We start from the raw sequence: 492,337 nt of genomic DNA, 5'->3' as shown, positions 1-492,337 counted from the left end.
AGCTGTTTTTTTTTGGCTATATAGCAGATGAACCTTTCAAAGCCAGTTTTTGATAAACCGTCTGTTTCTGCCTAACAATCCTAAACTCTGATGTTTGCACGGATGAAGCTGTGTTTCAAATCTGTTGTGGGATCAGTGAGAATATAATGGATCTGAGCTGAGAGTCAGAACTGCCGTGATGAAAAATAATTGTGTTGAGAGGTAAAATAGGGAGGCAATGAAACACTGCGGCTGTGGGACGCCAAACCCTCTGGAGAGACGGAAAAGACGGAGTGGAAAGAGAATGAGACGTGACTGGAGGAGTGGGGGAACATTAACTCGTACTGTACACCAACCCTGTCTCCATCAAAATTATATTCCCATACAACTAAACTGCATTCTCTATTATGTTTTGTGGGAAACATTTTTTCTCCTGGTTTAGAGTCAAAGTTTTTCAACACGTGGTTAATGTTTTAAATTGAAGCTAAACAAAACAAAAATGCAATAAAAACTGCTTGGTTATGTTTAGTACAAACAACATGGTTTGGCTTAAAACAAGTATGTTTGTTATTGGGCTGCACATTTAAACAACATTTTTTATCAAAATCACAATATGGCCTACTGCAATTTTCAAATCGCAAGAAGTGCAATATTTGTTAAGGTAAAATGTGTGTCAAAATACCATTTTAAGTTAAATACTGTGGTGCTGCAGACATGTCCTGGTCTACACATCATATTCTACAGACTCAAGACAAACATCTTTGTTTGGTACAGATCCTCACACCATAATCATTTTAATAAGAAAATGAGAATAATGATGTAAAAATTATCATTCTCTCTAATATCACAAATCATATCACAATTGCAGTATCAGTCAAAATAATAGCAGTTAGATATTGTTTCAAAATCGTTAAGCCCTAGTTTGTTACGTAACTTAACTTACAGACGTAAATTAAATACGTCAAGGTTGACTTTAGGTTTCATAAGGGATACAAACAGCAGTCTCCTGGGTGGAAGTCCTGTGTTTGTTTGACCCATTCATCCACCCCGATCTCCTCCCTACTTGGACTTCCGCGAACGATAAGCCCAGGCCACACTGCCTGCATGAGCAGCACGTGTGCGTCACGGAACCTCTTGCTTTTAGTTTTAGTTTAGTTAGAGCAGCCACACAGGCCGCGTGAGCAGCACGGCTCAGCTGCGTCTCTTCAAGATTCGAGGTCTCGCTCATTTTTTCCAACGATGCGGTTCACAGCAAAAAGGGAAAGACAGTCAAAATTATCTTTTGACCGCATATTGACATCATACCAGCAACATTACTACAGCGTCAAAGTCTTTATCTGTAGGATATGTCACAGACATTAAAAAAAAGTTACCATTTATTTTTAACTTAACACTTCCTGTTTCTGTTTCAAAATAAAATCCATCTAGCGTTTTTCTGTGGACAGAATCCCTTCATTTGTTAACACAAGGCTTTTATTCTGAAATATTTGCAAGACAGTGTTGTAGAAAATGCAGTGACTTGCACGGCTTCAAAAATTAATAGAGTACCGACCTTAAATTGTGGGTAATTATTATTTACAAATGAGCACACACTTCTTAACCTTTTTCTGTCTAAAATAAATATAAATTAAAATTATAATGAATTGAAATGGCCATTATAAAAGGCAAACTATGTAGAAAGAAAGGGCTGGTAGCAGCAGCAACGCTGGTGGTGTGGACGCCATGCACACGCGTGAGAGACGCAGCAGTTTAGCGAGGCTGCCGTCACACGCTGCTGACGTTAGAAACGTATTTGTGATGCATCAAAGACAAACCTAATCAGGGAGAGAATATGTTTGAAACATAATTGACAATGCAGTTTCACTGTATGGAAACGTATTTTCTAGGAGACCAGGCTACTGACTATCTGAAGGGGAGCCCTTATATTGTTCTATCACTTGAAAATAAGACGATATTTTAGTGAAAGATTAGAGTCATTTGACTGTAAACTGAGTATCAGTGGACCATCCAGATAAAGATATACATTTGCACACATTGAAAAACTCACATAATTTATTTATTTATTTACTGTTATATTTTGTTGTTGTTGCAGTAGACTGTGTGGGGTTAACGTTTTGGTGGCTGCGTCATGCCAACAGTTTCTGCAGCTTCGGGCAGCATGAGACTGTTTCCTGATCAAAGCTGCTCCACAGTGATCACACTGGAAACAGTCCCATTGCCAGTCTCCCATGAACCACACCAGCCTGCAGGGGACAATAATCACACTCATGTGTAAATATTTGAACAAATCAATGAAGAAACTGGCGAAAAAAGGATGAAACCTAAAGCATTTGTATAATCTATCAATGGGACCCCCATCAGAGGGATTGTTTTTTGTACCTTACTACATTGTGCAGCCTGGTGTGTTCGTCATTATTTCAAAATGCAACAAAAAAATGCCAGCTTTGTTTTTAAGACAGCGTGGTAATCCAATTTAAATAAAGCACGCTTGGATGGACAGGAAACAATTAGAAGATTAAAGTTTAAATTTAAGTTTAAAGCTTGTAAATGTATAACAGATTACAAAAAAGACAATGTAAGCACTAACAAAGAAGAAGTGCAACGCTCCCACCCACACGCTAGGACACAGCTCAGTGCTGTAAACTAAAGCAGATCTTTGTCTCCGTGCTGTACTGTAAATGCTGCCAGCTCTAATCAGCTCCACCGTGCATCCTGCAGATTGGCCCCGCTTAGTCCTGGATGGTACTGTAGCTGTGCCAGCTTTGAACCATGACGTTTCATGTCTTTCCCATGCTTCTCAACTTCTTGGCCCTCAGCAGAACCCTTTTTTCTAAACTGTATGTGATCCGAGACACCTTTCACCTCTTTACTCTCTGGTATTAGGTCACCGCCCCTCCAAAAGGAAAACTCCTCCAGCCAGCTGACTTTTATCACACACATTTATACATCCTCAACAAACTCCGGCTTCACACACGACCCTCACGATAACCCTTTCAAAACGCATTAATTCTCTTTTCTTTATCGCCTTCTCCTGCTCTCTCTTAACAAAGAGAGAAAGTTCCACTGGAGAAATAAAACAAAGGTTGTAAACCTGCTGAACTTATGTTGAGCAAGTGCTCCTCACTGGGACTATACGAAGGTACATGGAGGCAAAAGTGCAGAGCCATGGACACACTCTGTGCACTCACACTTTAAAAGAGGCAAAATTTAATTAGAGGAATACTTCATTTGGCTACTAAACTGTCATAATCTGTAATTTTTCTGTTAATTATGAGGGTTTAAAGTCATTATTTTACAGTGTCAAAATGAAATCTGTATAACAAGACTACGGCAACGTATTAGGGCTTTTGTAGGTTTTTAAAAAACAAACTACAGGGATATATGTTTGTGAAGGTTCTCAGTCATCCAGGTCATGGTATCCGAGTTAAGGTTAAATCAGCAGCAATTTGACTTGGTTTAGGTTCTTGAAGACGTTTCACTTCTCATCCAAGAAGCTTCTTCAGCTGTCCTGGCATCCCAACCATTCACACTTGACCTCACTGGACAGTCATTCACACCTGGCATCAACTGACTCCAATGACCCATAACTACAGTCGTCACACCTAGGAGCACCATTGTATTGATTGGTTTCTATTATCCTGCTAACGACCCCACAGAGGTTAAATTCCTGGCTTCCCTTACCATTCAGCCAGAACTGAAGAAGCTTCTTGGATGAGAAGTGAAACGTCTTCAAGAACCTAAACCAAGTCCAGTTGCTGCTGATTTAACCCTTATTCGGATACGGGGATATAATACATACAGTAAACGGGATATTCTCCTGCAAAAAAGCAAAACAATTTTGAGATTAAAGTCGTAAATTTCCAAGAAAAAAACTTGGAAATTCTCTGAGATTAAAGTGGCAAATTACGAGAAAAATCTCACAAATTTGCGAGCTTATAAAGTTTCTCTTGTAGACTTTCAACTTTATAATCTTGCAAATTTGTGCATTTTTTTTCTTGTAAATTTGCCACTTTAATCTCAGAGAATATACAATTTATTTTCTCGGAAATTAAGAGTTTTTTTTCTGAATATTACCCACCTCCCCTGGCTCCGTAATTATTATTTTCTCATCTAAAATTGGCTCCAATACGCCGTCAAACAAGACAAGTCGAGCCCCCTGTCCACACAATGTCAACACTCATGGTCCATTATTTCAAAGCTACATTTCAGTCTACCATTTGACATGTTTTTTGACACAATCAACAACCAAATGACCTACTATAGATATCACATTGACAGCAAGACAAACTTTCTCATGAAATAATTTGGCCGTTTGAGCCGACTTCCTAAAAACTACGACGACAATAATCCGTCACCTCAGGCTCAATTAAACAGTCGGATCCCCGTCAGTCTGCTGCTGTGGGAAAAGGGATGTGAGGCAGCGATCCATGGTGGGTGTATAACTGTGTGTGTGTGTGTGTGTGTGTGTGTGTGTGTGTGTGTGTGTGCGTGCGTGCATTAGAGACAGACAGAGTTGTGACTAAAGTGGGTGACAAACACTCATTTTCCGCCCTGATAGCCAGAGCAGTGGGAACTTCCTGTGGGCAGCTCACTCACAGAGCGGCTGAAGCTCAGAGCCGACCGTCACACAAGGGCACGAACCAGCAGAGTAACAACACACAGCAACGACTCTGCATTAACACTTGACTCATAAAGGCTTTCTAGATAAGACATATCAACATGAAAGATTCATCTTCTGATGCACTGACCACTACAAACGTTTTCAGGGAATTTCAATTGCCCATTATATTTCAGCTTCAAATAGCCCAGTTTCAGGGCAAGCTGCTAATATGTGTTTCATAGAACAGATACGCTTCCATTATATTAAATGTATCACCACAGTTAGGGGGGCCAGAGGAGGTCCAGGCTTAATATTATGGATAGTCTCACAGATTTCTTTTACGTTTTAAGTCTAATTTTGTCATGTTTAGTGAAGTGTAATTTGCATACAGCTGTTTAAATCACATAAATATCCAGCTGTATATGTGTTTTGAACTTATTAAAAGGTACAGTGTGAAGGTTTTGGCGGCATCTAGCGGTTTGGTTGCAGATTGCAACCAACTGAGTACCCCTCCGGTCACTCCTCCATTTCCGGTAATGTGAGCCGCCGAGTGCAAAACCGTGGTAACAGTGTTCACCTCGCTCAGAGGCCATCCTTACCATAATAACACTACTTTAGGAGCAACGGAGGTCATACGTTGGCTGGCGGTACCACAGTTTTGTACTCTGCGGCAAGTACAAGTATCTTGATGACATCAGCTGGAAGGAACGCCAGGCTGAGGCACACGAAAAAATGAACTCTCCTGACATTATTACCAGTGGGCAACCTCCGGGACTGAAAAGTGAAGACAATGTGGATTTACATTCTTCCTAATGGCCAGAACCAGACTGGCCATTAGACTGGCCATTTTTAAGCAAACCAGACTAATCTGGTTGCAAAAAAAGACAAGATGGCGACGGCCAAATTGTCGAACCCGAGGCTTCAAAACTGTAGTCCACAAACAAATGACTACGTCCACTTCTTATATACAGTCTATGGCTATTATGTATGAAACTGTCAATCAGATTTATTTACCTATCCGTTCCGGATCAGTCTGGCCCACTTTAACCCCAAAAAGCAGAGCTGTAGACTTTTGCTTCAAAGTTTTGACCTGATAAAAGTTTGGAACTGTAAAAACAAATATGTAAAAAATGTGTTAGACGTCTGCATTGAAAGGTCTCGGTTATGTTAAAGGGGAATTCCGCCGATTTTACACATCAGGATCAGTTTGCTCGTCATACTCTACTCCGCCTCTGGAAACGGTTGCGTAACGTTTTCTGAGGCTCAGGAGGGAGCGAACATCTGGAGTGATGTCATCAGGGTTATCTGGACTCTCTGGCTGCGTTACATCTAACTGGGGGCTCGAAAAGACATTTACCAGGCAGGGAGGGCCTGGGAAGTGTATTTTTTCAAGCTTGACCCTCGGCACTGATCTTCTGTGCGCACAAATCCCTTCTCCAGTTTATCTCGAATTACTTTATAAACGTCACTATTTTTGTGGACTTTATTTAGCATATTCTTTATGTTCTCTTCGGCCCAGATGTTAACAAACATCAGTCAGTCCTCTTCCACTCATGTTAACCTGTCGTTTACCTGCGTCCATCTCAACAAATGTCCGCGCAGGCAGCCTGCATTTTGGTTCACTTGGAAACGGTCCGAGACGACCTCTCGGGAGCTTGTTTTGGTCCGCACCAGAGTACGATTACTGCGTTTACAACCGCCCAAAAGAACTTCACCAGAGTTCGATTAAAACGGACCAAGTGTTGGCTTGTGAAAGCGCCCTTAGACTTGCCCCCAAAAGAAATAAAAGCAGAGCAACAAGAGTGTCGAAAAGGTCTCTTACTGAGAAATGACACAGTTAACCAGATCCTCCTGAGACTCAGAAAGAAAGAAAGAAAGAAGGTTAAAGGGGCCAAAGTTACCAAATCATGTGTAATTCCCAGAGCACTTAACGGTCTGGATTGCTGTGGACGGTGTTTTGTAAGCTTGACTGGAGTGAGAGACTGTGAGAGCGCATGGTGCCATTGCGTGATGAGCTGTCGGGTTGGTGGGTGGTGGGTGGTGATGCCATTCTGGGTGTAGACGGGCGGGTTGAGAAAGGAGAGTAATCGGACCCTCCTGCGTCAAACTGGGATCAGTGTGTCTAAAGGACTAAAAATAAATTCAATAAAAAAACTGGCTCTGATTTGATCTATTCTGTGAAATGAGCTGCGGCACCACGCACGCACGCACGCACACGCACACGCACACGCACACGCACTTGTAAAGCCATAATCTTAACTGTTCCAGCTCCACGGGGGTGAATCAACGTCAACTGGTGACGATGACCAGCTTCCACGTCGTCCCATGTAAGGACTCTCTACTGGCTTCCTGATATTCCCCGTTGTCTATCACGGAGTCGACTTTCCAGCTCCGTGTTTAGGTGACATCACACAGTTACACACATCCATCATGTTGTTGTTGTGAATCCATAGAAACAATGTAGGAACACAGTAAGGTATGGAGAAGCTCTCCTGGATGACAGCAGACTTCACATGAACTGACTTGTGTTAACTCAAAAAGACAGTCAATAGAAATGAAGAAGCATTCATTCAATACACAAGTCCGATTAAAACTGTGCCTGAAAACAAAACAAAAAAAAAGAAAGCTATTATTATTATAGCTATTATATTCTATAGCTAGCTATTATATATTTCACTCAGCTTTCCACATCTGGTTGCACTGAAAGTGCAGTTCAGATCCACATCAAAGAGTTCACACACCTGTATCAGGTTGTTAAACAAAACAGTTCACACTGGAAGAAGTTGAACTACAGCAAAGCGACCCATTATAGGGAGAAATCTAGTTTAATTAACTAAAGCTACTTTAGAAAAAGTAGTTCAGACTACTTTGTAAAAAATGATCAAATTGACAATGTACATGTGATACAAAATTATAACAAAATATAATACAAAAAACTCGTCTTTGCAGTAGAGAGAGTGTTTATTCATGATGACGCTGTCGCTGTGAGCGCTGAGCAATACCCCCCCCTTTTGCACATGCAGGCACTACACAAAGGTGAAAGGTCAAGAGTGTGGTGGTGGTGGCTGGCTGACGAATGCAATGAAATAAAATGGGGACAGTGCTGGTGAAAGGGGGTTCAATGACCGTAGAGAAGCATTGGTAAAATAAAAATTCAAAAATCCTTTCCTTTTATGGCCCAAAAGTGTTTGTAGCTTCAACACACAAAAAAAAATAGAAAAAAAATAATCTAACTACTTGAATCACTATGCAAATATGAATGCAGTTGAACTACCAGCAAGCTACTGTAGCAAAATGTAGTTAAACTACTACAGTAGTGTTTAACTACACTATCTGTTTATACCATGTTTATTTTATAGCTTATTTTGTAAATTGTACATTTTTTATTCTTATTTTATTCTAACGTTTATCTATTCTTTGTTATTATACTGTTTGCCTCGCACCAATAAGCCAAAGAAAATTCCTCGTGTATACCCCTTACACCTGGCAATAAACACCTTTCTGATTCTGATTCTGATTCTGATTCTGTAGTTTACTACTCCCCAACACTACACGTGTTAACTAGTGAGCTTTAGAGGTGCTGGTGAGTGGATTACAGCGTGGACACACATCCGACGTCAGGGCTAGCTAGCTGTTGAACAGTGAGAGAGCTGCGGAGTATGTGAGAGGGAAGTGGAAACTCACATCTCATGTTGTGATAGTTTCTCTACTGCCTTTGAGAGAGAGAGAGAGCACATTTTTCCGTTAATCACATTTGACCGTCCGGTTAAGCACCCAGCCGCGCTCCACAGGCGCATCAGCTGTTCGGCCCGACGCCTTTTGCCAAGGGGCGTTTTTGAAGTGGCTGCGCCTGTAGCAACGCATCTGTCTGATCAGGGCCTTACATAGAAAATTGTTGTTTGCTGCTATATTAATGCTCTGGATAGAGAACCTTTAAGATGTCTTTTGATGGATTGATTAATTTCTCATCCTTGAATTGGTTAAAGAACGTTGTTAGTTTTCTCTAACTAAGTAAAGTGACAAATTTAACCCCACACATTTAGGCCTCTTTTGTAACATTTCTGATCTTTGCTGTGTGTATGTTATTTCTTTCACTCATTATTTATTGAGCAATAGTCTTCTCATCTCGCCAGGCCTGCTGCTGAATCACCAGTTGATCCTCTGGTCCCTGATTCTCCCCTCCTCCTCCTCCTCCTCCTCCATCTCTCTCAGGGGAACTCAGAGTCGTATATATTATACCTGCATCTATATCACAGCGTTGGGAGCCATGTTCCCTTTCAAAAACACTCAGACGCTCTTCTGTCAGACTGAACTCTGGCTCTGGACTCTGGACCGCTGGGACCAAAGTCTGTATTTCTGTGTGTGTGTGTGTGTGTGTGTGTGTGTGTGTGTGTGTGTGTGTGTGTGCATTCATTGTTATTTAGGCCAAAGTTTGCCACGTTCTTTCCATCAGCTAAGGTGCACATCCACACATGCAAACATAAAGTAAGAGAAATATGTGTTGGAGGGGGGACGAGTTTGGAGAGGCTTACTGGGACATGGTAAGTTCATCATTTGTGTTATTAAAAGCGACAGTGCGTGTGTGTTTCTTGATATAAAGTGCTCTCTTACTACACTCACACATTTTCAAACCAGTCCAAAAATGGGAAATGTTTTTTTGTTTTTTGTTATGGAGAGAGTTGCAGGTATTTTCCACTCCAGCTCCAGACAGATCCAGCTCCGTCTCTCTTGGATGTCATGATAAAAGCCCTCTGACCCAGTTAGAAATAACCGCTAGTCTCCGTGTCACTGCAGTCCCTGACTCCGTGCCTACTATCCTGCAGTATGTACACTCTAGCTGCACATTCTTCAGATGCCCGTAATTACTCTGGCAGCCATCGCTGTCTTGCTCAATCTAAAAGCAACGTGGTCGAGGTATTGAATTAGCAGTTTCGTAATCAAACCACCGACTCCTCTCGATGAGAAGACCACCTGCTGCTGGTTAAACTCGGCTGGTCTATTTCTTGCCAAACAGGACCATAACACACTTTATTATTTTATTATATCATTACCACCATTGGAGGAGCTCATGTTTGGCTCAATCACAGTTTGGAACATGTTGAGGAAGCATAAGAATCTGAAAATTACTGCTATTTTGCTTATAATAACGGAACTTGAACAGATGTGATTTACAAGCTGGTGTCACTTGTACCCTGGCACAACACTCACCCCATATTGCCTATAACATGCTCTCATCCCAACTCGTCACATACACTTGTCAGACCCTCTGCGTCACTTTTCGGCCACAGTAAACTCATGCTAAATGTTGTGAATTAAACAAAAACACTTGCTTAGGTTTAGGCAACAAAATCACTATAGTTAGGTTTAGGAAAAAACAACATGGTTGGGCTTAAAATGACTACGTTTGTACAGTGAAAATGAAACTGAACGTTGTGAACACGGGACACGAATGAACAGCTTATTGTAAAGTGAAAGTGAAACTTCACGGTCTCCTGGATGAAAGCCTTGTGTTGTTGGACTCATCCACTTCCCCTCCCGCCCGACCAGTGTCTCTTTCTCTCAGCACTTTCTCTGAGCGTTAACTGTTACCGCGGATGGTTTAACATTGTAGTTAATGGAACAATCACTGTGCGCCAAAGGGTGCCTTGTGAGGCGGTATTGAACACCGTGACAAAGTGTCAGTATTTGACGCCGTGGGAATGAGAACAGGCTGGTATGTTAAAAAGAATAGTTAAGTTTTGCCGGGACTTATATGACAAGATTGATACCTCTATATCTGTCTGTTTCATTAAAAAAATTATATATAAATTGTTCATTAGTGACCTTTAGAGGTGCTGGTAGGTGGATTTATTTTAAACCGTTGCACAGAACTAGGCTAGATGTTAGCTGTATTGTTGCCTACAGACATGAGAGTGGTGGTCTTCTCATTTATCTCTCGGCAAGAAAGTTAATGAGCTTTATTTTTCCCCCCAAAATGTCAAACTATTGCTGTAAGATTTCGTCTTTCCATAAAGACAACAATGTTCCTGGAGGCCAATAGTGTCGCACTGCAGAGATCCAGGCTTGGGCACCTCCATCGCCAGGACCCACGGTGGAAAATCACGTGTCATCGCGCTTCCTTATCAATAAATAACGTTTACATGCCAATTATATTGTGCAGTGTATTGTTTTATTGCACTTATCATTAATAAATAAAGTAGCCTACTGAGCGTATATTTAATATATTGTAGCACGTCCATGCCACACAACCTCCACCCCCAATAACACCAAGGTAAACAATACCACCTTAATATTTCAATATAACTGTAACTAAACTTAGGTAACGTAACGTTAAGCAGCAAATAACTTGTAGGCTACTAACCTTATGAGTTTACTAACATAAGCTAGCTATGATAATGTTGTTAGCAAACAAACGTTTATGAAAAAATGAAAAAAAAATGAAAAAACCTCAATGTAATCATCGTTAACGTTAGTTTGCTAACAACATGGGCATAGCTAGCCAACATAAGCTAATATTAGCAAACTCATAAAGGTTAGTATAAGTTATTTGCTGCTTAACATTGCGTTACAGTTATAACTAAATACTAGGTTTGTATTTTATGCCTTGGTGTTATTGGTTGATGATGATTATCGTATCCTGATGATCGTCTCCGGCGTACACAACTTCAGACGCCACTTCCTTCTCCAAGCTCGGGACCAGAAAGGGTCCGACGGAGTTGGTGGGCCTGAGCCTGGAGCTCTGCAGCTAGACCCATTTCTCTAAAGGAGTTGTGTTACTTATGACTGACCAATACTCTCACGATATGGTTGCTTCACTGAGTTGGCCAAGACTTTTGTTTTGTCTTTTTTCCCCACAATGCCCACTTGTTACAAAATTCACAAGAAAACAAAAACCCCTGCTCTGTTATTTCCCAACGCGTCTCTGTGGAGTTAAAATCACATCCAACACGAAATATTTGCCTCGTAGCAGGTTAAAACTGAGGTTATTTTCCCACACGGTCTGAGGATTAAATGAATTCATGGAATCCTCTGTTATTTTCACCAAAATTCTTCCCCTCAATCCCTCTCCTGTTCTCCGAGTTGGAAGCGAACGGTGTTTGGATGTAGTGTCAGTGCAAGCAGAGTAAACAACACTGCTGGCTCGGATTTACAATTTCTGGATGTCTGAGGTTCTGAGCCAGGGCCATCCTCTGACCAAAATATACTGGAGCTGTGTTAATTTGCCAAATTCATTGGCTTAATGAATACTCCACATAGCAACCTTAATTAGCCAAATGTGACTGGATCTAAAAGTGACACACTAAAGCCCCATTTGTTTGAGACTAGTATTACAGAGGACCTTGTGATTTAGAAATTACATTATAATATTCACAAAGACCTCTTGCTCCGGTGCCAATAAGAATGAGTCTCCATGCTGTGTAGTGAGATGAGCCTCCTGAACTTGCACTCAAAATGCTGTTAAAACCTTCATTTATTATTGCCATAGTTCTCGACTGGGAAAGAGGCAGAAAAAAAGGTACAGAGAAAACAAAAATACGACCCCAAATCACAGAGATGCTGATTTGCACAGGACTAATATTATCACATGACCTCTGTGTTTGGCCAAATATAATAGGTCATTTGCGGTCGAATTATGACAAATTACGGACATTACATAGTCTGTATATAAAGATGGACGACATGACAGCTCCCCAAAAGTGAAGCCAAAACATCTGGATCGCCCCCTGGTGGCTGGCTGCAGTATAGGTCATAAATCCCGCCTCCTCCATGTTAGTGGATGGGACATGGATCAAACTAAAAAGTCAAAGTATAAGTCAATAGATTTTTCCCAAATAATGGTTTCTGGGATTTTAGGTAGTTCTTATCAAGCTGATGTTTGTTCCAGTGTTATTTTTTCTGATAAGTTTGGTTTTAAGTAGTTGTTTGATGCCATAAAAAGGGGGTGCTAACGTAGCAGCTAGGTGGCTCACACTAGCAAGCTGCGGCCGTGCTCGGCTCATGATTGGCTCGAGCGGGACCTCGATGCCGCGGCTCCAGCCCCCCGATCACTACTGTGCAGACTCTGGCTCCAAATGATGTCAAAATCTCAAGATGGCAGCTCTTCTATTCGGGTTATTTTGGCTTCACTTTTGTACTGTGAGAAGAAGTGGAGATGCGTCGTCCATCTATATATACAGTCTGTTATGTTACAGAGATGGTAATTCACACAGGATTAAAATCTGAGAAGACCTCCACATTTATTACAAATCACTAGAGGTCCCCAGGTAATACTAGTCCTGTGCAAATTATGGACGACGGAACCTGCCAAAATAAAAAATAAAAATAATAAATGACTCGATAAATAAATAAATATGCCATTAAAAGTAGCAAAAATATTATTAAAAATAAACAGTCATTAATTAATTGATATATATTTTTAAAATTTGTTTCTTTATTCATTTACCTTTGTATTAATTCACTTACTTGTTTACTCTTCTGTTTATTTATTTATGTATCTATTAATTTTGTATTCTATTTATTTATTATAATATCTTATTTATTATTTTATATTTTATTATATTTATTTTTAATTTATCAATTAATTGTTACATACTGTTAATATTTTTGATACTTTCAATGGCATATTCATCTATTTATTCATTCATTTATTTTGTATTTTGGCAGGTTCCGTCCTCCATAGCAAATAGATCTTTACACACATGAACGAAATAACTTGGCATCCCAAAAGATGAATACCTATCCGGTCATCCACGAGTCATTCCAAACAATTTAGACAAGAATACCAGCTCTGTTTTGAAAATAATGTCCAGCGTTGGAGAGGCGAGAGCGGTGCAAAACCATAACTCATGACCACCCCGGTCACAGAGCCACAGAGGAGCACTTATATATCTCTGCTTAGACATACCTTAGGAAATGTGATTTAGAGTTATTAGTTAATGCGTATCATGGGACGCTCCAAAATGTGCTATGAGTGTGCTGCGAGGTGACTCAAGCGTGGTTATAAGTAGAGAAATCACATGAATAACGGTGTTAGGGGAAGTCCAGCTCGTATCTTTTTCTATTCCCCTCCCTCCTTTTTTCCTTTCAGCATCCACAGCTCAGAGTTACAGCCCGGCAAAATATTTTTAAAGGAGTCAGATGGAAGTTTTCATGCACTAAGCAGTCTGCTGTGTGTATATATTGCATGTGTGTTACACTACAGCTCCCACCTGTGAGCCAAGGAACACTTTGTTGTCTAAGTTACTGTAATGTGCAGGAGTGCATAGGGGTGAAGTCATTACAGGCGGCTGGTGGTCATTGTGTGAAGTCAGGCCTTGAGAGGAAATATCACCACCTCGCTCTCTCTGTCATCCATTACAACCTTTGAAGAAATGCCTGTGCGAGCCCCGCGGAGGAAAGTCTCACATCTTTATGACCTCCGAAGATTACAGTCGGAGCTTTGGTTGGTCAGCTGTGTGTGTGTGTGTGTGTGTGTGTGTGTGTGAGGGAGAGAGAACGAATCGGAGGATAAACACAGGAGGGGAGATAAAGCTTCAGGGTGTAAAGGAAATCACTCACTCAGCAGTCCTCCAAACTTCAATCCCACACTCTCATCCTGACCCTCCTTTATGAGTGATGTCCAGGAAGGAGCGTTACACCAACGTCCACTTGTTATTCTGTATATATTAAACACACATTGACACACTGAGGCAGAGGTTCCCAGGTCTGGCTTAATGGGAAAGATAACAATCATCAGATCCAGAGTGAGAAAACAGACGGCGAAGAGTTGCATAATGGCACTCAATAACCCGACAACTGAAATGGATCAGGATCAGGACTCGTAAAAACAGGTATGATGTGGCACTTGAGAAATATTTCCCCTCTCCTCTCTTCTCTTCGTTCTCCTCAAAAAGCTCCTGTTTGTATCAGAGAGTGATGACTTCATTCCCCACCGCACCACCACAACAATCCACACATTATTGAGCCATTAGCCACTGACCTCTGGCTTTATGGGGCAGCCTGGAGCTCTGATAGGTCTTAGAGGATGAGAGTGGACAGACAGCACAGTGGGAGCTTTGTGAGATGAAACAAAGAGTCCAATTAAAAATCTGCCGTCCTTCCCTAAGTGGCTCTGGTAATGTGCCAAATCAGTGCCGTCCCGCTCTAAAGAGACAGCCCAGCCTGCTTCACTCTCCTAGATATTTATTTAAGAGTTTAGATGCTGAGCTGCCAGATTTGTTTGGTGTCTATAACAGACATGATTCTTCTTTTTGTCTTCTTGCCAACTATGAAAATTAGTCTTTTAATTTGCCAGTTTAGACGTGTTGACAGAAAACAAAATGTGTGTGTGCTTCTACATAACTCTAATTAAATCTTTAGTAATCGTTGATGGAGTACTCTCCTTGTCAGTCACTTCAGGCTGTTCTCATACGCTGTTCATTACTATACATATGAAAGTAATGCACTGTAGTTTGTATATATCCCATGAAAAATCAATGCGTATTGACATTGCCTTCCATTTACCTCGGATATCGGAAATCAGAGCTGGGAATGACGTCCCACCCGAGTTGATCACATTCCAGTACAACAACAAGTCGGAAAACTTCATGGGCTTTGCTCCAGCCAGGTTAGCCATTGTTAGCTATTGTCAGCAATACCAGTTGATAAATGTATTCTGCATACAAACACCGTAGCAACATGTCCATAGATAGAAGTACTGTCTGTACGAGTGATTTAATGAGACACAAATAAGACATAAGTGCTATAAACAGTACACTGCTAGAGCTTTTTTTACTGTTGATGCGCGGAGCAGCCAGGGGTTGGTGAGGTTAGTCTGACTTTCCGAGTCGGAAATCCAACTTCACTCCTGTTGAAAATTGGGAAACCAGGAACTCAGAAATTCTGACTTCCCAGTTCAAATGGAGCGCAGCATTAATCCACGTAATCCTGAACCAGGAAGTTTAAAGAGCGACAAACTCCGCCCACCAGGGAGACCGCTGTTCGTGTCACGTGTAAAAGCAGAAGTAGTCAACGTTGACTTATTTGTCATTTAACTTCTGTACTTAAGTAACGCTACTTCCCAAGTTATTTTAACCCAAGCCACGATCGTTTCCTAAACCTAACCAAGTTGATTCATGTGAAGACGGAATTTTATTTTGAAAACACTGTATGCATGTAACAAGCAGAAATTGACACGTGTTGCTGGACATTTGTAGGAGAACACACGAAAAATGAGGAATAACTTTTTGTAAGATCTCATACAAACCGTTGTATGAGGATATGTTGGTCACTTAGACTTATTTTAGCTGATTTCAGCCCTCGAGGGAAATAAACCGAACTGCCATTTCTTTGAAGATTGAAGAATGTGTCTAGTGGTGAAAGTTTTGAGCCCTCTGCTTGTTGATATGTGCTTTGTTTTGAGTCTGGCAGGACTACAAACTTCACCTCCTGAGGGTCTCTGACGGCTGAAAGGGCGTTCAGCTCAGAGGTGAAAGGTGATGAGGTCACAACCTGCAGCTATGGGAACCATTGCCATGGGAACCGCAGGAGCCCTGCAGACTTCCTGTTTGATTCTGTAAAGACAAGACGGACTAAGATTTTCTTATTTTCTATTTTGAACTTGCCTCCTGACAGAAGTTGGAACAATCAGCTTGATGCTTGGGTCTGCACCATGTTGTTGACATTTAGGACATGTGTGCATCAGCTCCTCTGTGGACCTGTAGCAACGTTTATGTGCATCTTCGGAGAACCACAATTCGAGCATAAAGCTGCACGAGGGCCCAAAGCAATGAGTCAAACATGGATCCACTGTGGCACGAAAAGGAGCTCAACCTTCATCCATCACTGTCACAGACGCCCATTTCTTACAATAAATCCATAAATCGCCTGCAAGTTTTAGCTATAAATGAGTTCTGTGGTTTTCCACAGACCAAGACCTTCAGCGTATTGTCTGTGGGGATTTGGGTAAAAGTGATTTTATGCCAAATAGAGGCTCATGAAGTGGCGCTCTGCTGCAGCTCTGTGTTTCTGCAGGACTCGCAGCTCTCGCTCCGATACTTGAGAAGCAGATTGAGAGTGAAGTTTTCCAGAACTGATGGGACACTCCGCTGCATTCCTGGCGCTACTTATTTTGACTAAAATCGTCCAAAGCTAAACTTTTTTTCGTCTTGGAAACATTGTGTGTGTTCACTAGTTTGTGTATGCGTGCGGTACGCCTCTGTCATCACGTCGGGGAGAGTTGAACGCTTCTCTCCTGCTTTGTCAGCGTTTACTCCCACTGGAGGGAATACAAGTGGAAAACTGTCAAGGTGCTGATTCAGAATAGTTCATGCTGATCGGCAGAGTCATGATTTCTCACTCTTTACTACGATGTTTCACATTATAATCTCACAGGATTGGAGGGTAGTCACAGGACAGTTAATAGAATTACACATTTGGTTTGAATTAGTCAGGATTAGTGGTTGGATGTGCTAAATACCCACAGCGCTAAACGCATTAACATAACCAGCTCTTGTTAAAATAAACTGCACGTATACAACGCTGCAAAAACTTACACTGAAGAGCTGATTTAGCTGCAGCTTTGAGTAACGCAGACGAAGAGCAGAACCCCTACAGTCATCCCATACTAACTGAACATACAGTAAGCAAGCATTTGAGTCCCCCTGCTTTGATTTGGTTCATATATTCTGTGTTTTTGTGTTGGGAAATTGAGGGGAATATTTGTTTTTATAGCGTGAGTCACTGGGGAAAAAAAAAAGCAAAACCAAACACAAAAAAACCTCAGCGAGGAAGTCTTCGGACGCAAATGAGACATTCCAGCGTAGGTTGTTTAATTGCACGCTCTCGTTTCGCTGCACTGCTGTTGCCAGATGTGCTGAGATGTTTGGCAACGACGATGATGGATTTCCCTGAGCGACGGCTGCTGTTGCTGCTCCACGACGATATGTTTAGAAAGCAGAGTCATTGTGAAACTGGGAAAAATTCTGAACATAGTGTTGTCACTAAAGTCACAAAAACACACAGAGACAAATCAAACTAAAGTGCCGGTCTGATCATAACATTTCTGCTCTCTCTTGTTGGCGCTTTAACCTCACAGCAAAACATCTTAATTGGCCAAGGATGTGTGCACAAACAAGGACGTTTTGCTCTCAATATACTTCCGCAGAAATAGACATAACAGCTCAGAACAAGGACAATAAAGCTGGACAATAAGGTAAAGAATAGACACGACTATTTTGTACACAAGAATGCACAAAAATAGCTGTAGCCTAGATATATATATAAATATATATAAAAAGGTCCTGGTTTGAACTCCATGAGGGCTGAATGGGGCCTCACCCAACATGAACCTCTCTAGTTTCAGTACGATCGGTCACAGATTCCAGAGGAACAGAACAGAAATGATCTCTAAACAGCTGAACTATGTTTCAGATGTGCCTGTATATTGTTCCTATTTGTCAAACGTTTATTACTTTTGGCATTTCATTTCAAGCCGCAGATTATTTATTGGAGACATATAATGAAAAACTCACTTTTTTACTGCTTGTTCTCATACATTTGGGTATCTGGAGTTCCTACCAACCCACGAACTGTGAAATAAGACAACCCAGTCAGTTTTTTGTGGGCTGTCTGGATCAGAAAACATGTGATTCAACCACATTCAGATGTGTCTCCTCTTCTTATGTCACATGCAGGCTCATTAGAATATACCGCCCTCAGCTTGAGAACTACCTTTGCAAAGGTGAACCAAGAGCCAATCAGAGCAGACTGGGCTTTTTCAGGAGGGGTCTTAATCCTTTATAAACGGACCTCCCGTGGTCGGAGATCGTTGTTTGCATGATCCTGTTTAAATCAATCTAAAATAATAACCATAATAGCTAAAGCATTCGTTCTTTTTGCAGTGGAAAGCTAAGGCTTCTGTCTCCCGCGTCATCACGTTGGATGCTCATGATGACATCATTAAGTTACAATACGTGCTGAACAAATCTACCAAGACTACTACTAAAACTATAAAAATGCCTTTGCACTCTATCTGCTCATAAAAAACTGAGAAATATGCATAGTTCAAAGTGTTAAGAAATATTTTGTTTCTACATTTAGAAATCTTTTGGATCAATATGTTTTGTGTGTTTATTTAGTACCATTTTATGAAAAAACATGTCCGATATTTATGACATTTTTAATACGGCTGTCAATCATTATGGTTTATTGATTTATATAACCTTTTAGCTTAGGTTGTACAGAATTTAAGATATGAAGAATTTCAAGATACTCCAAGAAATGACGTCACAATAAGCAAAAATACCAATGTAGGCATTTGGCGGCATTTCTATTGCAGAGTTCGTAGCCTTAAAGAGACAGAGGGTGAAAACAGGTATATTCAGACAGACAGGATGAGAAAAAAAATTTGTTTTTTGAACATTAAAGAATGTAAACATGTTCTAGTAGAAACCCAAAGTATGAACCTGGAAATGAGCATGATATGTCTCCTTTAAATATCCAAAGCTCTCATCTCTAAACTGCGTCACAAGCTCAGCATCACACAGAAGCAGCCATGCCGGATGCATTGATGTTAACGCGACATGAGTGGCGTCAACAGTAATTATTCCAAAACAATGTAAAGAACTTATTGATGCCCCGTACGGAGACTAATGGACTGAATTAGTGTTTAAAGGCCCACTATGTATTCATGAGGTTTCAATGAGGATGCAAAGCAAACTGCTTCCTGCACTCATTCAGCCAGACAACGCTCACTCAGCCGGCGTTCTACTTGTGATACTTCCTGCGCTCATTGACAGGTGCACATACACACACATGCTTGACCAATACAGCGAGCTCAGCTGTTGCAGACAGGCCTAAAGCAGCGGCATGCCAGTCAACACAGTCTGCAGGCGAGCAGATCCAGGAAGGCATTCTAGTCCTCCGAGTCACTCTTGGATCGCTCTCTTCTTGGGGGGGGGGGTTTCCGCAGCTCAGCCACCAACTAAACCCCGTTCTGACCCGTGTGGAAGCGGGTCATCAATAATCACAAATCCCCCGTCACTGAGGTGGATCTAGAGTACATGCATGCGTAATGAAGAGCGTCAGACACACCCTTTTCCCTCATCTTTTCCCTCCGTGTAATGACTGTAATGGCAACAATGTGTGGCTGAACGAGAGGAGGGGCGCTGAACTCGGGTCAAACCCAGAGGAGCACAACTCTTCAGTGAGTCACCCCGTGAAAAAAGAAAAAGAAATCAGCCCATGACTGTTTTTCATTGACGCATTATTAAAGTATCTTTGCTCCACACGCCTCAAACGTATCAGCAGATAAGGGGCTGGTATTCAGTTTTAAAACTCGGTGTGATATTGTATCCAGGTGGATTGATTCTGACAGCAGAGACAGTGCAGATCCAGGATAGCCTGGTCAACGCGCGCCAGGCATGCACACCTTCTCCTCTTACAGCCGGGCTCCGGTTCAACCACGCAGGCGATGCTTTGATCCTGGAGCCGCTCCCTATAAATGATAGTGACAACGACTCAGCGCCAAATCCAGCCAGCCCGCGGCATTGGCTGGTACAAGTGGCAACTACAGTGTGGTGTCGCTACGCACCTGTCTCTCTGCTCATTGACTCAAAGAGGGTGATGCCTGCTGCAGCGTAGTCGCCAGCTGAAGGGCCAAACTTGGTCGGGTCTATATTTAAAAGGAGGGAGAGACGGAGGATACGCAGAGGAAAACTGAGAGGTTTGGATTTATAGATTCAGACGAACAGTATGCAGGACGGCAGACATATTGGTGTCTTCTCCTTCTATGTCCATATCTGTGTTCATGCAGGTACCTACAGTATATGTTTGGTGCTGGGAGGCCATATGTATGAAATGAAGATATTGTGATGCATATTTTGATTTTGAGGAACATTCACACTAAATTCATTGGGTAAAGTTAACCCAATATTCAAATATACTCGATGTATAGACCCTTTTACAGGCGACGTCATCATCATGTCACAATGTTAGCTGGAGGCAAAACAAAGGAAAAACTGGAGGCTAACACAAATCACCTCAAAGCAGTGGGCTGAAGTTACACATCCAAATTGTCATCTTGCTGTGTTGTTGCGTGGCCAGAATCGATATATCACATACATTTGAGATGACAAACTGTGATTCGATGCTCTAGAGACTTACAATATCGGCAAAGCGTTTCAGAGATGGAGAGAAAACGTTGCTAATAGATTAGCTTAGCGGTGAGCTCAATGCTCACACAGAACTTAGACTAAACTAGTAGAGAGATGGAGAGAACATGTGCAACATGTTCTCTCCATCTGTAACGCTTTGCCGATATTGTAAGACTCTCTTTCAGTCCATCTTAACACTGACACTCGCGGTCTTGGAGAGTGAGTGACTGTACATATAGAAAAACAAGCCAACAAAACTTGCTGGCCAGCGTTAGCGAACATGTTCAGAGAATTATTCTGCCTACACCGACACTCCGCCAACAGAAATACACCATCATGTTTACTAACAGAAAAGAGGTCTATTGTGGCTAGTTCTACGTGAGATGTAGTAAATGATTATATCGCGAACATTGAGTACAAATTGTCATGTCATTTTCTGGAGGGAAGCAGGCAACAGGGAAAGAGCGAAGGACTGAAGCACCAAAGCGAGTTTATACGTAACAAGATCAGAAACGATGGTGGTTCGAAAAAAGACTGCTGTGTATATGCTCGGCATTATGGTAAGAGTGTGTAAGAACTGACTTCAAAACCACCTCTGAGAGTCACTCAGACAGTATCAGGACATCCTGATGTGGAATTCAAAAATGAAAGCCCTTTAAAATGTCGTATAAGCTACGAGCAGTGTTTCCTCTAACTTCAGATTAGTTTACTAGAATGATCACGCTAGTGTGATCACACACATCAAACAGTTACTATTTTAGATATATATATCATATATTGCGGTATAGCCTAAAAACATCAAGATATTATTTCTTAGCCATATCACCCAGCCCTTGATGAAACCATATGACCCCTAAACTGGGTCCATTTTTAGTCCACTCATTTTTAGTGTGTGATGTATGTAGAGCAAATGTCAGAGATAAACACATTCATTCTGCAGCACCCACAGATCCCCTGTGATTGGCCTGGACACCCTGAAGGCTTGTTATCCATTTCTTTCTGGTAAATGGGAAGAGATACAGTAAACTGATCCAAGGTCTGTGTTAGAGCAACATTCATCCTCAGCAGCGAGCCAGATTACAGTAAATGGCTCACTTCTCTCCTTGAGCTAGTTGTATTTTGGCAGCGAGGAGCTCTTATAAAACAGCATTTTTCCCACTTAAGCACATTTACAAGCGCAGTGCCATGTGAAAAGTACAAATACAAGCACCATATGTGAACGAATCACAAAGTTTTACCACAAAAACATGAAAAGGTGAGAAGTCCATGACCCAGTTTTCCACTATCAGGAGGGGGGGAGGACAGAGAAGCCAAAGCTCTGAGCCAAGTGAAAGTCATGCCTGAATTCCTCCGGCGTGAAGCGGTCCAAGTCTGAATCCAGCACGTGGATCGATTTCAGCTCAGGCATCAACACATGTCATCATGTCTGCCATCGGAATCGAGCCCATCCGTTCGCCATCCATTTTAAACATGCATTTATCGTGGCCGGGGTCACCAGTCGAGCTGGAGCCAATCCCAGCATGCATTAGTGACAGGCTGAGTACATCCAGTCTATCAGAGGAAGAACACAGACAGACACAGTAAGATCTCCTCCTACACGCAAGTTTAGTGAACCGGAGACTCTAAAATTTCAAGTAGGTGTGAAAGTGAGTGTGAATCAAGACCCCCAGAGTCAGGATGCACCGGTTGCAAAATTCTGGGCCGTTCCCGAAATAACAATTTAGCCAACAGCCGATACCGATGTTTGTGTTTATTTTGTTTTTGCTGTTTTTGTGCCAGGGACACAAAGACCTCTTCATTATAAGAAAAAATAACTGAACTGTCATAAAATCATTCAGCATTTCATCTGAATGACGTCTCTGAATGAACACAAATTCAATCATACAAATTTATGAAACAACCTTTAATATAACCTTTCACATAAAAATATTCTTTTCTTTTTTAAATAACTGCTTCAAAAGCCTTTCAGCTGCTTTACAACAGCAGTGTTTCTCACACACAGACTTTACTCGCTCTGCTTGCTCTTACTTATTTTCTCATGGATTAACGGTTGACCAAGTATATTTGGCGAACCATTTTAGCATTTTTCATTTTCATTTTTTTAATCGTCCGAGAGAATGGCGCCTTTCGCGATCGGTTAACGAGTGGACTAGTAGCGGCAGAACACCGCCGGGGAGCAGATGGAGAGCTCCGCTCTGCTGGTGCAGCCTCGGGCCTCGCTGCCTCGCTGCCTCTGTTGGACAGACCAACGGCGGAGCTCTGGGACTACGATGCGGTGACCCTAATGTGCTGCTGCACTCTGCTCAACGGGGACTGGATCCCGGTATGGGCGACAGACTGCTGCACGGGCTGCACAGCATGGAGGATGATCCCGCTGTGATGTACAGGGTGCTGCGTCAGCCCTCATTGGACTGCAATGTATGCTTTTAATAAATCTTGTGAGCCGTAGTTTTACTGCTTAGTTTGTGGTTGAACATAACGTTCTTGTCGCTGATCTTTCTCAGAGACAGTGTAATACTCCCACATGGGCAACTTTTTCTTTCGCTTTTATTTGTAAACCAACCACACGTGCGCACGGCGCCGCCATCAGAGTCAGCCATCAGCTTCTCCTCTGAGTCAGCAGCTGGTTACTGTTGTCAAGACCGGCCACAAACACAACATTTAGCCGGCGCAAAATTGATGTATCACAACAGAAAAGCATCGGCCACTGCCATCGGCTAATGTCATCATCTGATACCGATGTTCGGCCGATAAATTGGTTGATCTCTACCCCAAAGGTTAAATCTGAAAGGTTAAACCAGGGTTGCTTTTCTGAGAACTTTATACCGTGATCTGCAAGTTTGTCAGCGATGCGGCCTTGGTGAGGGAGCGACTGTGATTCCAGTAAGTGTGTTGAAACCACCTGCTGCTGCCAGATAGTCTCCCTCCAGAGACAGCTGTGTGAATGTGCGCGCACGTATTTGACCTTATTCATTCATGTTTGCGTGTGCACTTGCGTGTGTCTTTATGTCCGTGTGTCAGAGCATCCAGCTCACGCATTCCTCTCCGATAGAGTCAGTGCTCAGGAGGAGACCCGGCTGCCTGGACTACTGAGAGTGTCAGGACGGTGAGGGAAACAAGAGAGGAAAAAGAAAGTGAGCGAGGCTGGCGCAGAGGAGCACTTGGTATTACGCCACACACACAAAGTGATGCACCCCTGCAAAACCTCTGCTGGATCCTGAAGGCAATTTCCTCCTGTGGGTCAGCCAGGAATCACTTTATAACTCAGGGACAGCAGTTGATTGCCTATGACACATGTACAGGTGTACCTCCCCCCACCGAGGACCCCCTGTCCTGAGCCCTGAGGACGTCTCTTGGCAGCTTCTTTCTGATCCCGGTTCTCCAACCAGCGTTGGTCTTCCTCTCGTCCAGGAAGCCTCTGCCTGGGAGGCCTGATTTCACCGGGGCTCAGGGTTGGATAAAGGAGCTGGATCTCTGCTATTGCTCCACACGCGTCGTTCGTAATGAAAGATTCAGCTTGTTTTGCAATATTTTGTACGTCAAAGTCACCGTTCATTGTTTTTATTATTTTCAGCTGACCTAGAAAAATGACATCCATCCTGAGGAAAGCCCAGCTGGTTTAATCCAATCAGCGCTGCAGTGGAAAGTAAACCCAGACTAATACTGAACATACTGATATTGGCAAAAGAAAAACAAAAACATGATGATGATTTATTAGCCAAAAAAAAAGACACTACAGCAACACTAACAACAAATATTACAGTAAACTTCACTGGAAATTAAATCAGTATCAATAACAACGATAACTTTGTGACTGTGATGAGCACCTGGAAACCCTGAAGATTATTTAGTTATCCATTTCTTTCTGGGAAATAGAAAGAGAAACAGTAAACTATCTCTTTCTTCAATGACTCTTTAGCTGCTACAGAGGCAGCCAACTAGAATTTCCCCTCCAAGCCGAAGGCCTTCCAGCTGCCAGCCGGCTGCCAGCCAGTTCCCAACCAAATTCCAGCAACCCAAACTAAAAAAATCAAAGTACACATCAAATACATTTTTTCCAAAGACGGTTTCTATCATTCTTCATCATGGGGGACTTTTATTGTGAAGAATATAGGAAATGAAATGTGTTTATCCCCAGTTTTACAGCCGCTCCTTTGACCTCCTGTTGACCTTTATAATGGAGACAAACTTGACAAACCGAGTCAAGCCAAGCCAGCATGTGTATGGAAAAGGGGCTTCTGTCTGCTGTTTGGTGCTGGACAGGTAGCGTACAGTGGGTTTATCAGAACTTTGTCAATGAAAACAGCTGCCTGCTCAAAAGTAAGCTATGAGAGTGAACTATATCACCTAGAATGGCACTCGGAGAGCGCAGATCTCTGCCAAGGTGCGTGACTTTAAAAACAGATCACAGCTCACAGCTGGCGGTACCGTGAGGTGGTCGGCTTATTATTAACACAGTGTGTTTCCGTGTAACGTATCGGCGGATGCCTCTCTCATTCAGTAGCCTTGTTATGTCTGTATAACGTTACACTACGTTGTCTGTCATCCCGTCATCTATCGCTTTTTTCTTTCTCACCGCGGACGGACAGCAGCTCCCGCTGCACCTCGATGTCTCGCCACACATCCACACAGGTATCTCTCTGCTCTCAGAAGGAGGAAGAGGCGGTGTCACGCGTCATCAGTTACACTGTGCATGTGTTACACCCTGTGATCTTAATGTTCGGGCTGATTGGAATCCGTAAAAATAATCCTGAATCTGGATCATGATCCGGATCGCCACCAAAATCTAATGGATTGTTCATTGTGCCACACCCCACCCCTCCAAAAAATGTCATTCAAATCCACCGCAAACTTTTGTAGTAATCCTGCTAACAGACAGACAAACAAACCAACGCCGGTGAAAACATTACCTCAAGGCCTAGGGGAACCGCAGACTAATCATTGTTAATATAAAAATATTGATTATAGCTGCTTTAAATTAGACGGCCTTTAATGACTATTCAATTATTTACTCATACTTTTAAAGTCCATAAGTAATAACATAAAATATCAATACACTGGCTGACGTAGAAGCAGTTGTGCTCTAATGGAGAGTTTCTGATCCTGGTCTCTCAGTCTGAGTGTTCTCTCAGCTGTTCAGAGCAGCAGCATTAGCATAATGTTGGACGCTTTCAGCTTAACTGAAAAGTCAACAGTGATTTTTCAACATAAAGTGAACTTGTGAACTCTTGTCATCTTAAGTTTGTTCCAGGAGATTTCCCCTCCCTCTCCACTCATCCAGCCTCCCTCTCTGGCTTCCTACCTAGCGGTTGACTCTCTCCAACATCAAACCCAACAGTCAAACCGCAGCACAGCAACCAATCCTCGTCCCAGGAGGGTTGGTGTTTGATCTCCACGTTGTCGCGGCTCACAGGGGAAACACATGCAGACAGAACCCAGAACTGGATTCCGCTTTGTGTTTTTACAACCCAGTGAGAGACGTGATTCTTACAACATCAGTCTGCAATAAAGTATACGAGTATTTCACTTTATGTATAACATCGAAATGGATTCCAGGAAGGTTAAAACATGTCACATCAGAGCTACGTAACTGCATGTAGCGCCGCTACGTCATGTTATATTACAACACGTGTTCAGACCTACCGCTTCTATCTTCTTTTTACGCTTTTCATCGATTAAATAGAGGCTGTAAATCAGCGGATAATTGGCACACGTTGATTTTTTACCCCTATGCAGGAACCATACGACCTTTGACCGCAAACCAGAGCTGACTGGAGGAAGATGAATGGCGTCAAATGATATATTCTGAATACTTTAAGTGCAGCTTAATGGCCCTGGGTTGAGGTTCCTGTGCTGTACATTACATCACCTAATTAATGCGGGCTAAACTATGCTGCGTGTTCGCAAATGTGACAGCTTGACGACTGTTTTCATGTGCGTGAGCCAAGCGGCGCTGGGTGTGTCGGGTGGAAGGGCTCCAGCTGAGTCCACGTTTCCCCCTCAACTTATACGGAGTCATGAAACCTGCAACGGTGCTAATGTTGTTATTCGGATGGGGAGAGCTGCTCAAGTGTTTAGTTTCATTTGAAAATGAAATAAAAAAGAGTATCCTAACCCAATAAAGAGCGGGACAGTCATATAGGGGGGATTTTCACTTCGGGCGCCGCAAAAATGTTTTATGGAGCTCATCTTAAACATCCAGTTAGATTCAAAACAACTTCCCTTTGGATGGAAAACAGACTTGTTGGAGGTGGATTACCTACAGTACTACCCCCTTCTCCCCAATATCCCTTTACCCCCTAAAACTCCTCCATGTCTTTGACTTCTATTTTCCCCCTCTGTGCACCCCAACGTTCTGTAAAGATTGCCACCACATGTTTGAGAGAGGGATCCTACAACATGTCTGGCTGCGGGGCCTCTGGCTGATATGCATGCTGGGCCTCTCTGTGCTCGGTAACCTTGCTCGGTACTTTACCTTTACATCAACATGGCACCGGGCCCACATCGCCCGGGGATCTCTGCTTTCTGTCTCTACACCTCATCCATCCAACCCCCCCACCCACACTCCACCCCCCGTCAGCCCAGCGCTGATCCAAGTCTTCCCCTCGCTATACATTTTCACCTGAACCCTCCTCCGTCCCCCCCACGCTGTTCACCCCCTGAACAATAGAAAAACTCCAACCTGATTCCAACTGTTTCTCATTTTCTAGTGTCGACCTTTCATCAAGTTAACTGTACGTGCTCGTTTGCTGACAGTAAAAGGAGAGAAAACAATCCTGTGACAGGCTACAGTTACAGTAAATACATTTGTTCCAGCTATAGCAGTGACAGGAGACAAGGTCGTGTTCAGGGACAGACCTACTGGTGGAAGAGGAGGGGAACTTTGTATGTGGGTTCTCTTTCCAGTCACTGAATAATAGCATCAGTAATATTGTTTAAAAACACAGTATAGGAAGTGCTAAAAGTATGCCTACTGAAGTAGTTTTGTTGCCTAAAATTAAAGTAGTTTTGCTGCATTTTTTGTTTTGTTTTGTTTTGTTTTAATTCAAAACGTTAGCCATGTATTTAAAACTGCGAACGCAATCTGGGAAAAAATGTTTCCCTCGAAACGTAATTGAGAATGCAGTTTGGTTGTATGGGAACTAGGGCTGTCAATCAATTAAAATATTTAATCACGATTAATCATGATTGTCCATAGTTAATCGGGATTAATCACATTAATCACACATTTTTATCTGCTCAAAATGTACCTTAAAGTGAGATTCGTCAAGTATTTAATACTATAAAATATACTAAATATTGTCCAGAAACCCTCACAGGTACTGCATTTAGCATAAAATATAAAATATGCTCAAATCATAACATGGCAAACTGCAGCCCAACAGGCAACAACAGCTGTCAGTGTGTCAGTGTGCCAATGAATACTATCAAGAGGACCATGTCCTAAGTTGCTCCTGCAGTTTCTGCTTGTAGCAAAACATCTCTGATTTTTATTTCACCTTAACACATTATTATCTCGTTAACTTTGACAGCCCTAATGGGAACGCAATTTTGTAGGAGACGAGGTTGTTTTTTTTAAAATGTTCTTTATAGCATAATCTAAAAAAAAAAACTAAATGAAATTACAAAATTGAAAATGACACTTTTACATGATCAGGTCTGGGCAAAAACATGATCATTAGCTTTTATATTGTGTTTCTGTGTAAAAGACATTTTACTTTATTGTCTTTGGTTCAGGAACGATACACAGTACTGTGGTTTGCAGCATGATTTGTTTTTCTTTGCAACATTTTCATGTTGTGTTGTGTGTAATGTAATCCAATGTGGGATGCAAAAAATCATAATTTGAGAGCATGCATTGTGAAAAAGATTTTAAAAAACAAATATCAGATATACAGGAGGTATATTTCATGGGAAAGATAATGTATATTGAACCATCCAGGAGGCCTCTATCCCCCTCCAGCCCCCCCACCTCGTAAACCCCTGCAGAGAGACAGACTTCACCGCAGCAGATCTGACCAGCAAATAAAGCACAAACATCATTTGTTCTTTTTATTCCAGCAGCTCCTCCTGATGTGATCGACTCCCTTAAACAACAGCAGACTGACGGAGTCGTGTGATTGATAAACGGTGAGCTGTGAACCACCAGGATGAGTCAAACATAAATGTGAGAGTGTTGTGCTGCTCGCTACTTAATGCATCTTTTGGCGAGAACGTGTTTCTATAAATGTATTTGTACTCTTTCCAACTGTGTGCATGTGTGTGTTTTGTTTCAGTTCCTGGTTTGAATTAAAGACTTCCCGACACAATTGAAACAATATATATAGCTCCCAGCCAGAAGTGTGTAACTCTGCTCTTGATTCGAACAACACACTGACCCACGTGCACGCGGCCACGCTACATTGGTTTTATATTTTACAGCTGATTGCAGTTACCTCTCGTTAGTGCAACCAAAAAGAACAAAGACAGAAAACCCAACTAGAGCACCTCATTTACCAACACATTCAACATGTTGCCTCTCTAATGGAGTCCACTTTCCTGCTTCAAACTCCACGGTACTCGCCAAATAGATAAAGTTGTGAAATTGAAAGTCATTTGCACAAAGTGGTTCAGTCCCAATCCAATAACGCTTGTCCTTCTTTGAGATCACTGGCACATTACGTAAGTGGAGACTGTGGTAATGATGTTTCCACATTAAACAGCAACCTGGCGGTGGATACTGGGAGGTAACAACTAACCAGACGGAGAGATAAAGGAGAATTTACAGTAGTAATGCAGAAAAGGCCCCAAAGCTCATTTCCAGATGATGTGGAAGTGATGAAAGGGAAGTGTTTTTGGCTTTTGCACTGCAAGAGAAAGCAGCTAATATGGACGGACAATGGTCCGCAGCGTAAAGGCCAGGTAAAAACATTAGTCTAATACTTTGGTTTATGACAAAATACCTGCAAACATAATGACAGTCCCATCAGCCATACTTCCCAACCCTCCCAATATTTCCGGGTGTCTCCCGTTTTCCTCCCGGGGTCACAATTCTCCCGTATTTATCCTGATTTATGACACATTTTCCTTTTTGTTATCTGTTTTCTGGCACTGTACAGCATGTCAAAAAGGTCCTGACACACCAAGCCGACGGTCGGCCGTCGGTCAGCCTAGTTTTTCCGGTGTCCCGCAACGTCGCCTCTAGTCTGCCTGTGGTGGAATTTTTTCGGCCGATTCATCGTGTTGAATTGGCGGCGGAGCTCGTCGGTGAGAGAAATCTCTCTGATTGGCTGTTCAGCGTTAACGGACGTGAGGAAAGCAAGCCAACGAGTAAAGTCAAGAGGACATACACAGAAGGCTCTTCTCATTTTTCATCTTCATGTCATCTGATCATTCCAATACACGGTTCATTCACAGCGACATGAATGATGAATACAGACTACCGCGACCTGCTGGTGTGGAGAGTTATTTCCTCTCACGCAGGCGCAGAACGTACGTGGTAGTCGGCTGTCGGTTGTAGTCTTTGCGGTGTGTTTGAGTGCAACTTTTTGGCCAAGACAAAGGTGATGTAAGGCGAGGCAACAGTCGGCTTTCGTCGCAACTAGTTCTTTGATGTCGGGTTGGTGTGTCTGGACCTTAAGGGAAAGAAATACTCAAACACATTTCAGACGTCCTGGAAAGAAGAATTCCTGTTTCTTATGGACAGTTTTAAAGGAAAGGGGCATGCATTTCGTCAAATCTGCCGCGTCAGTGTTGTTAATATTTTGTTATTTTCATTCTTTAAAAGTCCCCAGAATGCAGAAATGTCTCTGAAACTCAATTTTTTCCCAGAGCAGGACCCCCAGACCTCCCACTTTGGTTTCAAAATCCTCATGATTTGAGGTCTCAAGGTTGGCAAGTATGCCATCAGCCTCAGCTGTATTTACTGTAACAAAATGGGCAACACTTTACAATACAGACAAAAAATGTGAGTAGTTACTACGGAATGAGGAGTGAGGAACGACGATGAATGAATGGTTAATGAGTAGTTCCTGAACGAGTCTAGTTCAATGACTGTACAGTAGATAATGGTGAGTTACTAGAGAACAGACTGGGAGATGGTTATTAGGTAATGAACGGCAACATCAGCCAGCAAGCTACAGCAGGAGAACCAACACACAACTACACTGTGGTGTTCTGTTGAAGTTATTCCTACAGGATAAATATAGAGACGGGGCAGAAGTACATCACGTTATACATCACTGTTTTATCTGTAAAGGCTTCAGCATATTTTCATGGTTGTGTCATACAGAAAAATGCTTTCTTGTACTACTGACTCACTGTATCGTAGTTTTAGCATTCCCAGCTGTTGGCACAATTTTACTTTTTAATCACCAGAGGACACTAAGGCTGCATTTTCAAATGATGTTCACTTCTCTCATAGAGGCTATGGCTTTTTTACAATATAAAAGTGACATATGCTCATTTTCAGGTTCATACTCGTATTTTGTGTTTCTACTAGAACATGTTTAAATGCTTTAATATTCAAAAAACACTTTATTTTTCTCATAATGTCTGTCTGAATATACCTGTATTCACCCTCTGTCTGAAACGCTCCGTTTTAGTGCCTGTCTCTTTAAACGCCCAGATACACCAACCCGACATCAAAGAACTAGCGGCGATGAAGGCACCTTACGACAATGAGGACATTTTCCCAGTAGTTCCTGAACAAGTCTGATTCAATGACTGTGTGTCTGGCCTCTCCGGTCCAGCATTCACTGCGGGGCCGTAGGTTTCCACCCTGTGCTGCTACGCAGCACACACCGGCTGTGAACGTTTCGTCCTCCGCACGCCGATGGCCTCATTAACGTTATGGTTCCCTTCATGGTCAGTTTGTAGTGTCTGTCGTCCGACTATCTGTCGGTAACACGGCGCTGATACGCCAAAATGAACTGCGACAAGCCTACCGTTGAGTCGCCTCACATCGCCTTTGTCTTTGCCAAAAAGTTGCACTCGAACACACCGCAAAGACTACAGCCAACGTATTCATCATTCAAAAAGGGAAACCGGAAGACCGAGGACGGCGGATATACTGACGACACCAAAACTGTCCGACGGCCAACCGCTAGCTTGCTGTGTCAGGACCTTAAAACCCCCTCCTGTAAAAGCCCAGTCTGCTCTGATTGGCTTGCAAGAAAAATATGGCGCACCTTTGTAAGGTAGTTCTCAAGCTGTGTGCGATATATTCTAATGAGTCTGCATGTGACATAGGAACAGGAGCCAAATCTGAATGGCTTCATGTATCACACGTTTTCTGATCTAGACAGTCCACAAAAAACTGACTGTGGGTTGGTAGCCACTCCTGATACCCAGATGGATGAGCACGAGCACTGAAGGAGTGAGTTTTTCATGATATGTCCTCTTTAAGTTATTGCTCTATATATAAGATCCAATAAAACGGGTGAGCAACAGATAACCTACAGAAGCATACTGGGAAGTTAGTTCTGTGTATTATCTGTGGTGACAGAGTCCATGGCCATAAAAGAGAAATATGAAGTGTGCTCTCTCCCTTCGGACTTCTCCAGGAGCACTCTTTCAGGAGGTCCAGGTTGACGAATCAAATTCCCCGTACAGATTTACAGGGCGCGCTGCTGTGAGGAAAAGTATGCAGAATTCTTGTGCGCGATACATTCATCACAAGATGAGCGTGTAATCCGTGCCTGCTGGGAAAGTAATCTCTCCAAGCTGTTCTGTGGGATGAGGAGGTCCCTCTGGACGGAGACATGTCATGCAGCGTATCTGCTGCCATTTTGTCAAACTGCACGTCGTTAGCAGCTACGCTTCGCATCATTAACTTTAATCAACCACTCGCACACTTCGCTTCGCTTACACGCCGTCGCTTCAAACCCGTCCTTTAGTGCTCTCCACTATCATGTCTTGGTGCTCACCACAACGTGACCCCCCCTCCCCCCACCCGTAACCCTGAGACGGGTGGTTATGACGGGCAGCCGTCATCACCTCTTGTTTATTCAATCTCAGAAGCCCACTCGTCTCTCCCAGGACTCGATCTTTGACTCCTTTATGGAGGTCTGCTCTTCTAGGAAAGCCCCTCTGGACCCGGCAAAGAGACACCACAAAAACAGAAAGCAGGACGCGCAGATAACCAACACACACATGGGTTGAAGCATGCCAGTCCTCCCAGAGGATTCAGGATGTTTTGGCTGAACAAACACAACCTTGTTTATGCTGTGAGGTGGCGGTCAGCAGTTTAGAGATTCAAAGAATTTTTTTTTTTTGCTGCAAAAATGATTTAGGAAGACAACATGAGTGCGAAACCACAGAAATCCCTCCAAGGTGAATCTTTTTTTTCCTTTACTTGAACTGTCCTTGTTGTCCACATCACCCATGTGCAGTTTTGCGCAACTTGGAGACCACGAGATGAAGACGGATATGGCCATATCAGGTGCTCTCCAAATGCTCTCTGCTCTCTGGTGCAGAAATATTACCCAAACACTCAAGGAGCCTCCGGCCTCCCAGATCCAGAACACGGCGAGGACAGAAAACAACACAGAGAAGAGAACGATCTGGGACATCTGCAGAGGACATGCCGCAGAAAATAACAAACAAATGAGAGAGGAGTGATGCAAGTGTTTTGTGGTCGCGAAAAGAATGCTGCAGAACAATAGCCAAGACAAGAACATTATGCACTTCCGTAGTAAACACGCCCACTCGCAGACATTTGCATGAATATTGTATATACACGCTGATATCAAGCAGCAGTAAATCAGCTGGATGACTGTTTGAATAGTCTGAGTCACTGTGGTCGGAGCCAGAGGGACACTGTGGTGGTTTATCCTCAGTACGGTCCTGATAGTAAACATGTGGACGAGCCACACTCCCACGCAGTGATCACCCACCTCCGTGTCCTCCGTCGGGACACTGAACATTTCAACTGCACGTCTCTGAGCCTCGGAGTGATTTTCTTACCTTAAACCTCCATGTCTCTGGGACACACACGTCACACCACAGTGTATATTGGATTAAGTGCAGCGAGAGATACGACAGGTGACCACGGTGTGACCCGGTACGCCTCCTCCTCCCTCCTGGAGGCCCTCAGACAAAAATCATACAGCTCCTCTCCTCCTGTCTGTCTTTCCGTCTGAGAGAAATGGAGACTGTTTGGTCTCAGGCCATGAACACACCTGTCTCAGGGGTGATTCATTTCATTTTGCACTATTTTGCACCTGCAAAATATTTCTTTCCACGTTCACTTCTAGTGTCATGAAGGCTGGATTTATCAAACTTCTAGGAATTGCACGTAGGAGTAAAAAGGTTCCCCACTGAAAGGTAAGTATGAGCCACTTAAGACGCCAATATACTTCTTCAGAACTTCTTGTCGGATGGTATGAACTAGCGGTAGACGAATAATCGGTTTGGCGGATTAATCGTTGCCGGAACTGGTTACTGATGATGGTCGATGGCTGCACAGCCGCCACCAGTAATGAAGGGACGTACATCACTGTTTTGCATGAAGGCTCCGTACACAAAGTCAAGGCAGAGGGGGAGAAAAAAATTCTCTTGCCCATTGCAAATAAATAGAAAATCTTCCAATGATGTAATCAACTAAATCCCACTTCAGGATGTTCTCTTACGAATTATTAAATTCGGAGTGATAAAAAACGGATTTATTAAAAACGGCGTAAGCAAGAGTAGCCGACTAGGCTGCTGCAGATGTAAAGAAGATGTCGGCCGATTAATCGGCTATTGGATTTTTTCTGCTCTAAACTATTGTTATTATAATCAGCCTTTGAAAATCCACTATCGGTCCTCCAGGTTTCCCCTCAACTCGTGTCTCGTTTTCTCATTGGCTGTAGCTCCCCGACAGGTCCAGATATTAAGCCTGATAGATGTCTGGAATGCGTCTGTGATGCATCGACGAGACTCTCGGCTTGCGTCTTGAACAGTTCACACATATCGCTCGAGCGCAGAGCCAACGCTGATTCGCCTCTGATCCGGGGCTTTTTGTCGTGGAGCCCCAAAAACTGTCGGCGAGTTGTGTAGTGTGAACTAGGTTTAAGCTGTGTTAGAACTTTTTCATTCTTCACACATAAGAACAACCGACTACAACGCTATGAATGTCTTGTAGGACAGACTTTATGAAAGTGTGTGCTGTTGTTCCCATATTGAAACGATATTGTGCCCCCCCCCCTCCCTCACTATGACGGGCAGCCTTCAAATGTGGCCGTTTTGATCAGCTATAAACACTTTTTTATTTTCGAAAACAACAACTATGTTTTCTAGTTTTACCCAGCCAGCTTGTAAGTGATCACATGTATTTTCTGAGCAGAAATAACCAATCAGACACAAGGATTTACTCCACATCTGTCTCATTCTCTGACAAAATCCTCATATCTATACATTATTCAACAAAGGCCTGTATGGTTTATAGTTTTCTGTATAATTTAAGCATCTCCAGTAGCAGGTAACACAAAATAAATAGTTTAAGTATCATAAATTAACCTAAATAAAGACAAAAAGAAACAGGAACATGGTGGAAAGTCTGCTGCTGGTAGAGGAGGAACACCAAAGAAAGTGGAATCTAGTATGACATCGACAACTACAGACAAAAAGATGCATGTAAGTAGACAAAATCAAGAAAAAGTCTTGTTTTTTGCATGGCTGAGAGTGCAAATAAGAGGTGTTATATCTAGGAAAGGCGTTAGCCAACAGCTTACAAAAAAGACCCTGACAGGCAGTATTTTTTTAGTACTTGATATTATTATTTTTTATCTTTCACTTATGTTCACGTATCACTGCTGGCAGTTTGATAAATACGAGCCCTGTTTGATACGCCAACCCGGAGTACAGGATGTAAATCCACACACACTCATGTACACACACATGCGGTAAGTCAAAGAGCTGAATCCCAGACAACGAGATGATTTATGTGGCGGCGGTGGACGTACCAAAACCACACACATCAACTCACAAAACGCTTCCACAGGAAAAAACCGAAGGAGACATGAGACGGATGCTGTCGGCCATCGAGGAAGAGGGAAGAGGAAGAGGATGTTGCCAGCGATCCCCGCCGGACACCTGGCACGGCCATCAAACCTCCTCGCCGTGCCAGGAACCCTGTGATAGCCTTTATTGGTCATCTCATCGCCATGTCCCCCTTCACTATAAATAACCCGCTCTATGAGTCTATTGTTCCTGGAAGGACCTTCCCATGCCCCCCCACCCACATCCACCGACATGAAGGGAAGACCACACTTTCACCCCATTGACTGGTCGTGTGTTTGTGTACTGGGGCGACGGCGTGTCTGCGCTGCAGGTGGGAGCCTGGAAGGAGAGGAGCTTCAGGACGGTACTGTGAGACGGGACAGGGATGGGGACTTCCCCAAAGTAAATTTTTACTTATATACAACCTATAAAAATAGTTTTATTTATTAGTGGTTATCAAATAACCAAAAATTAAGTTAATTGAAGCAAAACTAGCAGCCACTTGCAAATTTTACCAGCATTTGGCTGGTGGCTTGTGCTATTTTCAACCATGACTGTAACCCAACTACGGAATACACGTCACAAACGTCAACAAAAAACATGTGACAATTGTCACATGACAAACATCACTAACACCGGTCAACAACACAGGTCTCAAACACAGGTCTCCTGATTAAACATCCGCTGTTCGTTGGCCCCATCCATCTCCACCTCCCCTCTTTTTTAGTTGCTAGATTTACCAGCCCAACATAGCATTTGTTTTGCCCAGAGGCCTGTACTACAAAGCGAGTTCAACATACCCAGGGTATCTTCTCGTTATCTGGCTTCACTAACCCTAACAAACGAGATCACGCTAAGCGGTCCTACGACGCTGGTTATCCACTCGGTAAATCAACCCAGGGTTTCTCTTATGAGCGCGTTCACATGAACGGGGCGGTGTCTGCAGTTTATGACCAATCACAGACATGGACATGTCTACAGACAAACAGACAGAGCGGCACATTTTACAAAGGAAAAGTAAATTATATTAGACACATACGAAGAAGTTAAACACTTAATCCAGAGTAAAAGTAACACAGTTGAAGCTGCCAAATGCAGGAAGAACAGCTGGTAAAAGGAAAAACTCCGGATGTGTGAATGCGTAAATTAAAAGACTTATTAATTTAACGGAACACTCAAAAGTCAGATATAGTCGTTTAGATATAAATAGCTTTACGACATGTAATGGATGAATGAATTACACTTATCAAACATTATCAAAGTTGCAGCGTGTGTGACGATTTAAACCTTCTTTCAGCTGCGTCCCCGTCTAATAAATATAAAAACATAATTCAAAGTGGTAAACACCCACAGAATAAATCCAGCTGTCCTTTCTGCATCTGTCAGTTTAAACTGTGTTGTCTTTAGCTGGATTATGACTTAAACTTCTTTGCATTTGTGTAATATTTCCGTACGATCCGCGCACTGAGCTTTGATTGGTCAGTAGGCGATGCTTTCATACGAGTTGATCTCTTATCTGGAACATAACCTGCTCGGGAGCAGGTTAGCCGTTCAGCACAAGTTACCATGGTGATCCACCCCGGTAAGAAGTGATCCACCTTCGTAGGACAGAAAACCCATTGTTAACCCTGAAGTTACCTCGATAACCGCAAATCCTGCTTTGTAGTCCAGACCTCTGGTCAAGCCTTATTGTTGATCCCTGTCAGACAGTCTGCTCGACAGGATGCTTCCAGACGGGGTCAGGTGGATGATGTTACAGTGAGCTGATAGCTGTCATAACGTCGCCCTGTTACCGGAACCTCTTCAGCATTTTACAACATACATCTCCTTCTAACTCCATCTCTCTCTTTACGATTGCCAAATGTATACAGTATACAAGTGCTGAGTCTGCAGACTTTGTTTTCCCATTAGTCTTAATGGCAGGTCTGAAAAAAACGTCCTTTGTTCAAGGGTCCTTAGAAAGAGTCCACCGGAACATCGTAATGGCTGCATGCTATTGAACATCGAGTTTCCCCTTGTACTAATTAACTTCCTTTATCCATACTGTGCCAGTGCTTGTTGCTTGATGTAATTATAATGAAATCCACTAGATGGGGTGTTGGTCTTTGGTGCACTGTGCCCAAATAAATCTACCATATCATCCTGGCTCAATTTCAAATATAAAACAACAGGATAATAATGAATAATAGTGATAACAAGTCTCTTTCTAATTCTCCCAAAGCAGACTCTGACAATATCTGAGTGTTTTAAAGAGCATTTTACCCGAAGCTGGAAGTGCTTTGTGGTGGATCTGACAACATTATGAGGAATCTAAATTACTGCCACATTCATTATAATTCTCCAAACCCACCCACTCCTCCTCCTCCTCCTCTACTCCGTCTCTGTGTGAAGTTCAGAGAACTGTGATTGAACTCTGCCTCGTAAGCCAGCTCTGGTTTGTTCTGATCCGCTGGTGTTGTTGTTGTTTGTATGTGGATGGAGCCCCCCGGTCCAACCAGAGTCAGAGGGTCTTTAGAGGTTCTTAAACACTCTTAAGAGCTCCAGTCTGTCTCCTCTTGACTCCTCACGGTATGCGGATGGAGGCCTGTCTTCGGGCTGCGGCGTTTGTGGGAACCAGAGTCCTGCCAACAACTATACGACGTTCCTGTCAAAGAACGCAGCATGTTTGTGTTCATATAATCTCAGCATGTGTGTGTGATCGCATGTCTGATGTGTGTGCATGTATATGTGAGTCACAGCGGGCTTGCATGTAGATTGTGCGTCTTCGTGTGATACAGAGCTTATGGCTCTGTGTGTGTATTGTGTTTATAGCCTGCGGTTCCCCTTGTCTCTATCAATCAGAGGGTTTTATACCGAAGGTCTTGGAGACTATTAGCTACCGCAATCAAACCGAGGATCCTAACTCATCTCTTACACGTTGCTTTGTGATGACTTTAATCTGGCATCCATCCCTCAGAAACCCACCCACCTCCTCCTCTCCGTGCTTCTGGGGCCGCAATTCAGGGACCGTAAAACATGGTGTACCCGAAATCTCTGATGATGTCATGAGAACAGTGACATCAAATGAGGGAAAGTGTCAAAAGTGTTTCTCACCACTTTGAAATACTACAAGAAAGCTCTGCTGCTTGAACTTGAATTAACTACTTGGGGTAAACAGCAACAGGCTGTAAACACACTCATTAGCAAACAGTTGCTTATTTACACATCCGGCCGATACAGAGCAACATTAGCATTCATTCTGAGTCGTGTTTCTCGCTATCTGATGAATGCAAATCCAATATTCACTCTGCTTTTAGCTCTGCTCTGATTTCCACCACTCCTTCCCCAGTGAGAGTGAATCAAAACACTAAAGTTGCGAGCCATAAAAACCAAAACAACAAGTTTAAAGATGCTAAAAATCTCCATAGAGCTGAGGGGTGATAATTCTCTGAATTTGTCACTACGAGTGACACCTTTCAAATACAAGTACTGATCCATAGTTAAAATAAAAATATCAATAATAGCAGCTTTAAAGGAATACTTCACCCACTAAATGACTATTAGTAAATCAATTACTCGCCGTGTGTTACCTTGAATTCTTGAAGAAAACTTTTTCTCTCATGCCTCCACAGTAAACGAAGAATCAAAAAACAGAGAAAAGTCTTGATGAATTGAAGTAAATGGAGGCCGCGTTTAACAATAGTAAAACTCAAACTCAACAAACTCTCACACAACTTGTACAGTATGATCATAAGACTGTATATAAGAAGTGGACGTAGTCACCGTGACGTCACCCAATGGTTTGCGGACTGCTGTTTCAAAGCCTCGAGTTCATCATTTTGGTCATCCCCATCTTAGTTTTTTGCAACCAGAAGTGACACGAGAGGGAGGAGCTAAGTACAACCGAACACTAAAGGACATTTTTAGGCGACCAAAATGTTATAATTAACTTTGATGAACTGAAAACACACTGTGAAAGGGTTAAAGTTGTAAGGCGAAAACACGGACAACTCCCAGACCGGACAATGCCGTGGTAGCGACCTGTCAATCACAAGGTATCCCCGCCCTAAAGCATCCCCTGCTTTATGGTCTATTTGACTCTAAATGGGACCATAATTTACTAAATGAACATCATGCTGTATTGAAGAAGACTTGAAACTAGCGATTGAGACCATAAACTCATGTTTACAATGTTTACTGAGGTAATAAATCAAGTGAGAAGTAGGCTAATTTTCTCATAGACTTCTATACAATCAGACTTCTTTTAGCAACCAGAGGAGTCGCCCCCTGCTGGCTGTTAGAGAGAATGCAAGTTTAAAGCACTTCAGCATTGGCTTCACTTTTCAGACCCGGAGGTTTCCCACTGGATTTGCTCTGGAGTGATAGAACATACCTATTAATGTGTGCTTGTGAAATCAGCTGATCAAAGTCAAAGATGGAGTAATTATGTGAGTGTTTAACAGCCTATTATTAATACTCCTGCATGTCATATTTCAGAGTGAAGGGGAAGCATGACGTTGTACAGCGTGTCAGATTGTGTATTATGAAATATGCTGTATGGGTGTGAAGTGGCAAAATAAAGAAAATTTTGTACTTAGTCATAAACATGTCTGGAAGAGTCACTCCAAAAGTACAGTGACTTTTACTGATCAGTGAGTCAGTGGTGGATTCATATCCTGTCTGATGCCAGTTCATCAATGAATGGTGTCTGAGGGAGCACACCCATAGGAATATCAGGAATACAACCATATTTAACTAATAACCATATTCCATGTTCTCTGATAGATAAATAAAACACATGTGCGTCTCATTTCCCAGAACACAGGAAACAGGAAGTTCGAGACAGGAAGATAGCGCGATGACCTTAATTCCGCTTCAAGTCCCCGATCCAAAAGCTAAAAGTGTTTAAATGTTGTGAGCGGATCCAAAAATAACGTGTGTTTCTCATTTTCTTTTCATATTTGTACCTCAAGGAAAAAACAAATACCATAACCTAAAATCAAATCTAGGGCTGAGGGGGAACAAAAACTCATCTGTTCCACGTTTAATCCAGTTGTTCCATAATGTCTTTTACCAGGATTTTAAATTTGACTAGGTAAACAGGAAACGTGTATCCCACGCCCTCAGGAAGAGATTATCACTCGTTTTGTGCAATTCATTATTCCACCCACACACACACCCATGATGCTTTCCACCATAACGCTGGCGCTCTACCCGCCACTGGACTGTAGGAACATGTAAATGAAACACTTATAATCCGCTTGAATCCCACTCGTTTTCTCATTTAGCTAAATTGAAATCCTCTCCTCTCCTCTCCTCTCCTCTCCACCATTCCTGCCATCAACCATGAAAGAAATAACCACTGTTGCTGCTTTGTATATCTTGTGGAAGTCCCAGATATGTCAGAAAACCAAACGGCATCATGTTTGGGTTCATAACATCACCCGGCGGCGAGCTGTATTCTCATACAGTGCCTTTGCACTGACTCTATCTAGCAAGCCATATGTCGCTACTGCGGTATGAACCCAAAATAAACAGATTGTGCTGTGATTTAATTACAATAAACAGATCAAAATTATGCCGAAATAACAACATAATGATGCCGATTTGTAAAAAGTATGAATTCAGGCCATGTCAGGTCTGTCCACAAGACGACAAGCAAACAATTTTTAAAATGCTTGTTTTCTGAATGGAGTTTGGATCAATCAGTGGCAGGCTATGCAGCTGCTCCATCAACACTCAACATAGAGTCATCTAGGCATAAATACGGCAACGAGGTTGTTGTTTCTACCACAAACAGTCTGTGGTTTATACACATACATTTATACACAGTCAGTGTCTATTCACCTCTTTTCATTGACTTTGTATGTAATCGCGCCGCACGAAAAGTTTGCTTCGCTCTTTGTGCAAACACACCATGAGGGTGACCAGACGTCCTGAAAATCCTGTCCTGTTTGCCCCCAAAATTAGACTAAAGCTGAGTTTTGATTAGTTATAGCATAATAACACTGAAAGTGAAACATGATTTTGGTGTGCGGGCACTGCTCTGTCCGTAGCCTACATGAATTATGGCTGTTGTAGTTTTATTTAGCCGTGTACAGTAGTGCTGCGAATTGACAAACTCTCCTCTCCTCTCCTCTCCTCTCCTCTCCCACTATATTGCCAGTTCCTTCCACTCTTCTATTATTGTTCACCCGGTGTAAAATGAACACTCCCAAAACAGGTTTGAAGTTTTGTTAGTTCATGGGCGTCACCACACCCCACGTCTCTCTCTGTCTCCCTGCCTTCCTGTGGAAATGGGATCATTTAGTACGAGGCGAGATAAGCTGAGTGGACGGGCTGAGTGACGGCGTTTTGTTTAAGGTCTGACGCACTCACTGAGAGGGAGGGGTCACAGGTCAGACTGAGTTATTCTTCTCATTTATCCTCCCGTCTGTCCGTGTTGTCTTTCTCTCTCGCTCCTGCTCAGATAACGTCTACCTACAATATATCTCTAATGAAATTTCTTACTGATTGCAGCCCAGCGGATAGGCCGCACTCTCACCATCACTCCCACTCCCACTGATGCCCTTTTGACCTCTACCACAGCGCCCGTCTTTACCTGCCCTCTTCACTCTCTGAACTCATCTCTTCCTCCTCCATATCCTCTCTCCATCACTCATCTCACCTCCCCTCTCTACATCATCGCTATTATTTCCAGGAAGTTCATATGAAATACCAGAAGTGATTTTCCTCCTCTGATGGAAGATTAATTTCATCATAAATAATAATAAAGTGAAGTGGAATTTTCAATCTCGCTCAGCGGTGTTGGGCGTGAAACAGGAGGAGGGAGATGAACTTTAACATTTTGCACACTGAACCTTCGCCAGCTAATTAAAAAAGATAACAAGGGAGGGTGCTGACAACATAATCAGATTTCATAGATTCATGAGATCTTGAGAGGTTGATGGCCTCACACCAGAATGAGTATTCCAGCCTTTTATTGTGAGCTGACAGGGCATCTATTATCAATGATGTTCCACTCTTGTGCACCAGGACCATAAAGGAATAGTTGAACACTTTTGGAAATACATTTATATGCTTTCTTGCAAAGACAAAGAGCGCTTTCACAAGCCAACATTTAGTCTGTTTCAATCCCTCCGGTGCAGTTAGTTTGGGCAGTTGTGAGCGCAGTAATTGTGCTCTGGTGCGGACCAAAACAACCGATCTGAGACCGCTTGCGAGAGGTGTTCTTGGACCGTTTCCAAGTGAACTCTAGTGCTTGTTCGATTTCAGTGAGAACATAATCCGACCCAATTGCAGGAAGTGAACCATAACTCAGGCTGTCTGTGCAGACATTTGTTGAGATGGACATAAGTAAACATGCTTGACATCTGGGCAAGAACATAGCAGAACATACAGAACAAGATAAATAAAGTCCACAAAAATAGTGACGTTTATAAAGTCTTTTGAGATAAACTGGAGAAGGGATTCGTGTGCACAGTAGATCAGTGCCAAGTCAAAGTGAAAAAACTTTGACGGCAATAGTCTGCGATTCCCTGCATAGAAGTGGCAGCTCTCAAGACGAAAAAGATAAATTCGTACACGGTCCTCAGCAATTTTACATTTTTTATTTGGTCCACTTAAATTTGTGCACTGTGAAACCGAACCAGACTAAATAGAAAACAAACCAATTTCTCTCTAATTCGGACTAGCCAAACGGACTATGGCTTGTGAAGGCGCCCTAAGACAAGAAGATTGATACCACTCTCGTGTCTGTACGGCAATGAGGCTACCGTCAGCAGCCGGTTAGCTTAGCTTAGTGCATAGAGTGAAAACAGAGAGAAACAGCTGGCCTGGCTCTGTACGGCGGTGACAAAATTCACCTACCAACACCTATTAATACATTATATATCTTTAGTTTATAAATAAAATGACCAGCGTTACCAACTTGCCGACTTTGTCGCTACATTTGGTGACTTTTCACACCCTCTTAGCGACTTTATTAAAAAAAAAGCGACAAGTGAAAAATGTAGTGATTTATCCACATCATGGAAAAAGCAAGAAATATATTATATTGTAATTTATGCCCATGCATGCTGCTCAGAGTAATCACAGTCCACGGCTCATCTGCCAACAGTAAGGCTAAGCTTTATGCAAATTATGCTTGATGAGGTCACCAATACGCAAATGAGTGTATGGCATCGTCTGGCAACTTTTAGGGAGTTCTGGAGCCTGTAAGAGCTACTTTCATTAGAAAAGAGTTGGCAACACTGAAAATGACACATTGGAAATGTGTTTATTCGATAATTATTCCTGGAGTTTGATGAGAATATGGATACCACTGTCATGTCTGTACGGTTAATATTAAACTACCACTAGTTAGCTTAGCACAAAGACTGCAAACAGAGGGAAACCGCTGTCATGGCTCTGTCCAAAGGTCACAAAGTCTGCTAACCAGCAACTTTAAAACATTATCTATATTTTTTTATCTACTCTGTACAAATCCCTTTAGACAGAGTGAGTCTAGTTGTTTCCCATGTTTCCAGTCTCGAACTCAAGCTAAACATATTCACCCAAAATGTCAGACTATTCATTTAATTAGGATTAAACCTGAGGAAACCTCACCGCGCACTTCAATCAGCCGTGTAATGTGAGTGTGTCCCTGCTTACGTATGTGTGTGACGTTTCAGCTTGTTTATGTATCAGTGACCTCGTTGGCGAGAGGACACGTCCAGTTACCAGCCCTCATTTCCCCAAAGTGGTGGTGGGCCTATGGGGAACTCTGCCAAATAAAATATACACACAGAGAGCTTACAAGGATACAAGCAGCACACACACACACACACACAGTTGTGTTACCCATACAGCTCTAAATATGGGCTCCGGATGGGCACACACACACACACACACACACACACACTAGTACACACTTTACATGCAAACAGACTTTGATGGATCATATCACCTGTTTGTCAGTGAGCGTGTGTCAGGTTTGAGTCTGATTTGTGGGTCTTTTGGTTGAGTTATGTGTTCCTGTGCACAGCATGCCAGCCTCATTCTTTCTCCAGCGCTGATGCCCACTCGTCTGTATCAAATCACTCTCTCCTTCCTCCTCGTCTTTGCTTCCCTCCTCCCCATCTCTTTATTCACACAGGAATGTGTGATATGTGGATCAGCAGACATATTCCCGCTGAGCTCCACAGAGAAGACCGGACGAGGGAGAGGTGGTGAAAAACAACCCCGCTGCCACCATCCTTAATCACCACTCTCTCTCTCTCTCTCTCTCTGCGATCATCTAACATACTTTTATGGTCTTTCACCTGCATGCCAGCAAAGTGTCATGCACGTCTGGCAGGGAACGTGAAACAGGATCACTGATCACGTTGGTACTCAGAGTAGGGCTGCACGTTTAAGGCCAAAATGATAATCACGATTATTTAAAAAAAAATCAAAATCAACAGAGCACTGCTTTCACATCCATGTTGTGCTACATTCCTGCTAATGTACGAATCTTTGCATCAAAATTGAGGTTTCTTCTTCACCTGAATTCTGTGCATTTTCCTTTTGCACATAAAATATACAGTATATTACTCTTCTACTCTGGACTGTAGCCGCAACATTCAGGAACGTTTTTCACAGGCTGACGTTGTAGGATGCACGTGCAGCGGCGTGACAGCTCCCCAAAAGTGAAGCCAAAACCTCACGATCGCCCGCCTGGTGGCTGGCTGTTATTTAAGGATGCACTTGATTTGATGTGCAGCAGAGTTTTCTATGAGTGGAGCACCCAATTTAAACGTCAATACCGTAGTCGTTCATGTTCATTTAATGGTGGGAAGCCATTAAGCCACCCACGCACCCCTCGAAATCACCTACGATCACTGTGCTCTAAGTTAAAATTATTTAAACTTTGACCTCAGTTGCGGCTGATCTTTCAAAGCACAACCAATGAGATAACAGATGCAGCTGTTGTTATTGTCTAGAAACAGTGAATGGCGTTCCTTGCACTCTTTTGGGGAGATATTTTACCTTCTGCCTCTGCAAGTCTCTGTGCCCTAACAAGGGCTGTCAAAGTCGACAACATAATAATTCATTTTAACACCACTAATTTCTTTAACGCATTAACACAATCAATCTTTCGGAGGTTGTAGCGGGCTCAGTTTTAAATAAATTAAATACTTGACAAATCTCCCTGTAAGGTACATTTTGAACAGATAAAAAGAATGTGTGATTAATTTGTGATTAATCATAATTAAATATTTTAATTGATTGACAGCCCTAGTCCTAACTCGTGGTGAGTGAAGAGTAAATGTCTTATCATATGAAGGCAGCTTTAATATTTGATTATTGTGCAGCCTTAACTCACAGAATGTTTTTTACCATGACCCTCCAGAGGCCACGTTACCCTCAGGGAATGTGTTCTCCTGCACGTATTTCCCCTAAAATCTATTTAAAATTGGGAAATGATGTGTTTGTGATTTGTAGGAAGATAACCAAAGACAGGGATTGAGGAAAAGAGGGATTTAGAGGGAGATAGGGAGGAGGAGGAGCGTGTGAGTATTACATAAAGGTTTGTCGTTTGGGTTACTGATGGCAAGAACACAACAGAGTTGTTGAAGCTCTAACGCATGGACTGAAGGCAGGAGGAGAGCGCCACTGTGCAGCGAGACTTACCGTGTAGGCCTTGCAGTCCCAGACTGAGAGAGAAACAGTAAAGGAGGGATGATGGAAGAAGAAAGAGAAATAACTGCAGAGGTTGGCAGCGGCGCAGATGAAGAAGCGAGAGGTGCAAACAAGCAGTAAATGAGACGAAGACCTGCGGAGCGGAGCGTGCAGCTCAGCAGCTCAGCATGTGTTTTTGATAATTCATCACTCACCTCTAAAACACACCTCACATATTTTACCCGTACATGGACAGAGTGAGACGGTTTGTGATATGTTGGTTTGTGCACATGAAGTCCCAGCAGGAGTTACAGAGCGGTTTTACATTTTAGAGGTACAGTCTCTACTTCCTTTTTTATTTTGTTTTACTTTAGGCCCTTCCAAAAACACGCAAAACGACTATAGAGCTGCAACGAGAAGTCACAATTCTCTGATTTCAGCTTCTTAAATGTGAATATTTTCTGGTTTCTTTACTCCTTTATGACAGTAAACTGAATATCTTTTGAGTTGTGGACAAAACAAGACATTTGAGGATGTAATCTTGGACCTTTGGAAACACTGATCGACATTTTTCACCATTTTCTGACATTTTATAGACCAAACAACTAACCGATTAATCGAGAAAATACTCTACAGATTAATTGACAATGAAAATAATCATTAGTTGCAGCCCTAGTGGACTACAATGCATTAATCACATGTATATTCATTTCCACAACCAATTCTGGAGAGGCTCCTCTAAATGTACACAAAATACTAATGTAATCTCTTAAACTGTGACCTTTGACCCTAATGAGGTGAAAGGTCACACAGATAAAGGCGTAAACGGAAAGCAGGGTAACTTTGTGGAACGAATGGCCGAGCAAACTAAACAAGCCTCGACCGCAACTCATCCTCTTATCTCCGAAACTCTCCATTATCTCCGACCACAAACCACAGAAATGATTCAGACGTGATAACTCATGCACATGAATCACGGCTCTGAGGTTTTCTCTTATAAACTGATAAGCATTTAAATAAACCAAACTCAAGAGAGCGTGGCTTTAGGGCGTTTCACCATCTCCATGAAAACCAAGCCAACCACAACACCGAGGCACGGTCAACAGGACACCACAGATAATGGCTGAAATGGGCCCAACGCACACTAAGAAATGTTGGAGAAACTGTGGAGCACTAATAGGAAATCATCTCCACATATTCTGGTCATGCTCTGAACTAAGACCGTTCTGGGACGAGGTACATCGAGCTCTTAGAGAGGTATTCAACACTAAGACCCACAGAGCGCCTTATTAGGGCTAAAACCTGACGGCAGAGAGGGAAGAGCTGCAAAGTATTTATTGCAGATCTCACTAACCGCAGCATGAAGCATGAAGTGTGTTACTACTGGTTGGTTGTTGGTTAAAGTCTGAGCCACCCTCGTACAACTTGTGGACCCAAAGAATCTGAGATATCTATGAGATGGAGCAGATAACCGACTCTGCAAGGTTACAAAAGAAGAGATTAGGTAAGAGATGGAGTCCTATGATAATAAGATTATTAATGCAGTTATTTACCTCTACTCACTTAGGGCTGACCGATGCACTGATAACTATCCAGACGGGCTTGTAAATATAGTGATAACCCCAACGTACCTATCCCTCCAACCCCTAGAAGATGGCCTTTTTACTTATTTCACCCGTCAGCAGCTACTATCCCAACATTTCTTAATATTCTTATGTGCAATACAGATTAAACTGTACAATAAATTGCACAACAATTCAACTGTGCAAAACTCGGTCTTTAATATTGCATTTATAATGTACATTTCTCATTTCTTATCATCTATTTATATTTCTCTACATATATTGCGTTATATATTGTAGCATTATGTACATATGTACTTCATTTTACATTTCTTATATTTCTTTATGCTTTATATAAGAGCAGGGATCAATAAAGTATTTCTGATTCGGATTCTGAAGATAGATAGATATTTGGTATAGTTAGTGATATAGTAGTAGATCGTTATAGTTTTTTATTTAAAATGATCTTTTTTACCACAACTTATTTTTCTATTTAATTTATTATCTATTCATGTTTCACTTATTCTTATGTTATTCTTTAATTATGCAAAACTGTATTGAATGAATATGATTTCACTGAGAATAAAAATAAAGTAAAAAAGTAATAAATAAATAAATAAATAAGAGCGAGAGAGACACATCCAAAACGTTAGCCATAATCAGACTCTCCTGACTCCAGAAAATGTAGGAAACATGCAGGTGAAAGATGGAGCTTAAACCGATTTAGCAGATGGCATCAACAGTCTGGTTTTTAAAAGTGTAACCATGAAGCGGACAGCGTTTGCTGTAGTCTTAGACATCTTGGATGACTGCAGCGCTCCTTGGTATTATAGCAGTTTAGTATGAATGATTCCACAGAGCCTTCCTGGTAGTGTGATACTGTTCACTAATGACGAGGTCAGGAATGAGGCAGCGCTCTTACACCACAACACTGTAGACTTTAAATACACAGGAGGTTTATTGGATGTAGTGTTACAGCAGCTACGGACCTCTGAGTTTGTTCTGCTTCTGCATTTATGAAAGATCTGGTTCAGGGGACGATCATATGAAGAGTTATATCTGTACTATTATGCAGTGGTGGAAGAAGTACTTAGATCCTTTACTAAAGAAGTATTTCACCGCTGGAACGATGGTCTTTTCATAAAAATAGAAGTAGAAAGGCACAAATATGTTTGAAATTGGTGCTACATGACCAGAGAAAACAGAGAAAAAGAGCTGCGGTATTCCCTTTCATTCAAAAGGTTGAAAACCTACAACACCCAGAATGCACTGGGCTCGTTGTAGCCACTGAGTAGTAAATCTATTTTAAGTAATACTACAATTAAAAAATACCCCATTACAATTTAAAGTTCTGCATTCAAAATCCAGTGATAGACGTAAGTAAGTACTAGAAACTAAGTACATTTATTCAAGTACTGTACTTAAGTACAATTTTGAGGTACTTGTATTTTACTTGAGTATTTTCATTTTCTGCTATTTTTATATTTCTGCTGAATGAGCCACTCTGCATAATGAGTTATTTTTGATACTTTAAATATAATTTGATGCTAATACTTTTATACTTTTACTTAAGCACATGCACATTTGAATGCACAGTTGTTACTTGTAACAGAGTATTTCTACACTGTGGTGCTGCTACTTCTACTTAAGTAAAAGGTATGAGTACTTCTTCCATAACTGTCAAAATCCTACATAAACTAGAGAAGTATTCACAGCAAAATGTAAGAAGAGAAAGCACTCATCATGCAGAGCTTTCATAGCGTGATATATATTATAGGAGTATTATCTAAGTGGAGCTGATTGTGATCGAAGTCTTTGGGTGGTAAAGAAAAAAAAATATTATGATGATGATGTTATAAGATAGAACTATTAAATTCAATTAAATACACATTTAGGCTACAAAATAAAATGCATCAACATGTCAACGTACACACACATCACACCACAGAGTCTTTATGTCCAAATCATCTACTTTTCTATAGACCACACTGCAGCCTGTTCATACAGCTGATTATCAATCCTATACAACAGCCTTCCTTAGTGTAACCTTACTAGAATTAACCAGAAAAGAGGACAAAACTCAGACAATTAAACAAAAATGACCAACAATAATATACTCCGGTAGTATAAAGTAGCATAGAATTTAAATAGTCAAGTACATTACAAGTACCTAAAAACTAGGGGTGTAAGAAAATATAGAAATGGCAATATTAGGTTTTGTGATAATGTATCAATTCTCAAAAACACTATTGATTTTTAATTAAAAGTTTACATGCAAAGATTAACTCAGTTAATACTTTATCTCATTTGCAAAGATACGAGCCCTCTCAAAGTAGTGCTATGATGTTGGATGTTACAGGGACTGCGATACATGCAAATGCAGATCCCTCTGTTCTGATTGCATAAAAAAGTAAACTTTTTTTTCTCAGATTTTATGCATATGGTGGCGGTGTTTTCTTTGTACTATGACATGTGGTGGCAGTTTCTGTTAAAACAAGACACAAACCAACGTAACAACTTGTCTTTCAGTGAATTTAATAAAAAGGCATACATTAATAACTAAAACATCTGCAGATGGACTCACGAGCACAGCCACCTGTTGTGGACTGTGGCAAGTGAGCCCCGAATACAAAGAGTAGTCAGTATTTATACATTTAAAGCATAACACGAAGATAAGTGCAAAGAAGAAAAGAAGAGAAGGATAGAAAGTGTATCAATGCGTCAGCACACAGCAGACAACAGAGCATCACAAGACATAACAAGTATTTCAGCAATCTGTTGTTTGCAGTTACAGAGAACTAAAAGGTCAGGTCACTGTCCTATGGTGACGAAGTTGAACATGTGAGGCCCTGAGATTGTCTAAAGGTACACTGTTAAACTGCAGATATGAAAATTGCCATTACAGACAATTTTCCTAAAATTAGATCTGAAAAAAAAAAAAAAAAAAAAATCGCAAAATAATGCCTTGCTTAAAGTATCACAATATATCGCGATATATTGAATTGTAACTCCTGTATCATGATACTTATCGTATCGCCCGATTCTTGCCAATAAACAGCCCTACTAAAAACTGCACTTGAGAATAGTACTTGAGTAAATGTACTTAGTTACTTTCCACCACTGCTATTGCGTCTCCTCCTGGTTTGAGGACCGCAGGACGCTGATGTGTGAATTTTCAGCCCACTGAGAGGTTTGCTTTCATTTAAATTACAGGTTTCTGTTATGTGAACAAATACACAACGTCAATGACATTCCAGAGTGAGTGTGTTTGTGGGAGACAGAGAGAGAGTGATTTGTTGATACAGTGTCGTTTTTACAGAAAAAAAAAACCCCATCATGCAACTGGAATTCTGCTCTTACAAAATAAATCCCCCGTCTGCTGCTCTCCTCCTCCTATCTGCTGAATTTCTCTCAAAGCGATGATGAACTTTTCTTGCGCACTAAAAGGGGGGCCACATATGTCAACATGATGATGTTTCCGGGAAAGTGAACGCTGTGAGTTTGAATGACCTTCGTCAGACTGGAACATTCTCAGCCATGACAGTAACTTAAACTGAAACTAACCTTGTGTGTGGATTCATGCTTTTGTTCAGACTTGTGCAGTCATAACCTTCGCTGACGCTCTTCCAGAAAACTGCACAAAACATGGCAACTCTCCTGAGTTTACTGGCCTTCGCTTTAGCTCCCAAATGTGATCCTCATGTTCACAAGATGACTGCAGTTCATTCCAGGGTATTCTGCTCGTCATTCGAATGCACTCGCGTTGGCCTGTCCTTTTCATTATATTGTTGTGTTCTGGACAAATCTAGAGTGGCTTTAAGGTAATTGGGAATCGCTGACATCTGTATGACTGTGCGTATGTTGGACGGCGACCAGAAACCCTTCTCTGCCTCCTACCCCCCCCGAACCCATCTTCTCTTCATCATTAACAACAGCAGACACTTCTCCGAAACTGGAGAGCCACATTTTCTCCCTTTCCCATCTCATCTATTCTCCCTCTGCATCCCTTTAACTATGTGAGAGGGCGCCGGAGTTAAGCGTCAGTGTTGGGAAAGCATGTTTGTGTCATCTCTAATTTAACACCGAGCGAGCGTAGTGCTCTCAAAAAGGGGGAGAGTGTGTGAAGATTACAGCGAGAACTTCACGTAATGCAAAAAGACAGTACAGCTAAGTGAAGCCAGAGAAACATAACGAACATTGTTTTCCCAGGCTCCGAGTCCTAGAACAAATAACGTTCTGGTCTCTATCATACACACAGACACACTGTACTCTGCATACACAGAAACATGCACAGACTGATAGTGCAAGTTAAATAAATGTGTTTAACGCTGAAATATCAATTATGTTCTGCAGAGAGTCTGAGTGCAAATGCCTCCTTTTATGGAGCAGCTTTGGGGTGGGGAACTCATGGGGTCTGGATTCAGGGACTAGTTTTATGATTTGGTGTCCTGCTGAGTGAAAGATAAGAAACGCTTGTCTGTGTGTGTTTTTTCTTGGGTGTTACATATCAACAGGACTAATTACACATACGAGGCTGCATTTGGAAACTTACAATCCCAGCGAAAGCAGACTTACACAACAACAGGCTCACACACACAGTTGAGAGGAATGTGCACTGACAGCCCCTCCTATTATAATAAGGCCATAAACAGAAGGATTACCAGACCCAATTAAGACTAAACCTCAGTCTCTGTCCGCACATTCCCCAGCTGCTCTGCGGCTAACCGCGATTCAGACAGGAAACACTTTAGTGTACGGACGCTTTACAGCCGAGTGGTTTCATGTGTCAGTCATTGATGAAGAGTTCATTACAAAACACTATCTGCTGGGTGGAAAACAATGTTCATCACGCCATAGAAATATACGAGATCAAGCTGGTCTGTCAGGCTGAGGTTTAATTATCAATTATTTATAAATCATTTTTTTTATAGAGAGCACCACAGCGAGTACAACAATAAACATGAACTAAGTAGCCGCTTCTTATAGAATCAACAGTAGAATAAAACCGAAGCAGACAACACAGAGATGTATAAACAATATAAACTCTGCAGCCACAAACACGTTACAGCAAAAAGAAAGCTTGCGATTTTTAGGTATTGCGATTCGATATTGCTATTTATTGTGACTTTTGTTAACTTTTTTAACACTAGACCATGGTGAAAAGTTTAATCATTACACTTCTAGGAACTTTTACTTTGGAAAATATCTAAATTAATACAGTAAAAATGTTTGATATTCAGCATGTATGTAGTCAGAGATGTCCTGAAGTCAAATTTATCAGTCATTGTTAGGAATCATTTATCAAATTTTTTTCCAGCAACCCAAAAATCAAAGAATAAAGACATTTCTCTCACAAATTAGTGGTATTTTCTTTTTAATTTATAAGGGACATGTAATGTTTTATACTTCTGGTGAACATAATCCAATCAATCTTATTTCCATAGATGTATTTTGTATATACAGTTACCTTTGTTAACACCTTATTTTGAAAACCAGACGTAGTCACATGTGTCTACTTCCTCTAACTTCTCCAAGGTGGTCTCTAGCTCTCCCGTCAGCTCCGTTCTCTTTATCCATCCATGGTCAGCTCCATCGGGGCTGTTTGAATGCATTTAACATAAATGTCAGTATATGGGTGCTCTACAGTCGTAGTGTCAGCCCATTTGACCACAGAGATGAGAGGGACGGCCGGCTCAACCGCCACGTTACTGCGATACGATAACGTTTCCTGTCCATGACAGAGTTAGCATGCAGCTTTAGCCGTGATGTCTAGCTCTGCTTTTCCCGCAATGTGTGAAACCCAAAGTGTTTCCATCCTTTACTGGATGTGTAGTGCTTACCACGCTGGATTTAAAATGTGACGGTGCAAGTTTTTTACATTTTTGAGATGTATGCCTTTGAGTGTTTGTAGTTCTTAACAGAAAGCGTGGCCTGGTGACTGAATCGCTTGGTTGTTTTATGTCAGGCTGTGTTCTCCGATGGGACACAATAAAGTAACCGTGAACCTTAAAAGCTTACAGATTTCCGTATTTGGAAAAAGAATAAAAACTTCTCTTGAACAACACATGTGGCCAGCAGCTTCCTTAATCCATTAATTAATTAGAAACTACGTGGGCATGTGAGTCTTTGAAATGTTCAGTCTAAGCAAACAGCAAGTAACAACGATAAAAAAACAACCTTACATACAGTACATTTTGTACACAGACAGATTTATACATGACCATTTTAAGCATTAACATAAGCTCAGTGGAACCGTCTGGAGAGGCGTTTCGCTCAGACAATCTGTTGCTATCTTGTTTTATAGCAGCTGTAACAAAAAGGCAGCGACACTGAGATGAATATAAATCACTCTGAGCCATGAGAGGCTCCCTGCAGATCACATTCATATTTCACACCCACAGTCATGCTGTGTATAAATGGAGCTTCTGTGGATGTTAAATATAAAGAAATTCAAACACGCTCTCTCCTGGGAACTTGGCCTACATTCTACCTGAGTCTCAGTGGTACGTTTCTTCTGCTCCTCTGTCTCTCTCTCGCTTTAGGTAACAGACGTGGAGCTGCACGGTGTGTTTGTGTGTGTGAATGAAGGATTGTGGGTTTGTGACCACAGCTGCTGCCAGCAGGCAGAGAAACAGGACGTTACCCAGCTGGACCTGAGCCCTAACCTGGACACACACTCTGAACCTTTCCCCTGTCAGCGTCAGCATAAACCCTGGGACCCCTGCAACTGGATACATGTCCCCACCCCCCCGTGTACACATCCATGACTTCAGGCTCCACATCCGTTTATCCACCATTAAGCACATTTTAATTTACTCACATTTTTTGTCCAAGCAGAAGAGCCTCCAAAGCAGCAATGTAAATCTAAACTAAAGTTTAGACTGGTTGAAAAGTGGATTGTAATGGTGGCCCTACTGCGTATGAAGTAATTGGAAAGACATCAGTTTACGTTAAGAGAAACAAATTTGCTCCCCGATGTACAAACTGAGGTGAGGAATGGTCAGCGTGAGTTAGAAAAGTTTCCACTTGAGAAAACAAATCTGTGCTCATCCCAAAGCCGTACGAGACAAGAGACATGGAGCAAGAGAAGAGAGGTTTGGATGTAAACATTTGTAAACTGGAGTACGTTTTAACAGCAGTCAGAGGCTGAACTGTCACACAAACCATCCCAGCAGTAATATCCTACATCAGGGGTGCACACACTTTTTCAGCATGCGAGCTACTTATAAAATGACCAAGTCAAAATGATCTACCTACTATAAAAATGCAAAACATATATTTATTTATAAATATATTGAGTATTCTTTATATGTACAATATATGTTGGTGTACCTTGCATAACTGCATGAACCCATATTGTACAATATAACTCTGTACATTCTTTGTCATTACCTTACTCTGATGACTTGCACTGAATGGAATCAGCCAGGGATGCATAGTCCGGACAGTAGCTGCTGATAGCCAGCCTCAAGCACACTTCCAAATGATCATCAGTCAAGGTGGAATGGTATTTGGACTTAATAATCTTCATGTGGGAAAAGGCTGACTCGCATAAATAAGTGGAGCCGAATAATGCAGTCAAGGAGGTAGCACATTTCCTCATGTTGAGGTACTTTTCCTCTGTGAGTAAGTTCCAGAACTGTCCATGAGCCCTGGACTTAAGTTGAATGTCAGCTTGTAGTGTCAAAATCTCATCCTCCACTCCAGATGAGTTCAGGTGAAACAGTGTTGCAATTTGTTGGCTGACGTCTATTTAAAAAAAAAAAAATAGTTTTTTTTTTTTAATGCCATGCGATCTACCCACACTACCTTTGCGATCGACCGGTAGATCGCGATCGACGTATTGGGCACCCCTGTCCTACATGATATTACTGCTTGGGTGTCAGTAGTAGTATCCTTCATATTTGTGAATTTGGGTATATTTTATTAACATCAAAATAAAAGGTTATTGTACCGGCGGTCCCAGAGGACCTCTGTGCCGCCAACACCGCCGCCTTTGCCAGGCAACAGCGGCGTACAGAGCTTCAGAGAGTGGGGGATGAGAGCAAGCGAGCAAGTGGGCGGGCGAGTGTCTGATAGTCTGTAGATATGTAAGCTATAAATAAGATATATTTGATTAAAATACAGTTGTACCGACAGAATACAGTAGAGCACAGAGGCTGTTTCCATGCCGCGAAGCAGACAAGTGCTCACGTCTGCCTACGCAGAGACCCGCGGATCGTCAGTTGAGTAGGCGGTCCTTAATGTGGCCCAGACCACCTCTGAATGTGGTCTGAAAGATCTGATCTCAATGCGTCTTCAATGCATCGTGTGTTGCAGCGTGTTCACACCTGTACTTAGAGCTGTCCACTTGTGATCGGATCACCCAGGAAGCATGTTAATACCAGGTCTGAACAGCGACTAAAGTCAGGATATCTCGGCCTCTGCTGCCTCTCTCTCTTGTTAGTACCCATTTCTATGGAAGTGCAATTTAGCTGGAATACCTCACCAAGTTCTCACAGTGAATCTAAAACAATCTGTTGAGAAAGCTGGTACCAATACTGAAATTATTACCTCTCTGACGAAATGGCATTCTTTGGTAAATCCCACATTTAAAGCTGTAATCTGTTCCATTCTTGTTTTTGATGTTTCATTTGGTGACATTGCTTTGGTGTGTTTGGTGCTGACCTTCCCCAGAGTTAACCCCATTCTCAAATACCAAAACACAGAACAACATCTGTTCATCCGTGTGTCCTGAGGACACAAACACAAAGAGATGCACAGAAACCGACAGACAGACATCAGATAATAGACAGAGCCCAGAGAGGAGGAGAAGCTGGGTCACAGCAGGAAGCCCAGACAGACAGATCAGCCCCGGCAGATAGTAGGATGCCCTCTCTGTGTCCTCCTCAGCAGCAGCAGCCATAAACAACCTTTTACCTTTCATCCTCCAGTGCTCCGTGCTACCTGTTAACCTCTGACCTCTAACACATGATCTCCTGCATCCTGACCTCTGACCTTTCACCTCTGGAGGTCATGGTCAGTGTCCTGCTGTTTATCATCACCCAGTATCTTCACTCTATTCCTCTAACTGTCCTCCATGCTCAGCTGGGATACCTATAAGAGGTTGTTTATGAGTTATATGAGTTACTAGTCCCTCTTCCTGCTAAACCAAATCCGTCATTCAGGTTTGCCTGGAAATGAGCAACACAAAGAAAGTTGTGAGAGGGGGGCTGGGGGATTGTCGTTGATGCGGCGCTTACGTCTGTAATCTCAGCTGGAGATTGAAACCAGATGTTGAAATGACGAGAAGTGGGAGGCAGGAGGAAGAGGAGTTGAAGGTAGATGAAGGGGAGAAAGGGAACAACAATGTGTAACCCCCGAGTGCTCTGCTTTAAGTCTTCTCTCCCCGAGGAGGAGAGGGGGAGATTGAGGGAGAGAGATCTGCCACACCTCGTCAATCTGCACTTTTTCCTGCTTTAATAACTTTGAAGCTCCACAACATGACATTTTAGATCCTTTGAAGATGTGATGCCACACCTCCCAGAAGTTTACCTCGTTTTCATCCTCAATATTTTCATTCCTTCGTTTCCTTTACACCAGTGATTCTCAAAGTGAGGTCCAGGGAAACCCAGGGGGTCCGTGGCACTCCGTCAGGAGGTCTGTGAAATAATTTGCTGTAAATTATAAAATTGTGCTTTATCATTAAAAACTAAATATCTGCAGATGGTAGGGGTGTCAGAAAATATCGAAAATATCGCAATATATTTTGTGATACTGTATCGATTCTCAAAAACACTATTGATTTTTATTTAATAGTTTATATGCAAAGATTAACTCAAATTATTAACTCCATAATTTATAATTTACATACTTTTATTTAATTTGCAAAGAGATACGCCCTCTCAGTGTATGGTTCCTCTCAGTAGAGTAGAGCTATGATGCTGGACTTTACAGGGACTGTGATAAATGCAAATGCAGATCCCACCACTGTCCTGAGTGCCTAAAAAGAAAACTTTTTTTAATCAGATTTTATGGATATGGCCGTGTGTTTTTTATAATATGACAGTTTTCCTAAAACTAGATTAAAAAAATCGCAATATATCACCTTACTCACAGTATTGCAATATATCACAACATATTGAATCGTAACCTCTGTACTGTATCATGATACGTATCGTATCGCCAGATCCTTGCCAATACACAGCCCTACCAGATGGGCACCAGTTGCGCCAATAAAACAAGCATATTGTGTCCATTACTACCACCCACGTTAGCTCTGGGTCAAGTAGAAACTCTGATATCATTGTGACACATCACGTCAATCTGTCATGAATCAGTCACCTCACTCAGGGTGCAACAAACCGTTCCTGCTGCTGCTTAGCTTAGCTTATTAGCCAGCGAGCTAGCTGGCGAGCGTGAAGAGATATTTGAGTCAGTCCACATCATCAAGTGACGCTAAACCCAAACTATCTAAACTGGGAAAATATATAAGTTATATCAAGCAACAGCGACGGGTGACCAAAATGCGTCATGTGTCTTCAGGTGCCGGCGAACGGAGCCATGAAGCCGGTTGAGCTGAAGCGTCATCTGATTACAAAGCACCTGGAATATCAGAGCAAAACAAAGTGGTGTTAACATGATTTAAATTGAAATGTGTCTCTGTTCATCAAACAGGTCTGAAGTATTTAGGTTGAAAAGTTTTAGAATACAAACAGCTCCATGGCATCTAAGAGTAAAAACGGTAGAAAGCTTAATCTGTGTTATAATTAAGAGAGGTTCCTTGGAAAATGTTCTCCTCTTTAAGGGTTCCCTGGGGACAAAAAGGTTTGAGAACCCTTCTTTACACCATCTCTTATTTCCTTTTTTGCTTCTGCTTCCCTTCCGAGTCCTGCATCACTCCTTTACACAAGACAGCAGCCTTGAAGTCCACCGATATCCATTCAAGTGTTCATCCTGTAACTCCGTCTGACAGAGGAAACATACCGCAGATGTGACGGCTGGTTCGTCCACAGAGGAATGCCTTCACCTTGCTTACTTTTCCATGGAACAAAACAATTGATGAGTGGATCCTCCAGGGAGGACAAAATGCAAGGTGAGGCATTGTAAGTAAGTTGTCAGGGAAATGTTTTGGCTCTTCCAGTGAAAGAGACTGTCTTCCCATCATGCTCCTTAAACTGTTTTAAATGTCCACATGTGAAAACTTCCCAAATAAGATCACAGGAAAAAGGTTCATCCTCTCATAATTAAAAACAGGACACACACCTTCAGACACGTTTCTCAATAGTGAGAAAACAAAAAAGCTCAGTGAGCCCAATAAAAAACATGACTGCTTGGTGATGATAAAAACATGAGTGATTGTATTACGGTCCAGATTGAACAAAAATTGGTGTGTTTATCATGTTAGCATCAATAAATTAGGACTTTATCAATGAAGACATTTTGACATGTTACAGACCTTTAGTCGGACACCCTGTTTAGTGTTTCTATTTATTCCTGTCGCTAGTTTTGAAAGAGTTGCAACAGAAGAAGAATGGATGATTCGTGAAATTGAAATGAGGAGTTATTTATAGGATACCTCCTCATGCCACATCAAAAACCTAAATAAGAGGCAGCTGGCTGGAGACAGATCACCTGGAAGTTTCCTACTTGCTGTTGGCTATGTTGTTGTTTTTTACGATTCAAATATGTATTCAAATTTAGAATATTCACTGACAGCCCTGTCATGACTTACTGGGACAGAACCATTGTTAATGTTATTAGTAACACTTTTTATGAGGAAGAAAAACTGATTGTTTTTTTGTGCATGTAAATGTAGTTAATGTTTGATGGTACAAAACACAAACATGACGTGTTGTTTCAGGTACCGCTGAGACACATCCAACGCTGCACTGCGGTTCATAATACTCACAGACAGGATTGTACAACTCAGGAAAAATATCACGGAGGCAGTCACTTTATGAATGTGTGCTGTGTGCTTGCATGCATTTAATTGTGCCGATGCAGCTCCCTGTCAGATGACAAAATGCTACCGAGCAAATGGGGAGCAGCTGTGCAGGCAGGTGGCAGTGAGCTCACTGAGGGTGGGCAGGTATGGCATGACTAGTTATGAATATAACGCAATACACAGAGAGAGAGAGAGAGAGAGATGGAGAGATGCTATTGTTCCAGCACAAAGAACAAAGCAATTAGCAACATCCTGTTTGTGACTGAAAGAAAACGGCTGGTTTTAGTTTGGAAAAACCACTTGAACTAAATCTGGTCTCTTTTGTTTAAAGCAGGGGTCTCAAACTCGCGGCCCGCGGGCCAATTGCGGCCCGCAAGACGATATTTTGTGGCCCCCACCTTGATATGAAAGTTTAATGTTAGTGCGGCCCGCAAATTTTTTTTTTTTTTATAAAGTTTTTTATAAAGTTTTTTTTGGGGGCATTTTTTCATTTTTATTGACAGGACAGTGGATAGAGTCTTGGAAAGGGGGGAGAGAGAGAGTGGATGCGGAAAGGGCCACAGGCCGGATTCCAACCCGGGCCGCCGCGGTCAGGACCAAGTCTTGTTACATGGGCGCCCGCTCTACCAACTGAGCTAACCAGGCGCCCTCGGCCCGCGAGTTTTATGTGAATGGCAGTTTGCCGTTGAAGGTCCCTTTGTTGCGCGAGCCCGAGCTGAACGAACCTACCAATCACAGCGGGGTATATGGCTCCCGGGGGCGGGCAATCGGCCGGGCTTGATGCAAGCAGAGAAACATTTCACAACAACTGTGGCGGCGCCCGTGTAACATCGCATAAGCTTGATTAAAGCTTGATTTATACTTCTGCGTGTAATCGACGCCGTAGCCTGACGTGCACCTCTCCAGAAATGTAACTACACGTCCCGGCGACGCAGACCGCAACAGCTGTGATTGGTCCAGTCTCTCAGCGATGCTGAGCGGCCAGGACCAAGTTCTACTTCTCTCTGCCTCCATCTTTTCAATGTTTGTTCACACAAATCCACTCAGATATATTTTCTCTTTTCGGCGTTGCAGTAATATCAGTAAAAGTTCTGTGGTTCAACAGTTATTAGCTCCAACTCCCTCAGTTTCTGTTTGTAGTACAAGAAGAAGAAGGAAACTCATAGAGACGCCGCCGCCAACTAGCGGTTTGGTGGTGTAATTGCAGAGCAACACAAACACAGCAGGCACAACTTTATTGCGGAGTGACACCAAGTGGAATGAATATATATCTTGTCACACAGCCCCAATCATGTCTTTTTCAAAGCCTGCAGTGAAGAGAAAGGTTGGTGACGAGCACAGACAATTTCAGGAAAAGTGGGAGACGCAATAGAGGCCATGTTCAGAAGAACCGTTCATGTTCTTCAATGTTCCATTAATGTTCAGGACAGTTCATGTTCAGAAGAACCCATTCAAGTTAAAGAACTGTTAATAATGACGTTTGAGAAGATTGTTTTTTTTTTTAACAAAGCTTTTTTTGTGGAATACCTGATGCGGCCCAGCCTCACCCAGACTCTGCCTCCAGCGGCCCCCAGGTAAATTGAGTTTGAGACCACTGGTTTAAAGTAATGTGAAGCGAATGATGTTGTAAAAATACATATTGCATCTTAAAAATTAATTAGTTGAACACAGCAGAGGACACAGCAAGTATTAGGAGAGCATGCCTCCGTTAACATAACTGTTTTCCCAAAGCGTCAGCGTGTCGGCGGTTATGCTGCCAGAGCAGCAGACTTTCTTTCTCATTTAGGAATGAGGCTCTTCAACTTGTGAGGGCAATAAAGACATCATTGACATTGTCTCTCAGAGAGGCCATAAAGCATCCATTGACAGTTATTGTTCCCTCTCAAAGCAGACATTATCTTGTTGCTCTCCAGGCTGCAGAACCCCAACAGACAAGCATCTGGATGCAGATGGTTTACAGAGCTGCAGAGCCGCACCTCAGCGTTTATAAAGCTGCATGTGCTCAGTGAGTCTTCTGTATGGGGGGTGGATGTGTAGTGAAAGTGGTCTCTGTCTTTTCTCTTAATGTTTGACTCACTTCCTTTCACTGCGTGCAGCATCTGCACCCATCAGGGGGGGAATGAAAGTGTCCAGTGAGGAGTCACATTTGTGGTGGGATTCAATTCCTGTAACTCAAGTGTGTGAGTTGTGGTCAGATAGTTTTATCAATGAGTCATATACTGGAGAAACACACACACACACACACATGTACACAATAAGAGTGTGTGAGAGTGTGGGAATGGGCTTCTTGGGAGCATCAACCCGCAGAACATGGCGTTAACTGTGAGCCAAGCAGAGACAAGCGTGAAATCTACCATGAAGGCCTTAGCTCAGTCCTGTTGGTCACCCCGACCCCCCCGTCTGTAGCGCTCATCTGCTTCTGTTTGTCATCCCTCACTCTCAAGCTTTGTTTATAGTCGTGTGAGGCACCGTGGCGGCGGGCCTCTACAGATGGCGCGCAGGCTACGAGCGCGCACAAAGGCGTTTATGCTCAGTGTGTCGTTTGTTGATGTATTCTCCGAAACGCCAGAGGGCATGCAAACAAATGATTATGAACAAATACCAGAGCTGGAAAGAGCACTGGAATATTGTACTTAAGTAAAAGTTCTTGTGTAAAAACATACTTAAGTAAAAGTAAGTCAGTTAAAGGTACCATGTGTAACTTTCATCCTTGTTATTAATCACATCGGTGGCCGTTGCCGCGCGCGATCATCCTGGACATCGACCAAAACAGTGACGTGACATTACATAACAATCATACATCACCGTTACTATCTGTAATGTCCAATCTCCATGATGCCAAATAGCTCGCCATTTGCAAATTACTTCATCAGCTAATGTTACGAAGCAAAACCGTCCCGAGTCCTTGACATAGAAATCAGTCCACAGGCTGTTAAAAGCATCCGAGAAAGTCGGGGAAGATCTCAGTTTTTAAGTTACATTACAATCTGTTCACACATTGGCAATACAAAGCAAATAATGCATGTAAATTGTTGCATATAGTACCTTTAAAATGCACTCTTGGAGGAGGGGTGGGGGGCACTCTGCAGTCTGTGCATTCAACTATCAACAACTATTATATCAATTACATCAATAAACTGCCTTCATAAATACGATTCACACTGGGACCATTTCCATTATTGTTATCTGCACTGTGCATGTTGTGCTACTTATTGTATTTACTGTGACTTACTGCATGTTGTGCTATTTATTGAATATATTGTGTTTTGACCAACCTGTGAAGCCGAAGGCAAAGTTCCACATTTGTGTACAATAAAGATTATTGTTAAAACGAACTATAAGCCCAGACCTGTTAACCAGTGGCATGGTGAAATCTTTAAAGTTTTGCCAAATGAGCGCTTGAGCTCAATCTTGAAGGGGAATGAGAGGGTTTTCGATGAGTTGTGGGCACCTTTTCTAAACCACTGGACTGGCGCCCTTCCAGTGCCCCCATGAATGTCTAACGTTCTTCTCTGGGCATTTTACTGCCATGCCTTAGCTGTGTATTCCCTGATCTGTATAATATATCCAAGCCCTGAGACTCCTGCATAACGTCTTCATGTGTATAGATCTACATACCATGCTGTTTGGTATGTTTTGTTTGTTTGTTCAAGAGTTTTATTTGCCATTGTCACCTGTAAGTACATTGGAATTCTGAGCAGTTTACACCGAGTCAGCTTTAAGAAAAGAAAAAAGGTAGAAAAGGCACTACAAGGTCATTACAGTACAAAATAAGTAGCACATTCAACTCAACACAATAAATAAATAAATTATTAAAATATAAAACGCCCTCAGTGTAGTCAATAAATAAACTAAACTACCCTCTGCATAGGAACGATACCCCCAGAATACAAATATACAGTATATATGCTCCATGACTATGTTAAAAGAACTTGCAACTCTCATAAAAATATTTAAAAAAAGAAATAATTAATATATTTCTGACAATACACAGTGGAAGGCAGCATATTGCACAGCATTACAGTCCATTCAGTTGTTTTTCCAACACTTGGAGTTTGCGACCTACTCCTGTCTGTCCTTGCTGTCACGTGATTTCTGTTTTTGTGTTGCATTTTGATTTTGAAAATTCAATAAAATATTTTGGGAAAAAAAACAAAAAACAAATAAAAAATGAGCTATGGACTCACACTACATAATGGAATCAACAGTAAAATAACACACCCAGAAGCAGACAACATCAGCTATATAAACAATATACTGTAAACTCCACAGCCTCCTCCAGACACGATCACACATATTACAGCAGAGGAGAGACTGAACAGTTGTTATCATATTTTTATGGGTTTTTGGGTCTCATCTGGAGAGTTCCTGTGTTGTTGTACTCATATAGATATAAAACTGTTTTATATATATATGTATATATGTATACATATATACATATATATATATATATGTATATATATATATATACATATATATATATATATAACTGTTTTATATATATATATATATGTATATATATATACATATATATATATATGTATATAACCATATACATATGGTTGTACTCACCTGTCTGAATGGCATCCTGAGAGTCTTCTATAATCTGCTCCACTCACCTGACTGAAGGTAGAAGTTCCTCAGTGGAGGCTGAAGCCACCTGGAGCATGTTAGCATGTTAGCATGCTGACACACCTGCAGCTTCTTCTCTGCTGCAGCTGCTGATTGATGGTCGCGTCTAAAAGGGAACCCGCAAATTGCGAAATCTAATCTGAGCTCTGCAAAAACGCCTAATCTTGACAATCTCGCGAGAGTTCCCCCAGTTTGCTGCTTCCCTTCTAGACCCAATATCTGAACACCAGCCTGATCTATCTCCTTTCTTCTCTTCCTGTCTCACACAGTTCATCAGGACTTTGACAGTTTTTAAAAGTAAAATTATTAATTTTATTAACACTAAATGCACAAATACACACAAATCTATCTATCTTTCCATCAATTTCAATTCAAACGGGCTTTATTAACATGGGAAACATATAGACATACGTTTACATTGCCAAAGTAAGTAGGAAATAAAAACATCTACTAGAAAACAGAAATGTGTGAAGAGCTGCAACATTATAATATAATATATAAATAAAAATAAGTAAAGTTTAACTTAAAAATACAAATGGAGCAATTGTGATTTTGCTCTTAAAAAATATATATAAATATACAGTATGCACAGATAAGTAAAGTTGACTTAAGATAAAAAATAGAAACATGTAGACATTGCAGTTAAAAAAACATAAATACAAAGAGGTGGGAACTGTGTAAACACTGAATTTTTTTTATATATATTTAGAGGTATGTGTTCTGTATATACTGTATGTGCAGTTAGATACAGATCAGTACAGTGCAAATGGAAATATATGTATCTATCTATCTATCTATCTACTTATCTGTCAGTTGTGACAAATCCCAGTGTCACTGACGCCTCGTAGACCCCCACAGACTTGCGGGAATGGGTCAGAATTACTCAATCTGACAGCTAACACAACCCTGAAGTGTGTGTGTGTGTGTGTGTGTGTGCATGCACATAAAAAATACTTCATGTCAGAGACATTAGGAGCTCCTTGGAGATCAATTAAACTGAGTTTGAATCACATGTGTGGGGAGATTCATCACAAAAATATTTCACTATTCTCCAGAGAGATTTGAGGATGAGTGTTTAGTTAGGCCAGAATGCACAAACACACACATATATGCATATATACATAAAGTTGGAGTAGGTTTTAGCGGCTGATGGATGGCCTTTAGGAGTTTTTCTTACATACTAAATCACATCTCCTAACTTGTTTCAACCTCATGAAACTGTACAGAAAGTTCCACTCTCCTTCTCCGTCCCCCACAGAGAATGACAAAACTGATACCAGAACTGAATCATGCGCTTCGCAATCTATAATTCCTGCTTTTTACTGTATCACGGTCAAATTACAGCTTTCAAGCTGAATATTCCAGTAAATTCCTCAGAGCGAACATCACATCTTTACGAGTATACGACGGACGGGCCAATCGTCTGCAGCAGGTAGCCTATTCAACTGGTTGTCAAGCGAGGCAGAGGCACGGTCCCTGCAGTGCTGAGCTCACAGTTGGCTCCCTGCAGGATGACACAACAGATACACTCTCATGGATGTCCATTAAATCAGGCAGCAGAGCTAAACTCTGATATTAATAACAATCACCCAGTGGCCGGTTCTGCTCTGCTGGAGCTGCTGGAGACTTTGTTTGTGTGTGTGTGTGCATGTGGGAGCAACATGTGTTTGTAGGTTTGTAGCGTGAGCAGGTGATCCACGGGGGGTTTAAGCAACTTTGGCTGCGTGACAGAATTCCCTTTGGAAACCTTGATGAGAAAACGAGGAAGAGGGGACAGAGATGCTTGCCTAACTCCGTTTTGTACATCTTAAGGATCACAGAGGCCCGTGTGTCGCAGTGGTCTAACCCCATTTCCTCCTCTCCTGTCACTGCTCTGCCTTCATCCTCTCCGTCCCCTTTCTTCTCCGTCTCTCATCTGCACTAAAGGAACAAGACACCGGGAGAAATCTTCACTCTGCATTCGCTTAACCTGCCTGAACGCATCAGTGGAGATGAAAAGGTCAAGATGTCAGCAGGTTTTTTTTTTTTCCTCCTTGATGTTTCTGTATTAACCATGATGTTTGGTGCAGTGATCACTGTGTCAGTGCAAAAAAAACTGGGAATAAAACTTGTTTTGCAGCTGTAAAAGTCGTGTCTCGTAAAAAGTTCAGAGCAACCAAATCCCTGCGCTCCTTTTCCTGACCTGTCCACTCCTCCATATGGGCCATGAGGGGGGCTGATGGGAAGAGAAGGGAGGAAGGGGGGGTATCTTTTCCATGCAGGGAGTCACAGAAGGAGGTGAAACGTAATGCAGGTTTTATGTAAATTAAAAAGAAGAGCACCTGAACAGAGTAGATGCATGAGACTGGTATTGATCTTCTCATTAGACACTCAGTAAGAAAGCAAATCATTTCTCCCAAGATGTCGAACTATTGCTTTTAATTTCTTTACTCTGTATCCTATGAGACCCGTACCTCTCTTTCACTCTCCGGCTAAGTGAAACTTTTAGTAAACTCACTCTCCAACCCAACAATCACACAGGTATGCAAACTCTAAACAAAGTATAGTTTAATATCTGCTTAAACTATATGTGCGTTTTCTTCCTAAGGTTAGAGAAGAGGTTGTAGAAATGGAAAAAAGGTTGTATTGTTTAATTCAACACTAAACACTATGAGGCTTTCCCTTACAAAAAAAGACGTTTGTTCAAGTGTGCTGTTAGTATACTTCTTTTAAAATAAGAAAGTATGCTTTCAGTTTACTTTTTATGTACTCATCAGAGATATACTTAACAAAATTATACTTACTTGGCTTATACCGACAAGTATACAGAGAAGTCTAAGTGTACTTGGCAAGTATACAGAAGAGTCCAAGTATACTTGGCTTATACCAAAAAGATATACAAGAAAAGCATATTTGGTTAAATACTATAAGTTAACTTAAAGAAAACTTACAAGTATACTTGCAGTAAAAACTATTAAACTAGTAGTTTACTGAGGGTATACTTTAAAGTGTACTTTCATAAACTAAAAAGTGGGTTACAAGTATAAAACTAACACTATAAGTTCACTTGTAGTATAGTTCATATTATAGTTGCAGTACAAAATGCAACTTGGATGTAAACAAGTTCTGTACTCAAAGATTACATTTAAAGTTTACTTAAAAGTATAAACTAAAAAGTGGGCAAATTTAGACCCTAGAAGTATTGAAATAGTACACTTAAAAGTATACTACTAGTACATTGATATTAGTATACCTATTACATAAAGTATACTTGGGAATATACTTGAACTATACATAAGTTTATTTAGTAAAATAAACTTGAATTTTTCTTCTTTTTTTGTACGGGTTTGTAGAAAAGTGTGAATGTGAGAGAAACAGAGAGCGAGAGAGAGAGAAAGAGAGTAGGTGGACACATTTATGTGAAGATGACATAATCACCTGTCTCCCCCACGTGCAGCCAACATCTGTGAAATTTATTAACTTTCTATCCTCTCTGCTCTCTTTTTCCATCCAGCTCACCACCCATGCACAGACACTATGTCACACAGCAGCAGGGACATGTGTGAAGAGGGCAATTAGTGTTTTATATTAGTGGCACTCAAGAGAAAAGTCAGGGGGTCATACAGGGGGATACATCCTCTGGGAACCATGAATATCTCTACAAAGTTCTGGGCCAATTCAGTAGATTTTGAGATGTTTTACTGGATAAGTGAATACTTTGACCTGTTGGTGGATCACCAAAGTCAGTCGGACTCATCCTTTATGGACAATGATTGTCGGTAGAAATGACGGCGATTGAACTGAGCCCAAGGGTGCTTATTGGCATGGGAAACAAGTTTGTATTACTAAGCAACTGTCTTCTCTCTAGGTTCACGGTGGAGAGGAGGTCGTGTTGCTCGGGCTCTATCTATTCAGCGTGGAGAGGGAGTCGTGTTGCAAAGGCTCTATCTGGTTTGTGTGGAGAGGAGGTCGTGTTGCTCTGGCTCTACCGGTTTGGCGTCTCCCTGTTAAAAGGGTGTCGTATCCTGTACAGATTGTAAAGCCCCCCGAGCTAAATTTGTGATTTGTGATTTTGGGCTTTCCAAATAAAATTGACTTGACTTCCGATTAGTGAATTAGTCCGATTAGTGGACGACCTGCTCTACCTCTGAGCCACAGCCGCCCATGGCGATCCATCCACTAGTTGTTGAGATCATTTCAATCAGACATCCACAGAGCCACGGCTGAAAACCTGTCAAACACTTCTTATTTCTCGTTGCAGTTACTATTATTACACCTATCGTTTGTTCCACACAGAAATATGAAACCCTTCAAATCGGAACACAAGAATTAGGTTAATCCAGTCAAATCCTGTCTGTCACAATTATCACGAGATTGATGTGTAACTCCTTTTTTTTTACACTCACTGGATTTGGATTTCATTCATATCAAATATCTCTCGAGCCGAGACACAAAGACGCAGTGTTCTCCTGCCGGATCATCATCATAAAAACATGACATTAATCCTAAATATTAATCCTCCTGCTGCAGCTACACATGTGCCTATTGACTGATAGGGACACCCCACCGTGTCCTTATTTTAGTCACCGATACGCTTTTATTAATACAGTAGATTGACCGAAAAACTGGGTTAATACATAACAAAATCAGTCTTTTCGTTTATTTAAAAGCTGCTCTGTTTTTGTGTCTGTTTCTGTTGAGTTAAGTCCTTCTGTGAAGATGTTGCTGTTCTTTATCGCTCATTTCATCCATCTATCTCCATGTTTCACTCATTTTTTCTGTCTGGAAAACATTTCAATCAGCATTTAGAATGTGGGGCACTAAAATCTCTTTTGCTTTCTTTCTTGCGCACTAGTTTTCTTTTGTGTCCTGAGGGCGGGTCATATTATGTCTACCACCTCATGTCCGCTAAAACCCCCCAAAACAGACACTGACATACTATAAACAGTTAACTGCTGTGAAGGAAGCCCTGCCCAGACTCTCCTCTGACTCTCTTCTGGTTCTCTCCATGCTTTCCCCCCCCCCCCCCCCGGGCCCAGCTGCCTCTCTCTACTCTCTGGACGGCGCTGCAGAGAAAAGACCTCTCAGAGCTCCAGGCCTCCAGACGGCTCTCCTGGAGGTGCCACCCTCACCACAACCCAGCTCCATCTCTCTCACACTAACACTCACTTGAAAACCTCCAAGCCAAACCAGAGCCACCTACAGTAGCGCTCTTGTTACGCCGTGATGCTTTTTATATCACGAGTGTGCCAGTGGACCGTTTCACTCGGGGCTACAACCACGACATGGCAAGAAGAGACGCCTGTTAGTCAGACATTCACTGATTCTCTACTGCGTCGAGTTAAATATAAACGAAAAATCCCACTGCTGCATTCTTGCTTGTGACATACCTTCTGCGGACCTATTCGTCCTTGCTCAGTCATTCGGTGCATGGCATGTGGACACATATGTTATCAATCTGCCGGGCTTCTTCTTTCAGAGAGGAAAGGTTTCACAGCAATTATACTGGAATCTCTAACAAAGTCCAGTTGAGCAGAACGGGGTTAACTCTCCGCTGACACGTACCAGCTGTCAAACGACACAAAAATGTACTTTAATTAGCTTGCATGTTCTGATATTTGCACAATTCTTGGTGCGTGGTGAGAACTGGATGCAAACTGAGGGAGAATTGTCTTGTTTTTAACATGACCATCATGCATTTTTTAGTTTATCCAAAGGGGGATTTGAAAGACTTTTATAGGACTACGGGTGGAGGAATTTCTCAGCCCACAGAGGAGGACGTAATCCGTCCAACTTGTGTTAAAATGTCAACATCCCCAACATAAGAACGAGCTTTTGATTCTTTTTAAGTTTGGTCACTAAGATGAAGAAAACATCAGCTTCATGTAGAGCAGTAAATGAGGGTAAACAGGCCGAGTGGATGTACAGTGCAGTATGTGCAGCACACTGCAGAGAGGTGCGGTACTATGTAATGCCTTGGCCTCGCTGTGGCGGCCCCGTGCCAGCTCTGCTCTGCTCCGCTGCTGCCAAACAAGACCACAACATGGGCCTCTCTCTCTCTCTCCCTCTCTCTGCCTCAGCAGCAGTCCCTCCACTATTACAGCCACGCATGGCTGACCCCAGGCCTGCCAGCTGTTCACACAGGCACCGTAAATCTCAGTGTGGCGCTCAGACCAGCTGGACTGTCACCGTCAATAAAAGACTGCACTTTACAGGACACTGAGGGGGAAACATGCATGCCACTATAATGATAGCATCAGTCAAATGATTGACCCAACTAATTGCTTTTTGAGCTCATTGAGCTCACACAGCAAGTACCAGTCGTTCACGTCACACTTGCATGAAAACTACTAAAAAAAGACACCAGTTCCTCGTTACAGATGTGCTTAGAATTGTAGATTTGTAAGTATATAAAATACAGATTGTTATGTGGACATGCAGTTCAAATGGTGATTGCAGTGTGGCTTTTGGGATTTTGACGGGAAGGCGATTAACACTTGAGATGACAGAAAGTGTCATTCAGGCTTTCCTCTCTCTGGTTGAAACACGCTGCGGTGGAGAAAATGACACTCAAGATCACAAACCACACATACGATGACGCCAGCTCCTCCAGTCTGGTGTCTGCCAGGGTGTGAAATCACACACACTTTCTGAGCCTAATTATGTGTCGTATAGGCGTGTGCATATTTCATGTGGTAAAAGGTGCTAAAAGGCCACGGAGAGGCCACTGCAAAAAGTGTTTCTCCTGCAACTTCTATATCGTTGTTGTTCGTCATTCGGCTGCTCCCGTTAGGGGAGTTCGTAACCTAGAGATCTCCCTGCGTTGCCCAACGACTGCAGTTAAAATAGAGATCTAAGGCAAGGCACGGGCCATGCGCATGTAACTCAAAGTCCTCCTTGGCCATAAGCATACGTGACCAAAAAAGGGAGGGGACTGTATGTCACGAACGTTAGGATCAGGGTTAGGGAATAGGGCAGGGCATGCAAACATTAGGGTTAGGGTACAGTCAGGATCAGGAAACAAAAAGTGAATAGTTAGGATCAGGGTAAGGGGACAGGACTGGGTATAAAAGCCGCAAACATTAGGGTTAGGGGGTTCAAAATGTCGAAAGTTAGGTGTATGAAATAAAAAATAGGATCAGGGGAAGAGAACAGGGCTGGGCATGAAAAAAAACACACAAACTGAGGGTCAGGGGCCAAGAAAGTCCACATTTTTGGTTTAGAAAAATAAATAACAAGGTCAGGGGACCAGAACAGGGCTGGGCATAAACATCAGAAACCCGTACATTGATTTGGCATACGTTTTACGCCTGTGGGATGAAACCAAAGAACCTGGGGGAAACCCACACGAACACGGGGAGAACAAGCAAACTCCACACAGAAAGGCTCTGCCTCGACCGGGGATCAAACCCGGGACCTTCTTGCTGTGAGGCGAAAGCACTCCGTAGCTTCAATATTAATTGGCACTATTAAACTTAAAGGTGCTAAATTCAAAATTCAGAGCATATCTATTGCCTCCACACGGCTCTCAACATGGTGACGGCTGAGCCAGCGGTAACAGAGCTGAGGGAGAACGCTCTGAAGAAGGCTGTGAGCCAATTAAACAGGTGAAATGCTCGTATTTTGTCCTCGATTTTGAAATCTTCGGTTCCGTCGGTTGCCATCGGTTCCTGCAGTACAATCTTAATTAAGAAAAAAGACAGAAATATTATCAGCAAAATGTACTTATTATGCATAATCATATGCATATAAAGTGCTGAAGTAAAGTAAATAAATGTACTTACATTCCACCACCAGTTTGTATATCTTCTTGTGTTTATGGAGGAAGTAAAAGGATCATTTCCAGGAGCAAACATTTAACAAACAAAAATCCATCAAGCCATAAAAAACTACCATCTTCAGAACTTGTAGTCAAAGTGTCGGATCAACAGTGAAGACAAACCAAAGTTGTGTTCATAATGAGCTTTTTATTTAAAAGCACATGTATTAGAGCTAAGTACATTTAGCAGAAAAAACAGCATTGCAACTATGTCTTTGTACAAAAAAAAACGAGACAATACAAAAATACTAATATTGAATTTTAATACAATTGTGGGTGTATTTTTTTTTGAATGCATATTACAAACGTAACTATTACAATCTACAATAGTTATTCTAGATACAAAAATCTGTCAATCGATGCTTTTTAAGCAGCATTTTGTAAAGAACACAGGTCTGTAATCATAGTGGATATATCTAAAACATGTTAAGAAACAATATCTTACAGAGTTACCTTTAGTGATCTATACATTATTTATATATTTATAAAAAAAAGAGAGAGAAGAGAGAGTGAAAACGGCTTTGTGAAATGATAGGACGGACTATACGATGAGAAAGATGTGCAACATGGCGGAGTGTGTTTTGTTGGAGGAGGAAGATCTGAGTCGGCTGTAAATAAAAAGGGATTCTGTGTCTGTACAACTGTTAGTGATTATACAGGACAGGCTATAAAACACACACGGTTAAAGAGAATAAAAATATTAGATCCACAGTTTTTATAACGTCCACCTGCTCTCTGACACACACACACACACACACACACACACATACACACACACACACACACACACACACACACACACACACACACTTGGCACAGCTGACCGTGTCTCATTTGACACACACTTAGTTTATCAAGAGGGGGTTTCTTCTCACAGCGCTCACACATATGTACACACACATTCACACACACAGACACATACAAGATGTACATGTACAAGACACACACATACACACTGAGAGACAAACATCCATTGCCAATGAGTGATTGGGTGGGTGAGAGCCCCTCCCTGCCAGCGGAAAGAGCCCAAATCATCCCAGAAATAATGTGCCAGCTTAGCTGTAACTCATCACCCTCTTTCCACGGTGACAGCCCGCACCCCTTCACTCTGTCCACCCGTCCACTTCCTGTTTAGGAAGACAAACAGATGGGCCCCAACACCAGGGAAGCGGCATGGCACAGCCACGCCACTCTTAGGTGCTGGGAGGCGCTCCTTCCACAGAAAATATCAACCCCCCACCCCTTTTTACTACATCTAACCCTCAAGAAATGCAACATCCCGGGTTTGGGCCGCTCTGAGAGTCCACTGCAAAAAAAGCTTGACGTGCTGACGTGGAGACAGACGTATGTGAGGTTGGAGGGCTTCACTTCCTGCTGCTAAAGACACTGATGTCTTGCTCTCAAACCTGTTTTTATGCTTGCTGCATCCGCGAGTGTCCGCACGGCAAAAGTGACGTCACACCATCAGATACGGCCCTTAGTGGAGGGCAGGTTTTCGCCTGTCCATGCATAACCGGAATTTTTTTCAAACCACACGGACGCGGATGGGTGTAGAAAATGGAGAACTTTTAGGAGTAAGGAGAAAACCTGCACGGAGTATAAAAGATCCAAACATTTCCTCGTAACGATTCCACGTTAAAGCTTTGTTTACACTCGTGCGAGACACCGTGGTGCCGGAGTCCGTAGATGGCGCACTCGCTACGAGCATGCACAGAGGCGTTTACGCTCAACGCGTTGTTCGTTGCAAGTGGTACCGGAAAGCAGGCTGCCTGGAAACAGTAGTAAACATCGACATACCGCCAAACATTGCATTTGTGTACTGTAACTATTACGGTCGTTTACCTCCAAGTCTAAATTACTTTCCGTCTCTCGGTGCTTCCCATCAGGTCACCACTCTTTCCATGAGACCTTTTTTTATTTGAGCTTTTACAAAATAATCTCTCGCAAAAAGACTCTTCACATTCGCCTATTTCTTTCCAAGAACTCAATGTCATGTGACTGTCGCTGTGGTCTCTCAATGAACAGTTGTAGAGATGTCTGTACAGGTGAACCTGCTCGGCCAGTCGTCCCTCGAAAGGCGTCCATGCAGCGCGCGCAGTCTGTGCGTAGTTACAAGAATCTTGCATAGCTTTTGCACACCACACGAAAGCCGCGATGACGTAATTTTTCTGGTGTGCTCACCTCGCGCCATTTTCACTACGGCGACTATGAACCAGGCTTAACGTGCAATCGGAAAGTATAACCGAGGCTTTACAGCAGCCCACTGGTACAGAGGGTTGTTGTTATGGAAGCCGTGCTACGCTAACGTTACCCTGCCTGACCACACCAGGCTCGGTCGGCTTCTCGGAGTCCATACTCTGTCTCTCGGGTGTCAGCGTCATCAAGTTTTCTCTCAGTCAGACGTCTCAGGCAGCAAGTGGTGATAATGGACAATGAACTTAAAAACAGTGCTATAAGTTATATTTTTTCTATACTGTTAATATTTCTATGCTGCTAGGTATTGCAGTAATATCCTTCCCATAGCTAAGGAAGTAGTTGTCCTACGGCGTTCCAAGGCCACAGAGAGTTCAGAGAGGAAGCATCAACTGGAGATCCCTCTCTCCCTCGGCACCGGGGGTTTGTCTTTTTTTTTCTTCATTCGTTTTTCTTCACAAGTGTTTTTTTCCCTCAGCTCCGTCTGTCGAGTCAATTTCTTAATTCATTTTGTCTTCCAATTCTGTTTGTGCTCAAAACGATGGGCTCAAATGTAGATTAGTAGTTAACATAATAATAGTAAATAAGTCTGGATAGTGAGAGTGGACTCTGCCGTGCAAACCTCAAATCTGACACCCTAGTCCACAGAGCGCCTCGCTGGGGCGCTGCAATAAAGAAAAAGGGAGGAGGAGGAGGAGGAGGGTGCCATTTGAGACGCAGCCACAGTCTCTCGTCGCTACATTCTACTGTCCGATGGGAGGTGAGCAGCGCTGCGATTGGCTCCTCGGTCGCAGGAAGAAGCGGCGGCGGCCTCTCTCACACCATGTTGTGGTGGTTGTTCCTCTCGATGATGTCGGACGACGGGAGCAGCTCCTTCTTGATGGGGGAGGGCGGGGGCGTGGCCGGCTTCACCCGGGGCTTGAACAGGTCCGACACGTAGAACACCTGGTGGACACACAGGAGAGGGACAGCGAGGTGAGGAGACGGGAGGAGGACAGCGAACAGAGAAGACATGAAGAAAAAAGAGAAGGACGAAATGTTTCCTGTATAAATAAAGATGTGGTTTGAAATGGTAAACACTTCCTGTCTCCAAAGTGGGCAAAGTCATGGAGTGTTCGCCTCTCCTCCCCAGCCCCCCCACCTTGTTTGGAAGTGTTGTGAACGTCATGTGGATGGATGAAAGCTGATTGGATTATGTATTTATATTTTCTTTTGCAGCCATATTTAGCATTACCAACATTAGTTAACCAGGGCGTTCACCAACGTTAGTTGCCAGATCTTGCGGAACCTTGATGGAACTGTAACTTCAGTGTCCGTCACGTGATATCACTGGTCCCAAAAAGACTTTTCCCCATAGACTTACATTGGGAAAGAGACGTCTGTAACTCAGCGGATACTTTTTTGTAGTTCAGTTTTAATGCAAATGAACCACGTTGGAGGACACCCGAAGTTATCTTTGTAATTTGCATACAGCACACGTTAAACTAATCTCAGTTGATTTGCCTTCAACTCCCAATGCAAAGTTACCAAACACCCACCATATGTCTCTTCTTAGCTAAAAGGCTGGGCTCAAAACTGTTCCTGCAATAGCAGCAGTCACACTTCTTTCACAAGAAAAAAACTCATGTAATTGCGCAAGAGAAAATTCTGATAAATTTAATAGCAGGAGTGAACTAGCTGAAAATAAAACCCGGCAGGTCTGAACAGGGCTAATGTGAATACGGACACCCACGTGGAGCCGTGAGCTGGCGAGATGCTGCATGACTCCATGATGCCATGACGAGAAACTCCCCATCACCTCCCTCCGCCACCCTCTGTGCAATCCCAAACTTCCCAAACACTGAGTAATCTGGCAGGAGGAAGTGATCTTAGTATAACTCACACTAAACTTGCAATCACATAATGAACCCGAGCTAATCTTCTATTAAACGATGCCAGGGGTGAATTCCTCCCTTTTTTATCTTTACATCAGCTCTGAGGTCAGCTGATGTTGGCTAACGAAGGATGTGAGAAAAAAAAATCTCTTCCTGATGACATCATATGTCAAACAGGAAAATGGGCCGGGGCGGACAGGAAGTAGTGGGACCATGGAAACTACTGTCCACTCTACGAGTGCATTAGCGTTTCCACTTACAAGGGTCTGGGGTCAGTCATGAGCAACACACACATACACACACACAAATACACACATTAATTGGCAGGCGCAACAGATTTTCCTTCCTCGCTGCCAGTCAAGGGGCGAGCAGAGGGCTTGTGCCAGCTGGGCGAGGGGTGGGGAGGGGGGGAGCTGCCATTCAACACTTAGAAAGAGAGCCTACTGTGCAGCAGCTCCTCGGGGAAAACAATGTGGATAACTCTCATGGGAGAAAATACACAGTGCTCTCATACGGGGAAAAACATATAGCGGTCATGGTCGACATATAGACGGTGATCTATTTATATAACAAAGACGGTCTCACTCTGAGCTCAACACAAAGACATTCTCTTCACTTACAGCTCGACATTTACTGACCATTAAGTGACCTTCACTGGTGACTTTTGACTCATGGATGACATCATATATAGATACCTCCACAGCTGCTTTTTAAAAGGGGCTCTTTGTGCGTAGTTTGTGTGCATCATTATCTTATATATGATATAATTAGGGGAGTGCGGAGGGATATGACGGGATGAGTCATATCTCTGAGAATCACCCGAGGCATCATGGGAAACATTCAAGGCTCGTTTCCCATCAGGGTGCTAAGCGTCCAATCCCAGCAGGCCTCGTCGCCGCGTCACCCGACCTCCAACCTATCGCCCCTGAACCTGCCATGGTGGAAGGCTTATCACGACCTCACCACTTCCTGTGCGTGATACACGCACGCACACACACACACACACACACACACACACACACACACACACACACACACACACACACACACACACACACACACACACATAAAGCCTCCAGGTCCTTTGTGTTGAGAGATGCAGACTCAGCGTGTGCCTCTAATTGTGCGTCCTTAGCGTCTTTATGTGTCAGGCATGACATTTTAATAGTAGTTGAGTCACACAGGAAGTGAGGGCACCAATGTGCAGGAACTGTGAATGTCTAAAGAAAACCCACAACATTACTCACTAGACCCCCTCTGAATGTCACAGGGTAAAACGGTGCATTTGTTTGCACGCATATGAAACCAGATATGACTATATCTGCATTCTAATCACACGAACATCGACAAATTCCCACCAATGTAGGTCAGAGGATGTAACTCCGAATATATCGACACGCTTCAGAGAAAATATCACATGCACATGCGTGTTACTATATATGGTGACGGAGTATTAGGGCCACTCTAGTTTTGAAAAATAAAAAAATACAGACCTGGGGGAGGGGGGTAATATTCCAAGATTAAAATGGTAAATTTACGAGAAAAACCTTCAAAGTTCTCTGAGATCAAAGTGGTAAATTTATGAGAAAAAAACACAAATTTACGAGAAAAAAACTTTAATATTCTCTGATATTATAAAGTCACAAATTTACGAAATTAAAAAAAATCAGAAATGTAGTTTTTTTCCCATAAATTCGTGAGTTGCCGCATAAATTTACCACTTTATAATCTCATAAATCCAGGAAATTCTGAGTTTCTTCTTGGAATATTAACCCCCTCCTCCGGCTCTGTATTATTATTTGATTTACCTACAATGGCCCCTAATACAACGCTGTAATATATTGTATGTGCATGAGTTTGAAAAAATAACTTTGTAAGGGTTAACTGGTGGAGTGGTACATACAGAATTAAAAACTTGACTTGTGTGTGTGGAGTGATGAAAGATGAATTCCTGCTTCTACACAAGCTCACTGACCCCAAAGACTCTGCTTCAATATCTGAGACCCTGAACATGAGCAGAATGTCCTTGTGTGTTTTGAATCAGAGTGATAGCATCCTCCTGCCCTCTCCTCCTTTAATGTCCGACCCAGCTCCTCTCCACTGTGACAATGAACCTCAAAAAGTGCTGCCCCAGCTTTCTCTCTCACAGCTGCTTCCTGCTGCATTCGCTCCTCTTGACCTTTACTACCACACAAGTTTAAAAGTAGGTCACTGTGTCTGATAGGACGTGCCAGGTAGGACAGACGGACCACTTCCTGTTGTGGTTCTCTGATTCTCTGGATCACGGCCCTGCAGACACGGTCGGTCTGGAGGGTTTGACTCTTCTTGTAAAAAACTTCATGTATCCGATTCAGACACCATCCGTCATCACATGTGAGGACAGACAAAGGGGTTGAAAGCAGCAGTTAACTTAAAACAAAGCTGCAGACTCACTACATCTGAATGTGTTCATTCTTCAGGTTTCTATTGTTCATGTACTGGCACTCGGTGGGATTAAAGGGTTAACTGTAGCCTCGGGAAACCTGGAATGGCTGCGACAATAAAGTCATGGAACAACACAATCCTCTACGGACTATTACTAAAATATATCTGGAAAGGAAGACACTTTTTCACAAGGCCGTATAACTCATCATGTCATATTCAGAACAATTGCTCACAATCACACACTCGGGACTGACGTGCAAATCCACTAATTCACCCAATGTGTCCTTTTGTTCTTCATATCTGACTTTTGTATCAAGACAAGTGCACTGTGGGTGTTGGAGACTGCTTTCTCCATGCATGTGCACAAGCTAAGGATGGAGTCATGGACCACATTACTCAGACTGCCATGGGGCTCTTAAATACCAACTGTTTCTGCTTCATGAAAACATCACAACCAATAACAAAGCTGCTACAACCAACGGGATACCGACTGAAACCTCAAAACCTTTGTCATGTTGTTACACTAGCCGTGTTTCCATTCAACTATCAAGCGAATTTTAAGCAAACTTTTGAGACGTTGCAAAAAAGAAATGCAAATTAGGCATGTTTTCATCAACTGGTTTGGAGCGAATAAACTAGGCTGTTTGGTCAGAAGTTGGCGCTACAGGCGACGCAGTACGCATGGCTGCAAACCGCCGGTAAACAGAGTAGAAGAAGAAGAGGTTGCGAACTGGAAACAAAACAAGTCTTCTTCAGGAATTTGTTTCAATTGGACATGTTTTAATTGTTCTTTCACGTCAACTAGTATTGGCCATGTTTCATGTTGTCTGGAGACGAAGACAATATAAGTATATATCCGGGAAGATGCCAACAGCGGAAACAGCTGATCAGTCATGTGAGTTAAACGTTCACTACTTCAGAATTTATTCAGCAAAGGTGTTTCCATATCCCATTTAGCGCATAAACTCTTTTTTACGACAAACGCAAAAAACACCTCAAGTAGGCGTAGAAACTTTTTTTGTGCAATTGACGACGTTTTATCAAATTTATCTGTTTCCATACAGCGGCTTTTTGTAATTGTTTTCAATGAGAGTGAAGCGTTTTGCTCGCTGCTTTTACGTTGCTGAGCGCCTCGTGTTTTTACAGGAGCGCCCTGAACGCCTCGAAAAAATTCAACTCGTCCGACATCATTGCTGTTTTCTATCATTGTGGTGACTTTCGCTGGATACCTGGAGCTTTATGACTTTACCAACCGTAGTTACCGTGATCTGAACAGAAAACAGCAGCAGGCAAACCAGTGCGATACTTGAGATTTCGGGGAAGTTGTTTTCATTCATTTAAACTGTACTATTAAATATTAGATAGCACGTTGATTTATTCATGAAATAAAAGCTGGTTGAATAATAACAGAAGTCTTCATCCTGTAGTGTTTTAAACCACTAGCTACATGTATATCAGAGAGAGAAGAAGAGGAAGCAGAACCATGACGAAGGAGGTTGGAGTTACCACGGTGATTCCTCCTGATGATTCAACTTTATCTGAAACGGCGAGTGTGACGCAGTGCGTGATGTGTTGGTTGCCTTGCAACAATTAAAAAACAAGGCAAAAGTGAGCATGGCTCACACACACGTCCGGTCACTGCTTCCCCCTACTAAAGTAGGGCCAAAGGTTGTGCTCTTTTGGAACTAAAGGAATTAGTCTATTGAGCACAATCTAGCTTTTCATTAGCTCACCTTCCTCAGGATCATACCAAATCTGAAGTTCCTAAGTTAAATAGTTTCCAAGTTCTGCTTCGGAAACGAAAGTGTGACTTGCGAACGGACGGAAGGACGGACATGTGAAGCGCTATATACCTCCGACTACGTTGTCACGGGGGTATAAAAAGACGCAGCATACTGCAAAAAACGCTCTGTCTGATCAGGGCCTTCAGGGCGGCGAAACATATTCGCTATGACAATATTTAAGTGTGAACTCCTGCTTTCATTCGTACATTTCAAACTTTACATTCTAGAAGAATAACGACTGCACACGTGTCAACTTCAGATCTGACTATGTTCACACTTTGGTTTAGTGCTTTCTGCTGGCTCTTCTGAGGCCCACTGGCTCTTCATCCGTCCTCTATCCTTCCTCCACTCGTCTCCTGTCAGGTCCTTTCTGCTCCGCTGCTCATTGAGAGGCTGAAACAGCCGAGCTAAAGTACTCACAGATGTGTGTTTCTATTAAGACCGGGCAAATCAGAACGGGCGTCAAGGACTGTAAAACTAACCGCCATGATTGGCAGGGGCTTGAAAATGAGCGCGCGTGTACATATATATATGTGTGGTGTGTATGCGTGATGTGAACAGTGTGTCTCTCTGAGTGTAGTTGGATTAAACCCACGCTCCTCTCGAGCCAAGACGTAGACAAGGCTCCTCTCTCCTGTCACTTCCCTCCCTTCGCTCCTCCTGCCAGATCTGCCCGTTCAGAGGACCAGCTCGAACGCCGAGCACATTTCTGAAAACATTTTTTTTCTCTCCTTGTCAAAGCTGATGTCGTCTCCTGAACTTCGCCCAGCTGGAGGAGCGTTACAGTCCATTGTTACCCGCTGATTTCTGCTCATGGCTCATTTTGGAGCCCACAATAATCCTGGCATTCATTCACCCTGGTGTGTATGTGTGTGTGTGTGTGTGTTGCGCGTGCATGTGCATTTTTAGCTGTGCCAAGGTCTGCCGAGGCGCCACTACTGAGGTCTTGCTAAATTTTATGAATCTAATCCTTTCCACGTTCGTGATTTGGATCGTGTAGAAAGGTAACGCTTGTGTGTGTGTGTGTGTGTGTGTGTGTGTGTGTGTGTGTGTGTGTGTGTGTGTGTGTGTGTGTGTTTCCACACGTTTCCCAGAGGCAGCAGAGTTTAGCGGCGGCCTGCTGTGCTGATAGAACCAGAGCCGCCAAATAAAAAACCCAAAATAATTAACAGCCTCATTCCTGTTTCAAAGCTAATCCCCTCCCTCTCTCTCTCCCTCTCCCTCTCCCTCTCCCTCTCTCTCTCCCTCCCTCTCTCCCTCTCTTTGCACTCCATCTATTTTCCTCTTGACCCGAATTCAATTTTCCTTGGCTCCATCTAGCTTAGTGTAATGATGAGGGTTACGAAAGTCATCTGGCAACTGCTGCTACGAAATGTCACAGAAGTAGTGAAGAAGGTTGTAGAGTATGGATTTTATAGACACACACACTCCTGAACTAAGGCCTGACTCCATGCAATGTGTTCTTCATTAAAGGGAATCGGATTCTCCTCACTCCGCTGCCTGCTCCATTTCTCTTCTTCACAAAAACCAGAGAGGAGTGAAAAGAAGGAGCTATGTGGAGGCAAACTTTATTTGAGGGTTGGCCCCAATCAATTATAGAAAGTATTAAGTTGCAAAAACATTTATATGTATTAGGGCTGTCAATCGATTAAAATATTTAATCATTTAAGCATTTTTATCTGTTCAAAATGTACCTTAAAGGGAGATTTGTCAAGTATTTAATACTCTTATCAACATGGGAGTGGGCAAATATGCTGCTTTATGCAAACGTATGTTTATATTTATTATTTGAAATCAATTAACAACACAAAACATTGAGAGATATTGTCCAGAAACCCTCACAAGTACTGCATTTAGCATAAAGAAATATGCTCAAATCATAACATGGCAAACTGCAGCCCAACAGACAACAACAGCTGTCAGTGTGTCAGTGTGCTGACTTGACTATGACTTGCCCCAAACTGCATGTGATTATCATAAAGTGGGCATGTCTGTAAAGGGGAGACTCGCGTGTACCCATAGAACCCATTTTCAGTCACATGTCAAGGTCAGAGGTCAAGGGACCCCTTTGAAAACAAGTTTTCTTCGCCAAAATGTAGAGTAAGTTTGGAGCGTTATTTAACATCCTTGGTGACAAGCTAGTATAACATGGTTGGTACCAATGGATTCATTAGGTTTTTCTAGTTTTATATGATGTAAGTATCCTCACTCACAGCTTTAAAACTGAGCCTGCTACAACTTCTGAAATATCGATTGCCGTTAAAACGAATTTGCGTTATTATCGCGTTAACCTTGACAGCCCTACTATATCTGCATTCATGCTTTATCACTCATATCATACTTTCGTACAGTTTGCACGTGTAATTGATGTGTTTTGTGTGCACTCACTATGCAGTAGGCCACCAGGGCTCCCTGCACAAAGCCTGCCAGGACGTCGGTCGGGTGGTGCTTGTGGTCAGAGACGCGTGATAGGCCGGTGTAAAAGGCCATCATCAGCAGGGTGAACTGGAGCAGCGGGCGGAGGAGGCGAGCGCCGCGCCACGAAAACCTGGACTGGAGATAGAACTGGGGAGAGGAGAGGAGAAAGGAGAGAGGATGTTATTCATTTACTTCATGCAACAGAATAATATTTGCAAAACAAAGAATTTTCTGAGAGTGTTTAAGATGTAAAACTCACTGAACCCTCACACACACACACACACACTGGGCTGTACACCTGCAGCTTGTGTGTGTGTTGGTGTGTGTATTATTACTGTCTGAGAGGTCTAGACTGAATCAAAGTGGGCAGGCCGGCCAGACCCACAAGGAAACACATGATCTCTTCCACAACACTCGGCTGGCGGAGACCCGGACATGACTGATTCATGGTTCAACATCCCAGCTGTAAAAACAGCTCGACCACAGAGAGCCACTGGAATACACACACACATATATACACACACCCTACCATGAACGTTTCAGCACTTTGTTGGGATGAACTCTCTACCCTCTATTAGAGTAAATAGAAGACAAAGCGGATGCACCCCCCCTCCGCTCCAGGAACATCTCCTGGGTCATGATAAAGACGGAGAAGAGCCAAAACAGGAAGTCCAAGGCCACTTTCAGTCGTACAAGTGCAAATACACGCACGGCCCCCGCTCTCTTTTTTATCCAGCGTCCCTCAGACATCCTGTGTTTCTGCACCACTCATACCCTCAACTTCCTGTCTCTCACACCCAGAGACAGAGGAGCCTGGGAGGGCCCGCCTCAGCCAAGGTCTACCCAGCAGCCCACACCTCCAGACGGGTGTCTTATAATCAAGCTAGGCTAACAATACCTACAGACAGCAGCCGCAGCGCATACTCCTGTAGGTGTGGACTGTAGGCAAAGCTCCCTCGCACTTCCTCTATCATTGTTCTCCTCCTCGCGGAAGCAGAGGAAGCGATCCCTCCCATCCCTTCCAGTCTCTCCTCCCTGGCAGGGATGTTTAGACGTCAGGCTTCCTCTAGCAGCTGTTCTCAGGTAGCGGTAAGAGGACTAGTTAAGTACTGATAAGTACTTTTAGTTGGACGTCTTGCAGCCATGAACGCAACATCCATAAATAAAACCCTTCACATCCCAACATCCTAAAGCTCTTAATTTTACAGCAAGGTTTGATGGAGAGTGGAGGAGAAAGGGTGAGAACTTATCCAAAAGACAGAGTCACAGTGACCTGCCGAACGCGGCCCCTATCTGACTGGAGGACGGTAAGAAAACCCAAATAAACCCGTCTAACCCTGATTCAGCAGAAGCATGAAAAACATTCAGTCATTCAGACGGTTAAAGGGACAGTTTGGGTGTTTTTGAAGTACGGTTGTATGAGGTACTTATCTATAGTCAGTGTATTATTTACAGTAGATGACGGTCGGCGTGTCTCCAGTTTGGAGAAACTGACAGGAGTACCAGTACGGGAGCAAAGCAATACAGTGTTGTGGACGGGGGCAGCAGTAAAACGTATTTTAGACACTTACAAAATTCGATATCCATTTAAGTGTACGCTATATTTAGAATATTTCCATCGCTTTATCCCGCTGTCAGACGGCCCTTTCCTTCTCCTTTCTGACGAGGAACTGGACTGAAAGTGAAACTTATCTATGCTCTCTCCAAAGCCAGCAGGCTCAGATGACAAAAACAGTGTAGATACGTTTCACTTTGAGTTCAGTTCGCCGTCGGAAAATATTTTAAGTACTATTATTAAGTACTCCGCCATCTAAGTAAGGGATAATGTACAGCGAGATAGTCATTATTTTTGAAAGAATCCCCGACAGGGTGATGCTGCCCCCCGACGCGGAGATGAAGGGGTTTCTTTCACAACAATGGCCCGCTAGCTGTACATTATCCTGCTTATTACACGGCTACTTACTGAAGAAATCAATATTTGACACTAAATTGGTCCGCCAGAGTCCAACATCAGAGCTGCGCCCATAGCAACGGTTTGTTATACATAGCAACGGTCTGTTATACATAGCAACAGTCTGTTATACATAGCAACGGTCTGTTATAGAGAAATTACAGACGCAGAACGCCGTGATTGACCAATCAGAATCAAGTATTCAACACAGCCGTGTAATAAGTTACTATATGCAATGTTAACCTGACTATAAGGATGTATATATACTGTACACGTAGCAGCAGCAGCATCATGCAGAAACCCACATCAGGTCAGTTTTTAGAAGGGCTTGAAGGGAAAATAGCATTTTGACGCTAAAACATACTTCGACCAAAATGGGAATGTTTCGATTTGAATACATATAACCTACACATATAAATAATAATAATAATGGACCCACTCTTTAAAATAGGTATTCTTGTGTTTCTCATGTGTCCACAAGAGCAGATGTAACTAACGTAACTCTAAAGTCAAATCAAATAAACATGAGGACGGATAATGACTGACAGTTTAATTGTTAGCTGAGGATACAGGACATCGGCAATAAGGCCTCCAGATAATCAATATTTCCATTAGGAATTAGTGATCCTCTCATCTAGGTCTCGTCAAGAAAACAAACAAGTGCATTCCCCAAAATGTCAAATGATTCCTTTAAATGACAAATCAGTGTTATTGATTCATTTTCTGTCCATCAGATGAAAGAATGATCAATGAATCGACCTCTACTAGATCGACAAATATGGATCCTCTGTTTCTCGGGTTCTTACCCTCAACCTCGGCCCTTATTTGATTGTTTCTCTCCCTCGTTACTCATCAGGGTGAGAAAGTGTCGTTCCCACAGTGTGGCTGTCACCTCTCTCTCTCTCCTTCCGACAACCCCCCAGTCTTCTGCCAATTGTCACACTTTGATTTTGAAGCACTTCATTTCCTGCCGAGCGCGTCTGCGTCTGTGACTGATGTGGTTTTGAGCTGAGATGGCACACGGATAACTGGCCCGGACGGCACGGCGCGCTGTACAGCTTCAATAACTGCCGCAGACGGCACGGGACGCTGTACAGCTTTGCTGCAGCCACAGAGAACAAGCGTGTGTGTGCATTGATGCGTCCTACTGAGCTATCTGTTGTTTTGTCTCATACGATCCAGCAGCAAAGAGCTGGTGTTGTGTCTGTGGGTGATTTGTGATAGCAAGCTGCTGGTTAAATCAAAACCAATATGTTTGTTTGCGATACAAGTGGTCGTGACCACAGCTATGCTTTTGTCTCGCAGCGTGGTGTGAACCAGAGGCGAGGATGGGAAGGGGGGGCAGGAGGGGATGGCGTGTAAAACGAGGCCTCGCTCTCGTTCTCTCTCACTTTGTTGTTTTCTTTTATTGAACGCAGAGTCACAGCAAGAAAGACGGAGAGGAGAAGATCTCTCTGGAATGAGCCGGATTCCTCCAGAAACCACCAGACTTTGTGTCGCTCTCGTCTCCATCTGTCATGGGAATCTGCTGGGACTCCGTCTGTTGTTGTGTTTTATTGTTGTTTTCCTTCAGATCTAACTATTTGAGGACGGCGAGGGTCGGAAAGGCAAATGCCTGTGTCTATTTATGTCTGAGTTGGATTCATAGAGGAGATGTTTTGAGATTGTAGACGGTCTTTAAAGGGATAGTTTGGGTGTTTTGAAGTGGGATTGTATGAGCTACTTATCCATAGTCATTGAATAAGGAATACACTTGTTTGCTTTGTTGAGAAGACTTAGATTAGAGGATCACTCCCACTCTACCTTTAAATTCCTATTAAAAATATTGATTATCTGGAGGCCTTATTGTCTATATATCCTGTATCCTCAGCTAACAATAAACTGTCAGTCATTATCCATCCAGAAGCTGTTATATCTATGCTCTCTTCAAAGCAACCAGACTCCATTCATAAAAGCAATTTTACCTCACAGAACACAGACTATTACATTACATACAACCCTTTCGGTTATTTCCAAACTTAGCACAGCTAACATTGACTCAGCTATTGCTGGCTTTCACATTATTTATAACCTTAATGATTAGCTTACTGTGGTAACCTACGTCACGGCTTCTTGCTAACAGCTGAGTGGGCGTCTCAATTTGAAAAGAACGCACAGGCAGTCGACCTTTAAAGAGAGCAGGATGTTCTGTGACTGTAAAACGTGATGTCACATGACTGCTTTTCAGCTGGCAAAAACAAAGAATGCCACAGATTTCTTTTTTTCCACGAGGAAAGCCTCCACCGTGGGCTTTGTTTCAGGCTGGTTTACGATTCCAAAACATCAACTACAAACTGCACAAACTCTCCTCCTCCTCGCTCTCTCTCTCTCCCCGTTCCACTGCTGCTACCACCAGCCTCCTCTGGCTGTGGTCCGCAGCTCGCCGCAGCTGGAAACACTGGTCTCTGACTAGTGTGTCACTCTGTGGTCTGGATGTCCGTTCCCTCTCTGCTTTTTATTCATCTCTCTCTTCCTCGGTCTGACCAGAGAGCAGCTGTAGGTTCACCCAGAGGCTGGGAAATACCCACAGCAGGCTCTCACTGTATGACAATACACCAAAACACACCAGAACTTCAACCGTGAGAACCGAGACCACCTCGTAACCAGCCAAGACCCAAAACCATGACTCTCCTATCTCCCCTCTCTCTGCAGAGGAAGGAGGAGACGATAGGGAAGTTCTGAGCTGGCAATTGTCTGTGTGTGTAATTAGACTGTTTGAAATGCCTCCAGGGTGCTAACGCCCCACCCGACACCCACAACAGGTGGAGGGAGAGGGAGGCATCGAGGGAAACGGGAGAGGACAGGAAGTGCACACACAGCTGCTGCTCTGAAGAAAACAGGTGGAGTGCATCTATCCATCTCTCGGAGGAGTAAAACTCTTCATAAAGTCAGCGAGGAGACAGAAGAGGTGGAAGAACAATGTCGTTCCTTCAGGCGGTAAATCCCCTAAATCACAGCCCTGCCTTTTTTCCACGCCTCCCTCTACAATCTGTAAATCATTGTTTCCGTGGCTCGAGGCGTGTGTGTGCATGCATGAATGTGAGTGTGAGAATTTAATAGTTACTTACAGCCAGGTAGAGCATGGTAAACATTGAAAAAGAGGCATGTCCTGAGAAGAAGGATTTCCTATGGAGAGAAAGATGATCTCAGTCAGTTTTTCAATATAAGGAGTATTTTTTAATACAGCATACAGGTACATCACTAAATTCTTTAATGCTCATGTTTTAAAGCTAGAGTGAAGATACTGGTGTCATATGAAACTACAGAACCTAAGGAATCCATTGGTATCAACCATGTTATTATAGCTTGTTGGGAAGGAGGTTAAATCATGCTCCAAACTAAATTTTGGCGAGGAAAAAGGGTCCCTTGACTTCTGACCTCAAGATATGTGAATGAAAATGGGTTCTATGGGTACCCACGAGTCTCCCCTTTACATACATGCCCACTTTATGATAATAAGTAGTAAATATATACATACATTTGCATAAAGCAGCATATTTGCCCCATCCCATGTTGATAAGAGTATTAAATACTAATCTCGCTTTAAGGTACATTTTGAACAGATAAACAATGTGTGATTAATTTGAGATTAATCACGATTAAATATTTTAATCGGACAGCCCTATAATGTATGTATGTATGTATTGGTGTTGACACAGACCTGGCCTCCTGTACGTCGCTCTCGTCGCCAGTGCAGGTGTAGTTTGTGATGTATCCCAGCTTGCAGTCGATGGTGGAGAAGTCGGGTTTACACACGTCTAAGAAGTGGGGCCTCATGCGGCCCACCGACACCTTGGCGATGTCTGTGAACGACTGGCTGACGGCACATCCAAAGAGAAACACGCCCATCTGCAACATCACACACATTCAGGATTAGACGTAATACCAATATTAGTTAAGCCCCGTTTCCCTGACTTCCGTTCAAACACTGCACACATGCAGTTTACTATGATAACGGTGGCAGATTTACCACTCATAATTCTTAGTAACTTCTGAAACAATGGGTCCTCGTTTATAGACAGTGGTAAACAGAAGTAGGCTTCTCATTTCTTGCCTATGACCATCAATTTTGTGGCTGAGGTGACAGCTGTTGCTAACAGATATTACCAGCTGTAACCGGCTAAAGTTAGCTGCACAAATTGGTTGGAAACTCCGGCTGATTTTCCAATGTTTCCAGCTGACTCATGTTAACCCTGAATACCCTGTAATACGCCCGTCCAATAGTTTCATTTGACCCAAATGAAATGATTGGAAAGGCTACCTGCCTGTCTGTCTACCTGCAATATGTATGTGCAATAATCTGAACACGTATGCAAGCACACTGACCTGCTTGTAGAGGGCTGCGACGTAGGGATTCCCCACGAAAGACTTGGTTCCCTCATGTAGTTGGTGAATCCTGAAGCATTCTCCAATCACAATCTAAAAGAAAGGATTTTATTTAGATAAACATTCAGCACTGAGCGAAAATATAAGACAATTCTAGCTATGTGATGCTGCTTCATCCTACAGTCTTATATAGGTTTAAATGTCAATAACCATGCAGTAAAAAATGATAAAGTTTGAGTGTGTATCATGCAGGAAATCTAATTTAAGACTGAAGTCACAGATTGAGTAGAGAGGATGTGGAAAGGACAGACAGGAGAATGAGATTGACACAAAGACAGACAATGAGCATGGCCTGCCTTTCCCTCAGGCAGTTGTGATGTGATTATTAATGAGTGGTGATGCTCTGCTCAATGATATGATGGGGCCTTTTCATGTGGGATATGAAGGATAATGAGACAGTGAAGGGGAAAGGAAAACATGAAATGATCCAGACTGGGTCAGTCAGACTGACCTGACTTTGATATAAGGAGGGTTTCTACAGGCCAGCGGTCTGTTTTAAGGCTTAAGTCGACCCCTGAATGCTGCGGTATTCCAGCCAGAAGGTTTTAAGTAGCGTTGGGGGCCCATGGAAAGACCTGGTCTATACCGAGGGGACTCACACCGAGCCAACCCTGGAGGCACGGAGATGTCAATCATACATCTGCACCACCTGGGGCATCTGACTGACGGACCGGCTGCTCTCCACCCGCTAACCACATCTCCCTTTCCTTCCTCTTTCCACACAAGGCTTCACTCTTCGGCCTGCCTTCTTCTCACCCAATCTCTCAGGGAAAATATTTACCTGCCCCATCTCTGAGCCAGCAGACGCGCACGGTACCGTGAATGCAAATTAAATGTGTGCAGGCAGCTCAGAGCTTCCCCGACTAGTTAATACGGATACATGTTTGTGTATTTACACGTATTGTTTGTGTATTGTTGGGCCTGATAAAACACACCTATCCTGCCTGTTGGGTGGTCAGCTGGCAGGCTCACAGCCAGAAGAAACAAACACGGCGGTGTATTAGTGTGTGTGCTATTGTCAATGAATTGTTTTGATCAGAGCTTAAGATTAGAACCACAGGAGGCTGATACAGGACGGAGGAGTTTATTTGGGTTGTCAGCATTTGCATTCAAACCTCTCCTCCCCTTCTCTATCTCCCTGTCTTGGTTTATTGCGGAGTGTCTGGTTGTCTGAGTGCAGACTGAGTGCAGAAGCACTCAGCCTCCTTCACAACAAGTTAGTATGACATGGCTGGTACCAACGGATTGCTTAAGTTTTATAGTTTCATATGATGCCAGTATCTTTACATGTTAATATCGTGCTAACTTTGACAGCCCTAGTTTATGTGGATTGAATGCTTATTGAACTCCATCTCTCTATCGCCAACTCTGTTTCTCACAGTAGAAACGTGGCCTGTCATGTCAGACACAGATACGTCTGACCAGCGGGACTGCTGGGATTTCCCTCACAGCGAATATAAACAAGAGGCCCGACTGCTACCAGAGCATGTATATATGTGTGTGTGTGCGTATAGGTGCATGAGTGTGTGTGTGCCTTAAAGTAACGCTGTCGGCATGGCAGTAGACGACGCCACTAATGAAACACAGCTGCGCCGAGACACGCCAGCTTTGCCCACACGTGAACATGTGAGGGAACTAACTAGCAACAGTCTCCTGGTTCCAATAAGCAGAAGAGCTGAGCTGGTACAGCGTGTGTGTGTGTGTGTGTGCGTTTGCCCACCAAGCTGATGGCGAGCGGCGTCTCAGTCTGGGAACTTATGAGGGGGCTGTGCCACATAGAGAGTCTGGGGGCTGTAAAGCTCATCTAGCCCGACCACGTGGCGCTAATTGACATCCTCATACCGCACCACTCATTCTAGCATGTTTCCACTAACCCTGACACCCCCCCACACTCTAATCTGCTGGCACTACACTGGAGCATTCCCGCTCTGCAGCAGGAGTCATGGGAATGAGGACTTCTAGCGAGACACTGCGGGCAAGGGAGAGAGCACTGACACATTGACAGGAAGTAATGCACAGGGCAGTAAAGGGCACGGAGTCAGGGTGCAGGGATACGAGTGGGAGGGAGGAGAATGGACCAGGAACTTGTAAAATCTCTTTGGCATGCATGTGTCACAAATGTCGCTTGAGGGGTGGGGGGGGGGGGGGGGGGGGGCCTCTCGCCAACACTGAGTCGCTTAGGGCCGTAATAAAAACACAAAGTGACTCGGATGACTCAAAGTTGATACGGAAGAATGACGAAGAAAACATTACAGAATGAAAGGGTAGGACATGTAGAGCACATTTATAGCAAAAGACTGGAGTGTTTTAGAAAACGCTGCATGATAAAGAAATCACTCAAACTTTCTGATTAAGGGGCTATGTTAATGACTAAAAAAAGAAGACTTTAAATTGGAGTATAAAAGCAGTAAACAAAGGGAGGTGTGAAGGTCGACTTACAGAGAAGATGGCAATAAGAATGCCGACACCACAAAGCACGGCATCGCTAATGGTGTCTCCCTCTTTTCGGGGGTAGCGGATGGACTCGTCCGAACAGTAAAACCCGCGCTGGTACGGCTTTATGGTGCTAGTCTCAATGATCAGGAAAGGCAGGCTAGCTACAAAAGACACAAGGAAAGAGAGAGAGAGAGAAAGAGAGAAAGACAGGAAGAGGGAGAGGAGAAAGAAAAGCACCAGGTCAGTGACACAGACATAAACGGGAGAGAACACAAGGAGCACGCCGGCCCCGGGGGATCATGGGATATGGCAGAAGTGGGTGAGGCTTGAAGGTGTCATGTATGGTCAGCTTAGAGCGAAGGAGTGATGGATCTCCAAAATCAGATGCAACTGACACTATGAATCACAATCTATGACTTAAGAGTATGGAGTCAAAAGAGTGCATTAAAAAAATAAATAATTTCACATTTATTTGTTTATTTATTTCTGTTTATATTTATTTATATATTTTTAAAATATATATATTTATTTATTACATTCAAATTCCTCTATTTTTCTGTATATTTTTATGAATTTATCTATCTTTATGTAATATAATTTACTTATATTTAACCCTTTAGTTTTCCTAATTCTTTTCCCTATTGCTTTTGCTATTGCAAGCTGTCAATCAGATGGTTTTGGGCGGGCCTTCCTGCCCAGGCTGAGTAGTCAATTCCTGCACACATACACTTTATTTCAAATAAAATGCAGAGTAATATATTATATATATAGAGTAATTTATATGCAAAAATAAATAAATAAATATAAAAATATATATATATAAATATACACACACAGGAATAAATGTAAAAATAAATGTGAAATAAATGAAAATGCTTATAATTATTCTTTTATATTTTATTATTTGTCTCCCCCCCATTTTTTCTTTTCTAGTTGATACCATTTTATTCTAATATTTTCTTTAATTTTATAATTATCTTTTTCTGTCTGTGTTACAGAGTTTAGTGCTTGTTTTATTTTATTTTATTTTTTTAAATATATTTCAATTTTTTTTATATTCTATTTTTCTCTATAGTATGTAAAGCGCTTTTGAGAGCTTTGAAAAGCACTAATGATGTCTTATTTATATTTCCACATTTATTTTCTTATTGTTTTACAGATTCATTATTTTTTATGGCCCTCTTATGACCACAGTGTATCAACCTTTCTGAACTTCATGTTGTCACTCCTTCACAGCCGCCATCATGAACCATCAGCCGTCCCGGTTTCTGCCTTCAGAGTCCCCCGAGACCGAGTGCTCATTGTGGGGGGGGGACTTACGGACACCGCGGGCAGTGTCAGCCCAACAGAAGTGAGCACTGAGGAGGGGACGGTGCTCCTCTTGTAGGGGTATATCAGGCTGGAGTCACTGCAGTAGAGACCCCGCTGGTATGGACGAACAGAGGTACGGTGCAGAACCAGGCTGGGCAGCATAGCTACACGCACACACACACACACACATGAATGGATGTATGAACACACGCACACTCGCATACATAAAGCTGACTCACACACACACCTAATACAAGGAATCATAGGGCATCATACAGCTGATTGCACTTACCTGTAAGCTGAGGAAAAAATATCACATTAAAATACACTTTAACAGGTGTGTGTGTGTGTGTGTGTGTGTGTGTGTGTGTGTGTGTGTGTGTGTGTGTGTGTGTGTTCTAACATTAATCAGGACGTTTACTCAGTAAACCTCCTCCTGCTGCTGCTGTTGACAGTGTGACATCAGACTATAGAGACTTAGCATTAGGAGAACCCCCCCACCTCCTGACAGAGCAAACACACTCTGACATTCAGGGCTAGAGGTCCATTATTGGAGACAAAAGACACCCACCATCACGGTTACTATGTCAATACATAGTGAGATCTTTAGTGTTATGGACTGCAGGGGAAGAGAGTGCCATTCCAGGTAGACTGTTGTTGAAATGTCTATTTCTGAGAGAAACCATCTGTATGAAGCCACCGCCAGCTACCAGTTATCTTAGCTTATCATAGAGAGAGAAACAGCGAGCCTGGTGACAAAATCCAGGTTTTGTATGAATAAAACAAATGGAGATATAACATAATAATTACTGACCTTTTGAGGTGTTTGAAGATAAAATAAGATATAACTTTATTAATCCCAAAGGAAACTCTTGTGCCAGAGATTGCTAAAAAATGACAACAACAAATGATCGTTAGTTGCAAACCTACATATTTATTTATTATTATTTTCTTTATTTCTAATTGTATTGTTATTCATATATTTTTTAAACTATTCATATTTTTAATTAATTCTTATTATTTACCTCTACATGCCAAGATGAGTATATTTTGTATAATGAAAAAAGATTAAAAAATAATAAAATAAAAAGAAGTCTAAAAAAATTACAGAAGAATACATAAAAAATAGTAAAAAATCAGTCTTATGCTAAGCTAAGCTAACTGGCTGCTGGCAGTAGCCAAATATATTCGCCGTACAAATATGAGTGGAATCAATCTTCTCATCTATCTCTCGGCTTGAAAGCAAATAACCGTATTTCCCAAAATGTCGATCTATTGCTTGGATAATAGCTTACATGAGGATCTGGATGAGCTTCGTTCAACAACAAATGGACAGAGCAGAGCTCGACAGAGTTCAATGCACTCATGCACAGCCACATTTCCTTCTGATGAAGGGAAAATAAATACATATCTCCAAATCACAGTACTACAAATACAGGCGTGCAAAGTCTGGCTGGGACTTTCCTTTTGGGGATTTTAAAATGTGTGAATACCAAGAAAAACAGAACTAAGCCCACCCAACTCTGGAACATTTCTCGCATGAGAGCATGTTTGGCGTGCGTGGACGTACGACTGTAGTAGTGGCTCATAAATAGAGGGAGCTCAAGACACGACGGCGTCCTGAAGACCCACACACAGACCCACCAACGTATACATTCACCATCCGACTGCACAGAAACTACTCCCACATGTGGTTCGTGTGGTCGGCTCACATCACAAAGAATTTTTTGACATTTGGGTCAGAAATGTTCTGGTGAATGTTCCTGATGCGGCTGAGAACCGCGGCCGTCGTCTCACCAGAGATGGGAGATGGAGATCGTGTTACTGGTCTGCCCTGAAAAACCCAGCCGTCACCAGTAACCGTTGGCATGAAGACCTCAAAACACACTTTCTTATGCATTCTTGTGGACGCGCTCTCGCACAGGCTCCTTAACGTCCACACTGGGACATCTGCTCCCACTTGAAAGAAGAAAGTGTTGTCTCAGGTGTCAAAGAGTCCGTGTCCACACTAATACGGTATTTTATCCTTCTGTTTGCATTAATGCGTGTGGTGGTGGTGGTGCTGGTGGTTTTAGACCACCAGAGGAAATTAGCATTTTGAAAGCTGTCTCCAAAAAATGAAGCTTTTTAAAAAAGTTTTGAGGTCAAGAATGAACTTTAAAACTCAACTTTCATGGACGAGGAGTCTTTAAACTAAAGTCTACATTTCCATGACAACTAACCCTACATGTCCACCAGATCCGGCGAGGACACTAGGGGACATTTTTCTATTGAAGCAGACTGTCTCTCTCTCTCTCTCTCTCTCTCTCACACTGCAGTGGTTGGCAGAGGGCAGCAGATGGGATGGTCATTGAGGCTGACACCTGCACAAACAGGGTTCAGCCAGATCCAGCTCCATCTCCAGGGCTGGACCGGCTGCCGGTGGGCCCACACAGGGCCGGGCCATGCTCAGAACCACACGGCCTACAACAGGCAGGGTTAGCTGTGGGTGAGCCTGTTCACACAGGGGGCAATATCCGTCTCTGTTTCTGTCTTTTAGTTTAACGCCCCTGTGAACTTGGGTACTGTTTACACCTTAAACACAGAGAGAACCCTCCATGAAGTCCATGGACAAAATGAGTTGTGTTGGGTCAACACTCAGCTGAGGAAAACAACTTTTCCTGAAATCGGATCACGGCAATCTCTGCTCTGCCTTTCCATTTTCTCCTCCTTCTCCGACCCTCCACTCTGGCCTACTTGTGGAGGGGGGGGGGGATTCACATGCTAATGAGGAGAAGTGAAAGGAGGTCACGGGCTTAACAGACATGGGAAACACACACACACGCACACTGGTGCTTAGAAGGCTAAACCGATCGGAGGACACCACCATGGGAAACTCAGGAGCCGAAGACAGAGAGGGCAAAGTGAGAGCGAGCGATCGAGCACTTCAACACTATCTATTGAGTATTCATGAAAGCCCTCTGTCTACAGCCTTGAGATGCCCCCCCTCCCGGTATGTGGGCATACCACAGTCAGTCCATGAACCCCTCAGCAATAGCTAAACTCACTCCAGCCCGTCTGAGCGGCGTGAAGAAATATATGACCTCCTTAATGGCGACGGGATAAAGAGTGGGTGACCTTCACAGGGCCGCTGACCCAGAGAGAGAGGAGGGGGAGTGTCAGAGGAGGGGGGAGATAAAAACAGAGAGCGGAGAGAAAGAAAGAGGTGGGCTGGGCTGTTGGCTAAGGCATGTGGTGCGTCAGTGAATTAAAAAACTATTTTACAACCTCTGTCACGATGAGGTCAGGAACATTCAGTGATGCCTGAGATACTCAAACCCTCACTGACGAAGAGGAAGCACCTGATGCACTGTCTGTCTGCAAACTAGTTCACTTCTACTACCACACAGAGGAAACTAAATGCACAATTCTAAATTGTAAATTCTAAAACACTCTCTACCTGATCCGTACATCCAGTACTGGCATTTGCAACTCTTAACGATGATTAAGATGAAAAAAAAAAGCTTTCTTAGCTCCTGAAAAAACAATCACTGTGTCTGAAATCTGAAATCAATGATGGAAGTAGCTAACAAGTGAGCCATCTCTCTTCTTTGTCATCTCTGTTAAAAGGCCCAGACACACCAAGCCGACATCAAAGAACTAGCGGTGACGAAGGCTGACTGTTGAGTTGCCTCACGTCGCCTTTGTCTTGGCCAAAAAGTTGCACTCGAACACACCGCAAAGACTACAGCCGACGGCCAACGACCACGTACGTTCTGCGCTTGCGTGAGAGGATATAACTCTCCACACCAGCAGGCGACGGTAGTCTGTATTTGTCATTCAAAAAGGGAAACCGGAAGACTGCGGATATACTGTACAAGCTGTTCAACATGCTGAATCGGCAAAAAAAGCTCCAACACGGGCAGATTAGAGTCAACAGTGTAGGACACACCGAAAAAACTAGGCCGACAGACGCTCACCGACAACCCCAAGCTGTTTGACGGCCGACCGTCGGCTTGGTGTGTCAGGACCAAGCCGACGATCAGGCAAGTGCTAGCGGAGAGTGTAACTTTAGCCAGAGCTAGCAAAATGTCAGCAATTCGAGGAAAACCTCACCAGTAAAATGGCGACATGTTTTTTACGCACTGGTATCGGATCGGTACTCTGTATCGGACCAAGTTCAGGTAAAGGAATCGTATCGGGAAGGGAAAAAACGGTATCAGAACATCTCTAGTTTTCGCCTTCCCGGAGAAGTTGTGTGTTCTGAGCTTTTAGAGCCAATGAGCCTTATGAGCTATCAGCCACTGAGCTGATTTTAAACAGGCGTCTGAGAATAAATGAAGCCTAAAAAACCCTCAATGGAGAGGTGGAGAAAGAGAAAAAATATGAAGAATGCAGCAGGAGAAAAAACACACATCCTAAGTGGGTGGCTTGGCGAGTTTGGGGAACAGTTCTATTTGTCTTATCAGATCCTGTCATGCATCTCTCTCCTTCAGTCTAGGAGGAGAACCGCTGCAGACCACTAAACACTATGTACTACGTACCACGGGTCAGAGAGAGAGAGAGAGAGAGAGAGAGTGTGTGTGAAGGAAAAGAGAGAGAGAGAGAGAGGTATTTCTTTGGTTGCTGCAGAGGTCATGGCGGGGCTTTCTGTCTGTGTGTTGTACTTATTTTCCATCCGTAAATCCTCTCACATGTTCACGCTACACTGCATGCCAGAAATCATGGCACAAAAGTATGTCTGTGTGTGTTTGTATACAGTTTGTGTTTGTAAATTTAACTTTATATTGACACAAATTTGTTTCAACCACACTGATTTCTTTAATGCAAGAATGCAACTTGGGATTTTTAGGTTGTATTGGGCTCAGTTTTAAAGCTAGAGTGAAGATACTGGTATCATATGAAACTAGAAAACCTGAGGAATGCAAAGGAGGCTAAATAACGCTCCAAACTTGTGCTAAATTTTGGCGAGGAAAAACTGGCATGGCCATTTTCAAAGGGGTCCGTTGACCTCTGACTTCAAGATGTGTGAATGTAAACGGGTTCTATGGGTACCCACGAGTCTCCCTTTTACAGACATGCCCACTTTATGATAATCACATGCAGTTTATGGGCAAGTCATAGTCAAGTCAGCACACTGACACACTGACAGCTGTTGTTGCCTGTTGGGCTGCAGTTTGCCATGTTATGATTTGAGCATATTTTATGCTAAATGCAGTACCTGTGAGGGTTTCTGGACAATATCTGTCATTGTTTTGTGTTATTAATTGATTTCCAATAATAAATATATACATACATTTGCATAAAGCAGCATATTTGTCCACTCCCATGTTGATAAGAGCACTAAATACTTGACAAATCTCCCTTTAAGGTACATTTTGTGATCGCGATTAAATATTTTAATCGATTGACAACCCTAGTGTTTATATTATAGGTTTTGTGTTTGTAAGTTTAACTTTAAATATGTAGCTGTGTGCATGTGAGTGTGTTGCTGGCATGTTTTTGTTTGTGAGAGAGAGATTATCCAGCCGGAGCTCGTTTGATTGGCTTTGGAGTTAAATTTGGTGTAGCGAGTTAGCTCTTAGATTAGCAGCACTAACACGACTAAGTCTAATTTTCCGGAGACATAAAGGAAAGAAATGTCTTTCATCAGCTCACTACATAGCTAGAACTCGTTAGGGTTTGTATTTTTCAACAGAGCTCATTAATATCAAGTCCAAAGTTCCTCTGTCCTGCAGTATCAGTGATCTATTATTCTCTCTCATCTTAAGACCGACTGTTCTTTGCCAGAACAGGACATAATAGCTATTCTTAAGGCAGCTAACGCTCTGCGTCACTCAAAAGGTTAATTCCCCCCCGTGACACGGCACTAACACCTGCGAGAGACTATAGCGGCGAGCTTCCCGTTCTCCCACGACTCCCTCCACCTCTCCGGGTCTCTATTGACATTTTAATGGGCTTTCACGGCTCTCAGCAGCAGAATCAGAACGATATCGTGATTATGGAGAGCGAGCTGAGTGTCAGCAGGCGGAGTGAGAGGTGAATGGGAGGCGGAGCGGGGCAGAGGAAGAGGTATTGTGGTCTGCTCTAATGGAGGATTTCCTCCTCCTGTCTCTCAAGAAACGCCATGTGACCCGTCCTGAGGAGGAATTCAGAGGAAGGTTAGAGGGCGGAGGCTGAGGGGGGGGACTGAACTCCATAGATCGACTAGTCAATCAATCACACTTTGTCTTCTCTTCTTCTATGGTTTTTCCTCACTGCTCTGCAACAATTCAGATATCTGTTAGGGGGTTAGTTCATCTCGAGGAATTTCTCGCCACAAACCATGAAACAACCTGATCTGTGTTGTTATGACAGAGAAACCTGACTACTGTAACAGATCCATTACCATCACTTGTCTCTTTTTGACGTCGATCCAAGTCTCTGGAGGAAACGTTTGACATCTTTCTATCAGCTAAAGCTCCACGTCCACACACACCCTGCAACATAACCTGTCGCTACAGGACACACTTAAGTGGCCTACATCGCTAAACACATGTATGGATATTATTATGTTGTGGTTATTTGATATGTGTGTGAATCTCTGTGTGTGTAGAGAGAGAGACAGAGAGAGAGAGAGTCTTTGTTCAGCATTAGCGGAGCCCTCTAGTCCATTAATTTGGATTAATGCCTTCTTCCAGCAACAAGTCACAGTGTAATCGCAGTGTGTGTGTGAAAGAGAGAAAGATTAGCATTGTGTGTGTGAACAGTGAGAGTGTGTGTGCTGTTTGAGTGGATCTGATAAGAACAAGGGATCAGTGCCAGGTCCACTTGTCGCTGGATATTGTTTTGCTACAACGAGGGTAAGCGGAGAGCTATCATGGAAGTTATCGTCATCATGGAAGATTTTATTGTGACCGTTTTATCTCATACATACGGTATATGTTAATAAAACAACATATTGAGAGAGGGCACACACACACTCATTGACATTCAGCTCAAACACTACTGTGACCTCTGGGGTTTTAAATACGGCCTGCCAGGCGGATGCCTTGGATGTTCTGAAATCTGTCACACATCCCAACTCTACACGGTGCTGTGAACCCACACAGTCCTCTTCATCTGGAGGTCACTGAAGCCACGAGTATGTGTGGCCTTCCAGACATTTGGGACCAGAGTTCAGAGGTTAGCTGAGGTTCATGACAGGCCCTGGAAGTAGCTACAGGGCCAAGGGGTCAAAGGTGAGGGATGTGAAACGGATTATATACTGTAGCGTACAGGAGGAGCACATGCCACTGTAACAGTGCCCGTTAAATCTGTGACGAGCGTGTGCCTGTGTGTGGCTGCTATGTGGGTGTTAAAGTGGATTACGGTGTGGTTCCACTGGCAACTCAAGCAAAGCCTTTTTTCTCAAACATTTCTAAGTTGTCGACCACAAAAGGGCTTTAAAAATGCTCTCGCAATCCAAATAAACAAACTGGGCTCCATAAAAACCACCCAGACTGTAGCCCTGCGCCTAATCACTGTTTAGGAACAATATACATGCACACATGTGTACACTGATACAGATGTTTGGCTCTACATATCAGCTTTTTGTTTCCACAAGCTGCTGATGTGTCGCACACATGTACAAAACTCACACAAACACACAAACACACACACACAGAGGAGTGGCTGAGGTCAGCAGAGTGGCGTGCAGAGTGAATCCCTGTCCCCTTTTTTTTGTGTGGATGCTGCAGCGACCGGGGGGCCGCTGGCTCAAGCATGTGCTTACTCAGAGAGATTTTATTCACAGGAATAAATGCCCCCTTTTTTTTTTACACACAGGCATCTGTTGGGACACTCTCTGGGGGACCTTTCAGCAGCAGGCACCTGCGAGGGCAGCCTCTGAATGTTGCTGTTGGCTCGTAGTGCACATTTGAAGAGGTTCAACACTGTTTTGAGGGAACTCTGGTCCACATTAGGGCTGCAGAATTAATCGAATATCAATCACAATTTTGGCTTCCCACAATTAAATGAACATGATCGACTGCGATATTGACATTTAAGTTGCGTTAATGTTGCAGCATATCGAATCAAAATAGTTTATCTTGCTTTTATTGTTGCTAATTTTGCTCTTGAGGCGCATCAGATTGAAGCATTTCACTTTTAAATGTAGCTAATAAAGGGGTACGATGAATATTCCTGTTTTTTTTTCATATTGCAATATATATATATGTAGCAGAAAGAAATATTGCAATGTCAGTTTTTTCCAACATCTGCAGCCCTAATTTGTAAAAACAGCACTCGCCGCTCTGTTTATTTTAATGTGAAAGTGCAATAAATATATGTTGTCGCTAAAATCAATGAATAATCCTGATATCAATATTGATCAAAGTAATTCTGATAAGCGTTTTGGCCATAATCGTGCAGCTCTGGTCCACATTAGCGAGTAGAGGACATTTATAATGTGCTTTTACAAAGATCAGTTACATCTCATCAAGACATTCCTGATGCTCGGCCGCACTGCCAGTAGAAAGACGAAGTCGAGGAACGCACAGCTGCTCCAGTGAGGGGAAACTTGAGCAGCGCCCAGGGGCCAGATCAGGCTATATGGCTGGCTGGATGGCTGGATGGCTGGATGGCTGGATGGCTGGATGGCTGGATGGCTGGATGGCTGGATGGGCGGTTCTCTGTTGTTGCCATAATGGCATTATTACCCCGGGGACAAAAGCCTGGCTGAGGAAGAAGAGAGGGCTGTGCAGTCTTTGAAACCTGACGCCTGCTCTCTGGATAACACTCCCCTAAACTTCATTCCCTCCTTTTCCTGCACTCCTTCCACTCACCCTGCCCACCTCTGCACCAGAGCTGCTAAGAATCCGCTTCTTATAAGCCACTTTGGGCTTGTTTTTCCTGAAAAGTCGCATGCAAATATTGGTAGTATCGGGTTGGGTTCCGGTCTCTCTCCTCTATACCAGTCTAGTTTGTCCTGTTGCAGTCGCTCACCGGCACCGCCGCCACCCAGAGTGTTGTTGTTGTTGTTGTTGTTGTTGTTATTATGAGACAAATCTCTGTGTCGTTGATGGAGTTTAGCTAACAATGCCAGGTACTAAGTGGGCGAAATATGACAAAAAGTGCAACAAAGACTGGGAAAAGGAGGGCAGACTTAAAGGATTCGCCTTCAAGTGGGGGACGATTCGAAGGCAATTTGATGTTTTTGTGGTCACAATCAATGTTCAACTTATTTAAGTTTAGTTAACAAGAAAAATGTAAAGTTACAAGCTAAAATGGATGCAAAATGTAATGCAATGCATGCAATTCAAAATATATTCATACATATATATCAAGTGGCCTCCTCTCTTTCCCTTTCTCTCATATTGTGGTAGGTTAGGTTGCTTGTTTTGGGCTGTTTTTGGGGGGAGAGTTGCTTCTTTTGAGCTTGTTTCTATGGACCTGGTGGCTTGTTTCTCTGTTGAGATCTGGCAACACTGCTGTCTGGATAACGCTGCCCTAAACTTCACTCCCTCCTTTTCTTGCACTCCTTCCCCTCACACATCATGGGGCCGCGTTTATCTGAAGACAATGGGTGTTAAATTGGAGCGACAGTGTGAATGTTCTGCATGATGTGTAGTATTGCATGCTTCTTCTCTGTATGTAAACAGGACAGGGCTCAGTGGCTGCAGCACAGATAAGGCCCGCGCCAATAAAGATGCCGAGCTGATTACTGCTCAGCGCTGCCCACGGCGGAGCAGATATCCCACAATAATCCACTCAACTATCCTCCTAGAAACAGCACCAGACATAAACCACTGACAGATAATGAAGCGTGTTGCCAGATCTCGCTGAGAAACAAGCAACCAGGTCCATAGAAACAAGCCCAAAAAGAAGCAACTCTCAATATGAGAGAGAGGCGGCTACTTGATCACTTCATATATATATATATGTATGAATTTACTTTGTATTGCATGCATTTCATTGCATTTTTGCATCACTTTTTAGCTTGTAACTTTACATTTTTCTTGTTAACAAAACTTGAAGAATTTGAACATTTAATTAAATTTTTTGTATTTCACCAGAACAGCATGATGTGCTCGTATATCACAAAAACAACAAAGTGCCTTTGAATCGTCCCCCACTTGAGGGAGAATCCAATCTGTAAGTCCAGTTTGTGTTGTACTTTTTGCCAGATTTCGCCCACAAGCATTATAAGCTAAACTCCTTCAACCCCGTGAAGATTTGGCGGCGGTGCCGGTGAGCAACTTTTCAGAAAAACAAGCCCAAAGTCGCTTATAATAAACAGACTTGGCAACTCCAGCCTTGAGTGCCCAGTGAGGAGGAGGAGGAAGAGGAGGATGGTCTCTCACTCTCTCATCTCTACCTCATTCACTTCTTCCCTCCCTCCGTTTCATCCTCCTTCTGCCTGCCACCGGCGGCCTATTGGTCCTCGTTAACGGGACAAAGAGCGCCGAGATGCATCAAAAGGGTCATTGTTCTCAGTGTAACAGTGAAATCTCCCTGACCTCCCAACCCCCCCCCATCCTATCTCTGGATGCGCACAGCATGTGCACACACACAAATACAGAGGACTGTAGTGGGCAATGTAGTAAGAGAAAGTGACAGACAGAGGGGCCAGTGTAACAGCAGGGAGGAGGCCCAGGAGAGGACAGTGTGGTGGAACAGAGACGTGTAATGAGGCCTGTTGGCGATGATGAAGCACAAGCTGCCTCCGCTCTCATTTACATTAAACGCTGGGAGCAGCAGTGTTGTTTTTTAAGCTGCTGATCTCGTGTTAAAAAGTAGAACTAGAGCTGCAAAGATTCAACTAATCGATTAGTTGATCAACAGAAAACAATCGCCAACTATTTTGATAATCGATTAAAAGTTAAAGAAATTTTTCACGCAAAAATGGCAGAAAATGCTGTTTTCAGCCACTCAAATATGGAGATTTCTTGCTTTTCTCTGTTTTATATATAGAGCTGCAACGATTAATCGATTAGTTGTCGACTATTAAATTAAGCGCCAACTATTTTGATAATTGATTTATCAGTTTGAGTAATTTTTTTAAGAGAAAAAAAGTAACAATTCTCTGATTCCAGCTTCTTAAATGAGAATATCTTCCTGGTTTCTTTAAATTCCTAATATTTAGAGTGTAAAATGTTGATTATTGTGTATGTATGACACATTTCAGGATTAATTGTTTAAAAAAACTTTGTTTTTATGCTGCTGTATCCTGCCCTGTCAAGCTTTCATAAATGAAAGTGAAATCCGCTCTTCTCACGATTTATAAATATAAGGCCTATTGTGATTTGGGTCGGGATGGTTTGTCATTTTCAAAAAATGAATCTCCAGAAATAACGTTTGGGAAACGCTGATGTAGTGAGTCCTAAGAAAGACAACTGTGTGAGAAACCCTCAGCGTTAGTTGGGTGTAATGAATGAATGAGCCTTTTGCCCACACATGAAGTTCCACAAAATATGCATTTACAACACCCACTGAAAACTCAAACACAAGCTTAAACACATGCTTAAATGACTGCTAGCAAAAGTTCATGTTAGGTTCCAGCCCAGTGATCCTGCTTTATCTAAACAAGCAGTTGGAGGGTGTTTATCTCAGAGGGCTATAATCAGAGATGAGAGAGTAGAGAGAGAGACAGGAGGACGAGAGGCTTTACTACACTATTGTTGTCAAAGTGTAAACTACAAGCTGTTGTTCATCTATTGTCAAAGTCTTTTATTGTGCAATTTAATTGTTTGCTCGGATGGAGAGACGAGTTAGAAGAGGATGAATGTGTCTGGTTTGTACACCAGCAGCATAAAGAGACAAATCAGTCAACCTGCTGCCTCGGGCCGGCCCACGGGAACCACATGGGACACAAACACACACAAGTACACATCGAGCCACAGATGCCTCACACATGCTACCCACACACACATCACACACACTCCTTCACCCTCCAGGCTGTAGTGGAGTCCATCTAATGACAGCTCTGGGCGCTCCCTCTGCCTCATAAACCCCACAGGACACACACACACACACACACACACACACATACACATACACACTTCTAATCGCAGCCCTGCGCTGACACAAACCCACCAGCAGAAACATGTCACAGTGACGGTCTGGAAGTGTTACACACTCTCTCACGAGTCTGGCCGCAATACCGCCGCTACCGAAACACACACAGAAATACACATTGCATGCATTCTTCAAGGACTAGCAGCCCCGAGGCCGCGGCTGTTGTCATGAACATCAGCTGATCTTTATCTTATTACATCATCCAGTGACGGTCTGCAGCCAGAGGACCCTCCTCACCTTCTTAAGGGCCCTAACCTCGCCTTGTCCTGCAGCCATAACACACCAGGCCACCCCCTAGTACAGCCACAGATAACACACAGGCATACATACAGTGATGTAATCACACTGTAAATACCATGATACCATGATATCGACTATCAGAACTGAATGTGATGTTGAATATTTCCTCTGTGCGTGTCCATTGAATGTCTGCATCGGCTGTGTGTGAGTGCAGTAAATGTCAAACAGAGAGCACTGCAGGCACTGGTTCTGTACTGCCTGACCTTTGACCTAAACAGAAGAATAGACTGACAGGGAGCATCAACAGTGGGACACATAGAGAACATGCAACAACTCCAAAACATCTAACTATAAAGCAAGGACTCTCTGTCTGTATGTGTGTGTGTCCTTCACATATCTCGAGAACCGTCCATCCGATCTACTTCACACTTGGCGGGTGTATTGCTGGGGATCCAAAGACGTGCATTGTCAAATTTGGTGCAATTTTAGGGACGCCCTGGTAGATCTGGCGCTCCATGTACCAAGCCTTAGTCCTTACGGCAGCGGCCCAGGTTCAAATCCGACCCGCGGCCCTTTGCTTCATGTCATTCCCTCCCTCTCACCCTTTCACGACAATCACTATCACTATCAAATGAAAGGCAAAACAAATCTTTAATTTGGTGCAATTCGGACACGCGACACATCGATATCGTTTTGTGCAGCAGCGGGGGCGGGGCTTCAGGGCTCTACGGACTGAGTCAAGTGTCTCGTCCACAGCGGGCAGAGCGCTGCTCATTGACTGCAGTTCACTTTTGCTGCTGGATGTTGGATATACTAACAAACTCTTCTTCACTTCCCTGGAGTCATCGAGCGATGAGCGGTTCTCAAGAACGCTGCAAGCAGCAATGACGGGAGCCAAGTAACCGGCGGGCGGGTACTGCACTGGTCTCTTCAAAAGATACATGTGGTCCTTCTGGGAGCTTGTGATGAACAACTTCATGGCTACTAGTAGAAATCTGTTTTGTTTACTGTTACGCCGAATTCACACCAGGCAGCGGCGAAGTGCGACTCGCTGCAATAATTACATATTTCTGGGGTCGGGTGGCGTGTTCATGTGTTTTAGGCGGGAAGAAATTCTCTGTAACATATGTCAACATGTCACAAGAGTCCCAGGATCGGTTTTCTCTGGCCGCTAAAAGTTCTCCCAACTTTAAGTTTGGCCGCACTTCGTTGCAGAATCAGACAGCTCGTTGAGGTCGGAAGCAGCCGCCGCAGCTTTTCATAGACATTGCATGGCAGCTCGCCACAGTCTGCACTTCGCTGCTTCTCTGGTGTGAATTCGGCGTTACAACACCCACATTAGTGATGCTTGGCACGGCAGACTTCATGGAGAAATTACTATATTGGCATGTTTTTCCCCCCACTTAATTCCACCTCTCCTTCTCTCTTTGGGCATCTATATCTAACCACGTAGTTCAGTCACGTCCTGACCCTGAACACAGATTCTCACGCAGAACTCCTGAGAATATTTGCCCTCAGATTAAGGTCAGCAGTTTTGGATTGGAGCCTGTGTTTGTGTGTGTGAGGGCCTCCCAACTTGCTGTTTGATTACAGTTTTCTACTAAACACTTGGCCAGTTAGTTTGTTGTTGTCAGGCACATAAGTTAAGCATACACTAAACATCTTATTGTGTTCAAGGATTTGGCTCCCAAAGCTCTTCCAATGCCGTTTATCTCCATTAGTGCAAAGCCAGTTAAGAAGACAAGCTCAAGTGGAGAGGGAGCATAGAGGGAAGGAAGGGGGGAGAGGATGGAAATGGGCTCCGAGGTAAAAAAAAAAAAAAAAAAAAGGACAGGATTTGATTTCACGACCACACCTACCTCCGACCGACACTACCTTTCCGTTTCCCACCCTTTCCTGAGCACCACTCTGCACACACACACACAGCGTGCCCCCTGGTTCACTCGCTCCCAGTACTGCACCAGATGTCACATCAAGAGTCTTTTTGGCCGAGGCACCGGCAGCCAGATGAAGAATTTGAGAAATTCTGGAAAAATATTTGTAGAGCGGCTCAGGACTGAAGTGGGCTGAGGCCTGGAGAGGTAGAGGTTAAACCTCTCCGGCTTTAATGAGGGGCCGTGTGACTGACTGCTGTAACGCTAGAGCAGCTAATAGGAGAGGCAGCAGTTGGGTCGGAGCCATATAGGGTTAATGCTCCCAGGCCGGTTATGAAGCTGATTTCCCGGGGCCAAAAGGTTACGCTGCTCCTCCACGCTGCTAATAACAATTTGTTGCTTGTGGTAAAATCACGTCACCAAACACCTGACTGTATAAACGCAGATCAGGGCGGATAACAAGAAATCTGAGAAGCAATCATGAGGCTAATATATATATGAGTGGTCACTATAGCAACACCCAGACAGACCTTTTAAAAGCAACCGGTTAGCTGCTATTCTTCAATTAAAGTCTACTAATTCTGCAGGGAGGAAGAAATCAAGCTGCACAAATAACCGGGGACTTTTATTGTGAAGGATATAGGAAAAGAAATGTGTTTATCCAGCGTTTTACAGCATTTGACCACTAGTCACAGCCGTGGTTACGCACACATTAAAGCAGGTAGCCCCGTTATAACGGAGATGTAAATCCATGCCATGCTGGGCTGATGTGAGTCAAACAAAGCCAGGAAAAAAATGTAACGACAAGTCAATGGAGCCAGTCCTGGACAATCCATGTTTATATTATCCTGCAGCTCAACCGCAGACAGACACTAATGTATGCACCCGAGCAAACACACAATGTATAATCTCCTTTTGCATTGTGTAAAACTTAATCTGGGTTTAGGTGAGGCCACTTTCAGAGCTTTCCTCACGGCTCAAGTGGGAGTCTCTTCACACAAGTGTTTTCACAATAAACATCCACTTTCCAACTGGATGACAGAAGGCAACAAGAGAAGAATGAAATCCAGTCTGCGGTGGAGTTTGTGTTATTTATAGTGAGTGTATGCCGTTTGTGCGCTCCTAAATCAACTCTGCTGCTCAGTAGGAATAGTGGAATAGGACCAGGTGTACCACTTTATGAGGGACTGCACAGCATTTTTATCCCTTGTCCCACATATTGATCGGATCTAGTTTTCAAAAGTCAAACCACTGCAGGACAGACGGTTCTCTAAAAACTGGCTTTGATCCAGAGGCTGTGAAGAAAGCAGGGAAGGCTGTCATGACGTGGGTCAAGTGCAGGTTAACCTGTCTTTACTACGCTACTGCCAACAGGGGAGAAGTCACAAGTTATGCAGATTTAGGCAGAATATGATGGAAACTTCCACAAAGAAAAGGAAATGCAGCTACAACAAAGACTGTTAAACTAATTATAAGTATTTATAAGCCGGTAGAAGGTGATTTTCAAAGAGTTCAGATTGACATTATATCAAAATTGAAGACTACTTCTCAGCATTAGTAACATGTCCCACATTGTCCCACATTTGGGCAGCAGATGATTCTTGAGGCTCAGCTGTAACTCTGATCTCAGCAGGTGAGAGAGGGTGTGTGTACGTTTTTCATGATTAGCAGAAGCAACATAAGGAGGGACCCCCTTTTTTTTTTTTTAGTTTGCACACATGTGTGTGTGATTACAGACGGCCTCAGATGTCCTTTATGCAGACAGAATCATTAGCGGTGCCTGAGGGGCAGATTGACAACCTGTAGGAAGGTGTCACTGCACCGAGCGCCAGCTGGCAGACAGGCAACTGATTAAAAGGCAACGAGATATTTATGCATTAACTAGCTGTTTAGTAAAGTGAAGCTGTGTGTTGGCATGAATCTGGCGATACGATACGTAGCATAATACAGGGGTAACGGTTCAATGTATTTATTCAAATCTAATTTTAGGAAAACTGTCACAATATAAAGACACACCACCATATGTATAAAATCTGAATAAAAAAAAGTCACTATGTGAAATGGCTACTACGGGGACTAACATCATTACACATGAATACAATTGGACTGCATGCAAAAACCTGCATGTTTTTTGCCCCAAGGCTGCATGTGATTATCATAAAGTGGGCATGTCTGTAAAGGGGAGACTCGTGGGTACCCATAGAACCCATTTTCATTCACATATCTTGAGGTCAGAGGTCAAGGGACCCCTTTGAAAATGGCCATGCCAGTTTTTCCTCGCCAAAATCTAGCGTAACTTTGTAGCGTTACTTAACGTTCTTATGATGCCAGTCCCTTCACTATACCTTTAAAACTGAGCCCGCTACAACCTTCGAAAGACAGAATAGCGTCTGGGTCCGCCGGTGGATCGATACAGTATCGCAAGACATGATATCACCGATACTCGTGAGTATCTTCCACCCCTACTGTTTTAGTGTACACAGCTCTTTTCTGATGCGCTCACAGAGAGCATTCTTCTGAGCCCTCCACACACCCACATTCCTCGCTCCTCATTCAGGACCCCCTGATAATAACCCCCCTTTCTTTCTCCGGGTCTTTCTTTTAACCCCCCCTCCTCCTCCTCCTCCACCAGCACCACCACCACCACCACCAAACCTCTAAAGTGGGCCAACCAATCCCCACTGAGCAGCCAGATTGCGTTTAGCATGACAAAGGAGAATCTGTGTGACCATTTGTGTGTTAACATGCATTGTGTAGCTTTTTTACCAGTGAAGGAAGTCGGTTTATGCAGGAAATTCACTCCACATGCGCTCAAAGCTACTTTTATATGGGTGCAGAGAGATGAAACAGCGTATCTCTGTCTTGAGGTTTCTTTAATAAGCAAAACCCACAGTGGAAAACTTTGCGTCTGTCACACAATGTGGAGTTAATCTGCACCGTTTGTAACATCCTGGGTGATAAAACCCTGCTCCTGTGTGGCGATGGTGCATATTTTTTTTTTACTACTCTTCTGTCAGTTTCTCCATATAAAAAGCTGTCAGTGTGTCTCCCCCCCACCTGCTCCTCTAATGCCCGGTCAGCCACGCGTCCCACCTCTCCATCTCCCAGTATTAGATTGGAGAGGCATTCCCCTGCTACAACACATGCTTAAGCAATTATTCCACGCAGTCCCCTGGACGGAGAGGGGCTGCATGGAGAGCCAGAGAGAGAAGGAGAGAAAGTAATTTGAAGTGATCAGGGGCAGCTGGCCAGGGATTTGCAGGGTTTCTGGGAGAGAATGTGTAGAAGTTACTCCCATAATCCTTTTTCTAAAAGAGAGAAAGGGGAGACGGAGGGATTGAAAACAAAGAGAAGAGAAAGGGGGGCCGCTGGAGCTCAAAAAGGACCCGGCTACAGTTGACAAAAACACAAACCAGCTATCAATGCAACACTGGATCTGGACGCCCGCGGAATAACAAGTCAGGACTTCACAAACAAGTTGCCTGTTGGTGACACTTTCATCACGCAGCTATGGATCAATACCGTAATTACACTTCGATTTGTTCCATGTCTACAGCTCTAGCTGGAGTGGCACCTCTGGAGGTTTTAGGGTCAGATGAGGAAGGTTATGGGGTCACAGGATGGGGTGTCATAGGCTATTTAAAAGGGCAGGTTACAACACTTCAAAACATGCATGCCCTCCAGACATCAACTGATAGAGGTCCCAGTGATGCTCTGTGGACTTTAAAATGTTCAATATGTCACTCAATCAGCAGAAAGTCAAAGTTTCTCTCATGAAACACATGTCATATGAACTGAACAAACAATAAATATGTGCAATATTAATACACTGAATGTGAATACCTCTATCTGTGCAATATATCCTTGATGCAATGTACACCTCAAGTGCAACTTTGTTGACATTTTATTTATTACATGTACACTACCTATTTTACAAGTGCAATTACCTCTGTTTACATTATTTTTACATTTTATACTTCTAGTGTAACACTTCTGTTTATATGTATTTATTACATCTACTTTATCTCTTTTATTTGCTTTATAACTGTGTGTGTGTTTTACCTGTTATATGTTTTATCTGCCTCGTTTAGTCTCGTCAAGTATTTGTTTTAAAGCACTGACCAGAAGTGGCAACTGTGAATCTCGTTGTATTTAATACAATGACAATAAAGCTTTCTATTCTATATCTGGGTTGTTTCATTGTCAGACTGTTCTACTATAAATTGTGTATTTTTTTTAACAAAGTGAAAGTCTGAAATGTGTGGTGTTTGTTGGTGTTTTGTGCCAGCATGGGGTGGTGTGTTGGAGCCGGATGATAAGGGGATGTTGCAGATTAAGTTGTCTTGTGTTGACAGATAACAGGCAATACTTTTAAATCGATAAGGCTTTAACTGCCAGCCATTAGAAAGCAAGGGTTGTGCTTAATATATTTATTGTTTCTACTGTTTTTCTGTGTGTGGATCCAGAGTTTAAAGTAAAAAAGTAGAAAATGCACATTAACACATCATGCGTAAACTTCATCATAAACTCACCAAGTAGAAGACAGAAGATGTCGAGCGCTATGAGCAGCTTCTTCTTACTGTTGTCAACACCATTGTTGTTGTTTAACGTCGAGGTTCCTCCGTTCCTTGTCTCTTGAGCCATTGCTTTCTCATACATGTACTTTTGCATTTGAGAAAGTCCCAGTTTCGGCTCCAAATCCCGCAGCAGCACGCGGTAGGAAAGTCTGTCAGAGTCCCTTCAGAGAAATGTCAACTGGGAACTTAAACTTCCAGACTCGGAGGTCTCGTAAGGTTGCAGATCTGCTGATGTAAAAAAGAAAAGCTGAAAGAGAAGTTTGTTGCGCTCCGGCTGAATGGAAAGCTCCAGTTTCTATCTCTCCTGCTTCAAAGTGAGACTATCTGTGCGCATCGCCAGCCTCTCTTGTTATATCAATCCTCCTTCTTCTCCTCCTCCTCCCCCCTGCTCTCTTCAAGTTCCCCCAGCAGCTTCAAGGCTCAGCCCTCTTCCCTCTCTCTGCTAGCGGCGGCTAATCACCTCCATCCCTGCATGGAAAACTTTCTCAGCCTGCAGCCCACCGACCGGGAGGAGGCGCAGAGCAGCGCCGGAGGACGCAGCGCCTCCAGTGGCCACACGAGGAACCACAGGCGCACTGGAGAGATGGTGGTTAGAGGAGATGGGAATAATCCTCCTTAGAGTAATGAAGCAAACATTTCTTAATTTACAATAAATGTAACATGTTTCTTCAGTCCATGTTTAAAGATTTATGTTGAAATATCAGAATCCGGTTGAGTAGGTATTCACATAGCATAAACTAAACATAGTAAGAGAATTTAAAAATAAAATTAAAGGCAAGTATTGCAAAATAAAGTTAGACTTGATGAAAAATACAATAAAATATGACAAAAACTATAAATGAGGAAAATATGCTACAATAATATGATGAAAAAAACTACTATTGCACATTAAAGAATATTACAAGTAAATAAATGTTTAATTCTTCATTACATCCTGAACAACATGTTGATATTATTTGTGTGTTTTGTGAATACTACAGCGAAACTCTCTATATATTCTGCCAGTGCCCATACAAATAGTATGTAGAAGTTGTCTGCATCTAAGTTTCCTAAAAAAATACATTGCTACAAACCATTGTAAAGGAGCACAACACAACATGAAATGGGATATATTTCAGTTTCTAAATGTATGTGCTATAAATTATTTGAATTACTGAAGGGATCAATTCTTCTGTATAATCAATTATATTTTGTCTTTTTTTATTTTATTTTATTTGTATTTTTTTCTCTTTCTGTGAGGTTATACTTTCATGGCATCATATTATCTTGTTTGGTATGTGCATTATTTTGCCAGTATTACTTAAAAAAAACAAAAATAAAAAAATATGTAGAAGTTTATGATTCATCATTTTTCTTTTCATTATTATTTTTTCTGGGGAAATGTGTAACGGGGATGTAGAGAAACTTGTTCATATACTTAATCTAGATTTTGTATTTAAAAAAATACAGAGTTATCAATGAAAAATGTAATTTGATTGCTCTGATCAGTGAAGCCAAAGACACTATCTGAGAAAACATGTATTTAAAGGCCCAGGACTCAATGCTTCTTAATCTTTTCTAACTTTGATAAGACACTGATGCACCAGCCACCAGCTCTACAAATGCTTTTTAATTTCAAAGAGGGTTCAAGTCTTTTATACTCAAATCAGGAGCTGAAACAGTTCCATGAGTCATTACTGGATATTGATAAATTAAACTGACACTGCCATCTAGTGGTTAAATAAGAACAACTCTTTTCAATATTTGCAACTCATCTATCCATGAATCTCACTTTTGCTGTTCCAGAAAGTTAATGGAAGATCATCAAAATGTTGATGCATTAAAATAAAGTAATTTAAAAACATCTGGGACTTATAGCGGTAGATAGGGGCCAACACAATAAGATAGGCTATGGCACTATGTATGATATGACCTCAGCAAGGACATAAACATTATAGGATGCACCTATCTGTGAGAATAACAATGAAGCTCTGACTGAGCTGACAGAACAACTTGATAAAGATATAAAGGACACGTGACACTGAAGGCCCTATGATATGGACTATGGATGCACAACCAAAACAAACAAACACAACAGAAACTCAATCATGCATTGATCTTCCGTTTACATTTCAGTCCACATTTTACAAATGGTGGCGCTGTCTTTCACAACAGGCTCATGATATATAGCAGAGCCAGTGGTGGAAGAAGTATTCAGATATTTTACTAAAGTAAAAGTAGCAATACTACAATGTAAAAATACTCGGTAACAAGTAAAGGTCCTGCATTCAAGAGTTTAGGCCTACTTAAGTAAAAGTACAGAAGTATTAGGATCAAAATATACTTAAAGTATGAAAAATAAAAGTGCACATTTTGCAGAATGGCCAATTTCAGAATAAAATAAATATATAATGAATATAATTAGTGATGCATTAATGAATAAGCATCACTAATGTTGCAGCTGGTAAAGTGGAGCTCATTGTAACTACTTTATATACTGCTGGGTAGCTTAACCTATAATAATATATCACATTTAAACATACACATACGCAAGCACTTACACATGCACACATACATACACACACAAACACACACACACACATACATGTACGCATAATTACATTAAAGGCTTCAAATAAGCCCAGTGTGTTTTCTGCTTCTTCATGCACTGTATATTATGTTATTTATTTATTTATGTACATATATACACACACACACATATATATATATATATATATATATATATATATATATATATATACATACACGACGATAATAATTTGTACTTAATTTATATTATACATACATAAACACACATATATATATATATATATATATATAGTATATATATATATATATATATATACATATACATATATGTATATGTATATATATATATATATACACATATGTATACATATACATATATATATATACATACATACATACATACATGACCATCATTTTTATTTTATTTATTTATTTATTTATATATATACATATATACATGACCACAATATTTTTTATTTATTTTATTATTATTTGTATTTATTTATTTGTGGGTGAATCAGACCTGTAGTAGTAGGTATAGGGTAGGTAATTGACTGGGGTGCAAAACTCGACATAACACCGGGTCGGTGGGAGACGCACACTGTTTCAAGGCATTATGGTAGAGGTCGTTAGGCACTTGTAGGGATACTCACGGTTATACCACACCGGCTGCTTTACGCCAGATAACATACAGTACATATTACACAGTATTACATAATAATATTCACCATAAACCTGACATTTAACGGGTCTAGTAGTCGTCGGTGCTTCTTCTCTCCTACTAGCTGTGACGTGCCCCGCCCCTCCGTTAGCTCCGTATGCAGCCAGCGACACACCGCACCGCCACCGAGCCTCTTACAGCCGTCGGTAACCGTCGGTAACGGAGAAGATGGCAGAGCGGCAACAACAGAAACACGAAGGCAGGGTAAAGATCGGCCATTACATCCTCGGAGACACGCTCGGAGTGGGAACATTCGGCAAAGTGAAGAGTTAAGTCACTGCTTTTATGTCATACTTCCATTAACGGTGTAACGTTTGTTTCAGTTGGAGTAATATATGAAGTATGTTTGAACTTAACGGCTGTCAGTTGAGCCGTTAGCGTAGCGGGGCAGTTTAACGTCTGCGACACGAGCGATTTCAAACGTAACTGCGCTCCGAGAATCCGACATCTCTAAAGTCATATTCTTCCACCGTATAGCTTCTGTTATCAGCTATAGCAGGTGATATTACCCGGAAGACAACATCTATACTGATATGCACCGGCATACTCGCGTTATTATCATATATAACGTTAAATAATGAGGAGTTTATGTTGTCTTTGCCTCGTCTTAGCGGTAATAAAGGACGTCAGTGGAGTAGTGATGGGAATTCCGGCTCGTTTTAGTGAGCCGGTTCATTTGGCTCAGCTCACCAAGAAGAGCCGGCTCTTTTGGCTCCCAAACGGCTCCTCGTTTTTACCACTTCTGCCTTTTATAATTCAGCCGAATTTAACGCTGTTTTGACCTATGATTAGTATGTGTGCACATATATCACTTAAAGGGACTGTTTCTAAGAATCAGAAATGCTTGTGGCCGTTAAGTCAACGAAAGTCAGCGTCGGGCTCGCGCTTGTGCTCGTTCTACATAGACATGAACGAGCATCGCTCAAAACAGTGAGGCGACACACGTCAGCTAAAACCACAATATCACTCTATATTTCACCTGCTTGGCAGTAATGTTAGCTGACCAGACGAAGGTCTCTCCATGAATCAATGCTGATCCTAGTGTTGGCTTTTCCTGCTTCAGCCGGAAGAGAAACGTCATCGTGTCCGACTGCGCCCGCAGGGAGACACCGGCACCCGGTCGGAGACGATAACGTTTCTCGCTGCGGAGCCCCGTCACTTCACAGGACACGGGAAACCTCTGTTGGTCTGGAGGAGCTGCAGCATTTAATTCTGCACAAACGTCCACTGTACATTCACTAGATATTCTCAGAGCTAAACTAACTCTCCTGCAGTGTGCAGTGAGCGCGCGTTCACGTGTAGAGGTGGAGCGAGAATGTGCGCGGTGTGGAAGTGAAGGCAAGCAGGCAGAGGAGACGAGACTCTGGCCACACGCGAGCGAGCCGGTAGATTTATACTTGTAAAAAGTTACAAACAGTCCTTTTAAAAGAGCCGGCTCTTTGAACCGGCTCGTTCGTGACGACACATCACTACTGTGAAGCCCACCGTGTTATTTTAACTGATAAATGTGTAAGAATGGTGTAAGGTAGTCCGATATTGCCAGCCAGTGTTAGCTTGTAAAGTGCCTAAGTGTGGGAAACCTTAAAGTTTTCCTGTAGAGGCTTATCACAGGGTATTATATCAGTTTTCTTAGCTAGTTTTCGGACACTGTGTGACCTTGTGAGCTTTAACTCCCCTCAGACAGCCTGTTTGTTGTGTGCGCAGTTTGAGGGATGTGTTAGCTCCTCTAATCACCATGGCGACACGTTTAAACGACCGGAAGTTCTGTATGAGGAGAAATATTATTATTATTATTTCAATATTATATTTATTGTTTTTTTTTGTTCATTTTGAAACAACAGAACAAACATTCACAAAGGTCCCCAATAATAACAACATTCTCGGTACAAAGAAACTTAACAAACCTAATATTAATATAAAATAAGCCAGTATAGATACAGGAAAAACATAAAACAAAATAAAAATAAAAAAAACAATAAAATAAAATCTCTCTCTCTCTCTATATATATATATATATATATATATATATATATATATATAATTCACATTGTATAAAGGGGACATATCATGCTCATCATCAGGTTCATGTTTGTATTTTGGGTTTCTACTAGAACATGTTTTACATGCTTCAATGTTCAAACAACACATTATTTTCCTCATACTGTATATATATATATATATATATATATACCTGTATTCAATTCAATTCAATTTGCTTTATTGGCATGACTGTCAGGTGAACAATATTGCTAAAGCGTCAATTCAATAATAAATAAAATTTTTAAAAAAGAACAAAATAAAAACAAAAACATATATATAGATATATACAATTCATTAAGCAAATTACAATATATAGATATTTAAAAAGAACATGCATGTAAATGGAAGAAAACAATAAAGAAGTAATTAATGTTTGTTGTGTCAATAAAACAAACAAACAAATAAAAAACAATTAATAACAATGTATTGCAATATCAAAGGATAAATGTAAAAAACAAACAAACAAACAAAAACCATGAAGTAGAGGAGTAAATAAAAGGCAGAGTGTGAGTTACATCTATTATGTGTTGTTGTTGTTGTTGTGGTTGTCTCTTAGGCTGTGACATTCACTGACATATCCGGCAGCTTCTGCGATGACACTATTTTCTCCAAGTAGATGTTGTATTTTATTTTGGTCAGAGAGGGAATCAAAATCTTGAAGTTTACATTTAACTTTTTGTGAATCATTTTTTCCTAATATCTTCATATGTGCTACATTGTAGCAGGAAATGTTGCTCTGTCTCCACCTGTCCCTCTAACAGAAACGCTCCGTTTAGTGCATTTCAACGGAAAAGCAACGGAATTGCGTTGCTAGGAAACAGCTTTGGTCCATGTTTACTTCCTGTCAGCTGATGTCATTCACATACACTGCAACCAGGAAATAAACTAGGACACGTTTAGAATGTTTACATTTAAAACTGTGAAATTATCTAAATATTGTAGATTTGTGACATCACAAATGTACAGAAATCTGAACGGCTTGTTTCAAACGCACAGTTTCTAAATAGGGGTTGTGTGTATTTATCTCTGGATTGAGCGTTTTGATACTTTCACAGTATTTATATATCACTTAAACCTGCTTTATAATATAACAGACATGAAAATCTCACTTTTTACAATATGGGACCTTTAATATGAATAAATTGAATCACATTTTGCTAATGATAATGCTTTTACTAATGAGAATAGGGTAATCCCTATGTGGGTGTTAGAGCAGTTAATCCACTCTTTTATTAATGCTTCATAACTGATGTTAGTAGTTAAGCTGTTACTAGCAGCAGGTGTTGGCAGCTACAACAACAACACCCTCAACAAAGACATGGTCAGCTGATAAGGGCAGCAGTAGGGCAAGTGCTAAAAATAATGCATCATAATAATAATAATTTACTACTATGTTGAAGCCTGCAGTGCAACAGATCTTTATTTAACCCTCATCCTGCCAACAATCTACTTTTTGTCATATGTCACAGGTGTTTTATTCTTATCATTCCAATTTTTCATGACTTTGTCAATAGCGATGCGCCGATCCGACTCCTGATACTGAGTACCGATTCAATACCAGTGTTTTATGTGTAAGGCAACATCAGACTTGACTTAAACATTGTTTTCCTAACTTTGTAAAACAAAATGTAAGAAATAAATGCATATATCTTGCACCAGCAACTTGGTAAAAAATCCTTAAATATTAACAGGAATTACAATTCAAGTGCAAACTTTTTTATGCTGCAACAAATTGGTCAAAACTGGACTTCAAATTCCAGTATATAATGTATATAAATATAGAATTTAATTGAATAGATCGGCCCCATGGTCGTTGATATCCGATCCAGCTATTTGAGTCAGCATCGGCCTGATATTTGATCCGGTATTGTCAATCAATTTCTTCCTAATGACTCCATATCACTGTTTTCTGTTTTAATTAGTGCTTTTTAAAAAATACCAATGAGTCAAAAGCACCCAATTGCAGCCTATGCAGTTAAGATAGATAAAATAGAATAGATAGATACAATATTTGCCATGGGTCCCATGTTCAGGTCTTAACTCTACCCTCATCCTGTTTACAGTATATCTTAAATAATAATCCAAACTTTAAAAATAACAATTTCATTTAGTTTTGTTCACAGAAGTGAATGAATTGCTGAGATATAGGCCAACTGTATATTTAAAAAAAAAAAAAAAATTGTCTTACATCCCTTTAAATCAAGAAGACCTCGCGACCCTCAGTGAAGCTTTGGCGACCCGGGCCGGGAACCAGTGAACCTCCACAATAAACAAGCAATTCAAAACAGTAACAAGAGTCATAAAAAAACATCAGTTAATAATAAAGCTTTCCATTGAAAAAGGTGCTGAAACCAGTTCTGCCAACATTAGTGCGTACATGAGGGATATCTAAGGTTAAGTAGTTACTGGATTTAAATGAGAGAGGAGATGTGAGGTAGTTTGGAGTCTGAGCAGTAGGTGCTATTTCCTCTTGACTGTAATAATCCCAAAAAAACCATAACCCATTAGTGCCTCTCTCTCTGCCGCATCCATATATCTTGTGTCTTCTGTATGAGCCTCTATGTGGTTTCACCATCTGCATGCTGTATCTGCTTCACATCTGTATTCTTTTGTTTTTCAGTTGGCGAGCATCAGTTGACGGGTCATAAAGTGGCAGTAAAGATCCTAAACAGACAGCGGATCCGCAGCCTCGATGTCGTCGGGAAGATCAAACGAGAGATCCAGAACCTCAAACTGTTCAGACATCCGCACATCATCAAGCTGTAAGTGTGAGAAAGACGACGCGTGATCCGTCTATCAGCGCTGACACAGAGAGATAACGGAGTGGCTGTTGTGATGTGGGCCTTTCGCTACATGTATCTTGTGTTGCGTGTTCCTGTTTGTTTACTTCAGCTGTGCTATACTGAGCATGCCCACAGGGTAGGACACACGATGCACACACACACTTCTGGTTAGTTCACATCTCCTGTAAAGATGATAGAAGTTGCTGTAATTCCTGCATGACTAAATCCTCATCCAGGTGTCTCGGCTCCTCTTGTGACCTTGTGTTCCTTCTGTGTCCCCGGCCTCTTTCTCCTTGTCAGTCCATGTCTCTCTCTCAACAATCTCTGTGTTATTTTTAGGTTAGGGTTAGTCCACTGTCGCACTGTAAGCTGTGGCAGATATGTGAGCGCTGTGCACAACACTCTGTCGCAAACATACACAGTCAGTTTTAGGCACATACACAGTCTGCTTGCATGGACACTGGACTGAGCAAAGCAGACTCTGTGTGATATATCAGCCCTGTTTGTAAAACCAGCATGAAATGAATTAGAATAAATGTCTTAACATTTCCCTCCAGTGCTCTCACTGTTTACGTTTCATAGAATATCTATGTGTGTGTGTGTGTGTGTGTGTGTGTGTGTGTGTGTGTGTGTGTGTGTAACACAGAAAAAGAAAGAAACCATGATTTGCTTTGTGTTTATTTCTCCCTCGGTGCCGGCCGGGTTGTTGTGCTACACCCGGCCGGCTCGACGGGGATGAAGTAGATTGTGATGAAGTACTGAATCTCACAAGAGCAACCATTCATGAGATTGGGCCTGCATTTTAATAAAGCTGACCTTTATGAAAATAATGCCTACACTCAGCAGCCATACATCACAGCTTAGCCTCACCTCTCTGTATTTTGTTTATGTCTATTTATTCTGTGCATGTTCTGAAGTAAATACATTTGGTTCAGAGACGAGATAAAAGCCTGTTGGTATGTTTGTAGTTATATTAGAATGAAGGGACAGGATGCAAAAGAGGTGTTGATTACTGTTTAGTTTGTTCATGTCAATACAAACATGTGTTTGTGTTTTAGGTACCAGGTGATAAGTACACCCACAGATTTCTTCATGGTCATGGAGTACGTGTCTGGAGGGGAGCTGTTTGACTACATCTGCAAACATGGACGGGTAAGACATTTCAGAGTGCATTCGCTAGTTTTAGTTTTGTTTTTCAGAAAGGTTTAGTTTTTATGTATTTGGTTTTACAGTTGTTTTAGTTTGTTTATGTTGGGGCCATTTATGCTCATTTTTAGTGTTGTTTTTTTAAACCAGGCAACATTGTTTCAGTTTAGTTTTTCTTAAAGGATTTCATTTTTATTTAGTTTCGATTTACTAACAATATTTTTCACTGCTTATTTTTGTTTTCGTTTACGATAATAACCAAGTAATACTCTGTTGGTGTTTCCCTGGTGGTCATAAATTTAAATATGTTTTATGTTACTTTAAAAATACTTTTATTGAGGATAAGTTGTAAGAGCACATTTGTTTAAGAAATTTATGAATTTATTCATAATTATTAGGGACATCAAAATACTGTCTTTATACGCATTATTTAAAAAGCAGTTATCCCCATCGCTTACATATATTTTGCCCCAAAATATTTACTTTTTCCTCAACTTTTCTGCAACACAGGGTTGCACAATGAAATACAGTTGTAGTCCAATTATGCTACACAAGAAAAACATGACAAAACAAAACAAAAACAGTAGTGCATTCCTGTAGCGCATTTCTGAATTTGCATCAGGAGGAATATAAACAGCAGCAATACAAACACTGTTGAATTCTCTGGTTAGAATTAAAAGGTGGTAAATGTGAGATTGGGATTTCTATTGCCCCTGCAAGGCTCTCATCATGGCAACCACTGAGCCGGCAGCTCACAGCTAACAGCGCTAACAGTGAAAACAACGGCAACAGTGCTGACAGAGCTAACAGTGTTAACCTGGGGGGTACCGGAGAGTGGGTGCTACACTTCCACAACGGCAGTGTAGAGCGGCGGCCGTGAGCTAGTCAGTGGGGCACACTCACATACACGAACATGCATTAAAAGGCACACACGGCCGGCCCGGCGATGTAAACAAAGCACGTAGAAGCTCTTATTACAACACACACAGAGGGAGAGAGACCTAAAAGACGTAAGACGAAATGACTGCTTTAACTACTGTTGTAAACTTCCAAGTGATATGATTTATAGTTTATGAGACATAAAAATGTGTTTGACAACAGCGTTCCCACACACCATCACTGCTCCCCCTTTCTGTCACACGTTCACATGATTTTTTAGTTTTAAACTTTGAGTGATGGTATTCCACACAAACACGTTCAAGACAGATACTGGCGGCTACGCTTCTGGGGACTCCTTATTTTCAGTAGAATAATCCTACTTGAACTTTACCCGAGTCATAGTAACCTCATGACCAACCCTGAACATAATCCACTAAACAAGACACCACATTATCCGCCGCTGTTTCCACACAATCAGAGAAACACTCAGTACAGCAACCACAGTCTAATCACGTCCATTCATATTGTGTCTTTCAGGTGGAGGACAAAGAAGCTCGCCGTCTTTTCCAGCAGATTATCTCAGCTGTGGACTACTGCCACCGGCACATGGTGGTCCACCGAGACCTCAAACCAGAGAACGTCCTGCTGGATTTCAACAAGAACGCCAAGATAGCCGACTTCGGTAGGAACCCCCAGAGAACAGACTTACAGTTAGAGGGAGAGACAGAAGGGTTGGTTCGGCAGAGGGGAATTTAAGAAGAGAGAAAGACAAACAGAATGTGTTCATAGGGGGAAATAAGAAAAGGCCGAGTTTGTGGCAGAGAGAGGCAGGTGAACATTTGTTGCAGAGTTATAAGACAAAGTGTAATTATACACTTAATGATACACTTGTAGAAAAAGTGTGAAATCGCCCTCATGCACCTGTTAACCTCATTATTAAATGAAAATTAATTTCTCACTGAGCACAGTTTCTTATCGGTCGTGGCACAATCGTTTCTAGCTGATTGGCTAAGAGACTGTGTCTGATGCAATACGACCATGAAAGAGGGAAATATTTTCACAAACACACGAAGGCCCTTGTGCACAGCGGGGTGCGCGGGGTGGAGAGAGGTCCCCTAGCAACGGCCAGGTCTCATATCATGTCTGGCAGGAAGCCTTGAGGCCCAGTGTCATCTGATAGGGAAGGAATCGTTGGGGGGTGTACAGCAGGAGAAGTGTTTTGGCTGAGAGCAGCAGACACTGCAGTGAGCAGGGAGAGGGAGCGTTAAAGGAACAGGGATGAGAGATAAAAGGGAAGGTCAGCGCATCACGGAACGTCTGGTGTTTAGCGTTTGGCCGAGGACCCGGCAGACAGAGAGAGGCTCATCCAATTAGATGAGCTTTGTGTCTAGAGCTTAGAGCCTCGGCGGGTAAAGAAGGATAAACAAATCAGCGGTGTCCACGGTGTATAACTCTCACCCGCACATGTTCAGTTTAACCAAAGGATCAATAGCAATAATAAGACAATAGAGGTCTGTGTTACGGTCGGAGTAAAGACCGAAGGGTGTTAATGTGTCTGGTGTTTGGCCAACAGGTCTGTCAAACATGATGTCAGATGGGGAGTTCCTACGGACGAGCTGTGGCTCACCCAACTATGCAGCTCCAGAGGTCATCTCCGGAAGGTGTGTATGTGTGTGATCACATCTATCATCAAGGCTGCAATGATAATCCCAATTATTTATGTCTAGAGGACAACTATTTAGGGTGCTAAATGCCAAATTGGGAGCATTTCGATTGCCTCCACATGGCTCTCAATATGGCGACGGCTGAGCTGGCAGCTCACAGCAAACGGTGCTTACAGTGCTAACAGTGAAAAACAAAGGAAACAGTGCTGACAGACAGTGTTATCCCCGGAGGAAACCGGCGATTGGGTGCTATGCTTCCTTGAAGGCGCCGTCTGTCGGAACGGCGTTATCAGCTGTAACCGCCGTATGAGAGCAGTGCAGAGCAGTGCAGAACATTGCAGAGCAGCGGTCATGAGCGAGCCAGTGAGGCACGCTCACATGCACGAACATGCACTAAAAGAACACATGTGGCCGGCCCAGCGATGTCAACACAGCACGGAGAAGGTCTGATTACAAAACACACAGAGGGAGAGCGACTGTAATGTTAAAATTGTGTTTTTATATATTTTCAAGTTGGAGGTTCTTTAGTTGCTGCTATTTCCTGTGCTTTTCGATCATTCTACCGACAATAGACTTATAACGATCAGGTTATTTTCACCCACAATCCTCTGCGCAGCGGAAGATACGTCTCATCGACTGAGCCGTCGCGAGAGCACAGACAGATGACAGCCTGATGACAGTTTATTGACAGAAGCCGCATTGACAAATGACAGATGAGAGATGACGGATATATGAGCAAGAGGGTCAAAGTTCAAGTCGCAATGTTTTGATGAAGTAGTATGTCCCAACTGTATGCATACTGCATGCAACAGTACGTACTTTGTAAGGACAGCTGCAGTATGTACTACAAGTAAAAAGAAAAAGTATGCGATTTGGAACGCAGTATGATGACCAGCTTGCTGTCTTCTTCTTCACTGCCTTTGAGGGTGCATTGCTGCCTTTCGTGGCGCATTACCGCTACCTGTCGATCAGTAGAAAACTGTGCAACCATTGGAAGGAATGCACGTTACGTCACCCACACACGCGCATTTGTGTCCTCATAAAAGCCATAAATAAAACTCAAACTAAATTTGTCTTTATATATAATACTACAAGAGTGACACATTGAGTATGGATCTTTTTGTTTGTTACGTGTCACATCATCTTGTCATCGCTCCGTCAGGCTCTATGCAGGCCCAGAGGTGGACATCTGGAGCTGTGGGGTGATCCTGTACGCCCTGCTGTGCGGCACGCTGCCCTTTGACGACGAGCACGTCCCCACACTGTTTAAGAAGATCAGAGGAGGCGTCTTCTACATCCCCGAGTATCTGAATCGCTCCGTGGCCTCGCTGCTCATGTTCATGCTGCAGGTGGACCCTCTGAAGAGAGCCACCATCAAAGACATCAGGTGCTCACCCCAACAGAGGCCTCCTTTGTCTTCTGCTGATTTTAAATTCTTCTTTTTCCTGTTGATTTTTGCCATGGTCGCTCATTCCAAATCATTGTGTTGCACTGGCTTCAGTAGTGTGTCTCCTTTTGTCTTATTGCTGGCTCTGTAACTTTAAAAGGTCCTCCCATCTGAAGTGTCATTAATACAAACAGCCGTCGACTTCATGCAGGTTTAAATGTCACCTACTGTGACATTTTGAGATTAATCCCCAAGCTAAATCACCATTAGGTCTGGATTTATAGTTAAGAGGGATTATAACTTGGATTATTGTCTCCTCTGTCAGGGAAGACGAGTGGTTTAAACAGGACCTGCCAGGCTACCTGTTCCCTGAGGACCCCTCGTACGATGCTTCGGTCCTGGACGAGGAGGCCGTCAGGGAAGTGTGTGAGAAGTTTGAATGCACCGAGTCCGAGTTTGTGTCCAGCCTTTACAGCGGGGATCCACAGGTACACAGTAGTGTTCATTCTGTCAGCTATTGTTTAAATTTAGTCTTAGTCCTGTGTCAAATGTCATTGTTAGTTTTTATCATACTTAGTGAACCTCATCCTGTTTTTTTTAGTCAAGTTTTAGTTGACTAAATGTCGAGGCATTTTAGTCTCATTTTAGTCAAAGCAAACCGTTACTATTTTAGTATAGTTTTAGTCAATGAAATGTGTTTTAGTCAAGCAGAGCTGGATTAAATGGATAGATTACACCCGGCAGACTTTATTTTTTGAGACCCCGTACATACACATTTTGATATTTGGTAAACAAACAAAATGACTTTTAACTGCCACTTTATTATCAGTAGCGGTGCCAGAGTGGTTGGGGGAGCTCCGGAGGGCTGGATTGTTTAAAGCAGGTGCTTATGATGAATTTTCACACAACAAACAGTAACAAATTCTACTACTACTGAAAATGAGATTCAGAACGAGGGCAATTTACTACGACCCTGCACAGGACCAACAGAACTCAGTGCCACAAACACACCAGAACAAATCAGCGACTTGTTGTCCAGTAGAGCAGCTTACATTCACCAAAAACAGCCTCCTCACCACACTCGTCGATGTCTCCCCAACAACCAGAATGCACAGCTCATTCACAAAACGAGGTGCACCTGCGTTCTAGGCTAAAACTGATCTCATTCATGAAATCACAGTCTCCGCCCATCAAGCCATAAACAACCAGCAGAACCAACTGCACTACACAAATCTAAATCGGGTCAAACGAGTTTAGCCGAGCCCCCGTTTCTTGGCTCGAGTGGCCACAACAAAAAAAGGAATCAAACTCACCAGATGTCGGGTTGGGAAAAAGATAATCCGGCCTTGTTTTGGTTGGTTTGCTGCTCCGTCTTTATGGTCCTCAGTGCACACTGGTCTCCCTGCTGTCTTCGGTCTGTCGAGGTACCTCCAGAAAAAGGAGCTAAATGTGGTTATTTTCCTCAGAAGGCTGGCAGAAGGCCTTCCTCCAGAACAAAATCAAAACTCCCTCCTAAAACAATTCTCTTCCCCTTGTTCCCTGGGCCACGCCCCCTCACACCTGTGAGGAACAGAACACCTGACGAGTGTTGACTCAGGTTAAAGCAGGGGTGACAGGGACACAGTGTACCACAGGTTTAACCTTTAACCTTGGCTCTTTACCATTAAACCCTCTATTGTATTGTTAATGCACATATATGCTTCCCCTCACATTTGTGGCGGTGTCACGGACTAACAATAGAGTTCCAATAACCTGAATGTCGGCCCTCCGTATTCCCTGTCCATCCAGGATCATCTGGCAGTAGCCTATCACCTTATAATAGATAACCGGCGCATCATGACTCAGGCCAGCGAGTTCTACTTGGCCTCCAGTCCTCCCCAGGGCTCCTTCATAGAAGAGGGCATGCCGCTGCCCCCCGGGGTCAAACCCCACCCAGAGAGGATGCCTCCGCTGCTGGCCGACAGCCCCAAGTCCCGCTGTCCTCTGGACGCCCTCAACACCACCCGGCCCAAACCCCTGGCGGTGAAGAAGGCCAAGTGGCACCTCGGGATCAGGAGTCAGAGCCGACCCTATGACATTATGGCTGAAGTGTACAGGGCCATGAGACAGCTGAGCTTTGACTGGAAGGTAACAGGACACATGTCTTACGCATACAGTACATACAGTAGGTCTACATGCGAACTAGAATGTTATCTTGTGTGGTAGGTGGTGAACCCGTACCACCTGCGAGTGCGGAGGAAGAACCCAGTGACGGGGAACTTGGTGAAAATGAGCCTGCAGCTGTACCAGGTGGACAACAGATCTTACCTCCTCGACTTCAAGAGCATCGATGGTTAGTGACACACAAACAACTGTTCTAATTTCTAATGATACATACACACATGCAAAACTAATTTATATCATACAACATATGGCATATGGCTCTTCCTTAGTTTAGGTGCAATTCAATTTGTCTGGCCCAATTTCGTGGCTCTAAAATCAGGTGGCAGAGTGCACTTTTGGTGCTTGTTTTAGCATTCACCCTGCTTATTTTAGAAATGCCGGCCCAAAAAGAAGTGACATTAAGTCCTTTCCGTGCGTGCCTTTTAGTGCATGTGAGTGCATGCATAATGGCCGCCGCTCTGCACTTCTGTCATACGGTGGTTACAGCTGATAACGCCGTCCAGACCGACGGCATCGTCGCAGGGGAAGCGTAGCACCCACCCTCCGGTTCCCCCTCAAGTCAACACTGTTAGCTCTGTCAGCACTGTTGCTCAGTCGTCGCCATATTGAGAGCTCTTGTGGAGGCAATCATAGATTTGCTCTGAATTTGGAATTTAGCTCCTTTAAATAAAACACATAATTCAGATTTATTCTGTGATAGAATTTAAGAATAACTTTACAAAACACATTAAGGTCATGAACGCTGACCCTACTGTCTTCTGTTCCTGTGAACCCCCAGATGACATCATCGAGGCGGCGGGCATTAAATCGGGTTCGTCCACTCCTCAGAGGTCGGGCTCCACTGCTGGTCTCCACAGACCCAGACTGAGCATCGACTCTGCGAGCCTGGCGGTGGATATGCCCCAGCTCAGCTCCTCTCTCCCGGGGTCCCTGTCCGGTAGCGCCCCTCTACTCACCCCCCGTCAGGGATCTCACACCATGGACTTCTTTGAGATGTGCGCCAGTCTGATCACCTCACTGGCTCGCTGAGACCTGACGACTCCTCGCCTCGCTGTAACCTGGATGTCAGCGGGGGGTTTTAAAGCCAGATCCAGGATGTTCAGAGTGACTTCCTCTCTCTGTCTCCTCTCCATCTCTGAAAGCAAACCCTGTCACCTCAGATTAAAGGAGACGCAGAGAGGAATCCTTTTTCAGAAATCAGCTTCTTCTTTTCTTATTTTGACACAGTCCTTGGGTCAGAGTTTTTGGAGTTTAAACATCAGGCCACAGCTCATGAAAACTGATCCTGGGACTGGAATCTGTGAACCAGCGGAGCGAGGTGAGAGGCAATATGTCGGCAAAGGTCAAGTTCACCATCACTCCTCCCACAAATACCCTCAATCTATTATCAACTGCTGAAATGTCGTCACCCACTGTAACACTTAATGGCGGGAAATCCTGCTGAGTTTGCCCCAGACATTGATCGGAGGTCAGTTTTGCTTCTTGTCTTATATTTTTTCACGAAGGCACTGGTTGTTAAACTTGACATTAAATCTGTGTTCTGCGGGAACGTCGACACATATAGAATTTTATTTCAGGTTTTATATTCTATGGTTTGTAAAGAAACTAAAGCTTTTGTTTATATTATATTTATATTACAATCATATTATTACGTAGCTGAAAGGTTGACTACCAAATAACAGACTTTATACGCCATAAAGAAGATGATTATTATTTAGATATCAGATCCATATTTATTTTTGAGAGATTGTTTTTTAGGCACTGTAGTTATATTATTTGTGCACTGCATTGAGTTTTAAATAGATGGTAGAAGATTAATGAACCTAGAGAGGCAGCAGGATAGTATAATACTCTGCATGGTACCAACTGTGTCCTGCTTTTAGCACAGATACACACCATCTCACACCAGTTTTCACAACCCCCAGATTATCTGACTTTCACTGCGTATTTCAAAGATACTGTTCACGCAAACCGTACACATCTCTGCTGTTTCTTTCCCCACACAACCAACATTTTATACATTCAATAACTGCCATAAATATGCCAAACAGTTTCCTCTACACTTCAGTTTAGTCCTTAACAAACGACAAGTTGAGCAACTGCTAATATGCTGCTCACTCATGCATGCACAGAATGTAATTTAAAAAAGGAAGTCTGTCACATACGCAGAAAGCTGAAAGAGACAGAAGCCATGTGCTGCTCGTAATGGAGACTGTAGGATTTTTTTAGGGCTACAGTTAATAACATTATTCTTTTTTATTATTTTCGCCTCAAGCCTTTTAAAATGAGAAAAAAAAGTGGATCAGAAATTAGAGCCTAATGTGAGGTCTTGAGTTTGGTTTTCTCTGAGCAAATGTTAATATTCACTTGATAAATTACTCGGTCAATTTTCAAAATTGCTACTAATCGTATTAGCAGTAACTTAATTATCCCTGTGTGTGTGAAAGATAATGAGGTGATGATGATAATCGATAAAAGAGGAAGATGACCTGAAATCCCTGTGAGATGGTGTGTGTCTGCTGCAGGACGGTACGAACCACAGGAACCTTTCTCCAGTTGCCTTAAAGAATGCAACACAGCAATTCTGTGCATACGTTTATGGGGAGTGTGTGCGCATGAGCCGGTGTGTGTGTGTGTGTGTGTGTGTGGTGGGGATCAGATGGCTGGAGGTTGGGTGGTGGTTTCTTACTGACTTTGTTAGGAGGATGTTTGCGATGTAGTTCTTCTGTTAGCCGTTGTTTGTTCAGTCTGCACTGTAAAACTCAGATTTGCTATTTCACCACACAATCTTTCCTGTTTGTTTCTGGTCCGATGTTTTAAATGAACGCCACGCTGTTATTACTTTTATAAATGTTCTTCTGCGTTGTCCTGTCAGATCGCAACATAGCCTGGTTGTGTATCGGTGTTTTTTCTAAACCTTTTCTGACTGAATGTAAAGTGGAAGCTGGTGCTGCTGCTCAGATGAATCCTCCTGTCTGTCTTTCTCTGGGTTTGTTCTCTCGGTTTTAAAGCAGCGTCGTTGTTTTGATGGAGAGAACTGGACTGTTGCCTTTCTGCTGTTCTCAGTAAAACAGGTTGAAGGGCTCGTACGTACTTTAGACTGGTGTCACGAATAGAGAACCTCAAAATGGCCAGTATTTAACATATTCAGTATTCTCATTATTATCATCTCCGCCAGGCGCAAAGCCTCGGACATACTTTATGGATCCATGGGCAGCTGTGGACTTGTACTGGACGTGCATGTGGTTCCATTCATACTACAATTGAGGGTCCGCGTTCATCTGGCGGTCCACGCATGCGCATGTCCCGATCCACACTCCATTCTAGTTGGTAGCGATAATGCACCATAACATGGTTTGCCAGGACAATTGAGTGAGATTCTTTGTTTGGGAGAGGAGAGGGAGAGGGAGACACACCTGGCGGCGATCTGCACTGCACTTTTCTAGATATTATATTTTATTCATCATTAACTTCACAGGCTTGGGGCAAGTGATTGGCAGAAAGGTGAGGAGGCGGGGATTTGTGATAAAACTGTCATGAAGTGTGACTTTTTATTTTATGAGTTAATATAAGAGTAATGGAATAACATTTCAGAATAGTGGGGAGAATTTGGCCATGTTGGAGGTTCACACACATCGGTCTAAACTACGACTGTTCAACCAGTTTTAGTGATGTTACACGAGTATTTTGTTGGACCTACAATAAGTTGATGTATACGGAGGTTCTAGTTTGTTACTCTACAGTATGTTAACGTCCGCATCGAGTTTGAAAGGGAGTTTTTGCCTTATGAGAGCATTGTGAAGGCTCTTGGTTGAAACAGTGAAAGCCACATTTCTTTGCTAAAACCCTTTATTATAACGTGTGTTCTGTTTCTATGTCCTGTGTAGTGTTGCCTTTCCTCCCGTCTATGACGTCACACACACACACCACTGACTGCACTCTGATGTCAGGGAGAAACTGACCTCCCTGCTGTAACACACATGCCACTGCACACACAGTCAGTCAAACCTCTATATCACACTCTGTCGCTGTGTCTTCAATGACCTGTCCTCCATATAGTGAGCTACGTTGGTCACATCAGGATGGCCCGTTATGCATCCAGTCCTGATTCTGCTGCTCCTGACAACATACTGATCAATGAAGTGCACTATCTCGGAGAGGTCATGGGTCGTATTTAAAAACTGCTGATGTAACCAGTATTTACTGTCAGATGTAGTACTGTACCATTACAACTGTATGCAACTACCAGTGGCATGTTAGTAAACTCTAATCTGTGTTCAGAGCTGGGAAACACATGCCAGAGGGCCTGATCAAATACAGACTTTAACGTGTTGTACCAAAGTGAGTATTTCAACAACAGCAACGCTGTGCTCTCTGTTTATCTGTGGTGGGGTTCTTATGATTAGTGTAACCTTAAATACCCCAGTGTATGTGTCCTATGTGTGTGTATGTGTATGGAAATAGGAGTAGAATGGACATTGAACTGTTTTCCGTGGTCATTTGTGTACAAAAGAAAATGTTGTTCTGGTGATAACGGTGAAGAGAGCGACTCCGGAGGCGGATGGCTGGCTAGTTAGCTAGGTAGCTTGTCCTTCTCCGATTGGGAGCGATTGGGAGTGAGGCGGAGCGACCTTTGGACCCGGCGCTGCTGCCGCTGCTGGCCATCAGCACTCTTCAGCTCATTTTCTTCTGTAACCAGTGTAGCATTACAGCATGGCGGCATTAGCTAGCTGGCTAACTAGCCAGCTGTCCGCTAGTTAGCTACTGGTTACAGAAAATGAGCCGCACAAAGTTATCCGTCATCTGGCGATAGCAACGTCCTACGCTGTGTGTAGTCACAAGTGTGCGGATGAAGCAACGACGCTGAATCCACACCACGCAGCGGTGAAGTGCGGCTCGCCGCAATAATTACATTTTTGTGCGACTGGTGGGTGTGTTCATGTGTTTCAGGCGGGAAGAAAGTCTTTGTAACATAGGTCAACATAGCGAAGCCAAATTCACACCAGAGCAGCGGTGAAGTGCAGCCTGCGGCGAGCTGCCATGCCAAATCTATATCTGCCAAATTAAAAGTTAAGAATACCCGCAGCCAATCAGTAAACAGATCCCGTCTGAAACACATGAACACGCCTCCTGGCCCCAGAAAAAGATGTAATGATTGCGGCGAGCCGCACTTTGCCGCTGGCCGGTGTGAATTTGGCGTTACTCGTTTCCTCTGGCTCTCTGTGCTTCGTAACATTACTACTCCACTGCTCGTTTTAGTCGTTACTGCAAAACTTCACCTCAGTGAGCCCGTGATCTGCCGTAAGTCGGTTTAGTTTATACGAAAGTTAGCCCGCTTCAGTGGTCGCAATGGTTATGCAAAACATAAAAATGTCCGCCGCTCTGACCATCCTTCTACATTGATTTGAATGGGAATGTCTGTTCTACTCCTATTCTATTTCTATGTGTCTGTGTGTGTGTGTGTGTGCACACTGGTTATTGTGAGAGTGTGTGTGTAAGAGTGTGTCTTTCCTTGTGTCTGTCTGATTGGGGTTTGGGTTTCTCTTGTTATGCACTGCATGATATTGCCGTTATGATTTGCACTTTAATGAGTATTTATTGAAAAACAATAAACAGACATATAAAAGGAAAATGTTTTTGTCTTAAAGGCTTTGTCACACACACACACACCCCATCACAGAGGATTAGTTTTGTGTTTTTTTCCCAAGACAAATATCCACCCTCAGACAATATTTTACATGAAAATGCCCTCCGGTGATCATCACACTACTTCCTCTTCCTGTAACACTTTTTATTCATCAGCTTGAGGGAAAGTCGTAGAAGAAGAGGCGGCACATTAAAGTGACACCTGCCAGACATAAAAAGTAAAGAAAGAAAATAAAATGTAATTTGTATATTTTAGATTATGCTCCATGTTGTTTATTGGTATGCATCCATCCATCCATCTGCAACCGCTTATCCCGTTAGGGGTCGCGGGGGGGCTGGAGCCGATCCCAGCCGACATTGGGCGAAGGCAGGGTACACCCTGGACAGGTCGCCAGTCCATCGCAGGGCTGACACATAGAGACAGACAACCATTCACGCTCACATTCACACCTACGGGCAATTTAGAGTCCACAATTAACCTAACCTGCATGTCTTTGAACTGTGGGAGGAAACCGGAGTACCCGGAGAAAACCCACGCTAACACGGGGAGAACATGCAAACTCCACACAGAAGGGTCCCAAGCCGGTATGCAATTAAAGATAATTATTTTACCTAATATGTTAAAAGATCAGCATTTAAATATGACGTGAGTAAGCAGTTCCATAATCTATAATGATCTTTCACAAAATAATGAGGGTAAATAAAGGTAGAAAAAGATACTCGTGTACAAAAAATAATAATAATACAAACATTTGGAAAAAAACTGACTAAATGTTGAAGGTGGTCTTGAAAACAATGTTAATCAGAGTCTTATAAATACGACGGCGTATTAGGGGCATTGTAGGTTAAAAATAATAATTACAGAGCCGGAGAGGGGGGTGATATTCAGTCGAAAATATGCAAGAAAAAAAACTTGGATATTCTCTCAGATTAAAGTGGCAAATTTACAAGAAAACACTCCCAAATTTGCGAGATTATAAAGTCATAAATTTACAAGAGAATCTTGCAAATTTGTGAGTTTTTTTCTCGTAAATTTGCCTCTTTAATCTCAGAGAATATCCAAGTTTTTTTCTTGTAAATTTTCGACTTTAATCTCGAAAATATTATCCCCTTCTCCGGCTCCTTAATTATTTGTATTATTTGTTTTATACCTACAATGTCCCTAATACGCTGTTGTATATAGATGTGCATACAGTATAAAATTAATTAAAATAGATTACATCACTTGTGGAGTAAAGCTCGCCACACAAAGGTTTTTTTAATTATTGTGGATGACCAAACCTAAAAATCTATTAAAGGACCTGTGTGTAGGATTTAGAGGAATCTGTTAGCAGAAATGGAATATAATATTCATTAGGTGTTTAATCACCTGAAACTAAGAATCGTGTTTTTGTTCGCTTAGAATGAGCCCTTCATATCTACATATGCGGCTCCTCTTCATGGAGTCCTCCGTGTTTCTACAGTAGCTCAGAGAGGACAAACCAAACACTGGCTTGAGAGAGCTTTTCATGTTTTTACATTAGACTGTATATAAGAAGTGGACGTAGTCACCGCGACGTCACCCATTTGTTTGTGGACTACGGTTTTGAAGCCTTGAGTTCTGCATTTTGGTCGTCGCCATATTGTTTTTTCTGCAAACAGAAGTGACGAAACAGGGACAACGCCGTGATAGCGACCTGTCAATCACAAGGTAGCCACGCCCTAATGCATAGGGTTGCTGCTTTATTGTCTAATTGACTCTAATGGGCCTTTCACGTAGAACACGGTGGGTTCACAGTGCGCTGTGCCAAAAGTTCAACCAGTTTGAACATTTGACACAGCGCACTGCAAGCTGTGAGCTCCGCTGCGCTCGTGCTTTGCTCCATCGTTGCACCGTTCAGGCCATTGGAAATAATGGGTTTCAGAGCACAGTGGTGCCGTTGCCGCGTTCTGTGTGAAAGGCACATACAGTAAACGGGACCATAATTTACTAAATGAACATCATGCTGTATTGAAGAAGACTTGAAACTAGCGATTGAGACCATAAACTCATGTTTACAATGTTTACTGAGGTAATAAATCAAGTGAGAAGTAGGCTCATTTTCTCATAGACTTCTATACAACCAGACTTCTTTTTGCAACCAGAGGAGTCGCCCCCTGCTGGCTGTTAGAAAGAATGCAAGTTTAAGGCAATTCAGCATTGGCTTCACTTTTCAGGTTGCCCCTTAGTGTTTACATTAGCTGAGGTAGTAGAACCGTAGTTTCTCTGACACGTTTAGAAAGGGAGGGATGAGCGAAGGGGAATTCAGTTGGTTGCAATCTACAACGTCACCACTAGATGTCACTAAATCCTACAAACTGGTCCTTAAAGTCTTTGTTCATTTAAAAGTTTATCAGCTATATTACTATTCACTCCTTGGATACCAACACTGTAAACTGGTAACAAGTGTACCCTTGAAACCTTTGTGGATTAGTGGTTGATCCTGAGGAACAACCTGATAGAATAAAGACTATTGATTACTGGATGTAAATGATTAGTAAACTGTTTTTCACTGCTTGTGTCTGATGTGTATTTCCTCAGGATGGTGCCTCAACCTGAACAATAACCTGGTCCGATGAAAAATCTACATTTCCCATTGTCCTCCCCTTATTTCCACCACTGTAAATAGATGAAGTGTGTAATTCTGCCCTTCAATAGCCTCCAGGGTGAGTGTGTCTGCAACACCTTGTAGGTCCTTTCCTGGGATCAGCAGTTCATCTCGGTCCAAAGTTCAAAGTCACTCGGAGCCACCAGGCAAACTGTCCCTTTCTGGTTTCAAACCGAGCGCTTCAGTAAAAAAACGCACAAAAGTAGCTGAGATGATGCATCGCTCGTCGACAAAAAAATCCCTTATCTCGTCCTCTTCATCATCATCATCATCATACTGATCCACGAATGCAGTCACCAGGTAAATAAGGTCATAGTGAAGAAGACGAAGTTGCTGTCACAGTAGTAGGTGACGGACACGGGTCACAGTGTGAAGAATAGAAACACAGATAAATCCTGTTTCCTCCGCCTGGCTGCTTTATGTCCTGCTGTTACAAACAGAAAAAAAATCATCATATCAGGATGTGTAACTGAAAATAAAAAACAAAAATGAAAATAAGCAGTGAAAAATATTGTTAGTAAACTGAAACTAAATAAAAAGGGTTACCTTTAAGAACAATTCAAACTAAACTGAGACTGGCTAAAAAAAAAAAAAAAAAAAATTCAAATGAAGGTAAATTAATTTCAGTTTCAGTTTTTTAGCTATGATACTGAAAAAAATCTCTCGTGACATTGAACCACAGAAATTTAACAGACTTGACATTCCAGTAGATGACGCTATGCCGCAGTTGCTTCATATCGGACACTGAAGTAGCGCACTCTGAAAACTAGCTAACACTAAACTAAAATGAAAATTCAAAACTATTCTAACTGTGGTGCAGAGTCGTCCTTACCTTGTTTTAATTACTCCACATTCAAGCATACAGGTCAGGAGGAGGTAAAATGAGCATATCAGTTGGATCCAAATCCGCCTCCTGTGTTACACTAGCTTCAGGCCTGCAGAAAAAAACAAAACATTTTGTTTGAGAATAACTCCAAACCTTCCTCCTACCACCTCCCAGTATGTAGGTGCTGCCATGTTGGTTACTCTGTGCCAGCAGAGACAAAAGAGGGTGACCTCCTTCTGTCCCTGAATATGACACTATTTATAAACGTGAAAAGCACATTACATGGAAATCAACTCATTCTCCTACCAGGTCACACAGCCAACCTAACTTCCTGGTAGACGTAAAACACTCTCTGTTTTCATGCTCAGCAGCCCATTCCAGGATAAAACACGGAAACTTGTCTGTCTACAGGTTGCACAACATGCTCTGCATTTTCCTTTGTCTGTGTGTGTGTGTGTGTGTGTGTGTGTGTGTGTGTGTGTTTGTTATAACTTTACTCACAAGGGAGCTGCTTCCTCCTCCACAAGCACAGGACCTGACACGTGAACAGAGGATTTTAGTATTAAGTTTCAAATATCAAGTTATCGAAAATATCAAATGTCAAATATTAAGAATTCACAAAAGACTTCAGAAAATTAAATGATGGTGTTGCACACCATTATATTAGACATATGTTGTGTATTTCCATAGAAGATTTTTATATAGTTTTTCTATATTTTAGGAGCAGGCATCACTTACTTGTCTCAGATTCAGGTTCAGAGCTGCTGTAAAAAAGAAGGAAAAGCAACAATTAAAACCCCATTTGAGTGTGTGTGTGTGTGTGTGTGTGTGTGTGAGTGTGTGTACAGCAGGTGCACAGGTGTGTGCATGCGGCCTACCTGGCAGCTGGCTCCACACGTTGTGGTGAATGGAAAAATGTGGCCAACTTCTGAAGTGCTTCATGTCTTGCTCTGATAAAAAGACAAATACACATGTAGAGTACTGTATATCCACACTAAAAACGTTTTAACGGCACTAATTTCTTTAATGCATTAACGCAACTTGAAATAACGCTCCAAACTAACGCTAAATTTTGGCGAGGAAAAACTGGCATGACCATTTCTAAAGAGGTACTTTGACCTCTGACCTCCAGATATGTGAATGAAAATGGGTTCTATGAGTCTCCCCTTTACAGACATGCCCACTTTATGATAATCACATGCAGTTTAGGGCAAGTCATAGTCAAGTCAGCACCCTGACACACTGACAGCTGTTGTTGCCTGCTGGGCTGCAGTTTGACATGTTATGATTTGAGCATATTTGTTATGCTAAATGCAGTACCTGTGAGGGTTTCTGGACAATATCTGTCATTGTTTTGTGTTGTTAATTGATTTCCAATAATAAATATATACATACATTTGCATAAAGCAGCATATTTGTCCACTCCCATGCTGATAAGAGGATTAAATACTTGACAAATCTCCCTTTAAGGTACATTTTGAACAGATAAAAAATGTGTGATTAATTTGCGATTAATCACAATTAAATATTTCAATCGATTGACAACCCTAATATACATACATATATATATATATATATATATATATATATGTGTGAGTGTGTGAGTGTGTGTGTGCGTGTGTGCGTGTGTGTGTGTGTGTGTATGTGTGTGTATTTGTAAGAGAGAAACCGGTGAACTCACTCGACATGGGAGCCGCCATCTGAGTTGATGTCACTTCGACTGTGCTGGTGGTTTATGCTAATGTCTTTATTTCCTAGGAAAACAAATAAACAAGGCAGATCCATTTAATTCAACTTTCATACAACAAAAACACACACCTACTGCATTAATTAGACTATAATCACACAGGTATTGTTACCGGAGTAACCAAACCTTGGACTCCATTATGCTCTCTTAATAGTTAACATCTTCCTGTTAACAGAAACAACCTGCTCATCTAGTGAGTCAGTATTTAAAGTATGCAACAGGGCTGAGAGGTCTGCTGGTCTTTAAATGATGTTTACTGGAACTGGAAAGTCTCATGATATCAGGAGCTTTGAACATGATTGCGATGCCACTGGAAAAAAAATCATCCAGTTTGCCAGTTAGGGGTGTTCAAAGTTTAATCTGTTTCTTTTGTAGCCGTATTATCAGTTAGCAGTTCCTGTCTGTAATGTACTCATGGAAGCACAGACAGCTGTCAGTGGATCACTCTGACACTGAAGAGAACGTAAAAACGTGATGATTCTCAGGTAAGATCTGGGTTTATACGGAGCGTCTTTTGTCTACGGTTTTCAAGCAGATATATGGATGTTTATTTGGGCATTTTCGGATGTTTATAATGGACAGCGGAGAGCAAGTCACACTGAATCTGGGTTTAAAAAGAACATCATTTCCTCCATGAGCTGCGTGTCACAAGTCGCTGCTCCAACTGCTGACGGTGTTGATAGACGGGGTCAAATCAGCCGTAAAAACAACTAACTTCCTGTTTTCTTTAGAATGCCGGCATGTACCTGTTCCTTTCACCTTCCCACCTCATTCCTCTCCCTCGCTGAAAACCCCTGAGTTAGTCCTGCGGGAGAGCGAGCTCAGAGGAAAAGCTCAGTCCGATACTTCTGTGCTTTTACAGAAAACAACGTGTGAAACATTTATCCTAAAATAATGTTTATTCTTTATCCCTTTAAAAACATTATGTAGCCTGGCGCATCATTTTTCCTGTTCTGACCTTCACATAGAAGATTTGGTGTTAATAATAATCCCAATGTGTTGTTATTAAAGCATAAATGTGTCACTGAAAATGCTATTGACTCACAGGCCCAGAACCATAGATGGTGAAACATTTATACTGTCTATGAATATGAGCCTTTAAAGCTGCAGTCAGTAACTTTGAGCAAATATGATAAAAAGTTTTTTTTTTTAAAAACTGTCACCATATCCTGACAGTAGTGCACGAGACAGATAATCTGCATTTGCAAGATTTCACCGTGCCCGAAGAAAAACAACCAATCAGAGCCGAGCAGTCTCTACAGCAGCGGCCAATCACTGCTCGCAAACTCTCATACTCCGATGAAACTGTGAAACGAGGCAGCGCTGATCAAATATGAATCAATATTCTGTTACAGAAACATTATATACTGTATATCTGTCTATTAATATCTATTATAGAAACATCTTGTAGTGTACTATTTGGTTGTAAAATGAGAACGTTTGTGACCCGGCAGCCATGTTGAGATCAGTTGAGGAAATACCAAGCACAGCAAACTTTCTCATTTTACAGCTAAGAGACCATCTGAAGATAAACGCTGGTAAACAACCATCAACTTATCTGACATATAGAATCAAGATGTTTATACAGTAGTAACGCTTCTCTGTTGTATCTGCACACCTCCATCAAGATAACACACAGAGGAGATACAACAGGACAAATACAACACATGTGTCACACTGACTATGTTTGCATTGCACACGAATATTCCACTATTATTGCGAATATGACAATAATCAGAATTTGATACGGGTCATGTAAACAGCATATTCTGAATTAGGGCCTTATTCTGAATGGAGAATTGTCCGATTAAGACAAGTGTGATATGCTGATATTATTCAAGTCGTAACTGAATAATAGTTGCCTGTAAACTTGCCCGTTTACGTCCAGCTCTGTGCGTCGTACACAAATCAAACTAGCCGACAGTTTGCAGAGATGCATGCCCAAAAGAAAAGCCCACATTTCCGGTCGGAAGGAGAAACACACCTACTTTTAAATATCATGAAAAGACTTTGATATCAACAGGTTTTTGGATATGTGCAAATATCGCAACGCTGACCTTTTCAAGACGGTGGTTGAATGAATGAAAGAGGGAGGCTGTTTTCGCACGGTCGAACAAGTCTGCCACCGGTAACATTAAAGGGGACCTTTTATGCATTTGTGCTTTCCCCCCCTCCTTTAGTGTGTTATATAGTTTTTCATGCATGTAAAAGGTCTGCAAAGTTGAAAAGCCCAAGTCCAGGCCAAAGGGAAGAAACACTGCTCCTGAACTGCCTGAAACGCCTCGCCGCTTGAATTCCTGCCTCTTATTCCGTAACGTGGTGATGTTACCAAGTAACAAATTTGCATAATACCTGCCTCGCGGCGCGTTTGGCACGCCCTCAAACAAAGCTAGTGAGAGCGGAGCTGAAACGGAGTCCGAAGAGTTTGGTTCGGTTGACCAATCAGAGCAGAGAGGGCTTTTCAGGAGGGGGCGGAGCATCAGCTCAATCAGAGTGTTTCACACAGAGGGTGAAAAGAGGTGCTGCAGCACAACCGGTACGAGAAAAGTAAAGCGTTTTTTTAACATTAAAACATGCAAACACCTAAGTATGCTCCTAAAAATAAGCATAATAGGTCTTCTTTAATCGGAGTATACACGTGGAACATTCATTTTCATTAGCCATGTAAACAGCTTAGTAGGAATATTGTCTTTTTCAGAATAAGGGCAAAAGCTGAAGTATTTTGTGCATGTCAATGCAGTCCCTGTGTGGTGTATAACTTAGTGTCACAAGCAGTCACACTCTGTTTAATATTTGCTTTTTCTCACCTAATTGTTAAGCATTAACAGACTATCAGTAGAATTTGCTGAAGAAAGTGTGTTTTGGAGTTTCTTACCCATGTCTGGCATTGAGAACGCCCTGCTGTGGTTGCTGCAGAGGAGAAGACGTTGACAAGCATCAGAGATCACTGTCGATGCTACAGATAGGTCTCTATCTTGATATAAATGAACATTTGAGCCGCGTAGATTCAGGCTAACGTGGAACTTACATTGGAGGCAGAGTGAGGGAGTAGTCTACGGTGTCGGGGGGAGGAGAGAACGGTTCCTCATCGTCAGCGGTCCACTCCTCGCTGTCATCTGTGACTGAAACATGGCAACATTAAACCGATGCAGGACAAGTTCAACATACGCTGTTATCATGAAGAAGAACAGGAAGATACTTACAACTTTCTCCTTGGTTCGGATAGTGGTTTGAGGGCCTGAGGAAAAAGAGATGAAAACAGCTCTAAATCATCCTGAATAATGAGCGAGGATGGTTTGTCATCATCTGTGCATGCATACCCGCCGTCCGTGTGGGTGTCCTCCTCCGGAACATTGGTTTTGCTGATCTGGCGAGTGATGCCGGCCTGCTTTCCCAGCTTCAGCATCTCCTCGATGTCCAGCTTCACGTGATCCACTGCGATGTACCCATCTGGAAAAAAGGATCCACGATCAACGACTACATCAAGTTACTTTTCCCAATAAGTTTTCTTTGCAAACATTTCTCTGACCAGTGTGGCTCAGAGTTTACAGTTGACTGTGTATAAGGGAGGTGCAACAACTAATACATCTCTTTCTTCATGCCTTCATCCTTTTGCCCAACTCACAGTTGTTGTTGCTGCTGTCCCTGGCCAGCCACTTCCCTTTGGGACAGTTGGTTGTTCGGATGATGCTGACGATGTCGCCGCTGGTGACGGGCAGGTCGTTCTTGCGTCCCTTGGTCGTCACGGTTACTTGTGCCTGGTACATGGCGTCCTCCTGACCTGTGACCTAACAAACAGAGTGGCAGGTTAACAACCACACATTCACATATGCACAAAGATAGCGCTCACTTAGTATAGACTACTTGAATATGACATAAAGCTTTTACCAGACCTTTTTTAGGGCAAATGTTTTGACATGTCAAAGCAGGAAAAGCTAAGGTGTAATTAATAACGCTAACGATGGCTACTTTCCACTCAGGGGGAGGAGGAGCTGTCTCATTGGAAGAGCTCACTGGGACCCTTAAAGGGACAGTGTGCAGGATTTAGATTGCAACCAACTGAGTACCTCTTCGCTCACTCCTCCCTTTCCAAGACTGCGGTAACGTGAGCCGCCGAGTGCAAAACCATGGTAATGCCGTTCGCCTCACTCAGAGGCCATCCTTACCATGATAACACTACTCTAGGAGCAACAGCTGGTGGTACCACAGTTTTTCACTCTGCGGCTCACGTTACCGTAGTTTCATAAATGTGTCGGAGAACTACGGTGGCCTTGAAGATAGATATGAAGGACTCATTCTAAGGTAACGAAAACACAATGATTCTAAGCGTAGGAGCGATTAATTTTCTTTTCTTTTGTTTATGAATTAGGTAACAGTGTGGGCACCCATGGTTATATAGGTAGATAGGCAGGTAGGAGCAGCATGCACCTGGGTGGGCTTATGTTTTTTTCACCAGAACCAGAGAGGCAGCGACATCCATGTTTTCTTTGTGCTTCGTTTGCTTGTTTGCTTTTGGTTAAATAAATCATCAGGAACATTTTGCATGGACAATGGACTCTTTTACCTGCGTAAACCACATACCCATGCTTTGATTCAAGTTTGATTTAGATTTTTCCGATGAATGAGCCACTACACTTTTTATACAGTAATGGAAACACAGTTATGAATATTATATCCCATTTCTGCTAATAGATCCCCCGAAATGTTACACACTGGCCCTTTAATGGAAGTGAGCCATCGTGTGCTTTCACAATATACTGATAGTGTTTAAACCTGTAATAATTGCTTTTTTTGTTGAATATTTGCTCTCATTTTGGTCTCCACCAACTCCTGAGGGAAATATCTGTCTCTTTAGCTGCTAAATGCTCCACTATGTTCACCAGCTAGTCGCCAACGTGTCTGTCTGTAGTTTGGTGCTGGATAGGTAGTGTACATGGGCTTGTTTTGCTGAAAACAGCTGCATGCTGCGGCCAAAAACAACTCTGAGAGTGAACCAGGACCTTAAAGTTGCAGTTAAAGTTAAAGCTGCAAGAATGAGTTGGATGATCATTGTTTCTGGTTTCACGTTTTTGAACATAAGCAGCAGTGGATCCTGGAGAACGTTGTGTTCTTTAGTGTTAATATGGTGATAGTATATCACAGAAGAGTCTGTCAGAAAAACATTGACACCGTGTTAACACAGATTCCTCTTGAGGCTGCACACGTTGCTCAGCTCAGCTCTTCCAGCGGGAGGAATGAATCCCGACAGGTTTGTATGCCAAGGCATATACACCACCCTACCCCCCCGCCGCTCGCTCGCTCACCTTCCGTCAAAATAACACCAACTCACTTTGAATTTCTTCTTCATCTCATTCTCCCTCTTCTCCCTCTCTTTCTGCTCTTTCTTCTCCCTCTCTTGTCTCTCCTTCAACTCCTTCTTCTCCTTCTCTAGACGCTGCTTCTCTCTCTTCTTCAGCTCTTTCTCATCCGGCCCTTCTGCGGCGGCTTTCTTGTCGATCCTGCGGAGGAGAGGATGAGATGAGATGAGGGATACATATCGTGGTGTTTTGAAAAGGGACTCCTCGCTGCATGTTTAAACGGCAGAGGAGATTACGAGGGGAAACAAAGGCAGAGCAAACTCTCTCATCGCCGACGGCGTCCGGGGGATAACCCAGATGAAAAGAAAACTGGGTCAGAAAAATAATAAAGACTTACCTGCCGAACCTGCCCGTCTTGACTTTCTCTTCATTCTGTAAACAACCGACACAGAGATAAGGCTTGATTCACTTTACTCTAAATCAGTAGAATCTATGAAGGAAACACATGAGGAAAAATAATTTTTTAATTTGATAAGTGACTCACAGTGACTTCCGGTTGTGCCTCAGCAGCGTATGGATCTGTAATAAACACAGTTATGTAAAAGAGATGCAAAACACAACAGATGTTCACAACATGTGGAAACTTGTCAGATTTATTACAATCCTCAAGAATCACACTAGAAAACAGTGTTTATTTATGGCGGTTGGTATTGTGGTGTAGAGTATTAATGCAAAATATGAATCAGCTAATACATTATGATATATTATAGGTTAAAGGTACTATGTGTAACAATTTACATGTATTAATTGCTTTGTATTGCCAATGTGTGAACAGATTGTAAAGTTACTTAAAAACTGAGATCTTCCCCAACTTTCTCGGTTGCTTTTAACAGCCTGTGGACTGATTTCTATGTGAAGCTATTTGGTGTCATGGAGATTGTACATTACAGATAGTAACGGTGATATGTGATCGTAATGTAATGGCACGTCATTATTTTGGCTGAGGATGAACGCATGCGCCTACGGAGTACGAGCACGTACACAAGCAACAGGATGCTGACTGCAGTTCACTTAACGGCCACCGATGTCGTTAATAAGGATTTTGACAGTGATATGACTGATGTGATTATATGTGGTGTTCAGGAAGTCTAATGTGTTAACTTACTCTTTGGTGGTCCTTTGCGTTTCTTGCCAACGTCAGTCTTTCCTTTCTTTTTGCCTGCCGACGCGCCGACATCCTCGTAGAGGTTATCTGTGCTCTCGTAGTCACCGTTGGCGACATCAGCTTGGAGCCTGGGTGAGGTCGAGGGGATGAATCAAAACCTCAAGATCTCCTCAAGAGAAGAACGAGTATTTGGAAGCAGAGCGAGAGAGCAGGGTTTATCTTACCGTGGCAGCTGTGGAGATCCCTCAGAGACCGGTAGGGAGGTCTCTGGTAGTAGATTATGTTGGTACTGAGCCCCAAACACTGGTTCTGCGTGGACCTCCGCTCCTGGAGGAGTCATCCCGTTACCGAAAAACTCTGGCAGGTTCTGTCCGTATGGAGAATCTGGACCTTCGTAGTCCCCATTCCCCCAGTCTGACACCTGCAGCCCTGGAGAATCAACATCTGTGACCACATCGTCAAACTCTGGGACATCAGTCTCTGTGAATCCAGGAGTAGAAGGGATCTCTGTAGATGAGAGAATATGAAAACAGAATTAGGAGGGCTGTTTGAGTTTGGTTCACAAAGTGTAACAATGGTGAGCCCCACCGTTATCTTCCACAGGAGTCAGAGGGATGAATCCAGTCAGGTTGACGGAGCGAGGCCTTTCTGGTTTCACTGGAGGAAGACCCAGAGACGGAGGGACTGGGAGGGCCTTCTTGGGTGGAACAGGTGGAAGCACCAATCGCTCAGGGATAGCGTCGGTGATACCGTCCAACACTGGAGAGACTTGTCCTGCAAACAAGTAAATCATGTTAATGCATGAGGTTATCATGACTGGAAACTTAATGAACATTTTAGCAGCAACATTTGCATTTGAACACAATGCAGTAAAAACAGTTGTGCTGAAACACCTGAAGCAAGTTTCCAAACACACAGAGAGAGAGAGAGAGACAGAGAGAGAGAGAGAGAGTGAGAGAGTGAGAGAAGGCGAGAGCGAGCTGAGTGGAAGAATTTGATTTGTGAGGAGGCCAAACCAGTCAAACACTCAGGAGGTTGTTGTTATGTAACTCTGCAGAGCAAAGCAGAGATAATGCAATTACAAGTGAAAAACCGCAACAGCTTAATGAAGAAGCGTACAGCAGACCTCACTTAAAAACATTGTATTAGTTAGTTCGCTTTTAAAGACACTTCTTTTAATTTTAATTTAGTATTTGTGAAGCACTATAATTAAATTCACTACGAGGAACTTTCATTTGGTTTTGGCGGTCCCTGTGGTCGTGTTCCCATGAGCACCAGAGTCCCTTTAGAAAACCTCTCATTTTACTAAAAGGGCATTCCCAGGGTGTCAAACACAGACGCTTTTCACTGTTCGTGTCCTGCGCGTTACCTTTCACTTTCATGTTACAATCAGCTGTTCGTTCGTGTCCCGTGTTCACAACGTCAAGTCACATTTTCACCGTATAAACGTAGTCGTTTTATGCCCAACCATGTTTTTTTCTTCCTAAACCTAACTAAGTGGTTTTGTTGCCTAATCCTAAGCAAGTGTTTGTTTAATTCACAACATTAAGCATGCGTTTACTGCAACTGAAAAGTGACGCAGAGGGGTCTGACAAAGCGCCAGTGTGTGACGAGTTGGGATGAGAACGTGTTGAACTCCGACTGCAGGTCGAAGGTGGCAGTGAAAGGTTCCTCATAGCAACTTTAAATTACACTTTTCTTCCTTACAATGCAAAATATATCTGTTCCAACTTGTATTCAGACTGAAACTCCTTAAAATGTTGTCACTTTATATTGCACAATATCTTTCTTTTTTTTTGCATTTGAATCATTGCATTTTATTGTTTCCTTGAGAAGAATTACTCCAACAACCTAAACCATAACAGATAAAGTAGGCTAATATGTGCATATAATAACAGATATTAACTGTAAATTAAAAAACTAAATATTCAAAAACAAGGGAGGAGAAAAAATTATAATAATAATTTAAGAAAAAATAAATAATAATATATATATATATATAATACATTAAAAATTAAAACATAAATAAAATAAACAATAAAGAATTAAAATAATAGGGCAATAATCTGGACTCTTAAATAATCACCTTGAATTGTCTATATGCTTTTCCACTGAGAGTAAATATGCGAGTGTATTACTTCCCTGTGATAAGTGACAACAGACTTAATGAAAAGGCAAACAGCACGAGTTTGTTTCAAAATGATACGTGTGTGAACGCCGACATGCACAATTAATAAGCTGTGTGTAAACGAAGCCGCTGTCAACACACCGTCACTTTAACAGACATTAAAGTGTTTGTCAGTGCAGCTCTATGTCATAATGATGGACTGCGCTGCTGTCGCTGCTCCTCCTCTCTATCATAGCTGACATACCTGAGCAGCTCTGCCCTGCCTGCTGCTCGCTTGTTTCTGGCACAACGGAGGAATGTCGGGGCTGTTCTCGTTGTGTGAGTGTCTTTAAAGCTGCTTCTCCAAAACCAACACCTGTGCTGTGGTATAAACCACACTATACACACACTAGACTATCTGTGTAGCTGAAACCCTTCTACTACTAGCTGCACAGTACGTACCGGATGTCCTGATGATGTGTGCTTGATGTTCAGGTCAACAGTAACAGAAAAGTCCGCAAGAAAACAAGAAGCAAAGACGAGAAGAACTCTACAGTCATGAGTCCAGACTTACTGTGGTCAAGGCCGTTAACTGGTTTTGGTGGGTTCCCCTGGTAATCAATGGGTGGGAAATCCAGATTTGAGCCGGTGGGACTCGGGGGAAGATCTTCCGAAGGTGTGGTCATGGAGAGGGGTCTGGGGCTTGTCGGATTGCTGAAACCAGAGGATATAAGATCATCACTTAAACTTTAACAATGCTGGTAAAGAACTGTGTTTCTGTAATGATGAAAGTTGTTTACCTGTTCTTCCTGCGTGCCTTCGCCAGAGCATCGAAGATCCTCTGGTCACACTTTTTCGCCGGGCTCATGTCCGCCGCTCTGGAGAGGGCCGAGAGGGCCGAGATCGAGCGCTCGGCTTTGGGGGACGGTGGACCGGATGCGGGGTCTGTTGCTGGTGGAGTAGGAGGCGTCTCCACCTCAGCCTCTATGGCAACCGGAGCTACGACCTCAGGAGGTGATGGAGGCGATGGAGGTGATGGAGGTGATGGAGGCGATAGAGCGAGAGCGGAGACCACCAACGTAGGAGGACGACGAGAGATGGCACGACTGGGTGGAGGGGTCGGGGCGGCACTGGGTGGACCTTGAATGGAATCATCTGGGCTGGCGGGCCTGGAAACGTGCAGAGCGGGAGTTTCTATCTCAGGTGTAGTTTCGCTCTCCGGGGTTGTCACTGTAGGAGTTGGGATGTCGGGAATGAAGGCGGGAGGTGGTGCGAAGTTGGGAGAGGCAGGGATAGTGGAGGGGGAGGGGATTTCCACTTGAGCAGCACTTGAGTCAGCTATGATGGTGGGAATGTTTGGTAGAAGCGCCTTTGGTGCGGCGAATTGGGGCGCTGGTGGCACGTCACCAAACTCAGACGGTGCTGGGATGACTGGAGCTGGGATAAGTGAAGCTGGGATAAGTGGAGCTGGGATAACTGGAGCTGGGATAACTGGAGTTGGTATAAGTGGAGCTAGTCCAGGGACGTCTACGCTGGGGGTGTCCAGGATGGCATCTGCTGGGACTTCTGCTGAAAATGTTTTAGATGTCCTCCTGAAACCCAGGAAGCCCTTCTTCTTTGGTGCGATGACTTTAGGTGGAGCTGGGGCTGCCACAAGCTCTGCAGTTCTCTCCTTCGGTGCCAGGAGAAGCAGCGGGAGCAGCGGGAGCTTCTTCTTCGGCTTCTGATCCTCCGAATCGTCCCCTTTTGTTGTCTTGTCTTTAGTTTTTTTCAGCTTTACTTCACTCTTATCTTTCCCCTTGGTGTTCACCTGGATGAGAGGCATTTTGATCTCCTTCTTCCCTTCCTTGAAGATCACTCTGGGGGCGCCCGCCGTCCTCCCCTCCACGCTGTGGTTGATGGAGGTGAGCAGGGAGGGGCGTGCTCCTGCAGGGAGGTAGGCAGCGGAGCTCGTGGGAAGAGGGACCAGCTTGGGTTTGTCTGGGACAGCAGGTTTGATGGTTGGAGGTTTGGGCTGCTTCAGGAGGTTTTCATCCAGCTGGAACTTGGCTCTCAGGGCCTTGAAGTCCCACGCGTCCTCCTGGTGAAAGCACAATGCAACAGGCTGAGGTACAAATACAGAAATAAAACCCACACCTGATGTCTGAGATCACAAAAACATGTGTCACTTGGCATAAAAGGTGGTGATAGCGATATGAAGAATGTAAGTTTTACAGCACAATGCTGGTTTTGTTTATAACCATTTGCATATCTATCAGTCTCTCTGGGAGGAACCTGATCTGGAGTGATCCGCCTAAACCAGGAGGGTTTCAACGCATAATAAATGTAGTTGCAGGACAATTAGTCTAATCACAGCTTACTAAACATTCAGCTGATGTCATTATTACAGGAAGCAGACTGTTAACACAATATAAAACATCACAAGAAGTGTGGATAGTTTGGTTATGATGTCATAAATCATGGTTGAACTTTGCGGAAGGATTAGAGGAGATTATAAGACAAACATACCTGATCCATTGTGTTTAAATATCCACCAAAACGACAAAAATCCTTCTAAGTAAAGTCAGTTAACTCCAGAGAGTCTCTTCATCAGCTTCTCATCATGTGTCCGATGGAAATAGAAACCAGAAAGTAAAACTTTGATCGACACAGTGCGTGTTTCTCCTCCGAGCTGATCGAGACCAGTGTGTGTCCCATGCGCACAGGTGGTTCCAGTGGAGGAATGAGGTTCAGTAGGAAAACTCAGGCTCCTCTTTAAAAACAGTCCATCCAGTTAAACGGGTCTGAGCATTTAACTCAGCTCAACATCCCTCGCAGGAATGCTGCCCGGCTGGCACCCAGGTGAGTCAGTCTCACTGAAACCTGAGTTGTTTTTCATGAAACTCTTCAATTTACACTCTGACTTTGTTTCAAATCATGCATCTTTAAAATCAAATCAGTGTGTGTTAGTAGTTGTGATAATAACATGTAGGTAATTAACATATAATTAGATGCTGGTGTGTGTTGTCTGAGTGTTGGAGGTAAACATGGAGGAAAAGGAAACCAAAAAGAGGTCGGTCAACATTCCAGGTTGGTCACACAAAAGTATTTCAGCAGGCATTTGTAATATGACATAAAACAGTTACAGGCACACAGTCCAGTTTTAAAGGACATTACAGAAAGGTGTGTCACAGAGTTTAGACCTCATATACAGAAACAGTTGCTCCTCATTGTACATGACTTACAGGCCTCTGTTCACCTGATTATTAAAGTGTCAGTAGGCAGTATATATTTTTGGCATCATTGGGCAAAAATTCCATAATAACCTTTCAGCATATTGTAATTCAAGTGTTCTGAGAAAATGCTTTAGAAAATCTAGCCCATGACGGCAAACTTTGACCAATCACAGGTCAGTTCATTGAGAGAGCATTCCTGTTGGCTGTGCTCCGGTCATGTGACTGAAACCTGGCGTTCCCTCAAGAGATTTCTACAATGGCGGCAGCGTCACAAACTTTCTCATTTTACAGCTAAACAGTGCACTACAAGATGATTCTGAGAACATTTGAGGCGAGAAATGGGCATTAACGTAACAGAATATTGATTCATATTTGATCAGCGCTGCCTAGTTTGACCGTTTGGTCGGAGTTCGTGAGTGATTGACAGCCGGCTCTCATAGACGGCAGATGGACAGCAGACCTCAGATCAGCTCTTACTGCTTGTTTTCCTCCGGTCTGTGAAATCTTGCAGATGCCGTTAGGAGCACCGGAGGACACCAGAGGCACATGATTTTTTTCAGGTTACCTGTTTCATTAACTACTGTCACGATATGGCGACCGTTTAAAAAAGATAATCATAACCATATTTGCTCCAATCTCGCTTACTTCAGCTTTAAGAGCATAAACCCACTGGTCTGATCTGTCTAGGGACACACTGGTAGACTAACAACCAGTTATGAGATGAAACTCGTAGAGCTTTGATTCTCTGCCCCAACCCATTGTGCCCAACCCGACCCTCTGGCATGAATAGCCCTTTTCCACAGCCCGTTTTGACTCGTCATAGTGGGAAAAGCACAGGAGTGACTAATAACACTAATGATGGCTCTGCTCTATTCAGCCCAAACACCGGGCAGCTGGGGTTGGGCCAGATCAACACACTTTTCACTCACCGTTGGTTGTATCCAGTCATGCACATTGTTCCTATTTTATCTGCTAAAGCTCTGAGACATCAATCTGAAATTTCTGGCACAACCACAATACAACGTGGGGGTGAAGTGAATTTCATTTGTGGCACTTACTGTATTGAAATAAAAAAGAATATAGTAAAAAACCTCCAACTTGTCTTTCCAGAAATAGTGTGGCGGTTATCCTGGACAATAAACAGATGAAATAGTCCCAAAGAAAACTGCTGACGGTGAGGTTTGTGGATTATCTGGTAACTGGAACAGTGTTTTTGGAAAGACACAGATCGCTGTCAAATGTAGTGAGCGGCAAGAACACAATTCCATTCAGCTACACAATAAATGGGTGGTAATAGCTCAAAACCTCGTCTCATAGAACTGGAACTGCACGGCCAGACAGATTTTAAGGGGTACTCAGGGGACATGTCCCCCTCAAAATTTATAACACATGCATTTGTCCCCCCAATAAAAACATGAAAGTAGCAGAGGACTTTTATTTCGCTCAGTCTGGTCTCACCAAATGGCGTTTGAATGACATGGCAGTTTGTAAGTCATTTAATGTGCAATAACAACGCCGTTCTTGCTTTCGGTGTCAATTCATGCCACGTAGTCTGTACTGACTGTAATGTAAATGCATCCACGAGAATATGCTACGTTCAGAGCTAGGACAAACAGGACTTTCAACCAGGAGACCGGTTTTATTACGTTATTTTGAAGTTACGTTAGTGACGTGTTTTCCATACTTATGTTAGGTTGTTTACGTTCTTATTTTAAGCCCAACCATGATGTTTTTAAACCTAACTAAATGGTTTTATTGCCTACACATAACCACAACCATTTCACTGTAACACCATGATACGTGAATAGCCGTTTCACAACGTTAACTCTGTGGTGTTAAATGACACACGAAAAGCTTGAAATGCGTTTTCATGACACGCAGAGTATCTTTAAAATGTTGTGGTAATTATCCAGGTCGTGTCAAGAAGGTAACCCGCAAATTCTCGTGAAAAAGACCCACTGCCCGGTGACCTATCCTTACCATAACCACACAAGGTCAATGCCTAACCTTAACCATCTCATGAGAGTTTCACAATTTGTATGTTACCTACTAGACAACCATTTATACGCCTTCTCATGAGATCAGATTGAACTGCTAGAACACGACCCATAGATGCAACTCCGGTAAAAGTAGGTGGTGTTGGCAGTATGCAACCTCAAAAGCAACGGTCACAATCTTCTAAAAGAAACGGTAAGAAGATGAAGCAACTACGCACGGTTGAAGCAGGAGGACATGTCCACCACAAATTGATGCAGAAAAGCCACAAATTGGTGCAGAAACATCCACCGAAATGAAGCGTTTGATGGTAAAAATTCATTGTGGGTGAAATTTTGGTGAACTGACCCTTTAATAATCTGTAGGTCTAGTTTCTCCTGTATAATATGGAATCAACAAAGTGTGTTAAAGTTGCTCTAGTGTTTTCCACAGGGAGGAGGGGAGAAGCAAAGTAAGAGGAGGAAGGCTGGAGTCTGTGTTTTGTAGTCTAATAAAGCTGATGACAGTTTGCATTAGAGGCTGCCAGTGTAGCAGAATGTGACAGGCCATTAAAGCCATGTTAAATTACAGCAGAAATACTGTGGCGCTTGCTTTACACTAACTAAAGACTCACTGGGGGTCACCCCTGCCCGGCACACACCATTAGCCTCACACTCTCTCTCTCACACACACACACACACACACACACACATATATATTACAGCCAAGACATCAGTCATTTGGGATGTGTTTATTTGTAACAGTAATACATGGTGGAATACGTAAATCAAGAAGAGAACCAAAAAATCATCTAAAAACCCACTGTAGAATGTCATATTCATAAAGATAAAAATAATGTGTCAATTTACATTAAGAAACTGTTAGCTGAGGTAAAGTTAAAATAGGTCTAGAAATGTTATGTACTCAAACAGCGACGTTTTTCCCTTTTTATTCAACTTCTTTGCTCGTCTTCTAGTTGTCAAATTTTTAAGTTAATCAACATCATAGTCCAAAAAAGAGTTCTCCTGTGACATGGGGACTCTGGCCATAAAATAGGGAGTCATTGGCATCACAGTTGATGTAGTTTGTAGCAGAGGACGCTGCGGTCCACACACACACGGGACGCTCGGACAGCAGCGGTTTGGCACCTGACCGACAGACAGACAGATGGACGGAGCATCACTGGATCTTATTCTGGGGGAATAGAGAGCTGCAGGAATGAGTCCTAACACCCGGAAACCAGTTAGCATGTTAGCACTTCTGGTTCCCTCGTCTCAAAGTCAAAGGGTTTTTAGTTAGATGCCTGAAATAAGGTCTGTGATTTAGACAAGCTGAAGAGATTTTAACGTTTTTTTCTACGACATAAAATACATCAGTAAATACAGTCGAAAACGCTCATAGTGATCACGGTTACAGTGATCAACCGCTTATATGGATCAAAAATCTTGGGACAGAATCATTCCTATACAAACACTGTTTAAATAATTCACTTATAGTGATCAAGTAGTCCGCCTACAGTGTTCATTTGGGTCTTTTCATACATGACAACATACGGAAAAACATTTTAAAACTACGTTAGAATAACATTAATCGAATCTTTGTTTTGTCTTTTACTTTACTCCCTTGGTACTTTGCCTTGCGGACCGGATACGTGAGGCTGATGCTGCGTGCGCATTGATATCATGACGGGAAAAAGAAAGTCATTTTCTCTGAATAAAAAATTAATGCGCACGGGGAAAGCACCCTCGTCAAGTGGATTGATAATGCCCGGTCACGTAACGCCCCCAAAGGGAAACTTTGCCGATCCTCAACCGGCTCTGCGGCACACATCCAGACCGGAGTCCGTCTCCCTCCGTGCCTAACGAGTGAGAGAATGAGAAACCCTGGCAAAGGGGCGCCATCCATCTGCACGCTCGCGCTGCAGAGCCCGCCACAAACGGCGAGGCCTTACCCTCAGTGACGGAAAAGGCAGAAGAATTGGCAGCGAGCCAGTAAATAGCGAAGCGGTCCGTTTCATTATTTCAATGTAATAAATATACAAATGTCAATTAGATGGTAATCTGCATTAGAAATGATGCACAACAACAACAATTCTGTTATAACAATCATCCACTTATAGTGATAGATTTGACCCAGACAGACGTGATCACTGTAAGCGGTTTCCACTGTACCCCTCTTGTGAATTTTGAAGCTTTTATATGTCTTACAAAAGGCGGAGACTACTAAACTTCATCACGCCGAACATTAGCTTACTGGTGGTGACATGAGGTCATGTGACCGCGGTGTAGTGATGTGTTGTTCATTTGTGAAGAATATCTCACGGAACAAAACGTGTAAGTATCATAAAAGTTTGTTTGCCACAGAGTTTATTTTCTGCAATAATCCAAAAACCCAATCGGCTTTTTGTGGAGGGAACCGGTGCGATGCTAACTTCTGGGTTGACTTAGAGAAACGCGTCATCCCTGCAGCAGTCTATGGGATGGAGGAGAGGAGTAAGACTGTAGGATTGTGGTACAGAAACACGGGGCTGCGGTAACATAATCTGTTTGGGACATAATAACATCAGGTGATGGGACTTGAAACGACTGATAGAGAGGCCCGCCCCTTCCTGTGGACCACCATGGGACCTTATTTCGTAAAAAATATGAACGGTAGTCAACAGAGAGAGAGTTTGAATTGATTCATGAATCACTCATATGATGTTTGTCAATTTAAAACATGATTCTGCAAGTCAAGAAAGTCTCAGTTTGTTGTAAAACTGTTGAAGTATCAGAGTGTGAAAATACGTAATTAGCCGACGACACACCCTTCTCTCTCTCTGTAGCTACGATGCCTGTGTGTTTCCTACTGGGATGAACAACAACAGCAACAGGTCTTAATCGTTCTTTCTCTTCCCAGCTGATAAAAAGACCAGGAGTCGCTGAATAAAACACATCAGGTAAGATAACGATTCATTTGTGCGTGATCATAGCTAAGTTAGCTCGCTAGCTAGCTAATGTTGGTGACGTATATTGTGTGAGACGAGAGATGTAGTTCACTGAGCGCTTTCACACAAAACTAAATGATTCTACGATAAACTGAGACTTTCTTGACTTTGCAAAATTCTCTTTTAAATTGACAAACATCATCTGTGTGATGAATGGCTTAATTCAAACAGAACCAAAAAAATATTTGTCTCTCATCGTTAAGAACCATACATGTATTTTCCAAAATAAGGTCCCATGCGGTCCACCGGAAGGGGCGGGACTTCGCCTCTCTATAATGTGATGTGGTGGTGGGACTTGAAAAGACTAATAGATATGCAGCTGGAACCAGGATTAGTAAGTGCGGTTAAGACAACATCCATGCACAAGATCAAAACAACATCAGAGAGGGAACAAAACTAAACAGGAAAAAAGAAAACATATGTTGGTATTGCTTGGGTTAACGTCAAAGAGTTTGCATAACTGAAGCCTTCCTATTTTATGGCGCAGAAGTCCGGTGGACAAAAAATGTTATCCTTATTTACAAAATGAGTTTGGCAAACCAACGATCAGATGCCTTAAAGCCATGTTGACTCTATATAACTCCTATAGAGCTGACCCCAGCGGCTTGATTGACTTATAAAATAAAAATTCAATTTTTCAATTTCTTCTTTTTTTTTTTTTTTTTTTTTTTAATCGGTATTGTACAAAAGCTATAGAGAATGAAGAGTTCGATCACAGAATCACTTCCCTCTCAGGGTCCATTCCTCAGTGTGTCCGGTCCTCTGGCCTCTAGAGTCTGTCTGCGAGGAGAGACGTTTGGCAAATTACTGTGTGTGTGTGTGTGTGTGTGTTAGAGAGGGTGAGAGATGACTGTGTGTGTGTGTGTGTATGTAAGCTGTGTGTATTTGGTGTGTGAGTAGCTCCCAGAGAGTCTGTTTCTGCATAGTGATCCAGCAGACACTCACAAGAATGGGGGTAAGACCACGCCCGAAACCAACCGACCAATCAGAAGCAGTGATCCCAGTGACGGGCCATCCCTGATAGGCTCGTTAAGAGTCCAGCTCCTCCTGTGGGATCTCCTCGCTACACATTCTGTCCGCTAAAAACCAAAGATGGTCACTCTATGAGCGTGTGTGTGTGTTTGTGTGTGTGTGTGTGTGTGTGTGTGTCGGGAGACAGGGAGGCACTGCTTGATTCAGTCCCAGCTCAGTCTCTGGCCAGACACAGGAGGAGAGAGGAGGAGGAGGAAGGAGGGAGGGGAGAAGAGAGAGGAGGCAGAGGAGGAGCAGGTTAAGGCTGGGTGTGAGTCGCCACAGGGAGGAAGAGGAGAAGACAGCGCAGTGGAGGGAGAGCTGGATCCGTCTCAGTGATTGATATCCCTCCTGCCTGGAGTGAATGACCGAGAGGGCTCTCTGCTCTCAGGAGGAGGAGGAGGAGCGTGGAGGCTCCTCCTGGGAGGTTGTTAGCCAGAGGAGGAAGAGGAGGAGGAGGAGGAGGAGAAGAAGGGCTTGGCCAGGCAGGGAGATGTGCCAAACACAAACACACACACACACACACACACACACACACACACACACGGTGAGGATTCTCCTCTGGTTCTCTCAGTGCTGGTCAGGTCCGTCTTCCTGTGTGTCTCTTTATTTCTTCCCTTTGTTGATCCGGGCGTAGAGCGGGTCCTTCCCCTTCTGTGCATGAGACAGAAACAAAGCAGCACGTTCAAACACTTGTTTTCTCTATTATCAGAAGCACAACCAGGTTTATTACGCCAAGTACAGTATATACATACATGGAATTTGACTCCGGTTTTTATGCAGCTCTCTCAATGTACTTATACAGAATAGAAATAACATAATACAATAATAAAAATAAAAATAAAAATAAAATGTCTATATTCAAGTCACGTGTTCCAGAAGTAGTAAACAATACAAATAGTGCAAAGAAATAAATAATGGATGGATATACATGGACGGGATGATTATGTACAGTATGTACATGTGGAGATGACTATATACTGTATGTACACTGAGTAGGATTTATATCTACAGTGACAGGTATGTACATATTACCTTATGTACATAAAGTGAGATGATATGTACATATTACATAAAAAATGTGCATTAAATACTGTAAGAATTATAATTTATAACGGCAGCAGCAGATATTTGGTGTAACAGGGTTACTGACAGTAAATGACTGATTAAGCGTTCGTCAGAGTGACGGCCTGAAACTGTTCTTGTGTCTGGTTGTTTTGGCGTTCAGTGCTCTGTAGCAACCCTCAGAGGGGAGAAGCTGGAACCGGTTGTGTCCAGAGTGTGAGGGGACTGCAGCGATGCATTCTGACTTTGGACGTGTATAAGTCCTGGATGGAGGGCCGGCTGGCACCAGTGAGTTTCTCTACAGTCTGTTCTTGTCCTGTTTGATGGCTGATCCACACCACACAGTGCTGGACGTGCAGAGAACAGACTGGATTATTGCAGTGTAGAGCTGGATCAGCAGCTCTTGAGGCAGTACATCCTCCGCTGGGTCTTTTTCCTAACGGTGTCTATGTTGGAAGTCCACTTCAGGTCCTGGGAGATGCTGGATGCCAGAAACTTAAAGGCTTCCACAAGGCTTATGAAAAACCTGGTTGGATTTGTAATAATTGGCTTCATGTGAATGTTACATAACTAAAAGGGAGGACCCGAGTTTCTGATTCTGATTCATTCTCTCACCCAACTGAACTGCAAGTATCACCTACAAGCCCTGACAAGTACCAGATCTGCAGGTTTGTTAGTTCCCTGACTGTGCCTAACATGACCACCAGGTGGTAGTAGCACACTGCTTTAGAGGAGCCGTCCAATCAGGTCTCAGCTCCATTCAGAGCTCTCACTGAACAATTCACCCCTCACTCTGAAACCTTTCCATGTGTGTGTGAGTTATTGTTTCTGAGTGTGTCATTGTGCGCTGCACATGCATATTCTCTCCCACTCCAGACTCCCTCCAGGACCAGTATGAATCAGAGGTATAAACTAGCGCCTTGAAAGACCAGTTATGAGTCATCATGTCTGTATTTCTCCCCGACTGAGCCGGAAGACAACGGCGGATGATGGAACACCCCTGCAGTCGGAGCGCCAAGCCTGCTGCAGTCACTCACAATGGGCCCGTTATTATCGTACACATAATTACAGCCAGCCACTCAATCTGCCATGCAGACAACTTGATTGGAGACTACTGGGCTGGCCTATTATATTGTGGGAGACTTCTCTCACTCTGTGCACAGAGTTTGGGGGTCTACCAGTAGCTGACACACGAGGATAATACGGTACCTAACGTTCAGAGAATCAGATGAAAACTGAGGATGTGAGCCGACTGGAGTGACAGAAAGTTCTGCTGATGTGTGAAGGTGCGACATCCTCTGAAGGCTGAAAATGAATGATATGTTGCAGTTTTGGGATCCTTATCAGATAAAACAGTTTCTGCTGCCCCTCAGTTCAATTATACGAGATGAAGTGAAATTTTGAGACATCTATGTGAGAACTTGAGAGTAAAAACCTAATGATTATCCTGAGTTGTATGACTCCATGTACTTAAAGTTCCTACAAGGAACTTTTAACTGGATATGAAACAGTCTTAATTTAATACTGGTACCGTCAGAATTCATTTTTCAACCCTATTTTCCCCATGTTTTTGTGTCTAAGCGACTAATGGGGACAACAATTTTTTTAATTTGTCCAGTATTGAGGGAGAACGCTGTGACCGGCAGCCACTAAAATGAGCTGCGAGGGCAAGTGAGCAGCATCAATGTAACATTACGTTCACTAAAAGTGCTTGTTCTTTGCCGCTGACAGGCTCAAATTGTTATTATAAGTGTCTGATAACATTATGGAAAGGACCCTACAGAGAAATAAAACCTTTTTCTTACCTTTACCTTGAGTTCTGTTCAAGGAGAAGTCTCGCTGTGAAATCGGAATATCCGTATACTCGATATAATATATATAATATTCAGCCATGACATTGAATATCTTTTAGATCACACAAAGCTACACTTCCTGTACTCCAACACAACGAACACTCGCCTTGACACCATGGATGTATTGCAGTATTCCACCGTTGTCTTCCGGCAACACGTCACCTCGCCAGAGTTCAGAACGAGACTTTTACTTGGGCGAGACTCTTTCTATAATGTTGTCAGATACTTATAATAACAGAGCCGGTCATGACAAAAACATGCACTTTTAATGACGATGCCAGCTTGCTCCAATAGGATTACATTACAGCCCGTAAGCAGCTCCCGTCTATAACGTTCTCCTTCAATACTGGACCAATTTAAGCATTTTCTGTCCCTATTAGTCAGTTAGACACAAAAACATGGAAAATAGGGTTGAAAAATAACCAAAGTTAGCCTTTAAAGTTGATGTTAATAATGTCTGTAATTGTCCATTGGTGAATTCTGTGTTAAAATAAAGCAAGATTTAATTCATGTTGTATCTGAATACAGCTCTCGCATGGGACAAAGTGGCATTTGGGAGAAAAGAAAGACTGCTTCAGGCTCAAAATCCCACCAAAACCCGACCTGTTGCATAATCTGCGTCGGCTTTCACCTGAAGAGAACAGTGGGGTTAAAGTTGGGAGGAATGCTTTAGCCGAGGCTCCGGTTCTCTGGGATACAGAGCTGTAACTGTGGGGCCAGACAGTCAGCAGAAAGTAGCTGCCAGCAGCCCTGAGAGAGGTGACAAAGAGGCTGAGACAAGCAGTGACAGCGAGCACACACTGCTCAGCCCCTGCACCACAGCCACAGCCCGCCACTGTCATCCTGCATCATCTAACCAGCGCTGCCAAGCGGCGCCGCTTCAGCTCCATAAACCCCGGGCCGAGAGAGGGGGGGAAGGGTGGTGGAGGAGGTATGAGCGATGTGCTGGCATAGCACCGGCCTGAAGGCCAAAATATCTGGCCTGGCTGGTACACGTGTGGACATTTATGTGTGTGTGTGTGTGTGTGTGTTTGTGTGTGTGTGTGTGTGTGTGTGTGTGTGTGTGTGTGTGTGTGTGTGTGAGCGGCGGTAGGCCCTGGGCAGGGGGAGCGATGTGAGATTGCTCAGTGAACCGTGGAAGCAGGCCATTTCACGGCTGAGACTCGGGAGCGTTCGCTGGACATGATGAGATCACCCCAGAAGAAAAAAAAACAAAAAAAAAAAACACTTACACTCCCACTAGCCTGAACACATGTCTGTCTGAGCCACACCGTGGGAGGGGGAGGACAAGACAGGCGGTCAGGGCCGGCAGCAAACACACTCACACACGTATTTTTGGCTCCAATATGAGCACAGGTGGTGACAGTATCGATCACAGGTGTGCTCGTCTGGGGAATAACTGGGCCTTTTGCACAGGTGTGTGTGTGTGTGTGTGTTTGGGGAGTTGTCTAAAGTCGGTGTGATTGAGCAAGTAAACACCATATGGGAGCAGCGTCATTGGACCAGGACCAAAGCAGTCCACCTACTACAGAGGAAAAACTCGGTGCTTCTGGCCATAACAGCCAGTCTGCAGCCAAACTCACCACTCAGTCCTCCACAATCCGTCCTCCCACTTAAGGCCCACATCCACCTGCTGCCCTGCAGCTTTCAGACCGGCTGAATGTGTGAGGACGGTGGCCAACGGGGGGGGCTCAGCCTCCCCTCCTCCGCTCCTTGAGTGGGGAAGGACTAGAAGGCTTTCTTGGGTTTTAATTAATGCCAATTATGCCGGAGCAGTCATTAATCTTGGCACCCCAGTATTAGCCGATGAAAACAAAACCATTACAGTTTTCCCAGTGTGAGTGCCAGCAGCTGTCATTAAGGAGCCACACATAGGAGTGACGAGGACACCGGGGGCGGGGGGGAGGCAGGGATCAAAATGTCTCTCTTCTTTGGTGTGTGTCCCTCTGTCTCCTTGAGAACTGCACATTGACATGTCTCTGAAAGACATGTCCAGCCTATGCAACACTGTTTATTTCGGCAGCTATTCTAGATGTAGTTTTAGTCTTAAGATGAAAATGATCATTAGTTTTAGTCACATTTAAGTCATTTTTATCCTTCATAGTTTGTGCAATTTTAGTCGCCGAAAAGTCATTACATTTTAGTCAAAATGTTTTCTCTCTTTTTTTATCAGCTATTTTTTTTAAATTTAGTCTTATGTTGTACATAGCGAGTTCATGTATCTCGGGGTCTTGTTTACGAGTGAAGTTAAAATGGAGCGGGAGATGGACGGGCAGTTCGGTGCAGCGTCAGCAGTTATGCGGGCAACGTTGTGGAGAAGAGGGAGCTGAGCCGAAAGGCAAAGCTCTCGATTTACCGGTCCATCTATGTTCCAACCCTCACCTATGGTCATGAGCTTTGGGTAGTGACCGTAAGAATGAGATTGCGGATACAAGCGGCCGAAATGAGCTTCCTTCGTAGGGTGGCTGGGCTTTTAGATACGGAGGGAGCTCGGAGTAGAGCCGCTGCTCTACCTGTCTCCTGGACGCCTCCCTTTAGAAATTTTCCAGGCACGTCCAACTGGTAAGAGGCCCTGGGGTTATATTATATATTATATATCTGGTCTGGCCTGGGAACGCCTCGGGGTCCCCCAGGAAGAGCTGGAAAATGTTGCTGAGGAAAAGGGACGTCTGGAATTCCCTGCGAAGCCTGCTGCCCCCACAACCCCACATAAGCGGAATCAAATGGATAAATGGATGGATGGATTATGCTGTACTTTGTAAGTGTACTATTATGTACATCTGTACTTATACTTGCTATTTTGAGTGCATAAGTGCGTTCACACTGAGAAGTACCGCAAACTTTATGCATTATAGTAGCACGATTGTCAGGACTGAGGAAGAGGAAGGACAGATGCACTGAGCGCTGCCGCGGTCTGTGTGTTTGAGACAAGAGAAGTTAAGAGAAGGTGGAAGGTGACGAAAATAAATAGAGATTTTTAGTTTTTATATTTTAAACTACATTTTAGTCTTGTATTTTTCCGTAGGCAATATTGCGTGTTTCATATCAGTTAGTGTTTAATGACTGTGGTGCCGTCTCGTCATGGTCTCGTGTTAGTCATGGAAAAAAAGGTCGTTGACCAACATATTCCATCATAGTTTTTCTTAACTGCTATGCAAGTTAAGAAAAATTTCCTGTTGGACAAAGTGTGCAAAAAAGTGTGAAAACACACACATCATCAGTTCCCTGAGTTCTGACGGCAGCTGCTTGTCTTTCTCAGATAATAAGAGTTACATTACATCATGTAACATACATAATGCATAAAAACGACAGCACACATCATTTTTATATTAAGCTAAACATCCAAGATCAGCATATTGCACACAGCATTGGCAAATCCCAGACGACGTCCTGCTCACTGAAGTGCACACTTTCTGATTGGCTGTCACACACTGTTGCCTTTCCGAGTGGGACGTGTGCTATTTAGGGAACCGGGCGTGATTTACAGCGGGGACACGTCACACAGACGGGACACAATGAGGGCACGGAGCACGATGGCCGAAATGATCATGCGTGATGATGAACTCGTCACATTATTGTTTCAAAAAGTCACACATGTGATGCCACAACGTAATATATAGATACTTACAGAACTCCAGGTGAGGCTACAACAAAAATAACCAAAACATAATGAAACGCAAGCAACATACTCACACATGCACAATCACACACATGACAAACCTCTCAAACACATGCCTTGCCTTCCTTTGAGCATGCGTGACAGCAGGTGAAGGAGAAATGAGGAAAAAACTGAAAATGAGATCAAAGACGCAACCGAAGGAGGAAAATATGAAGAAAAGATGCAGCACACAGGAGGCCTTTCCCATTTCTGAGTATGTACCTCCTTGACTCCTCTCCTTGACTCCTCTCCTCGCGTCTTAGTCCCTCCCACGGGAGATGTGAGCGGAGGAGGCGAGGAAGACGTGTGACGTCAATTAAAAATGGCGTGCGTAGGGCCGACCTGAATGCTTCGAAGCTTTGACCGTTGCCATGGTAATCGACCTCCAAATCCCCATTCAAATGCTTTGTTTTTTAATTTTAATTTTATTTTTTCATATACAAGTATGTAGTAATAACAATGTTTAAGTCCCAAAATAGCCCATGAAATAAGGAATAATCCCACAACATTATTAATTATTATTAGTTATTACAGGGCTGTGTTGAATACTGGATTCTGATTGGTTAATCACGGGGCTCTGCGGTCTGTAATTTCTCTATAACAGACCGTTGCTATGTATAGCAGACCGTTGCTATGTATAGCAGACCGTTGCTACGGGCGTAGCACTGATGTAGGGCTCTGGCGGACCGTTTTTGTGTCAAAATATTGATTTCTTCAGTAAGTAGCTGTGTAATAAGCGGGATAATGTACAGCTGGCGGGCCATTGTTGTGAAAGAGACCAGCATCGCCCTGTCGGGGATTCTTTCACAACAATGACCGGCTCGCTGTACATTATCCCTTACTTATTCTCAGACGGATATCGCTGTTTGTTGAGTCCTGCCGTGGTTTGAGATTATTCCAGCTGTCAGTCGCGCCTCTTATACACCGCGGGTGCGGAAAACACTTCCACAAAGGATACACCGGTGTATCCTCGCCTATAGCTCCTCGGGCAAGCCTCCTTGATCCTCGCTCTTCGAGATGCATTGATGCATGATTTCTGAGGATCGAGGAGCGAGGAGACGAGGAAGCACAAAATCGGGAAATGAGAAGCCGCTAGAGAGAGATGAGCCTGATTAATGTGAGTGGGAGGTGCAACAGTCAACCAGAAGAACAGATGAAAGCAGGGAGGTGAAGGAGGAGGAGGAGTTAAGGGGCAGAAGGAGAAGTATAGATACCTACCCTGCCCTGCTGCTATCTAGCTCCCAGCCTCTGGACTGGCCTGGTCTGGGCTGGGCTCTGCTGTCTCACTGGGGCAGGGCGACCCAGAACCACACGCCTAAAGATGGGGAAGAAAAGGGAGGAAGGAGAAGAAGAAGAAGTGTGGGAAGAAAAGTTGATGGAGGAGTAGAAGAGAAGGAAAGTAGACAGAGAAGAGTATAAAATCTGAAAGAAGGATTGCAGGATCGGTACAAGAGTAGACGTAAACAGGAAGCAAAAAGAGAAAAGGCGTCAGTACTCTAAAGGAGGACACTTGGAGAGAGATCCCACAGCCCACACAGTCTCACATCACATTTGCAAATGCACACTCATTCACAGTTCCTCCATTATGAAAGCCTTCGTTCTATTGATCCGCTGCTTTTCCCACCAAAAAAACAGAGAGTGGGAGGCTGTTTTTCTGCCTTTCGCTCCATCTTTCCTGTCGCTCTTTGTAACCTTTTCGCAGCACTGGCTCACTCAGCGCCGCCACCGATGCACACTTCTCTGGTTTGTGTAAAGCTTCTGTGTGTTATTCAGGCCTGGTGACATTTTACCCAAGTGTGAAAGTTTGTTTTTTTCCAATTGGAGGCATAAAACTAATGTTTCACGCCTGGAGAGTGAAGAGCAAAAGAGAAGAAAGAAACACAAAGAGAGAGAGAGTGAGAGAGTGAGAGAGAAAGAAAAACGGCAGAGAAAAGTCTTGTTTCTTGGAAGGTCACTCATTCTACGAGGACTTTGGTCAAAGGCAAAGGGAGCTTCTCTGCCCTCTTTAGAAATCTCTTTATCTCCTCATCTTTCCTTAATTTCTCTCAGATGGAGGCGCTGCTGGTAGAATAAATATTAATTGCCCCCTGGAAGAAGAATCGTGGCATTATTCCTCCTCTATCTCACCAGAGATGAGTCTGTCCATATAGAAGTAGTGATGTATGGACGCTACCTGGCTGGTATTAATAACAGCTTAATGATGTCTCTGACAATTCCACCAGCTAATTTAACGCTGTGTTGACCATGCACACGCACACTGAACCACATACTTATACAGGAACGCTCATGCTCACACTCACACTCACACACACACTAAGGGACACAACAGCATCGGCCCCCTAATCAGCCAGAGTGATTACCTGGCCCGCCAACACCGCTACAAAGGCTATTTATCAGCAGATCTCAACACGCTGCGCCGGTTATAGCAGCATAAGGAGTGAGTTATTAAAGGCACACGCACACTTATTCTACCGTCCTCACACATACACACACACACACACACACTTACAGCATCTTCCTCTCCACTGCGACTAGGGCTGCCCTCTGCTTCCCCGAACGAGTCGTCTGTGGGGGGGTCTGTGGCGTCGGTGGGGGGGTCACTGACATGGGAGGCTGAGGACTTGGAAGGGGAGCTCTGCCTGGGAGCCGGGGTGGGCGCTGCAGGGGGGGACAAGCTGGGTCAGACGCAGCTACAGACTTCCGCTTCGTCCACACTGGAAAAGTCAGGAGCCCGTGGAGGCTGCGTTGCGTGGCGGATGTGTTGCGTGGCTGCTGTGTTGCGTGGCTGCTGCGTTGCGGCTGCGTTGTGTTGCATGGCGGCTGCGTGGCGGCCGATTGACGCGTCGGGTGTTCACACCAGCTGCGTTTCTGCTGCGTTTCTATTGCTGCAGCTGTCAGCCCTTTCTTTCTACATAGATTTTGCCTTTCATAATGGCCATTTCATTTCATTATAAATATAATTTATATTTATTTTAGACAGAGAAAGGTCAAGAAACGTGTTGTAATTTGTAAATAATAGTAATAATCCACAATTAAAACCCCGTACTATATTCATTCATGGAGCTCTTCAAGTCACTGCATGTTCTACAACACTATCCGGCACATATTTCAGAATAAAAGCCTTGTGTTTACAAATGAAGGAATTCTGTCCACAAAAAAACTAAACGCTTGAGGGCTTTTATTTTGAAATGAAAGCAGGAAGTGTTGATTTTTCATCTCCGTAACATTTTTTACAGATAGAGACATCGAAACTGTGGTAATGTTGCTGATATGATGTCAATATACAGTCAATAGATCACCTTCACTGTCTGTTGCTGCTGTGAACCACGCGGCTCGCGTCAAAATTAGGCGAGACCTCAAATCTCTAGAAGAGACGCAGCTGACAATTGGGCAGTGTGGCTGCTCGAGCCTGTTAACACAAACGCCGAAATAAAAAACAACAGGTCACGCAGCCGCCACGCGCTCCTGAAGTTCCCAGTGTGGACGAGGCTTTAGAGTACAGACAGACGTGAATAGATGGAGGTCTTACGTGAGTTGGTGGATGGTGTCGTGGAGGTGACCGGTGTCAGGTTCATCTGAGAAATGTCAAAGTCATCACAGTCGTCCGTGTCCTGGGCCGTGCCCACACGGCTGAAGTAAGAGCTGAATGCCTCTGAGGTTCCTGCTAAGCCGGGCTGTTCGCCCTTCTTCGCCGGCATGGCCGGAGGCTTCGCCAGCTGGAAATCCTGAAGGAAGAGGAAGGCCAATATTAAAAGTGGGCAGTGACTTTAAAGGGGACACATCATGTTCATTTTCAGGTTCATACTTGTATTTTGAGTTTCTACTAGAACATGTTTACATGCTTTAAAGGGACAGTGTGTAAGATTTGGTGACATCTAAAGGTGTGGTTGCAGATTGCAACCAACTGAGTACCCCTCCGCTCACTACTTCCTTTCCAAGATTTTTGTAATTGTGGATTGTGGTTTCTAATCTAACAACTAAAAAAAATTAAACCCAGTTTTTTCCGTAGCTCATGATGGATGTAACTGAGGAGTGAGCCATCACGCTTCCTTCTCATCTCTGTTGAGAGTTGCATATGCACCGTACCATGAAAATGGTGACAGGTAAAGACAAAGTTTATGAGCTCCACGCAAGCAAGCGTTTCAGTTATCCTGGAAACAGGAGTTTAGTCGACTATCTAATAAAGTCATGTAATGCCCCAAAAAACGACAGAAAAACAATGACAAGTTGAACACGGTTCCTGGTTTCTCTGTTGATTTTTGCAATTTTGCTGCCAACTTTTTTCTTCATTTGCATCATGACCACAGTTTCTAAAAAAGACAAGTTCTCAGTAGATATCATAATTCTGGTCTCATCAGACTTCTCCTCACCGTGAACATCTCCTTGCCCATCTTCCTCCTCTCCCCGTGCTGCGGACTCGACGACGCAGAAGGGGAGGGAGCCGAGGCGCCGGCTCCAGCACACGAATGGCTCTCGCCGGCTGGAGTCACGGTCGTGACGGGGGTGAGAGTCTGGAACATGGCGGCGGGCAGAGTGCCCGGGGCGGGGAGGTAGGCTGTGGGGGGGAAGGCTCCGGCTGCCATGGCTGCCCACTGCTGCTGGGTGGCGGGGAAGATGTTGGCCTGGCCCCAGATGAGAGGCTGGCCGCCCGGCAGTACCTGGGCCACCGCGCCGAGAGGAGACTGGACCCCGAAGGCCAGCGGTGTCTGGGCGGCAAACGCCTGCTGGGACCAGTGGCCGGGGGGGACCGCTCCCATCGTCACATAACCTGGTGACAAGAGAGGGAACAGTTTGAGGTTAACAAACATACACAGAAAATATTTGTAAAATCTTAATGATGAGGTAAAAAAGAAGACAGAGAAGGAAGTGATTCAAATACATCAGACCGGCACATACGGGTATATCTTTCCCTTTTGGGGGTTAGAAAACTGAAGATCTCATAGACGTCAATGCAATTTGATTTATGTTTGGATTGTGATTTTAACAAGTTGGTATGCATTCATCTTTTGTTATACAAACGTTTGCTTTACACACACGTCTAATAATCATTTTGCGACCTTCGCCTGACCCTGAGCATTGGAGATACCGACGACAGTCTGATGCTGCTATAACGTTAATGTATGACTGTATTACTCCAGCTAACGTTAACCAGCATCATTTAGCCATTTAGCACACTGACAGTGAATGTTCACGTATCATATATGCCTCAGATTTCAGTGTGAAAGCCTCGGTTAACCTGCTACACAACAGCTTTTCAGCATTTTCTTTCCTGTGACGGCGAGCCTCGACGATGACGCCACGCTGGTCTAAGTCAAGTAGAAGTTTGGAGACATGTTTCAACTTCTTCTCTTTATTCTGTTACCGTCTCTGAGGGACACGGGATTGTTTTCCCCCAGAAGGGGGCGTGGTCACGCGACCCTAGTATGGATGATGTATTGCCGGTCTGCTGCATACCCACAGTGCAATGCTCACCACTGCTTTTCTTCTACACACACAAAAACACACACACTGATGATAATAACCCATGCATCACCAGAGAGCGCTGCCCTACTTCTGCCTGCAGCTAATGTGGTGTCTCTTGATGGTCATGGTGGACTATCATAATTACCTCCAGAATGAGGGAGAGTCATTATGAAAAGGAAGAGCCCGACGCTCGCTCATTAAAATCACTCAAACTCATCAGTAGAAGCTCATTCTATTACACACTTAGCTAGCCTCCTGTTTCTGGTCTCCAGTCGGTACCTACAGCAGAGAAAGTTGACATTTGACCTCGGCCGTCCTGCTACACTGACACATGAACAGAGAGAGAGGAGACGAACGGAGGTGAGGAGAGTGAGGAGAACCGGTATATACACCGACGTCTGCTTCACCGTGCATACCAAGGAGTCTTCACTGCAATCATCTCAGCATGTTTTATTACTTCCCTCCACAGTTGCCTCAGCCACAGGTAAATCAGCAGCATCTGAGGCAGCAAGCTAATGATGCATTTCATATTCAACACACAACCAACACCACCGTTTCTCCTCTTTCCCCACCCCTCATCTACATTTCAATTCTATTCCGTCCCCCTCTATTTATTTCAACCTCCCCCTTCCTTCTCTTCTCTTCTCCCTTTGCCCTCTACCTCCAACTCTCCGGCTCCCCTTCATCTCCTCTCCCTCCCGCTGCGTTTGTTTCCCCTCCGCTTGTAGCGGTGGTGTATTTAAGCAGAACAAGGTCCTACCTGAGGGCACAGACGCAGGATTGAAGGAAGCAAACAGTTCCGTGGGAGGCTGCAGGCCCAGCGAGGGGTCGAGGGTGTTTGCTGGAGAGGCGGGGGTCTGTGCAGGGCGTGATTGCAGATCGGATTGAGCAAAAACATCATAAATACAGAAAGGATTTTATAAGATGTAATTCACACTGTGCATGTAGGACAGCTACTCACCGATGGAGAGGTGATGTCAGGAGGTGTGGACATGTCTCCAAAGATCTCTAACTGGTTGATATTCTGAGAATAAGAGAAACTAACAGTCAGGTACAATAAAAACACTCTTCTACTATATATATACAGTATATGCAACGTATTCTCATACAACGGTTCGTATGATATGAGAAAAGTTATTCCCTCTTTTTTTGTGCATTTTCCTACGAATGACACGTCACGCAGGTGTCATTTTTACGCTTAGTACATGTGTACAGTCTTTTCAAAGTAAGCTTCCGACTTTACAGGAAACAACTTCGTTAGGTTTAGGCAACAAAGCTACTTAGTTACTATAGCGTTAGGAAAAGGTTGTAATTTGAGTTAATATAAATCCATAAGTGGCGTAACTTAAGTACGGAAGTTACGCGATAGAAAAACGATCAACGTGGTTAGGTTTAGGCAACAAAACTTCTTAGGTTCAGTTTGAAATAACACTGGAAGTGGCGTAACTTAAGTACAGAAATTACATGACAAAAACGACCTAGTTAGGATCAGGGAAAGATCTTAGTTTGGGTTAATATAACTCCGGAAGTGGCGTAACTTATGCATGAAAGTTACTTGACAAAACTACTTAGTTAGGTTTAGAAAAAGATCAACTTGGTTAGGTTTAGGCAGCAAAACTACTTAGTTAGGTTTAAGTCAAAATAACAATGGAAGTGGCGTAACTTAAGTGCAGAAGTGACGTCATAGAAAATACTTGGTTAGGTTAAGGAAAAGATCGCGGTTTGGGTTAAAATAACTCCGGAAGTGGCGTAACTTAAGTACGGAAGTTATGTGACAAAAACTACTTAGTTAGGTTTAGGAAAAGACCAACTTGGTTAGGTTTAGGCAGCAAAACTACTTAGTTAGGTTTAGGTTAAAATAACAATGGAAGTGGCATTACTTAAGTACGGAAGTTACGTGACAAAAGCTACTTAGTTAGGTTTAGGAAAAGATCGACTTAGTTAGGTTTAGGCAATAAAACGTCCTCCCTACGTGGCATTTGTCGCTCTTTATACTTCCTGGTTCACGATTATGTGGATTACATACAAATTGATTTTGTGGCGTATACACGAATTACAGTGCATTACTTTTCGTAGCTATAGCTACAAACAGTGTATGAGAACAGCCTGCTATATTATCTGGGTCAGTTTGCATTCCAGTGCAACATGCAGCACACAATGCATGCAGCACGACACTAGATTGGTATGTTGGTATGTTGGTACCTACCTGAGCACTGTGGCAGCAACACAGAAGAGGTAACAGAGGGGTGAGGAGAGATGGGATAATGAGATGAAATGATTGATTATGATGACATACCTACCAAGAGTTATCACAATCTTCCAAGGGGGAAAAAAAACACAGTCTTTATCATGTGCTCCACATAAAGATCCTTTCCATCAGCTGGTCTAAAAGCAGACTACCACGCCCCCCCCTACATCATTACAGTGTCTTCTTCTGGTCATTATTGTAGAGGATGTGTGGTGTGCCTCAGAGGGAATAGCTATCAAAGACAGCAGCCTTTCTATTTGATCTGAATTTGTTCCTTTCACAGTCTCCCAATGATCCTACTCTTTAGTATCTACCCCCTTTTTTTTTGCACATTAATAATATCTTTAGGCCGGTGGCAAGTGAAGGAAACTATTTTTAGCCGTAAAGGAATTTAAGCCTTGAATACATGGTCAGAGATTTGCATAAATCATGGATGCGTATAATTTCTTTTGAGATAATGAATGTTCTTAGAATATCTTCCCTCTCGTTCTCTCTCGTAGGTCACAAAGTTCTTTTTTACATCTATCAGAAAATGGATCTGTGAGCGTGGCGCTTTACAGTCATGGGTCTGCATGGGTATGTTTTTACAAAGAGAGGGGGCTGTAATATGTACTATTGTTGCCGCAGATAAAGATCGACTCAACACGACGATATCAGAGATATGCAAAATGGACTGATAACAGGATGTCCATGGGATTACATTCACAAAACACATTTTAACAAACTCTCTCAAATCTCTTTAACATAAAATACGATAAACTCCTATAGTTGTTACTGAATGTTGTGCCACTGTGAGTCAATACCACAGAGCCTTTGCTAATGTTCCATCGGCACGGGAGAAATGCCACTGGAGAGAGAGTTCAACAGAACAGGAAGTTGGACGTTTATAGACTTTCTGTCCACTTTTAGTTAAAGTCACTGGACTCAATATTCAGTACGTGTGCGGCGGTGGGGTCAGGTTGCTGTGATTATCAGAGTGTTATGAATGCTTTATTAATGTACTGCGAGCAGCTTGAACAGTCGAGATGACCGCCGCTGTCTGCTCACCCCGCCGACCCCCACCGGTTCCCTGACAGACACTCTGACCTTTACGTCCACTCCGCCCTGAAAGGACCTCCGCTCGGAGCTACTGGAGTGTTTTTCTCTCTCGACTATACCGCTCAGACCTCCCTCTTTCACACACGTACACATGCAGATGTGAACGGACAGGTTGACCCGTACATAAGGTACTTTACTCTACTCTCTGCCTCCACCTGGTTACTATGCAACAGCAAGGTTGTTCATGTTTTATTCATACATGACAGGGGTCAAGTGTCGGGGTGACTAACGGCTAGAGAGGGACAAAAGAGGGTACAGACGAGGACAGGAGACAGGAAATCATCTGAGGATATGCCTTTACCTTTAGGACAGTTTGTTGCTCAGAAATACTGAAAACCCTCCGAGCTTCTGTCTCATCTAGAGTCAATTTCTGGTTTTGCCGGTCCGGTTCAGTAGGCGAGCTTTCATCGGTTTGATTTTACGCAAACTGGCTGAACCAGCATTTGTGTTTAAAAGTAGCAGACATCAGCAACATGTGCCGATGGCATTACGGCACTAAATCAAACTTGTATTGCATTAGTGATAAGCAATATGACGTGATTAACATAATATTATGTTTGTTTATAAACGGACTAACGGAGCCGGTAGTGTCTGTGAGGCCGTGAGCTGAGGCTCCCATTTCAGTAGAGGTGGGAGGGAGGAAGAGGCGCATGCAGGCGCGTACCACGGCGTTACTACATACTGTTGTAGTGTACTAAATGGCATATTAGTATGGGATTTCGGACGCAACCATTATGTTCCTCTCGACACCTAGTGGTATAATTCTGTAAACTGGTCCGGTCTGGTGTTTGGCTTAAAATCAAACCGGTTTCAGATTTTTTTACAGCGGCCCTTCCCTAGTCTGAACCACAACAACATGAGCGCTGTGTGTACGTATAGCGCCTTACCTGAGTCACCACATCCAGGTCTAAGTCTATCAGATCTGCCACTGCCGGCTGCTGCGGTTGTTGTTCTTGTTGGAGGGGCTGATCATGAGAATGATGATGTTGTTGATGATGTTGTTGATGATGATGATGATGGTGGTGGGGAGAGTTTTGATGTCCATTCTGCAATCACAACCCCAGTGTTAGATGGCAGGTGGGATGAAAATGCACTCACACTTATTAGTTGTGTTTCATACACTCAGAGAGGTTTGGGACAGAGAGGATCGAGGTGAAATGAGGGGAATAAGATGGTCTGCAGGTGTTACAGTCACAAATCACACACACCACACATTCAGGCACAGAGCAAGGTTCTTCTTGCCAGACTCAGAGCCCAAGTGAAGATTTGAAAAGGTTTAAAGCTCATCCCTACCTTTAGTCTATACTACAGCACTGAGCTGGGGTTTAAACCCCCCTTTGTGTTTCTGTAAAGCCTGCTCCCCTGTGTCAGGAACCACAGTGTGAGACAGATAGATAGACAGGCACAGTAAGGAAGCTGGATTAACTAACATGCTGTATGTGAGAGGGAGTATATGTTACATTATAGCAAACAGGAAGAGCTTCCTTCCTGCTGGCTTGCTCTAGCTGGCTCTCCATCAAAGTGAATTACAATCTAAAAATTACAGAAGAAATCCAGCGTTATATTATCCGTTCATAATCTGCAACAAATCCCATGAAATGAAAGCCAAAAGTTAATTCATCCTACTGTGCCATCATGCTTCTAAACTATGCTAAAAACACATATAAGAGCCATACTGGTGTACTTGTGCATGTATTTTGCAGCCGCCACTGAATAATCTGACTGTACAAACAACGTCCAATATGTTTTTTTTCAGCAGAATGATGATGCCAGACCTTTCGCCAGCACTGGCACTGACACATAATGTGCAGATTGGTCTGGCAAAGCGAGAGTACAATATTGCTGAGTGTATTCTTTTCTTTGGATGAAAGCATGAAGTATGGGCGTCATTAGCTGATGCTGAAGAACAAGAACAGCTTGCCCCAATACTAATCAGCTCTGGAAATATTGTCCATTTTTTCAACGGGGTTGTTTTTCTTTCTGAAACCTCGAACTCATAATGGCTCATTTAAATCCAACTGATGAAATGTAACTGATCTTTTTGGGACATTAAAATGTACCTGACTATCTACTCGATGAAAGCTTCAGTCTGCTGCCCACTTTCTTCTATCCCTCTCCGTCCATCTCTCTCTCTTTCTCTCTCTTGCCCTGCCAATTATCCTTCTGTGCCCATTATACACTCTCGCCATCTCTTTGCCCAGCCCTTTATCTTTATCAGTGCAGCCGCCACCTATCAATTAGCCATCTCCAGGGAAACAGTAATTACCTGTGCACATGTGTTCTGCATACAATTATCGCAGCCCCTTTAATTAACGCCACCTTGCTGATCCCCTACCGGCTGACTGATCACACTGGCACACGGTCGAAAGCGCTGCTGAACTCGATTGTCACATGCAAACACACACAGACACACACCGACTCACAACTCTGAACAAAACACAACCAGGCTATGGACATTTTGCTCTTCCTTTAAGTCATTTTCTCGGTCACTCTTTCCCACACGGACACTAAAACCCACAGCCACACACATGCACACTGAGGCCCTGATCAGACAGAGTGCGTTATAGTAATTGTTTTCAACGAGAGTGAAGCGTTTTGCGTGCTGGTTTTGTGTTGCTGAGCGGCTCACATTTTTTCCGCTCTTTGCTCCTTGCGTTTTCACAGCTCATTGGAAAAAAATGAAACTTCTTCTTATTTAGTGTTTATTGGCAGTTGGCAACCCAGCTTAGAGGTGCATTACTGCCACCGAGTGGACTGGAGTTCCTACACTCTCATTCTTGGGATCTCTCATAATCTTTTAAAAGTTTAAAAATAGGCGATAGACTCCTTTCCCATTGCAAGAATACCATGCCACTGCACTGGCCATTCTGTTGTTTTTCCCTGGTGTGTCACATTCACCCGAAACAGGGTTAGTAAACAGTAAAACATGTAACAAGGTTACTCATTCAGTCTCCAGTTCAAACACTCAAACCAGAGGTGGTGATTGTTGGAACAGTGGAAAGACTAACTAAGACAGTTTCTCTCCCTTTAAGTCATTTTCTCGGTCACTATTTCACACACGGACGCGAGAACCTACAGCTACACACGTGCACACTTAAGTCCTGGTCACACAGAGCACGTTTTAGCAGGCGGAGCTGTTTTTGTGTAATTGCTTTCAATGAGAGCAAAGTGTTTTACGCGCTGCTTTTGCATTGCTGAAGCCCTAACGTTTTTCTGCTCTATGCGCCTCGCGTTTTTGCAGGACTGTCCTGAAAACCCCAAGCTGAAAAAAATTCAACTTGGAGCGGAAAAGCGCCCCACGTCATTAGCTTTTTTTTCCTCATTTTTGGTGACTTTTGCTGGATATCCGGAGCTAAATGACTTTACTAAACGTAGTTACCATGATCTGAACAGAAAACTGCAGTAGGCAAATTAGTGCGGTACTTGAGATTTTGGGTAATTTGTTTTCCTATAAGTTAGCGCGCATTTCACGGTTTGTGTTACGCTAAGGTTAGCACTCATTCAGTGGTTGCCTAGCAACAACAACAACAAAAAATAAAAAAGACGCAGCAAACTTCAAAAAATACTCTGTCTGATCGGGCAACAGAAAGGCAGTGTGCGGTGCGCCTCACGTTTTCCACCTGCACAATGCGGTCCGTCTGGTCAGGGCCTAATTTAATGCAACCTTTATCTAAACGAGGAAACTAGGCCAATTAAGACACACATTTTAATTTGCAGTAATGCCCCTCTTATATGGGTCATATATGATGATATATCATATCATGTATCATACTAATCCAATGTTTGGACAGAGTTGATGTGTTGAGGTAATATGTTGACCTCTTCATGTGGACTCTGAGGGCTTCTGTTGATTCAACACACTCTACGGGGTCAAAGGGTCAGTAGACTGAAATGGCCTTATGTGTGTGTCTGTCTCTGTTTTATTGATTTAGTAAACAACAGAAGCGATTGCTTTAGACAGGAGGTCGCATTTCTGCCTGTGCTATCATTCCATCCCAGGCGTAGTGTGTGCAATGATCTCATCTAACACTACCGTCCACTGTTAATCCTTCTCCTGAGAAAACAATGAACCTCTCCTGCCAATGAAACACACAGTAAATCCACCTTAAAGAACATCGGTCAGATAAACGCTGCTGCCTCTGGTCCCTCCCCGACTCAGTAAGGTTACAACAGGAACTGCTGCTGCGTTCACGCCATGTTGGCTGAACAGCAAGAATAAGAAAACATCCAGCTGATAAGAGTTAACGCATTATTTAAAGATCGTTATCACCAGCGTATTATTTATAAACTCATAAGCTCTCAAATTTAGAGATTTGGTGGACTTTAAAACGGCACAATTTATGTAGAAAGTAAAAAATAAGATGCTAACAGACTGTATCCAGAAGTTGTTATAAATTAATGAGCCCAAAATGAGAACTAAAAAACAAAGATAGAACAAATGCAAAACAAAGAGTTAATTTAGATTTCTAAAAAATATTTTAAAATAAGATGATTAATAAATATAAAACTGAGGTATAAACACTAGTGTGTCATCTTTATTTGGGACTGTTTGAGTGTATACATTAGACACACATTTGTGTGTATACATTTAATAATAATTATTAAATAATTAAAGTAAAAGCCTACACCTTTTCAGTCAGGATAAACTTGCTTTAGTTTAGACATGCAACAATTAATTAATTAATTGATTAGTCGTCAACTATTAAATTGATTGACAACTATTTTGATAATTGATTAATTGTTTTTTAAGGGAAAAAAGTCTAAATTCTCTTAATGCAGCTCGTTAAACGTGACTATTTTCTGGTTTCTTTACTCCTCTATGACAGTAAACTGAATATCTTTGAGTTGTGGACAAAACAAGACATTTGAGGACGTCATCTTGGGGTTTGGGAAACACTGATCGACATTTTTCACCATTTTCTGACATTTTATAGATCAAACAACGAATCGTTTAATTTATTATTTAATTAAAATAATAATATAAAATAATTTGTCACTACAGTATTTCAAATGTAATGACATGTATTATGTTTATTTTCATAGGTGTATTTGATTATAAGTTGAAAATGACAAATAAACAAAAAAAAATAAAAAAATAAAAATGCAAGCCCTGAAGTCACTCCATATAAACACTAATGCTGCCTAAATGTGTTAAGAAGTTAAACTATAACATAAACTAACTCATCATTTGCAGCAATTTCAACATCAGTTTTTTGACACTTCTGTAGTTCTTTCCACTAAACGTGAGATATCGTAGCAATCAGAAATGTCTCCTTGAGGCTGCTCATATAATAAAAATATGATGTGAATTTTGACTTCTGATGGAAAAGACCTGCTGTGACATCACTGCAACATGCAACCCCCAGAGAGAGCAGCACAGCAGCAGTTTGTCTGCCCTCTGTGAGTCTGGATATTTATCTTAAAACCAACATAAATCATATTCAAATTAACAATACGAGCCGTCAACCACAAAATACATTCTTAAATGTCTATGATCCGTTTATATCGTCTATGATCCAGGGCTGTATTTTACTCCCTGTGACTGACTGGGAAGCTTGAATTCGCTTTATTTAAACCAGAATGGACGACTAGTCCAATTGGTTGCACGACAAGAGAGAAATATTGGATGTGCTCACGTTCAGACACCTGCCAACACAAAGGCAATCCAAATAGCAGCATGTGTTGTGGGCTGGGTGAGGAGAGAACAGAAATACCATGGTGCCTGTAAGCTTCTTACCAAAGCTGGGGATAATGCGCAGCCAGGAAACAGCGAGACTGATTCCAAGTCTACCAAAAATTCATAGAGTGGGATTGTGACTGCCAGTAGCGACGTGTCGACTCGTGGAGGAGTCCAGTTTTAGCAGTTTAAGGATAAAAAAATAAAACACTGCAGGGGGAATACATATGGAGCTGGTGGGCTCTGAGGGAATACTGATCTACAGACCAGCAACATGGGATGAAGTGTTCACATACAAATGCACATATACAACCTCACATCCACACACACAGCCTGGTTATCGGGAGTGTGAAGATTTTAGCGGATTAAATCAGGCAACAATATAACCAGCATCTTTATAGGCAGATAAAAAGAGCAGCTGAGTTATAGTGCAGCAGCCTGACAGTGGTCAAGGTCATCTTTCATGAGAACCACTGGCAGTGTGAGGCAATAACGGGGAGCTTACAGAAATAACACACAGCAATATACATTTACACTCTTACTCATATGCATGAACATCCTGGTATATAGATTCAGAATATATGAGGCCATGCACATTTAAAGTCAGACACATAATTTATATCCATTAAAGGAAAGATGACAGTGACAGAACGTGTTGTTCAGCGCAATCTGGGATAAGGTCATGCAGGTTTGCAGCTGGATTCACCGCTGGCAAACCACAGCCAGGCATGCTTCATCAAGCACATTCACACACGGTATCCCAGTTAACCATTAAAGGGATAGTTCGGGTGTTTTGAAGTGGGGTTGTGTGCGGTACTTATCCATAGTCAGTAGATGGCGGTCGGCACGCCCCCAGTTTTGGAGAAACAGACAGGAGTAGCAGCACAGGAGCAAAGTAATGTACTGCTGTGGACGGGGGCAGCAGCAAAACGGATTTAAGACACCTACAAAAATCAATATCAGTTTAAGTGTACACTTTATTTAGAATATTTTCACCGCTTTTTGCTTCCCGTGAGACAGCTATATAGTCTGCGTTTCTGATGGGGAACTGAAGCTGTTGCTCTCTTCAAAGCCACCAGACTCCATTGAAAAAAACAGTAATTTTACCTCACAGAACACAGGAGTTGCTGGTTTACCGCTGCCTCAATCGGTTAGTTTGTTTGTGTTATTGTGTGACTTTGGTGATTTAAAGGGTTAGTTCAGAATCACCAAGGTCACACAATAATACAAACAAACTTACCGATCGAGGCAGCGGTAAACCAGCAACTACTGTGTTCTGTGAGGTAAAATTACTGTTTTTTTCCAATGGAGTCTGGTGGGTTTGAAGAGAGCATAGATAATGGCTTCAGTTTCCCGTCGGAAAGGGCTGTCTGACAGCGAGGTAAAGCGGTGAAAATATTTAAAATATGGCATAAACTTAAACCGATATTGATTTTTTTAGGTGTCAAAATCCGTGTTGCTGCTGTCTCCGTCCACAACAGTACATTACTTTGCTCCCGTGCTGGTACTCCTGTCTGTTTCTCCAAACTGGGGGCGTGCCGACCGCCATCTACTGTAGGTAATACACTGACTATGAATAAGCACCTCATACAACCCCACTTCAAAACACCCAAACTATCCCTTTAAAGAGCAGGCACCACAGAGCACAAGGAGAAAGGGCACCAGCCACCACAGCTACAGCACAAGCAGAGGAGTAGCACAGCAACACTGCACAAGAGCACTGGGTCCCAGCAAACCTCTCAGGGAAACATTAAGTACACAGAGAGATGTTAACAGGAAGTAGAATCATCACTGCACAATTAGAGCTTCACGAGGCTCGGGCACCGGAGGGAAAGGCTTTACGCTGGAGCAGCTGAGAGGTTTGTCTGAGAGGGGGAGGCAGGCTGAGGCGGGTGGTGGGACAAACACACGGTCACTCACTGGGTGTCGCTTTGGGACGTCATAGACTCCTTCCTTCTGCTGACTGGTGGGAACCTACACAACCAGCCAATAGAGTCAGAGAACAAGCCAGGAGAGCCTCTTACCTCTGGTTTAACTAAACAGTAGCTGTGTTTCCATTCAATTGCAAAGCGAATTTTAAGCCAACTTTTGAACTGTCGCAAAAAAAGAAAGAAAAAGGTTTCCATCAACTGGTTTGGCGGTATTATTGCTAATTGCAAATTTGTTTTAACGCCACAAACTTCTTTAACGCAACTTAAGATTTAGTCCGGCCACTATTCAAACTTTCGGAGGTTGTAGCGGGGATCAGTTTTATAGCTAGAGAGAATAAACATCATCATATGAAAGTAGAAAACCTGAGGAATCCAGCGAGGAAAAACTGGCATGGTCATTTTCAAAGGGGTCCCTTGATCTCTGACCTCCAGATGTGTGAATGTAAATGGGTTCTATGGGTACCCACGAGTCTCCCCTTTACAGACATGCCCACTTTATGATAATCACATGCAGTTTGGGGCAAGTCATAGTCAAGTCAGCACACTGACACACTGACAGCTGTTGTTGCCTGTTGGGCTGCAGTTTGCCATGTTATGATTTGAGCATATTGTTTTATGCTAAATGCAGTACCTGTGAGGGTTTCTGGACAATATTTGTCATTGTTTTGTGTTGTTAATTGATTTCCAATAATAAATATAAACATACATTTGCATAAAGCAGCATATTTGTCCACCCCCACGTTGATAAGAGTATTACATATTTGACAAATCTCCCTTTAAGGTACATTTTGAACAGATAGAAAATGTGCGATTAATTTGCGATAATCACAATTAACTATGGACAATAATGCGATATTAAATAATAAAAAAAAAAGAAAATAAATTGACATCCCTAATGAATAAATATCTGAGAAGACGCTGACAGCAGAAACAACTGATCAGTTATGTGAGTTAAATGTTCGCTACGTCACAATTTAATCTAGCGTTTAGCGCATCGACTCTTTTTCGATAAACGTAAAAATCACTTTAAGTGAGCATAAAAGCTTTTTTTTTTTGCAATTGAGGACGTTTTATTGAATATTGTCGTTTCCATACAGCTCTTCTAATATATAGCGATACTTCAAAAATGTGCATAAAAATACGTGAATGGAAACATGGCTATTGAAACTTGACACAGTTACAGCACTGCGACACACTGAGTGCCAAGACAAAACCCTGAAACCTGGCCCCTCAGGAGTCAAATCAATCACTGGTAGAGAGTGTGTGTGTGTGTGTGTGTGTGTGTGTGTGTGTGTGTGTGTGTGTATAATCAGAATTAAAATCTGTGGAGTGAGAACTCATCTACGAGGCTAATCAGTCGACTATCGGCCTGCGGTGATGCTCTCTCTCTCTCCCTCTCTCTTCCTAATAAAGAATGGATAAGGCTGCTTATCACACTCACAGACATGTAATAACTCAGATTGTCACACATGGAGACATGTAATATCTTCATGTCACACAGGCTGATAGATTTGACAGTGTGTGCGCCATGAGGAGACACAATGAGCACTGATATGTATGAATCCTGGGATTCCTACGGAGCTTTTGTTTCTCCTTCAGTGACACAAAACAAAGTTTTATTCTTCCCTAGTTGGATGTGCCCTAATCAGTAAATGAAAAATAGCGCTGATGAAGGATGTGGATATCTATCTAGCGCAGCCTGTCTCATTCTTTCTCCTCCTCTGGATGCCTTGTTACTTCTTTCACATGTTTATTTCCAGAAGCTGTCATCTTTATTCATACATTAGTTCCTCTGTGGCTGGAGGCTGGCTGAGGCTCACGTTTCTTACGCCTGATGTTGTTTCGTGTGTGTATGTGTGTGTGTGTGTGTGTGTGTGTGTGTGTGTGTGTGTGTGTGTGTGTTTGTGCGCGCGCCGTCTATTTTCAATCCATTTTATTTAAAGATCAAACGAGAGGCTGGTGATTAATCTTTCTTTCCCCCGCTTTCTTTCATCTCCTCGGGAAAAAAAGAGGGAGGGGAGGAGAGAAAAGGAGGAGGGGTCCGCCTTCACTTCCACACGGGCCAGGAATAACCTCCACATCCCCTCCATGCACACCTTACCCTCCCCCTCTCCATCCCTCCGAGGTCTACCCACGCCTCTGAGGAGTGCACCCAAAGAAAGGCTCGTCTCCCTGAGGTAGCTAGCTCTAGCTGTCGGGGGCCCTCTGGAGAGGGTTGTCTGGATGTTCGGCTCTGATTCTTACTCTCTTTGATTTCCTGTATGTTCATTTTTATGTGTGAAATGTCTGGTACCTATTGGCAAGCAAATGGAAGATTAAATCGCTTTTATTTAAACTAGGGCTGTCAAAGTTAACACGATAATTACGCAAATTAGTTTTAACACCACTAATTTCTTTAACACATTAACGCAACTTATGTTTTTTGAGGTTGTAGCGGGCTCGGCTTTGAATCTAGAGCAAAGATACTGGTGTCATATGAAGTTAGAAAACCTAAGGAATCCATTGGTACCAACCATGTCATACTAGCTTGTCTCGAAGGAGGTTAAATAACGCTCCAAACTCCAAACTCAGCAAGGTCATTTGTCATTTTTAAAAGGGGTCCCTTGACCTCTGACCTCCAGATATGTGAATGTAAATGGGTTCTATGGGTACCCACGAGTCTCCCCTTTACAGACATGCCCACTTTATGATAATCACATGCAGTTTGGGGGAAGTTATAGTCAAGTCAGCACACTGACACACTGACAGCTGTTGTTGCCTGTTGGGCTGCAGTTTGCCATGTTATGATTTGAGCATATTTTGTATGCTAAATACAGTAACTGTGAGGGTTTCTGGACAATATTTGTCATTGTTTTGTGTTGTGTTGATTTCCAATAGTACATATATTTGCATAAAGCAGCATGTTTGCCCACTTCCATGTTGATAAGAGTATTAAATACTTGACAAATCTCCCTTTAAGGTACATTTTGAACAGATAAAAAGTGTGCGATGAACTATTTTAATCGATTGACAGCCCTAATTTAAACACTTTCAAGAGCTGTTCTTAGCTTAACCACAGCGGACTACAAGAACATAACTGAGACACAAGCAGCAGACAAGACGAGCTTGTGAGTACCTGATAAATGCTCTCTTCTGATTGGTCACGGATGGGCTCGTGTCCCGCCTCAAACACAATGTACTACAACGTCAGCAGCGGAGGGAGGGAGGAGAAGAGAGAAAACAAGAAGCAGGAGAGAAAGTGGAAGATAAAGAAAATTGAGAGAAGAGTGGTGAAACTGCAGAGGTGATTAGTCAAACAGCATTGTCATTCAAAAAAAAGCAGTTGAAGAATAGATCCGGAGGAGAATTTAAGGAGCAAAGTTTACCGAAGCAGCTGAGAAAAGACATCTTTTCAGCTAATCATGCACCCCGACTGGCAGACATGCACACAAGACCCACGGTCGCACATATTTGAGAGTCTCCTCCTGTTGTTGACCCTCCAAACTGTAACACACACTGTAACCACAGTCTCCCCACAGTGCCCACAGAGAGAGAGGAGCAAGCTGACCAGAATGCAGCAGGTGACAGCAGCGATGTGATTGGTCAGGAAGTTACCTGGTAGACCGGGTCCTCCAGATCCTCCTCCAGTATTGTCTGCAGATGAGCGGCGGCCGGGAAAAAGAGGGAGAAATCACACGGGGAGAAAAGAGGAGCAGAGGGGGGAGAAGACAGAGGAGAGGGGAGAGGCGGAGAGTTAAGCCGGTGGAGTAGAAAGAGTAGGCGGAAAAGCACAGCAAGACATGGCAGCTTCCCAGCATTCAGATAATCATTTGGCAATCATCAGAGAGAGGCAGAGAGACAGAGAGATAAAGAGAAATTAAACAGGAGATGCAGAGAAGACAGAACAGAGGAAGGTGAAATAAGCACAATGGGCAGATGGTGCGACTGATGAAACCTGAAAGTGGGCGCTCCGCATGTCATTCGCTGGCTTTCATTTTTGTTCAAGTCTTACTTGACTTGTCTGTCAAGAGTCTCTCAGATGAAGCTCATCATGGCAGATGATTAAGGTGAGGTTAGCTAGAATTACCGCCTCGCTGTTGTGTGCCTCCGCCAACAGGTCAAGTTGCAGTTTACATCCAAGTCTGTCCAAAATGTCATCGCTTCATTAGATATGTGTGTGAAATTGTCTTTATTAGCATATTAATTCTAGAGTGGACGTCTGTGCCAAAATAGAATAAATTCACTCAAGGTGTTCCTGAGATATCGCCTGCACGAGAATGGTATGGATGGATGGATGGATGGATGGACAACCCGAAGACATAATGCCTCCGGCCACGGCTGTCACCGGCGTGGAGGCATAAAAAAGGAGAAAAACAGAGCATGCAGGGCTGCACGATATATCATTTCAGCATCGACATTGTGATGTGTGTATGGGCCACAGTCACATTGTAGGACGTGTGATCGCAACTTAACTCAAACACGTCATGCTATAACTTTTTTGCTGCTTGACACAACATCCGGTGTTTCCCATTAATTACCATAGACTATATCTAAAGATGGACGACATGACAGCTCCTCAAATGTGAAGCCAAAACATCTGGATCGCCCCCTGGTGGCTGGTTGAAGTATAGGTCATAAAGCCCGCCTCCTCCATGTTAGTGGATGGGACATGGGCCAAACTAAAAAGTCAAAGTCACGTCAAATACATTTTTTCCAAAGTTGGTTTCTGTCATTTTAAGCAGTTCTTATCACGCTGATGTTTGTTCAAGTGCTTATTTTTCTGATAAGTTTGGTTTTAATTAGTTATTTGATGCTATAAAAAGGGGGCGAGATGTCATGATTGGCAGCTGTGAGTCTCTCTAGCTGACGAGCTGCTCGCAATTGGTCCAAGCAGGTAACCTCGATGACGCAGCTCCACTGCCCGATCAGACGGCAGCTCCCGTATACGGGATATTTTGGCTTCATTTCTGTACAGCGGGAGGAAGTGGAGACGCGTTGTCCATCTTTATATACAGCCTATGTTAATTACAGTCTTGGCAGGCCCTCCCCAGTTGCATAATGACACTTTGCAATCTGCCCCGGGGGATTCAACTCGGCGGGTTAGAGACGGCCGCTCGGTGTGGGCGGCTATAGTAGGTTGGCTAGAAAAGGCCTGGGGTGCTGTAAAGCTCACAGCTCCGACCGTGAGCTTTACAGGCCCCCTCGCCTGGACCTCGCTGCTTCCCGGGGCCGTGGACTTAATGCTCGCTGCGCCCTCTTACCCTGCAGGGAGGGACGGGGCCCCCGGCACGACTGTCAACCGGGGCGGACTGTCCTCAGTGCGAAGGATCTGTGGCAATGTCGGGAAGAACTCACCCAACACTGCTCTCAAAGTGCACCAGATGGATGCATTTCACTTTAACATGTAGCCTACAAAATTTAAAGTGAATATTGCATATGCGGTGTCAGTTTTTTTTCTAATAGGGTGCAGCCTTAAGAGCTGCTATAACAGAGAGCTGGTGAGTGTACCTGGTAGACCGCCTGCTCACACTGCTTGTCTTTCTGGGCCTTCTTCTCCATCTCCTCTCTCTGCTTTATCTCATAGATGAGCTGGAACAAGTCCCGCAGGTCCAGGATCACCGGCTCAGCCTGGGAAAGATAAGGACACATTATACACCCGCAGACACACACAGCATTGATCGGAGCTCATGAATTACAGCCATGCCTGCCCGCTTATTCTAGTTATGTGGCCATTAATGTTGGCTGAACCTGCGCTACCTCATGACAGGAGATTAAGGCCATGGTCAGACCAACATTAGCATTGTAACAAAAACATTATCTGCTCATTCATTCTCATTTCAGTGAGAGACCACTGCAGCAGCGACGCAGAGGGCTGCAGCAAAAAAAAGTTTAGCCTGGTTCAACCGCTGCGTTGGTTTATCAAATGCAAGCGCACTTGGTATATTTCTGGTCAGTAACTTTGTAATGTGAATGGCCTATATCTACTGAGACTAAGACCACGGACAACTTGTTGTTGCTATGATCTTTTCTCAGAATTGTAAAATGCTGCTGTGCAGTGTTTCAGGCTGTGTCTGAAATCATTCACTACTCCCTACTCACTATCCAGGGAGTTCTATATGGAGGACTATATAGTGAGCTCATCTGCAAAATGAAACAACACTTTTGGACACTACTCGGGTCATTTTCTCTGCGCCGTTAATTCCGTCATTACAACGTGCCAGATCAACATCAGCTGGCAGACCATCCATGATGAATACCCACATGTATTTTTGTGTTAAATATATATTGTAAGCTATTTTGTTATGTTGCCTCTTAGCAAAATGCTCTAAGTTCCCTCTGGTAAGCAGTGATGCAGCGTATATATGTCTAGGGATTTTATTGTGAAAGGTAAAAACGGAAGGAGTAAAGCGGTGATGCGCTGCCGTCTGTCGTTGTGGCAGTTGTAGCGTATTTTCCTCCATCACGCTGCTCTCTCTCCTCTCATCCATCTGCAATTTTTCCTTCAGCGCAACGCATGATGGTATAGTTATATGTATATTATAGTAGTAGTCATATAGTTATAGTAGATGGTAGTGCCTGTTTAGTGACCATTGTTGTCCACTATTATTCACAATGCATTGTGAGATACTTTGAGTCCACTATATACTGTAGGGTTTAAAAATTCTCACTATACATTCAGATAGCACTGCAAAATGGTGTCACAGCCTTAGTGTCTGATCAGCTTCAAGCCCTCAGGAAGAGCGCTGGTCGTTGATGCCAATTTACATAGTGGCCAAGCGGCGGTACTACAACTTCCGTGTCCGTCACGTGATGCCATTGGGCCCAAAAATACTTTTTCCCATAGGCTTAGATTGGGAAAGAGACGTCTGTAACTCAGCGGATTATTTTTTTGTGGTAAATAAACCTCTCAGTATGAACACTAATAGTCCTTATTTAAATCATTAGGTACTAAAAGTTTTAAAACGCACTAAAAGCTGAATCCAGAGTTATTTCCCTTCCTCCGTTCATGTGAATGAGACCCAAACCGACGCTGGCCAAGCCGTGACGACAGCGTGACGACAGCGTGACGACAGCGTGACGACAGCGTGACGACAGTGTGTAGACAGCGTGACGACAGCGTGACGACAGCGTGACGTGACGACAGCGTGACGTGACGACAGCGTGACGTGACGACAGCGTGACGACTGTGACGCCGTGACCGAGCAGACACTACTGCGTCTGCTCTATGGGCCCAATGGATGCGGAAGATCGCCGGAAGATCTTCAGGGTACTTTTCAAATTGGAAGTCGAGCCATTTTGGCTTCATGTGCCACTGAGCAACTTTCATAGGAATGAACGGGAGCCTCCAACGCCGTATCCAGTTCTCTTCATGATTAGCCTTCAATCTACTCAAACTACGACTCACACTAAACTTCCTGCATCATATTTCATCTCCCCACCTGCAACGTGCCCCGACAGAAAAGACCATTACTTTTTTTCTAATTTAGGGCTCAGGCAGGATGAGTCATAGTAGATAGATACCTAATTGGGTTTCTGACAGCTGATTATGGATGATTCCATTAGGCCACCAGCCGAAAACAAAATGGCAGCGAACTGAATTGGACAATTTTGCCAGTTCTGCAATTAGTTTGTCTAAAAATCTTTCATTAAAGGTAACGACGTCTTTGGGACTGATTGTTTTCTGTCCCCCTGTGATTACTTAAACACTGACAAATTATTGCAAGCACTGAAAGTGACTAAACTCAGAAAGACTTTGAATTTCTTAACAAATGGTTCTGCCTGTGATTCCTTCTCCGAGACAGCGACGAGAGCAGACACCAGCCTCTTGTCTTACCTTGTTCCACCTTTCTTGTCAGAGGAGCAAAAGTACAGATGAATAAACGAGTTAGATGACTCACAACTTATAACTCCCGTCACAGCAAAGAGTCTAATATGATTCAGACCGAATCAATTATTGACTGAGGGCTATGCGGAGTGCACACAGAGTTAACCGACCGGAGGCTGCCTCGGATAAAACAGTTCTATTTTAGTGTTGTCTTTCTGCGAGATGTTGGGAGCTCGTGACAGACACACTGGGGTAAACGGTGGCTCCTGCTGAGGCAACACTGAAACATATTGTCACTCTGTCACATTCAGATCCTCTCTACTATTTGACGATACATGCTCTAATCTCCATCTTTTCTTGCCATCTGCCATCGCTCCTTCTCTATCAAAACGTCGAGGTATAAGAGAAGACACAGAGAGCCGAGATGAGCAGTGAATGTTGGAATCGTAAATGCAGAAAGCTTGGAGGAGGATGATCCAGGAGGAGGAGGAGTGGTCATAATGAACCATAGAGATGAGATAACCTCAGTTCAGACATCTTGAATCAGATGATTCATAGCCGACGGCAACAGTGACGAGTGAGTCCAACAAAAAGTAGTAATGAAGACTTTTACTGCAGATTCACTGTTCTATTAAAGTCTGCACTGATCAGGAGTTTTGGTTGAAATCACCCAGAAATATTAATTCAACTGATCAACCATCTAGTCTCCAGGATATCCTGCCACTGAATTTATTAAGAATTTATTTCTTGGTATAATTAATTTCCCTCCATCTGCCTCATCTAAATCAAATTCAGTTAGCCATTTCCAACATTTCCTAAAACAACCTGCAGAGAATGTGCCTGAATATACAGCTTGAGAAAGTATATGCGATTAGAGCTGACTATTTTGATAATCGATAACTTGGTTTTAGTAATTTTTTAAGAAAAAAAAAAGTCAATATTCTCTGATTCCAGCTTCTTAAATGTGAATGTTTTCTGGTTTCTTTACTCCTCTATGACGGTAAACTGAATATCTTTTGAGTTTTGGACAAAACAAGACATTTGAGGACGTCATCTTGGGCTTTTGGAAACAGACATTTTATAAACCAAACTACTAATCGATTAATCGAGAAAATATTCAACAGATTATTCAACAATAAAAATGATCGTAATAGTTGCAGCCCTGTATGCAGCTTTGCTGCGTTGAAACGCCCAATTAGCTTCCACTTCTTATCAATATAAGTTCTTTGGTACCGATCGGGCAAGTGCTAGCGTAGAGTGTAACGTTAGCCAAAGCTAGCATAGTCAGTAATTTAAAAAATAATAATGGTAATATTTTACTCTGGAAAATCCTACCAGTAAAATGGTGACGTGATTTTAACACATTGGTATCGGATCGGTACATGGTAGACTAGTATCCATCCATCCATCCATCTGCAACCGCTTATCCCGTTAGGGGTCGCGGGGGGGCTGGAGCCGATCCCAGCCGACATTGGGCGAAGGCAGGGTACACCCTGGACAGGTCGCCAGTCCATCGCAGGGCTGACACATAGAGACAGACAACCATTCACGCTCACATTCACACCTACGGGCAATTTAGAGTCCACAATTAACCTAACCTGCATGTCTTTGGACTGTGGGAGGAAACCGGAGTACCCGGAGAAAACCCACGCTAACACGGGGAGAACATGCAAACTCCACACAGAAGGGTCCCAAGCCGGATTCGAACCTGCAACCCTCTAGCTGTGAGGCGCCAGTGCTAACCACTGCACCACCGTGCATGTGTATGCACTCCAGAATCGATTTATTTATCTGTAATTGTTGAATCCTGGTGCCAAATGGTGAATTCAGACTCTGGGCTCAGACACATTTGATTGACATCACTGACATTTTGGATGGTTCCACAAATGTTTTGCCACTAAACTAAGCTGGAAAGACTGCACCGAAAACTGTACTGAGAGTAAGTGAGTAAATAGAAAAGATTCCAGAGATGTAATCTCCAGTTGTATTCATAGGAATAAACTGTGTACCCAGAAGTGTTAGCAGAGTGAACACTCTGTCCAGACAAATCCAGACTCACCAGTGACGGCTCAACCACTACATTATTTTTCATTTGCGGTTGCTGTTATGATTCACTCATGGTGGAAACTTTGTTGTAAATTTTTCAAAGAGATCAAAATAAAAGATTTAATAACTGCAGATGTAATAACTTCTTTTAAAAAAGCCAGTGAAAATTTCTAGACCGACACTAAGTAGTCTTTAAACTCTCTGTAGCCTTCCTACAAATTGGATATAAGGTTGATTTCGTAACAAATACATCTATTCATATTAATACTGTAACATTTCTAAAAAGTTATAACAAAGACTGTGATGAACTAAGAGACGGAAGCCTCTCGAACACAATTAGTGAGCTTCCATCTCCACTAAAACTCGCTAAATAAAACACGTCCTTCTTGTGCCGAGACTCCGAGTTGAGTGGTAAGCCAATTACTTTTGAATGTACTCCTAAATTGGCCTTTTTCGGAGCAACCTTAAATCCTCAGTCTTCATGACGGCAGAGACGCTTTGTTAATTCACATCAAAGTGGTTACTTTCCAATTACAGCCTCGGCCTCCTCCATAAGCTGTGAGCCTCATTGTCTGCTCCGCCACCACCAGCGGTCTGAGTGACGGCGGGTTTGAATCCGGAAAATGCGAGTAAAATACAATCGTGACCTTTCCGCGGGCGCACGTCAGGTAAATGACAGCTTAAGGTGACTGATGAGAGCTTAGCCTCGTGCTACGCTGTTAGCATTTCTTTAGCGACATTTTTTTGGAGTGTGGTTGGTGTGAATGTTGAGTCCAGCCTGGTGTGTGTGTGTGTGTGTGTGTATATGTCTAAGTCAGAGAGCCACGGTTCACGGCCCTGGGAGGATGGATATGCTATTAAAGCTGGTGACACACACTCAAACCCTCATCGACTCACTATGGGAAATCAATACGGCTACAGAGCGAGCCAGCTGGATCCAGACTGAACAAGCCAGGCACGGAGACACAACAACAGCAACAACAATAATAATAACAGGTCCAAGAGGGGTACTCGATATCATATAGAGGATGCTGCTGCAGGCCTGAATCAGTCCACACACACACACACACACACACACACACACACACACACACACACACACACACACACACACAACCACACACACACACACACACACACACACACACACACCGTAGAGCTCTATAGTACACACAGTTGCCGACACACAGACACTCACCGACTGCGCGGTCTTGATCGCCACAAAGCGGTGGTTCCCTTCCTTCCCGCAGACGTAGCCAAAGGCTCGGTGGTCCGTGATGTCCTTGGCGATGTAGGAGATCTCGTGGACCGCATGGTGGTGTTGGAGGACCTGAAGGAAGGGCATGACACAGGATGGTTAATAAAGACACAGTCTAGACATTCTTTTAATAGGACCAGACAATTTTGATACAGCACTTCATCAGTTTATTGGCCCACTCCAATCCAATATCAGTCCTTAAGCTAAGAATCTTGGTGTCAATATGACTTTTGACCATCAGATGCATCTTGTCCTCCAGGGATCTTGAACTATTAATTCACACTTTCATATTCTCCCATCTAGACTGTTGTAATTCCCTCTACACCTGCCTCAGTCAATCTGCTTTAAATCGCCTTCAGGTGGTTCAAAATGCAGCAGCCAGGTTATTAACCAGAACTAGCCGTCGGTCTCACATCACCCCTGTTCTGGCATCCCTCCATTGGCTCCCTGTAAAATTCAGAATCAACTTTAAGATCTTGCCAATTACATTTAAGGCCATGACCTCGCCCCCAGTTACATTGCTGATCTGAACATTTACACTTTGTTTGAAGTATGTATGTTTTGGCGTGAAAATGCCATTTTCCTAAGCCCTTCTAAAAAAAGTTTTCCCACATGACCTGATGTAGGTTTCTGCATAATGACGCTGCTACATGTACAGTATATATACATCCTTATAGTCACAGGAGTACCTGCTCGGAAGCTCAGCAATGTGCTGCTGTGGAGGTAACGTAAGTTTGGATCCGACAGTCACACAATAACATAAAAAACGAACCGATCAAGGCAGCGGTAGACCGGCAACTCCTGTGTTCTGACAGGTAAAATTAATGTTCTTTTCCAATAGAGTCTGGTGGCTTTGAAGAGAGCAGAGATAACGGCTTCAGTTCCCCGTCAGAAAGGGCTGTCAAGAGAATATTCTACATTTTATTTAGGAGGCTAAAATAAGTTTTCTGCTGCTCCACGACGGGGAACTGAAGCTGTTACATCGCTCTCTTCAAAGCCACCAGACTCCATTGACAAAAGCTGTCATTTTACCTCGCAGAACACAGGAGCATACATGAAACTCCACTTCAAAGAACGGAGATGCAAACGCCCTTTAATGAAAACTTTAGTTGCAAACTAAATTAAGTTTCAGGTGTACAATAACTATCAGAAAGTTAGGGACGTGAACACACTCGTTCAAACACAAAGAGACAAAATGCAGCTGAAGAATTCACCTGTCCACTTTTCCAACAAAAAAAAACCCTGTGGGGAGCAGAAAAAGAGCAACCCCCCACCCCTCAAGTGAACACACAGAAACAAACCCTCTCACACGGAGACCTTGTATCCAACATTAAACTGTTCCCAGCTCCCCTGCCCTCTCTAGTTTAGCCTGGGTGGGGAGAGAGCCAAGCTGGCATTGCCCGTGGCAGATGGCACTGTTTTTCCTGAGGACAGAGGGGGGATCAGTGACAATCACAGCTCGGCAAGCTGTCGACTTGATCACTTCATCTGTGCCCTCACTCACTCACTCACACAACACACAACACACACAACCTAATATGCAATAGCCCTCTGTTAAGTCACACTAAATGTCTGCTTTGTTGTTATTGTCTGCGCCAGCTGCATGCTGGGAGCAGAGACACACAGTCAACATAATGACCCAGTAGCCCTTGAGTGCATGCTAGGGGTTGCAGCTCAATACATCAGAGGCTAAACACACACATCTGCTCTGTTTGAAGCCATTCCAGACCTAAGACATGGCAGAGTAGAGTGACACCAATTTAACACGGGGGCACTGACACACACAACACACACACACACACACACACACACACACACACACACACACACACACACACACACACACACACACACACACACACACACACACACACACACACAGGGAGCCCCAGTAGAAATAGATAATCATTGTATGAGTCATGTCTTCTAAATTTAATAATTAGAGTAATGATTATTATTATCACCTCTGATTGACCTGAAAATGACAGCTAAGGCGGTGCATGTGCACGCACAAACACACCCACACCCACACACACACCCTACACACACACACACACACAGCTCATTTGCAGAGGTTATTGAATTATCTCTGGGTGGGTGGTGAGGTGACAAAGGGGGACTCTGATTCAAAGAGAGCAGAGAATGAGACGGCTGCATAAATTCAATTCCTCTACTCCTTCTTGGTAGCGAGCACATCTTAGAGAGTAAAAAACAATTTACATACACTTACAGTCAGTACCTAGTTTGGCAGGTGCGGCCTATAGTAGACAATGTTTTGATATACAGATTTAACAAAGTGGTGAAAATGTTCCACAGGGATCTTGGTAGACTGGTACCTTGAGGTGATGCACCTGCTCTTTCATGCTGTGTAGAGGAGTTGTGGTGGTGCTACTGGCTGTTTAGTGCACTATTATGAATGACTACCGGTGTGTCGTGAACACGTTCTCACTACCATCTCATCAAATACCGGCATTTGGTCAGTGCCCCTCGGCATCGGAGACCGACGCACAGGGTACCCCTTCAGCGTTACTTTTGGACGGACCAGGGACGGCGTCAAAGGGTTCAGAAGCAAAGAGACAAAACTGTGTTTTTGAAAACAGCCGCTGCCGCCATATCGGACTGAAAACGCTTATTATATTTATAATATCTTATTGTTCAACATTTCGGTAGAATATGGCAATAGAGTAGAAATAATTTAGTTTTACTTTTGTAGGGCACTTTTTAAGCGGACGTTTAACTGGCGTCCGGTAGTCGCTTTCAGTCCAAAATGGCGGAAGCGTAGCTTTGCTGCTGGGCGCTGATGTTTGACTTTCACTTCTTGGCAATATACGTTCTTTGACGGCGTGTCAATAAATGCTTGTCACATGCATAGTGTCCTTTCAAAATGAACTTCCGTTTTACAGGAAGTTCATTTTGAAAGGTTTAGGCAAGACAAACACTTGGTTAGGGTTAGGAAACGGAGATAGTTGACGTTAACTTCACTGACTAGTGACTCACGAGACTGACGATGCTAACGACTCACGGGGCTAACGATACCATCCAATCATGTGACTAACAACTGACGTGACTAAACAAGTCAACGTTACTTTTAGTTTCACACGGGACACGAACACCGGTCTCCTGGTTGAACGTCTTGTGATTGTTTGACTCATCCACCACCCCTTCAGCCCGCCCTGAACGGACTCTCACGTTATTAATACTACGTCACTTGCTCCGACCGTTGAACAACACCGCGGGTGTTACTGTTGCTAAAGGGTGCCTCCGTACGTCGGTTTCTGATGCCGAGGGGCGCTGACCAAACGGCGGTATTTGACAAGTTGGGAGTGAGAACGGGTTGGTGTCGTACGTTGATCGGTGGCAGTCTATGAATGTACTGTAGGTACCGTGTCTGTGTGCATGTGGACTGTCTGACAGTCTGTGTATTTACTGTATGTATGCACTTATTTTATATTTATTAACAGCAGATACTGTATGTGTCAAAGACTAATTTTCTTTGGGACAATAAAGTCTATCTTCTCTCATCTTGTTTACGCCAGTAGTTTACCCTGGCCTCTACTCTCTAATCTATTTCATTGTTATGATTGAAAAAGCATCACTAGTGCCAAAATTGAAATTAGAGTGAAGATTTCTCTGAAAAACGATTTTCGGTGTACTCTAAAGGATATCCCTGTGGCATTAATGAATGTGAAATTGACTTTCATATCCTAATTGGCAGGCAATATACTACTTAATAATAAGAATGCCAACTGGGCTTTTGCCTTTGTACATAAAGCAAATTAAACTGTACAATCAATTTGATGGAATGACAAAATATTAGCAATCTTGGACGTCCATCAGCACTCAAGCAACACTCCTGTCCAGTTTGGTGATGAGTAGAATAACCTTGTTCTTCTTAATTAATTAACTTTTGCTGTGGTTTCCACTTGATACTGTAAACACCAGCTGTGCACACAGAGTTGTTATTGGCACAACAAATGTCATTTTCCTCCTTAGATCTCTTATCCATCAGACATCCAACATTGTGACTCACTCACTGCTGTTTCTGTTGCAAAAACAATCTAAATGTTTTTGTTGTATCAGCCTCGGTAAAGTTTGGACAGAACAGTGAGATTAAATCCCAGGAGGGTGGAGCCGACGTGTCTGGCAGCGCCGACTATCAGATGCCGCTCAAAGTTGCTTAAACAGATGTATTCTCTGGGGGAGGCGGATTGTTTGCAAAAACAGGTGGGTGTATCAAAAAAAGTCGATACTGACTTGTGTACTCTCTCTTCTTTTCTCTCCAGCACTGTTGATATGCACTATTAGTCTCTCTCTCTTTCACACACACACACACACACACACACACACACTCACACACACACACACACACACACACACACACACACACACACACACACACACACACACACACACACACACACACACACACACACACACACAGTGTCCGTGTCAGTGTCTCTGAGGGCCTTTAGGCAGCATGCCCTTCAGCGGTAGCTGGCCACTGAACCAAGATATTCCCTGTTACGCTGGGAGGGAGGGAGGAGGAGGAGAAGCAGCAGGACACTGTCTCTCTCTCTCCTCCCTCTCATCACATCTCCTTCCCGGAGGGGAGAGCATCATAAGAGAGCCGGCAGAGGCTGTCCAGCCTCCAGCCAGGACACGACCGAGATTAGCAGTTAGCTTTGAGGTTTTATTAGTTCCTTCCAAGCGGTGGCACTGCTGCAGTCGCTGACACAAATATACAAGCACATAAGCTGGACTCTACCTATAAATAATGTTTTATAATCAACAGTTTGACATTGAGTTGGCTGAGAAAGTGACTAAAAGAGTGAAGAGAAAAAAGTTCCACACTCCAACAAACCCCTTTTCCGGCTTCCTCGTCTTCTTCTCTGCTTCCTTGAGAACTTGCTCTCTCCCCAAGTCTATTAAATGATGGCTGGGACCCCCGCTGTTGTCTGGCATAAACAGCGGTACCAGCACCTGAGGTCCCCAGGGACCTCCGCGCCGCCGGTGCCGGCACCGCTGCTTTTGTCACAATAATACAATAACCTTTTATTTTGATGTTAATACAATGTACCAGAATTAACGAATATGTAGGATATTACTACTGGCATTCATGTAATATTACGTCACAACGGCTGCTGTATTAGCCGTGTGTTTACTAATAATATTAATAGTAATAAAATGGACTCATATAGCGCCTACGTGTTCATTTGCATATGGGGCGGGGAAGTGAGATCGGATCACAAGTCGCCACTAAAGACGCATGTGGAGACGCATTTTAATGCCAGGTATGAACAGACGTACTCAAAGCTGTCCACTTGTAATCCGATCACTGAGGACGCATGTTAATACCAGGAGTGAACAGGGCCATAGTTTCAGGTGATTATACACAAAAGAAAACATACTTATTAATGTTATATTCCATTTAGGCTAATAGATCCCCTGAAAGGCTACACACTGTTCCTTTAAGCCTCCTTGTCTCACCCCGAGTCTCCCTACCTGGGTTCCTCGCCATGACACGTCTACACTTCTTTCACTCCTCTGCCCTCTCCTAATGAATACTGTAAAGTGGGATGATCTTTATTAATCAACATTAACTTACAATATATCTGATAGGACCCAAAGTGAATGCACCGTCCTCTGTCTTGTTTGCCTCCTCGCTGCAGCTGCATCTCTGTCTAGCCTCCGTATGAATACTTTGCTCCGGGATCTTTTCTACAAAGCTTTCCTTCATGAGTACTTCTTTACATAGAACTGGACTAATTTCTGGTTTCATCCTCTGAGGGTGCAGCAGGCCAGCGAGCTCAGCCCTTCACTCTTGTGAGTTCTTGACCTGACGTGGTGCAGCGGTCCTGACGAGACTGACAAAAAGGGTTGAAGAGGGTAGTGTCTCTATGTGTGTGTGTGTGTTGAGAGAGAGAGAGAGTGAGAGAGAGACATGCCGGTCTGCCCTCTGCTAGATTAATGTCTCCCCTCTTCTTCTCCTCCATCTCAAGCACCACCTCCCTCCATCCTGCACGACCTTCCCTCCTCCCAGAGAGAGGCCATCCATCCATTCCTTCACCCATACATCCATCCGCCCATCTGGCTGACTGATGCACAGGAGGGGAACGAGACTGTCAAGATCTCTGAACCTCAGCAGAGTCCTTCTCTCTCCCTCTCCCCCCCACCTCTCTCTCCTTCCCTAGCCATTAGAAGTGGTTGAAGGACTGATAGTAAGGACAGCATATCTCTATAGTTAATATTAATGTGCGGAGACAGAGGACAAAGTCTCCCTGTAGAGAGCTTTCCTTTGACATATGTTCACTGATTCTCAACCTATCCCTCTAACTCTGCTTCAGTCTGTCTCTGCCCCTCCCCATCCTCCCTCTATCTGTCTTTTTCACATCCTCGTTTCCTTCTCTTTCTCGCCCCTTTTTCTTGTTTCTTCTCTTCACTACACCGTCTCCCCTTTGACTCTCTATCTATCTCTGCTTCTAGCCCCTCTCAATCTTTCAGCGTGGAGGGTTTGAAGCATCAGGAGGGGAAATGAGACGAAGAGAAATGAGGGCTATAAAAGAAGAGGGATTGGACTGGTGAGGGATGAGTTTGGCTGCATGCAATATGGCTGCCATGTGGGAGGCCACTGGTTACTGTGTCCTACCTGTCTAATACCCTGCACTTTTGAATTACTGCTGGGTACACACTTACACACACACACACACACACACACACACGCGCGCGTTGTAAGTGACATCCAGCTCCTGTCGAGGTGTAAATCTCAGATACTAAAGTCAGGTGTGGAGCAGCAAGCATCATAATGTGTCTAAACCAGACTACATTCACAATCAGATCCAGTGACAGCCAGGCAGAGCAGAGTCCAACAGACAGCAAATTCACACCAAGCATAATTATATTTTTCTGAGGCCGGGAGGTGTATTCATGTGTTTCAGGTGGGAAGAAATTCTTTGTAGCATATGTCAGCATGTCACAGGATCTGTTTACTGATTGGCTGCAGGTATTCTCTGGCTGCACTTCGCCGCTTAAAGTTAAACTTTCCCCAACTTTCAGTTTGGCCACACTTCGCCACAGAACGGCCACAGCTCGCTGAGTTCGGAGCGGCCGCCGCAGCTTTCCATAGACATTGCATGGCAGCTCACCGCAGGCCGCACTTTGCGGCTGCTCTGGTGTGAATTCGGCGTCACACTGCGTATTTACAATGTACACAAGAGCAGTTAGTGCTGTGTTATGTTTTGTCATAATTAGAGCTGTCCTCGACCAAAAAGAAATCACTCAACACTACGATTTTGACGACTAATCGATTAGTTGATTTAATCGACAGATCTGTAAAAATTAGTTTCTTTACAAAGAATCACACAGAAGCAACACTTTAAATCTGGTGTTTACCAGAGATGTGCTCATAAGTTTCTTAGAAATAAGTCATTCAGCATGAATAAAACATAAAAAATGACTAATCGACTAAAGAAATCTTAGTCGACTGAGACCAAAACGACTGACTAGTCGACTAATCGACTACGAAGGGGCAGCCCTAATTATAATGTAGATTTGTATTGATTTTATCCATTGCATTTGAAATTGTACAACACAGTGTCTTTTATATTCTCAGAGATAACAAAAACATTTTATAATAATAAATAACTAAAATAAAAAAAACACTATCTATGCTTAATAACCTTGCATAGCCCATGACTGTCACCTCACCTTTTTACCTAAATCCCCAATTCCTGCCTCTGTATCCCTTTACCACCCACCCAAACCTACCACCACATCCTCCATCCTCATGCTGTATTATGTTTTAAAAATAAGGCTGTTTCATCCAGCTGCCAAAACAAAAAAATCGAACATGCGCAGATGATCTGAGTGAGCAAACTGAGCCAAGAGAAGAGTCTCTGATTTAATGCTCATTGTATCCATTATTAACCCAAATGACACTGGCGAAATGGCCCTTTCAGTGAGGCTGTCCTCCAACCACAGCGCTAAGTATCCTGGGAAATGTGTGCGTTATACTTCTTGCTCAAGGATACTGTGACAGGTATGGCCAGTTGGGGAATCGAACCTGGACAATACCTGTCAAGAGGATCCTTGAGAAAGAAATCACGACGCTCTATTGGCCACTTTCCCCTTGAGCTGAATGCACACTCGCTCTGCAACAACTGGATTCACAGTTTATCTGTCCACAGAGTGTCCTCTATCTACGACCGGTCCTACTGCCGTAAATCTCTGAGTAGTCAATACGTCTCTACATCAGTGAAACCAAGCAGAACTATGGGGCTTTTTTTAGGTGTATTTAGGTCATTTAGGTGATTTAACGGACAGTAAGGAAAAGATGTATAGTAAACTGATTGACAGAAGGAATAAAAGGTGTAGGAATGATATCAGTCGGCCTGCATAGATCCAGTCGGTCAACCAGAAAAGCAACCATGTAAGATGGAAAATGTATAATCCTGGAGTGTAATCTAGAACCCGTGTTGTCGCTGTTTTCAGAGAGGCAGACAATGGGGTAGCCATGTTCTCTCATCTACGGAGGCCTTGTTCTCAGGGTTTCAATTAGGGTCTCCTGATTTCCCCGGGGGGCCCCTCCCTCTCATGGAGATGCCTCATTAACAGAGGAAACACACACACACACACACACACACACACACACACACACACACACACACACACACACACACACACACACACACACACACACACACACACACACACACACACACACACACACACACGCACACACGCTGCATGCAGGCACAAACACACACATGCTTCTGAGCTTACCCCTGACTTCTCATCAAAGATCTTGATCCCCCCGAAGGAGACGGTCAGAAACACCTTCTGTTTGTGATCTCCTTTAGACCGCGCTCCTGCAGCTATACCCTGAAGAGAGGAAGACACACAGACACACAACCAGGTTAGAAGCAGGAGAGAAACGTGAGTTTGTGTCATGAGAATATAAGTCTATAAAGAGCATCAGTTTGGGCCCCTTCTCTCTCATAAAGACCGTTTTCTTGTAAGTTTCTTTCTCTAGTCAATAACTGTGAGTTAACAGAGGAGGTGAGATCATTTTCCCGTGAACAGTAGCCTCGGTAGTCCATCTACTGTACATCTTTTGAGGCATGCTTGTGATTCATACCTTTTACAAATATTAAAAGATATTTAAAGGGATAGTTCGGACGTGTTGTGGGGTTGTACGAGGTACTTTTCCATAGTCAGTAGATGGCAGTCGGCACGCCCCCAGTTTAAAGAAACAGACAGGAGTACCAGCACGGAAGCAACGCAATGTACTGCTGTGGACGGGGGCAGCAGCAAAACAGATTTTAGACACCTAAAAAAATCAGTTTAAGTGTACGCCATGTCTAGAATATTTTCACTGCTTTACCTTGCTGTCAGACAGCCCTTTCTGACGGGGAACTGAAGCCGTTATCTGTGCTCTCTTCAAAGCCACCAGACTCCTTTGACAAAAACAGTCATTTTACCTCGCAGAACACGGGAGTTGCTGGTTTTACGCTGCCTCGACTAGTTTCTTAGTTTGTGCTATTGTGTGACTTTGGTGTTTTAAAGGGTTGGTTCGGATTCTGAAGGAAATAATAGCTTCAGTTCCCCGTCAGAAAGGGCTGTCTAACGGCATGGTAAAGCGGTAAATTATTCCAAATATAGCGTACACTTAAACTGATATTGATTTAGGTGTCTAAAATCCGTCCACAGCAGTACATTGCTTTGGTCCCATGCTGGTACTCCTGTCTGTTTCTCCAAACTGGGGTCGTGCCGACCGTCATCTCCTGTAGGTAACACACTGACTATGGAGAAGTACCTCATACAACCCCACTTCAAAACTATCCCTTCAAGGTGGAAAAACAAATATCCACCAAATATCGCATGTCCATTATCAAGCTACGTTTGCTCTGTTCAGTCGAACACAAAACCTTAATGTCCTATCTTAGGCTGGTGAAAGGCATTGTAGGACATGAAGGAAATCAATAACGACTGAAAAAACAGACAAGGCAGGCACAGCAAAAAGTTACAATATAACTGAATTATTATAACTCTATAAGTGTATGTGAAACTCCCCTTCACTGTACGTTCACAACAACTCTATTTGCAAAGGTGAGTCACAAGAGGAGAAGAAAAGAGAGGAGATCAGAGCATTGAGAGAGTCGGGCGAGGAGAGGGAGGAGCGCTATGAAAGAAGAGGTGGGGAGATCAGAGAAAAAGAGTTGATGGATTTCCTGTCTGAATAAATGAGGAGGAGGGAAGCTGTTTGATCAATGAGCTGTCTATCCTCTCCTCACCCTTCTACGCCCCGGCTGGATAGTTTTCACTACACATAAACAGAACGTAAAGGTAATTTTCTCAATTCAAATATCTCCTTCAGTGTGTGGATCCCACGTGTTAAAGGACAATTGATAATGAATAAGGCGCTCGACATTCTCACTGTTATATTTCAGCATGCGTTTGTGGAAAAAATAATCAAAATCTTGTTTGACTGGGGGCCTTTCTCAAACCCTACACCCTCTCCCGACAACACAGTCTCACGGCAGTTTGTGAAATAGCCACGAAATTTAATCTATTTGATTCGTGTACATAGACACGACTCCTCCTTTTTTTCGTGATGCTCAGCTTTCAACAATACGTGACGCACGTGTCAATTTCCGCTCCAGTCTTTTCAAAATAAAACTACTTAGTTAGGCTTAGGAAAAGATCGACTTGGTTAGGCTTAGGCAACAAAACTACTTAGTTAGGCTTAGGAAAAGATCGCGGTTTGGGTTTAAATAACTCTGGAAGTATCGTACCTTAAGTACAGAAGTTACGTGGCAAATAAATCAACTCTGACTTGCGGTTTCACACGGGACACAAACACCAGTCTCCTGGGTGAAAGTCCTGTGTTTTTTGACCCACCCATCCACCCCGAACTCTTCCCTACTTGCCGCTCTTTATACTTCCCAGTTCGTGGATTATTACGTGGATAATTACGAGGATTACATATGAAGTGATTTAGTGCCGACCATCGCGAAAAAAAAGGGAAATTCATGTCTATGTACACGAATCAATACATTCAATTTCGTGACTATCTCACAAACTGCTGTGCAACTGGGCTGCTCCCTGCTTACTTCCACTCCGTTTGTGCGTCTGCGTGGAGGGTCCGCCATATTACAGTAAGTGCCATCTCAAACCAATGGGCGTGATGTTTTGTGTTCGTCATGAAACATGCTCCGTACAAATGTATTTTCCGTGCAACTAGCCGTACAAACGTAAACTGCTCAAACTGAATCGATATTTAACAACTTCAGGTTGCATTGCATTAAGGGTAAAATCTCTAACCCTTGTCTAGTCTAGAAAACGGTAGACGTGTTCATTTGATTGTAAAGTGTTTTATATTTACAAGAAGTGTTGCAAAAACGAGAACATGTTTACAAAAAAGAGAAGAAATGCCACCCCAGAAGCATGGGAGTAAGATTTATCTTTTTATTTTTTGTTTCTCTTTATATTGCATATTCTTTTTATGTTTTATTTTTTTCTCATTTTTTGGACTAAATTTACTTTGTTTTTATCCTTTTTCAAATCAGTAGGCAATGAAGGAAAAGAAAAGTGATAATACTGATAATAATCATGATCTTAGTCAACAAAATTACTTAAAAAAAGACAAAAAAAGCAGGGGTGAATAATGTATTTATCATACCCTCCACCTTAAAGAAGGTGCTTCATTGAGCTGTGAGTGGGACTGGGGAGGGTCCGCTTAGAGAAAGACCCTGTTTCTAGCGTAACAGGAGAAATGTGTTCTCCATTTGCAGGCGACAGTAAAATATTTCACTGAATCAGCTCGTTCGTTGGGACTTTAGTTATAAATGAATGAATAGATGGCTTATTTCTCCTCATCTGTATCCCCTCTGGTCTCTCTCTCTCTCACCTATCATCTAAATGGTTCCCCTCCTATATGCCTTCTCTCCTCTGCTAACTGCCCCATCTGTCTACCTCTCCCTCTAATTGTTCCTGTCCTTGCAAATGAGACATTCACCCCGATCCCCTTCTCATCCATATGGCTAACCTCCTCACTTCCTCCCGCTCTGATCACCGCTGTGCACATAAATTATGACATCCTCATTTTTGTCCTCATCTTCACAGGCGCAGTTATGCTGTGATGAACGAAACATGCATATTTAAAAGTAGAATTTTAGAATATGCATGAAGTTGAAGAAGTATTCATGGACTGACAACATTGTTTGGCCATCCACCTTCTTCTGTAGAAATGATGATGGGCGTGACTTCCGGTGAGGTAGTGGAAGTAGCAGTAAGCTAGTTAGTCCCATAGGCCATAGTGGCTAACCGCAAACGGCTCTTCTTTTGAAAATTGGCCTTCAATTTAGCAAATACTGCTTTCTTTTTTTTAACAGATATTTAACTAACATTAAATCTGCACTTTCTCTCATGTCCTTGTGGAGCTCTGGTACTTGTTGCGTTGTTCGCCGCTGTATTAACAACCAGATGAAGCTAAATTTGTGGCTTCAACAACAGCATGTTGAACATGCACCCAAAACAAAAAGGGATTGTTCTCGTGACCGACGGTAGAGTCTCCATCGCCGACCTACAGACGAGGAATCCAGAAGAACGTGGCGGAGAAACTTAAACGTGAAGAGACCACCCAAAACCCTTTAACGTTATGTGTGCTCATTTCATTTAGTCGACAAAAAGCCAACGGAGGAAAACCCGTATCCTATTTTGTGGTTGGGGTATAAAGACCCCCGGAGAAGAGACGTCGAGATGATTTCATGTGTAGTGAGGACACAGCAGTGTAGCGTTGGTTTAATGACAGCCAGTTACTTTTACTATTTTCTGTACAGTTTAAAATGTAAGGCAGTTTATGGCACAGAGTGCAGGGCAGCATTAGACTACAAATAGTTTAAGTACAGTTATTTGTGTGTAGAAAGAAACAAAACCATGTTATGCTTCCACATGTTTTACTAGATTTTTTAATACAATCGCTATAGGAGAGACGATTAGCGTACTCTTACAATAGAAAACGCCGGTTCCGGTTCAGTAACACGACACGCTGGAAGTTGCGCCCATAATTCACACAAGGCATCATGGGGGCTGGGAAATAAGGTGGATTAATCTTCAGTGGTTTTAGGAGGTAATCATGTTGTCATTTCTAAGATGCATGTTAGTAACAAATTTAAGCAGTAAATTAAAAGAGCAAGTCTTAATTTAAGACGCATCAACAGAGAGGAAAAGAGAAGAAAAGAGAGAGACTGTCTTACCTTGAGCTTCATCATCGAGTCCTGGCAGAGTTTGTCTCCACGGGCGGCAGTGACCTCGTCCAGGCCGATGAGCTTGGCCTTGTAGCGGACGCCATCGCCCTTAAAACGCCTGATGAGAGCCGCCTCGCTGCGATCCTGCCCTGCAGAAACACACACACACACACACACTCACTCTGCAGTCCACAGTACATCTTCCAGTCAAGGACCTCCATCTACCTGAGACCAGTGCTATTACCTCGGGATCATCAATCACACTGACTCCAACAGTAATCTTACAGGAAAACAACCGTAGTACATGTCAAAGGTACAGATGCTACAACATCTTATGTTCCTAAGTCAGATGGGAGGTATGTGGTATCATATGAATGGCGCCGGTCAATACACTCGTGAGACATGAATCGATGAAAATTCGGCGGGATTAGAGTTAAAACTCTCCTCTCCGGTTATTCCTCCTGCAAAATAATGGTGTGACATTTTGCTCTTATCTCCCGCGGTCCTCCCTCTCTCCTCACCCTCTATTGTGTGCGAGATTGTCGGCATTGTGCGCATGTATTAGCGAGTGTCGCGACGGCGTTGACCTTGCTCTTGTCCAGGAAGTCCATATGTTATCTCCTTTAGTGACTACAACGCTCCTCTTCACACACAATGCAGAGCAGACAGAGAGACGCTCATGAGGCTAAACTCAATTTATGTCGTGCTTTCTCTTCATCTTTCTCTCATTCTCTATTTCTGACCTGCAGTGCGCAAATATTTCATCATCAAATATCGTATAGAGGAAACACTCAGTGTGTGTCTCTGCGTTGTGTTTCTGAGTGTGTATAATGTGAATGAAAGACTGCAAGAGCGATAGCGAGAGGGAGAGGCATAATGATAATGCAGCATATTCAGATAATATATTGAGGCATTAGTTCTGTACTCTATAACAGCGTGACTCTTGGAAGGTCATAGTCGGAGTGATGGAGAGGTCCCACTCCTCCTCTCTTCGTTCTTTCACACTCCCTTCATTCACACACAGAGTCCCTACAGCATTGCAGTATAGTAAGAATGAGTCCTTTGACCACAGGAGAGAGCATCATGGCTCTACTGAACCACCTTTGTCCATCACAAATCTCCCTCCTCTCTCGGCTTTGTCTGCTGCTGGCCCGCACATGAACACACAGAAACATTCTCATATTTAAATGCTTCATTAGCATCATCTGAATTATATTTACGCTGGATTCTAGAGGTTGGATGATGTTTAAGGATATTTAAAGTTACTACAAAGAATCTTTAACTGGTTATGAAACAGTCCAAATGTAATACTGATGCCTCTGTATGACCTACATAAGCAGTGCCTGAATTGGACCAAAAAATGTGCCAGCAGTTCAATGACATGATCATTGCACGCGTCTTGGATATCTTTATACAGTATTTATATGCATATCTTGGTAATATATCTCACTTCAAATGTATTTTTGTATGAATTTCATTACATTTCCACAGATTGTACATAAATGCAGCCTGCTTGGTTAATAAAAACGTTTTATTTAGCTATTTATACAGATCAAATTGTACGCAAAAATGTTCACGCCTTCAGTGCTTTGTAAAAAAAGACAATCTCCTTTGAAGGAGATACAACCAGTAGTGCAGTAGTCAGGTTAACTGTGCCCATGGTGCCAAGTGTCACAGCAGTTGGCAGCTGACGGGGAGGCTCGGTGTTGGTTGGTGCCGCACGCAACTAGCAGCCTCTAGTAGTCATTTGCACTGCAGCTAGCTACTAACGGCGCAGTTACAGCAGCAGCAACATTCAGAAATCTCATTTTAATCTATGAAGCTGTTTGCACCGGCTCCGTGGAGGCTAAGGTCTCAGCTGAGTCTCACGGGCGTAACCGCGACCTGAAGCGTTTATTTCCTATGCTTAGCGCTTAACGTTGCATACTGTGGTGGTACACAATAAGAAATAAGGGTACTCATGTGGGCAAAAATCTGAAGTGCTCACCGGTGAGTACCAGCCCATTTCAGGCACTAGATATAAGCAAACGAGAGCGGGAACAGCAGCAACCAGCCCACCGCTCCAGCAGGAGGTGGAGAGCTCCAAACCCAGCAGCAGCGGCTCCTCCTCCGGCCAGGAGCAGAGCTTCACCTCGCTGGGAGCCAACACCAACACCACGCTGCTGGAGGTCCAGGCCGTATTGTTGGGACCACTCGAGGGGAAAGGAGGCACGGGAGAACCAGAACCAGGACAGAGCGGGGCAGGCTGTCAGACCCTGCTGCAGTAAAATGAGAGGTTTTCTAAAGGGACTCTGGTGCTCTCAAACACAACCACTTTTCTCCACAGAGACCGCCAAAACCAACATAAAATGAAAGCTTCTCGTCGTAGCTGTAAGGCTACAAAAGGCCTCATTATCAGAGAGATAACAGGACCCTCTTGCGTTAATAGCCCTGATCTGTGAAAGCCTGATATAGCAAGTTCTGAAAGTCCAAGGCTGCTGGAGATCATGTTTATGAACATGCATTTGTCTGAAGATCCTTGTCCCTTGTGAAGGAAAAATGGGCACACTAGAGAAAAACACTTCACTCTGTTCTCCATTGATTTAAAAGAATAACACCTACACACACAGACACACACATAAATATGAGCTCATTCCTCTGAATCATTGAGCAGACACACACACTCAGTCACAGTCCTACTTAGAGTAAATCATGACAGTCTGCCTCAGCGTCTTCAGAGACAAAAGAGCTGAGGAACATCTGTCCTTATTTTGGAGAGAACAGCTCTCTCTATTGTGTGTCATGTCTCAGTTGGGCTGAGATGAGAGTAAGTGATTAAACCACCGGAGGATTGTCTTTCTGTTCAACGCAGAAGGCATTTAAATATTGCCTTCATTAAACTTGAAACAGTCCCGTGAAATGTGCATATAGGCAAAAACAAGCCCGCTCAGCAGCTCTGATGACCTCGCCATCTCTGTCCCCGGTGTAAAACATGCCACTACTGCTCATAGTGTACTCAGTATATCTCCTTCACATCCAAACATGAGCTGCCTGTCAGGAAAAACAACAGCTTTAAATCTCTTTGTGAGCGCTTGTGAAAACAAACCAAGAAAATTTTAATTTAATATTCTAGAAGAAGTCACATTTTTGTTTCGCCACCAACACGTTTTAAAAGGTGCCCGGCGGAGTTTTCTTGTAAACAAACATTCAGTTTTACTCGCATAAACGCACTGAGTCAGTGCATTTTATCCTCATAAAACATTTGCAAAGTTATTAATATTTTAAATCGTGCATTGTTTACATTTACGTTGACTTACAGTCCTCTTCCACATTGCCTTTGTTAGTTTTAGCATCCTTGTGCAAGTGGCACAACACAATCAAAACAAGGACTCTCATAAAGACATGGCTCCAGAGTGCTGCTAGTGGTCAACAACTCCACAGGGTACCTTTAATGTTGGGATGCAGCCAAAATAAATCTTTCTTGTTGATGGAACCTGATCAGAATCTCCATGTGGGGGTCATAGTCCAATCTGACTGGTCAAGTCTTGCTTGTTTCGTTTGTTTTTGTTTTGATCCATATCCTCATTTGCGACATTGGCTTCCATTTTTCAACAACAGACAAAAGAGCTGAAACCCCCAATTAAACAATTTATCTTCTTGACTTGGCATTAGAATTTATTTGCCCACGAGGGGACAGCGTTGTTTATTGTGTGTAGGAGGTGCGGCGCTGTCCAGAGTACTGAAACGACACGTCACGGTTTCTCACGGTCATCCCGTGAGACGCGCGTCTGACGGAGACCCCCCCATGTTTTTTTACAAGTCTATTTAATCTGCATAGACGGCTGTTTAAATCTCACAAATATCCTGCTGTGTGTGTGTTTTGAACTTATTAACCGTATCTTCATTTATTGATCGACGGCTCCCAGTCTGTCTGCGAGCTCGCCCGTTGCACTCGCTACGATCAGAGGGGGAATACAATCGATTGATCAATACATAGGCCTACAAACACTGCTGATTTCTTCCCATGGAACCGTCTATTTTGGTTCAGTATATATCTGCCGTCAGTCAGCCTGGTGAAGGCAGGTTAGCGAGCTGCTGCTGACAGACGGGCAAAGACGTTTACGGCAGGTGGAGGCTCACGTCTCGCTTCCAGTGGTGATTCACAGTTAGCCTGCTTGCTTTTCGTGGTTGTAAATACAACTTTCGGCCCTACTCCCCCCTCATTATAGCAAATCACAGACAGAAGGGAAACGACAGAGTGAAGGGACCGTCAACGAGAGAAAGAGAGAGAGAGAGAGAGAGAGAGAGAGAGATGCAAGCCGCAAACAGCTGATTCTACGTGCCTACCCTTGCTGATTTGACAGAATCATTCATAAATTAAAAAAGTATTCAATGTCTGATAGTGCTACATTCTTATGAGTGCTCTGATTAATAAATGTATTCTTTGATTTTGAAACAGTAGCCTTATGTTGTTGTCGTTTTTTAGCCTTTCTCATGCTATCGCCTAGAAGCTGCTACGATGGTGCCACAAATTGTGATAGTGCATTGTAGTCTACATGGTGATTTATTCAGGCACACTGAGGAGATTGATTGAAATCACATGAGTTCATTTTCAAATAGCCCGAATGGAATGATCCTTTGTTTCATGAACACATTTTCCTGCTTAGGCTGTGAGACTGGCGGTCGGATTAGGCTCTTTAGATCGAATCGTCGACTATTCAAGGTCACCATGTTTGAATTTTTTTTAGATTAGATACTTTTTATCATACAAATGGACAAGCTCTAGCTAGTTAATTATAAAACCAAGAAACCTGATTAAAGTTTGAGGGGATGTTTCCCCTCTTATAGTAAATCATTTCATCAGAGTTTGTATGCACTCATCTGAGGATCCATTCCTTCATTGCTCACATAGTCTGGGCTGAGCTGGACTTCATCTGTGAGTGTGTATGTATGTTAAATAACACTGAATGTGTCCAGCTGCTTTAGTCTCAGTGGAACAGCGGTTTTCATTTGAGTTTGACATTTAAGACCTGCTCCCTCCATCTGCATCCATCACCATTACCGCTGCGACACTTAGCACACCGAGGGAGAGAAACACACAGAGAAGTCGAGAAAGGCCAAGAGGGGAAGAAAAGAGAGAGAAGGGTAGACGAAGTCCGGGGTTACTGCTCCTGCTGAGTGCTTTATATTATCACCTTTAGGGAGCATGTTCCATGAAAGGCCTCCCTGTGAGGGTGTGTGCATGTGTGTGTATGTGTCTCAGCATCCGGTCCGCGGTAAATAAATGTCTGTTATTGCTGTGACCCCGCTGAGCTTCAAACACGACTAATGAAAGAATCTCCTGGTGCACCAGTCATGGATGCTCCACAGGTGAACACACACACACACTAGTGTTGCACGGTGTACCAATACTAGAAAGGTATCACAATACCCTGCCCAGTTGCACAGCCCCGCTCTGAGTGTCTCTATCAGCAGAACCCTGTTAAAAAAACAAGGAAACCAACAGAGCTGCTCTAATTACCGATCAAATGTACCGATAACATTAGATTCACCATCTTTTCTGCATCTGTCCGAGCATCTCCTGTAATTCGGCAAACAAATAATCCACCAAAGACTATGTATTAAATTGTTATTTTACCGTGTGTCTCTGTAACGTGAAATAGAAAGAAAGGAAAAGCAGTACGGCGAGACCGACTCTCTTCACACCTCTTCGACACAACAAAGCTCTTTCTACAGTTACTGTGGTGTCTTTCTGATTTTAGCAGCTTTTCTATCATCAACTTCTCACAGAACTTCATCTGAATTTATTATGGTTTGGTGGGTGGCTTAACTCTTACTGATGTGCCAGCAGGGGTGCTGTTTTACAAAATAAAAACAAGCCTTACTAAACGCTGTTTAATAAGTGATATCTGGTTGCAAATATTAAGTTTACCATCAAAGAAATCACAAAAACTCAAGTATAGTTTATTTTTTATTGCAATATTAATACATTTTAATTTTTCTGTCATCTATTATTCTGTTACTTTTCCTGATGTTTTAGTTTTTTGCCGTGGTATCGTTTCAGTATCGGTATCAAGATATTTAAGCAGGGTATCATGTCAATGTCATAATTTTGGTATCATGACAACATTAACACACACACACACACACACACACTTTTACACTCATTCACAAATACAAACTTCTACTCACATCTGCACAACCCGACATGTAAGACCACACCACACACACCTACAGCGCCACACCACGTCTAGAATTCAGCCTTCTGGGCTACAGTAAAGCTGTTAATACCTTACAGTGTATATATATGTGTGTGTGTGTGTGTGTGTTTGTGTGTGTGAGTGCTTGCTATGCAGGGCTGGTTTGACTGTCTATCTGAAGCAACAAGCAGATAGGGAGGGACGGACATAAAGCGCAGTGCTGAGGATGGAAAGGAGGAACAGAACGTGATGGATGGATGAATGAGCGAAGCCTCCATTGGATAAATGTCACTCAGGATTAGAGCGTTATGACAGGCAGAACCCCCCCCGACTCTCTCCTCTCTCTCTCACACACACACACACAGACTTCCACAGGTGATAGATGGCAGGTGACTGCTGGTACAGTGCGTCTAGCCCTTCAGGGAAGCGTCTAGCCCTTCAGGGAAGCCCCTAGCGTCGCCCCTGGCAACTGTAACCATCTGCCTCCAGTGTGCCCCTCCATCACTCTCTCCTAACTAGTTCCCCTCTTACCCTCCTCTCCTTCACCGAAGCCCTGACCCCTCTTTGTCTCTGCATCACTCTTCCCCTTTGGCCAGGTTACATTTACATTACATATTCAAATCTTTTTCTCCTGCAAAGTTCACCAGACACTGCACTGAAAATATCCATTTGTTACACATATGTTTGTAGTATTGTCCATCATTTCTATTAGTTATGATAACATTGCCAACAAAGTCCTTTCTGAGATATGGGAAACCAACATTGCTACAATGAGAGGTTGTAACCAAGCCAACAGTTTAGCCAGATTATCGAAACCACTTTATTTGCAGGTAAAATCTAGTGGTCTGAGAAGTGAAGCCAACGCTGAAGTACCTTAAACCTGCATTCTTTCTAACAGCCAGCAGGGGGCGACTCCTCTGGTTGCAAAAAGAAGTCTGATTGTATAGAAGTCTATGAGAAAATTAGTCTACTTCTCTCTTGATTTATTACCTCAGTAAACATTGTAAACATGAGTTTATGGTCTCAATCGCTAGTTTCAAGTCTTCTTCTATACAGCATGATGTTCATTTAGTAAATTATGGTCCCATTTAGAGTCAAATAGACCATAAAGCAGGGGATGCTTTAGGGCGGGGCTACCTTGTGATTGACAGGTCACTACCACGACATCGCTCCGACGCCATTTATTAGCATTCGGTTGTACTAAAAGGAGTCGGCTGTTCATTTTCTTTTACAAACAAGACTGTTTTTCACTAGCCAAAATTAGCATCCCAATAAATATCCCAGTTAACGTGAATTACGGATGCATCTTGCCAACCGAGCTAGCTATCCAGCACTAGAGGGCCTCGCTCTTCCCCAGCTCCAACCTGACGTACAAATATAGTCACTTCTGTTTCCAAAAAACAGCCAAAATTCCCAACTCAAAGCTTCAAAACAGTCGTCCACAAACCAATGGTTGACGTCACGGTGACTACGTCCACTTCTTTTACAGTATGCAGTCTGTGGGTAAAACCTGAATTACTGGTAATAATTCCTCATTGCACAGGAAACGTGTTGCATGCACAACTACTGTTAGTACAGTAGCTTCAGTGTTAAACCAGGAAGTTGCCCTTTTCACACTGAAGTGTCAACCAGGGTTGAACCAGCGTTGATTGTGTGTCTGAAAGGGTGACATGTGTTGTCCGTCTCAGCTTTGTGAACCAGGTCGAGAGGTGGGTCGGACCAGGGTCGATTTCAATGTGAACGGCACGCACCAAGGTCGCTAACAACCGGGGCGGGACAAATCTATTTGCTTGCAAATGGGGACGCACAGTCGGGACGCAACTGTCACAGGTCGCCGTAGCTCAAACAAACAGGGCAACAGCAGCATGAATGTTTTCAGATACATTGGAGGTGTGTAGTAGTGCACTGTATGTGAACATAACAAGGCTGCTGAATGAGAGAGGCATCTGCCATAACTTTACACAGAAACAGAAACATACCATGTAAGCCAGCCACCTCATGGTACAGCCAGCTGGGAGTGCATCTGTTTTTAAAGCATGTTGGCACATTTTATATTCGTACCTCTTCTTTTTTTTTTTACTTTTAAATTACCAAATAAACGTACAAATCTGTCACCTGTTCCATCTGTTATAAAGTAACAAACCCAGTCCCACTTCATATAGAAATGTTTTTACATTATCAAGCAATTAGCAAACTTCATAAAATATAAACTCATTTTATTACATTTGGACGAGCTCTTACATTATCCAACAGTTGCTACATGCCCAGCTGAACAACTTTAGTAGGTCTACTATATGAAGCAAATCTTTGCTGGGATGGTAGAATGAGTGATATATATCTCTCTATATATGTCTTCATAAGTTTCTGTAATCCTTTTGTAAATGTAGCCTATATTATCATATTAGATAGCACAAAGTAGTTTAATAGGCTATATGATAAATATACTGAGAGATAGACAGAGGAAAAAAGGTCCATGTAGGCCTGTCCCATTTTTTGGGCTTCAAAGCTTCGGTGAGAAATATCTGAAGGTATTCGAAACTTCGTGGCGCATCGCAGCAGGCTGACATGTTCTTCTGTCCGTCTGTCTCCATTTCCCCCGTTTCAGTGAATAATGAATAATGTTGTGGGATTATTCCTCATGTCACGGGCTATTTTGGGATTTATACATTATTATTACATACTTACATTAAAAGAAAAACAAAACGAAGCATTCGAATACTGATTTGGAGGTCGATTACCATGGCAACGGTCAAAGCTTCAAAGCATTTGGGTCAGCCCTAGGTTCATGAGTGTTAATTGGTTAGAGTAGATATTGTAAATCTGTGTGTTGTCTGTATGGCTAGTCCTTAGTCCGACCCTGGTCATTGGTGTGAAAGAGGTATGGTTGACTGCTCTTGATCCATGTTGCCGCATTCCCAGATCTCAGCAAGTAAACTGTCATCATTACTGACAGAAATGATGTCCAAAACTGTGAAAATAAGGCGCAAGTTGTATTAAACTGGAATGTCCCTTTAATCTAATCACAATCACTCTTGTGGAAATCGACAGTCACTTTCTCTGATTTATTCCGAATCCACCAGAAGAGCTGATTTGTTGCTCCAGTATCTCATTTGCTTGTTTGATCGACGACCTATTCACTCACAGTTCCAGTAGATCAGATTAGACTTGTCCTGCTTTTACACTGATGTTAATGTGTCCAAACATGCTTCACATGACCTGCAGAGGTATTCAGGGTGATCTGCATCGTGCAGTTTTTCTGTATTTAAAAGCATGCTGATCATCCAGGCTGAAGACTGAAGTCAAGTGCAAAAAGCTTTAAGTGTAAGGCCAATAAGGCATAACAATGTAGTCCATTAAATTCATTAGACGATATAGCCGTTAGTTTGAGGCCACTGGGTAAGAATGAGCAAGAGATGTAGCAGCTACTCGTTGGCGTCTTCCTGTTCCTCATTTCAGTCCAACATCAGATATCAGTGATGTTAGAGGCACAAAAGCTGATGCCGCTGCTTATTTCCAGCAGGTCTGTATTGTTCGCAGCGCCGGCGTAAAGTGAGTAGCTTGTTTCACTGTGCTTCAGATGAAGAAGCACCCAGAGGCTCTTAACTACAGCTGGGATGGTTCCCAACAAACACTCAACAGCACATGAGGGAACCCGGCAGTTACTCTCCAATTAATCCTGCTTCTAAACCCCTGCCGCCGAATGTGTGTGTGTGTGGTTTTGTTTTTTATGCTTTCTTTACCTATCAGAGACTTGTTCAGATGAAGCACTCACTCTCTCACAGACTCTTCTAAACCCACAAACAGCATGTGCCAAGAAAACAACAAGTTTCCCCGTCTGCTCGCGCTTAATTCTGGCCGATTGATTTGGCGCACAAGAGCTCACACTTGACTGAGTACGTACGCATATGTGCGTGTCACAAAAACATAGCCGCGGCTGCTGAAGCGAAACAACGGGTGTAAAATGAGATTATAAAGTGCTGTTAGAATAAATCAGAATAAATGAGTGCTGTGCGTTTGCCGGGGTCTTATTTGCAACACGACTGCTGTTGTGTTTAAATGAAGAGGCTTCTTCTGAGCTCAAGTAGTTCATCATGAAATGAGGACTGAAGAGCTATAGTGGTGTTTTTTTCCTAACGTTCCTTTTCTCTCCATCTCTACTTCTTTCCCACTTCTCCCCAGCTCCATCTCCCCACCGGCCACCCGCTGCTCTGACCTGGATGACAGCGGCACAGCCAGAGACCTGAGCTGTCTGTGTGCATGCATGTGTGTCCTGAGGCATCCAGAACCATCCTCACCGGCAGAAAAACATTAGCGCTGAAAAATACGTCAGGGACAGACGCAACACACTGCCCATTATCGTCCCGTTACACACACACACGGAAACACCCACACCCTCCGTCAAGGTCACTTTGGAAAAGCAGACAGAGAAAACTTTTGACTTGATGGGAGTTGGGGAAGAGACACACCTCTCTACCCCAAGAGACTTATTTCAACAACTTATTTTTATAGCATTTGACAGCACAGGCACTTTTTATGCAGGGCTCAACAATAACGTTTGGCCCGGGGCAAGTAAAATGCCCACTAAAAAGCTCACTTGCGCGATCGGGCATGTGGTAAAAAAGAATTAAACACAATTTTTTCCGGAGCTGATGATGGAAGTAGCTAAAGAGTGATCCAGCTCGCTTCCTTCTCATCTCTCAGCACAGTATAGATCGGGCCCTCGCGAGAAAATGGCGCCGGTTTATGAGCTAAAACGCAAGCGATCATTTCCTCTATCCTGGACACAGGAGTTTAGTTGGGTGGCGTTACAGGATGTGGGCAAAACTCCAGATTAATTTACTTAAATAAAGATTAAACATGACAATTAACTTCTGTATTTGCTGTTATTTGATCACCGCTAATAACGGGCAAGTGAAAAAAACATCTACGTTGAATCCTGGTACGTAGTTTAAAGGACTCTAAGTAGGAAGTAAAGTCTTTTAGGTCAATATGATAAATTGCAAACAGTAGCTTGTGAGGCTCGCAAAAGGTTCAAAGAATATGGACATAAATTTGATAACTAGGTCTGTCAAACAATTTTATTTTATTAGGATTTTAGTTATAAGAGCAAATATAATTTTGACAACCTCAGAGCAGTCAAATGCTGCCACACCCCGTGTGGTCTTTGGCGCCGCCCTAAGGGTTGGGAACCACTGCCTTAAAGGTATCGAGTACCGATACCCAGCCCACAGTGTGGCGCAGTGCTATGCAGATAAATGGAATTTATGAAATGTTGGTTAACTAAAATGATTGGCCTGTTACCCTTTCATAAAGCTTAAAAATATTGATATGTTACTTTTTCAACTACTGTATATCTGCAGCTCTACCACACACTAGATGTTGCTGTATTGATCTGTAAAAGAGCCGTTGTCTTAGATATGAGCCATGGGCCTGGACGAGTACTGCGCTTGTTATTTTTCTCTGCGTTGATCTTTATATCTAACCACAAACCCACAAAACTATCGTGGCAAGAGTTTATTCCATCGCTCACTTACTGAAGTAGAATTTTAGTAAATGCTTGAAGCTTTTAATGCAGCACAAAAGAGGCAAAACTCTCTGCTCTGAGCCTGTAGACTTCAGCATGGTTGCATTCTCTGTGGCAAATTGTTATATAAAAGCGCTTATGTCCTGGGTTTTGTTTATTATTTTCCACCATAACAAGATGTACTGTGTACGGGAAAAAAGCACTCAGTTGATGTTGACCACCGCCGTCCGTCGCATCATGCTTTCACCTGAGGAAATTGATTTCATACAACAGAACACAGCATGTTCTTCAGAGGAATAAGGTGATTTAATCATCTTTCATTTCATCTCATCCTTTTTTCTATGTTCTCTCCTTTATTAAGAAGCCAACAATAGCTCTGCTAGCATGAGGCCATTCTCAACCCTGTGAACTCCCTCATCCTCTCTCTCTCTCTCTCTCTCTCTCTCTCTCTCTCTCTCTCTCCTCTCTCTCTCTCTCTCTCTCTCTCTCTCTCTCTCTCTCTCTCTCTCTCTCTCTCTCTCTCTCTCTCTCTCTCTCTCTCTCTCTCTCTCTCTCTCTCTCTCTCTCTCTCTCTCTCTCTCTCTCTCTCTCTCTCTCTCTCTCTCTCTCTCTCTCTCTCTCTCTCTCTCTCTCTCTCTCTCTCTCTCTCTCTCCTCCACTCAGCATCTCAGCATCCCTCTGTCTATGCAGGACTCTTGGGGCTAAAGCTCCTTTCTCGCCCTGGCTTTAATTACAAGGTAATTGGTCTCACTAACGAAAGGGAAACATGGCCTGCGAGTGTGCATGTGGCTGTGTCTATCGTGCATATGTGTGTGTGTGTGTGTGTGTGTGAGTGTGTGTTTTGTTTGTGGGTGCAGCTGTGTGTGTTCTGGGCTCTGACAGGGTATCAGAGAGTGGGCTGTGTAAACAAGCCGCTAGCATCCTGTCATGCAACGCTGAAGCAGTTTCCCCCCGTGGACTGCACTGTCGGTCGCCCCTGAGCCGCCACTCACACACACACACACACACACACACACACACACACACACACACACACGTGCACACACACACACACGCACTAGCTCAATTCCACCTAGGCATAAATGTTCATATAGTGCTGCAAAAGAAGAACAAGTAGTTCGCTGAGCTCTGCCTTGTGAGCTTCCACAAAATACTTCCTAGTAAAAAAAAAGCACCTCACACTGTGTCCTTGTCGTTCTTCTGTTAGTCCCTCACCTGAGTACACACACACACACACACGCAAACGCACACACACTATTTAGTCTGTTCAAACACTAAAAGACACATCTGACTGAAAAGTGTCAAAACTATTTGTTTCCTAAATCCCAGTCTGTGTGAACAGGAGGTGTGCTGGTGCATGTGTTTATGTACATACAGTATGTGTGTGCATGTGTGACTGTCAAACACTAGAGGACCTTCTCTCAAAGCATTAGGAAACACAGGTAACTCCTCAAAACGCAGCAGTCGTCCTTTCATGCCGAGGCGAGCGAGCCAGAACAAAGCCGGCTCTCATGTCTGTCATCTCTGCCAAAATACGGAACCACTTGAAGTTGTTGTCCTTCCCCTCTCTGTCTCTCTATCTGTCTCTCTGTCTCTCCCTGTGTCTCATCTTGCGTAATGAAGCCCTTCCCCTCGTTCACTCAGCCGGGGTCCTGGACGAGAGGGACGGAGCAAAGCAGGACCGAGGAACATCACAGAGCATGAAAAGGAAAAAGGAGGCTCCGCCATCTGCCAGAGTGTTTCTCTCCGTCTCTCTAACTCTCTCTCATCTCCTCACTGTGTACGTATACTATCATCATCATCATCAACAGCATGCAGATCGGCTTTGTGCATCTGTAAATTACATCCTGTAGTCTCTTTTGAGAAAAGAATCAGTACAAAGAAAGGAGGAAATTTGTATCTAATACATTTTTTTGCTTTTTTATTAGCTAGAGTGGAGACAGGTAGAGACTACAGGGAGAGAGTTAGGGATATCAGACAGAGTGATTCTGCTGCATGATTCGGATGTTTGAGTCGGATGTAATGAATGAATGAAAAGGAAACACGCAGGAGGAGGAAGAGGAGAATGAAAACGGAGGATCTGCCGAGTGTTTGACGGTTATTTATTTCTGCTTTAGAATGTAACCGTCAGGAAACAATCAGCAAATAAAGTTTTACTTCAGTACCAGATTACTTCCTTGTACACAAGTTGCCGTGAAGTCTGTGTTTGACCAATCAGTGACAGACGCAGTCCCTAAGGTTTTCTAACTTTTTTTTACACCTTGAACTATCGTTCAGGAAACAGATTTAGTTTTGTTGCATGAACGCGCTAAAAGAGCGTGTTCCTTGAACATGTACATTTTTGGTGAATGGTGAACTGAACGTATCCGTTTGCATCTAATGAACATCAGCGTCTTTAACTCTAGCATGACCACTGTCTATTACCTTAACAACACATGTTTTGCTATAACTCACAGAAGTGATGTGTGCTCGATAAGCTCTGTACAGACCGCTCTGTTAGCGTGTTGTTAGAAAACTGAAATAGAAAACAGCAGCCTGTCAACATCTAACAAACGAGAAACGTCCTTTCAAAGCGCAGTCCTTCAACCGGCGCAGCGGGGTGAGAGTATCGGCCTCTATTACTGCCTGCGTGTGACATTGGGACGTTTTTCCTTTAGTGCAAATTATGAGCAGCGAGCAAACTGTTGCTATGGAGACTGTAGTTAGTGATGCGGCGGGCAAAGCCACACCAACTAGTGTGCAGGAGAGGACTAAGCTGAATATACTGAGAGGATCACAGAGTACACAGGCTACCACACACACACACACACACACACACACACACACACACACACACACACACACACACACACACACACACAGTCCAGGACTCTGGAAAGCAAATAAAAGGCTTTCACTGATATATATTTTTCTCTCTGAGTCAGGCGTTTTGAATGCTTATTTGACGTGGTCACATTTGAAAGCTTGGTTGAAGCTTTTTTAACTCAGGAATAGGGGGCAGGAGAGTGTGTCATTTGAGCCGCTGCACAGAAAGAAGCTGAGAGGGATGAGATGCCTGCCTGGGAAAAGCATTGATCACATCTCACCACCCGTACCTTCCCTCCTAACTTATTATAGTGCTGGAAAAAGTGGATGGATAAATAGATGGGTACGATGAGAGCAGAGACACAGAGCAGGATAGATGGATTACCACTTTTCCAGAAATAAACTGATGGGAGAGAAGGGCAGCATGTAGCGGGAGAGGACAGAGTGGAGGCAGTTATCGCTAAATATAGTTGTAGTGATGGAAAAGCCACGTTTGGAAAGCGTGTGCCACTATCTGCTGGTGAGTGTCGTCTACAGGTGTCACGATTTTGATTCTAAATCGATTGAAATTAGCTTTTGATTTTGACCATCGAAATCAAAAACAGGATAAGCGATTATTTTTACTCTCTTCGCCTCCGCCTACTTGCGTGCGTCCAAAGAACAAAAAACACTTCAAAGACGACACAGCATATTACCGGTATGGTACGTGTCCACAGGGGCGTTTTTTATCGCAAGGGATCGCCTCGCTTCCCAGCTTCGGATGCTTGATGGGCTAACACTAGACACAAGGCACCTGATTGGATGAACGCTTTCCATCGTGGGTTGCTGCTCCCAGCTTTCAAACCGGAATCAACGTGGTGGCTCGTTTTGGAAACTTTCTTCTCTTATATCACGAAAATAGTTCACGAAATGTGTTTCTGAAAACATTTGATGTGAAAAATAAGCCATGCAGTTGCTGTATCTTTCTTTATTTTGGATCGACAACGTTAAACTTAAAAAAAAATCAGAGAGTGGCCAACGTGACACCCCGTATTTCGAATCACGCCGCCGCACAACCGGAATGCATTGCACGGCTGCTTACATAGACAATGTATGGAAAGCATGTAAAGGACGGATGCTGTGGACACGTACCATCAGTCTGCAGCTCAGAGACGACACAGCGTATCTTACCGGTAGCCTGCAGCAGAAGATTTAGAGACGGCAGCAACCAAAGAAAACAGCGCTCAGCGAACTGTTTGGCGATTTCTAGGGATGCACCGTTACCGATACCGGATCGGATATCGGGCTGTTACCGACTCAAATAGCTGGATTGGGTATCGGTGACAATGAAGCCGATCTATTCAATTCAGTTCTATGTTTATAAACAACATTCATTCTATACAGGAATTTTAATTCCTGTTTAAGTTTTGACCAATTTGTTGCTGCATTAAAAAGGTTTACACTTGAATTGTAATTCCTGTTAATTTTGAAGACCAAGTTGCCGGTGCACAATTTATTATTTTGATAATAAATAACAGTTCAGTACATTTATAGCTATGGATGTATTTGCTACATTTTGCTTTACAAAGTGAAAAAAGCAAAGATAGCATGATCCCAGTCACTGTGAGGCATACGGCTAGTTAATGAAACACTGGTATCGGATCGGAACTCGGTATCAGCCGATACCCAACGCCCAGGTATCGCTATCGAGACTGAAAAAGTCGCATCGGTGCATCCATAGCGATTTCAGCTGCGGTCGCGCTATCTCCAAATCGATTGTGTGTCTACATCGCATTTGAATTTGACCATATTGCCTAAGTGTGGTACATTCCAAAAAAAATTATCTCTTTTTAAAGAAGAACTTGAAAGTGTAAATGACAGTTGTCAGGGCATAAAACCAATGATATATAGATCTTTATGAATCAAAACTCCGTAGTCTAAAAATGGATGTTTAAATCGAAAATTCAAATCAAATCGTGACACCCCTTTCTTAGTGTCGTCATTGTCTTCTATCCCCTCCTATCCACCATTGGCCTCCACAACAGCAGATTCAATTCAATCTCTGTCTGATTGGAGGGAACAGATCTGATTACCTCTCATAGAAGGCACACAACCACAAACACATGCACCACACACACACTCAAAATACCGTTGTTTGTGCTCTAAGATTCCCCGGGGAAAGATATCAGAGTAAATGGCTTCGGTGATTGAGCCAGATAGACTGGATGTGTGCATAATATCCACACCAAGAAGATAATGTGTTTGCTAATCGCACACCAGAGACGAGCAAACACACACACACACACACACACACACAAAGGCTAACAGCTGCACAGCTATAACCCTTAACCACTCTTTTCATGCCGCTGGCTGCCAGCTACACTGTAGAAACACACTCCCACACATCCTCAGCCAAAACCCCATTGTGGCAGAGTCGTGATTCCTCAGAGTTGTGATGACAGTTGACTGCGTGTGTTGACAGCAGAGGAAGTTATTATAACTAGTAATCATATTCAGTGTCACATCATGAGAGACAGACACCCATCAGCGAATGTTTTATTTGAACATTTAATGATGTTATGAATACGATACTGCAAATAGAAAAGAAAAAAAACGTCTTTGTCTGTTGGCCAGAGTGAGCGAGAAATCCCCAAATATACAAACACGTAAGTTTTTAGGAATGTATGTCATCCAAAGAATCAAAATGATTGTTTGTTACCTGCCAAAGTGGCTGCTTGTGTCGACCAGATCATCAATCAGAGTCACAATTTACCAATAATTGGGGCAAGTCAGTCTCTAAACGCTTCACTCAACTAGAGACTGAAGACAATCTCCCTGGTATCGTTGCTAAAATTAGGTGGAAACGATCCAGTAAATGGCTCCAGAGTGTGTATCACGGTCGCCCGTTTAATCCTCCAAAATCTCCCGCTCCCTCCCAGCTCTCTGCCCCGGAGCCACATCCTAGATGACGTCAACCAATAACAGTGCGTTATCCCCATATAGCACCCCCCGTAAGTCCCCATCATAGACTGTATATAAAGATGGACGACATGACAGCTCCCCAAAAGTGAAGCCAAAACATCTGGATCGCCCCCTGGTGGCTGGCTGCAGTATAAGTCATAAAGCCCACCCCCTCCATGTTAACGGATGGGACAAACTAAAAAGCCAAAGTGCACGTAAAATCATTTTTTCCCAAAGATGGTTTCTGTCATTTCTTATCTTAGTTCTTATCACACTGATGTTTTTTCAAGTGTTAATTTTACTGATAAGTTTGGTTTTAATTAGTTATTTGATGCGATAAAGAGGGGGTGAGACGTCATGATGGACAGCTGCTCTGAGTGAAGTAGTCGCAGCAGGAGGCTCGGGAATTGTACGAGAGAAGAGATGTAACTTTAACTTTCCATAACCGTCACGAGTCTGTGTAATAGAACATGTGTCAGTTTGATAATGAATGTAGTCAAACAGATACCGTGGTGCTAGAGTAGCAGCTAGGTGGCTAAGTCCTGCTAATAAGCTGCAGCCGTGCTCGGCTTGTCATTGGCCTGGGCGGGTGTGTGGGCGATACCGCGGCTCCAGCCCACCGGTCACTACTCCACAGACTCTACAGTGGGAGGAAGTAGAGACGTGATGTCCATCTATATATACAGTCTGTGGTCCCCATGCATGTAGATATACAGTCAGATTGGCCTGTCCTAATCCAGGACATGTAGGTTTGTTAGGAGGCGTACTCGCCGCCGTTCTAGCAACAACTTTGCATTTAGAAATCCCCAGATGATCGGTAGGCGAAGAATTATGATTGTCTGGTATCACGAGACTAACATTTGGTGAGCCTGAAATATTAATTTACAACCCTGATAATGTCCAAACATATGGTAACAACAACAACACAGGCCCAATGCCAGCTTCACAGCGATATGCCAAAATCAGTATATAGTGGGATTTCACTGTTATTTTATTTTTCTATGACAGAAAAACTAAACTGTCTGCAGTAATTATTCACAACTTAGAATCTATGTTGTACAACTGAACTAAATTAGAGTACTGTAGAATCAAACTCCACTATCTCTCAGCCAGCGTGTTAACAGACCAACACTTTTGACTAGCAATCCTCTGGAGGAGGGTGAAGCAACAGCAGAGCATACGTTCATTAAGCATGCTGTAACATCTGTAATTATATTAATGACAAAAATAAATGCAGTGTTGTTGAAATCCTACGTCGTGATGTCGGAACGATTAGCTTTGCACGGTGAAAGTGAGAAACAGGATTCAAAGGTTCCCCAGAGTAAGGCGTCCACGGTTCATCCTACTTCATTAGCGAGGTGGGCGCTGAGATGTAGAAGTTTTTTTTAAGTGGAGACAAAACTGTCTGCTGCTGTTGGGCTCAAATGTCAAATTGGCTCGCTGTTCTAATTTGACATGCACATAAAAGTGTTTGCACTGGCAGACTGTCAACTCTATGTTTTATTGATCATGAAGAATATCAAAATGTGTTTCCTTTTAAAAAAATAGCGGTTATACTAATTAAGCATCCACTCTAGGCATCTTACTGGAGTCGTATCCTTTTGCATAAAGGCTGCAAAAGACAGACGGGGACACAAACTGCACCGCAAAACGTTCCCAATCTGAGGATCAGTGATCGATTAACAAGTCAGGAAAGAAGAACAAACATCCACTCAGTATCCACTTTATCAGGCACTCCCGTACACCTAATCCTCGGGTAAAAAAACGCCTACAAAATGAATCAGGACCTCAACAATAAAGCTATATATGGATATATATGGTCTCTTTTGAAAGGTAAGAAGCTGAGGAATATGAGTACATTGGAAGTAAACTAAACTATATTACCATGGAGATTTTACAATGGAGAAACAATAAAAAAAAAAATAAGATTTTTATCCTCTCCCTAGTATCAAATCTTAACTTCAAAGACAATATCACCAGTAGTTTAGTACAACGCCACCGTTAACTATGACCTTGGCAATAAACATATAATTGAATTTACACATTTCTGTTTCTATGTAAGTACTGGTACATTCTTCTCATTGAGTAGGTAGCTGTATAGCAGCTGAAAGGGCTTTTGAAGCAGTCATTTATTTATTTATTTTTAAAAGAATCCCTTTCATGTGAAAGAAGGTTATATTAACGGCTGTTTCATAAATTTATGTGATGGAATTTGTGCACATTCAAAGACGTCATTCAGATGAAATCCTGAATGACTTTAAAACGGTTCAGTTTATTTATGATTGTTTTGACTGGCACAAAAGGAGGAATAAATAACATCAAAAACACTAAATTACATTTATTTTTTCTGCGATTTCTTTGGTTAAATACTGGAGAGTTTGACGACTTCAGTTCTCTACAAACTGTTTAAAGGAAACCACTCTTTGGTTGACCTGCTCAGAATTCAAAGATATATTATGCAACCTGTGGTGAACAGACATGAGAAGGCATTGCATTGCTATGGAGGATCACAAGCCTATAAGCAAAGAACTTATATTGATAAGAAGTGAAAGCCAATTGTTCGTTCCATCGCAACGTCAGCACCAAGCAGCAGAGCTACGCTTCCGACATTTTGGACTGAAAGCGACTACCGGATTGAATTAAAATGATTTATATTCTATTGCCATATTTAATGTCTCTACTGAACAACATTATCATAAACATGCATATTATTATAACCATTTACTTACTTATTTATTAAACCTTGGATGTCCAATAGACCACAGACTATGGATGTATAAGAGGTTGTGTGCTGTGCTTTAGCCTACAACTACTTTAAATTCGCTATGCTTAAATGCGCTACTAGCTACTGGCCGATAGCCAGTTGTGTGGGAACAGAGACATTAATGCATCCACCACGGTACAGGCTTACAGGGTGTATTAGAAGATAATATAAGATAATAAAAGTGATGAATTACAGCCAATATATCCATTATTACAGACACATACAGCTAGCAGGAAGCTGGCAGAACCGGAGATGTCATACGAGCGTGCTGGATTCTGCTATTAGTGAACCTTTTACAACTTCTAGGACATAATGATTTAAATGAGGGCTATCTGAGTGTTCATACTGGGAAGCTGATTTACCTCAAAACAAAATTATCGTCTGAATTACAAACGTTTCTTTATACGTCCATGGCCATGGACTCATTGGCGTTTTCAGTCCAAAAGCAGCTGTTGTCAAAAAAACACTGGTGTTTCGTCTCTTTGCTTCTATACTCTTTGCTATAAGGTTGGAAACCAGTGGTGTAAATCACCAGCTACATTAATATTGAAACCGATATGATTTGCAGGTACACAAGCAGAAGAAGCAGGGGAGGAAGGACGCGTAGGTGGAGAGAGGAAATTAGAGAGGGATAAAGAAGTGGACGGATGTAATCTTTCTGGATTTATTGAGGATTAATAAAGACTATGATACTTCAAGAGTGGTGCCTAACCAGTAAGACTAATTCACTGTCAGAGGAAGCAGAAAGCTGCAGTTATTCGCCTCAGGTCATGTAAATGCTAAGGGTCAAAGGTTATCTCTATCTTGTCATGTTAATTCAATAAAAACCTTCTGGTAGAGAGAAAAAGTGCTCTTAGAGGAATGACCCCTGAGCTCACCGATGAAACATAATTGTGTGTACAAAAAACACACACACACACACGTGCACGGATACACACTGACGCATAGAGCCGTGTGTGATTAATGTGTGACACGAAGCAGTCCCATCGTCTTTTTCATTACATTCTTCACCACAGAAGTGTGAAACAAAGGCCTGAGATTAAACAGCTCTCCTTCACATTGACTCATTAGTCTCTCTCTCTTTGTGATCACTCTCTCCTCCGTGTCTCACTCATTCAGGGCAAGGTCATTTAGGAGTCACAGCGGTGGGCGGAGGAGGGAGAGGAAGGATATTAGAAGTGTAAAAGACTATCCTGCAGGGATGATTCCTCACAACAGAGGAGCTGCCATTTACACCCCTAATGATGATCAGCTACTCAGCGGATCTATTTTCATTCAAATCCAGCGACTCCAAAGAGACGGGAACTACTGTAGGGGCCGTGCAGAAACAGAAACGTGTGCGTGTACTGTATGAACGTACGCGGGGGGTTCGGGTTCGTACACATGAAGCACAATAACAGGAACATTATCAAGGTTTCCTGTTCCCAGTGCACGCTTGTTGCTTGTGTGTGGTATATGATTGCATTTGACTTTCATCACCCTGCTGTGTGTGTGTGTGTGTGTGTGTGTATCTGTGTCTATTGGGAAGAATGACCCAGATCAGAACAAAGATGAGTACACTGTGTGAGCCCAGCTCGACGACTCTGCAGTAAATTCGACATCCCAATATTTTAAAATAGAGATGCAGAATGAAACCCACTAACATCTGGCTTTTGTCTTCAGTGGGAAAGGTTACAATCAGCATTCATCCCCGGGACAAAAGACTCTGCAGTAGTCACAGGTATCAATCGGCTCCAGCTCTGATCGACAGAGATGGAAACATGACACCCAGGTGGACTGGGGGTGTAACGGTATGTGTGTTTGCATTGAACTGTTCGGTACAGGACGTGACATCATTTCGTTTTGTCTTGTGACCCAAACAGCTGGTTATGTTTATTACTCGCACACGCAGAACAGAAATTCTGAAGCACGAGTTTCACCTGGAAAGTTTTGTCAGCGCACCAGCTGTTGTCAGCTGTAGCATGCTAGTTGGGTTAGCCCGGTTATTCAAGCTCAATGGACAACGATTTGTGTCAAACTGTATGACGACACTGTTAAACTGAAGTCTGGTATATCTGTGGATACACTTCAAACATTTAATTTATGACAGCAGTACCCCAATGTGTCATTTAAAGGAGCATAACAGACGGGACGGCGTTCAGGCAGCCTCCCACTGCAGATTCACACCGTGCCAAAGTAACTAATGCTATAGTGTTTATCACTGTGTATGGGAATATGCGTATACCGAACCGTGAATATTGTGTATCGTTATACCCCGATGGGTGGTTCACCCCTTTTCCGGTGCGATGCTATGTGACACACGTTGAAGTGAATATATAACACATAAAATCAACAGGGATTTGAACCATTATTATAATTTATTAACGTACAAAACATACAATTAATATGATCCCCTGGGAGCCACCAGACTCCAGTCAGACAACGGTCATTTTACCTCGCTGATCGTCGAAACACTCTTCATTCGACAGAAACAAAAGAAAACTGATCAAAACCGTCTTTGTTAGTCTTTCCACTGTTCCACCAATCACCGACTCTGGTTTGGTCAAAATAAACCCTTAATTCACTGAGTTAGATGTGAATAAAAACAGATGTTATATATGCTTTTCAAAGTCACCGGACTCCATTGACAGAAACATTCATTTTACATTGCTGATCATTGTAAAACATACTTGATTCAAACTTGACAGAAACAAAATAAAACTGATCAAAACCATCTTTGTTAGTCTTTCCACTGTTCCACCAATCACCAACTCTTGTTAGGTCTAAATAAACCCTTAATTCACCCAGTTAGATGTGAAAAGAAACAGGGTTTATATATGCTCTCCTTAAAGCCACCAGACTCCATTGATAGAAAGAGTCATTTTGCCTCTCTGGTCAAGTGTGTAAAACACACTTCATTCAAACTCGACAGAAACGAAATAAAACTCATCAAAACCATCTATGTTCATCTTTTCTCTGTTCCAACAATCACCAACTCTGGTTTGGTCAATATAAATCCTTAATTAACTGAGTTAGATGTGAATAGAAACAGCCGTTATATGCTCTCCTTTAAAGCCACCAGACTCCAGTCAGACAGAAGTCATTTGACCTCGCTGATCATCAAAACACACTTCATTCAAACTCAACAGAAACAAAATATAACTCATCAAAACCACTACTTTCCACTGTTCCAACAATCACCAACTCTGGTTTGAGAGTGTGAAAGAGAGACTAAATAAGTAACAGATGTAAAAAAAAAAGAAGTAACCACCGAATCATTTTCACTCTACTAACCTGTTTTGCAGCATGTTTGTGACGCACAGAAACAAACAGAAAGGCATACTTGGGAAAGGAGTCCATCGCCTATTTTTAGCAGGCTTTCCCGTGTTTAAAAAACCTGAATATACAAACAAATTTTTGTGAAAAAAGGGTATGAGACACATGAGTGTGTGTGTGTGTGTGTGTGTGTGAGACAGATAGAGGGAGACGGAGACGGGAAGGAGGAGAAGCTAAAAACCCTCAAGTCTAAATGCTGAAGGCAAACCATTCATCTTTCCTCTCATATGCTCTTCTGGGCTTCAATCCCAGTCCTAGTGAGTGTGTGTGTGTGTGTGTGTGTGTGTGTGTGTGTGTGTGTGTGTGTGTGTGTGTGTGTGTGTGTGTGTGTGTGCGCGTGTGTGTGTGTGTGTGTGTGTGTGTGTCTGCATCATCTCCCCACATATGGAGAGCAGTCTGAATGATGAACATGATCTCCATTGCAGCAGAACAATACTGTTTCTAAATAGGACATGAGAGGCATTCAGCCTTCCCTCACACTCTGTGTATGGGGGGAACCGACGCTTGTTTGCAGGGGCTGAGGCGCGCCGTGTGCAATGAGGCATCTGCTGCAGGTGATAGCGAGTGTGTGTGTGTGTGTGTGTGTGTGTGTGTGTGTGTGTGTGTGTGTTTCCGTGCGGTTGCGTGCATCCATTAAGTGTCGTTCCCGACGGTGTCCGGAGTTTTTGCTACATCAATCAGATGCTTATTCAGAGAATGCCGGGCGTCGCTCTTCGCAGTCGGGCAGGTGGCAGCGAGCAGCTGGGTGATGGCTGCCAGCCCGGCCCCTGGCATCACCTCTGCTCTGAGACCACCCAGGCCTGCTCTCATACACCTGCTAGCTACCTGCCTCTGGAGCTTTTCACACCTGGATCTGTTTGCTTCTCACCAACCGCAACATCCCCGCACCTGTTTGGTAAGCAACCTATTGTACCGTAATACCCCCGCACCTGTTAATTAGCTATGAACAACAGCCGCCCTGCATTCTGCTGTCGATCCCAAATCCATCATTATAAAGAGAAAAAAGTAGCTGACAAAGATGTGCATGTGTATACCAGTGTTAGGGGTGGGGGGGAAATCGACACAGCATAGTATCCCGATATAGTACGTGGTGTCAAGTATCGATATATTACTATGTACACTATTAACCTCTTAACAAACCGACGCTATTCTGTCTTTCCGAGGTTGTAGCGGGCTCAGTCTTAAAGCTCGAGTGAAGATACTGGTATCATATGAAACTAAAAACCCTAAGGAATTGAATGGTACCAACCATGTCAAACTAGCCTGTCAGGAAGGAGCCTAAATAACGCTACAAAATTTAACTCCAAAAAAACTGGCATAGACATTTTCAAAGGGGTCCATTGACCTCTGACCTCAAGATATGTGAATGAAAACTCTGAGATGAACAGAGTGAAAACTAGATCTTATTAGATAAACAGTTGTTGACAGACTGCACAATTTGTAGTTCAAAAAAAGGTAATAAATCGCAATATATCTAATTGCAATACTCAGCAGATCGCAATAAGATCGTATCGTGACTCAAGTATCGTGATAATATCGTATATTGGGGCCTCTGGTGATTCCCACCCCGAACCAGCGTGTCTGACATATTAACATACTTAACAAAAGTAAGTAAAGAAGTAGAAGTAAAGGGATTCCTTTCCTACAACGTATTAACACTGACTGCGTTTACATGCACACTTATATTCCACTATTATTCTGAATGTTATACAGGTCATGTAAACAGTATATTCTGAATAAGGCCTTATTCCGAATGGAGCATTTTCCGATGAAGACATGTGAGATGTTCTGATATTATTCAGGTTTTAGGAGCACTTTTTTTTTTGGATACGCGCAAATATCACAACGCCGTCATTTCAAGAAGGTGGATGAAGGAATGAAAGAGGGAGGCTGAGTTCGTACGGTCCAACAAGTCAGTCACCGGTTACGTTAATCAGAGTATGCACGGCTTCATGTTTACAGGAATATTAGTGGAATAATCATCTTCATTAGCCATGTAAACAGCTTAGTAGGAATATTTTCTTTTTAAAAATAAGGGCAAAAACAGGAATACTTTGTGTATGTAAACATAGTCACTGTTTCAAACTGTACAACAGGTGTGGTGGCGTTCTTACCTTTCCTCTTGGAGTCCCGTCTGACGCTGCTGGGCCTGACCGATGGCTGTAGCTCTGTCTCTGTTGACATCCTCAGGCTCCAACTGGGCTAGACTCCGCTCCGCTTGGCTCCGCTGGGCTCCGAGGGTCCAGTTCACAGCGTCAGTGCCGGCTGTGCGTGCGTGGGCGCCGGGTGTGTGCGTGGAGGCGCCAGGTGTGTGTGTGGGCACACGGGCTCATGGGAGAGGGACGGGCTTCAGCCCTGACACAACATCCCACACACACCCACAGAGAGCTGGGGAGACAGAGAGGAAGAAAGAGGTTCAGTAAGGAGGTGTTTACTCTTGGCAGACGAAACCTTGCAAGAGTTCTCAGAAGGCATGAGAATGAGCTTGTTTGTGATCGGGGGCCTTGAGTACATGTTGCCCATGGTAACAGACTGGAGAGACCTGCTCTGAACTTCCTGTTTCCTGTCAGTAATGTGTCTCTGCAAGGACTCTGCTTGAACAACAATCCCACCTCTTCAAACTACTCCCTTCTTCAACCAGGCAAAAGTTTTATACCAAATATCAAAGTTCTGATCAATTAAATGAAAAATCATGCTCTTATTTTCTTAGTTATAGTCATGATTTCTAACAATGTACTCAGTAAGTTATTTGCTGTGATCGGGGAACAAACTACACAATGTTTCCTCGTATGATATCTTATGAAAAGTTATTTCTCATTTTTCGTGCGTTCTCCTACGAATGTCCAGCAACACGTGTCAATTTCTGCTCGTTACATGCATAGTCTTTTCAAAATAAAACTACCGTCTTCACAGGAAACAACTTGGTTATGTTTAGGAAAAGATGGTGGTTTGGGTTAAAATAACTAGGGAAGTGGCGTAACTTAAGTATGGAAATTACGTGATGAATAAATCAACTTAGACTTCTTTTCTACGAACAGCGGTCTCCTGGGCGAAAGTCTGGTGTTTATTTGACCCACCCATCCACCCCGACCTCCTCCCTACGCAGCGTTTGACGCTCTTTATACTTCGTGGTTCATGTGGATTACATACAAATTGATTTTGTGGTATATGTATGAATTACAGTGCATTACTTTTTGTAGGTATAGCTACGAACACTTTATGAAAACAGCCTGAACTACAACAATGTTGGGTCAAGAAACACAAGCAGTCAGATAATCTGACAGGTTGTAAACAAGCAAACAGTTTCTCACCATATTATCAAAAACACTTTTGGAGGTAAAACCAAAACATGAATGCAACTGAAACATTGGTTATAATCCCTCATTGCACAGAGAAACAGAGAGCACACAACAACAGGAAGCCCAGTAGATCACAGTTGAACCAGTCTTGTAAACTGTGATGGATGTTAAAAGGGATACTGGGTAATGATTTACTTCTTTGTGTTTTCCAAATAAGTTTGGCTAAACTGGACGTTTAAACATTGCCTTGTCTAACTTTACCCCATTGCCAGATGTTGGTTCTGAGACCAGATCTACTGTCTTTCAGAGGCTGTAGCAGGCTCAGTGTTAGAGCTACAATGAAGGTACTGGTCTCATATGAAACTTGAAAACCTAGTTTTGGGAAAAAAAACATGTAGTTTTTCCATGTGTCATTTTCACCTATTCTAAAAATAGTTTCTGCATAGTGGGGTCCCTGAACAGTCTTCCATAAATTGGGTATCACTGTAAAGCTGAGACTCTTGTGGATCCAATGAGCCCAACTGTATTCATGTGTGATGATGATAGTCCCCATAGCAGCCATTTCATTGTAGTGAGACCTAACTGTATAAAATGACCTGTTGTGACCTCTAGGATAATCACAGACTCATGAAACTTTACAGCCACAAACTACAGACCTAGAGCATTCAGAGGATGGATGGCTTTCCTGGCTAGATTGACAATAAGGGGGTTTCGGAGCAGTTTACACAACAGCAGTGCTCGCCATCCAATCGCCAAAAAATGCAATACTAGCAGAAATCTCCAAATGTCAAAAGCTTTCGATTCCAAATCACAGCATGGATTTTTTTATGGTGTTCCTCAAGGTCTTGGTGTCTTAATGTGGTATTTTGGAGGGATCATTTTGATCAATCCTCGAGTTGTAAAAAATGGTTGAATTTAGCACCAAATCTGTAACAAATGGTATCAACCAAAAAACTGCTGCAACAACTGACATAATTAATGTTTATTTCTGATTTATGACTAGAAGAACTTGACACACAGTGCTGAGCTGCATCTAAAATTAATCTTCAGGTTCCCAGCTTTCAGATGATGTACACCACTTCTATGTGACATCTACTGTTGACCTGCTATCTCGTCCTAAACACCCCCTGTACCTCCCTAAAAAAAGACAAAAACAGGCCTAAGTTGGTCTCCAAGGGTTAACTCCAATGTTATTATTAGCCAAAGCAAAGATGACCAAAACTAATAAGCCATGAAACTGTAATAACGCCGCTACCACTCTGTTCAGTGCCTGCTGGGCTGCAGCTTTCTGCCCCTTCTTTGCCCATCTGCTGCTACTTTATTCTGAAGTGCTGACTGGCAGCGACTACTATAACCTATAGGAGCCAAAATTACCAAAGTCGTGTGAATGCGTGAAAACACACACACATTTACATGCACACACAAATGCAGACAAGCTCCTTTCATAGACGCTGAAGTACAAAGACGGCAGGAGGCAGCTGCACGTTGACGTGCTGAATAACGAATGTGACTACCTTCTGAGCTGCTCTTCACCTCTCCTTAGACTATCAGCTTTGACCTCTCTCTCCCTCTCCATCTCCATCGAACAGCGGCTGAGTGCGGACTTGAACAAAACGAAAAGACTGGTGCTTCTTGGGGAAGAGCGAAATCTCTCTTATTCTCTTCCCCCCCCCCTCCACGGTGTTTCTGTGTGAATAGGAGGCCCCTGTGAGCCTCGGGTGAGAACAGATGAATTGAGAGGCTTTTAATTTGCTGCAGACAGAACAGAACAGAGTCCATTTAATTCTGCCAGCAGAGGCCATGTCGGCAAAATGCTGACAATATTCTTTATCTGGTCCAAACACACTGGAAAAGTGTGAGTCACTCCAATTACAGGCATTATCAGCTGCACTGTTCCACCAAATGGATGGAGAGAGAGTGCGGTATGAAGAGAGCGGGGTTAGAGGGAAGAGAAATGAACAGAGTGGGACCAAAGTGAGGGGTGAGGGAACACAGAGTGGGTGAGGAAGATAATGAGGAAGGGGTAAAAGGGGAGAGAAAAAAAGCCCAAGGAAGTAAAATCAGAAGAGAAAGGATTGGGAGTTTGAGCGGCTTCAGCTCTAACCCTGAACATGTCCCCCCTCTGTCCCTCTTCTCTTTCCTTTTTGTTCTCTCAATTCTCCTTCTAGCTGTGAAGTCTTTCAGGCAGCATCTGGAGTTTGTGTTTAAGAAAGGCGGGTGTGTTAATCCTCGACTTGGACCAGAAAAGAAGCAGTCTAGAAACACCCCCCCATCTCAACTGTCTTAACCCAGAAAATAATTTTATTCTACAACTACAAACTCCAAGATTCAAAGACATATTTCTGCAGTTTTGTGTGTTATATCCAAAATATGTCACGGAAAAAGTGCAAAATGAGTTCATGTTCTGTCTGCTAAATTGCTCCTGTGAGAGCGCTACTCACTTAGTTGAAGAAGCCCAACTCATCCAACCATTGCAAGCAGAAACAGCCACCAGTCTACTAGTGAAAACGAGCAAGAAACGAGACCCTGAAGAGGTTGGAAATGAAAAATCTGCTGCGGCGCCGCTCTCCAGATTTCACCAAGGCTCCAGACATATGGTTTGCTTCTCCTGAGAGAGTCGGGGAAGACTTGTACATCTGAGCTCCAGTCCCCGGAGGGCAGAACAAGCTCATTTCTCAACAAAAATGCAGTCCGTGTCTAGCTTCAGCTGTACAAACTCCCCGCCCTCGTACACGAGAGAAAGAGCAGACGCCATCAAAAGCCATCGTGAACACTGTAGTGGCGGTTTGACCTGGAATCGGCGCGCGGGCTAAAAGTAGCAGCAGAGTAGGATGTGAACATGGCTTAGCGTGCCTGGATTTAGACAGCAATCTGAAGCCGCACCAGACTGGAGAAGGGAACGAGCGGTAAATTGGACGTCCGTAAACGGGGGGTGGTGGGCGCTGCCAACAGGAGCGAGTGGGTGATGTGAGGATGTGTGTGTGTGTGTGTGTGTGTGTGTGTGTGTGTGTGTGTGTGTGTGTGTGTGTGTGTGTGTGTGTGTGTGTGTACTCCCCCTGTATGTGTGACTCGATAAACAGGATGCTGCCAACAGGAGCTTAATGCCCAGAAATCATCTGCAGCTACAGTAAAGTCTGCCAGGCGAAACAAGGAGAGGAAAAAAGAAAGAAGGAGAGAAAAGAGGTGCTGGCTCTCGAGCCTCCCCTCCCTCTCTCTCTCTCTCTCTCTCTCTCTCTCTCTCTCTCCCACCACCCACTCTCAGGGTAATTGTGTTCTGTCCATCAGGCTCAGAGTTAGATTAGCGGCTCCACTCATTCAGCTCTCCTGCCATCTCAATAATGAATAATCATAGACTCGTCCACCTCGACACTACCTGTGCTCTGTCCATCTTCCTCCTCCTCCCCACCTCCACCTCACCAACACCACCTTTGTATCCTGACACAGAGCCCTTATCAGCAACACATTTCTTCCTCTGAGCTGTACTTCGTTGATGAATAACCATGACTGCGGGTACGAAAGGTTATCCGTGTACAGTCTGTCATGGTTGTCTGAATGGTAAAATTAACAATCTTTCTTTGGACTACATTAACAATTAAATGCTCCTATAAATTTCAGGCACCGAGATGGTTAAATGCACCTCGAAATGTCAACTGATGGAGCGCAATAGCAAACCAAAGAGTGAAATAATAAACGTCAATCAAAGTCTCTGGAAAAGAAACAAACCTCACCAGCAGAACATAAGGATATGAAGTATTAAGACCTACCAGTTTATGACCTGCAGTATGTAAAATACAGAGTCCACTCACCTCTGGTAGTCAAACCAACTCAGGAAGAGACAGAGAGCGGTGGAGAATGGAACGGAGCGCAAACAGAAAAGAACGGCAGAGAAGTTGAAAGATCAACTAAAAAAAGAAGTTATAGAGAACAAGACGAACCAACGGGTGAATGAGTTAATAAACTGTTAACGTGTGTGTGTGAGCGCAAGAGAGAAAGACAGAGAGAGAGAAAGAGAGAGGGAGGTTTAAGGAAAAGAAAAGACCGGGTCAAAGTTCAGTGTCACACCCAGATAACCGCTGCATATCACGTCACTTTATGCTCCAATAACAGTAAATGAAGTGCAGTGTCATTCATCCCATGTCACATATCAAGAGATTAGCCATAGAGCAAAGTTTGACTGATAGATGGTGATGATTGAATGCAGGGAAACTGCAAAACAGAACGACTAAGGACGAAGATTTTAGGTGTTGTATGAGGTACTTCTCCATAGTCAAGATATTACCTAAAGTAGATACGGTTGGCACGCTACCAGTGTGGAGAAACCGATAGGAGTACCAGCACGGGAGTAAAGCAATGTACTGCTGTGGACGGGGGCAGCAGCAAAACACTTTTGCCTTTATTTGATAGTGACAGTGATAGTTGTGAAAGGGGGAGAGAGAGAGGACAACATGCATCAAAGGGCCACAGGTCAGACCCCTACCCCGGGCCACTGTGGCAAGGACTCAGCCCAGGCACATGGGACGCCCGCCCCACCAGGTGTGCAACTGGGGTGCACCGCAAAACTAATTTTAGACACCTAAATAAATCAATATCAGTTTAAGTGTAAGCTAGATTTAGAATATTTTCACTGCTTTACCTTTCCGACGGGGAACTGAAGCTGTTATATCCGTCTATGCTCTCTTCAAAGCCACCAGACTCCATTGACAAAAACAGTAATTTTACCTCGCAGAACACGGTCTGGTCTACCGCTGCCCCGATTGGTTAGTTTGTTTGTGTTACTGTGTGACTTCGGTGAATCCGAACTAACCATAAAACTGTGCTGGTACTCCTGTCTGTTTCTCTAAACTGGGGGCGTGCCGACCACCATCTACTGACTATGGATAAGCACCTCATACAACCCCACTGAGAAAAATCCTAACTATCCCTTTAAGTAATTTCCATTGTCGAACCACAGCCATGTTAATGATCAATAATCATTACAAGGACATAACATATAAAATAATGCTATATTCACAACACAACCAGAGTAAATTAAGTATTTGAAATTCAACAAATAGCCAAACTAAATTCAAAAGATTAAGCATAATAATTACGCTGCACTAACACATTTTCTTGAGGACAATACAATGAAACTAAACATGCAAGACTCTTTAAACAAATCTCAACCCATACTTGTCTCATCATGAAGTGTCAAATACCTCTGTATGAGAAGAAATCTCCCCCAACCTCCTGAAGTGTTACTGGTTTCTATATAAGAACATGGGCCTAAATAGTACTTATAGTCTGTTCACTGTAACTTGATACAAATGTGGTGGATTAGTTTTTCAGGTGAGCACATAATAATGGTAAAAGAAGAAGTAGTGACATTGAACTGGTGAGATGAAGAGGAACTGACACTTGTTGCACTTGTGATGAACTCGCCAACGTCTTCTTAAATTATATAATTCTTAACAGTCATCAATCAATCATCAATTAATCATGAACAACCCTAATGCTAACATGTTTTGCAGAAGTTTTGACACGGTATTACCATCAATTAGCTGATCAGTTGACAATGTCATTCTTTTAGCATAAATGCCAAATAGTTCCCGCTTTTCAAATGTGAGAATTTTCTCCTTTTCTTTGTCTTATGTAACAGTAAACTGAAAATATCGGACTGCTCTCAGGGCAAAACAAATAATTTGCAAACTGCTTTATCTTGGATTTGGGAAATTGTGATCAGCATTTTAACTATTTTCTTATTTTACATTTTAAAAGCCAAATAACTAATCGTTTAATCCAGGAAATAATCAGCAGCTTAATCAGTTATGAAAATGTTAGTTGCAGCTTTAATCCAAAATAAGATCAATACAATTTAACACAGCAAACACAGTTCTGCTACGGCTGTTAGAGAGTGATTAGGGAAACACTGTGGCAGAACAAAGAAATGGAGCAAACTCCAAACCAGAACGCTTCAACAGTATAGTACAGTGATTAAAACTGAACATAGCAAGACCTTTAATTATCTCTCTAGCCACCTGTACAACCACACAGGGAGGAGATGTTAATGATCAACCGTTTAACTGTTAACCGACAAGAAGAATTTAGAACAGATAAACAGTTACATTTCAAAAATATGATCACAGCTCACCCCCCCACAGCACAGCTAAAGCGTGTTTATACTTGGCCTGTGGTAAAAGGGGCCTTTATGACACTGATCTAAATAGCCATCACACCCCCAACACCACAACGCTACATTTCAGGCAATCCCTCCTGAGGTTGAAGCAAGAAAAAAAAGAAACTGTGCCTTCCACAGTGGTTACATCTGTACCACATACCAACAACGTCTCAAAATAGTTACTGCAGCTGTCTGCTGGATAAAGCACCAGTTATTGCAGCGGGCCTGGAGGCCCTTTTAAGAACAGCAGTGCAGCTAGTTCAGCAGGCAGCCGGCCAGGCCACCAGCCAGCAACAACAGCACACTGCAGGAGGGGAAACATGGAAACACGGGGCTGTGAGCTGCTCTAGATACTCCACATGGAAACACGGGGCTGTGAGCTGCTCTAGATACTCCACATGGAAACACGGGGCTGTGAGCTGCTCTAGGTACTCCACATGGAAACACGGGGCTGTGAGCTGCTCTAGGTACTCCACATTGAAACACGGGGCTGTGAGCTGCTCTAGATACTCCACATGGAAACACGGGGCTGTGAGCTGCTCTAGATACTCCACATTGAAACACGGGGCTGTGAGCTGCTCTAGATACTCCACATGGAAACACGGGGCTGTGAGCTGCTCTAGATACTCCACATTGAAACACGGGGCTGTGAGCTGCTCTAGATACTCCACATGGAAACACGGGGCTGTGAGCTGCTCTAGATACTCCACATGGAAACACGGGGCTGTGAGCTGCTCTAGATACTCCACATGGAAACACGGGGCTGTGAGCTGCTCTAGATACTCCACATTGAAACACGGGGCTGTGAGCTGCTCTAGATACTCCACATGGAAACACGGGGCTGTGAGCTGCTCTAGGTACTCCACATGGAAACACGGGGCTGTGAGCTGCTCTAGGTACTCCACATGGAAACACGGGGCTGTGAGCTGCTCTAGGTACTCCACATGGCTCCCTGCCTGCCTCAGTGACTAGAAGGAACATTCAGCAGAGGCCTCATCCCCAAAAGGTAAACACACACACTCATACACACTTTCCCACCCGCAATCTCCTGCCAGAAATAGGATACCCCACAAGATGACAGATTCGCATGCACGTGCATATCGCAAATTAACACAAAAACATGCACACACACTCACACACACGCCTCACATCGTCTTCTTCTCCTAACCTATTTACAGACACGGGGCTGTAGATATCAAAGCGCTGCGCTCTCTTTGGGGAATTCCTCCTTTCTCATGTTTTAAGGGGAAATAGATGAAAACGAATCTTGTTCTCCCTGCACCCTCCCCTGTGTGTGTGTGAGTGTGTGTGTGTGTGTGTGTGTGTGTGTCTGCTCTGCCTTGTTAATGTGCTAAAATGTAAATTGGTTGTGCTCAACAATGTGTATAAGGCTGTCTGTTTGATGCCGAGTGGAAGCTGTGGCTTTACTGACAGACTGTGGATATGGCCTCTATTAACAAACCCACACTCTTGATTCCACCTTTCTGTCTGTCTGTCTGTCTGTCTGTCAGTCTGTCTGTCTGTCTGTAAGTCTGATCTCCCCGCCGCCTCCTTCAAACCCACTCTACTATTCTACTACACCATCCGTCTGCATCATTCTCATCTTCACTATTAACACATGTAAAACACATCTGCTGAACTCCAGCGTCGTATTTAGCCTGCAATTCATGCTTTTATTCAGTTCTGCTGCAGCCGTTCTCCCCTTCATCTCTAAAGATGTATCACTGAGTACGTCTACATGCACACTAATGGTCCACTGTTATTCTGAATATGACAATATTGTGAATGTGATATTGGTCATGTAAACAGCATATTCTGTTTGGATATTCTGAATTAGGCCTTATTCCGAATGGAGCATTTTCCGATTAAGACATGTGGGATATGCTGATATTAGGGCTGTCAATCCATTCAAATATTTAAAATATGCTTGCTTTATGCAAATGTATGTATTTATTTATTATTGGAAATCAAATTAACAACACAAAAGAATGACAAATATTGTCCAGAACTTGACTGTGACTTGCCCCAAACTGCATATGATTATCATAAAGTGGACATGTCTGTAAAGGAGAGACTCGTGGGTACCCAAAGGACCTATTTTCATTCACATATCTGGAGGTCAGAGGTCAAGGGCCCCCTTTAAAAATGGCCATGCCAGCTTTTCCTCGCCAAAATTTAGTGTAAGTTTAGCGAAAGTTATTTATCCTCCTTTGCGACAAGCTAGTATGACATGGCTGGTACCAATGAATTCCTTTTCTAGTTTTATATGATACCAGTATCTTCACTCTAGCTTTAAAACTGAGCCCTCTACAACCTCCGGAAGATTGATTGTGTTAATGTGTTAAAGAAATGAGTGGCGTCAAAACGAATTTGCGTTAACGCGTTATTATCATGTTAACTTTGACAACCCTATTTGATATTATTCAGGTTTTAGGAGCATTCTTTGGACATGTATACAGCACATTCAGAATATTCCTCTCAATTGGGGTTTTCACGGCAGTTTGTGACACACGGCCTCTTGCCTGTTTACAGCCAGCTCTGTGCGTTGAACACAAACCAACTAGCCAACAGGTACTGGCACTTGTTGCACTTGTGATGAACTCGCCAACATCTTCATAATTTATCTAATCATTAACAGTGATTAAGCAATCATCAGCTAATCATGAACAACCCTAGTGCTATCAGTGCTTTGCAGGAGATTTTGAAACAGTATTACCATCAGTTAGCTGATTAGTTGACAGAAAATTAACTGCAACGTCATTCTTCTAGCAAAAATGCCAAACAGTTCCAGCTTTTCAAATGTGAGAATTTGCTCCTTTTCTGCCAGAGATGCATGCCCAAAACAAAAGCTCATATTTCTGGTTGGAAGGAGAAACACGCCTACTTTTAAACATCATGAAAGACTTGGATATCAACACGTTTTTGGATATGTGCAAATATCACAACGCCCTCATTTTCAAGAAGGTGGTTGAAGGAATAAAAGAGGGAGGCTGAGTTTGCACGGTCTAACAAATCCACCACCGGTTACGTTAATCGGAGTATGCACGGCTCGGAATAAGAGCAGGAAACAGAATATTTTGTGCATGTTATTTCCTCATTCCCAACTCTCAGCAACATGTGGAAGTGGCACTGGAGCCAGTATAGTACAAACACACCACCTTTCCCCCGACCCTTCAGATACAATAAATACCATTTTTATTTATTTTCATGCCGTCTTTACTTATTTAATTTTATGCATCGGCGGTGGTTGAATTAAGTGTACAGGGAATGACAATAAAGAAGAGGATTTGGAGGTCGAGAAAGTCTCCACGCTCACACTCACAGCTTCACAACAACGTATTTTACAATTAGTCCGGTTGCAACCAGCGAATCCCCAGCAGCTCTAAAGACAGGGGTCGCTCTATTCTCTAGAAAACCATCATCACTGATCTGCAGTCCATTGTGCTGTTTAAAACGTCCACTCGACATGATTTAGATCCCCCACAGCCCCTCTGGACCCCCATCATCAGAGTCTAAAGTGAGTGATGGATCCGCTACATCGGTGGAGTGGAAGAGAAGAGAAGAGAGGAGAGGAGAGGAGAGGAGAGGAGAGGAGAGGAGAGGAGAGGAGAGGAGAGGAGAGGAGAGGAGAGGAGAGGAGAGGAGAGGAGAGGAGAGGAGAGGAGAGGAGAGGAGAGGAGGATTCTGGTGCATAAAAATAGAGCCGGAGTCTGCTGGAGCAGGAGACTGAGACTTAATTAGGGATGCAATCATCAATTATTCAAAACACTTAATCATGGTGTCGCGCGATGCTGTTGCACAAACACACACACACAGACAAACACGCACACACAGACGTACAACAGGCTTTTCAAACTGTGGCTCTGACGGCAGACACACAGAGACAGATAGATGGATGAAGAGGAAATAAAGAAAAGGACGACTGTTGCTTCTGCATCATTTTCTACTGACACACATTATATCACACACACAGTCACACAAAAAACACAAATAAAGAGTAGACAGACAGTACAAGCTAGAAATAATCCAGTAGCCACCACAGACATTTACTATTTTGCAAACACATATTGGACATTGAAATTATAATCCTTGCATCATCTATACACATTTATCCTGTGTAGTGTCACAGGGGGCAAAAGGCGGGGTACATCTTGGAAAGGTTGTCAGTCTTCTCATTGCCCTGCATGTCTTTGGACTATTAGAGGAAACTGGGGCACCCAAAGAAAACCAAAGCACACAAGGGGACAACACAAACAGACTGAATTGACATTTTGTTTCACTTGATTCATTCAGCCTGTTCATGTTAGCCCATTTCTTGTTGGGAGGTTATTTTGTTTTGTTTCACTCTGACCGATCAGTAGCGAGTGACGTATCCGTCCCACACAGGCTGCAACCTCCGTTTCTGAGAAGTGAAGCCAATGCTGAAGTGCCTTTAAACTGCATTCTTTCTAACAGCCAGCAGGAGGCGAATTTGAGTTTGAAATTAAAAGTTGTGCAAGAAACGTCATCAGACTTCACTGTTTGTTGTAGTTTGGAGGCCGTTAAAGGATGACTGTGTACCGGCTAAAGTTCACAGTCGCCACACGCTCACTCTTTTTTCTACACACACACACGTAGTAATGCTGAAAAAAAAACACACTGAGTCATGAGTGCGCGCAAGCGGTCGTCACGCTGCAGCCGTTCATTCATTCAGCACAGACTATTGATTGGTTAACCACCCGCACTCAAGTCATGGAGGCTAAATCGTGTGTGTGTGAGTCATGGACTTGGCAAACTCACCACTTACTTTGAGAATGGGAGAACACTTACTGTAAGAAAAAAATATGTTTAAGAAAGAAAGAAACTAGAATTCTTGAGTTATGGCCAAAAATGTGTTTTGTGCAACGGGCAACTACTGGTCTGAGAAGTGAAGCCAATGCTGAAGTGCCTTAAACCTGCATTCTTTCTAACAGCCAGCAGGGGGCGACTCCTCTGGTTGCTAAAAGAAGTCAGATTGTATAGAAGTCAATGAGAAAATGAACCTACTTCTCACTTGATTTATTACCTCAGTAAACATTGTAAACATGAGTTTATGGTCTCAATCGCTAGTTTCAAGTCTTCTTCAATACAGCATGATGTTCATTTAGTAAATTATGGTCCCATTTAGAGTCAAATAGACCATAAAGCAGGGGATGCTTTAGGGCGGGGATACCTTGTGATTGACAGGTCGCTACCACGGCGTTGTCCGGTCTGGGAGTTGTCCGTGTTTTCGTCATAGAATTTTAACCCTTTCACAGTTTTTGTAAATTGACTTACAACAACATGTACGGCTGTATCGATCTAATCTATGCTTGTCGCCATTTTTCTGTCTTTATGTCTGTAGGTGGTAGGAAGATGATATCGCCTTTCTTAATCCCACCTACAAAGTTGTGATTGGTCGATTGTTTCACCATCCGGCTTAAACAGCCATCAAGTAAATTCAGAGGTCTGAAACCACGTTGGGGACGTCATGCAAACTCCACACAGAACTGAACTTGAACTGTGAGGCATCACTGTTAAATATACTGTAGCAACACTGTACTGCCAAATGTAGGGATTCAGAGATCCAATAGTGCCCGTACTGACCTTTTAAGTGGATCAGGTTTCAGCCATGATGTGACTGATCCACATTCAATACAGTGTCTTTGTCAATGTCACTGTAAAGATTCTGTGTTTCCCTTATCAGTTACATTCATTCAGTCGGTCATGGTGGGCCCCGACCACAGCGATCTGGCCTCATGTTACCTCACATCAAAATGAGAAAAAGAGATCACTTGTATTAGATCTGTAATCGGTATCAGGACAGGTATCAGTGAATCCTTTGCCCTTTCCCAGACTCCACAAAACAAAATGATTTTATCTACAATCAGCTCACTAATAAAAGTGATAACTTACACACACATAATGTATATTCATGTGGAGCTTGTTCGGAGCAGCTCATGGGAAGTTCTTCTAAGAGTAAAATAGCACCGTTCTGCTCTGATTTAAAGTAGGAGAGGAAAGCTGAGATATAGAGAGAGGGAGGACTGGATGGCAGAGGAATGGAGGAGGCAGTGACTAAGAGAAGCTAAGGATGCTTTAGGCTAAACCTTCAACAATAACAGCCTCAAACTTCTTCACTTGCAAGCCGCTGGCGTGCCCCGCCTGATCAGCTCGCTGCCAGCAACTTGTACCAAGACACACATCTGGAGAAGCCAACGGCTGAGCTCCATCAACGGCTGTCTGTCGGTCTGTCTGCGCTGCAGGGGGAGGAACAGATCGTCCACCTCGGCCCTCTGTGCCCGGTCACTCCGCAGAGGGAATGTCTGGGTTCAGCCCTTTGGGAGAAATCCCAGATGGGGTACGAGTACATCTCCTCCCCCGTGCAGCCTCCTGCCACCAGCGACCATCAGTCAGTCACAGTTCCTGCCTCCTGCCCGTGTGTCTAATCGCCCACGCACACTGTCACAGCCGCCTGCCCTTCCAGTTAAAACACAGACAGCCAAACAAAATCAATCTTCACTGAGTGTCCGTGTTTAATAAGGCCCTGTTGTTTCTTATGGACTCTGACAACATGATCAGCCCCCACATCACTTCACACACACACACACACACACACACACACACACACACACACACACACACACACACACACACACACACACACACACACACACACACACACACACACACACACACAGGGGAGTAACTACAGCAACAATTTGTGGCACAGTAAACTGGATATATAACTCGTTCTCACACTAAACTCTGTATCTGTTTGTTTTAGGGCTGTCCTCGACCACAGAAATTCTTAGTCGACTAATGCCGGGTACACACTACACGAGAATCAAGCCCATTTTGGGCCCGATTCCCCCCCCCACCTCCCGATAATAGTCAACCAAGCCCCGATTTTTTGATGGTTCTAAAGATTATCTTTCAGATATTTCTGTGGTGTAAGGTATGTCAAGAGTGTTTTTTACATCCCGCCGATCGGCTCGGAAGTCCATCCTGGCCACACCGATTTCAAATTGTGTTCAACTTGTTCATCTGTGGCCACAGCACAAGTGTTTATTTAACGTGTCTCCATGACTTCATCCATCCGTCCTTCGTGAATTTTCAATACTAAGTAGAGCAAAAACTAAAATCGCTAATTCTTCCTGCCCGTCGTCCGCAATGTTTGTTTACACTCAAGTCACGTTTGATTGAGAGAGACTTTGCGAGATTTCAACTCTTGTTGTTCATGAAAGAATCTGTTAGTGTGTGGTGTGCTGTTTTGGCCAAACTGTTGCTCTTCACACACTATAGGAACAAAACTGTGAAGTGTGGGGTCTCTCACATTTTCAACATCCCTTAAGATTTGAAAAATCTTTTAGTGTGGGCCAGCCTTACACTCATACTCACAGTTTCTCCTCAAAGAGTCACACAAAAGCAGCACTTTATATCTGTGTTTACCAGACATATGCTTCTAAGTTTCTTGGAAATAATTCATTCAGCATGAAAAAGCATAAAAAACAACTAATCTTAGTCAACTATGACCAAAGCGACTGTTTAATCGACTAAGATGGGGCAGCGCTAATTTGTTGTACTGCTTCTGTTCATCTGTCTTTTCCCCACAAAGACACACACACATACACACACACATACACACACACACACACACACACATCAAGCCCAGATAAAGACTGCACCTCTGATGTCATCGACAGACTCGGTGTGAATCACCATGGGATTGTCAGACTCAGGATGCGATTTGCATAATTTTCCATTTCTCAATTCCAAACTCTTTGAACTTTGTGCAAACATTTCCAGCCAAACACACAAACACACACACACACACACACACACAAACACACACACACACACAAACACACCATGGCAATGTGCAAAAACCTCATGCTGCATATGGAGTCTGTGTGACATCCTGGAGGTGAAACTTTGTGCCAGCTCTTGAAATAGACCCTTTTAGCACCCTATGGTCTATTGGACTGCTGCTCTGTCTGAACTCGCACAGAGAGTAGAGGGGCTATTGACATTCACTTCCCTGTGGGGCTCCGAGTCAATACAAACCTCTTAAAAGTCAGAGAAGGCTGTGTGTGTTTCTGAGCGTGTGTTTGGATGTGTGTATTAGACAGAGAGAGAGAGAGAGAGAGAGAGGGGAGGGATGATAGTCATTTTTCCATCTGTAAGCATCTGAATGACGTCATTTGTTCCAGGCATTCATTCATTGTAAATGCACTTTGGGGCAGGCACACGCACACGTGGCATCGGTGTGATACATCCATGCTTTTGTGTGTGTGTGTGTGTATGTATGTGTATGTGGATGTGGTGCAGGTAATGATGGTGTGCTAAAGCAGAGTCCCACCCCGTCAGGGCCAAGCCTCTCAGTGTCATCCATCATAGTGCAGCAGCTGCTGATGATACCAATACATACAGCAGCACAGAGAGGGCCGGGGGAGCTGGAGGAGAGGTGGGGGTGTGGGGCGAACAAAAAGGAGGACAGGGATAGAGGAAGAGGAGCCGGAGAGGAAGATAGTTGTAGCAAAAAGTGAAAGAGGCAGCTGGGATTATAAAAGAGACAAACAACAACAAGAATGTGGTTTTTATTACCGTACTGTAGGTTATGTTATATATAAATCCCCGTCACGCCAAAAAAAACGCTAATTTGCATTTGCATTTGAGAGAAAAAGGGTAGGAGGAGGAGGAGGAGGAGAGCTGGAAGAGAAGAGGCAACCAGCATGAAGAGGGAAGGAAATGTGCTGTCACAGGCTGAGGAGTGAAAGACTATCTGTGTGACTGGAATAGGCAATCTGATTCCCTCAGCTCGCTCAAACACACACGCGGTACACACAACACCGGCCACTGCCAAACACACAGAGAAGCTCGTTGCATCTGTGTGGATTAATATTAAAGGCCAGCGGATTGCTCCGTGTTCGACACGACCTCTGAGCTCCTCAGGAATAAGACACAAGTCTGCACTTCTACAGATTGTGTTTTATTCAGAGATGCCTTTATGGATAAATCTAAAATTCCTCTCTGTCTGGGAGACAGACGGGATCAAATTTAAACAGAAACATCACAGAGAAGTATTCATGTTTGAAGCAAAACTCTAACAACATACCGTACAGCGCTAAATGTGTCTCACTGATGGTTAAACATGGAGGAATATTGGTCAACGCTCATAAAGGTCTCACGAAACGTCATGTTCAATTCCTTCAGTTCAGACAAAATGTATTCACAGAAAAATGAATGCTGCAGTGGTGCTTTTAAAGAGAACTATAGTCGCTGGAGGATCCCTTTGGTTTGATGAAATAAAAATAACTGGAAAATCTGAGGGGAAAGAAATCAACACGGTTATTAAAAATGCATCTTAAAACTGCAAATGAGAAGAATTTCAAGCAAGAACTCTTCTCTATAAAACCATTTGATCTCGCTGACCTGCTCTCTAGACTTGCCACGGTAGTCGGTGTTATACGCTGTTCGGACATACACCAATTACATTACTTGCCCACTGCTCCCATCGTCTTATTGCTTTTTTAATAGGAATTAGGGCTGTTAAAGTTAAAGTGATCATAAGATGTTAACACAAATTCGTTTTAACGTCACTAATTTCTTTAACGCATTAACGCAACTTGCGATTTCTAGAACCCTAGAGTGGAGATACTGCCATCATATAAACTAGGAAACCTAATGAATCCATCGGTATCAGCAATGTCATACTAGCTTGTCGCGAAGGAGGCTAAATAACGCTCCAAACTTACGTTAAATTTTGGTGAAGAAAAACTGTCATGGCCATTTTCAAAACGGTCCCTTGACCTCTGACCTCAAGATATGTGAATGAATATGTGTTCTATGGGTACCTACGAGTCTCCCCTTTACAGACATGCTAAATGCAGTACCTGGGAGGGATTCTGGACAATATCTGTCATTGTTCTGTGTTGTTAATTGATTTACAATAATATAAATATATACATACATTTCCATAAAGCAGCATATTTGTCCACTCCCATGTTGATACGATTATTAAATACTTGATAATTCTCCCTTTAAGGTACATTTTGAATAGATAAAAAAATGTGTGATTAATTTGCAATTAATCATTATTAACTATTTTAATTGATTGACAGCCATATTAATGAGGCAATCTGTACATTTTGAGTATGAAGCCGTGCGGAAGACAGAGCACTCACAGCCGGCTTGCAGGGCGCAGCGGCGCCGGGCGGAAAGCTGCGGCCCCACAGCGAAAGCCTGACCGGAGAGGCCAGACACACAGCCGTCCAACGTTAAAGATCAAAGTGAGCGCTCTACATATATTGAGCGTCATCCGACTGCCCCAAAATAGACTAATATAACACAAATAACGGCTCAATCCAAACCTGAGACTTTTGCCAAATCAATCTTTTTATTTTACCAGACCACCTTTAGCTCATTCAGAATTCAGCCCGGTCTGCTGAGAGAGCGAGTGAGACAGAAAAGACTGGAGCACTTCTTTTTCTCGTCTCATCTTATTCCCAAGACACATCATCCTCTTCACTTCCTGGAGCAAGATGAAGGCCGGCGGGGCTGTGAAATTAGCCTATCAGATGCCTCCACCAGCTAAAGGAGAACTCTGAATATGCTAATAGACAGGAGATTAAGATATGTAGCTGGGGGCACAACCACATGCACACACTCCCTGCACACACTCGAACACACACTCCCTAACACACACGCATACAGACAGACTAAAACCCTTTATTCTATGATTATAGAGGACAAAATTATAATGGCAGATCTCAGGAGCAGAGAGCGCTTTGGAGAATATTACAGTGTCTTTGATGAGGGTACAGGTAATGAAGAGGATTATTTCTTATGTGAGGTTGAACAAAAAGAGATAAAGAATATGCAGAGTGTGTGTGTGTGTGTGTGTGTGTGTGTGTGTGTGTGTGTGTGTGTGTGTGTGTGTGTGTGTGTGTGTGTGTGTGTGTGTGTGTGTGTGTGTGTAATGATATACAGTGAAGTTAGAGAGAGACTCGCTAGATTACACAGGACTCTTTCTGCTGCAGGCGGAGGACACAGGTGAGGAAATCCCTCCCTTTCTTCCTCCTCCTCCATCTTTCCTTCAACCCTACTCCCTTGTTACCATGGCGTTACACAAACAGCCGCAGCCCCCCCCCCCCTCCCCGACCCCCACGCCACCGGCCTCCCCTTCCTCGATCTCCTTTAACAATCTACCCATGAAAAATATCATCCCTCCCTTCTCCTTTGTCTCTTCTCCTCTCTGTCTGATGGCTCATCTTTCTTCATTGCTGTGCCTGCCTCTCTCCCAGGGCTCGCCATCTGTACAGTAACAGGTGCGCTGTGTATGTGACTGATGTGTTTGTTACCTGTAGCGCTGCCTGCAGCCACAGCCGGCGTGGAGAGTATAGCTGCCTCTGCCTATCTGCCTCCTCCTGACCTACTAGCTACCACTCGGCTCTCCTTCTCTTCCTCCTCTCCCCTCGGTGTCTCCTTCAGATGGCGACAGGATGAGGATGAGGAGGAGGAGGAGAGGAGAGGAGATGAGCGGTGTAATGAGTTGGGGGGAGGCAGCAGCAAGCTGTCGTGTATTTGTATGTGTGTTCGGAGCTTTTACCAGCCGTGCTGTGTTCGCCGTGGTGGAGTTTGGATAATTAGTCCCACCAGTCTATGAGTGTGTGTGTGTGAGCATATACATATAGGTGTGTGTGTGTGTGTGTGTGTGAGATCCGCCGGCTCATCTCATTAGTCTCACAGGTGAGTGATTAAACGCTCTGCAACACCTGGAAGTGTTCCTCCTATCCTCCATCCCTCCCAACTCTGCTGTTGTCTTAATTTACAGCTACACCCCTGAGAACTCCCCTGGCCCAGTCATAACACACTCCACAGGACGGCTACACACACACACACACACACACACACACACACACACACACACACACACACACACACACACACACACACACACACACACACACACACACACACACACACACACACACACACCTTATGACACACAAACATCATCACTTACAACAACACCTCACTTCTCAGACATGGAGTCTGTAACATTGCTGGGTTCATCTATCTATTAAAGTAATAGCTTTGGGGCTTTCAAACACAAGTCTCCATTATGTAAATGGCGCAAATATACAGAATATGTGTGCGTGTGTGTGTGTGTGTGTGTGTGTGTGTGTGTGTGTGTGTGTGTCTGTGTGTGTGTTTGTGCGCTGGGTGCAGCTCGGCAGGTACATCCCAGGGTCGGCGGTTCAGCCCCCTCTTGTCCGCACGTTCAAGTGTCCTTGAGCAAAACACTGAACCCCAATTGCTCCTAATGACCCGGCAGCGATGTTGAGAACAGTTGAGGAAATACCAAGCACCGCCCACCAGCCCGAGCACAGCCAATAGGAACGCTCTCTCTCTCTGAAATGACCTGTGATTGGTCAAAGTCTCCCGTCACAGGCTAGATTTTCTAAAGCCTGAAAACAGAGCCATGAGGAGGAGCAGAAGTCTAGTTATCTCTCCGAACACTGAAAGGTTATTATGGGATCCATACAAATATTAACTCAATCAATACTTTATTTCATTTGCAAATAGATGCACCCTCTCAGTGTATGAGCCCTCTCAAAGTAGTGCTATGATGTTGGATGTTACGGCGACTGTGATAAATGCAAATGCAGATCCAACTCTTCTGATTGCATAAAAAAGTAAACAGCTTTCCTAAATTTAGATTTAGAAAAATCGCAATATATTGAATCATAATTCCTGTATCGTGATACGTATGGTATCGTCAGATTCTTGCCAATACACAGCCCTGATCGGTAGACAGAACACGGTTTCTCTGTTCGGTTTCTTAGCCTGCTTGCTTTTCCTGGTTGTAAAGAGAGAGAGAGAGAGAGAGAGATATGAAAGCCACAAACAGCTGTTTCTAGTGCCATTGTTTATAAATTCCATATATATTCAGCGCTCTGATGCTACGTTCTTATGTGAGTGCTCTGATTAATAAATGTATTCTTTGATTTTGAATCAGTAGCCATATGTTGTTATTTAGCCTTCCTGAGGCTATCGCCTGGTTAAATCAATGAATTTGATTTTATGAAAAAGAAATTGCCCTCTCGCAAAAGCCATCAGTCCCTTCATCCTGGTGCCTGGCCTGCGTGTCGGACTAAAACAGCGTTCTGTAACTACTCAACAGAAATATAGGCATATGTCTGTTTAAATGCAGATGCAGCATGCCTTGAAATTATGGCCCCCTCCCCTTTGCTAAGATGCGTTCTGCGGTACTTGTACAATATTTGGTATCTCGTAAGTGAGAGAGAGAACAGTGGCACCTTTATATCAAAATAAGGGAACTTAGTTGTCTTACAGGCTGCACCAGTGATGGATTTTAAACTTATTTTGAAGTTGTTGAAGCTTTAATGAATGCCCATGGTGAGCACTAGGGATGCTCTCAGTATAAGGTCCTCTGATAAATGTTCTCATCAATTTCATCATTTATCAGATAGAATAAAGAACGCTGCTGCAGTCCAACAGCAGTTTAGACTCTGATTTAACTCCTATTTGCTCCATATATTGTACGTGCAGTGTTTCTGCTACTCATACTGTAAGCAGCTAATTTAAGGAGACAGACTGTCAGAAGATAATTGTGGTTTTCAAAGTATTATTTAGTTCCTCTGTTGCCCTGCATTGCAAAGGGGGAAAACAATAAAAACACATTTTCACAGAATGATCTGACATGAGAAAAATATGCTCACGACTTAAAATTGGCTCATCCACAGTGATATTAGTATTGTGCTGCTGTAGCCTTTATATTAACGTGACAGCATTCAATAAAGCCATGTTGGAGATGTCACAGAAATGTTAAAGAGTAGGATTACTGTTGTGCTTTTGTATGGAAAACAAACATGAGATGATCAAAAATCAAAAAATAAAGACGGTGGTATTTTCTTTTTATATTTTATATTTTCTTTATTTATAAGGGACATGTAACGTGTTTTATACTTGAATATAATCCAATCAATCTTATTTCCATATATGTAATCTATATATACCGGATATGACATTGCTTTACGCAGACTACAACAATAAAAGTGGTAACTTGCTTCTACCTCCGCATTGACTCAAATGAAGCAATTATATTGATTCAGGCATTAAAGAATCTATTACAGAATGGTAAAAAAAATAAATTGCGATACATAGGGGAATCGATTTTTCTTCCCTCCCCTAATAGTCACAGTAGGACACGGTATGTTGTACAGAAAACCATAGAAGAAGCCACAGCAGCACCCAGCCGGACATTTAATAAAGCATGGAGGCAGCCACAGCAGCGGGCAGACAGTCATATGGCCCGTCGTATGAGGCTGCTGTGATATTATTACTGCGTGCGTGTCCCTGAGGGGCTGAGATGTGATGGATGTCAGCGGTGTAGGTAATAAATTGCGGAGGTCAATCCACTCTGGTGAAGAGGTCCACTCTCGGGGAAGGCCACCTGATAGACAACACGGGCTTCAAATATTCCCTTCAGCACACATTTCCATTCATCCCGCGGGCCTCCGTTTATCAGACTGGGGATCATTAAGTTGTTCTCTCAAGAGAGCGCTGGTCCAAGGCAGCGTGAGGGGATCACAGTAAGAACTCATTTGAGGGGCGATTTACAGCAAAGGCCAAGGTAAGAGTGTGTTTTCTCCAGGCCAGCGGAGAGTCTCCTGAGGGAGGGAGGGGAAGGGACGACTCATCGCCAACTCTAAAACCCATTAGACATCCACACAAACGCATGAGGGCACATGCACACGCCAGGTGCAGGCGATGGCTGGGTGAGGTGAGCTGGGCAGATCACAGCAGCAGGTAGTATGACTAATAACAGCAGAACTCACCGAGGCACACCGGCAATCACAACCATTTCTCACCTCACTTCCTGCTGCTAGCTCTTTATTCCTCCCTCTGTCATTCACTCCTTTCCCCTTTCTGGATCGCTCCCTTTTAAAACACATGCCTCAAATAGTAACCTTTTTTCTTTTCCAATTTAACTTTTTTTTTATGTCACTTTTCATTCTTTCTTTTTGTTGCCCAGAAGGACACGAGATATTCATAACGGCTGCTGAAGCACTTTGCTGCTTTATGACGTGAAAAAGTTGCTTAAAGCACAAATGCTCCATGCTGAAGAGAGCAGTCCTTCCATGCCTGGTCTACTTACATTCACACTCTCACATGGGGAAATATAGGAAGGGAAAATAAATGAAGCTCACTTTAGAAGTATTTATTTGACAGTACAGCTGCCTATAGGGATGTAACAACAACCGATACTTTGGTACCAAGTCTGAAATGCAGGTACCATAGGTACGGTCAGGGCTCGAGATTAACGGCGTCCCGCGTTCAATAAAGAATGTGATTGGGGACGCAGTAAACTCACTATCGACCCCTATTTTTCCCCCTGATAATGCTACATTGCAAACAACAAATCTGTATTGAAATCGGCACAACGAGAGCTAGTTAACTTTTTATGTCGTTTTTCATTTTTTCTTTCTTTTGCTGCTTTATAACGTGAAAAAGTAGTTCCATGCTGAGGAGAGCAGTCCTTCCCATGCCTGATCTGCCTACTTACATTCATACTGTCACATGGGGAAATAAATGACTCTCTCTTAAGAAGCATCTCTTTTACAATACAGCTGCCTCATAAAGCCTCGGTTATACTTTCTGCAAGGACAGTCGCACGGACATGAGCTGATGTGGAATCGTGACGAGGAAACGTTTGGATCTTTTATACTCCGTGCGTGTTTCTGTGCGTCCGTGTAGTTGGAAAAATTTGAATGTGCACGGAGAGTAGGAAACCTGCTGCATGGAAACCCCCGAAGGGCCGTGTCTGATGGTGTGACGTAATAAATAAATATCACAATATGTATATAAATAATCATCAGTAATGTGGGTAAAATGACTAAGTGGGTAAAGACAAATAATAGAACAGCTAGAACAGTCTGGTAAGTTCAGACAATTACATCACTTTACTGTAATGCAGCCTTTAAAACCAGGAGAAGAAAACACTTATGCCATATTAGGATATTTCGATATCCAAAATTTAAGATAATATCTAGTCTCATATCACAATATCAATATAATATCCTATATCACCCAGCCCTAGTGTGACATCACTTTGGCTGTACGGACCTTCACGGATGCGGCAAGTATAAAATCAATAAGCTTAAGACCGAAGCAAGGTGCAGAAAATAAGCATGTGTGCTATTTGAAACCACACACACACACACACACACCAAATATGGTGGTCCACTCATCCACATCATATTATCAACTTCAAAATAAGCCCCCGCCAAATATTTCTGTCAGCTCCAGGCATGGCTATTATGGGTGTGTGTGTGATTGAAACCATCAAATCAGTTCACAGCCATTTAATCTTGCAGCTCTTGGATCTTGCCTATCCCATTAATCCAGCTTTATGGGCACACACACACACACACACACACACACACACATAGAGTGAGCATGGCCTCATGGTTGACTGGGTGGTCTGTTTAACACCCTCATTCCCAAAAATTACTTATCATCCTCATCAGCCCTCACACTGCCATGGATAGAGAGGAGTCGTTATCGGAGAGCATATCCAGCTAATTGAAGGCTGCCTATCTTAATGCTCACATATAGAATGGAGGGGTGTGTGTGTGTGTGTGTGAGAGAGAGAGAGAGAGAGAGAGAGAGAGAGAGAGAGAGAGAGAGAGAGAGAGAGAGAGAGAGAGAGCGAGAGAGAGAGAGAGCAAAAAAAGAGGGAGAGATAGGTCATGGCCTAAGGGCAAGGGGACCATCAAAAGCACTTTTATAATGAAAAAAATAATTTACCCTTCAGTTATACGTCCTCTCCATCATCTGACTGAGTGTGTGAGTGCGTCAGCGTGGGTGGGAGTGCGTCAGTGTGTGACTCCAGCAGCCCAGCAGAGTGTGTCAGTCTAGTAAGATGCTCAGTGGAACTCGATCAAGTAGCACAAATGACCTGAGAGCAGGTGATTGAATCCTCCACTCATCCTTAAAGACCCCCGACTGAGAGGCTGACCACACACACACACACACACACACATAGAAGATTGCTGGATCTTTAAATCTGATGGATGCACTTTCAATCCATATTCATTGGTAATATCTATCTGCTAGATTTGGCATAAACCAAGTCCAGTCCCTGGTTTGCACGCTAAAGCCGCGGCAGTGTTAACGGTGTTGCACGGTTTTCGGGCATACACTGATTACATTACGTACCCAGCGCAGGACTGTTGTTTTGCTTTTTTTTACAGAAATAAAACCCATTTAGTTTATTTCCGCGTATCAGCGTTGTGCTATCAATACATAGTCGGACAACGGACGCTACAAACTGAAAGTGAAAGTGTCTGTGTGAGTCAGATTTCACACACACGGGACGAGAGAGAGTTGACAGACAAGATGATGGCGGAGGATTTGGTGTCAAAGCGAAAAGAAAAAAGCGTCTCTAAACTTTTGGTATGGAGCCGTGAGGAGGACGGAGCGGTCACAGCTGGTGTGTGCGGCGCAGGGTGTAAACCTGCGACCAGAGAGGCCAGACACACAGCCATCCAACGTTAAAGATCAAGGTAAGCACTCTACACATATTGACCGTCATCTTTTCTTATAAAATGTCCGGTGTAATCGGTAACACCGGTGTTGTCATAAGTTTATTGACCGGTGGGAAACTTTTCTAACCGCGACATCCCTAGTTTACACTACACGACTGTGTAACTGTTCAAAGGAGCTACAGCCAATGAGAGCGTGACACACAGGTTGAGGGGAAACCAGACGGAGGGATCGCCTGTAACAATAGGAACTTCACTGGATGTGTTGCATTTGCAATATGGACCAAAGTTGTTGTTGCACCTAGAGGAAACAGGCTATAAATAGTAAAGACGTGTGGAAACTGGCTATTCTGTGAACATGTGTGCCTCATCAGGGATTCCTCTTGGTGATAGATCTTGTAGTGTGTGACCCCCTGTCGAATTGAGACTTCCGATTACAAGACAGCAGGTTGTGTATGTGAACAGTATCAGCGATCTGACAACTTTGAAAGTCTTGTAGTGTGATCTTGGCTTTAAAGGCCTTTATAACACCGGGGGCATGAAAAAATAAACAACACAGTGGATCTGGTCTGCGATGCCTTTGTCAACGTTGAAAGGAGTAATAAAGTTTGCCATCCTGGTTCAGACTGCGGAGCCTCTGTGTTGTTGTTTCATAAATGTATGCGCAACTCAACCTGTTCCGCACAATGTGATTGGGCGATGCCTTTATTCACGGTGCAACAGCTCAGAAAATCTCATTCCCAAAAAAATGACATCACTTTTTCGCTGATTAATATCTGCATTCTGTGTGAAAGTACTCATGACAAAACATCAGTTCGAAAAAATATAAAAAATGTACATGTGAATTAATCGAAGGAAAAAACATTGCCGGTGTGTAACGGCCTTAAGATACTTATTATTTCTGTTGACACTGAATAATGAGACTCCCTACTGGATGAAAGGTTTGACAGTCCTACCACTCCCACTGAGAGTCAACACCCAATCTGCAGTTTTACACCAATTTCAACCACTTTCGGCTCACTGATTTGATTTGAGTCAAACACACCAAACTATGCCAGTTCATATGAAACAACACTGAGCTTACACAAGCTATTCTTCTGTATGTGATCAGTGTGAAATGAGGGCGAGCCGAAGGACACAAGAGTAAAGCGAGACAAACTAATGGTAAGCCAAAGACACCCTCTTATCCTCAGCTATTAGTGGTCACACATGTAAATACAAAACAGCAGTACATATTAGACTGGCATTGAACAGGTGGAGAGAATGTGGATTATAATGGGATGTTCATGTTGTTGTGTTTCTGCTGGATAAGTAGGCAATTGTTTGCTAACAGCCACCGGCTTAGCCTTGATAAGCCGATACATTATCAAAGCTCCTTACTGTAAGGTTTGTTTTGGAGTCTTCTACCCACTAGAAGTCAAAAATTGCTTAATGCAGCTTTAAGCTACTTTAGGCTGTCATAAAATAAATGACACAGCTGTATTTTATTTTCTGTAAATGCCTGTAAATACATCCTTACTAGCGCTAAAGCTCCACTTTTACAGCTCAATCTGAAGCACAAAGCCATACTAACTATCGCTGGGCTGATTTGAGCTGGAAATTCCCAGCAGTTAAGTGAGGACCGATTAATTTTATCTGTATTCCTAATGTGTATTTATGTGTCTGCGGGTCAAATCCTCTTACACAAATGCCAGTAAACAACATTTAAAAGTGGGGGAAAATATAAATACTGCAACTGGAGAGATATACTAGCCTATGTTGGGTCATTAGGAAGGCGTTGATTGTGTATGTGAGAGGCATTAACAGCATTATATAGAAATGTGTGAATACAACTGTACATAAAGAAAAAAGCTGCAGCAGTGAGTCATCATCTCAGCCATTCCTGAACTGATTAAGAACATACTGCTGTCACAGTACAGTAAATGTAAAAGTGCCTATTCTTAAAAATATGTGACAGATATATTCCAAGAGAAGAAATGTTAACCTGTGGTAGTGAATCCATGAGTGGATCACTGCTTGGGCTGGGTGTCGTTTAAAAAATGTACCAATACCAGAACCCTTAAAGTGATACCGATAACAATTAAGTACTTTATTTGATACCCGTCATGTGAATGGATGCAATCAGTTGCGTAAAATGCCACCACCATCACTACTCATTCCTGTCCAAATGATTTTTACACGAATACTTGAAGTCCCAATTTTTTCTGAAATAATCCTTCCGATTTTATGCATTTATTTCTCTCAGACGCCACAGGCATGTAGTTTAGCCATACTTTTTCACGTTTTGGTGGCATCTCAGCACGCTGAATGTATGTAAGTGTATGGGTTGCAGCCGAGGCGACAACATCCGGATCTGAGAAGTGATGCCAATGCTGAAGTGCCTTGAACTTGCATTCTTTCTAACAGCCAGCAGGGGGCGACTCCTCTGGTTGCTAAAAGAAGTCTGATTGTATAGAAGTCTATGAGAAAATGAGCCTACTTCTCACTTTGATTTATTACCTCAGTAAACATTGTAAACATGAATTTATGGTCTCAATCGCTAGTTTCAAGTCTTCTTCAATACAGCATGATGTTCATTTAATAAATTATGGTCCCATTTAGTGTCACTTTTGGTTCCAAAAAAACAAGATTGCGACAGCCAAAAAAAACAAGATTTAAACCTCAAAACTGTAGTCCACAAACCAATGGGTAAAAGCGGCCAAAATATAAGAGTATGTCTTATGTCCAACTTCAGGTAGAGAGGCATGACAATGTGTGTTTCTCAAGAAGTGAAATACAATAGTTGGCAATGGGACACGGTAGAAATAATGAACATTTGGTGAAAACTTGACAATCATTGCTGAAATAATATACTCTCCACTGAGTGCAAACTAGTTTAAAATGCATTAGGCCTGTTCATTCATGATGTGATCACTCTCTCTATGTGGAGGCTGTAGCAGTCGGAGTGACTGACCTCTGCACAGCAGGTCCAAAAAATGGCCTATAGACTGCATTCAATCTGCTTCACTCACCTCCCTCTCTTAATGCACGCCAGAGTGAGGAGATCCCAAAGAGTGTGAGTGTGTGTGTGACGTGCACAGTGGGAGGTAGAGTGATGGGCAAAGAGAGTAGCAGTGTGTGTCTAAGTTTTTAAATGTGCACAAGTGTTGACGCCTCAGCCTCAGGAGGATGAATGTTGGAGGCCGAGCAGTGAAATGGCCACTCAGCTCTGCAGCACCATTGACATTGAGGAGCTTCAGTTATTACTCACTTCAGCCTTAACCTCCTCTATGATCCTTCTCTTACAAGCCTCAGTTCATTTTCCTCTCATAAATAATTAGTTTGTCGTTAAAAAAAAGTCTGTTTACACAGGTATGAAGAAACAGCACCTAAATAAAATGGGTTTTGTTTGGTATATATATAATGCAGATACAAAATGTGCTCTACCTGAAAAGTTGTGTAAAAAAAAAAAAGATCAGTTACAGGTAGAGGACACCGTGAGCTCAAACTGAAGGTTTTCCACTGTTGCTTTCATGCTGCATGAAAATGCCATTTTGATCATTTTTATGTTTCTACTTTAATTGAAACTTAACTTGGTTTATGGGTAGAGCAGATTTCATGACCCATGAAACCACATAAAACTCCATCCTGTGATCACAAAAGTGCTGAGAGCCACGAGCACAACTTTGTAGATGAGTGCGGGAGGAGTACGTGCGTCATGCATGAGCGTTGTGAAAAGTGTGACGGTGTGTACGTCAGAGAGTGTGAGCTCAGCGGGCTGAACGCAGCAGCATCTGGGCGTCTACCCGCTCCCATGAGCCCAGAGAGCGCCGTACGAGACCGGGCACCAGATGCTCCATGGAGGCAGCTCGTGATGTGGTTCCGGCCCAGGGACAGCCACTCTGTTCTGGACACAGATGCCACACTCCCCCCCCCCACCTTACTGTTTCATCTGCTTAAACAGATGTCTGGCACACAAGGCAGCCCTGCCACCGCCTACGAAGAACTGAATTAACTTACCAGCACCTTGTCTTTCAAAGCGAGACAGACAGGCCATGTCACTTCCAGAGAGGACATCCAACAAGTTACCATGACATAACTGTGAATTAGTAGCCGTGTAGCTAATGATGGATATTGAATTGTGGCTAATCTTTACAAACAGAGAGAGTAAAGGAGAGACAAAGGGGAGAATCGTGGGACGGTTAAAAATTCATTAGCGAGCAGTGACGGAAAAAGCACAGATGGAGAGAAAGTAAGAAAGACAAAGAGAGAAAGAAAGAAGGGGAGAAATATAAAGAGGGAATCCTCTGAGGAAGACATCTTTCCATTCCTGTCTCCGTCTATTTCTTTCTCTAACTTTGTTGCAGTCTCACAGTGAGTGTGGAAGTCAGTGGAGCCGCTCCACAGGGAGGTGTAGCTAACAAACCCCCATCAGCAAACCTGAGAGCCCGCTGCCTTTTCTCCCTCCGTGCATTCATTCATACATGCATTCATTATCTATTGTATTCTTTGAATAAAGAATATGGTACAAAACCAGGCATCTCCGCTCCTTTGTACACGGCTGGATGAAAGGCAGAACACAAATTAAAATGTAATTTATGATGCTTTTGTTTGCCCGCTTTCTCTCCAGCGCCTAAAATGTCACAAGGAGCACGCAATACTGCCGGGGTCTGCTGAGGCACGACACAGACGGCGGGGTGGGGGGGTTGGGGGTGGTCAGGGATCTTGACTTCTGGGGAAATGAGAATGTAAAGGCGTTCAATTAATTGAAGTGTTAATGTGCTGTGACTCCAGTGTGGTAAACGCCTCTGTATGTGTGTATATGTGTGTGTGTGTGTGTGTGTGTGTGTGTGTGTGTGTGTGTGTGTGTGTGTGTGTGTGTGTGTGTGTGTGTGTGTGTGTGTGTGTGTGTGTGTGTTCTGCTCTAAAGTGCTTTTGTTTGCTGTGAAAACTCATTAACAAAGTGAACACCTTTGCGATTTCACCCCCAAAGTGGCGCTCACTGGAGAAAGAAATGAGCAGGAGGACCAGACGTGTACAGCAGAAAGTCAGAGAAAGTGGAAGGAAAAGTGATAATGATGATGTGAAATACTAATGATGTGAATGCGTGAGCAGGGAGAAAGAAAGGATGAACTCAAGAGTCTCAGTTCCATAATCAACATCTCATCTGAAACAAGAGGATCCCTGAAGCTACACTACAGGCAGAGAGAGAGAGAGAGAGAGGGAGAGTGAGAGAGGTGTAGAGATGCTGGGAAAAACAGTAGGAACTGGGCAGAAATGGAGAGCTAAAGACAGAGATGGAGAAAACACAGAGAGGACACAGTGAGGGTAAAGATGTGGAGGGGCGATGAGAGAAGCAAAGGGCTCGAAAGAGGCTGTATGTGAAGGAAAAAGATAAAGCAATTTACTATGGTTCATTCATTTTCAGTCTAGTAGTGAAAAAATACTAGTTTGTGAGGTTTGTGAAGATCATCCTAAAGTCTGGTGATCCATCTTGGACTAAAAACCCACCTTTTCTAATACCTGCCCACACTCTTCTGATTGTAAACATCATCATACAGTAGGGCTGGGCGATTCATCACATTTTATTTTGAATAACGATTCTGGTTTCCAACAATCGTGAAAACAAGATAAAGGAGATAAAACGATTATTATGCCGCATTCCGTTTCGAAACGATGCCTTCGTTTTGTCTTGTGTTATAATCTACCTGGGGGAATTAACTTGGTGGGTCAGAGGTGGCCGCTCTGTGTAGGAGGATCCCCTCGTGGGAACTCTCCCCGGCGCTGGCAGACCCTCGCCGATGCATTACCTCTGTGGTGGTGCGCTGCGACCGGCTCTAGGTCGGCTTGGAAAGGCCCGGGGTAATGGTACATGTCCACAGGGCCGTTTATGGATGCAAGGGGTCGCGTCGCTTTCCAGCACTCGACACTAGATGGGCTGCCACTAGACACGTGATTGGACGAACGCTTTCAAACTGGAACCAACATGGCAGCTCGTTTGGAAAAAAAAAATGTTTTCCTATATAAAGAAAACAGTTCACAGTAATGTGTTTTTGAAAACATTTGAGCAACAACGGTGAGTTTATACGTTTTTCGGGAGTTTCCAGAGGCGGCAAGTTGCGCTGGACACTCCTGATTTGCATAAAGTAGCGTAGACCACAACTTTATGCAAATGAAGAGCGGCCAATGTCTCTCGAAACGCAACGCTGCACTACCAGAATGCATTGCACAGCTGCTTACATAGACAATGAATGGGAAGCGTAGAAATGACGGATTTTGTGGACACATACCATAAGGGTGGCTCGTGGCTCCGGCCACGAGCCACCCTTATGGTATGTGTCCACATAAAAGTTTACCGTGCTTTGTGGGTGTGACTTTTTTGCCGTGTCATCACCATTCATATCTGAACCACTGTGTTTATGATTAAATTCTTTACTAGAGCACAACGTTTTTTCAAAGATCTAGCCTCTCAAAGTGCACCAGACTGATGCATTTAACTTTAAAATGTATAAACATGAAGAAACACAGCTCCCTAAAAGCCCAAACTCACTCTCAGCCAGACTGTAACATGTTTAGTTCAGCTCGAGCCAAGATGAGGAGAGACAGCCTTTATTTAAAGTAAGAAGAAGAAAATTCACTGTTAAAAAGACAAGTTCAGTACATGCATGATGTCAAGGTCAATGAGTAATCCTGTTAAATATTGACCAAATAATTGTGATTATGATTATTACCATAATTAGGCATCACCACAATATAATACAGAACTTACTAGGTAAAGTCCTCTGTAAAATAAACTAACTATATATAGCATTTACTACCATTTATCTGCTTATTCACAGTGCTGTCGAAAGATGAGAAGTCAGGCTTTGAGCATGCCAAACCCACGCAGCAGCCTTTTTGCGGTCAAATGTAAGGGCAGCCAAAAGCGTGTGCGTTTGTGTGCGTGCGCGCTGCTGTTGTGTCTGCAGATGCTAATCCCAATGGTGTGGACAGATTGCGAGTGTTTTAAGAAGATTACAGATTACAGACTGCAGAAGCAGATTAGCTGGCAGCTCGATCTGCACCTCTGGATGGACCGCTCTGCTCTCCCACAGCCCCTTCTGTGTGTCTGTGTGTGTGTGTGTGTGTGTGCATGTAACATGCTTTAGTGTTTCTGTTGGTATTCAAGAAGTAATCATGATTGGTGGTAATGATAGTTCTGTGCACATGCTGTGTCTTAAGCTTTGTGTGTGCGTCTCTGTGTGATGGATGCTGATTCGCAGAGTATCACACAAACACACTTCCCATTTCCCTTACCGTGAATAAAGGCCAGGAAAATAGGCTACATATATATATATATAGATACACACATGCTCCCAGTGGGCTGTAAAGATATTCTCCATGCCAATTATATCTGAGAGAATGTCACACACACACACGTAGGATGTGGATTAATGGGAAGGGCAGCCAGCCAAGAGCCAAGTCAATTCTCCCTCTTCCGTCTCTCTGTAATGGTGGAACCCCCTACTGAAAAATACCAATATTTAACATGTTACAAACTGTTTAAAATACCTCCGCAAAGCAGGCATACATTTCACTGGGATTTCTTATTTTTGCATAATAATTTTGACACAGATGTAGATTTAAGAAAGATAGAGTACTTTGCAGCATCTGCAGCTCATACTGAGAAGTTGAGAAAAGGTAGCATGCAAACGGCCTGACGAGGAGGAAAAGTAAACAGTTGTGTAATTTCGGACATACCCAGAACACTAACTGCATGTTTTGATATTGGATGTGAATGATTTTCCTGCTGATGGAGAGGATAGTAGGCCTGTCACGATAATTACGTTATCAACTTATCGTACGATATATGGACATGACCTCGATCATTTTTAACTTATCGACTTATCGCATATTATATGGACATGGCCTTGACAATTTTTACATTATTGGCGTATCGTACGTTATGTGGACATGACCTCGACCATTTTTTACATTATCAAGTTATCGTACGATATATGGACATGACCTTGTTATTTTTTTGCGTTATTGACTTATTGTACGATATATGGAGGACATGACCTCATTCATTTTTACATTATCAGCTTATTCTACGACATATGGACATGACCTTGATAATTCTAACTTCATAGATTTATTGTACGATGTATGGACATGGACGATCATTTTTAAGTAATCAACTTATCGTACATTATATGGACATGACCTTGTTCTTTTTTACGTTATCGACTTATCGAACGACATACGGACATGACCTTGATCATGTTTGCTGACCTTGATATTGCCCGTTGTGTTTACATGCATGTTTGTTTACAACATTTTAGCCAACATGATTATGGTTTTCCCCTACCATTATAAGACTTGGGCATTGAGACGACATTGTACATTTTTGTTACCAGAGCCAGGGAGTCTATTTCATTTATTGTTTTGGTTGTGTGGTTTTATTTTATTTGTGTTATATTTATTCGTTCACATTCCAATTCCAATGTTTGAATACTCGTAAGAATTAAAAGTTCATTGCTCTTTGAGAGGGTGTACTTGCATTATTATGCTCTAAAACGGCCGTAAAATGACAGTAATATCGTTTATCACAATTATTCATAAGACAATAACAAAAGTAGTTGTCGTGACAGGCCTAGAGGATAGAATTGTAAAACTGTGTGTAAAAGTGCACACTGCTGAGCAGAAAGTCAAACATGAATTGGATTTACTACCTCATGGGGGGTCTCACTAATACAAAAAAATTTAGCTGACCTAAAAAGTGCCATTGACATCTACCTAATGGAACCGTCCATTAAAAAATTACAAAAATGGACACAAAAGCAAGTGAACCTGGTCTGAAATGGTGAGCAACAACAACAAAACAACATTCCCATCGGGCTTGCAGGTCCAACAGGAAAAGTAAGTAATAAAGGCGGGAAACTTGGTGAATAGTTATCTTCATGAACACGTTAAACTCCACTGCACCTGCCTGCTCATTGTTTTCACCACAGCTGATTTACAGAAATACCACTGAGATACAGCATGCGTGGAGTCAAGTAGGTAACCTGAATAGGCCGTCAATGTATTGTGGCATTGAATTGTATCCATAGCAACAAGTGTCACTGGGGTGCCACAGCAAAACAGGCATCAAAGATAATATTACAACATAATGTTACAGTGTAAACAGGTTATGGGAGGAATTCTACCAATACATGTTATTCTAACCTTTTGGTTGTCAAGCCAGTCATTTGTTCTATTCGTCCAGGCTTCCTTGGTCCTGTTGGGTCCAATGAAAGCTTGGAACTGGACCCGGACCCGGTTGGTCTCCCAGATATCTCTAGGGCCACTACACTTCAACGTGCTCAACGGCCACCCTCACTTTTAAAGTGCTGCGATTCAAACTTTACACAGTTAAACAAACGCCTCGAGCTTGACATTATTCTTTACAGGTGGTGCTTTATTTTTTACAGCTTGCTACTTTATGCACACATTCACATGGTGTCAGATGAGTTTCTGTGCAGCATAAAACTCTTCTGAGTAAAAAAGAAGAAGGCTTTCCCGATATCAGAGGTACACTGTGTCTCCAACTCCAGATACAAATTCAGAGTTACAAGCTTACTTTTGCGAAAAAAGAGCTGTTAAAGGCTTTGGGAGCTGGAACAGTAAGCTCCGGGTTCCAATGATTTCCTGATGTCAAGACTACACAGCCTAAAAGAGCTTTTCTGTTTAAGATTTAGTCCAACGTTCATTCCAACAGCGGTGTCGACCGTTAACGCAGCACAGAGACTCACTATACTGCATTGGGAAACATAAATTGCAAGAGGCAGGCTGGAGAGAATGGGCAAAAAAAAAAAAAAAGCCCGAGACTGTAGACGGAGCAGATGGAGATGAGAATTGAAAGAGGGAGAAAGAGAGCCTTCAACAGGGTTTTCTTTGAGAGTTTCCACACAATGCTCTGTTGGTTACTATGACGCCCTGGAGTCGCCTGCTGGGCCCATACAGGCTGAAGTAAGAGGTCTGTTTGGCAGTCGTGGAGAAACTATTCAAATCCTTCACCGACAGGTTAAAGCAGCAGCGCTACTGTTTAACTAATTAAAAATAAAATGTCCTGCATTCAAATTACTACTTTTACAGCTTAAAGTAAACAAGTAGCAGCTGTAAAATGTAATTAAAGTATTAAGTATGAAGGGTGGGCCCCTGTATGTACTGTATAAGAAGTATTTTAAAGTTGTAAGTGGTCTTAACCCTCTGAGACTTGCCAGAACAACTTGACACACAGTGATGAGCTGCATCTCAAATTACTCTTCAGGTTCCCAGCTTTCAGATGATGTACACCACTTCTATGTGACATCTACTGTTGACCTGCTATCTCCCCCTAAAAAAACCCTGTACCCCCCTGAAAAAGACAAAAATGGGTCTATTGTGGGTCTCAGAGGGTTAAGAGTACTAGTTTAACCTGTGGACATGCGTCAGTTACGTTAAGACTGTCACCTCTTAGTAGATTAGTCGACTAATCGGTCGTTTTGGTCTTAGTCGACTAAGATGTCTATAGTCGATTCGTCATTTTGTATGCTTTTTTCATGCTTAATGACTTATGTATAAGAAACTTATGAGCACATCTCTGGTAAACACAAGATTTAAAGTGGTGCTTTTGTGTGATGCTTTGTGGAGAAACTCTATTTTACAGATCTGACGATTAAGTCAACTAATCGATTAGTCAACAAAAAATCAAGAGTGTTAGTCAACTTACAATTTCTTTGGTCGAGGACAGCCATAGTAAGTTCTAAATCTGCTGAGTAACTACTAACAACAACAATCAGAGAAATATGGTGGAGTTGGTGGACTACCAATTTAGCTATCACAAATTGGAAATCAGGGTTGACCCCTCTTAGATTAGTCGACTAATCGGTCGTTTTGGTCTGAGTTGACTAAGATTTCTGTAGTGGATTAGTAATTTTTTATGCTTTTTTCATGCTTAATGACTTAAAGTGGTGCTTTCGTGTGATTCTTTGTGGAGAAACTCCAGATATGTTGATTAAATCAACTAATCGATTAGTCAACAAAAAAGTGTTAGTCAACTAAGAATGTCTTTGGTTGAGGACAGCTCAAGTAAGTAATAAATCCGCTGAGTAACTAATAACAACAATCTGAGAAATACGGTGGAGTAAGAAATGAAGTGTTTCTATCTGACATGCACTAATAGCTATCACAAATCGGAGATCCTCAAGTAAACTGACAAGAGCTCTGGTTGTTGAGTTACACGCATGCTGCTGCTTGGGTTGCATGCTTTTACATCTGTGACGAAACCTAATGGATTCCCATTTTTTATTGCAGATCGAGTCTCATTTTGAAACATGTAGACAGGATGAAGCTGATGCAGGTTGTGTGCAGACAGAGAGAGTGAGTAGAGAGAGTAGAGAGAGGAGAGAGGGGAGAGAGGGGAGAGAGAGTAGAGAGAGTAGAGAGAGTAGAGAGAGTGAGGGTCTGCAGAGCACACCACCAGCTTCATGATTAATGCGGCTTTTAGCTGCAGCGGAGGGAGCCGGGGCCCCCTCAAAGCAAACTGACCGGGTCGCCCATTCAACTCTCCTCTCATTCCTTCTGTCGCTCTCTCTCTCTCTCTCTCTCTCTCTCCATCAACCCCAAAAAAAGCAGTGACTGAGCACCAGCTACAGCCTGCACACACACACACACACTCACCATTGACTACATTTCTACACTAACACTTCTTCAACAACCGTGCAACCTCCACTTCACTTCACTCCCATTGCGAGCCAAAGTGGACGAAACCACCACACATCAGGAACATTTTCATTTACTGTGTGGGTAGAAGAAAGCATCCGTCTATAAAGGAACAGGAAATAAAGTAGCCTACAGAAAAAGGTGTGTGGCCGTACACTTGTAAAATGGGTCACAAAAACACACAAAAGTTGAAGTATAATAAGATTACAATGAAGTCACCATTGAGAACCAGAGACAGGCTTACTACAGACACTCACATATTTCCCCTTTGGAGGCAGAGGAGCAGGCAGACATGCACACACCTAACAAGAGGAAGCACATTGAAGTGCACGTTAAGCAGTAAAGACATTTCCATCACTTTACAGGAATTAACTGTGAATAATCTGGAGTCTCCCATTGAAGGGCGCTCTAGAACAACTCCACACACACTGCTGCTGCTGCTGGGAGGCAGAAGGATGCCAAATGCAGCAAAGCTCCCGCCTAACATCACACACACACACACACACACACACACACACACACACACAGCATCAGACCACTATGTTTCAGTGAGGGGGTCACTCCCCCCAACACACCCACCCAACACACACTCTCGTACACTAAAATCATGATGCACCAGCACCACCACCACCAGCACCACCACCAGCAGCAGCAGCACCGCCACCAGCAGCAGCACCAGCACGACCAGCAGCAGCAGCAGCACCACCAGCAGCAGCACCCCCACCACCACCAGCACCACCACCAGCAGCACCACCACCACCAGCACCAGCAGCAGCAGCACCAGCACCTACACCACCAGCACCACCACCAGCAGCAGCACCAGCAGCAGCACTAGATAATTCATTGCAGTGATCGGAGCAGAGCTCAGTGAATCCACAGGCTCCTCTCAGCTCCAGAAACACTACACTAAAAAAAAAAAAAAAAGTGCAGACTTTGCAGCCCCCTTTACGCACGGGACCAGGACGAGATGTGCCACTCTGCGCGGCTTTGCGTCCGGACGCTCTTTAGTTTCTTTTTTGTTGCATTGGCGCACTTACCTTTGCACTACAGCGAGAATGAGCACAGTTAGTTCCCATCTTGTGAAAAGGCTTTAGAATCCATTCATATCTCCTCCTGGTTGATTCAGACATCCACAGAGTGTTTGAGCAGTAATCCAGTGTTCCATCCCGAGGAGACGCTCTGCGAGCTGCACAACAGCTTTCTACACAATCCACACTAAACTATGCCAGGCTGCTTTTCAGCGCGTTTTTCTCTCTCTCTCTCTCTCTCTCTCTCTCTCTCCTCCTCGCTCCTCTGCCCCCTCTTCTCTTCTCTCCTCCTCCTCTCTCTCCTCCCTCTCTGAGGTTGCCTGGTTACCTCTTTCTGTAGGCTGGTTCAGTCCGCCGGCCGGCAGCCAATCACAAGGCCGGGTTCAGCTTAACCCCTCAGCTGCTGAACTGTCCTGATTTCCAGCTTTCAAGGAGTGGGAGTGGAGGAGGAGGGGTGTGTGTGTGTGTGTGTGTGTGTGTGTGTGTGTGTGTGTGTGTGTGTGTGTGTGTGTGTGTGTGTGTGTGAGGATTTAGAAAATGTATATTAACAAAATTATAATGAGCAAGAAAAGATGAAAGAGGAAGAGGAAGGAGGAGGAGGCTGATGGGGGAATTTGAGTTTGAAATTAAAAGTTGTGCAAGAAACGTCATCAGACTTCACTGTTTGTTGTAGTTTGGAGGCCGCTAAAGGATGACTGTGTACCGGCTAAAGTTCACAGCCGCCACACGCTCACTCTTTTTTTTCTACACACACACACACGTAGTAATGCTGACGAAAAAACACACTGAGTCATGAGTGCGCGCAGGCGGTCGTCACGCTGGTTCATTCATTCAGCACAGACTATTGATTGGTTAACCACCCGCACTCAAGTCATGGAGGCTAAATCGTGTGTGTGTGTGAGTCATGGACTTGGCAAACTCACCACTTACTTTGAGAATGGGAGAACACTTACTGTAAGAAAAAAATATGTTTAAGAAAGAAAGAAACTAGAATTCTTGAGTTATGGCCAAAAATGTGTTTTGTGCAACGGGCAACTACTGGTCTGAGAAGTGAAGCCAATGCTGAAGTGCCTTAAACCTGCATTCATTCTAACAGCCAGCAGGGGGCGACTCCTCTGGTTGCTAAAAGAAGTCTGATTGTATAGAAGTCTATGAGAAAATGAGCCTACTTCTCACTTGATTTATTACCTCAGTAAACATTGTGAACATGAGTTTATGGTCTCAATCGCTAGTTTCAAGTCTTCTTCAATACAGCATGATGTTCATTTAGTAAATTATGGTTCCATTTAGAGTCAAATAGACCATAAAGCAGGGTATACTTTAGGGCGTGTCTACCTTGTGATTGACAGGTCGCTACCACTGCGTTGTCCAGTCTGGGAGTTGTCCGTGTTTTCGTCTTGGAACTTTTTTTTAGTGTGTTTTCAGTTCATGAAAGTTAATTGTTACATTTTAAGTCACATAAAAATGTCTTGTTCAGTGTTCGGTTGTACTTAGCTCCATCCTCTCGTGTCATTTCTGGTTGCAAAAAAACCAAGATGGCGACAACCAAAATGCAGATCTCAAGGCTTCAAAATGTCACGGTGACTACGTCCACTTCTTATATACAGTCTATAATTTTGTGAGGTCACTTGACCTCCAAATTCTAATCAGTTCATCCTTGAGTTCAAGTGGACGTTTGTGCATTCATGGGAATGGGACGGACGGTTGTATGGACAACCCGACAACATAATGCCTCCAGCTTTGGCTGTCACTAGTGCGGATGCATAGAAAGACATCATTTAGACCTAAAGACAGAAAATAAAGCTTCCTTACTGTTATTGTTTATTTTATTTATTAGTGTGAGACTGACAAGAGAAAACTTGGATGTAAGAGGATGATGCAACTCTGCTGACTTCACTGAACTACAGCATTTTGCCATTTCATGCCTTTCCTCCATTCCTCCTTAAGCCTTAACCTTGTGCAGCTTGCCCCCTTTAATCCACACCTCCTTTCACTTTTCTGCCCCTGCACATCCTCCTCTTCTCCCTTTCTCCTCCACTTCCTCGCCCACAGATCATCCTCTTCTCAAGATGTGGCATGCTGCTGTCAGGGGGATGTGACAAATAAGTCAACATTTGATTTAAAATAACTACGGAAGTGGCGTTACTTAAGTACGGAAGTTACCTGACAAATAAGTCAATGTTTGGTTTAAAAAAACTATGGAAGTGGTACGGAAGTTATGTGACAAATAAGTTAACGTCTGGGTCAAAATAACTACGAAAGTGGAGTTACTTAATTACGGAAGTTTCATGACAAATAAGTCAACATTTAGGTTACAATAACTAAAGAAGTGGCGTTACTTAAGTACCGAAGTTACGTGACAAATAAGTCAACGTCTGGGATAAAATAAGTATGGAAGTGGCGGTTACTTAAGTACGGAAGTTAAGTGACAAATAAGTCAACATTTGGTTTAAAATAACTATGAAAGTTTAGTAACTTAAGTACGGAAGTTACGTGACAAATAAGTCAACGATGACTTCTGGTTTCCCACGGGGTACAAACAGCGGTCCCACCCATCCATCCCGACCTCCTCCCTGCACTGCGTTTGTCGCTCTTTATACTTCCTGGTTCACGATTAAATGGATTAAATACGCATTGATTTTGTGGGATATATACGAATTACAGTGCATTACTTTTCCTAGGTATAGAAACAGTGTCTGACAACAGTGATTGAAACCTCATTTAAATCTTAATTTCTCAACCTTCTATGTCTCAATAAACTTCCTTTCTTTCTCATCCACACCACCTCATCCCTTTGCCCTCCTCACCACTCTCTCTCGCCCATCATCTCTCTCTTCCCTGCTCTGTTTTCCTACCTAAGTATAGCTGTAGTTTACCTTCTCTATCGATGCAGAGCCCTCCTGTCTATCTCCCTCCCACACTTCAGTATCTCTGCCCTTTTTTTTGCCATATCTCCCTCCCTCAGTATCTGCCTCCCTCACTCACCTTCCTCCTCCTCTGTCTCACAGTCTCCTGCTGTCTGTCTGTCTCAGCTTGGCTGAACAGATAACTGCTGGATGCTCATGTGGGCAAAGCCAGCTTTACTCTCTTTCCTCTCACTCCTATATGTCACACACAGCAGTCACATAGAAACACACCTGACTAGATGTAAATCACATCAACACACTGCTGTTTAGGGTAATCCATGGGAATGTCCAGATGGATATGATATCCGGTGAGAACGTGAAGGTCAGCTCCCTCTAACTGTTCACACTAAACATTGTTTCACAGGATTAGGATTCCTCTAATACACACATATGCAGAGAAAAGGACAGAGAGAGAGAGAGAGAGAATGAAAAAGGGACAGGGACAGACAGGGAGACGAGAGAGAGAAAAACAGGGAAAAGGAGAAAGAATGGAAATTTATGCGTATTATCAGCAAAACGGGTCAAACTCGTTAAAGGCAACAAAGGCAGCTCTCTAATTGCCTGAGCTACAGCTCGGCACCGCTCAGCTACAGTAGTGGCAGTACAGTACAGTGGGATGGTCTCCGACAGTCAGTTCATCATTGGATATACAGTAAGCCTGATTAGAACATGTAACATGTTGACCAACAATCTTCAAACTGCACATACGTCAGATTTAAGTACTGAAACATGTTCCTATGGATGAGGGAATCTCTGGATAGATATGATGCCAACTCAGAGCTCAAACCGGTGGCTCAACAGAGAAGATCTGGAGCACATGGTCATACAGGAGTTCAAACTTTTAAAGGAATACTTCACCCATTAAATGACCAGTTGTTTATCAATTACTCATCCTGTGCTACCTTCAAGAAAACTTTGCTTTTCTCGCATGAACGAAGAATCCAAAAACGGAGAAAAGTCCTGATGAATTGAAGTAAATGGGGGCCGCGTTTAACAGCGAAACTATATCGAAACATCCGTTAACAAACTCTCACACAACTCCTGCAGAATAATCCAAGACTCATTTATCCAGTCATATGCTCACTACTTGCCAAACACATTTTCGCAAAAAATCTTTTAACTATTCACTTTAAATTTTGTGTTTACCGGAGATGAGCTCATAACTTTCTTGGAAATAAGTAATTTAGCATGAAAAGAAAATCACAAAAAACAACTAGTCGATGAAAGAAATCTTAGTCGACTAAGACCAAAAACGACTGATTAGTCGACTTTAGAGACTATAATACTGCACGAGTTGTACAAGAGTTTGTAAACGGATGTTTTGATATAGTTTTGCTGTTGTAAAAAGTGTCCCCCATTTACTTGAATTCACCAAGACCTTTCTTCATTTTTGGATTATTCGTTCATGAAATAAAAAACTAAGTTTTCTTCAAGAATTCAAGGTAACACGGGGTGAGTAATTTATATACAAATGGTCATTTTGTGGGTGAAGCACTCCTTTAAAAAGGTGTAGCAACTAACAAACAGCAGCTCTTCATTAGAGTAAGAAGAAGCAGTGCTAGTACTGCGCACAGCTAAGAGCTGGATCTCATACTATAGACAGGTTCTGGGCGTTGTTTCTAGCCATGGCCATAGCTTATATAATATATAATAATAATAATAGCTTGCACCTTTCAGGGGGCCCAAGGACGCTTTACACATATGGAGGCAGACAAAAACAAATAGCACAAAACAGAAAATAATAATAGCAGCAATGGTTGCAATAGATAACATAATTAACTAATTCCATAGGCCTTGGTGAACCCAGGTAGGTTTTAAAGATGTCCATAGATGCAGCATTACGGATCTGCCGGGAGAGAGTTCCTATTACAGGATGGGGGGCCGGCGCATCCTAGTAACCAAGATTAATATATCCATTTATTTAGTCCATATGTTTCAGGTGTGTTAAATATGTAAATCCAGTGGCATTACATATTTTCAATACCACAACATATCAGGGTGGAGGCCCAGCCATGTTTTGCATACATAATGATGTACCTGACATTCAGTATTCCAGGTTGTAGGTGAGCTATTAGCTGCGTGCAGACAATTTAAACATCTTCACTGCCTCCTCTTACTCTGATGAAGACATGATGTTGGTGAAATGATGGTTGCTACAGCGTATTTAAAGCTATATCTGCATGCTCCAGATCTCATCCCTCCGTACCATATTAAAATATGTCTTTCTGTAGTCACATGACATTGTAATCAAATGTTAGTTGACGCCCGTAAATGACACAGTCTCCTCTGAAAAGGCGTCAATATGTCTGGAGGTGAATTTGTTAGGCACATCTAGACTGGAATGAGATTAGCTTTGACCCAAATGCACAAATGAGTACACAGCGACCTATCTCATCTCCCGTACTGCTTATTTAGCTACACCAACACCAGGGTGTCGTGTGTGTGGATGTGTCACAAAGAGTGAATGAACGAGAGAGAGAGAGAGAGAGAGAGAGAGAGAGAGAGAGAGAGAGAGAGAGAGAGAGAGAGAGAGAGAGAGAGAGAGAGAGAGAGAGAGAGAGAGAGAGAGAGAGAGAGAGAGAGAGAGAGAGAGAGAGAGAGAGAGAGAGAGAGAGAGAGAAGGCAGAGGCAGATGGAACGGAGCTACGAAGCTAGACCCCCCTCCAAAGACGAAACATCTCAGCGTAACCGTAGCTATCAAAGCACGCCACTCTTCAATAACTCTGATGTATCAGGATATCAAGTGGCTGACAGATGTGAAGAGAGTACAAGTGGAGATGAGGAGAGATGGTTTATGAGAGAGGAAATATATCTGAAAATGCAGTATGTGCAAACACATGCAGAGGAGTTTTGACAATGTGACATTCTCATATGTAAATAAGGCGAAAAAGAGACACTGCTGAGCATGATCACAACTTAAATCTAGGTGACAGGTTGACTTGTGGGTATTGGGTTAAGGTAGAGGGGAGGTGTGTGTGTGTGTCTGTGTGTGTGTGTGTGTGTGTGTGTGTGTGTTAGCCCGCAGGGGGTTAGATATAAAGATGTGCTGTGTTGAAATGTCACACATGTTTATGCTTTCATCACGATGTGTAACTTTGAGGGCTTTTGCCTCTGGGAGGATCCATCATATTTCATCATGTTTCATTAACACGTTTCATGCGTATGCAGACATGGGAGCATGCACACGCATACACACACACAGTTTCCCCTTAGAACAGAGGGGAGGTACAGGGTGTCTAATCCCACCTCTGTGTGAGCGTCGCTGTGAGCCCTGCTGCCACTTTCAACTCACTGTACTCCATCAGCCCTGACACTCTAAAAACACCAACACATGACACCCAAACACGGTTTTCCCAGTAAGTTTTTTAAAGATGAGGATGTATTGATCACCAGTCAGCGGTTCTTGCACAAATAGCAAGTTGTGGTGTGGCACAAGAAAGACAATTGTTTGTTAGTTTAAAAATAAGACAAAACAATCATGTAAATACATTAATTGAATGTTATTCTTGTTTCATAATAGGAAGATAATTTGTGTCTGAGAAGTAATTAAAGGAGGTTATTAGCAGAAAAAACTTAACAGGGTCTCACTGGAGGTGACAGGAGGCGGTGGTGATAACATTAGCAGCAAATCAAACCAATCCTGTCTCCTACAAAATGACCTTCCCATACGACTAAACCTACATCTTAATTACGTTTGGATGGAAACATATTTTCTCAGTCGCAGTTTTAAACAAATGGTTAACGTTGTGAATTGAAATAAAACAAAACTACTTGGTTATGTTAGTAAAAACATCATGGTTTGGCTTAAAATGACTACGCTTGTTACGTTATTTACATTAAGTAAATAGGTGAACATTGACTTTTGGTTTCACACAGGACATGAACAGCGCTCTACTGGCTGAAAGTCCATCACGTTCTCATCCCAACTTGTCACATACGGCCACTTTGTCACGCCCCTTGCCGTCACTTTAGGTTTAGGCAACAAAACCACTATAGTTAGGTTTCATAAAAACTACATGATTGGGTTTAAAACTACTACGATGTTACGGTGAAAATAAATCTGAATGTTGTGAAAACGGGACATGAACAAACAGCTGATTGTAACGTGAAAGTGAAACTTAACACACGGGACATGAACAGCGGTCTCCTGGAAATATGATGTTTGTCAATTTAAAAAAATGAATTTGCAAGTCAAGGAAGTCTCAGTTTGTTGTAAAACTGTTGAAGTAGGAGACGAAATTACGTGAAATTAAAGTGAAAATGCGTAATTAGAAAGACGACACACCCAAAAGTGACATAAGTGACGTCTCTCTCTCTGAAGCTATGATGCCTGAGTGTTTCGTACTGGGATGTACTCACACCAGCAACGGGTCTGATTGTTCTGTCTCCATCGCTGGATAAAACACATCAGGTCAAATAACGTTTCATTTGTGCGTGGAACATAGCTAAGTTAGCTAGCCAGCTAGTGATGGTGACGTATATTGTGCGAGACGAGAGACGTAGTTCACTGAGCGGTTTCACACAAAACTAAATGATTCTACGACGAACTGAGACTTTCTTGACTTGCAAAATTATGTTTTAAAGTGACAAACATCATCTGTGTGATTCATGGCGTAATTCAAACGGGATCAAAAAATAATCGTCTCTTGTCGTTGACTACGGTACATATTTTTCCCGAAAATAAGGTCCCATGGGGTTTACCGGAAGGGGCGGGACTTTGCCTCTCTATTAGTCAGATAGATACAGAAACATGAGAAAATAGGGACCCTTTAAGACCAGCTCTCATGCTCCCAGAGACAAATCCTTACCGCAGACAGCAGAGAAATGCCCCAAGTGTATAAAAATCAAATACAAGAATCATACATCAGTGTGGATTGAAGAGTTGATAAGAGGATCTGCTGTACACTATATTCCTCCTGACTACCCTCCGCTACGCTGGACTGAGGAGTTATGATACTGACCCGGCTCAACCTCTGGTAAACTCTGTGAATCACTCATCGAGAGGGGTTAGGGGAGGAAAACTGTGTGTGTGTGTGTGTGTGTTGCGTTGGAGGAGAGGGGGGGTGATGGTAGCGGTGAAAGGAAGAGAGAGGGGAAAAGAGGGCAGAGGAGGTGGAACAAGTCAAGCTGACACAGTTTCAGTGTATTCTCAATATTGTAAATAATGCAGGATGCGCTGTTTCTCATGGATGTTGTCTTCATCCATTTTTAACTGGTTCAGTTTCACAGTAGTACTCCAGCTCTCCGTCTCTCTCCCCCTCTCTCAGCCTGTATATGTCTGGATATGTGCAGCAGGCATGTATTTAATGTGATAAACTCACCTTTTAGTCGAGGTCACAGAAAAACACGCAGGTTAATGGCTCTCTGCTAATTGTTTTTTGATTGCCGGAGTTAATCAAGTCCACTTCAAAACAGATATTGGTAATGACCTCTCACTCTCTCTCTCACTCTCGTGCTGCTTGTTTGGCAGCGATTCAGGACAAAAGTCAAGTGACCTTCATATAAATTACATATAAAAAATACATTCCTGATGCTATTCCTTAAGTTAGAAAAGATAAAATATTCTGCCAACCCAAAAATTCTATGCAACATGGGACCCTTTAGTATCTTATTTTGAAAGGCTTAAGACCCAAAAAATTAATTAAATTAAATAAATTTTTATATAGCGTCAAATCATAGCAGAAGTTGCCTTGAAACGCTTTTTCTATAGCACAGGTCTAGTCTAATTATTCACCATGATAAGCCCACCCCAGGACCCGCTCATCGAGCGCTCTACACACTAGAATGTAGTGTTAATAACTGATCTATACTGTATACTTGAACCTCCACAAATTTGTTTATATTTAAAAGTATGTATATGTATCTTTTCCTATGCAAAATGTAAATTAATTCATCTGTATGTAGGTTTTATTTGATCAATTTTGTGTTTGTTGGTTTTTTTATTTTTATTTTATTTTATTTTATTTTATCTTGTTATATTTTATTTTATTTTATTTTATTTTATTTTATTTTATTTTATTTTATTTTATTTTATTTTATTTTGGATTTTGGATTTTGTTATTTGTTATTTTTTTTTACTATTTAATTTTGAATAATCATTCCCTGGGTAGATATGTAATTATACATTATTTTGTCTAGGCAGTGGGGGTGAGTGACAGTGAAAATGTTCTATGTTAAACATTTGTGAACTATGCCCTTTTTCTTAAATAAAAATATTACTAAAAAAACAAACACATTAACATTCCAAAAATAATTCATTGCTTTTGAACAGCTACCAACGGAAAAGCCAAAAGCCTCATAAAAAATTACTGTCACAGTGTTGCTTCAGGACGCGTCTCTTGTGACTCTTATTTATCACATTTTCATGTTTACAAACCTTGAGTGAGTGATATCACAGGAATAACAGAAGCTGTTGGGGATTTTTTTTAGAGCGGATTTTCCCTTTAATGCCGTGCAGCAGAACGCCCAAATCCAACGCTGAAAGCAAGGACACAGCAGGAACTCCAGTTTGCTTTCTGAGGCTCCACAATGCAGCTAACTGCATTACATTAGTTCATATGGTCAGACACGCTGTTGATGAAACCCCCTAACCTCCACCTCAACCTTAACTCACAGCATGTGTGTGTGTGTGTGTGTGTTTGAGAGAGAAAGTGTGTTTCTGTGTCGGTGTGTGTCTATGTGAGCTCTGGTTGGCTGCCTGGGGCTCATTGCTCATCTCAGTGGGTATAAATAGAAAAATAGAGAGCCAGGAATATAAGAGCATCATAGTGTGTCTGTGGGGTGTCTGTGGGGCGGAGACGCTGCTCAGAGCTAAAAAAAAAAATTTAAAAAAAAATAAATAAAAATGTGATAGCAGGTGGATGGGCTGCAGGATTCAAAGCTAAACAAATGTTGAATCTAACAGCAGGTTTGGTTTGTCGAAGTGAAACCGTATCAGAGGTCGCTGCAGGACTGTGGCGGTCAACACAATACCAAATCAAAATGTTTAAAGGGCATTAATAATCTTATTATTAGGTTTTTATTAGAGCTGTCAATCGATTAAAATATTTATTCGTGATCAATTGCGTGATTGTCCGTAGTTAATCGCACATTCTTTTTATCTGTCCAAAATGTACCTTAAAGGGAGATTTGTCAAGTATTTAATACTCTTATGAACATGGGAGTGAGAAAATATGCTTTCTTTATGCAAATGTATGTATATATTTATTATTGGAAATCAATTAACAACACAAAACAATGACAGATATTGTCCAGAAACCCTCACAGGTACTGCACTTAGCATAAAACAATATGCTCAAATCATAACATGGCAAACTGCAGCCCAACAGGCAACAACAGCTGTCAGTGTGTCAGTGTGCTGACTTGACTATGACTTGCCCCAAAACTGCATGTGATTATCATAAAGTGGGCATGTCTGTAAAGGGGAGACTCGTGGGTACCCATAGAACCCATTTTCATTCACATATCTTGAGGTCAGCAGTCAAGGGACCCCTTTGAAAGTATGTATGTTTTAGCGTCAAAATGCTCACAGTAATTTTACTTCGCGAAACGGGAGTATACATATACACACCTCATATCAAAAATCCAAACTAACTCTTTCAGTTATTTCCAGACTTGACTCAGCTAGTGCTAGCGTTCACATTATTATAACCTTATTGATCAGCTTACTGTGGTAACCTACGTCACTGCTTTTTGCTGACGGCTGCGTAGTCGTCTCATGCTGCTGTTGTTACAGTTGTTTGTTGGTTCGTTCATTTTCAACAGGTTCAAAACAACATACTCGCAGCAGAGTTTGCAGCTCTCATCTCTTGTTGCTGTGTGTTGCCTCAGCACCCCCTGGTTTGTTTTGGCTCTGTTTGTGCATCACTCAGGTTTTTGTGAGATTAATATGATGTGTGGAGATGAATGCTGTGGATGTTGTATGTGAGTTTCTATTCTATTCACTCTGTCGCCATTTGCTGTAATCACTCCCTCGTTCACCCTCATTACTCCCTTTTTTTTGCATCTATAAAAAGCGACACATTGCACTGTGGGATTGTTAGAATACCAGGGACACTACTTAATTCATTTCATTGTGTGGATTTTTGAGGGCACTATAAAGTGCATAGAATCCACACTTGGACACTCAAATAAAATGGTAAAGAGTAATATGGTGCACGATATAGCAAATAGGTGATATAATAGGCTCAGACACAGACAGCAGCTGAACAAAAAGTAGAACAGATAGCAGGTTATGATGTGATGACTAGGGCTGACGTGGTGAAGGAACTTCCCCTGCGGTGATAATGACTGGCTCAACAGTGCGATATGCGATATTATTGACATATTGCAAAATACTTAATTTATCCTGATTTTAGTGCTATATACATACATTTTATTGTTAGGCTATTATTAGGTGTATTGTTGCTTTATAATGGCAAGTTTGGCAATAGATTAAAAACCATTTAAATACTTTTTTTTAAAGAACACAGAAGGGTCATAAGATGCGGTATTTTTTTCAGCTGAGGCGCTTTGGTTGTGTCTGGTTGCTATGATTATAGAATATCAAAACATACCAGCACCAGGTAGAGTACTTGCTCTGGATGAAGGGAAGGCTGAAACAAGTAGGGAGAGAGGACAGAACCGCCAGTCTGTGTTTTACTTTCTCCTCCAATGTTGTTGTTAAGGATTTGTCCCGCCCCTCCTCCATTGTGATTGGATGGATGGGTAAATGAGTGGCAGTGACAAGCGCAGCGTTTTACCCAAAGTTGAACATTTTTCAACTCTCGGCCAAAGAACGTATATTTAGATTTTTTTTTATTTTTAATGATAGTGACTCCAACCCAAGGCCACTGCGGTGAGACCTCAGCCTTGATATATTGGGCGTCCAGCTCTACCAGGTAGGCTACTGCGGCGCCCCAAAGAACATATATTGCAAAGAAGTGAAAGTCAATTGTTCGTTTCATTGCAACATCAGTGCCCAGCAGCAAAGCTACGCTTCCGTCATTTTGGTCTGAAAGCGATTACCGTTAGCCAGTAAAACGTCCGCCTAAAAAGTGCTGTACAAAAGTAAAACAAAATGATTTCTATTCTATTGTCATATTCTACCGAAATGGCCTGTGTTGAACAATAAAATCTTATATTTTCAGTCCAAAAAGGTGGCAGCGACTGTTGTCAAAAAACAACAGAGTTTCGTCTCTTTGCTTCTATACTCTTTATCTCGGCGACCAGAAAAGAAAACAGCAAACGTGCAGCGCTCAGCGCTTCGTCACGCTGCTGGCGTTTGTAGCATAGTGTAAATACGCAGTGCTCCCATTGCAAAGAAAAACTTGAACGTAGCGGTTGTGATAGTTGCTTGCCATCCCCTGCAGTATTGCAATATTGCGGTTATTTCGACAGCCCTAGTGATGACGTTCAAAAGATGGCGTGTTTGATGCACACAAACAGAGTGCTATGAGAACTGAACACATACCTGGACGTCACCACACCTGGTGTCCATATCACTGCTCCTCAGAGTCGGAAAGTGCACCTGGAGGGGAGAGTTAGGGGAGAAACAGGAGGGAGGGGGAGAGGGGGGGACACATCATTAAGAAAAAGCACTTGTCAGGTAACCCATTAGAGTACCATTACAATACCAATCTCTGCTCCCCATCTTTCCCTCTCAGTATGTGTGTGTGTGTAATTCTCTTTGGGTGCCTCTAGTCACCAGCGGGGAGATGAGATCATTACCTGTGACTGCGAGGCTAATGTCACACTCAGCCTCAAAACACACACATATATATATACATACACACACACACACACGCACACACACACACACACACACACACACACACACACACACACACACACACACACACAGAGAGAGGGCCACACGCACACACACACATTCAGACTAAGGAGGCTAATGTGACAAAACTGCGGTGACCGCGGGGCTTGTCTCCATTTGGATAAGGCAGCCTGTTTTACAACCTGCTTCCCACACCGGCAGACAAGAGAAACAAGAGGATAGAGAGAAGAGGGAGGAATGACAGAAGGATGAATAGAGGGGCATCTAATTGGAGACATGGTGGGAAACGAACAGCCATCTCTCCGTTTCTGGTGGAGAACGGAGACTGTACGGAGAAAAAGGGTACAGCTGCGGACATAATGTATGGCTCAGAATAAGCTCATTAGCAGTGGTGGGACTGTGAATGACAGATAAGGGGGGATGTGGAGGGGGATGATGGGAGGGGTGGAAATGGGTCAGAAGGTGGAGATGACTGGCCTGGCCTCTAATTAACTTCTCCATCAGCCCTACGGCTCTTACTTCATATTACCCTTACATTACTTATACTGCAACAACATGCATGACACTGTGAAGGAGGAACATGCTTCTGTCGCAAAAATCCATAGCTGTTTTATACTGGTATGGATTTTAAAGTTCAGTTCAAGTGTTTAGTTTCAAACCCGTCTCTCAAAATGAAGTTGGATTAACCAATCAGCTTGTTGGTTGGTGTGTGGCCCAGCAGCGGCACGCAACCCTTTGTGAAGATTTGGGAAATTTGCAAGTCAACTCGACTGTCAAGCCGCCCACACATGATCAGCGGTCAAATTGCTCTCCGCTGGAGGTGCCATTGTTTCCCTTTGGCTTGGTGCACAGCTCAAAATCGCCACCAAGCGCTACACTCAAAGTTCAAATTATTTCATCTTTGACCTCGGTTGTCGCTGACCTTTCAAAGCGCAACCAATGAGATAACAACTATACCTGTTGTTGTTGCCTAGAAACAGTGAATGGTGTTCCTTGCACACTGATTTGCCCTACCGCGCGGTGAGCGATGAACAAATTTCCTGTCAAGCGAAGGCTGCGTCAGCCTCTGCGACAATACGTTCTCACTCATCAAATACTGATGCGATGTCAGTGGCCCTACTCTTCAAACTATGACGCTCTAGGTACCCCTGTAGCATCAGTTTTAGACGTGTTAGGGGTCAGTTTACGCTCGTTACATGCATACAGTCTTTTCAAAGTAAACTTCCAAAGTAGGCTAACTTGTGCCTGATTTATACGCCTGCAGCTGTGCGCCTATGCGTTCTGTGCGGGCTGGTGTGGATTGCATGTCATTTGTTTTGGATTTGGAACTGTGATTTTCAAATCCTTTGTCAGACTGTCTTTGATTTGTTTGATAAATGTGATTCAATAGTTTCATATAAGTTTGGCCCAACACAACTCCATGGCTGGATGATGAGGAGGAGCTCCTGTGCGGCCTCCAAATACAACCCGGCTCTGATCCAATCAAACTTCTGCAGCATCTGTGGTGCCTGGCATGTAGTCACTTTTTCAGGAGGTGCGTGGCACGTCTCTGCAGCTCTCTGTGAGCTCCGCAAATCATCTCCGTGGCAGGTGATAGGCTGAACCATCTGTTAATCAAACTCCAAGCTCGTCGGAAGAAGAGCAAAAACACCTCTTCCATCGAGAAAAGCCTTCAGTGTCGTTCTTTGCTCTTCTTTCAATGAAGAAATGCTATTGCTGCAGCTAAGCTAACCTCTTTGAACAGTCGTCTCTCTGTGTCGTGTCACACACAGCTAATCCACATGTAGCTGCCAGTAGCTCCTCACAGGACACCGATTGGTCCGTTCTCTTGATTGCTGAACACAAACGCATCACTTGAAGCCTGAAAAGACAGATTTTTCATCCCGAGAATCCAGCTGCCGTGCGAGGTGATTTTCAAAATAAACTTCCATTGTAAGTTTTCTTAGTTTTTAGGTTTACTTGGTTAGGTTCAGGAAAAGATCGTGGTTTGGGGTTAAAATAAGTACATTTGTTCTGTAAAATAAGTTTGTTTTGTTACGTAACTTACTTGGTAAATGGTTATTGGACTTGCATTTATATAGCAAACGCTAAAGGGTGCCTCGGTATCAGACGTCGAGGGCCACTTACCTGGCGTTGGTTTTTGATAATAAGACCCTCCTCTACATAAATCTGCAGAGATGTTTACGTGCATTTTCACAGAGGTAGAATCACCACATAAGCTTTCAAAGGGAAGCTTGGAAAGCTCATCCAGAGTCTCCACTGCTTTGTGAATCTGGTAAATGATTGTAATACACACCATTAGAGCACCATGACCTCACAGCAGGCTTATTAAAGGCTCCAATTATGAACAATAATAACATTTCAAGGGCTGTATTATCATGCGATATGAAATCTGCGTCCTTTCTTTCTCCCTTCATGCCGCCTGTTTCCAGAGGGGAGAGAGAGTATAATATACTGCAAACACTATGGAGTTACTCATTGTTGTGCTTCGTAAATGAAAAAAATTTCATTCTCGTTCCATACGGCATGAAAATAAAGCTAGAGGTGCACTCTGTGTTTATTCTCGTGCTGCTTCGATGCACAACAACAAACTGTGTCAGCACACACTGAAATACATACATATAGTGCGGTGATGCTGTGGCGGTCTCTCTCCTCCTCCTCCTCCTCTCCTGCTCTCTCTCTTTAATTGTCTCTTTCAATCCAATTTTGCTTTCAATTTCAATTAGTTAAGCATCACATTAGCATTACTGGTAAGCACCAACAGTTTTAACAATGCAATTTTACAAAACGTGGGATTTCACCCTCTCTCTCTCTCTCTCTTTCTCTTTTCACACTGCCTCTCTCTCTCTCGTGCCCTCTCTCTCTCACCTCCCAAACACGCACACCCACACTATGTGTCCCGCTCATAATCATGTTGCAATCATGTGAAAAAGCGTAGGAATATTAAATATTAACTGCACATTCATTCCGGGCAAGCAGAATATGAAATGAATTAATCATGGCGTACAAGGCTGTCTAGATTCTTATCCTTTATCCTTATCAGGCCTTCATGTGCTGTGAGGATGCTCTGCAGGAAATTAACAGCGGCCAATGAGACAGACCAGGTGTGTGTACTCTATGTATGTATGTATGTATACTACATGTGTCAGAGTGTTATGATTTGCCCATTTGAAACCTGTCACTAAATGTCACTCATTCATGCCACAAACGTCTCTGTGACATTTATTTAACAGAGCATTCCTCCATTGTGTAATGTCATCACAGTAAATATACTAATGATGGGTGGTATCTGCTGAGCAGATATCCCAGTGTACAGTGTATTAGGAGCTTTCTAACGAAAATTACCCTGATGATGTCATAGCGATGTCAGCAGGGTTATCTCAGCTTTAGTCTCGCAGTGCCAGATAATCGGAGATAATAGAGAGGGAATTATGACCTGTTTAACTTCCAACAAAAACCAGTATGCAAATGGTAATAAAGGAGTGGATGTTGAAGTACATGGGATTTATTGTTTTACTTTTGTTTTTTACTTTGGTGAAGAATTTGTATCAAGAATCGTGGGATTTCACTGGTATTGGTATCAATTACTAAATTTCTGGTATCGTGAGAACCTGGATTCGGACAGTTTGATCACAACCATTTATCTACATGCGTGGAGACGTAGGGGGTTGCCACATGGGAATAAAATGAGAGCCGGGAGGCAGCTGTAGATTCTGGAGGAATAATGATACCTGAAACCGCGAGTCACATTACTGGCGGCAGGAGAGCTCTGACATTATTTTGGTTTTTTAAACTTTGAACAGCAGCAACAGTGAAGGAACCATCTGTGAGTGTCTGTTAGCATGTTAGCAGAGCAGCTGGAGCAACAACACTTCTGTGCACAGTGTTTACAAGTACACGACTTCTGCACGTCACCGCCCCGATATGAAGGGATGCCCTAAAGACTTTTCTTTTTTTTAAATATATAATCGTTTCCACCCAGTTTTAGCAAAGAAACCAGGGAGATTGTCTTCAGTCTTTATAATTGAGCAAAGCATTTAGAGACTGACTTGTGATTCTATCTCAGTTTGGGATTGGAGACTACAAATTCATAACAGAAAGCCTGCAAGGAGGGTCTGACAAAAGATGCTACAGAGTTGCATTATGGGAAGTGTAGGATCCAAGGATCCAAGGCCAAGAAGTCAGGCTATCTTGGCCTCTGCTGATTCAATCTTAAACCTAATTTTTTTACTTCCTCGGAAATCCTCCAACTTTATGAAGTTCAGCGCGTTTTTGTCAAAAAAATATGATTCATGGCGACAAAAGTTTACCCAAAATGCAAAAAAAAAGCACATTGAGGAGCGAGAGGTGAGGAGAAACTCAATGAGTCTCTTTTGAAGCCACACTTTAGGACCAGCATTACTTTGCTTCCCCTCTCTCTCTCTCTTCATCGCTCTATCTCTCACGCTTGATGGCCCCCCTGCATGCTCCTAATAACCCATGATGAGTCCTCCACACTTGAGCACCCTCCCATCAGACACCCGCTGAGACTCACACACACACAAACACGCACACACTCACACACACTCTACCCCTCCGTGTCGGACATAGAGGGGTGTGGATGATGACAGTCATCAGCCGGGCAATTAATGAGCCCGTCCCCTGGTCACATTACAACAGAGAGATGAAGAACAACATTAGCCAATATGGCTGGATCCTAACGGTATAATTAGCCTAGCATGCTGTTCCCCACTTGGACCAGAAAACCCGAAAGCAGAGCCAGCAGTGATGCAAAGACGTGGTGAAGGAGGACGACCAGGGAGAGGTGGAGTGGAGAGAGAGAGAGAGAGAAGTGGAGTACAGGAAAACACACACTGTTCAAAGATAAGGAGGCTGAAAATAGTAAAGCGATGAATACACAACAGCTTACGAGCCTGAATCTGGCTCTGTTTTACACTGAAAGGAGGGAGAGGTCGGGAATGGAGGGAGCAGCAGAGCCTCGTAAGCCCGGAGAGAATGATGGAGGTAAGACAGAGAAGTGAGAGGGAGGTATAAAGGAGAGGTGGATGAAGGGAGGGAGAGCAGAGTGCTGTAGACACAAGACCATGCTCGCAGCATACTGATGCCGCTGTAAGACATGCAGTCAGCGTGGCCTCGGCGAAGCAGCCAAGCATGTGCTGCAGAGGGCTGGGCTGTAACACGTTCATGTGTGCACGTATTGTTCATTATGATGTTGTGTGAAAAATAACACAACGAGGGGAAAGGTGGGATTATAGAAGAACATGCACTTTACGTGTGTGTGTGTTTCTACGTTTGTACGTGGGTGCGGTGCGTCCCATGTGTGTTTGTGTGTGCATCGTGTGCTGCAGTGGGCGGTGGGGTTGTTCATTATGCTGCGTGTGTCTCCGCCTGCAAAGCCTCTGTTATCACAACACAGAGCCCCGGCAGCTCCTGTGCTAGCTCTGTTACCATACTTTAGTCCCGTGGGAGCTCCTATAGCATATTCTGCTCCTCAAGGACGGTATACCGGAGCTCCGACGGAAACACAGACCCCCATAACCCATCACCCCCATAACCCATCACGACCAGCTCCACTCATGAACTCCTGCTGATCGACACGGGAGAACATAAACAAAGGAAGTCTTTGTATTTGTTTCTATTTTTCCTGAATGTTAAGTTTTATCTAGTTACTAGTTTTATTATACTAAACTTGCATCTGATGACTTGTGCTATATAAATAACATCTGATTGATAGTAAGAATGTTAAAGTTACTATGAGGAACTTTCATTTTGCGTAGATTTTGGCGGTCCCTGTGGACAAAAGTGGTAGTGTTTCCGAGTAACAGACTCCCTTTAGAAAACATCTTGTTTTACTGCAGCAGGGTCTGACAGTCTGTCTTGCACAGTCCTGTTTCTGGTTCTCCCGTGCCTCCCTTCCCTCCAGTGGGCACAACAACACGGCCTGGGCCTCCAGTAGCGTGGCGTCGGTGTTGGCTCCCAGCGGGGAACGGCGGAGCAGCGAGGCGAAGCTCTGCTCCTGGCCGGAGGAGGAGTCGGTGCTGTTGGGCGCAGAGCTCTCCACCTGACGCCAATCGCTGCCGGAGGCCCCGCTGGAGTCTGAGCTGAAGGTGTTTCTGGTGAACCTGCATGATTTTGTCCAATTTAGCCGAAATCCGACCCGGTGGCACAGATGACAAAAGTTAAGAATAACTATATAGAAATAGCCAATCTTCTCGCTAATGGTCTTGTTTACTTATGTAGGTCATACAGAGGTATCAGTATTGACTTGAGACTGTTTCATAACCAGCTTAAAGTAACTTTAAGTTCCATTTTGCCCTATAATAATTAACTGTGCGTACTTCGTATTACATGGAAAGACAAAAAACATAAAGGAAGAAAGGGAAGAAGAAAGAAAGATAAAGTCTTGTTTAAAGAGAGAGGAAGAGCTGGACAAAAAAGACAAAAAGGAAGTGAATCATAATGTAAAGAGTGTCAGCATCAATTTGAATTACATTTGAAATTCTCATTGAACCAACGGGACTTCATTCAGGTATTATAATAACTGCTCCGCAGTGTAAAGCATGCCAGAAGGCTGCCTGTATAATCTCTCTTTCTCTTCCCGCTCTATTTGACTCCGTCCAGGACACAACAGGAGGCCTGCTCCTCCTTTGTGTCTCACTCAATCCCTCACATTCACCCGTCTTTCAGAAAGAGATCCAGGAATGGATTTCATTCATTAGCAGAGATGAGAACAGCTTGCAGGGGGTACAAAAGTGTCTTTTTTCCTGCGTTTCTAAAAGTGTGCCACACTGTGAAAAACAGAAGGAAAATAAAAAGAGAAGCGAAAAACGCTCTGCAATGTTCTCCTCCATCTTTAATGAAAGAGAATGAGAGGAGCTGTCGCTTTCTGTCTCCCACTGCTCCACCACAACCTGATTACTGTCTGATGATGATGGCACTACTTCCTGACATCTAATTGAAATAATTGTGTGTAATCACTTTAAAACACTGGCAGGAGACACGCGAGCGATGAGAAGTAGTTAAGAAAGGCAACGGCGTTTTAATTGAATCTTCGCAGATGCGTCTGATTCCATCAAACAAGTCTAAAACCACCAGGAGACAGGCGGAGACACAGCGGTGGCACAGTTCAATTGAGAGATGAATGGTGGGGTAATGGGTTTAGGGGGTTGTGAAAGAGAGCGGGGTTTAGGTGGATATGCTTCAGCCATTCTCTCACACTCGCACACTTTATCCCACATAATCTGTAAGAAATCTTCAGAGTACCACAATGTATCCACCATCCAGGTGGACTTTCCCAGAAACCCATCTTTAATACAGCATTTCACATAAACAAGCCAAGCGAGGATTATGTACCGTTAACTGCTGATGCTCTAAAAAACACCTTTTCTGGCTCGGCAGCACCCACGGCTTGTGATCGCAAAGTACAGACACCTTGCGGGTTTTGTTGGGAAGTATTTTTAACTAAAACGCTCAGTCTGGACCTCAATGCTCAGCCGCCGCTGTTTCATGGGCCTGTGCACCACGGGGGCTGCTCTGTGGGTTTCTGAAGGTCCATATCACACAGAGCGCCCGGGCTCAGGGAGAGCCTGTCCACAGCCATTTCCCTACTCTTTAATCTCAGCGGCCGACTGGAGAGAGCAGCGCTGCACATTCCATTAATGTAAAGTGGGGCTTGAAGGCCCGTAATTTATTGGCTCTGCAGACTCGCCTCCCCTCATCTCACTCATACTGGCTCCCGGCCACCAAATACTCCCCCTGATACCCGCCGACATGCAGCACCCTGCGCTCAGCGTTTTACGCTATTTTCACTTTCTTTCTCCCTCCCTCTCTCTTTGCTTCTCCCTCCATACCTTTTGCCTCGACATCTCTCTCAATAGATTTACCTATCATGCATACATACATACAGAGATGCAGAAGCTTTTTTTCCTGTTCAGAATGATCATAGTATTTCATCCCAGCTGCTCCCTAAGCTTCTGCTATGAAAGGAGCCAAGGCCCGGCTCCTTAAGCAAGTACTGCAATCACTGATTTAGCGGATAGTTTAATTACTACCAAAATGACACACTCACGGAGCCACGGAGATAACGGCAGGAGAACACAGGAATCCCCTGCTGAGAGAGATGAAGTGCCAGAGACAGAAGAGTGTGTGTAAGACAGAAAAATAGAGACACACAAATCATATTTTCTCAGTTGATCTTCCCTCCTCATTCCCTTCCTTCAGTCTGGACTAATTGTTATGATCTGTGTTGCTATAACAAGGATGCCCTCCTGCCCATTAAGAAGCCAGACAGTACCAGGCTTTGCCAGCAGAGACTGATATGTCAGGACCGGGGACAAGCAGGTAAAGGCCCAGACACACCAAACCGACATCAGAGACCTAGCGGCGATGAAGGCCGCCTGTTTGCCTCGTCTCCCGTCGCCTGTGTCTTGACCAAAATGTTGCACTCGAACACACCGCAAAGACTGCAGCCGACGGCCAACTACCACACATGTCCTCTGGTAGTCTGTATTCGTCATACAAAACGGAAGACCTTTACACACTGGGGTTGTGATGAATAAACAACGAAATACTCACCTGCGAATACTTCGCATCAAAACTATTCATACCAACAATGAATTTGCGACAGTTGCAGCACTTGTTCAATAAATAGATTTGCGCAGGCAGAGGACCAACTACCGGGATCCTATTGACCCAGAGCAGCATTTTGCAGTCTGTCTGAGGTAAACCGTTGTATAGCAAATATTACTGCACGTTATTTTATTGAGTTTCCTTTTAGCGAAATGCTCTGAGTGAATCTGTCTCTGGTAAACAGTTACGCAGTGTATATGTCTAGGGCTTTTATTGTGAAAGGTGCATTGCAGGACAGCGGAGCCTCCGTGTTGTTGTCATAGATGTATAATACATCCATGGTTGTTAAACACTATAGTGTACATTTTGAATGTCAGTTCCTCACAAAGCTCAGAAAAATCAACATTGTTCAGAAATAAAAAAAATTATGCCACTTTTTTGCCGTGTAATATTTGTGTTCTGAAAAAATATATTATACATTAATTACATGAAAAAAAAACACACTAGCCCGTCACTACATAGAAATGGTTTGAATATCCAGCAGTCAAAGATCTATGGATGGGACGCTCTTTAAGGATCATACGTTTGTTACATCACTACGACCTTGTTGCAGTCTCCTACTGGTTTTACCCTCCCCAGACCTGGAGCATGACAGAAGCACAGCTACACTGATACATGTTATTTTATAGGAACACAAAACGCCAACTAAAAATCCCAGCAGGAAAACACAGTTGCCTTCAACCTCTGACACCAGTCAGTGAAACTCCTCTCTGAGACAGTCAGTCTAAAAACTGAGACAAACTGCTTCTACTGGTAAAACAGTGACAAACTTAGACCCCTTTATACCACACATTAAAATGCATCTCAAGAACCCAAAAAATGGTACTTGGGACAGCCATAGCATTACGTATTTCAGCCCACGTAGTTGTTTTATGTGGATTGAAAACACAATTGCATTTACACTTGTGTTCAATGTGGTCACAATGCGTCCCTGACCACCTCCGGAGGTGGTTTGGCCAATCGGATCACAATCCATCCTCAATGTGTTTTGGGTGAATTTACACCTGTACTCTCATGTGGTCAAGCACTAGACTATCATTGCATTCCAATCACCCAAAACATATTTTAATACAAGGTGTACAGGGGATCTTTATGTCTTAAGAGACGGCTGTATCTAATCTATAAACTTCAGATGATGCAAGCAACAGACTGGCCAATACACCACTTCCTTTGTAATGAACTTTATGTTCCGGGACCTCCCTCGCTAGGCAGACCTGCTGTATATAACCCGTGTATCAGGAGCACAGGACCCTGGAGCTACATTGACTATACACTGTTTTAATTGTTTTCTAATTTAAAGTCACTGCTGTTTAATGCGTTGTGTTGTGTGAGTGCAAAATGTCTCCTGTGTGTTGTAGTACTTTAGAATTAAGATTTAATTTGGGAAATGTACAATCTAATTAAAGAGACAACGTTTATGTATGAAGAAAATCAATATATTGATACCAAGTTAAAAGAACCTCTGTGGGCTTTTTAATGAAGGCATTTCAGTAATGCTATTAGTGGAATTATGTTTGTTTCATTTGCTTCATTAGTTTGAGTATTTCATTTATAACGGTAGTAATTTGATCGTAATTAGGTTTACCTGCGTCATGTTTGGTATCATTTTACTGGCCTAAAATTAAACTTTCCAAAACTGTCTTCAGTGAGAGCTTCAATGATATTTCCCTCCACACAAGACCAGTAGTGAAATGCCTGGAAGATTAATATAAGATACTTGAAAACACCATCGACCATATCCAAGTATACACAAAACAATTCCAGTTGCTGAAAGGAATGTGGGGAAAATAATATCGACCAAACAAATAGATTCTTTACAAACCTACTGGTCAGATATTTTACACATAATAGAACAGATACTCAGGAAGGCGGGGCACCTAAAAACATAAACATACTCCTGGGAACACGTCCCAAAAGACAAACGTAAAACAACAAATCCCATTACTTCAACATAAAAACATCTGCTTCAAACAGCTGTATTTATTCATGTTTCTCGCAAAAAAATACATTTTTAGAAGATAACATTTCAACACGTCATGATAACATTAGAATTTACCTTCGCCCCAGTGCTCATTTTTACTGAATAGAGTCTGAACGTATCATAATGTGTATATATCGAAACTAAAATTACCGCCTCGCGGTTGTATTCCTCCACCAACCAGTCAAGTTGCAGTTTACATCCATGTCTGTCCAAAATCACTTCATTATTTTATCCTGTTAGACATTTGTGTGAAATTGTCATAATTAACATATGAATTCCTGAGTTATGGACAAAAATACGTGTTTTGTGAAGTCACAGTGACCTTTGACATCCAAAATCGAATCAGTTCATCCTTGAGTCTAAGTGGTCATTTGTGCCAAATTTGAAAATATTCCCACCAGGTGTTCACAAGAAAGGGATGGACCTACGGACGTACGGACAACCTGAACACATAATGCCTAATGCCATGGCTGTCGCCGGCGTGGAGGCATAAAAACTATGAGTGTTACGTTATGATTCAAGTGTGATTTGAGTCCTGGAATCCGCTCATTCAGTCCACACATGCAAGTATTGACCAGCACATCCCCAAATCTCGGTTACTGCACAACTGCAATTTCATTTTTCCAATTCTTCTTTCTTTCTCTTTGAGCGCTCACCACAAGTGGTCAATAGTCCTTATCTAAAAATCTCCACTCTTTATTATCCATACAAAGACTAATTTCCCATTTATACCCGATTTATCAGTTTGTGTCTTTGTTGTGGTCAGAAATAAATGTGTCATGTTTGCTTAATCATATTTTGGTTGTTAAACTTAAGATCCGTGCTACGCTGCTATATATTAACACTAATGGTGATAGGTTGTTTTTTAATCAATAAAGATTGGTTATAATTTTTTTTCACTACACAAATAATTATAGAAACACACAATCTCTCTTATCTTGATGCTTTTTACCCTATTGGGTACTCATTAAATCTGTAGATTGGTCAACCATATTCAAGTTACATCTAATAAATGTCATATTCCCCAACAAATAACACCGGTGTCAGCTGAAGTCCTACAGTTGTTACAATAAATGTCTTGAGAGTTTTTACAGGAAAAATACAAGAAAGAAGGTGAGACTGCAATAAACCTGAGAGTGGATGTTTTCAGGTTCAGTCACACATACAGATGAAATACAGAAATAAAATACATTCACAAACACCCCTCGTGGTTATGTGTGTCTGTGTGGTGTGGAACTGAATTATAGAAGGAGAACAGCCGAACTGGGACCAGTTAGAGTTGGCAAAGAGTTTTTAAAAGCCACAATAACAAGAGGAGGCAGGTGGGGAAGGAGCAAGCATTCAGTCTAAACGGATAAAAGAGAAATCAGAAGATAAGAGCTGCATACTGTAGGTTAATGCTATCTAATTACGATGAATTAAACATCTGCATCTCCTCACATTTCCATTGTTCCAACGCATGTGAAAAAGTATCTCCAATCTGTCTCTTAACACCACCATTTGTAGACTCACTAAGTGGTAGTTAAATGAAAACAAAACTGAATACAGAATTAGTGAGACTATCAAGTAAGCAAGCGATGCACTATTTATGAGCTGATTAAACTGTGTACGCGGTCAGAGCGGAGCCGAGAGAGAGGGGCGCTATTGGCCAGTGGGCTGCCTCTTACTTATTCATGCTGGGGGCTAGACGTCTCCCTCTGTAAATTATTTAGACCTTTTCTTTGTGTGTGTGTGTGTGTGTGTGTGTGTGTGTGTGTGTGTGTTTGAGAGCAGTGTGTGAGTGAATTATTAAGGTTATGTGTATACAGCCACAGTAGGGATCCCCTTTAGCTGGGTCACTGGCCATGCTGTTGAAATAACATTTGCCACTTTGCGCTCCATGTGCACGTGTGTGTGTGTGTGTGTGTGTGTGTGTGTGTGTGTAAATCCATCAGCGAGAGGGGTTTCCCCATTTAGTGAATGGATCCTTGGGGACACATTGTGGACAAAAAGGCCAAACTGATACTGAGATAAACATTACATGATGCTGAGATGGAAGGGGGGACGACGAAGAAAATCTGAATCAGGTTTATTTCACAGTATATACATGGAATTTGACTCCGGTTTTATGCAGCTCTTTCAATGTACTTACACAGAATATAAATAATAGAATACAATAATACAAATAAAAATAAAATGTCTATAAACAAGTCAAGTGTTCTAGAAGTAGTAAACAATACATATAGTGCAAAGAAATAAATACCGGATGGATATACATGGACGGGATGATTATGTACAGTATGTACATGTGGAGATGTCTATATACTGTATGTACGATGAGTAGGATTTATATCTACAGTGACAGGTATGTACATATTACAATATGTACATAAAGTGACATGTGATATGTACATGTTACATGTGCATTTAAGAGTGTAAATTATAATCAGAAAATGTGCAAAAATGTGCATTAAAGACTATAAATTCTAATCTAAAAATGTGCATTAAAGACTGCAATTTATAATCTAAAAATGTACAAAAATGTGCATTAAAAACCGTGATTTAAAATCTAAAAATGTGCGTTAAAGACTAAATCATAATCTAAAAATTTACAAAAATGTGCATTAAAAACCGTAATTTAAATCTAAAAATGTGCGTTAAAGACTGTAAATCATAATCCAAAAATGTGCATTAAAGATCATAAATTATAGTCTAAAAAATGTGCATTAAAGACTATAAATTCTAATCTAAAAATGTGCATTAAAGACTTTAAATTATAATCTAAAAATGTACACAAATGTGCATTAAAGACTAAATTATAATCTAAAAATGTACAAAAATGTGCATTAAAAACCGTAATTTAAAATCTAAAAATGTTCATTAAAGACTATAAATTATAATCTAAAAATGTGCAAAAATGTGCATTAAAGACTGTATATTATCATCTATAACGGCAGCAGCAGATATTTGGTGTTGAAAGGTTACTGACAGTGTATGATGAAGTGTTCATCGGAGGTATGGCCTGTGGGTAGAAACTGTTCTTGTGTCTTGTTAAAAAGAAAAGAGGCAAGTGGAAAAAATGCATTTCTTCTCTTCATTTTCTTACAATAGCTCTGACACCTTTCCTTTATTTCCAGCTCAGAGGGGAATGAGTGCTTGATGGAAACGCATGTCCTTTCGTTGAGTGCCCTGCCAGGACTGACTGTAAGGGTGCCTGTGCATTTGACGGGTTAACATGTGAAATAGCTACGCTAATCGCTATGCTAATTGCGTTTCTGAACGCACGTTAGCACACTGTGAGCTATTTCACAGCAAACAGCCATGGCCTAAGCTGTGAATAATGACCACTTCAGCCTCTGCAAGGATATGTAAGCACCGGGCTGCTGATAGACGGGGTTAGTGGGCGGTTTAAAGAGAGGGGAGTGAAGAGTGATGAAGAGAGAGGAAGAGGAGGATGAGGAAGGATGGAGGGAAGGAAGGTATGACAGCTTTCTTCATAATTACTCACATCAGTCTCGCCACGCTCAATCCCTGAGTAATATTCTGACAGAGGAGACAGAGAGATAGGAAGAGCCTAACTCCAAATACATGTCTTGTGGCTGTATTACATCACGGATGATTGAGTCTACGGTCTGCTGAAGAATCGCTGTCTGTTCAACAACACATTTCTCCCTGATATTTCTTAACGGTGGTACAAAACGGTGAGTCTAAAGAAGCCCTCGCTCTTTGATTCTGAGGTACTCAGACGTTCAGTAAAGCTGACGTGTAACAGTGCTTCAGATAGTTGAGGTTTTTCTCCCATTAAGCTCCTTTAGCTGCTTTTAAAGCTGCATTCGAACCGACAAAAGCGTTGTGTGGAAAAATCACAGTGTCCACGTTCATTACAGTAGCCCTGTTTCCATACAGCGGGGAAGTGCATTTTTAGCGACCTTTTGAAATGTTGCAAACATGAAAAATACTGTGATACTGTAATCACACACGGTGAAAATATGAACCATATCCACAGAAATTAATGGTCAATACAAGTGGGAGGGATCAATTTTAACATCTCCTGATTATGGGAGGTGGAGAATTTGATTTGAAAGATGCAGCAGTGCTTTGGCTTCACCATTAATCCAATTGTTCTGTTAAATAAAGGTTTTGTTTAGATAAGCCTATTGCAGTAGAATTTGCAGAAAAGTACAAGGGTATATACAAGGGGTATCTGTTGTTCAGCTTGAAGAGGCCTTGTGAGTTTAAGCTTTATCAAAGTGTACCAACCATCTTACTACAAAGATCAGATGATGCTGAAGGGTCTCAAAGATAAAACTATAGAAAACTGCTTCTGGCTGGGATTTGTTATGTAAAGGACAAAGGAGGGAGACAAAACCCCCGACTCAGACTGTAAACACCTTCTCCTCCTGACCTTGCTTCCCTTATTGTTTGGTTTATCTAGACCTTCCCACCTACATCAGACAGGCTCTTATACACTGTTCAAAGCTAAACCTAAGATAAGTAATGCACTATAATTCGTATATAACCCACACACTCAATTTGTATGTAATCCACGTAATTGCAAGCCAGGACAGTTGACGTAGAATAGAGAGCGGTAAAGTCCATGTAGGGAGGAGGTCGGGGTGGATGGGTGAGTCAAAAAACACAGGACTTTCACCCAGGAGACCGCTGTTTGTGTCCCTTGTTAAAGTCAACGTTGACTTCCGTACTTATGTAACACCACTTCCGTAGGTATTTTAACCCTAAGCATGATCTTTTCCTAAACCTAACCAAGTAGTTTTGTTGCCTAAACACCGCAGCGCAGACGTACTGATTGCTTGTGTTGCTGGACATTTCGAAGGAAAACGCATGAAAAATAAAACTTAAGATATTATACAAACCGTTGTGTGAGGATACGTGGCATCAGAAGGGTCACATACTACATGCCTTGAGTGAGCCTACTCCTTGATAAGGTAAAATAAAGTATATTCATCTAAGACATCACCTAATCAGAAGACAAACAATAACCAAACACTGACACAAGATTTTCTGCTCTAAAAACGTTGCTATTTGGCTATTTGGTTAAATCTAGGGTCGTTTTTTTTTTAGAAACTAGCATGAGTATGCTAGATTTTAAAAATTATACAACCGAAAACCCAGCCCAGTGTTGCCAACTCTTTTCCAATGAAAGTAGCTAGAAGCATTAGGTCTAAAATTCCCCAAATCTAGTGAACCAGTCACCAAATCGGCAACATTGCTTCATGCTTATTATTACAAACTTTTACTTTTTTTTATATTTCAGAGCATTTGATTTATTGATTGCTGTTGGGGCGTAATGACAACTTCAACAAACAAAAAAAGGTTTTTGAAGAGGATTACCAACAGCTTTAATGCAGAATATTCTACACCACCATTCTGGTCCTTTGGTAGCAGTTCGGGATAAGGAGGACACGTGTAATGTGTAGTTGGGGGGGGGGGGACGGTGGTGCTGGCTGGTGTTAGTGGGACTAGGAGGGAGAAGATGGATGTAGGAAATGCAGAGCGGCCTCTGAACCCGTCCTCTGGGACTGCGGCGGATTCTTTCCCCCTCGTCTCGCCGCTACGCCGTCTCCATGGTGATCATTACGGATGGTTGGTAGCTGCACCCTTCGCTCCTGCGTCACCTTAGCACAGGTGATCTCCTTTAACAGCCTGGTCTCCTTTACATATCTCCCCCACATGATTCACCACAAGCTCCCCAGAGAACACCTCATCATAATGAGGAACATATACCGGGACCCCTAAAACAACCTCCTACACCCCCTTCCATCCCCCCGCCACTAGACTCATCCATTCTCCTTCCTTCTTCTGCCTCCACCTCCCCCACGTCTGTCTGGATCAGCAACCCTCCTGGTGCTTTCCTCTCTCGTTCCTCTACCCTTCCGTTTTCTCTCTGCATTCTAGCCGGGGAGTTATTTTAGAGACTGCACAATGTCCTCCACCTGGAGGAAGCATGTGTGCAGATGCTGCCTTCATGTTAATAGAGTAGCCGGGACTCCTCGTGGGCACAGGCAAGTGAATTCAACCCAAAAGGTGAAAAGCTGGACTAACATATTCTGCAGGAGAGATGATTTGTCTCTCACGGTTTTAAAGCAGCGAAAGCAAACACTTGGTATGTAAACCCACTGCCAAAGAGCTATTAGGGAAAGCTGTGTCACTGCACTTACAAACACTTAGACAATGTAAACAGGCTAATGTTAATGAAAGGGGGCAGACCGGCTTCTTATGGCTAACATTTAGCCTAGCATTTAGCCTCGTGCTGAGGTAACAGCCGCTGTCATGGGAATGCTAATGAAGCTAAGGAAAACAAAGCCTGGTTAATGAGAGCTCGGAGATAAGAGAGCAGAGGCTAGGACACACATGTTCACACACACACACCTCACACACACACTGTGACAGGCTCTTCTCCTTCGACACTAATTAGACAGGAAGGACTATATGTGGAGGAAGAGCTAACTAACCGTCCACATCAATACTGCATCGTGTGAGCCTGTCTCGGCCATTGGCCTCAAAGACACGGAGAGGGGGAGGAGGAGAGAGACAAATTAGAGAGAGGGCAGGACATGGAGGGCAGAGAGAGAAAATGTATGTGCAGGAATGAGGATGATTTCACACGTACGCCTGTCTGGGTGTGATCCACATACATGTAGATCTGTCACACCCGTCCACATATTACAGTACATGAGGTGATGAAATCGAGCCACCTGGAGTGAGCTCTGTTGTCACCTCTTTACATACATCCACCTGCTGTACTCCCACACAGTATGTACTCACACACACAGTATGTACTCTCACATGGCTATATTAGAAGTCAGATACATGCATGCATGCAGAAAGGTGGTGGTCCTGGTTAAATATTGAACGAGAGTAAGAGTCTACAGCCATGCTAGCAGCTCTGTGAAGCTGGACTTAAAGGGACAGTTCATCCCAAAATCAAAAACACATATTCTTCCTCTTACCTGTGGTGCGATTTATCAATCTAGATTGCTTTGGTGTTCTCGAGTGTTGGAAATACCTGCCTTCTCTCCGGCTTGTGGTTCTTAAAGTGCCCAAAAAATACATTTGAAAAACTCGTCAGCAACGTCTCTTTCCAGAAATCATGACCCGCTTACTCGAGATAATCCACAGACCTTGTTGTGAGCAGTCTGTGGATAATATTGAATTATCCGCAAAGTAGTGACTGGTGGGAACATGTATGTATGTGTGTCTTGTTGCGAGTGACGGAAAAGACACTTTTATAATCCGATTTCAAAGCATCCGGACTGAGACACATCTGTAGAAATCCGATTTCTTTAGTCAATTAGTCATTTTTTTTATGCTTTTTTCATGCTGAATAACTTATTTCCAAGAAACTTATGAGCACATTTTCTGAAAACACAAGATTTAAAGTGGTGCTTTTGTGTGATTCTGATCTGTCGATTAAATCAACTTTAGTTTAGTTAGTTGACAAATCCGTATGAGTCTTAGTCGATTAAGAATTTCTTTAGTTGAGGACAACCCTACTGGATATGCCAAAAATCGTATTTGGGCTGGCAGTCTTAACACGGCTTTAGTAGCCTGGGGCGGCTGTAGCTCAGTGAGTAAAGAGGGTCGGTTCAATCCCCCGGCTCCTACACACTGCATGTCGGAGTGTCCTTGAGCGAGACAGTAAACCCCAAGATGCTCCCTGGGTGCTTGCAGCAGCCCACTGCTTCTAGGAATACTTAGGATGGGTTAAATGCAGAGGTCAAACTTCATGTATGTACCTGTATGTATGACAAATAATCAAATATTCTATATAAAAATATTCTAAAGCCAATAAGACATGGCACACAGGACTCAAACTCCTGACCTCACCCTAAAACTTCTGTACCATAAGAGGATGTCGCACTTGACAGGCCTATAAAATGTGTTTGGCAGAGCAGTAGTAGTGGAGTAGTAGTTTATAAAAACAATTTGTAGAACACAAGGTTGATGTAAAGTGATGTTAAAAGCCAAACGCAGCACTTCCAGCAGACCACCAGTGTTGGTTTTAGCTAACTCAAAGCCTCATCTTCTCCCTGCCCCCCACCAGACACTCTCCACCTCCCTCCTGCCTCTCTGCCTCCGACACTCGGAGAATACTAACCACTGGGCTTTTCCCCTCCCCGGGCTTGACCTGATATTGCTGCCACTCCTTTTCCACAAGCCCGAGGCGATGGCTGAACTTAAACTAGGTTAGGGGAAAGGAAAAAAAGGTGCAGTAACAGCAGACATACAGCGCGTGGAGGAGTGTTAGCTTAATAACCATCCAGCGACGGTTTGGGGAGCGACTACCGCTCCATCTCTCTCTCGTCTGAATCTTTCTCTCCATCTATCACATCTCTATATTCCAATTTCTTCCCCTCACTTCCAATCGCTCCCCCTCTCTCTCTCTCTCTCGCAATCTACGCTCCTTTTTTTTATCTGTCTCTCCCTCTCTATATCTCCCCCTCTTTTGCACTCTCACTCATTCTCCACTTCTCACTCTCTCTTGTACAATCAATCAGTTCTGAATTACTCATTTACTCTGTCTCTCGGTGCTGCATATTCTCTCAGCCACCAAGGACTCCATTAATTTTCTGCCCTCCCTCCCTCGCTCTCTCTTTCTCTATACTCTGCTTGATAGAATCAGATGCTATTTGTCTATTAAGGGGCCACAGGGATATTTAATAAAGGGCCTGTAATAACTGTGTGTGGTTGCATGCGTGTGCATTTCCGTCCAGGCGGGTGAATATCCTTCCATTCTCCACCTTGATGAGGAAATTAACATGTCCGATGTGGTGGCTGATGAAAAGTCATCTCGACGCCAATGGTGAATGTCGCACTTAATTTTCTATTTAGCTACAGTAACCCTAACCAACTCTAATTGATTAGGTGATCAAAAGTAATTGGTATTAGGCCGCAGCTATGGATTCATTTGTCTTTTATGAATACTAATTGACCCCAGGCTGCCCCGGCACCCACACCTCCTCCTCTCTCTTCCTTTCCTTTGCAACACTTACCGGACCTGCAAGTCATTGTACATTCCTCCCATTGCCTCACTCCTCTCTATGTGTTTGTGTGCGGGGGCGTTTTCCTCCGTTTGTGTACGTGCGATTAAGTATTCGTCTCTCAACTGCCTTGCCCCTCCAAGCCTTGGGGAGAAAACCAAACAATTCTTTTTGACATCCATTACGTGTGTGTGTGTGTGTGTGTGTGTGTGTGTGTGTGTGTGTGTGTGTGTGTGTGTGTGTGTGTTCAGAGCTTGTATCTACACCAGGATGTCCATTTGTGAAGCAAATTGGAGCAGGGAGAAACCACAGGTCTTTGGGAATGAATGTGGGATGAATCTAAATAATCTAAACGAGCATCATTTCCTCAACCCGTGTTTGACATTTATGAGGTCTGGTAAGGAAAAATAGAATGAAAGAAAAAGTGTCTCCCCCTCTGAACCCCATACTGAGCCTCTGGCACTCACATACATACAATTCAATCCCACACACGGCGGATACAGATAGAAACATATAACCACATGCTAAATATGTGCACAAAAATACAGCCTGGTCTCCTAGAAATTACATTCACATACAACTAAACTGCATCGTCAATTCCGTTTCGAGGTAAACGTATTTTCTCCAGGATTACGTTTGTTTTTGACGAATCACAAATACGTTTCTATTCAAAGTCCGCGGAAGTCCTCATAGGGAGGGGGTCGGGTGGATGGACAGGTCAAACAAACAGGTGAAACGAAAAGTCAACTTATTGTAAAGTTGCGTTAAACGTAACTTAAGTTACGTAACAATCACTTTAAGCAAAACCACAATCTTTTACTAAACCTAACCAAGTAGTTTTGTTGTGTTTTTGTTATGTTTTGTTTCAATTAAACCACGTGTTTAAAACTGTAACTCATGAGAAAATATGTTTCCCCAGAAACGTAAAAGGTATAAAAGTCTGTGGAAGTCAGTGTAGGGAGGAGGTCGGGGTGGATGGGTGGGCAGTGTTGTAGTCAAGACCACCTAAACCGAGAACAAGTCATGACCAAGACCAAGACAAGACCAAGGCAGGGCGAGATCAAGTCAAGACCAGACCTACCAGTCACACACTTAAAATAAAATGTGGAACATGCAAACCACTGAGGCACTCCTCAAACTGATCTGAAAGATCCACATTCACACAGAAAACAAATGAAGATTCCTCTTCATTCACCTTTTTTATTGACATATACTGTATATGTGTGTATGTATAAGTGTACCAGGAGAAATGTATAATGATAAAATAATTTTAAAATACATTTTTAGGAGGCCAGGCAGTATTTATATGCACATATTTGGCTGAAAAAAAAAAAATATATAAATATTAGAGCTGCAACGATTAGCTACTACATCGCCAACTAATTTGATCAATAATGGAGTAATTTTTCATGCAAAAATGGCAGAAAATGCTGTTTTCAGCCTCTCAAATATAGATATGTCCTGCTTTTCTCTGTTTAATATCATATTAAACTGAATATCTTTGAGTTTTGGACAAAACAAGACATTTAAAGACATCACCCTGGACTTTGAGAAACTAGGACGGACATTTTTCACTATTCTCTGACATTTTATGGACCAAATGATTAAACGATTAATCTGGAAAATAATCGGCAGATTGATCGATTATGATAATTATCATGAGTTGCAGCCCTAAGAAATACACACACACGTGTTCACACACACATGCAGACACCCAGAGTTCACCTTCTTAAGTCATAGAGCAGTAAAGGTTAGTGACCGTTACCGTAGCAATATGTCCTCTAAAGAGCCAGCTATTGAAGCCGACCAGAGGGAGATATTGATTGAGAATGATCGGAGACTGATGTTAACCGACTGCTTTTGCTGCTTCTCTCCACCAATGAGCCATTAATCAGACTGCTGGGATTCTCCAGAGAATATTTCCCTTTACGGCTCGGCCGTGTTACCCGACACACACGCAGATAAGAACACCAGCACTAAACTGAAACCTTATCACTGCTCACTTCCTTTCTCTGGCACGCCGTTTGTGGCAGAAACACAAAAATGCAAGAATGTACAAACACATGCACGTACACACACATGCACACACTTCCGGCAGCCCTGCAGAGGCTGAGGCTATAACGCTGTCATGGCAACCATTCTGCAAAGGTGTGATTGGTCAAGGGAACGACGCGCACGTGCAGAGAAATGTTTGCTGAGAGGAGGAGGTTTGTAAATTTACTACACACAACAGGAACATGCAGTTCACACACACACACACACACACAGAGTCCAGCAGTAATCGAAGTTTTCTCATGAGGCAGAAAAGACGCGTTCAACATCGGTGTATTTTACTGTAAATAAGGAATAAACAGACAAACATATACTGACAAGTCAGGGCAAATATTAATTAGTTAACGCCACAATATAGGAAGTGACAAGCTGGTTTAGATGATCTTCAAAAAAACACGGCCAGACATTTGATTAAAAATATGCAAATGTGCTCACAGTTTGGAGGCTATCAAATTCAACTTAACAGGAAAAAAATCATTTCTGACTACATTTCAATTATAGTCTCTCGGCGCATTTTTCCAGCAGTTCCAGTGAAACAGGGAGGGGGGGGTTGTTTCTTCCAGTGGTCTGAAATTACACGACTAACATAAGGTTTCCTCTTTGACTAAAATGACAATTGTTCTGGCTCCAGCAGCACAAGATTAAACATCAACATTATTATTTATGATTAAAACGGCTCCATCCTCTCGTGGAGCCTGATGAAAGACCTAATGGGAAAATGATTACGGAGATAAATATTGTTTGTTCCAATCACAAATTTTGTTTTCTTTTGCCATCTCCCACTGATTTTCTTTTAGAAAAAGAAACACCACTCATCATCACGTGTGCATTCTTAGATTTCTGTTATTATTTACATGTGCAAAGTAGAGCTGTCAATTAAAATATTTAATCGCGATTAATCACACATTTTTTTATCTGTTCATAATGTACCTTAAAGGGAGATTTGTCAAATCTGCTGCTTTATGCAAATATATGTATATGTTTATTATTGGAAATCAGTTAATAACACAAATCAATGACAAATATTGTCCAGAAACCCTCACAGGTACTGCATTTAGCATAAAAAGATATATGCTCAAATCATAACATGGCAAACTGCAGCCCAACAGGCAACAACAGCTGTCAGTGTGTCAATGTGCTGACTTGACTATGACTTGCCCCAAACTGCATGTGATTATCATAAAGTGGGCATGTCTGTAAAGGGGAGACTCGTGGGTACCCATAGAACCCGTTTTCATTCACATATCTGGAGGTCAGAGGTCAAGGGACCCCTTTGAAAATGGCCATGCCAGTTTTTCCTCGCCAAAATTTAGCAGAAGTTTGGAGCGTTATTTAGCCTCTTCTGCGACGAGCTATTATGACATGATTGGTACCGATGGATTCCTTAAGTTTTCTAGGTTCATATGATACCAGTATCTTCACTCTAACTCTAAAACTGAGCCCCCTACAACCTAAAAAAATCACAACTTGCGTTAATGCATTGAAGAAATTAGTGACGTTAAAACTAATTTGCATTAACATGTTATTATCGCGTTAACTTTGACAGCCTTAGTGCACAGGGATGTGCTGCATGTGTTTTCCTGCCACACCAAAAGGGCAGCGTGGTCGTATCTCCGGCCCTTTCCCCCCACAGCAGGTCCCCTGTGCCCAATTAGAGATGAGAGAAAATCAAACCAGTCAGGGCTCGCAAAATGATCGATCACTCTGACCCCATGTGTGTAACATATATGGAACATGTCAGGCTATAAGCTGGGCTAATACATCAGATAACACATTTGTTGACCCAACAATCCCACGGTGACTGGAACATTTGGGCCGTGGATAGTTTAGCAGGCTGGAAATGACAAAACTGTCAAGGTATCATGTAGCTCTCAGTGATAGTTTAGTTTTTTTGGCCATTATTCAAAGTGGACTTTGCACTATGTGGTCCAGTTTACACTAGTGGGCTGAGGTTAAGATCTATGCAAATCAGCTGTAGTCATTCGATACCCGCATAGACGAGGTATAGCACTCTGAATCCCCCTGCATTACCCTAATTAATCATTCATACTTCACATCTACATATTCAAATTACCTGAGCTAAAGTCACAGCAAGTTGGGGGAGGAGACGGAGGAAGTGATGGGAGGATAAGTTGCAGGAAAGAGGAGAGAGGAATGCAAGAGTGGGCTCCTGTTTATGTGATTTTTTGTAGAAAATAGTTTGGTTCCGGAGTTATGGACACATCTCGGGAGCGCTTGACGCGTCCAAACAGCGTTGCAGCGAGCAGTTAGCCTGTGACCGTGCAGCGCCGTCTGCATTAGCACTCTGGGTCTCCTGGCTACTCTGAAGAAGCCGCGTGCTGTCAGAGCCACAGCACCAAAGTCTTTATGGCCACAGCTGACAGACTCTAACCTCTGCCCTATTAGTGAACATACTGGGAGTCTCTGTGCTCTCTTCTTTCTGTCTCTGTGTGCCTCATCGGAGAGGCTTGATTAGGGCTTCAGGGAACCAGAAGACAGAGAGCATGGTCGCAGACAGACAGAGGGAGGACATAAAATAAGACAAAGAGAGAATGGGGAAGAAGGAAAGGCAATATCCATGGAGAGATTCAAGATATTCAGAATAATTCAGAAGTATAAATAGGTACGCGTGGGCTCTATATATTCTCATATACAGCTATATGGCTGAGATAACTGCAACAGACACGAGGAAAGTATCAAAGACAGAGGACAAAAGGAAGACAGATAGAAGAGTGGCAGAAGGTGAAGCGCAGGTGGAGGTGAGTGAGTACATGAGAAGCATGTGGTGAGAGTGAGGGCTGTGTTAACCTGTGTGTTATTGATGCTGTGTAACAACCCCCCCCCTCTGTTATATCGCCTACTGGTACCCCCCGGGCTCGGCACACACAAGATAATCTATGGATACTGGAGGATCTCTAAGGGGTCATGGAGTCAGGGCTGGGGGGGGATCTCACAGAGAGCTACATTTGGCCGGGAACTGGATGAGTTGGAAGTCTAGACGGTCTAAAAACAACTGCATGTTTCTCATGAGTGCTGCCACACGCTGACACGCACGTTCACAACACAGACTGTATATAAGAAGTGGACATTGGTTTTATGGATTACCGTTTTGAAGCATCGAGTTCGGTATTTTGGCCGTCCCCATGTTGGTTTTTGGCCGTCGCCAGAAGTGACACCAGAGCATGGAGCAATTGAATGCTGAATAAGACATTTTTAGGCCACCAAAAGGTTACAATTAACTTTCATGAACCTAAAACACACTGTGAAAGAGTTAAAAGCTCTAAGACGAAAACAACTCCAAGACCGGACAACGCCGTGGTAACAACCTGTCAATCACAAGGTAGCCACGCCCTAAAGCATCCCCTGCTTTATGGTCTATTTGACTCTAAATAGGACCATAATTTACTAAATGAACATCATGCTGTATTGAAGAAGACTTGAAACTAGCGATTGAGACCATAAACTCATGTTTACAATGTTTACTGAGGTAATAAATCACGTGAGAAGTAGGCTCATTTTCTCATTGACTTCTATACAATCTGACTTCTTTTAGCAACCAGAGGAGTCCGCATTGGCTTCACTTTTCAGACCCGGAGGTTGCCCATTGGTTCACAGGTCAAGTCATTGCATCGAGCACAACATGAGCCTCTCGAAATCCGAAATATATAATGTGCCTACATGATAGTTGCATTAAATAAATTGTTGATGGTTTGTGTGAGTGACCTTCTTCATCTCGTCCCAAAACACATCACAAGAAACAACGCCTGACATTATTTAAATACAGGTTTAGTACTTTTGTATCTGTTCAGGTGTGTAATTTGCCTTTCACACTCAAACAACAGTCAAAAAGTCAAATCAAGTTTGTTTCTTTCAGTAGCATCAAACATTACATTTTCTGTCAGATGACTAACTGTTTCAGCGCTACATTACGTGTCAGACTTAGTTTCAGACACATGAAAATGGTGTAAAGCAGTTCTGGCTGCAGACGACACACAGAGCAGACACTCATACTGAGCATGTTCCAGCCTTTCAGATAGTAAAGGTTAGCAGTAAACTGGGTGTGGGGGGGGCTAGTGGAGGCTCAGCGCTGCAGGTTGGGGATGTCTATAGTGGGAGTGGGGGTAGGAGAGTCAGGCTTGGCTGACGACTGGGTGGGTTGGTCGGCTGATGAGCAGAGAGGCTGGCTGTCAGTGCGAGCCTGTAATTGAGGGTGGGTGTGAGCTTCCCCCATGGATTCCCTATATTCTCTGACAGCTGCAGCACAGTGGAGGCTGTTCACACATAGCCGTAGTAATCATGATCTGCTCCTACAGACCGGACCCCCGTACATCTCTCTATCAGCTAGTTTACACACACATGAAATGTGGTGCGCTCAAAGATTTTTCAAATCTTAACAGATGTTGAAAATGTGAGAAACCCCACACATAACGACATGTGATGATAAATCTAACAGTTTTGTTCCTAAAGTGTGTGGAGAGCAACAATTTGGCCAAAACAGCAAAACCACACACTAACAGATTCATTCAAGAGTCCCGACTCATTAACATGCGTCCTGGGTGATCGGATCACAAGTGGACAGCTTTAAGTACAGGTGTCAAAGCACTCAAGATGCATTGAGGACGCATTGAGATCCGATCGCTCAGACCACATTCAGAGGTGGTTTGGGCCACATATGGCCACATTCTTTTAGCAGTGTGTACGGGAATGTGTCCTGGTCCAAATTAAGGACCGCCTACTCATCTGACTCTCACTGCGCTCCTCATGTGAATAGACAGGCTGACGCAAGCCTTCTAGGCATGGAACGGCCTCTACTACTGTATTCTGTCAGTACAACTGTATTTTATTGAAATATATCTGATCTATAGGCTACATAATTACTAGACTATCAGACTAGGCGACTTTGCACAGAGCTGACGCCTGCCCGCCCGCCTGCTCTCATCCCCGGCTCTCTGAAGCGCTGTTGCCTGGCAAAGGCGGCGGTGTTGGCAGCACTGAGGTCCCCGAGGACCGCCGGTACAATAACCTTTTGTTTTGATGTTAATAAAAGGTACCTGGATTCATGAATATACTACTGACATTCCTGTAAACTTACCTTGCAACGTCTGCTGTAGTAGCCACGTGTTTACTACATGTTTATTTGCATATAGAGCGGGGAAGTGAGATCCGATCACAAGTGGACACTGGAGACGCATTTTATTGTCAGGTGTGAACAGCTGACTTGTCCACTTGTGATCAGATCACCCAAGATGCATGTTAAAGCCAGGTCTGAACAGGACCAATGGGTGTCTGTTTTAATGGAAGGTGAATTAAGACGGTGAGAGCAACATGGACTACTTTCTCTGAAGTAGCTGACCTATTCGGCTCCCACAAGAAAGAGACACACTGAGACATTTATTTCAAAAAGCCGTTTTGTCATGGGATAAAAAAACAAACAACAACTTCATTTTCTATTTCGATCCATAGCTGAGTGGTGTGTTTGATAAAGTGTAGCTCCCCGGGGAGTCTGGGCCTGTGATCCGGCGGTGCTGCAGGTTGAAAGGGAACTCACATCTGCTAGTGCCTCAAATCCGCCGCATCAATAAACCAGACTTAAATGTGTTTCAGTTTACCATTTGCTCACTTGGTGCTGGCATTTCAAAACTCTTTACAGCCGTCTCTTTCTCTCCGTCCCTGTTCCTTCTGCCATGTTTTCTTTACTGACGAGGATTGGCGAGGCCTGTAGCATTTATATACACCTGCCATTCTCTCGCTTTTATTCTCTCTGCCTTCTCTAAAAGCGAGGGGGATTTGTGGCTAACCCCTGCAGTATTAGTTTCTGTTGACTTTGGGTGATCAGCACACTTTGTCTGGCCGATGGAAAAGCCGTGTCGTGCCCCGGCTGTCCCCTAACCTGCCCTCACACACACACACACACACTCTGCCATTCCATGTAACTCACTTGGCAAGCTTGGAACAAATCTTCTGCATGGTAGGTCACCGAGGCCCCGAGGACCCCCTCACACTTGACACAGTCGCCCACTGATGTGGCTTGCCTGTACAGCACCGAGCGGTCGCAACGGATCCACAGTTTTCAGCGAAAGAGGCGAGGGAGCAGCAGCGGGGTCAGGTTTGGACAGAACCAAAGACATGCTCCACTGGGCCACACAGACGAGCTGCTGTCGCTCTAATTGGCTGCGGAGCAGGAATGAAAGCCCCGCTCATAGTAGCTTCTGCTTTAAGGACAATAGGAGGAGAAGGACCACAACAGCAAAAGCAGACAAGAATTAATGATAGCCATTACGGCTGCCAGCAAACACAAACCGTTAATTTCAAACAGGGTTTTGTACAAGACGAGTAATTAAAGGCCAAGTACGCCAAGCTGCATCTTCTGACATGTAATATTTCTGCTTTTAGTGTAACACATCTGACAGTGAGTTTCAATTTTAGATCTCAGCCCCCGGTTCTAATCGGTCTTGACTGTAGCTCTGGGCTATTTGGCAAAAACATTTATGTTCGTTTGGTTTAACGCCTTAAATTAGCCCACATCACACTGCTCTCTGTCTGACCTGTTTTAATGCATCCTGACACCAGCGTGTGCTCAGACAGGGCTCAGAAAATCCCTCCTGTGATTCTCCGCTCCAACGGGGGGATTCAAAAGACTCGTATTTTGGTGAGGATATAAAAAGGAGTGGGAGAGCCCACGAGAGGAAAGAGATAGAGAGAGTGTTTTTATGTTCAGAGTGAAAGGATTTTAAGTAGCCTGTGTAAAGAGGTGATGTTAATTGCCACCGATTCCTCTCCCTCTCTCGGTTCCTTCTTCATGTCTACGGCGTCTGGCAAACCAATTTGCATAGGCAGCATCAAGGAATTTCTGTGTGCAATCAGATAATACGCGGCAGAGCCAGCGAGGCTGAGCTCTGAGTCAAGATAATGGCTGGATTTAAAGGAAATCTCATCACATGCTTTCTTCTTCTCACCTGCAAGCAAATCAGAAAGAAAAAACAGGCAGATGAACAATGACGCCTGCCTGCGTGCATTGCATATATTTATGCGTGATATGTAAACGAATGAAACATGAAAAGAGGAGACACATCCGGAGGGAGACACGGGAGCATTCAGAGAGGAGGAGGAGAAGCAAAGAAATCCTGGAGATGTGATTTCGACAAGAGCGCGACATTCACCCACTCTGACAACGGACTTGGTGAGAATGACGTTGGCGGGAGAACAGGAATGAATAAACTCCATCTGACGTGGTGATGAGCCCTGACCTTTCAGGATGATTGGAGGGGGGACGTAGAGACAGGACTCATACTGCTGTGGGGGTGGCTGAGTGACACAGACGCAGGAGAAAGATGGGTGCCCTCGTGTGCATTTGTGTCTGTGCGTGTGTGTGTTTACACATACCCACGCATCGAGGTACAGTATGTCCTTGTTTGTCAGCCAAAAGCTACAGTTCCTTCAAAACATGACACGGATCCAGTGTGATGGAGGCAGAGCAGGAGCAGAGGGATGTCTAACCCTGCTCAGGGCTCCTCGTTGGGCTAAAAAGGGCCAGACCTTGCAACCCTCGTCTCTCCACTTTCCAGACAGTAACTGATGCAAATGGAAGCACAGACGAACTAAACTATGTTGGCATGTGTACAAAAGAGACAGAAAGAGCAAATATCTAAATTAAAAAAATCTAAAAACTAGGGGTGGGAATCATCAGAGGCCCCATGATACGATATTATCACAATACTTCAGTCAAGATACAATCTTATTGTGATTTTAAACATTTTTGCGATAAGATATATTGTGATTTGTTACCTTTTTTCAACTGCAAATTATGCAGTTTGTTAACATCTGCTTTATATAGTAATAAGTAGGGCTGTCAAAGTTAATGTGATAATAAAGTTAACGTTAACGCAACTAAATTCTTTAATATTTTAACACAACTTGTAATTTTTGGGTTGTAGTGGGCCCGGTTTTAAGGTGAGAGTGGATATACTGACATCATATGAAACTAGAAGACATGATGAATCAATTGGTAACAACCATGTCATGGTAGCTTGTCGACAAGGAGGTTAAATAACGCTCCAAACTTACGCTACATTTTGGCGAGGAAAAACTGTCATGGCCATTTTCAAACCTTGACCTCTGACCTCCAGATATGTGAATGTAAATGGGTTCTATGGGTACCCACGAGTCTCCCCTTTACAGACATGCCCACTTTATGATAATCACATGCAGTTTGAGACAAGTCATAGTCAAGTCAGCACACTGACTCACTGACAGCTGTTGTTGCCTGTTGGGCTGTTTGCCATGTTATGATATGAGAATATTTTTTATGTTAAATGCAGTACCTGTGAGGGTTTCTGGACAATATTTGTCATTGTTTTGTGTTGTTAATTGATTTCCAAATATATATATATATATATAGTATATATATAAATATATATATATATATATATATATATATATATATATAAATATATATATATATAAGAGTATTAAATAATTGACAAATCTCCCTTTAAGGTACATTTTGAACAGATCAAAAATGTGCGATTAATTTGCGATTAATCCCAATTAACTATGGACAATCATGCAATTAATTGCGAATAATTTAATCAATTGACAGCCCTACTAATAAGATACAGTTTTCATTCTGTTCATCTCAGAGTTTTCATTCACATATCTTGGGGTCAGAGGTCAAGGGACCTCTTTGAAAATGGCCATGCCAGTTTTTCCTCACCAAAATTTAGCGTAACTTTGGAACATTATCCTAGCATTTTTCCCGACAAGCTAACATGACATGGTTGGTACCAATTGATTCTTTAGGTTTTATAGAATCATATGATACCAGTATATTCACTCTAGCTTTAAGACTGAGCCCGCTACAACTTCTGAAAGACAAAATAGCGGCTGGGCCAAACCCGTTTATCCGCTTTGGCGTCCGTTTGTTAATACAATATTGCCACACAAATATATCGCGATGCTATGCTGTATCGATTTTTTGCCCCCACCCCTCCTAAAAAGGATGATAAGTAAGATTTGATATGAAGCATTCCTCTCAGTTCCTGTGCAGCTCCCTGGTTGCCTCTCTCCTTCCATCCCCGTCTCTCACTCTGTCGCTCTCCTTCTCCTCCTCCTCCTCCGTCCCTCCGGCTGGGAGAGACATAACAGCTAGTGACAGAAGTTAAGTGATTCCCAAACCCGCCGTTCGCACAAAAGCCCGGCAGCAAAACACTGTCTTGCACATGGATACTCATACATGCACCCACACACACACACACAGAAACAAACACACACACATATATCAGATTAGCTAGACGGTTTGAACTGTTCAATCCGCCGATGCTCGCTGTGCACCTGCCTGCATGCATATGTTTATATTGTTTGAATATCCATCCATTCTAGTTTAGTTATGGCTCCTGGGAACACCTCTGAGGTAAACTCCTTTGAACCTCTGCAGATGGAAGTTAGTTATTAGCTACAACACATCTCTTCTCCTTGTATGACGATGTATTTTTAAAGGTGCTAAATTCAATATCCAGGGCATTAATATAGCAGCCAACAACTATTTGCTACGTAAAGATCGCAAATGAGCAGAGAATGAAGTCACTCTCCCTCTGTGTGTGTTGTAATCAGAGCTTCTCAGTGTTTTTTTGAGATAGCCGGTGCATGTACATGTTTAGTGCATGTTCATGCATGTGAGTGTGCCCCACCGGCTCACGGTCGCCGCTCTGCACTGCTCTCATACGTCACCGTCATCAGCTGTAACCGTCGTGCATTTAACTGGTGCACTCTGAGAGCAGAATTAAGAGGCATATCTATGAAGAACTTGTAAACAATGTTGTGATCTAATAAACAATTTAATCATTAACACATTAGTGATGACACAGCAAAAAAAGTCACAGCCACAAAGCATGGTCAACGAGACGGGGTCCGTGTTTCATCGTGCCGACGTCGCCGCACCGAAGACAGTCCGCCCCGGTTGTCAGTCACACCGGGAGCAGTGAGCTCCGGCCCTCCACGCAGGGAGAGATGACACAGCGAGCACTAAGCGGCGAGGTCCGGGCGAGGGGTGCTGTAAAGCACCACCTTCACCTACAGCCATGTGCGACCCACGGAGGGAATATGCCTGGTGAGGGCGAGCCACGAGGGGATCCTCCCACACCGAGCGGTCGTCCGTAACCCGCCCAGCGGAGAGAAAGCACACTGCTGTAAAGGAAAGGGGTACGCTGGATTTATAACAAGAGACAAAATGAGGGCGTCATTGCGAAAGGGAATGCGGCACAATAATTTAATTTATGTCAATTATCTTGTTTTCATAATCGTTGGAAACCCAAATCGTAATCGAAATTGAAATTCAATTAATTGTACAGCCCTAAATGTCTGTCAGCACTTTCGCCTGTTGTTTGCACTGTTAGGGCTGTTAGCACCGTTAGCTGCGAGCCGCCAGCTCACCGTCGCCATGTTGAGAGCCGTTGAGAGGCAATAAAAATGCTCCCAATCCCGTATTCAGCACCTTTAACTTTTATGCTTCTTATGCTGGCGGTACCTCTCTTTGCTTCTCGGCTTTTTACTCCCTCTGCTTCTCGCTCTCCTCCTGTCCATTTTAATGTAGATGTCAACATCAAAGTCTCCGTCCCACTCTCTCCTCCATCCAGAAGAGAGGTGTAGGAGGAAACGTCTAGACTAGCCAGCAAGAGTCCATATCAAGAGAATTTAAAACCACTTTGTCAGCAGTAGATGTCATACTACAATTATAGCATACTCACTGACACACACGCGCAACATCCAACTCTGGCTGACTGCAGGAGGTGAGGAAGTAGTAGATATGGGCATATTTTACCTTTAAAGATGCAGATGTCGTGTTGACGGAGCAGCTCTGCCGCCATGATCAAAGACATGTGAACAACTAGCTGAAGACTATCTGACGACCTCCCGCTCGTGCACATCACAAGCCAGTCAAGCGAACTAACAACTAAGTGAGTGAAGTGAGATGCTCTGCAAACAAAGCAGAAACATTTACATGTGCTATACATCCCAAAACATATCTGCAAACATAGATGTATGCCAAGTGAGCACATAAATGTGCTATACAGTTAAATATAATAAGGAATGCTGACAACAATGTCCTATAAGCTCTCCGTCTTCGTCCATTCACTCCACTTCACATCCACTGTGCTAATTAATACACAAGCGGGAGCATTTGGAACCATTAATCAGGCATTTACGAGGCCGGTCCGAGCATTAAAAAAGGTTATTTGCCTAATAGATAAAGAGTGTGTGAAGCTGAGGTCTGTAGCACTGTTAAGAGCCTTCCTGATCCTCAACACTTAGAGTATAATAAATGACCACAAAATCACACATTAGTACAAACACACAGGAAAACACACACACATAAAGAAACATACACTAGAACAGTGATTCCCAGCCTTTTCTCTTAAAGGATAACTTCAGTATTTTTCAACCTGGACCTTATTTTCCCATGTTTTTGTGTCAAAGTGACTAATGGGGACAACACTTTTTGAAATTGGTTGAGGGAGAACACTGCAGCCGCTAATGAAGCTGTAATGTAATCATTTGGGGCAACCTGGCACCGTCAGTTTACGTCCACTAAAAGTCCTTGTTTTTGCCACTGACAGGCTCAGATTGATATTATAAGTGTCTGACAACATTATGGAAAGGACCCTACAGAGAAATAACATGTTTTTCTTTACCTTTCGCTTCCTGTTTGTTATTGTGTCATGTGACTTGCTGCCAGAAGACGGTGGAAATGTGAGTGAGAGTGGAGAGAGGAGTGCCAGCGTTGTCAGAGTTTGTTGTGTTGGAGTACAGAAAGCGTAGCTTAATATTATCTGAAAGATTTTCAATGTCATGGCTGAATATTTAGATGATTTCCACAATGTAGATGTGAAGCAACATTTCACATCGAGGCTTCTCCGAGCGAGGCACACAATAACAAACAGACCGGATCAAGAGAAAGGTAAAGAAAAACGTTTTCTCTGTAGGTCCCTTTCCGTAATGTTGTCAGACACTCCTGATGCCTGTCAGTGGCAAAAACAAGAACTTTTAGTGGACGTAAACTGACTGTTACAGGTTGCCCCAAAGGATTACATTACAGCTCGTTTAGCGGCTGTTATCCCTTAAGGGACCCCTTTTCTATCATTGAGTAAACAGACGACCCCTGACTAACTGACATATTTTAGGGATATTTCATATTATATTCAATGCATAACAATGACAGTACAAAACAACTGATAAACTGTACAAAAACACCCAAATATTCGACGCAATAACTGCAGGAAGTTTGTGTAAAACGAGCGATTTGGATGAACTTTGAGCAGATTGTTTCCTGTGAATATTGCAGCATCACAGATGAGTTGTCCTGTAACTTTTAGGAACTTTTAATACAATTCTTGTCTGTATTATGTTATTTTTAACAATCAGACATACTTAATATGCTTCTGACACTAGGCCATTGTTCTATTAGCTCCATTAGGCTCTGTGGACATAACTTGTGATCAGGTCTTCAGGTCTTCAATAACAATTTAATTTAGTTTTCTTCACAGAAATGGATGGAATGCTGAGAAATAGGCCAACTGTATGTTCAAAAATATAAATTTGTCTTGCACCACTCGAAATCAAAAAGCCTTGCGACCCCCCGTGAAGCTTTGGCAAGTATGATAAACCAGTGACCTCTAATGTCGTGATGAAACAGTATTTCGAGAATATCGTTTACATATTTCTCTTTGAAATTGATATTAGACCAAAATGTATCAATATGTGACAATCAGGGAGCGGAGGACGGTTTCACTTGGTTGCTTACGAAATCATTCGCCGAAGGTGCTCTTGTCTAAGAAGTAAAAAGCATTTTATTTGAATATATAAAAACCTATACTTGGAGCTATTACGTTTCTCATTTTGTTCATTTGGAAACCGAGTGAGAAATAAACAAACAGACTATTGAGCAGCGGAGAGGAAATGCTCCTCATTAGTGTTTTATTAAAAAGCAGCCTTTTAAGTTATTGTGCAAGGTTGTTCAATTTTAATGACCCCTCACTGTGCTCCAGATAGCAATCTGGTTAGGAACAGATACAGAACAGGAGAGGAGAAGTAAGAGGTGAATGGAAAGAAAGACGAGGAGGGAGATGAATGGAAGAAGAAAGAGAAGGAGAAGAAGAAAGAGAGGAAAGGAAAAATTCTGATGGCGAGACCAGAGAGGATGAAGAAGAAAGAGCTGGAGAGGGCGTGATCCAAATTAGTCTTTTAGTGGCGGGATGATGAGATAACAAAGAGGAATGATGACATAGCTGTAAAGATCTGAGGAGACGACAGAAGGAGGAGAGTTGGATTGGGATCTTTTAGATGGAAGAGAGGAGGAAGAGGGTGGTGGGTCTATTTATCTGCCTACAGTCATAGACGCAGTTTGAACTTTAAGGCTGGAGGTTCACAAAAAAAATCTAGAGGGAATATGATGTGTAGCTACAACGCAGAGAGGTCTAGGGATGCATGTAGTGTATATATTACACCCTCCAAAACCCTGACAAAATCAGTTTGATCACATTGTTTTCTATTGGAACACAACAAGGACGATATCATTCATCATTATCATAAATTAATAGTTCTGCGTTATTATAAAAAGTATATGATGCATTTCTAGGGGGTTCAGTGAACCAACTAAACTGTAAACTGTGCCTGTGCCTCCAGTATGTATCTACTGTAGATCTACCAGTCCTCCACCTGTCTTCCAGTATGTCAGACAGCAGACACACAGTCGCTGTCTGTAAGCCGTCACTGACATGATGTGTCACATACTGGTGCCACTTCCCTGTTGTGATCTTATTGTCTGAATGACAGCTTGTTCTTTTTGACATCAGCAGGACACACACACACAGACACACACACACACACACACACACACACACGTGCACACGCTTGCTGTAGAGTTTACTCTGAGGTTGAGTACTGCGCCGCCTTGAGCAGTCTACTCAGCAACATGGAGTGGTTTGAATGCTATTAGCCAATTGAATGGGCGTTATCAGCGGTTATCAGCCTCATCAATATGGATTAGAAAGGGCCTGCTATACCTACTAGTAGGTTCAGAAGGCCGTTATCATCTATTGACATATTTTATGATACCTACTGGTAGGTTTAGAAGACCATTGTCATCTATTGACATGGTTGATTATACCTACTGGTAGGTTTAGAGGGCCGTTATCATCTATTGACATGGTTGATCACCGATATGAAGAAAAGAAGACAACGCCGACCTTGGCCGTACTTCTGTGACGGCTATTTTGCTTGTGTTTATATGATTTAAGGTTTTAAATTCAATGTGACGTCCTAGTTAAATAAAAATTACATATATGATTGTAGCATGTAACAGAGTTGTTTATTTATTTTCCATATTACTAAAAAAGCTGAGGGAGCTTGTGAAACGTAGCGAACTAGCCGATCGCTGATCTCCCAGCTGGAGATGTGTGCAAGCTAACGTCACTTTTGGCGTTCCTATTGGTGGCGCGAATGGAAACAGAAAAACAGCCCTTGAAGGTAGGTAGTTCTCAGGGGAGCTCCCCAGTGGGCAGTTCCTCTCAGGGACTGCTGGACATGTAAATGTTGCTTACATGTTTACCATAGCAACTACGCAAAGTGATAATGTCATGTTTACAGCTCATTTTAAAGCCCACAAGAGTCCAAAAAATACGTAGTGCTGCTTTAAATAAAGGAGAGGGTTCATAGAAATGAAATATGAAAGAAAGAGAAGGAAGAAACATAAAGGCTTACATTCATTTTACTCATTTCCACCACACCACTTCTGGGAGGAAAGACACTAACGCACCCACCTGTGCACATAGACACAAAAGAAAACACTTGCATAAATGACAAGTAGCAAACATTTGGCCTCTCGGCTTCCTGAATGGCGGTAATTGTGTTTGGATCCGAGTGACGGACAGGCTTTGAGTGGCAGAAATGAGTGCAGAGGAAAAGGTCGTTTAGCTCGTTATGAGTAGCAGGTAGCAGCGGTGAGATTGCAGCTGCTGTGATTGGACCATTGAGTTCTGGCCTTCTTGATTCCTCTATTGTTTCTGATGTGGGGCTGGGATACACTGAGGGATTTTAGACAGCTTCATGCGGTGTACCACTTATGTGTGTGTGGGTGTGTGTGTGTGCATATGTGTGTTGCCCCCCCCCCCCCCCCCGGATGTCGTGAGTCAGTGTTTCAGAAGGCTCATTGCCGTTTGACGCCCACTTCCCCCGACTAAACGGGTTTGTTTTTCAAATGTCAGATCATGGTGGGAGAGTGAGGCGGCCCTCCGACGAGGCTATGATTGTTTTCCCAGAAAAATGGAATGCCGGCAAAAGAAAGAGGGAGCGGGAGAGAGCAAGGGGAGATGATGACTGCTTTCCATTATTAGCCTGGCTCATTCTACCGACAGAGGAAATAGTGAGGCTCTCTCTCGTTCTGCTGATCGATCCCTCCGTGCTGGGAAGATGGCCAGCACAATACGCTCTCCATCTCTCTATTCCTTTTTCTCCCTCTCTCTTTTTTTTATCTCTCCGTCTGTCATTTGGTTTCTATTATGTTTTCTCAGATAATTGCTTTTCACTGCAGATAATTCTTCAAGTGAAGTCCTTCTCCAATGAACAAATTGTCATAAAAAGTTATAAGTTCTTACATTACAGTGTCTGTAAAAATGGGAATCCGGAGCTCAGTTCATGGCATGTGATAAAAAAGCGAAATACGAGTGGGAGTTTTGCAAGTTGAAGGGTGAGGGTGTGTGTCATCTTGATGGCCGTGCTCGCCCAGAGCCCAAAGGCAGCGACTGCTTATACACGGCTTTAAGGTCACGGCAATAAAAAGCCAAAGAAGCACTGATGAAATATGATTTGAGTCAAACACATTTATTACTCTACTTGCTGTAACTTACTCGGAGCTCTGGCATTTAATTGAAATTGCTACTGTAAGCATGGGGATCTCAACAACAGTACATCTCCCCGTGTTTAATGTGCATCTGCACTATAGACAAAGTGAAAAAACAACTATATATGGATTGGAAACAAGCCATCAGCTCTCACCAATAAATTAAAACACTACATTACTGGGCGCATAATGACACATTAAACTTTAGACATTTGAGGAGCAGCGAGTTTCTACTGAGGCACTTTCCTATTTTTCCTTCATTAAAGTATTTTATAGAGTAAATAGCACATTATTTAAGAGCTGAGAAATGTTGGTGTTCACTAAATAAGTCTTGAAAAGGATTAACTATATAAACTCTTTAAGTAAAGTGACTTACAGCACCGATACTTGCACTGCATCTTCAAAATGTGCTCATAAAAAAAGAGAATAAAAAACATGTGATAAGGTTGTTTTTTTTAAAGCATAGGAGGCGGTCTAAACAAAACCACGTAAAGAATAAAGGCCAAGCGAGGTGGAAGGAAGGGAAAACTAGAGCTCCTCGAAGTCCACACTAAACATTTACCTTCCCAACAAATACTGAATCTTGGATCTTTGATTTGATTAGACATTCGGAGATTAGAAAATGTGCTGTCCTTGGTCGAAAACAGTCTAAAAAAAGGAAAGAATTTAAATAATTAATTGATTAGTCAACTGAAAGACTTAACTTCTTCAATTTATCAAGCAAAAATACCAAACATTTGCTGGTTTAATCCTCTCAAATATGAGGATTTATTGGCTTTCTATGTTTTACATTACTCTTTATATTTGAAGACCTTGAGCTGCTGGAAACTATGATTGGCATTTTATTTTTTAAATTCTAGACATTTTATAGACTAATCACTTAATTGAAAAAAAATAGTGAACAGGTTGTTATCTGCAGTCCTGTTAATGCACTTCTGGATGTACAGTGTGACATAGAATATATTGATCGTGCACTGCCGTGTTTGTATCAAATGGTGAGGTAGTCTGTCTGCTGATGGAGACAGACTAAAGAATTCATGAGACAAAGCTCAGAGCAGAAGGGCCATCCCTCAATGTCAGACATTCATCATCCCAAAACACACACACATGCGCGATCACACGGTGAGCTACTTCGGCTTACTTCTAACTTCATAATGCAGACTGACAAAGCCAAATCACAGCAATGCAGCGAGAGGAAACTTAGAGGGACCCAGGAGAACACAAAACCCGTCACACAATCCCCTCCTCCCACAAATCGGTAAGGAAGTGTGTGCGCGAGTGCGCTCTTCCCATGTGGTCAGCGCAACAGAGACAGCATTGTCACTGACTGAGCTCCCTGTGATATGGAGGTGTTGACAGGTAGCACTCCTACGGGACATGTGCGACCACAGCAAACTAGTACGGTGTGCGCACACACACACACACACACACACAGGACATGACGCGACAGACTGAGAGTCTCAGCGACAATGTGGGATCCTCGGCACATCAATAATGCAGCGCCTCTGACAACTAGAGGAATCAAACTCCCCGCACCGCCTCACTCCGCCATCCTTCTTCCTCCCTCTCTCTCATTCTCTCGCTACCTCTCTCCCCCACGTCACCATCTCTCGCTCTCTATCCCCCCCATCCATCTCTGCTCACTTCGTTACCCTCTCCTCTGCTCCGGCGTGAAGACGGAGCGTGAATTAGAAAGCAGGCGACGGTAACAGCAGACAACTTTGCCGGATAGAATCGATAGTGACAGAATAACACATTTGGCCTTATGGGATCGAAACACATCTAAACAGCTGACATGGATACGAGCACTTATATGTCAAAACTATGTGCGTCTGCAGTAAAGGCATATATTCGTTTGGGCTGTTAGCTGCAGGCGTGTAGCTCAGTCGTTTAGCTAGCCTGTCACATCAGCCACACAAACGGCGACGTACAAACGCGCATGCACAGCGACACGTCTGTCATAACCAAAGAGCAGCGTCTCGTGGTGGCACAGCAGCCATCTGTAGCTGTGACAGATGAGAGCTGCTGGAGACACTGGAGTGTGTACATACAGTGGAGACACACAGAGAACAGAGCCGGAGGCCTGCCGAGTTTGGATGTCATCGCAGTGGCTGTCACCAACTGCCATGCCATTGTATTGCCACATAAATCTGCATTGTCTGTTGCCCCGTGTGTGTGTGTGTGTGTGTGTGTGTGTGTGTGTGTGTGTGTGTGTGTGTGTGTGTGTGTGTGTGTGTGTGTGTGTGTGTGTGTGCGCACACGCCATGTCTTTGTGTGTCCTTCCTTGTCTGGCTCTCGCTTTTGCTCTGCCGGTTTTCACAAGCCCTTCACTGGCCCTTTGCTCTGCCATTTGTTTTCAGTGTTCCAGCTAAAGGATAACATTGTTTTTATTTTTGTAGTTTTGTAGTTTTGATAACAGCGTACTCACCAAGTTGAATGATGAGATCTAGGAACACAGCAATGTCGCCAGATGTGAAATGTTAAACTATCGTACCAGTGCAGCTTTTTCTCATTTCCAGGGCATAAAATACTGACGCACAAGGCACCCTTTAGCACCAGTATGAGACGCACCAGGCTTACCATTAACTACAATGTAAACACATGCGGCAACAGTAAACGTACAGGGAAAGTGCTGTGGCGATGTAGTTTAAAGAACGAAAGAGACACACCGGGCAGGTGGGATGGGAGGTGGATGGGTCCAACACACACAAGGCTTTCATCCAGGAGACTGCTGTTCATGTCCTGTGCGGTTTCACTTTCACTTTACAATCAGCTGTTTATTCATGTCAAGTGTTCACTACATTAAGTCACATTTTCACTGTGAAAATGTAGTAATTTTAAGCCAACCATGTTTTTCCTAAACCTAACTAAGTGGTGTTGTTGCCTAAACCTAAGTGTTTTTGTTTAATTCACAAGATTAAGCATGTGTTTACTGTGACCGAAAGGTGACACTAACAAAGCGTCAGTATGTGACGAGTTGGGATGAGAACGTCTTTATCAGAGGCTTACAATTATCGTATTTCGAGGAAAATGATCGTACGTGAGTCATAACCACGAGAACAAAAAGGCATAAATGTGTAATTTCACACATGGGAGAAGAAACCAGAAATGAATTAAAATGATACAGCGCAGACTAAAACCAACTACTAATCGTCTAAAGGGTCACAAAATGGTAAAAATGATCGTACATCAAACTGAAGGCAAAATGATCATTCAAATAAGATAATCATCGTACCTCCGGCAACACTGGAACATAGTGACATCGTTAAAAAAGACATATGACAGGGCAAGAAACACAAGTACACAAAACTTTATACTTTATCCCCTCCCACGTCAGCAAAATAAAAACAAAAGCCAACTGTGAAATTATGATTGTTGTAAACATCAATCACAGTTTACTTCCTGGCTCAACTTTAACGTACCAAACTTCATGTAGATGTGCACACACAGTTTTCCACTGCAGTAAGGGATTACTACCAATGTGATGGATATTGTGGTATTAAGGGTTTACATGCATGTAATCTGAATGAAATGTAATCTGAATGAAATGTAATCTTATAGTTTTGCAATCTTTAAGAAACAGTTGTCGTAGGCATGTATAATACCTCAGAGCATGGGGAAAAGAGCTTGTGTTAGATGTCACCTATGTGTTAGTTTTCCCTTTTGTCAGGTCCCCAGCTGTGGAGGATGTTGACATCTGGCACTTCTTTATAAGGCTGTGTGTAACTCATTGCGGGGCGCTCTCTCACCAGGAGAGACGAGCCATGCGTGCACGCTCTATAGGCCTTTAGGTTTGATAGAAATATATTGGGTTTTGTGAATTCTGTTGCCTTTCTGAAACTGACTCACTTTCACTTTTACCTCCAAAGAAGATGGTTTTGATAATCTGATTAAATTATAAACTAGGGCTGCCAATCAATTAAAGTATTAATCACAATAATCGCATGATTGTCCTTAGTTAATCGCGATTAATTGCAAATTAATCACACATTTTTTATCTGTTCAAAATATACCTTAGAGGGAAGTTTATCAAGTATTTAATACTTTTATCAACATGGCAGTGGAAAAATATGCTGCTTTATGCAAATGTATGTATATATTTATTATTAGAAATCAATTAACAACACATAACAATGAAAAATATTATCCAGGTACTGCATTTTGAATAAAAAATATGCTCAAATCATAACATGGCAAACTGCAGCCCAACAGGCAACAACAGTTGTCAGTGTTTCAGTGTGCTGACTTGACTATGACTTGCCCCAAAACTGCATGTGATTATCATAAAGTGGGCATGTCTGTAAAGGGGAGACTCGTGGGTACCCATAGAACCCATTTACATTCACATGTCTTGAGGTCAGAGGTCAAGGGACCCCTTTGAAAACGGCCATGTCAGTTTTTCCACGCCAAAACCTAGCGCAAGTTTGGAGCGTTATTTAGCCTCCTTTGCGACAAGTTAGTATGACATGGTTGGTACCAATGGATTCCTTCGATTTTCCTAGTTTCATATGACGCCTGTATCTCTTCACTCTAGCTTTAAAACTGAATCTTAGACTAAAACTGATTCTGTTACAACATAAAAATCGTAAGCTGCATTAATGTGTAAATGAAATTAGTGGCGTTAAAACGGATTTGTGGTGATGCGTTGACAGCGATGTTGCAGCGTTCCCAGTTCTCAGCAACAACTTGTACGATGGATCAAGTCCAATGTCGTCATAACCGACAAAAACGGTGGACAAAACTGCTAAAATAAGGACCCAAGTTGCAATAAACTGGAATTTCCCTTTAATATGGTGATTAATAAAATGTGTCTGCAGAAATGCCACTGAGACAAATTCCTGTGCATTCATTGTAGTTGGTGATTCTGTCTTTTACTTCCTCCCTAATGGCTGAGACACAGTCAACCATGCGACTGGTCACAAATGTTAATGATGCACGGCTAACGCGAGTCTCTCTCTCCCTCTTTCTCTGAACAGTCCATTCTAACTGCTATACCTGCAATCTAAATGGATCTGACAAGCGCGCACACATGCGCACACACCCGTACACACTCACGTCACAGACATCAACTCATCCATATAACGCTGACAGACAGTATTGCTCTGCAGAGAGATATTACTTAGCTGTATTGCATTGCTTGCACTTGCAGCAGAGAAAAAGCATATTACTCACAAATGCCATTTAGGCGTGAGACGGTGGCTGGCTGCTCCACACAAGCTGTGTGGAAACAGTTTCCCCCTCTCTCGGCCGTCCTCCTGTGACCGGTGCACCCGCACAAGTCGCCACAGTGCTGTTTTGGCACTTCAGTCAAACTCTTTTTTAAAGGTTTAACTCTGTTAAGGCCACTATTTTGGAGCAATTTTCCTTGGTGCAAATCCACGGACGGGCAAGTTTTATAAGAATTTCTCTCCCGCTGTGACGGCAGTGGTGTGTGTCACAGGGGCTGTCTGGGGAATGTGAGGAGGGGGGTTATGAATTCCTTTACATTCAAACACACACACTTTCCCTCGCCTTTGAAGGGAAGCGTCACGCGTGATGCCACAATCTCCTCATGAAACGGGAAACCAGAAAAGAGGATTGGAGCATGGAGGGAGGAAAGAGACACCCTATTCCCCCCTCCTCCTCCCTCCCTCCCTTCCTTCTCTCTACCTCCTTCCCCCCCTCATCCTCCCTCCCTCCCTTCCTTTCTCTCTTCCTCCTTCCCCCCCAAAGTGCTGGCAGGACGGGCCGACAGAGGATGAGACTGTTTGCCATCTCCCCTCGGAAGCGCTTCTATCTGTCTCTCGCTTTTTTTCTGTGTCACATTTCTTTCTCTCCGTCTATCTCTCTGCCGCTGGAATCTCCTCTAGTCCTTGTGTTTTCCCTCTCCGTCCCGTCTTCTCTGTTAACCTTCCATTAGCAAGTCTAATGTCAGGCCTTCCTGGCTGCCTCCTGCATGGCTCCCGGCTCTGCGCTTTCCAGGCACTATGACAATGTTTTCCTCAAGCCCCATTAGTGCCTCCTCACACCACTAACAGCCATGCAGCACATAGAAGGATGAGAGGGGGGGAGGAATGAAGAGGAGGATTACAGAGGAGAAGGGAGGGTGGGGGGACTGTATTGGGTGAGACTGGGGAGAGCGGACCAGGCAGAGTGGCCATGTGAGAGCAAAGGGTGGAGAGGGGATTAAAGGAGGCTGAAGCGGGGCCAAAAGGGGAAATGATAAAAAAAAGAGAAGCATAGGGCAACGCTAGCGGGGGGAGGGGAGGGTGAGGAGGACAGATCGGGAAGAGGGGTAGGTGGGATGTGAGGGGGCTGGGAAATGCAGGCCCCTTCCAATACGCCTGTTTAGCAAACATCATTTGCATAGAACCGATGCGGATGGAGTTCTGTGTCACAGTTATTTGCATACATTTGCATAAAATTAATCCCCTTCCCAATTGCCGCAGCGATTGTTTCTGATGCAGAAAATAAGTCAACAAAATGAACTGACGCATCCAAACAAAGCAAACATATTGACACAAACGCACGCTGGAAGAGAGCACGGGAGGAGTTCGGGCCGCTGTGTGGGTGTCAGTGCATCTGTGTGAGGAGCCATCTGTAATCGTCCGAGGTCATCTGCTGCTCGTTTAACAAAACAAAAGTTTTCCTCTCGGTAATCTACGATCACTAACACTTCCCACTTACAAATATGTCTTCCTCTATTTCTTCTTTATAAACACACACATATGGATAAAAAAAAAAGTTGTGAGAGCGCTTCAGAGAGCTTCACATTTACACTATTCACAGTCTGCCAAGTTGTATACAGTTGGCCTCTCTCCACTGCTACAGCTCTACAGCTCAGTGTCTTGTTCAAAGGCATCTCAACATCACGGTGATTAAACCGTTAACCCTCCACTCTTCTGCCCATGGGAAGATAGCACTATGTTGAACTTTAACCGACTACTAGTATGATGAATATGAACAGGTAATATACTGTATGCATCAATCACATTAGAACATTTTCTTATCAAAACGAGTGAAATAATTCAATAAAATGCACCGCAGAGAATCAGTGTTTCCCCCGATCATTAATATCCTGTGCTCTCGTGTAGGGATGTCATGATACCAGAAATTTAGTAGTTGATACCAACACCCGTGAAATTCCACAAGTCTAGATACCAAATTCGATACCACAGTACAAAACAAAAAACAAAAAATAAATCCCATGTACTTCAACATACATACACTCTTTTAGTACCGTTAGCATACTGGTTTTTGAAAAATTTATTATTAATCTCTGATGAGCCGCCTCAAGGTTCTCATCAACCCGACGACCTATCCTAACCTGAACTATTTCAGGTCAATGACTAACCAATAACATCGTCCCCGGGAAGACAGGACGCCATTAGTCTCGAGCTCTGATCCCCGGTATATACGATGGAAACGAGTTACGTCAAATTTTCGAAATTTAGCATTGACTTGGTACCAAAGTGTCGGTTCTCGTGACATCCCTAATCTTGAGTTTCACCTTGTGCGGGTCTTAGCCTCTCAACACACACACACACGGAGCGGAGTGGAGACGATAACGATGTTGGTTCCGGTTACAAACAGACTCGGTAGTGTACGACACCCAAACGTGCTGACGGATTCTGTGTTTTTAGCTGAGTAGAATATTCGATAAAAACAAATGGTGATGCTGTTTTGTTCTCATTGTTCTCATTGTTCTTGTAGTTCGTGAAGTTTACTGGAAGTGATGTAATGTGTACTCCTTTGTGTTTTATGATGAGGGAGCACTGCGTTACTCAGTTTAAAAAATAGCCTTATAAATGCTACATTGCTTGTCAGCAGCCGCTCATATGGAAACTTAGGAGGCAATTTGTGATCTGATTAATTTGGCATGTAGTTAACATACCAGTCTTAATCTTGTTTTAATGAAAACTCAACTCCTGGCATTTGCTCCTGGTGTTCTTCACCACTGTTTTAGAAGAAGGAAATAACGGGAGTAACAGGTGAACCAGCTTTAAAAGTGACATATTTTCCTTTTAAATAAGTGCTGTGCGGTGGATCTAATTGATGTCGATGTGGAGCGTGGTGGATTTGGAAAAGTATTTGATAAATATTTAAAGAAACTTTAAAGTGTTAAATTAGAGAATGGAATTTGGTGTAATAGTAGGTGATAAAATGAGGCTCAGTCAACCTAGCGACAATACAACTGAAACTGCGTATTGAAGAGATAAATCTATCATTTTCTGACTCACAAAGCACGACATCATAATATGCATCCGGATTCTGCAAGCTCCTTGAACACGTACCTGTTACGCGTTTCAAGATCAAAAGCAAGATCACAGAAACACACATCCAAGGACAAATGATTCTCCTTGCAAATGAATTCCAGGAAAAAAGGAGAATAACAACAACATGAAAGATTCCTTCACTAATCATTTTATCCTGCGATCAATTAAAACTACAGACCGTGAAATAACGCAGATCCTGCTCTCAGGCCGAGCGGTGCATTGATCAAACACATTTGGATGGTTTTGCATCCGTGCTTTGTGTGTGTGCGTGCGTGTGCGTGTTTGCATGCGTGACAGCAAAAAAACAGGCGGAGGGAAAGTGTGTTCACGCTTGTGTTTCCGAGTGTGTGAGCTCATCTGTGTGTGTGGCCATTGATCAAAGGCAGAGCCCCAGTTTGCCGGTGTGGAGAGGCGCAAATTGATCAGAAATGGCTGCAATTGGAATCTAAATAAGACCTGCAGCATTGATCCCATCTCGCTTTTCAGCTCCTGGCTTCTGTAAATGCGGGTTTGCTGAAGGCCAGCCGGCCCACCTCCTCTAAACCTCCAGCACTCGGCTTTCTGCATCAATAATTACCAAAGTTAAACTCTCACATTTGAACCGGGCAACTTGGATGATTGACTTAGCATCCTACATTTTATAATACGCCGCCTGCAAATTCCCCTTTTCACTGCACACCTACTCAATGAAATGCAGTAATTAGCCAAAGTGGCGTAGAGTGATTGCAAATGCCAACCGTTTTAAGACTCAAACAATAGAGCAAATCAAGGTGGCGGTAAATACAGTGTGCAGAGGTAGTGGTGCATGCTCCACAGGCACACACACACACATACACACATACACACACACACACACACATTCCCCTACAAACAACCTCCGCCAGCGAGATAAGGGCTAAATTATGGGATCTGTGAGTTGCCTGGCGAGAGCAGCGTCATGAAGACAGAATGCAGCAGGTAGCAAATGGCCTTTATACTGGTTGTGTGTGTTTGTTACTGTGTGTTGTTGCGTTGTACTGTACTGTGTGTGTTTAAATGGTAATTCATGCATAACCACAGGCACAGAGAGAATACGAAGCCGTAGTTTTACCTCCCTGTCAGGCATTTAAAATGCATTATTCTGTCATATCCATTACTATCATATAAACAGATAGAGAGGACAGATATACATTTAGACGTAATGGGAGACATATAAAACAAACATGCCCTTCAGAGTCTTTATGCATTCACACCTATTTACCGGTACATGTCATTCAAACATCGCATTAGCATTGCAAACACATCAACACAGGAACAAGCCTAGAAGCATGCACAGCGTAGCGCTGTCACACAAAACAACTGTACACAAACACACTGAGGAATACGAATAACAGAAATGATACACCTGGGACCAAAAATGACCTTTACACCTGGCGTTAAAATGTGTTTTGGGTGATTGGACTGCAATCAGTTAGTGCTTGACCACATTAAAGTACAGGAGTAAATGCACCCAAAATGCATTGATGCGATTCACCTATGTATCACGATTCTGTTTTATGATTCTGAAATAAAAAAATGTAATCCCAGAATTGATATAATTGCTTCTTTGAACCTATGAGGAGGTAGAAGGAAGTTACCGCTTGTATTGTTGCAGTCTGAGTAACGTGACGTCATGTACGTTTTGATCAAAACCAAACAAAGCCGCAGCGAGCCGAAACAAGAAAGCAGAACAGGAAACGACCTGCACCCTCACATTTCAAATCCAAAGTAAGTAATCCAGAGTACGGAAACACTTTGGGTTTCACACAATGACAGGAAAAGCAGAGCTAGACATCACGGCTAAAGCTGCATGCTAACTCTGTCACGGACAGGAAACGTTATCGTATCGCGGTAACGTGCGGTCAAGCCGGCCGTCACTCTCGTCTCTGTGGTCAAATGGGCTGACGCTACAACTGTAGAGCACCCATATACTGACACTTATGGTAAATGCATTCAAACAGCCCCGATGGAGCTGACCATGGATGTATAAAGAGAACGGAGCTGACGGGAGAGCTAGTGACGGACTTGAAGTTAGTCGAGGCATACACGTCTGACTACGTGCAGTTTTAAAAATAAGGTGTTAACAAAGGGTATATGCAAAATACATATATGGAAATATGATTAATTTGATTATATTCACCGGAAGTATTAAACGATACGAGACACATTTTAATGCCAGGTGTACAGCATTTCGGGGATCTATAAGCAGAAATGGAATATAATATTTATAACTATATTTTCATTAGTGTCTAAAAACACATGAAGCTAAGAATCATTGTGTTTTCTTTAGCTTAGAATGAGCCGTTCATATCTACATAAGGAGCGGGTCCTCTTCATGGAGTCCGCCATGTTTCTACAGTAGCCCAGAACAGACAAACCAAACACTGGCTCTAGAGAGAGTTAACAGTGAATGCATTTATAACCAAAAATGCCCGAAATGTTAATCTAGAGAGTGAAGTCATGAGAGGACAGCTTTTATGGAGATTCCTGCAAAGCAATTGCTTTAATTTAGCAATTTCTGGCGTGTCTAAATGTTGTTTTGACCTCAGTGTCTCCTCCGCATGACCACGGCCTCTCCTAATTGCAGTGCTGTTACTGCAATAAACTATAATTAGCAATTTAGCACCAAATTTGCATAAATCCCTGAAATATAGCCAATGGCTGAATCGACATTGTGGTGATAAAAAAAAAAGGGGGTCGTGGGAGACGGGGTGGTGCGAGGGGCTGCTGTGGTTCACATGTAAATGTTTCATGGGAACCCAGACGTGCCGTAACATGTGTGAGCCGGACTGACAGCAGCTGACTCCCACTGCAGTTTAACAATAATTCGCCATACATGAAGCGTGACCTTCATTAATGCTCGTGCAAAAAAAAAGCAGCAGCTTTCTCATAATGATGGATGGTGTCTTGATTAAAAAAGCTTGTTTGCAGTGTGTATCGGGATGTTTGTATTAGCCCGTGTGCATCATTATGTGTAGCCGCGCCTCTGTGTGCGTGCATGCATGTTATTGTTTTGCTTCTGTTTGTGTATTCAGATATGTTTCTTTATGTATATGCATGTTGATGAGTGTATATGTGTGCCTACGTTCAGATCAGCGTCTGTGTGTGTGTGTGTGTGTGTGTGTGTGTCTGACTGTTCCTCGGCCTCAGCGGGAGAGCTGCTTGAGTCTTAACGAGGCTGTTAATTAGTGTGCTTCAGAATGTACATCTAATGAGTGTGTCTTTTACAGCAGGGAAACACGTGCACACACATAAACACACACGCGAACTCATTTGCATACAAGTACAAAAGAAAAAAGGCAGATGGACAACAGCATATAGAAATGGTACACCCGTGGCAGACATCTCTTTTCTTTGGAGAGTGTGTGTGTGTGTGTGTGTGAAGAGAGATGGTGTGTAGTGTGTGTACTGTATGGACTGTGTTGAAGAATGCGGACCAGCAGGAAAGATGTTGCTGGAGGCATTTCTCAGTGTGATGTGAGCTAACACTCCCGTACGCGGAGAGAGACGAGCTGGAAGTGAAGACAGTTCTGAGCCTTCTGCCATCTCTGCTCTCCACCATCTGTTTACACACACTCAGTGCTCTCACCTTACTGCTGCTGTCAGATTCAAGACTTGTAGGTTTTTTTTGTGAGGAACATCCAGTCAGATATTCCAATTGATGCATGGGCATTTTGAAACTACACATCGGGTTTGTAATGGGTCCCTACGGGCCCTTCGGTCATAAAGAAAAACAACAGCAGCGCTCAGAAAAAGCACAATTCAATTTCAGTCAGAACCGATAAAACATCAACACCGGAGGTATGAGGCCTTTTTTTGTCTGACAGCAGCACCGTGATGCAATGCCTGCCACACTCGCTGTTGTCCTCTAGACTCAGCCAAATCAATCAGATTTCCACATATATCCAGAGCCAGCGTCAGATCAACTAATGCTTCATTCCTCACAGGCAGCTTGGATCCGTAGCTCTGCCTTAAAGTATTCATAAAGGCAGAGGACCAAAAGTGCCCTAATATTTATTTAATGCAGTCTGTGTGTGTTTGACAGACATTTCCCCAAGTGTGAGTGCATAAGGCAAATCATCAAACGTTGAAATCATGTTGAACCATGATTGATTATTTTTTGGAGTTTTTGAATGTGGAGAAAGAATTCACGCTGACAACATCAGAAAGAGAGACGCATGCACAGGCTGCGAGAGAGCGAGTGAAAGAAACTTAGACAAACAGTCGCAAAAGCCACAAAAAAAAAAAAGTGTGAAACAACAAATTTTCATCTCCCGAGTTCTGCCACAAACTGTCGACTGGAGATAAAAGCAGGACTGACTTCTCATAATGTCTCAGATACAATCATGTGTCCCAAACAGCACATTTATTACCCAGTGTTGCAGCAGAAAAACTTAAGCAGTAAATTCTCAGCTCTGAAATCTCCTGTGAGTTCAGCACCAAGGACAGCTCCTCTGCTGCCGCTCGCTAAGAACGTTTCCACTTTTTGGGGGGGATTTGTAGAGGCCAGATAGGCTCATGTATAAACTTGAGAGTCCGGACAATATGCGACTTTGTGAAATGAATTACATTTTCCAGCATGACTAGTTCTGACTTAATGCCTGTAAATGTAGCATGCAGGTCTTTTTCAGTCCAGAAATGAGAAATCTAGTATTACTGTGGGACTCTTACGGGCGTCCTGGAAACACACTGTTACTGTTGTCTGCTGCCATAAAATCCCCCAAGAAGGATTTAGAGCCACTCTGGATCTTAAACCATCATTCATGAAAAAAAAAAGAGTCAAGAGAGGACATAGAAAAGAGTTCTCCAGGCTATTTTTTTGTGTTTCATTCACCCATACTACTATCACATAGAGAGCTTGTTCAGTATCCGTCACAGCTTACAACAGTGCTGATAGAAAGAGTGATAAAGTTACTAACCTCTTACAGCTGTTCCAGGAGGATGCAAGGGAAGAGAAAAAGAGACATATTCAGATGATATTCAAATCATCTGTGGTTGTTACATCTAATGTCATAAACAACATTGATTAACCTGTTGATTAGTTGTTTAGTCGAGAAATTGTAGGAAAACTGTAAAAAAAATCTTAAAATGCCCATCATACTGCTCCTATTGCCCATCAGACAGTGCAAAATCCCAAATTATTCAGTTTACAGTGAAATAAACTAGAAGAAAAGCAGCAAATCCTCACATTTTTTAAGCTGCAACCAGTAAAAAATTGTCAATTTTGCCTGATAAATGATTTAAAGAAGACTTATTATGCTTTTTTTCTCTTTCCTTTAGTGAGTTATATAGTTTAGTCCACGCCAAAGGGAAGAAACACTGCTCCTGAACTACCTGAAACGCCTCGCTTGAAGTCCTGCCTTTTCTTTCATAAGGTGGTGATGTCACCAAGTAGCACAATTGCATAATACCTGCCTAGCGGCTTGTCTGGCATGCCCTCAAACATTTTAGTTAGAGCGGATCTGGAGCGGAGTCCGAAGAGTTTGGTTTGGTTGACCAATCAAAGCAGACTGGGCTCCAACAGAGCGTTTCAGACAGAGGGTGAAAAGAAGTGCTGCAGCACAGCTGGTATGAGATACGTAAAGCTTCTTTTGAACATTAAAGCATGTAAACATGTTCTAGTAGAAACCCAAAATACACCTGAACATAAGTATAATAGATCTTCTTTAAATAACTGACACAAATGTACAATTAGTGCTGTCCTCAATCAAAGGAATTCTTAGTTGACTCAGCACTAGTGTCATCCACCCGACGTGACCGCATAGTAAAGTCATACACAAGCGCTCACACACACAGACATTAGAGAGGTCACCCACAGAGGAGAGTCTGATAAAAATGTTCTCAAAAATATGGATGAATGCCAGAACTGCAGCAGAGGAACATCATTCCCTGGCCTGCGCCATGAATCACTCACTCTTCTTCACACGTACATGCACATACACTTACACTTACTCATATATGTTCACATACGCCCAACGCACGCCCACGAGCCCTCCCCCGTTCTTCCACTTCGCTGAAACTGTAGAAGTGTGCCCTTTCCGCATGGCGCACCGCCAGCCACTCACAGCACATTACCAGCGTGTGACCCCTTCATGTGCTGAAAAGGGAAGCATTTAACCTCCAGCCCTTTTTCTGCTCATGCTCTCTCATAGAAGCTCATCCTAAGTTGAATATGGACTGTCGACAGTCAACACACACACCGCTTTGCTTGTGAGGAAACTGCTGCATTTGAGTCTGTGCGTGCGCCGCGTCGACTCGTGCGCTCTGAACTCGATATTCGATATGTTTCCTTGAAGTGTGTCTCTCTATTCTCATCTGTAAGCTGCAATGGATTCACTCCTGCTGTGGCGTTCTATCAGAGAGAACATCAATCTACGAGACTGACGTTTAATCCCAAGCCTGGGCAGGTAGAGAAACACACATATATGCACACAGCACACACGTACACAAAACAAACAGACACAAGCACACTATCAGCTGCTTGCATACGCACACAGAAACACAAATCAAAACCCGAGCATAAACCTGCGGATCCTGCGGAGCGATGAGAGGATGTGAACGGAACTACTAGAGGAAGACGGGCCGAGAAAGTGAAAAATAAAGCTACGAAAAGAGACAGAGGGAAAGGCTCGGAGGGAAAATGTTTCCCGCATCAATCTATTGGTGGAGACGTTGACAGAATGGCTCAGAGATACAGGTGGTCAAGGAGAACGAGGAGCTGATGTATAGACATCTGTGGTCCGTTTGTCATTGCCAGGGTTTCACAGGACTCTTCAGCCTGCAGACGATCTTATTGCAGCGGGCATCACTGTGGCTCGGCGGCCCTACGCCCGTCACCGTGTGACCAAATCAATCCCACCTGTTCTCCCCTGGTGCTTTTCTTTTTGGCTGCACTGCAGCAAAGCGGCGGCTGAAAGTCTGTCACTGACCGACGGAATGATGAAGTTACACCATTGGTCGGTCAAGTGTCAAAATGAATAGGCCCAAGATTGTTTCATCTGGTGACGTCTTTTCCTCCACGATCAATCAGCTGATCCTCTTCCTCAAAACATATGTGGTTGTTGTTGCTGAACAAGGCGTTTGTTGCCACAAAGCTCGACCCAGAAAGCCTCGCTTGAGAAATTTAGGGTGTGAGCTATAGCGTAGTTCAGTGCTTAACGTTAGTGTATGCGTAGAGAGTGTGTTGTAGAACGAGCGCGAGACAGAGACGATGGAAGCGCTCAGTTTTCGTTAAGGAAAACTGTGACGAAATATCTTCGTCAAAGGACTTTTTTTCCACAACTACGGCGAACAGATGACAAGATACCGACGTCATTAAACACTAATGGTGACGATATCAATCATGACAAAGACATCGACTAAAATGTAGTTTGAAAAATAAAAAAAACATCACCAAAATCTCTATTTATTTTCGTAACCTTTCGACCTCGGAGTAACTGAAACGCTGCTTAACCATCCACCCTGTGATTTTCATCAGATAATGAGATAAGATAAGACATTATGTGAAATAAGTTTGACTAAAATGACTGAAATTAATATAATCTGATCATTTAAAAAGGACATTTGACATAGGACTAAGACTAAATAAAAAAATAGCTGACAATAGAAAACATTTTGACTAAAAGTTGAATAAATGTAATGACTTGTCAGCGACTAAAAATGGACGAATACCCTTTGAGTTGTCGTCAACTAAAACTATGAAGGATAAAAATGACTAAAATGTGACTAAAATGAATAGCCATTTTTGTTTTAAGACTAAGACTAAATCTAAAATAGGTTCAGGTTACTTTATTTGTACCCACAGGTAGATTTAGTTTGCCGTAAAAAGACAAGTTCATCCATCATGACACACACATTTTACTAACACAGACAACAGACAAACATGATAAAAAAGCTGGTTTCAGTTTGTCCGAGACCAACATGTGAGGCTGTGGGCACGTTTATAATTATCATGGGATGCAACCTCGGTCTGGTCTGTTTAACAAAGTAACATTAATTATACAACAACACTTTAGATCCAGAACAACAACTGGCTGAAAATAGCCTTTTGTTTTATTTATTTAATTAAAGCAGTCCTCAGTTATTTGACTCAAACGTAGCTCAACCATGTCATGTGATATCCTACTTCAATACACAACAAACAACACTACAGATGAACATTTAATATCCAAGAATTCACATTAGAGACACTACCGCTGACTACCTGTGTCACAATTTGGACAACATTTAGCAAACAGACCAAACAGGGTTCAGCCATATACTAGGTTTCGACCTAGTCTTGTTGTTCTTTCAGCCTTTTTCTCATTTTACCTCTTCTCTTCTCCGTCTTGGTCTCTAATGCTCTTTGAGAAAGTCATTGCAATGTCCTCATTAGCAGTGGTGTCATTTTCTCCACAAGTACTTAGCTTTTTTCCTCCAATGATGATGACTTCTTTTAATAAGGTCATGCTGAGAAATCCTTGCGCCTGTCTGTCTGCGATTGTGCGTGCACGCCATATAACGGTAATAAATGACAATATTCTAACTATTATCATCAGATGCATCGCCGACTGGCTCGTCACAAAGGGAGGAATAAAGTACCAAATGAAAAAGGAGTAAAAGAACAAGAATACATGAAAAGCTGTTAAAAGTGGAGAGAATGAATGAACAAGAGAGAGGAGAACTATTACTGAAGGGCACAAAACCAGCAGGGCTATGTAATCAATTTTAATTAGCACTGCGCATCACCTGGAGTCATATATTTTAGACAGCGAGGTCTGTCAGAGAGCGTGGCCTCTTTCGTCACACACTGCCAACCTTCTCCTGTCACAGTGGTGCCCCAGCAGCAATCCAGTCGCTGTCATTATCAAGTCTTTCACCGCCGAAGGTCCAATTAATCAAAATCATATAACATTGGTCCTGTCATGAAGATTTTATTTTGACAACATCGCATCAAGATGCTCTTTAAACTCTTTGAGCTCCCTCTCCTGCCGGACAGGAACGTCTATTCTCAATAGAAGCAGGTTTATTTCACAACAATGACAAGCTGGCTGTACATTATCCCGCTTATGACATGGCTACTTACTTAAGAAATCAAGAAGATCAATAACAATTTGACACAAGAACAGTCCGCCAGAGTCCCACATCAGAACTGCGCCCATAGCAACGGTCTGCTATAAAGAAATAACAGACCATAGAACGCTATGATTGACCAATCAGAATCGAGTATTCAACCATGCCTTGTCCTAAGTTAAGTTATCATATAGACCGACATGCATAACCATTCAAAAACTTTCTCAGTGGTTAACTGTTAACATCCCTAATTCAGATACGGAGACTGGAAAAAAAAAAGATGTAAAATGTATAATTATTGTATGTGTATAATAATGTAAAAAAAAAATACTGTTTTATTAATATGAATATCAAGCTATACGGTACATACTGTCACAGCCACAGAGATACCATCCAATCTACTAAAAATCTCTTCAGTTCTCAGGGAAAGAATTAAGAGAAGCACCACATCAATGCAAGATTTGGTGGCTCAAAACCTTAAACAGCTTTGATGATCAAAGTAAACATACACAACGATATGAAAGTCGTATACAGTAGCAAAACGTGGAAGATGTTTTTTTAAACAGTGTGTGAAAGCTGCCTCCACCAGTTGGTCTCCAGGCAGCTTACTTGTCGTCTAAAAAACGCTGCTCTGACTCTCTGACACAGAAAGATGCCACTCAGCTTCTTTATTTATTTTTTTCTGTGTGAAAAAAAGGATTCAAGAGGAAAGAAAATAAGACACAGTGTCAAAAAAATCCACTCATAGTTACTGCAGTTAAAGCAACAAGCAAGAGACAAGTTGAGTTCTTACTGTTGGCTGTCAGAGGCATCCAGAATGTACAAATACATCTTTATGTGTTGAACGTTTGCTGAGCTGTCTGTCTGGATGCGTCATTGGTGTAAAAATGTAAAGATGTGTTCAAGTGCTGCTTCATATCAAACTAATGTATTGTAGATATTAAAGTATACACATAAAGTCCGCTGTGTCCCTGACAAATACATGAATACTCGACACTGCGGTGCGATTAAAACACTGATTGACGAACTAACAGAGAGGTGAGCTGGCTCCCTGGTGGAGTGACAGCGACCAGAGTATGGAATCTGTTCCACTGTGAAGAGTGACACATTAGATGATTAGACAGCATGCTCATGACAGCTGCCACAGGTACGCACACACACACACACACACATAGAGAGAGAGAGAGCAGGCTTGGGACTAATGCTCCAGCTCAGTTACAGCACAGCGTAATAAAGAGAAGGCTGGCAGCTGCAGTCGAACACCGCTAACTCCCCCCGAACACACACAATATCAAGTCACTACTGATAAAGACTCACAACGGAGACACACAGGCCTGCTACAAAACTCTACAGCAGCTAACATTTCATTAAAGGGCATGTGTGTATGTGTGTGTGTGTGTGTGTGTGTGTGTGTGTGTGTGTGTGTGTGTGTGTGTGTGTGTGTGTGTGTGTGTGTGTGTGTGTGTGTGTGTGTGTGTGTGTGCGAGAGAGAGAGAAAGAGAGTTTTGCCCTCAGGCTTTTCCTCTGATAAACAGTTGCATTAAAAGATTTCACCCACGTGGACACACACAAAGATTAAAAAACCTGCAGACACACATGAACACACAGAAACACACACACACAATACCGAGGGTTAACCCTACTACAGCCTTTTTTAAGCACATATTCCCACTAGGGAGAAAACCATTACCAGCTAAGCTTGGTGTGAAGCTACCTGTAGAGGCAGTGATGTTTTAGACAAATACTCAACAGCTGAGAAAAATAGAGATGCTCTGGTACCGGTACCAGTATCAGTATCAGAAATGCATCCAATACAGCCTAAAATGCTGGATCAGGTATTGGCAAGTATGCGAGTCTATGCACCGATCCGATATCACGTTATCATATCATATCTCAGCTCATTTACGCTAAACAGGAACAACAACAACACGTGTCACTACACTCGCTAACTCTCAACAGAGATGCCAGATGGCTCACTCTGTCCATCATCAGCTCCAGAAAAAAATGATCACTGTGTCTGAAATCGATGATGGAAGTAGCTGACGAGTGAGCCATCTCTATTCTTTCTCATCTCTGTTGAGAGTTCCACATGCGCAGTACCGATCGGGGCAGGTGCTAGCGGAGAGTATAACGCAAAATGTCAGCTATTTGGCTATATTTTACACTGAAAAATCTGTCAAACTATAATAAAAGAAAGTTCTATGACATCTCATTCTCTGTATGTATTTGTTAAAGTCTTACAAAGGGTTTAACCTGAGCCAGGCCATTGTTGGCAATCATATCACATCCATACAGGGTTAGTAGAATACAGCTTTTTTTAGCGTATTGGTATCGGATCGGTATTCAGTATCAGCCGACATGCAAGTTCAGGAACCAGGAAGAAAAACACAGTAGGCCTATCCAGGGTTTTTGCCTGCCTCCATCAAATTTCGTCTTGCCTCCAGCTCTCGACAAAACTCTGACGGGAGTCTTCATGGAAAACACTATTTTCTAACAAGCGTTGCCCCGGCAGCAGCAGCATTATGCTGTCGCCCGTTTAAATTTAATCATTTAAATTAGGGAAGTAAAATAATAAAAATAAATTATTCATAAAAAGGATAGTCTGTCTTATAAAACTGTCTTGTTAAAGTGTGTGAGAGGGGATTACTTTAAATTAGTGCTGTCAATGGATTAAAATAGTTAATCTTGATTAATCGCAAACTATTTCACACATTTTTTATCTGTTCAAAACGTACTTAAAGGGAGATTAGTCAAGTATTTAATACTCTTATCAACATGGGAGTGGGCAAATATGCTGCTTTATGCAATGTATGTATATATTTATTATTGGAAATCAATTAATTAATTAATTCAGCACATTTCCCCACTGTGAGACTAATAAAGGAATATCTTATTTTAACAACACAAAACAATGACAGATATTGTCCAGAAACCCTCACAGGTACTGCATTTAGCATAAAACAGTATGCTCAAATCATAACATGGCAAACTGCAGCCCAACAGGCAACAACAGCTGTCAGTGTGTCAGTGTGCTGACTTGACTATGACTTGCCCCAAACTGCATGTGATTATCATAAAGTGGGCATGTCTGTAAAGGGGAGACTCGTGGGTACCCATAGAACCCGTTTTCATTTACATATCTTGAGGTCAGAGGTCAAGGGACCCCTTTGAAATTGGCCATGCCAGTTGGAGCCAGGAAAAACTCTGCTATCAGAACATCTCTAGATAAAAACGAAGCCTTACTGGTTACGACAACTGCTGCTCGGATGACACGGCGGCGAGCTGAGATGATCATGCAAAAGAGCTGAATACATACAGCTGGTAATAGCATTTATGATGAGAAAAAAATAAATTACCACAAATTCTCAAACACACTCACGTAGGAACACAGACAATACTATCGGAGACTCCTTGATAGTATTCATGAACCATCTCTTTAGCAGCCATGTATATGTATGAAGAGGTGGCAGCGATGCTCTGGGACATGGGAGTCACTGAGGGGGACGTTAAGTCTCTTTATAGAGACTGTCACAAAGGACCAATCCCCCACATTAGGAACTAAATTGTCTTTTTTATTGCCAGCGATTTGGTTTCACCTTTCACCATCTATCTATGATGCTCAACCTCACATGAATCATGAGTCATTTTTAATCTGAGCTGCATCTTCGGGGTGAAAATACTGCAAGTAAGAGCAGAACCTCTACACCAGCACATTAGGTATGGGCTCCTCTAAGAATCAACCATATTCTTTCTTAAAAGCTTTGGTATTTTTAAACCTGGACCCTATTTTCCATGTTTTTGTGTCTAAGGGACAACAATTTCTGAAATTGGTCCAGTATTAAGGGAGAACGTTGTAGACAGCAGCTGCTCCGGGGCTGTAATATGATGCTATTGGGGCAAGCTTGCACCGTCATATACATCCACTAAAAGTGTTTGTTTTTACCATGACGGGCTCTGATTGTTATTGTAAGTGTCTGACAGGATTATTAAAAGAGTCTCGCTCAAGGAGAAGTCTGGCGAGATGACGTGTTGCCGCAAGACAACGGTGGAATAGTGGAATACATCCATGGTGGAAAGGCGAGTGCCAACCGGGCAGTTTGTTGTGTTGGAGTACAGAAAGCGCAGCTTAGTGTTATCTAAAAGATTTTCAATGTCACGGCTGAATATTTAGATGATTTCCACAATGTGGATGAGGTTTTTGAGCCAGAGTATACGGATATTTAGATTTCACAACGAGACTTCTCCTTGAGAGGGCCCTGGACACAATAACAAACAGACCGGATAAAGAGAAAGGAAAGAAAAACATTTTATTTCTCTGTGGGGTCCTTTTCATAATGTTGTCAGACACGTATAATAACAATCAGAGCCTGTCAGCGGAAAAAACAAGCACTTTTAGTGAACGTAATGTTACATTGACGCTGCTCACTTGCCCTCACAGCTTCTTTTGTGGCTGCCGGTTACAGCGTTCTCCCCAGTGGGCAACCTCCAGGTCTGAAAAGTGAAGCCAATGCTGAAGTGCCTTAAACTTGCATTCTTTCTAACAGCCAGCAGGGGGCGACTCCTCTGGTTGCAAAAAGAAGTCTGATTGTATAGAAGTCTATGAGAAAATGAGCTTACTTCTCACTTGATTTATTACCTCAGTAAACATTGTAAACATGAGTTTATGGTCTCAATCGCTAGTTTCAAGTCTTCTTCAATACAGCATGATGTTCATTTAGTAAATTATGGTCCCATTTAGAGTCAAATAGATCATAAAGCAGGGGATGCTTTAGGGTGTGGCTACCTTGTGATTGACAGGTCGCTACCACGGCGTTGTCCGGTCTGGGAGTTGTCCGTGTTTTCGTCTTACAACTTTAACCCTTTCACAGTGTGTTTTCAGTTCATGAAAGTTCATTATAACCTTTTTGGTCACATGAAAATGTCTTATTCAGCGTTCGGTTGTACTAAGCTCCACCCTCTCGTGGCACTTTTGGTTGCAAAAATCTAAATGGCAACGGCCAAAATGCTGAAATCGAGGATCAAAACGTCAATGGGTGACGTCACGGTGACTACGTACACTTCTTATATACAGTCTATGGTTCTCCCTCAATACTGGACCAATTTAAAACATTGCTGTCCCCATTAGTCACTTTGACACAAAAACAGGTGAAAATAGGTTCCAGGTTGAAAAATACCAAAGTTACCCTTTAATGATGCCCTCATCTCTCCCTTTTCTCACACTTATTCTTTTGAATCTAGCATCACACAAGCCGTTTTTTTAAAGACCATCCCCCTAAGGGTTTAGTTAACACTCTCTCGCTGTTGTTCACACGTTTCTCCAGACAAGGTGCAAATTGAAGTGGCGTTGCTTTTCCCTCTGAAAAGTCTGGCACTTTCAGTGAAAACAGCTAACACATTAGCAATTATCAGCCTGTGTGGGAGACAAAACACAGTCAGCCTGAGACATTCCTCTTAGGCTCACTCTGAATAAAATAAAGAAACAAAAAAAAGAGGACAACTCAAAACACATGTGGAGAAAACAAACAGAGAACAGTCATGGGAGTGCGTTTCTCTGTCTTTTTCTGTCGCATACAAACACACACTCGAAGCACTCCCCCATCCATTCAGTTTTATATTTCATTATGTGTCTGTGGAAGTGTCCTCTTATTCCTATCAGCTTTTAAAACAATGGACCGTACGTTGTCCCTGCGGTCCATTCTGTGTGTCTACTTTTATTACAATACACTTGAGATTAAATTATATTCTTTATTTCCATTTCCTCTATGAGGTCTGACCTTCAAATGTATCAGCACAGATCAGAGCCCAAAGCCTGATAACACTAATATATCCTTTTTGGCTTATTTGCAGGGAAATTACAGACACCACAATATTAGAGAAAGAAAATGAGATGTATAATGAAGCTGTGATCCAAAGTCTATAACAAGTTTGCCACGGCTTGGACTTCTATTTCAATCCCTTCAATTTAGTGCTACGGTGGGAAACAAATTGGACTTGAAGTTATACTGGCACCGAAATAGAGGCCCTCCATCCTAATTTATTTAGTAAGCTCTGTTAGTAAACAAGCAGCATATTAAAAAATGTTTAGAGGTTGGAGTGTCCTTCTCTAAAATAATAATGTATCTTTCATAAGGCTGAAACACTGTGCTGCATCAACATGGCAGCATCCTCTGCAACCTATGGGACACAGTTGAGACCACAATTCATTGCTCCTATAACCTCAAATCTCCAGCTTACAACCAATTACCTCACCTTTTACCCCTCCAGCCAACCTCAATAAATAACTATTCTCTGCCTGATCGCAAATCAGCTCTCCACTCCAACAAGCAGTCCTCGACCCAGAGCAACAATCACAAATCTGACCCCGGTGCAGCGTTTAGAGTAGACCTGGCCGGAGGTCTAACAATGCTGCTGCTGTCGCTGCAGCCCTGACCTCCGACCCCTGCCCTTTGATCTGATTGGCTGTGCCCTACAAACATAGAAAAGACCCTTCCCCCCTAGAGGAATAGAATGACTCAAACAGAGAGTGCATGCTCGTGCTCTCTCACACCCACACGATTCCAGATCTGGATGAGTATTGGAAATAAATTACATATTTTGTGGCTTCAGTCTTGACCTGAATAGGATTATAATGACGTAAAGCCCCCCCTCCAGCCAGAGAATACTATTGGTGGTTAATAGTCAGACGTAATTCATTCCCATGGCAACCAGATTGCATCGTTTTTCAACCCAGTTTAGATAAATTTACTTTTTATCAGACTACAAATGTGACAAGATCCAGCGCAACACACTGACTCTCTCTCACTTGCTCTCTTCTTCACCGTCTCCTTCTGGCGAGGCGACTGTCTGGCTGCTGCTGTACCGATGAGCCGCAGCGCCGCACGCCGGCCACAGCGCACCAGAGGACGTATAGACATGTTGCCGAGGTCCGGCGTTTGAAATGGAGTTTCGGGACGTTTTTCAGGAGTTTCAGAACGTTTATCAGGCCGGACGCTCGCGTCTCTGACACCGCACCTGGCTGCACTGAGATTTGTTTATTTCTCTAACCGGGCTTTTGTCTTGTTTTCTCTTGGGCTGAAAGTTGTGCGCTCCCCGTCGTTCAGACCTGCTTTCCGTTAAGTTAACTCCTGGAGGAGGAGACGGTAAAGAAGAGAGCGAGTGAGAGAAACAGTCAGTGTGTTGTGTTAATTGCCTGTGGGATTTTGGGTAATCCACTGTCTTGATTGGACCGTTCTCTGCACACACAAATGCTCTGGTGAAAATAAACACTCTAAAGTAAGGTGGAGGAAACTAAAAAATGAAATGAAAACCCTTCAGTTAGCTAATGCAACAAGTTGAGCTGACTAACTTCACCTAACTAGCTACCTAACTAGAAAGACAAACTGACAGACAGATAAACAGATTTATCGGTTTGCTGCTGATCAGACTCAAACGATCAGAGTGCACTTGCACAAGCTTGGAGAATGACCTCTGACCTGCAGCTTGGAGGATGACGTCTGACCTGCAGCTTGGAGGATGGTCTGACCTGCAGCTTCTACTATAGTCATACGTCATCTTCCCACACTTTGGCGAACAGTGTGGCTAATCAACTTAGTCAGGAAATGACTCAAATGAATATGAATATCATAGAACTGGCAACTGGAGGGGGGGCTTTAATAATGAATGACGCCTTGTTCCCTTTTTAGGAATCAACATGAATCTGTTCCTTAAATTCAAGCATCTTTAGCTGACACAACTCTGCTGCCCCTCAGGCTTGCCGCAGTAGTCAGTGTTACACAGTGTTACACAGTGTTACACAGTGATAAAGGGACAGTTTGGGTGTTTTGTAGTGGGGTTGTATGAGGTACTTATTCATAGTAGGTGTTTTACTTACAGTAGATGACGGTCAGCGTGCCCCCAGCATCGAGAAGCAGACAGGAGCACCGGCAGCGGAGCGAAGCAATACAGAGCTGTGGAAGGGGACAGCAGAAAAACGTATTTTAGACCCCTGAAAGAAAGGCTCACCTGAACAAATTGCGTCCTTTTAAGTGTACGCTATATTTAGAATATATTCTGACGGCGAACTGAACAAAAGTATCTGTACTGTTTTTGTCATCTGAGCCTGCTGGATTTGCAGAGAGCACAGATAAGTTTCACTTTCAGTTGAGTTCCTCATCGGAAAGGAGAAGGAAAGGGTTTTCTGATGGCAAGATAAAGCAAGGAAAATTTGGGGTTATCAATACAATTGTGGAGGATTTGGTGTCAAAGTGAAGAGCAAAAGCGCCTATCTGGCAATATTTCAGGTTTAAACCCAGAGCTAATAGGGAAACTGATAATGTTAATGAGGCAATCTGTAAACTTTGTCTGATGAAGGTGGCAGCATCTGGAGGCAACACCTCTAATCTACACAAACACCTTCATGTGCACCACAAGTGTGAGGCTGCCAAACTGGGCCCTGCAACGAAAGCTCGACCGGAGAGGCCAGACACGCAGCCATGCCACGTTAAAGACCAAAGTAAGCACTCTACAGATATTGAGCGTCATCGACGAATATTTATTCTTGTAAAATGTCCAGTTTAGTCCGTCACACCGGTGTTGTCATGAGTTTCATAACCAGTGGGAAAATGTCCTCACCTTGGCATCCGTACTGCCCATAGCAAAAGAAACAGTCACGATCATACGTTGTCTAACAACATAAGATTTTACCATTCATAAGTCATTCTTTTGTTGTTGTTTCCTGGTAAACCCACACATAGCAAGAGAGCTCAAACTGTGACAGAGCGTACAGACTAAAGTTAAAGAAAGATGTTTTCATAGTTTTTCCTCCACGGCCTACAGGGACTTTCTTTACAAGATGACCTCAAACACAAAGAACAACGTCTTCTGCAAATGTTTTGCTCATCTCTCCAAGGTTGACCACAGCAGCCTTCAGAGGTTTACTTTCAATGAGACTGTTACTTTTCTTTGTTTCATTCTTCGGCTCATTAATGAGAAAGTTACATTTTTATTGTGAATAAATGTTTGTTTTGTCAACTAAACATCCAGCATATATACAGTACGTCATATATAGTTCTATAGCTGTATAGATTTTGTCTGATCGATTTTTTTCACTAGGGCTGTGTTGGCAAGAATCTGGTGATACGATACGTATCATGATACAGAGGTTACGATTCAAAATATTACAATATATTGCGATACTGTAGACAAGGTGATATATTGCAATTTTTTTAAATGTTTCATCTCACTTTAGGAAAACTGTCATACTATAAAGAACACCTAATGACCACAAATTAAACGTCATTTGGTCACCAGAACACGTAGAAAGTGTCTGCTAACTGTGTTAACTGGTGACTCTCGGCCGAATGCGTCGTGGTTGCTCGTAGTGACGGCAGCTGTGTCCTCGTAAAAGCCTTCCATTTCAGTGTAATCAATTTTAAATACATACTCATCTGCATTTATTATCTACGCAAAATATTTACGTAAGTTACCACGAGAAACCATGGACGCTTTCGGTTCAGTCACCAGTAAATCCTTTTAGCAGATGGCGAAACACACAGTGGTCGCCGGATTCGTCTATACAGCATGTAAGCATCTCAAAAGAAAATACATTTCATAGACACACAAGTGGCCACAAACACACAGGCATTGTTTCTGGCATGTATACAAATCCTCATTTCGTCACACAAGAGAGGGAAGTTATGAAATATGTGTGCATGCATACACACACACTTCCATACAGACACAAATGATTGATGACTTGGTTCAGGTGATGTGAGACTGGCCGGGATAATCCCAGAGCCTCGTGTATTCTCAGGAGAATCACACAGAGGGAGCAACAAACAACATAACACAGCCCCAGATAGTGCTCAGGTAGGGTTATTACAAACACACACACACCCCCCTACTGAAACACACAGAGGTGTAGAAGGTAGTGATGTGGTGTGGCGTTGTCCCTGGGGGAGGATAGGATAGTAGTAGTACAGAATCAATAAACTCAGAGGTTTGTCCATCCCATGCTCCTCAAACAAACACTAAATACAACACACACACACACACACAGTCTATCTGCCTCTCTCGCCGTCTCTCCCTCCAAGGACGTGTAGCTGAATCCACCCACTATGAGGTTTGGGTGTTATAAAACACGCTGTAGCCTTGAAGCTCGGCGCCGCATCCTAATAACCAGCTAATCCGATCGGGTCGGGGCTAAAAACGGACCAAGTTTCAGGGCAAAACTTTGATCCTTTGTGTGGCTGATTTAGACTCTCGTATCGCTCGGGAGAGAGGACTAATGAACAGCTACTCAAACTAAGATAAATTCTTCTGTCTCTCACACTAACTGATAATGCATACATTGTAATTTATGTAATATTCCGTAGCATTCAAGCAAGGCCGAATCATTAGCCGCACCATTACACCTAAAGATAACACGGACAGTTTGGTTCATCCACCAGCCGTTTGCCATCTGTCTCGTCATCAAACTCTGTATGTGTGTGTGTGTGTTTAAGTGTGTGCACACACATGATAATGTGCACATGTTTGTTTGTTTGTGTGTGGTGTGTACAAGTGCGGAGGATTGTTTGTGTCTTTCTTAATTTTATTAGTATGTCCAAATAATGCTAATCAAATGCACTTTTTTTTTTTTTTTTAAATGGACAGAATTCGCCCAGAAATGTTTACTCTAAAACTGTCTATGATTGTGTGTGTGTGTGTGTGTGTGTGTGTGTGTGTGTGTGTGTGTGTGTGTGTGCGCGTCTGTCGTTTTGTGCAGAAATGCATAAAACCAAGCGACAAAATTTTATCATGCTGCTATTTGTGAAGCCCATCTGTGCATCAACACCGTCATAACACTCTCCCTCTCTTTGACATGCCAGCACACAAAAACACCTCTGAAATGATTGTGTAAAGGAAAGGTTGCTCTCCGTCTCTTCCTCCCCGCTCATTTTCCTCCCTCCATCCTCCCTCCTCCTCCCCCTCCTCTTCCTCCCCTCACCTCCCATCATTGACGGAAATCCTCCGTTCTGAACTGAACTCTATCGAGCTGCAAGTTGATGAGGCACTACTGGCTACGGCCGCTGCACAATGAGAGACACACTACACAATGTAGCAGAGAACCAGCTCTGGTAATAGCTTTGGGAGGGGGGGCTGGGGGGAAACGCTCCACAGCTACTCATAAGGATGCAAGGGCAATTAGATAGCTGTCGGTGTCGATAAGAATGCCTCTCTAGAAGTACAATGTGTGGTGCAAGAGAAGAGGTGAGATCTGTCTATAAACCAGTGAGGAGGGAGAAGAAGGATGGAGGAGAGGAGGAGAGGAGGATTGTAAAGAGAGGTACATTGTGAGGGTGGGACCAAAACAGAGAGATGCAAAACAGAAAAAAATCAATAGAAAAGCCTCTCTCTCTCTCTCTGTTGCTCAGACAGGTAAATTTGTCTCCCACGCAGCCTTCACATTCCCACTCAAAGACATCCTATTGACCTTTGTGGTTCCTATAGCAACACAGAGCACAGGCCAACAGTCTAACCTGAAGCATGAAACACAAAAAACGCTCTTTACTGAACAAATGCAAGATTGTAGGTAAACACAAATAAAGACACAAAAGCAAACATCTTCAGTAATTATAGCACTCTGCTGTAGGGGGGGGCAGAGGGAGCTTGGCTCCTCTTAACACAGCCCAGTCATACAGCAGTTTGTGGAATAGTCACCAAATTTAAAGGTCCCATATTGTAAAAAGTGAGATTTTCATGTCTTTTATATTATAAAGCAGGTTTAAGTGCTATATAAAATACTGTTAAACTATCAAAACGCTCAATATACAGAGAAATACACACAGCACGTATTCCGAAATTGTGCATTTGAAACAAGCCGTTAGGATTTCTGTCCATTTGTGATGCCACAAATATACAATATTTAGACCATTGCATGGTTTTAAACATTCTAAATGTGTCCCAGTTTGTTTCCTGTTGCAGTGTATGTAAATAACATCAGCTGACAGGAAGTAAACTTGGACCCAAACTGTTGCCTAGCAACGCAATTCCGTTGCAATTCCGTTGAAATGCGCTAAAACGGAGCGTTTCAGACAGAGGGTGAATACAGGTATATTCAGGCAGACAGTACGAGGAAAATAAAGTGTTTTTTTACCTTTAAGTTACGCAACTTCCGGTGTTATTTCAAACTCAAACTGGAAACTCAAAACTTTCCTAAACTTAACTAAGTAGTTTTTTTGCCTAAGCCTAACCAAGTTGATCTATTCCTAAACCTAATTGCCCGTATAACATTTCACAGATGTATAATATATCTGGAAAATAATTCTTTATGAAAATGATGTAAACGATGAAATCCATCCAGCACATCGCTGACAGGTAGAGAGTCATTTTGTTGCCCCATTAACAGTTATACTAATTTGAACATTGAATCTAGTTTCTAGTCACAGTTAACTTTGGGTGTGTGGGCCTCATTTCGACAGCATGTTCTTTTTAAAACAGCTGATTTGGACTTCAAACATTGTTTTTGATTAAGTTAATGAGATGCAATAAAGTAAAGCAGCTTAGTCCACAGTATGACTCTCACTATCAAATGGAAGAGAAGAGGAGGAAAAGACTTTACTATAATTGGTTCATTAGAATTGGCTGAGGCCGTTGGATCTCTTGCACACAGCAAATAATCCATCCGGGCATGCATGCCCATGCGTGTGTGCAGGCATGAACTGTACAGACAGTAACACACACAGAAATACACGCTAATACTTCAAACAGGCTTGGATTATACAACCCAGTCTCTTGTGATGAGGAAAGACATTTTTAGCTAATGCATAACATTAACTTTTACTTCATAAAACCACACACACACACACACTAACTCATATACATCTTCATGCTTTCTCCCTACCATTATTTCTGATGCATATGACAGATTAAAATCGGTTTAAATCTTTGCGGCGTGTGGAGTGAATGTGCGTCTGATTTTCAGCAAAAAGGGAGACGATTATAAAGACACATTTAAATAGACACTGCGAGACGAGACGAGGCGAGGCGTCGTTTGTATCGGAGTCAAAAAGAGAGCAAAGGCACTCAGGATTCAGCTGTTCCCTCTCATACGCGCTCTAGGGGTTATTGTTGACATCCCCCTGTGAATTAATTCAATTTGGGAGACAGCGTTAGCAGCATTGATGAAACTGGGTTAGCATCGACGTTAGCATTCAGCAGAGAACAAACGTCATGATTACCGAAAGCACAAGCTGCAATCGCTAACCCCATTTAGATATACAAGGTGCAGCGCTAACCTTATTCAGCGGCGTTGCAGCCGCTAACCTTATTCAAAGTGAAACCCACGTCTCTTCAGACCCTTTTAGCAGCCATACGGAGTTAGCTAATTGTACTCGGGGGCTTTTTAGATGAGAACTTTGTGACAAGGTGGCTTTTTAGTTCAAGTGAGATGTGTTTTCTATTTCCAAGGCCTCAGATAGAGCTTCAGTACCATTTCCTGCATGTGCACCTGTTTGTTTGAGACGGAGAGAGAGAGAGAGAGAGACAGAGAGAAGACAAACTAGTCAGTGAGAACTTAAAGTGCCATTTACATTTCATTTTTTCCCCATTTTTGCTTCCCTACTTTTTTTTTCTATATCCCTTATCTCTCCATTCTCTTCCCCACTCTTAGCTTCACAATTTTACATTTGTGATGATTTGGCATCATACCAGAAGGATTTACTTTTCCAATTTAACTCAAGCAGCCTCTCCGTCTCTCTCTCTTACTCTCATATTCCCCGTCCCATCGTTCTTCTCAGAGACACACACTCGCTGTCCGCCGCCATTTGTATGGTGTCACATTAGAACAGGCTGTGAAATAGTAACAAACAAGCCCACACAAAACCCCAATGTGACACCATACATTTGTCTACATGAAGAAGTGAATCAAACGGAAGGAAGCAAGAGGCAAACAAATGAGGAGTTTTTCTCTGATTAATTTGAGGACATTTTCATCAGAACATTATTGTTCTCCTCTGACAAGTAGTGTCTCCACTTTTAGTTCCTTCTCCCCAACGACGGCTACTGTAAACCTGAGAGGCGTTTCTCTGTTTCCTGTAATTACTAATTGCTATGTATCACAACACTATGCAAATATGGAAGACGTCCTTCACATTTACAATCATTTGGTCCGAATCAGTCACCAAAGAATAAATTATGAGCTATAGCTACTTCAACAGAGCTGCTATTAGGGCTGCTTGATTATGGCAGAAATCATAATCATGATTATTTTGGTTTACACGATGGCTCATCATACTTGCCGACCCTCCCGATTTTCCCGGGAGACTCACGTTTTTCATTGTCCTCTCCCGGTTTCCTGATTTATGGCAAATTTTCACACTTTTTCCTTTTCGTTATCTTAGCCTGTTTCTGGAACTGAGCAGTGTGTATGATCCCTACTGTTTCCATCCGGACAACAATAGAGCTACACCAAACTGTCGTTTCCCGGCGGAAGAAAGCAGTCTGTGCTCGCGACACAGCGCAGTTTGAGCTCATGTTTAAGCTGCGCTAACTGGCGAGACGTAAGCCATTGGAAATAACGGGTTTCACGAGGTCCAGACGAGGGCTGCTGTAAAGCGCCACCTTCACCCCGGGCCTTTCCAAGCTGACCTAAAGTCGGTCGCGGTGCACCACTACAGAGGAAATACACCTGGTGAGAACCAGCCAGCTCCAGGGAGAGTTTTCTCAAGGGGATCCTTCCACACTGAGCAGCCGTCACTGACCCGCTAAACGGGGTGAAAGCTCACCGCTGTAAAGGAAAGGGGTGCGCTGGATTTATAATACAAGACAAGATGAGAGCGTCATTGCGAAACACAACGCGGCACAATAATCTTAATTGTTGGAAGCCAAAATTGTAACTGAAATTTGATCAATTGCACAATTATAAACTATCCAAAGCCACATTGGAAACTGAATTTATCAACTGCAAGTATTAATTCTCAGTGTTAATCTTCCACAGCAGTTGACCAACGTGGCTGCCTTCGCAGGGCTGCTTGACAACTCCCGGTAACAGTGTTTCTAGGCAAAGAGCCCAGCTCCGTCTCTCCGCCTGGCACTGTATAGACACACCCATCTCTTAGCTGCTCTCTGTAATTGATTTACCGGCCCTGTGATTGGATTACAAGGCTGACATCCATGTCCAAGCTACGAGAGTCATGTCCATTCAATCGCTGTGCACACACACACACACACACAAATGAATGCACACATAGATATACACAAATAGACGTGTCTTAACTTGTTTGTAACTCAAAATGTATGAGGAAATTAGCCAACATTTTAGAAACATCTTTCAGTCGCACCAAGTGGAACATCTCCAAACTGCCGTAGTATTAGGCCTGATTCGGTGAATTACTTTGATATGAAAATCTATATTTGTGCTAAAATAAAACCCATCCTGTTTTTGGAATTTACACACATAACACTCACACAGTGTGGGCAGGCGGCGCAGCCTTGATGTGGATTTGATTACAAGCTGCTGTGTTCATTAGATGGAGCAGATGAAAATCCCTGCTCCATCTGAATAATCCTCCGTAGCGCTCACACTCTGTACATTAACTTTATCCTTTCCCTCACGAGACGCAAGAAACATACAAGTGTGGAACAACACCCACGCGCTCACCTGCGGTATTTACCCAGCGTCGTGACAAATGTTGCATTTAGATTAAAGTAATTTCGGAGCTTGGAAAGTGTGTGAGGTCTCAGTGATACAATCTCACTGGGACTGATGTTTGAAGGAGCTGCTGTACAGCATCTTGTCACATTCCTGTTTTATATGTGAGTAGGCTTGTCGCGGTAGTCGTGGTACCGGTGTTACACGGTGTTACACCGATTACATTACTTGCCAACCGCCCCCACCGTTGTTTTGCTTTTTTAAAAAAAACAACTCATTTAGTTAATTTCCAGGTATCAGTGCTGTGTTTTCAATACATAGTCGGACGACGAACACTACAAACTGTCTGCTCCGTAGTCTTAGGTCAGAGTAGCAGGAGTCAGATTTCCCACACGGGACGAGAGAGAGTTGAAGATGATGGCGGAGGATTTGGTGTCAAAGCGAAAAGCAAAAGCGCCTGATTTGGCAATATTTCAGATTTTAACCCAATGCTATAAGGGAACAATAACGTTAATGAGGTAATCGCCATGCAGATGAAGGAGTGGTCACAGCCGGTGTACACGGCGCAGCAGTGCCAGGTGGAAACCCGTGACTCGCAGCGAAAACTGGACCGGAGAGACCAGACACACAGCCTTCCAATGTTAAAAATCAACGTAAGCGCTTTAGAGATATTGACCATCATCTTTTCTTGTAAAATGTCTGGTATAATCGGTAACACCAGTGACATCCCTACATGTAATGTTAAAATTAGGGCTCTCAATGGATTCAAATATTTAATCACAATTAATCGCATGTTTGTCCATAGTTAATCGCGATTAGTCACAAATTAATTGTAAATTTTTGATCTGTTCAAAATGTACCTTAAAGGGAGATTTGTCAAGTATTTAATACTCTTATCAACATGGGAGTGGGAAAATGTGCTGCTTTATGAGAATGCATGTATATATTTATTATTGAAAATCAATTAACACAAAATAATGACAAATCCCTAACCCTCACAGGTACTGCATTTAGCATTATAAATATGCTCAAATCATAACATGACAAACTGCAGCCCAACAGGCAACAACAGCTGTCAGTGTGTCAGTGTGCTGACTTGACTATGACTTGCCCCAAACTGCATGTGATTATCATAAAGTGGGCATGTCTGTAAAGGGGAGACTCGTGGGTACCCATAGAACCCATTTACATTCACATACCTGGAGGTCAGAGGTCAAGGGACCCCTTTCAAAATGGCCATGACAGTTTTTCCTCACCAAAATTTAGCGTAAGTTTGGAGCGTTATTCAGCCTCCTTTGTGACACGCTAATATAACATGGTTGATACCTATGGATTCCCTAGCTTTTTCTAGTTTGCCAGTATCTTCACTCTAGCTTTAAAACTGAGCCCGCTACAACCTCTGAGAACCCGACAGATTTTTAAGAGATTAATTAAAAATCACAAGTTGCGTTAATGCGTTAAAGAAATTGGTAGCATTAAAAGGAATTTGTTATTATCGCGTTAACTTTGACAGCCCTAGTTACAATTATTACCCATTTACTTCCATTATAGAAACAGTTTCTTACAGCATTAAAAAAAATTAAAATTGCTGGAATCAAACAAATTTTGAGAGCTAAAATTAGGGCCAGAGGTAAGAAAAGCTTTAATTATAACAGCCTCTCTCTTTCTGCCTCGACAATCATTATCTCACTGATGACATGATGATGAGAGGCAGCTATGTGTAAACAAGCGACTGGCCTCCGTCACCTCCACTCAACATTTTCCTTAACACAAACAATTTAGCATGTTGGAAGAGACACGAGACACATGCGCCAGTTGGAGAAATGAAACAAGTGCTATTTGGAGACAGACAGTATATAACAGACACATCTTTCACTGCCTCTGTTTTCTCCTTTGATACGCTGTTCTTGGCAATCTTCCTCCCTCCGTCCTCCCTCCCACTGCTTGACAGGAGCAGAGTGGCAGCCATTTGTGTTGCTGGTATTATGGGTAGAAGGTTGCATACTTGTGGCATGTTCGCTTTTGTGAATGTGTGTATGAATGTGCAAGCACGTACGTACGTATGTGAGCACTTCATTCATCCACTAAATCAGCCCCCAGGGCCACATACCCAGTAAGGAGGCAGATCTAACATGGCGTACAGAGAGAAAGACGTAAATGCACAGGGAGCACCTGTGTGATCCAGCTAGAACCCTCGCAGAGCATATTCACGCCTGGAATCAGTTCCATGAATCATCATCGAGACTCACTAAAGGTTTCCCAGTCAATCTTTAGAGCCGCGGGGAGCAGTCGGCCAACCCACACACAGATAGGCACACAATGAGACACAATGAGGAAGGAGCTGAGTCACCGTACACCCACCGTCTGTCTGCTTTTCCACTGATTAATAGCTCTGATCACAATACCAGCGGATGCGTGTTCAAGTCTCACTTTAGGCAATGTTGAGTACTCAGTGTTTCCCCTACCATTTCCTTGGAGGGGGGGTGTGCCTGTAGGAAAGAAAGTCAATATTTTATTTACCTCATTTTTGTGCACTTCAATTTCAGCTCATTGTGAGAGTCTTTACTGCATTTTGCTGTCATTTACTTGGTGTTTCACTAAGGGTGGGGGCTTTGCACCGTGTGTTTGCGGACAGTAGAGAGCAGAGAGACGGTATTCAAACACTCAAACTGTGGTGTTTTGGAGATGTAGTGACCTAAACCAAGTAAGAGATGCTCAAAGCACCGCTGTGTACAGCCTCACAGCATGGCTGCAGACTCTTATTGGTCTTATTTTGATTCTGCACCTACCCCTTCTGCAGGACTTCCACCTCCCCCCTCCTGCAATAATGATGCTAAACACAGAGTTAATATATTCTGCATGACATCTATGTTGGGTCCAGTCTGGCCCACTGGATTCCAATCTCACTGCAGCCTTTTAAAGTGGTGCATTGTGACCTTAGCCACCTCAAAAACCCATTAAAAATCTGCAAAGTGTCAAAATATTCTTGATCTAATGTTGTTGTCTTTTTTGTCTGTTGTATTGGAAAGTTATCCATCCAACAATGTCACTATAATTTATATCCCAGTGCATAATATGTGGCACTTGGGAGGTTTATACTCTTGTAAGAACATAAAATAAACATAAAACCACTACCCTCGCCATCCAGATACTGAAGCGTGACGTCTGCGTCCGCGTACAGGGAGGAAGGTAGTCATTTGTAACACTGAGGATAGCGGGTCTCATGGGCTTTCACACTATGAATAATTCAGATTCACACACTACGGGGTTAACTCGGTCACTTCAACTGTATATACACAAAAACATGCACAGCGCACGCATGCACAACAACAAAATAGCCACCAAGGACACAAGCATCGGGCACATACTGTATACATTACATGTATAAAAGCATGCAAACACACATGCACACTCCCTACCGTCCCTTCACAAATGAGCACAGAAGACGGCATCAAACTCCAACATTTTCAGTATTTCCTGCGAGTCTCCTGCACCTGCTTTATTTGCTTTGAGTCAATATTTTCTTGGAAGGAGGGCTGCATTGACCTTTCACCTCGACCTTGCCGAGATCAGCTGCTTTCACCACAGAAAGCCAGTGACTCAGGACTTTTCTGCTTGTTGCTTGGTAACAGAGCATAGCGGCCTAAAAAACACCATCTAAATCCAGACATCCCTTTCTCATTCTCGCTCTCTGTCTGCCTTGTTCACTCTGCTCCGACTGGCTCGGCTTTTTATCACTTCATCTACACAGAGATTAAGTGATAGGCACAGAGAGAGAGAGAGAGAGAGAGAGAGAGGTAATGTAGAGGGAGACACAAAGTAAAAAGCAGGATCTACTGTAATTACTATGAGCCATTAAACAACAAGTTTGTTGTAAATGTAGGGAGCCGTTTAGCTTTCTCGGTCATTCCTCTTTTGAAATCTTGACATCTTCCCCTGTGTTGCCATCACTCGCCTTCATTTGGTTTCATCACATTAGCTGATAATCCCTGCTGAGATACATGGGAAGAAAGAAACAGAAAGAAAAGAAAGTAGCACGTCCCGCTGGGAGTAGGTGAGGAAGTAAAAAAAAAGCAGGAAAGAAAGATGTATTATGTGGTGAATAATGCTACAGCGAACAGGTGACCCCCCTCACCTTCCTTTCTGCAATCTCTTTTCTCTCTGTGCTACTTCATTCTGCTGTGACTGGAAGAGACAGCGATACAGTGTGTAAAACAACACTACTATTCATCTTTCTTCTTCTCTGTCCCTCTGCAGGACATACATATTCATTTAAGATCCCAGTGTGCGTGTTTGTATGCATGCGTGCGCCCATATGCATGTGTATGTACATGTGCGCCCACTGCGGCAAGTAGCGGAGAACCAAGACGCATAATCTACATTAATCAACTCAGTTAAAGATCATAATGAGTTGATATCAACATGCAAATTGGGCTTGTGACAACAAACACCAAACAGGCGAATAAAGGAGGCTGGGGACTTGGTCCTATCCAAATCACACACACACATAACACACAGAGAGAGTTTGGCAATTGGTAAGGATGTAGTAGACTCCAATAGTCAATACAATACCTGATATTCTTCAAAAGAATTCAAAGAAATAAGATGCATAAAAATAGGTAGCTTTGTGCGTGCACTGTATGTGAGAAAGTGTGTGCTCATGTGTACACCTGTGTATAAACAGCGTGTCCCCGTGTGCAGTGACTAGCTGCTGTGACTCTCACTGCACTGTGGGACGGTGTGTGATAATAGGTGCAACATCGCACTCGGCTTCAGTCCAAGCTTCCTGCGCTCTATCTGATGTCTCCTGTCTGTAGGGAACCGCATTAATCCCGGCAGCTCCTATTCTACAGCACCGGCACTCCACCGTTTCCCTTTATCCAACTTCTTTCCATCTGACTGCAGTGGATAAAGTGGATGCTGTTACAGTGAGGAACAAACCTTAGCTGACAGTCTACCCCTAACTGGCACCTTTTCAGAAACGGCAAAGAGGGCAGTCGATGTGTTGGGACAAAAAAAAGACAGATTTTATATTAATCACAGATGTATACAAATAAATACAGGAGCATGTGAGGCAGATGGACGAAGTGTAAATCCACAAGGAGATCTAGTCAATAAATAGGAGATGGAACATAAGGAGATTACTGTATGTAGAGGATGATGGAAGGCAGAAAGCCCAGTGAGCATCTGTAAATACATCTGATTAGACAATCACGAGTAGAGATTAGAACTGGAGGAGGTAAAACATAAGCAGGATTTTCTGCCAGAAATCAAGAATTCCTCTCTTGGAAAGGCAAGTTCCGAGTAATCCTGCACGTACTGTAAATAAGAACATAAGGATGTTCACGTACACACAAGCATATAACTTGCGTGCGAGGGGCTGAACTCAGCTGGCTGAAACTGCTCTTGGGAATCTGTATGTTGTTGTTCAGAAAACAGGGTTTGAATAAACATGCAAATTACAGCTCATACATACACATGCGGGTGAAACGCAGCTAACAAAATGTACAAGCAAAAAAGGCCCAAGGGCTACGATTGGCTAGATGAGATATGGACCGGAGACGAACAGCCTCAAGCAGAGCGACTTTAGTATCCTGATGGCACCAAGAAAAAAGATTCATTTTCATTAGGAACACCTATACAGAAGGAGGGAGACAGTCCCTCAGATTGACAGGTTCCATTGTGGGTGGGCTGTGGTGAATTTGCATGTGCTGTCACGGTGATTTCACACAACTTAACCTGTATTCCTCCCTCTGTGATGGCGCAGAGCTGGGAGAGAGGGGGGCCTGATGAGATGGAACACTTGTAAACGTCTCCTGTTTGAGGAGCAACAATCTCCAGGGACTCCTCTCTCTGTACTGGATGTGTGTGTGTGTGTGTGTGTGTGTGTGTGTGTGTGTGTGTGTGTGTGTGTGTGTGTGTGCGTGTGCGTGTGTGTGTGTGTGTGTGTGTGTGGTGCACTAAGCAGTTGAAAGCTTGCAGGAGTACTTTCATCTATTCTGTTCAGTTTGGAAAGGTGGCAATTATAATTTTAGTGGAGGTGACAACATTTTGCAATTATTCAGAGTGTGTGATCTGAAGTAAATGGCATTTTTAAAAGCAGCAGTCAGCTCCGGGGCCACCGATGAGCTCGTCGTGTCAGGTGGGCATGTGCTCCAGTGATTATTGGGAAGAATGGAAGAAGGGAAGAGGTTACAGTGACTACGTTTACATGCACAAAATATTCCGGCTTTTGCCCTTATTCCGAAAATGACAATATTCCCACTAAACTGTTTGTATGGCTAATGAAAATGAATATTCCACTAATATTCCCATTTACATGCATGCATACGCCGATTAATGTAACCGGTGGCAGACTTATTCGACAGGTCGGCAGTGTGATATTTGTGCTAGGGATGTTAATAATGAATCATTTAACTGTTAACCAACATTAAAGATAGGGTCGACGATGTTGGAAAGCTAGTATAATTTGAAAGTAGTATCGCCTCAGGAGCTCCGTCTAAACCCTCCCCCCCTCCCCTCGGGGTTCCTTCCAAGGCAACGCCCCCCCACACACATGCACCACCGCCTGAGCCAGATGTGTTGCTATCTTCGGGGCTAACCGCCTTCACTTTAATCAGCAGGTGCCTGGTAAGCAAGAGACGGGAACTTGGCTCGGGTCTTGAGGAGTTGTAGCATTTATTCACCGACAAATAAACTGTACACACACTGCTACTGCTACGTTCACAGCTATAATGTTACTGATAACTTCACACACACACACGCTCTGTCTCTTGACCGGACACTCGCTAATGTTACGACGGGCTTGCAATACACTGGCGACAAACACCCTGACAGAGTAGCCAGGCAGACACACAGCTGACAACCTTATAGCTAAACTAATTGATGTGATGGAGACGTACTGGGAGAGTGGCTGCATGTGTCCACGGCAATACACGCAGCATTGTTGCTGCTACAGTAACTCTACCGGTCGGGTGAACCGGGGACTCAGTTGTCTGTTTTGCTCATACACTGCAGCTGGCGATAAATGACGGATTAAACCTGTTTGTGCATTGGCTTATTGTTGTAGCTGGGCGGCTTGTTGGACACTAAAAATAGCACCGCTGCATTAAAACGCACTGATCTCGTCGGATAATGAGTGTTGGCTATCGCTCAGAAAAAAAAGTTTAAAAAAAACATCCCTAATTTGCGCATAACCAAAAACCTGTTGATATCCAAGTCTTCCATAATGTTTAAAAGTAGGTGTGTTTCTCCTTCTGACCAGAAATGTGGGCTTTGTTGGTTTGTGTACAACGCACAGAGCTGGCCGTAAACAAGGCAAGAGGCCGTGCATCTCAAACTGCCGTAAAAACCCAGATTGAGACGTATATTCTGAATGTGCTGTATACACGTCCAAAGAATGCTCCTAAAACCTGAATAATATCCGCATATCTCACATGTCTTAAACAGAAAATGTTCCATTTGGAACAAGACCTAGATCATAATATCCAAACGTAATATGCTGTTTACATGACCCGTATCAAATTCTGAATAATAGTGGAACATCAGTATTCATGTAAATGTAGTCAGTGTGACAAGAGGAGAGAGTCAGGAGGATGGAGACAGAAGAACTGTTCAGTGTTAGAGAGATAAAACACAAGAGGGGATAAAAACAAGAGTCTCTTCAGATAGATTAAAAGGTTAGAGCGAAAGATCTCGGATTGCTTTCCTGTTTCTAAGCGCTGAGTCGTTTGTGTATACAAGTTAAGAATTTACTTCTTATTAAAATGTTTGACCTTTGACCTTCTCGCTGCATGAGAGAGACTTTGCCAGATAGCATAAGCTAGTTTCATCTTTCATGCGACTCTGGTGTGACTCATCCTGCAGTTTGCTTTCATAATTCAACAGCTGTATCAGACGCTGCTCCCTCTGCAATTTTCAAACAAAAAATATCACAAGTTGCAACATGGCTGGGTTGAAGTGAGCGCAACAAGGAGACGCAATCATCCATAAAACAAGACTAAGATAGTGGCCTCCCAGGGGTCATTCTGCCCTCACACTCACACTGGATGCAATCAATTTTAGAGGTCCAGACTCTCAGTAGCGGCGCTAGAACTCCAGACCCGTCTCAACTCTTGTTTTCAGTGTTTCTGACAGCAACAACAAGCAGACAGACAACCCCAAAAAAACTTTTCAGAAGCACTTGCTGTGACCCCACCATCAGACTCCCTAAGTTTCTGTCTCTAACCATCATTAGCTGACTCAAACACAAACACTCAGTATACAGTAAACGCGCTCCCCTCCTCAGCCCTTCCCTTCACCCTTCCTATAACAACATGCATAAACAAATTCAAAGTGAACTCAATTCCCTCCCTGAGCACTGTCCACCATATGGCCCTGGGAAAAAAAAAAGTTTTAACATTCAATTTCCATTCCAGCACATTCATTAGTATTCATGAATATGCAAATCCAACTGTCCCAGTTGCCATAACGATGCGGGCTCCCACTGGGAGGTGTCAGCGTTGTCAGGGGAGAAAAAAAAAGCCGACGCCCTTCCGGTTGCAGGGGCAGTGCGTTTATGTGTGTGTGAGCATGAACCTCAAACAGATGCTCCTGTATATTTATGACCCGTTTGACTGCTGTCTCAGAGCGCTGGGAATAAAACCAGTCCCATAGCATCATCCATACACAATCATACACACACATGTCCACTGTCTTTCGCTCTGAAGGACTTGTGAACAACCTTAACAGATCTAAAGCTACAAAAGTAAGACGCAATGTAAATAAAAATCTCTCATGTGAACATGAAGAGTAATGAATGAAACGAAGAGGTGCGACAGTATCAAAGGCAAGCTGATCAACAATATACAGTAGCTTACCCTGGAGAGAGACACGGGGACAGACACACACATACAGAGTCAATACATATGCAAAGTTTCTGTGTAGGAAGTAGCTGTGTCAGCAGCTCTAGTGGCTCACTGCAAAATGAAGGGTAATCTCTAGGTAGAGAGTGCTTAGGGCGCGGAAACACACACACACACACACACACACACACACACCCTCACCCACTCCCAGGGAGTGTAGGGGGGAGAACGAGAGCAGCTGCTAAATGCTTCAGCACAGTAAAAAAGGGGACTCACAGTGGACACAAACTTGACAAGCTTTCTTGCAGAGCCAACACACCATGGAGTCTATTCATGACTACACTGGATGCCGAAATGGAGAGGCACTTATACACAATACAGACGGGGAATGAGACGGAGGAGAGGGAGAAGGAGGATGGATTGGGTTTGACAAAGCTTGGATCTTCATAGTGACAGTATGCTCCAAAGAAAACTGACTTTAGGCGCGCAGGAAAAATGTGTAACGAAGAGGAAGCAAACGATTTCTATCCCCACACGGTGAGCATGCATGCAGGCCAGTGGAAGTTTTAGAAACTTTTGCACAGCCTCATACTGTACACAGCCTTCAATACACCTGCGATTGCTTGACAAGGTCATGTGATTGGTGATGTGGGTTCTTGTGTGTGTTTTCATGTTTCCATGTTTTTCCTCCTCCACCTGGGAACCATTAAATGAACTGGACAGATACACAGTTTACTGGCAACTCAACAGCCTTCGAAAAGTTTGTTTGGAGTATACTGCCTACCTTAGCGAGCAGAAAATAAATGCACTGTGTGATGGTTATATTACAGTGTTTCTTTCCAATGTACAGTAGTATAGAGCAGTGGTTCCCAAACTTTTTCATGTCAAGGAACCCTAAACTGACACAAATTAGACAACAGACCCCCATTTGATTTTGTCCCAGGGTCCCCCGTATGATAGGATTTTTTGCTTTTAGATGTTTTATTACAGAAAGTGTATGAAAAATGTGACCTAAATAGTCATACATTCTGTCATTGTGTTACTCATGGATGGATTTATAGGGAAAATAAATGATTCCCCTTTTTACTGGGGACCCCCTGGATCTCCCATGAGGACCCCTGGGGGTCCCCAGACCCCACTTTGAAAACCACTATAGAGAATGTATTCCATCCAACTCCCCCAATTTCTATTTATGATAGCTTCCTTTCAAAAGTTGGGAGAGCAGACTGACTGCAAAGTGTGAGTCTACGGAAAACTAGGCAGGGGAATCGAGAATCTGTTTCTTGTTGAGGAGGTTCCTCGCTGTCTGATTTCTTGGGATCGCATGCCTCCTCGACTAGCGTTTTCTCTTATCGATGCTTTCCGACAGTTGCACAATGACGTAACAGCATACACACTCTGTATCATGTGTCAGGTTTTTTTGGGATAGAGCCATGGCTGTGAGAATAAAACGCTCAAAAGCAACAGTAGAGTACATTCATACCTTCAAGTTATACAAAATGCTGCAGCCAGACTGGTAACTAGATCAAACATAAGAGATCACATAACCCCCGTTTTAGCCAAGTGCTACATGGTCTAACTCCAGCATACATCTGGGAACTTTTATGTATCTTCCTGCACGTAATCTCAGATCGTACAACAAAACTCTACTAACAGTCCCCCTGATATGGACTCAAAACTAAAGACTGTGCTTTTGCTGTCAGGGACACAAAACTCTGGAACAGTCTTCCTGTTGAAATTCGTCTGGCAACCTCACTGATTTCTTTTCAATCACTACTAAAAACTCATTTTTGTAAACTTGCTTTTGTGTAACTTTGTTTTTAATGTGTTTCTTGTTATTCTGTATTATTTGTGAAGCACTTTGTAACCATGTTTTGAAAGGTGCTATATAAATAAGGAGAAGAAGAAAGCGTGGCTGCATTTCACAAGAGTAGACGACAACAGTACGAGTTGTAATAAATGATTTGCAAAATGTCAATTTCATCCAAGGGGGGGAAATACTAGCAATATGTTGAAGCATTCATCAACACAGCATGTCCATGTGATGCAGGAATGTTGTGTGATTCCTGAACCACTAGCAGTTACTGCTAGTGGTTCAGGAATCGATAAAGAATCAGATCAATAAGAGCAATCAATAATGGAATCGGTATAAATGAAATTGTATCAATTCCCATTCCTATGGAAAACACTGTAATAGACAGCACATCTACCTCAAAAACACAAATGACTATAAACAAAAAATATGGGTATTCTATTTTGTAAGAAAAGCTCTTTTAATACACAATATGAATCTGTCATACCAGCAGTTATTTTCACTTTTAATATTTTTCACTTCCTTTCCAACTTCTATTTTTGTAACAGAGAGACAAACCAGAAATCAAACAGAACTACTGATGGTTGTAGTTTTGCAGTTAATAATATTCTTTTGTCCATTTCAGCATGACAAAGGTCTTAATCTGATAACTCCAGCAGCTCCCGGAGAAAGAGAGATTCAGAGTGTTTTTTGAAGAGACAGGCGATGTGACACCGGGGAGATGACATGGCTGTGGTTAGGTGCAGCATAACCAGGTTACTGCTACAGCAGTGGAGATATGGAGACGGATGACAATGGCTTTCTGTAACTGTATTTGCTGCTCTACATTCAGGTCTTTGTGGATGACTCCCTGCACTGCAGAGTGACTGTAGAGGAACATCAATCCAACTGTACAAAGCGGACCACAATGCAAACTGGTATTACACTGTAAAATGTGATGATATCTGTTAAATATACATGTTGAAATTCAGTTTAAACCAAACAATTTCCAAGATGGAGGATGATATATTCCTACTGTGCGAGCAGCTCAGTTTGTCACCGTCAAAGAAATAGAGTAGGAGTAGAACGGAGATCCCCATTCATATCAACGTAGCAGGATGGTCAGAGCGTAAGTAAGTGCGTTCACACTAAGAAGTTGAGTGTGTAACGCAGGACACTTCTCACCCTCAACGGTCACAATCTTTGCTACGTAGCGGAAGGGGAGGAGCCACCAACCTATTTCAAACTCGTGAAAAATGGCAGGCGAGGAAGCTGCAGCGATTGCGATTGAAGCGGCGAACACCGGACTATACAAATATAAGTTATACATGTGTTTTTTTTCATTAAGTACCATTATACTGTAGGCAGATAGAAGCCATTACTGGGTTAATTTATCCGTCTGAATCAAAGGGACTGTTTGTAACTTCTTACACGTATAAATCACCCGGGTCGGTGTCCCATGGGCGCTCGCACCTTCTGATCTACCGAGCTTCCAGTGAGTGCACAGCAGCCGTGTGCGATCTGAGACAACACTGGCCTGTCGAAATTCACACAGAGCACTTTTTGCACCAGCTGTTGATGGGACAGAGGATTGGGAGACAGCGGAGACAGAGGGTCAACCGGCCAAGGACCACATACATCCATTTCCTCAGCAGAAAACCGCTCGCTTCTCCAATTTGCTGAATCGGCCTTTTAAATAGCAATGTGCCAATGAGCAGGCACACCTGACTTTTAAAGATAATGGGAGACGACACTCTGGTTTAATTCCTGTTACGCCCAAAACACACCTATGATTAATTAAGAGACTAAATACAAACCCTTTTCCCCGTGCGCCTTACTTTGTGCCCAGATTATGCGCCATTTAACTAGCAAAAGTAGAGTTGGACAGGCCCTAATTGCACTTGCACTATGCACTTTAGACCATGCGCTATAGATCATTAAAATAGGGCCCAATGTCTTTAGTGGTATAATTCTAAAGCATTTTGCAAGCACTAATAAGCGCCTCTGAAATTTAAATTCAATTATTGTCTATAAAGTGGGTCTAATTAATTACAACCATGTATTTTAACAATCTAATAAATTAACACTTTTCTTGTTAGTACTCCCACATCGCCACTGTTCTGTTCAGTATATGCTACCAATGCAACCTGCAATGAAAACCACAATCCACAGCTACAGGGCAAAAATACAGACTTCATAAAAACCCATTTAAACCTAGACATAACCAAATAAAGGAATAAATTACAGACTCTCCTGCTGTTTTAAATCTATTCTGGCACAGAGGCAGAGCAAAATGTCATTTGCCAAAGTCGGCTTTGTTGTATTAAATGTTATGCATAATGCTTGTGCAGCCTGGTTATGCTGGGAGTGCATTGATCGAGTTATAGGAAGAAAAAGAAGGAGGCTTTCCGCTGAGGAGGTTTGATTGAAAATGCTGTATGCATATATAACGTGCACTCCACTGACGGACTCACCTGAAATTGTCATACATCATTAGTGGCTGCACTAGAATCAATACCCAATTAACATGCTCTAAATATGGCCCATGGAGCAGATACATGACACATACACTCGCATCCACATGTGATGTGATGTGACAGCCTATTCCTTCTAACTAGGAGTGATTTGTAAGTCAGTAGGTGTTGGACCGTGCGTGGAGGTCCAGCGTTCCTCAGTGGAGAGACCAAGTAGAATAACACATCTCCTCTTTGTGAAAGCTTGACGGGTGTTACCGGCTAATTATTCCCCCAGCTCCTTCCTGCAGTGTCACGGCTATAGCTTCCCCCTCTCAAACAGCTGCTCTGCTAATTACCTCTGGTGGCACGTACTGTGGTCTCTCTCTCTCTCTCGCCATCGCTCTGTCTGTCTCTATTACCGATTCTCCTTCTCCCTCTCCATATTGTCACAGTTAAGACAGAGACGCCAAGCTGAGACTGAGGACCATCTAATAATTCTATCCCAGAGTCGTCGTGGTCCTCTGCCAGTATGTGACAGTAAAAGCAGAGCACGCCAGCAGCGGGACTCAACAGTGTGACGTGGGGAAAGCTCATAAAACAAACACCCTCTGTAGAAACACATTTTAATGATTAATTAAACCCGGCTGGATAAGATGTGGAATGGACTTACTTTTGTGTGTTTGTCACTATCTGTGTCAACGCTTTTGTGCGCCCCGTGTTTGTGCGAGCTGACTGCGGTGACAAGCTAAGGCGACAGGATTAGCGCGCCCCTGCCTGTCAGTCAAATAGACACGCGTAAGCTTCGGCGCGCAAACACACACTTGCACGCAGACACACAAACAAGGCGTAGTAGCTGCATGCGAGGGAGCGAGTAGAGATGCATGCAGGTTAATTGACTTCTCCTTTAGCTGTGAGGTATTCTGATGGAGTCAGCACATTCAGAGGAGAAAGCAGTGGGTGAGGAGATGCTACGAGGATGCCTCCCTCTCTCCCCCTCTCTCTCTATCTGACTCTCTCTTTCTCCGAGATGGGTTGAGTCAGAGGGATTATTAGACAGGACACGGCCGTGGTGTGAATATGATAATGAAGTGTACAGGAGAGAGGATTACACTATCCTAACTCTCCCATTGGTCTAATCCAGGTTCACGCATTTGCATAACACACCTGAAAGTGCTGCATGCGTCCCACCAGCAGCACAACACTGATATGGATACAACAAGCAGCAGGTGCAGCCTGTTTACACTAATGTAAGAAAAGAGAATTACCTTTGTAAGAGAAATAACGCTGAGTCAGAATGTGTAGTTTGCGCTGTGATACACTATCACTTGGGGAGTTTCAACAGTTCCAAATGAAACAGCACAGGGTCTGCGCGGTAAGCATAAATATCATTGGAATTGCATGCCGACTAGATTATAGTTTCAATAATAAGAGAGCAGGCTATGCAGTTGTTGATACAGTACAAAGCTGTACGGCGTCTGTGCCACACTCTGATTCCAATAGAGGCTATTATAGTCTGCCATGTTGGTGTTTATGCTGTAGAGGAGGGAAAGGAATGGTTCATGGCGGCTTTGAAAAAAGGAGCCCAAACAACCCGAGAGATGCAGCGAGCATTCTGCGACTTGAGATTTGCACAGTAAGCTGGTAATTGAGCTCTATATTTTGTCGGGTTTTTAAACTGTAAGACCCGGCAGGCGGCCCCGTCCTATAGCCTTTAGAGTTATGGAGGATGTAAAAATCCATACCTGGAGACTCATCATAAACAGTCAGGCTCTGCTTCAGCGAGGCCTAAAACAGGATAGAGAGTGTCAGACTCCATCGTCACCGACCGTTATCCAAGCACCATTCACCTCTCTCCATTACCTTCACTCCCTCCACCCCTATCCATCCATTCATCTATCCATCCATCCTCACCTCATCTCCACCCTGTCAAAGCAGCAGGGCTGTACGTCAGCCCAGCATGTGTGTGCACCTCTGCTCGTGTGTGTGTGTGTGTATGTATGTCAGGGCAGCGGTTGTATGTCAAGGCCATCTCCTGCCTGCAGAATCATGTTATTGATTGGATGCATGTGCCGGTACACTATAGCTAGCCATGACTGATCACATACTGCACAGCCTGTCATGGTCAGGGCTGTCACGAGCACCTGGGAGGACAGACAGAGGGAGAAGAAAATGGCTTAAAGGGATAGACGCTAATATTTTTCCCCATGGGTCACCAAGCCTCTAAACCGATATACAGAAAAGCCAATCTAACGTAACTTTAATGGTAAATGGACTTGCATTTATATAGCGCCTTTCTAGTCTTCCGACCACTCAGAGCGCTTTACACTACATGTCAGCATTCACCCATTCACACACACATTCATGCACTGATGGCAGAGGCTGCCAACCTGCCCATCAGGATCTAAATACTCATTCACACACCGATGGCTATGCCTTCGGGAGCAATTTGGGGTTAAGAACACTTCGACATGCGGACTGGAGGATCCGAGGATCGAACAGCCGACCTTTCAATTGGTGGACAACTCTCTCTACCTCTAAGCCTCAGCCGCCCCTTATTTAACACAGCACTTCCTTAACTGTGACATTAACAGAATGAAAATATGTAATTATTTATTTTAAAAACTCAAGTTCTTTGTTCTCTCACAATCTCTGAGTGCACGCAATACAAAAGATACTGTCTTGTCTTTTTTATATAAAAACAATTCAAATGATTAGGAAGTAAATTATTGTATTTTTATTTAAATATTTGATTTGATTTGATTGGAATTAGCAGTTTTAATTATATAGTATAAGCTGCTTAGAGCTTGTGGTTAAACAGGTCATAATTCCTTCTCTAATATTTGATATTGATGTGAAAACATCAAGTTTCTCAACAAAAAACAAAATTTTACAACATTACATTTGAACAAATCCTGATGACATTATACTTTTACCTTCCGCTCAATTATACTGAATAGAGCCTGAATGCATCATAATGTAACTCAATGCAACCTCCTTTAACGTTAGCTGTTGCGTCGTTATTTAGCCAAGCAGGACTGTGCTGCCCACCGGCTACTAATAGCAACTAGAAAGGATTAATGCAGATCGCATCCTAAAAGATAACTCCTCATTCCATTTCACCAACCAGCCGTTCCTCATCCATTGCGAAGCTTTCAAAGTGAGCGACAGGATTAAATAGAAACAGGGTGTCCGACAAAAGTTCAGTCGCGCTGTGTTGCTTGTGCCCAGGTAGGACACTAATAGAAAACAATGCAATCAAACTGATTGTGGCGCTGACGCTTGCACGCGTCATGCGTTATGGTTAGGACACAGACATCATTATCTCATTAAGACACACAATCTCATTCTCAAGCGAAATTAAAATGTGTCAATGTATCTCAAAACAAATCCAAATCAATCTGCATCATATTGGAGCAACAGAGTTTCATTGGCAGATATCTTAAAACCGTGGCACATATTGTATAACCAAAACCATCTTGTGTGGCTCAATGCCGCCGACTGTTAAGTGAGAAAATATGTTTTTGTTGTTGGATGAATTCTTTAAGAAAAAATAAGACGTAGGAGGAGAAAGAAGGGAATAAAAGAGCAAAGCAAGAGTGTGAGGGAGTGAGAGTAAAACAGGAGGAGGCATGCTGATATGAGGTGGTGCACTCAGACAGAGGCTGATAGGCCTGAAGGTGAACCAATCAATTATTCTCCACCGTCAATAATTCAGAGTAGACCAGGGGCTCTCTCTGCATATGTGTGTACGGACCAACACACACACACACACACACTGAGCAGCCAGCCCAGTGCCCTGATTTGATTTAAGATGACCAGTCAATGTGGATCCAAGGCTTCAGAGGGCCGAGGCTTTAAATTATTGCTCGGCTTAAAGACAGAGGGGGGAGCAGTATTTTCTCCCTCCGTGGCAAAGCCGTCTTATTCCAGCTCCCTCTCTCTTCAATCCCTCTTGCTCTTGGTCTCTTCCCTCTTGACGAGTCTTAAGCCAGCAATGGAGGAACATAGCCCCCCCGTGGCTTGCACCTTTGTTGTTTCACACTATACTTTAGGGCTGGGACGATTCTGCAAGTATTGCCATTTATACGATTTTTGTTAACCTTTTAACACTAGACCATGGGAAAATGTTGAATCATGCACTTCTAGGTACTTTTACTTTGGAAAATATCTAAATAATACAATAAAAATTTTTGATTTTCAGCATGTATGTACTTAGAGATGTCCTGAAGTCAAATATATCAGTCATTGTCATGAATTAGTTATTAAATTTTTTCCAGCAACCCAAAAATCAAAGAATAAAGACATTTCACTCACAAATTAGTGGTATTTTATTTTTAATTTATAAGGGACATGTAATGTTTTATACTTCTGGTTAATATAATCCAATCAATCTTATTTTTAGATATGTATTTTGTATATACAGTTCCCTTTGTTAACACCTTATTTTGAAAATTGGACGTAGTCTACTTCCTCTGACTTCTCCAAGTCCGTCTCTAGCTCTCCCTCTCCTTTCTCTTTATACATCCATGGTCAGCTCCATCGGGGCCATTTGAATGCAATTAATATAAATGTCAGTATATGGGTGCTCTACAGTTGTAGCGTCGGCCCATTTGACCACGGAGATGAGTGATGGCCGGCTTGACCGCACATTACCGCGATACGATAACGTTTCCTGTCCATGACAGAGTTAAACATGCAGCTTTAGCCGTGATGTCTAGCTCTGCTTTTCCTGTCAATGTGTGAAACCCAAAGTGTTTCCATACTCTACTGGATGTGTAGTGTTTACCACGCTGGATTTAACATGTGAGGGTGCAGGTCGTATCCACGCAGACACTCCACCTTTTTCTACTTTTTTGTTTCGGTTGACAGATACGGAACGGTTATAACGTCAGGTTACTCAGACGACAACAATATAAGTGGTAACTTCCTTCTACCTCCGCATAGACTCAGATGAAGCAAATATATCGATTCTGGCACTAAAAAAATTATTTAAAAAAAATTGCGATACATAGGTGAATCTATTTTTCTTCTACTATACTTCCTCTCAATATCTCTCTTTTTTCCTGCTCTCCCTCTCTCTCTCTCTCTCTACCTTGCTGTGTCTTTGTCTTTCTGTACTCACTCACAGACCCATGCTTGCACACTTGCACGGACACACTCACACACACTATCCATTTCCCTGTAATTGAAAAGATGCCCTGGCTGTTTGCCACACGACTAAAATGGATCAGATGGCAGAATATCCCTGAGGTAGTACATCTCCAACAGAGAGAATTAAAGAGAAAAACCTCTCTCTCTCTCTCTCTCTCTCTCACTTCTCTCACATACACACTCACACACATATTCACGCAGAGTCAAACACAGTGACTAAGGCTGACTGTGCCATTCCTAATGTCCCAGCTCTCTCCTTTCTTTGTTCCAGCCCTCTATTACAATATGAATGGGCCTGTTAAAGGAGAATTGGACCATTTGTCTTGTGAGTTTCTCCTTCCCGACACGAGGACTAGAAAATGACTCCTCAGCTATTCAATAACAGGCACGAATCTGAGGTCTCCGAGATGAAAGCAGACCGGCGAAAATATATATATTTTTTTCTCCTTGGCGGAGGTGACAGAGAGAGAAAAGCTACAACACAACATCAGTCATCGGCAATCCACATCCCCGCAAAACAGCAAATAGTCAATGACGAGTCAACACAACTGAAATCATCCCAGTTCATCTCCTCAAATCTTTTCCCCCCTCAGTTTGTGTGACAGCAGGGCGAAATCGTATATTTTTGATGCCTTGAAGAAAAGACTGGCCTCATGACAGAGAGTGACAGAAGTGAGAAGCGAAGATGAGTGTTGAGCTATGGATCACAAGAAATAAAAAAGTACTTGAGAGATAAAAAATGAAAGCATGTTAAGACCACGTGAGAGATCGAAGTGTGGGAGTAATAACGCAGTGCCTCACAAGCACCACCTGGCAGCTTTGCATTGTTTGTGTTATTTAAAACAGGAGCCAAAGTCAATTAAAAAAAAACAGTGTGCAGCCGTGCATGTCAGACATGATGAGCAGCAGGATACCAGCCACCAAGAGAAGGGTTGATGGGGTTGGCTGATATGGATGACATTCATAACTCAATATTAAAAGGAATATTTCATATGTATTGTCACAATTTCAAGATCAAGGTTCAATGTTTAATTTCTTAATTTATTATTCAATATAGAAATGACAGCGCTCCCATACTGAGCAAGCGACATGGATTACAAAACATGAGATATTAATACCCACAACAAAACCTCAAATGTTCTCAGAAACACATTTCGGTGAACTATTTTCGTAATATAAGAGAAAGTTTCCAAACGAGCCGCCACGTTGGCTCGGTTTAAAATCCAGGAGCAGACACCGTGGAGCAGCACGTACGTACGAGCACGTGCTCTCACTAACGGTTTCGTGGGTATGGTTACATTTCCATGGTAACAGTGAGCTCCACCAATCAGACACGTTGCTGTTACACTTCGGATTGTAGTAAGTCTACCTTTGATGGTTACGACATTACGGCTAATAATTAGAGATGTCAATCGATTAAAATAGTTAATTGCGATTAATCACACATTTTTTTATCTATTCAAAATGTACCTTAAAGGGAGATTTATCAAGTATTTAATACTCTTATCAACATGGGATTGGGCAAATATGTTGCTTATGCAAATATATGTTTATATTTATTATTGGAAATCAATTAACAACATAAAACAATGACAAATATTGTCCAGAAACCCTCACAGGTACTGCATTTAGCATAAAGAAATATGATCAGATCATAACATGGCAAACTGCAGCCCAACAGGCAACAACAGCTGTCAGTGTGTCAGTGTGCTGACTTGACTATGACTTGCCCCAAACTACATGTGATTATCATAAAGTGGGCATGTCTGTAAAGGGGAGACCCGTGGGTACCCATAGAACCCATTTACATTCACATATCTGGTATCTGGAGGTCAGAGGTCAAGGGACCCCTTTGAAAATGTTGCGGAAATTTAGCGTAAATTTGGAGCGCTATTTAACCTCCTTGGCGTATCAATGGATTACAGGATTATTATTATTATATATCAGACAGATGATAGCAACAGCAGCAGCAACATCATCACTATGGTTCACCATAGCAAGAAATGAGCAGTCCGACGATCAGACCGGTTTGTAAACAGAAAGAACTGAGAACTTAATGCCGATAATAACACCTCATTGCGCAGAAAAACTGTGTACGTGCACAACTACAGTAAAGTAAGTACAAAAGGTAAAAGTTGAACGAGAAGGTTACGGTTATAAACTTTGTTTTCTCTTCAACATATGTTCAGCTAAAACTCTGATTGATTACTGAGCAGATCCACTTAATAAAGTCAGTATTTACACCTTTACTGATCCAGTGGATGGAATCATTGCATCCCTCATTACAATTCAGGTGCACTTACTTTTGGTTTTGACCTCAAACTAAAGTGATTAAGATAATCTGGCTAAACTGTTTCCCTGTTTACAACCTCTTTAATCTTCTGATGTGTTTTTGCTGCGCTGGATTTATTATTAGCAATGTCGCCAGTGATTAAACTCAGTGAGCCAATGTAGACATAATAGAAGCAACGGCCAAAATACAAAATAAGATCCAAGTCACAATAACACAGCCTCATACTTCAGGTTTTATACTGTATATGGCGCGTGTGTGTGTGTGTGTGTGTGTGTGTGTGTGTGTGTGTGTGTGCGTTCATGTTTAACAATATCAGAGCGGTGGCCCTCCGTGTCTCGGTTCAGCAGACAACAGGTCTGATTGGATTAAGACACTCTACAGTGGATTAGTCATGTCTGGTGATGCTGGACACATGGAGGGAGAACGGGAGAGAGAGCAGTGTGCTTGTTTTGTGTGTGTATTTAAATCTCATAACTGTATGTATTGTATGTGTGTGAGTTTAATCTCATAACTGTGACAAAGGGGTTTTTATCGCAGCCAGTGTACGTGAATGAAATACCAGGATAAGCACTGATGCTATAATGGAGATTGGCAGCTCATTTTAGTTTGTAAATGTACCAAACATCCACCACTAAGCTGAAAATGCCTCCTAATTGCCATAATAAATAGCTGTGAGTAATGTAGGCACAGCGCTGTCCTAATGTGTACTTGTATATCAAACGATAGGCATATTCATCGGAACCATCACCGAGGATCATCAAACATCATTAAAATGTGAAAAATGTCCCTCTGGAGTTCATCAAATGCAGGTTTAGTTGTCAAAGTGAGAAAATATGTGTATGATGTTGGTTTTAATAACTCATAAAACATGATAATTGACTCAGTTTGGAGTTCATGGCAGGTGGCTGTCTGTGTTTGAGCTCAGAGAGAGACTGTAATACCTCCTGCCTTGTACTGTAGACAGTAATGTTTGCTGAAACGCTGGATAATTTACATCTTTGTAGAAAGCTGCTGTTAGCCGCGCTAGCTCCTGCAGTTTATGTTTGCAACCTCACCCACATTATTTCCTATCCCCCCTGCTTTTACTCACACCATGGAGGTACATTTTGCCAGCAAGCTTTAGTCTTGTTGGACCGTATACCACATTTTCACTTTGTCACGTCACATGGTTGTGATTGTCCTGTAAGTTGGTGTGCTGCAGGACAGCAAGAAACTCATTTTGATTAGAACTAAAACAAGCGGTGAGTAGTTAGTGCACGGTTGCTAACACACTAGAGAACTAGGCCCAGTCCCCACCTCCCAGTTTGGGTTCAGGTAAGTCCTGCATCTTTTCTTTGGCGTTGGCAACTTATGCCACATTTACACTGCATGGTGCGGCACGGCTCCACTCAACTCGACTCACTTTTTTTTGGTTTTCCATTCGTAAAAGTTTGGTGCCACCTCGGTCGGTGTTCCAAGCGAGCTGAGCCGATCCTGGAAGGTGAAGTTAAAACACTGCAGACCACTGGTTGGTCAGAGAGAATCGTCACTAGCTTGACACTTGACATCCTGCACAAATCCGCCAAGCTAGCGTCAATACTGACCGCAATTTATTTTATTCACTCAAGCCAGATTTTTTTTAAATGGCAGCCGTAAAACTACGCCGTACACCACTCTGTACAATTGACGAAAAGCAGATGTTCCTGTTTGGTTGCTGGTGAAAGAATTCAGCGAGTACGTGTTCATGTGACGTCTCTACGGCGATCAACTGAGAATCCCATCGACACTGAGGGAGTACTATCCACAGTGGAAAACAAAATAGAGAAAAGGACCTGGTACCAAAAGTGAGTTGAGCCAAAACATGCAGTGGAAATGAGGTATTTGTATCTGTTTCGGCCTGTAAGGAGCTAATACAGCTGCAAGGTTTAGTGTCAGTTAATTCCCCTATAGACATAACAACAAACTAGTTTACCTGTTCTCCCTTTTTTATCAATAAAAATACAATCTTTTATTTGCTAATCATTTGAATTATGTGTTTTTATACAACTGGCCACCATAGATGACTATAACAAAGTAAATGGATAACATTTAGAATTTTTGATGGTTTACTTTGGGACAGTTGTGAAAAAAATGAGTCTGGAGCCTTGTATACCAGCTGCTATAACAAAACAAAACAACAACAAAAACGATCTGTATCAGCCGATATAACTCATCGACGGTCAGCAATCTTATCGGCAGCAAAAAAAAATTATCAGGGCATCTCTAAAAGCTCCCTTTTTTTTCTGCAGATCCAATCCATGACTCAAAACCGTGCATGATCCAAACCATGCGTTTTGTGATCCGTTGCATCCCTACTTAGCCATGACAACTTTAAACAAAAGAAATAAAGTGAATTAAATGCAGGAATGTAAAAGTGGTCATAGATTAGATGTACTCAAGAAGAGTATGTGAAGAGTATGTGGCGTGTGTCTCTTGTCACAGGAAGTGCTTCGAGTCAAGTTTGACTCATTCTCTCATTAAGCGTGGCGTGCTGCTGCATCTACTCCAGTTTATTAATTGTGACATAAAAACCCTGAAATAAAACCGTTATGAGCTATAATTTATTAACTATAATTTTGAAAGAAAATGAGGGTTTTGGTAATTGCAGACCAGTTAGTGCAGACTAATCTGTCACCACCACTGCTGCAAAGCCACATTACCTTCTCCATCTGTGACAATTTGGCTCATGTTGCATAGTAAGACAGATTCACCTACGATTTTTTTTTTTAGATTTTGAAATGGATTTTTTAATGCCAGAATCGATATATTTGCTTAATTTGAGTCTATGCGGAGGTAGAAGGAAGTTACTGCTTTTACTGTTGTAGTCTGAGTAACGTGACGTCATATCCGTTCCGTATCCGTCAACCAAAACAAACAGCAGCTGGTCGCAGCGAGCTGAAACGGAAGAGTAGAAAATGGGGCAGGGGCCTCGTGGATACGACCTGCACCCTCACATGTTAAATCCAGCGTGGTAAACACTACACATCCGGTAAAGTATGGAAACACTTTGGGTTTCACACATTGACAGGAAAAGCAGAGCTGGACATCACGGCTAAAGCTGCATGCTAACTCTGTCATGGACAGGAAACGTTATCGTATCGCGGTAACGGATGGAGCTGACCATGGATGTATAAAGAGAACGGAGCTAACAGGAGAGCTAGAGACCACCTTGGAGAGGTTTAACGAAGTAGACACGTCTGACTACGTCCGGTTTTCAAAATAAGGTGTTAACAAAGGGAACTGTATATACAAAATACATCTATGGAAATAAGATTGATTTGATTATATTAACCAGAAGTATAAAACATTACATGTCCCTTATAAATTAAAAATAAAATACCACTAATTTGTGAGAGAAATGTCTTTATATTCTTAGATTTTTGGGTTGCTGGAAAAATTTTAATAAATAATGCCTGCCAATGACTGATATATATTTGACTTCAGGACATCTCTAAGTACATACATGCTGAAAATCAAACATTCTTACTGTATTATGTGATTACCACAGAGACCCAGCAGCGCTTCTATCCATTGTCTTCACATTCTTACTGTATTAATTTTAATATTTTCCAAAGTAAAAGGCCCTAGAAGTGTATTATTCAACTCTTTCCCATCGTCTAGTGTTAAAAAAAATCGCAATAAATCGCAATATTGAAACGCAATACTTAAAAATAGCAATACATATCGAATTGGCACCCAAGTATTGTGATAGTATAGAATCAGTAGATAGGTAAATCATCCCAGCCCCAGTAGTGTGTGGGTGTGTGTGTTGGCAGAGGTAGAGTGTGGCCGATGTGTGGTAGTGACTCTACCCTGCCCTTCCTTGCAGTCCTCTCCTCCCTCCTGCCACCGTGGAGCAGCCTGCCTTTTAATTACCTGGACCATGAGAGCGAGCGAGCTAGTGAGGGAGACAGAAAGAGTGTGTGGGGGTGGGGGGAGGCGCGAGTGAAGCGTGACATTCCAGCGTGCCTCATAAACTGTAAACTGATATTGTCTCTGAATGCAAACTAACCAGGAGAAGAGAGGAGGAGGGGAGGTGCGATTTGGGGAGGTGGAATTGGAGAGGAGGTGTGTGTGTGTGTGTGTGTGTGTGTGTGTGGTAAATCAGAGCAAAGCGTGGCTCCCAGTGTGCAGCAGATTGCCTCAGCTCACACCACTGCCTCCGCAAATTAATACCATTGATTTTCCTTTGCCTGGCGTCCAGCGCACACACACACACACACACACATACACACAAGGAGAAACACACCCCAGCTGGTCAGAAGGTAGGCAGAGGATAGTGGATCTGTGGATCAAACTGCTGGAGGAGTCTTTTACTGCCTCCTTTAACACACACACACACACACACACACAAAATGAATGATGGGACACAAATGAAAGGAAGGAAAAAGAAACTGTCAGTTGTGATACCTCCCTTAACACAGGGACTGGCAAAGGCAGAGAAGCGCACACACACACACACACACACACACACACCGCAGTCAAAGTATTGGAGGCGTGCCAGGTGAATGAAGCCAGAAGCAGAGGGATTGTCAAAGTGTTTTGAATGCTGAGAAATATCCAAACAGATAACAAAACGCATATTAATAGTGAGGCAGAGAGCTGAGAGGACGAAGCAGTGAGCGTCTGACACTGACTGACAAATCAGACAGAGAGAGATCCCGTATGAGATGATAAAACTGCTCCCCTCTCTCTCCTTCAGTCTCAGCGAGCGTCCTGATGAATGCAGCTGATTGCAGTAACTAGAGGGCAGCAGGAAATTATCATTAATAATCCCCAGCCAACTCTTAACCGTATGTCCTCCTCTACTGCATCACCGGGCTCATCTATCACTGTGTGAGTGTGTGGGTGAGACCACTTTTTGGCCTCTTCTTAAGAGCAATTCACAACATCGCTCAACACACAAATGAGTCAGCTGGGGGGGGCGGAGTGTCTGAGAGAGGAGAACTGATCCATCAAAACCTTATGTTTTCTTCTTTTTAACCTGATAGCCGTCACCCACAACAGGAAGTTCCCCATCATGTATGCTACATATGGTGATGTTTCTGTGGATCTTACTGATCTTTCTTTCCTGGATTTGATCCTTGACCATGAAGCGCCCGAGCTTATGTACCTATAAAGGAATTCTTGTAAATGTGTATTCTGTGAACTGTGATCTCGCTGAGCTTTCTTTGAAAGAGGAGTAAAAGGAAAAGAATAAAAACAGAGCATTGAACAGGAGTAAAGCATAGGACTATGTATAATATGTAACTTTCTTTGCATTAAAATGTCTAAAAACAATTATCCAAAATGTTTCCGACAATTTTACAACCTGGAGAAATCTGTAATTTTAATCAAGGTAAACGTCCGTTTCATTTGATCCAGTTTTAAGTCACATTTTTACGATACACTTTCAGATCCTGTTCGTTTTTAACTATATATTTTAACCGGATGAAGGATTTTAGTCATCGGACGTCTGGATCTTAAGTTATCAGTGAAACAAGCGGAGCGAATGCTGCGTCTGCCGAACAGCAACGAAAAAACATTGATTTTTAATATGAAACTGCTTTATTCATTGTTTTTACCGGTCCGTTTGTTTTGGAGAGGAGGAGACCTCTGTGGATAATTTGGCTACCGGTAAAAACCTCCTGAACGTCTGGATCTAAAATGATCAGAGAAACAAGCTGAGCAAACATTAGCGACAGCTCGGCTCGCAAGCCCCTCCGGGACGTCCTTTGGCCACAGAACAGCATCGGAGAAACACTGATTTTTAACAGTAAACTGCTTTATTCAGTGTTTTTACCGTTTGTTTAGGAGAGGAGGAAACCTCTGTGGGAAAAACCTCCATAACGATAAACACTGAAGGAATCCTAACCAGGAAAAGCTGACTGCAGTAACGGCAACAGTGGTGAAGACAACAACTCCCATGATCCCACGCTACTCCACGACGTCACCAAACTTCGTCTTTTGTTATTGTTTTGATTGAGAGACCAAACTGTGCTTTTAAGTTAAGAGTAATACTTATTCATTTATGTTGATTTTGTAACAACATTCTGATGTGCATTTTTCTGAATTTTCTGTGATCGACAGATCTGTAGAACTTTTCATTTCTCCACAAAGAATCACAAAAAAGCTCCACTTTAAATCTGATGTGCTCATTAGTTTCTTGGATATAAGTCATTCAGCATGAAAGAAGCATAAAAAATGACTAATCGACTAAAGAAATCTTAGACGACGAAGACCAAAACGACTGATTAGTCGACTAAGAGGGAGCAGCTTTAAGTGATACGCAGCTTCAAATGAAAGATACCTGCCATGAATGTGAAATATAGTTATGGCCTAACCCAGGTTTTTCTATGCAGGCATGAAGGCACAGAGTCGGTGTGAATTGATGCTGTCTGATGGTAAAATGGCTGCTCTGCAGAGGCCATATTTTTGTGTGTAAACCACTCGTCCACCGCCACGCAGCTACCGGCCTACTAGCCTTGTGCGAGCCATTTGATGGAGGCGGAGTAAACACTCTCTCTCTCTCTCTCTCTCTCTCTCTCTCAGCAGAGTTTATCAACCGGTCTCTCATCACTGTGCAAGGTCACCCATTCTCAGAGACAGTGCACAGTGTGTATGTGTGTGTGTTTTACAGCAGTCCCAGGTCTCGGAAACCTTGGAAACGGAGTGGAACAGAGCGTTGGAGCTGGAACAATAAGGCAGCCTGTTGAGCATGGAGAGCTCCGTTGCTGCAGTCGGCTTGTCTTAGTATACACACGTACACGCATGCACAAACACACACATACACACACCTGCCATCTCTAATGATGATTTATGCCCGGCGTGAGGGCAGGCATGCATAACTGTAGCAGTCACAAACACACACAGATCCACTCACACATGCACTCACAGCTAAATACACAGGGATACTGTATCTTCCTCTCTCTCTCATACACCTCTAAAGAGGAAAACATGACAAGATGGATATGTTGTAGCAGCAGTGAGCACCAGGGAAAGAGCAACGGTGAAAATGCATATTGGAAGATGGAATAAATGGAAAAGAAATGTGAAAAAAAGCATGGAAGCAAGAGAGAGAGAGACAGAGAGAGAGAGAGATCGTTATCTCCCTGTTGACTATCACAGTCTAAGCTCATTTACCATGTACTATCTGTGATACCGCTGCAGCTGTCCAATCTCTTTCTAGATATTTCCTTGGAGAAAAACTGCTCATTTTGCTCTCCTCTTAACGCAGAATACACTAAGCTCCTGGTCTTATTGAAAACACATTTCTCACATGGATCCTCTCTCTGCAGCGGGTGTGTGTATGTGTCTTTGTGTATCTGTAAAAAAAGGGAAAGTGTGTGTGCACACACACAAGACATAACATGAAGACATTAAAGTATAACTTCTATGTTTTTCAACCTGGACCATGTTTTCCCATGTTTTTGTGTTTAAGTGACTAATGTGTTGAAGAAAATGAACGCACATCACATAGGTGCAAGGCTATCAGAACAGCGTCAGTAAAGAAAAAGGTAACGCCTGCACACCAGTCAATAAACAATATTGTGACATGGAGTAGTGTGCAGGCGTTATCTTTTTCTTCACAGTGACTAATGAGGACAACAATTTCTGAAACTGGTAAAGTATTGAGGGAGAACGCTGCAACAGGCAGCCGCTAAATGGGCTGTAATGTAATCATATCGCGTTAGGTGTGAACGCAGCATAATCTACACGTTCTGTACTCAAACACAACAAATTCACTCACGTTTCCACCGTTGTCTTCCAGCAACAAGTCACATGACACAATAACAAACAGACCGGATCAAGCAAAAGGTAAAGAAAAAGGTTTTATTTATCGGTAGGGTCCTTTCCATAAGGTTGTCAGACACTTATAATAGCAATCTGAGCCTGCCGGTGGCAAAAACAAGCACTTTTAGTGGACGTACATTGATGGTGAGGAGTTGCCCTGAGCGATTACATTGCAGCCCGTTTAGCAGCGGACACCTACAGCGCTCTCACTCAATACTGGACCGATTTCAAAAATCGTTGTCCACATTAGTCACTAAAAACATGGGAAAATAGGGTTGAAAAAATACAAAAGTTACCCTTCAAGGCTGGCTTAAAAATAATCAACTGTTGGGAAGATGCACAAACGTACATAAATTGTATAAACATACAGTACAGGACACACAGAAACACACACACATCCATTAACTATGCACACAGGCTCACTGCTGGTGAGATCTGGTCTCAGTCAGAATAATTAGAGTCTCAGATGCTTGATTCATGCTGTTTGGTTGGTGTTATCAAAGGACCAAGACGACCCAGAAACTTTCCCCGTTTCATCACCAATAAGTCAGATGAGGTGAAGGGAGACGTTTGTCTTGATCATATTCAACTAAAGTCATGTCTTTGCAGCAGTGCAAATTTAGATCATCCACAAGGCCGTAACACTCCCCCCTCACGTCGGCTACGACTAAAATACACAAGGATGCAATTCCCTGTTTTGTTCTTTAGAACAATCAAAAGGTGTTGTTTATTTTCATCTATCTATCTGGGGATTTTTGTCTGTGATCTACAAAGAACTGTGTGCTCTTTAGCAGAATAAACATTATTTATAAATACATTTCCTATGTTACTTGTAAGTAGCTGATATTTTTAATTTGTGAAGTATTCCCACTCTAAGGTGGTTTCAGGGGGCCAATGTCTCCTCGGTATTCAGAGCATTTCTTAATCAGACTTCATCAATTGACATCAAGTTAAATTGAATTATGGGTGATTCAGTGGCTTATCTGCCATAGCTGTGAATACTGGTGTCTGTTTATGGAGTAGATGCTACAGATGGTTCATTTTACAGTTAAACGTCAGCAGTAAAATTCTTGTTTATATAACTGCATGATGAAATAATTCAAGTACCAGAGAAGTGTAGAAGTATAAATGTAAGGACAGATGGCATAAGATGGCCTTTGTAAAGGTTGAAAGGATTAATAAAGGTTGCCGTCTTGGTTCGGACTACAGAGCCTCTGTGTTGTCGTTTCATAAAAATAGGCGCAACTCAACCCGTTCCGCACAACGTGATTGGTTGATGACTTTATTCGCGGTGTGAAAGCTCAGAAAAATCACCCTTGATCCAAAAAAAAGTGTTGCTTTTCCGCTGTGTTATATTTGTGCTCTGTGTGAAAGTACTCATGACAAAAACAACAGTTTGAAAAAATATACTGACGTGCAAATTAATCACAAAAAACGCCCCCGGTGTGTAACGACCTTAAAACTACCTTCCCTCCCATAACATAAGGGTCTAGAGTTAGACGGTCTCCTGTTGGGCTGAACAAGCTCCATTAAAGCTAGACTTAGCATTTGGATGGATGTTTTATTAATCTTTATTTATTTATTTTTCCCATTGTCCAATGTCTGTACTTAACTTTCTTTATCTTGTTTACTTCAATTATGACCACTAAGTCTCTGAAAATGAACATTTTTCTTTTTCTTTCTGTCTGTTGCCTGAAATAACACTGCTGATTCAATGTTTTTGTGCACAATTTATATTTAAAAATCTACAAATAAAGTTTAGAAAAAAGTACAGCTGCCACGATTAATCGATTAGTTGTCAAGTATTAAATTAATCAGCAACTATTTTGATAATGGATTAATTGGTTTGAGTGATTTTTGAAGAAAAAAAAAGCAAAATTCTCTGATTTCAGCTTCTTAAACCTGAATATTTTCTGGTTTCTTTACTCCTCTATGACAGTAAACTGAATATCTTTGAGTTGTGGATAAAACAAGACATTTGAGGACGTCATCTTGGGCTTTGGGAAACACTGATGGACATTTTCTGACATTTTATAGACCAAATAACTAATCAATTAATCAAGAATATAATCAACAGATTAATCAACAATGAAAATAATAGTTAGTTGCAGCCCTCAAAAAAAGTCAATACTGTAGGTAGACACAGAAGCTGAGGTTAGTGAACATGTTTCAGAACGAGCTTTAGCATGATATATTGCCGAAGCCGAGCACACTGCATGACATCTAACCAGGAGTACAGCTCATACCGCACTGAGCGATCACATGACATCATATTCCCAAGTCCCGTAAAATGATGGTGACACCATTTCCATTAAAAACTGTTCTAAATCTGTCTGTCTTGCTTGGAAAGATATGAGGTCTTTCTAATTAATGTCTATTAGAATTTCAGATGTAGCAGAGACTCACATTGTGACTGAAGTAGACTCGAGTGATTCAATTTTTTAGATGGTATTTAGTACCGTCTCTGAGGTTTCAAAGAAAATATAAATTATCACCCTCTCACCGCCGTGCGTAAAGATACAGATGGTGAACTTTGAATGTGTTCTTTCTTTCTTTAGATTGCTGTGTCAGTGGGGAAATTAGAGAAAAGAAACTCACTGAAACTGCACCATCTGTATCTTTACACTTGGTGTCAAGAGGGTTATTTAATTGAGGCAATTAAGCCCATATGAAACTGGGTTGAATACATTTACAAATTAGGTTTTGTTGCCATTTAAATTTCCCACCTTCACACTGCCATGGTGAGTAAAGTTACAGTTTACCTGCAGTAAATCACTGTAACCAACAGTCCATGTCCCATCTACATACAGAGCAGATGTCCATGTCGTAAGTCAGATAGACCAAATACAATTCCACTCTGTGACGGTCGCAGCATATCGTCACAGAGGATATGCGCCCGGCACTGGCTGGCCTGGAAACGGGTCTCACAGGGGGATCTCCCACACCAAGCGGCCGTCCCCGACCTGCCCTACCCATCGACAAGTATAACAATATAGTCGGTTCATAATGAAACTGTGGCAGGCGTAATTAATGGGAAACACTGAGGCCTGATTCGTGCCCCTCCAGCTGATCAATGAGAAAAGATGCTACCTCCAGAGGGTTGGACTCATTCTTCCTTCCGTACAGCCCTGTGCATGTAGGCCTACGCATACTTAGCACAATATCATTCACAAGCTCAATAACAGCGGAATCTTCTTCTTTCCTGTCATGGAGAAAAAAAACACTGATCTTTTGTTTTTCCGATTCGGTTTTGAAACAGAAAAACCAGAACAAATCATACACAGATTCAGTGTCAAAGAACTGTTAATTTCAAGCCATTATGTTCAGAAGGTATTACAATAAGCAGCAGACATCATCTAACATGATGACAAAGTTGCAATGTCAACTAAGACTTCTACCTCAACCAAAGTGTACACCATCCTGTGGCTGCTATTACACCAACAGCCGTCCATGTAAAGGGAATCTCTGAATTTATTTTCCCTATATTTTCTTTCTTTGTTTTAAGGTTCTCTTATATTGGGAGGAATTTGTGATGCTTGGGCAGAGTTGGAACCGTTGCTGAGGCCTATTGAGAAAAAATATGATACTGGGCTATAAAACCAAAATCAGGGTTCGACATCAACTATAGCCCGATGGCCTGTGGCCACAAATAGTTGCTCTGTGGCCACCAAATCAGGTCTCAGGTCTCTCTTAAGGATGAGACTGCATGGCTCAGTGAGATTACAGCGTCCGTCTCCTAACCATAGACTGTTTACTGAATGTGACACGAGCGTTAGCGACAATATCAGTTTGATTATATTGTTTTCTATTGGAGTGTTGTAACTGGCAGCGAGCGACACAGCGTTATCTTTAGGGGTGCAATCTGCATTAATGCTTTCAGGTCGCCGTTAGCCGTTAGCAGCCGGTGGGCAGTACAGTCCTACTTGGCTAAATAACGAAGCTAACAGCTAACGTTAACAGAGGTTATGATGTGTTCAGGCTCTATTAAGTAAAAATGAGTATAGAGTGGTGGTGAATTATAACGTTATCATGTTGTGTTCAAATGTAAGCTTACAAAATGTTGTTTTTTGGAAAGAAACTTGAATAAATCGGTTGTTTGAAGGAGATGTTTTCACAGAAATATAATATAGATAACAGAGAGAGAAATATGACCTGTTTAACTTCCTAACACTAGCGCAAGAATTATTTTAATCAAAGCAAATATTTACATAAAAATACAATCTCTTATTTCCTAATCATTTGAATTGTGTATTTTTATGCAAAAAAGGTAGACAGTATCTTTTGTAGTGTGTGCACTGTGAGACTAAAAGAACAAAGAACTTATAAATATTTCATTCAATTAATTCTGTTAATGTCACAGTTAAGGAAGGACTGTGTTAAGTTGTGTTGAATCGCCTTTCCTGTATTGTTTACATAAGTTTTGGGCCACAAGAATGTACTTTGGTTATCCAATTTAGGGGCTTGGTGGCCCGTGGGGCCAGGGCTTAAAAATATGAGCGTCTATCCCTGAAAATTGACCTGCCTTGACACAGATTTAGAATCAGTATTAAATACAGCTAACACAGATTTCAGTAACCTTTTGGTGTAACGGAGCTTACTGCGGGGATTTCTGACAAAGAATTCCCAAAGACACAAACAGATGGGGATGTTTTTTTTCTTTCGGTGGCCCCACAAACAGCATGGGGAATACTGCTTTTAGCAGCCCTAACTGGATGTACCACTCTGCTCATTCCCTGCCCTTCCTATCCCTATCCCATTTCCATCTGTTCTCCTCCTTTCATTATCTCTCCCCTCCTATCCTCCTCTTTGCAGAGCAGTAGTGTCCTTGCAACCCCCTCAATCATCCCCACACAGGGAGAGTTGGAGGCAGTCCAAGCCCAGTCCCTTGAGTCCTGGCTGGGTGACTTCCAACCCCGCTCCCCAGGCTTCACTCCAGGCCTGTGGGCCTGAGAGCTGGCAGCTCAGGGAGGCTATTGTCGGAGAGAGATTAACCGCACATAGCAGCTATTGTAGAAAAATACACACACGCACATCTTGACACATAGAGAGCCACTTATTCCCTCAACATAACAGCTATTGTTTAACGTCAATGAAGACGTGAATAGGCAGCAGGCAGATAACACTACAGCCCCGTAGATTCTCCCACTAATATCCTACAAGGTGAGCAAATGTCATGTGTGTGCACAACAGTGGTGTGCACACACTAAAGCCTGCACGTGCTATGTGCCCAGTAATTAATCCTGCTGAGGTTATTGATTTTCTATTCATGTGTATCCACAAGTGGATACATGGGGCTGTATCTTCATCAGCCCCCAAAACACACACACACACACACACACACACACACACTATCTGACCAGGTAATCCTAAATGTGTAGATGATCTGCTTTATAGGGGCCTCCAGGGTCCAGAAACACGTGTGTTCAGTACAACATGTATGTTTAAGGTTTGCCGCGGTAATCTGTGTTACCGGTGTTACACAGTGTTCTGACATACAGCGATTACATTACTTGCCTACCGCCCTGACCGTCTTTTCTTTTTTTTTTTTTTCTAAAAACAAAACCCATTTAGTTCCTTTTTACGAATCAGCGCCATGTTATCAATACAAAGTCGGACGACGGACGCTATAAACTGAAAGAGAAAGTGTCTGCTCTGTACGGAGTCTCACCTCAGAGTAGCAGGAGTCAGATTTCACACACGGGACGAGAGAGAGTTAACTGACAAGACGATGGCGGAGGATTTGATGTTAAAGCTGGAGTAGGCGAGATTGGAGCAAATATGATTATAAAAAGTTAACGCTATATCGTGACAGTAGTACATGGAATAGGTAACCTAAAAAAAATCATGTGCCTCTGTGTCCTCCAGTGTCCTAACGGCATCTGCAAGATTTCACAGACCGGAGGAATACAAGCACTAAAAGTTGATCTGCTGTACATCTGCCGTCTATGAGAGCCGGCTGTCAATCACTCACAAACTCCGACCAAACGGTCAAACTAGGCAGCGCTGATCAAATATGAATCAATATTCTGTTACGTTAATGCCTATTTCTCTCCTCAAATGTTTTCAGAATCATCTCGTAGTGTATGGTTTAGCTGTAAAATGAGAAAGTTTGTGACGCGGCAGCCATTGTGAAATCTGGTGAAGGAACGCCAAGTTCCGGTCACATGACCGACGCTCACTCAATGAAATGACCTGTGATTGGTCAAAGTCTCTAGATTTTCTAAAGCCTGAAAACAGAGCCATGAGGAGGAGCAGAAGTCTAGTTATCTCTCAGAACACTTGAATTACAATATGCTGAAAGGTTATTATGGAATTTTTTCCCTATGATGCCAAAAATATAAACTGCCTACTGCCACTTTAAAGCGAAGAAAAAATGCCTAAGGATCCATAACACAATGAGGCAATCTCAGTGCGGAGGACGGAGCGATCACAGCCGTCATCTTTTCTTGTAAAATGTCCGGTGTAATCAGTAACACCGGTGTTGTCACAAGTTTATTAACCGGTGGTTTCCTCACCGTCACATCCCTACAATGCTTCCATGAAAATATGCAAATGAGGGCCCATGTACGCAGTAACTTGAGCGCAAATGCTACTTGCACACAAGACACATGCACACACACACACACACACTACCTGACGAGGTGTAATCCTATCCTAATGTGTAGATGATCTGCTGTATAAGGGCCTCCAGGGTCCAGTCTATATGGAGCTGTGTTGTAAACAAAAACATTGTGTTCAGTACAACACGTATGTTACCATGCAAATATGCAAATGAGGGCCCATGTACGCAGTAACTTGAGAGCAAATGCTTCTTCCACACAAGACATATGCACACAAACACACACATTCACAATGCTAATCCCCCCCAAACCCAGCAGCCTGGGGACAGAGATGGGATGATGGCAGAAGAGATAAGGAAAAGAGGAAGAAAGCAGAGAAAAGGATGTGAGCTGATGTGTCCCACATACATACACCACAAACCCCCCCTCCCTCATTCACCGCTCTGCTCCTCCCTCCTCCCCGATTATCGCCCCCCACCACCACCACCACCACCACCCCCTTCCGCCTCTCTCCCCTCTTCTCACCAATCTCTACACCCCTCTTCACCCCCCCACTACAGAATCCCAGCAGCCGCTCACAGGAGAGGTGGCACACTTTGAGGATAAATTTAGAAATGAGGTGCAATCCCAAGGCCGGCACAGAAAAGAGAAAAGTAGAGACAACACACATGTGTGTCGGATCACATGCACACACACACACACACACACACATGCCAGTGTCTCAACATACTCTTGGCACATGAAGTGCTGCATACAGCAAACATGCATGAGGGGGATTTCAGCATGTTTTTATAGTGATCTTAGGAGGGGTATACTGTGAGAACAAAGGGACGTTGAGGAGGGAGGACCACAGTCGAGGAAGAGACGTGTCTAGCCACGTCACACTCCTCTGTTCAATGGCTGGGAGTTGTTGTGTGAATCTTAATGCCGGAGCTGACTGGACCCCCTGACGAGAGGGAAAGAGAGTGTCAAAGAGGAGTGGAGGAGAGCGAGTGACTTTGGGCTGATGGGGAGATGGGCAGAAAGAGGAGGGAAGGAGGAGGGAAAGTGACTTTGAGGCGGAGAGAGGACGTTTGGCTCCTTGAGTTCTAGGGTTGGAAACTCATCATCTCATACAGACGCTTACTCACAAAAACACACCCACAGACACACACACACAATTCAGCCTCAGTGTGCAACAGCTTCTCTGCTTCACTGCTCAACCCTGAACAACCTCTTTCCTCCCTTATAACACCCATGCTGCCCTCCATCTATCCCCTCCCTTTTCTTTTCCAATCTTATTATTACTATCTCACCTCTCTTCTCAACCGTCGCCCCTTCCCACTGCTCCGCTCCCCTCCTATCCTGTGGAATCCATTCGGCTATCCCACCATTCATCACCACTGCATACATTTTACTAAGGGTGGCCAGCGGGAAATAAAGACTCGCCACCCCGACAGGTTTAGTTGCATTCTCTGCCTGCTGAGCTACACAGTGACCTCACCGCCACATTAATACAGCAGGCTAGTATCTGGGACTGGTAAACTTATCTGCTTATCATGGTTTGTCTTAAATTACACTGTACATATTACAGTGAAATGAACACTGTGTGAATTAACCTCTTCTACACACCGAACCTGGTAGAGCCGTGTGTTAAAACACTGCCTTTACAAACTTCATAAAATGCTGTGGTGGGCTTTTTTTTCCAAATAGTTTCTAAAAGACGAGGCCTTAGCGCTACTAAAACAACACTCCAAGTGTATTTTGTCCAAACAATGTTTGTTTGGCAATGATTTCAATATTTTAGTTACAAAATCAATGCATGATGTATTTATATTTTATAATATTTTGGAATGTTTTTATATTGAATGCACATACTTGACTTTGGATTCTTTTTTGTTATATTATTTACATTGTTATTGATCTTATTTGTTATTATCTAAGTTTAACTTGATCATATTTCATTATTATAATAAAACTACTCCATTTGGAGTCAAAATTATACAATTAAGTTGTTTTTTATTGATTATATACTGAGCACAATGGTAGAACCTGATGATGCACAGGGTAAATGTCGTGGCCAAAGGCTCCATTGTGTGCATATAGCCTCCTGTAGTGGATATCAGTAGTATTTTATAGCCAGATTCCTTTTCAAGAGGTAGAAAACCCATTTGGCACACTTTGGGTATCCAAGTGGCCAAATAGAGAGTCCGCCTGGTCCTATCCTCACTAAAACCTTTGTAGAATCAGCGTGCTTTGTGTTATTTATATCTGCTTTGGCACAGTTGTAGTCAAGGAGTTGCTGAATGAATTCATCTCTGTGCATGGCATCATTGCTATAATGGTGTTATCCACAGTCTAATCTAGAAAACATTTTAGGCAAAGATAAATATGTAAATTTTTCCTTTGCTTCATCAGAATTTACTCAGGCATAGTAACAGTCACAATGTTACTTAAACTGGGGATGAATTCTCTGAGGTCTTACCTATCCATAGCGACCAAGATCAGGCATATAGACCTGGTAGTTGTGGAGCTATTCTTGATTTATTTTGGGTATGTCTGTCTAGGCGAACCACAACGTCCAGCACCCTAGGGCTTGAGAGGTTAACAGGTAAATTGCTCCTTTCACTAACGCGACACCAAGGATGGAAAATGGGATACATTTAGGATGTGTTTTTACAGCAATTTACCACTTAAAGAACTGCAGGTGCTATCTACCCATACAGTCTGTGATACATCAAAAGTGACTTCAAATGTTCAATCTAATCAAATGTAATAAACTCCAATGAAATAACAGCAATAGAGTTGATCATTTTTAGATCATATAAATCACTCTTTCCTCCATCTTTATAAATTACAGGCAGTGTTGACCATGACCCTGATGAAGGCCACAAGCAGAAAACACATTGGTCTCACAATAAAGTCGTTCTTTATACTTCAAGTGTTGCCAGAGTTTTAATCTCTTTAGACTATTTCCCTTCTCCATGCACCTTGGAAGTAGGTGAAGTTGTACCAGAAGACCCTGCTCTGCTACTATAGTGTTGAGCAGTGACGCGTTTTTCTTAGAAAGACATGACATAGTGTAAGGAATTACAACTTGAAAGTCAGTAAGACGTTACAGTTAGTAATCCCAGCAATGCTCTGTTACTTTGGTGATATATATGGGAGTCGGCATCTTTCCCGTCTTAACAGGAGTTTAATGTTGGGTTGTAGTTCAGCAGGGTGGCGGTGTGATTCCTTGAGTGAGACACTGAACTCCAAGTTGCTCCCCGGGCGCTTTACAGCAGCCCACTGCTCCTAAGGATGGGTTAAATGCAGTGGAGTTGTTGTTGAAAGTATTGTAACATGTAATGTAACTAATTACTTTTGCTGTGAAGTCATTTGTAAAGAAAGTTTTTTTTGGTCTTAATCAAAGATGATTTCTTTAGTTGATTAGTCGTTTTTATGCCTTTTTTCATGCTGAATTATTATTTCCAAGAAACTTATGAGCACATCTCTGGTAAACACCAGATTTAAAGTGGTGCCTTTGTGTGACTCTTTGTGAAGAAACCGTCGATTAAATCAACTAATCGATTAGTGGACAAAATCGTATGAGAGTTAGTCGGGAATTCCTTCGATCGAGGACAGCCCTAATTATTTTATTGATGAAAATACAGCTATGGCACAATTGTCTTAATCAACAATACCGATTAAAACAAAATGCACGCAACAAAGTAAAACAGGAGGAAAGAAAGAAAGAAAAACAGTTATACACAAGAAAAGTGCTCCTTTAAAAAAACAATAATAAAAAAAAACAAGCAAAAAACAAGCAAAGCCCAACTCCTAAAGTCAGTACTTTAAAGAGTACTATGAAATGTATGATTTATTAAATGTAAATAAGTAATTTGTCCAACACTAGTAACTGGAACCCATGGAAAAACGCAACACTCTCAAAAGCTGTAGCAATCACTTGAAATGTTTCAGTTACTTCAGTTATAAAATGCACTTGTGGCCCAAACTGTGTCTGAACAGCACTACGTCACATGAACATGAACATGAAAATGAACATGAACATCACTGGCTGCATGAACGTAGACATCTTTTCAACTCTGCCAACAAAAGGAATTAGGGCTGCCTCCTCTTAGTCGATTAGTCAACTAATCGGTCATTTTGGTCTTTGATGACTAAGATTTCTTTAGACTTTTTTTTATACTTTTTTTCATGCTGAATGACTTATTTCCAAGAAACTTACGAGCACATCTCTGGTAAACAGCAGATTTAAAGTGGTGCTCTAGTGTGATTCTTTGTGGAGAAACTGTCGATTAAATCAACTAATCTATTAGTCGACAAAATCACATGAGTGTTAGTCGACTACGAATTCCTTTGGTTGATGACAGCCCTAAAAGGAACACAGATCAACATTATGTGTCTCACACTGAAATGCTTTTTTTTAAACAGTGTAAGCTTCAGCGTCATGGAAGCGAGATACAAGCCATTAAACATTAAAAACAAATAAAAGTGTTGTCAAAGCACTGGCTGGGATGTGGGTGGCTATTAGGCAGCATTACGGATTGTGTGTACGTGCGTGTACGTCTTTGTGCCTTTCATCTGTCACACAGCAACTCTGACAAACAATTAATGTAATACAGTTTGGATTCAGAGTCTGCCTTGTCATGGTAATGTGTTTGAAAAGCTGGAAGTCAAAAGCAATTAGAGAGAGAGAGACTGAGCCCCGTAGCTTCAAACACAAACCACAACACACGCTGCGAATAGGACTCTTTAAAAAAAGAAGACGTTTATCTGTGGAATTTAGTCACAGTGCAGCGAGCGTAATATGATGCTACAGCATGTTCATGTTCTCGAATGCAGAAGGGTGGCGGGCTACTACACAGGAAACAGAGCTACCCAACCAAATATATACACTTTTTTTCAAAATAAAAGAGGACAAACACTGTTGACAGTATATAAATATAAAAGCAAGACTGACGAAATATGAATACAATCATTTAAAAAGAATGTTTGAATCTGACTGAGTGAGACAAATAGTATAAGAGGGGGAAAAAGGTGCAGAGAAAATGGGGAAGAGGGATTACTTACACTTGGCTTTTGACAGACTTGCTGTAGGAATAAACACTATTGGGAGTGGTGGAGATCAATAGTCTCACTGCTACAAACACACGCACACAGAGAGCCTGGTTCCGATCAATACTTCTGGTGCAACGGCGTTCCAGTAAACATCATTAATGAACACACATTTGTATCCAAATCCACACAACAAATTACTACATACAGTAAAGTCTCACGCACAGCGAGTGTTCAACAAACATGTAACAAACCACTTCGACAACCCATGTGACACGGCTACAGACACATACACCTTAAGTATACAGTACAGGTGCAGCCACCTAGAATTTTATGTACATAGGTTAATAAAAGGTTTAAAAAGGTGTTTATAAAAGTGTTGATTCCAATGATCATCCTTTTTTAGAGGTTTCTTTTTAGAGGTTCTGCTAAACTTAAGTATTTTCAGATGGTAGGCTATAATCAGTAACTACAGGCGTGTCTCCTTCAGCCGTCTTGTTATTTTATACATAAAAACAACGATCTGTATCGGTGTTTTACAAAAAGCGCTTCACGACCTGATCATCACGATATGAACATTATATGATAATAATCATTAAAAGTATGCTCTGTGAGGGAAGCACACGTCCTCATACACATCAAATATGATAAGAACAGATGAACAGCTGATTTCAGGTGCAGTAAACGACTGCTTCAGCTTCGATAATCACTGCTCCGCCTGGCAAATAGATGAACCATTGCAACTTGTTTCCACATATGGCGCCATAGGGGCGTTACGAATTGGCCCCCGCGTTCACTATGTCATCGCGGGGGATTTCCTTTCAGCCAGGGACCCAGCACGGACCCGTCACGGATCGGCCTGGACACCAGCACGGAGGGAGGCTGTATCTGTAAGAGCCTGGAGAGCCTGAAGAGGTGCACATGGACAAGTTGGCGGGTATATAGTCACACTGAATGACCAACACACACACACATGCACGTATGCATGGAAACGTGAGTAATTGCACATACACATATGGACACCCGGGCTAAATAAATCACAGACAATCAGGATATAAATGTGAGCCAGTCTCGCAGGACGACACGTGAAGCAACACTAAACACACTCACCAAGCACACACAGTAAAGACACACATGCTGCATCCACATCATCACACACACACACAGACCGGTGGAGGCCCAGCAGAGAGAGAAATATTGGAGCACCACGCAGGGAGGGAGGTGTATGCTTGGGAGATCTGCTGAGTGGGAGGCCGAGTAAAGCTTAAATCCATTTACAGCATCCAGGGAAACACATTTTACAGAGCAGACGGGGAAGGGCAACCTGACCAACGCTACAGCGACCGTGTCGCACCCTGCATGAATCACTCCACCTTCAACAGGAAAGGCATATCAGTGCCAATTTAAAATGCACAAAATAACCATCATCTATACAACAGCTAATCTAAAATAAATAGAGAAGTCAATCCCTTTCCAGCTCCACGTTGGTTGCCCTGGCACAGGGGAAATTCAATCTGGGGACTTTAATAAGATATCCATTGAGTAAGATATTGTATCTCCTCCAAAATGAGACACATAACTAAAATCAGATCAGAAATCAGATTAATCTCTTGAGCTTTACTGTCAATTAAAATTCAATTTCACCACACATAAGCCTGTTTTCTATTTGGATTTCTCACCCACACACCTTTAATCATATAAACAGACACACACACAGATCTGTTTGGGTGTAACTATTTGCCTGTATCTGTGTTTTATGCGCCATATGACCTGATAGTACCTGGACAGCAGTCCATTTTTCCTAAAAAAAAATGATGCTGTCTTTGGCTCCTCTGATTCCATTAAGGGTGGGATGTGAATATTAATTGGTGTTTCAGCTGGCAAGCTGTCAAGGGGAGACTAATGCATTCTGCTAATGATACAGAGTTTGCCGCTTTCACAGAGTGACTGTGAAGGTGGAGCATCAGGGAGAATTAAATGTTTGTTGGCTGGTGTTCAAATTCACTCACCTCAATGTATACACTCTCTCTCACATCAGTGAACACAGATGTGCACCCGTTTCAGTACACACAGTGCCAAGACAGGTGCCCACACACCCGACAAACTACATTTGGTGATAGTCAGTGTGAAGCAGCTGTGCCGTGATGACGCGGTTCTCACCTTACCAGCCCGACTATAATGTCGATAAGACGATGCAAAACACACACATCTGTAAAAAGATGTTGCCTGAGGCGAGGTCTTGGGAAGGCGATCATTAAATGAAAAGGAACTTTCCATTTCCACAACATCTTAGTCGATGAATAACTGAATAACAGCTGCTTTTAAAAATACTTACACACTGTACTTGAGGCTTGAAGTTCAGCTGTTGAGAATATTATAGCGGAAATGTTTCCTAAAATCTGTGCAGCCTTCATAGAAGACGGGGAGAGAGAAAGTGTCTCTTATAAATCTGCATTTAAAAACTAGGATAAAGCAAATAAAATGTTCGTATAGTAGCACACAGTTATCATACTGCATAGATGTATTAAAAGAAACGCTTTACAGAAAATACAAAGGCTTTAAAAAGGTGTTTTAAAAAAGTACTAATTCCAATGATCATCCTTTTTAGGGGCACTGCTAAACTAAACTTGAAATTCACTGAAGTAGTTTCAACTGAACTGCACTGAAGTGAACTAAACTGAAGTGAAGTGAAGTGAAAGTCTTTCCAGGGATGCCGTGTCAACAACAGTTTATCCTCCTCAGAAACAACTGACAGTGAGACTTGTTATTACAGAGAAATACAAAGAGATTGAGTGTTCCTCTCTCTCTCTCCTCTTCCTTTTACACTTTTCTCTCCGTCCATTTCTCTCTCTCCTTTTCTGTCACTTTCCGGCTCCCGAAATTTAATGTAATGCTATTAATCAAAACTCCAGAGGAATCACCGTCTGAACAACTCTTTGATTGGGCCAGACAAAAAGTGAAGGCAGTGAGGACGAAGAAAGCTGCAGCTTGCTTACTAAAGAAAGAGCGCTTTGATGTTTTCCTGTTTAGCATCATCCAGTGAGTGTTACGAGATGTGATGGATTCAAAGCAAAGGTTCATAACTCCGCCACAAAACATTAGCAGTTCCACAAATGAAGTGCATATCATTAAAGAGCATTCACTGCACACTTGTGTAATGTGTTGAGTGTAGCCACATTTTAAAATCGTATTAAGTCTTATAAGTTAGTCACTCGGTTTCTGTGCCACAGTATGTCAAATTTTCACATTTTCAGTGGTGTAATGTAATGAAGTAATAACACTTTGTTACAGTACTTAAGTATTTTTTGGGAGTATCTGTACTTTACTTGAGTTCTTATATTTCTTTCAACTTTCACTTTAACTCATTACACTACATTTCCTGAATAAAATGTGCACTTTTACTCCGATACATTTCCCCGAAGCATCTTCGTTACTTGTCACTATTGCAAGTTTGGTGAAACAGCGGTCCTAGCTTACAGTTATATCATTCACGTGATGGACAAATGCAAACAAAGTGCTCTCAAAGCCGTAGTTAAGTTTTAATTTGGGCTCATGTCCGAGCAGGCTGCATGTCAGATCATGCTACATGCTACTTACGATTACAAGGGATGGAAAACTGGATTTTGTTATTTAAATCCTTTAAAATGTGAAGACCTCGTTTTCTTCAAGTGAAATGTATCCTCCATGTTTAAGGTGGCGAACATGTTAAAAGGAATTAACTCAAAATTCTGACTTGATTGCTTTTTTATTAACACCATTTACTTGTACTTTTACTTGCAGAGCTTAGTATATTTAATATCAGAAAATTATATTTGATTCCTTAAGTACAGTAAATATCAAACACTTTAAGACTTTAAATCAAAATAATATTCTAATAGGTGACTTTAACTTCTACTAAAGTCATTTTCTGGTTAGATATCTCAACTGATGTTCTCCCCTGCTGATCCATCTTTTCACAATCTATAATTTATTATTTTAAACACTCATTATAGAGAGAAAGAGTGAGGGCACGGTCACACATGCACAAGATTAACACTGGCAAATATTTGCCTCGTTCAATTCCACTTCGTTCACTTCCACTTCTATACGAAAGGGTGAATAAAACATTCGCTTTGCGTGGCAAAGCAAGTTCGCATCTTCTCTTGCGTGGAGTTCAACTTTGTGAACTTTGACCGGCGAAGTTGAAGCCCCAACCAATAGCAAAGACGTGTATGTTTGACCCCACTTGGCACTGCCCACATCCAGCAAGAATATCGTCTCGGCAGGCGACGGTCACTTGCCTGCATTCACCCATGTGTGACCGTGCCCTACAAGAAAAAAAATGTTTTCTTACTTTACACTTGCAGATAATCAAGTGTGATCATCGTTTTGCTTTCCCAGCGAGAAAAGCTTAATGAAAGGGAGGTCCATACAGAGGAGGCAACATAAGGCGAGATGTTGGTATTTGAAAAGAAGATGAATTCAACACTTTTAAATGTTACTGTGGCCCTGTTCACACCTGGTATTAACATGTGTCTTCAGTGATCGGATCACAAATGGACAGCTTTAAGTACAGGTGTGAACACACTCAAGACGCATTGAGGACACATTGAGATTGGACCACATTCAGAGGTGGTCTGGGCCACATATGACCACATTTCTTAGCGGTGTGTATGCGAATGCATCCTGGGCCACATTAAGGACCACCTACTGATCTGATGTCCAGCTGGGATCCGTGGGATCACTGCGCTCCTCAGGTGAATAAACAGGCAGACACTGGCGCTTGTCAGCATGGAAACGGCCTCTGTGCTCTACTGTATGTAGACTAGGCACGCAAAGTGCATTCTTATCAAGGCGGCGCGGAGGTCCCCGGGGACTGCCTGTACAATAACCTTTTATTTTGATGTTAAAACAATTTACCAGAATTAACGAATATGTAGGATATTACTACTGACATTCATGTAATATTACGTCACAACGGCTGCTGTACTAGCCGTGTGTTTACTAAGTGTTTATGTGCATATGGGGCGGGGAAGTGAGATCGGATCACAAGTGGCCACTGAAGACGCATGTGGAGATGCATTCTAATGCCAGGTGTGAACAGACGTACTTCAAGTTGCCCACTTGTGATCCGATCACTGAGGACGCATGTTAATGCCAGGTGTGAACAGGGCCTGTGATACAGTATAGTAGAATTATGGCATCAACTTGGCTGAAGTTTAGAAAAAAAACTCCACAACCATCTCTAGATAAAGTTTGAACCATGTGGACTTTTCCACTTGCAGAAACTGGCACAGCTGTTTAAAAAAGGTATGAGTTGAGTAATGTGACTGGCTGAGAGGTACGATCACCAAACCTGCCAATTTATATTCCACTTCATCCAGCCCTTGTGCGTATGGCAAACTATACCCACATGAATGAAACCAGCAGGTGCTCTTGGATACCCCCTCATTGTCATTGCACATACTGTATGACCAAGTACTTTGCAATCTCTGTGATTGCGTCGTTAAAAGTGAGCCAATGACGGCCCTCCACCTCCACAAAGAAAAGCCCACATATGCACATGCACACACCAGCAATTCTTCAAAAAGATCTGTTCCTTTTGATTTAATGAGGAGACATGAAAATGTGCTTAAACATCACAAGAAGCTGCCTCAAGGCTACACGAGCACACACACACACACCCGCACGCTCACACTAACACATTCAAATTCTTTCCCTCTCTGTCCTCATGTTCACGGTGTCACTCATAATGAAACATATTTTGCATCATGAAATAAACAACTCCTGTATCACAGGGGACTTGCAAATTCACAAAGTCTCCACACACACAAACACACACACACACACACACACACATCGCAGCACGCTGTCTGCAGGAGGAGAGTCCTACCAGCGGTGTGCATTTAATAAGAAAGGCAGACAGTGGGATGAGGGAATCTCCTGCCTCCTCTTTTTCATGCCAGCTTCCATATTAAGACAGGCAGCTGGTTAAAGCTGCGGCTTTTCCTCGCTTTCACACACATCAAGCAGGATTTAATCACACATTATACTGTATGTTGTGCACAGATTAAATATAACTTACTGGCAAATCAAAAATGCTGCTCTATGTGAACCGTCAGTCGGAAATGCTTGAGGGGTATGTGTACATATACAGTATATGTGTGGTGTCTTTATGTGTGTGTATTCATCAGTTTGGCATCTTTTGTTGCAGAATGTGTCAACACGTTTAAATTAAAGAAGTAATGCTGGGAACACTTCAAGCGGAGGCAAAGTGCGGCTCGTAATAATTAAATTTTTCTGCGGCCGGGAGGCATGTTCATGCGTTTCAGGTGGGAAGAAATTCTTTGAAACATAGGTCGACACAGGAGTCACAGGAATGATGGTACGTGTCCACAGGGGCGTTTTTATCGCGAGGAATCGCCTCGCTTCCCAGCATTGGACGCTTGATGGGCTGCAACTAGACACTAGACACCCGATTGGACGCTTTCCGTCCTGGGCTGCTGCTCCCAGCTTTCAAACCGGAACCAACATGGCAGCTCGTTTGGAAACTTTCTTCTCTTACTGTATATCACAAAAACAGTTCACCGAAATGTGTTTCTGAAAACATTTTATGTGAAAAAATAAGCCATGCAGTTGCTGAATCTATCTTTATTTTGGATCAACAAAGCTTAGTTTAAACGTTTCTTGGGAGTTTCCAGAGGTGGCGAGTCGCGTCGGACGCCCGTGATTTGCATTAAGTAGCCTAGACCTCAACTTTATGCAAATGAGGAGCAGCCAACGTGACGCCACCGTCTCTCGAATCGTGCCGCCACGCTACCAGAATGCATTGCACGGCTGCTTACATAGACAATGAATGGGAAACGTGGAAAGGACGGAGGCTGTGGACATGTACCATGAAGTTGGCTACCGATGTCCGTGCTTTTAATGCTACCGTGTGAATTACGCTGGTACTACCGAGTACCGATTCATGTTAAATCAATCGGTGCCAAATTTCGGTACCGAAGGGCACATCTAGGAGAGAAAATATGAGCTGCAGTGAAGCCACAGAGAGGGCGTGTCACAGTGAATGGCGAGGCGAAAGTGGTCACAATTTTAGTTAACGTTACACAACTCGACCCAGACAACAGTCGTGACAATATTTGAAATGCAAAATGCAAAGCTTGCCAGGGCAACACGTCCCGCAATTCTCCGCCAAAAGTTAATCTATCCCCAAAGTTTAGTTTGGCCGCACTTCACCACAGAATCAAACGGCTGCAGCTCGCTAAGCTTAGACATAGATATTGCATGGTGGCTCGCCGCACGCCGCACTTCGCCTCTGTTGTGTTTCTGTATAAGATGGTCAAAGAAGAAGAGATCACCAGATATCCACAATAAAACCTTTTTCACCACTGATTTCTTACCCGACTATGGCTTAAGAAACAAGAGCAGAGGGGTAATGATTGGTGAGGAGAGAGGAGAGGGGAGAGGGGCGAGGGGGGGAGCAACACAGAGACAAATAATAAAATCCGGGGTGCAGGGAGCTGTAGGGTGAAGCGAGTGTGAAAGGAAGAGATGGAGGCTGGAGGGATGGTGAGATAACTAGAAGGAAGGATGCAAAAGAGCAGTTTTACCATTCCACTGGGTCTCATTAATTCAGCCTAATCAGATAATATATTGCTGAGGAAACACTTGTACAATATCCTGCACAACACGTGGTGTGTGTGTGTGTGTGTGTGTGTGTGTGTGTGTGTGTGTGTGTGTGAGGATGAACTTCCCATGAGCTCCCCACAACATGGCAGTGGTATTTTTGCAGTTTCCTGTGCAGTCAGGTGCAGGACGGAGGCCTGCGTTCAGTTATTATCAGGAGGATTTCCCACTGTGAGACAAAGTGAGTCACTGTTGTTCTGTGTGTGTGTTTTGCCTCTAGACAGAAGGAGACAGTCTGGATGACCCTCTGTTTGATCACGGTCCTCTCACTGTCTAGATAATCTGTCGGAAAACATCCTGCCCAATCCTGACCCTAGAGACGACGCCATCTGAGTAAGAAACAGACAGAACGGAGGGAAAGATCGACAGAGGCCCAGATAGTGTGAGACAGATAGAGACGGAGACAAAAGGAGTTCCTCTAGCGAGTCTAACTCACACTGATCATCCTTTTCTGCCAAAAAAACGGTTTCATCTCCCTGTCTCTCACATAAACACACATGTACAACATTCCTGAAGTGGTCAAGCTAGCCCAAAAGAAGATGAGGATGCACTGCATAAAGTCCTCACAGATGTCTGCACGTTAGATACACACTACTCGCCTTCCTCGGACTGAAACAAGCCCGCTGAGACACCAGCAAGCAGACATCACACGTGTGCACAAACACACATCGTATTTACACACACACCAGTCTTTGTTCTTCTGAGGCCGTACCCTTTCATGTCAGTATGGTTGGCCTTATTTGTGGGGAGTCAGTCCCCCGCTGAGGCCGACTTGGACTGAACCAACCCAGTCCAGAGCAGGGGGGAGGGAAGGGGAATTCTTAATGATAGATGTGAGATACATACTGATGATACCAGTTTGTGGAGGAGGAATGGGAAAGCTGGGGGTTAATAAGCTGGAGCAGAGAGAGGAACGAGGGAAGGGAGGATGGGAGATGGGGGGATGTGGACCAGATTCTCCTTGTAGTGATCCTGCACCAGACTGATTCAATGAACACACTGGGGAATGACCCTTTAATTCTAAGCCAACATTTAGCCGGGTGCACACACACTATCGTCAAGGGAGACGTATTTCAGAGGCATGGTTGAAATTCTGCGTGTGTCTGCAAAAATTCTGATAAGTAAAGAGCACGCAGAGAGAGAGCCAAAAAAATACTAAACCTCTCAAATTAATACATTTAAAAATGTGAAATAATACGCTATCAACAATACTCTAAAGGATTTAGAAGCATGTTGCTCCAAAATTATATGAAATGCTTCCATGACATTCAGAAATCACAGCCTACAAACCCACATCCACCCAGTCTAGGCTGAGAGGGCATGAAACGGTTGAAAGATGACCCAATTAATAACGACACACACGCATACACCCACCCAAATGTATGTTTAGCAGGCATGTAAGTGTTCAGAGCAGACCCTATTAATTCAGCTCATTTAGCCCCAGTCCAGCCATTAAATCTAAGCCTGCCCCAAAGCTCAAAATGCAACACCAAGGCTCAACCCCCACAGCTTTGTCTTTATTCTGCCTCTCTCTCCCCCTCACTTTACACATCTGCTTTTTATTCATGTACAGTGGAAATTGCTCATAGTGATCACGGTTACAGCGATCAACCGCTTATATGGATCAAAAAGATTGGGACAGAATTAAATAACAACAAACGCTGTTTAAGTAATTCACTTACAGTAATCAAGTAGTCCGCTTACAGTGTTCATTTTGAGTCTTTTCATACATGACAACATCTGGAAAAACATTTTAAAACTACCTTATTATTATAAAGTTAATTGAATTTTTGTTTTGTTTTTTATTTAACTTCCTTGGTACTTTGCCTCGCGGACCGTCTGCTCTCCGGCTGGATACAGTGACCTGTATGGCGTGCTCATTGATGTCATGATGGGAAAAAGAAAATAATGAGAGAATGAGGCGCCCCGGCAAAATGGCGCCATTCTGCATGCACGCTTGCACTGCCAAAAATGGCAATGCCTCACCCTCAGTGAGGGAAAAGGCAGAAGAATTGGCAGCGAGCCAGTAAATAGCGAAGCGGTTCGTTTCATTACTTTGTATTAGGGCTGTCAAAGTTAACGCGATGATAACGCGTTAACGCAAATTCATTTTAGCGTCACATTTCTTTAACACATTAACGCAATCGATCTCTCGGAAGCTGTAGCGGGCTCAGTTTCAAATCTAGAGTGAAGATACTGGCATCACACAAAAGTAGAAAATCTGAGGAACACACAACCATGTCATACTTAGCTTGTCGCGAAGGAGGTTAAATAACGCTCCAAACTTACTCTAAATTTTGGCGAGGAAAAACTGACATGGCCATTTTCAAAGGGGTCCCTTAACCTCTGACCTCCAGATATGTGAATGTAAATGGATTCATTGGTACCCACGAGTCTCCCCTTTACATACATGCCCACTTTATGATAATCACAAGCAGTTTGGGGCAAGTCATAGTCAAGTCAGCACACTGACACACTGACAGCTGTTGTTGCTTGTTGGGCTGCAGTTTGCCATGTTATGATTTGAGCATATTCTTTATGCTAAATGCAGTACCTGTGAGGGTTTCTGGACAATATTTGTCATTGTTTTGTGTTGTTAATTGATTTCTAATAATAAATATATACATACATTTGCATAAAGCATCATATTTGCCCACTCCCATGTTGATAAGAGTATTAAATACTTGAGAAATCTCCCTTTAAGGTACATTTTGAACAGATGTGCGGACAATTTGTGAGTAATCGCGATTAATCGTGGACAATCATGCAATTAATCGTGATAAATATTTTAATCGATTGACAGCCCTACTTTGTATTCATGTAATAAATATACAAATGTCAATTAGATGGTAATCTGCATCAGAAATGAAGCACAACAACAAAAATGTGGTTATAATAATCATCTACTTATAGTGATCGATTTCACCTAGACAGACATGATCACTAGAAGCGGTTTCCACTGTACTTATTGACAACATATGCCATTTTTTTGTGCTTTCAGAAATGAGTAAAATTCCAGCATATGGTCAAATGACGAGGGCAGAGATGGTATCGGTTTTAAAAGTTCTGCCAGGCAGAAATCAATCTCAATGTGCCCTCAGGCTGAACAAAAATGCCAGCGTCTAATGTCACCAAATACTGTTTAATACCGCGGCCACAGTACCGGGGCACACTGCCAGAATCACAGCTTACATTAGTCATTTACCAGCAAAGGATGTGTGAAGAATAAACCATTAATATTTCCAAACCACCGCTCTGCTTGTAAGTAAAATATTTCTACATGATTGTTGCTCATATGAATTTGATAGCTGACCAACTCAGAGTAGAAATGAGATATTGAAGCAGACTGTGGGGGTGGGTGGGTGGGTGGGTGGGTGTGTGGGGACGGAGGGCAGCAGCAGCAGACGCAAATTAGGATTAGAGGAGTGTTCATCCTTCCTTTTCTGCTCTTTCATTAGCGCACCTCTGAGGTGTTTTTAGAGGCTGTTGGAAATAAGCCGATTTCACTGCTCAGGAGGGCTCACCCACTACGCATTAATAGTACCCAGTGTGTCACCCTAACCCACACACACACACACACACACATAAACACAATTTATTCCCGCTGTCAATCATGGTGCACTAAGCAGTAGTATCTGCATACAAAGCCTACAGCTAAATGGTATTGGGGTGAAAAAACTACCAAATGTCACAAGTTGTTGAGTCTGATTTTGATGCAGGACAATTTATGTCAATTCAATTAGTGGGAAGGGAGACAAGAGCATGTCAGCCTTATCTCTGGCCTTTAGACTATCTGACTGGGAGCTTTAGTCAGATAGAGCTGGTGAACAGGGAGCAGATGGATTAATATGTGGAGGGGTGATAGAGGGAGGCAGTAGGGCTATGAAACCCAGATAGTCATGGAGATAAACTAATAACTAAGATAAGACCCACACATACAAGAAGTCATAAGCTCGCACAGCTCCGGCAGACGGCGCCTGGCACGCGGCATCATGTTCATCTGCCCCACCCAATCCACAGAAGAAGAGAGAGAGCAGAGGAGAGGGGTTGAAGCGAGGGGGTCTAATGTCTAATGTCTAATGTCCTCATCTTTTCATTAGGCCTCTGTGACAAGAGATTTCATTATTACCTACCGCTTTAACTGACACTTTTAGTAGCCCCAAGGAGAGGCAGAGAGGAGGGGGAGAAGACAAAGAGGAGACAAGAGGGATGAAGACTGCAGGGTGAAGGACAGTATGGACCAGATAGACTGAAGGACTACAGGAGACATACACAGCAGACCAGAGGTAGGGCTGGACAATATGACAATTGACTGTATATCGTCAAAACGATATCAAAATGTCTATCGTATATATTTTTATATATCATTTCTATTGCGGTATAGGCCTATGTTTATTACTTTTGTCTCTATAATTTCACTTAAAACTGTTCTGTTCATTTTGCACTTAAGTTTTTAAAAACAGAAAATACTCAGTACTTTTCATCTGTATTTATTTCACATAGAAGTATGCAAAAATAGGTTTTATGTGGTTATTTCATATATAATAATAACATATATTTCTCTATTTATTCATTGAATTACCAGAAAACACGTTATATCTTGATATATATTATTATCGGGATATGAAATGACCTACAGTATATCGTGATAGAAGATCTTAGCCATATTGCCCAGCCCTAACCAGAGGCAAAGGACACTGTGAGGTACTTATGATAAAGTTGCCCAGCTGGACTGAGCTGCATAACAGCGTAAAAGCTAAAGCCGTCTCCAATCTGAAGCGAACAGCAGGCCTGACCTGAGGTCTGCCAGTGGGAGGACACACTGGGAGGAGGCAGTTCAAAGTCACTGTGAAGATACACAACAGAGGAGCTACAGAATAGAAAATATGACCCACAGACCAGGCTGCACGCAGACATCGAGACATCTGTGAATATGTATTCATCACCAGCAAGTAACCTACAGTATTCAGAATAATGCCGCTGCATCAGCTGTGACATTCAGCACCACGGACAGCTCCAGCTCCAGTGCAGTGTTCCCTCTCCTCTGCTCCAGCTTTACCTCGGCTCATGTTTAATGGTTGGTTGAGCAGTACGGATCTAACTGAACAGGACAACAATTAAAGTGCACAGTATGGTGCTTACATGGACCAGGTGTGGAAGTGTAAAGAAATTATAACTTGCTTGAAAATGCTATGGGAAGGCTGTTAAGACATCTTATTTACTCATGTGTACCTGCTAGATCATTTACTTTAAGAAGGCTTGAGGTTTAGTGTTAAGTATACAATACAATATTATCAGGGATTATTTCATTTCTTTCCAAAGAAGGTAAATATGATGAGATGAGAGGTCAGTATAGCAAAAAGCAGGGCTTCCCCCTGGAAGTCGATGAGTTGAATCATCCGTCAGTGACTCCTCAGTCGACTTGAAATTCTTCAAGGTTTTTTTTTTTTTTTTAAGAGACTAGATCTATGAAGAACTTTGTGCTCTTGTAAACAATTTAATCATAAACACACTGGTTGTATAGATATGAATGGTGATGACACAGCAAAAAAGTCACACCCACAAAGCATGGTCCGTGTTTTAAGACGGCATGGCTGGGTTGCCTACATCGTCGCAGACACGCACTCGTCCGGTTGACAGTAGCGCCAGGAGCAGCCACCTTCACCCAGAGTCTTTCCAGGCGACCTAGAGCTGGTCGTGGTGCACGGCCATGGAGGAAATGCACCCGCCGAGGGCCAGTATCCCGGGGAGAGGTCCCACGAGGGGGATTCTCCCACACCAAGTGGCCGTCCCTGACCCGTCGAGTTGAATCCCCCGGGCGGACTGCACAGACCCCACTCGTTGAGGAGTGTGGCAGGCTGCATTTGACTATGTTAATGTGGTTGAAATCATCACTGATACTTATGCTGATGAATTTTGGATTGCCAGATTGTCAATATGAAAAAAAGGAACTATTAGTCGCTCTAGCGGAAAATGACCAGGAATGGCATAAATATGGTTGTTAACCCAAAATAATGAAAAAGGATGACTCAATTTTGTTTTCAGAATATATACATTTAATGATCATCTTCTGCTATATCAGCCTCGTATATTCAAGTTGCCTCTCCAGCCTCATTCTTGCAATTTATTTACTTGATTTTTAAAAGCTTGCATGCTGTGAAAACTTACTGCAGGGGAGTGTGTACTCATTCAACCAAAGTGTGATAAAGATGAAAGTTAATATACAAGCTTATGTGAACATGTGTGTGTTTCTGGATGTCTAGAGCGCAATACTCCAATGCAGGGCATGATCAGACTGGAGATATCGGTTTGTAGAGGGGTCGGGGCTACGAGAGATGACTGCATGACTGCTAAGACAACCTAAGATGAGTGTGTGTGTGTGTGTGTGTAGGTGGAGGTATGGCGTGGGGCAGGAGGTCAAAGCAGACACAGGCATTGACAGACAGAAGCAGCAGGCAGAGGAGGAGCAAAAGGTGAGCAAAAGGTGAGCAATTAGCTGAAAGAACAACAGGCAACCGGCTCCACTTCAGATGTAATCACACAATAGATGGAGCTGATAACCTGAAAACCTCCTTCCTTCCAAACAAGCATCCAAAAGCTCAAGGAGAAACAAATGTACCCACAAAGACTTAACAAGACAGGAAGAGGCAGACAGCAATAGAGAGAGATCAGAAAGTAAGAAACAGAGAAGCAGAATAACAACACTGAGGTATTACTTCACATCCTTGTTTACATCAGACCACAACAATTTGCTAGTTTTTCCCCGCTGTTCTTAGTTTTAAGCAACATGTTTTAAAGAAGTTGTTTTCTACAACTCCGTACCAAAAACTAGGGGTGGGGGAAAAAATCGATTCATCTAGGTATGTTGATTTTTTTTTTACAATTTTGAAATTGATTTTTTAATGCCAGAATCTATATATTTGCTTCATTTGAGTCTATGCGGAGGTATAAGGAATTTACCGCTTTTATTGTTGTAGTCTGAGTAACGTGACGTCATATCAGTTCCGTATCCGCCAACCAAAACAAACCACAGTCGGCCGCAGTGAGCACGAGAGAACAAGTACATAACAGCGGAGGGTCTGTCACTCTCATATCCATGGTCAAATGGGCCGACGCTACAACTGTAGAGCACCCATATACTGACATTTATGTTAAATGCATTCAAACGGCCCCGATGGAGCTGACCATGGATGGATAAAGAGAACGGGGCTGACGGGAGAGCTGGAGACAGACTTGGAGAAGTCAGAGGAAGTAGACAAGTGTGACTACGTCTGGTTTCAAAATAAAGTGTTAACAAAGGGAACTGTATATACAAAATACATATATAGAAATTAGATTGATTGGATTATATTCACCAGAAGTATAAATCATTACATGTCCCTTATAAATTAAAAATAAAATACCACTAATTTGTGAGGGAAATGTCTTTATTCTTTGAATTACTGGGGAAAAAAATTAATAAATAATGCCTGACAATGACTGATATATTTGACTTCAGGACATCTCTGACTACATACATGCTGGAAATCAAATTTTTTTACTGTATTGATTTAGATATTTTCTAAGGTAAAAGTCCCCAGAAGTGTATGATTCACACTTTCCCCATGGTCCAGTGCTAAAAAAGTTTACAAAAATTGTAATACTTGTAGAATCGCAATACTGAAAAATCGCAATACATATCAAATCGGCAGCCAAGTATCATGATAGTATAGAATCGGGAGATATGTGTATCGTCCCAGCCCTACCATGAACCCCAAATCAAATCATTAATTTCTTTCAGTAGCCTGGAGAAAAATAATTTGCATGACTGGCAAAAGTCTGCGTCTCACCTCTAAATGGTCCAGACTGCAGCAGTTCAGCTCCTTATTGGTGCTGACAGACAACATCATACCCGTCCAGACTCAGCTCCTCTCTATTTGCTCGATGTTAAGTTCAGATTTGATTTTTAAGATTGCTGTAGAACGTCTGGCAGGGCCTCTTTAGCTTTTCCTCACTCTGATGTCTAAAGGTCAGCACACGTTTGCTGGATTTGGAAACTCTGTCCGATTAAATACAGACAACAGAATCACTACCATCGTTAAAACACTTTAAAGAGAAGTACATCTAGACCCGCAGTACCATAATGTGTTACTTTCCTTTTTCAGCTTTTTGTTAGTTTATCTTTATTCATTTACATGAGTTAATTTTCTCTTTTAAAAGCTTTTTATAAGCCTCTCTATATTAGCTGAGTAGTGTGCTTTCACCGTGTCTGACAAAGCCATTTGTAAACACCGTTAAAAGTCCACAATAAATTAAGTTAATTATTATTAATTATTGACTCAACTAGTCTAAACGGAGCTGCACTCTTGTGGAGTGGGTGAAGCTCGGCGGTGTAAAAAAAAAAAGCCCTCGATCAATCACAGACACCAATTCAAACTTTCTATATTTACTGTGCAGAACTTCCTGCTTAACGAGTCCGATAGAGAAAGAATAAGACGGGGCTATCGGAAAAACACACAGAGCGATGGCGGCTCACCATCAAGGCTTAGGAAAATACCAAAGGAGCACAGTGGCTGATAATGCAAACCCTCACTGGGGTCTTTAGTAATCAAACATAATTATCCTTGTCACAGTGTTCTCAAACACACTGATAATCACATTCCCATGCACACACACACACACACACACATATATAAGGACACACTAATCCTGGTAGCCTACATGGGGATCTTTCTATTGATTCTGTTGCAGAGCTGGTTGATTTTAGAGTAAATGTCCCACTCATGAGACTCTCTGCCCTCTTCTGTCCCAGCTGCCCTTTGGGAGCCCTTTTTTTCCTTCTCATATCTCCCATTTCCTCTTCCTCCTCCTCCTCCTCCTCCTCCTCCTCCTCCTCCTCCTCCTCCTTACCGTCTGCCTCTAATGCTTTTTGTCCTCTCCTCATCACTTTCCATCTTTATCCTCCCTTGACTCCCCCTTTTTCCCCCCATATCTCCTCCATTGATTGTGATTTTCTTCCAGCTCTCTCACCTCCCCCCAACATCCTTCTTTGTCTCCTTTCTTTCCATCTTCTCTACCCCGTTTACATTTCTGAGTCCAACTTCTTACCATCAACCACCACCAGCTAGGGCTGAATGGTTTTTGAAAAAAATAGCTAAGTGCGTTTATTGTGACTGATATTGCAATTGCGATTTCATCAGCGATATCAAGGGGGAATGATCATTTCTACATCATTATTCTCATTTTCATTGAAAAACATGTGTAGAATATGATGTGTTGTAGGCTAGGACATCTTTGCAGCACAACAATATTTAAATTGCAGTAGCGATTACGATGAAATTTAGATTAATGTGCAGCCATACCACCACCTCTCTCTCTCTCTCCCTCTCTCTCTTTATACATTTAGCATTTCACCCCGTCTGTAAGTCAGTCACTAGTGAGGCGAACAGTAAAGTACCTGCTCAAATGTCATCAGCATCAACTCTGAATCTCAATCATCTCAAACAGGATAAAAAAGCAGGGGCTTGTAAAGGGGGGGGTGCGGGGGGGTGTATGGGTTTGGAGCTCTGAGATAAAGCTGACAGCACACTTCATTGGAGGTGGGGGGTGGGAGGGACGTCGAATTAGATTACATTTTCCCCATGGGTGTCTCGCCTGGAGCGCAGCCTGGTCCAGGTGACATTTTGACAGAGTAGGCCTCGGGCTTGTTGTGCTACGGTTTGCCGTAGCTCTTTGACTACACAGATGGGATCTATAATTGTGGTGAGCTAGCCAGTTAGCTCTCGCTTGAGCCTGTCAGGAGGCACGGAAGACACTTCTGAAGACGAGTGTCTGCTCAAAGAGCCATTGTCTGGTATTATAGCTGGAGGTGACAGGGCTATTAAAATGCACAGAGTCTGAGCAGCAGCAGCCGTGTGTGTGTGTGTGTGTGTGTGTGTGTGTGTGTGTGTGTGTGTGTGTGTGTGTGTGTGTGTGTGTGTGTGTGTGTGTGTGTGCCTCGCCGTGATGGGTGGAGAGAGGCGTCTTTGGTATAATCCACTCTGTGACACAAACCTGAGTGCTCTCTCTTCCCCCCTCCCATTACCTTCTACCTCCTGTCTTCCTCTCTCTATAATCTGGCCCTCCCTTATCCTGTCTCTCCAGAATAAATCTTTAATGGAGGTTTTATTGTCCCTGATCAGCATTCAGCGCTGTGCATGTTTATGCAGGCTCATCTCACACACACACACACACACACACACACACACGCCTCACCTGTCCCTCCTTCTGACTTGATTGTCCCAATTTCCCATTCTTGCCGTCTACATCTTCACCAGCCATTCTTTTCCTCTTTTATCACATTCACAAATCAACTTAACTCCCCCACAAAGAACCCATACCTATTTCTCTATTCCACCACTTCTTTTTTTTTACTGTAATTGCAAGAGTGAAACAGCACTGTCCTCTATGCTTTCCGCTGAAACAGTGCTGTTGTGTTATTTCCCTCCCCAGTGGGAGAGTGAGTGTGTACGGGAGCAAAAAGGTGCTATGCTGTGAATGTAAATCCTGATTGGGGTCCCTACTCGGTGGACCAGGAAAAGGATGTTTGTATAAGCGACAACAAAAGACAATGACAGGTGAGGCTGGAGGTATGATTGATGTGCATCCAACTGAGGAGAGTATGTCCATGCACTTGTGTGTGTGTGTGTGTGTGTGTGTGTGTGAGAGAGAGAGAGCATACTATATGTGTGTATTAAAGACTCAAAGGTAAAATCGTGGCAATGCGGCTCCTCTGTTCACAGTGGGAGAGCAGGGGAATTACGGTATCGCTGTCCTGCAGTTCACACACACAGTCACCTAAAAGTGCCGCGCTTGGGTGTACATCAAAGCATTACAAGGACAAAATGTCCCTCTGTGTATGTGCTATTGGAAATGAGCAATGTGTTTATATCGTCCTGTATACAGTATGTGACACGGGGACAACACATGGTTTTAAATGTATGAGCTTGTGTGTTTGTGCGTGTGTGTGTGTGTGTGTCTACGTGATGCACTATAGTTTTGTCCTCTAACAAAAGTCAGCGTATCCATACATTATAATCAGCGGCGTTACCCAGCAGACCCACTCAAAGTCACACACATTCAAGCACACAAACTCACCGTGACAGATATACAGTCCACTTTACATTCTGAAGTTACAGCCACCGGCCTCACCAGAGACCTGCCTTCAAAAAATTAATTCATGTATGTGGCTTTTTGTCTGGGTGTGTGTGTGTGAGAGAGAGAGAAACATGAAAACTATGAATGTTGAACGGATATGGACAGAGATGTACCGATGGAGGGAGGAGAAAAGAGGAGAGGAGAGGAGCGAGGGATATTGTGAGGGAAGGAGCGACCTTGCTGCAGGGAGACTTCTCTACAAAGCCTCTCTGTAGGGTCTCTGTCCTGCACACGTCAACACCCCAAGGCTACACACAAACACACGGTAATATGTATATATATATATACACACACATGTAGTCGCACACAGACACAAATACAGATTTCAGAAGGAAGTGGTGCAGAGAAAGAAACAGAGGGACCCCGAGGGCAATCTATCTCTATCTCTATCCCTCTCCCTCACTCACTCTCTCTAGATAGAGTTACAGTATTAAAGGTGCAATGTCTGAGATCTGGAATGTGAAGAGGTTACAGTGTTGACATTATGTCAAAGACGTCTACATATTGAGCATGCTAAGCAGCTAGCCCCATGGCAAAAGTGACATCACACCATCAGACACGGCCCCCTGCGGTGTTTCCGTGCGGCAGGTTTTCACCTGTGCGCGCATATTCAACATTTCGGACATGGATAGGCGGAGAAAACTTTGAGGAGCTTTCAGAATGTCTTGTTTGCTGCAAAAAAAGAAATTCCCACGGTGTATAAAAGATCCAAGCGTTTCTTCGTCATAATTTCGCGTCAGCTCACGTCCGTGTGATCGTACTTGCAGAAAGTACCGAGGCTTAATACAACTTGTACCTCAAGAGGCGATAGTGCCCTCATTCCAACACGTGAGGACGAAGACGTAGAGCTGCCCCGAGGGCTCCTCTATCACGTTGAAGGTACAGGGTCTGTGTATGTAAAGATAGTTTGTATATGGGATTAATTCCAAAGTGACAGAAACTCGTATTTTCGTTTTGTCCCCCCCCCCCCCGCCACCAGGAGAATATGTCGCCAGGAGGAGAGCGGACGGCCGCTTTGGCGAAGACGGACCTTCACTTAGCAGTCAGCTGTAGCAATTAGCATTCAGCTAGTGCAAACCCCAGCACCGGAAGTCACAGCGGTTTGACCCAGAGCTAGTCCTGGTTCTGGGTCTAACCTGTGCAACAAAGAGTTTGCTGATCTGGCGGGGAGTTTGGGCAGTCGCCCAAAATCAGACTCCCAGCGTTGGTTGCTACAGATAACCACTAACTGGAGGTGCATTTCACAGAGCTGCCGCTGAGTTGTTTTCTCATTTCTGCCACTTTGGATTTAATCCAATAAAAAAAATAATAAAGCTTAAACGGACCGTACAGCGCCCGGTTAGTGACATAAACACAAAGATGGGTAACCTAAATTATAGGCCGACACCACACATGAGGATTATAAGATAGCAGTGTTATTTTGACCGGCTCTCAAGAGTTTCAGCAGTTTGGCCGAATTTTGTGTATCCTTGCCCTGCTGTTAGTTAGTAGTTTTTTTAATAACTGAGGACTGTAAAATGAGATTGTATGGACCCAGTAGTAGAGGTGAAATGCTGCCCCCTATTTGTTTGTCAGAGGCCAAGGTGACATCTTCAAAATGTCCTTTTTTGGCCAAACAAAAGTTCTAAAGCCAAATGTATTGAGTTTATACTATCATGAGACGATGAGATGTAGGACATTGTCACATCTGAGAGTGGAACCAGCAAAGTAAAAATAATTACTTAAACGGTTAATCCATTGTCAAAATTGTTGTCCATCAAGTCATCGAGTAATTGTCCGTTTGATGATTTCGCCTTCACCTCATTGATTAAACTCAAATATAACAAGATCTCATTGTGTATTATATTGCGTGTATCTTTACAAAGTACAAATTAATCTGTCCGAAATTGACATTGTGTTAACAACACTGCCTCAATGTCCAATTAAAAACTGATTAACCATTGAACCAAATTAGTCTTTTTAAAGCACCAGCAATGCTACTCAGAATCAACACACTTAAAACTCCACATGTAGCCCCATGTGCACATGTGAAAGAACACATCCACACTCACGCGTACGCAGATGTACACACCTTGGCACATATATACGCTCCCAGTACAATACCCATTCTAACCCTAACTGGGTCAATCCACCATCTACTCTGCTGGGGGAGGGGGAGGAGACATGGGTTTTGCTGAAATGGAGAAAGTAAACACCAGAAAAAGCCGCCTCACTGGGAGCAAATCTACCACTGGTGAATCTAGGACAGCTGCACGAAGGATGGGAGGAGGGAAGGGGAGAAGGAAGGAAGGAAGGAAGGAAGGAAGGAAGGAAGGAAGGAAGGAAGGAAGGAAGGAAGGAAGGAAGGAAGGAAACAAAATGAGAATGGGTAGCAGTGTGTGCGCCACAAGACGGTAAAAGGATACAAGCACAAGGAGAGCAAATGATGAGGGGGTAGAGGGCAGGAGGAGAGAGAAGGATGAGAGAAGAAAGAGGCTGTGGAGAGGACAGTGGTTTCATTAGTGAGATTGATTAGATGAATGGAGAAGCTAACAGCCTCTCTGCTCTTTAGCTAAATGCCATCTCTGGGCCTATCAGCACCAGCTCCACCAACAACACATAAATTAGAAAGAGAGAGAGACGGAAAGAGAGAGAGAGAAACAAACACAAAGAAAGCATAATCGTCACAGAAACACACAGCACAGTCACCTCATTTGGTCGCAGGAGTGTAAGCAACAGTGCGGTGATGTATTCTGTCTGTGTGTGTGTCCAGGTCTGTGTAGAAAAAGGCCCTTGAGAGACTCCAACCTGCCCCTGATTTCATTTTACTAATCTGTGTACTATCAACCCTCTGACATACACACAAGCGCACACTGGGACACACACACTCACTAATGACATTCACCCATCCTGAGGGCTTCTTTCTAAAATGCTGCCTTTTACATGGAAACTTAACAAGTGTGAAATTAGAAAGGTTACCAAATAATTCACACACACACACGCACACGCACACAATAACAAAGCGTGTGGCAGAGTGGAGCTCAGACGGGGGGGAGAAGTCCTAATTGAAAAAGCCTCTTCCTTCCAGGAGTTTGCTGCTGAGGAGAGACAGCACAATAAGGTAATTAAAAAAAAAGAGGCTGTGTGATACGCCAGAGTTTATCTCAGGATTGTCACACACTGACTGATAGGAATTTACATAAACAAATCATATTTTCTACCCTATTAACTGTATGTGAAAGTGCGCTCGTTTAGGCGTTGGTGCAATATGAGGAGAGGAACTAAATACCGTCTTAAACAGTCCATCTACTGCGTTTTAATGACACTAGAGTGACTTTGTGATTTCAAAAATAGTCCTTTAATGGTTTGATGTGTCAGCAAAAACCTTCACTACTGAGGTGCCTTTAAGCAAGGCACAAGGAATTTCTCTACAGAGATCAATAGAGAGTTGAAATCCTGATGTTGCATCAAATCTATAGATGCTGTTTCACCTGTTTTTCAACTTACTGTTCTTGTGTATGGAGTCTGGTGACTTTGAAGAGAGCATAGATGACAGCTTCAGTTCCCCATCAGAAAGGGTTGTCTGACAACAAGGTATAGCAGTGAAAATATTGTAAATATAGTGTACACTTAAACTGATATAGATTATTTTAGGTGGCCAAAATACGTTATTCTGCTGCTCCCGTCGACAACCGCTTTGCCATCAGTCTCCATTGCCAAAAGCAGTAATTTTACATCACCGAACGTAGGCAAAAAACCCTACTTCAAAAAAATCCTGTTTCCTGTGCAGCAGTGGGCAAATTAAATGTAAAAAAAATTCTACCTCTCTGACGCTCTTCACTAGTGTCATCTTTCCAATTTTTTTCACTGTAATCTCTCCTGTCTAAAAAATGGCTGCACTGTTCGACCCTCTTTGTCCACTCTCGTAGCTCGCCACTTGACTGTTCTCAGTCTGCCAACCTGGTGAAGCTGTGACAAGCACATGCAAACCTTTTTTTCATTCTTTACACCCACTATATTTGTAGTATAGTGTGTACGACCGAGTGCACTTTGAATGGGTCGGGGAGTGACTGTCCAAGAAGTCTCGCCACTCTCCGACCAGCTCTTCACAACCTTTCCTTTTCCATGTGGTTGGACGACATGTTGCACAGATAACAACAGATATATTATTGAATAACTAATTATATCATTTGTGGATTGTTGCTTTTTAGGATCCCTGAATATGAAATTAACACCCGCCAAGTGCCAAATGTGGGTTGATTTTCTGTTTGGTGAGTAAATCTCAGAAGACCTGCTGATTAAAGTGAAGGAGGCTGGCATCAAAGCTAGTGACAACAACGGCCCAGGCTTACTTACGGTGGGCTGACCTGTAAGGAGGATCAGCTATTCTCACTCTAGTGAAATTATTATTTATTTTATTTTTACACAAATACCATCACATACCGTATAGTAGTCTATACCCGGTGAAATGTCAGCAAGGTATGAAAAAATAGATACCGCCCAAGCCTAGTATTCAGGCTTGAATTGATTCACCGTTGATCAATATATTTAAATAATTTTGCTTCAAATTTTGCTTTGGTCTCTTCTCTAAGTTTGTATTCAACATAATATCTTATCATTGAAATGAAATGCACTGTAATAAATGTATATGTGACACAAAAAGGCAATCTATTAGTTAGGACGATAAAAATATGCTTAGCCGGTGAATTTTTTTCATCTAACAGACCCCTTGGCCGGTGAGTCAAAAGTTAATTTCGGACACTGCTGTCTGGACAAATGGAGTGAAGCGTATGACACACTGTTGGGCATGGCTATGCTGTGAACGTGGATTTTTAGTAATTAGTGTTCTGTAAGGTATCACATCATCATCATTTTGATTTTCAAGAATATGTTTAATTGCAGAGGGACATAGCTGTGTGCGAGACAGCAACAGCTGCTTGGCGGCCCACACAGTCACCATAGACCGACTCTCCCTCGGCTATCTTCACCTTTCCTCTTCCCCCCTTCGTCATTTTCACTCAGGATGGAGCACAGTTTGCTCTATTAAATCTGTAATGATATGCAAATGAGATGCAAATCCCTCCCAGAGGAGTGGACTGCTGGAGGGAGGCTATCTGATGTCAGCGTTCAAGAGAGAACCATTGCCTCAGGAAGAAACAGAGAAGAGGAAGTGTGTGTGTGTCTGGGAGTGTGTGCCTATGTGTAAGAGAGAGAGAGAGAGAGAGGGGAAAAAGGCAGAGCTGTTGAAAAAGGGCCAGGGCATTGATTGCGGCGGTAGAAAAATGTTTTTGATTTATCTTGGACACAGGAGCAGAATGGGACCTTCAGTATCACTGCATGGCAGAAAAACTCAGTCGAAGAAAAATAATACCCTCAATCTGTCCTCTGTACAGCTCCAGATAGGAGGCAGAGAGGGAGAGAGGAAAGGGGGGGGCAAAGAGAGAAAAGAGCCGCAGAAATCTGAGGAAGAAGATGGAGATTGGGAGAGGGTGGGGGTCAAGGAGAGGCTGATGCAGCCATGGCTGTTGACAAGAGAAAAATACACCTTTCACTGAGAAATAAAGCTTCGCCTCCCTCACTGCTGCATTCCCTCTGACAGAGAGACTCATCTGGCCTCGCCTCACTCACACCGCAGAGAGAGAGAGAGAGAGAGAGAGAGGGAGGGTACTAACAAAAAAGGGGTAAACCGCATCAATACGTTTTTCTGACATCAGCAGTGAAACTATGTCTGTAGTTTAGTGCTTTCCACAGCTCTCTCTTTCTCTCTCTCTCTCTCTCTCTCTCTCTCTCACACACAATGTGTACAATGCTCTAATGCATATGGACCTACTGTATCTATGGCTGTCAGACTTACAGACCCTAAGCCAGGCTATTGGCATCAGTCCTGTGCTCCCTCTCACCCACCTCTCTGTCCGACTGTCCACCTTTCTTTTTTTTTCTCTCCGTCCCAGTTTAAGCTCAGCTGTGGCTTAGAGATAAATACATATAGTTGGAGCTGGACACAGAATGCAGTGCCCATTTCTCTAACCCGTGCTCACTTTCTACAAACAAACACCCAGGGGACCATGTGATGGTGATAAACCTGAGCTATTTTTAGCTGTAAACAGAAAGACGGAGCGCCCTATAGCTTCAAAATTCCACCAGGACTGTAACATTGGAGGTTGGAGGCCGTAGTCTACCTCCAGGTCTGAAAAGTGAAGCCAATGCTGAAGTGCCTTAAACTTGCTTTCTCTCTAACAGCCAGCAGGGGGCGACTCCTCTGGTTGCTAAAAGAAGTCTGATTGTATAGAAGTCTATGAGAAAATGAGCCTACTTCTCACTTGATTTATTACCTCAGTAAACATTGTAAACATGAGTCTATGGTCTCAATCACTAATTTCAAGTCTTCTTCAATACAGCATGATGTTCATTTAGTAAATTATGGTCCCATTTAGAGTCAGATAGACCATAAAGCAGGGGATGCAATGGATGGATGGATGGATGGATGGATGGATGGATGGATGGATGGATGGATAGATAGATAGTAACTTTATTGATCCCGAGGGAAATTCAAGATGGGTAGGGATGTTAATAATTAACCGTTTAACCGTTAACCAACATTAAGAATTTTAACCGATTAATGCTATCGGTTAAAAGAAATATTAAATAATAGCTAAAAAGCAGAGCAAAACTCAGAGGAGCGGCTTGTCACTTAAATGAGAATAGCTGGTCCACTTTAACAGCCCACCTTAAGTGAGTCTGAGCTGGAGTTGCAGGATACAGGAAGTTGGCTCGGGCCTGAGGAGTTGTAGCATTTATTCCAGCCCCCAGGAACTTTGCCAGTCGTTGATCCCAACTTCTGTAGTGGCCAAACAGCGGTACTTTAACTTCCGTGACTTACATTGGGGAAAAAGAGGTTTTTAGGTGAATCAACTTCCCATTACGAACACTCTAATAGCCCTTATTTAAAAAAGTTGTAAAACGCACTAATAGCTGAATCCAGAGTTATTTCCCTTCCTCGATTCATGTGAATGAGGCCCAGACCGAGGCTGGAGCGCAATCCGTGACGACAGCGTGACGCTGGGACCCCGTGACCGAGTCATGTGACCGAGCGGACGCTACTGCGCATGTTCCACGTGCCCAAGATCTGGGTACTTTTCCAGACGGAAGTCAAGCCATTTAGGCTTCATGCGCCACTGAGCAACTTTCATAGGAATGAACGGGGGCCCGCCTCCAACGCTGTATCCAGTTCTCTTAATACATCCATGGTCTGAGGAGTTGTAGCATTTATTCACCAACAAATAAACTGTACACACACTGCACTGCTACGATGGCCAAAATGCCAGAATATGGTTGGAGGCTTCACTGACCCACTATGTGTTACTTTTATTTCTGTGTCTCAGAAATGGCTGCAATCCATTAGCACCTACAGCTTCCCCCTGACAGCAAAAATAACATTGCACCACTCAGCCAATCAAATCAGAGGTGTGAGATCCTGGAAAAGCTTGGAGAGCTCATTTTTTATTTATTATTTGTTCCCTACTGAATACACTACCTACAGTAAACATACCTTCCTTATTCACTGTGTACTGCTGTACGTACTGTCTAATGGTCTGCTATACACAGACAAATGCTGATGTGCTCTGTATGTACAGTCAGTCCTCTGCTGTTCACTGGAGCATGGCTGACGTTAAATAACTTTCTCAAGGGTACATCGCTGGCTTTTGAGGGTGAAGACCACTAAAAAACTAGTTTGCTAGCCTCTTCACCCTTCACACAAAATAGTTCATTCTAAATGTGCCTTGTTTCACGGTGTAACCGTATATAATAGGCACCATGAGTCCAAATCAATAAATCAAGGGAGCGCAAAAATGAATACGTTACAGATATGGAAACATACATCAATAACAAGACATATCAAACAATTTGATGCACAGAGTTAAAACAAACTTAGCTTACGGTGTACTTCATAACTGCAAAACCAGCATAGATACTGTACTTTTAGCATGACTAGCAGTTACTGTTCAAATCACAACAAGCAGTTAAAAATGGAAATTGCATCCATGTCTCTGTGTTCAGATCAACAGATGTTTCTGTCACTGAAACATCTGTAGTGTATCAAAGCCATTCAATACAACAGGAGTTTGTCCACTATCATCTTAGACATATGTCTTCCTCTCTTTCCAAGTCTCTCTCTCTCTCTTATAAACATCCAAAATTTCTGTATTGCCACTTTTCAATTGCCCATTGATGTTGATTTAAACAGCATAAGTGGGCTTACTAGCTCGTCAGTTAGTCCCCAAGAGAACTGAAGTCACTTCACTTCTACACAGCTCTTGCATTTAAAATATTCCCTTTGAAAACCTTACGAAGGAGTTGTCAATTTGCCATTGTACTCCTCTTTGAAATGCTCTTATCACGTTTGAACTCCTGTACAGAAATCTACTAGTACCTGATAACTGCTGTGCACTTGATGTGTTCAAGTTTTTCCAAAATATGAATGGAGTTTCCATAGCAATTTTCCCTCCTACACCTGTTTGTATGTGAAGCATATTTAACCTAAAGTTCAAATAAAATGCTTCAGAATACATTTAAATTGAATGATAAATTGAAATGCAAATTTTATACAAAAGGAGCTCCGATAGCCGAATTATATCGGTATCGGCAGATATCTAAATTCAGGTATCGGAATCGGATTGAAACTGAAAAAAAGAGAGCCAAAGCACTGCAAAGAGACACTAGCAGTGAGTGCAGTTAGTTCAGGGGCATATATTAGCAAACATGACCAGCAACAGGACAAAGAGGACAATGAAGGATACGGAGAAAGTGAGAGTTAACAAGACGACACATCTCGAGTGGGGCAATTTGTTTTGGACAAAGCATTTTTTATTTTTCGGTGCGTTCTGCGTGATTGGTTAAGAGGATGAATAACGTGATTGCAGCAATGATGACTAATTGCTGATTGTAATGATGAGTGTAGCATCAGGACAATGAAACTTCAAGCCCCATTTATCTCGCTGGCAGGTAGTTTAATACTTTTGGTGTCCAAATACCTCGACATATAATCACTGGAGCAAAGACACCCAGATAAGCAAGTGTGTGTGCAGTGAATTGGGCTGGCTATGGCTAATCAAAACTCTTAAGCTCCATTGCTGTGGGAAGAATGTGTACATCTGTAGTCTAGGCTCGACTGTCACCTGAGACAACATTACTCTATTTATATCAAATATGTATGCTCATCAAGTCATGGCAACTTTTCAACTGAAATCAATGGGAGAGAATGGTTTGACATGAGAGTGAGTGAAAGAAGACAACATTATATTCACGATATACCAGTTTGGTTTTTTCTGTCTCTCTCTTCATATCTCGTGGGTGTAGTTGTGCATTATTCAAACCACATAAACTGCAGCACTATGTTGCATTGCATTGGACAACTTACACAGCCAGAACAGTAGTGTCAGAAAAAAACATACTCACTGTTACTGAAACTTAATGTATACTGGATTCATATTTAGTATACTTCTGTATTGGCAAAGGGGTTCAGGCTCTTCTCATACACTGTTCGTAGCTATACCTATGATAAGTAATGCACTATAATTCGTATATACCCCACGTAATCAATTTGTATGTAATCCACGTAATCGTGAGGCAGGAAGGTTGACGTATAGAGCGACACTTAGAAAAGAGTGGAGAGTAGGGAGGAGGTCGGGGTGAAAGGATGGGTCTAAAAACACTGGACCTTCACCCTGGAGACCGCTGTTTATGTCCCGTGTGAAACCCAGAAGTCAACGTTGACTTATTTGTCACGTAACTTCCGTACTTATTTTACGCCACTTCCATAGTTATTTTAACCCAAACGTTGACTTACTTTTAAAATCAGTATCAGAGTATTTTTATATCAACATCTACCAACTCTGTGTCAGTGCAGCGCGACAGTACATGCGGTTAACGTCTGCCGGACTTTTGCCGGCAGGTGAGCGTGGGGCTCTGGGCGCGGTTCATCTCCATGTACTGCCTTCGCTGCAGTACCACAGAGCTGGTTGAAAATCGAATCAAGTAAAACTCTAAGCCCGCTAACTTTTTAGCTGTCCAATCAAATGTGAAGGATTTGAATAAAATCCTTGTAACTGTACACTCAATTATTCCGTTTCATTATGAGATATGTCACAGTACAAAAGCTAAAGATGCTCTAACTTCCATTTCACAGGAACTTTAAATAATGCCACTTCCTTAGTTATTTTAACCCAAACCAAGATCTTTCCCTAAACCTAACCAAGTAGTTTTGTTGCCTAAACAACACAGGGGCTTGCGCAGGCGCGCTGATCGCTCATGTTGCTGAGCATTTGTAGGAAAACACACAAAAAATACAACTTTTCTTAAAAAATACCATCACAAAAAAAAGTGCTAATCTTCACTTAAACAGGGTCTTACTGAGTTCAACCACTGAAAACACAGTTAAGACGATGCAATAACATTTTAACACCCAACAACCTAGTATCACACTTTTCTAATGCCACATCTAACACTGCCCTGTCGCTTTTATTTCCACTCTTCATGAAAGCCCATTAAAATGCTTTAGGAGGGTTGACTGCAGACTCTTCCTCTTTTTCAGGCTGATAAAGAAGCTGCTCTACTGTGAGTTGGTCCCTCGGCCCCAGCCATGGTCGAGTGAGCTGCACTCAGACACCTGCTGCTCATTAACCACAACACAGAAAGGTGACCACTTCAATCAGGATATTAAGAGAGGAAATGAAATGGACAGAGGGGGGTACATCTGGGGGAGAGGTGGGGGAGGAGGAGGACAGGAGTGGAGATGGAGCTCTACAGAGTGTCCCAAGGTTAAGAATGGGGAGAGGATTGAGGGTTATTCTTTGGCTTTGTGCCCAGATGCAATGTTGTGTCCCTCACCTTCGCTCAGCTGAAAATTCCCCAGCACTCAGAGGTGTGTGTGTGTGTCTGCCCTGTCCACCTGACATCTCTTAACAGTAATAATGTATTCCCTCCTATTAATATGTTATGGATCAGAGAGCATATTATCGATCCACCAGCTCAGCCATATTGCTACGCCTGGTCCACTCCCTTCACTGCTTTCTCTACCTGCTGCCTCCCTCTCTTCTTTCCTCTGCTGCACCACCGAGGACTCGCCCATTTAAACCTCCTGATAGAACACCTTTCACTTTACAAGCTCCTCTCGCTCTCTGCATTAATCCCTCATCCTCTTGCATTAGCACTGTCCGATGGATAGTTAAACATTACCCATGGTTTACCCATATATAGGCTTGCAAGTGGTGCACAAAGTGAGTGAGTCAAAGACTATACAATCGTTCAACAACAATGATGATAATCCATTATTTGTTGAGGTCATTTATCAAGTAAAAATACCAAAGATTTGCTGGTCCCAGCTTCTTAAATATTATAATAATGCTTTTCTCTCTTTTATATAATTTTAAATTGAATATATTTGGTTTTTCGACTGTTGTTCGGACAAAACAAGCAATGTTGTTTGAATAAAATAAGGTTGATAAAATTACACATTAAAGTGGGGGGTAGGCCGTATATTCTTGGCATCATTTGGCAAAAATTCGATAATAATCTTTAAGCATATTGTTACTCAAGTGTTCTGAGAGAACACACTGTTTTCAGGCTTTAGAAAATCTAGCCCGTGACGGGGAACGAGTGAGCGTTCTGTAGAAATACAGATGCCCGTCGTGCACAACCTTCAGATAGTGAAAGCCTGATTCAACATCCTGCAGGAAAAGCTGCTATTCCAGCATTGACAACAAATGTTTAAACTGCAAAGTAAACCCAACAAAGGGAGACGGACTTATCAAAAAGAGTCTGACAATATCGGCAAAGCGTTTCACAGATGGAGAGAAAATGTTGCCAATAGCCTTCTGCTCATGGCTACGGCTAACATAGCGGCTACGTTAGCCACGGCAGTAGCTCGGGGAAAGCATTAATTTCTCTCCATCTCTCTCATAGTTTAGCCTTCTGCATGAGCTCACCGTTGCGGTGCAGCCATGATGGCAACGGTGAGCAGAAGGCCAGACTATTAGCAACACTTTCTCTCCATCTTTGAAACGCTTCGCTGATATTGCAGCTCACTAGAGCCTGGAATCACAGTATGTCATCTCAAATGGCTTTACAGGCCCACACGTTCGCAAAGAAAAACAGGACAGTAGTACTCATAGAAATGCCGCTATATAACAGCATCAGGATCATGTCATCGGCTCAGGACAGAGAGTGGAGAGTGGAGAGTGGAGAGAGGAGAGCTGCAGGATAATGGCTGTATTTTCAAATTCAGGCTTTTCCAGTAAACTGCCCACCCTGGGGTATCACTTGAATTACAATATGTTGAAAAGTTATTGTGGAATTTTTGCCCAATAACACCAAAAATAAACTCCTCCAGCTTTACTTAACGACGCATTATTACGGTCCAATGTTTAAGACAAACCACAGAAAGTGCATCACTTGTTAGCTGGTAAACCATCTGTATGTGACGTGGACATCATCCCCATTAGTCTAGTAATAGTGTTCCAGGGGTCTGACACAAAACTCACAAACTATCATATACATTATATACATTCAAACATCACACTACATACCAAAATCCATGTCCTCACATTACCTTCCATAAAAATGATTCCATACAGTGAGGTATACTTATTTCAAACCTTTAGACACCACAAACCAAAACATTGGCACGCCAGAAGAATCATTTACTGTTCGCTCATGCAGTTAATTGCATTAAATACACTTTTAATGCTTTCTTCAAAGTGTCTCTGGTATTTGTTTTAATAGCGTGATTTGGTAAAGAGTTCCATCCTGTAATAGCTCTGTAAATTACAGCACATTTGAGGAGATTTGTTTTCGGTCTAGGTGGTAAAAGATATCCTGAACTGGCCTGTCTTGTCAGATAAATATGTTCTCTACTGATGTACATGACTTGGTCAGTAAAATACTGTGGTTTCTTGTCATTTAGGACAGATTCAGGTGAAGAAGAAGCTTATTTTTAAGTATTATTTTGATGCAAAGATTTGCATATTAGCAGGAATGCAGCACAACATGGAAGTGAAAGCAGTGCTCTGTTTATTTAAATGTGAAAGTGCGATAAAATATTTCTCAATAATGATCAAAATAATCATGATTATCCTTTATGCCATAATCATCAGTGTAATAATCATTTAGATAACATGATCACATGCCGCTAAAAAAGATTTTGCTTCATCCAACTTCCTTGGATGACCTCCACCTTCTTGGATGACATCCAACATGGAAGTAGCAGCTAGTTATGCTCATTCATGGATCTGGAGCTCCATGAAGTCATGACAACAGTTACAGTACGTCTCTCTGCCGTTGTTTATTGTCACCACCAACAGAACTAATCAAGTCCGGTTAGAACAAGAGGAAAACATCTGCTGCTCAAATAGAAGAGTGTGACTAAAGTGTAGATATTGTCTCTCCTAAAAGATGATATGTCTTCATCAACACAACCAAAGCTGCCATACTGCATCACCATAATTGATGTGTGAGTTTCTGCTGCATTGCATTTCACTTACAACAGCCCTTTGGATCAGTCTGGGAAAAAAACAGTGACTGTGCACTTTGTTGCTGCACCCACATTATTTCTAAACTTCTCTCTACGAGGGAGGCCAAACTCTTCTGTTGCAGACAGACCTATTAAGATTGTATTATACCTTAAAGCTGGGGTCGGTAACATTGGAGAAACCTGCAAGAGTAAGCTAGATTTTGAAAGCATCCATCCGAAAAATACAGCCCAGTGTTGCCAACTCTTTTCCAATGAAAGTAGCAAGCAGTACTAGCTCCAAAAACCCTAAATCTAGAGAGAAAGTCACAACACTGAGAGTCCGTCACTTCAGGGCTCCCTCCAAAGACACTCATAATGAACGTAAACAACGAACATGGCTGTTATTAGTACTCACAGCTGTCAAGCTAGCAGCTTGTAGAAGACTCCGGTGACGCGCAATTAGTGCACGAGAAGTGTTCGCGCAGGTAGGTCATTTCATTCGGGCAGAATTAAATAATTGGACGGGCTTATTACAGTCCTGCGACAGCCACAGATACCAGAGTATTTGATTTATTGATTGCGGTCGGGATGTAATAAGAATTTCAACAACCACATCAAAAAACGTTTCTACAATACATCACAAATTTCCCATCCGGCACCTGTAAGCCCAACAACCGGCGATTGCCAATATATTGGCGCAGGTGTTTGTGTGTGCGGCACGCCCCCCTTCCCTCGCCCATCATAAAATACACTTCATTCAAACGCAACAGAAACAAAATAAAACTCACCAAAACTGTCTTGGTTAGTCTTTCCAACAATCACCAACTCTGGTTTGGTCGAAATAAACCCTTATTTCACAGAGTTAGATGTGAATATGCCGGCTCTACACACAGTTTTCTCCCCGCCGCCTCTCTCTCCGCCTGCAGAGCAGCGGATGAGCTGCTCTTGTTCTTCGGAGGACCATTAAATTAGCAAAATAAAATGACAAACATTGGCCCAAAAAAACAACCGACGATGTACTCAGCCAATCGATGATAGCCAATATGTTTGTCCAATGGCCGAACCCCATTACCCAACTTAGCTTTAATAGTATCAGAGGCTTTTCTCAAAGTGAATATTGGCGCTAAAGTCTTGAGCTCAAAGCTCTAAAACTTACATTCATGTACTCATTGAGAATACAGTATTATTACAAAACAATATTAAATACCATTATTTTGCATTTAAAAAAGAAAATAAATAGTGGATTACACAAACTAATGATATGAATATGATATTTAGATAATTTAGGGTACAAGTAACAGCACCTTCTCCAAAAGGAAACTAACGATGTGTCCAGATCTAGAGCAGTGCTTTTACTTTCAGCCCTTTTTCTATCACATCTCTGACATCTGCAAAGCCCTCGCTACCTATGGACATTTACAGAGACTGCAAAATACAAACAGAAGCAGTTCGCACTCATAACCAAGCTGCGAGACAGCATTAACAGCATCACACACATACACTTACACACACACACACAAACAACACTTCACACATACCAGAGCTCATGACATTCATAAGAGGAAATGAAAAAGAGCGTGGCCCTGTCCCGGGCGCTGGCGTGCGAGACAGTGATTGTGTTGAGTAAATGTGATTACCTGAGAGTCGCTCTCGGGAGGCAAACGCCACCGAGTTATTACACTCTTATTATTCCCAAACTAATATCATAGCCTGCCAATCACCTACAACGCATTCCTTAACCACACGCCGACAAGTGTGGTGCTGCCACACAAACTGGAGGAGAGAGAAAGAGAGAGAGAGAGAGAGGCATACACATGCAAACAGAAGTACATTAAACACACCCACACAGATCTGAGCTTACATTAACACACGGGGAGAACACATGCAGAATGAATCCAGACACACTCATCTGACTCGGCTGCAAGCCAGCAGACATTTACACACACATAAACACACGCGCTCCCTCCGAGGGCCCCAAGGCGAGGGGAATCGTCCTCTTCATCTGAAGTGGAGAGGAAGCCCATTGGCCAAATTAGATTCCGACGTTTCCTGACGGAGTTAAGCATCAATCTGCAGCGCTGCGCCGTGATTCGCCGTGACCTTGGCCTATCACAGTGCAGTGTCTGGGAGTGCTCAGAGAGGCTCTTAATCAGACCTGGAGGACATGGGGTCCATGATGACATTACTCAGCCTTTTATCTCTCCACACACGTCCCTCTGTTTCTCTGTGTGTCTGTCTTCCAATCTGCCCTCTCCTCATCCCTCTGTTCCCTCTCAGCTCCGGGCCGAGGAGGTGGCTCCACCGCTCAAATGGATGCTCACTTAACCTGACCTCTGAATGTAATCTGTGTTCACTGATCCAATTCTGCGCCGCCAGTTTGCCCTCACAATGCTGACCAAACACAACAAAACGCAGCCCTTTTTTGTATCAAATGTGCCCCATTTTCACTCGTTTCTACTCAACAGGTACATCAACAGGTCCGTTTCTGCATCACTGATTGCATTGCAAACATCCATTCTCATACACACACATACATGACCATCCTCTAAACAGTACACACACTCAGCCTCATTCCAGAGCTACTGCAATCCCATTGTGAATGATGAGATTGGGCTGAGATGGAGATAAATGAGCCTTCATTACAGCCATGATAGTGCCAAGCAGCACCAGAGAGAGGCGAGAGGGGAAGAAACGCTCTCCTCCTTTCATTCCCCTCCGTCCCTCATTTACCATGTCCAAGGGTTCTTAATGCGTAAAGGACACAAAAAGACAAGGTGCGGGAATACAATAAATATGTGCATTTATATAGCTTGCACTTATACACACATACACACATGCACCACGTTAAAGAAATATGTGCATTTATATTGCTCATTCTCGCGCACCTATACAGTGCTTCAAACCGAACTCCATCCATAGAGGCTATATAGAAAACACCTACGTAGATAATGGAATTCTCTGTCAGGATCTATCAAGGGAAAGCTTTTACCTCCACATGGATAACACACTCGCCCTTAGCTGGAAACACACACACATTTATGCACACATAACTTTTTCAAACCCACAGACATGTTGCATGCCAAATTAATACAATAAAGGCGTACCGTTTTAGGGACATCCGGCCCATTTGATGATTGAAAGAGATTTGTAAAAAATCAAAAGATATAAAAAGCAGTATCTCATTTTTTCCCCCATACACTGTACAGAGAATGTAATTGGATTTTTCCCCCCTTGGTTTAACAGATAATGTTCTGGAGGGGTATAAAGTTATGAGCGCTGCACAGCACCTGTATACACATTCAGACACGCTTGTACGCCGAAAATGCAGTACAGCAAACAGTGTGATATTACAACTGCCAGTATGATACAGTAGCCCGTAGTTATTTTCAAACAAAGTAATATTACCGCTCATATCCACTCTATATCAGGGCCAGTATCCACAGTCAATATTCTGCGCTGTACTGTAGCAATACAGAAGCGAGACCAGAATTTTAACAACCAGAATAGCCAGCCGAGTGTGTGTATGTGTGTGTGCGCGCCTGCTGCTGAGTCACGCAGGGTCCAGAATGGATTAGTCTGAGTCAAGCTTAATTCTCAGTAGGTCAATGTCTAGTTGTTACCTCATAAAGACGTGATGGGGATGTGATGGGAGACCAAAAGACAGAGACAGAAAGATACAGACCATCCTCAAGGCGTGCAGATCAAACCCCGATTTCGCTCACACACAGAATATTTCCCTCTATGCCTCTCTCTCCAGCTCTGGCTGTCGAACAAACAGATGTGCATAAACATGTGGACACACAAACACTCACCGAGGCCCCTCGATTGGCTCGGAGCCGATGTAATGACTTGCAGGTTTCGTCTTAGACATTTTAATTGCTTTTCCTATTTTCCTGTCCATTCATCCTCCCACATCCCCGTGCTCTCTACCTAGCCATCTATGTTGTACAACACATTCTAGCGTTTAGGATTACAGTCTTATCAGTGAACGTCTAAAGGGACTAATTTAACCTCTGGAAATGAGCAAGTGGCTTTGAGCGAGATTTCCCAACAACTACTCATCATCCTGCCAATGTACCCTTGAGAAAAGCTCACAAATCTATTGGCACAAGGATGACAAAAGTTGACAGCAGGAAGGTTTAGCACCACCTGTAGGTGGTAGGGGAGTCACAATATAATCTTATTGCAATTTTAAACATTTTGCGATATGCTGAGTATTGCGATTTATTACCTTTTTTCAATTGCAAATTATGCAGTTTGGCAACATCTGTTTTATCTACTAAGATGCAGTTTTCAGTCTGTTCATCTCAGAGTTTTTATCCTCATATCTTGAGGTCAAGGGACCCCTTTGAAAATGGCCCTGCCAGTTTTTCCTTGCCCAAAAGTTAGCATAACTTTGGAGTGTCATTCAGCGTTCTTCCTAGTTTGATATGATAACAGTATCTTCACGCTAGCTTTAAGACCGAGTCCGCTACAATCTCTGAAAGACAGAATAGCAGTCGCGCTCACCAACGGGCCATCGGATTGTTAAGAGGTTAATAGTTTATATAATAAAAGATCAATACTTGATCAAATATTGCTACACAAAATATCCCGACACTATGCTGTAGCTATATTTCCCCCACCCCTACTAGATGATGAGATTCACTGTCTCAAGGCCACATCATGTAGGACAGAACCCAGGCCTTCTGTCTGAGGGAAAGTATACCTCCTCGCTACAACCTCCTGCTGATTTGATTCAACCTCCAAAAACCTTCAGCAAAAATTGTTCATGTAGCAGCAAGTACTGTAGTGCAGCAGGGCTTCAGGTGTTAGATCCTGTAATACACACAGGCGTAGATGTACAGCACATCACACAACCACATGCTGCAACTCACCTGAGGGCCACCTCCCTCTAACAAAAATGTTCCTTTTATAATGAGGCTTCCAGCCCATCAGTGCCAATAAAAAAAAGCGTAATGTACTATGATAAAATCCCACAGAATCACATATTACACAGATGCTCCCAGATAGCTGGGAGTGCTCACTTCTCCAGCCTGCAGCCTTGAGGCAGCGCCCAGCCCACAGTGATTGATACTCCGATACAGGCGTTTTTCTCGCCAGCCAGTAAGAAAACACACACACACACACACGTCTGTCATCCTCGCTGAGCTCGAGCTGGCACAACATACATCTCCCTCTCTCTCCTGCTCCATCCATCTCTGGTATTCTCCATTTATATTTCCCTCTCCCTCATTCATATCAGCATCTCTATATCTGGCTTCTGTGAGGATCTATCCATCTACAGCATGTCACTGAAGAATATCTCTCTTAATGCTTATCTTCTTCTCTTGCAACTCCTCTCCCTTGGCTCAGCACTACTTTCTTAACTTGAACACTAGTGCTGAAATGACATTTAAGTGTAAAGATATCTCCCTCTGACATATTCCATATATATAAAGCATCCTTCCCACTGTACCATGCACAGCCTCTGACTACAAATCCACACAGCAGACTCTCAAACTCTCTTACTCATCCCTTTAAGTGCTGACACACACCTGATGGATCCTACGCCCGTTCCCGGTTCCTCCTCTGCTTTGCCACCACACCACGAAGGTCACTGCCGGCCCGCTGTCGCTCTTCCCCCTCCTGTCTTCCTCTTCCTCTCCTCTTCCTCTCTGTCCCTCTCTCTGCTTTGGCCAGAAAGAGAGAGAATCCTTGCAGGGACAGGAAATCCTCAGCTACAGACAGAGACACTCAGAGACTGTAGAGCCTAACTGCAGCTGAAGCTCACCGGAGGTGCCGGCTGACTGAGCTGTGGAAGTGAAGGAGGGAGGCTAACGTGGCTAGGCTTCGGTCTGCACCACAGCAGCCTACAGACACACACACACACACACACACAGGCAGAGAGCTCGGAGAGACGCTAGCTCAAAGCTCACCGCGGCAAAGCTCCGAGTCAGCAACCTAGTCCCCCTCCCAGCCTGCCTCTCTCCTGCTCTCGCTCTGCCTCTACCCCTCCTCTCCTCGATCACAGTTACCACATTCCACCTAATAGCAGAATCCTCCCTTAACTAAAGTGTACATCACTGTCATGTTTCTCTTTGGGGCTCTGTGATTTACCTTCAACAAAAGCTGAGATGTAGGCTACATCCCGTCTTCTCACAAATCTATTTACGCTTTTCCAAGGTGTGTTTGTGCACATGGGATTCAAAGAAAAGGGCTGAAGTCAAGATAAAAACCTTGTCAGAGTTTAACAACATCAACATGCAACCACCAACCAACCATCTTATGTTCAATTCTGTATGTACTCTATGTTTCACTGAGCTGGAAGACAAACTTCGCATCGGGGACAATAATGAAGTTGATATTAAAACAGTCAGGTTTTCACTCAAAGTGGTCACTTCTGTGAGTGATTTTACTGATGTGTTCTTCCCCATGTAGGCTACTTGGAGTGCTCATCATTAGCCGTGTTTCCATTCACGTATTTTTATTCGCATATTGAAGTATCGCATTACAAAAGCTGTATGGAAACGGCAAATTTCGATAAAATTAAAAATTGCAGGGAAAAAAAATATTTTACAACACACACAGAAGAAGAGCAACTTTGTTCTCTGCTCAGGTAGATATTGCTCCTCTATATCTTTACATGGCAAATAGTTGTCTGCTGCTATATTAATGCTCTGGATATCGTATAGAGAACCTTTAACAGTACCAGAGGCTTTTCTCAAAGTGAATATTGGCGCTAAAGTCCTGAATTCAAAAGCTTCGAGAACTTACATTCATATTCTTATTGAGAATACACAATTATTACAAAACAATGCACTTTAATACCATTATTTTGAATTTAATAAAGAAAAATAAATGGTGGATTACACAAACTAATATATGAATTCAATAAAGTTGAAGTTAAAACAGTCAGGTTTTCACTCAAAGTGGTCACTTCTGTGAGTGATTTTACAAATGGCTTCTTCCCCATGTACTTGGAGAGCTCATCAGTAGCCGCATTTCCATGTTTATATTGAAGTATCGCATAAGAAAAACTGTATGGAAACGGCGAAATTTGATTAAACTATAAATTGCGGGAAAAAAAAAGAAAAGTTTTTACGTTCATTTGCGGTGTTTTTTGCCTTTATCGAAAAAGTCTCATGACTTGCCTGATCAGCTGAGCTGAATATCGGATATTCCTATAACGTGCGAATGTTCGTCTTTGTGTCCGGACAGATGAAACATGACCAGTACTAGCTGACATGAAAAAACAATTAAAACTTGCCAAATTGAAACTAATTCCTGAAGACCTCTCTCCATGTTTCTCTCGTAGATGGTTAGATGGCCAAGCTGACATGTTTTGTTTCCGGTTCGCAACCTCCATTTCTTCTAAAAATGTGTTTACTGCCTAAAGCGCCAACTAGTGATACAACTTTGCTGTTTATTCGCTCAAAACCAGTTGATGGAAACGGGCCTTATTCACATTTCTTTTCTCTTTTTTTTTACAACATTTCAAAAGTTCACTTAAAGGGACTATTTGTAACTTTGTACGCGTATAAATGTAGCGGGTCGTCACACATGCGCGCTCGCATATGCGCGTTCGCGTGTAGCCGCTGTACCCTCCTCCTCTGCCTGCTCGCCTTCACTCAGACAGCTCAGCTCGCTCCACCTCTAGACGTGAACGCGCGTTCACTACACACTGCAGAAGAGTTAGTTTAGCTCTGAGAATATCTAGTGAATGTACAGTGGACGTTTGTGCAGAAATAACTGCTGCAGCTCCTCCAGACCAACAGAGGTTTTCTGTGTCTTGTGAAGTGACGGAGCTCTACAGAGATTTACGTTGTCTTCTCGTTACCGACCGGGTGCCGGTGTCTCCTCTGCTCTCTCCGGCTGCGGGCGGAGAGAGCAGGGAGACACGCTGGAGAGCCCCGCTGCCTCAGCCTGCACTTAGGCAGGAAAAGCCAACACTAGGATCAGATCTAAATCATGTTCATGGAGAGACCTTCGTCTGGTCAGCTAACATTACTGCCAAGCAGCTGAAATATAGAGTGATATTGTGGTTTTAGCTGACTTGTGTCGCCTCACTGTGTTGAGCGATGCTCGTTCAGGTATATTTAGAGCGAGCAAGCGTGATCCCGACGCTGACTTTCGTTGATTTCACGGCCACAGGTGTCGCTGTTAAGAAGCATTTCTGAAAGTTACAAATAGTCCCTTTAAAACTCACTTGGAAACACGGCTAGTGATTGGAGTTTTTGGTTGGAATGGAAACCTGAACACTGTTGGGTGTCCATGGTGGCATGTATTTGTCCACCCCTGTACTGATGGTGTGTAGCCCTGCAGGAAGTTTTGTTTTAGTTGCCAAGCTTTTGAGATATTCATCTCTGCCTCCACTTCAATACAATTGGGGTGAATGGAATGAGGTCTGCGCTGCTCCAAGCACTGAAAAATTACGTTTGACACAAATTTCAGGAAAAAGAGTTTTCATTCGGTAGAACTACTTTCTACTAAATGAATAGTCCCCCAGGACATCAAACTGAATATATCTGCATGACTGGATACCACACACGGTAAAAGATAAAACGTTTTTTAGTAATTTGGGTGAAGTGACCCTTTAAAATACAAAGTGGCATAGAGACCACATAAATGCACACTTATGACAGCAGGGGAGAAATGGAAGAGGGGCGATGGCATACAGATGAATCCAAATCCACACGCCGCCACCTTCACCACCGCCATTTATCATTTAATGTATTCATCCTCTCCAAACCTAATGCCTTGACAAAGACGGGCTTATTCAGCCCTCCCTAACACAAAGATTAGCCTCAGACAGACACCCTCACAGAGGACAGGGAAGAGATGAACACATAAACAGTGGGAGGGGAAGTCAAGTGGAGCATCACCCATTGGGAAAAAGGAAATGAGAAAGGGGGCTCCGATCAGGATTTTTGGGGCCAATCACAGATCACAGGGTCTATTTGAAGCCTTCTATTAATCCTGTAGCATTACTTATTCATTTAACTATTCTCAACAACATTGTAAATTAAGTATTAAATTTAAGAGATGAGAAAGTATCATGGACTGACAACTGTTTATTTATTGGCAGGCAGAATGTAACACATATTCCACTCTCTCTCATAAGCTCCTTTTATACAGAGATCCTGCAGTACACCGACTTTGCTGTTTTACACTGAACCAAACAAAGCCGGCATAATGCCGCTCCAGTTGTGATTTCAGATAGCATGCCGGTGTGACATGTAGCTGCATCGCTGCGGCGCGTCAAGTGCCGCCGCTAGCACCAATAGGAGGTGTTGCGCTGCAGCGTGTCTTGAGTATTTTTACACGGTGTTATTACTACTTTTACTAAAGTAAAAATTCTTGCACCTCTGCATTAGCTTTAATGTTTTATGTATGTGGACACCCACTACTTAAACTTGATTTCTCACCCGAAGAGCCGATCTCCAGAGATATGGCTCACCAGGCAATATCTTTTTTGCCATTGTGTGTCGTATAGCTCGGGATATTTCTCAACCTCAACAACTAGTCTCTCCTCATCCATTCATCAACACACACGAGAGACGGCGACAGCAAGAGATGAGTGAGATCGGAAGTCGAGCCGCCAGGGGAGCAGAGAGGAAGAGCTGCTACAGGAGCTGGGATGTAGTAAGCAGGGGGTGCGAGTGGAAAAATGTGTTTTTTCAGAGGCAGCGAGGCTGGAAATAGGACAGTGGCGTGAAGTGTCCCGGGGCGGCACGTCAACAAGCTTGCCGCTGATGTGGCTGGTGCACACAGAAAATAATAGGGGCGGCTGTTTTGACGTGTGTCGTCAACAAAGATCTCTTTACAGAGATCACCGATCAAACTATTTAGAACGAATATCGGTCCATAACAATCGGTGGCCGATCGATCGGCGCACCCTTAGAAATGAGTAACTCTATCAGACAGGGTTAGATTGGAGAAGAGTTTGAACGTTTAGCCTGGTGAGTAATATGTTCACAATATTAAAGTTGCAGTGTGTAGGACTTGGCAGCATCTAGCGGTGATAGGGCTGTGTATTGGCAAGAATCTGGCGATACGATACGTAACATGAGGGTTACGATTCAATATATTGAGATGGTAAATGGACTTGTATTTATATAGCGCTTTTCTAGTCTTCCAACCACTCAAAGCGCTTTACACTACATGTCAGCATTCACCCATTCACACACACATTCATACACTGATGGCAGAGGCTGAGGCTAAGAAAAGTTTACTTTTCTATGCAATCAGAACAGAGGGATCTGCATTTGCATTTATCACAGTCCCCGTAACATCCAACATCATAGCACTACTTTGAGAGGGCACATACATTGAGAAGGCGTCTCTCTTTGCAAATGAAATAAAGTATTGACTAAGTTCATTTTTGCTTGTAAAATATTTATTAAAAATCAATACTGTTTTGTTTTTTTAATCGATACAGCATCACAAAACATAATATCACGATACTCTATATTTTCTTACACCCCTAAGCGTTGAGGTTGCAGATTGGAACCAACTGAAACTCCTCTCGTGTGCCAAGCGTGAAGAAGAACAATGGCCCGATGCAAAAACATGAAAATGCGAATGTCCCTATCTAGAGCCAATGTTTGGTTTGTCCGTTCTGGGCTACTGTAGAAACATGTCGGTCGGCTCCGTGAAGGGGACCCGCTCCCTATGTAAATATAAACGGCTCATTCTAAGGTAACAAAAACACAATGATTCTTATTTTCAGGTGGTTATACACTAAAGAAAACATACTAATATTCTCTTCCATTTCTGCCAACAGATCCCCCTAAATGTTACACACTGTTCCTTTAAGAGTGTTATGTGTTGAGTAGTAAAATGTCACAACTCTTCTGTTGCATTGATCCAACATAGTGACTCCATATGTAACACCAGCTGTGGACGAAGCCACTGTTCAAGGGGACAGAGAGAGAGAAGAAAATGACAAACTCATAAAGAGTCCGTCACAGAGCTCTGCCGGCTTGTAGAACAAACCGCTAAAAGGATATGAAAGAAAGCCTCCGCTCGGTCTTCTCTAAAAAATGTCTTCCACCCCTCCCTTCTCTCTCCATCCCTCACTCTGACTGCGTTTTCATCCCTCGCTCTCCTTCTCTCTCATCTGAACAAGGACATTCAGTGCATCACCACTATAAAAAAAAAAAGTCATCTCCATCTCCACTCATGGCTGTTGCTATGGCCACAGCAATAAACCTGACTGTGCTGCTTCACTCCACACTGAATGAGTGTCTGTATGGGATGTGCTTATGCCCTTACATGCCCACTGTGTCAAATCTATGAGGAAACACACACAGGCACCTGCATCACTCCTCACTGCAGACCAGATTTAGTGGCTACCCGCAGATCTATACACCCGGATTCACACGGGTATAGGAACATCATTTCATCTAGGGAATTAGTTGTGTCATGAATACAGCTTCCGTCTACTTCCTGGTGATGAAGACGTTGTAAGGAGCCGCAGTCTATTGGCAGCCGTCGAGCGAGGCCATAGGGGGCAGATTGATAAGAGAGTGTGTTAACTGTCATTTGGCACAGAGGAGAAAGATTACGTTTAAGTAATGACGATGTGGAATGCTGTTCCATCTCCCTGCCACTGTCACATGCTCATTAAGAGCATCAGAGCATGTCATTAACATACACACATACGCTCGCTAAAGCGTATCATTAAATAGATTTAATTATCCAACTTTCTGAGTCTCTGAATAACGACAACAAGTGCACAGTGCATTCAACTTCCAAACAAATGACTCTCGTCAGTACATTTCTAATTAGTGCAGAGAAGAGGAAAAAGATTGGTATTAACCTGGGCTTACGCCGTCTGTGTGCGTTTCAGCGTGTGTGTGTGTGTGTGTGTGTGTGTGTGTGTGTGTGTGTGTGTGTGTGTGTGTGTGTGTGTGTGTGTGTGTGTGTGCGCGCGTGCGTGTGTGTGTGTGTTTGTGTGTATTCATCCTCCAGTAATTATATTTCCAGGCAGCTGTGAGCAGAGAGGGGCAAGCCTGTGTGTATATTCCATTCGGCTTATCAGACGTGTCCAATCCTGAGGCAGATCAGATCGAACTGTAAAAGCTCATTAATTACGGATGGTTGCTGAGCGACAGAGAAAAGGAGGAGAGCGGGAGGGAGGGAGGCTGGTAGGGGTGAGGTGAGGGGACTGATGGGTGAGGAAGAAGTAGATGAAGTGCAGTGTTGGAATGCTGAAGCTGAGAAATAATTGAAAAAAAAAAAAAAGAAATCTCCCTGTGGTTTGTATTTGAGAAGTAAGCACTCAGCAAGCACAGCTTTGGAGATCAAAGGGTAAATGTTGCTGGCCATCTCTGCTGATGGAGGCTCACACTGTGTCATTCATACAGGAAAAAGGCTCACACAGCAAACTCAAAGAACACACAGGAAGATTTTAAAAGCTGTTTGGTTAAGCATTATACTGAGAAAATAAAGTCTGTGGGGGATAGCCTTGAATAAATTTGATATTATTTGAGTTATACTTGATTTAAGGGGACTATTTGTAACTGTAGGAGCCAAATATTGAGAAAGGAGTAGTTGAATTCCTTATTATAAGAGAAACATTATGTTGATAGTAATTGGTATTTTTGCCCCATGTGGCCAACCACAGCATTGAATTGTTTATAAATTTGGCACCAGTTGATGCCGTCATCCTGTTGCCGTCATCCTGATTTAGTATCAGCTGTGGAGAGCGCAGCTGTTTAAGGACGCCAAGAGCCGAAATAGTTTTTTTAAAGGGCTTTAATATAGTTTGTTCATTTCAATAAGACAAAGTTTAAGTTAATCTTTTTTCTTTACTTTGGGTTGCCGCGGCATATCCTGTTTTGGGTTGGTTTATGTAGTTTAACACACACGCACACACACACACAAAGGCTGCAAATCAATCATATGCATCCAATGACAGAAAGGACATCTAACTGTGAGTAAACCCATGAATGAGCGCAACTTTATTTAGTAGATGCCTTGTTGACACGTTTTCTTGGCGAAAGAAATATGGCTTAGAATAGAAATTAGAAGGAAGCCATAATAGTAACTTTCAGAAATGCTTGTTAACAGCGACGCCTGTGGCCTTGAAATCAACGAAAGTCAGCGTCGAGCTCGCGCTTGCTCGCTCTAAATAGACATGGACGAGCATCGCTCAAAACAGTGAGGCGACACAAGTCAGCTAAAACCACAATATCACTCTATATTTCAGCTGCTTGGCAGTAATGTTAGCTGACCAGACAAAGGTCTCTCCATGAATCAATGCTGATCCTAGTGTTGGCTTTTCCTGCCTCAGCGCAGGCTCAGGCAGCGGGGCTCCTCAACGAGTTACGTTATCGCCTCCCGACCGCAGCCGGCAGCCGGCAGCCGCAGGGAGACACCGGCACCCGGTCGGTAACGAGACGACAACGTAACACGTGGAGGAGCCCCGTCAATTCACAAGACACGGAAAACCTCTGTTTATCTGGAGGAGCTGCAGCATTTATTTCTGCACAAACGTCCACTCTACATTCACTAGATATTCTCAGAGCTAAACTAACTCTTCTGCAGTGTGTAGTGAGCGCCCGTTCACGTCTAGTAGAGGTGGAGCGAGCACGCGAGCACGCGAGCACGCGAGCACGCGAGCACGCGAGCACGCGAGCACGCGAGCACGCGCGCTCTGTCTGAGTGAAGGTAAGCAGGCAGCGGAGACGAGGCTCCGGCCACACGCGAGCGCGCATATGGGAACGCGCATGTGTGGCGACCCGCTACATTTATACGCTTAAAAAGTTACAAACAGTCCCTTTAGCGTGAATCTAGAGCTGCAGCAATTAAGTGATTAGTTATCAACTATTAAATTAAATACCAATTATTTTGATAATTGATTAATCGATTTGAGTAATTTAAAAAAAAAAAATCATGTTTCTTTCCTCCTCTATGACAATAAACTGAATATCTTTGAGTTGTGGAACAAAACAAGACATTTTAGGACGTCATCTTGGTCTTTGGGGAACACTGATCGATATTTTTCACTATTTTCTGACATTTTATAAACCAAACAACTAATCCATTAATCAAGGAAATAATTAACAGATTAATCGACAATGAAAATAATCATTAGTGGCAGCCCTACATGAATTGGTACTCGGTAGTACCGACGTAATTCGGTCGGTAACCTTAAACCAGTCAAATTGCAGTTTACATCCATGTCTGTCAAAATGTCATCATTTTATCATTTCATCCTGTTAGTGATTTGTGTGAAATTCTCATTATTAGCATATGAATTCTTGAGTTATGGCCAAAAATATGTTTTGAGAGGTCACAGTGACCTTTGACCACTAAATTCTAGTCAGTTAATCCTTGAGTCCAAGTGGACGTTTGTGCCGAATTTGAGGATATTCCCTCCAGGCGTTCCTGAGATATTGCGTTCATGAGCGTTCAATTCATTCAAACTGGACAGAAACAAAATAAAACTCACCAAAACCCTCTTAGTTAGTCTTTCCAACAATCACCAACTCGGGTTTGGTTGACATAAACCCTTATTTCACAGAGTTAAGATGTGAAAATATGCCGGCTCTACATGCTGTTTTCCTCCGCTGTCCCTCTCTCTGTGGCTGCAGAACAGCTGCTGAGCGGCTCTCGTTAAATTAGTGCCGTTAAATTAGCAAAATAAAATGACGACATCTCCCAAAACAATAACGGCGATGTCGTGTCAATCAAATCAATATTTGTCCAAATGCCCAACCCTAACAGGTAGCCAACATATTGCCTGAAATATAGTGTACATAACATACACATTTTGATCTTTGCATCTGTGCAAATCCATTTGAAACAGCCTCAACATAACGGGGTATTCCTTCCTTGTAGCTTCTCTGCCTTCCTGCAGCGCTCCTGGACACGGCTCTAACTCATGAATTCATGAATGAATTCAAGGACTTCAGTGATTGAATTCCACAGAAATGAGAACCATCTTTTAAGCTCTCTCTGCTTCACCATCAGTTGTCACCAGCCTCTATATGCACTACACACACACACACAAACTCTACTGTAGGCCTGGAATTATACAAACACACACTAATAACTAAACTAAATCTATATACACTACAGTCCAACTTCCGCCCTCCTCGGTTTTCCTTTTTGTTCCTGCTATGTGTTACCTACCGATCTTCGACAGTTTACAGAGCAGCTATCTACACGGCTAATCAGAGTAACGGTCAGAGGACTGACAGGAAACCCCCCCAACCAACCTGGCTAAGACACACACACACACAGATGCAGACAAACACATATGCATGTGGACTCAAGCACCTCCTTTTTCCATTAGCTGGTGACTCCCAGATGAATAAAATATAGCAGATGATCATGCTGCAGCCATCAGATTAGAGCACACACACATACAGTACAGGCAGACACACACATATGTACAATCACATATATGGCAAGACTTGAGAAACCAATTCCCGTCCGTCACACCCACCTACAGTACAGGTCAGAGATAATCATAAAAAGTAATTGGTACACACTCTTGAATATATTAGTGTTTGATTTGGGCTCCGTCGAACTCCCACATATTGGCTCTCTGGTGACCAGCAGACCGGTAATACGGTACAGTGTGTTAATCAAGATTTTTCTCTTCTCCCAAATAATTTCCCTATGGCAAAAAAATTGTATAGACAATCATATATGGTGTCTTCTTTTTAATTCACAATCTTTTAGAGCTACTTTCTAAAATATTTTTCTTTGACTGTACTGTGATTCAATTGTATCACTGCTGTTATTAATCCGATATAAAATGTGATGTTTTAGAGTGCTGTTGTGCATGATTTTAACGATGCACCCACATGTGCATGATGGCTACCATGCATAACCTGCATTCCCTCCAAGTGTTAGTTGTGCGTGTCCTCAGAAATTAATGCTATAGCAAGCATCAGCAAGTAAGCCCATAAAACGGTGGGAGGAGTATATCAGGATGTAAAGTAAGGTAAGCAACAATGGCAGAAAGCTTTAAAGAGATACTTTCTGCCGTCATCAACACAGTAACCTCCTTAAAGGGATAGTTCAGATGTTTTGAAGTGGGGTTGTATGAGGTACTTGTCCATACTCAGTGTATTACCTACAGTAGATGGCAGTCGGCGCGCCCCAAGCCGTATTTTATCCAGATTACATCACACGTGTAATGCACTGCAGAAGGATTTATGTTTTGTTTTTGTAATGATTATGTACTGAGGTGGGTCACACAGATACTGATATGGAAAAGATGCAGCTTTTTATATTGTAGACTGTTGGAGTTGTTTTGAAACACTTTCTGAATAAAAAGGGAGTTCAGTTCTCTTTTTAAAAAATAATTTCAAAGAGTAAATGACAGTTGTCAGGACATAAAACCAATGATCTGCCGATCTTTACTAATCAAGACTCCATAGTGTAACAAAAGCATGTTCAAAATGAAAAGCGAATGGAATCGTTGCCTTGGAGAAAATCGTGACACACTTTTAGCTTCTATGCTGGTACTCCTCCCTCCTTCTCCAAACTGGGGGCGTGCAGACCGCCATTTACTATCGGTAATACACTGATTATGGATAAATACCTCATATAACCCCACTTCAAAAAATCACATTTTAGTTTAGTTACGTATGTCTACATTTTGCAAAATCTAAAATTCTCAGGGAGGACAATTGCAGTGTTGGCCAGGGATGATTCAGCCCTAATGTACTGCTCAGTGGAATCTTTAATCCTCCAGGTACAACACAAATTATGCAGGAAAGGATAAAACAATGCCATGTCTACACAAATGTGTGGATAAAAAGCAAGTATATCATGTTCTTTACATTCACCAAATGTAGTGAAAACAAAGCACATTGTAGTTTGTCTATAGAAGTATGTGTTGTACTTATGTAATATGAATAAATCATCAGCACATTAATTCCGAGACAGAATGTCTGTTAACAAAGACTACCATCACAAAGACGACCCGCAGACTCTAATGGCCTCTACACTGCATCATATATTGCATGGCATAAAGTCAGATTTTGCAGGAAACGGACAGCTTTGCAGCACAAAGGAGGCAGCACAGATGGACGCAAAGATTTGAGGAAAATGTTGTCTTATTTCGAGAAACGATAGCGTTCATAATAGTGGCCATTTATTTATGTCAATTCTACCAAGGTATCATAACACATTTGCCAATGATGTATTGATATTTTTAAAATGCTATGTGCAGCACATTTAAGTGCCTCAGCAATAACTCCCTAAAAGAGCATCTCTCTGTTTCCCTCTATTTAATCTCCTCCTTCCTCCCTCCTCCTCCCACTGCCTTCTGCGATGTCTGGGTGTCATTAATCTGATGGTGGTGGAGTGGTACCCATTACAGTCGCACACCCTAAATCAATGACTGATACATGGGGGTGTATGTGTGTCTGCATAGCCCAATATTGCGGCGAAGAACACTGGGATGCTCCTCCTCCCCCTCTTAACGCTGTCTTTTGATTCCTCTCCCCGCATTGCTGATGATCTTACTCTACAGGAGGGCCTAATGAGCTGACGGGCCTTCATGAATAAAGAGAGAAAACCCACGTACACATATGTGCGAGCGCACACGTAACACAAGAAATGACTCAGACTGTTTGTTTTAAAGAGCGAACAGTGTGATAAATCACAAATGCTAGTTAGAAGTAAATATTTGCATGTGCTAATTGGACTCATTAATGGCAGAGATATGAGTGGGGGTGGGGAGGGAAAAGAGATGAGTGACTACTTAAATATACACCACTGATCAGCTATCTAATTGGAGCTTTGTAATGCACATGCACACACACACACTCAGAACTGCTTGTGTATTGGTGTGGTAGGCTGTGGGAGAGGAATGATTAATACCTTTCTTAGACACACATGCACACACTCACACACTCAGGCGAAGGCTCTCCACTGAACCCCCGTCTCCAAAGAGGCTTTCAAGTAAATTGAGTTTGGGTTTAGGGTCCTGTTTATATTAATGAGTCCACTGCCGGTTGAGTTAGACCCAGTGCTCTGTGTTATTACCTGCTTGATAATGAATGCCAGCTTGACTAGCAGCAGTCAATGGAGGCTGCCACACACACTCTGCAGATAATGCTGCATACTTGCCACTGGCTTGCAAGAATAGATTAGTTGCAATCTCCCTAGACTTGAAAATGATGGTGAATGGCAAAATGCAGAAAGAAACTGTGCAGACCTGGCGGCTTGAAGGACTTTCACTATTACTATATACTAGACCTTGATCAAATAGGATTAGCAAATAATTGAATGCATTTGTTTTAACCTTCCTGGAATAGCAGATTGGCTGCGTTTGTCACACAGGACAATACAATGAGTGCCTGGAGGTTTAAACTATTTTAGAGGTAATTTGGTAAACATTTTCAGTGATTAACTTATCCCAAAATGGAAAGCCCTGCTCATCACTAATAGAAAACACTGTTACCAATACTATCTCTGGGTCTGTGCCAGTGTTCTTCAATGCTGTTCACTCTACTCAGAGCAGGAACGGAGCAAATGAAGCCTAGGCAGTGCTACAGTATCTATATAATGACCAAATACAAGATGGCTAAAATACAGGTTTGAAAGATCAGGTTAACGCAGATGTAAGTGATAATGAATAGTCTGTGAATCAGCTTAAATTAAATACATTTAATGGGTGAAGACTGGGCATTGTCAGCCTGCAATGCAGCAGAGGCCAACATGACGGGCAAATAGCAGATGTATGGAGCTGGGCGTTTAAATGGACCATTTTATTATGTGAACGGCACTTAGAGGAATCACCTGATCATCAGCTCATCTAGGTGGCACAAATGACCTCATGTTACTGCTTAAGACCAGCAGCTTAATTAAAACACTGGCCGTGGTACACCATAACTTTATTCTCTCTGGGATCATTCTTTCTCTACTGGGAAAAAAATTATAAAAATATTGTTATATCCCCCCTTTATATATCAAAATGGATATCAGAAATAACTAACTGTATGCCCTCAGAGAAAATCAGGTATATATCCTGAAAAAGATCTAGCAGCCTTTTATTGAATACATGGAAACATTATGTCTATCAACTGCGGATTCGCTGTAACCTTTACCAATACTAACGTCCAGGTACAATGGTTGAGGTATCTCAGAGACAAGTATGTTATGACATAAGAATTGTGTGTATTTACTCATTTATACTATGGTATCATTTTTATCTCTATACTTACTTTTTTACTTTTTATTTTGTATTTATGTAATTATTATTAGTTGGTTTTTTTACCTCCTTGTTTTCTGTTTCCTGAGTATTATAGTGTATTATTGAGTTTTAGTGAGAATAAGTTTTATTGTTCTTGCATATTTGAAAACTTTAAAATAAAGTATTAAAAAAATAATAAAAAAACATTGCCATATAGTATCCATGTTTAAAGCACAGTTATATTCTCTCAGGATGGTCAAATGTTATTCTAAGAAATAAAAGAAATCAGTGGTTGAAGTAGGGTTTGATCATTAAAACAACTCTATCAATTAGTTGATCACAGATACATAAATATCCACGACAACATACATCTTCTTAGGACTGCAGAGCCTGTGAGCAAACAACTGTGTCAGTGCCTCCAACTAGAAATTAAAAATCTGCCCCGATACTTTCGTTTTCTAGATTTCAGGGTTTGATAAAAATTTAAATTGGGTCATGAAATATGCTTTCCTACTCTCGAGGGCCAGACTGTGTTGTTCTGAGAGTGGAGCAATGTTAGCTAGTGAACCAAAAGTTAAGAAAACTATGACTAACGGAATAAATGACTCAAAATCATGTAAAAACATTACGGTTGTATTACCGGTTGAAACCAGCCAGTTGTCATCTCATCGGCCAAGACCGGTGACCCGCCGATCAGTCTTATATCCAATTTTTTGCCAGTGAAATATACACACATCTGCCGCATGATGGTTTTATGTCGCGCACACACAGCGGCACAGACAGTAATTTCACAGCCACACACACACACCATGTTGTCTTCAGCGTGAGCGAAGAAGACTTAAAGGGACTGTTTGTAACTTCTTATACGTATAAATCAATCCGGGTCGGTGTCCCATGCGCGCTCGCGTGTGGTTACGCTGTTCAGACTCAGACTCCAACACAAACTACAGGGAAGCACCAAAACCGCAAAGTTATATCTAGTGAAACCCATCTTGCAAAACAGTATTGGCCGCGGTCGGAGGACGCGGGGAGACCGTAGCTTCGGTCTCCAGGGCCAGAGTCTCTGCTCCTCTGCCTGCCTTCACTCACAGCTCGCTCCACCTCACGTGCATGCGCGCTCACTCCACACTGCAGAAGAGTTAGTTTAGCTCTGAGAATATCTAGTAAATGTACAGTGGACGTTTGTGCAGAAATAAATGCTGCAGCTCCTCCAGACCAACAGAGGTTTCCCGTGTCTTGTGAAGTGACGGAGCACCGCAGAGAGAAACGTTATCGTCTCCGACCGGGTGCCGGTGTCTCCCCTGTTCCCTCCGGCCGCGGTCGGGAGGCTGAAGCAGGAAAAGCCAACACTAGGATCAGCAGTGATTCATGGAGAGACCTTCGTCTGGTCAGCTAACATTACTGCCAAGCAGCTGAAATATAGAGTGATATTGTTTTAGCTGATGTGTGTCGCCTCACTGTTTTGACGAATGCTCGCTCACATTCACGTAGCGTGTGCACACAGGCGAGCACTAGCAACAGGACACTGACTTTCGTTGACTTAACGGCCACAGGTGTCACTGTTACAACCAATTTCTGATTCTTACAAACAGTCCCTTTAAAACTCGCAATTTGCAACACCTGCAAGTCCAGAATAAGCAGCGGAGGAACAACTTTGAAAAACAAGGTTTTGACAACAAGAAGGTCCTGTAACTTGTTGCAGTTTTTGAGAAAAGTATTTAATATTCAGTGTTTTATTATGAACATAGCCTACAATTGAATTTCAATTTTCCATGAAAGAAAAGTTAAAAAAAAAAATGTTTGTGTATGCTGTCAAATATAGATAGAAAGAAAAAAAAATCTGAATCAGCCAAGAAATTGCAATTGGTACTTCTCTAAACAAAATATCTCATAGCCACACCTCTCCTCTGTGGTTATAAGCCACACTATGATAAATAACACTATCCACACAGCTATAGAGAGAGAGTGAGTCAGGTAGATCTTTGTAGAAAAAGTCACTGGGATGGACAGAGAGGCTTTAAATGGTGGGTGTCATTTTCAGTTTCTTCTGGCTTTGCAGCGCACACTTCATTGAAAAGTGCAGTTTATGTCTGTTAAATCTCCAAGAGTTAACTTTCTATAATCCCCCCATGCACTGCATCATTTCACATTCAAATTAATAACAGCCAACACCGGTGTGTCACTGGTGCAACTCGGTACTCTTTCGTCTTTTATTTTCCATCCACTGTTTAACTAATAAAACAGAAATGTCATCAGAATGAATCTTAAAAAGGTTAGAGAATGAAGGGCAGCAGCAGCTCTTCATAAATCCGTGTCCGACTCTTGAGGTGGGTTCAAATGTTGCGAGCCGGGTGGGATGATTTTTTTTCCTGCTGTAGTAATAGTAGCCTATAGCTGGATGTTTGAAAGGCTGCAGCAGTCCATCTGCAGTTGCAAACAGTGAAATCCACCAGCTTTGCTCAGCATGAGCAGTCAACATTCTTCATGTGTAGCGATTGAGAGTAAGGTACCCTGTGGGTATTACATTGGACTGGCCTTTCAGTGTGTGTGTGTGTGTGTGTGTGTGTGTGTGTGTGTTGTGGTGTCTCAGTGGTCTGCTGGTTCTCTATGAGTGAAGCTTCAGCAAGCTTTAATAATTCACCAGTCTCTTTTAGCTCCCAGACAAACTGAGTTTTCACCGACAGGGGATTCAGGGAGCAAGCACAGAGGCAGCTTTGATTTAACTGGAGTCCAGTCTCTCTCTCTCTCTCTTCTCTCTCACACACACACACACATAAATGAGAGGCTTGTGGTACAGTTCTCTGATATGCTCCCACACATACTTCCTGCAACAGTAGCCTATGTAACCCCAGTGAAGAAAGAAATGCCATACTGTGTGGCGAAGTCTGTGTTTCTAGACCAAATACATCATGACGGGATGAGAAGGGCTGTTCTAGTTCAGAGGTTCCTCCAAATGCAGCTTTCTTTCACTTGAATTTCGAGGACACAAACGTTGCAGCCTACTGCGCTGTATGCATCCCTCAGTATCCCACAGTACATTTCAGTCCAGCCACTTGTCTAATAGTGCATACAGTGCATTTATTTTTTTTAATATTGGAGATTAGATTGAGCATAACAATTTATATATATCTGTAATACTGGACATGGATCATTTTAACAACAAGTGTACAACATAGTAGTCTTTTTTATATCCACACGCGCATCATGCGTATATCAGCCTGAAAAAGGGGTCTTATTTTCCCTTCCAGTTTTTAAAATATCCCCTCCTCCCTTTCCCCACACACATGGGTAAGACAAACAAAAAATGTAAAATTAAATTTATAAAAATGGAATAGTAAAATATACATACACACACAGAGACAGGGGTATACAGAGTAAAAAAAGAAATATAACAATACATAAAGAAAAAACAATATATTGCTGTATTCATGAAGGTAAAAATAAAAGTAGAAAATAAATAAATAAAAAATGTATTGTCATATTCATTGTTTTTTCTTTTCCCAGTATATTTGTTTATGCTCCACTAAGCTAAATTTGACACTAGAGTCCTCATCAACACCTCAAGTCAGGAAACATCACATGACCGCGTTGTATTTACCAAATATTCCACATAGTCACATGCTGCTGGAAAAATTAGATACAGCCTAGTGGAGAGAAAACAAAATGTTGGAGCAGAGATTGATTGGGGAGTTAAATTGATAGGCTTTGTTATCAAAATGTGAGTATAAAGTTAATTAAGACTGATTTTTAGAAGAGGTGAGTGACATTTCTTTCTGTTTTTTTGTTTTGATCGTAATTAATTGCGGTTCTGTCACAAATCTCCCAGCAATTAAAACTGCTTCCATCATGAATACTGGAGCATTAGCTGCACACAAACAGCTACATAACGACCAGGTGAGATCCAGCAGAAACATTTGGTACTACTAAATATCACGATGCACATTAATGCCACCTTAAAGTGGCAGTAGGCAGTATATATTTTTGGCATCATTGGGCAAAAAATCCATAATAACCTTTCAGCATATTGTAATTCAAGTGTTCTGAGAGAGACTCTGCACCTCCTCATGGCTCTGTTTCAGACTTTAAAACATCTAGCCCGTGACGGGAGACTTTGACCAATCACAGGTCATTTCATTCAGAGAGCGTTCCTATTGGCTGTGCTCCGGTCATGTGACCAGAACTTGGCGTTCCTTCACCAGATTTCACAATGGCGACGGCGTCACAAACTTTCTCATTTTACAGCTAAACCGTGCACTACAAGATGATTCTGAAAACGATGATTGACACTTGCTACTACAGAATAAAAATCATATTACTACTACACTGAACTTATAACTTATTTTTACTAATTATTGTTAATTCCTCCATAATTGTTTTATCCTCAAAATCATTAATAAACGATGAGGCGAACACCACATTTGAATTTATCAATTCAAATGTGTTACACTTTAGTGTCGAAACATCTGTTGAATTAATATTTCTGTATAAAGTTAGTGTTACTATTATTCCTACACACTACTATAATATTGATTGAGAATCGCAAATGGGACCAAGAAGAAATGCTAAGTAAGAGCAAATTGCAATTGTAAAAAAGCAATTTAATATTATTGGCTGGTAAAAAATCTTCCCTTTAAATTTTTCATCTACCGGCCACCTTGGCCAGTAAGCCCAAAAGTTCATTCTGGACCCTGACTGGACACCTCTGACGGACATTTTCTGCTACGCTGGAGGCTGTATAAAGACATTAAGACCTACCCACATACACCTCAAATACCAAGAACTTGACACACTCTCAGACCAAAACAAAATTCAATATCTACTTGAGAAACAACCGACATTGACGTGGAGGAAGCAAAATGCGCCAGGGAATGTCACAGCCTGAGGGACAAACACATGAAGCTGCACTGACCTCTTTCAAACTCTTCTATGGCTCTCAACATTTCTATTAAATTCAAATGTTCAACACTCTATACCAAATGTTTTCAATAATATGTTTTTAACTGTCCGTTTATCTTTTATTATGGTACACTGTGTAGTATTTTTCAGCGCCACTCATTCCGTAATACTCGGCCTTCAAGCATCTGCAGATAAAAATGTGAAGCGCTGCTTTTTCACCAAATAGACAAAATAACACATATTATAAACGGGCTATATTTTGCAATAAATTTGATAGTAAACTGGAATTTGATTTGTGAATGGAGGGTTCAAGGATAGAAAATAAAAAAGAGGTTGAGAGCAATTCGGTCTCGACTAACAGACCCTTGTAGGCCTGAGGCAGTCCTGCATGAAGGAGCATTTTGGCTATATGCATGAAGCAAATCCATAAATATACAGTACATTAAGATGGTTTCCTCGTGTGCAAACCCTGCTGCTTGCTCACAAAAGAAACACAACTGAGTTTTATTTAACTCACTTCAGAATAAAACGCACAAGTACACAAGCGTGCGCGTGCCCACAAACACACACACACAAACACACAAACACAGAGGCTTGTATGACAGTGATCAATATTGAAAAGCCTACATTGTAAACCCATGTCTAATTTCACAGATGCTGAACAAATTGTCCTCTAACCTAAAGAAGAATGTGTTCGTGCGGGTGGTGTAATTGCTGCGACTGTGTATGTGTGCGTTTGTTTGTGTGTGTGTGTCTGTGTGTTTGAGTGTGTGTGTGTGTATTCATCTCGGATTCAGACAATGAGAGAAAGTCAGGGAGGCGTGACGAGAGCTCAAGTTGCAGGGGGAATATCTATGTGATTGTGTCTGTTCGTACATCTTGACACTGGGTGTGTGTGCGCACACAAAGGTGGGGGGGCAACCAATATAGTACATGAGTACGTCTCTGCATTAGGCTGCAGTGCAGAACGGCCGACAAAGCTTCACGCACACATCTCTTCAAGAGTCAGAGGCCGTCACATATCGGCTTTGATGCAAGTTGACAGTTTCACTTCTAAACCGATTTACAGTGAAATGACACTCCCGCGATGAGCCTCACTCACTGCTGCAGAGCCAATGAATAGCCAAACATGTAATTTTTTCCCCCCTTTAACGTCAACATGCTATAAAGTTCATGGGATGTGTATGTATTTGTGGAAAGGATCAGTAATCTTTCTCTGTAGACCGCGAAGCATTTATTGTATGTCACTCTTTGAAAGCCTATTTGCCTCTTCAAGATCCCAGCAGTTCACTGAGTCAAAGAGACATCCATACATTTCCATTATAATATTCATGGGTATATAAATAAATCAGCATTTTGGTCTCCAGGAGAAGATTATGAAAGCCCTACAGACCTACCGGGCAGCCCTGCCGCCTAGAAAATACGTTTACATTAGGGCTGTCAAAGTTAAAGCGTTAATAACGCGTTAATGCAAATTAGTTTTAACGCTACTAATTTCTTTAACGCATTAACACAACTTGTGATTTTTAGCTAGAGTGAAGATACTGGCATCATATTTATCTTAAAAAAAAACTCAAGAATCCATCGGTACCAACCATGTCATACTAGCTTGTCGCAAAGGAGGCCAAATAACGCTCCAAACTTACGCTAAATTTTGGCGAGGAAAAACTGTCATGGCCATTTTCAAAGGGGTCCCTTGACCTCTGACCTCCAGATATGTGAATGAAAATGGGTTCTATGGGTACCAACAAGTCTCCCCTTTACAGACATGCCCACTTTATGATAATCACATGCAGTTTGGGGCAAGTCATAGTCAAGTCAGCACACTGACACACTGACAGCTGTTGTTGCCTGTTGGGCTGCAGTTTGCCATGTTATGATTTGAGCAAACTGTGTTATGCTAAATGCAGTACCTGTGAGGGTTTCTGAACAATATCTGTCATTGATTTGTGTTGTTAATTGATTTACAATATAAATATATACATACACTGTATAAAGCAGCATATTTGTCCACTCCCATGTTGATAAGAGTATTAAATACCTGACAAATCTCCCTTTAAAAAGGTACATTTTGAACAGATAAAAAGTGCAATTAATCGCGATTAAACATTCTAATTGATTGGCAGCCCTATTAATTATGTTTGAAAGGAAATTCATTTTGTCGTGGATTACGTTTGTCTTGACGTATCACAAATAGTCCGTGGAAGGCCGCAGCAAGTGATGTAGTACAACAAACGGCATGACGCAATATATCGAGCGACCGTTAATGAAAATGACGTGGAATAATAACATCATTGAAAGTGACATGGTATAATAACGAGTATAACAAGCGATAAACTCCACTACGGGTGGATGGGTCAAACAAACACAGGACTTTGTGCCCCGTGTGAAACTAAAAGTCAACGTTCACTTACATATTTTAAGCTAAACCATGATGTTTTTCTACTAAACCTAACCAAGTAGTTTTGTTTCCTAAACCTAACAAAGTAGTGTTGTTGCATTTTTTGATTTGTTTCAATTTATGTGTTTAAAACGGTTTAAAACTGCCACCATAATCCGTGAGAAAATGAGTTTATTGCTTTTGTCAAACTGAGCGTTGGTTTTTTTTTTGCAGCCAAAAAACTGGAAAATCTATTTAGCCCCAATAAGAGAATGACAGCTCAAAAAGCTTACCTCTCTGACCACATCCACGGGCAGAGTTTAACCTTCTTACAACAACAGCTCCCTGATGGATATCTGGCTGGATGTCAGATGCTTCTCTGTGTGTGTGAGCATGAATGTGTGTTTGGAAATACACCTACACCTCACACACATCAATCTACCTCCCCATAAATGGACTGTCAGAAAAAGTTGTTTGTGTTCAAAGAGAGGCCAGATAGGAAGCAGGAAGGAAGCGAATAGAGAGAGAGAGAGTGTAGAAAAGAGACAGAGGAGGAGAGATCGAAGGGAAGCAGTGAGTGTACAGAAGAAATGAGAGAGACTGTGGGTTTGAACCCACATCTATAGACCCTTTTACAGCCAGCGTCATCAGAAATATGCACACACATGTTGCCAACAAATTTGCAAGATTTAAACATTGAATTAAAACTGTTACCAGTATCTACCAGGCCTCTATGGCTGCAAGCTAAATGCTTGTGTTTGTAACATTCATTTTAAAACTCAATAAACTCAAAACTCTGAGTCTGTCATGGTATTTGACGTTCTGTACATCACCACAGATAACATAGTTGTAAGCATCTAGTGACATGCACGCTCATAATTTCTGTTTTCTCTACAGAAATACATGTAGGCCTACAGTATACTGTATATCTGGTCACTAAATATTGGGCCACTTGCTAATGTAGTCAATTCTCTTTAGTGGTTAATGCCCTTACATAGCCTGATAAGCTATTGCACTCCACCGTACTTCAGTTGTCAAGCTGCACACTCTGCTAACAGTAAAAGGCTCTATAGAATACGTGTTTCCCACTTTTCATACTCATGAAAATGATTCTGACACCGTCTTCTCAGGGGAAAAACTGTTTTAATAATGGGATATTAACCGTGTGGAATGGATTCTGCTACGACACACTTGATTCAATCAAATCTGTCATCAGATTAAACTAATTTGTTCATGTGTTCAGCTCACTGTTCGTCTCAATACGAGATGACAACACATTGTGACAGGCTGATCTTTCCCAGCCTGTTTCCATCACACCCACGCAATCCATCTGCAAAGAGCACAGAGGCAGTCCCCGAACATTACAGTCAGATGACATTTATGCCATGACAGGACACTTTTAACACATTCTCCACTGTATGCGCCTAAGTGTGTGTGTGTGTGTGCACTTTTATGTGTGCATGTATGTGTAGGTGCAGGATGTGTCGCTGCCTAGTGTAGGGACCTCACGAGACAAAGAGCGGCCTAGAGCAGAGCCTAGGCCTAAGCCCGAGCCTTGGCCTGCATGGGAAACCAGAAGCCTGATCACAGCAGGGGACCCAACCGCCAACTCTGAAATCTCGCGTCTTCACGCGAGATCTCAGTTGAATCCAAACGGGAGCAACCCCATTGGATGAGGCTAACAGGAAACGTGGGGTCTTCTCCGGGGAAACGCCCACTATCTCAAGGGATAAAAGCACGCCACCTGAGGAACTCGTCCCTTTTCCACTGCAACTCACGTTTGCTCCAGGAGGTACCCAACGCTGCAGCGTTTCCCTTTAAGACCGAGCCACAGTAACTGACCTCGCCGGACGAGTAAAGACATTGTCGGGTTCATCAGACGTCCAGACCACCATACCTATAGAAGGAAGACCCGGATCCGCGTCCTTCACCAAGGAAGAGACCGCCCCGCCGTCTTCACATCAGCTGCTTCCATCCGCTGCCACACGGAGAGCCAGCCCTGCCGTTCTTCCCCCCGCTGACGAGCATCATAACGGCCCGTTATTGTCCGAGCCAGCGCGACGAAGCCGCCGGACCAATTAACGAAGATCTACACCACTATCGCTCCGAAGAAGCGATTCAAGTAAGAGGCTTGTATCTGGGCAGAGATTAGTGAAAGTGTATCACAATAGTTCATAATTATTGTGCTGTATAGTAAACGTACGGACCGCCGAGTCCGCTTGTTTTGCTTGTGTACTTTGCTTGTTGCTTGTTGTTGCTTGCTTTGCTTTGCTTGGCTTGTTATTGTATTTTGCTGTGTATTGTACTGTATTTTACTGTGTTATACTGTGTTGTTGTTGACTGCTGTGTGCACCCCGCCGTGGGATTTTCCTTGAAAATCTCTTTGTGCTGCATCAGAGCGTCTCCCTTTCTTTCTTTCTTTCTCTCTCCGACCACGTGGGACTTAACGGCTCCGTTCGCGCGAGGTCGTTGATTTCCGTAACTCCTCCCTCGTGACGGTGACGCCGCCTCGGGAGTTCCCTTGCTCCTCCCACACACGCACACACGTAGATACGCCTCCTCACGTTCCCACCTTACTGATCACGCGGGACTTTCATATCCGTTTGGGCGTGATCTGTAACGTTCGAGCAACCCCTCCCTCGTGACGGTGACGCCGCCTCGGGATTCCCCTTGCTCCTCCCACATACGCACACACGTAGATACGCCTCCTCACGTTCCCACCTTACTGATCACGCGGGACTTTCACATCCGTTTGGGCGTGATCTGTAACGTTCGAGCAACCCCCCCCCCCTTGCGTGACGTACCACTTGCGTGGTGACGTCCACTTAGGGTGTCCTTTGCTCCTCCCATACCACACGTATACACATTTGCATTCACACACACCTCTCTTACACACACACACACCTCTTCTTTTGCCTTTGTGTTTGTTTAATTCTAGTTTAGGGCTTAGAGCTGCATTGTAGGATATCCATTTGTTTATTAAGTATTGTTAATGAGTAATTACTGCTGTGATAAATATTGATTTAGATTAATGTTGTTAGAGTGTTTGTTATTGATTGAGATTACTGTATTTAAATAAATGTTCTTATTTTAACTAGCAGTTGTCTGTGTTTTATTGTGCATTCATATTGTAATAACAGCTGGTTATGAGAGTTAGTGCTCGGATTCACCCTTCGCTATTCACCTCCTAAGTGTAAAGTAGTGTTAAAATACTGACCTTTGGAGGGAATATTTCCCTTTATGAGACTGGATTAACGTTTTGGTTATTGGTCCCTGATTCCAGGGTGGTGCCCCGTTCATTATTAATGTTGATTAATAACTCTTATTAATAATAATAATTCTATGAATATTATTTATTAAATTAGCTAATAACCAAACCTGTTCCATTTGTAAATCCCCTACAAATGGTGCCCCGTGTGAGGCTCTCTGATACCAGTTATTGCAATATTCATGTACAATAATCCAGAATAGTCACTTTTGATTGATTAATTTCAGAAATTTTGAATTTTTCTTAAAGTTGTTTGATTTTTGAAAATTAATTTTCTTTACAGGATTTGTCAAGCATAATCAGAGTGGTTAGCTCTGTCTTGTTTGTTTGGAATAGCAATTTTGGTTGCTATTTGTTTTTGTGGAATCTCTAACCCATTAACATAAGCTGTTACTGACTGAAGGTGCTAAAGTGACTCATTAACATCCAAAGGATTTGAGTAACACTTTAGTCTGATAGCTTTAACAAATATAACACAGTTTGTGATCCACAGGTTAAATCCTCTTACCTGTGCATTTTTCTTTCAACAGCATTGTATCAATTTTATTGTATATCTCAAGGGTATCGTGTACTAGCTCAGCAAAATGAGTGGTAGCGACAACCGTGAGTCAGGAGACGATGCTCCCCGGGAGCACACCGACCCAGGCCTGCAGGATGCGGTCGCTGGTCTCCTCAAACTCTCCCTCGAGGAGAAAGACTGCCTTAATAGCTACAGTGCTAGCACTGTAGAAATTAAGCTAGCAGAACTGGTTGACTTTATCAACCAGCCGTCCGGGAAGCCACAACGCACCATCCCGGAGGTGCTCGGCAAGTTAGTCTTGCTGTATGACCGCAAGTCGCAGCTTCAAGCTGTCGAGCAAGAGGCGCAGCTCATAGCTGTACAGCGTGAAAAGTACACCCTGCAGAGTGAGATTCGGGAATACCGGTTCGAAGCCTCCCAAACCCAGGGTGAACGGGATCGCCTGCAGAGTGAGACTGAGCGCCTGCAGAGGGAGGCTGATTCTGCGTATGCGCAGCTTCAGGTTGTCACGCAGGAAGCAGAGGCCAGGGTTAGGGAAGCAGAGGACGAACAGGTAGGTACCACTACCAACCGGTTCACCTTAGGGGCATCTGACTCAGATGCGGACGACGTTCCTGCCCCTGATCCATCCAGCCAAACCCCTGACCGGACTCCATCCAGTCTCACCACTCTTGATGGTCACCGTGCCCCAGTAGCGGCCCGCGTGATGGATACAGGTTCACTACCATCCAGGAGTGTACCCCAATCCGTCCAGAGCCGTGCTATGTTGCGGTTTGACTTATCTTCATCTCCACCTCCATCCAGGACCACAAGGGTAAGTTACTCGAGAGAAGCGAGTGGTTTTAGACGCGCACGCACTGACGACCACTCAACGTCGCGTAGCTCGCGGCCTAACCCCAGCCGGACTCCATCCCCTGTACGCAGGGGACCCAGACGTCCTCCTCGCCGTAATGACCCAAGCGACTGCGGGCTCTCGGATGACTCGGACCGTGGTCACCCACCCCGAGATCAGGGTCTGCGTACCCGTCAGCTTGAGTCCCTGGCAAAGGACATCGAGCGTTTCGATCCAAACAATCGAGAATCAAACATCGACGACTACCTCAGGGAGATCGAGCGATGCCTTCTCGACTTACCTCACGCTACGACGCGTGAGGAACGAAAACTTGTATGGAAGACTACGGCTAGAAGCGTTCATGTCTTCATGGAATCCTTGGCACCACCGACAAGAGACCGCTTTTCAGCCCTCTGCAGTGCCCTACGAGAGGAGTATTCTCCATACACTGATCAAGCTTCTGCCACTCTCGGCGCCTTCGCAGTGCTGCACAAAAAGCAAGAGTCCCCTAGAGACTATTACAGGCGCCTGAGAGCCGCGTACTTTCAAGGTCATAACGCACCGGGTCTGGAGGAAGAACAAACGTTCAAGTCCCTGTTCCTGCACAACCTCCATGAACATGTGCGTTATGACGTAACTATGCACAGCAGATCAGGCAATCTCTCCATGCAGGAGATCCGAAAGTACGCACAGATGGCATGGGAGACACAGAATCGCCCTGCTAAGAGGTACGACGACAACGCCAGGGTCCTGGGGATTCAAACCTTTGAGCGCAACGACCTGGCACTCGAAGGAAACGAGATGCCTCGTGCGATGAGGAATGCCAGGGTAACGCCCCAGGACCGGCGACAACCTCGCCAGTATGGTAGCCAACCACCTCTCCATCATGGCAACCAACAGAACCAGGGGGGTGGTCGCCAAAGCCACTTTCAGAATCAGCCCAGGCCAAGACAACAAAGTGCCTTCCCGCCAAGAAGGGGTCACTTCGACCAGGACCCCAAGCAGACAGGTAAGTACAGCGGGAAGATCCCAAACCCCCCCGGAAAAGAGGGTTTGAAGGAAATGGAGGGCATGATCAGAAGATGCTTGCAGGAAGCGGTAAAGCAGTTCGGAACGGCCAGTCAACCACCCGCGCTGCCGGACGGTCCAAAGAAGCCCGACGGCAGCCCACCACCAGTATGACTAGACCGGGTCCCGTTCTCTTCCACCGCCAGGGTTTACGTTGTAAGCTGGGGAAGGGAACTAAAAGAGCCCGCTTCTCTAACTGGGACCGCCACACCGACTGTACCGCAGCCGCCATTCTTGACTTTCTTAGGTGACCTTGTTCGCAAGGGCAATGCCAGACGCATATACACCTCAGTAGTCATGGGAGGGTGTATCAGCACCCTTGCTCTTCTTGATTCTGGTTCTGAAATAAGCCTGATGTGTCACCACACTTTTACGAAAGTAGCGAGAGCCATGCTCTCCCTCGGTAAGCCGTTGCAGATTGAAACCTGCAACATAAGTATTACCAGCTACACACAGGACAGCTCACCCATCACCAAACGTGCTTGGGTTGACATCACTCTGCAGGAGATGACTCTAGTGCATCCCATTTACATATGCACCCTTGATACAGAACCCTTACTCATCGGTCAGGACCTCTTGGATCGCCTGGCCCCTCTCATCGACTGCCACCGCGGACACATTTGGGCTCAGGTAGACGTCCCAAAGCCATTTGGTCCATCCAGCAGTGGGCCAACCCCAGACGGACAAGTCGCCGTCATTCAGGAATCCAGGGGACCCCTGCCGATGCTCATGCCTCTTCCAGAACCCACTCTGGGTTCTGATCGGTCCATGCCACCCGCGAGTCCACAACCGCCTTGGCTGGATCGTCTAAACCCGTTCTATGAACACAGGTCTTTCCTTTGCTCACTGAAGAACACAAATTCAGCGCTGTACAGCCCCCGCGTGGTGGGAGGTGTACAGCTCAATGACATGACAACTCCAGACGCCCTCCTAGCACTCTGGGCCGAGAGGTCAGCGGTCAGCCAAGACCTGTACAATGAACTGTGCCAACAAGGTCTTTCTCCAGCCTTCGTACAGCAAAGCCATCGTCTTCTTTCTGCGGAATCACCACAGACCCTTCTTAAGGCAGTTGGAGTCTGTGCCCTTTTCGTACAGATCGGGAAGAAACGGGTCATGCACTTTGTGAGTGTGGTTCCTCAACTCCAACCCCCATTCTTCCTGGGGGCGGATCTTCTTGTCAGGCTCGGCGCCCAACTGGACACAATCAATCAGGTTTTATGGTCCCAGGCTAGCGCTGAAAATCATTTCCTTACCACGCAACCAGAACAGATGTTATCAGGACAGACCATTCCCCAGGCATGTCAGGTTACTAGCGAGGTGGCTTTAACCATCCCAGCGCGGACAGCAGGTGTCCCTATCCGCCTCGCAATCCGTAAGGGACAGAAGATGCTTGGCTCACAGGTGTTCTTCCAACCCTTACCCCGCTTTCAGGAGCTCAACCTGACAGTCTGTGGGATGCTGGTCGACAGCTCATTCCATGACTTCGAACTGATGGTGCCTATCATAGGAGAGCTGCCACCGTCCTTAATCCGAGACGGCGACTTGAACAATGTCCTTTTCACCTTTCCTACAAGGATGATCACCGTTGCCCGCCACGAAATGCTACAGAACGAAGCAATTTGCGGCACCTCGCTGAACACTGAAGGTGACATGGTCGTGTACGCCCTCGTGACCGAAGGGGGCGATGGAGCTGACCTCCCACCAGAAGAACCATACCCCGGCTTTGAGTCTGAAATTGAGCAACAACTCGCAAAAGCAGATGCTCTGACCACAGAAGACCAGCGGGAAGCACTTCGGAAGCTATTCCAAGAGTTCCAGGAAGTCTTCTCAAGGGACTCTCATGACTGTGGAGTCACCGATCTCCACACAGTTCGCATTCCCACCGATCCCACGGCACCACCAACCTTCGTACGCCAGTATAGAATCCCGTTGGCTGCCTACGAGTCCATCCAGGAGATCCTTGACAAATTGTTGCAGAAACAAATTATCAGGGAATGCAACTCTACATACAATTCGCCAATCTGGCCGGTGTTGAAACCGACAGGCAAGTGGCGTCTGACCATTGACTATCGCCCGTTGAATAAACAGGTCCCTCTTTCCCGCTGGCCTATGATCCACTTGGATCAAGAGTTGGCCAAGGTAAAAGAGGCCCGCTTCTTCTCAACGGTGGATGTGGCCAACGGTTTCTGGACCATGAAAGTCGACCCAAGTGACCAGTACAAGCTGGCTTTCTCTTTTGGCAATCGCCAATACACCTGGAACCGATGTCCGTTTGGGTACTCGAACTCACCATCTGAGTTCAACATTTTCCTCCACAAAGCGATGAGTGATGCCGCGGCACGCGGAAACCTTATCTATGTGGACGACATCCTCATGAGAAGCCAAAACTTTGAGACACACCTAACGGAGATTCGCCACGTGCTCAATCAGCTCACCGCGGCCGGAGCAAAACTAGCAATTGCTAAGGGCCAGTGGTGTCGCACAAAGGTTAAGTATGTGGGCCTGACGGTTGGAGCCCAAGGCATCGAACCCCAGGCAGGGAGAATTCGAGCCATTCAAGACATCAAAGCTCCAACAGGTGTGTCCGAACTCAGGAGTTTCCTGGGGGTCTGTAACTACTCCCGACAATTTATTGAGGACTATGCGGAGATAACCAGACCCCTGACGGAGCTCCTCCATAAAGATAAGTCCTTTGAGTGGGTAGAACCCCAAGAACAGTCTTTCCGCCAGATGAAAGAAAAACTCTGCTCTGCACCCTGTCTGGCGTACCCAGATAAAGACAAAGGGTTTCATCTGGAGGCGAGTTTTTCCTCCCACTGCCTCAGTGCCGCCCTGGCACAGAAGTATGACACGAACAAGCGGGTCGTCGCCTACGCAAGCCGACCTCTGAGCAGTGTCGAGATTAAGTTCTCGGACTGCGAGAAAGCCCTTCTTGCCACGGTCTGGGCTGTGGAACACTTTCGCAGCTACATTGGGGGCCAGAAAGTGATCATCGAGACTTGTCACCAACCTGTCACCTTCCTGAACAGCCAGCGGCTGAGGGAGGGGCGGGTATCCAATAGCCACGTTGCCTCCTGGATGATGGCACTGCAAGGCTACGACATCGAGGTCAAGTACGCCCAGAACCATAAGATGGCTTTGGGCCAGGGTCTGGCCGAATGTCAACACTGCAATTGTGAGGAGCAACCAGACTCCCACTTTCTACTCGTCACCACTCCATCACTTCCTTCCAATCATTATTATTATGATGAAAATGTTTGCAAGGAACTCCCAATGGTCTATGTGGATGGCTGTTCGTTCCACCACGAAAGCCAAGTCCGGGCCGGAGCTGGAATCCTGTGGGTCAAACCCCATGTCAACGAACCAAACCACTACCAACTGGGTCCCAAGACGAGCCAGTATGCGGAGATTGCGGCAATACTCATCACGCTTCAACAGGCCGACAAGCTGGCTAAGACGCAGCTGGTGATTTGCTCCGACTCCAATTACGCTCGACACAGCTTCGTTTCTCACTTCCCCACGTGGAAGGGAAAGGACATGAAAAACGCCCGGAACAAAGAAGTCAAACACGCGGAACTCTTCCTGGCTTGTGACCAACTTGTGACCGACAAGGGAATGACCGTGTACTGGAAGAAAGTTAAGGGTCATTCCCAGGTCGTCGGTCCCGACAAGGACGGTAACGACGAAGCCGACCGCCTAGCCAAGCTAGGGGCAGAACAGGGTACGCCCTGGGAGTTCCAGAGTGAGTGGCTTCCAATTGCCAAAAGTTGTGCGGTAAATGCTATTACCCGTCGCCAGGTAAGGGAGAAGCAACAAAATCCTGAGACCTGCGCACAGACTCTACATCTGGGTCGCAAACCCGACGACACAGATTTGGTCACTATGCAAGAACAGGATCCGGATATTCAAGCCATCCGGCAACTCATGCTGAACCCTCCGTCAGGTGTCCCCCCACAAACCCTGCCGTCTGAATCAGAGGAGCTAAAAGCCCTCCGCGCCAACCAGGTGCACTTTAAGATGGAAAAAGGTTTGTTGGTCTACACCCACAAGGGCCAGGGTCCCATGCGATGGGTTGTCCCAACCAATCACAGGGGAGTGATGTTAGCCCACGCCCACGACTCACCAGTCGGGGGGCATCGGGGCTACAAAGCCACCCTCAAAACCCTCCAGCAGTTTGCTTACTGGTCATCAATGGCACGCGACATAAGGTCTTATGTCCGGGGATGTCTCGTATGTTGCCAGTTTCAGCCATCCCGACCACTGGGTCGAGCTCCACTCCAGATGAGAGGAATCACGTTCCCTTGGTCCCACCTCCAAGTCGATTGGATCGGACCAGTCCCCAAGTCGTCACGTGGTAACAAGTACCTTCTTACCGTCACGTGCGCTTTCACCAAATGGGTTGAATGCCTTCCAGCCGCCAACGACACAGCCCTAACAACTGCAGTCCTGCTGTTGAACCATGTGTTTAGCCGCTGGGGGCTACCCCTCTCCGTTGATTCGGACCGAGGCACCCATTTCACGTCCAGTGTCATGACCACAATGTATGACATATTGGGAGTGGATGTAAGATTCCACATCCCGTATCATCCCCAGTCATCCGGCCAAGTAGAACGGGCCAATCGCACTATTGTCAGCATGCTCAAGAAGTACGTCAACAGTAGTGGCAAAGATTGGGACATGAAACTTCCATTGGTGCTGATGGCCATCAGGTCCACTCCGCACCGCTCTACAGGAGTCACACCCTTCGAAATGATGACTGGAAGAGAAATGACCCTCCCGCTACACCTCCTGTACCGTCCCGAAGACGTCAGTGTTGCTACCGCCTATACGGCACACCAGTACGTGACAGACTTGCGCGACCATCTACGGGCCACGTTCGCATGGGCTCAAGGAAACTTAGAGGCCAGCGCCAAGGGATACAAAGCCTACTACGACAGGAAAGCGTCTCATCGCGAGTACCAGGTAGGCGATAAGGTCCTTTATTTCAGGTTTGCTAAACCACTAGGAGTCTCCAAAAAGTTCCTACCAAGCTGGTCAGGCCCCTTTGAGATCGTGGGAAAGCTCTCCCCAGTAGCTTACCGGATCAGGGTCACGAGACCCAGGCAACCACTAGAGTACAAGTGGGTCCACGCAAACCAAATAAAACCTTACACGCCGTTTGCACTTCCAGGAGAGAGGACCGCCTCCACACCCGAAAGGGGGGAGCAGCCCCCACTCTCAGAGGAAGAGTACAGTAGCACGTAACCCTAACACCGTAGGAATAGTTGCATGCCCCAACTCACCCCGTCGGCATGCACTAACTTCTAACCTACCCTCCTTTCCCTTCAATGATAACCTTCCATGTTTTTTTTTTCAAGATGAATATCACTTGGATCTTTGGCATTCTCCTCACTTTACAAGTCACCCTGGCTTTTGAGGTGGTCGAACCAGGTCCACCAACCGGCACAGTCCTACAGGAAACCCCCGGACTCATAATCACACATTGTGGCCTCTACACCCAGAGGATCTATGTACGACTTGATCCTTGGAATACGTTTCGCCAGCATATCCGCTTACCCCCGCGATTGACCGAGGGGCGACTAAGCGGAGTACAAGCTCAGGATACAGTTGAACGCGCTAAGCAGACAACTGTCCACATTCTTGAGCAGCTACAGAAGTTTCTCGTCACTGAGGAGGACCTCAGCGGCAAGAAACGGCAAAAACGATTCCTCGGTGGACTGCTCGCTGCGGCGTCAGCCATTGGGTCCCTGTTCTCCATTGGACTTTCAGCAGCCAACTCGGTCAGCCTGAGGGCACTTCAGAATCACATGGGTGAACTCGATAAAGAGATGCCAGAGATCCAACAAAGACTTCTCCTCCAGCAAGAGCAGTTACAGGACATGGGTAAAACCCTCAAGGGTACCATAGTGGCTGTAAATCTGCACTCAGCTCTCCTCAATAACACTTTGCATGCTCTAGAGACTTTGTCAGAAGTGGTTAGAGAAGACATCACGTACGTGCGAGTAGTCAGAGATTTAATGCAGGACCTCATTAGAGAAGTAAGCTCCTCAGTCAACAGCCTGAGCGGTGGACAGATTCCACCTTACCTGGTATCCCTGGACCTGGTAGAGCGAATACTTACCTCCGCTACTACCACAGTGGTGCAGCCTGCTCAGGTACACCTGGCATATAGTCTCGGCAGCGCAAGTCCTATTTCAGTAAACCCACAGAAACTAGAAATAGGATTCATTCTAAACTTACCCATCATCGAAAGGCAGAACATATATAGACTAAAGTCAGTACTGAATGTTGGCTTTTGGCAAGACAACACCCATGTACACCTTAGAACACCTCCAACCATTGCCTACCACGATGATGACCCGTCTTTCTACCTCATTCCTAACCTGAACATGTGTGCCAAAACAAAGGACATACACTGGGTGTGCCCAAGCAACCCCTTCGTTCGAGATGTGACCAACTACCTCTGCGGCCTGAGATCGGACACTCCCGAACAAAAGTGCCAAGGTAGTATGACCATCAGGGATGAGACCACGGAGACACGGGTGGAGCGGGCGGGCAACCGCTGGCTCGTGAGTACACCGGCCACCGAAGCCTTATTGTGTCATGACCGCCATGATACAGCCACTAAGCTAACGCTACCCAACCAGACAGTGTTTTTAACAATTCCAGTGGGAACTACAATACATATCGATGACATTGTCCTCCATCATCTCAACCCCGACAGGCATGACGTGGAGATTGAGATCATGGACGCATTCAGAGGTCACAACCTCACGATAGGCGACACCCTTCAACAGCAGCTTCTGACTGCAGGGACAAAATTGGTTCAGTTCAGTCTCAAACCGACTGGACTTACCACCACATTTAGATCACATGTGAATGGGTTGTCGTCCTATCAAGATCATCCTATGAATTGGATAGCCCTGGTGCTTTTGCTTAGTGGTTGGATCATCACGGCCATTGCGGCATACGCAATGTACAAGTACATTCAGACACTACAGGCCAAACTAGATTCACTTCTGTTTGTGTCACCACGCTTCATACAACCGACCTCAACCACACCTCTAACCGGCTCCACCCCTTTTAAGGAGTAAGCTGGTTAACCCTAACAATCTTTCCTCCCTCTCCGCAGCAAAGAATGTAATAAGATTGGTGTTTTTCCCCTCAGGTTGAACGATGTATGAATGTAAAACAATGCAACTAGCTGTAGATAGTCATCTGCCCAGATACTAGAGCCTCTGTAAACGTCATGCGCTGAACGGCATGGACTACCCAAACTCTTTCCCATTCGGGAATATGGACTGTGTAACCCTCAGGTTACCATCACCTACACGGACTGTTCGGCCCTTTCATGCTCTAAAGACCGGGACCTGCGTCCCACTCTTCAGAACAAAGGGGGACTGTAGGGACCTCACGAGACAAAGAGCGGCCTAGAGCAGAGCCTAGGCCTAAGCCCGAGCCTTGGCCTGCATGGGAAACCAGAAGCCTGATCACAGCAGGGGACCCAACCGCCAACTCTGAAATCTCGCGTCTTCACGCGAGATCTCAGTTGAATCCAAACGGGAGCAACCCCATTGGATGAGGCTAACAGGAAACGTGGGGTCTTCTCCGGGGAAACGCCCACTATCTCAAGGGATAAAAGCACGCCACCTGAGGAACTCGTCCCTTTTCCACTGCAACTCACGTTTGCTCCAGGAGGTACCCAACGCTGCAGCGTTTCCCTTTAAGACCGAGCCACAGTAACTGACCTCGCCGGACGAGTAAAGACATTGTCGGGTTCATCAGACGTCCAGACCACCATACCTATAGAAGGAAGACCCGGATCCGCGTCCTTCACCAAGGAAGAGACCGCCCCGCCGTCTTCACATCAGCTGCTTCCATCCGCTGCCACACGGAGAGCCAGCCCTGCCGTTCTTCCCCCCGCTGACGAGCATCATAACGGCCCGTTATTGTCCGAGCCAGCGCGACGAAGCCGCCGGACCAATTAACGAAGATCTACACCACTATCGCTCCGAAGAAGCGATTCAAGTAAGAGGCTTGTATCTGGGCAGAGATTAGTGAAAGTGTATCACAATAGTTCATAATTATTGTGCTGTATAGTAAACGTACGGACCGCCGAGTCCGCTTGTTTTGCTTGTGTACTTTGCTTGTTGCTTGTTGTTGCTTGCTTTGCTTTGCTTGGCTTGTTATTGTATTTTGCTGTGTATTGTACTGTATTTTACTGTGTTATACTGTGTTGTTGTTGACTGCTGTGTGCACCCCGCCGTGGGATTTTCCTTGAAAATCTTTGTGCTGCATCAGAGCGTCTCCCTTTCTTTCTTTCTTTCTCTCTCCGACCACGTGGGACTTAACGGCTCCGTTCGCGCGAGGTCGTTGATTTCCGTAACTCCTCCCTCGTGACGGTGACGCCGCCTCGGGAGTTCCCTTGCTCCTCCCACACACGCACACACGTAGATACGCCTCCTCACGTTCCCACCTTACTGATCACGCGGGACTTTCATATCCGTTTGGGCGTGATCTGTAACGTTCGAGCAACCCCTCCCTCGTGACGGTGACGCCGCCTCGGGATTCCCCTTGCTCCTCCCACATACGCACACACGTAGATACGCCTCCTCACGTTCCCACCTTACTGATCACGCGGGACTTTCACATCCGTTTGGGCGTGATCTGTAACGTTCGAGCAACCCCCCCCCCCTTGCGTGACGTACCACTTGCGTGGTGACGTCCACTTAGGGTGTCCTTTGCTCCTCCCATACCACACGTATACACATTTGCATTCACACACACCTCTCTTACACACACACACACCTCTTCTTTTGCCTTTGTGTTTGTTTAATTCTAGTTTAGGGCTTAGAGCTGCATTGTAGGATATCCATTTGTTTATTAAGTATTGTTAATGAGTAATTACTGCTGTGATAAATATTGATTTAGATTAATGTTGTTAGAGTGTTTGTTATTGATTGAGATTACTGTATTTAAATAAATGTTCTTATTTTAACTAGCAGTTGTCTGTGTTTTATTGTGCATTCATATTGTAATAACAGCTGGTTATGAGAGTTAGTGCTCGGATTCACCCTTCGCTATTCACCTCCTAAGTGTAAAGTAGTGTTAAAATACTGACCTTTGGAGGGAATATTTCCCTTTATGAGACTGGATTAACGTTTTGGTTATTGGTCCCTGATTCCAGGGTGGTGCCCCGTTCATTATTAATGTTGATTAATAACTCTTATTAATAATAATAATTCTATGAATATTATTTATTAAATTAGCTAATAACCAAACCTGTTCCATTTGTAAATCCCCTACACTAGATAAATGTGACATTTCCGTGATTGGGGCTTGTGGGGCCAATGCCTCATTAAAGGTTATCTGTTAATTACGAGGACAACTTGGGGTCAATATCGAGGTGACAATGGCCCTCTCTCTTCCTGTTGTCACACACACACACACACACACACACACACACACACACATATAAGTGCGATAAGAGTGGTTTGTTTGGCCTGACCCTTTACTGTAAATCTTAACCATGTAAATGTTTTAAGTTATATAAAGTTCACTTCAATGTAGTGAAATGAACACGGTACTGTCTCCAGCCCCACTCTGCCTATTGACCAGCTGCTTAACAAGCTACCAGAAACATTGAGCAATGAAAGCAATGAAAGCATTCACTGAGCATTCAACCACTTTAAACGCTACGGCATTACTACAACAGTTCATTGGATAAACCGATAAAAAGATAATGCAGGCTGCTAATTTACAACCTGATTCAATATCAATAGCAACTATTTTTTATTGATTATTCAAAGGATTATTTTTGAAATTCACGATTAATAACAATTCATTTACCAAAAATCTATATAATGGAGGCGACGAAGAGACATTTAGGAAATCAACGACTACTACTAACAGAAATCCGTTGAATCATGTGTTGATAAACCTAATATATCATACTGATCGGGAAAGAAAGTAAACAGGATTACGGCGCTGTCTCGCTGCCGCTAGGGCCGCCTTCGGGATGCTTTCGCTTTCGGAAGTGTCCGTGTATAACAGTTGTACTGCTGTGAAAAACTATTTCCAATTTGCAGAGTTTTCAGAGCACCACATTGTTGAATCTCTGTCTAAAATACTTCCACACTTTAGAGGATCGTGGGAGAGGTTGTTTTTAGCTGCAGCTTGTTCTCCGGGGGAATGCATGCTTTGACCGGGCGCAGACATTCTTGTGACGCACCGAGGCATGTTACGCAAATTGACGTATTTTTGTAATTGATGACGTCGATTATGTCAACGAATTGCCCCAGCCCTAGATTCAATACCAATCTGTGGCGTAACATTATGCTAACAGTAGCATTAATAGCGTCCACCGCAACTCACCAATTTTTGCATTCAGAGCTTTCATTCAACAGGCTTCCTTGGATAACATCAGCTCAGTGGACAACTTCAAGTCAGTAACAAACCTAACTCATTACACCTCATGTTCGAAAGACGTTTCCTGCACTGACCTTCAGCAGATCTTCTCCCTGCACTAACACCATTCATCTCACTGATGCATTTCACCTGCTACCGGTATGTAACACAGCGGCCACTCCAATCAGTTGCACCGCGAGATTTCCACCCACGGGAATACAAGCATCTGCACTCTTGCACTATTTACAGTTTACTTTGCTTAGTGACCTGGGTTACATAAAGCCACTCAAAGCTAAGAGGCTCAAATACATTTACTGTACACACACATCCATAAAACCCTAATACAGAAACCTGATAAGGACATAAAAGCCAAATCAAAGATGGACTCAAAGTATTAAGCTGCATTGTAAACTCGTGAATAGTCTGCTATCTGCTCAGTGAGATCAGCTGCAGTAACAGCCCGGCTCTCAGACAGAGAATAGGAGGCCATTAGCCACAACACAGACAGACGGAGGGGAGAATGAACGTCCCTGAGATGTGCTGGAATGGAGCTTCACCAGCTTTTCTATCATGCACACAGAGAGCACCACTAAGACACAAACAATCACATAACAAACCTGGAAGCTCTATGCATTTTCTCATCTCGCCTTGAGACAGGTTGACACAGATGTTTTCGGTGACATTTCTGGAGAATGCTGACTTAATGTATACGGAAGTGAAACAATAAACTGCAAACTAAGAAGGTAATTCCTCTGATATTAAACTTTAATGCTCCCTGTGGCTAAACTGGGTCATTGCATCAGCAATTATTAAGCAACAGCAAAGGAACACAATGGGCAAAAATAACAATACAGTAAAGCAGCTTGGGGTTCAACAGTTTCAACATGATCATATATTATGTAAAAACTACATGAAATTAAAAGTATGACATCATTGATATGCAGCATACAGTGTAGTTAGTCTGTTAATATTAGGGGCTGTACATATGCCGCGTCTAAAAACCGTGTGGAAAACGCCAGCTCTGCCGCTTTTTTCCCCCCAATGTGCTCGAGAGGTTGGGCTCCTGTCCCGCCTGCCATTACCAAGCAATCAAAACCTGCATGCTGCGATGACGATGATGAAGTTGCGAAAGGGTGAAGCAAGTAAAACCGTCCCTGGGACAGGTTATAAAACTCTGGGTAGCCCTGCATTAGAATGATTAACTTCTCCTCCATATATTTACCCTAGACTGATATTTACAGACGAAAGAAAAGATATCTGCCGGCTGTGATTGGTCGTTCCTTATCACATGACATGCGGTGCACGCTGCAGAGCTCCGAAAGTTGAACTATTCTTATCTCGGTGCACAGCCGTCGCGGCCGCTTTGGGAACGCTTGCACGCCACCACGGTGTCCCTCTGCTGCACGTCTACATTGACAACAATGGATTTGTGCATGCAAAAGACGCGTACGGCCCCTTAGGCATCTGCAGACACTAAATGCAATTCAATTATTTCCTAAACTATGTTTGATTGTCTTTTTCTTGCACAGAAAACAATCTGTTTAAAAGTATGTCTACTTTAGATTTTACTCAAGCAAATTAAATACGTCTTAAATATAAAATATGACAGCTGAATGTGTCTGCATTAAGCAGCCTGAATCCCCCTTTGATGGTTCCCTATAATACTCTGTATAGTGTGTCCTAGAGTGTTTTGTATAATATCCACGGAGAGTAGTGTCAGTCTGGATCTGTTGTGGCGGTAATCTTTAGATGGGATTTTGACAGCCTCTTTTCAACCCAAGCATGAAGAAAATACAGAAGTTCAAAGGCAGTTTTGAACTACAACAAAAAGCACTCTAGAGGTGTGGTGCACCTGCAAAACGTTGCTGGAATAGACGTAAAAGAACCCCTTTTTTCTGCACTCTACACAATCACTTGTGCACAATCATGAAAGCAGGGGAAAGTGCTAACAATGCTGATTACTCTTACCTTTTGTATCAGGCTTGCAATGTTCGTCAGAAGTAAAAGGAGCGTCGTTGCCTCCACAGCATCTGGGCCTCAAAAACTGACCTGAGAGCATGCACAAACAAAACAAAAAGGGCACAAAGAGTAGTTATACGAGTGTAAATAGATATACAAAGTAAAAAAATAAACTGCTGAGCTCTCGTTTGACACTAGAAGATGTCCGTTTGTGTTTATTGTTAAAAATGCATTGAAGCAGCCATTCAGAGAGCAGCCTGTTTGATTTGAGCTTTCTGGGAGCAACTGGCTCCATTCCCCCATGTTAATGTAATCATATTACCACACAGGAAACCTATTGTCATATGCTTCTGTCAAAAGAGTAATGGAAATGCTAGCAGGCTTTATATAAGAGGGAGAACGGGGTCTTGCATAAGAGCAGCAGCAGCAGTGTAAAAAGCCCATATGCAGGACCTAATTTCACGCAATCAACAAAGCCACTTTGTGTCAAACCTTTTGCTCTTTTTAAAATCCTCCTTTCAAGGAGCTGCAGGCCTTCGAATCAAGACTTGGACAAGCCTCACAGAAGCTCACAATTTCATTTCACACTGAATGGAATTAGCTAGTGGACCAACCTTACAAAGTGGCTTTAAAAGATTTTAGTTCCGCCCCGAAACACTCGGCATGCTGCTGCGGTGAAATGTGAATATGAGGATGTGTGTGTGAGTGGATGTGTGCGGCAGAGGGAAATGTCTAAAAGAAATAGATTCATAAAGGTCATGACTAAAATGTCCTTTTACTTTAGAAAATTACCCAGTAACGCTCCACTGCAGGACTTTAATATCAATATGTCCATTCCATCTGAAGCCAAGCGTTTGCTTCTAGAGAGCGCCTGAACACCGGGGACAAAAAGAGACAGAGACGAGCAAGGCAACAGATTAAACCTCACCAGCCCTCCTCGGTTGTTTCCTTTTTTACTTTTTCTTACCCATCTATGCAAGATTATGGCCAAAATGATAATCACGATTATTTTTATCAATATTGACATCACGATTATTTATTGATTTTAAAGAGAAAATATTTCTATTGCACTTTCACATTTAAATAAACAGAACACTGCTTTCACTTCCACGTTGTGCTGCATTCCTGCTAATGTAAACATTGTTGCATCAAAATATGACTGGTCCTTATTCACAGAGCATCTCCTAGAAGCAAAATAAAATGATACCAAAACTTTTTACCCAAAATTAAAATCAACAGAGCATTGCTTTCACTTTCACGTTGTGCAACATCCCTGCTAATTAACAAATAATTGCATCAAAATAAGACTTAAAATAAGCTTCTTCTTCACCGGAATTCAGTCAGCACATTTTCGTTTTGCCCGTCTGCTCACTGTTGTATATTAATCTTCTGCTCTGGACTGCAGCCGCAACATTCAGGAAAGTTCTTTACAGGCTACCGCTGTAGGGTGCGAGCACAGCAGCATGATAGCTCCCCAAAAAGTGAAGCCAAAACATCTGGATCGCCCCCTGGTGGCTGGCTGTTAGTTTAGGAAGCGCTTGATTTGATGTGCAGCGGAGTTTTCTATAAGCAGAACACCCATTTTAAACATCAGTATCGTAGTCGATTTGATCGTGATTAATATTTGATTAATTGTGCAGCCCGACCATCTATCCATCTATTTGCTCCGTCGTAGTTTTAGTTGTTACATTTCTCACTCAATACGAGATTGGGAGTATTTCTATTGTTGCTCAACGGCTCTCAACATGGCAGGCGGGGAGCGGTTATCAGCTGTAACTGTTGTATGAGAGCAGTGCAGAGCAGCGGCTGCAAGTTAGCCGGTTCGGGAATGCTCACATGCACGAACATACACTAAAAGCATGCGCTGCCAGCCCAGCTTTGTCAACACAGCGTGGAGAAACTCGGATTATAACACACACTGAGGGAGAGAGACTTCATCTTCTGCTCAGGTAGACATTCCTCCACTATGTCTTTACATAGACAATAATTGTTTGCTGCTATATTAATTAGTTTGCTCTTGATATCGAATTTAGCACCTTTAAATGGTAAACAAGTCAAAGTTTGGGTGTCTGGAAAAGCAAACCTTAAGTTTGACATGAAGCATAATTACTCGTCAATAAGAGGCTCTGTGATGTTTTTGGAGATTTACTTTTTGAAGGCTGTAGGCAGGGATGCACTCGAGGCCTGCTTTGAATTTTTCATGTTTGTTTTGAAGTCCGACTGAATTTCTTTTTTGATTAACAAACTCTTGTTTCTCTAATTCCCTCTCTTTCATCCATCTCTTCTACCCATATTATCCATAGCGAAGCTGATAGATTAAGAGAAGAGGACACAGGGAAGGAGGACAGAGAAGCCCGGAGTTGGAAAACAACAGAGGGAGAAAGAGGGAGTCGATCCTCTGTGTTTGCTGCTGTGTGGTTCTGGCGGTGGTCCAGCAGGGCCCGAGGACCCAATGTTGCAGCTCTGATGAAGAGAGCTCCGCAGCCCCACTCCTCTCTACCCGCTTCCCCTCTTTCTAACGCTCCACTCCTCCATTTCTCCAGTCCCCACAGTTTCTCCCTGCCTCCCTTCTCATGCGCTTACACTTGTTAGCTTTCCCCACATACCCTCGCTCCCTCCCCGCCTGTACCCTGCCAGTGTGATCCATGTGTTGTGCTCCAGCGGAGACTGCTGAGGCAGCAGAAAGAGGGAATATTTACAGATCAGTCAGATGGGGTTGAGCTCTGCTCCTACTGCACACTCACAGTTCCTCGTCAATCACTGCTACAAGAGCTGCAACACACCGGCAGAGTGCTGCACACACACACACACAGGCATTTGAGCCACGCTGCATGTAAACACACATGTACACTTACACAAATGCACACAGGTGCGGGTAAAACAGCAGAAAGAAACACTGCACAGTCATCCAAATTAGATTTGAACTATTGTGACTACATACTACAACTAAATCAACTAATACTAAAACTTAAATCAACTAATCGATTAGTCCTCAACCTAATAATTTCTTTGGTCGGGGACAGCCCTAACTTCAACTAATATTCAGACTATTTCAGTCTACAAACTCACTGTCCATTAGGATTTCATTGATTTGTTTTATTTATTTAACTCAACAATCCAAGGGATAACGTTAAAGTAAGAACATTTATTTTTAACATGGTCCCAAGATGTTAAAAGACCGACATAAAACATGTAATATAAACTAAAATTTAAAAATCAGGGTTGGAAAATACTTTTTAGAATATAAAAATGTTTTCTGCAAATCCTTTTTTTTTTCTTCATAAAACTAGAACTACCGCCTCACAGTTGTATCCCTCCCCCAACGAGTCAAGTTGCAGTTTACATCCATGTCTGTCCCAAATATCATCACTACCTCACTTTATCCTGTTAGAAGTGTGTGAAATTGTCATAATTAGGACATGAATTCTTGAGTTATGGCCAAAAACGATCATATTGACCTTTTGACCACCAAAATCTAATCAGTTCATCCTTCAGTCCAAGTGGATGTTTGTTCCAAATGTGAAGAAATTCCCTTATGGCGTTCCTGAGATATCACGTTCACGAGAATGAGTCGGACGGGCGTACGGACGGACTACCCGAAAACATAATGCCTCCGGCAACAGCTGTTATCGGTACAAAGGCATAAAAATATGCCCAACTTCTGAGTAAGTCAGTGTTTTGATATCTTACGCAACTTGCCGTAAGAAAGCAGTCTAAAAGATATTTAGATCAAGAAATATTTTAGTAAATAACTACAACTAGTAATCTGACCAACCACTCACCGCCAACTGAACATGTATTGAGCTTCAGAGCCCCGTCCATGCTCTGAAAAATCAGCTTCACCCAACTGAAAGGTTGCTGCTGCTGTCTGAAATAGAGCAACACCACATCAACCACTTCTCTCTGCATGTTGCCTCTTGATGAAGTGATGAAGACATCTAGTTAACTCTCTTTTTATCTTCACTCAGGAACGAATACACTTGCAGGTTGACTCTGGCTGCTCTGTTCACAGCGGGGATCTAATATAATGAATACACATGTCCAAAAACTATGCCTGCATGCACGCAACTTGTCAATTTTGCTTTCATCAGCTCAGTTCAAAGACTGAATTGATTGAATCTCTGCACTTTTCGAGCCGATGCCGGTTCTCCGAACTTCCTCTAACATCCACTGCAAGGCCTACGGCAGACAAACTGAAAACCTACTGTTGCTTTTTCCCCCTCTTTCTTCCTCTTCTCTGGGATGAATCACAGAGTCCGATGGGAGTTTAGCCAAAACTACACAGGCAGAGCAGAAAACACATACACACAGTAACACACTGCAGTGCTCTAAGCAAACAGATGATGCTGCCAAAGAGAGGTGTTGCTCCTGCTAACTCTGTCAGCCCAACAAGGTCAACATTCAAAACACAGGCAGAGTGTGTGTGTGTGTGTGTGGGGGAGTGTTTGTGTTGAGTGCGTTAATAACATAGGAGACCTTGACATCCACTTTCTGATTTTTCATACCCAGCTGGGGCGGATCTCCTGCATCCTGGTCACCCTGTTGCCGTGCCGACATCCTGCCAACACCCCCGTCAATCACACTGACCCAGCCCACCCTCCGGCCTTCACACACACAAATTACAGCACCTCTTTGCCCACCTTCTCCCTCCAGCGTACCTCCCTCCCTCACCTGCCGCTAAGGTCAACAGGAGCCATAATGTCAGCAGCCCGGCTGGCGTCATGGTAACAGTTTACCCGGCGATGGCGTCACCGAAGGACAAACAGTCACATTGTATCAACGTAGCCGTCCTGACCTATTCAAAACTTTATTTCATGCATGCATTACATTTAAGGTTATCAGCTCTCACACGATCTGATGTGACACTCGCAGGTTCAATGTGACGCTTTAATGCTTTAACGTAAATTGGAAATGACACGAGTTATCGGTCATTTTAATGGTTATGCTCCAAACAGACTGTGTAATTTATGTGTGGCATATCACCAGGGTAGCCAGTAACAACTGTAGGTCGACTAGGTCGTTCCACCTTCCCTGACACAAGGATAGACTGCAGCCAATTACAGCCTGTTGTGACGCTGAATAAGCCCTCACTCCCAGGTCTATGCACTTAACACCTGTTGCACAGCTGACTTAGTTTGACCTACATCCATTCCCCCTACACAGTTCCTATAATGACCAATTAACATATTATATTATTAACTCATTAACCACAGGAACCACAGACATCTTGCATGCCCGACCAAGAGTAAGCCTATCAAAATAATTACTATATCGACTTATCGACGACATACGGACATGACCTCAATCATTTTTGCTGACCTTGATATTGCTCATTGTATTTACATGCGTGTTTGTCACCAACATTTTAGCCAACATGATGTCAGAATAAACAGCAGGGTTTTCCTCAACCATTGTAAGACTTGGACATTGCACATTTTTGTTAACAGAGCCCAAGAGTCCATTTTATTTATTGTTCAGGCTGTGTGATTATATTTTATTTACGTTTTATTTATTTATAATACTTAAATATTATTTATGTCTGAATATTCTTAAGAATTAAAAGTTCATTGCTCTTTTAAAAGGGTGTAACTGTAAAGTTAACGCAAATTTGTTTTAACGGCACAAATTTTCTAAAAGCATTAAAGCAACTTGCAATTTTTAGGGCTCAAATTTAAAGCTAGAGTGAAGATACTGGCACCATATGAAACTAGAAAACCTAATGAATCAATTGATACTAACCATTTCATACTAACTTGTCGTGAAGGAGGTTAAATAACGCTCCAAACATAAGCTCAATTTTGGCGAGGAAAAACTGGCATGGCCATTTTCAAAGGGGTCCCTTGACCTCTGACCTCCAGATATGTGAATGTAAATGGGTTCTATGGGTACCCACGAGTCTCCCCTTTACAGACATGCCCACTTTATGATAATCACATGCAGTTTTGGGGCAAGTCATAGTCAAGTCAGCACACTGACACACTGACAGCTGTTGTTGCTTGTTGGGCTGCAGTTTGCCATGTTATGATTTGAGCATATGTTTTATGCTAAATGCAGTACCTGTGAGGGTTTCTGGACAATATTTGTCATTGTTTTGTGTTGTTAATTGATTTGCACTAATAAATATATGCATACATTTGCATAAAGCAGCATATTTGCCCACTCATGTTGAAAAGAGTGTTAAATACTTGATAAACCTCACGTTAAGGAACATTTTGAACAGATAAAAAAGGTGCGATTAATTAATTAATTTGCAATTAATCTCGATTAACTATGGACAGTTGGTTATCGTGACAGGCCGAACCAAGAGCAAACAATACCTGTACATTTACTACTGACAGAGACTCAGGAATACTTTGCATGTGCCCTACATTTTAAACCAACTGTTAAACCCTTTTTGAACCCGATATAACCCCGAGCCACCTTACACAACTCCACAGTGTTGATTTTCAAAAAGGCCATGAGCTGTAGTTTCCTCCACACCCTTCAAAAGGATTTAACATCAACACATCGGTGAACATGCAGTATTAACTAGACATCTTGGTATCAAACATGTTGCCTCAAACTACAATGACCTGGCGCTCTTCTATCTTTCAGAGCACACTTAGCTTATGATAGCATTTTTTTCTTTGGTGAAAAAGACTTTATAGACACAGATATGCACGAAATTGAGAATGCTGTGCTCTGAACTTGGCAGTCTGTATATCTAAATCTAGTAATAAAAGGTGGGCGGCTGATAACTTCATTTCTGCAGCAGCTTGTGATGCGCACAAGCCTACGGCTATTGGTATTGACCTTTCATTCTTTTGGGTTGTTTGGATTGACAATGCACCGCAGAAAACAAACAGTGAACTCCATTCCTCTTGCAGAAATAAATTATGGGAGTAGATTAACCTCATCTCATTGTGCTGCTTGCATGCTGGGCCGTACATCTCTCCCGGTCTAGTGGGCTCCTTTTTATCCCGTTGTTTTTATGTCCGTTTGTCCATCTGTCTGTTTCTCACTTGTTTTCAGGAGGAGTGGAGAGGAAGGCATCAAGTAAAAGTTGAGCCAACTCTGAGCCAGACATTAATAATTGAGGAGGGCAGGAGGGGAGAGAATAGCTCCTGCAATATTCATATGTCATATTGACTTGACTGCCAGCCACTCGCCCATGCACCCAGTCCTTATGAAGTCTCACAGATGAATGCAATACTGCGTCCTCCCTCCTCGTCCTCCTACATCTCCCTTTCCTTACATCGGTACATTTTCCCATCTTCCATCCATATGCCATCTCCTTTTTTCCTGCACTCTCTCCTTCACTCTGCCATCTCGTCTTCTGTCCCCTTCTCCTTCCCACTTCTTTTCATCCCCTTCTCATCTGCTGCCATCTCTCAGAAGAGTATGGCATGCCCATGGGCCAAATTCAATTATAGACCAAATTAAAGAGATGCTTCTCAACTCCCTCAACAGACAAAAGAACACACGCATGCACCCGACACGCCGAAGGGTTACAAGCACACATGCACACACATAGAGGCAAACAGATATTCACACTCCGCCGCAGCCTCTGCAGTGTGCAAAAAGAAATCAACACAAATCATTGAAGAGAAAATGAACAAACTGTAATTTCTCAAGTTTCTAAGTCCTTGAGTTTTACATCACTGACAGAGCTTTCCCACTGTTGCTCACTAAAAACCTGCCCTTTCTGCCTCTTCATCTCTCCAGGCCCCAGATGCAGTCTTTAATTAACCATAGTAATGGTAACATAGCTGTGAATAAGTAGCCAGCCGCCTGACTGGTCCAAATCTGGGAGGACAATCTGATGAATTAGACAGTAAAGCGGGGAGAACCATCGTTAGCACCGGCCTCTGCATTTTAGCATCAGCCGTAAAATATCAAATCCTCAGAAAGAGTTGGAGTGTTTCTGGGGTCAACCAATTATCGAGCGCTGCAGGCTACACTGGCTGCCTTTCAACGTGATTAGATCTGAACCCACCAGAGGACATCCGGTCCACTTGTTCTCTTGTACAGAGAGCTGAGATTAAAAAGCTCAAAATGAAATAAAAAAAAATATATACTTTTTTTTTAATGTTGTGAATTCAACGTCTGCTGCTCTTAGCAGGAGAAAAAGAGGGCGAGCTGGACAAAGGGGAAAGAGGGATTTGATGAGAGGAGAGTCCCCTGCATCTTCCAAAAAACAGCCCCGGGCTCAAAGCGAGAACCAAGAGAGAGAGGAGATGTAAAATAATACCGCTGCTGTTGTTAAAACTACAGCATCAATTTAGGTGATTTCCATGTTTTCACTTGAAGGTCTTTAATAAGCAGAACAATTGTTGTGACCTCTGGGCTAATAAAATCCACTCAAAACCCATAATACCATTTGTAAAAATGCATAAATTGAAAACGAGACCACAGCGTAACATTCCTAAAAAAAAAAAAAAGACTTTTTAATAATGCAGGATTTTTTTTTGTAATAGAACACTGGAAAGAAAAAAAATGAACTGCATGTAAACATGTTGTTCCCTCATGTGCAAGAAACACGACAACAAGATTCAAAGCTTATAACTCCTGGGGGACTGCGCCATGACCTTGGTGTTAATGCACGTGTAGGGGGAAGACGCCTCAAGTCTGCATGGGTGTGTGTTGGAACATGGCAGGGAGTGGTGGTGGGTGGCAGGTGTTGCAGCACGTCACCTCTGCTCTCCCTGAGGATAAAGTAATAATAATTCCCCAGCAAGCTGAATAGATACCGCCTGAGGGTTCAAACAATACATGGGAACAACAAACACACACACCGACTTGAAAGAGCCATAAACCACCAGCCGCCCACACCGTCCTCACTGAACCAGGCCTGTACCATTACTCTGCACCAACACCCAGTTAATCACACGCATACACACAATATCAATTTGTGGAGCACAGCGCAGTAATAAATATGTAAATAACCTCACAGTTTGTGCCTGTATGTATGTGCACGTGTGTGCTGGAGGAAACAAATAGTACCCACAAGGAGAGTAGGTGTAAGCATTTATGTCATCCTGTGTTGAGAGGTTCACACAAAAAAAAACTCACAAAATGACCTATCCATGACAGGAAGTGTGTACAGATGGATCAACAAATACAAATGGATCAATTGGAAAATAGTGCATCCACCAACCCTTACACACACACACACACACACAATCCATGACTGTGACAGTGGGATGGGAGAGTCTGTCATTGTCCTGTAAGGGGATATCGGAGCTGATGTTGGCGACTTATCCACACTCTTCGTAATCCATTGTGTGTGTGTGTGGGTGTTGGTGCGCGTGTGTGCGTGTGTGTGCAGCCGACCAGGCCTGGTGTTGTTGATAAGAGCTGAGGGCTTAGTCCTCAGTCACAGGGACACACTCAGAGCATTAATGAGCCCACAGCACAGAGGAGAACCTCTGCCAAAAAGGTCTTTATCAGCCACTAGGAGCCTGTGTGTGTGTGTGTGTGTGTGTGTGTGTGTGTGTGTGTGTGTGTGTGTGTGTGTGTGTGTGTGTGTGTGTGTGTGTGTGTGTGTGTGTGTGAGTGAGACAGTGAGAAAGTCTGTGGGTCTGCATGGGTTTTTTTTTTTTTTTTACATTCCACTGTATTTTCAGAAAAAGTATTCATGATCAAACGCTCTCTCCTTACACACACACACACACACACGCCTTGGTGGTAGTGCCTGAAGGCGAGCCTGCAGGTTGAGATGCAACACAGCAGTTCTGTCTGAGAGGACACATCCATCACACAGACAGCTTTAACTCAGTGTGTATGTGAGAGACAGAGAGTGCGTGATGTCAGAAGTTAGTTAGCTGGGTAACAGGGTGATTTTTTGTTAACGGAGCTACACCAAAGCCAAGCAACGAGGTGATTGAATGACAGACTATTATATTGGTTGTCAACATGACGTGGTGGGTAAATGTCAGAAACAAAAATGGAGACATGGACAGACTGACAAGAGGAGAGAGGAGGTAGGGCGACGGAGAGGAAATGTCTGCATGTCCGTCTGCAGCAGACTGTTGCCAAAGAAAGTATATTGCTAAGAAGTTAAAGTCAATTGTTCAGTCTGTTGCAACGCCAGCGCCCCTCCGCCATTTAGAACTGAAAGCGACTACCGGACGCCAGCAAGACGTCCGCCTACAAAGTGCTGTACAAAAGTAAAACAATATTATTTATATTCTATTGTCATATATTTAATGTCTCTATAGAAATGTCCTGTGTTGAACAATAAAATATTATAAATATGCATACTATTTTAACTATTTACTCAGCCTACTTATTTATTCATTAAACTTTTTTGCCCAGCTGTTTCCCAGAGGAGCATAAAGTGAGCGATGGACATAAATGGAAATTAGAAAAAATCCAGGATCTCCAAAATCAATGAACAACAGACCATGGATGTTTAAGAGGCTGTGTCCTGTGCTTTTTCCCTGCGTGTTAGTAAATAGCCTAACATTACAATTACGTTAAATTATGTTCATTACGTGCGTGATAATACTGGCTGATAGCCGGTTGTTTGGGAACAGAGACGTTAATACATCCACCACGGTACAGGCTTACAGCATACAGCCAATGGGTGTAATATAAGATAGTAAAAGTGATAAATTACAGCCAATATATCTATTATTACAGCCGCATACAGCTAGCAGGAAGCCGGCAGAACCGGATATGTCATATGAGTGTGCAGGGTGGTGCAGTCCTGTGGGTCTGATGCACGTTCATTATGCCAAGGAAAATAACTCTGGATTCAGCTATTAGTTCATTTTACAACTTTTAGGACATGATGATGTGTTCATAGTGGGAAGTTGATTTACAGATGTCTCTTTGTACATCCATGGCCATGGACTCAAAGGCATTTTCAGTCCAAAATGGCGGCAGCGCTATCTAGAGGCTGTTGTCAAAAAAGCACCGAAGTTTCAGCCCTCTGCTTCTCTACTCTTTGCTGTTACACGTAACACAAGGACAATCATTCTAGTCCCACAGCTCTCATACACACACCGAGTACAAGAACAGGTGACGTGCACTTCAAAGTGTGTACACAAAGCCAGCAGAAAGAACACACTCACCTATGTGCGACAAAACACAGTTGTCAACTCCCAACTTTTTGATGAATGGCTTTTCTTCCACTCTCCCTCTGATTTGTCATGTTTCAGTAACCAGGAGGCATTGCTTTCATCTGAGAAAGGTACAAAGCAGAGGGAGGAATGATGGAGGCATCAGGAGGTGTGAGCACCTGAATTTTGCTCATCATTTTACTTTTGAATTATTAAATAGAATCAACAAATCAAACAAGAGGCTGCATCAATCAGGCAAGTCATCCAATACAGAGAGATGAAAGGGGACCAGGCAGAGTGAAAGTGGAAAGTGGGTTTGAAGTATTCCAGGTTTAGGACTGTGCATCAAGAATTTATGGGATCTAAGTGATGCTGGTTTGAGATTAGAGCAGGGGAGGGGTTCATTCAGCTGCAGAGTGATACTGGAGCCTGGCGGGGGGGAAACTGCTGAGTTGTGTATACCATTTGACAGTGGGGTGTGTTTCTCAGTTATAAGCACACATACACAGGAGGAGGAGGAAGCAGAATAGTGGGGGGTAGACAACATTATTATTGATTAGGGGTGGAAATCACCGAAGGCCTCACGATACGATATTATCACGATACGATCTTATTGTGATTTTAAACATTTTGCGATAAGATACATTGCGATTTCTTACCTTTATTCAACTGCAAATTATGCAGTTTGTCAACATCGGTTTTATGTAAAAAGATATAAAAAGATTTTCACTCTATTCATCTCAGAGTTTTCCTTCACATATCCTGAGGTCAGAGGTCAAGGGACCCCTTTGAAAATAGCCATGCCAGTTTTTCCTCACCAATGTTTAGCCTAACTTTGGAGCGTTATTTAGCGTTCTTCCCGCCAAGCTACATGACATAGTTAGTACCAATCGAATCCTTAGGTTTTATAGTTTCATAGGATACCAGTATCTTCACTCTAGACGGAATAGCAGCCAGTTAATAGTTTATATAATAAAAGAAGATCAATACTTGACGTCCGTGTATCGATACAATATTGCCACGCAAAATATCACAATACTATGCTGTATCGGTTGTTTCCCTCACCCCAATTATTGATAGAAGGGGCAACCTTTAGCTCACCTGGTCGAGCGTTCACCCAATATAGGCTGAGTCATTGGCGGTGGCCTGGTTCAATTCCGACCCATGCATGTCATCCCGTCTCTCTCTCTCTCCACCCTTTCCTGTCATTCTCCAGCTGCTTGAATAAAATCAATAAAAGCCCTAAAAAATAAATGAATGATAGGAAACAACTTCTACCCTTGAACCAAATCACCTTTGTTAACATGTTATGAAGTTATAGGTCATAGTGCTCTATATAATGATTACCTTATTTATTAACATTAAATTATTAAACAGCTCACAGTTCCACAATTGCAGCCATGTTTGTAACTGTAAATAAGTTACTTCTGAGTTAAACCATTTGTATAGGGGCTAGGGACTAGGGATAGGGCAATCGCAATAAAATACGCTCACAATAAGTTGATCGTGGTGAATTTCCATAATCGGGATAATCATGAATATCCTCACGAGTGACTTGAAAAAGCTGTCTAGCTTAATATCACGGTAGAGAAGTGAAAAATAGAGCAGGATTTTAAAAAAATAAAGGAATTATCATAAGAAAGAAACAGAATCAATGTCGCTATTTGTTTTATCTATCCTTTATTTATGCAGGGGTACTGTATGATTTATGATTAATATTGTTTGTTTTTCACAAAAAAGGATATTATAAATATTAAATAAATATGAATTATTAAAAAGCATAAATAAAAATGTTTGTTTTTTAACTAAATATTAGGTAAAGTTATTCCAGTACGTTTTAGTGCCATTTTAAGAGTTTTAGGCATATTTTGAATCAGGATAAAATCATGAATTGCAGTTACTTTGGCCAGAATAATCGTCCCATGCCTAATAGGGGCAAGCAAAAATTGACTTCGGGCTAGTAGATTTCTGACACAATAAGATATTTTAAGAATTAAACTGGTTATAACAGCATGAGAAGCTTACGATGGACACCTGCTCTTAAACTTAGACACAATAACCGTCAGGAGGTCCCTGCATGACTCATAAAACACCAAGATTATAAAACAGATCTTGTAGCCTGCATGCAGACAACACAAAAACACACATGCTCACATAACATGTCTCGCTCCTTAAACAGCATGTGTCTGCTTCCCAAGCCCTGGAGTAATAGCAGTCATTACCGCGCACGAGCAACATTGAGCGCACACACACACTCACTGACACATTCACACACATTGTCCAGCAGGTTATTACAGCGGCAGTGTAGCTTATTACCCAGCCTCAGCACCACTCAATTATTCAGCCTGAGTCCACGGGGATAGGAGAAGCAGCTCAGTGTGCTACTTACAACACGCCTAAGTAGGCCAAAGAGACTGAAACTAAAGTATGACACACAGACGCACCATGGCATCACCGTGAAGACCGTGGAAAACTGGGAACTCCGAGCACGGATAACACATTTTAGGAGCCGATTTAGCAATTCAAAGTGTGTGCGTGTGTGGAATGGTTGAGTCACTTTTGGTGAATGGGTAGTCACAGGAGGCCAAACATATCACTGACTGGAGGGACAATTAACAGACTAAATCTCTACTTGGCCTAATTCTGTCTTCACCTGGCTTTAACATTTTCAGTGTGTCTTTCATCAGAAAAAATGTCCTCATCACTGCCATATATTTGCCCTTCATCGCTGAGAAATCCAAGGTATTTCTCTTTTAAAAACATTTCTGTTGATCCTTCTTAATAGAAATAAAACTGGCACATCTGCAGTCATATACCTTCGCTAGATTGCCTGTATACACACGAACCACAGTGGACGATACAACCTTGCTTGATCCCCCAGTAGTTTATTAAATACTTTTACAATCTTGCAGAGAAATACAGACAGAGGAGGCAGAGGCGCCGAGCGTAAGAGAGAGTGGAGAGAGCAGATCTATTTTAGAGTGAGATTAAGCAGAGCTGTGTTGAAATAGAAGCCCTGGCCGACCGAGCCATGATCTGGGGACTTATTAAAGACTCTTATTAAAAGTTAAGGAAGGCCCTAAGAACCTTACAATAAGAGAGAGGGTGAGAGAGAATCACACAGTGGAGGGGGTGATGGGTGTGGTGGAGAAAGGATTTTAAGCTTTCCTTCCTGTTTTCATCAGCACACACACACACACACTCCATGACCATCTCCCTCCCGACTCATCTCCACTGACTCCTCCTCACTCTCCAACCAGGTCAGCTAAATAAAGTCCACAGTTTTAGCCTAATTTCTGACAGTCTAAAGACTTCACACCCAACTGCATGCATTCACACTCATCAGGCGCTATAGATTTCAGAGGAAATCCTTTTTTTTCCCGCTGTATTGCTACACAACACGCTCATTGAGCATAACACAGGCCTAGTGCAGGCTGATTTGGTTCGGTGCAGTCCTGTGTGACTGCAGAGTATCCCATAGAGAGTAGAGGGAGTGCTGTACCACCTGCTTATTGATCAGTTAAAAGATAAGGCTTGCTAGAGCTAAACATCTGATGCCAAAGGGGGTGTTTTGGCGTAGAGCTGCCTTTCTACCTTCTATGGACCCCTGGGGATGTGGATCGAAAACCGCATTGTGTTTCTGTGAGACATGACATTTAACAACCAGTAACAAAAAAAATAAAAAACTATCATATATACATTTTCCTACATTGTTTTGCCTCTCCCTCTGTCTCTAAAGACCACCCATCATCAGCGCTTTGTCCTTCAAACCAGAGCAGGCATTAAGCATAATGGAAACCATGACAACGAGACAGCGAACAGACAGCACTGCTTAAGCTGAGTGAGGATGGATGGATGGATAGATGGGGGGTTTTCTGAGAGGACCACGGAAGGGGAGGTGAACTGAGAAGGTATGTGGGAGAAGAGAAATAAGGATTCTCAACGCTAGTTTTCAACACCCTCCTCCCTTTACAGTACATGCATGTTTGAATAAGACAGACACTTAATTTTTCTTGGCAGATCTGTAGCACTTTGAGGCATAATGTGAGTCTGTGCTTTGGTTTAGTAAGAGCTCTGTGGGTGTTTCTTTACAATTTCCAAGTCTCAGCTATCAAAGTTAGTCATTAAACATGTACAGCAACCACAGAAATCAACTGGACTCAACCCAACAGAAAGCATGCAGTTATTCCCAGTCACTACGGTTTTGGCACTAAGTCTATTTTGTGTGAACCTGAGCTAACAGCATGTAGAGGCTGGCATTAAGATTTCCTCAGATGTTATGCTGGTTTCCCCCGGCAGTAAGCTGGAATTATAATGTCAAATTTAAAACAAACGTCACAGAAACAAACGTACAAGGATTAATGTGAAATTATTGTAATTTATTCCAGGCTTAATCCCTTATAATATCCCTGGTAAGTAGCTGTAAGCAGGCAGGCAGATACATCAGTCTCCCATACACACACATGCATACAGAGATGCCTAGCGCACGACCCTTTTCCATGAGTAACCACCACTAGGAACAGCAGGGAAGAAGTATTCAGATATTATACTTCAGTAAAAGTCCTGCATTCAAGTAAAAGTACAAAAGTGTCAGCATCAAATATACTTAAAGTACCAAAAGTAAAAGGACTCATTATACAAAATAGCCCATTTCAGCCTCATATATATTATATTACTGGATTATAATTATTGATGCATTAATGTATTCATCACTTTAATGTTGTAGCTGGTAAAGGTAGAGCTCATTTTAATTACTTTATATATTGCTGGGCAGTTTAACCTATAATAATATATCAGAATGTATTAGTTGACTTATATTTTGTATTAATAATCTGCAAAGTAACTAAACGGTCAAATAGATGTAGGGGAGTAAAAAGTACTATATTTGCCTCCAAATTGTAGTTGAGTGTTAATTATTAATATAAAGTAGCATAAAATGGAAATACTCAAGTAAAATACAAGTACCTCAAAATTGTACTAAAGTACAGAACGTTACTTGAGTAAATGTATTTAGTTACAGATCCACCACTGATTAGGAATAGTTGTTACTTTCTTGATCAGACATTTTAACCTAATAAACAATCATTTGTATCATGTTTAGTTTTAGTTTAGTTAGTCTAATAAACTAGAACTTGTGGCATGTTTTAACTAACTAACTTAGCTAACTAACTGCTGCTTGTAGGATTGTTTTAACATGTTTAGTTAGTATAATAAACTACAACCAGTAGCATGTTCTCATCAAACTCGTTTCTACCTCAGTGAGTCATCATCCTTTTAGCATTTCCTCTCGTAGATATGAAACACAGTCTTTTTTAAATGTCCTTCAAATAAAGCACAAATCTTACCTTTGGTTTGTCCAAGTAATGTCTCAATCTGGTCCCAAAGCAGTGGTGGGCTCATAGTTGCTTCCTTGTTTACTAGTGTTATTGTGCAGAGGCCTGTACTACGAAGCAGGACTTGCGGTTATCGAGGTAACTTCAGGGTTAACTCTTCAGGGTTTTCCGTACTACGAAGCTGGTTCACTTCTTACCAGGGTAACTTGTGCTGAACGGCTAACCTGCTCCGGAGCTCGTTATGTTCCAGATCAGAGATCAACTCGTATGAAAGCACCTCCTACTGACCAATCAGAGCTCAGTGCGGTGATTGTATGATCATATCACACACATATGAAGAAGTTTAAATCATAATCCAGGTAAAAACAACACAGTTTAAACTGACAAATGCAAGAAGGACAGTTGGATTTATGCTGTGGGTGTTTACCGCTTTGAATTATATTTTTATATTTATTTATTTTGACTTGCTCTTGAGTCCGTTTCACACCGTCAGAGAGGAGGAAGCAGCTGAAAGGATGTTTAAATAGTCATAGATGCTGAGCAATACCTGCAGGTTTGAAATAGGTGTAATCCATTCCTCTATTACACTCTTTAAAGCTATTTATATTTAGACGATTATATTTGACTTTTAAGTGTTCCGTTAAATTAATAAGTCTGTTAATTTACGCATTCACACTGGAGTTTTTTCTTTTTCCAGCTGTTCTTCCTGCTTTTGGCAGCTTCAACTGTGTTACTTTTAGTCTGGATTAAGTGTTTAACTTCTTTGTATTTGTCTAATATAGTTTGCTCTTCCTTTGTTAAATGCGCCGCTCTGTCTGTCAGTAGTCTTGTCCATGTCTGTGATTGGTCAGATGCTGCAAACACCTCCTCGTTCATGTGAACGCGCTCATAACCAGACTGAGAAAACCCTGGGTTGACTTACCGAGTTGATAACCAGCTTCGTAGTACAGTTTAGCGAGATCTCGTTTGTTAGGTTAAGTGAAGCCAAATAACGAGAAGATACCCTGGGTATGTTGAACTCGCTTCGTAGTACAGGCCTCTGATCATAGTTGGAAGACACAACACACCCAAGGTGAACTCAGGTGTATACTCACAGGTGTTTCCCTGATTTGCCTCCTTAGACCTCCTCTGTCCTCTCAGGACTGTGTGGGTGTGTTCAGACCCTCCCACCTGATTTTTTAAAACAATATTTTTATTGAATTTTACATATAGACATATAAACATATATACACATACAGACAGACTAACAATATTAATAATTAAATTATACAATGAAAGTTTAGTCAGAATTTCAAAGAAAGAGAGATATGACATTTCATGTATTTCACTTATCTAACAAAGAAAACTAAGAAAATAAAAGATAAGACAACATAAATAAATAAGAAGAAGAACAAAAAAAGAAAAAACACAACACAACAATTTCAACAACAGCACTCAGCAACACAGAGCAGTTTCTATTTGACTGTGCCCCTTGACGTCCAAGAAACTCCAACAAAGGTTTCCAAACATTTTCAAATTCTGCACTCCCACTTGATTGACAGCTCCCTGCCTCCTGTAACACCTGTTCGCTGGGACAACTTATACCTTTATCATTATATTTTTCACATCACAATCACTGCACACAATGGACAGGGAGCCTTTATATAGATCTTCATAATTGGCATATTATTAACTATGAAAAGACCCTCATCTTTCTTCGGTACATTGAGTTAGGTGTCCAGAGTAATAATAATAATTGAAAACACCTGACCTGTAAGTGTACAGGACATGACCTCTAATAAGGCTTATTACTGTGAGGCTCATGGCTGCTAATAAGCCTGTACTATCTGCTCCATTTCTGTGGTGAAGAAAGATGATAGATGCATCCGTGAACACATTTATTTAGAGATAGTAAATACAAAACAACAGCCTCAACCTCAACCTGAGCTCTCTAGACATATTTTTCGTGGACTAACACATTTCATCATATTGTTGAGGCTATGAGACGAAACTCAGTGCAGACCATGGTGAAGGCTATTTAGGATATGGTGCTTTCCATGAGGCTCTGAAATCTGACAAATCAGAGTTGGCTGCTCTGTGAACACTCCTATTGTATATGAATAAAATCAAACCTTTACCTTATTGAAATATGTGGATAACATCAGTGTCGACGGTGCTCTTCTAAAGTGGAAGCCTTCAAAACACACACCTACTGTGCTGGCCAGTTGCACAGTACTTTTGGTCTGAATGTCCAACCAGGTCCGTCACAGTTTGCTGAGTTTAGCTGACACTGACAGTGTTTTGGTGTGAATTCTTCTCTCCCATGTCGTCTTGTTGGATTCACAGGGATCACAGAGGAGGTGAGAGGGAGAATATAATGCACTGCTGCACAGACGGACGCAGAGAGGGGTAAAGAAACAACAACAAAAAGGTCTGTATTGGTTTGGTTTTGTTTACTCATGGGTGGCCAACCAAATGTTCTAAAAGGGGTTGGAACTAATTGTAAAATGCAATGTGGCAAATGTAGAACTCAAAATTTGTATTTAAACTTAAATTTTCAGTGTCAATTTAGATTTTTAATTGTCTGACTTTGTCACCACCTGCCCTTAAGTAAACTATACTGTTGCATGCTGTTCATTTTCCTCATAAGCCCATAAAAAGAACTTGTTCACTATCTTAATTTGCTTACCCTGAGACGTGACTTGATGTATGCGCTCAAACACTGAAAGCTACCGGTGTCAAAGCAGCTGAGGAAGACTGATTCAAAACCATTTCATCTCATCTCATTTTCCACATCCTCTAGTCCCCTCTCTGCTCCGGCAATCTTCCTTCCCTCTTCCCCTTCATTAGATTGCACCCTCTCCTTGTTGAAAGACGGGGGAAGAGCGCTGGTTATTCAAATTCAAATCAACACTGACAGAGAAGCAGATGTAAAAAGAGAGCGAGGGTTAAAGGGAGCTACAAAGCTTGTACCTGACGTTGTTAGTATTAATGTGATTCCACTGCGAGGGCTGGGATCGATGCAGTCAGATGAGGGACTGTGTTAACATCCTAATCTCTAATAGCATCAGAGCAGCCAGACTATAAAAACCTCTACCAGTTCAACCATGAACTCACACACACACTCAGACGAGCACAGATCGAGATGATAAGACAGACGGGGAAGACACGAGGAGCCATTAGAGGAAGACCTGTATTGTGTGTTGAAAGAGAATACCCAGATAGCCTCGATGACCCCGTGCCAGACAGTTCCTTCACACGACAGACGGTTACAAGGAAACCCACTGACCAAAGACCATGTAAAAAAAAAATACCACATTTATAAATCACTTTTAACTAGAAAATGGAAATCAATTTTCATTCACGGTTGTGTTAATTTTTGAGCGCTTTACTGAATGAAGCATGGCTCTCTCATGCGCTGTATGACCAATGAAGCTCACATTAAAGCAGTATTACACATGGTTTTAAGGTGGGATAAAAAGCACCGTGCTATCAGCTTACTTAGATCACACTATAGACGGCACCAGAGAGGAACAACCTCAGCCTTCCTGAGCTCCACAGTTTTGCCCTATTTGCTAAAAATACAATTTTGGTGGCAGGTTTGTTCAGTGGGAGGAAATCCTCTCAGTGCACAGGAAGTGACAAATTGAAACTAAAAGGGCCAGTGTGTAGCATTTAGGGGGATCTATTGGCAGAAATGTAATATAATATGTTTTCTTTCGTGTATAATCACCTGAAAATAAGAATCATTGTGTTTGTGTTACCTTAAAATGAGCCGTTTATATCTACATAGAGAGCGGGTCCTCTCGCCACGGAGCATGTTGCACTGCCATGTTTCAACAGTAGCCTAGAACGGACAAACCAAGACTGAACCAAACTGAAGAACCAATACCGCCAGATCCTACACACTGTTCCTTTAAGAAGCAAAAAAACAAAAGGCTCCTCTCATTTCTTGATGTTGTGCCTCCTCGTCTCATTCCTCACTCCTAAATCTTTGATCCTCCGGGTTGTGACCCAGAAAATCGATCTCAGCTCTCCATCTTGAAGGATGTCAAGGAGGAGCAAGGAGGCTTGCCGAAGGAGCTACAGTATAAGCGAGGACACACCAGTGCACTGGTTGACTCAAGGGTGTGACCGCCTCCCTTGGTGCCCCCCTATGTTCGAACAAACCGCAGCAAAAGTGCCCTCTTGGATGCCCCTATGGTTGATTAATCATGATAAAGTGCCCTCCCAGTGGAGAAAGCACAATAAAGTGCCGTCAATAGTGGTCTTAAAATTAAAAAAAAAAATGCAGTGCTATATAGGCTGCCCTATATGCCAAAAATCTTCCTGTGTGCTGGTGCCCATTTTTTCCCAGCCCTGCCCCTCAGACATCCTGAGTCTGCCACTACACTGGTGTATCCTTTGCAGAAGTCTGTTCAGCACCCGTGACGTATAAAAGAGGCGTGACAATGGACAGCCGATACAGCTGTGCCACACGTCATATTTAATTGACGTCGCTTTAAAATGATAGCTCCGAGGCAAGGATGTCTCGACTCCTCCGTCTCTTCCTCGTCTCCTCGGCTCGTGTCTCCCACGAGCGAGACTGAGACGCGAGGGGAGGAGGCGAGGAAAGGAATTCAGGATGTACAAACTGGGAAATAGGAAAGGCCCATATTTGCTCCTACTGTAGCAGAAAAACGTGGACCGGACAGTGACAGATGAAAGTTTAGGACAGTCATTTGCCACAAAATAAAAGGAGAGTTTATATTTTACGTTCATACTAATGCTTCTAAATGATTAGAGACACATAAGATAACAATGTACTGTAAGATTTAACGGCAGCTGAGGCTACCTCTGCCCAGCACTCATGCCACATCAGCTAAAAGAGCTTTTCCATTGTCCCCTGGCCTGTATGAAAAGCTTTTTGCTAATCAAAGTTAGACAAAAGCAATCTTTATATTTTCCATGGGTCCCATTGCTTCAAAACATTCCAAATCTAATTTGAATCATTAGTAAGCCTCTGGAGTACCTCGGTCTCCTACTGCAGACACAACCTCTGAGACGTGCATGTGTGAGACAGCATCTTTAATTACCCAGGTAACACAGCCAGATGCTCCATCACTCTGGCAATGGCAGTGATTAAAAGCAGTAAAATATTCATTTCAATCAGACACCCACATGCCACATGTATAATTAATGCACAGCGGAAGGACACAGCAACTTTTACTCCACACACACATTTCCATCACCATATTCCCTCCGCACGTCGCAGCCAGCTGCTGCATGTGTGTGTCGGGGTGGATCCAAGAAATGGGACTGTGGATGAGCCACTTCGAGCAGCACTCCACGGGGAGGTCAGAGGGCAGCCAGACTGCATTCTGGGACATCATTCAGCCACCTACTCAGCAGATGTGTCGGGTTGCTCTCTCACTGCCCCGACTCTCTCTGGGAGTGTTTTTGTTGGGGAAACAGCATCTCGAGTTTGCCGTCTATCATGCATTTTCTCTGTTGTGGGTGTGCTGGCTTTTTCTTCTCCTTCCTCTACTTTTCAACGCTGCTCTGCTTGTCAATACCTTGAAATACCTGCGAGCAGTTTGTCAGAGGTCTCAGAAGCAGCCGGATGTCTCTAGTGGGCGGAAGAATATACAAACACAAAACAATGTGAGACTTGAGGTGAATTTGCAGACATGAAGTAGACACATGATTTCTAACTAGATGATATCCGCTCAAGGCGACGCATGAGAGAAACCACATCGAATAGTAAGACTTTCTCATCCAGCATTTGAGTTGAAATATGTAAAATTGAAATGTAAATAAGACCAAAAAGATGCTCTCTTTCACACACCTGAAATAAATCTGTTCTCCTCTCAATCCCCCTGGTTCCACTTTGTCTACTTTCTATTTCTGTCCTTTCAATCCCTCCGACTGCTGCCTCTTTGTTTTCCTTGATTAAGCCCTCTGTCGCAGTATTGTTTAGACTTCAGCAGTAGGCTACAATTACTCCGCGCAGTGTGTGTGTGTATTGTATCACGCTCATTACAATTACCTCTGGGTGTGAGTGTGTCATCTGTTGCCTGCTCATGTTCCAATTTCTCTCCGAGTAGGTGAGGGAGCTGCATCCAGATGCTCTGGCGTGCACGCAGCGATGTGACCAGGAAGTGGGAGGTCTCTGTCAGTGGTGGAAAGTAACTAAGTACATTAGGGCTGTCCCGAAAAACATTTTTTTAGGGTTTCGAAGCTTCGAAGAGAAATATTCAAATGTATTCGAAGCTTCGAGGCGCGGCGGGCTGACATGTTCTTCTGTTTGTCTCCATCTCCCCCATTTCAGTGCCTCAAACACACAACAAACACACAACAAACAGCGATATCCATCTGAGAATAACTAATAATAATTCATGTTGAATATGAATAACAAATAATGTTGTATGATTATTCCTTATTTCATGGGCTATTCTGGGATGCATATATTATTATCACATACAAAAAACAAAAACAAAAACAAAGAATACTTATTTGGAGGTCAATTACCATGGCAACGGTTGAAGCTTTGATGCATTCGGGTCAGCCCTAAAGTACATTTACTCAAGTAATGTACTTAAGTGCAATTTTGAGGTACTTCTACTGCTTCTGCTACATCATATTTCAGCTGTACTTTCTTTGATTTTATAAACAAAACATATGATCAAACTATTAAATATGATGCATTGTTATATGTTAAAGGCCCACTTGTGTACAAAAGATAAAATAAATATATAATCTTTTGGGACCTTGCTCTGAAAGGGGTTATTTTTGCATATTGAGGACTTTTACTTTTGCTATTTTAAATATATTTCGCTGGTAATACTCTAGTACTTTTACTCAAGTAGAATTTTGAGCGCATGACTTTTACTTGTAACAGAGTATTTTTACAGTGTTGTTACGTTTACTTAAGTAAACGATCTGAGTACTTCTTCCACCACTAGTCTCTGTTAGAAGGAATGAGAGTTGTGGATCCAAAAAATCCTGAAAAATCTGAGTGGCCAGGAAGAGCAACACAGTAAGACATCTAGTTTACGCTCGTCTTCTGCAGCAGAAAGCACGGAGGTCCATGCTCAAACTTGGATGTCGCTCCTATGGTTGTTAATACAGAGATATCACAAGGTTGATCTTGTATTCAAGAAGCAAGAACTTGTAACAGTTGGCAGGCATTACAAAAGCACTGCGATGAAGCTGACTGATGGGAATTCTCGTAGCTTTCATGTGATTACGACTGGCTCGGTGTAATCTCGTCTATGAGATTTCCTAACTGTACGTCTGTCTGATCAGCTGTGAGAGGCCAGCAAGGAGTTCCCCCAGGAGTCTGGCATCAATAAGTGAACGATACTACTGTTGCTACCACACACACACGAACACTTCAGAGGAAACTACGTCTCCTATCATCTTTCACCCACTGCCTAATTATTTGGTTTGACAATGGGAGGGTTTTGATGTTCTTATGCAATGTCACAGGCTGATCCAGGGTTACTATATTAAACTAAAACAAAATGAGCAGTGAAAAATATTGTTAGGAAACTGAAACTAAATAAAAATCCTTTAATAAAAACTAAAACCAACCTGAAACAATATTGCCCGGTAAAAAAACTACTAAAAATAAAATAAAAATGAACATAAATTAATTTCAGTTTATCACATTTTTTAATATACCACAACTGAAAAAAGGAGACAGCATGAATTTCCGTCAACTGTGATGTTAAACCACAGAAATATAACAGACTTGACCCTCCCAGCGATGGCGCTATGCCAAAATTGCTTCACTAAAGCAGCGCGAAAATTAAACATTATGGTCATTCCTCCACAGTTCTACAACGATGTATTTTGTATGTATATGCAGCTACATACTTCTGAGACATTATAGCTGGCTCTAACATATGGAGGATGGGACCTACCAAAATCAAAAATAAATAAATAACTAATTGACTCAATAAATGAGTAAATATGTCATTAAATGTAGCAAAAAACAATATTACAAATAAATGTAGCCATTAATTAATTGATAAGATGTGTCATAAATTGTTATTTCTGTTATTTATGTATTGAATTTTATTGATTTGTATGTATCTATTTATTTTTTCATTTATTCTTTATTTATTTGCAATTATTTTGTATTTATGTATATATTTTTGCATTTATTTTTCATATTTTTTATATTTATTTTGAAATGTATGTAATTTATAAAAATAAATGCATAAATAAATGCGAAAAATAAACAGAAGAGTAAATAAATAAGGGATTAATACAAAGATAAATACGTAAAGAAGCAAATTAAAACAGAAATATCAATTTATGTCACATTTGATCAATTAATTAATGGCTACATTTATTTTTAATATTATTTTTGCGACATGTAATGACATTTATTTTTTTATTTTTTTATTTGGCAGGTTCCATCCTCCATACTTACAAAAACAAAGTAAAACTAAATATATAAAAACAAACTAAACCTTTCTGAAAAACTGAAACTAAACTTAAACTAGTAAACACACTCTGAAAATTAACTAAAATTCTTACTCGCTCACACATTCAAACACACACAGTACATAATATTACATTGTGTACACATAATCCTCATTTCTGCTGTTGATAAATGTACATTGTTGATCTGCTTTGAAAAAAAGCCAAAATAACATTTCTTTCCTCTAAAGTTTTTTAGATTTATTTGCCACTTGCAAACAGAGCACGTAGCTGCTGAGATATTGATATGCAAACACCAATATTCCCTTGGCTTTTTCATTGCACATTTTTGCTCAAACCCTATCACTGGCCACTTATTCTAACAGGCTCTAATACAGACCTACGCTGCTCCTAGTAAAACAAAGCTTCCACAGCACCTGGAAGAACTGCTGTCTGGTGTTTTGTAAGCTGATACAATCCCTAAACTCTAAACCCTAAAAAGCATTACACAAATAAAATAATTTATCCCATATGAAAACACAGTAGTACTTTTTTGATTTCACAGTTTTACCAAGATATGAACCATAACTGCTCTCCCCTCCTCATTGTGCGACTGCTCCCGCAGGCTGTTGTTGTAAGAATGTTTTTCTCAGTCAACTTGCCTTGTTAAATAAGATTTTACAAAACCCCATGAAAGATTTCTCAAAGCTTGACGGTGGATATTGGCATTCCTGTGCAGGAGTCTGTGTTTTAAAACCTGCAAACAACCCGGCATAAATTTACACCATTAAGTCCCTGAGGGTGGAGAATAGCATAAAGTGCTGTGTGTGTGTGTGTGGCATGAGAATGCAGTAGTCATAATTAGAATGTAGATGTCCTCTGCCCGCCACGGACGAAGCCACCGACATGCACACACAAAGTGCTTACTCTCGTCTGTTGCCGTGTGTCGATGAATAATGCACATATTAATCTGGCAATGTATGGAGGCTTTACTAAGATCCATTCAGCGTTTCCTCGTTCGAGGTTATCTAATTAATATGGCATCTTTGTAGTCACTAGGCATGAATAACATTCTCTGAAGCTCAGTCAGCAGGGGGCTGCAGGAGAGGGAAAGGTTAGGAGGGGCCTTGATTTTTCTTTTTCTTTTTCTATTACATTATTTTGCTGACTTTTTCCACCAATTTTCTCCACTTTTTTTTTTTCACAGTACCGCTCCCAGCTCCTCCCTCTACTGTGCTGGCATCCAGAAGGAGTCTATAGTGCCGAGAAAAAGACTAACCCTTTGTCTAGACCGCAAGCGTATCACACACGCATCAGCCACGTTTTTCACTCGCGCATCTGACGCAACAGATACGCTCTCATATTAAAGGGACTGTATGCAAATTTTTACACAAAATATACGACATTCTGCGACTTTC

At 42.9% G+C, this 492,337-nt stretch overlaps 4 protein-coding genes and 1 long non-coding RNA gene across 23 annotated transcripts; 1 reads left to right on the top strand and 4 right to left on the bottom strand.

Moving 5' to 3' along the window:
- Positions 1-72,339: 72,339 nt before the first annotated feature.
- Positions 72,340-112,200, bottom strand: plpp3 (phospholipid phosphatase 3). Of its 3 annotated transcripts, XR_012593990.1 has the most exons (8): positions 111,689-112,194; positions 91,720-91,877; positions 89,221-89,313; positions 88,556-88,743; positions 87,963-88,020; positions 82,875-83,051; positions 72,978-75,349; positions 72,340-72,939 (listed from the first exon to the last, which is right to left on the bottom strand). XR_012593990.1 is itself a non-coding variant. In XM_074636018.1 (7 exons), exons 1-7 carry the CDS (start codon positions 111,825-111,827, stop codon positions 75,221-75,223), a joined length of 939 nt encoding a protein of 312 aa, XP_074492119.1. In that variant the 5' UTR covers positions 111,828-112,200; the 3' UTR covers positions 72,340-75,220. The 3 variants fall into 3 exon arrangements, 2 of the variants coding, with proteins under 2 accessions (XP_074492119.1, XP_074492118.1); XM_074636018.1 differs by lacking the exon at positions 91,720-91,877 and adding an exon at positions 93,037-93,191 and having other exon boundaries at positions 72,340-75,349; positions 111,689-112,200; XM_074636017.1 differs by having other exon boundaries at positions 72,340-75,349; positions 111,689-112,200.
- A 2,879-nt stretch (positions 112,201-115,079) lies between these two features.
- Positions 115,080-132,677, top strand: prkaa2 (protein kinase, AMP-activated, alpha 2 catalytic subunit). 2 transcript variants are annotated; one of them, XM_074635989.1, is made up of 10 exons: positions 115,080-115,251; positions 119,644-119,785; positions 120,865-120,958; positions 122,369-122,513; positions 123,405-123,492; positions 124,658-124,882; positions 125,208-125,370; positions 126,671-127,009; positions 127,088-127,214; positions 127,824-132,677. In XM_074635989.1, the coding sequence occupies exons 1-10, from the start codon at positions 115,152-115,154 to the stop codon at positions 128,072-128,074; spliced, it is 1,674 nt and encodes a 557-aa protein (XP_074492090.1). In that variant the 5' UTR covers positions 115,080-115,151; the 3' UTR covers positions 128,075-132,677. The 2 variants fall into 2 exon arrangements, with proteins under 2 accessions (XP_074492090.1, XP_074492091.1); XM_074635990.1 differs by lacking the exons at positions 115,080-115,251; positions 119,644-119,785; positions 120,865-120,958; positions 123,405-123,492 and having other exon boundaries at positions 122,371-122,513.
- A 1,150-nt stretch (positions 132,678-133,827) lies between these two features.
- LOC141768079 (uncharacterized) lies at positions 133,828-136,807 on the bottom strand. The gene is made up of 3 exons (XR_012593989.1): positions 136,646-136,807; positions 136,151-136,253; positions 133,828-135,745 (listed from the first exon to the last, which is right to left on the bottom strand). It is a non-coding gene; the product is annotated as an uncharacterized LOC141768079 (long non-coding RNA).
- A 67-nt stretch (positions 136,808-136,874) lies between these two features.
- Positions 136,875-149,174, bottom strand: LOC141768399 (uncharacterized). Its single transcript, XM_074636691.1, has 17 exons — positions 148,969-149,174; positions 147,261-148,540; positions 147,035-147,174; positions 144,942-145,127; positions 144,578-144,860; positions 144,354-144,481; positions 143,733-143,767; positions 143,586-143,620; positions 143,221-143,389; positions 141,517-141,679; positions 141,212-141,341; positions 141,095-141,129; positions 140,920-141,013; positions 140,767-140,801; positions 137,826-137,898; positions 137,023-137,094; positions 136,875-136,908 (listed from the first exon to the last, which is right to left on the bottom strand). Exons 1-17 carry the CDS (start codon positions 148,975-148,977, stop codon positions 136,875-136,877), a joined length of 2,901 nt encoding a protein of 966 aa, XP_074492792.1. The 5' UTR covers positions 148,978-149,174.
- A 3,214-nt stretch (positions 149,175-152,388) lies between these two features.
- dab1a (DAB adaptor protein 1a) lies at positions 152,389-482,721 on the bottom strand. 16 transcript variants are annotated; one of them, XM_074636001.1, is made up of 22 exons: positions 482,541-482,721; positions 478,297-478,411; positions 477,208-477,317; positions 466,160-466,240; positions 341,679-341,754; positions 278,633-278,689; positions 228,633-228,906; positions 203,001-203,140; positions 198,526-198,624; positions 189,688-189,819; positions 184,127-184,246; positions 182,234-182,272; positions 181,755-181,817; positions 178,629-178,682; positions 171,919-172,077; positions 168,647-168,709; positions 168,446-168,542; positions 166,593-166,990; positions 165,752-165,947; positions 164,732-164,880; positions 163,441-163,537; positions 152,389-156,300 (listed from the first exon to the last, which is right to left on the bottom strand). In XM_074636001.1, the coding sequence occupies exons 7-21, from the start codon at positions 228,700-228,702 to the stop codon at positions 163,457-163,459; spliced, it is 1,860 nt and encodes a 619-aa protein (XP_074492102.1). In that variant the 5' UTR covers positions 228,703-228,906; positions 278,633-278,689; positions 341,679-341,754; positions 466,160-466,240; positions 477,208-477,317; positions 478,297-478,411; positions 482,541-482,721; the 3' UTR covers positions 152,389-156,300; positions 163,441-163,456. The 16 variants fall into 16 exon arrangements, with proteins under 16 accessions (XP_074492102.1, XP_074492103.1, XP_074492101.1 ...); XM_074636002.1 differs by lacking the exons at positions 466,160-466,240; positions 477,208-477,317; positions 478,297-478,411; positions 482,541-482,721 and adding an exon at positions 427,211-427,623; XM_074636000.1 differs by lacking the exons at positions 278,633-278,689; positions 341,679-341,754; positions 466,160-466,240; ... (1 more) ...; positions 478,297-478,411; positions 482,541-482,721 and adding an exon at positions 266,285-266,576.
- Positions 482,722-492,337: the final 9,616 nt, after the last annotated feature.

This window comes from Sebastes fasciatus, chromosome 5 (genome assembly GCF_043250625.1).
Source record: "Sebastes fasciatus isolate fSebFas1 chromosome 5, fSebFas1.pri, whole genome shotgun sequence".
NCBI lineage: Eukaryota > Metazoa > Chordata > Actinopteri > Perciformes > Sebastidae > Sebastes > Sebastes fasciatus.
The sequence above is the reverse complement of the archived record's forward strand: the minus strand, read 5'-3'. Positions and strand labels throughout refer to the sequence as shown.

What these genes read in the sequence shown, in the direction of transcription:
- plpp3 (XM_074636017.1), bottom strand. Translation starts at nt 111,827, where the DNA reads ATGCAAAAGTACATGTATGAGAAAGCAATGGCTCAAGAGACAAGGAAC. An exon ending in TTCTTATTGCCATCTTCTCT is followed by an intron (nt 89,314 to 91,719) that starts GTAAGTCGACCT and finishes CCTTTCTTTTAG; the next exon opens with ATTGTGATTGGAGAATGCTT. An exon ending in TCGCAGCCCTCTACAAGCAG is followed by an intron (nt 88,744 to 89,220) that starts GTCAGTGTGCTT and finishes GTGATGTTGCAG; the next exon opens with ATGGGCGTGTTTCTCTTTGG.
- prkaa2 (XM_074635989.1), top strand. Translation starts at nt 115,152, where the DNA reads ATGGCAGAGCGGCAACAACAGAAACACGAAGGCAGGGTAAAGATCGGC. An exon ending in CGCCAAGATAGCCGACTTCG is followed by an intron (nt 122,514 to 123,404) that starts GTAGGAACCCCC and finishes TTTGGCCAACAG; the next exon opens with GTCTGTCAAACATGATGTCA. An exon ending in CCAGAGGTCATCTCCGGAAG is followed by an intron (nt 123,493 to 124,657) that starts GTGTGTATGTGT and finishes TCGCTCCGTCAG; the next exon opens with GCTCTATGCAGGCCCAGAGG.
- LOC141768399 (XM_074636691.1), bottom strand. An exon ending in AAGGCACGCAGGAAGAACAG is followed by an intron (nt 147,175 to 147,260) that starts GTAAACAACTTT and finishes CTCTGGTTTCAG; the next exon opens with CAATCCGACAAGCCCCAGAC. An exon ending in GATGGCGGCTCCCATGTCGA is followed by an intron (nt 137,095 to 137,825) that starts GTGAGTTCACCG and finishes TCTTTTTATCAG; the next exon opens with AGCAAGACATGAAGCACTTC.
- dab1a (XM_074636001.1), bottom strand. Translation starts at nt 228,702, where the DNA reads ATGTCAACAGAGACAGAGCTACAGCCATCGGTCAGGCCCAGCAGCGTC. An exon ending in CGATCAAGACCGCGCAGTCG is followed by an intron (nt 184,247 to 189,687) that starts GTGAGTGTCTGT and finishes TATCTTTCCCAG; the next exon opens with GCTGAGCCGGTGATCCTGGA. An exon ending in CAGAAGAGAGCATTTATCAG is followed by an intron (nt 178,683 to 181,754) that starts GTACTCACAAGC and finishes CTGGTTGTGTAG; the next exon opens with GTTCCCACCAGTCAGCAGAA.